The sequence below is a fragment of the Homo sapiens genome, chromosome 1, assembly GCF_000001405.40.
Source record: "Homo sapiens chromosome 1, GRCh38.p14 Primary Assembly".
NCBI classification, from domain to species: Eukaryota; Metazoa; Chordata; class Mammalia; order Primates; family Hominidae; genus Homo; species Homo sapiens.
The window spans coordinates 234931966-235355510 of record NC_000001.11 but is presented as its reverse complement, the minus strand read 5'-3'; the positions used below and the strand labels follow the sequence as shown (position 1 = coordinate 235355510).

At 43.1% G+C, this 423545-nt stretch overlaps 4 protein-coding genes, 5 long non-coding RNA genes, 2 other non-coding genes and 1 pseudogene across 33 annotated transcripts, besides 55 other annotated features; 9 read left to right on the top strand and 3 right to left on the bottom strand.

Moving 5' to 3' along the window:
• Positions 1 to 10978: 10978 nt before the first annotated feature.
• GGPS1 (geranylgeranyl diphosphate synthase 1) lies at positions 10979 to 28295 on the bottom strand. Of its 5 annotated transcripts, none has more exons than NM_001371477.1 (4): positions 28013 to 28295; positions 20177 to 20269; positions 13733 to 13803; positions 10979 to 13500 (listed from the first exon to the last, which is right to left on the bottom strand). In NM_001371477.1, exons 2-4 carry the CDS (start codon positions 20244 to 20246, stop codon positions 12739 to 12741), a joined length of 903 nt encoding a protein of 300 aa, NP_001358406.1. In that variant the 5' UTR covers positions 20247 to 20269; positions 28013 to 28295; the 3' UTR covers positions 10979 to 12738. The 5 variants fall into 5 exon arrangements, with proteins under 5 accessions (NP_001358406.1, NP_001032354.1, NP_004828.1 ...); NM_001037277.1 differs by lacking the exon at positions 28013 to 28295 and adding an exon at positions 27013 to 27073; NM_004837.4 differs by lacking the exon at positions 28013 to 28295 and adding an exon at positions 26733 to 26941.
• Positions 26142 to 26291: an enhancer, noted in NCBI's record as "active region_2800". NCBI's record gives its function as "activates an Ori minimal core promoter by ATAC-STARR-seq in GM12878 lymphoblastoid cells {active_cell/tissue: GM12878}" and the evidence as "EXISTENCE:reporter gene assay evidence [ECO:0000049][PMID:35858748]".
• Positions 26792 to 26881: an enhancer, noted in NCBI's record as "active region_2799". NCBI's record gives its function as "activates an Ori minimal core promoter by ATAC-STARR-seq in GM12878 lymphoblastoid cells {active_cell/tissue: GM12878}" and the evidence as "EXISTENCE:reporter gene assay evidence [ECO:0000049][PMID:35858748]".
• Positions 27122 to 27181: an enhancer, noted in NCBI's record as "active region_2798". NCBI's record gives its function as "activates an Ori minimal core promoter by ATAC-STARR-seq in GM12878 lymphoblastoid cells {active_cell/tissue: GM12878}" and the evidence as "EXISTENCE:reporter gene assay evidence [ECO:0000049][PMID:35858748]".
• ARID4B (AT-rich interaction domain 4B) lies at positions 27332 to 188609 on the top strand. 11 transcript variants are annotated; one of them, NR_135074.2, is made up of 25 exons: positions 27332 to 27742; positions 28543 to 28597; positions 94759 to 94869; positions 98286 to 98351; positions 99761 to 99851; positions 102702 to 102781; positions 109000 to 109091; positions 115060 to 115198; positions 121019 to 121098; positions 124322 to 124398; positions 126126 to 126280; positions 130736 to 130808; positions 132251 to 132345; positions 133849 to 133946; positions 134966 to 135209; positions 135543 to 135718; positions 141485 to 141742; positions 159396 to 159480; positions 161300 to 161498; positions 172718 to 173926; positions 177598 to 177711; positions 178608 to 178763; positions 180112 to 180327; positions 182747 to 182893; positions 186859 to 188609. NR_135074.2 is itself a non-coding variant. In XM_047422531.1 (24 exons), exons 2-24 carry the CDS (start codon positions 28592 to 28594, stop codon positions 186984 to 186986), a joined length of 3831 nt encoding a protein of 1276 aa, XP_047278487.1. In that variant the 5' UTR covers positions 27332 to 27575; positions 28543 to 28591; the 3' UTR covers positions 186987 to 188609. The 11 variants fall into 11 exon arrangements, 10 of the variants coding, with proteins under 10 accessions (XP_047278487.1, XP_011542514.1, XP_006711844.1 ...); XM_047422531.1 differs by lacking the exon at positions 178608 to 178763 and having other exon boundaries at positions 27332 to 27575; positions 141485 to 141634; XM_011544212.4 differs by lacking the exon at positions 178608 to 178763 and having other exon boundaries at positions 27332 to 27575.
• Positions 27662 to 27711: a silencer, noted in NCBI's record as "silent region_1987". NCBI's record gives its function as "represses an Ori minimal core promoter by ATAC-STARR-seq in GM12878 lymphoblastoid cells {active_cell/tissue: GM12878}" and the evidence as "EXISTENCE:reporter gene assay evidence [ECO:0000049][PMID:35858748]".
• Positions 27882 to 28111: a silencer, noted in NCBI's record as "silent region_1986". NCBI's record gives its function as "represses an Ori minimal core promoter by ATAC-STARR-seq in GM12878 lymphoblastoid cells {active_cell/tissue: GM12878}" and the evidence as "EXISTENCE:reporter gene assay evidence [ECO:0000049][PMID:35858748]".
• Positions 27882 to 28443: a biological region, named in NCBI's record as "NANOG-H3K27ac-H3K4me1 hESC enhancer GRCh37_chr1:235490383-235490908".
• Positions 27918 to 28443: an enhancer, noted in NCBI's record as "NANOG-H3K27ac-H3K4me1 hESC enhancer chr1:235490383-235490908 (GRCh37/hg19 assembly coordinates)". NCBI's record gives its function as "activates a minimal SCP1, AML or CMV promoter by ChIP-STARR-seq in naive H9 embryonic stem cells {active_cell/tissue: H9 hESC(naive)}" and the evidence as "EXISTENCE:reporter gene assay evidence [ECO:0000049][PMID:30033119]".
• Positions 28122 to 28211: a silencer, noted in NCBI's record as "silent region_1985". NCBI's record gives its function as "represses an Ori minimal core promoter by ATAC-STARR-seq in GM12878 lymphoblastoid cells {active_cell/tissue: GM12878}" and the evidence as "EXISTENCE:reporter gene assay evidence [ECO:0000049][PMID:35858748]".
• Positions 28462 to 28651: an enhancer, noted in NCBI's record as "active region_2797". NCBI's record gives its function as "activates an Ori minimal core promoter by ATAC-STARR-seq in GM12878 lymphoblastoid cells {active_cell/tissue: GM12878}" and the evidence as "EXISTENCE:reporter gene assay evidence [ECO:0000049][PMID:35858748]".
• On the bottom strand, positions 59128 to 59651 carry RPL23AP23 (ribosomal protein L23a pseudogene 23; annotated as a pseudogene).
• Positions 83466 to 84054: an enhancer, noted in NCBI's record as "H3K27ac-H3K4me1 hESC enhancer chr1:235434772-235435360 (GRCh37/hg19 assembly coordinates)". NCBI's record gives its function as "activates a minimal SCP1, AML or CMV promoter by ChIP-STARR-seq in primed H9 embryonic stem cells {active_cell/tissue: H9 hESC(primed)}" and the evidence as "EXISTENCE:reporter gene assay evidence [ECO:0000049][PMID:30033119]".
• Positions 101943 to 102237: an enhancer, noted in NCBI's record as "tiled region #13312; HepG2 Activating non-DNase unmatched - State 12:CtcfO". NCBI's record gives its function as "activates a minimal TATA promoter and a strong SV40 promoter by Sharpr-MPRA in HepG2 cells {active_cell/tissue: HepG2}" and the evidence as "EXISTENCE:reporter gene assay evidence [ECO:0000049][PMID:27701403]".
• MIR4753 (microRNA 4753) lies at positions 165395 to 165477 on the top strand. Its single transcript, NR_039908.1, has one exon. It is a non-coding gene; the product is annotated as a microRNA 4753 (primary transcript).
• Positions 183736 to 183942: a silencer, noted in NCBI's record as "fragment chr1:235334884-235335090 (GRCh37/hg19 assembly coordinates)". NCBI's record gives its function as "represses an EF-1alpha promoter that drives an FKBP-Casp9 reporter gene in an ReSE screen in K562 erythroleukemia cells {active_cell/tissue: K562}" and the evidence as "EXISTENCE:reporter gene assay evidence [ECO:0000049][PMID:32094911]".
• Positions 193808 to 195007: an enhancer, noted in NCBI's record as "BRD4-independent group 4 enhancer chr1:235323819-235325018 (GRCh37/hg19 assembly coordinates)". NCBI's record gives its function as "activates an origin of replication core promoter dependent on BRD2, P300/CBP, MED14 and CDK7 cofactors, and independent of BRD4, by STARR-seq in HCT116 cells {active_cell/tissue: HCT116}" and the evidence as "EXISTENCE:reporter gene assay evidence [ECO:0000049][PMID:35650434]".
• Positions 193927 to 194106: an enhancer, noted in NCBI's record as "active region_2796". NCBI's record gives its function as "activates an Ori minimal core promoter by ATAC-STARR-seq in GM12878 lymphoblastoid cells {active_cell/tissue: GM12878}" and the evidence as "EXISTENCE:reporter gene assay evidence [ECO:0000049][PMID:35858748]".
• Positions 194261 to 224328, top strand: RBM34 (RNA binding motif protein 34). Of its 9 annotated transcripts, none has more exons than NM_001346738.2 (11): positions 194261 to 194337; positions 194444 to 194618; positions 194864 to 195000; positions 200399 to 200630; positions 202746 to 202805; positions 207064 to 207107; positions 217337 to 217420; positions 217571 to 217634; positions 219438 to 219477; positions 219744 to 219859; positions 223514 to 224328. In NM_001346738.2, the coding sequence occupies exons 1-11, from the start codon at positions 194285 to 194287 to the stop codon at positions 223796 to 223798; spliced, it is 1290 nt and encodes a 429-aa protein (NP_001333667.1). In that variant the 5' UTR covers positions 194261 to 194284; the 3' UTR covers positions 223799 to 224328. The 9 variants fall into 9 exon arrangements, 5 of the variants coding, with proteins under 5 accessions (NP_001333667.1, NP_055829.2, XP_047305656.1 ...); NM_015014.4 differs by having other exon boundaries at positions 219741 to 219859; NR_144491.2 differs by lacking the exon at positions 194864 to 195000.
• Positions 195294 to 195898: an enhancer, noted in NCBI's record as "H3K4me1 hESC enhancer chr1:235322928-235323532 (GRCh37/hg19 assembly coordinates)". NCBI's record gives its function as "activates a minimal SCP1, AML or CMV promoter by ChIP-STARR-seq in primed H9 embryonic stem cells {active_cell/tissue: H9 hESC(primed)}" and the evidence as "EXISTENCE:reporter gene assay evidence [ECO:0000049][PMID:30033119]".
• Positions 207890 to 207949: an enhancer, noted in NCBI's record as "active region_2795". NCBI's record gives its function as "activates an Ori minimal core promoter by ATAC-STARR-seq in GM12878 lymphoblastoid cells {active_cell/tissue: GM12878}" and the evidence as "EXISTENCE:reporter gene assay evidence [ECO:0000049][PMID:35858748]".
• Positions 226397 to 226496: an enhancer, noted in NCBI's record as "active region_2794". NCBI's record gives its function as "activates an Ori minimal core promoter by ATAC-STARR-seq in GM12878 lymphoblastoid cells {active_cell/tissue: GM12878}" and the evidence as "EXISTENCE:reporter gene assay evidence [ECO:0000049][PMID:35858748]".
• On the top strand, positions 226674 to 246170 carry TOMM20 (translocase of outer mitochondrial membrane 20). Its single transcript, NM_014765.3, has 5 exons — positions 226674 to 226916; positions 233139 to 233185; positions 235612 to 235693; positions 241601 to 241743; positions 243403 to 246170. Exons 1-5 carry the CDS (start codon positions 226796 to 226798, stop codon positions 243445 to 243447), a joined length of 438 nt encoding a protein of 145 aa, NP_055580.1. The 5' UTR covers positions 226674 to 226795; the 3' UTR covers positions 243448 to 246170.
• Positions 226727 to 226946: an enhancer, noted in NCBI's record as "active region_2793". NCBI's record gives its function as "activates an Ori minimal core promoter by ATAC-STARR-seq in GM12878 lymphoblastoid cells {active_cell/tissue: GM12878}" and the evidence as "EXISTENCE:reporter gene assay evidence [ECO:0000049][PMID:35858748]".
• Positions 227310 to 228592, top strand: LOC105379283 (uncharacterized). Its single transcript, XR_949295.4, has 2 exons — positions 227310 to 227882; positions 228542 to 228592. It is a non-coding gene; the product is annotated as an uncharacterized LOC105379283 (long non-coding RNA).
• On the top strand, positions 227574 to 227708 carry SNORA14B (small nucleolar RNA, H/ACA box 14B). Its single transcript, NR_002956.1, has one exon. It is a non-coding gene; the product is annotated as a small nucleolar RNA, H/ACA box 14B (small nucleolar RNA).
• Positions 250302 to 250441: an enhancer, noted in NCBI's record as "active region_2792". NCBI's record gives its function as "activates an Ori minimal core promoter by ATAC-STARR-seq in GM12878 lymphoblastoid cells {active_cell/tissue: GM12878}" and the evidence as "EXISTENCE:reporter gene assay evidence [ECO:0000049][PMID:35858748]".
• Positions 251062 to 251231: a silencer, noted in NCBI's record as "silent region_1984". NCBI's record gives its function as "represses an Ori minimal core promoter by ATAC-STARR-seq in GM12878 lymphoblastoid cells {active_cell/tissue: GM12878}" and the evidence as "EXISTENCE:reporter gene assay evidence [ECO:0000049][PMID:35858748]".
• Positions 261471 to 261630: an enhancer, noted in NCBI's record as "active region_2791". NCBI's record gives its function as "activates an Ori minimal core promoter by ATAC-STARR-seq in GM12878 lymphoblastoid cells {active_cell/tissue: GM12878}" and the evidence as "EXISTENCE:reporter gene assay evidence [ECO:0000049][PMID:35858748]".
• Positions 261596 to 262179: an enhancer, noted in NCBI's record as "H3K4me1 hESC enhancer chr1:235256647-235257230 (GRCh37/hg19 assembly coordinates)". NCBI's record gives its function as "activates a minimal SCP1, AML or CMV promoter by ChIP-STARR-seq in naive H9 embryonic stem cells {active_cell/tissue: H9 hESC(naive)}" and the evidence as "EXISTENCE:reporter gene assay evidence [ECO:0000049][PMID:30033119]".
• Positions 272429 to 272951: an enhancer, noted in NCBI's record as "H3K27ac-H3K4me1 hESC enhancer chr1:235245875-235246397 (GRCh37/hg19 assembly coordinates)". NCBI's record gives its function as "activates a minimal SCP1, AML or CMV promoter by ChIP-STARR-seq in primed H9 embryonic stem cells {active_cell/tissue: H9 hESC(primed)}" and the evidence as "EXISTENCE:reporter gene assay evidence [ECO:0000049][PMID:30033119]".
• Positions 279991 to 280240: an enhancer, noted in NCBI's record as "active region_2790". NCBI's record gives its function as "activates an Ori minimal core promoter by ATAC-STARR-seq in GM12878 lymphoblastoid cells {active_cell/tissue: GM12878}" and the evidence as "EXISTENCE:reporter gene assay evidence [ECO:0000049][PMID:35858748]".
• On the top strand, positions 285693 to 290037 carry LINC01348 (long intergenic non-protein coding RNA 1348). Its single transcript, NR_027454.2, has 4 exons — positions 285693 to 286107; positions 287009 to 287215; positions 287568 to 287805; positions 289898 to 290037. It is a non-coding gene; the product is annotated as a long intergenic non-protein coding RNA 1348 (long non-coding RNA).
• Positions 299754 to 300253: an enhancer, noted in NCBI's record as "H3K4me1 hESC enhancer chr1:235191005-235191504 (GRCh37/hg19 assembly coordinates)". NCBI's record gives its function as "activates a minimal SCP1, AML or CMV promoter by ChIP-STARR-seq in primed H9 embryonic stem cells {active_cell/tissue: H9 hESC(primed)}" and the evidence as "EXISTENCE:reporter gene assay evidence [ECO:0000049][PMID:30033119]".
• Positions 304448 to 304517: an enhancer, noted in NCBI's record as "active region_2789". NCBI's record gives its function as "activates an Ori minimal core promoter by ATAC-STARR-seq in GM12878 lymphoblastoid cells {active_cell/tissue: GM12878}" and the evidence as "EXISTENCE:reporter gene assay evidence [ECO:0000049][PMID:35858748]".
• Positions 307075 to 307369: an enhancer, noted in NCBI's record as "tiled region #5019; HepG2 Activating non-DNase unmatched - State 7:EnhWF, and K562 Activating DNase matched - State 8:EnhW". NCBI's record gives its function as "activates a minimal TATA promoter and a strong SV40 promoter by Sharpr-MPRA in HepG2 and K562 cells {active_cell/tissue: HepG2 | K562}" and the evidence as "EXISTENCE:reporter gene assay evidence [ECO:0000049][PMID:27701403]".
• Positions 308083 to 308132: an enhancer, noted in NCBI's record as "active region_2788". NCBI's record gives its function as "activates an Ori minimal core promoter by ATAC-STARR-seq in GM12878 lymphoblastoid cells {active_cell/tissue: GM12878}" and the evidence as "EXISTENCE:reporter gene assay evidence [ECO:0000049][PMID:35858748]".
• Positions 331689 to 331748: an enhancer, noted in NCBI's record as "active region_2787". NCBI's record gives its function as "activates an Ori minimal core promoter by ATAC-STARR-seq in GM12878 lymphoblastoid cells {active_cell/tissue: GM12878}" and the evidence as "EXISTENCE:reporter gene assay evidence [ECO:0000049][PMID:35858748]".
• Positions 332877 to 332926: an enhancer, noted in NCBI's record as "active region_2786". NCBI's record gives its function as "activates an Ori minimal core promoter by ATAC-STARR-seq in GM12878 lymphoblastoid cells {active_cell/tissue: GM12878}" and the evidence as "EXISTENCE:reporter gene assay evidence [ECO:0000049][PMID:35858748]".
• Positions 333007 to 333066: an enhancer, noted in NCBI's record as "active region_2785". NCBI's record gives its function as "activates an Ori minimal core promoter by ATAC-STARR-seq in GM12878 lymphoblastoid cells {active_cell/tissue: GM12878}" and the evidence as "EXISTENCE:reporter gene assay evidence [ECO:0000049][PMID:35858748]".
• Positions 333107 to 333156: an enhancer, noted in NCBI's record as "active region_2784". NCBI's record gives its function as "activates an Ori minimal core promoter by ATAC-STARR-seq in GM12878 lymphoblastoid cells {active_cell/tissue: GM12878}" and the evidence as "EXISTENCE:reporter gene assay evidence [ECO:0000049][PMID:35858748]".
• Positions 342738 to 342917: an enhancer, noted in NCBI's record as "active region_2783". NCBI's record gives its function as "activates an Ori minimal core promoter by ATAC-STARR-seq in GM12878 lymphoblastoid cells {active_cell/tissue: GM12878}" and the evidence as "EXISTENCE:reporter gene assay evidence [ECO:0000049][PMID:35858748]".
• Positions 342738 to 343797: a biological region, named in NCBI's record as "Sharpr-MPRA regulatory region 4658".
• Positions 342864 to 343364: an enhancer, noted in NCBI's record as "H3K27ac hESC enhancer chr1:235147894-235148394 (GRCh37/hg19 assembly coordinates)". NCBI's record gives its function as "activates a minimal SCP1, AML or CMV promoter by ChIP-STARR-seq in naive H9 embryonic stem cells {active_cell/tissue: H9 hESC(naive)}" and the evidence as "EXISTENCE:reporter gene assay evidence [ECO:0000049][PMID:30033119]".
• Positions 343128 to 343197: an enhancer, noted in NCBI's record as "active region_2782". NCBI's record gives its function as "activates an Ori minimal core promoter by ATAC-STARR-seq in GM12878 lymphoblastoid cells {active_cell/tissue: GM12878}" and the evidence as "EXISTENCE:reporter gene assay evidence [ECO:0000049][PMID:35858748]".
• Positions 343208 to 343797: an enhancer, noted in NCBI's record as "active region_2781". NCBI's record gives its function as "activates an Ori minimal core promoter by ATAC-STARR-seq in GM12878 lymphoblastoid cells {active_cell/tissue: GM12878}" and the evidence as "EXISTENCE:reporter gene assay evidence [ECO:0000049][PMID:35858748]".
• Positions 343315 to 343609: an enhancer, noted in NCBI's record as "tiled region #4658; HepG2 Activating non-DNase unmatched - State 8:EnhW, and K562 Activating DNase matched - State 5:Enh". NCBI's record gives its function as "activates a minimal TATA promoter and a strong SV40 promoter by Sharpr-MPRA in HepG2 and K562 cells {active_cell/tissue: HepG2 | K562}" and the evidence as "EXISTENCE:reporter gene assay evidence [ECO:0000049][PMID:27701403]".
• Positions 349215 to 349274: an enhancer, noted in NCBI's record as "active region_2780". NCBI's record gives its function as "activates an Ori minimal core promoter by ATAC-STARR-seq in GM12878 lymphoblastoid cells {active_cell/tissue: GM12878}" and the evidence as "EXISTENCE:reporter gene assay evidence [ECO:0000049][PMID:35858748]".
• Positions 356375 to 357574: an enhancer, noted in NCBI's record as "CDK7 strongly-dependent group 2 enhancer chr1:235133684-235134883 (GRCh37/hg19 assembly coordinates)". NCBI's record gives its function as "activates an origin of replication core promoter dependent on BRD2, BRD4, P300/CBP, MED14 and CDK7 cofactors, with strong dependence on CDK7, by STARR-seq in HCT116 cells {active_cell/tissue: HCT116}" and the evidence as "EXISTENCE:reporter gene assay evidence [ECO:0000049][PMID:35650434]".
• Positions 367432 to 367971: an enhancer, noted in NCBI's record as "H3K27ac-H3K4me1 hESC enhancer chr1:235123287-235123826 (GRCh37/hg19 assembly coordinates)". NCBI's record gives its function as "activates a minimal SCP1, AML or CMV promoter by ChIP-STARR-seq in primed H9 embryonic stem cells {active_cell/tissue: H9 hESC(primed)}" and the evidence as "EXISTENCE:reporter gene assay evidence [ECO:0000049][PMID:30033119]".
• Positions 367972 to 368511: an enhancer, noted in NCBI's record as "NANOG-H3K27ac-H3K4me1 hESC enhancer chr1:235122747-235123286 (GRCh37/hg19 assembly coordinates)". NCBI's record gives its function as "activates a minimal SCP1, AML or CMV promoter by ChIP-STARR-seq in primed H9 embryonic stem cells {active_cell/tissue: H9 hESC(primed)}" and the evidence as "EXISTENCE:reporter gene assay evidence [ECO:0000049][PMID:30033119]".
• Positions 367972 to 369051: a biological region, named in NCBI's record as "NANOG-H3K27ac-H3K4me1 hESC enhancers GRCh37_chr1:235122747-235123286 and GRCh37_chr1:235122207-235122746".
• Positions 368255 to 368549: an enhancer, noted in NCBI's record as "tiled region #12837; HepG2 Activating DNase unmatched - State 1:Tss, and K562 Activating DNase matched - State 8:EnhW". NCBI's record gives its function as "activates a minimal TATA promoter and a strong SV40 promoter by Sharpr-MPRA in HepG2 cells, with weaker activation in K562 cells {active_cell/tissue: HepG2 | K562}" and the evidence as "EXISTENCE:reporter gene assay evidence [ECO:0000049][PMID:27701403]".
• Positions 368512 to 369051: an enhancer, noted in NCBI's record as "NANOG-H3K27ac-H3K4me1 hESC enhancer chr1:235122207-235122746 (GRCh37/hg19 assembly coordinates)". NCBI's record gives its function as "activates a minimal SCP1, AML or CMV promoter by ChIP-STARR-seq in primed H9 embryonic stem cells {active_cell/tissue: H9 hESC(primed)}" and the evidence as "EXISTENCE:reporter gene assay evidence [ECO:0000049][PMID:30033119]".
• Positions 374735 to 380770, top strand: LINC03108 (long intergenic non-protein coding RNA 3108). Its single transcript, NR_186308.1, has 2 exons — positions 374735 to 374855; positions 375168 to 380770. It is a non-coding gene; the product is annotated as a long intergenic non-protein coding RNA 3108 (long non-coding RNA).
• Positions 375473 to 375976: an enhancer, noted in NCBI's record as "H3K4me1 hESC enhancer chr1:235115282-235115785 (GRCh37/hg19 assembly coordinates)". NCBI's record gives its function as "activates a minimal SCP1, AML or CMV promoter by ChIP-STARR-seq in naive H9 embryonic stem cells {active_cell/tissue: H9 hESC(naive)}" and the evidence as "EXISTENCE:reporter gene assay evidence [ECO:0000049][PMID:30033119]".
• Positions 384331 to 384490: an enhancer, noted in NCBI's record as "active region_2779". NCBI's record gives its function as "activates an Ori minimal core promoter by ATAC-STARR-seq in GM12878 lymphoblastoid cells {active_cell/tissue: GM12878}" and the evidence as "EXISTENCE:reporter gene assay evidence [ECO:0000049][PMID:35858748]".
• Positions 385111 to 385160: a silencer, noted in NCBI's record as "silent region_1983". NCBI's record gives its function as "represses an Ori minimal core promoter by ATAC-STARR-seq in GM12878 lymphoblastoid cells {active_cell/tissue: GM12878}" and the evidence as "EXISTENCE:reporter gene assay evidence [ECO:0000049][PMID:35858748]".
• Positions 385251 to 385310: a silencer, noted in NCBI's record as "silent region_1982". NCBI's record gives its function as "represses an Ori minimal core promoter by ATAC-STARR-seq in GM12878 lymphoblastoid cells {active_cell/tissue: GM12878}" and the evidence as "EXISTENCE:reporter gene assay evidence [ECO:0000049][PMID:35858748]".
• Positions 386160 to 386219: an enhancer, noted in NCBI's record as "active region_2778". NCBI's record gives its function as "activates an Ori minimal core promoter by ATAC-STARR-seq in GM12878 lymphoblastoid cells {active_cell/tissue: GM12878}" and the evidence as "EXISTENCE:reporter gene assay evidence [ECO:0000049][PMID:35858748]".
• Positions 386240 to 386409: an enhancer, noted in NCBI's record as "active region_2777". NCBI's record gives its function as "activates an Ori minimal core promoter by ATAC-STARR-seq in GM12878 lymphoblastoid cells {active_cell/tissue: GM12878}" and the evidence as "EXISTENCE:reporter gene assay evidence [ECO:0000049][PMID:35858748]".
• On the top strand, positions 391512 to 398169 carry LNCATV (lncRNA negative regulator of antiviral signaling). The gene is made up of 4 exons (NR_125945.1): positions 391512 to 391744; positions 395595 to 395670; positions 397433 to 397832; positions 397990 to 398169. It is a non-coding gene; the product is annotated as a lncRNA negative regulator of antiviral signaling (long non-coding RNA).
• Positions 391547 to 392746: an enhancer, noted in NCBI's record as "MED14-independent group 3 enhancer chr1:235098512-235099711 (GRCh37/hg19 assembly coordinates)". NCBI's record gives its function as "activates an origin of replication core promoter dependent on BRD2, BRD4, P300/CBP and CDK7 cofactors, and independent of MED14, by STARR-seq in HCT116 cells {active_cell/tissue: HCT116}" and the evidence as "EXISTENCE:reporter gene assay evidence [ECO:0000049][PMID:35650434]".
• Positions 391864 to 391913: an enhancer, noted in NCBI's record as "active region_2776". NCBI's record gives its function as "activates an Ori minimal core promoter by ATAC-STARR-seq in GM12878 lymphoblastoid cells {active_cell/tissue: GM12878}" and the evidence as "EXISTENCE:reporter gene assay evidence [ECO:0000049][PMID:35858748]".
• Positions 391934 to 392233: an enhancer, noted in NCBI's record as "active region_2775". NCBI's record gives its function as "activates an Ori minimal core promoter by ATAC-STARR-seq in GM12878 lymphoblastoid cells {active_cell/tissue: GM12878}" and the evidence as "EXISTENCE:reporter gene assay evidence [ECO:0000049][PMID:35858748]".
• LINC02971 (long intergenic non-protein coding RNA 2971) lies at positions 395522 to 398312 on the bottom strand. Its single transcript, NR_186179.1, has 2 exons — positions 398151 to 398312; positions 395522 to 395814 (listed from the first exon to the last, which is right to left on the bottom strand). It is a non-coding gene; the product is annotated as a long intergenic non-protein coding RNA 2971 (long non-coding RNA).
• Positions 422811 to 423311: an enhancer, noted in NCBI's record as "H3K4me1 hESC enhancer chr1:235067947-235068447 (GRCh37/hg19 assembly coordinates)". NCBI's record gives its function as "activates a minimal SCP1, AML or CMV promoter by ChIP-STARR-seq in naive H9 embryonic stem cells {active_cell/tissue: H9 hESC(naive)}" and the evidence as "EXISTENCE:reporter gene assay evidence [ECO:0000049][PMID:30033119]".

Below are 423545 nucleotides of genomic sequence, written 5' to 3'. Positions count from 1 at the left end.
GTCTGAGGCAGGAGAATTGCTTGAACCCGGGAGGCGGTGGTTGTGGTGAGCTGAGATCGTGCCATTGCAATCCAGCCTGGGCAACAAGAGCGAAACTCCATCTCAAAAAAGAAAAGAAAAAAATACTCCTATACGTGGCATGCCAGGATCAGTGCTGAGGCCCCTTCTTTTCTTTCTTACACAATATCTCTAGGTAACCTATCCAATCCTGGGCTTAAGTGATCACCAATGATCCACAAATCTAACTTCAGCCTTGCTTGAATCTCCCCTGAATCTAGCCTGTGCATGCAGTGACATTTCCTCCTGGATGCTTGATAGGCAGCTCTAATTTCCCCCTAATACCTACCCTTTCCCTGTCTTCCTAAGTCTGATTTATGATTTATCACCATCTACTCAGTTTCTTATAAAAAATCTAAAGACCATCCTTGACTCCTCTTTCCATTAACTCTACATCCTATCCACCAGTAATTCATATAAACTCCACTTTCTAAATAATCCCCAATTCAACTACTTCATACCATGTTCTCTGCTACCACCATCTCTCACTGGACACTCAAACACCCTCCTAATTGGTTTCCTTACCTCCTCTTCTGACTCTCTGTAGTCCATCATCCACTCAGATGCCAGGATGATCTTTTATAAAGGTAATTCAGATCTAGTTACTCCCCTTCTTTTTTCTTTTCTTTTCTCTCTTCTTTTCTTTCTTTCTTTCTTTTTTTTTTTTTTTTTTTGACAGAGTCTTGCTCTGTCACCCAGGCTGGAGTACAATGGCGCAATCTTAGCTCACTGCAACTTCCGCCTCCTGGGTTCAAGCAATTCTCCTGCCTCAGCCTCCCGAGTAGCTGGGATTACAGGCGCACACCACCACACCTGGATAATTTTTTGTATTTTTAGTAGAGACAGGGTTTCACCATGTTAGCCAGGCTGGTCTCGAACTCCTGACCTCATGATCCGCCTGCCTCAGCCTCCCAAAGTGCTGGAATTACAGGTGTGAGCCACTGCGCCTGGCCTTTACTCCCCTTCTTCTTTTTTTTTTTCTTTTTTGAGATGGAGTTTCACTCTTATTGCCCAGGCTGGAGTGCAATGGCACAATCTTCCCTCACTGCAACCTCTGCCTCCTGGGTTCAAGTGATTCTCCTGCCTCAGCCTCCCAAGTTTCTGGGATTACAGGCATGTGCTACCACGGCCAGCTAATTTTGTATTTTTAGTAGGGATGAGGTTTCACTATGTTGGTCATGCTGGTCTCGAACTCATGACCTCAGGTGTCAAACTCATGACCTCAGGTGGTCCACCCACCTTGGCCTCCCAAAGTGCTGGGATTACAGGCGTGAGCCACGGCACCTGGCCTTACTCATTTTCTTAAAACCATCCATCGGCTTCAAGTTGCAGTTAGTTTTAAAACCTAAAGTCTGGCTGGGCGCAGTGGCTCATGCCTGTAATCCCAGCGCTTCGGGAGGCCGAGGGAGGTGGATCACCTGGGGTCAGGAGTTTGAGACCAGCCTAGCCAATATAGTGAAAACCCGTCTCTACTAAAAATATAAAAAGTAGCCGGGTGTGGTGGCAGGTGCCTGTAATCCCAGCTACTCGGGAGGCTGAGGCAGGAGAATCGCTTGAACCCGGGAGGCAGAGGTCGCAGTGAGCCGAGATCGCGCCACTGCACTCCAGCCTGGGGGACAAGAGCGAGACTTCATCTCAAAAAAAAAAAAAAAAAAAAAAAAAAAAAAAAAAAACCCAACCTAAAGTCCTTTCTATGATTTACAAATTCCTACACAATCTAATACCTATGTTGCTTTGTACATATTGGCACCATTCTTTCCCACCTTATGACCTTTGTTGGCTATTCCTTTGGTTTCAAATGTTCTTTACTAGGATTGTGGTATAGCTAATTTCTTATCATTCAGAGCTCAGCTTAAATGCTACTCCCTCAGAGGTCTTCCCCGGATACCCAATGTAAGTAGCCACTCTTGAAATTATCTGCTTAGCATTTATTGTTGGTTTTCTCATTTACTGGTGCCTTTATTTTTTAAATTTCAATATTTGAATAGATGACATGTTCACATGCTTCCAAAAAATGAAAAGTAATAAATAGGTATACAGTGAGAAGTCTCTCTTGCTCCTCCCACCTCCTAGTCCTCTGTCTCCCAGGTCCTACCCCTAGATATTTTGTGCAAATATTTTTCTTTTTTTTTTGAGACGGAATCTTACTCTGTCTCCCAGGCTGGAGTGCAGTGGCACATTCTCAGCTCACTGCAACCTCTGCCTCCTGGGTTCAAGCAATTCTCCTCCCTCAGCCTCCTGAGTAGCTGGGATTACAGGTGTTAGCCATCACGCCTGGCTAATTTTTGTATTTTTAGTAGAGACATGGTTTCACCATATTGGTCAGGCTGGTCTCGAACTCCTGACCTCGTGATCTGCCCGCCTTGGCCTCCCAAATTGCTGGGATTACAGGCGTAAGCCACCATGCCCGGCTTTTTCCTTCCTTCCTTCCTTCCTTCTTTCTTTCTTTCTTTTGTTTTTTTTGTTTGTTTGTTTTGTTTTTTTTGAGACAGTGTCTTGGTCTGTTTCTCAGGCTGGAGTGCAGTGGTGCAATCTTGGCTCACTGCAACCTCTGCCTCCCGGGTTCAAGCAATTCTGCTGCCTCAGCCTCCCAAGTAGCTGGGACTACAGGCGCGCGCCACCATGCCCGGCTATTTTTTTGTATTTTTAGTAGAGATGGGGTTTCACCACGTTGGCCAGGCTGGTCTCAAACTCCTGACCTGGTGATTTGCCCACCTTGGCCTCCCAAAGTGCTGGGATTACAGGCGTGAGCCACCGCTTCTGGCCTTATTTTTTTTTTTCACAAATAGTAACTTACTATATAATCTCTTATAGAATCTTTTGCTTTCTTTTTGTCTTCATGTAGCTGGGAGATCTGGCTAACTTATTATTTATTTATTTATTTATTTATTTGAGACAGAGTTTTGCTCTTGTCGCCCAGGCTGGAGTGCAGTGGCATGATCTCAGCTCACTGCAACCTCCCCCTCCCAGGTTCAAGTGATTCTCCTGCCCTAGCCTCCCGAGTAGCTGGGATTATAGGCATGCGCCACCATATCTGGCTAATTTTGTATTTTTAGTAGAGACAGGGTTTCTCCATGTTGGTCAGACTGGTCTTGAACTCCCGACCTCAGGTGATCTGCCTGCCTCAGCCTCCCAAAGTGCTGGGATTATAGGCTTGAGCCTCTGCGCCCAGCCTGACTAACTTATTAGTAGGATTTTAGATAGTTCAGAGTACAATAGGAGGGCAGGAGAACCGGGTTCAGGTTCAAGACAAAGAACTGAGACAAAGAACCACAGCAACAGGTACCATTTGGCCAACATATGCTGCCAGATAAGTGAAGCGTTTTCTCCACTCAAGAATCTCCTTGGAGACAGTCCAACTGGCCAAGATTAGGTCATGTATCCAACCTTTGACTGTACAGGTCACTGAGAGGAAAGATATAACAATGTCCTGATACCCCTTGGCTTCTGTATGGGTTACTTTGGCTGTGCCCAACTGGGGAGAGGTAATTCACCAAAAGGAAATTAAACTGTGATTAGGAAGAATTAGGATGGGAGAATAGCCAATAAACAAGGGTATTAATAGCACCTACAGAGTTCATGCCTTTTTATGCATTAAGTATACCTTTTATATATTAAGTATATATTTAGTAAAACAAAAAAAACTAGGTCAACAGTAGAGGTCCAAGAGTATTGTTTTTCTTTTAAAGGACATGGTACATTATTTGAATTGGAAAAATCCTGCCATGAATCCATGTTAAAGAGATGTTTTCCAGCTGCCTTACTATGAAGTCAGCGTCTCACCAGCAGAGTGCAATTGGTCTGTAAGGCATAACAAAAAGACCTTGTATTAAGTCAGTCATAGCCTTTGAAAGGCCATTAGTTAACCAAAGGCCATATTTAAGTTTTGCTTTGTAAGGTCTCTACGAAATACTTAGCTAAGGCCATTCTCTTACTCGTTTTCTATCTGGGTGAAGGGGATTGGTTTGTTTCTTTTAGTTACATTGTTATTTATTATAGACATTTTGATTTGGAGAGGTCTTCAGCAAGAAATTACAACTTTAAGTTAGAGATACAGCAAATTTAATGAGTGGCTAGGGAAACATGTCAGACATATTATGAATACAGGCATGAATGTGAGAACTTGTAGGATATCTTTTTTTTTTTTTTTTTTTTGAGACAGAGTCTCGCTCCGTTGCCCAGGCTGGAGTGCAGTGGCGCCATCTTGGCTCACTGCAACCTCCACCTCCTGGGTTCAAGGGATTCTCCTGCCTCAGTCTCCTGAGTAGCTGGGACTACAGGCATGTGCCACCACACTCGGCTAATTATTGCATATTTAGTAGAGATGGGGTTTTGCCATGTTGGCCATGGTGGTCTTGAACTCCTGACTTCAAGGGATTCACCTGACAGACACATGCAGGAGCAACTGGCTAATTTTTTTATGTCTATTTTTTGTGGAGATGAGGTTTCTTCATTTTGCCTAGGTTGGTCTTGAATTCCTGGCCTCCAGCGATCTTTCTGCCTCGGCCTCCCAAAATGCTGGGATTACAGGCTTGAGCCACTGCACCTGGCTGGATATCTTTAGTTAAGAATGAATAGATAGGGTTAGGTGAAGTAAACCCTATTAAGGAATGATGGGAGATAAGACGGGAAGCAGATTATAGAGAGCTTTGACAGTGAAGCTAAGGTGTTTGTCCTACAAAGGATTTTTGAACAGAGGTATTCAACATAAAAAGCAGTAATATTAATCTGGCAGTTGTGTGCAAGATGGGCTGAAAGAACAGATCCAGTAAGTCAGGAAACATTAATTGTCCATATATGCTATGACATTCCAAGCCAGCTGGGAATTACTGGTGTGATCTTTGGTTTGTTGCAGCAGTCACTAGCTAAATAATATATTCCTATTGGAGCCATGATGTGACACAGGAAACTGCATCAAATTCTTCCAACTTCCTCATTAAATTGATACTCATAGGTGACTTTCAGTCTCAATAAATTGAGAATTTCTCCCAATATTAATGACATTCTCACGGTGCTGGATCCTCTCTTGCCTTCCTCTGAACTATCAGAATTTATACTCAGATTTTTTCTTAATCGTTATAATACTGTCTTAAATTGTATATATTTTATCTTTAGTGCTAACTCATTTATACAATGCTACAATTTTATTTTAATTTATTTTAATTTATTTTAATTATTTTAATTTATTTAATTTATTTTAATTTACTTTTTTTTTTTTTTTTTTGAAGCGGAGTCTTGCTTTGTCGCCCACGCTGGAGTGCAGTGGCGCCATCTTGGCTCACTGCACGCTTTGCCTCCCGAGTTCACGCCATTCTCCTGCCTCAGCCTCCCAAGTAGCTGGGACTACAAGCGCCCACCACCACGCCCAGCTAATTTTTTGTATTTTTAGTAGAGACGGGGTTTCACCGTGTTAGACAGGATGGTCCCGATCTCCTGACCTCATGATCCGCCCGCCTCGGCCTCCCAAAGTGCTGGGGTTACAAGCGTGAGCCACCGCACCCGGCCTAATTTTTACTATTTTTTTTGAGACAGAGTTTCGCTCTTGTTGCCCAGGCTGGAGTGCAATGGCAAGATCTCAGCTTACCCCAACCTCTGCCTCCCGGGTTTGAGCGATTCTCCTGCCTCAGCCTCCGAGTAGCTGGGATTACAGGGCAGGCACCACCACGCCCGGCTAATTTTGTATTTTTAGTAGAGGTGGGGTTTCTCCATGTTAGTCAGGCTGGTCTCGAATTCCTGACCTCAGGTGATCCACCTGCCTCGGCCTCCCAAAGTGCTGGGATTACAGGTGTGAGACACTGCGTCTGGCCATTTGTTTGCTTTTTTTTTTTTTTTTTTGAGACGGAGTCTCGCTCTGTCACCCAGCCTGGAGTGCAGTGGCATGATCTTGGCTCACTGCAACCTCCGCCTCCCAGGTTCAAGCGATTCTTGTGTCTCAGCCTCCCAAGTAGCTGGGATTACAGGTGTGAACCACCATGCCTGGCTAATTTTTGTATTTTTAGTAGAGACGGGGTTTCACCATGTTGGCCAGGCTGGTCTTTTTTTTTTTTTTTTTTTTTTTTTGAGACGGAGTCTCGCTCTGTCGCCCAGGCTGGAGTGCAGTGGCGGGATCTCGGCTCACTGCAAGCTCCGCCTCCCGGGTTCACGCCATTCTCCTGCCTCAGCCTCCCGAGTAGCTGGGACTACAGGCGCCCGCCACTACGCCCGGCTAATTTTTTGTATTTTTAGTAGAGACGGGGTTTCACCGTTTTAGCCGGGATGGTCTCGATCTCCTGACCTCGTGATCCGCCCGCCTCGGCCTCCCAAAGTGCTGGGATTACAGGCGTGAGCCACCGCGCCCGGCAAGCCAGGCTGGTCTTGAACTCCCCACCTCAACTGATCCACCTGCCTCGGCCTCCCAAAGTCCTGGGATTACAGGCATGAGCCACTGTGCCCGGCTTATATGCTACATTTTATTTTGAGTCACTCTTTTTTTTTTGAGACGGAGTCTTGCTCTCTTGCCCAGCTAGAGTGCAGTGGTGCAATCTTGGCTCAGTGCCACCTCTGCCTCCTGGGTTCACGCGATTCTTCTGCCTCAGCCTCCTGAGTAGCTGGGACTACAGGCACGCACCACTATGCCCGGCTAATTTTTGTATTTTTAGTAGAGATGGGGTTTCACCATGTTGGTTAGGCTGGTCTCGAACTCCTGACCTCCAGATCCGCCCGCCTCGGCCTCCCAAAGTGCTGGGATTACAGGCATGAGCCACCATGCCCGGCTGGTTCAATTTCAATTCACGGAGTTTTTCAAACCTTAACTAAGTTTCAGGGTTCAATAAACAATAACTAAGTTTCAGGGTTAAACTTAAAAAATTATTATACTTTCACTTTTGTTATCAAACCATAAATGCATTTTCATAAAAACTTATTAGAAAATCTATTAAGAGGCTGGGCACAGTGGCTCACGCCTGTAATCCCAGCACTTTGGGAGGCCGAGGTGGGCAAATCACCTGTGGTCGGGAGTTGCAGACCAGCCTGGCCCACATGGTGAAATCCTGTCTCTACTAAAAATACAAAAAAATTAGTCGGGCATGTTGGCACATGCCTGTAGTCTCCAGCTACTTGGGAGGCTGAGGCATGAGAATCGCTTGAACCCAGGAGGTGGAGGTTGCAGTCAGCCGAGATCATGCGACTGCACTCCAGCCTGGGTGACAGAGACTGTCTCAAAAAAAAAAAAAAAAAATTATTAGTCTGTTTAAATTGCTACTTTGTTTTGTTTCAAATGACAATTTTTGTTCAATAATCTGCTTCATTTTCAATTTCTTTAACTTAGTATGGCTAACTGACTAAATCTGTCAGCTTTAATACATAAACCATTTCTTTCTCATAAAGTATTGATATCTGTTAGAATATCATTTAAAACTAAATCTCCTGGCCAGGCCCAGTGGCTCATGCCTTTAATCCCAGCACTTGGGGAGGCCGAGGTGGGTGGATCACTTGAGGTCAGGAGTTCAAGACCAACCCGGCCAACATGGTGAAACTGTCTCTACTAAAAATACAAAAAATTAGCTGGGCATGGCGGTGAGCACCTGTAATTCCAGTTACTCAGGAGGTTGAGGTAGGAGAATAGCTTGCACCCAGGAGGTGGAGGTTGCAGTGAGCCGAGATCACACCACTGCACTCCAGCCTGGGCGACAGAGCAAGACTCCATCTCAAAAATAAAACAAAAATACTAAATCTCTTGAAAATGTTCTTAGTCTACAAATGTTTAACTATTCTCATTTTAGTTTTTCTTAAGTGACTTACAAGTTTTGGTGAGATTTACAAACTACTTTTACAGCTTACCGTTAGTACTACCTCACCCACTGAGGTCCAAATATCTTCCATTACTTATTATAGCAACTCTGAGATCTCTGAGTGTATATTTCTTTCTTTATGTACAGTGATAAATATAATTCAATAATAAATGGTCATTCTCCTAAAGCATACTTTGTAAAGAATATGTATGACAAGGCAGATGTTACCCAGATCTCTCTCATTAATCAATGGTCATTAAGCATTCTAACAATTAACTTGAACTATATACACTGAAATTTATATTACTAATATTATTGCTTATTACACTTATTCTTTACCAACCAGTACAAAGTCTAGTAATACTGTAAGGTCCAAATATTCAGTAAGATAAATATTATAAGATTAATGAAATGACTACAGTGAGTCTTCAGTTAACCAAATGTGGGTATGGGGAGCCAAATGCCAACTGCATTATATTTAAATTCACATTATTGTAGGTTCCATTATCATGAGCCTTTTCCTGTAGTTTTTTGTTTTTTTTTGAGATGGAGTCTCACTGTGTTCCCAGGCTGGAGTGCAGTGGCGTGATCTCAGCTCACTGCAACCTCCACCTCCTGGGTTCAAGCGGTTCTCCTGCCTTAGCCTCGCGAGTAAGTGGGATTACAGGCGTGTGCCACCACGCCTGGCTAATTTGTCTATTTTTAGTAGAGACGCGGTTTCACCATGCTGGCCAGGCTGGTCCTTGAACCCCTGACCTCGGCCTCCCAAAGTGCTGGGACTGTATTTCAAATAGTGAATATCAGCCACTACGACATAATTGTGATACAGATGGAATAGTAGGGAGAGATTATAGAAAGGAAGCTATTATTAGAATAAATCAGTGCTTTTCTTTTTTTTTTTTTGGAGATGGGAGTCTCCCTCTGTCACCCAGACTGGAGTGCAGTAACGAGATGTCGACTCCCGGGTTCATGCCATTCTTCTGCCTTAGCCTCCCGAGTAGCTGGGACTACAGGCACCCGCCACCACACCCAGCTAATTTTTTGTAGTTTTAGTAGAGATGGGGTTTCACCGTGTTAGCCAGGATGTCTCGATCTGCTGACCTCGTGATCCACCTGCCTCGACCTCCCAAAGTGCTGGGATTACAGGTGTGAGCCACCGCGCCCGGCCTAACCAGTGCTTTTCAAATTTTTAAACACATTCAAGTGTGCATAGAGAATTAAAGGCAGCACGTACAGAAGGAGTCAGGTACTTTTTTCTTTTTTTTTGAGATGGAGTTTTGCTCTTGTTGTCCAGGCTGGAGTGCAGTGGTGCGATCTTGGCTCATTGCAACCTATGCCTCCCGGGTTCAAGCAAATCTCCTGCCTCAGCCCCCCAAGTAGCTAGGATTACAGGCGTGTGCCACCACGCCCGGCTAATGTTGTATTTTCTTAGCAGTGATGGGATTTCACCATGTTGGTCAGGCCAGTCTTGAACTCCTGACTTCAAGTGATCCACCCACCTTGGCCTCCCAAAGTGCTGGGATTACAGGCATGAGCCTCTGCGCCCAGCAGAGCCAGGTACTTTGATCTGTATTCAAGGCCCTGGCATTCCTCAGTAAATGCTTGAGGAAAACATGTAAAGTATCTAGTACCCGGTAAGATACTTCATAAGTATGTATTTCCTTGCCCTCTTTCTTCCTCTCAGTACACTGATTAAAAAAGAATCAATGGATAGATCTTGAGATTATCTAGATGAGAGATATCTAGAAGGGAAGATGGAATGGGACAAGGCCCTCAATAGACAGGGGGAAATTCAAGCACATGAGAACCTAGGGCAGGTCAAACTCTTCTTGAAAATAGCAGACTATGTAAAGACAGACCTAAAGTAGAGGGAAGGAAAGTTAGGAGAGTTTCTATTTAGTGGGAGAAGAGAGGAAGAAGAGAAGAAGGGGATCTTTAATAAGACATCTCTGACACCGGGCGTGGTGGCTCACGCCTGTAATCCCAGCATTTTGGGAGGCAGAGGCGGGAGGATTACCTGAGGTCAGGAGTTTGAGACTAGCCTGGCCAACATGGTGAAACCCCGTCTCTACTAAAAATACAAAAATTAGCTGAGCGTGGTGGCACATGCCTGTAATCTGAGCTACTCGGGAGGCTGACGCAGGAGAATTGCCTGAGCCCAGGAGGCGGAGGTTGCAGTGAGCTGAGATCGTGCCACTGCACCCCAGCCTGCCAGACAGAGCGAGACTCTGTCTCAAACCAAAACAAAACAAATAGAAATCTCTGCTAGGAAAGATTAGATGGAAAATAAAGGCGTTGCAGAGGCTGGAATGTGTAAACTCACAATGGTTCCAACAGCAGTTGTGAAAATGTTCCCCAGCAGCACTGAGCAACACGGATGCACAAAGAACGTGGATGTTTGGATTTATCCAGGACTGGGAGTTGGCAAGATAAGAATGGGCAAGGAAAGGAGAAAAGTGATCTGAGAGTGAATGCTCTTTAAGTGTCATTGAAGTGAGTGACTATAGAGTACAGGTGAGGTAGAGAAGGAAGTAAAGTAGAAAGAAGTTCACAGAGTGAACAGAGAACAGTTGATGGTTTTAAGATCTTGCCAAGTTCAGAAGGTGGTTTATGGCAACATAACTGGCATTCATTTTTCTGTGTTAATAGCTATGACTACAGATCAAGTGAAGAGTTTTGATTATTCTACAGGTAAAATGACTGTTAAAAGTCCCCAATTTGGCTGGGTGCGGTGGCTCATGCCTGTAATCCCAGTACTTTGGGAGGCCGAGGCAGCTGGATCACCTGAGGTCAGAAGTTCAACACCAGCCTGGCCAACATGGTGAAACCCCATCTCTACTTAAAAAAAAAAAAAAAAAAAAAATTAGCCAGGCAACATGGCAGGCATCTGTAATCCCAGCTACTTAGGAGGCTGAGGCAGGAGAATCGCTTGAACCCGGGAGGTGGAGGTTGCAGTGAGCTGAGATCACGCCATTGCACTCCAGCCTGGGCAACAAGAGTGAAACTCCGTCTCAAAAAAAAAAAAAAAAATTCCCAATTCAATGACAAACATTTCTGTTATTGACAAAGGCAAGATAAAATTAACAAATGAATAATGAAGAACACCAGGCCAAAATTAATTTGATAGGCAAGGAACAAATCTACTTAAGCAATTTTTATACTTAAAGGTAGACATTTTAATTTGTTTCTATAGTCAGTGTTAGATTTTTAAAAATGCTTTTTAAAAGTATGGGTTCATAAAGTTCAACTTTCCATACTATAACATCAATAGCCATGATTTTAACAGGTTTCCTTATCACTATTAAAATGGGAGATTTAAACTATTTTAAAAGTTACTAAAGACAGCACCCAACTTTTCAAAGATTTAGGTTGAATGCTTGGGTGAGGATTTCTCATACAAATATATGGTAAATAGATCCTAAGTAACATACTATAGAACCAAGCAAAACATGTTTCTAAGGGAAACATAAAACTTTCATTTTGGGATGTCAACAAATCAAATATTGAAATCAGCTTTTTTTTTTTTTTTTTTTGTCCTACCTCTTGGGCCACAGATGACTTCAGTGGCTTGGGTGTAGAAACTACAGAAAACTGGTAACCAGGTCAGGGTTAAGGCACTAAAAAGCTAATTAGTGTTTGATATTAAGCCTTTGGTTACTTTTCAGTCAGGCCCTCTCAGGCTAACACTTTCCTTTAATCAGGGCGATTAAAGATGCCTACTCACTTTCCATTCAAGCACCTACTGTCTTCAAGTCGGGGTGGTGATGTGGGCGGGAAGGAAAAGCGCATTTTTCCATGCTTTTGTACTTAAGGTAAGAAAACAACCCTTTTAAGATTGTCACTATCAATGATGGGGAAATATAATAAGGTTCAAAGGCTCCCTTCTAAAATATCCCATACTCTCTTTTTCCGCTTCCCAATTGGAAAGGGAATGCTGTACCCATATACTAACCAGTTTGGGGCACATAAATGTTACAAGGGAGAAAAAAAGATTTAGACTAGCATGTGAATTTCATCAAGCAGAGACACCTTGGTTAAAAAGCAAAACTTGTGGGGTGGAGAGGAAGGAAAAAAGGAAAACCTAAGAAAAAGGACCGGAGTGCTCACTGTTTATCATTATCAGCCCTTTTTTTTGAGACGGAGTCTCGCTCTGTCACCCAGGCTGGAGTGCAGAGGCACTATCTCGGCTCACTGCAAGCTCCGCCTCCTGGGTTCACACCATTCTCCTGCCTCAGCCTCCCGAGTAGCTGGGACTACAGGCGCCCACCACCACGCCCAGCTAATTTTTTGTATTTTTAGTAGAGACAGGGTTTCACCGTGTCAGGATGGTCTCGATCTCCTGACCTCGTGATCTGCCCGCCTCGGCCTCCCAAAGTGCTGGGATTACAGGCGTGAGCCACCGCGCCCAGCCCATTATCAGCCTTTTCATAGAAGACTTCAGTGAGGGTGTTTCCGGGGGGAAAAGTGAGATATTCCTTACAGCAGCGTTTAGGAAAAAAAGAGATTTGTGGTCTTTGGTCCAGCTAGCTAATAGAAACTGGCTTGGAACTGCCCAGATAGTACAGTTAGAAAGTGTATGGATAAAAATTCCTGGAAGCAAGTCTTTTTTATTGACGGAATAAACACAACATTGATGGTAGTAGGATAGAGTTGGTGGCAATGTCCTGTCACTGCAATTATGACATTCAAATCAGACCTACATAACTGTGGCTGCTTTTGATTCTTTCAACTTTGAATTTTGATTATCTGTACAGAGGGGCTTCTAAATGAAAACGAATTCACTTGCACCACCCCTACTCACCTATTTACTGTTTCTGGAGAATAACAAATTTTTTAAAAGGTGGTAAGGCTAAAAGACAAAAAAAAGATTAACTAAAATAAGCTATGAGGTCCAATCAAGAATGGCTTAACATTATTCATTTTCTTCTTTGAACATCTTACTTAAGTGTTTTACTAAGGCTACTAGCTCAGGGTTCCCACCACGTGCATCAATCTGTTTATAGGCTTTAGCTTCAAGCTCTTTAAGGGTATTACGAGTGTATTCAAAAGAACCTACATCCTCAAGATAATGTACACAGTATTTTTTTATATCTATGTTTTCTGTTCTCTGGCGCAAGATATTCTGCACCTGGGTGCTTTCAGGCCTTGACCAAATAGCATGAATAGTAGGAAATGAGAACTTTCCCTCTGTCAGATCTTCACAAAAACTTTTGTTTTCACTATATTCTTTGGAGTGTAGATTAGCATAATCATCCCTAATTTGGAAAAAGAGCCCAAGTGTATTAAGTAGCGGTTTTAAATCTTCTTTGTAATCAGAGAACAACTGCATGAGACCTACTGCTAATCCAAACAGTCCACCTGTTTTCTGCAGCACCATAGCTTTATATTCTTCTTCAGTGGGACAAGTGTAATTATCCCTCCAGTAAATATCTAGGCCTTGTCCCTGATGGAGTTCCAAAAGCTGGCGGGTAAAAAGCTTCACTGCATCTGGGTGATCAAGGGTTAAGACTTTCTCCAAGCCAAGGAAATACACGTAATTGGCAGAATTGATGACAGATGGGATTCCATAGATGCTGTGGGCCACTGGAAAGCCACGTCGGAGTTTTGAGTTGTCTTCAATATCATCGATGAGTAAACTGGCATTATGCAACATTTCTGTCACTTCAATAATAATCTAATAAAAAAATTGAAAATTTCACTTATTTGAACTATTCAAAACTTACTCAGTTTAATTAACAGATTATGAAAGTCTCAGGTGTGTTAATTTTCACAACTAATAAATATTTAGCAACCTCAATATAAAATAATATCTTGCATGAGGACTAAATTCAATCAAGAACTAGGAATATTTTTATGCGACAGCTATTAATTTCTTGGGGATTAATGAGGTTAGAGTTGCCTAATACCTGTAGCTTGTCCTCTGGAACTTTCAGCCAATGATTAAATGCCTGTGAAAGTTTGGTTCTCACTTGTTTACCTGCAATTTAAAAATAAAATGTGACAATGTGATAAGTGTTTTAATTATGAGTATTTTAACTACAAAAAACACATTCAGAAACTTCCTTTAGATTGATCAGACTTGCTAAATCCAGCCTCATCAATCCATTACCTACTGCAGAGCTTGCCTTGCACTGCTCAATAACTCATTCTCAACCACTCAGAAATCTGGATCATAAAGTGCACAACCTTCTAAAATTAGGGCAGGCACGGGAGACTCTAAAGCACTTCAGTTGCCTACTAGTCCACTCTTTTCATCTGAACTTGAATAAACAATTTTAAAGTAGGATGGGCTTTTAGGACTTAGGACCTAATTTATTTCTTTTTTTGAAAAGGAAGCTAGTTTATTTATTAATTATTTGAGACAGAGTTTTGCTCTGTTGCCCAGGCTGGAGTGCAGTGGCGTGATCTCGGCTCACTGCAAACTCCACCTCCTGGGTTCACATGATTCTCGTGCCTCAGCCTCCTGAGTATCTGGGACTACAGGCACACACCATGCCTGGCTAATTTTTGTATATTTTATAGAAAGGGGGTTTTAATATGTTGCCCAGGCTGGCCTTGAATTCCTGAGCCCAAGCGATACACCCGCATCGGCCTCCCAAAGTGTTTGGATTACAGGCGTGAGCCACTGCGCCAGGCCAAGAAGCTAGTTTAGTGTCAGTTAATTGGCACTACCTATTTTACATAACTATAGGTACTGTTAATAAAATATATTTTACTATTACCTCATAAAAATACCTCTTGAAATTATCTATTTCTCCTTTGAATTAAGGTTTTAGAGATGGGGAAGCTCTGCTTCTTTCCTTTCAAAAATGAGATCATCATGCACTGAAGTATTCCCTTTTAATATCCTGAGTTTAGTCAAAAGCTAATCTCATTATTTTGACTAGGGACATCTATTTTTCAGTATCTTCTTTTTTTCTTTCTTGTTTTTTTTTTTTTTTTTTTTTTTGAGACGGAGTCTCGCTCTGTCGCCCAGGCTGGAGTGCAGTGGCGCGATCTCGGCTCACTGCAAGCTCCGCCTCCCGGGTTCACGCCATTCTCCTGCCTCAGCCTCCCGAGTAGCTGGGACTACAGGCGCCCGCTACCACGCCCGGCTCATTTTTTGTATTTTTAGTAGAGACGGGGTTTCACCGTGTTAGCCAGGATGGTCTCGATCTCCTGACCTCGTGATCCGCCCGCCTCGGCCTCCCAAAGTGCTGGGATTACAGGCGTGAGCCACTGCGCTTCTTGCTTTTTTTTTTGAGACAGGGTCTCACTCTGTCACCCAGGCTGGAGTGCAGTGGTGTGTTCACAGCTCACTGCAGCCTCCACCTCAGCCTCCCGAGTAGCTGGCACTATAGGTGCAAGCGACCACGCCCGGTTAATTTTTGTTTTTGTAGAGACAGTGTGTTCCCATGTTGCCCAAGCTGGTCTCAAACTCCTGGGCTCAAGCAATCCGGCCGCTACAGCCTCCCAAATTGCTGAAATTACAGACGTTGAGTCACTTCACCCAACAGTATCATCTTTTTCTTACACGGAAAGCTCAAGATAGGTCTTTTTGTTTTTTGTTTTTGAGACGGAGTCTCATTCTGTTGCCCAGGCTGGATTGCAGCGGCGTGATCTCGGCTCACTTGCAACCTCCGCCTCCCAAGATCAAGCTATTCTCCTGCCTCAGCCTCCTGAGTAGCTGGGATTACACGCATGTGCCACCATGCGTGGCTAATTTAAGATAGGTCTTTGGATAGAAGTTACCACTAGAAGTCATTGTAGTCACATACAAAGGAATGATAGATAAAAACCATGGCCAGTTCACTTAGTAAAAATGTTCTATAAGTTTTCTGCTAAATGAATGCATGGTAATAACATCCTAATTTTAGATAAGGTTTCAGGAAAATGGTTACATAAAAAGTTAAAACTAAAATACTGTTTTCTTTTTTTTTTTTTGGAGATGGAATTTCGCTCTTGTCACCCAGGCTAGAGTGCAATGGTGTGATCTCGGCTCACTGCAACCTCCGCCCCCTGGGTTCAAGCGATTCTCCTGCCTCAGCCTCCCAAGTAGCTGGGATTACAGGCACCTGCCACCACACCTGGCTAATTTTTGTAATTTTAGTAGAGACAGGGTTTCACTATGTTGGCCAGGCTGGTGTCAAACTCCTGACCTCAGGTAATTCACCTGTGTTGGCCTCCCAAAATGCTGGGATTATGGGTTTTTTTGTTTGTTTGTTTGTTTGTGGAGATGAAGTTTTGCTCTGTCACCTAGGCTGGAAAGCAATGGCACGATCTTGGCTCGGCTCACCACAACCTTCGCCTCCTGGGTTCAAGGGATTCTCCTGTCTCAGCCTCCCGAGTAGCTGGGATTACAGGTGTGCGTCACTACGCCTAGCTAATTTTTTGTATTTTTTTTCTGAGATCGAGTTTTGCTCTTGTTGCCCAGGCTGGGGTACAGTGTCACGATCTTGGCTCACTGCAACCTCCACCTCCTAGGTTCAAGCGATTCTCCTGCCTCAGCCTCCTGAGTAGCTGGGATTACAGTCGTGCGCCACTAAATCCAGCTAATTTTTTGTATTTTTAGTAGAGACGGTTTCATCATGTTGGCCAGGCTGGTCTTGAATTCCTGACCTCAGGTGATCCACCCACCTCAGCCTCCCAAAGTGTAGGGATTACATGCGTGAGCTACCGCGCCCGGCCAATTTTTTGTACTTTTAATAGAGACAGGGTTTCCCCATGTTGGCCAGGCTGGTCTCGAACTCCTGACCTCAAGTCGTCCACATGCTTTGGCCTCTCGAAGTGCTGGGATTACAGGTGTGACCCACCACGCCCGGCCTATTATTATTATTTTTGAGACAGGGTCTCGCTCTGTCACCCAGGCTGGAGTGCAGTGGCACAATCACGGCCTACTGCAGCCTTGACCTCCTAGGCTCAAGTCCCCTGAGTAGCTGGGACTACAAGAACAAGCCACCATGCCTGGCTAATTTTATTTTTATTTATTTATTTTTTGTAGAGGCAGGGTTTCGCCCTGTTGCCCAGGCTGGTCTCAAACCCCTGGGCTCAAAAGCAATCTGTCCCACTTGGCCTCCCAAAGTGCTGGGATAATAAGTCAGCCACTGCACTTGGCCTGTATCACTTAAACACATTTTTTTGAAGATGAAAAACAGAGTCTCAATGTGAAATTTCATTTTTCATTTTACTTTTGAATGTTATATAGAAAACAGTACAATATATGGCTTATTTTTGAGGTACTACAGTTTTAATATTTTTTTCCCCTCTGATGACATGCTAGTGTTTAGCCTGATGCTTTTAAGTTTCCCCCCCTTTTTTTTTTCTGAGACGGGGTCTCCCTTAATCACCCAGGCTGGGGTGCAGTGGTGTGATCTTGGCTTACTGCAGCCTCAACCTCCCAGGCTCCGGTAATCATCCCACCTCAGTCCCCCAGGTAAGCTGGGACTACAAGGGCGTATCACATGCCTGGCTAATTTTTTGTATTTTTAGTAGAGACAGGGTTTTGCCATGTTGCCCAGGCTGGTCTTGAACTCCTGGGCTTAAGCCATCTGCCCACTTCGGTCTCCCAAAGTGCTGGGAGTACAGATGTGAGCCACCGCGCCTGGCTGAGTTCCAAAATAATTTCTAGTACTGAGGCTAATCACAGAGATCTCTCAAAATTAAAAGATTACTGCTTCCTCTTTAAGATCTAAACATTATTGTCTCTCTTTTTGGAGCCCTTCTTCCTCCACTGCCAGCTTCATCTCTCCCTAATCCCACCCTTCACCTCATCTAGGGCCCCACACTAAGGCAAATAAACAAACATAAACATAAGATGACAGCAAGTATGAGAAATTTAAAAATAAAAATAATTTTCTTTACTAATTTCAGAAAATCCTTTTTTTTTTTTGAGACAGTGTCTCACTCTGTTGCCCAGGCTGGAGTGCAGTGGCGTGATCTCGGCTCACTGCAACCTCTGCCTCCTAGGCTCCTGTGACTCCCGTGCCTCAGCTGGGACTACAGGCATGCGCTACCATACTTGGCTAATATTTGTATTTTTAGTAGATACAGGGTTTCACCATGTTGGCCAGGTTGACTTCAGAAAATACTGATAGCATTATTATTATTTATTAGCAAGAGTAATATTACAACAGTATAAATGACCTGGCACACCTCTAAGTTACTTTAGTAACTCTGAAGCTCTCTGTAAAAAAATAAGTGTGTTATGTGCATAGTGCAATGTCATATTTCTTTAGTAGTATCTTTTGAGGTTGTATTCCATCATGGATCAAGAACGTACTTGAATAAAAAGGTGAGGTACCTAGTGATAATTTTAAATATGTTATCTAATGTCTTAAAACATTATTTCCAAGTAATGAGAATTAAAAAAAAGGAAGTCACAGAAGGTGGTCACAGCATAAGTAAGCATTATGGTTAAAATGTAACTGTAGGCAGTCCTTGCTTTGTAAGTAGCAGAGTAAGAGACATTCAAGCGATGCTTGTTAGACTTTTGTCAGCACTGATAACTGGCTTGCTATTAATGCCAGCCCAGTTCCAGCTAGTGTTTGTGAGCGTGTTCTAAAGGATGTCTGGCAGTAAGAGCTGGGTAGAGTGAAAGTGAAACTGTGCCATGTTTCTCACTGGGAGATACTGAAATAAGTTACTAACTGCTGGATAAATGTCACTCAAAAGCAGTCTCTTGGCTTTTTCTTAAACAGTGGGCAACCTTCCCTTTGAATTCTCCATTTCTGTCATTCCCTCATTCTTCTCATGCATTGACATTAGCAGGCGAGTCTCTATTAGGGTCGGCCAAAATAAAAATGACACTAATTATGGTTTCCAAGGTGTAGCACAGGAGCAAGCATTCTTTTGGCTTTTATCCTTCCCAGGCTCATGAAGAACAGAAATGCACATATTACCACAGAGAAGTGCTCATAAAGAAAGGTGTGTACTTTAGCACGGAAATTTAAAAGTGTCTATTGAGACTGAATTGAGAGCATCATTAGAGTTTAGTCACAGTATGGCTAAATAGGTTTTTATGCTTGTCAAATAATTTACCAACTTTTATATTATTTCTTCTTTTTTAAAAAATGTTTAAAACAGAGAGGGGGACTTGTTATGTTGCCCAAGGTGGTCTCAAACTTTTGGTCTCAAGCAATCCTGCCTTGGCTTCCCAAAGTGCTGGGAATACAGGTGTGGGCCACCACACCTGGCCTATATTATGTCTATGAGAAAGAATATTCTAATACAAATGATTTTTTATTACAATAACCCCTGTTTATTATATTCATGAGTTTTTGCTTATTATCATTTCCAGACAAGTTCTTCTTTTTTTTTGAGTCGGAGTCTCATTCTGTTGCCAGGCTGGAGTGCAGTGATGCAATCTCAGCTCACTGCAACCTCTGCCTTCCAGGTTCAGGTGATTCTCCTGCCTCAGCCTCCCGAGTAGCTGGGACTACAGGCATGCGCCACCATGCCCAGCTAACTTTTGTGTTTTTAGTAGAGACGGGGTTTTACCATGTTGGCCAGGCTGGTCTCAACCTCTTGACCTCATGATCCGCCCGCCTTGGCCTCAAAAAGTGCTGGGATTACAGGCGTGAGCCACCACGCCCAGCCTCCAGACAAGTTTTTAAAGAAGCAAAATAAAACAAAAACACACACGTACACGTGAGGTAGGAAGCCATGTCCAAGGTGGCATACCCTTATACAGGAATAAAGTGGGCTATATTTCCAAATACTGTGATTTTAGATACATTATTATTTGGCTCTCAAAGGAACCAGTAGTATATGAAATGCAGTGTATGTGTGAGATACTGGAAAATACAGACATAGAAGGTAAACTTGAACATGTATGGTAAATAAAGTGTTCTACTGTTAAACAAATCTGCGTAACTTCCCCTAATATCTAAACAGTGGGGAATCTGAATGCGTAATATCCGTAAAGAGTACAACCTCCAATGAGATACCAAAATGTTTTAAGTATTTTTATTTTTCAAGATATGTTAAATAATTGGATATGTTTTAAAGGGTGCCTTCAAAAATTACGTTTCTTTTTAAGAGACGGGGTCTCACTATGTTGCCCAAGCTGGAGTGTAGTGGCTATTCACAGGTGTGATCATTGTGCACTATAGCCTTAAACTCCTGGGCTCAAGCCATCCTCCTGCCTCAGCCTCCCAAGTAGGTGGGACAACAGGTATGTATCACTGCACCTGGCAAAAATTACCTTTTAATAAAGAAAAAATTATAATGTTCTATTTATCATTTTTCTCATACGCATCACCTTAAATAGAAAATCTCAACGGCTAGCAAGTCTAACCTTTTCTATTTGCTAACATTTGAACGACCACTACTGCATGAAAATGACCCTATATGGACTGTAAGTGAAGTATTACCTGGTAACTGAAGTAAGTATTTATAGGGTTCTAGAAGAATTCTTTGGACTGTTTCTTGAGTCTTCTCCATTGGATTTAAACTTCAAAGCTAATCTGTCAAAAAGGAGAAACATAAAGATCACATGAAACTAATCATCTTTCAGTGTCAAACTGCAAAGGAATTTGTATTGCAGGGTGTTTGTGAAAAGACACCTAGTCTGGTTTAAAAAGAAGATTCTGTTGCTGGGCACGGTAGTTCACGCCTGTAATCCCAGCACTTTGGGAGGCTGAGGCGGGCGGATAGCTTAAGCCCAGGAGTTCGAGACCAGCCTGGGCAACATGGCAAAACCTTGTCTCTACTAAAAATATGAAAAATTAGCTGAGGTGGGTAGATCATGAGGTCAGGAGTTCGAGACCAGCCTTCACACCATCTCTACTAAAACTACAAAGATTAGCCGAGCATGGTGGTGTGTGCCTGTAGTTCTGGCTACTTGGGAGGCTGAGGCAGGAGAACTGCTTGAACCCGGGAGGCAGAGGTTGCAGTGAGCTGAGATCACACCACTGCACTCCAGCCTGGGCGAAAGAGTGACTCCAGTCTCAAAAAAACAAAGCAAGATTCTACAGCTATGAAGCCTTGAAAACATGTTAAGTGAAAGAAGCCAATCTCAAGAGACTACATATTGTATGATTCCATTTATACGAAATGTTCAGAATAAGCCAATCTACAGAGAAAGAAAGTAGATTAGTGGTTAGGAACAGGGACTAATTGCTAATGAGTACAGGGTTTCTTTTCGCAGGGATCAAAATGTTATAAAATTAAATTGTGATGGTTGCACAGCCCTGTGAATACACTAAAAACTGCTGAAATGTACACTTTAAATGGGTGGTATGTAAATTATATCTCAATTAGAAAATTCTTCATTCAAGTGATTATATTGGTCAAAGTGTTGTCTTGGTTTTTAAGTTGTTTTCTTAGTCACATAACTTATATTAAGCTTTTCCTATTTTAATCAACCACAAAAGGCTTAATTTGTTGACGGCAAATGTCAAAACACATCCAAAGAATTGGAAAGATACCTCTGTATTTAACTGATTACACTAATTAGTAAACATATCCTTTTTTAAATGAGCACTAAGATGAGTATGTTTTATGTATTTAAAATTTAAAGGGATTCTCCTCGTCCCCCTAGTAGTTTCTCTACAATCAATCCATTTCAGAGATTTCTGATTTAAAATACGCATTAACTCAAATGCATATATTTATTAAACATATTCCCCTTTATACTGAAATCTGTCTTATTTCAGTATTTCCTAGAATAACACTCATGGTCTTCCTAGGGTCTCCCTGTACTGTTGAATCTCTACTTTATTTCTTTGTATCTGTTTCTATTATTACTTGTCCTCATATTAGGAATCTAACTGCTCTAGCATCTTTGGCACATTTTGGGAAGTTTATTACTTTTATCCTCTTTCTTTTGCTTCTTGGGACTATGATTTAGTCTTTAGAATCCTGAGCCCACTTCTAACCAACTTTTCTACAACAAAAAGGCTAAATGTAATATGGCATCTAATGGCAGTTTGTGGTTAGGGCTGTTCAATGAGTTGCACATCATTGGATTTTGGAATTGGAAACCACTTTAGAAAGTTATCTCAGTATGCCAGAAGATAAAGCACAAGAATATATTTGCTTGAGTGAGGGCCACTTTCTTTTGAATGAAGAAAATGAAGTTCAGTTCATGTACTTTGTGTTATTCTGATTGCTCAAAGGTCCTTTTGTTTTTTTTTTTTGAGACGGAGTTTTGCTCGTTGCCCAGGCTGGAGTGCAGTGGCGCAATCTTGGCTCACTGCAACCTCCACCTCCCGGGTTCAAGTGATTCCCCTGCCTCAGCCTCCCGAATAGCAGGGATTACAGGTTCTTGCCACCACGCCCAGCTAATTTTTTGAATTTTTAGTAGAGATGGGGTTTCACTATGTTGGCCAGGCTGGTCTCAAAACTCCTGACCTCAGGCGATCCACCCGCCTCAGCCTCCCAAAGTGTTGGAATTGCAGGTGTTAGCTACTGTGCCCGGCCTGATCCTTTTTTTCTAAGTCTGGGCCAGAGACTTAGAAATCTTCAATTTAAATATGCATCTTGTATGATTCTGATACAGCTGCTTGAGAATGTTAGGGGAACTGGAAATAGGTTGCTTACATGGTATCACACCACATCACAACTAAGGGGGTGTGGGCTACTGTTATTTATTGTAACAGTGAGGATGTGTTCCTTTTTTTTTTTTTTTTTTTTTTTTGAGACGGAGTCTCACTCTGTCGCCCAGGCTGGAGTGCAGTGGCACGATCTCGGCTCACTGCAACCTCTGCCTCCTGGGCTCAAGCAATTCTCCTGACTCAGCCTTCTGAGTAGCTGGGACTACAGGTGCCCACCACCACGCCCAGCTAATTTTTGTATTTTAGTAGAGACGGGGTTTCACCAGTGTTCCTCGATTTCTAAATCAGCCCTAGTAACTTCATAATGTTAAGTAATAAAAGTCATCTTCTATAGCCCAGTCACCTGATACTATGATCTGATCATTGATACTCTCAGGGGTAAGGCAATTCTAGTACTGTAACTTCTTGCTGGCATTAAATTTAAAAATGTAAAATATACTTAGGAGCAGAATCTGACTTTTGTGGATTTATATTATAAATTAATCCACCAAAGACAAGACTTTTGCACATATTTCAGTAAATAAACACACTGATTCATATACATGCAGCCAAGCAAATCCAAAGATCCTGAGTAAATACCAACAACGTGCCACAAAAGTAAAATTTCCAAAATCTTGCACTATGTGTTTATTACAGCACTATTCACAATAGTAAAGATATGGAATCAACCTAAGTGTCCATCAGCAGATGACTGAATAAAGAAAATGTGGTATATATACAACGAATGATTACTCAGCCATTAAAACAAAATGAAATCATGTCATTTGCAGCAAAATGGATGGATAGCCCTTACCTTAAGTGTAACAAGTCAGACATAAAAGACAAATAGTACATCTTCTCAATTATAAATGGGAGCTAGATAATGTGTATACATGGACATGGAGTGTGGAATGATAGACAATGGAGATTCCAAAGGGTGAGAAGGTGGGAAGGAGGTGGATGATGAAAGATTACTTAATGGGTACAACGTGATTACATGGGTGATGGACCCCCTAAAAGTCCTGACTTCACTACAATGCAATCTATGCATGTGATAAAACTACACTTGCACCCCATAAATTTATACAAGTAAGAATAAACAAATAAAAAACCCTCCAAACCAAAATCTAATTATTAGTGCTAGCATTCCACTTTTCCAGCACAATTACGAGTGTAGAAGTGCTGAGACTACCCAATTTGGTGACAATCAGGTATTTAATGTTCCTGTTTTGTAGCAGTCAATGAATACAAGGGTAAAATGGTTTGAACCACATTGTCTCTGTCATGCAGTTGTTTTTCTGCTGTGAAATGAGACGTATAATATGGCAACAGGAGAAAAGAATAAAACTTCTACATATGTATGCACTGTTAGGCAGTTGGTAAGCACATGATAATGGGTGGCTGAAATAATAACACACACATATAACCATCAACTGTGCAAGTGCTTTGATGCTTCCCCATACTGTAAACCATCTCATGGGTCACAGAAACCTTTTGAGAATATGATGAAAGCTATGAATCTTCTAAAAAAAAAAAAAAAAGCCCGGTGTATGTGTTAATAAGTTGCAACACAAATGTATACACTGCCACAAAGACTTACAACATACAAATTCTCAGAGATCATATAGTCCCTGAATGTTTACACGTACCTCAGATTAAGATTCCCAGCTATGGAATATCTTTACCCTTTAATGCCAAGCAGACAAATATTCGTGTTTGTGTTATAACAAGCTAAGACATAAATTCCACTAGCTTAACTCTTTATTGAAGGCAGATTACAAATGAAAATTAAAGCACAAAACTAGTGTATAGTTCAGGTTACTCTTCAGGATTGAAAGGCATATTTTTTTGTAGTCTGTTCTTATCTATATGAAACAATCATAAAAAAGATCAGCACTCCACCAAAAGAAATCATTTTAACAACATGAATTCAAAGAGAAACATCCCATATGGAAAATTTCTACATCCATCTTGACTAACAATTAATACCAAAGACGTCGCAAGGAAAAAAAGGCTCATAAAGAATCAAGTAAGCGAAATAATCAACATACCTATTAGGCAAAAACCTATTTAGTTAGGTAACCTATTATGCAAATACCTATTTAGGTAACCTATTACCTATACTATTTGATCTCTGACACGTGACCTTATTATCAGGGATTGAAGTAAGAAAAGAAGATGCAAAACAGGAAGAATAATGGCTTAGCTAAAAGATTATTATCGAACATCATTAAAAGTAGAATTAAAAAAGGATCTCATATACTTCTCTATTTAAATGTTAGTATCTATCTTTTCTCAACTACAAGTTGGGAGCAAGAATCACGTTTGTATATTTTCTCACAGCCTCCAAAACACATTTGACCGAACTTAAAAATCAATGAGATGCACTTTCAGAATTCCCTTTTGTGTCAGGACCTGTAACAGGTGTACCCTGTTGCACAGAAATCAGAGCTAATCTTTGTTTCAATTCGTAGAGCTTTGTGGTTGATGTTATTTTTCAACTTAAAACACTAATTATGCTTTAAAAAATATTTCCTTTCCTCACTTAGAGATGTTTAAGAATACTCACTTAAGTCAATTTCCTGTCCCAGAGGATATTTACATACAAGCATTTTCAGTGGTATGAAAACATAAGAACTTCAATTTTTCCAGGTATCGACAACCAACTTGCCTTGTGTCTTTCTTCTGAAACAGCGTCTCACTCTGTCGCCCAGGCTGGAGTGCAGTGGCGTGATCTCGTCTCACTGCAAACTCCGCCTCCCGGGTTCACGCCATTCTCCTGCCTCAGCCTCCCGAGTAGCTGGGACTACAGGCGCCCGCCACCTTGCCCGGCTAATTTTTTTGTATTTTTAGTAGAGACGGGCTTTCACCGTGTTAGCCAGGATGGTCTCGATCTCCTGACCTCGTGATCCGCCCGCCTCGGCCTCCCAAAGTGCTGGGATTACAAGCGTGAGCCACCACGCCCAGCCGCCTTGTGTCTTCTTAAGAGTCTAAAGGATTCTACACACCGTGGCATATACTCTCACCCTCACCCGCCTTTGTTTTTCTTTTAAATCAAAGGATTTCCCAATTTATCACAGCTGGAAATTTCAGCTATCACATACTAAAGTTAAATGTAAAGAGGCATTAGTGTGTGTTACATGAACTCTACTAGTTTCCTTTTAGAGTGAAAAAACTACAGAATACCTCAGTGAGAGTCTGAAACTTCTCACTTTCAAAACTAAAAAGCTGCCAGAAATTTGTTCAAAGAGTGAATCCATAATCATTAATACAAACGCTCCATTCTTTTCACCATGTGAACTACTACGGCAATAGCCTCCTCGTCGGGTTCCCTGCATTTGCCTCTTTAACTCTTCTTTTTTTCGCTTCCTCTACTCTTCAGCCAGGGATGACATTCCAATCGGAGCCATCTCTCCCTTTTGATTGAGATTCCTTGGAAGATATCCCATTGCTATTAGGAGAAAACCAAAACTCCTTTACAAAGCCTAAAAGGTTCGACACTCCCCCTCATCCCATCTCTCCAGGCTCAGTTCTTCATATTGGAAAAGCTCCCTTCCGCCACAGGGCTTTCTGACAAGTTAGTCTTTTTGTCTGGAATGTCTTTTCCTTTTCTCTTTCCTTAGTTAACTCCTGCTAGCCCTTCAGCTCTCAGCTCGATCCTCACTTGCTCAGAAACCCTTCCTTTCCCTCCCTAAAGAAGCCAAATTCCCTCATTCTCCTATCACCGTGGAACTCTCCTCTGGGGCACTGCCACTGCGGTAATTTCACATCGTTTTGTTCAGCATCTGTCCGTCTCACCAGGCGCAGGTCTACGAAGGCAGAGGCCACCCCAGTGGTCGGCGCTCAACACCCATGAAGAAATGAAAGCGCCTTCTAACGCGTTAGACGATGAAACCAGGGCACACAACCTTGCGTCTAAGAAGTGAACATCCCATGCAAAAGACTTTTCAAAGGGAAGGGCCTGGTTTGAGAATGGCCAGAGACATACAAATGTGAAGCGCATACTGAATCCTTCCATTCATACTCCGGGAGAAAGACGATGGATCTGAAAGAAGCCGCCTGATATAAACAGGGAATTTCAATCACTTCGAGGCCGATTTTCCACAGCGGCTGGGCAGAGAACTGCAAACGTATACAGTGCTAGCACAGAGTCCGGAGGGGAAGAAACGGTGAGGTTTCTGCTTCCTCCTCGCTCAGATGCTCCCTTCCGCCCCACTTGGCCAACCCTTCCTCTCCCTCCTCGCTTAAAGCTAGGGGATGGAAAATTCATACACAATCCGGTTCAGCATCCGGGTCCTCACTCTCCTTTCTTTCTTTCCTCTGCCCCGCCTCCCAGCCTCCCCCGCCCTTCTTCCCATCCGGGTTCCCCCCAGCCGCCGCCACTGCCGCTCACAGTTCAACGATGATATCACGACTTTCACGCCGCCGGTCCGGGAGTAACTGTACCCCGCATCAACTTCCTATTTTATAATGTGGACTTAGGCTCTTCCCGATGCCTACATGAATCCTTCCCACTATTTCACCACAGAACTCTCCGCCCTCCTCAGCCGCCAGCGACACCGCATTAGTTGGTGCAAGAAAATGCGCCATCCCGGTCACACTGCGCAGGCGTCGTTGCCGCCTCCCTACTGCTTTGTTGCCCCGCCCCTTTCACCTCCCCCCCGCCCCCGCACCGGTCCACGCAGGCGCAGGGCATTGCGGGCCTTGCAGTTCTCGCGGACGAGGATTTGCGCGTTGGCCCCAGAGTATGGACTTTATTTCCCAGAAAGCCTTGAGGCGTAACTTTCTGTTTCCATAGAACTGGTGGGAAAATGGCGTCGTTGTTTGTATCCAGGGACCAATAGGAACAGTGTATAGGCGGGTTCTAAAGAACTTTAACCAATCCAAGGTCGTCTAAGAGGCCATCCGGGAAAGAGGTAGGGGAGGGGGGGAAAAAAAATCTAGGGGAGGGGAGAAAGGGGGGGAACCTAGAGTCGGTGGGGGGGAAGCGATGTTTGCCCGTCAGTCGAGTCCGGAGTGAGGAGCTCGGTCGCCGAAGCGGAGGGAGACTCTTGAGCTTCATCTTGCCGCCGCCACGGCCACCGCCTGGACCTTTGCCCGGAGGGAGCTGCAGAGGGTCCATCGCCGCCGTCCTCTGGAGGGCAGCGCGATTGGGGGCCCGGACCTCCAGTCCGGGGGGGATTTTTCGTCGTCCCCCTCCCCCCAACCAGGGAGCCCGAGCGGCCGCCAAACAAAGGTACCAGTCGCCGCCGCGGGAGGAGGAGGAGCCGGAGCCTCTGCCTCAGCAGCCGCTGGACCCGCCGCCCTTCTTCCCCATCTCTCCCCCGGGCCTGCTGGTTTTGGGGGGGAGAAGGAGAGAGGGGACTCTGGACGTGCCAGGGTCAGATCTCGCCTCCGAGGAAGGTAGGGATATTTTCTGGGGCTTTCGTGGTCTCCTAAGGGGGTTCTTTTGGGAGTCGCTGGGCCCGGCCAAGGAGCAGAGGAAGATCGCGGTGGTGGTCCCTGCGGCGCCCGAATTCGGGGCCTCGGCCTCCCGGGAACCCCCACCCCCCGCAGCCGCTGTGTCCGAGCCGCCCCCTGGCTGGGCGGCCGCACACTCAGCGGTTTAGCGGCCGCGGTCGGGGGCCCGGGCAGGGTGGGGGCCGTTCCGCCTCCGGGGCCCTCGGCCCTCACGTTGTCCCCGCGGCGGGGCCAGATGTTGATCTCGCTCCCACTTGTCGGGTCTGAGCCCGGAACGGGACGTGGGCAGGGGCTCTGTGGCGGGCCGGTCCTGCCCGCGGCCCACAGGCCCTCCTGGCCCCTCGGTGGCCCCCGGCCGGCCTCTCGCTCGGACGCGGCGCGTGGGGGCGCGGATTCGCTCGGCCGGGCGCCGAGGCCCTAGGGGAGAGCGGCCGGCCCTGCGCCGGACGCCGGGCTTGTTGTGAGTTTCTTCTCTGACAGAAATGGCGTCATTGTCGTAGACGGGAAACTCCGTCGGGTCTCGACAATGGGGACGGGAAGCTGCCGAGCTGTGTAGGTGGTTGGGTTTGCGGGGATGGCGGGGCCGGAGGGAGCCCCGAGTCGGCGTGTGATGGTTCGGGGGCTGGCGCCTGGTTGCGGCTCTTTCTTCGGGGTTCGGACGTCGCTCGCTTCTTTCCCTCCGCCTCCGCCAGTGCAGAGGGGCTCCTGTGGTGTTGACTGGGTGTCTTTTGTTTCCCCTCCAGGTGCAGCTGAACCTGGTGTTTTAGAGGATACCTTGGTCCCAGAGTCATCATGAAGGTAAGATTGCCTGCGGAAAACGAATCTCTGGGGTTATCGAATTCAGGAAGTAGGAGGTTTCGACGAGGTCGTCGTGTGGGGCTTCCGAGTTTTGCAGAGGAAGGTGTGTTTGGTGACTTGGTGACCGAGCCCTTCCCCAGAGAGACCGGGGTCAGCTGGCGGGCTTTGCTGTGGAGTTGGAGGCAGTTATAGGATGTCTCAACTGAAGATGATTCTCCCATATTGAACATCTCTTTTTGTAGGGAATGAGAGGAATAACGGCATGAATTAAAGTGTTTTAAAAGGTAAAATAAAAAGCAAGTCAGGTAATCTGACCCTAGAAACTGAACTGTATTGTGGTTCTATCAGTTACACTGATGAAAGAGAATCTTATTTATTGTGTGAACAGTACTGTAAAATTTTAGCAGAAAACTCTTTGACTCGTCACAAAAATAATTTAATTGAAAGATTTAAAAAGAGAATTTTTGTGATTTTTTACACAATTCAGAGATACCAGTTGTTTCTTGTATTTCCAGTGACTTGGGGTTATATGGTTTATTTTTCTTTATTGATCTGGTTGGTCTGTAAATAAGTCAGAGGCTCTGTTGCATTATGATGTGTGGAAAACTGATGGCCAGGTTCCTCTTAGATGTCAATATGTTAACTGAGTGGAGAATAGGGTCAAAAAATTTGCTTAATTGTTGGAAGAAATGATAACGATAAAAATACAGGTATTTTTGTTACTTGAGAGAATATGTATATGAATGCTGTCTTTTTTTTTTTTAAACACATGCTAGAATAAAACCTTAGATTTTTGAAAAGTCTGGATTCAACTGGTGGAACTTAGACACTAGCTTGTATTTTTTCATCCATTACAAATTCAGAAGTGCTTGAAAAGGGTAGAGTGTTCACAAGTGTAGAAATGCAACAGATAGCATGTTAGAATATCAACGTTGTCTACTTTTGACAGTTCCTTTGAACTATTTAAAAAAATATTTCACTTGTCCTCAGAATCAAGACTGCTTTGACAATTTTGCATCCAAATTAAAATTTGTAATACTTGTGGTTGTAGAAGGTAAAAGCTGTGGCTACTTAAATCTTGGTCTACTATACAGAGTAATTAAGTTTAGTCTAATTTTTTTAAGGTTTTCTCTTTGAGTTTGGGATGCTGTAAACTACCTGAAACAGTTTATTCCTATCTCATTTCATGAAGCATAGACATGTTTCAGGAATGAATCCCTTTTGTTAGTCACAAATCCTAGCTATAACTCTCATCACCTGTGTAAAACAGTGGTGAAAGTGCATTTATTAGGTAACTCGTATATGTACCTTGATGTTGGGTGAGAATTTCTTAAGAAAAGTTTTGGTTTGAGTAAGAAATAATAAGTTCAGAAGCCGAATAAATAAAAGGTTTAGTTTGGAGTAAATGTAATGTGTCACATTTCCCAGTGTTGTAGTGCTTGTCACTTCTTAGGTGCTCTATAAATGTTTGGTTAAAAGAAATGTAGTTAAGTTGAAAGTCTGAGATTAAAATGTTTTTTTTCTTCCTTTCGTTTCCTTTTTTTTTTTAAGTAGTCTGTTTAAAAAAATGAAAGTATGTTGGAAACTTTAGCCTTAAAAGTTTCTTGGTAATACTAGCCAAATGCAAATTTTTTGGTATCTTTTTAGAAATACTAATTTTAAGTGCTCAGCATTACATTCTACTGCATTTTTTAAAAAGGTGCTTTTAACGTTAAAAGGAAAAAGTTACTAAAATAAATTTCTAACTTCATACAAGTACTTCCTGTTATTATAAGTATAGCAAATCTCAGAGAATTTGCTAGTAATTATTAGTACTAAAAACTTAGCTTATTTCTTACAACTTTATTTCTTATGTGATAAAAGATGAGAAGCTTCTTGTAATTTGTATTTTGCTTTAGCAAAAATTGCAATTCAGAATCTATTTAATGTTGAGTGTATTAGGCCTAAATTTTGTTTCTTTTTCTGTGTGTTCCCAATTTCTTTCGTTCTTTTTTATTTTTCTTTTTGATATAGAGTCTCACTATTTCACCCTGGCTGGCACGATCTGTAACTGCTGCCTCCTGGGCTCAAATAATCCTCCCACCTCAGCCTCCTGAGTAGCTGGGACTACAGGCACACCTGGCTAATTTTTGTAGTTTTTGTAGAGATGAGGTTTTGCCGTGTTGCCCAGGCTGGTGTCGAACTTCTGGGCTCAGGTGACTCTCCCGCCTTAGCCTCCCAAAGTGCTGGGATTACAGGCGAGAGTCACCGTGCCTGGTGTAATTTCTGTATTACGATGATCATTGAGCTACAGAAGGTTTTATGCCATTTATTGGATCTTACCAAACATATTTGTACTTGGGAGCAAGCTTTTAAGTTTGAATTGTCTGTTGTATTAACGACAACAAATCTTTAAATTTTATTAAGTGACAGTTTATTGAGGTGATTGAAAGTTAGATTATGTAGTAATACTTTTTAGGTGTTGTTTTAAAGTTGAAGTGTTGTATGTTTTAGCAGTTTTCCCATGTACTACCTTTAAGAATTTATGTAAACAAATACATTCCCATTACTGTCTAATATATGCTATGTTACTTTTTTCACAGTATGTTTTTGAGGAATATGATTCGTAATACATAAGGAATTTGTGCTGTAACATAGATCGTGATGTTGGTGTTATGTTGAATTTATTTTTCATGCTCTTGATAGACTTTTAAAAATCAGTGGTGCCGGCTGGGCATGGTGGCTCACGCCTGTAATCACAGCACTTTGGGAGGCCGAGGTAGGAGGATCACCTGAGGTCAAGGGAGTTTGAGACCAGCCTGGCCAGCGTAGTAAAACCCTGTCTCTTCTAAAAATACAAAATTAGCTGGGCATGGTGGCACACACCTGTAATCCCAGCTATTCGGAAGGCTGAGGCAGGAGAACTGCTTGAACCCAGGAGGCGGAGGTTGCAGTGAGCTGAGGTTGCGCCACTGAACTCCAGCCTCGGCGAAAAAAGTGAAACTCTCTCTCTCAAAAAAAAAAAAACTAAATAAAATAAAATAAAAATCAGCAGTACCACATTATAAGGAGGTGGTAGATTATTAAAGTTTGTAAATAATTCCAAGACTTATTTTTATTATGTCAGGTTGATTTTTACTTTTTTTTTTTAAGACGGACTTTTGCTCTTGTTGCCCAGGCCGGAGTGCAGTGGTGCGATCTCGGCTCACTGCAACCTCTGCCTCCCAGGTTCAAGCAGTTCTCCTGCCTCAGCCTCCTGAGTAACTGGAATTATAGGCATGCACCATCATGCCGGGCTAATTTTGTGCTTTTAGTAGAGACAAGGTTTCTCCATATTGGTCAGGCTGGTCTCGAACTCCTGACCTCAGGTGATCTGCCCGCCTCGGCCTCCCAAAGTGCTGGGATTACAGGCGTGAGCCACTGCGCCCGGCCGATTTTTACTTTTTTTAAACTCAAACTTTTTTTTCCTGTATCTATATTGTACATGTTATTAACGTCTTTTATTACGTAGCAGTAAATTTTCAATTAAAATGGGCTGGTTGGGCTGGATATACCAGAATCTTTAGAGGAGGAATGATTTAGATGATTATACTTTGGCGGGCATGGTGGCTCATGCTTGTAATCCCAGTACTTTGGGAGGCTGAGGTGGGTGGATTACTTGAGGTTGGGAGTTCAAGACCAGCCTGGCCAAAGTGATGAAAACCCCGTCTCTACTAAAAGTATAAAAAAATTAGCTGGGCATGGTGGCGCATGCCTGTATTCCCAGCTACTCAGGAGACTGAGGTAGGATCGCTTGAACCTAGGAGGTGGAGGTTGCAGTGAGTCGAGATGGCACCACTGCACTCCAGCTTGGGTGACAGGGAGACCCCATTTCAGGAAAAAAAAAAAAAAAAAGGTGGTTATATTTAGAATCCACGTAGATTGAATTTTCCAGATGTACTTTTCTTTCTTCAACAATGATTGGCTTAGGCCACATGAAAAAATAATGGATTGATTACAAATTCCCTTTTTTAATGCCCTGTGTGTGTGTACATGTTCTCTCTCTCTCTCCCCCTACCTCTACCTTTGTTTGTCTCCCTATCCACTCTGTCAGTTCGTTCCCCCCTCTCTGTTCTTTTCCTTCCCCCTCTTCCTTCTGTCTCACCCCTTTCATAAGTCATTCATTTAACAACAACCCGTTTCATATATCAGGTAATATAGAATGAAGGTGGGTGAGGCATCTGACCTGCTTTCAGGGAGCCCACAGTGTAGCAGAAGATGCAGATAAATAAAGCAAAACTCCTAGCATATCTATTTATGAGTATTCCAACATAAAATAATTGTAGGAAATGCTATGAGAGGACAGAAGAGGACAGCTAAATCAGAGAGCTATGGAAAGTTTTCTGGTGGAGTTGACATCTAAGCTGAGTGCGAAGGCTTTTGCTAGGCAAAGAAGGGAAGAAAAGTTTTTCAGATAGAGGATAACGTACTGGAAAATGAACGAAACAAGGTGAAGTATCTGGAAACTGTAAGTAATTTGGTGTGACTGAATTAACTTAAAGCATGATATGTTTGGGTAGGAATAAAAGGGCAGTGGTGGGAGATGAAGCTGAGTGAGGGAGTCGAAAATTTTCTTGGCCAGGCATGGTGTCTCACACCTGTAATCCCAGCACTTTGGGAGGTTGAGGCAGGTGGATCACCTGAGTTCTATACCAGCCTGGCCAACATGGTGAAACCCTGTTTCTACTAAAAATACAAAATTAGCAGGGCATGGTGGTGTGAGCCTGTAATGCCAGCTATTAGGGAGGCTGAGGCAGAAGAATAGCTTGAACACGGGAGGTGGAGGTTACAGTGAGCCGAGATCATGCCATTGCACTCCAGCCTGGGTGACAAGAGCAATACTCTGTCTCAAAAAAAAAAAAATTTTTTCTTGAAAACTACATGGAACCATTGAAAGTTGTTGAGAATTGCTTGAACCCAGGAGCTGGAGGTTGCGGTGAGCTGAGATCAGGCCACTGCAAAAACAAGGGGAGAGCTGAATGTAAGGATGGAAATTCCAGGTAAGAAGTCCAAGTGGAAAATGAATAAGGGCCTGAACTAATGCATTGGAAGTGGAGCAGAGAGGATAGATCTGAGCCTTTTTGAAGTAGAATTCAGGGCCGGGCACAGTGGCTCACACCTGTAATCCCAGCACTTTGGGAGGCTGAGGTGGGTGGATCATGAGGTCAGGAGATTGAGACCATCCTGGCTAACACAGTGAAACCCCGTCTCTACTAAAAAAATACAAAAAATAGAAATTAGCCAGGCTTGGTAGCGGGCGCCTGTAGGACGCTGAGGCAGGAGAATGGTGCGAACCTGGGAGGCGGAGCTTGCAGTGAGCCGAGATCACGCCACTGCACTCCAGCCTGGGCGACAGAGCAAGAGTCTGTCTTAAAAGAAGTAGAATTCAGGACCTAGTAACTCATCCTGGGGTAGGAAGAAGATGGAGGTTTTTTTCTTAGGAAATTAGATAGATGTTACTGTCATTTGAAGCATGCTGTCATTGGACCTGCTAGTTAAGATGTAAGAGTAAGTAGGTAGGATGAAGTCAGAGGCTTGGTTAATCTGGTGTGAATGTTAACCTCATATCTATGATATTTGAAGGGATTTAAGATCCATAACATGGCAAATTTTGTGCTATAAATTTGTGGTCCTTTAGATGAATAGGTAATCTTGTAAAATACTAACATGTTTTCTGTCCAAATTGCTAAATCTTTGTTTATTGTAATTAAAAAAAATACTAGGTGAGTACCTATGTCACTGAAGAATGTTTTTGCCAAGTCAGCCAGTGAATTCAGTCATTGAACACATTGTGTACTTTCCTTGTACCGGACATTGTTCTGGGTTTTGAGGATGCAGCAGTGAATAGAACAAGAGTTCTTACCCTCGTGGAGTTTACTTTCTACTATGGTGGACACACGTTAAGAAAAAAAATAATGCTAAGTGCTTTGAAGAGAAATGATACGGAATCAGAATAAGAGGTTAGAGTGACAGAGGGTGGGTTACTTTAGATTAGGTGATAATGGAGGGCCTTTTCGAGATGACATTTAAGTGTGCTGTGAAACAAGTGATAGAGTGAGCCATTCAGGTTTCTGGGGGAGGAGCATTCCCTGCAGAAAACAAGTGCAAATACCCTGAGATGGAGTGTGCTTGGCATGTTTGAGTGTGATACATTTAAGGAACATTAAGGCCATCAGGGCTGGAGTGGTAGGAGAGGAGGTCAGAGAGGGTCACAAAGGGCCAGTACAATTGTAGGGCCTTATAGGACATGGTAAGGACTTGAGTAAAATCTGAATGTGTTAGGAACCCTTTGAAGGGTGTTGAGTGAAGTGATGTGATAAACATTTTCAAAAATGTTTGACTGCTGGGTAGTGAACACATCATGGGTTCGAACAGATCATGGGAACACAAGAGTGGAAGTAGGGAGATCAGTCAGAAGGCTGTCAAGCTAGTCCTGGGGAGAGATGGTGGTGAGGAGAAATAGTAGTATTGGGAATATATTTGAAGATGGGGATGATTGGATTTCAATGGATTGGGTGTGAAGGGAAAATTCTACTTACTGCAACTTGCACATGTATGTCCTCCCACAAGTGCCCTCCCTCCTTTTCTTTTGAGACGGAGCCTCTCTCTGTTGCCTAGGCTGGAGTGCAGTGATGTGATCTCGGCTCACTGCAGCCTCTGTCTCCCGAGTTTAAGTAATTCTCTTGCCCCAGACTCCCCTGTAGCTGGGATTACAGGCACCTGCCACCACGCCTGGCTAATTTTTTTTGTATTTTTTGTTTTTTTTTTTTTAGACGGAGTTTCGCTCGTTACCCAGGTTGGAGTGCAATGGCACGATCTCGGCTCACTGCAACCTCTGCCTCCCAGGTTCAAGCGATTCTCCTGCCTCAGCCTCCCAAGTAGCTGGGACTACAGGCATGTGCCACCATGTCTGGCTAATTTTTGTATTTTTAGTAGAGACGGGGTTTCACCATGTTGGCCAGGCTGGTCTCAAACTCCTGACCTTGTTATCCACCTGCCTCGGCCTCCCAGAGTGCTGGGATTACAGGTGTGAGTCACCTCGCCCGGCCTTTTTTTTTGTGTTTTTAGTAGCAATGGGGTTTCACCATGTTGGCCAGGATGGTTCTGAACTCCTGACCTTAAGTGATCCGCCCGCCTTGGCCTCCCAAAGTGTGAGCCACTGCACCTGGCCGTCCTCCCTTTTTTTAAAAAAGTCTTTTTGCTGTGATTAGTTGGTAGATGGGATTCTTGGAACTGAGTATGACCATGAAGGCATTGTCAAATCTTAGCCTTCTCAGTGAGCAGTGAACATTGAGTTGAGCAATCCTTTCACTTGTTTTTTTAATTAAAAAAAATGAGATATAATTCACATACCATAAAATTCACCCTTTTATTTTATTTTTTTTGAGACATGGCCACAGTCTGTTGCCCAGGCAGGAGTGTAGTGGCGCAATCACAGCTCACTGCAGCCTTGATCTTCAGTGGGCTCATGTGATCCTGCTTCAACCTCCCAGGTAGCTGGGACCAGAGGTGCACGGCACCATGCCCAGCTAACTTTTAAATTTTCTGTGGAGGTCTCACTGTGTTGCCCAGGCTGGTCTTGAACTCCTGGGCTCAAATGATCCTCCCATCTTGGCCTACCAAAGTGTTGGGATTACAGGCATGAGCCACCGCGCCTCACCAAATTCACCTTTTTAAAGTGTTCATAAATTTCTAGTATTTTCACAAGTTTGTGCATCCATCACTACTATCTTTTGAAAACTTTTTTGTTAATTTCTTTTGTTTGTTTTTTTAGAGATGAGGTCTTGCTGTGTTACCTAGGCTGGCCTTGAACTCTTGTGGTCAAGTGATCTTTCCCCCTCAACTTCCTGAGTAGCTGAGACTTCAGGCACGTTACTTATCCCTAGCTATCTGTCACTGCTATTTAACTCCAGAACATTTCCAAATTCCCAACAAGAAACTTCTTATCCATTAGCAGTCATTCACTGTTCTCCCTTTCTTTTATCCCTCCAGTAACTAATCTAAATTTTTTTTTTGAGAAGAGTTTTGATTCTGTCACCCAGGCTGGAGTGCAGTGGCTCGACCATGGCTCACTGCAGCATCGACCTCCTGGGTTCAAGCGATCTTCCTGCCTCCAGCTCCCAAGTAGATGGGATTACAGGTGTGCGCCACCATGCCCAGCAAATTTTGGAATTTTTTGTAGTAGTGAAGTCTCACTATGTTCCCTAGCCTGGTCTGGAACTCCTGAGCTCAAGTGATCCTCTTGCATTGGCCCCCAAAGTGCTGGGATTACAAGATTCAGACACTGAGCTTAGCATTTACTTTCTGTCTATAAGGATTTGCGTATTCTGGGCATTTTCTGTTAACGGAATCCTGTAATACATATGTGGCCTTTTTGTGTCTGATTTCTTTTACTTCCCATAAGTGAAAGAAGTAGCAAGTGTTGACCAGGCGCGATGGCTCACGCCTGTAATCCCAGCACTTTGGGAAGCCGATGTGGGTGGATCACGATGTCAGGAGTTCAAGACCAGCCTGGCCAAGATGGTGAAACCCCATCTGTACTAAATAAAAAAATTAGCCGGGTGTGGTGGTGGGCGCCTGTAATCCCAGCTACTCAGGAGGCTGAGGCAGAGAATTGCTTGAACCTGGGAGGCAAAGGTTGCAGTGAGCTGCGATGGCGCCACTGCACTCCAGCCTAGGTGTCAGATCAAGACTCCGTCTCAAAAAAAAAAAAAAAAAAAAAAAAAAGGAGTAGCAAGTGTTAATACTATGCTCTTTTTTATTGCTGAATAATAGTCCATCTTATGAAGATACGACATTTTGTCAGTCTACTTATTTGGAGGACATGTGGGTTATTTCTGCTTTTTTGCTTATTGTGAGTAATGCTGCTATGAGCATTTGTATGTAAGTTTCTGTGCGAACATGTATTTTTAATTCTCTTGGGTCCTGGGAGTGGACCTTTCAGTTCTTAGGGTACTAATATTACCTGTGTGATAACCTGGGGAGTGCTGAGTATTTAACTTCATGTATTTTGTGTTGTGGCAAGTGGCCACCAAGGAGTTGGACATTTAAAAAATTAATTCAATATTTATTGAATACTTATTATGTATTGGTCTCTGTTCTAGTCAGTTGGAATATGTCAGGGAACAAAACAGGTAGAAATTCCTGGCTCTTTGGATCTCTTAGGAGTACAGGAAACTCTGGTATTCAAGGTTTCCGTAGAAAATAATGTGCTTTTAGAAATCATAATTTTCGTTCTAAAATTGGAGACAGCATTCAGATTTGGGGAAGAAAAAAATGAGTTTATGGAAGTATATAAACAGTTTACTAGAAAATAAAAAGCAGGTCTACTAAGGTCAGCATAGACAAACTATCTTCATGTTCACCTTACCATAGTGGCTGTTATTTTAAGCTGGTTAATAGAAGCAAGGGACATAATGAAAGAGTCAAAAAGGGAAAAGTTTTAAAACAATACTTGGCTTACTCTGAGCATAGTTTCCCCTTTCCTTAATTAACGCTTGCTCATATATTACTCAGAAAGTCCAAGTGTAGGCTTCAGAGGAGAGGAGCCATAGATAGCTTTCATCAGATTCTTGATGAAACCCACAGTACAAATGTTAAGAAACACAGCTCTGTGGTATCATCTGTTGACTGATCTGCTGCTAATCTATTTAATAGGAAGAGTTGTTTCTATATCCTTCTACTTTTACCATTAAAGAAAAAGTAATCAACTAGTCACTGTTCATTTTATTTTCAAATTTATTTTTGCTTAAATCATTGCAGAATCAGAAAAAAATTTTTATTATATTGTTTCTGAAATGTTAACATTTAGGTGAAATGCTTAATCAGGTTGAGTATCACTTACCTGAAATGCTTGGGACCAGAAATATTTGGGATTTTTTCAGATTTTGGAATATTTGCATTTATATGCTTAGTATTTGAACATCCCAAATCTGAAAATCCAAAATGTTCCAGTGAGCATTTCCCTTTGGTGTAACATGAACACTGAAAAAGTTTCAGTTTTTGTAGCATTTCTGATTTTTTGTGTTTTACGTATGTATATGTATATCTGTATCTTGTTTTTTTGTTTGGTTGTTTGAGACAGAATCTTGCTCTGTCACCCAGGCTGGAGTGCAGTGGTGCGATCTCAGCTCACTGCAACACTCGGCTCCCGGATTCAAACGATTCTTCTCCCTCAGCCTCCCAAGTAGCTGGGATTACAGGCGCCTGCCACCACACCTGGCTAATTTTTGTATTTTTAGTACAGACGAGGTTTCGCCATGTTGGCCAGGCTGGTCTCTCGAACTCCAGACCTCAGGTGATCCTCCTGCCTCAGCCTCCCAAAGTGCTGGAATTATAGGCATCAGCCACCGTGCCCAGCCTTATATAAATATATTATTATTTTTTTGAGACGAAGTCTTGCTGTGTCGCCCAGGCTGGAGTGCAGTAGTGCGATCTTGGCTTACTGCAGCCTCTGGCTCCTGGGTTCAAGTGATTCTCCTGCCTCAGCTTCCAGAGTAGTTGGGATTACAGGCGTGTGCCACAACACCTGGCTAATTTTTTGTATTTTTAGTGGAGACGAGGCTTCACCATGTTGGCCAGGCTGGTCTCGAACTCCTGACCTCAAGTGATCCGCCCGCCTCAGCCTTCCAAAGTGCTGGAATTACAGGTGTGAGCCACTGCACCCCACTTATTTTTGAGTTAGGGATACTCAATGTGAATTGCTTGAAATGTTTACCTCGTTGAATTCCTAAGAAGAATTTGAATTTTTTAAATTTATAACTAGCCTTTGATCCATGGAAACATTTTATAAAATAATTTCCAAAATAATTTCCTGGAAATCTGGAATTGTAGTCTGTAGCAAATTGGGATTATTTATTAATTTAATTTAATTTAATTTATGAGATCAGAGTCTTGGTATGTTGCGTTGGCTGGTCTCGAACTCCTAGGCTTGAGTGATCCTTCTGCCTCAGCCTCTCTAGTGGCTGGAACTGTAAGTGCACACCACCATGGCACATTGGATATTATTTATGAAACTATTTATTACAAATGTTAGTATATGCTTACTCTTACCTTTTGCATATTCAATTATTTACTCTAATCGGGTTATCTAAGGCAAGAATAGTATCTAACTGTGAATAACCAGATATGCTTAGCTTTAGGATACAGTTAGACGTAAGTATAGAATTCAACATCCCTGTAACTAATGTCTTTCCAGATTAATGTTAGTGTTGATAGTAAGGTGGTAGAACGGGCTAATTCTCTGGGCCATTATTACTGATTTATAAGGTAGAAAATAGGGTGTATCACTTTAAAGTTACAAATTTACATTTATAAGGAAGAAAATAGGGTATATCACTTTTAAGTTACAAATTTACCTGTCATCAATTAAGAGAATAATAATTAGGCAGTAGGTTTATACCATTAAAATGTGTGAGATTACTTACACTATATCTTGGACAGTGGGACAGATAATTTATTTTTTTGGAGACATAGCCTTGTTCTGCGGCCCAGGTTGGAGTGCGGTGGCGCAATCATAGCTCACTGCAGCCTCCAGCTCCTGGGCTCAAGTGATCTTCCTACCTCAGTCACCCAAGTAGCTGAGACTACAAATAATGCACACCACCATGCCTCGCTAAATTTTTTTGTATTTTTGGTAGAGACGGGGTCTCCTTATCTTGCCCAGGCTAGTCTTGAACTCTTGAGCTCAGGTGATCCTCCCACCTTGGCCTCCCAAAATGTTGGGATTACAGATGTGAGCCACCAAGCCTGGCCTGGACAATGGGACAGATACTTTATATGTAGACTTTTCTCATTTAAGCCATTTTTCTCTAGTTTATAGATAAATTTTTGGCAATGTGACAACTAGAATATCTGAAATCCTATATAAAAGTTCTATTAATGCTATCTGCTAATTGATAACCTTTTGATTTCAGGGTATAATTGCTTATGAGAACATAGTCATTGATAACTTTAGTAAGTTTCATTGAACATCATATTTTAACAATGCACTTCAATAGCAAATGAAGATTATAAACTAAAACCTTTGAGCAAGTGGTATTTAAAGAAAGGATTTACTTTATATTGATAGCCAAAATAATGTATATACCGAAATATATATAAATACGTATTTATAAACATATTTTACTGATAGTAAAATGTTATATATATTGTTATATATCATTTAAGATAATTTATATGTAAATTAAATATAAACCAGATTTCTTTATTCCAGGAACCTTGCTGTTGTTTCTAACCTTTCTTTTCCTGCTACTTAGTGATGCAGAAGCTTTTCTTGGTAAATCTACTTGTCCCCTCTCTTAATTTACTGCTTGAATATGACTGTGAAAACTGTCTTTGTTTAAAGTGCCCAGTAAACATTGTAGCTTCATGATTAAGAGCATATGGCTTGGAAAGTCAGTGGTCTTATTTCCAGTCCTTTTTATGTCCTTTACTTGGCTGCTGAGGTTTGGGTAAAGTTACTGTTTTTGAAATGAAAGTAAACATCAGTTTCAATTTTTGTAAAATGAGAATAATAACAGCTACCTTGTAAAGTTGTGTAAATATGAAATGAAATACCATATTTAAAATGCTTTACACTGTGCTTGGCATAGTTCTGAGCAGTTAGTACGTGGCAGTTGTATTATTAGAGGAAGCCTGTCTTGTTTTTTTTTAAATAAGCTGATAGAGTGAGGATTCTTTTAATCAAGACTGTTTGGGATTGAATTGCCACTCCTGCTTACCAGAGTGTAGGCAGTTTTTCTTAAACTTTCCAAGAAGACTGGTGTCCTCATCTAAAATACGAAATGCTTACAGTAATTGCCTCATGGGGTTGTTTGGGGTGACTAAATGTAGTAGGATTTACTACATAGTAAGTTCTCAATACATTGTAGCTATTATTATTAGTTCGGTAGAAAGAATGTGCAGATTCTTATGAGTTTAAGTAGGCTTTCGGGGAGATAGATTGACTCTGGTCTTTTAAAAGTTAATTTTGAAGTTGCAGTTTTGTGATTAAGCCTTAAATCTGTTATTCTTTCCTTCTGAAATCCTTAAAAACAGAATGTTTAGTAGAAGGTGATAACCAGATTTCTTTATTCCAAGAACTCTTTGCTCTCATGTCTAACCTTTATTTTCCTGGTACTTACTGATGCAGAAGCTTCTCTTAGTAAATATAATACATCTCCTCTCTCCTAATTTGCTCCCGTCTTTCCTTGTAAGGGAAAAGTAAATTTTACTTCCAAGCCTAGAGGGTTATTTATGGATTAGGTGAACTACTGAAGATACTTATTTTCTGGATAAGCATCCATCTGTATAGCCTTTTATGTATGGCAAAAATTGTTTTCATTTCTTGATCAGAATACTGTTCTGATGTGGTGTAGTCAGCCACCTGAAGCTGATCTAGCATGGGCAGCCTAGGCAGGTAGGGCGAATGACTGTAGGAGCCCTGCTAAACCCGAGTCTCTACTCCAGAGAGGAGTTAAAAAAAGCTGAACAAGCCTGAACACGGAGGAGCCACTATTGCTGTCAAAGTTAAGTGAAGCAGCTTGGCTTATGTCTATTTCAGAATAAAAAAAAAAAATTCAACTTAGGCATGCACGGTGGGTCATGCCCGTAATCCTAGCACTTTGGGCGTTTGAGGCTGGCAGATTACTTGAGGTCAGGAGTTTGAGACCAGCCTGGCCAACATGGTGAAACCTTGTCTCTACTGAAAATATAAAAATTAGCCAGGCATGGTGGTATGCCTGTTTGGGAGGCTGATGCAGGAGAATCTCTTGAACCCGGGAAGTGGAAATTGCAGTAAGCTGAGATCGCACCACTGCACTCCAGCCTAGGTGATAGAATGAGACTGCATCTCAAAAATTCAACTTTTCACATTTTCAGTTTTATCTTGATAAGGATACCTCATCAAAGAACCCTTTTCTTTTCTTTTCTTTTCTTTTTCTTGAAGCAGAATCTTGCTGTGCATCCCAGGCTGGAGTGCAGTGGTGCAATCTTGGCTCAGTGCAACCTCCGCCTCCTAGGTTCAAACGATTCTTGTGCCTCAGCCTCCTGAGTAGCTAGGACTACAGGCATGCGCCACCATGCTCGGCTAATTTTTTGTATTTTAGTAGAGATGGGGTTTTGTAATGTTACCTAGGGTGGTCTCAAACTCCCGAGCTCAGGTGATCGCCTGCCTTGGCTTCTCAAAGTGCTAGGATTACAGGTGGGAGCCACCACGCCCAGCCCCATTTCTGTTTTTTTTAATCTGAATATTCTTTGCTAAAGTGTTGTTGTTTTTTTTAAAGGCAAGCCAGAGAGCTTTTGGCATTTAGTAAGTCACCTATTCGTGCTTTGCTCTAACTTGGAGAAATATTTTTCTAAACTAGTTCTTCTAGCAAAATTAAAGAAATTTTTATTATGAAAGCAATAAAGATTTTCTGTAAACATTAAAAATTACATAGTAGTATTCAGTGGACAGTAGAAGTCTTACTTCCTGGTAACTTGATTCAACAGTTTTTGGGTGTATTCTTCCACACCTTTTTCTTTGCACATATGAATCAAACATGAGTATTTATTTTGTTATGTTTGACTGTATTGAAATGGGCTTATGCTATGCATATTGTTCGTAATTTTCTTTTCTTTTCTTTTCTTTGAGACGGACTGTCGCTCTGTCACCAGACTAGAGTGTGGTGGCACGATCTTGGCTAACTGCAACCTCTGCCTCCCGGGTTCAAGCAGTTCTCCTGCCTCAGCCTCCTGAGTAGCTGGAACTACAGGTGCGCGCCACCACGCCCAGCTAATTTTTGTATTTTTAGTAGACAGGGTTTCACCATGTTGGCCAGGCTGGTCTTGATCTCTTGAGCTCGTGATTTGCCTGCCTCGGCCTCCCAAAGTGCTGGGATTACAGACGTGAGCCACCATGCCTGGCCCATAATTTTCTTTTACATTCTTCTATATCAGTACATATTACACAAGTCTGTGTCATTCTTCTTGATGGCTTTAGTAAGATTTTATTTGCATTCAACATGTTATTTTTTCTACAACCAAATAATTTATATAGGGCACCGGTATGTTTCTTTAAGTTTTGCAGGTATGTAGCAGTGCTTAGTATTCAGTAGGTACTGTTTTTGTTTGTTTGTTTGTTTGTTTTGTTTTTTGTTTTTGAGACAGGGTCTTGCTCTGTTGCCCAGGCTGGAGTGCAGTGGCACAGTCTTGGCTCACTGCAACCTCTGCCTCCCGGGTTCAAGAGATTCTCATGTTTCTGCCTCCCAAGTAGCTGGGACTACAGTCCCGTGCCATCACACCCAGCTAATTTTTGTATTTTTATTAGAGACAGGGTTTTGCCACGTTGGCCAGGCTGGTCTCAAACTCCTGACCTCAAGTGATCTGCCTGCCTCGACCTCCCAAAGTACAGGTGTGAGCCACTGTGCCTGGCCTTCAGTAAGTATTGTTAACTTATTTGGATGCCTAGTACTAGTAGGTGGCAAATAGTCCCAGTACCTATTATATATACAAAGCTTCTTATAGTCCTATGAATTATTATTATTATTATTATTATTATTATTATTATTATTATTATTGTTTTGAGACAGGGTCTTGCTCTGTCACCCAGGCTGGAGTGCACAGTACAATCACGGCTCACTGTAGCCTTGACCTTCTGGGCTCAAGCGATCCTCCCACCTCAGCCTCTCGAGTAGTTGGGACTACAGGTGTGGGTCACCATAGGTTGATTTTTTATATTTTCTAGAGATGGGGTCTCACTATGTTGCCTAGGCTGGTCTTGAACTCTTGCCCTGTGAATTATTGCAGCCACCAACTGTTAAATATCATTGCATGACATTGTTACTAAAAGGTAATCTATGAGGATTAGTGAGGGAGCATCCCTGTGCTATATGGCTGGTTCTAAAAAAGCTTATGCTGTTCTTTGGGATCCCTGTTAGCATTGATTAGACAGGTTAATTTTGGGGGCCGGGTGCGGTGGCTTATACCTGTAATCCCAGCAGTTTGGTAGGCTGATATGGGTGGATTACTTGAACCCAGGAGTTTGAGACCAGCATGGACAATGTGGCAAAACCCTGCTTCTACAAAAAAGTTTTAAAATAGCCAGGAGTGGTGGCCTGTGACTGTATTTCCAGCTACTCAGGAAGTTGAGGCTGGGAGGATTGCTTGAACCCAGGATGTCAAGTCTGCAGTGGAGCTGTGATTGCAGCCACTGTACTCCAGCCTAGGTGACAGAGCAAGACCCCGTTTTAAAAACAAAATCAAAAACACGTTAATTTTGGAATGGATCTCTATAGGAAGTGTCCCCAGCATATGCTCAAAGTCAGAATATATAGTTTATAAGGAATTCTTTAACCGTACAGTTATATGGCACATTACGTTTTTAAAGTTCCATAATCATTAGTTATATCTAATAACATCCCTTTGAGGCAGGTCAGCAACATTTTTCCCTTTTTATGGTCGAAGAAGCAGGTGTAAAGATGTTGAGTGATTTGCCCACAGGCACACATTAAACTGATCACAGAGCCTGTTCTTTTGTTAGTAAACTGAACCATGCTGCCTCTCTACTAGTTATTATAAATAAATAATAAAGTTGTTGCCATTTAGTGACTTTTTGATGGCTTTATTGAATAGTAAGTGTAGTTTACAAACCTTTTGCCTACTTACTTTGTTGAAAAAGTTTTAAATTTAGAATTTACTTGTATCATGGTATGAAACATTTTTATGTAAATTTCCCTGTTTCTTTTTTTTTATTTTTTTTTATTGATCATTCTTGGGTGTTTCTCACAGAGGGGGATTTGGCAGGGTCATAGGACAATAGTGGAGGGAAGGTCAGCAGATAAACAAGTGAACAAAGGTCTCTGGTTTTCCTAGGCAGAGGACCCTGTGGCCTTCCGCAGTGTTTGTGTCCCTGGGTACTTGAGATTAGGGAGTGGTGATGACTCTTAAGGAGCATGCTGCCTTCAAGCATCTGTTTAACAAAGCACATCTTGCACCTCCCTTAATCCATTTAACCCTGAGTGGACACAGCACATGTTTCAGAGAGCACAGGGTTGGGGGTAAGTAAGGTCACAGATCAACAGGATCCCAAGGCCGAAGAATTTTTCTTAGTACAGAACAAAAGGAAAAGTCTCCCATGTCTACTTCTTTCTACACAGACACGGCAACCATCTGATTTCTCAATCTTTTCCCCACCTTTCCCCCCTTTCTATTCCACAAAACCGCCATTGTCATCATGGCCCGTTCTCAATGAGCTGTTGGGTACACCTCCCAGACGGGGTGGCGGCCGGGCAGAGGGGCTCCTCACTTCCCAGTAGGGGTGGCCGGGCAGAGGCGCCCCTCACCTCCCGGACGGGGCGGCTGACCGGGCGGGGGGCTGACCCCCCCACCTCCCTCCCGGACGGGGCGGCTGGCCGGGCAGAGGGGCTCCTCACTTTCCAGTAGGGGCGGCCGGGCAGAGGCGCCCCTTACCTCCCGGATGGGGCGGCTGGCCGGGCGGGGGGCTGACCCCCCCACCTCCCTCCCGGACGGGTGGCTGCCGGGCAGAGACGCTCCTCACTTCCCAGACGGGGTGGTTGCCGGGCGGAGGGGCTCCTCACTTCTCAGATGGGGCGGCTGCCGGGCGGAGGGGCTCCTCACTTCTCAGATGGGGCGGCTGCCGGGCGGAGGGGCTCCTCACTTCTCAGATGGGGCGGTTGCCAGGTGGAGGGTCTCCCCACTTCTCAGACGGGGCGGCCGGGCAGAGACGCTCCTCACCTCCCAGACGGGGTCACGGCCGGGCAGAGGCGCTCCTCACATCCCAGACGGGGCGGCGGGGCAGAGGTGCTCCCCACATCTCAGACAATGGGCGGCCGGGCAGAGACGCTCCTCACTTCCTAGATGGGATGGCGGCCGGGAAGAGGCGCTCCTCACTTCCTAGATGGGATGGCGGCCGGGCAGAGACGCTCGTCACTTTCCAGACTGGGCAGCCAGGCAGAGGGGCTCCTCACGTCCCAGACGATGGGCGGCCAGGCAGAGACGCTCCTCACTTCCCAGATGGGGTGGCAGCCGGGCAGAGGCTGCACTCTCGGCACTTTGGGAGGCCAAGGCAGGTGGCTGGGAGGTGGAGGTTGTAGCGAGCCGAGATCACGCCACTGCACTCCAGCCTGGGCACCATTGAGCACTGAGTGAACCAGACTCCGTCTGCAATCCCGGCACCTCGGGAGGCTGAGGCTGGCGGATCACTCGCGGTTAGGAGCTGGAGACCAGCCCGGCCAACACAGCGAAGCCCCGTCTCCACCAAAAAAATACAAAAACCAGTCAGGCGTGGCAGCGCGCACCTGCAATCGCGGGCACTCGGCAGGCTGAGGCAGGAGAATCAGGCAGGGAGGTTGCAGTGAGCTGAGATGGCAGCAGTACAGTCCAGCTTCGGCTCGGCATCAGAGGGAGACCGTGGAAAGAGAGGGAGAGGGAGACCGTGGGGAGAGGGATAGGGAGAGGGAGGGGGAGGGGGAGGGGGAGCCCCTGTTTCTTAAAAATTAGAAAAAATCAGGCTGGGAGCGGTGGCTCATGCCTGTAATCCCAGCACTTTGGGAGGCCAAGGTGGGCGAATCACTTGAAGTCAGGAGGAGTTCATGACCAGCCTGGCCAACACAGCGAAACCCTGTCTCTACTAAAAATACAATACAAAAATTAGCTGTGCATGGTAGCATGTGCTTCTGGTCCCAGCTACTCAGGCGCTGAGACAGGAGAAGTGCCTGAACCTGGGAGGCGGAGGTTGCAGTGAGCTGAGATCAGGTCACTGCACTCTAGCCTGGGCGACAGAGCAAGATGCAAGACTCTGTCCCCCTCCAAAAAAAAAAAAAAAAAAAAAATTAGAAGAAATCATATGAAAAAACATAAAAATGAACGACAGTGGACTTAGTTCTTCTGGGAGAACTTTGCTAGCTTGAAAATTAGTGTCAAGCTGGACAGGTGGCTTGTGCCTGTAATTCCAGCTACTTGGGAGGCTGAGACAGGAGGAGCTTGAGCCCAGGAGCTCAAGGCTGCAGTGAGCCTTGATTGCACCACTAGATTCCAGCCTGGGCGACAGAGCGAGACTCTATCTCTAAAAGAAAGGAAAATTAGTATTATAAATTAGAAAATTAGAGGCTTTGTACAAAGCTTTGAAGAGTTAATATTTTAAAGTAGGAGAAAAATGAATCCTCTGGTTATATTGCCACAAGTAATTTTGCGTTGAAACACTGTGGCCCATATAGCCTGAAGAGACTTTGAAAGGTCATTTGAGCCCTTGAGTTCAGAACCTATCTCTTCTGCCAAGTGATGACACAGAATATGATCTAGCTCAGAAAAGTTTTACAATCTGGGTGGTTTGTCTCTCTTTTTCTCTCTCTCTTTTTCTTTGGCTGAAGAATCTTTAGAACAGTCAACCTTCTCTTAAATTGCAAGTTTCCTTTGGCCATTTGAAACATTTTCTTTTTTTCTTTTCTTTTTCCTTTTTCTTTTTTTGTAAAGAGACAGGGCCTAGCTCTGTCACTTAGACTGGAATTTAGCGGTGTGATCATAATTCACTGTAGCCGTGAACTCCTGGATTCAAGGGATCTTCCCATCTCAGTCTCTTGAGTAGCTGGGAATACAGGCTTGCGCCACCACATTCAGCTAAGTTTTTTATTTTTTTGTAGTGCTGTGGCCTCACTGTGTTTCCCAGGTTGGTCTTGAACTCCTGGCCTCAAGTGACCTTCCCTTGTTGGCCTCCCAAAGCACTGGGATTACAGACATCAGCCACTGCACCCAGCCAGACATTTTCTATTTACTTGTATGGACTTAATTCTGTCTATCCCATTCCCCCTTCCCCCATTATAATTTTTTTTCTCTGTAATTTGTAGGTACAAGTTCTTTCTCTCACTGAAAAGCTTTCCAATTGTAGTTTTTCTGCATTGATGGAGGTAGTGAAGGGGAGGTTCAGGTAATTTACAACTATTGTAAACAGTTTTTATTTGGCATGGTACAGTGTCTAATGCCTGTAATCCCAGCACTTTGGGAGGCTGAGGCGGGGAAAATTGCAAGTTTACTTTGAGTTTGAGACTAGCCCGGCCAACATCGCGAAACCCTGTCTCTACCAAAAATACAAAAAAATTAGCCGGGTGTGGTGGTGCACACCTGAAATCCCAGCTGTTCTGGAAGCTGAGGCGTGAGAATCGCTTGAATCCGGGAGGTGAAAGTTGTAGTGAGCTGAGGTCACACCACTGCACTCCAGCCTGGGCGACAGAGGGAGAGACTCTGTCTTAAAAAAAGAGATTTTATTTAAGGGATCATACAGAGCCCTAAAATTATATATTCACATTTGGAATGTTAAGCAGATGCTTTGACATGATATATTATAAATCTGTAATAATAAATAGTAGTTAATCCTCATATACTTTAGTAATTAGCACAGTCCAATTTTTTTTTTTTTTGAGATGGAGTCTCACTCTGTTGCCCAGGCTGGAGTGCAGTGGTATGATCTCGGCTCACTGCAGCCTCTGCCTTCCATGTTCAAGTGATTCTCCTGGCTCAGCCTCCCGAGTAACTGGGACTACAGGTGTGTGCCACCACGCCTGGCTAATTTTTTGTATTTTTAGTAGAGACGGGGTTTCACTGTCTTAGCCAGGATGGTCTCGATCTTCTGACCTTGTGATCTGCCTGTCTCAGCCTCCCAAAGTGAGCCACCGTGCCCAGCCAGCACAATCTTATTTTTTAGTAGGCATGTAATTTCTAAATTTGTCTTTATTGCTAAAGTAACATCCCATTTATCTCAAACTAACTGTCATCAGTCTTGTCTTGTTCTGAAATAGCATTAAAATATTTATCACACCAGCCTCTTTCCTGGTCATCATGTTCTTTATGCTGTAATTATTATTGTTTTTGTTATTATCATATGATAATTTTGCCACTGCTTATTCAGTGCTTAATATATGTCAGTCTTTTCTTACATTATATGTAGTTTTTTCTTATTTGAAGACAGAGTTTCTTGCTCTGTTGCCTGGGCAGGAATATAGTAGCGTGATCATGGCTGACTGTAACCTTGACCTCTTGGGCCCAGGTGATCCTCCCACCTTAGCCTCCTGAGTAGCTGGGAGTACAGGTGTCCACCACCATGCCTGGCGAATTTTTAACTTTTTTCATAGAGACAGGGTCTCACTATGTTGCCTAGGCTGATCTTGAACTCCCCGGTTCAAGTGATCCCCCTGCCTCTGCCTCCTAAAGTGCTGGGATTATAGGCGTGAGTCCCCGTGCCTGGCCCATTTAAAATTTTAATTCTCAAAATACCCTGAGAGGTACATAGATATATTCTTATTTTACAGATGAAAAACTCAAGGCCGAGAGAGATTATATAATTTACCTAACTAAGGTCATGCCACTAGTAAGTGGCATAGTGAGGATTTAAACCTAAACTACTTCAAACCAGAGCTCCTACTAATATTAATGCTGTTTCTGCCTCTTTAATATATATCTTTACTTGGATATCTAGTTTTCTTAGTACACAGAACATTTAGAAGTGCCAAATACTGTGTGAGTTGTTAGTTGTAAGTGTATGTGTGTTTTTATGTGTGTATCGAGAGGGAGGAGTTTTGAACAAATCCGGAAGTCAGAGGTCTGACGTGGGTCTCACTGGGCATTTCTTCTTCAGGCTCTAGGGGAGAATTGGTTTCCTTGCCTCTTTTCCAGCTTCTAGAGGCTGTATTTCCTCCTTTGCCTCTGGTCTCTCCTATTTTCAAAGCCAGCAGCCTGGTGTCTTCAAATCTGTCTCTGACACTATCTCTCCTGCCTCCCTCTTTCACTTATAAGTATCCTTGTGTTTATATTAAATAGGGCTCACCCAGATAATACAAGCTAATCTCCCCCTTTCAAGGTCAACTAATTAGCAACTCTGATTCCATGTCAGCTTTAAATTTCCCCTTGATAGATAACATTTTCACATGTTTTGGAGATTCGGATGTGGTCATTTTGTGGGGAGGGGGAGTGCATTCTGCCTACCAGAGTTTCCTTAGTGTGGCAAAATGATTTAGCTTCTTAGGCCTCGCTATAAAATGAGATTAGTATTTACTATTTACCACAAAGGAATTTTATGAAGATGGAAATTACGTACTAATACAGACAGGCCATGCATAGAATACACTTAATTAGCAGATGCTTTCTGCTTGATCTTATCTGCTAGGTATATGCTTGTGGTGATGGGTAGTCTCCAAGGTAACCACTGGGTTTGATAAACTCCAATTTGAGTGCCTGACTCTTCTAAAGGCAGATGTTTGTTTTAGAATTCAGCCTTTCCAGACCTTTGCATGATGAGGATGGTGATGATTTATAGCACAATGGTGGAAAAACAGATGAGTGCCCCTTAACTCTTAATTTGTTTTATGATTTGAATCTGTCTTAATCTCTAAGATACAGTTCACTTTTTAAGTAGGCAGCTTTTCTGTTTAACATGATTTTCTAAAGGATTGCTATAGAAGATAATGAAAAGGGACCTTGAGTAATTGCACTTTTAAATCACACAAGATTGTTTTGTATGTGCTCAGATGGTATTTTTTGAAGTTAATGTTGTCATTTCTTTTCTTTTTTTTTATTTTCGGGACAGGGTCTTCCTCTGTTGCCCAGGCTGGAGTGCTGTGGTGTGATCTTGGCTCACTGCAGCCTCCACCTCCTGGGCTCAAGTGATCCACCCACCTCAGCCTCCCAAGTAGCTGAGACTACAGGTGTATGCCACCACGCCTGGCAAGTTTTTTGTAGAGGCAGGGTTTCACCATGTTGCCACGCTGGTCTCAAACTCCTGGACTCAAGATATCTGTCCACCGCAGCCTTCCAAAGTGCTGTGATAATAGGCGTGAGCCACCGTGCCTGGCCTAGGCAATTTACTTCTTTGAGTTTTATTTTCAGTATATGAGAAATGTGGCTAATAACATTTACTTCATTGCTTGCTTTGTTATTAAATATGATGATGCATGTAAAATACTCATGTTTGGTTTATATGTGCCAAAAAAAAATACCTGTAATATATTGTAGAGTTAGGGATGAACCACTTTACTAAATGTCTCCAAATAACCAATTTCTAATAATTTAGAATATGTAGTATAGCTAGTGTGCATTGCATTATGATAAAAGAGTGCTTATTACCTGTGCACCTAATTTTTGGAAGTCAGATTCATATAGCTTTGGTTAATCTTTGTTCTTTTTACATTTTATTGTATTTTAGACAGGGTCTCGCTGTGTTCTGCAGGCTGCAGTGCAATGGCATGATCATAGCTCACTGCAGCCTTGAACCCCTGGGCTCAAGTGATCCTCCCACTTTAGTGTCCCAAGTATTAAATAGCTGGCATTACAGACATGTGCCACCATGCCTGGCTGTTTCTCGTTTTTTTTAGAGATGGGATCTCACTATGTTGCCAAGGCTGGTCTCGAACTTCTGGCCTCAAATGATCTTCTTGCCTTGGCCCCTCAAAGTGCTGGATTACAGGAGTGAGCTACTGTGTCCAGCCTAATCTTCGTTCTTGGAGTCAAGTTGTGTAGGCTTTGTTTTTTGCTTTGCTTTTTTTTTTTTCCCCCACCTCTAGTTTTTAATTTAAAAAAGGACTGGCTTTTAGAACCACTGGAAAATATTTGTTTTGGGGGCAGTGTCTTTAGATAACATAAAATTCAGGAATACAAATTTTGGGTGGAAGATAGTACAGCGTCATTGGTTAAGAATATAAACTCTCTGGCCGGGTGTGGTGGCTCAGGCCTGTAATCCTAGCACTCTGGGAGGCCGAGGCAGGCGGATCACAAGGTCAGGAGATTGAGACCATCGTGGCTAACACGGTGAAACCCTGTCTCTACTAAAAATACAAAAAATTAGCCGGGTGTGGTGGCGGGCGCCTGTAGTCCCAGCTAGTCGAGAGGCTGAGGCAGGAGAATGGCGTGAACCCGGGAGGCGGAGCTTGCATTGAGCCGATCGCGCCACTGCACTCCAGCCTAGGCGACAGAGCGAGACTCCGTCTCAAAAAAAAGAAAAAAAGAAGAATATAAACTCTCAAACTGAATTCTAATCCTGGCACTATTACTTACTGCCTTGTGATGTTAGGCAAGTAATGTAACCTTCTGTGATGCTTAAATTTTAATCTTGTCTGAAATGAGGACAATGATAAAATGTACCTCCTACTTTGGAAGGATTGAATGAGGTAATCCATGTAAAGCATTTAGCATGGCCTCTACTAAGTGACCCACAGCAGTTATTAGTAATGACAAATAAGAGAAAGGAGAAGCAGTGGGCAGGTGTTCAAGTGCTAACGTGTATTGTTTAGAGCAGTGTTATCAATAGGAGTATAATGCAAGCCATGTGTAATTTTAACTTTTATAATAGCTGTATTAAGTAAATAAAAAGAAACAGGTGTTGAAATTCATTATGATAATGTTTAATTTAACCCAGCATATCCAAAACATTGTTATTTCAACATGTAATGATATCAAAATTATTGAGATATTTTACATTTTTTAATACTATATCTTTGAAATCTGGTGTATATTTATACCTATGGCATGTCTCAATTTGGATACTAAATTCTTTCTGTCTTTCTGTCCCCACTCCTTTCCCTCCCCTCCCCTCCCCTCCTTTCCCCTCCTTCTCTTCCACTTCCCTTTCCCTTTTTCCTTCCTTCCTTCCTTCCTCCCCTCCCTCCCTTTACACTTCCCCCTCCCCATCTCTTTCCCCTTCCCCTTTCCCTTCCCCTTCCCTTCCTTTTCCTTGTTTCTTTGTTTTTTTTTGCTGTTTTTTTTTTTTTTTTTTTTTTTTCCGTTTTTTGAGACAGAGTCAGCCAGGCACAGTGGCTTATGCTTGTAATACCAGCACTTTGGGAAGCCGAGGTGGGTGGATCACTTGAGCCTAGGAGTTTGAGACCAGGTTGGGCAACATGGCGAAACCCCGTTTCCACTAAAAATATAAAAGAGTTAGTTGGCTGGGCGCGGTGGCCCATGCCTGTAATCCTAGCACTTTGGGAGGCCGAGGTGGGCGGATCACCTGAGGTCAGGAGTTTTGAAACCCCCTCTCTACTAAAAACACAAAAATTAGCTGGGTGTGGTAGCAGGCACCTGTAATCCCAGTTACTTGGGAGGCTGAGGCAGGAGAATCACTTGAACTTGGGAGGCAGAGGTTGCAGTGAGCTGAGATCAGGCCACTGCACTCCAGCCTGGGTGATAAGAGCGAGACTGCATCTCACAAAAAAAAAAGAATTAGTTAGGCAAGGTGGTGGGCACCTGTGGTCCCAGCTACTCCGGTAGCTGAGGTGGGAGGATTGCTTGAGCCTGGGAGGTGGAGGGAGGTTGCAGTGAGCTGAGATTGCACCACTGCACCCTAGCCTGGGCCAGGGCAAGGCCACCCTGTCTCAAAAGGAGAAAAAAAAAAAAAAAAAAAAGAAATAGGGTCTCACTCTCACCGGCTGGAGTACAGTGGTGTGATCACAGCTCACTGCAACCTTGACTTTCTAGGCTCTAGCGATCCTCCCACCTCAGTCTCCCAAGTAATTAGGACTACAAGTGTGTGCCAGCACGCTTGGCTAATTTTTTGTATTTTTTGTAAAGACAAGGTTTCACCATGTTGCCCAGGCTGGTCTCAAACTCCTGGGCTCAAGCGATTCTCCCGCCTTGGCCTCCCAAAGTGTTCAGATAACAGGCGTGAGCCACCACACTGGGCACTAAATTTTCAGCAGAGATGCTTGTTCTGTATTTAGATTTAATAAAATTTACAGTAGAAAAAGTAGATTCGCCTGGGTGTGGTGGCTCACGCCTATAATCCCAACACTTTGGGAGGCTGAGGCAGGAAGATTGTTTGAGCCCAGGAATTCAAAACCAGCCTGGGAAACATAGTGAGACCCTGTCTGTATACTAAAAAAAAAAAAAAAAAAAAAAAAAGAATACTTAAAAAAATGTATTGTTGGCTGGGCGTAGTGGCTCACGCCTATAATCCCAGCACTCTGGGAGGCCGAGGCAGGCAGATCATGAGGTCAAGAGATTGAGACCATCCTGGCCAATATAGTGAAACCCCGCCTCTACTAAAAATATACACACACAAAATTAGCTGGACGTGGTGGCATGCACCTGTAGTCCCAGCTACTCGGGAGGCTGAGGCAGGAGAATCGCTTGAACCTGGGAGGTGGAGGTTGCAGTGAGCTGAGATCGTGCCACTGCACTTCAGCCTGGCTACAGAGCGAGACTCTGTCTCACAAAAAATAAAAAAAAAAGTATTCTTGTAGTTCCTTTTTTCTCCTTGCAAGGCATCTTTAATGTAGAATAAGCTAAATATAGTAATAATAATAATAATTAAAAATGATGAAGTTTATTGAGTACTGCTTTGTATGTGTTATGTTGTCTTCTAAGCACAGATATCTCATTTAATCTTCATGATAGCACTATGAGAATACTTTAATTTTCCCTGTTTACAGATAGGGAAAATGGGGACCAGAGAAAGTTATAGAGCATAGAGTTGAACTCAATTTTGACCTCCAGAGTCTGTTTTTCTTTTTTTTTTTTTTATGAGACGGAGTCTCATTCTGTCGCCCAGGCTGGAGTGCAGTGGCATGATCTCGGCTCACTACAACCTCCACCTCCTGGGTTCAAGTGATTCTTGTGCCTCAGCCTCCCAAGTAGCTGGGATTGCAGGCACCCGCCACCCCACCTGGCTAAATTTTGTATTTTTTGGTAGAGATGGGGTTTTGCCATGTTGGCCAGGGTGTTCTCGGACTCCTGACCTCAAGCGGTTTGCCCGCCTCAGCCTCCCAAAGTGCTGGGATTACAGGTATGAGCCACTGTGCCTGGCCCAGAGCCTGTTTTTCTGACAGTCACACCGCTTATTGGTTGCTGGATAGAATGAAAAAGCAAATGGAAGTACCTCTCCCCACCAGTAGTTTTTCTGGGTTTCTTTTATGGGGGAGCGAGGGTAGAGTAACATGTGGGTAGAGGGACAGTGTTTCAGGAACCCATTTGGATATTTAAGAACAGGACTAAATACTTAAATTACTTCTGTGACAATAAAAAGATACCCAGGAAGCTACACTCTTTTTTAGTTCTATATTTTTTGCATCATACGTTTAAAAATTGGTTGCTCCTAAATGAAGCTTTAGAATCCTTTGCAAGATAGTACTACTGCTTCAAGCAGCTAACCACCAATGAACAAGAATTATGAGTTCAAACTCTGGCATAGACCAACCCCCTAACTTGGATCTCCTAACTCATAATCCAGAGTTCTTTTCCAGAGAACTGCTCCGCTTTTAAAAACCAGTGCCAGGATTCAGATCTCAAATGATACCATTAAACACTGATAGGCAAGAAGCATTTGTTTCTATGAGTAAATAACTCTCTGATGTATTAGAGGCTGGTGTTAATTTTTGACTAGGCTGAACTCTGAGCGTTTATTATTTCTTCAGGTATTAAACCTTCAGATAATTTCAAAAACACAGTTTAGGCCAGGCACAGTGGCTCACGCCTTTAATCTGAGTACTATGGGAGGCAGAGGTGGGTGGATAACAAGGTCAGGAGTTCAAGAAACCCCGTCTCTACTAAAAATACAAAAAATAGCTGGGCGTGGTGGTGGGCTCCTGTAATCCCAGCTACTCGGGCGGCTGAGGCAGGAGAATCGTTTGAACCCTGGAGGCGGAGGTTGCAGTGAGCCAAGATCACGCCATTGCACTCCAGCCTGGGTGACAGGGCAAGACTCTGTCTCAATAAAAAACAAAACCAAACCACAGTTTATCCCTTAGGAAAACACCAAAAAGCTTCTTATGTACATGAACTTGTATTAGGGTCACACTTTAAGGTGGCTCTAGAAAGTATAATGAGAGACTTACAGTAAGACTGCTTTTTTTTTGACGTGGCATCTCACTTTGTTGTCTAGGCTGGCTTGGAACTCCTGGGTTCAAGCCATCCTCTTGCCTCTGCCTCCCGAGTAGCTTTACAGGAGGATTACAGGTGTATGCCACTGTGCTGGGCTGAGACTGCAGTTTTTAATGAATGAAATGCCACTGTGCTGGGCTGAGACTGCAGTTTTTAATGAATGAAATGCCTCTGTGCATGGATTGAAGCCAGCTTTTATGGCAAACATTAACAGTATGGTTTGGTTCCCCATCTCTGTGCCCCTTGAGTTATAACTTAAATTGTTCTGATTGTAGTATTAACTGTGATTAGGTGTTGATGAAAGAGATATGGAGTTCTAATTAAGTAAAATGAAGATCTCAAATAAAATTGAAGTAGAATGAAACGCTATATGTAAATACAATTCTGCTAAACAAATATTTAACTGTGGATAGGCACAGTGACTTTATAATGCAGATAGTCATTTTCATATATATGGATATATATAAATATACATTATATTCATATATATGGATATATATAAATATACATTGTATTCATATATATGGATATATATAAATATACGTTATATTCATATATATGGATATATATAAATATACGTTATATTCATATATATGGATATATATAATGTAATACGGTAATTGATTTTTAGACTAAATATATAAGTTGAAACATAACATTTTCTAATTTTTGGAAAATTAGTGGTGTTAATTCTGGAGACTAGTAAAAATAAATGATTAGAGACGAATACACTTCATGGTAACAAACATGCTGGTGATACAGCTTTAAAACTTTATGGAAATTTACAACATACAAAAATAAAGTTCACTGATGTTTTACATATTCATGGCCTAGCATCACCAGTTGCCAATATTTTGCCATCTTGGTATTATCTGTTTCACTCTGCTGCCCCTCTTCTCTCCTTTCTCCCTCACCATGTAGCATTTTAAAGCAAATTCCAGATATCATTTCACCCATATGTATTTCGGTATGTATCTCTGACACACTTGAACTTTCCTTTCATAGTACAACTGTCATACCATTGTCACAATGAATAACATTAACATTAATTCCTTAATGGCATCTGGTAGCAAGAACATGTTCAGATTAGCCTGTCTCTAAAATGTCTTTGCAATTTGTTCGTTTACATTAGGACCCAAATAAAGTCTTCATATTGCAGTTGGAAGATACGGTTCTAAATGGTCTCTTAAATCTCCACCCTTTTCATGCCCTTTATTTGATGAAGAAACTGTTATTTAACCTGTAGAATTTCCCACATTCTGTTTGGCTGATTACATCTTTGTGGTTTGGTTTAACCCCTGTAATTTCCTGTAAACTGAACATTCGTTCTAGAGGGTATTTTTTTTTGGTGAGCATTGTTTATAAGAGGTGCTGTATTCTTTCTATTAGTTACCATCATGAGGTTGGTTCACTTTCAGTATTGCTGGGATTGGTCAGTGGTTTTAGATTATGTTGGCTTGATCTATCCTTTATAAAGTTCTTATCAACTTTCACACAAAGGTTTTCGCAGCATCTGAGGATTGTTGACTAGATCCATTATATAAGGATTGCAAAACGGTGATTTTGGAATTATATCACTCCTACATTTATTAGTTGAAATTCTTTTGTAAAGAAAACTTTTATTTCATGTATTTACTGTCTTTAAAATCTAGAAGTGGAGGCTATAAAAATTTAATTCCTCTCCCACCTCGTTTTGCCAGTTTTTATAATAATGAGTTGGTGTCCTAGGAACCCACTAAAACGACCAGTAAATTTTTCTTCTTTCTTTTATTATTTTTAGTGTTAGGGATTTTTATGTATGTGATGTGTTTTAATCCATTGTAGTTGCTGTTTTTCATGTTTCAATTGTCTCATCTTTGGCCAGTTGGAACCCCTTCAGATGGGTTCCTGTGTTCTTTTGAATATTGTCCCATCGGTTTTCAATAACTTACTCTCTTTCTGGCACAAGGGATATCAGGTTCACTTTGTACATTTCCTGCTCCGCATCTGGAATCAGCTATTTCTTTAAGGAACCCTGGTTGCTGAGACATTAATGACATCAAATATATATATAAAAAGAAAAGAACAAGTAGCCCTGGTTTTCTCAAGTGGGAAATGGTTTTTAGAGATCACAATCAGGGTGTTAAGGGTGCTCATTGCTGCTGGGTTGGTCATGACTTCTATGGTTTTTTAGTATTTAGATACAGGAAGTACTCTCTCCCTTCCTTCCCTCCCTCCTTCCTCCCTTCCTTCCTTCCTTCCTTCCTTCCTTCCTTCCTTCCTTCCTTCCTCCTTTTTTTTTTTTTTAATTAGAGTAAATTATGGCTGGGTGAGGTGGCTCACTCCTGTAACCTAAGCACTCTGGGAGGCTGAGGTGGGCGGATCACTTGAGCCCAGGAGTTCGAGACTAGCCTGGGCAACATGGCAAAACCCTGTCTCTACAAAAAGCTCAAAAAAATTAGCCAGGCATGGTGGTGTGTGCCTATAGTCCCAACTACTTGGGAAGATCACCCGAGCCTGGAGGTCAAGGCTGCAGTGAGTTGAGATTGTGCCACTGCACCCTAGCCTGGGTGATAGAGTGAGACCCTGTCTCAAAAAAAAAGAGAAGAATAAATTTTCAATTCATACTGATATTTCCAGTTTTCATGAAAAATTACAGAGGTTTTGTTTAACTTATTTTATGATTTATTTATTTATTTTATGGTGAAAAATATGTCTATTTAGTGTTAGCCAGCTGGGCTCACTTTAGATGATCCCAATTTTGTTGGCAACGTCATCATAGTCAGGAACCGGTAGAACATGGGCCTTCTTTCCATCAGGCCTGATCAGGGTGTTGATATTGGCCATGTCAGTGCCACAGAGCTTTTTCTTAGCCTGTTTGATCTGGTATTTGTTGGCCTTGACATCCACAGTGAACACAAGAATGTTGTTGACTTTCTGTTCTTTTCATGGCTGACTCAGTGGTCAGGGGAAACTTGATAGCATAGTGGTCAAGCTGGTTTCTCCTGGACTGGACCAGTCTTCCAAGGATATTTGGGCTGCCTCCAGAACAGCAGCAGTGTTTTGGGCTGTCCTTAGGTGGGTGACGTGAAGATCTTCTCTTTTTTGTGTGGCTGTGGATACGGATACCTTTCAGCACTGCTGTTTTGGCCTTTAGAGCCTTTGGTTTGGCTTTGACGTTGGGAGAGCAGGGGCTTCCCTCTTTGCCTGTGATGCCTTCTTGATGAGTACAGCCATGTAACTTCTTTTATAGTTGTGTCTTTTTTTTTTTTTGGGACGTAGTCTCGCTCTGTTGTCCAGGCTGGAGTGCAGTGGCGTGATCTTGGCTCACCGCAACCTCCACCTCCCAGGTTCAAGCGATTCCCCTGCCTCAGCCTCCCGAGTAGCTGGGATTATAGGCACCCTCCACCATGCCTGGCTAATTTTTGTATTTTTAGTAGAGTCAGGGTTTCACTATATTGGCCAGGCTGATCTCGAACTCCTGACCTCCGGATCCGCCTGCCTTGGCCTCCCAAAGTGCTGGGATTACAGGCGTGAGCCTCCGTGCCTGGCCTTTTTTTTTTTTAAATTGAGATGGAGTCTTGCTTTGTCCCCCCGCAGGCTAGAGTGCAGTGGCATGATCTCGGCTCACTACAACCTCTGCCTCCCAGGTTCAAGCAATTCTCCTGCCTTAGCATCCCAAGTAGCTGGGATTACAGGCACGTGCCACCATGCCTGGCTAATTTTTGTATTATTATTAGAGACCAGGTTTTGCCATGTTGGCCAGGCCGGTCTCGAACTCTGGACCTCAAGTGATCTACCTGCCTTAGCCTCCCAAAGTGGTGGGATTACAGGCGTGAGCCACTATGCCCGGCCTATATCATTTTTTATCTTATGCTAAAAATGTTGGTTCCTAACAACATTAACATTATATTATACATATAACACATATTAGCTTTGAGATAACAATACCATAATGTAGTTTGAGATTCCTTTGTCTGTCTATTTACATCCTTAGGCTGTATTCCAGTAGGGATGTAAGCTCAGAATACTTTTTAAATGAAAATAAAATTTTATAAATTTTAATAAAAAATAATATTTTAAATAAATATTAATATTTAAGATACTTGAAATAATAATTCTCTGTGTATTTATGTCAGCAGTTGAAAATAGAACATTTACTTCAGTTTGGTTTTGGTTTCTAAGGAGTGCTGTTTTTTCCTTTTCAATTTTTTTGATGTAAAATATTTACATGGTTTCAAAATGTTGAGCATATTTTTAAAAAGATATGGCTGGGCACGGTGGCTTGCGCCTGTAACCCCAGCAATTTGGGAGGCTGAGGCGGGCGGATAACTTGAGGTCAGGAGTTCAAGACCAGCCTGGCCAACATGGTGAAACCCCGTCTCTACTAAAAATACAAAAAATCAGCCGGGTGTGGTAGCAAGCGCCTGTAATCCCAGCTGCTCAGGAGGCTTGAACCCCTGGGTTCAAGCGGGAGAATTGCTTGAACCCCTGGGTTCAAGCGGGAGAATTGCTTGAACCCCTGGGTTCAAGCGGGAGAATTGCTTGAACCCCTGGGTTCAAGCGGGAGAATTGCTTGAACCCCTGGGTTCAAGCGGGAGAATTGCTTGAACCCCTGGGTTCAAGCGGGAGAATTGCTTGAACCCCTGGGTTCAAGCGGGAGAATTGCTTGAACCCGGGAGGCGGAGGTTGCAGTGAGCCGAGATCACACCTCTGCACTCCAGCCTGGGTGACAGAGTAAGACTCTGTCTCAAAAAAAAAAAAAAAAAAATGCTGCTGGTTTGCATATCATTATTCTGCCCATATCCTATCAGTAACGAAAGAGGTATTATTTTACTGTATGTTTTTACTTAAAATTTAATTTATGCTTACATTAATTTTTAAAGGTTCAGATTTGAAAGTCCAGTGTCAATTTTCCAGGTGGCCAGGTGGTACTAGATGTCAGTAAATAGTTCTTGTTTATATATTGCGTTTTATAATTTTAAATATTTTACTGGGTTTTGGACATATTGTATGTCAATAGAAGGCAACTGGAACTCTAATTTTAGAAACTAAGATTATGATATTTGTAGATGATCAGTTTTACTCCTTGTAGTCCACCCCCTCCAATTACTTAATAACTATTTTAAGATGTTTTACAGTCTAATATACTGAAATTTCTGACATAAAGTCAGACTTCCAGATTACATTGCTTAAATTTGCCAAACTAGGCATTTTTCTGGTGGAGGAGAAAGGAATCTTTTCCTAAAAGTCTGGTATATATATATTTTTTGCTTAATGCCTAGTTACCATGGAAATAGATGTTAGAATCAGCTCTTAAGTAGGTAGGTAGTGACAAACTGGCTGTATTGCTGAATTGAGTTGCTAGACTGTATTTGGCCCTTTCCTGCTTTCATCTTTCCACCTTCTCTTTCATCATTTTTTTTTTTTGGTTTATGTGCTTTTTAGAATATTCTATATAGTTAAATCCAAACTTGACTTAACCTAGGTTTGAGCAACAATTTGCTTTTGCTTACAATTTATACTATCTATAGGTAGACATTTTACCTCATATTTACATATGTATAGTATAAGTAGATAATTGTACTGACTTGGCACATCAGCTGTTAATGCTTTTAAGAAAAGGTCTGGAAAGACCTGTAACAAGTTAATAGTGATGGTCTCTAGCTGGTGACAGTATAGAAAATGTTTAATGTCTACTTTGTGAAGTTACAATGTTTGGTTTTTAAAATGAGCATGTACTACTTCATTATATAAAATTTTTTTACTTGTAGAAGTTTGTGTTAATGATCAGTATTTAAAATATAGTAAAAAATAAGAGAGGAAAAGTGGAAATCCTCTAGTAGCATATATTTTTTTGGCCTTAACTTTGACGTTTGTGTGATGTTGATCTTTAGTTACTGCGCTTCGGTACTGAGGATAGCAGCACCTATGTCATAGTGTTGCTGAGATGAAATGAGATTACTAAAGCATAATGCTTGGCACAAGGGGAGCAGTTAATAAAATAGGAGCTCTGGTTTTTGTGGATCTTAGATTTGCTGCCCTGTAGGTTTTGGGAAGGAGTAGTCTGGCTCTACAGGAATGAGGAATGTATTGTGGAGTCTTAGAAGAGCTATCTACGTATTCATTTGAATCCACAACCTTCCCTCGGAGCTTTCTTCTTGACTATGTAGTTCTACTTTAGCTTTTCTCTTCTGTCAGTATATTTCTAGTCATTTCCAGTTTTCTGCTCAGCAGAGACTTTGGGGTCCATGTTGTACCTGTTCTGTTACTGTTACATAAAAGTAGATCTATAAATTTATCTTGTTAGTAATCAAAAAAGTTAAAGTTCAAGTTTTATGCATATTCTGGATGAGTTTTACCTTACCCAACCTTTAATTTGGTCATGTGATTGAAAAAAAGATTTTTTAGGGGTTCCTTTTCCTATCACTGTAGATGGAAAATTTGGAATTTTTTTTTTTTTTTTTGAGACACAGTCTCACCCTGTCCCTCAGGCTGGAGTGCAGTGGCATGATCTCAACTCACTGCAGCCTCTGCCTCCCGGGTTCAAGCGTTCCTCCTGCCTCAGCCTCCCAAGTAGCTGGGATTACAGGCATGAGCCACCACAACTGGCTACTTTTGTTGTATTTTTAGTAGAGATGGGGTTTCACCATGTTGGACAGGCTGTTCTTGAACACCTGACCTCAAATGATCCACCTGCCTTGGCCTCCCAAAGTGCTGGGATTACAGGCGTGAGCCACTGCACCCAGCCAAAACTTGGAATTTCTAAGAGCCTTTATTAATTTGTAAATCAGTAACATTGGAATTGAATATTTGAAACTGGAACTGTCCCCAGAATATTGAGGATGCAAAGTTTCTGTAGGCACAATTCTTCACAAAGGCAGACTCTTGGGGACAATCAGGATGATTGCAAAATCATATGAAATATAATATGTAACGAAATGAAGAAGCAAACAACTTACATTATAAGTTGTATCTGTATTATTAAAGTCCAAATATCCTAGTTTAATTTTTTGAATATTCAAACATATGGCTGAAAAGTTTTAAAAAATACTTATAAAAGAATATAGTAAAAACCCTTTCATCCTACCTTTTACCTCCAATTGTTAAATTTCCCTTCTTTCTGTACAGTCATTGTTTTTGTGTATTGTTTCCACACGTAGAAAGGCAAACACAAGTTTGCCGTCTTACTTCCCTATCTCTCCTACCCTTTACTTTCAGCTTGTAAATTACACACACTGTTCTGCACTTTTAAATTTTGTCACTTAACACATCTGGGAGATGTTTGTGTTATTATTACATAGAGATCCCCTCATTTGTGGGTGTTTTTTTGTTTGTTTTGTTTTTGTTTTTTTAAGACAGTCTTGCTATGTCACCCGGGCTATTTTTTAGTATTTTTTGTATTTTTTAGTAGAGACGGGGTTTGGCCACGTTGGCCAGGCCAGTCTCAAATTCCTGGCCTCAAGTGATCTGCCCACCTCGGCCTCCCAAAGTGCTGGAATTAACAGGTATGAGCCACCACGCCTAGCCTTGTGTGTTCTTATTAACAACTTTTATTGAGGTATAACTTGCACACCAAAAAAATTAAACCATTCTAAGTGTAAAAATCAAGGAATTTTAGATTCATTTTTAATTAAAAATTTATTTTATTTATTTATTTATTTATTATTTTTTTGAGACAGAGTCTTGCTCTGTTGCCCAGGCTGGAGTGCAGTGGTGCGATCTCAGCTCACCGCAACCTCTGCCTCCCAAGTTCACGCCATTCTCCTGCCTCATCCTTCCGAGGTAGCTGGGACTACAGGCACCCGCCACCATGCCCAGCTAATTTATTTTTAATTTTTTTTATTTTTAGTAGAGACGGGGTTTCAACGTGTTAGCCAGGGTGGTCTTGATCTCCTGACCTGGTGATCTGCCCACCTCCGCATCCCAAAGTGCTGGAATTATAGGCGTGAGCCACCACGCCTGGCCTATTTTCTTCTTTTAGAAACAAATTGTTACTCTGTCACACAGGCAGGAGTGCAGTAGCACTATCATAGTTCAGTGTTAACCTCAAACTCCTGGGCTCAAGCAATCTTCCAACCTCAGCCTCCTGAACAGGTGGGACTGCAGGTGTGTGCTACCATGCCCAGCTAATTAAAACAAATTTGTTTGTACAGACACGGTAGCACTATGTTGCCTAGGCTGTTCTTGAACACCTCCTCTCAAGAGATACTGCCACTTGGCCTCCTGAAGCTCTGGGATTACAGGCGTAAGCCTCCACACCTGGCTGTTATGGAATTTTTGTAAATGTCTAGGGTTGTTCACCCATCACCACAGTCCAGTTTAAGAATATTTTTGTAATCCTTAAAAAGTTGTCTCCCCGTCTCTGGTCTTTCATGCCCATGTCCAGCTGCAAACAACCAGTTTCCTCAATTGTTTTTGCAGTTCTGTATAGGACAGATGTATAAGATTTACGATGTAACATAATTTATTTAGCCACACCCCTATTTTTGGACATTTAGGTTGTTTTTGACCTTTTGCTTTTACAAACAGGTCTGAGATGAGGTAACTTTGTACATATATTATTTCATACATCTGTAAGAGTATCTGTAGGATTAATTCCTAAGAGTAGGGTTACTGATTAAAGCACATGTGCTTTTTTTTTTTTTTGGTGATGGAATCTCATTCTGTCGTCCAGGTTGGCGTCATCTTGGCTCACTGCAACCTCTGCCTCCCTGGTTCAAGCAGTTCTCCTGCCTCAGCCTCTGGAGTAGCTGGGATTACAGGCATGCACCACCATGCCCCGCTAAGTTTTGTATTTTTAGTGGAGACAGGTGTCACCATGTTGGCCAAGTTGGTCTTGAACTCCTGACCTCAAGTGATCTGCCCGGCCTGCATTTTTTATTTCTATAATCGTTTCCCGTTCAGGTTATACAGATTTACATTCTCAGCAGCAATATGAAGGCTAACATTTTCCCATAACTTACCTGCCGTGTACATTACTAGACTTCTGAATTTCTGAATTTTTGCCAATCTGATAGTGAAAAATGGTGTGGGTTTTTTTTTTTTAGAGATAGAGTCTCACTATATCGTCCAGGCTGGAGGGAGTGTAGTGGCATGATAGGGGCACACTGCAACCTCTGTCTCCCAGGTTCAAGCAGTTCTTCTGCCTCAGCCTCCCAAGTAGTTGAAACTATGGATGCGTGCGAAAAATTGTGTTTTGAATTGTTTTTATTTAGTAGGTTTTACATCGAATTTATGAATGAGTATGAGCATCTTTTCAAGTGTTGAGTCCATTGTAATTCTTTTTATATGAAATATCCTTTTATGTCATATGCCCATTTTTCTGTTGAATGGTTGGCTTTTTTTTTTTTTTTTGAGGCAGAATCTCCTTCCTGTCCCCCAGGCTGGAGTGCAGTGGTCCAATAACGGCTTACTGCAGCCTTGAACCTCCCAGGCTCAAGTGATCCTCCCACCTCAACCTCCTGAGTACCTGGGGCTACAGGCACATGCTACCATGCTGGCTAATTTTTAAATTTTTTAATAGAGATAAGGCCTCACTATGTTGTCCAGGCTGGTCTCGAACTCCTGGGCTCAAGCACCTCACCTACCTCGGCCTCCCAGTGTTGGGACTATAGGAGTGAACCACTTTGCCTGGCCTGAATGGTTGGTCTCTAAAAAAAATTACTGATTTTAGATGTTCTTTATGTATGAGAGTCAAGCTCTTTAGTGATGTGAATTATAAATAACTTTTTGTAGAGTTTGTCATTTATATTTTGATATATTTGCTTTGTGTATTTTTTTGCCATTGAGCAATTTTTTAATGGTTAAATTTATCAATATTTTATAGCTCCCAAACTTTGAGTTAATTTACTGTTTGAAGTAAGTCATACATTGAATTCCCTTCCAGGATCATAATTTATTATGTCACTTTGAATTTAGCTGGACTTTTGGCCAGACCTACTGACTTGCATCTGTGATGAATAACTTTGAATATATGTTATCTCACACATGTGCAAGTATAGCTATTGGATGAATTTGGCCATTTATTCCTGGGGCCAGGGTTGTGTGTTTTTAATTTTGGTAATTATTGTTGAATAAATGGATCTTTCAAGACTGTTAAGATATTGCATTGCTAATAACTGGTGCAGAAATTAATGGTGATTTCTGTTCAAGATGCCAGATTGTTAAACTCCTCTAGGATTAGAAAAGTTTTGGTTGAAAATAGAACACTTAACTGTAACTAAGAGTCTTCTTTTTTCATTATGTGTTGGCCTTTAAGGCACCAGAATTATACTTCAGAAATTCCTTGGGAGAATTTGGGTTATGTCTTAAAATAAAAAATGTTCATGTTCTTTGTGCTCCCTTTTGATACCTACCCAGAAGCAGCCCATGTACAGGTGCACAAGGAAGCTGGCATGAATATGTTTGTGGCTGCCCTCTTTAATAGGGAAAAACAGAAAACCACTTAATATCACCAGTAGAGGACAAGCTAAATAACCATGGCAAATTCCTACAATGGTTATAGCACAAAATTAATTCGACAGTTTGTGTTTACTGATGTAGAAAGATCTCTAAAACATTTTTTGAATGAAAGAAAAGTTGAAAGACAGTATATTAAATGTAGTACCAGTTATGTAAAAATAGATTCACAGAAATGTTATTAAATATGGATACATGTACGTGTATGTAAGTGAAGGTCTGGAAAAAACCTGGAAGAACATATGCCAAAATGAGAATAGTGATTATTAATGGGAATTGAGTGTAGTAATTTAGGACTTACTTTTTTTTTTTTGAAATGGAGTCTCACTCTGTTTTTCAGGCTGGAGTGCAGTGGTGCAATCTCAGCTTACTGCAATCTCCGTCTCCTGAGTTCAAGCAGTTCTGCCTCAGCCTCCTGAGTAGCTGTGACTACAGGTGCCCACCACCACGCCTGGCTAATTTTTATATTTCTTTAATAGAGAAGGGGTTTCGCCATGTTGGCCAGCCTGGTCTTGAGAAATTCCTGACTTCAGGTGATCCACCCGCCTTGGCCTCCCAAAGTGCTGGGATTACAGGCATGAGCCACTGCGCCCAGCCACATTAATGTTTTATTATTTTTACAAGGATAATATGCTCATAGACTGTACAACTAAAGGCCAATTTAAAATTTATTTGGAAAAAATACATTGTTTTGTACATAGGTCCCTGTAAAGGCAGAGTAAGACTGGAAAAATACCCTAAATAAGGAGACAGTAGTTATGTCCCCGAGGGATGTGGGAACAGAGAAGATAAAAGGAGACATTTGCTTTTTGTATACTTCTGTATTTTTATAGTTTTATAAAGCAAATGAATTCATGCATTAATTTGTATGCTGAAGAAAGGACTAAATTCTTTAGGACCAGGAATTCATGTAAGAGTATCTCATTTTGTCAAGCTTATTTAACAGTACTTAGTGAAAATAGTAGCTGCCGGTTGAATTACTGGGTAGAGAATAAAGGTGTCAACAGAAATAGTTTACTAATTTGCTGATAATTAGGCATTAATTTGCTTGATGTGATGCATGTTTATTACTTTAGGGCAAGTAGAAAAATAAAAATAAGTAGATTCTTTCTCATATACCATCATGAACACTGGTAGTTTCTGGTACATTCAAGACAGAACACACAATGAGACTGTTCTTGCCCTGTAGCCTCACCTGGAATTTCCTTTTGTCTTCTGCTTTGTTACTACAACCTCCCCTGCAGTTTGGGTGTCTCTCTAGTTCTCTTTTCTTTGTTTAGTAGTCTGGGATCAGATCTGCTCTTCTGAAATAGAAGTCAGCAGTGAGGAGAAAAAAGGTAAAAAAAAAAAATTTATTTTTTCTGAGACAGAGTCTTACTCTGTCGTCCAGGCTGGAGTGCAGTGGCACGATCTTGGCTCACTCCAGCCTCCGCCTCTTGGGTTCAAGCAATTCTCCTCCCTCAGCCTCCTGAGTGTCTGGGACTACAGGCACCTGCCACCACGCCCGGCTAATTTTGCATTTTTAGTAGAGACAGGGTTTCACCGTGTTAGCCAGGCTGGTCTCTAACTCCTGACCTCAAATGATTCACCCACCTCACCCTCCCAAAGTGCTGGGATTACAGGCGTGAGCCACAGTGCCTGGCCAAAAGGTAAAATTTTTAATCCCTTTATTCAGTTAGTCACTAAATGTGAGAATGTCTTTACCCAGTTCTTCTCTCTCCATCCCAGCATTAGTGCAAGCCATTGTATCTCATTCTAGATTATGGTAGCAGATTCCTAACTGATCTGTCTGATTCAGCCTTGTATTTGTACATTGGTATCTGTTTTTCACATTGCAGCCACAGTGATCTAAGACATCAGATAATGTAACTCTTGCTCATAAAACTTTGTAGTAGTTCTTCTCCTGTTGCTATCAGGCCTTGCTTCTCCAGAACTCTGGCTATGGTCATTAATAATTGCAGCTTTCTATATTGTCTACTTTCCTCATGCACTATAGCTCTTCTCCAGAATCTATATTGTTTCTCATTTCAACCCATCAGAATTCTTTTACTAGATTACCAGTCATCCTTCAGGTATCCTTCTCTGAGATCCTAAGATAGATTTACGTCCTTCTTCGTGCTCCTCTTGTGCAGAATCTGACCATAGTAGTTAACTTCATATGGTAACTTAACTGTTTAACAGATTCCTCCACTACACTCCATGAAAACAAAGACTGAGTTTTAAATCAAGTCTCTGGTTCCTAACCAGCACCTGATACATTATAGGCTTTAGTTTAAATGTATGAATAAGCCTGGGTGCGATGGCTCATGCCTGTAATCCCAGCACTTTGGGAGGCCAAGGTGGGAGGATCACTTGAGTCCAGGAGTTTGAGACCAGCCTGGGTAACATAGTGAGACCCTGTCTCTACAAATTATCAAAAATTAGCTGGGCATTGTGGTACATGCCTGTAGTTCTAGCTACTTGGGAGGCTGAAACAGGCTAATTGCTTGAGCCCAGGAAGTCAAGGCTGCAGTGAGCCACAGAGCTCAGCTTGAATAACAGAGGGAGACCCTATCTCAAAACAAAACAAAACAAAACCCAAAAGCCAGAAACAAATGTGTGAATGAGCGTTAACTCAGTCATTTTTTCTCTCATATCATTTTTTTCTCTTGTTCTTTCCCTACCTAGTAATTAATAGGTTGTGGCTCAGTTTGAAAAACACTTGTGTAAGGAATCCTGATTTACTAGTTAGAACTCTCAGAATGAGAACTCTCTGCCAGATCTCTAAATATTTAGTAATTTTTTATTCTGTTGTTAATGGTATTTTAAAAATTCAATTTCTGATTGTTGCTAATGTATAGGAATCCTATTGACTTCTCTATATTGTGTATCCTGTGATCTTGCTAAAACCACCTATTGGTTACAGCAGGATTTTTGTAGATTCCTTTGGATTTCCTTGGTAGCGGATCATGTTGTCAGTAAAGGCAGCTACTATTCTTCATGTCCAATTCAAATATCTTTTCTTTCTTGATTGCATTGGCTCTCCAAAACAATGCAGAATAGAAGTGGTGAGGTGGATATCCCTGTCTTGTTCTTAATTGTAGGGAAAAGCATTCAGTCTTTCACCGTTAAGTATAATGTTAGTTGCAGATTTTTCATGGATGCCTTTTGTCCGATTGAGGAAGTTTCATTCTGTTCCTAGTTTGCTGAGAGATTACATCAGGAGTGGCTTATGGATTTTGTATTAATAAAATGCATTTTCTGGATATATTGAGGTAATCTGTTTTTAAAGTTTGTTGATACGTTAATTACACTCATTGACTTCTGAATTTTAGAACAATCCTCCATTTCTACAATAAATGCACTTGGTCATGATATATTACCTTTTAGAACATATTGTTGGATTCTACATGCTAGAATTTTATTTAGAATTTTTGGGCTGGGCGTGATGGCTCACACCTCTAATCCCAGCACTTTGGGTTGGCTTAAGTCCAGGAGTCTAAGACTAGCCTAGGCAACATGACAAAACCCTGTCTCTGCAGAAAATAAATTTTAAAAAAAGTCAGCTGGGTTTGGTGGTCTGCACCTGTAGGTCCCAGCTACTTGGGAGGCTTGGGAGGCTGAGGTGGGAGGATCACTTGACTTCAGGAGTTGGAGGTTGCAGTGAGCCAAGATGGCACCACTGAACTGCAGCCTGGGTGATAGAACAAGACCCTGTCTCCAAAAAAAAAATATATATATATTGTTTGCATTTTTGCTCATGAGGGATATTGGTCTGTAGAGATGTGGTTTTGCTATGTTGCCCAGGCTGGTCTTGAGCTCCTGGCCTCAAGCAGTCCTCTCCTCTCAGCCTCCCAAAGTGTTGGGATTATAGGCATGAGCCACCATGTCCAGCCTCTAGTTTTATTTTCTCATAATGTCATTATATATCAGAATAATGCTGGCTTTGTAGAATGAGTTGGGAATAATTCCAAATTTTAATTTTAGAGATGGTATCTTGTTATGTTGCATAGGCTGTTCTGGAACTCATGGGCCCAAGGGATCCTCTCACGTTAGCTTTCCAAGTAGCTGGGATTATAGCCATGAGCCACTGTGCCCAGCAATTTTTATTTGAAATACTAGGTCATAATCACATTATGGTTTTAAAGATCACTTGTAATAGAAAAAGCTAGTGAAGTATATGTAATTAAATTTCTCTGATCAATTCATCACATTGCATCATCAATTTTATAGGATACTTGGAGAGCAGATAATTTAGGCCTTGAAGAATTTTTTTTCCCCCAGAGACGGAGTCTCGCTCTGTCGCTGAGGCTGGAGTGCAGTGGCATAATCTTGGCTCACTGCAGCATCTGCCTCCCAGGTTCAAGCGATTCTTCTGCCTCAGCCTCCCGAATAGCTGAGATTACAGGTGCCTGCCACCACGTCCAGCTAATTTTTGTATGTTTAGTAGAGATGGGGTTTCACATGTTGGCCAGGCTGGTGTCGAACTCCGACCTTCAGTGATCTGCCTGTCTAGGCCTTCCAAAGTGGTGGGATTACAGGCGTGAGCCACTGTGCCGGCCTGGCCTTGAAGAATTAATGTTGATTTGTTTTAAATGTAGAATGAGGCTGGGCGTGGTGGTTCAGACCTGTAATCCTAACACTTTGGGAGGCCGAGGCAGGCGGATCACTTGAGGCCGGGAGTTTGAGACCAGTCTGGCCAACATATCGAAACCCCGTCTCTACTAAAATAAAAAAAAAATTAGCAGGGTGTGGTGGCGCATGTCTGTAATCCCAGCTACTCGGGAGGCTGAGGCATGAGAATCGCTTGAACTGGGAGGCGGAGGTTGCAGTGAGCCGCGATTGCACCATTGCACTCCAGCTGGAGCAAGACTGTCTTGGAGAGCGAGACTGTCTCAATAAATAAGTAAATAAAGGATTGGTTTCATTTTCTTTAGGGTCTAAGTTAACTTTTTCTTAAAAGTATCAGCAAGAAATCTTAAAATTGACTGTCTTAAGTAAATGTTAAATAATAGTACTTAATATTAATAATTTTATAATTTAATAATGAACATAAAGCATTTTATTTGATTTTAACATTTTCTGGTTATTAAAAAACTCATGGTAGAAAGTATGGAAAATCCAGAAAATCAGGTAGGAAAAAGATCACTCGTAATTCAGACGTTACAGAGGTAACTACTATTAACATTTTAGTATATACTTTCAAATCTTTACCTGTGTATTTCTTAAAACATAGTTTGTAATCATCTTTTTTCAACATTTTAAACATTAGCTTCTGAATTAGTAGGTAAGTTTATGTTGGTTACAGATAGGTTTTTTTAAGAGGGTGTTAAGTTGTTACTACCTGATAAGGCAGTTATGGTATGACATCTGGATTTAAGCTCTTTTTCCTGCCTCTAGTGAATTATGTCCTTAAAATCACTTAAAGCTCCACCTCTCTTTGCTCTTTTATACCAGTGGGTAATAATACTTTTTTATTTATCTACATAATTGTTTTTGTGATGAAAATGAATGTGTTTTAAAAGATACATAAAACTTCTTATTTTGTTATAAAATGAAGTAGTATCGGCCAGGTGCGGTGGCTCACGCCTGTAATCCCAGCACTTTGGGAGGCCAAGGCAGGTGGATCACAATAGGAGTCGAGACCATCCTGGCTAACACGGTGAAACCCCGTCTCTACTAAAAATACAAAAAATTAGCCAGGTGTGGTGGCAGGCGCCTGTAGTCCCAACTACTCGGGAGGCTGAGGCAGGAGAATGGCGTGAACCCGGTAGGCGGAGGTTGCAGTGAGCCGAGATCGTGCCACTGCACTCCAGCCTGGGTGACAGAGACTCCGTCTCAAAAAAATAAATAAATAAATAAATAAAATTAAATAGTATGTAATGTAAATATTTCCATGTCTGGTTAAATTTGGTTGTCTTTAAGTATTCCTGTTTTCTCTTTCTCTAATTTTTCTGAAAATTCAGGGTACAATAGGAGTTCTTAAACTTTTTTGGGTCTGTCGAAAGTACAGGCTTTATTGTGTAGATATATCATCTCTGAAAATTCTTGTAGGGTCTTCAGAAATCCACAGAAACAGTGTTATGGTTTCCAGGTTAAAATTTTCCATATTTATAATAGTTTTCACCCATTGTCCATGGCACCTTGGTTTACCTACTTGTGCTTCCAAAAGTTTGACACACTCATACAACTAATTTTCGCATTCACTAAATTTGCATTGACTGTTATCCCAAAGCCTACCAAAAAGAAGGTTGCTTTGCGTTGATTATATCCTGTGAAGTAGCCTTGAGCAGCAAATATTACTTTTTGTAAGTTAGAGACAGCGCTGAGGAATAAAATCAATGCATTTCTCAAGTAGATCTTGGGTTTCTGAGACCATGTAAAAACTTTGAATCCTGAGGATATAATTAAACAAAACTGTAAACAGTTTTCATAAGTATCACAGGGCTAAGGGATGAGCAAGTGATACTAGGTTAACCAGGACTCCCTGAAGACATTGTTAGATTATATGCTTTAGGAGTGATTGTGTTTTTGATGATTTTCAATTCCTTCAAATATGCCACTATATTCTAGTATTTCACTGTTTTTATTTCATAGCAGAGTCCCCTTCTGAATCATGGTGTATATTCATGATGTATGTTCCTAGGCTAGTATTTTACCCAAAATAGGAAAGTTTTAGAGATCATTTTGTATCTGAAAAGTATTCCCTTATTTATAATGTTGATATCTAATATAAGTAATGTGATAATTTCTTTTAATTTTTGTATTTCTGATTTTTTCAGCATTTCTTATTGGTCTTCTGAATTGTATAAAGAACAGGTTTTTAAAAATACATTCACCAGCCTCCCTAAGAATTGCATGAGAGTACCTCTTACCACTGTTAAATAAATAACTCCTGCTCCCTTTGTTTTTTGTTTTTGTTTTTGTTTTTCTGAGGCAGGCTGTTGGTCTGTCACTCAGGCTGGAGTGCAGAGGCATGATAACAACTCACTGCAGGCTTGATCTCCTGGGCTCAAATGATCCTTCTACCTCAGCCTCCACCACGAGTAGCTGGGGCCACAGGCATGGGCTACCACGCTCAGCTGTTTTTTTGAGACGGAATGTCGCTCTGTTGCCCAGGCTGGAGTGCAGTGGCATGATCTTGGCTCACTGCAACCTCTGCCTCTTGGGTTCAATCGATTCTTGTGCCTCAGCCTCCCGTGTAGCTGGGACTACAAGCATGCACCACCACGCCCAGCTGATTTTTGCATTTTTAGTAGAGACAGGGTTTCACCACGTTGGCCAGGCTAGTCTTGAACTCCTTACCTCAGGTGAGCCACCCGCCTCAGCCTCCCAAAGTGCTGAGATTACAGGTATGAGCCACTGTGCCCGGCCTTTATTTTTGTTTTTAACAGAGGCAGTTTCCCTATGTTGCCCAGGCTGGTTTTGAACTGGGCTCAAGTGATCCACCCGCCTTGGCCTCCCAAAGTGCTGAGATTATAGGCTGAGCCATCGCACCCAACCCTCCTGCTCACTTTAAAGCATGCTGTATAGAGTTGTCCTGGTGAGAAGCCACCTTGATGGCAAGCTTGTAAGCTGTAGAGTTGGTGAGTGTTTACTTAGGACTCACATTTGAAACCGCTTTTTTTTTTCTGTTATCTTTTAATATGTAAAATAATAATCAGAAGTTACTCAGGACTCTTTTTTTTTCGTTTTTATACATATGATTTAATTTTTGAACTGAGAATTAGCGCTCACCCAATATTAAGAATTTCTTTCAAAAAACGTGCTCGGGTCAACACAAGGCCTCTCTGTACATTATCCTTCCGAAACCATGGTTTCTTTGCTTGCACCTTTATCCCCACTGCCTTGCCAGTCCTTCCCGCCAGCAGGACTGGAAGCCTGGCGACTCCCTAGGTCACAGGGTTTTCCTTGCCATAACCAAGTGGGCTCTGCGCGTGGCTGATGGCAGCCCCACCCTGCGCCCCTGCTGTTAGGCACCGAGCAAGGAGGGGCCCCTGGCTGTTCTTCGCCTGGGCACTGGTGTGCTTTCGGCGATCCTGGCCACCTGCCCACCTGAAGCTGCCATCTTGGGTTCTGGCAGGAGCCGTTTGCGTGGCGAGGAGCGGAGAGGCAGGAACCCAGTGAGCTGCTCAGGACCTGAGTTGTGGGAGATCATGACTATTTCTTTGCGATGCTTCCCCAATATTCTTTAAGTCAATTTTGTTTGTCAAATAGCCTGATTTTAGTGATCGTCTCTTGTTAGAGCCTGCCCAGTATGTATTCCACCTTGTTTGTTAACAACATACCAATTTCCCTTGGATTGTCAGTGAAGGTGTCCTGTTCTTTACTGTACAAGAACTAAGCATGTGATTCAAATAAGGTTACTGGATATGTTAAAAAGAATAAGACAATGGAAATAAAATAATATTAAAATGTTTTATTTTATTAATGGGTGGAGTAAGAGTAATACAAATGTTTTAGACTTGAAGTTACTGTCAGTGTTTTTATCATTATATGACTGTCAAAGAGCTCATAATAGAATTAAGAGAATGTGTTGGATATTTCCAGCACCAGTGTTAGATTTGGTAATTCACAAGGTGCGCTCACAGGACTCAGTGTATTGTATTAGTCATGTTTACGGCTGCGATTTATTACAAGAGGATAGGAAGCATTATCAGCAAAAGGAAAAGATACATTGGGTAAAGTCTGGAGGAAACCAGGTGCAAATTTCTCCCGGTAGAGTTACACAAGACACACATAATTCCCCTAACCAAGAATTGTGACAACATGAAATGTTACAACCCGGGAAGCTCCTTAAAACTCAGCATCCAGGGTTTTTAGTGGGAGCTGTTCACATAGGTACTGCATGTCTGGCATATATCAAATTCTAGACTCTGATAATGAAAGCTTAAGCCATATTGTTTTAGACACAACCACCCACTCTTACCAGTTGGTGGTAGGAACCCTCCCTAAATCCAGGTTCCTGTGAGTTCTTAGCCAAGGGCCAGCTTTGCAAGCAGCCCTTTCTAAGGAAAGCCATCTCAGGTCTGCTGTTAACTTTTTTCTGCATAGAAGATTAGCTTTTTATTTACTAATTCTTTAGTTGTTTGCGTTGATTATTTTATCTCAATTGCTGATTTCTTTGCTAGAGTCCTCTCAATTTTTAAATAATGTATTATTTTAAATTGGTCTGCCTTTATGGCCGTATTTTATTTTGTGTGTATGTTACATTGTTTTCATTATCACTATCCTGATATCTTTCAGGTCTTTAATGACTTCTGAAATTTCCAAAATGGCTTTCAGATTTTGATTCCTACCAGAATACCTCATACTACGTGGTTCAGGAAACTAAATGGAGATTCTGTTAGTTTCTGAGCATATCTATTACAAATATCTACTTAAGACCTAGAGGAATAACCTCTGGGTCAGTGTTTCTCAGTCTTGCCGGGGGTGGGGGGTGCATCAGAGTGTCCTGGAGGGCTTGTTAAGACACAAAATGCTGTTTCCCTCCCGGAGAGTTTCTAATTCGGAATGTCTGGAGCGGTGCCTGGGAATTTGCATTTCTAACAAATTTCCAGGTGTTGGCTTGGCGCTGTATGCACTTTGCTGTAATCCCAGCACTTTGGGAGGCTGAGGTGGGTGGACCACTTCAGCCTGGGAGGTGGAGGCTGCAGTGAGTTAGGATTTCCAGCCTGGGTGACAGAGTGAGTGAGACCCTGTCTCAAAAAAACAAATTTTCAGATGTTGCTGATGGTGTTGGTCCTGGGAGCATACTTTGGGAACCACTTTTCTAGTTTATAATACAATCCACAAACTTATGTAAACAAGAAAAATGTAATCTGTAAAATTCCCATGTACAGGAATACCAAATACAGTGTGCCAAAAGTGGTAGGACAATTGAAGACTTCATTGTCAACCCTGCTGTGTTGTGCAGCTGCCACTTTTCCCTCAGAATGTGTGTGTTCACAAGGTGTGTTGCTTTTGTAGATCAACATAAGAAATACTTACTAGTAAAGTTTATTTCTTATCTGTTTTTAAGATAAGTAAATTAACAGTTCACTATTTTTTGTGTGTGCTCAGTTAATCTTCCTCATATCACCTGGAATTTATCATCTCCCTTGGGTAATCACAGTCTAGTAGATTCTCTCTTCACCATTTTCTTAGGGAAAATGGATTGGCAAGGGAAATGCTAGACTATTTTAAGGGATTTATTGGCTTTTCTGTCCCACTGGGAATGCTTATAGGAGGGGATGCCATGAAATGTTTTTCATGATCTCAGTGGGGATCAGAAAATTCCAGCAGAACGGAGGCTAGGTGGGCATGGTTAACACATTTAGGTAGGAGGGCATGTTTGATAATGAAATTCTGAAAATGTTTGCATGTGCATTGAGATCCCTAGGTAGATAAGTAACCTAGTAACTTATTTGATTGGTATAGTTTTTTAAAACTCCAGGTCTGATGATAATCTAATATAAACTATTCTATTGAATGCTTTGAAATTGAGTCTGTTTAGTTCTGAGAGGCCATTGAAAGAAGGCAAGACCGAGTATCCTGGAAGGCCTGTTACATACCCCTGTATGTAGCATGGCCCTTTCTACTTGCCTTTGCTAATGATACTTTGTGTGTGTACATTTACTTAAATAGCTGTGCAGTGGGATAGGGGAATAATACTCAGGTTTTAAAATCTGATTTTGGCTCTGACTTAACCATTAATTACTGGTGACTCAAAAGAATACCACTGTGACCTACCAGTAAGAGTAGGTGCATATGGAGAGTCAGGAAATAGCATTTTGATAGAGTTTTGACTTAAATATGTTTCCTTACACTCATCTTGAAATTGTTTCTTATGGTCCTAAGTGAATAGTTGGAATAGATATCCTCAGCAACTAATAGAATCTCCATTTAGTGTGAGGTAGTATGGAAGGAATGGCCAAGAAAAGCCATTTAGTGCCACCATTAAAATCCTGAAAGATGCTGGGCAAGGTCATCAGGAGAAAAATGTAAAACAAAACCAATGAAACACACACACACACACACACACACACACACACACACACACACACACAATATAAGGCATTAAAAATGGTCTCATTTACATTATTATTATTATTTTTTTTTTTTTTTGAGACGGAGTCTCGCTGTCGCCCAGGCTGGAGTGCAGTGGCGGGATCTCGGCTCACTGCAAGCTCCGCCTCCCGGGTTCACGCCATTCTCCTGCCTCAGCCTCCCGAGTAGCTGGGATTACAGGCGTGCGCCACCATGCCAGGCTAATTTTGTATTTTTAGTAGAGACCGGGTTTCACTATGTTGGTCAGGCTGGTCTTGAACTTCTGACCTCAGGTGATCTACCCTTCTCAGCCTCCCATAGTGCTGGGATTACACTGCACCCAGCCTCTAAAATCTTTTTTAAATTTTAGAGAGAGAGTCTCTCTCTGCCACCCAAACTGAAGTGCAGTGGCACGATCATGTCTTGTTGCACCTTTGGCCTCCTGAGCTCAAGTGATCTTCTCACCTCAGCCCCCTGAATGGTTGGGACCATAGGCGTGTGCCACTGAGCCCAGATAATTTTTTTATTTTTTATAGAGCCATGTCTTCCTTTGTTGCTCAGGGTTTTTCTTGGCAAAAGCATATTGCCAGAACATATCTTTTTTTTTTTTTTTTCGGAGATGGTGTTTTGCTCCATCACCTAGGCTTGATTGCAGTGCACAATCTCGACTCACTGCAATCTCCACCTCCCGGGTTCAAGCGATTCTCCTGCCTCAGCCTCCCGAGTAGCTGGGATTACAGGCACCCGCTACCACTCCCAGCTAATTTTTTGTATTTTTAGTAGAGATGAGGTTTCACCATGTTGGCCAGGCTGGTCTCAAACTCCTGACTTCAGGTGATCCCCCCTGCTTCGGCCTCCCAAAGTGCTGGGATTATAGGCATGAGCCACCGCGCCTGGCCAACATCTCTTTTTTAAGAGAAATAACTTGTAATTTCTTTCTTTCCTTTTTTAAAGAGACAGGGTCTTGCTGTGTCTCCCAGACTGGAGTGCAGTGGTGTGATCATAGCTCAATACAGCCTTGAACTTCTGGGCTCAAGCAATCCTACTGCCTCAGCCTCACAAGTAGCTAGGACTACAGATGTGCACCACCATGACAATTAGTATTCTTGCTTTATTTTTTCTTTTTATTTGATAAGAAGTTTATAACTTTGAAAAATATGAGTAGAAATGTAAGAGTCTGTTGAAGATGTAAACTATTGTTTTTTAAAAAGTGTAAATATATTTTTAATAAGATTGTAGGGCCAGACGCATCTGGTAAGGGCTTAAAAGCTGATTTTTAAAAATTGATAGCCAGAGGTTATATCTTACTAATGTTTGCTAATGCTACTAATTAGCGTTAGTTTGCTAATGCTACTAATGTTATAATAATGATCTGATGACCTCAAATAGCTTTTCAAAAAAAAAATCTTTTTTTTTTTTTTTTTGCTTCGTATGTTCACATTTCATTATTTCTTACTGGTCAAGATTTTTTTTCTTTTTTTGAAAGTCTCTGTCTGTCACCTAGGCTGGAGTGCAATGGTGTGATCACAGCTTGCTGCAGCCTCTACTCCCCAGGCTCAAGTGATCCTTCTGCCTCAGCCCCCTCACTAGCTAGGAGCCACAGGTGTGTGCTACCACGCCTGGCTAAGTTTTTGATATTTTGTAGAGATGAGGTTTTGCCGTGTTGTCCCGGCTGGTCTTGAACTCCTGGGCTCAAGCAGTCCTCCCACCTTGGCCTTCCAGCGTGTTGGGATTACAGGCGTGAGCCACTGTGCCCAGCCCAGGATTTTTGTATATTTTGACAGTTTAGCTTAAAAATGTAAACTGGAATTGGTTTAATATTTGTCTAGATGTGATCTAAGTTCTGAATATCCCAGGGCATTGTGGGTGCTCAATTAATGTTTGTGGAATTGTAACTGTATTTGATATTATTTCTATTTTGATAATAGGCATCTGATGGGTTTAATTAAAGCTATTTTGGTTATGGGTAATAGAACCCATTTCAGGTGATGAAAAGCAGAAAAGAGAATCTATTATAAGGGTACAGAGCATCTCATGGTACCCAAAGAGGGGAACTCCAGTTTGGCTTGAGGAGGCAGTTGGAAAGCTAGCAGGAACTAAGGCTAGCTATTCTCTCAGTCACTCAGAGAACCCACAGTTTCTTATGTGCACTTTTTCCCCCTCTGCATCTGTTTTATTTCTTACTTCCTCTCAGCAGACTGGTTTTCTCTACTTCTCCCTGTGCATGCCAGAAAATGGCTACCATAGGCTGCATCACATCCTTTCTCTACCGGCTAATTGGTTAACCTAGCTTTAACTTCATAGCAGAGTAAAACCGATCGGCCCAGTTTGGATCAGGTGGCTAGCAGTCTAATGAATTACTTGTTGGCAAAGCATATTGCCAGAACATATCTCTTTGTTAAGAGAAATAACTTGTAATTGATACTTGTCATGTTAGTGACTTAGTCTTTGTAAAGCTGTGTGGGCTTCTTTGTCGTAAAAATTTGGTCATCTGTAAGATAGTTTGTCCTTATTTTACTTATTAAAATATGATTTGTTGGGTCCCTCATATGTGCATAGTCATTGAATAGGCAGAGCGGTCTGCGCGCGTGCACACACACACACACACACACACACACACAAAATTAGGCCTAGTGTTGGATTTTCCTACTCTTACCATTGTGCCTGTTTTTAGTATGCATTTGATTTAGCACATGATAATCATAATTCAAAGATAAGTCTGCAGCAGACTTAACATTTATATATAGAGTGTTTTTAAGGCAGAAGGTATTATTTACCCTCTTTTTAGAAGTGGAGAAACTGAGAATCAGGGAGTAAAAATCAGTCAACTAATAGGTTGCAGATCGTAGCCATAGCTGAGTTGAGATATTCTTTACACAAATTATGGCCTTATTCTTCTATATCCTTTTACCTCTATGTGAGTGTATATCAAACTGGACTTCTCCGAAATTCTCTTTGGCCTAGTTTGCAAGTTCTCTGTGTAGAATAAAAAATTACATTTTTAATTGATTATTTTTATCAAGTAATACATGCAAATGACACTAAATTCAAAAGGTATATACTTTATTATTGTTTTATCTTGAGTTTCTTCCATTTCATTTCATACAGAGAGCTAAAAAGATTTAATATAAACATTTTCTGGGTCATTTGTACATCTGGATAGCAGAGAACTATTAGGTTGGTGCAAAAGTAATTGTGGTTTTGCAATTACTTTTATTTTTATTTATTTATTTATTATTTTTGAGTCGGAGTCTCACTGTCACCCAGGCTGGAGTGCAGTGGTGTAATCTCAGCTCACTGCAACCTCCACCTCCCGGGCTCAAGTGATTCTCTCTGCCTCAACCTCCCAAGTAGCCTCCCAAGCCACCACCACGCCCAGCTAATTTTTTTTTTTTGTATTTTAGTAGCTTTTTTGTATTTCACCATGTTGCCCAGAGTGGTCTTGAACTCTTGAGCTCAGGTGATCCACCTGCCTTGGCCTCCCAAAGTGCTGGGATTACAGGTGTGAGCCACTGTGCCTGGCATGCAATTACTTTTAATGGCAAAGACCACAATTAGTTTTGCACCAAACTAGTATAATTTCAGTTTCTGCAATTACTTTTTATGTTTTACAACCAGCGTTCATAGTGAGTAGTATTACTTCGCTTGTTGCAGGTTTGATTATAAAACAACGGAGATGGAGTTCACAGTAAGTGATATGTTCCTACATCATGAGGCAACATTGATCTCTCCAGCAAAGGTTTTGTACTAGTTTACATAGGGAAAAGTGGTGGGAGAATTGATTCGTTACACTGTGCTCAATATTAAAAGCATGCTAGTCCAAAGTAGTCTGTGCCATATTTGTGTTTTGAGTGTGTAGTTGTAGCAGAATATCATCCATCATATTGAATTAATGTTCTTACTTGAATTTCATTGATTTTGTTGGTTTGTGGAATTTAGTTTGCAGATTTGGTTTTATACTTGTACAGTTCCGTAAGAATAAATAATTCTTAGCTACTATATGACTACATTTTATCAGGTACAAGTATACATTTTCTACATTTTAACATCTCTGAAATCAGGATGCATTTAGCAGTCAATTGATGGTATATCGTAGTTTAATTGGCAGCTTTTTTCTTTTTTAGTGGTAGGTGTGGTTTACAATTAGTGACTTAAATTAGATGAAATATGGTAACTTTATGTTTGTATGAATTTCAGTAACATAAAAATAAACCATCATCTCTGTAAAGGAGAGATAATTTACTTTTTTTAAGTTTAAGAACAGCTGTGTAGGCTGAGTGCGGTGGCTCATGCTTGTAGTCCTAGCACTTTGGGAGGCCAAGGCTGGCGGATCATCTGAGGTCAGGAGTTCGAGACCAGCCTGGCCAACATGGTGAAAACTCGTCTCTATAAAAATACACACACATGAAATTAGCTGGGTGGGGTGGTGCACGCCTGTAGTCCCAGCTACTTGGAAGGCTGAGGCAGGAGAATCACTTGAACCTGGGAGGCAGAGGTTGCAGTGAGCCAAGATTGCGCCACTGCACTCTAGCCTGTAAATATAACTGCCAGGAACTTGAGATTTCAGAAAACATTTCTCCAGAGTATCTGGAAAATCACCTGGCTTACCCAAACAAAATTGCCACTTGTGGATATTTGCTACCAATGCCCCTATCATTCTTCTCTGTAGTCCTGTACTCATAAGCTTAGCTGCTTAGCTGCTCATACCTATTCTTGAACTGCTTCTGTCACTAATTTCTACGTGATCTGATTGTTAAGTACAAAATCTTCTTTAAAAAGAATGGTAATAATAAATTAATATAGACATTTATTTATATTGAGTGCTTATTACATGTGATTTTATGTGTAATAGGCCACATTGGTATTGTATGTATTTAATATGTAATTTATATTTAATTATAATATGTAATAAATGTATAATATAAAAGTGAACATATGTTTTATTAGTATGATAAACTACACTTTACAAATGTGAAGCTATGCTCAGATAAGTTAAATAATTTTTCCCAAGGATGATGGATCTAGTAAGTTATGAACCTAAAGTTTGATCTCAGATATTGATTCCATAGCTCATGCTTTTTCACCTGTTTATATAAGACGCTTCTGATTATAAGGTATTTTTGAAATATAAATAATATTCAACTTAAGAGGAATCTCATTTAGCAGGGCTTAACTAATGTCTAATCTTTTTTGTGTTAACAATTATCTCATGAATTTCTTCTATATGTAGGTGCTATTCTAGGACCAGGGCATTCATAGGTGAATAAGACACTATTTCTATCTTAAGTAGCTCAGTCTAGAGGACAGATAGGAATCATTAAAATATGGTATAAAATGGTCACTTTTGCAAAATGTTGGTATATTTGGGAAAAGGAAAGTCAGTATATAGTGTTACATCAATGAGTATTTAGCATAAGTTACCAAAGGGCTTACTACAGTAATATTCTGAATCTAGAATGAATTTTGTGACTTAGTGTTTAATACATGTTGTGTGGGTCCGTTTCTTTTGGTCACTAGACAAGTAATTGATAGGTTTTCAAGTGATTAAAGATTGATGTTTCTTGTTGATGACGTCTTTCAAAATCATATTCTTGAGGATATGAAACACGATTAAAAACTTGGTTGGTGGGGATTATTATTATTATTTATTATTATTATTACTTTTTGAGATGGAGTCTCGCTCTGTTGCCCAGGTTGGAGTGCAGTGGCGTGATCTCGGCTCACTGCAACCTCCACCTCCTGGGTTTAAGTGATTCTCGTGACTCAACCCGTGAGTAGCTGGCATTACAGGTGCCTGCCACCATGGCCAGCTAATTTTTTTTATTTTTATTAGAGACAGGGTTTCACTATGTTGGTCAGGCTGGTCTCAAACTCCTTACCTCAGGTGATCTGCCCACCTTGGCCTCCCAAAGTGTTGGGATTACAGGTGTGAGCCACCGTGCCTGGCTGGATTATTATTATTATTTATTTTATTTTATTTTTTTGAAACAGAGTTTCACTTTTGTTGCCCAGGCTGGAGTGCAGTGGTGCAAACTCGGCTCACTGCAATCTCCGCCTCCCGAGTCCAAGTGATACTCCTGCCTCAGCCTCCCAAGTAGCTGGGATTACAGGTGCCTACCACCATGCCTGGCTAATTTTTGTATTTTTAGTAGAGACTGGGTTTCACCATGTTGGCCAGGCTGGACTCGAACTCCTGACTGCAGATGATCCGCCTGTCTCAGCCTCCCAAAGTGTTGTGATTACAGGTGTGAGCCATGGCATCCGACCTATCATTTTTTTAGCTTGGTCATCCAGGCTGGAGTGCAGTGATATAGTCACTGCGGCCACAACCTCCTGGGCTCAAGCAGTTCTCCCACCTCAGCCTCCTTAGTAGCTGGGACCATAAGTGTTCACCACCTCTTCTGGCTTATTTTTCAAAATTATTTGTAGAGATGAAGTCTCGCTATGTTGCCCAGGCTCGTCTCAAACTCCTGGGCTCAAGTGATCCTCCTGCCTTGGTCTCCCGAAGTGCTGGGATTACAGGACTGGCCCAGTAGGGATTTTAAGGATTTTTTTTTTTAAATCAAACTCTTTTAAATGTTCTCCAGATGCTGTCTTTAGTGACTTGTTATACTAAAAAATGTTCTACTTATTGCCTTCTAATCCATGCCAGTAGTTATTACTAACATGCCCAGATACATTAAACCATAACAATGCCAGTTTCTGTTTCTGTTTGTATTCTGAATTTTGAACTGCCTGAATCCTCCACTAGGCTCCTCTAATTTCCAGATCATGAAAGTTTATGTTCTGAGAGTGCTGTTACTCCAAAGAAGATTCATTTGCATTTGAATATGATTGTGACCTCACTAGCAAGATGACAAATAACCTCTTCTCAAGGCAGAGTAGATTGGCTGTGTTACATGAGAAAGCTCCTTTGCTTTTTTGATACTTAGAACAGTGCCTTAAGTATAGTTGGCTTTTAATAATGTCTCTCCCAATTTCTCTCTTGCCTGTTTGCCGAGGCAGAAAATTCTAGTTAGAATATTTCTTTGGAGTTACTTAAATTTCCAGGAATATGCAGATACTCTTCTGTTAATATTTGTGACTATGCAGATATCCCTCTGGTTTATGAGATGTGGATCTAAAATTTACTTATAACCTAAAGTAGCTTAGGTTTTGTCTCCTAAAGTAGCTTAAATTTTAAGAAGATACACAGTGGGGCCATGTAAAAAACCAAAAATAAACTTTAAAAAATTGTAAGAAGAATATTAAGAAATATAGATAACATCCAAAGATTTTCGTGTTTTGGGAAGGGGTTGAGTTTTTTTGTTTTGTTTTGTTTTTTGTTTTTTTGAGACGGAGTCTCTCTCTGTCGCCCGGGCTGGAGTCCAGTGGCATGATCTCGGCTCACTGCAAGCACCACCTCCTGGGTTCACACCATTCTCCTGCCTCAGCCTCCTGAGTGGCTGGGACTACAGGCGCCTGTCATGACGCCCGGCTAATTTTTTGTATGTTTAGTAGAGACGGGGTTTCACCGTGTTAGCCAAGATGGTCTCGATCTCCTGACCTTGTGATCTGTCCGCCTCGGCCTCCCAAAATGCTTGGATTACAGGCGTGAGGCACCGCGCCCGGCTGGCGTTGAGTTTTAAAATATGCAGTAACTCTTACAATCCAGCAAAAAAAACAGACAAACAAAAAACAAAAACAAAAATGAGCAATTCAGAAAGATGGGTAAATAATATAAATAGATAATTAATAGAAAAATATGCAAATGCCCAATAAATATATATTACTTTACAAAATAATTTATTTTCAAATAATTCCAAATTTGCTGTATAAATAGTTCATGTAATCTCCTTCACCAGACTGGCCAGTTGTTAACATTCGATGTCATTTGCTCTATATCTAATTTATCTTTTTCTCTGTGTGTGTGTATACACAGAGAGAGATATATACACAGATTTGTATGTGTGTGTATATATATGTGTGTATATATACACATATATATTGTATACATATATGTGTACATATGTATGTACTCATTATCATTACGTTCAAACTTTTTAAGAGCAAGCTTAAAACACAATGTTCTGTCACCCATTGTACTCCAGTGTGTAATTCCTGATAAATAGAACAGAATAACTTCAACTTCGGTCTGTCTACTTTTTCTCATTTCCAGTTACTCTTGGCAGATATACCACAGAAAGTTGCTCTTTTGATATTACAGTGCAAAACGTTGCACAATTACACCACTAAAAATAATTCAGTAGTATTCAAAGATGATGTGAATATTCTGTTCATCAAACCACCTGTCAGCTTAGCATCTTTTGATAGCTCTCTGAATCAGCCACCTTTATGATGGTTGCCAAACGCTGATTCTCTGTCAGTTCTGTTACAGTTATTAACATTTTAGTATAAGGAAAAGCTTTATCTTTTCTACATTTTAAAACATTCATTCATTCATTCTTGTCAATATGGACTCACGGATTTCATTTTTACTGAATGCATTGTAATTTGTTACCAACTTTTTAAAGTGAGATATAATTAATTTACTGTGGAATACACAGATCTTAAGTTGATCAGTTTGACATACATATATATCCCTAAGGAGATAATAGCACAAATAATATTTATTTTAATGCTCAAACTTTCCCCCATTTGACCAGTAAGAGGAAAACCCCTTCAAGATGCTTCCTGTGTCTGTTTGAAATGTCCCTATCATTAATCGCACCATTTCTTTACTTTCTGACACAAGATGTTTCAGATTCTTCTTGTGCTTTTCTCTGTCCAACCTTGAAATCAACCATTTTTCTAAGGATCCTAATTCCTTATAATGGAGAGAGTTATTTAGAAATCAAGACGTGGGCCGAGGCGGGTGGATCACGAAGTCGGGAGTTTGAGACCAGCCTGACCAACATGGTGAAATCCCGTCTCTACTAATTAGCTGGACATGGTGGCGAGCGCCTGTAATCCCAGCTACTTGGGAGGCTGGGGCAGGAGAATTGCTTGAACCTGGGAGGCAGAGGTTACAGTGAGCCGATATCACACCATTGCACTCCAGCCTGGGCAACAGAGCAAGACTCCATCTCAATTAAAAATAAATAAATAAATCAAGATGTAGGCTATTGCTGTTTGTTGTTGTTGTTACTGGGCTGTCTTTTGGTTGCTCTTAGTACTTTCTTTTTGGACAGAGCTAGGAAAATATAGGGACACACACGCACACCTAGAAGTACTTGTTTATTTTTCTGTGTGTGTGTGTGTGTGTATGTATATATACACATATATATATATTATACAATCATGAATTCAAACCAAATTTCCAATTCCAGTCCAATATTTAGACTTCTCTGTAGTCTGCTCCCTTCCTTCCATTTTAACTTCTTTGGAGTGAAAAACATGGCCCCCACTATATTCAGTGTATTTACTTATTTGATTAGTCCATTTACTTATTTGGTCCGGGTAATGGATCTTCCAGCCTTGCAGCTTATCTCCTCTGTCCCTATTCAGCTCTCATCCATGTCCTCCGCCACAGGACTGCACCTCCATGTGGTTCCCCCAGGCCTCCTCTTCACTGCCTTGTATATTCAGCTTCTGTCCTTGTGCCTATTCAACCCTTACCCCTTCACAAATCCATGTCCTTAGTGCCACATGAAAAAGGAGAGAAGAAATGGCCCCAGAGAATATTTTGAAGTTATATTGCATGGTTTTCTTTTCTTTTCTTTTCTTTTTTTTTTTGAGACGTAGTCTCACGTCACTCAGGTTGGAGTGCAGTGACTCGATCTCGGCTCACTGCAAGCTCCGCCTCCCAGGTTCATGCCATTCTCCTGCCTCAGCCTCCCGAGTAGCTGGGCCTACAGGTGCCCACCACCATGCCCGGCTACTTTTTTGTATTTTTAGTAGAGACGGGGTTTCACCTTGTTAGCCTACAGGCACCCGCCACCACACCCGGCTAATTTTTTATATTTTTAGTAGAGACGGGGTTTCACCGGGTTAGCCAGGATGGTCTCCATCTCCTGACCTCGTGATCCACCCGCCTCGGCCTCCCAGAGTGCTGGGATTACAGGCGTGAGCCACCACACCTGGCCATGGTTTTCTTCATTTCCTCGATGTATTCATTTTTTTTATATTCCCTCCCACCAAATTGTGCATTTTAAGCTTGGTTTTTAAATGGTACACTGTTTGGTATATAAATGCAAGTATATTTTGTTCATTCATCTTTTGGAATTATCTCCATTATTTTAATAGTTCATTGGGATTGCTATATATAAAATAGGCTGTTTTCATAGATTTATTGTCACGTGGTTTGTGTTTAAGTACATTTATTAATGATGGTTTTTTGTTTTGTTTTGTTTTGTTTTTTGACAGAGCCTTGCTCTGTCAACCCGGCTGGAGTGCCGTGTTGCAGTCATGGCTCACTGCAGCCTCCATTTCCTGAGCTCTAGCGATCCTCCCGCCTCAGCCTCCTTAGTAGTTGGGACCATACGTGCATGCCACTATGCCTGGCTAATTTTTGTATTTCTGGTAGAGACGGGGTTTCACCCTGTTACCCAAGCTGGTCTTGAACTCCTGAGCTCAAACAATCTACACACCTCGGGCTCCCAAAGTGCTGGGATTGTAGGTGTGAGCCATTGCACCCAGCCTACTGATGGTTTTTATGATCAAATTTAATACTCTTGTTTTCTGATTCTTCTGGCTACATTGGCACTGTAACCAATTTGAATCCCTCACTTTTTAAAATAAACTACCTCAATAAAATGTCATCTAGCATGTTTTGCTTTTTAAAAACCATCTCGAATAATTGAGTATTTCCTAGTCAGTGTCTGTGTTAGCCAGCCATTTGAAGATTTGATTTAACTATTGTCTTTCTAAAACTTAATTTATGTATTTGATGTGCTGCAGCCCAGAGACACATTAGAGATTACTGTTGATTCATTTGTGCACTTCTGTGCTTCCTTGGCATTTTGGCATCTTGAAGGATTATTATCCACTAATAGCTAATTTTAAAATTGCTTATGCTTTTTAGTGTTCCCATGGAATTCAGTGTTTTTTAGGTGCCACTTAGGACATTTCGTAGACTGGCTAGGAAAATAATTATTTAAGCAATGCTGGAAAACTGTGAGGTAGCTGTTGCCTTGACAACCAGAAAACTGTTCTGTTTGCTCAACAAAGGGATGGTAATTTAGTAGTTTAATTTCCTTTTTGGCATGGAGGTGCTACATAAAAACATCTTATTTTAGCCTCTGAGATGATCCATACTACTGATCAGAATTAGAGAAGCAGAGCAAAAAGAAAAGGCAAGAGTTTTTTTTTCTGGCTACGTATAGATAGACATGCATATTTATCAGGGTTGGTGTTGGTCAAAAGAATCTTAGTTAACCTGCTGACATAATCTTTTTTATGTCTCTAAATTGGACCAAAGTAAATTAACCTCAAAATACTGGTGCAATCTTGGTACACTAAGGGGTCGTGATACACTTTTATTATGGAGCATCCCCACAAAGATTTAAGATTCTCTTGCCGCTGGAATTCAACATGATTACTTCATGTCTGGATTGAATAAGGGAGAAAATATTTTAAAGGAACCCCTCTTCCCCACGTATATACACAATTACATTGGCATCTGCTCTATTTATGTGGGAATTTTTTTTATGACTTAACCCATTTGTATATAGACTTAAACATTTTTTTTTAAAAAACAATTGCCTCCCAGGTTGTAAAGTAAAAATAATAGCCTTTATTTGGCAATGTGTGCTGGGCCCTCTTCTAAGCATTTTGTGTGCACCGTCTTACTCCTCATCCTTGTGACAGAACTGTTATTGTATGCTGAGGCACTTAGCTAAGTGGCTTAGCCCAAGGTCACCTCACTACTAAGGGATAGATTTGAAGCTAGGCATCTAGTTTAGGAACATATACCCTTTTTTTTCTTTTCTTTTTTTTTTGAGACAAGGTCTCAGTGTCGCCCAGGTTAGAGTGCGGTGGCGCGATCTCTGCTCACTGCAACCTCAGTCTCTCAGGCTGAAGTGGTCCTCCCACCTTAGCCTCCCTCATAGCCAGGACTACAAGCAGGTGCCACCATGCTTGGCTAATTTTTGTATTTTTAGTAGAAACAGGGTTTTGCCATGTTGCCCAGTCTGGTTTTGAACTCCTGGGCTCAAGCAGTCCGCCCACTTAGGCTTCCTAAAGTGCTGGGATTACAGGTGTGAGCCACTGTGCTTGGCTTGGGAACCTATACTCTTAATTACTGTATTATACTGACTTTTTTTTTTTTTTGAAATGGAGTCTCACAGTGTCGCCTGGGCTGGAGTGCAATGGCACAATCTTGACTCACTGCAACCTCTACCTCCCAGGTTCAAGTGATTCTCCTGCTTTAGCCTCCCGAGTAGCTGGGATTACAGGCGCCCGCCACCACACCTGGCTAATGTTTTGTATTTTTAGTAGAGAGGGGGTTTTCACCATGTTGGCCAGGCTGGTCTCGAATGCCTGACCTCGTGATCCACCTGCCTCAGCCTCCCAAAGTGCTGGGATTATTATAGGCATGAGCCACCGTGCCCAGCCGAAAACTTTTTTTTTTTTTTGAGACGAAGTTTCACTCTTGTTGCCCAGGCTGGAGTGCAACGGCATGATCTCGGCTCACTGCAACCTCCGCCTCCTGAGATCAAGCGATTCTTCTGCCTCAGCCTCCCGTGTAGCTGGGATTACAGGCGCCCGCCACCATGCCTGGCTAATTTTTTATATTTTAAGTAGAGATGGGGTTTCACCATGTTGACCAGGCTTGTCTCGAACTCCTGACCTTCAGGTAATCCACCCGCCTTGGCCTCCCAAAGTGCTGGGATTACAGGCATGAGCCACCTTGCCCAGCCAAAATGTGGTTTTGCCCCTCGAATATTAAGAAGAAATAAGGAAGGGAACCAAATCTGAATTACTATTGATAAAATGACTTGTTTGTCCACATCAAGTGTTTCATAATATTAATTATAACTTCCTAGCTGACTACCTCAGACATCACAATGGAGTGCTTTCTAATATTGACTCTGTTTTTTTGATGTGGCAGCTGAAGCTTAGAGAGGTGAGAGGTTCAGTAGCCTACAAAAACTCATCTAGTTGGTGTAAGGAGTAGAGCTTGGATTAGGACCTTGCCTCTCTGCTTTCAAAGCCTGTGCTATTAATCAGTCTGCTCTATTACCTCATGTTAAAGTAATGATAGAGTGATACCTTATGCCCAGCTAAAATTACATACTCAAATCTGACCACCTCAGTTATGGATTTGATTTGGGTTTCTGTGTAAAGTCTCATTCATATTTTGGTTGGCATTGAAAAATAGTTTGACAGTTTCATTCTAGATGATTATATATGTCTCAAAACTTGCCGTTCTGACCACCTTTGTAATGCCAGTGCTTTGATATAGGCTTGCTAAACAATTATGTGTAAGATTCAAATTATTGTGCTGAATGAGAATTTAGGAACAGAAAAGTAACTTACCTGAGATAATGTATAATAAATAGAGGTGGCAGCAGTAAGATCAGAACACAGATCACTGCTTTTTCTGTGCTCTTTCTAACGAATTAACACTGCTCTGATGATGTGTTTCAGTTTTAGCAGCTTTTATTAGACTTTGGTTTCCTTCTGCAAGTCTTTTTTTTTTGAGATGGAGTCTCGCTCTGTCACCCAGGCTGGAGTGCAGTGGCACGATCTTGGCTCACTGCAAGCCCCGCCTCCCAGGTTCACGCCATTCTCCTGCCTCAGCCTCCTGAGTAGCTAGGACTACAGGTGTGCGCCACCACGCCCAGCTATTTTTTTGTATTTTTTTTTTTTAGTAGAGACGGGGTTTCACCGTGTTAGCCAGGATGGTTTTGATCTCCTGACCTCGTGATCCGCCCGCCTCAGCCTCCCAAAGTGGTGGGATTACAGGTGTGAGTCCCGCGCCCAGCCCTCCTTCTGCAAGTCTTTCTAAAGGCATTTTCTTTATATGCCTTGTAATTCCTTTTCCTGTGTTCTAGCATGAAGGAAAGAAAATATTGCCCTTCAAAAGAATAGTTTGCCCCACAATAATTTGAAGTAATAAATACCCTTCTCCCGTCAACACGGATTTTTATATTGTTGAAGATGTGGGATGGGCTTAATTTGGGGGCGGAGGGAGTCCCCTTTCTCAAATTCAGCTTTAATAAATATGCCCAATAAGCAAATCTGCAGTTTGCTGTAGTTGAAATGTTGCTAGTGTCTGTGAATGTTAATGAAAAGAATACGCAAATGGGTTTCTGAATACTAATAGTCTAAAGATGTTAGTATTCTATACCCTATTTTTGTTAAGAATTATCTATTAAAAATTTAAAAGTGTATCAATTCCTAAATTTTTATATGTTCCTCAGTAGGTACAAATATGCAACTTTTAGTTGATTTATTGTTCTCTTCTATGTTTCATAATTTTAGTTGCCTCATCAGTTTTAATTTATTTTTAACTATACTGTTTGTCTCTGAAAATAAAATTTTACTGGCTAGTATGGCAGAATGTGTTAATAGAGGAGGTTGCAAATTGTGGAAAGTTATGAGCCTGTGGTCATGAAGACTGCCCTGCCATTTGGGTTTTTATAGCAGTAATACCCAGTACCAATTGAACCACAAAGTGAACTGAAATTTCCTTAAATTGTTTCTCTCTCTATAAAACATTTAAAAAAAATTTAATTGATGAGTAAAGCTTGAATATATTCAGTATGTGCAACATGATGAATTGATGTACATTTTATGATTACCACAGTTAAATTAACAAACACATTCATTATCACTTGTGCTGTACATTATATTCCCATCCTTATGATAAAAATTTTTTTTTAATTAATTGAGATAGGATCTTGCTGTGTTGCTTGGGCTGATCTTGAACTCCTGAGCTCAAGCAGTCCTGCTTCGGCCTCCCAAATTGCTGGGATTACAGGTGTGAGCCACAATGCGTGGCCATTTTTATGATTTTGGAGCGAAGTGGTGTGAGTCCCTTTTCATATTATTGCTTAAATAAAGCCACTAGTATGCCTGGAATGTAACCATAATTTTGGCCAGGGAAAATGATATTTTAAGAGACCTAAGGCAGGTAGGTAAAGTAGAAATGCATTTATTCACTAGGTACAACAGCAATGTAAAGTTATCAAGTTGTAGTTAATAATATAAAAAAATTAGAAAGTATTAGTGCAGAAATGATTATCTTTCTGTAAGGGTATATTCCCATTATGGTATAAATGAACTGATGAATAGGCATTTTCCTAAGTTGATTTTAAAAATTGTATAACTGATATGTTTTGAGTTTACTTTTTATGAAATACATGGAATGTGAAGCAGGTGGCCATTATGGAGGTCTGATATAATTGTGGGCACTCCTGTTATAGCACTAGAATATTGTTTTTTTCCCTTTTTCTTTGGGAAATAGATTACTCTGTATGATAGCTACAACTTTTAGGGGAGAATTTATTTTAAAATCTAAATGAAATTATTCTTTCATTATTTATTACTCGTAACAGCATTTCTCACTTTATATTCTATGGGATTTCTGTAGGATGTTAATAGATGTCAATAGAAAAGAAAGGGTTCTTTGGACAAATAGATTGGGAAATGTTGAGTTAAAATGTAATCATTTTCTCTATTATAGGGTTTCTCAGATCTTTTAGCTTACATTTATGAATCTCCAAAGTTGAGGCAGAGAAGTAATTCATTCAATATAGTGAATTTCCCCCAACTCCTGCCTCCTTTCCTTTTGGTGGAACGTCCTGGGATGTTAGTACTTTTTATAAAGCACTTTGGAAAAAGCTTACTTCCATGATTTTCCTTTGGCTATGGAATTACTATAAGCAGAAGAACTCCTTAGAAATAAAAATGTAGAAATGTACCTGAATGTAAAACGTAAGAGCAGCTATTAAAAACTAAATCACAACTGAGGAAACATAAATATTAGTTAAGGTAGAAGAGTAAATATCCAGCGAATCCCTCCTATTAAAGCATTTAAGATATTTTGGCTTCAAAGTTTTGAGACTTTCCAGATGACTTTCTTCATATAGTTTTCACTAGTAGTTTAAATATACTAACTTTTCTCCCTTGTATGCTATACTACATTCTTTTTTGTTTGCTTTTTTGAGACAGGGTCTTACTCTGTGGCCCAGGCTAGAGTTCAGTGGCACGATCACTTTTCACTCGAGTCTCGACCTCTTGGGCTCAAGCACTCCTCCCACTTCAGTCTCCCAAGTAGCTAGGAGTACAGGCGCATGGCACCATAGCCAGCCAGTTTTTATTTTTTTATTTTGTAGAGTTGAGTTTTCCCTATGTTGCTTGGGGTGGTCTCAAACTCCTGGGCTCAAGTGATCCTCCAGCCTTGGCCTTCCAAAGTTCTGGGATTATAGGCAGGAACCACCACACCAGGCACTACACTAAACTACCTTAGACTTTTCTAGATAGAGATATAACAGAGCTATTCTGAATCTGGGTGACTGCCAAGATACAGCCTAAATATTAGAAGATTTCCCCCCCACCCCAGAATTTGAGCTTTAAAGATCTGCCTTCTGGCCAACGGACCCTTTTCTTGTAAGTGGTCATAGAATAAATAAATATTTGAATGAATGAGTGACTAGAGGGGTATACTTGTGAGTGAGCTAATTCATATCATGGACCATATGTATTTAATGGAAATAAGATACCTTTATATTTTATGTGATGTACATTTAAATAGTCTTTATGATAAACATTTTACTTGTTTTTTAATTTATAGTATTTTATAGATTGGTCTTGTTAACATACATTTCATATTTATAACTGTTGTAGCTTAACAAGATTAGGCTCACTATTCTGAGGTCTGATTATGGGAAAGAATTAGAGAGTTTAAATCTAATTATATTTCTTTGCATTTTTAGGCCCTTGATGAGCCTCCCTATTTGACAGTGGGCACTGATGTGAGTGCTAAATACAGAGGAGCCTTTTGTGAAGCCAAGATCAAGACAGCAAAAAGACTTGTCAAAGTCAAGGTACAGTATTTATAGATTTCATAAATTGTATGTTCAGCATTTGATATGTAAACTTTTATTTGGTGAGTGTATTTAAGATTTTTCTGCAAAATAAGTTTCTAGGAGTGAAGGTTGTAAAAATACCTCAAAACAAAGCATTTTTTGTTATTTTAAAAGTATTATAATTGGAAAGAAATTAGATTATCACAGTTGGTATTTTGAATGCCATTTCACTATAGACGTCTTATTGTTTGTATAGTGTTTTAGAGCTGGAAAGGAAGTTAGAAGTCATCTAGTTTAATTGCTTCATTTTATTACAAGAAAAATGAGGCTCGGAGAGGGTTAGTGATTTCTCCAAGGCCATTATGCCAAATTCATGGCAGAATTGGAACTACCATAGTTCATCAATTTTAAGGCATCACCCCCTCTATTTCAGCCATAAAATTAGAATGTGACTTGTAATTGATGGTGCCTTAGATAACAGTGAAATAAGGTACATCTAGTTGTTGACTCCTTATGCTCTGCCTTTCTTGAAACATCTTTCTAAAGTACTTGAGTTTTGTCTTAATATAGAAAAAGGAGTGTAATTGCTTCCATTTTAATAAATTATCAGCACTGAAAAATACCAGACAAGTGAACTTGAATATAGACATTTATTCATTTGTCAATAATTTATTGAGTGACAAACCTTTTGCAGGGAACTTTTAGGTGGGAAGGAGGATGGGGATATTAGGATGAGATTGACCTGATCTGTCCTCAAGGAATTTATAATCTAGATTAGCAGATACCTTTTAAGCCATTGGTTTTTATTTCACCAATTACATAGACTGTAGAGGTGTTGTGCTTCTGTGGAGGGTATCAGTCTCTTCTGGAGCTTTTACTGTTCCTATATTCCTTATGCATGGATGTGTTGAAAAAGCTACCTGGGTGATTCTAATTTACACTCCTGGTTAGGAACCATTGTGATAAGTCCTTTAAATTAACTACAAACTGGTAGGGGGCTAGTCTTGGCCCCACCCTACCTTCAGTTTCCACATGCTTGGTGGTTGGTGCTTTTATAGTGTGCATTTCCTGTTCTGGCTTCACACACTGGTATTCCCCAAGCACTGTTTTTTGCCAGTACTATCCTGTAGAGGAAGAGAAAGCCTTTTATCAATGTTTGTACTTTTTCAGGACTACTGGTAGCACATGTATCACCTTTGTGTGAAGTAGACAAAAGCCCTCTCTCCTGGTGGAAAGCCTTCTTAGCAGCGCTTGGCATGCAGATAGCAAGTTTGTGCCAGTTGGAAAAGACATTCTCTTTGGACTGGAGCTGTGTCACTCCAGGACCCATGCTTTGGCCCACAAAGCAAAGGCTGGATTTAAGCCCCATCTTGCATCCTTAGCTGCACATTTCCTGTGTAATGAATGAACTAGGAAAATGACATGTAGCAGTCCTGCCATTTCTTGCTGTAAATGAAAGGAACAAAACTCTTACTGGACTCTACTGCCTCTATTGATAGCACAGAGTACCTTGTGCTTTATAAGTAATGAATATCTAAAGCTTATTTTTAATTTTTTCGGCTGCCCTAAAAATTTGTTTCTGTGGAGGTGATGTCCATTAAAACACATACACAAGGAAAAAGAAAGTGTATTTCATTCAGTGATTTTGTCAGTAGATATAGGGATATATTTTTTAACATGTGTAATTTCTTTATGATTCAAAGTTAATATATTTTTAACAAATTTGTTGATATGTTTTCACTACCTGTTTTCATTTGTTGAACATTTACTATGTGCTAAGCTCTATCTAAAGGTGAAACTCTAGTGTTAAGACCTAGTCTCCATCTGTAAGTAGCTTATAGTTTAAGTGAAGGGCACAGATATCTAAACATGTGATTTAAATAAAAAGTGTGATAATGCTTTTGTATGACACAGAAATGCCTGGGATGCTGTGGGTATAAGGCATCTCCTTTCATAGCTGGTTTTTGAGTGGGCCTGCCTGTTACCTAAAATAATTATCACATATACCTGATAAAGACCATGTTAATGATTCAATCCCTATAAGAACTCTTTTCCCTTGTTAGAGAAAACAATTGTTTTCTATACTGAGTAGTGGAAGCTATCTTGTTTTTCACCAGCTAATTAAGTATTTAAATTTGAACTCATTATTTTAACTTACTCTTTTCACCTCTGGTTTCCCATTCTCTGATTTCTGTAATGATATAGAGCACAGTAAAGTTCTGGAACTAGACTGCCTACATTTAAATATCAGCTCCACCATGTCTAGCTCTGTAAACTTGGACCAGGTACTTACACTTTCTGTTTTTTGTTTTGTTTTGTTTTGCTTTTGAGACGGAGTCTTGCCCTGTCCCCCAGGCTGGAGTGCAGTGACGCAATCTCGGCTCACTGCAACCTCCACCTCCCTGGTTCAAGTGATTCTCCTGCCTAAGCCTCCGGAGTAGCTGGGATTAACAGGCATGCGCCACCATGCCTGGGTAATTTTTGTATTTTTAATAGAGATGGGGCTTCACCATGTTAACCAGGCTGGTCCCATCTCCTGATCTCAGGTGATCCACCTGCTTCGGCCTTCCAAAGTGCTGGGATTACAGGGATGAGCCACCGCACCTGGCCTGTTTCTCAGTTTTCTTATCAACAAAATGGGAACAGTCATACCTACCTAATAGGGTTGTTGTGAAGATTAAATGTTTGGTACTAGAGACTGATGCTCAGATCTCAGTTAAGTGTTTGCTGCTACTGTTTATTATTAAGGTAGGCCTTCACAAAATGATATAATACCTAATAGCCTAAAATCCCCATATCTTTCTTTCTCATTTTTTAGGAAAAGCAATTTTACAACTAAATTCATAACTGATAGTATTGAAATAAAGGATGATATGTGGGACCAGGCGTGGTGACTCACACCTGTAATCCCAGCACTCTGGTAGGTCAAGGCGGGCGGATCACTTGAGGTTGGGAGTTTGAGACCAGCCTGGCCAATGTGTTGAAACCCCATCTCTATTAGAAATACAAAAATTAGTTGGCCTGGTGGTAGGTGCCTGTAATCCTAACTACTTGAAAGACTGAGGCAGGAGAATCACTTGAACCCTGAGGTGGAGGTTGCAGTGAGCCAAGATTGCGCTACTGCACTCCAACCTGGGCGACAGAGTGAGACTGTGTATCAAAAAAGAAAAAAGTTAAAAAAAAAAAAAATGACATGTGGAACATCTAGTAATTTAGATGTGCTATCATTGATTACTTTTATTTTTGAAAACAGATACGGTCTGAGCAGTTGTCTGTAAATAATTTTTTAGTTAATCTACTTAGGGATTGGGATGTTGTATAAACTAGGCAGCTATTATTTTATATTTCTTTTACTACAAATGAATAATTGGTGCATTGATGAGCTTGTGTTGCTTGGTTTATTTTTGGTGGCTAATTAAACTTATAATCTCTAGGTGACATTTAGACATGATTCTTCAACAGTGGAAGTTCAGGATGACCACATAAAGGGCCCACTAAAGGTAATTCATGTATTCATTGTTAATTCTAATGGTTGTTTGGGAAAAAATAATCATACTTGGTATTAATTCATTGGCTCTTTTGTTATTGAGTTGATAAATTCAATATGTAATTTTCTCTAAAAAGACTAATAGAAAAAATAGACTTAATCTCAGTGACTAAGGAGGCTGAGGCAGGAGGATAGCTTGAGGCCAGGAGTTCAAGGTTGCAATAAGTTATGATTGTGTACACTGCACTTGGGGACAGCATGAGATGCTGTCTTTTAAAAAAAAGATTTAATATTAAATAATACTTGATATGGTAGTAAAACCAGTTTATTCAGAAATAAAATGAGTATCAAAGAAGCATTGACTACATTTATTTACTTAATCCACCATATTTCCATTACTAAAATGATGGATTTTCCAAAATTAATAGATGATGAACTAGGGATTAGTGATGTCAGTTCCACGATGATCTGAAAAGTGAGAAAGTTAGAAAACCAAAAAAATCGGAGCTCTTACTTCTTTGGAGCCACTACTGGCAAATGAAATCTTTTAAGGGTCATCAGCCTTTACACTAACAGTTGGAGAGTTTTATTTCTTTGCATTCATTTTTCCTCATTGGCAAGTGAAATAAATGCTGCTTTGCTTTTTGCCAGTGAGCAAGCTAAAAGAGAATGTGTGGGTAAACCACTATGTGCTCTTTGGCTGGTTTAGGGCCAAAAGGAAACCCCAGAGCAATTTTTAAATTGTCCCTATCCTTCCTGAGGTTCCTTGAAAGAAGAGTGGAAATACGGGGCAAGGACAGTCAGTTTCACAGATGGTGGTACTCACGGTGTAGTCTACTGACCCTGGGGGTTCCCAGGATTCTTTTGGCGGGGGTTGTAAGGGTAAAACTTTATAATAGTACTTAGGTATTATTTGCCTTTTTTACTACATTAACATTTTCACTGATGGTACAAAAATATTGATCGGTAAAACTGCTGGCACTTTTTTTTTTTTTTTTTGAGGCAGAGTCTTGCTCTGTCACCCAGGCTGGAGTGCAGTGGCGCGATCTCGGCTCACTGCAACCTCCACCTCCCAGGCTCAAGCAATTCTCCTGGCTCAGCCTCCCGAGTAGCTGGGATTACAGGCGCCTGCCACCACGCCTGCCCAATTTTTGTACTTTTGGTAGAGACGGGGTTTCACCATGTTGGCCAGGCTGGTCTCGAACTCCTGACCTCAAGTGATCCACCTGCCTCAGCCCCTCAAAGTGCTGGGATTGCAGGCGTGAGCCACTGTGCTCACGCCAACTGCTGGTACTTTTAAATGAAGTCAATAGTCATTTTATTCTTCACCATCATGCACTCAGTTAAAAGAAAACAAACCCAGGTTTTGGTTTGTTAATTTACCTTTTAAAAGTTTTTCTAACATGTTTAAAAATACTTTAGGTAGGAGCTATTGTGGAAGTGAAGAATCTTGATGGTGCATATCAGGAAGCTGTTATCAATAAACTAACAGATGCGAGTTGGTACACTGTAGGTAAGAAAATAAATTTTCTTTTAAAAATGTGTTTTTAGTTACACAAAGAAAACTTAATACAAATAAAATGAAATTTCCTGGATTCACTTCTTAATACCCTAGATATTATTACTGTTACTGGATTTTATCTTTCCACATCTTTTAAAAATTTATTTCCAAAGTATATGTATGTATATGTAACAAAAATTGAAATTATTTAATGTGTATATTATGCAATTGGAATTCTAGCTTTTTTTACTTCAAAGTATATCTTAGGTAAATTTCTTTTTTTCCCCAATCTTACCTATTTTTAAGTTTATAGTTCAGTAATGTTAAGGATATTCATGTTGTTTTATAATAGAAATGTCTTTTAACTGTGTATATATATATATAGAGAGAGAGAGAGAGAGATATATATCTATCTATCTATCTATCTATCTATCTATCTATCTATCTATCTAGCTCCCAGCAGGAAACAAAGTAGTAGTGTATTTTATAATAGTTGATGTGCTAGTTTATTTTTTCTTACTGATGAGGTTTCCAGTTTTCTTACTATTACAATAAATGCTGGATTGAATGTCTTTTTTACCTAATTAGGTACTTAATTAGGATACCTACTGTATCCTAGTATTTCTTTAGTGTACATACTGAGAAATAGAGGTTGAAGAAAAATATACTCCAAAAACTTTAGTAGTTAATGAAAACTGCCTTCCTAAAAGACACTGTCTGTTTTCTCAATCCTTGTCAGATTTTATGTCATTTAAAAAAATTTTTTGCTAATTTGGACATAAAGTAGTATCTCAGTTTTGTTTCAGTATGCCCTTCCCATGATTACTAGTGAGATTGAACATCTTTTCATATGTTTATTGAAAGGAACATAATTTCATTTGTGTTTTCTCCGTTTTGAGTTGCTGGCTCTTTTATTCTTTCCCTTTTTCTCTTGAGATGATTTATCTTTTTCTTATTAGTTTTGGTATATGTGTTCTTTATATATTTTGGATATTAACTGTTTACTACTTCAGTTATAAATATATTTCTCCTGTTGCTTTATTCTTGTCTCTGCTTTTAATTTTCATGTAGTCAGTTTTTGTATGGTCACCTTTTATTTTGTAATTTTAGTTTTGAATCTTAAAGCCTTCCATCAGTGTTATAAATCTATTTTCTAATGTATTCTTCAAATTTTTTATACTTTTTAAATTTATTTTTATTTTTGTTTTACAAACAGATTTTTATTTCACCTACAGTAGTATGTATTTTTTCCAACATTCTAAAATAATGATTAAAAAGTATTTGTCCTAGATTGGTAGCCATTTATTCCAGTATTATTTATTAAAGGTAACAATTCTTACCATTTAATGACCTCAGAGATGAAAGTAAACACCTAGTAAAATGTCTTTCGTGATTTCAGAGTTTGATAGAACTTTCAGATAGAATAGGTGAGTTTTGTTTATACTTCTTTGGTGTGAGAATAAAACCTGGTGAAAATAGAGGGAAAATTATTTGATTTTGAGACATAAGGAAATATTTGACTTTATGTAAGTGAGAAGACTGTGAGCAATTCTATGTAGGAAGTCTAGATGGTGATTGGTTGTAATAGTCTACTAAATGTGACACTTATGTTGTATATTTTAGTTACATCATTTAAAGATGTACTGAAAATTATTTATCCAGTTTCACATAATGTAACTTGTTATGTAACGTATAAGAATCTAATTTTAGTTCAGCCAGTAAGGAAAGGGTATTGGCTTTCTTTTAACCATTAATCATTTCTCAATAAACGTGAGATCCTGTTGAGCATCAGAAAAAGAAAAGGAAAGAAGAGTATCTAATTTTAGTAGGTAGGCAGAAAATGTAATTTCTAAAATAGAGATCTGGTAACATTATTTAAAACAGAGTTACTGTCTTCCCATGATTTCTAAGGAATGTAGCATATCCCTAAATTATTTATGTATATCACAGATTTATGCATATAATACAAATAGTCATACATTCCATATCTGTTAACTTATGGTGGTTTTGCTGGGGTGCTTTAAGTACTTTATTTTTATTAAAATTTTTCCCCTACTTTATTGAGATATAATTGACAAAATCATATAAATGTATATGTAACATGATGATTTGATAGGCAAATATATTGTGAAGTAATTACTGCAGCCAAGTTGCTTAACACTTCCATCACCTTTTAATAGACATTTTAGTATTTTAAGTCGCTAGTTTTCAACTGGGATGAATTTACCCCCAGGGAACATTTGGCAATGCCTGGAGCTGGAGACATTTTAGGTTGTCACAGCTGGGAAGGGGGTGCTACTGACATCTAGTGGGTAGAGGCCAGGAGTGCTGCTAAATATCCTGCAGTGCACAGGACAAGCCTGCCACAACAGAGAATTTTCTGGTGCAGTATGTCACTAGTGACAGTGCTAAGGGTGAGAAACCCTACTTTAAATAATGAAAATACAGTTATTTTTTTAAAGGGGCAGTCTGATTGCATATACTTGTAATCTTTCTTAGGTAAATCTGTCAATATCTGTCAGTAGGAAAACTTGTCATTTCTTTACCATTTTGAGAAGAGTTAATTAGCATTTAAATGTTTTCCTCTTGAAATACCAACTTCTTATTTTTATTTGGTATATCCTGTTTTATACAAGATGTTTTCATTTCATATATGTTGTTTCTTTTTCACTAGAAATTGGAAAAGTTACTTTAATAACTCTATATTTGAAGTTACTCACTAGAAAACATAAAATGTGAATTGAATTCCAAATGTAGTCTTAAATAGTAGATCTGTTTGCACTCAGAAAATTGTAATACATGTCATCTCTTTGATCTTTGAAAAAATCCTTCAGTAGCTTCCATTTTTACCCCCTCTCATAGTTTTTGATGACGGAGATGAGAAGACACTGAGACGATCTTCACTGTGCCTGAAAGGAGAGAGGCATTTTGCTGAAAGTGAAGTAAGTCATCATTTAACAAATGAACATGTCTTAATATTTTTTATTGGGAGGAATAAATTTTTGCTTTCTCAACTCAGTAAACCTACTTCCTAATCAGGAAAGTTCATTAATACACAATACCCTTATGATGTAATCTGTGAAGCCTGTTTAAGGCCCTGTGTTTGAGCACCAGGTTCTGTCTTCTTTTTTGTCTATGTAAAGTGTTTCAGTATTTGTCCACAGAGAAAATACAATGGGCTTTAATTATTATCTTTAGGCAGTTTTTAAACAGACTTAAAATTTGTAAATAACTAGAAAACAGATTTCTGATTTGTAATCTACTTGATCCTTGTCGTAGTTAAAGGATGTGTAGATACAACAGTCTTTAACTACTGCTACTGCTATTAGCTGATATTATTATGCCCTTTCCTCTTGCCTGACTGCCCTTCCTAAAATTGTCCCTTCCATTCCTTATCATCCTTTCAGATTGATTTAGGTCTTATTCCCTAACATCAAAATATGAGTACATAATTATTTATTGTCTGCCTTCCTCACTAGAATGTGTCACACGGTCAGAGACTTTGTATATCTTCTTCATGGCTTTGTTCCTAGTTGCTGTAACAGTGCCTGATGCAGAGTATGAACTTCATAAGTGTTAGTTGGATGAATAGATGAGGTGCTTATAATTGCCAGGGATTTTGCTAAGTGCTTTACATACATTATTGTATTTGCAACATTATGAGGTAGTTACTATTATTATCCCCAACTTTCAGATTAGGAAATGGATAGCTAGAGCTGGTTTTCTAACCAGCACTTTCTAGCACCAAAGCCATATCCTTAAATTGAAAGATGTTACTAAGAGCAGAGGGTTCACAAAGTTTTGTAACTAACTCGCTTGCAATTCAGAATTTAAAAGGTAGATGTTGCTCTAAATGGTGTTACGTTCTCTAATCCAGTCTACAGATATTCATTGATACACAGTGTGGCCGAGCTATTTCTTTTCTCTACTCACTATTTGGAATAGTGTTTCTTTGGGGATATTTTAATATTACTAATTAATATTACTTATTTGTTATTATTTATTACTTTAATATTACTTTAATATTACTTATTTAGTAGTGTTATTACTTAAACACTATTTGGAATAGTGTTTCTTTGGGGATATTTTAATATTACTTATTAACCTATTAGACTTTATGTTTTTGTTTTGAAAAATTTTTGCTTCTCTTAATGATTGAATTCCCACTTAAATTTAGAATTTGGACAGGTTCTCTGTATTATAATTCCAGCCTATCCCTTTAGTCTCATATTCAACCACTTCCCTGTACTTCTGCCTTATTAGACTGCTTGGTATTTTCAGACTATGGTCCATACTTTCCTTTATTGACTCCTTTCCTCTTGTTGGAATCTCACTTATGTTGAAGGCCATTATAAATGCTTCCTCCTCTATGTCTTTCGTGAGCTCTCTACCCAAATTGGTCGTTTTGCACTTCTCTTGCTTATTCTTGTTTTAGGACCTTTTTTTTTTTTTAACTTTTCTCATTTTTGCTGTAAGATTTTAAGCTGTTTTAGGGGAATATCCTTTCTTTCCTCACTTGATAGGCCCCCCTTTTCCTAGCAATTTCTACACAAAAGCCTTCAATAAATATGTGTGGAATAAACTGAAGGTTTACATACAATAAATACAGACAGCTTTGGGGCAAGTATAGTGATAAAGTACAGAATTCTCCCTGAGTTCGTGGAATTATTTTAATTTCATTTCCGTACAGTCAGTGAGTATGAGGACTTGAAGACATGGTTTTTCTCCTGTTAAGTGAAGGTCTGCATTTTATTTTTTTAGTCTAGAGAAATAGCCAAAATATTATTTTTTTTAACCAGGAGAATTTTCAGTTGGAATGGTTCATAAGACAGTTGTAAGTTAAATGCTGAAGGTAATATGAACAAGTGGCTATGTATCCTTCATATCTTCAAGGAGGTTCAGTTTTAGTGTGTCTGTGCAGGTGTGTACTTCTAATTTATGTTTTGCTAGAAGGAAATTAGAATACTGGTGTGTGATTCTTCAATTCCCTTCCCATGTGCCCGGAGCTGTGTAGTGCTAGGTACCGGGACAAAGGTTAAGCCAACCCATGTAAACATGGAACTTATCTTTGGGTACTTACTCCCTGTTGGAGGAGAAAAAGCATTAATCAAACCAAGCCATGTAAACATGGAACTTATCCTTGGATACTTACTCTCCGTTGGAGGAGAAAAAGCATTAATCAAACAATCAAACATATTTTAAAATTTGAGTATATTAAGCCCTGTGAAGATGTGGTCCAGAGTGCACCCAATAGGGGAATTTAATCTACCATCTGTATGTTCTTTTCTCTTTATTTGGTATTTTTCATATTGTTTTAAAAGTTTTAACGTTTTTGAAAGACCATTCAGAGTATTAGTAGTAGTAGTAGTCCATAACATTGTCCTTTAAGAGGAAAGCTGCTTCATACTGCCAGTATTTTGGGTCACTAATCCCATTTAATAAACTACTGAAATTAATCCCATCTCATAAACACTGAAATTCAGGATTTTCATGGAAAGAGATCACATTTGCACTTCAGTCAGTTTATCTTTTTATTTTATTTTATTATTATTATTATTATTTTTTGAGACGGAGTCTCGCTCTGTTGCCCAGGCTGGAGTGCAGTGGTGCGATCTCGGCTCACTGCAAGCTCCGCCTCCCAGGTTCACGCCATTCTGCTGCCTCAGCCTCCCGAGTAGCTGGAACTACAGGCACCTGCCCCCACGCCTGGCTAATTTTTTTTTTTTTTTTTTTGAGATGGAGTCTCTCTCTGTCGCCAGGCTGGACTGCAGTGGCACGATCTCGGCTCACTGCAACCTCTGCCTCCCGTGTTCAAGTGATTCTCCTGCCTCAGCCTCCTGAGTAGCTGGGACTACAGTCGTGTGCCACCACGCCCAGCTAATTTTTGTATTTTTAGTAGAGACGGGGTTTCACCATGTTGGCCAGGCTGACCTCGATCTCTTGACCTCGTGATACGCCCGCCTCAGCCTCCCAAAGTGCTGGGATTACAGGTGTGAGCCACCGTGCCCGGCCACGCCCAGCTAATTTTTAAATATTTGTTAGTAGAGACAGGGTTTTACTCTGTTAGCCAGGGTGGTCTCGATCTCCTGACCTCATGATCTGCCTGCCTTGGCCTCCCAAAGTGCTGAGATTACAGGCTTGAGCCACCACGCCCAGCCTCAGTCAGTTTAAATTCCAACACTGAAGCCACTGGTTTTAGCCATAACCAGCTTAATGAGTATGTTACCTGCTGCCTAACATCTGTAGGACAGTTTAGGTATTTCTAAAGACCATTCATACTTTGAGTATTATACAAAAGTAGATTCATCATCTGATATTTATTTATTTATTTATTTTTTTGAGACAGAGTCTTGCTCTGTCGCCCAGACTGGAGTACAGCGGCATGATCTTGGCTTACTGTAACCTCTGCCTCCCGGGTTCAAGCGATTCTCGTGCCTCAGCCTCTTGAGTATCTGGGACTACAGGCGTGCAGCACCACGCCTGACTAATTTTTGTATTTTTAGTAGAGATGGGGTTTCGCCATGTTGGCCAGGCTGGTCTTGAACTCCTAGCCTCAAGTGATCCGCCCACCTTGGCCTCCCAAAGTGCTGGGATTACAGGCGTGAGCCACCGCGCCCAGCCAATTATCTGGTATTCTTTCTTTGTATTTACTATGTGCAATTGAAAACTCTAGAGAAGTTTAGGTAAAATCCCAGTTCCATATTTTCTGCAGCCCATTTTAGGTAACAGGGCCATAGACATTTTCCCTCTAGGCCTACGGAGTTTTCTATGTGCCTTTAATACAGCTTTCAGGAGCCTCTGGTTTTTGCTCTTTAGGTCTAAGATGGGACAAATTCTACCCTACCCCCAGGTCTTTTTAGTCCCTTGAAACAAACATGCCCCTACTTTCCTGGACATTGAGATAGGGACAGAGATATTGCTTATGTTTCTTCTTGTTATGTACTAGGGAGAGACTGTGGTCTCTTATTTGAAAATTACTATGTGTGATTCTTAAACAACTCTTTAGAAATTTTCTTTCCTGTAGCAAGTGAAATGACTAACAGATACTTAAAATAGAAATCACACTGTGTGATATAAATCTCTCTCTCTCTTTTATTTTTCTGCTTTAAAGAGAGCAACCTTAATTTTCGGTGGGGAGAGCATACATTTAATCCATCTGTTTGCTTGACAGAAAGTGAATCCGGATTAATTTATTTTCCCTGTTTACCAAATAAAGTCATTTAGTAATACTCTATAGTGATACAGTATTACCAAAATAATATTTCAGATTACATAGAAATTTTCACCATAGGAGTTAATGACAGGCAACGTCTAGATTTTCCGGGTGGGTGTGGTGGCTCATGCCTGTAATCCCAGCAGTTTGGGAGGCCGAGTTGGGCAGATGGCTTGAGCCCAGGAGTTCGAGACCAGCCTGGACAACATGGCAAAACCCCATCTCTACAAAAAACAAAAATTAGCTGGGTGTGATAGTGCACACCTGTGGTCCTAGCTACTTGGGAGGCTGAGGTTGGAGGATCACTTGAGCCCAGGAGGTTGAGGCTGCAGTGAGCAATGATCATGCCGCCACTGCACTCCAGCCTGAATGATAGGGTGACATTCTGTCTCAATAAAAATAGTTTCTGTTTGGTATATACTGAGTTTAGGACAGTTTTTGCCTCCAAATAATTTTTATTTTTATTTTTTGAGATGGAATTTCGCTCTTGTTGCACAGGCTGGAGTGCAATGGTGTAATCTTGGCTCACCGCAACCTCTGCCTGCCGGGTTCAAGCGATTCTCCTGCCTCAGCCTCCCGAGTAGCTGGGATTACAGGCACCCACCACCATGCCAGGCTAATTTTGTATTTTTAGTAGAGACGGGGTTTCTCCATGTTGGTCAGGCTGGTCTCCAACTCCCGATCTCAGGTATTCCACCTGCCTCGGCCTCCCAAAGTGCTGGGATTATAGGCGTGAGTCACTGCACCCGGCCCAAATAATATTTTTTAAATGCCTGATTTAAGGTTCATTAGGACAGGGTTAGGTTCTGTACAAACTAAATTTGAAAGATTAGATTTTTTGCCCTATGAGAGTTGTGAAAGCTATGATTTTTGTCAGTCTTTTGAAGGAATCAATCTTTAGTTAATCCTTTATGGCTAGTACCTTTTTTCTTGATCATACTGTTCGTTGTTAGATACATACATCTATGTACCTTAAACACATTTACATATATTCTAATGAATTATGTAAAAAAGTGTTAATATGGTTCATCTTTTCACAGTTTTGTTCATTGTAGTTATAACAAAATTGTCTCAATTTTAAAAAAGTTATATAACATTTCTTTTTACATATTACATTAGTTTAGATGCCTGCTCTTTAATTCTAAGTTCATGGATACTCTTTCTTATACCACCCTGGTTTGTATCTTTAAGAAGTCTCTGTCTTAAATAGTTCCTCACTTTTATTTTCATCTGGGCAGTTTTCTTGGAAATCTCTAGTTGCTCTGATGTTTGTGAAATTATTTATAACAGGAAAGATTCTTCTTAGGATGAGGAAAGGAACAGAAACTGTGGAAAATCTTAAGAAAACGTAGGAAAGGAAAAAAATCAAATGTAGAAATTAAATGTAATTTAAAAAATTAAATTAATGTTACATTTTATTAAAAAAGGTTTATTGCAGAAAATGTTTGCAGAGTAGTAATATAACTTACTCCGAGGCTTTTTGTTCGTGCGATTGATGCTTTATCTTCATAATTAATTTTGTTTCTTATTAATAATTTTATTTTATGGATTATGATTCCCCATGTACAAATTAATATTGGAGCTGCAGTTGGCCCTAACCTTACAAATAGATTTCTTAATTCTCACATTTGTCTTTCCACTGAGCTGTGTTTGTTTTGTATTTTAATCATTCTTAGATGCCTATCAACCTTCACATAGGTAATGAATCATCTAGAGAGAGCAGCCAAATTTCTTTTCACTTTTTTTTTCCAGTAATGAGCTCATTCATCTTTATTCTAATATCTTTGAAACTAGAATTTTCTATCTTTAGGAAAGCTGTGTTTTAGCTTCCCTGGGGGGAGAGTTTAATCTCAAAATCTGAGCATATTCTTAAATTGATTTGGTTTAAAACAAAGAAGGCACTTGCAAAGTGTTAATTTTTTGATGGGTTTATGTTCTTACCCACAGACATTAGACCAGCTCCCACTCACCAACCCTGAGCATTTTGGCACTCCAGTCATAGGAAAGAAAACAAATAGAGGAAGAAGATCTAATCATATGTAAGTCCATTTTCATGACTGTTAGTTGAACCTGAATTCATTTCTCCTTCTAGTATTGTTTATAGTTATTTTAAAATTGTAATTTGCAAAATGCTAACCAGATCTAATAGTAATTTCGGATCTAATAGTAATTTCAGACTCCTCAGCATGGGTGATTGAGGTTCTCCATGCTCAGCCAACCTTACTTAACAGCTGTATCTGCCTTCAATTTCTCCCTGCATGTTATCTTGATGCTGTAGTCAAAATGAAACCAGTCAATAATTCCTGAATACATCGCTTGTTTTCTAATATCATGCTTTTATTCATGCTATTATTTTTGGTCTCCATGCCTCCCTTCCTGGTAACTGTCTTGTCCATGCCTTAATTCTCAACAAAAATGCTTAAACCTTTATGTGAACCATTTTGTGTCTCCCCACACTTTCCTTGAAACCAGAGATGTTTCTCTCCCCTGTAAACCCAATTCTCTGGCATAGTATGAACTGTGGAGCCAGTTGGTCTGGGTTTGAATCCTGGCTCTGCCACTTCCTTGCTGTGTGATCTTGGGATGGTTACTTAATCTTTTCATACCTCACTTCCTATCTATAAAATTTGGATAATAATATTACCTATCTCTTAGTGTTGTTGTGAAAATTAAGTGAATTCATATCCTTTAAGTGTTTATAGAGTAAATGTTACATAAGTACTAGATAATCAACATCATATACTGACATGAAAAATTTCATGATGAAATACCAGTATGTAACAGTTTCATTTATATATGAAAATGTGTTTACATGTATATATAAAAATTCTGCTTCCTGGTGTTTATGTCTGACAATTAGGACTGGTTCTTGCTGAATTATTCGAACTTTAAAAAATTTCTACGTTTTTATATATATTATAGGAAAAATAGTCTCTTATTTGTCAATAAGTTTTTTTAATTTTTAGAAGATTGCATCTAGTATTTAGACATATTTTTACGATTTTATACACATCATCCTAAAGTGTAAAAATAAATTTAAAAATGAATTTATTGTGCAATATCACGTAATATTGACCTGCAAATGTGACTAAAAATTATGATCTGTTAAAAAGTCAGTTATTTTTTATTTCCTCTTCTGTCGTTCCCCAACTGTTAGATGTTTCTTAGTTGAGGCGTCCGTTTTGTGAATATGAGAATAAAGCACGCATTTGTTGCTGAATAAGTTGATCTTTGCTTTCTAAAGACTCCAGCAAACATTCTAAGTTAGTGGTTTTCCTGTTGAGAATCTCTATGTGTAATGAGAGATTTGCTGTTGAGATTGTGTTATACATGTGTAAAGTATGAATGCAGACAAAAGGTTGAAGATTACTAGTGTAGGAATGAAGACCTGCTCCATCTGTAATCTTGTTTTGCTTGCTCTTCCTTGCCCTTCTCTACCACGGTTGGTCATTCTCACTGCCAAGGAACCTGACAATGTTACTCTTGCTTGGCGTTTTAAGCCTTGGTGTGTAAGCATTACAGGCAAGTACTACAGTTTGAAATGCCCATCTCCTTGATTACATTTCCTCAAAGTTCTTTCTCCCCTTTCTTCAAAGTGATTTTCTGCAACAAAGTCTTAAACCTAGATCTTAAGGGCATTCATCTGACCTTCATTTCCTCTTCCATTACTCCATTGAAAAAAGTCTTTGCTGTGATCTCAGATTGCCATTTAAAATGTATTTTTGTACAAAGATATGTAAAGTTATCTCTTCTTAGGATTCCCAGGACTTCGTTGTTGGAGTGATGTATCACCAAATTTGTTTTCTTTTAGCAGCTGTTATTCCACGTATCAGTTAATCTACCCCTAGTTATTCCAAAATTGATTACTTTTAACATCTTCCATTAAATTGAGTTTCAGTATATTCTACCTTTAATCCTAGTAAGTTCAAGTATTTTCTTTTTTTAATGATTATCATCCTCTAGCTAAATTTTTTTTAAAGCAAGTTATTGATTCTTTTAATCAATGTATTACTGGATTGAATTTTCTCCTTATAACTTACCCATTGTTTGCAGCGATTGTGTTTAAGTCATCCAGAAGAATAGAATACCTGAAATTATGGAAATACTTGTTTGTCCCTCTCCTCTTGAAGTTGTTTTCCCATAATCTGGCAAAAGTTTATGTGCAACTGCTACAATAGGAAAGCAGTCTATTTGCTGTTATATTTTTCCCCTTCAGAAAAAAGATAAAGCATAAGGTTTACAATGAATCTTGTTAACAAGGGATTATTTATGAGTATGGATTTTACCCAGTAACAGTGCTAAGATTTACCCAATACCTGGTTTATACTTGCTATTTAAATACAGGCCTGCAGATCTGAACACATTTTTAAATTAGTGTATAATTCATGTATCATAAAATTTACTCATATATTTTAATCTGTAGATTTGTATCCAATACTTCACCCTTTTAAAGTGTACAGTTTAGTGGTTTTTAGTATATTCATAAAATTGTGTAACTATCATCACTAATTCCAGAAGATCTTTTTATTTTGCCGCTTTATTTTAATATGAGAATTTGATTCATTTCCTCCTTGATAAAAATTGAGAAAAAAATTAAAACCCTTTTATAGTTAAGCGTACATAGGTTCTGTGTGTTTCTAAGAAGGTATGTATACGTTGTCAGTCTTCCAGATACTAATAGAACATTTCAATTTACAAAGTTTGAAACTGAGTAAACTGATTTGCCTAAAATAAAAAATAATCAGAATTGCATGTCAAAGGTTGAGCCTCTTGTTTCTAGCTCAATTTGTATCATTATTTGGTATTCCTTGGCCCATATCTTGTCTAAAGTTCGTCTTTCTTGATTTACAACTAATTAGAGTTAATAGTGAAGTGTGATCAGCTTTAAGTGATTGGCTGTTAGAGTATTATGGTAAAAATTTCCATGTAATTAGCTTTCTTTCTAGTGACATCATCAGATTTTATTTCATAGAGACAGCGCATTATTTTGTTGTGGCTCTACAAATACCTTGCCACCAAAGAAATAACAATGTCAGAAATGAATAAAAATCAAGCAGGCTCTCTGCTTGCTCTGTCTTTGCTCCTGTAAAATATTTTGGATGCTCATTAATTTTAGTTCATTAGTTTATTGAGTACCTGTGTAAACAGTTTTCTGGCTAAGCTCCTCTAAAAGGAAAAGTTAAGGAGCTTCATGTGTAATAGTATGGTTTACACTGATGTATACATTTTGTGATTTTAGAATAAAAATCAGAAATACCATAATAAAAAAATAAATGCATCTTTTTTATTTTATGAACAAGTATTTATTTAGCATCTATACTGTGCCAAGCATTGTTCAGGTACTTGAGATATATCAATAAACAAAAAAAAATTACTTAAAAAATCTTCAACTTGAGAGCTTACATTCTCTCAGGGGAGGAGATAGCGAATTAAACATTGGATTCACATACTTGGTGTGAAAAAAAAGAATAAACATAAGAAATAAGTAAATTATATAGTATGATAAAAGTGAATGCTGTGGAAATGAAGAGCAAAATGAAAAGAGGTAGATGGGCAGGGACTGTAAATTTGAATAAGGTGGAACAAAGTCTTGAGTAGGTGAGGGGGAAGGGGCATCTAGTCTAAAAATGGAGATGATTTTAGACAGGAACCTTGCAATTTTATATGTAAGGTGGATAGATGTTTCAGCTAGCTGAACAAAGGTGTTTTGTTTTTCTTTTTGATATACTGTGAAATCTGAAGTCTTAACACTTGTTAAGTCTTAAGAAAAGTTACAATTTTTACAATGATGCAGATAATTTTGTTAGTCAAATAAAGCCCAATTTTCTCTATGTTGTACAGATTTTGATATGTGTTATCTCTGACATTGTAGCTTTCTAGCTGCTACTGATAATAGAGTGTTCATAAACCCCTAGCTGAATGAGTCTTCTGTGGCTACTTTGAGAAAGCAGTAATTATGATTTTAAGCTTGGTTGTATCCTGTAGTCATTAGACAGTAAAAAAAGTCACTACTCTTAAGCTCTTGTAAATCAAGTAGAAATCAGACTTGTGAGGACTGTCGTTACTGTCCCAAGCTGTGTGTCTATGTGTAGGGTCTTATTCTCCACTAATGTAAAGGTGGTTGAGTTTTCTTATTGTTACCTACTTTCTAAGTAGAGATTGAACTTCTTTAAGTGCCATTGAAGTACAATACATCTTTTTTTTTTTTTTTGAGACGGAGTCTCACTCTGTCGCCCAGGCTGGAGTGCAGTGGTGCGATATCGGCTCACTGCAACCTCCGCCTCCCGGGTTCAGGCAATTCTCCTGCCTCAGCCTCCAGAGTAGCTGGGATTACAGGCACCCGCCACCATGCCTGGCTAATTTTTGTATTTTTAGTAGAGACGAGGTTTCACCATTTTGGCCAGGCTGGTCTCGAACTCCTGACCTCAGGTGATCCACCTGCCTTCGCCTCCCAAAGTGCTGGGAGTACAATACTTCCAGCCAAAGTACAGTACTTCTATTCAATAGCAAGCTTTGAAGATTTGCTTTGTTTCTGCCAGGGAACAATTTTTAAGTTATTTGACTGATCATTGAAATCAAGGGGGTGGTATTCCCCATGTCACTTTAAAAAGCTTAATATTATTATAATAGTTTTTACTTTTTTGGCCAGGTGGGGTGGCTCACGCCTATAATCCCAGCACTTTGGGAGGCGAGGTGGGCGGATCACGAGGTCAGGAGATCGAGACTATCCTGGCTAACATGGTGAAACCCCTTCTCTACCAAAAATACAAAAATTAGCTGGGCGTGGTGGCAGGCACCTGTAATCCCAGCTACTCAGGAGGCTGAGGCAGGAGAATTGCTTGAACCCAGGAGGCGGAGCTTGCAGTGAGCCAAGGTGGTGCCACTGCACTCCAGCCCGGCAACAGAGCTAGACTCCGCCTCAAAAAAGAAAAAAATAGTTTTCACTTTGTTTACATTTATATTGGAATATATAAATATAAAGGCATGACGGTTACTTTGTCATACTTTTGGAAAGGCATCAAAGACAACTTCAGAGTATACTAGATAGTATACTAAATAGGTAAATCATGTTTAAAGTTTTTTAGTAGTTTAATCTGTCAGTTTTCCTTTTTTGGGCAGTGAAACTGATCATTGCAAACTATCTGAAAAACACTTTTATCTTTGTAGGTATTCAATAATAGCCATTCTAAAAAGGACATATGTTGTTGTCCATCAAACATTTCCTAGTCTTTACTCATTCTGGGCATTTTCTTTGGTGCTGATTCTTTATTAGAATCAGATTCAAATTGGAATAGCTTTTTGTTTTGTTTTCCTTTTTACTACACTTTCCTCAAACATCAAGTTGATGGTTTCAGATACTTCCTTTTTCTTCTGACAGTTATCTTTCTAATTTACTAGTCCAATATTTAATGTTACTGAAAGGATTTTCTGTTTTTCTTTTAATTTTGAAAGTTTTTAGCATCATACAAAAGAGGCTTATTGGACATTTTATGAATACCTAATTGGTGTGTATTTGTTGTTATGGATAGCAGTGGTGATCTCTTTTCAGATTGCCTCCTCTTCCCAACCTAACCTCAGTTAATAAAGGTCTGCTCTCCTACCTTTTAAAATTAACTTTGTACTGGAGATATAGAATTACTGTCTCCAGAATTCCTTTAATTTGAGATTGGGATTGTGTATATTTTAGTGTAATACTGGGATGTTTAATATGGGGCCTTCACCTTTTTGAGGATTTGGGAACCAGTTATTTGTCCTGATCTTCCTCCTCAATTTTTTACAGTAGCACTAAATAAACCAGAAATATTTTTGGGAAAATGATGTGCTTTCCTCTCATGATAAACTCTTGCTGTTATTTTTTAGAAATTTAGAAAATGATTTAAGATTTAAATTAGCCATTTTACAGGTCTTAGGAAATGTAATAAGAGTTTGGGAATACCTATATTCATCATTGGCATGCTTATTCTTTGTGAGGATAAATGGAAATATTTTATTTTTTTCTCTCCCTAGACCAGAGGAAGAGTCTTCATCATCCTCCAGTGATGAAGATGAGGATGATAGGAAACAGATTGATGAGCTACTAGGCAAAGTTGTATGTGTAGATTACATTAGTTTGGATAAAAAGAAAGCACTGTGGTTTCCTGCATTGGTGAGTAGCTTCAGTATACAAGAGTTTAATTTCAAACTTTATAAGTTTATGAAGAAAACAATTTTCTTACTAATGTTTTTCATAGGTACAAAATGAGGAAATGTTTTTAGCATTATTTAGTTCACACTAAGCTTACTTTCAACGTTGTCTTTGAATACAAAGAACTCTTGATGTCATTCAGGAAAGGCAAAATCTTGATAATCTTAGAGGTTTAGCTATGTGGAAGTTGAATTCTCTCTCTCTCGGTAGAAAATTCATGATGCAAACTTTTAAAGCTCCTAAGTCCATGTAGGTCTAGATTGCAAAAGAACAACAGAATCTTTCTTGGTTGACAGGGATAACTAGACCTTTTCCTCATACTTAGTGAATCAGGGTGTTTCCATCCTTGATCTTAATCTTGCCTTTTAGGTACTCCCTATATAATCATGACTGCAATTATACATTACCCCACTCTTCAATTTTCTCTACAGTAGATTGTTAATTCTACCTACTTTTTAATGTTTTTCTCTCCAAAAGATTGCAATTCCTTAGATTCCAGGTTGAATATTTTGCATTTTTTCCTTGTTTTCTCACGTTGCCTTTTTGTGATTCTGAGGAGGTACTCAAGATTTATTATCAGGAGTATCCTCATGATTGTCCCAAGTTCTTGTATTTCAAACTGTTAAGACATGACAGAAAGCCTTTTGAGCTTTTTATCTCTCTGTTTTTCGTAACCACTAGCTTCTTTAGCAAGTTGAAAGGGCCATGTATAGACCATTTTCTTTGACTTTTAGAAAGGGAACATATACTAATATCTTTCACGGACATAACTAGGCTGCTTTTCAAATAATCTTTTGGTAGACAAAATAATTTGTAGCTCTTAAAGCAAATAGAGGTTCAACTAATAATTAGCTATATATGATACTTTAATGAAGATTTAACTCTGTGGCAATAAGAATGCATTTTTTTCTGGACAGCATATAATTGGATAAATCACTTAAGGTTTTAAATTTCAAGTAGGAGACTGAAGTTAATAATCAGTATCTCTTAAGAATTATCTTGGCTGGGGTGTGGTGGCTCACACCTGTAATCCTAGCACTTTGGGAGGCCGAGGTGGGCAAATCCCCTGAGGTCAGGAGTTCGAGACCAGCCTGGCCAACAGGGCAAAACCCCGTCTCTACTAAAAATACAAAAAAATTAGCTGGCTGTGGTGGCACATGCCTGTAATCCCAGCTAGGCAGGAGAATAGCTTGAACCCAGGAGGCGGAGGTTGCAGTGAGCCAAGATCGCGCCACTGCACTCCAGTGTGGGCGACAGAGCAAGATTCCCTCTCAAAAAAAAAAAAAAGAAGAAAAAAAAAGAATTATCTTGAACTCTTTAAAATTTTGATATGTCTGAATTGTCCTATGATGATTTTATCTGAAGACCATTGAGTCATTTGCATCAAACAGTGAGATCCACTTTTTTTTTTTTTCCCCGGAGACAGAGGCTTACTCCGTTACCCAGGTTAGAGTGCAGTGGTGTGATCCTGACTCGCTGCAGCCTTGACCTCCTGGGCTCAACAATTCTCCCACCTCAGCCTCCTGAGTAGCTCACACTACAGGTGGAGACCACCACATCTGGCTAATTTTTAAATACTTTGTAAATACGAGGTCTCCCTATGCTGCCCAGGCTAGTCTTAAACTCCTGGATTCAAGTGACCTTCCCACCTTGGCTTCCCAGAGTGCTGGGATTACAGGTGGGGGCTACTGAGCCCAGCCCACATCTTTTACAAATATGTCCTCCCCTCACTTCATATTTAATAAGCTATAAACTGAAGATCCGCTGATAAACAAAAGACACTTTGAAAGTACTATTCTCACGTTTGACAACTAATTTGTTCTCAAATATCGAGAGACAGAATGGGTCAAAATTATTCTCTGTCTCTGTTTTGTATGTTCTCACTCCCTTACTAAAAATAATTAGCCAAATTCTCCTCTAATGCTTTTTTCCCTTATGTTAATGACATTCAATAAAATTTTTGTGTTCTCAAGATTAACACATATTTGTTAGGTATGCATTTATCATATACCAAGTTCTGTTCAAAATATTTAACAAAGATAGACTCATTTAGTGGTGTAGAGGTTTTTTGTTCTCATGATTAATAAACTTTCCTTTTTTCTTTTCTTTTCTTTTCTTTTTTTTTTTTTTGAGATGGAGTTTCGCCCTTGTTGCCCAGGCTGGAGTGCAATGGTGCGATCTCGGCTCACTGCAACTCCGCCTCCCAGGTTCAAGTGATCCTCCTGCCTCAGCCTCCCGAGTAGCTGGTATGACAAGCCACCATGCCCGGCTAATTTTGTATTTTTAGTAGAGACAGCGTTTCTCCATGTCGGTCAGGCTGGTCTCCAACTCCTGACCTCAGGTGATCTGCCCGCCTCAGCCTCCCAAAATGTTGGGATTACAGGCATGAGCCAGCACACCCGGTGATGATTAATAAACTTTTCTCTACAATTTGTGCTTGAGAATCTGCTAACTCTTTATTCTCATTCTCTCATTTTCCTGCTCATTGACTAACAATTGCAGAGACTTAGAAATGGGATTAAAACACTGTCCTTTGTTTATATGTATTTGTATGAAAACTTATGTCCATAATATATATAAACTCTTTTGTATATTTGTGGTTTTTGTGCTAAACTAGGTAACCATGGTCTCAAATGAAAAAGAAACAATAGAACTACCTTTGTTTTTACTGTTTTCTACTTGTGATGTCCATTTACCCTTTTTAGTCAACATGTCTTATTTCTTTATCTCCACTGCTTAGTTCAGTGTTCGGCACAAATTAAATATGCAGTAAATGTCAGCTCTTGTAATGATAGTGAAAAATGAGGACAATTATTTGTTTTAATAAATATAAATATTTTATAATACCTTTGTACCTTCCTGTGTATCCAACATTTAGTGGATACCTATATGTACAAGGAGTGTGCTAACACCTATTATGAGATAGGTATTATTATTTATCCCGATGTAGAGATAAGGAAACTGAGTATTAGCAGGGTTAAGTTAGTTGCCACACTTTGGGTTAATTATTAAGCTGAAAAAAAGCATCAGTGTTTGCGATTCTTTCTTTCTTTCTAAAGCACTAGGAGTCTTTGTGAGTTTCTTTTGAAAGTATGTTTTAAGGCCAGCTGCAGTGGCTCACACCTGCAGTCCCAGCACTTTGGGAGGCCGAGGCAGGCGGATCACCTGAGGTCAGGAGTTCAAGACCAGCCTGGCCAACATAGTGAAACCCCTTCTGTACTAAAAATGGAAAAATTTGCAGGACATGGTGGTGCGTGCTTATAGTCCCAGCTACTCGGGAGGCTGAGGCAGGAGAATCGCTTGAACCTGGGAGGCGGAGGCTGCAGTGATCTGAGATCACACCACTGCATTCCAGCCTGGGTGACAGAGCAAGACTTTTATCTCAAAAAAAAAAAAAAAAAAAAAAAAAAATATATATATATATATATATATATATATATTTTTTATAAAACCGTTTTGTGGGCCAGGCGCGGCGGCTCACACCTGTAATCCCAGCACTTTGGGAGGCCGAGGTGGGCAGATCACTTGAGGTCAGGAGTTCAAGACCAGCCTGGCCAACATGGTGAAACCCTATCTTTACTAAAATACAAAAATTAGCCGAGCATGGTGGCGGGAGCCTATAATCCCAGCTACTTGGGAGGCTGAGGCAGGAGAATTGCTTGAACACGGGAGGTGGAGGTTGCAGTGAGCTGAGACCGTGCCACAGCACTCCAGCCTGAGTGACAGAGCAAGACCCCATCTCAAACACACACACACACACACACACACACACACACACACAACTGTTTTGTAAGTCTTTTTCTCAATAGGAACATTAAATTTTTTAATATTAGTGTTTTGAGTTATTAATTTAAGCTTCTCACACCATAATCACTAAAAAGTTTCTTTGACGAAAATGAAAAATCTAAGGATTTTTAATATTGAAAGGTTAGTAATCTGTTTAGTCAGCCATTTCACTGTTGTTTTTAAATTCTTAGAATTATTGATGTATGTTATCTCCTCCCAAAATTGAGATCCATTGGACGGTGATGGATAGTTTTTGGTAACTAGAGTGAAAAATTATGTTCTAAATCGACCAATCTTGATATAATCGCACAAATAGTATTTGTGTTTCTAATTTATGTTATTTTTATAAATCGAGTAAATTCAAAGTGTTTTAGTAACATCATAAGAAAACAGTTAACTGGGTCTGGGTGGCCTGTGCCTGTAGTCCCAGCTACTTGGGAGACTGAGGTGGGAGGATCGATTGAACCCTGGGAGGTTGAGGCTGCATTGAGTCGTGATCACGCCACTGCACAGAGTGAGACCTTGTCTCAAAAAAAAAAAAAGAAAAAGAAAAAGGAAACAACTACATAGTCCCAGGAACTATAAATAACTACCATGCACTGAGTATTTACCCTGACTAGGACTGTGCTGAGCTTATTAATATAAGTAGTATTGTTTAATCCTAATTGAGACTTACTCTCAGTCTCAATTTTTTATTTTCCAATTTCATTTTAAGAGGGGGAAATCTTAGATTCCATGGCTCATGCAGTTCTCCTTTTCAGTTTTTTTCACCAGGTTCTCCTCTTCTAATCACCCTTTCAAGCTGTAATTCAGGATTCAGAATGTATCGCTGTATTTTCTTTACGGTGATCTCATCTCCTTTTAAAGCTTCACCTTGCAGAGATAGCAAAGAGATAAAGTGACCAAGAAAATAACATACATGGGTGAATGGGATAAAATGCATATTGTCGTTCTGTGGCAGAACTGGACAGTGAGCCCACTTACTCATACACCAGTGTCATCACTGGCCAAAGCTATCACATGTGCAGTTTTCGAAATCCTTCGCTCATCAGGGAAAAGTAATGAGTGGATTTGGCTCACAAGCCCCAAGTTTTAGACCCCTAATATTTAGGCTGTGGGCTCTCAAATTTATATCCTTGAGTCCAGACCTCTACGCTTTGCTCCAGACCTGATTTTTCTGTTCACTGTCTTCATTTGGATGTCTTTTAGCCACCTAAAACTTAGTAGTCCCAAAACTCCTCTTATTATCCCTTCCCTCATGCACAAACTTGGCCCTTTTTTGTTGTTTTTCTTTCACAGTGAATAACTCTGTCATCTGCCTATTTGTACAAGGCAGAAAACTAAGCATCCTCTTATTGTTCATCTTTCTACTTCCCTAATTATCTTGGATATTTCTCATTCCTTTAATTTGCCATTGCCACCACTTTACATCCAAGCCACCACCTCTCACTCAGGTGATCACAGTAGCTTAGTTTCTTTGAACAGTTGCCTCTGCGTGGTCCATTTTCTTCATAGCAGCCAAAGTAGATTTTTAAAAGGAAAATCTATTATGACATTCTTTGGTTTCAGATTCTTTCAACAAAGATGTTAGATTTTATCCTAAGAATTAATATGGCCTACAAGGCTCTGGAAATTCTGGACCCTTGTTTTTTTCTTAGCCATGATGTATCCCTTCAGTTAAGGATCTAACTCTACCTTTTTTCTGTTTCTGACTAGAACTTCGTCCACAGCTTCATCCTAGTCATAGCTGTGCTTCTGCTTTCAATGCCTTGCCTATGCCAAAAATTCTAGATTATCCAGCAGCTGGAAGGATGTAGGATGCCAATTTAAAATTGCTTGTGTGTGCTCCCACGTGTGTGTGTGTGCCTGTTTACCCTCAAACTAAAATTAGTTTTTAAACTTCAAGCTTACACTTTTTAAAAGGATTTAAATGGTGGGTACTTACCTATCTATGAGTTCTTTTAGTTATAATAGCTTCACCCTTTTTCTTAAAAGGTGGTTTGTCCTGATTGTAGTGATGAGATTGCTGTAAAAAAGGACAATATTCTTGTTCGATCTTTCAAAGATGGAAAATTGTAAGTATAATTTACTTGGTTTGAAAAACCAGTTTATAAATATATGCTGTTATTTTGAATTAGGATGTTAAATGATTAATTAGTTATTTCCAATTACCTTAGGCTTTTATTTTTCATCATACAGAATGTTTCAAAGAGTCACTGTTTTTCATATTATCTTAATGTGTTGTAGTCTTATAGTATGTTTTTCCTTACTAATTTTGGTAATCTTTTCCAAACTAGACACTCAGTACTGTCTAATTTGTCAACACTTGTCCACATAATAGCTGGTTATTTGAGGCAAATTTGCCATATCTAATGTATTTAATACTTTATTGATTTTTTTGTTTTTTTTGAGACGGAGTCTCACTCTGTCACCCAGGCTGGAGTGCAGTGGTGCAGTTTCGGCTCACTGCAACCTCTGCCTCCTGGGTTCAAGCTATTCTCCTGCCTCAGCCTCCTGAGTAGCTGGGACTATAGGTGCATGCCACCGCACCCAGCTAATTTTTATATTTTTAATAGAGACGGGGATTCACTGTGTTGTCCAGGCTGGTCTCGAACTCCTGATCTCGTGATCTGCCCGCCTCGAACCCCAAAGTGCTGGGATTATAGGCGTGAGCCATCGCGCCCGGCCTATTGATGTATTTATTGACATTATTTCCTTAGGGTTTGTTCTTGATGGTCTAATTAGGAATTTCCAATACTTCTACTAGTTATGTCTAATGGTTATAGTGATACCTGTTGGATAATACTCAACTTTTGCAGTAGTCTGAGGATTAAAATGGGTTACTTGTATATGGATGGTAAGTGTTAAGAAAATGATTTGTTAATTTTTCTTTAAGAATTATATGACTAGAGAAGCCAGATATTTTATACAGAATTGTATTGGGTATAAATACCTTAAAAAGGTCATCATGTTTTAAGATTTGATGTTTGAATTTTCAAGTTCGGGAAAGGTATTTTTATTTTTAATTATTTTATTTTACTTTATTTCATTTTTTTGGTGAGGGTCTCACTCTTTCACCCAGGCTGGAGTGCAGTGACATGATCATGGCTCACTGCAGCCATGACCCTTTGGGCTCAGGTTATCCTTTCACCTCAATTTCTCTTGAGTAGCTGGGACTACACCTGGCTATTTTTGTATTTTTTGTAGTGATAAGGTTTCACCATGTTGGCCAGGCTGGTCTCGAACTCCTCAGCTCAAGCGATCCAAATGCCCTGGCCTCCCAAAATGCTGAGATTACAGGCGTGAGCCTCTGCACCCAGTCTGAAAAGTTAGCTTCAAAAACAGTATGTAGGCTGGGCGCGGTGGCTCACGCCTGTAATCCCAGCACTTTGGGAGGCCTAGGCAGGTGGGATCATGAGGTCAGGAGTGCAAGACCAGCCTGGCTAACATGGCAAAACTCCGTCTCTACTAAAAATACAAAAATTAGCCAGGCATGGTGGTGGGCGCCTGTAATTCCAGCTACTAGGGAGGCTGAGGCAGGAGAATCGCTTGAACCTGGGAGATGGAGGGTGCCGTGAGCAGAAATAATGCCATTGCACTCCAGCCTGGGTGACAACAACAAGATTCCATCTCAAAACAAAACAAAACAAAACAAAAAAAAATGTAGAACCAACTTTAACAAAATTGGGATAATCAGAGGAATTTGAGCACAGAAATTGAATATTGACTTAATATTAAATTGTTGGGGGGTAAGGAAAATGGGAAAACGTTAGTAAAACGGCACAAACTTTTATTGGTAAGATGAATAAAATGTACAGGATCTGATGTACAGTGTGGTAACTAGTATTCTGGCAGCCTCCCAAGTAGCTAGCACTACAGGTGTGTGCCACCACGCTCGGCAAATTTTTGTAGGGTTTTTTTTTTTTGCCATGTTGCCCAGGCTGGTCTTGAACTCCTGAGTTCAAGTGATCTGCCCACTTTGGCCCCCAAAGTGTTGGGATTACAGTTGTCAGCCACTGTGTCCAACCTTTATTTATTTATTTATTTTATTTTATTTACTTTTTTTTGAGATGGAGTTTCACTCTTGTTGCCCAGGCTGGAGTGCAATGGCGCAATCTCAGCTCACTGCAACCTCCGCCTCCCAGGTTCAAGCGATTCTCCTGCCTCAGCCTCTCGAGTAGCTGGGACTACAGGCATGCACCACCACACCCAGCTAATTTTTATATTTTTAATAGAGATGGGGTTTCACCATGTTGGTCAGGCTGGTCTTGAACTCCTGACCCCAGGTGATCCACTCGCCTCAGCTTCCCAAAGTGCTGGGATTACAGTTGTGAACCACTGCACTCAGCTCAACCTTTATTTTTTAAGAGATGGGATCTTGCTCTGTTGCCTACGCTAGAGTGCAGTGGCACGATCATAGCTCACTGTAACCCTGCCCTGGGTTTTTTCCAGTCAGCTCCCTGCCTCAGACTCCCAAGTAGCTGGGACTACAGGCACATGCCACCACTCCTGGCTAATTCTTTGCTTACTTTTTTAGTTTGTCTGTGGAGACTGGGTCTCGCTATATTACCTATCCTGGTCTTGAACTTTGGCATGAAGCAGTCCTCCCACCTTGACCTCCCAAAGTGTTGGGATTACAGGCATGAATCACCATGGCTGGCCCCAAACATTTTATCATTATATTGCCATAAATCGTTTTTGGCCGGGTGTGGTGGCTCATGCCTATAATCCCAGTACTTTGGGAGACTGAGGTGGGTGGATCAGTTGAGGTTAGGAGTTCAAGACCAACCTGTCCAACATGGTGAAACCCTGTCTCTACTAAAAATACAAAAATTAGCCGGGTGGTAGTGGCATGTGCCTGTAATCCCAGCTACTCGGGAGGTTGAGGCAGAAGAATCGCTTGAGCCTGGGAGGTAGAGGTTGTGGTGAGCCAAGATTGTGCCACTGCACTCCAGTCTGGATGACAGAGTGAGACCCTGTCTCAAAAACAAAACAAAACAAAACAAAAAAAGTTTTCAGTGTTGCATTTGGGCAGGGGACTCTGGTATTTGGGAACACGTTGGTGTTTATAAAATAGCTCTTATGGTAGGATCCTTCTGTAGATGATTACGTATTTTAACATCCTGTCTTGTATGTTATTTCTGACTTGCTACTCTGTGTGCAATCACTTTTATTGTAAACGTCAACATTCCCATATTTTCAGTATCTTTCTGTGATATGTAATCATCTGGATTCTTAATTAATCTCAGTCATATTTTGGGTTTTTTTTCTTCTCTTATAATTAAAAAAAATATATAGTACTTCAGTTCCAAGAAAAGATGTCCATGAAATTACTAGTGACACTGCACCAAAGCCTGATGCTGTTTTAAAGCAAGGTAAGGATAATCTTGGAATAAATTACAAGTACTGTAAAAACTGCTAAAGTGTTTTTGAAGATTAAATTTTTCTTTGCTCTTTAAAATTTTTCTTTAAATTATGTTTTTATGGTTATATTTGGTTCCTTGTGACCTTTATTTTTATAAACCCATGTGTCTTCTGTGTTATAAGTTTCCTTTTCTTTTTTTTTTTTGGAGACAGAGTCTTGCTCTGTCGCCCAGGGTGGAGTGGCGCAATCTCGGCTCACTGCAACCTCTGCCTCCTGGGTTCAAGCAATTCTCTTGCCTCAGCCTCCCGAGTAACTGGGACTACAGGCACACGCCGCCATGCCCGGCTAATTTTTTGTTATTTTAATAGAGCTGGGGTTTCACCGTGTTGCCCAGGCCGGTCTCGAACTCCTGAGCTCAGGCAGTCCACCTGCCTCAGCCTCCCGAAGTGCTAGGATTACAGGTGTGAGCCACTGCGCCCAACCATAGGTTTCCTTTTTTTTTCTGGTTTTTTTTTTTTTTTTTTTTTTAGCTTATAGTCAGGCATAATAATCTAGAATAATGGGAGAGAACTGTGTAGTCAGCTGTTACTATAATCTAGCTTTTGCCTGGTAAATAAAATATTAGTTTCTGGGAATGGTAGAAGAAAGGAATCAAAGTAACTTTGTGTTGTTGTTTTTTTTGTTTTGTTTTGTTTTGTTTTGTTTTGTTTTTTTGAGATGGAGTCTTGCTCTGTCGCCCAGGTTGCAGTGCAGTGGTACAATCTCGGTGCACCCTCCACCTCCCGGGTTCAAGCGATTGTCCTGCCTCAGTCTCCCAAGTAGCTGGGACTATAGGGGCCCACCACTATGCCCGGCTAATTTTTGTGTTTTTAGTAGAGACAGAGTTTCACCATTGACCAGGCTGGTATCAAACTCCTGAGCTCAGGCAGTCCACCCGCCTTGGCCTCCTAAGTGCTGGGATTACAGGCATAAGCCATCACGCCTGACTGAGGAATCAAAGTAATTTTGGTTTGGTATTTCTCACTAATGAATGTACATCCTTAACCACAAGGCTCCAGTAGTTTTATTTGAGGAATATGTGGTAATTGCATCTGTCACTTGATTTTTGGCACTGTAAATAGTTGTCTTCTCTTTGCCCTTATTCCTTGAATTCAGTAATATGCTATGTAGATTGGTTAAAATCATCAAGATTTTTTGGTATATAATTTATTCCCATATATTATAAAATGAGAATAATTGTGTCTAGCTAATTTTAGTTGAAGGTAATTGTTACCATAGTTTTAATTGAAGTTCAACTGAAAATGTAAAAATCATGTGTGGTCAGTTTTCAGGTATTGTATATTTATTTTAATGGCTCTGTGCCTGGTATTAATACTGTTTGATAATTGTTTGTTGCATAAGATATTACATGATTTCCTGTATTAAAGGTTTTTACTAGTGAAGCTTAATCTTTGTTTAAAAGAATAAAACTGCTGTTCTTTTATTTATTTAAACTTAAGTAATCTTCCAATGGTGGCAGTTTTGCCATCTATAAAATGACTACCTAATGCATAGGATGGATAGGATTAAATATATTGCTACATTTAAAAGCACTTAACACAGTTTCTGGTACATAGCAAACAATAAATGTCAGTGGTATTAGCACAGTAGTTTTTATTTCTTTATCGTGTTTAATACTTTTTGAGAAAACAATTGTCTTAATTTCTTCAGTTCATGTACCTTGTGGTCTGTTTCCAGCCTTTGAACAGGCACTTGAATTTCACAAAAGTAGAACTATTCCTGCTAACTGGAAGACTGAATTGAAAGAAGATAGCTCTAGCAGTGAAGCAGAGGAAGAAGAGGAGGAGGAAGATGATGAAAAAGAAAAGGAGGATAATAGCAGTGAAGAAGAAGTAAGTGAAAACAGTTGATACCTTTTAAAATTATAAATAACAGTTGGGTTTCCCTTGTGGGTTAGGATTTGGCATTAAGTCATTACTCATATAAGTATTTTTAGTATGAGAAATATTTCATAATCTTGTATTTGAGATCCTCATAATCAGATAGTTTACTTGGTTACTTTAGATATATGATCTTGTGAAATAGAAAATATTAAGCCTGATTTTCCTAATAACCTCAAAAACATGTCTTAGTCTTCCTATGCTTTTTTTAATGAGATGATTAAGAAAGTATCCACCAGGCTGGGCGCAGTGGCTCAGGCCTGTAATCCCAGCACTTTGGGAGGCCAAGGCAGGCGGATCACGAGGTCAGGAGATCGAGACCATCCTGGCTAACACAGCGAAACCCCGTCTTTACTAAAAATACAAAAAATTAGCCGGGGGTGGTGGTGGGCACCTGTAGTCCCAGCTACTCGGTAGGCTGAGGCAGGAGAATGGCATGAAACCGAGAGACGGAGCTTGCAGTGAGCCAAGATCGCGCCACTGCACTCCAGCCTGGGCGACAGAGCGAGACTCTGTCTCAAAAAAAAAAAAAAAACGAGAACAAAAACAAAAAAACTTACCATCTAGGCCAGGCACGGTGACTCACGACCATAATCGTAGCACTTTGGGAGGGCAAGGCAGGTGGCTAACTTGAACTCAGGAGTTTGAGACCAGACTGGGCAACATGGTGAAACCCCATCTCAACAAAAATAAAAATAAAAATAATTAGCAGGGCATGTCAGTGCACTCCAGCCCCAGTGCACTCAGTAGCCCCAGCTACTGAGGAGGCTGTGTTGGGAGGACGGCCTGAGCCCTGGAGGTGGAGGTTGCAATGAGCCGTGAATTTACCACTGCCCTACATCCTGGGTGACAGAGTGAGACCCTGTCTTATTAAAAAAAAAAAAAAAAAAAAAAAAAGAACCTACCTACCTAATTCTTTAAAATGCTTTTCATTACCATGTTGACAGCTGTCACCTCATGAAATGCTTACATCTCCATATTTTATTGATTAACCCAGAAAAGTATAAAATACATCTTTCATTTAATATTTAAAAGAAAAATCAGGCCGGGTACTGTGGCTCATGCTGGGATGACTAATCCTAGCACTCTGTGAGGCCGAGGCGGGCAGATCATGAGATCAGGAGTTCGAGGCCAGCTTGGCTAACATGGTGAAACCCCGTCTCTTACTAAAAATACAAAATAATTAGCCAGGTGTGGTGGTGGACACCTGTAATCCCAGCTACTCGGGAGGCTGAGGCAGTAGAATTGCTTGAACCCGGGAGGCGGAGCTTGCAGTGAGCTGAGATTGCGCCATTGTTCTCCAGCCCGGGTGACAGTAGGAGACCCCGTCTCAAAAAAAAAAAAAAAAAAAATAGCAGAAAAGTAAAGATCAATATCTCTTTGATTCAGAGAATCTTGAATCATTTTATCTAAGACAAATGGGTAGATAGTTCTGATTAGATCATAAATAAGCCATAAAATATGGCTCAAAGAGCTCAAATTTTGGATTTTATTTTACCTGGAGCTTTAGATCTGGCAGTGACAAGGTACTCTTTAATGGTTTGCTGAACAGCCTCGTAAAAGTTAATGAGTGGTGCAGATAGTGAAGGCTGCTATATTTGACCATGAAATGAAATGTATTTAATGTGTTTAGTAAATTAATTGGTCAGTATGTAATACTTTAGGTAAGTTATGAAATTCTGCCTTTTAACTGTAGTAAAGTATTAATGAAATGAGATTGTTTTGGAGGTTATATTTTAGGGTGTAGTGATCTGTAATGACAATGTATAATGTAGAAATTTCCCTGCTTCAGTCTTCTCCCTGACTGCTTTCTATTTAAATTGCTAAAATCAGCAATCATTCCCTTGCTGCTAAAAACCTCCTGAGTAGCTTTTTGTCACTGTAAAAGTTAAGCTTTCATATAGAATCTCCTTTATAGTCCAATTCCTGCCTCAATTTTTTCTCATCATTTCCCTTTCTGTGTCCTCCCCCTTGAACTTTATGCTATAGCAATGTCAAATTACATATGTTGCTGCTACTCACCTTTGCATATGCTAGTACCTCTGTAGGCACCACCTTTTCCTCCCCTCCTTCCTTAGTCAGCATGGTACATTCCTGTTCAATTTTCAGAACCCTACTTAGGTGCCATCTCTCTAAAGAGAAACCTGTGAACCATCACCTCCCTCACCTCAGGAAAGCACCAGTTCATTTGCTAGTCTAAACTACTACTGCTCCTGGCAGGCACGGTGGGTCATGCCTGTAATCCCAGCACTTTGGGAAGCTGACGCTAGCGGATCACCTGAGGTCAGGAGTTTGAGACCAGTCTGGCCAACATGGTGAAACCCCGTCTGTACTAAAAATACAAAAATTAGCTGGGTGTGGCTGGGCGCGGTGGCTCACGCCTGTAATCCCAGCACTTTGGGAGGCCAAGGCAGGCAGATCACCTGAGGTCAGGAGATCGAGACCATCCTGGCTAACATGGTGAAACCCTGTCTCTACTAAAAACACCAAAAAATTAGCCGGGCATGGTGGTGGACGCCTGTAGTCCCAGCTACTCAGGAGGCTGAGGCAGGAGAATGGTGTCAACCCGGGAGGCGGAGCTTGCAGTGAGCCGAGATCACGCCACTGCACTCCAGCCTGGGTGACAGAGCCAGACTCCATCTAAAAAAAAAAAAATTAGCTGGGCGTGGTGGCAGGTGCCTGTTATCCCAGCTACTAGGGAGGCTGAGGCAGCAGGATTGCTTGAACCCAGGAAGCGGAGGTTGCAGTGAGCCGAGATGACACCACTGCACTCCAGCCTGGGCGACAGAGCAAGACTCTGTCTCAAAAACAAGACAAAACAAAAAAAGAATTACTACTGCTCCTTATACATATTTTTGTCATTTATATTTATTGTCTATTTTTTCTTCCCCACGAATTTGTAAGTTCCTTAAAGTTAGGAATGCTGTCTTACTCGTATTCATACTTAAAGTGTCTGTCATAGTGTGTAAAATATAACAGATGATAAATAGCTACCAAACCTTTTGGTGCTTAGTGTTTTCACAAGTGTTTTTGTAAAAGCAAATCTGTAGTGTAGTGTAAACATTTTCTTGAGTTAAAAGCTTACCTTAAATGTTTTTGGAATAGGAAAAATTGTGCTGTTTATTAAAGTTAAATATTGTACCATGGGAACATTTAAGATAACATCTAGAAAATAGATGTCCTTAGATTTGTATTTGATCACCTTACCAAAACCTGAATGTATGGAGTGTGTTTAAATTGAGAAATACAGATTCATCATTAGCAAATTAATGGTTGTCATTTATTTTTCTCTGCCCAATTAGAAAACCTAATAGTTGATCAACATAGGCTTTAAAAAAAAAATTACCTTTCTTTGTTGTACTAGCTTTTAAATTAAAAAGACAATCTCGCTAAAGCAGTGGCATTAGGCACATGATTTTCCAAATTGAAAAATGCTATGTTTTTATTTATTTAGATTACCAGTTGAATATCCTAACTTTTACTGTTACAAATCTGTATATTTAAGCCAGAGTAACTGTAAAGCCTAGCTGTATATTTGGAATCATTTTCTCTGCAGTTACTCCTAATCATGTTCTGTAACAGTAGGCTCCATAGCCTATTTTTTCTTTTATTTGATTCAGCACCTGGCATAGTACCTACACTTACAGGTGCTCAAGTGTTTGTTGAATGGATGAAAGTCATTGAATTGGTGAGTTCCTCAATCTTAACCTACTACCCTGCTCCTTGCAGGTTGCTTCAGGACCAGCTCCCTGCTGCCACAGCCCTTGGCCACAGCAGCAAGAAGCTAGTCCTTCCCTTGTAATTGATAAATTGGGGAACTATTTTATTACTTGAAGATTTCCCTAAGTCTGAATCTTCAGGTATTGTAGATCAAATTTGTTCCCCACTTTACTGATTATGTAAGCTTGAAGTATATACAGTGGGGCTGCATAAAATGAAGGATACTTGCAGTCAGCTAATGGGACCCATACTTTTATAGTACCTTGAGGAGCAATAATAGAATTAGTTTTGATGTTTAACTCTGATCCAGTTTCGCATAAGTTGAGAGTAGGTATTCTTGAACCTGTGATCCTGATTTGAAAAATAGCTCTCTCATATGGTAAAAAAAACAAAACAAAACAAAACAAAACCACGAACAGTCTTGCTAGTCCCTTTTCTCATATGGGAATTTTTACTGTGGGGATTCTAACTATTGGGATACTTTTTAAGGCATATTCCTCTATAAAACATAAAATGTCTAGACTTACCTGGTTTTGAACAGCTTAGTGTTAAAAGAGTAACTTTGATTACGTAAAAAGCCTTTGAAGTATTTTAATGAACACTAGTCTTTGCTATTGGTAAGAAATCTGCTTGTTTTATTAAAATGCTTAATTGAAGAAAATAATATTCTTCTGTGATTAAAATTAGGAAGAAATAGAACCATTTCCAGAAGAAAGGGAGAACTTTCTTCAGCAATTGTACAAATTTATGGAAGATAGAGGTGAGTATTTTTTATTTATCATTAACGTGGTAAGTTTTGGACAGATAATTAGTATCTTAAAAATAAGAATAGAATTTTGTTTACTGAACTTTATGTCATCAGTAATTATGGCTGTCTTTTTGACTCTGATATCACCAGCACCTAGCATAGCGCCTGTCACGTAACAAGTAGAATGAGGAATTTGATAGCATTTTGACAGATATTGTGGCTATGGACACATAAATGCACTTATTACCCTGTCCTGCCAATCCCTTTACCTATCCATGGGTCCCTAAAGAACAGTAGCAAAATGGGAATTAAGCCAGAAATAGATAAAGAAGTGTGACAAAGTCTCAAAAGTGAGCCTTGGCTCAGCTTATTTAATCTGCCAGAAGCTGCTAAGGCCACGGAAGGATTGAAGGAAGAAGAATAACTTAGGGTAATGAACTAATCCTTCCGTAACCTCAACACTGTTATTCTCTAGCTTATCTTCTTGGTCAGAGTCTACTTTCTTCTTTTCTGGGAAGATGCTTGTAAGGGAGTAAGGAGAGGCTTTCTAGCTGGAAGGGAAGGGCAAAATGAATGATTAGTGTTTGGAAACACCACAATACTCTGGGAATTGAACGTTTTCTAAATCCCTGATTGTAATGCTGATGAGTAGAAACTGACTCTGTTTGTCATGTTTAGTTTTCATAAATGATAACAACGCCTAACACAATATAAGTATATTTTCTTTTTCAATATAAAATGTCTTTGATTCTTGTATTATTTCTTTACATGAATGGAGGGTTGGCCTAAGAAGTATGCTGTTTCATAGGCTCTTGTATAAGATAAATGAAAAAGCAAAGAAAATGAATAAAATCTAATACTAGAAAAGAATGAAAAAATATGATTAAGCCAGTCATATATTTTGTAGAAATGGCCATATGAGGCATTGTACCCCTACCCTGTTACCTCCTCTACCACTTTCTCATGGTTTGTTTGATTTAGCATCCTTGCCTTGCGTTTTCTTGTGTTAGAATGAAAAAAAAAAAAAAATGTAGCTTTACTATAGAATCATTATTTAGAGTAGTAGTAAATTGGTAAAATACAAAGAAAATGCCATAAAAGTAACTCTTATTGGGAAGCAGTTATCTAGTATTTCTTCCCTCAGCAGAGGGAAGAAAGTAGAATGAAAATAAAAGGTTTCAAGAATCTGGTTATGGTTTTTAAAATTTAAAAAATTTTAAAGTGGCCATGGGCTTATTTATGTGTAGATACCATGTCTTTGATTAACAAGATAATTTCTCATATATATATATACATATATATGTATATATACACACACATATATATACGTGTATATATATATATACGTGTATATATATATAAAATACTATAAATACTTGTATTATTTGAATCTTTTGAAATTTTAAATTAAAAATGTAGTGTGGATCTAATATAGTTTGTGTTTTCTGTAACAGGTACACCTATTAACAAACGACCTGTACTTGGATATCGAAATTTGAATCTCTTTAAGTTATTCAGACTTGTACACAAACTTGGAGGATTTGATAATGTGAGTGTTGTAGTCAAACTGAAACATCTTTTTCATGTAACATGTTTTCTCAGGTATCTGCCATCTCTGAAATTGTTTTTCTAAACAACAAAACAAAGTTTTTCAGTAAAAACCTAAGAAGAAGATAAAGTGGAAAGTACAGCTAGCCTCCTCAGACAAAATTTAAATTTTAAAGATTTTTTAGGCCAGGCATGGTGGCTCATGCCTGCAACCCCAACACTTTGGGAGGCTGAGGCGGGTAGATCACTTTAGGCCAGGAGTTCAAGAACAGCCTGGCCAACATAGCAAAACCCCATCTCTACAAAGAATACAAAAATCAGCCAGACGTGGTGACGCACGCTTGTAATCCCAGCTACATGGCAGGCTGAGGCACGAGAATCGCTTGAACCCAGGAGACAGAGATTACAGTGAACCAAGATTGCACCGCTGGACTGCATTCCAGCCTGCGTGACAGAATGAGACTCTGTCTCAAAAAAAAAAAAAAAAAGATTTTTTTTCATATCAGCTTTCTGATTACTGTTAAATTGGTCAATCTTTCATAAACCTTCTTTTTTTATCTGAGTCACAGCACAGCCATATTGGTGGAAATCCTTCCTGTGTCTCTTTTTCATTAGACAGTATGCTCCTTAAGAGCAGGGATCTGTCTTAATATTCTGTATATTCTTAATCCCTTTCAGAATATAAAGGGATTAAAGCAGGAAATGTTTGTTGAACTGATCTGAAGAAATTATTTTAAGGTTGACGTGATGTACGATACTTATCCAATTGAGAATATTCTATGGAATAAAATACTTTACAAATTTCTGCAGAACTGCATTTATTAGCCTGTATATTTTATGCGAAATAATAAATCCTTTAAAAATGTTTGTCTCCATTTCTTTGTTAAAAATTTTGATTTAAGAGCCTGAATATTTTTCCATTTTCCATAACTGGGTTTATTTAAAAGTCAAATGGGGCCAGTTATGGTGACTCATGCCTGTAATCTCAGCACTTTGGGAGGCTAAGGCCAGGGGATTGCTGGAGCCCAGGACTTTGAGACCCGCCTGGGCAACATGGTGAGACTCCATCTCCACAAAAAAAATTTTTTAATTAGCCAGGTGTGGTGGTGTGCATCTATAGTCCCAGCTACTTGGGTTGTTGAGTCAGGAAGATCCCTTGAGCCCGGAAGTTCAGGGCTGCAGTGAGCTGTGTTTGTGCCACTGTTGCTGCACTTTAGCCTAGGCAATAGAATAAGATCCTGTCTCCAAAAAAAAAAAAAAAAAAAAAAAAAAAAAAAAAATAGTCAAATGACTTAATATTTCAACATTTATAATTTTCTGATATTTGTTAGAGTACTAAAACCTTTATTTTTAAACCAAATTTAGAATTTATCAAGTTTTTAAAAATTCTTTTGAGTCTAGGACCAATAAATATAAAAATATACTCATATATACTGTGTCTATCAAAATGTTATTATATTAACACCTTTTAATTTGAGAGTTTTTGTTTCACTTTGTCCATTAGATTGAAAGTGGAGCTGTTTGGAAACAAGTCTACCAAGATCTTGGAATCCCTGTCTTAAATTCAGCTGCAGGATACAATGTTAAATGTGCTTATAAAAAGTAAGTTAGTATAATTGATATGATTATCTTCAGTATTTTTACCTAGAAAGCAGGATGAAATTTACCTTATAACTGAGGTTAATTATTTCTTTAAAGAAATCAGAACATTTTACTAGAGTAGTCATTCTATGATAGTATTTTCTAAAGTGTATTCTATGATACTAGATCTATGAGAAATTCTGTGAAGAAAGTTTTTGTGGCTAAGTACATTTGTCAAGTACTTCATAGAGGTTAAAAAGCTAATATTCTGAAGTCAAGTAAATCCACATTTGAATCCTAGTTCTGCCAATTATTAACTGTTTATGCCCTAGGGCCAGTTATTTATTCTCCTAAGCCTCAGTTTCTTCATTTGTAAAATGGAATGCTTGGCCAGGCACGGTGGCTCATGCCTGTAACTTCAGCACTTTGGGAGGCCGAGGCGGGCAGATCACTTGAGGTCAGGAGTTCAAGACCAGCCTGGCCAGCATGGCGAAACCTTGTCTCCACTAAAAATACAAAAATTACCTGAGCATAGTGGCTAACGCCTGTAGTCCCAGCTACTCAGGAGGCTGAGGCAGGAGAATTGCTTGAACCCAGGAGGCGGAGGTTATAGTGAGCTGAGATTGCGCCACTGCACTTCAGCCTGGGCAACAGAGTAAGGCTGTCTCAAAAAAACAAAAAAAAACAAAAAAAAACAAAAAAAGGATGCTGCTGTGTGCCCCAGGGTTACTGTAGTGACTAAATGAGATTTACTAAGGAGTCCAGCCTCACACATAAGAAATGTGCAAAAAATAGATGCTATTACTAATACTTTTAATAGCTGTTATTGTTATGACTCTGAGCACAGTGTTTTAAATGAATTTTTTGACAAAATTTTTTTTTTGCATTGAAAAGATTAGAAAGAACTAGAATAAATTAGAATGTTAATATGGCTCAATATCTGAGAGTTTAGACAAAAGAAATGAATACACATTAAAAATAACTCTATAGTTATATTTTGAAATGTTTTCACCAAATGTAATTTCTCTTCATGTTTCCAGATACTTATATGGTTTTGAGGAGTACTGTAGATCAGCCAACATTGAATTTCAGATGGCATTGCCAGAGAAAGTTGTTAACAAGCAATGTAAGGAGTGTGAAAATGTAAAAGAAATAAAAGTTAAGGAGGAAAATGAAACAGAGATCAAAGAAATAAAGATGGAGGAGGAGAGGAATATAATACCAAGAGAAGAAAAGCCTATTGAGGATGAAATTGAAAGAAAAGAAAATATTAAGCCCTCTCTGGTAAATCAGATATTGTTAATTGTCTTTTGCTTTCTTTGGTATATTTTCCATATCCTCTATAAAGTTCCAAAATCAATATATTGTATAATATTATTCTTTATTATTTGTTTATTTTCTTCATTAAGTGCTACTTTTGTATAATTTTTATCATAACTTCAAAATAGCTGTTAGCTATTTTTGTCTAGAGCTTTAAAGTAGCAGGAGTTTCTTAAAAGTAATTTATAACTTTTAATATTAGAATTGGTTGATACCTCCTGTTGCTAAGAGATAAACCATGGATATAGGTTGAAAATTTTTACTTTTGTTGGTTTCTTTCCTCTGATCTTTTTCTAGGGAAGTAAAAAGAATTTATTAGAATCTATACCTACACATTCTGATCAGGAAAAAGAAGTTAACATTAAAAAACCAGAAGACAATGAAAATCTGGATGACAAAGATGATGACACAACTAGGGTAGATGAATCCCTCAACATAAAGGTAGAAGCTGAGGAAGAAAAAGCAAAATCTGGGTAAGAAAATTGTTTTTGGTTACGATGCATTTCAGCTTGATGGATTCTTATCATTTGCTCTTTGTATGTGTTTATGTATGAATCTAAATTAATTGACAAAATATTAAATAATAGAGTGATTGGCATTTATTAATTAAATAGCATTCACTTCTTTCAGAGACCCTACTGATAGAAATTTGTAGAGAAAGATCATACTTTGATCCACCCTTCTTGCTCTCATCATGGAAATTGATAAAATTTTTAGCTAGAGCAAAGTACTTTTTAGGTCTGCTGAATTACTTGATAATATAAACTTGGGGCTATGTCCATGTTTTATATATTGTATGTTGGCTATAGATTCTGAGAGTTGTATTTATTTCTTAAGCAAAAGCAAGAGTGGAAAAATACTAAAGTTTTAAAAGGCCAAAAATTGTATGTTCTATTTTATGTGATAGTAGCATTTGTTTGTTTTAGTCACTTGGAATGATGAATTATTTGACAATGTAATTTATGCACTGCTAGTGGACCCCTGGATTTTATAGATAATCTTTGGCATTGAATCTTTTTTCTGAGGCTTAAAAAACATAAACATATCTGTTAGTGTCTCATTTAAATAAGTACAATGAATTAAAAAAAAAATCATTTAGCAGGCCAGGTGCGGTGGTTCACGCCTGTAATCCCAGCACTTTTGGGAGACCGGGGCGGGCAGATCACTTGATGTCGGGATTTCAAGACCAGCCTGGCCAACATACCGAAACCCTGTCTCTTCTAAAAATACAAAGAAGTCAGGCGTGGTGACATGTGCCCATAATCCCAGCTACTCAGGAGGGTGAGGCAGGAGAATCTCTTGAACCCTGGAGGCAGAGGTTGCAGTGAGCTGAGATCGTACCACTGTAGGCCAGCTTGGGGGATCGAGTGAGACTCTGTCTCAAAAAAAAAAAAAAAAAAATCATTTAGCGTACTGACATTTGGCCACAGTATGCAGACGAACAGGGAAGGGGAAAATAAAAAATGGGGCTTATATGAATATAGTAAAAAATGTTTATTATACTTTGTTGTATTTTTGTGTATAAAAATATATATTTGAAGTATGCCTTACTGCTGTTGGAGACTATTTCAAGTATTAAGAAACAGTAAAGATTTCAGCTTTTTGCCTAAAATCTTTTGATTGATCAGAGTTCTGAAATTTTGGTGGCACCATACAAACATGGAAGAAAAACATCCTGGGTTTAGAAGAATGTAGTAAAAGTGTTTGTTGATTATACTTTGTTATATTTCTATGTGTAGAAGTGTATGTTTAAAGTACTGCTAAAGGAGATCATTTTGATAAGAATCTTAATAAAGATTCAGCTTTTTACCAAAAAATCTGATTTTTAAATCTGCAGATGTTTCTGGAACATCTGCTGTTTGCAAGGCACTGTGATAAATCTGTATTTTTTTCTTTGCTAATTTTTTAAGTTGGTGCTTCTGCTTATTTTATAGAATAAACTGTATTTTGTAGGTTTTTAACAACCCCTTTAACTGTATAATTATATGGATTTTTATGTACTACAGATATTTATTAGTATATGCGTACCTCAAACTAAAATTTTCCTGATGTGACTGCCCTAGTTTGGTAGATATTTTTTAGAAGCATTGCAGTTGGGACTGTTTATATAGTACTCCCTGCTTTTCCACAGTTTCAGTTACCTGTGGTCAACTGTGGTCTGAAAACAGGTGAGTACAGTGCAATAAAATATTTTGAGAGAGTGAGACAAGACCATATTCACATAACTGTTATTATAGCATATTATAATTGCTTTGTTATTAGTCATTGCTTATCTCATGCTGTGCCTTATTAATAAATTAAACTTTATCAGAGGTATGTATGTATAGGAAAAAACACAGTATATATAAGGTTTGGTACTATCCACGGTTTCAGGCATCCACTGGGGATCTTGGACTGTATCCCTTGCAGATAAGAGGGGCTTACTGTAATTGATTTTTGAGTTTTATTAGATAATTGCAGTGGAAAATTTTACAGTGATAATTAATATATAGGTATTTTTCTGGCATATAAACTTTCTCTAAGTAATAGGCTACTACCAAGAATGTTCAGTGTCCTTCTTCCATTGTCCAGATGTGGGAGATTGAAGAAGTTGATATATGTAAAATGTCTAGTTCAGTGCCTTGGCCATAGCACGTACTTAATACACTATCTTTTTTAAAATTTTTGTTTCATTGTAAAGAGTGTAATATCAAGTAGGGAAGATTTGATATTTCTTTGTGAATTCAGATGAAAATCCTTGCTGATACATTTCGTTTCCCAAGATATTCTTCTCTAAAATATGACTAGCTTAAATGCATATGTGTGTGTATGTATGTATGTATGTATGTGAGTGTATGTATGTATATGAGTGCATGTATGTAGTGTATGCATCAACTTAATTTTTTTTAACCTGTATGTATGTTGGTTGCATTTTATACTTTCAGAGGCTCTCTTTCTTGGCATTCTGTGTTCCATCTGGTTTAGCACATTAGTCTTGAATTTGCCACTGAAGTCTTAGAGAGTAGAATAGTTTTCTTTGGTTGATTGCCAGTAATTATGTTGTTTTTTTCTTTATACTTCAGTGTATTATTAAAGTGAATTTCATTTGGTTTGTGTCTGAGGGTGATATTAAATGTATATTTTTAATTTTTGATTGCTTGATTTCATTAATAAAAGAGTGTTGGGTTTTTGTTGTAGATTGAATGAAAATTTGCCTGGGCTACTACTTAAAGTATGATTGTGCTTGCTGTTGGCATTTAGAATTGTTTGTATTCATCAACTCAGTGTATTCTATGATGTAAGATACAGCTTGGAGTTTGTCGTCATTTCAAAAAATTTAGAATTTTGATTCTATATCTCATTTTTATATGATGATTCTGAGGTGCATGATAAATCTCTTTTATTGTGGCCACAATAAAATATGCTTCTTTTCCCCACTATGCAAAGATAGAGTCTTATGACTTAGGCAAGTATTCTTTCAAAAAAAAATTGTTTTAATTTACTATATAAAATAAAATTCCTCATAATAATTTATCATTGATAATCCCATTTCTGTTAATTTTTTTGATATTTTAGCCTTAATAAAATTACTTTTTTATAATAGAAATATTATTTTCAATAACATTGTTAATATTTTAATCTCAGGCTGGGTGCGGTGGCTCATGCCTGTAATCCCTGCACTTCGGGAGGCCCAGGCAGGCGGATCACCTGAGGTCAGGAGTTCGAGACCAGCCTGGCCAACATGGTGAAACCCCATCTCTACTAAAAATACAAAAAATCAGCAGAGCGTAGTGGCATGTAGTCCCAGCTTATTGGGAAGCTGAAGCAGGAGAATTGGTTGAACCTGGGAGACGGAGGTTGCAGTGAGCTGAGATCACGCCACTGTACTCCAGCCTGGGCAACAGAGCGAGACTCTGTCTCAAAAAAAAAGTATATATATATACACGTATATATGTGTGTGTGTGTGTGTGTGTGTATACATATATATGTATATCTCAGATTATAGCTGGTTTCATGAAGGTTTTAGATTTTTTAAATACTTATATATTTGACTGTAACTGAGTCTTTAAAATAGGAATAAATCTTGAGAATTTTTGAGGAATTTGTGTTATAGTTCAGACAAAATTGATATATTTGATACTTTCGTGAACACGGACTTACTTCCACCGGTCCATTAAACATCCTGCCAACACTCCTGCCCCACTATACAAAAGGACAAGGAGAATAAAAAAGCATTATAGTGCTGCTTATATCACTATTTATATATTATTTTTGTTGCCTGTATAATTAATTAGGAATGATAAAGTATATTATCCCTAAAAAGGTTGCATATAGAGATATAAAGCTGAAATTTTCAGTGGAGGAAGTTTTTTTTTTAATATAAATATTATATTCATCAGGTGGGCACAGTGGCTCACACCTATAATCCCAGCACTTTGGAAGGCCAAAGTATGAAGATTGCTTGAGCCCGGGAGTTCAAGACCAGCCTAAACAACATAGTGAGACCCCTGTCTCTACAAAAATAAAAAATAAAAAACTATCTGGGTGTGGTGGTGTGTGCCTGTAGTCCCAGCTACTTGGGATGCTGAGGTGGGAGGATCATTTGAGCACAGGAAGTCAAGACCACAGTGAGCAGTGATCAGGCCACTTCACTCCAACCTGGATGACACAGTGAGACCATGTCTCCAAGGGGGGGAAAAATATATACACACACACACACACACACACACACACACACATATATATGTGTGCATGGTGTAATATATGTATATATATAATCATTACTCTTAATATATAATATAGCATATATTTTAATATATCATGTATTTTACATATTATTAATTTTTAAAGCTTAAATACTAAACTATCTGGTTGTTCTGCCTTATGATGTTTAGTCATTTGTGAGCCCTAAAGTGATGGAGTCTTTAAGTACAGACATACAGGACAGCAAATAAAACCAGACTAAATGTAGCCTTGGATTTCATATTGAAATTTTTTAAAAAATAAATCTAGTGTTTGGAAAGATTTATGATTGAAGATTTTCTCCAACTTGTTGAATACAGATTGGTGGTCAATATAAAAAGGATATGAATGCTCAGTTTTAGAAAGTACATGGTACTAAGAAGATAAAAATGGGTGTAAGGCCAGGTGTGGTGGCTCACGGCTGTAATCCCAGCACTTTGGGAGGCCACGGTGGGTGGATCACCTGAGGTCAGGAGTTTGAGACCAGCCTGACCAACATGGTGAAACCCTGTCACTACTAAAAATACAAAAAAAATTAGCTGGGTGTGGTGGTGGGTGCCTGTAATCCCAGCTACTTGGGAGGCTGAGGCAGGAGAATCGCTTGAACCTGGGAGGCGGAGGTTGCAGTGAGCCGAGATTGCGCCATTGCACCACTCCAGCCTGGGCGACAGGAGTGAAAATCTATCAAAAAAAAAAAAAAAAAAAAGGATGTAATACTCTTTCTAGAATAGTTTGACTTTTAGTTTCATATACTTGTAATTGGCCTCTCATCTGTCTATTTCTTTGGAACATCAAAGTTGAGAAGATTTGTAGAAGATGTTAATAAATCTGTGGTAATGAGAGTAGAAATTGTGTTGAAGTTTAAAGGAAAGAACAAACATGATAAGATATTGGTAGTACATTATTAGAATATTTCTGTTTAAATTAAAATAGTATTTCAGTTATTATAACATTTGAAAATTCGGTTGGAGAATGTTTTAAAGTTATTAAGACTGCCATCTGCTAGTAAAAATTATTGTTTCAAACTTCCTGAGGCCTCCAGCTTGGGTGACAGAGCAAGACTCTGTCTCTAAAAAAATGAAACAAACATCTTGAGGCTGGAAATATTTGAATGAAAAATAATTTTTAGTTGTAAAATGGCAATGAAGTATAATGAATTTTTTTGTCAATTGAGATGTTAAAACACTTTTATTAATAAAACATGAAAAAATTGTTAGAGTTGACCATACTTGCTTCTTGCTGTTCGGCACAAATTCTGTTCTTCTGACTTTTGGAAATTTTCTTTTACTGCACTTATTTTTGAATCTTCATTTTCTCTAAATGTGTCTTTCTGTAACCTTGGTTGTCTTACAGTTTTAGTTTTTAATAGTAAAATGAAACTCTGAGAATTTCATACACGTGGAACCTGCTTTTCCTGGAACAATCACAGCCACAACTTTTATCAATATATGTGGTTTGGAACTGAAAAACTTATGAAGTGTCTTTTATTAACTCTGCAATTTTTTAAACCTTTCAAGAGATGAAACGAATAAAGAAGAAGATGAAGATGATGAAGAAGCAGAAGAGGAGGAGGAGGAGGAAGAAGAAGAAGAGGATGAAGATGATGATGACAACAATGAGGAAGAGGAGTTTGAGTGCTATCCACCAGGCATGAAAGTCCAAGTGCGGTATGGACGAGGGAAAAATCAAAAAATGTATGAAGCTAGTATTAAAGATTCTGATGTCGAAGGTGGAGAGGTCCTTTACTTGGTGCATTACTGCGGATGGAATGTGAGGTAACTTGAGTTTTAGCTAGTGATTATTACCTAAAAACAATTATAAAATACTTTTCTATTTAAAAACTTAAGTAATGGATTACAGATTTATTAGTATTCTAATTGAGGTCATAGTACCTTATAAAAAATAGTTTTTAGCATGTAAATACCTCACTTAGTGACTTACAATTAATGTTTTCACTACTTAGAAGATATCCCTAATGTCTAGAAAACCGAGGTCTACACACTTGATTTTTATGTACTACATGTAGATCAGCAGACAAAACATTGTTGAAATGATCAGAACTTCTGGACATCTACAAACCAATTATCAGGCTGCTTGCTGTCTTGCATTTTAAACTACATTGCCACAGTAACCTCTTTTTTGTATTCTGAAGTCATTTCTTTCCTTCTGTAGTCAGGGATTTAAAATCCTAGGAAACATTAGCTATTTTAAGAAAGCCTTATCTCCTTATTAACAGCTATTGCATTACAGCCTTATTCAGAAGTCTCAGAAATTTATTAGTATCTTTGAAAAAATCTGGTTGAACATGTAAGCAGACCTGCTTCACTAAAATAGAATGCACTTTTTGACTGCTCCTAACCTAGGGAACTGAAAGGCAAGAGTGAAATTTGGTTTTAAGTCATGTTCAATGACTTAAGCATTTTTCTTAGATAAATTTTCTTTGGCTTTCCAAAGAAATTTTGTATTTTGATTTTATCCAAAATTGGCAAGCCAGTTTTGGGATCTATTCATTCAGTTATCTTTTAAGAATCATTTATTTTAGAATATTTGATAGTATATTTGAAATGTAGCCTATAAGACAGATACCTGGAAAGATTAACCATAGAAGTTTAAGTTGTGGTTTCATGGTGTACCTAGTGTCTTCAAGGAGGAATACAGTTCTCATGCTTTATACTTAAATTATATTCTGTGGTTTGGGAAGTTAATAGGAAGGCATCATCTCAAATTCTGTGTTTGAGTGTTGCAAATGAAATTTTGATTCTCTTTAATCACTTCCCACAATGCCCTTTCTCTAAAGAAAATCACTTCTGAGAGTTTTGAGGCTGTCCTTACTAACTTTTCATTCTACTTTCACATACATATAAATGTACTCATAGAAAATATATAGTATTCTTACATGCATGTGTTTTAAATAAATTATACTATACAAAATTCTGTTTCTTAAATTTTTTGTTGTCCTGTTGTGTAATAGGAAGCTCATGATCTAATCTGATTACCTTTCTTATTTTGAGAAAAGTACCAGTCCGATCCATTCTGATGCTTGGAAGAAAATAGCAAATAGCAAATAGCAACTTAAGTCATGAGGAGATGTTCAGAAGTTTTGTTTTGGTCTCATTCTTTATTATGTCTAATCAGGATACAGTTTTAGATTTTAAGAATACCTATCGTCAGAGCTTAGATGTGATAGTCATCCAGAAACATAAGTTTTTCCAGATACCACTTTAACACACTGCACAATTTATCCTTTCACCTGTTGGTTCTTTTTTTCTGTTTTTTGTTTTTGTTTTTGTCTTTTTTTGGAGATAGAGTCTAGCTCTGTTGCCCAGGCTGGAGTGTAGTGGCACGATCTCTACTCACTGCAACTTCCACCTCCCAGGCTCAAGCGATTCTTGTGCTGCAGCCTCCTGAGTAGCTAGGATTATAGGCGCCCACCATTGTGCCTGGCTAATTTTCGTATTTTTAGTAGAGATGGGGTTTTGCCATGTTTGTCTTGAACTCCTGACCTCAGGTGATCTGCCTTGGCCTCCCAAAGTGCTGGGATTACGGGTGTCAGCTGTTGGTTCTTATGCTGCCTTTCTGGTATGTGATTTTCCTCACCTGAAGGTCTGGCTATTAATGAATATATTCCAAAGAAGGTACTTGAGATCTCAGATATAGCTACCAAAAGAATATTTTGCCCAATTTTTTACTTCTAGTCATTTTGATCTTACTAAATTATCTTACCGAATATAAATGTAGAGGGAGTTCTACTTCTGCCTAGGATATAAATGTAAATGTAGAATATGTTAGTTTAAAATTAGGAAGAAAAAAGCTGGGTGTGGTGTTGCATGCCTGTAGTCCCAGCTACTGAGGTGGGAGGATCACTTGAACCCAGGAATTCGAGGCTGCAGTGAACTATGATCATGCCACTGTACTCCAGCCTGAGTGCCAGAATGAGACCTCATCTCTTAAATTAAGAAATACTTGGATTAGCAAAAACGAATAATTACTGCATAATGCCCATGAGATAGAGTCACAACACCTTTTGCCTCTCTTTTTAGTTTTTCTGATTATTTTGCTAGTTTACATGTAGAGGCAGTTTTTCCTCTTGGCCTTTATGAAGTATTTGAAATTCTATGAAAAAGGGATAGAATTTAGGTGTTCTCCAACTTTCACTGTATATAATCAGGGCTCATTTCCTTCCCTTCTTCCTTCCCTCCTTCCCTCCTTCCTTCCACGGAGTTTCACTCTTAATGCCCAGCCTGGAGTGCAGTGGCTGGATCTTGGCTCACCGCAGCCTCCGCCTCCCGGGTTCAAGCGCTTCTCCTGCCTCAGTCTCCTGAGTAGCTGAGATAGGCACGCACCACCACGCCCAGCTAATTTTTGTATTTTTAGTAGAGATGGGGTTTCTCCATGTTTGTTAGGCTGGTCTCAAACTCCTGACCTCAGGTGATCCACCTGCCTCAGCCTCCCAAAGTGCTGGGACTACAGGCATGAGCCACCGTGCCCGGCCAAGGCTTATTTTCTATTAATTGGCTCTTTAAACAAAAAAGGCTTAGTAGATATAAGAACTGAGTCATTCATGAAACTGTTTTACAATTAAGATATAGCTTTGTTTTGTTAAGAAAAGATTGACTAAAAGAAAGAGAATTCCAGGAGTATTTTGATTTTAGATGGTAGAAAGAATCTCTAGTAATTTAGTTTTTAAATAGCAGGAAGGGAAAGGAAAGAATTTAAATTGAGGCATTCAAGTTTTTAATAATATAGGGAGGAAAATGCGACCTAGTTCAACAAGACATGCTTGTGTTACTGTGAACGTTGCCATCTATTTCTGAGAACTCAAGTGCTTGTATGCTATGAACTTTCAAAAGAAGAAAACTTAACATCTTGATGAAGACCTGTAGGATGGATCTCTATACACTCCAACATCATGGAGAAAACAAATGTACTTCAGTAGATTAAGCAGTTAATCTTCTTAGAGTTAACATAACTATTTTATTTCTTTCTGCAATAATCAGTCTGTCTTATTGATAAATAAGCAATAATTTTTATTTTTGCGGCTCCTCCAGTTCTGAAGCTAATTTAATAAGGACTGCAACAAATCCTCATCAGCTGTATGACAATTTTTCTTTTATTTTTAGGGTCTTCAGCTTGATCTCTAAATTTATACTTAACAGATGTGAAATTGGAAATGAAGATTTATGCGTGGAGGTTCATGAAAATAGTTTTATCTTCAGTGGTAGTCATTCATGACAAGCAGTTTGGGAGATTTGTGTGGACCTATTTCCATGGTTTTTTTAATCTGAAACAAGTATTTCAGATTAAAAAAAAAGAGAGAGACAGACAGGACCTTGTTCTGTCACCCAGGCTGGAGTGCAGTGGTGCAATCATGGCTCTCCAGCCTCGACTTCTTGGGCTCGAGTGATCCTCCCACCTCAGCCTCTGGAATAGGTGGGACTCTAGGTGTGCATCACCACACCTGGCTAATTTTTTATCTTTTGTAGAGATGGGGTCTCACTATGTTGCCCAAGCTGGTTTCAAACTCCTGGGCTCAAGCAGTCCTCCTGCCTTGGCTTCCAAAAGTGCTGGGATTATAGACATGAACCAATGCTCCTGGCCATGAAACATGTTTTTCCGGTAAAGAGATTTTCTCAAATAATGTAAGAGTGTCTGTCTTTTTGTTTAAAAATACTGTTTTTAGGCCAGGCACGGGTAGCTCATGCCCATAATCCCAGCACTTTGGGAGGCCGAGGCGGGCAGATCACCTGAGGTCAGGAGTTCGAAACCAGCCTGGCCAACATGGCGAAACCTCATCTCTACTAAAAATACAAAAATTAGCCAGACATGGTGGCAGGTGCCTGTAATCCGATCTACTTGGGAGGCTGAGGCATGAGAATGACTTGATCCAGGGGCACAGAGGTTGCAGTGAACCAAGATCACACCATTGCACTCCAGCCTGGGTGACAGAGCAAGACTCCATCTCAAAAAAAAAAAAACAAAACAAAAAACAAAAAAATCAATTTTCTTGTTAATTTTTACATTTTTCTTTTTTTTCTAACTAAAATGCTGTTTGTTTGTTTGTTGTTTGTTTTTGAGATGAGGTTTTGCTCTTGTTGTCTAGGCTGGAGTGCAGCGCCGTGATATCATCTCACTGTCACCTCCGCCTCCCAGGTTCAAAAGATTCCCCTGTCTCAGCCTCCCAAGTAGCTGGGATTGTAGGCACATGCCACCATGCCCAGCAAATTTTTGTATTTTTAGTAGAGATGGGGTTTCACCATGTTGACCAGACTGGTCTCAAACGCCTGACCTCAGGTGATCCACCTCTGCCCCCGTAAGTGGTGGGATTATAGGCGTGAGCCACTGCGCCCGACCTGTATAAATCTTTAATATAATTTTCATGTATGTCCCTATTTCACAGCTGAAAATGTTGATTTTTGTTATACAAAGGTTAACATTTGGGCAAGTTTGTTTTCTACTGTTGTGATGAAAAAAAGTCATATTTTAACATGTTCACACCACATTTACTGGAAAGGGCTTGAACTCTTTAACCACAAATATTATAATACTCTTACAGAATTTTTCTGATGCAGTGACAGTATCTAAAACTATTGTCTAGCACTATATTACTTACTATGTCACCAAGCACTAGGCATGTTTGGAGTATGCTCATAAATTATTTTTTAAACTCTTCTAAAAATAACAATTTAGAAAAATACATAAAAGTAGAAAGATAAAATTATTGCTGGCCGGCCGGGCACGGTGGCTCACGCCTGTAATCCCAGCACTTTGGGAGGCCGAGGTGGGCGGATCACCTGAGGTTGGGAGTTCGAGACCAGTTCGAGACCAGCCTGACCAACATGAAGAAACCCCATCTCTACTAAAAAAAAACACAAAATTAGCCAGGCATGGAGGCACATGCCTATAATCCCAGCTACTAGGTAGGGTGAGGCAGGAGAATCGCTCGAACCTGGGAGACGGAGGTTGCGGTGAGCCGAGATTGCGCCATTGCACTCCAGCCTGGGCAACAAGAGCGAAACTCCATCTCAAAAAAATAGAAAAAAAATAATAATAAAATTACTAATATTATAGTGTGTTCTCTTTTAGTCTTTTAAAATGTCTCCCTACATTTAAAAAAAATTTAGTTCTGCTTAAGTAGTTTTTAATAGTAGGCTCTCTATTTAACTTTTCTTAGTGATGTTAATATTTTATAGAGAATCTTAGCATAATTATCTAATTGATCCCTTTCACTCTCAAGTTTCTAAGTCGTGTCGTAAATATGGGATTGATTTTTGAAAGTAAGGGTACACATTGAAATTAACATGCCGTAAACTAGTTGAGTGTGTTGGATTTCTTTGTTTAGTAACAACTGAGTGAAACTATCTAGACTAATTGGCATGGAATTTAAAATACATCAATATTTTGTAATAGTGTATCAATACTGATTGAATTTTCTCGCTCATTTCCAACTTGGCTTTCTGTAATCAAAGAGTTGCAAATTTAGTTAGAGAATAATTTTTTGTATGTTGAAGATCACCAGCTGCATTAATGGGAACCCAAAAGTAAAAGAGACACTGTAAAACTTCAGTTGTAAAACTCTTAAATAAGCCACAACAGTTCTAGTGCATGTTAACAGTTACAGAGAACTGAAAATAAGCTAAATTATGCTAAATATATTATTTGAAATTAAAAATGTGTTACATTTAAAAAATATTTTCGCCAAACAAATTAAATCCTCTTAGGAGGGAATGAGTTAGGGGATGAAAAAACCTGGTAAAAGGCTTTCACAAATGAGTAGGCTCAATCCTATTTTTTGCCATCATTCAGTTGCTTTTTATCACACTTTATTCCTTTATTTTCCAAACATAAGTTGAATACCCACTATGTGCCAAATACTGTGCTTGTCACCAAAGATACCAAGAAGTGGTCCTTATTAAGGAATTCATAATAATAATAAATTCTTTATTAAGGTATTGATCCTACCACCCCTTACCTCTTCACCCCAGTTAATGCACTCAGTCTTCCCTTGATATTGCTTACATTCCCTGGCATTATTATTATAATCACTTCTTTTGACTCAAGCTGTTCTTTTTCTCTCCTTTTGCTTTATAGTACTCATCTGACAAAACCACAAGAACCTTGATTAAATCTAACCCTCCAGCTCCTTGCCTGCACCTGTGCAGCCGATCGTGGTTGGAGTAAAGCAAGCAACCACAATGACTGTTCTTATTTTAAATTCATTACTGTGAACCTCAAGTGGGTCCTTAATTCTCTATGTCCTTCTTCCATTCACTTTCCTACTTTCTTAGAAGACTATTTCATACTGCTGCTTATGTCTTCACATCCCCAACATCTCTTCCCTATCCTCATTTTCAGCTGGTGACCTTGCTTTGTACCTACTGAGAGATAGAAACAAGAAAAACATTTCTACACACTTCATAAGATCTGCCTACCTAACTGCGTTTGCTGCCACATTCTCTGTGTTTTCATCTTTAGCCATAGATATACAGTCATGCTACTGTCTGAAGCCAGTCTTCATAAGCATCCCTTCTTGACTGATCAAAGACATGGCCCATTTTCTTGCTCTGTTCTGAGTCATTCCCACTACTTACAGATCTGTGGTTATTTGTCACATCTCAAGGAAAATCTTTTCTGGAGCCTGACTTCTACTGTGACATTTCTTCGCTCCATTTTCATTCAGCAGAACTGTTTGAAAGTTACCTACACTTGTTACTCAGTTTCTCTCCTTTTTCTGTGTAAATCCACTCTCATCAGCCTTTTGTTCACTGTGTCTCCACAACTGTGCTTACCAGGAACACTAGTGACCCTTTGTAGATAAATTCCTCCTGCTTTTCTTGCCCTCTTACGTACCTTATCAGTGGCTTTACAGTCAGTTGATCACTCCTTCCGTGATATGCTTTGCTTGGGCTCCAGCTGCTCCAGCTACAACCATTTTTCTTGTTTATTTTCCTTTTCTTCCTTTCTCAAAATTAAGAAACCACTCCTCAATTATCTTTTCTGTCTTCCTCATCTTTATGTGTTTTCTCCCTTCTAATTTTTCCCCTATTTCTTTCTGATATCCATTTAACATTTTTTTGGTTTCTGTTCCTATTTTTCCAATCCTAACTTGAGTCACAATTCTGATATTGAATTTTTCTAAATTATTTTTCCGAGCCAAAGGAATTTGATCTGGAATATAACTTTCACCTAGGACTCTGGGTAAATTCTTTCCCTTCAACTCTCCTCCCCCTCCTTTTCTTTTTTTCTTCATCGTTCAAGCTTTCTACATTAGGACTACGTTATGTATTATTACAAAAGTGAACTTAATTTTAAAATATGAAAAAAATTTCTGTTTCATATCTATTCTCCTAATATCCCTTACCACATCTAGAAAAGTATTCATTTGGCATATGATAAGTACTAAATGAATGTTGAACTAAATTGGACCTCCTGACAACAAAATGGAAGTAGAGCAGAAGGTAAAATCCAAATAAAAGCCACTGGTTTTTTAAAGTGATACCTATAATAGGGGATTGGGACAGATATGGCTTGACCCTCTCACTGGAGCTGCTTCTCACCTCATTTATATATAACTCTGTGTTTCACATTCTAAGGAACTGTCAAACTTTTCCACAGAGACGACACCGTTTTACATTCTCACCAGCAATGTGTTAGGGTTCCAGGTTCTCTGCAGCCTTGTCAACACTTGTTATTCTCTGTTTATCTCATTGTGCTTTTTTGATTTGCATTTTCCTAATGCAACATTTTTTCATGTACTTGAAATGTAGAGTTGAACATTTTTTCATGTACTTATTAGCCATTTGTATATCTTCTTTAGAGGAACGTCCCTTCAAGTTTTTGCCATTTTTGAATTGGTCAGTTGTTTTGTTGTTGTTGAATTATAGTTCTTCATATATTCTAGATGTTATTCCCTTATCAGATACATGATTGCAAATGTTTCTTTTGTTGCCTCTGCTTTTGATGTTATTTCCAAAGAAACATTGCCAAATCCAGTGTTCTGAAAATTTTCCTTTATGTTTTCTTCTAAGAACTTTATAGTTTTAGCTGTAATGTTTACATTGTTGTTCTAATCTGAGTTCATATTTGTATATGATATATGTGACCTCTTTGGGTTACATAAAGAGCTCATCTCTTAGCAAACAAAATGGAGTCGAGACTGAGAGACTGGAATGAATTTGATTGGAAATATTAATTTTCTGTTACTTTTTAGCTATTCTTAGTCTCCTTTTGTCCTTAAAAAATTTTTAAGTCACTTTTCAGCTTAATTTCTTTGTTCTTTCCTGCTCTAAAATGTTTTGTGTCCTTCATTTTTTTTCTTTCTTATTTCCATGTAATCTGATCCCTGCTGTACTTGAGTTGTGTATGCCATTGGATTTAGGAATATTGAAATAGAGTACAAAGTTGTTCTACTCATTTTCTTTGAAATAATTGTCCTGGTAATGATAGAAAGCAAGGTACCCTGGGAAGTTGTCTGCGTTGTTTCTATAGTACAGAAGTCAGAGGCCTATAAAATGACCATTTGACAGTGGTTTCCATTATCTGTAAGTTTGTATTAAAAGAGAGTGGCTTTTGAGTTAACCATAGATTTTGAGTACAAATGAACATAAACATTTCCTTCATGAAAAAAAGATGATAATTCAGTTATGTGTTGTACTCAAATGGGCTTTAATTTTTCTTTGTGTATTCATCTTAGAATGTTTACTAAACTTGGACCTGTTTCATTCAGTAGTTTCGTAGATTGGCAGGTACATTGATATTTTTGTCTAAGTACGCACAAATAACTAATTCCATACATTTATCAAATATTAACAAAGTACACTTTTGGGGAATTTAAAAAACTTAGCATCTGCATTACAATATGCAATTAATGGCACAGTTAACCATTTGCAGTTGTCTTTGTACGCTTTGGTAAAATGCTGTATTAGTGTTCTTATTATTACATATTACCTCTGCCTAAAGACCTATACTTCCGTTTCATTTTATAGCGTTACATTGCTTAGGAAAACCTATTGATATAATTACTATACCATTCCGTTGAGCTGTTTATGTCAACTCTTAAATATGACTATGCTATAATATTTATGGTTCTGTCATTCTGCTGTTATATTCTTAAGTGTGAGGAATACCATCGCTGTCTCTCTGATGTAGATTTAAGTGTTATATGAAGTAGAAATATGAAATGTTTATATCATACTTAGGAATTTCATTTTATTTTATTTTATTTTGAAGCGGAGTTTCGCTCCGTCACCCAGGCTAGAGTGCAGTGGCATGATCTTGGCTCACTGCAACCTCCGCCTTCTGGGTTCAAGCAATTCTCCTGCCTCAGCCTCCCGAGTAGCTGGGACTACAGGCGTGTGCCACCATGCCCGGCTAATTTTTGTATTTTTAGGAGAGATGAGGTTTCACCATGCTGGCCAGGCTGGTCTTGAAATCCTGACGTCATGATCCGCCTGCCTTGGCCTCCCAAAATGTTAGTCTTACAGATGTGAGCCACTGCACCCGGCAGGAATTTTATTTTTGAATAATATACTACTTTTTTGTTTCATTTTATTGTAGATACATGATTAAAAGTATTAATTGTGATCAGTTGTTATTTTCATATATCTTGTTTTAGATAGTCAGATTAAAATACATATAAATTGAGATTATATAAAATTCATAAAGTAGGTAAATATTGATAAAATTGCTTATGAAGTTTATAATTAATAATGATTAACACTGCTTTTTATCTTGACTTGGTGTTTTTTTCTATTATTTTGTCATACTTTTATTTATTTAATTCAGGTGGGGAAATCCCTTTCCATACTAAGACAGTACAAATTTCCACTTTAGATGTGAGGTTCTTAAAAACTAAGTAAGTTAATTATATGACATACATTAACTTTTTTGATTATAGAGAGGCAAGATATAAAATACATATTGTGCAACAATTATTAAATGAATCTATTCATTATAGAAAGCAAAATATAGATGATTTTAACATTTACTTAATGGTTGGTTATTAGATTTTTATCTTATCTATACATATTTCAAAGAGTGAGGTTTCAAGTTTATATTAATTTGATTTTACTTACGAAGTTATTTTTAAAATACCTTTATTCTGCATGCTGTTTATTTTTAAATCTCTTAAGACTGTGCTTTTTAGGTATATATTAACTATATGCTGATAATATTTCTTTTAAAATTGGGTTTAAGAAGAACCAAAAGCTGAATTGATGTGGGCATATTAACCATTTTGGTAGTATATCTGGTCGACTAATGTTCTTTTCCATTTTTATTATTACAAAATGATTTCTTACATAATTTGCCAATGCATCTGTACAAAAGCCATAAAGTTTTCTTTTTAGAAATCCAATTTTTCTGTGGTGAGAGCAAGTATGCTGTGGTCTCTGAATGGTATCTTTTAGCCTTGTATGAATATTTTTAAACATTTGAAAAATCAAATATTTGTGTGGTGGCTTCTTTCAGAAAGTTTCACGTTTGTATTCACAATTTGTCATTACTGTTTAGTATTGTCTTCTTTTGTTGAATTGTAAGCTCCTCGCAGGCAAGGGCTGTGTTTGTTGATTCATTGCTGAGTACCCAGTGCCTAGCAGACTCTGTTATTACATAATAGATACCTTAGAGGTGTTTGTCAAATGAATACGTCCACATGTGTACTTATGGTCTTGGAGTCTCATATAATTTTTCATTCTACGGCCAGGTGTGGTGGCTCACGCCTGTAATCCCAGCACTTCAGGAGGCTGAGGCAGGCAAATCACCTAAGGTCAGGAGTTCAAGACAAGTCTGGCCAACATGGCAAAACCCAGTCTCTACTAAAAATACAAAAATTAGCTGGACGTGGTGGCACACACCTGTAATCCCAGCTACTCAGGGGGCTGAGGCAGGAGAATCACTTGAACCTGAGAGGCGGAGGTTGCAGTGAGCTGAGATCGCACCATTGCACTCCAGCCAGGGCAACAGAGCAAGACTCCGTCTCAAAAAAAAAAAAATTTTTTTTTCATTGTACTTCATTTTATGTAGGTCAGGGAACATACTAGATCTTCAGAAGTTAAATGAGTTTATCATGCATATGTTATTTTATGTTTTGTTAGTTGAATGTTAAGTGATCTCAATAGAAATATTATCAGACAAGTCATATATATACCTTGGAAATATTTTCCTTAGTACTTTAGATAAATATTCAATAAGATACTTGTTTAGATTCCATCTGTAGAATTAATTACATTGACTGTATTGATAACTGAATTGAAAAAGTATAGGCTAATCACTGTCTTAATTTTCTAACTCAATATTTGTTTTTAATATTTGTTTCAATACTTTTTGTTTATTTCAGTATTTCTTTTTAAATGGAAGCATTTAGTAATGCTGTTTCCCTTGTGCCCTGCAAAATTAATTTATTTCCTGTTATTATGAAAAGGCCAATTATGATTTGTAATCATAATTCCTAAAGGTTAAGACCAGTTAAAGCCAGGATAGATAAACTATCCTGGATTGTATATATATGTATATATTGTGTATATATATGTATATATTATATACACATATATATAAAATAACAACCCAGTCTACCTGAATTTTCACATTTTCAGAAAACTGTATTGCTTGAATCTAAAATTGCAAGACAATTTATTTTATTTTATTTTATTTTACATATTTTTTTGAGACAGAGTCTTGCTCTGTTTCCCAGGTTGGAGTGCAGTAGTGCAGTCTTGGCTCACTGCAACCTCTGCCTTCTGGGATCAAGTGATTCTCCTGCCTCAGCCTCCTGAGTAGCTGGGATTATAGACATGCGCCACCGTGCCCAGCTGATTTTTGTATTTTTAGTAGAGATGGGGTTTCGCCATGTTAGCCAGGCTGGTCTGGAAGCATTTTAAAACCAAAAGGTTTGTATTTAACTTACTTACTAAGATTATTGTATTCCGCCAGATGCGGTGGCTCACACCTATAATCCCAGCACTTCGGGAGGCCAAGGTGGGCGAATCACTAGAGCCCAGGAGTTTGAGACCAGCCTGAGAAACATAGTGACACCCTCTCTCTACAAAATATAAAAAAATTATCCAGGTGTGGTGGTGAATGCCTGGAGTCCCAACTGTTCAGGAGTCTGAGGTGGGACAATTGATACTGGGAGGTCAAGGCTGCAGTGAGCCAGGATGGCGCTACCGCACTCCAGTCTGAGCAACAGAGACTCTGTATGAAGAAGAAAAAAAAAAAAAGAAGATTCTCGTATTCCTTAAGAATGTACTTTCGGGGATGAATAGATATCTTACTTGACGTGGTACCCCAAGGAGAAATTGAGAAATATTTTATGGCCTTCTATTTCTTAGCTGCAGTTTCACTCTTTGCCACTTCCTTTCCAGTTATTTTGTTTTACTTTATTTTTATTTATTTTATTTTTTTTGGAGACAGAGTCTCGCTGTGTCACCCAGGCTGGAGCACAGTGGTGCGATCTTGGCTCACTGCCACCTCTGCCTCCTGGGTTCAAGTGATTCTCCTACCCCAGCCTCCCAAGTATCTGGGACTACAGGTGCCCGCCGCCACAGCCAGCTAATTTTTTTTGTATTTTTATTAGAGACGGGGTTTCACTATGTTGGCCAGGCTGGTGTTGAACACCTGATCTTGTGATCCGCCCTCCTCGGCCTCCCAAAGTGCTAGGATTACAGGCATAAGCCACCGGGCCTGGCCTATTTTAATTTTTTATGAAATTCAAGATATGTGAACTTGAGCTAAAATTTCCCATTTTCTATCTGCATTGACTATTTTCTTATCTATTATGTCTAAGGTAAATTTGGTGTTGTCTCTTTTTAATATATACTAAATGTACTGTATTTTTAAAAGTCTAAATTTATAAAGAAGAAGTAGGATTAACTGTAGCTTTTTGTTGTAGTTCTGAAGTAAATTCTTCTTTGAAGCCTGTGCTTCTTTGGTAAGGAATGAGAAATCTTGACCCACTAATATTGCTTTCTTAAATTAATTGGCACCAGTAATTATGCCAGTCTAAGACGTTCTTTCTTATATAATTTTAATGTCTGTAGGAAATATGGGGTTTTCATGTAGAGTTTTTCCCCGCATGAATTTTATTTTTTTGAGATGAGTCTTGCTCTGTCACCCAGGCTAGGGTACCGTGGCATGCGATCTCGGCTCACTGCAACCTCCGCCTCTCGGGTTCAAGCTCTTCTCCTGCCTCAGCATCCCAAGTAGCTAGGACTACAGGCGCCCGCTACCACGCCTGGCTGATTTTTGTATTTTCAGTAGAGACACGGTTTCACCATGTTGGCCAGGCTGGTCTCGAACTCCTGACCTCATGATCTGCCCACCTCTGCCTCGGCCTCCCAAAGTGCTGGGATTACAGGCATGAGCCACTGCGCCCGGCCTAATTTTTATCTTTTTGTTAGAGACGGAGTTTCACCACGTTGGCCAGGCTGGTCTCGAACTCCTGGCCTCGGGTGATCTGCCTGTCTGGGCCTCCCATAGTTCTGGGATTACAGGTGTGAGCCACCGTGCCCGGCCTCCCCACATGAATTTGCTTTTTTTTTTTTTTTTCCCTATTCTTTGAAAATATCCTGTAGAGAAAATAGAAGGAACACTTGGGTAGTATTGTAATGGGTAATTACATATACGGAAGGAACATTTCTTATTTTTAAAAGCAATGATCAGTTATAGTTATTTAATCTTCTGACCATCTTTATTTTTCTTGTAAGATCTATCAGACAACTAAAGTGCTATTTAACGTCTCATTAGGTTTTGAAATACTTGTCTGCCAATATGTTTGTGTCAGTGATCTCAGCTTGTATTTGGTAAGGACATTTGTAATTCGAAAAAGCTTCCCCAACCAAAATTCTCACATGTTATTTTCTCCTTTTCTTCCTCTTCACGCCACTGGTCTCTCACTCTTCACTAAACTTACTCTGAATAGGGCCTGGAATGCCCCCTACCGTTATTTTCGTGTTAGAATCTTTTCCCGGGCAGTCCATTTCCTTCTCTTCTCTAATTCTCCACAGGAGTGCTTTTTGGCAAGCACTGTCTTTCACTTTCATTGTTGGAATTTCTTAACTTGTGAAATAAAGGCCCTGATAAATTTTTAAGATATGCTCTAGTTCTAAAAGTTATTAGTTTTGATAACAGTAACAATATTGTGTAACTGTGTTTTATACAAAGAGCATAATTGGCAAGGTAAAAAAAAATGCAAAAACTTAGTGTCAAAACAAGGGCCTGAATTAAACAAATAAAAGCACTGAGAAAGTAGAATAGAAAGAAGCCAAATAACAGAAGAGTCATAATATTAGCTAATATTTATAGATCTGTTAAGTTAGATCTATAAATATAATGTAATATTATTATACATTATGTTTGCTGTTAGATTACATTATTACTCTATAGTAAGTTTTCAGGGAATTTCTTAAAACCATACAGAGTATTCCATGAGAATTTTTTTTGTTTTGTTTTTTGAGACGGAGTCTTGTTCTGTCACCCAGGCTGGAGTGCAATGGCGCGATCTCGGCTCACTGCAACCTCCGCCTCCCGGGTTGAAGCGATTCTCCAGCCTCAGCCTCCCGAGTAGCTAGGATTACAGGCATGCGCCATCATGCCTGGCTAATTTTTGTGTTTTTGTAGAGACAGGGTTTCACCATATTGGCCAGGCTGGTCTCGAACTCCTGACCTCAGGTGATCTGTCCACCTCAGCCTTCCAAAGTGCTGGGATTACAGGCGTTAGCCACTGCGCCCGGCCCCATGAGAATTTTAAAACAAAAATTTTCCAGAATAGTAAGGCCATACTGTTAATTACAACTATGTATGTAGTTTGTTTCATCTAATTTAAGAATTTATTTTTGTGTGTGTGTCCTGCCTGCTCCAACACACTTTTGACATCTAAACTCAACTACTTAACATTTTTCTGACATCCAGTCCTCTTGTACCATCCTTCTTTTATAATTGAGTAGAAGAGAACATGATTACCATATAGGATTTACAGAGCTTAGGCAGTGGGCCCCAGCCTGTACCATACCAAGCATCCATCATTTTATTATTTATGTGTATGTTCTTGCCACCTTGTTCTTAAGAGAATTTAAACAACATACATTATATCTGAGTAATAAAGGAATCTTCCTTTATCACAGTGGCCTTACCCATGAGGCAGTAACTGTTTTTCCTTGTTTGATGTGTTTGGTGTTGCATGTAAAATATACAAATGTGCAATATCATGCATGTATTCTTAAATTGAAAACTACTATTTTACCCTACTTCAAAATATAATTGATAATAAAACCCAGGTTGAATTGAGTCAGTTTTTTATTGATAGTAAAACATGTCTGGTATAAAACTAGCTACAGAACAGATAGCCTTTGGTTAAGAAAGGTAGAACATGATTATAACTTTGTTTAGCTCACATTAATGTTATGTGCAGCCATCATGAACTGACTTCAGTTTCTCTCATAAAAAATTAGAAAGCTTGTTTTGTTTTCTTTTAAAAACAAAGTTGATATCTTGACTTCTTCTTTCCATAACTCTTCTAATAGAGCAACTTCTAGGAGTTCATACTGAAATCTACAGAGGATGGAGGTGTTTTCTTTTCGTTTCCCACCATGCCCCCGATTTTGGAAGGAAGTAAATTGCTTTCCTAAGCATTATACAATTTTCGATATTAATAGGAAAGGTAAAAGTACTGCTGCAAATATATGGATAGATGCTACAGTGCCAGGTAGAAGTACCAAAAGGAGTGTATTTAGTAGAAGAATACTTACTTTAAAGCTTTTCAAAGTACTTACCATATATTTGTACTTACACCAGTACTTACCATATATTTCTACAAAAAAACCCATATATGGTATGTACCATTATTTTTTATTTTGTTTTTAAATTGTAGTCTTATTTTATACAGAAATAAACTAAGCCTTAGATTGAGAATGAGTTGATCAGGACCACATAACTAGGAAGCAGGGATTATGTTAAGTCTGTCCTAAAGCTCATTCCATTCCCTCTTATTCTTATTACGGCCCTCAGCATCTTCCAGCATATAAACAGAACCCCTTGCATGGGGATGAATCCTCAGCTTTTCTGGCTTTTACTGGCTACAAGCCAGTAGTTTGTACCAGCAGAGTAACTGCCCAGGAGTTTGCTACAGATACTTTCCAGGCCTATGCTAGAGTAAGAATATAATTTATTAGTCAAGTAATGACTCAAGTCATTTACTTCTTGATTTGGGGACTTTGTTACTTCCTTTTAATACCTCTAACAATGAGGACATTTTAATTTAAAAGCTCGTTTTCAGGTGTCCATGTTCTAGAGTTTTGTGTTTTCTATGAGTAATGTATATAACTTTGAACACAAAAAGAGAATGTCAATTAGTTTTTAATGTTTACTTCTTCTAGCTGTTATAATTCTTGAATGAATGAAGAACGAATAAACTGTCATTCTTTTTTTTTTGCTTTAAACAAATAGTTTTATTGCAGTTAATAGTAATTTGCACCCTATGAAATTGTGAAGACCATCAGCATTGAATCAAGAGGCCATCACAGCTGTTGACTCAGCTGTCTGTACATGTAGGGAGCATTTCAGAATACTGAAAAACTTTGCAGAGTAATGTTTTTCTGGTATTTTATGAGCAAGCATTTTTTTTTTCTAGTTGATTTTGCATTATCCATACGTTACAATATGGTGCTTTTCTTTTCTTATTTCTTTTTTTTTTTTTTTTTTGTGAAACAGAGTCTCGCTCTGTCGCCCAGGCTGGAGTGCAGTGGCGCGATCTCAGCTCACTGCAAGCTCCGCTCCTGGGTTCACACGATTCTTCTGCCTCAGCCTCCTGAGTAGCTGGGGCTACAGGCCCCCACCACCACGTCTGGCTAATTTTTTGTATTTTTAGTAGAGATGGGGTTTCACCGTGTTAGCGTTGATGGTCTTGATCTCCTGACTTCGTGATCTGCCCGCCTTGGTCTCCCAAAAGTGCTAGGATTACTGGTGTGAGCCACTGTGCCTGGCTGTAATACGGTGCTTTTCTATTACACAATGCCATTTAAAACTGAAGCTATTACCTTAGCTCTCTGATGTGTCTAGAGAAAAATTGCCTACCTGCTGCTTAAGAATGAAACAAAGTAAAACAAAATGTAGAAAATACTGTGATTTATCTTAATACTTACTGTACAGATTCAGTTTCTCTTTGTTGTAGCCGAGTAAGCAGTGCTAGTTGAGGAATCATGAGATCATGCTCTCTAGTCTTGGCTCGGCCAGTAGCTAACTTTAAGTCCATGGGCAAGTTATTACCTCCCTCTCTTTGTGCCTTGGTAGCTTGCTCTTCAAACCAGGAAGCTGAGATGATTTCCAAGGTCCTTTCCCTTCTAAAATGTCAAGATTCTATATGAGTTTCTCTTTAATATGGCATAGGTTATTTCCGTGGTATATATTGTACATATTTATATTAATTTCCTTTAATTTTAGATACGATGAATGGATTAAAGCAGATAAAATAGTAAGACCTGCTGATAAAAATGTGCCAAAGATAAAACATCGGAAGAAAATAAAGGTAAGTGCTTGTTTTTACTACACACTATTAGCTCTTAAAAAGAAGTTTTCCTCCAAATGATGCAATTAAATATGTGTTAGTGTTACACTTTATTGAAATAGCACATTTTTCAAATGCTAGATTTGTATATAATTAATTTTGTCAGGTTAGGGAAAGCATTTTAGAAACAGTACTGGATGATCTTTGAGACTTTTTCAGTCCCAACATTATATAAAGCCATTCAACCAGATTTTATTTATCTATTTCTGCCATTTCCTTCCCCTCTAGTTCCCAACCAGGAGCCATAAGGCAGTGTGACTTGGAGAGACATAGGTTATTATTGTAGCTGTAAACCATTCCAAGGAAGAAAAGGCTATCTGGCAACTCCTTTTTCTCTTCTTCTTTATCTGATTATAGTCAGTGGCTTAGAATATATTCACAAGATTTTTTTTTTTTTTTGGAGACAGAGTCTCGCTCTGTTGCCCAGGCTGGAGTACAGTGGTGCAACCTCGGCTCACTGCAACCTCCACCTCCCAGTTCAAGCGATTCTCATGCCTCAGCCTCCCGAGTAGCTGGGATTACAGGCACACACCACCACACCTGGCTAATTTTTGTATTTTTAGTAGAGATGGGGTTTCACCATGTTGGCCAGGCTGGTCTCGAACTTCTGACCTCAGGTGATCCGCCCGCCTTGGCCTCCCAAAATGCCGGGATTATAGGTGTGAGCCACCACGCCCAGCCCCACAGGATCCTATTAACCACGAAAATGCCATGAGGATTTACTTAGGAGCTCATATGGAAAATTAATGTTACTTTTATGTATGATAGAATTATTCATTCTAAGACTAAATTTTCCTAAATGTTTGATTAGCATCTTCTATGCATCTGGAATGATACTAGATATGTACCATCCTTAGGAGAATTACTCTCACTCAAAATTTATAGTGCTTACTGCTAACTCATGCTTCAGAGAGCTTATTTTTCCTATAAATCAACAAAATTTTTAAGAGTAGTTTCCAGGAAATATATCGGCCTTTGCTTATCTATTTGTAAACAAATAATTTGAGAAAATTTCTCATCTTTTCTCAAAACATTAATATATCACTGAGGTAGGAAGGTTGCCCCTGACTTGACTTTACAAAAGTACCTGGAATTTTGTCATTCCCAACCCACATATAGTGAGATTTTAAAATGACCACGTTGCAATCGTTTCTTTTTTTTCTTGTTTTTTTGAGACGGAGTTTCACTCTTGTTGCCCAGGCTGGAGTGCAATGGCGCGATCTTGGCTCACCGCAACCTCCATCTCCCAGGTTCAAGCGATTCTCCTGCCTCAGCCTCCCGAGTAGCTGGGATTACAGGCATGCGCCACCACCCCGGCTACTTTTGTATTTTTAGTAGAGACGGGGTTTCTCCATGTTGGTCAGGCTGGTCTTGACCTCCTGACCTCAGGTGATCCACCTGCCGCGGCCTCCCAAAGTGCTGGGATTACAGGTGTGAGCCACCTCACCTGGCCTCTTTTTTTAGTTAGTATTTAATTTAAACGTATTGTGATTTTAATTCTGAAGAGCAAGTTGTAGGTTTGCTAGTCCTAATCACCTATCTGATTGCTAATTTGATTCCCGTTATTAAAGTATAAATACAAAACCTTTTGATCATCCTGTGTAGTATTTTGTTAAGTAGCTTTAAAAATCTGGCTGTTTTGAGGGGCTTCTTATGTTCTTTCTTTTTATGTTAAATATTTAACAACATATTCTGTAATAGTGAGTTAAAAGTGGACATTAACATTGTTTCTGATAAATGCCTTATGATAAATTACGACATACTTTTTTTCTTAACCTAGAATAAATTAGACAAAGAAAAAGACAAAGATGAAAAATACTCTCCAAAAAACTGTAAACTTCGGCGCTTGTCCAAACCACCATTTCAGACAAATCCATCTCCTGAAATGGTATCCAAACTGGATCTCACTGATGCCAAAAACTCTGATACTGCTCATATTAAGTCCATAGAAATTACTTCGATCCTTAATGGACTTCAAGGTAAACATAACAATCGTTCTGTTGTGCAAGTATTTGATTTTAATTTATGAGTCAAGTTCTATAAAGGTAATTCAGTGACATTACCAACTACTGTTTTTTCTACCAGAGTTTTGTTTGCTCTCTTATTACAGGTTGAATATCTCTTAACTGAAATTCTTGGAACCAGAAATGTTTTGGATTTCAGATTTTTTTTTGATTTTGGAATATTTGCATTCCACAAGCCAAATCCGAAAATTCTAAATCTGAAATGCTCCAGTGAGCGTTACCTTTCAGAATCACGTCAGCACTCAAAAAGTGTATGATTTTGGAGTCTTCAGATTTTGGATTTGGGATGTTCAACCTGTACTTGAAATAAAATCAGCCATTGATTGAGGCCTCAAATTTTTTATTACTAGTAGATCCAAGGGCACCATAAAATTTTGGTTAACATTTAATATTCAACTTTTAGCATTGTTACTTTAGTTTTTTAATCTTTTCTGTGCCATCCTTTCTGTTGCAATGTAATGCATAGTTTGTGTTATACAACATCAGACCATAAAAGTATACTGACAAGTTGTTGTAAAGAACACCAAACTTTGTTTGTCCTGATTATGACTATTATGATCTCTGTTTCTTTGAGACAGGGTCTCACTCTGTAGCCTAGGTTGGAGTACAGTGGTGCAATCTCAGCTCACTTCAGCCTCAACCTCCCAGACTCTAAAGATCCTCACACCTCAGCCTCCCAAGGAGCTGGAGCTGCAGGCGCATGCCACCATGCCCGGCTAATATTTATATTGTTTCTAGAGACGGGGTTTTGCCCTGTTGACCAGGCTCGTCTCGAGCTCCTAGGCTCAAGCAATTGGCCTGTCTTAGCCTCCCGAGTGCTAGGATTACAGGCAGGAGCCACTGCACCTGGACTGACTGCTTTTTTTTTTTTTTTGAGACGGAGTCTCGCTCTGTCACCCAGGCTGGAGTGCAGTGGCGCAATCTCAGCTCACTTGCAAGCTCCACCTCCCGGGTTCACACTGTTCTCCTGTCTCAGCTTCCTGAGTAGCTGGGACTACAGGCGCCCGCCACTGCGCCTGGCTAATTTTCTGTATTTTTAGTACAGATGGGGTTTCACCATGGTCTGGATCTCCTGACCTTATGATCCGCCCACCTTGGCCTCCCAAAGTGCTGGGATTACAGGCGTGAGCCACCGCGCCTGGCCTGACATGACCTCTTTTATGATGGGATTATTGCTTAGTATTTAAGGCAAAATGAAGTATAGGTAATAAAAGCAATGAGGATTGGAGCAGAGATTTATTAAATCTGACTGGCAGGGAAGGGGACATATCTATGAGATAAAAGAATGGATCTCCATAAAAATATCTTATCATTTCTCATAACTTAAAAGAGGTTTCATTTTTACTTATTTTGAATGTTAATAGAAGCTAGTTTTTGTTTCTTATTGTAGATGTGTGTTTATATTAACTCATTATTTTATAAACCAAATGCTGTACTATATTTTTATTTACTCACCACTGTACTAATTAGGGCAATATTTTTAAATTGATTTTTAAAAAATTTTCCCATGTATCCTACATGCAAATAGTGCATGGAAAATACATGTATAGTTTAAAGAACAGTAATAATATGGATACTAGTATGTCTCCACAGTAGCAATCAAATACTATTTACTTAAAACATGTAGTATGTCTCCTCCCAGAAGTAATTATAGTCTGGACTTTTGTGTAATCCTTGCTTTACTTTTCTTCAGAATTGAATTATCTATATTTATATTCCTAAGTAATTTTTATTTTACTTCGTAGTATGTCTCCTCCCAGAAGTAATTATAGTCTGGACTTTTGTGTAATCCTTGCTTTACTTTTCTTCAGAATTGAATTATCTATATTTATATTCCTAAGTAATTTTTATTTTACTTCATTTTTTTAGGGTGTTTTTTTGTTTTGTTTTTGTTTTTGAGGCAGAGTCTCGCTCTGTCACCCAGGCTGGAGTGCAGTGGTGCTATCACGACTCAAGTGACCTCCTGGGCTCAAGCGACCTTTCCATCTCAGCCTCCTAAGTAGCTGGAACTACAGGTGTGTGCCACCATGCCAGGCTATTTTTTGTAGTTTTTGTAGAGATGGGGTTTCACCCTGTTGCCCAGGCTTGTCTCAAACTCCTGGACTCAAGCAATCCAATCCATCTGCCTCAGCCTTCCAAAGTGTTAGGATTATAGGCATGAGCCACTGCACCCAGCCTGTTTTTTAGTTTTTTAAAAATTGAGTAACAAGCATAAGCCTAGTTTTATAAGAAGGCTCAGATGAAGGCTTTCTGAGAATGTTACCTGAATAGAGATTCTAAGTCATACTCTGATTTCAGATTTAGCTTCTCTGAGAGTTTACAAAAGCCCCTCTAGAGAATTCAGTTGGACAGGTCATAAGCCAGTTCTGATAAACCTAGGGGTCCACTACAGTTAGAATATCTGACACATTTGGCTGGGCATAGTAGCTCACTCCTGTAATCCCAGCACTTTTGGAGGCCAAGGCGGGCAGATTACCTGAGGTCAGGAGTTTGAGACCAGCCTGGCCAACATGGTGAAACCCTGTCTCTACTAAAAAAAAAAATACAAAAACTTTGCCGGGTGTGGTGGTGGGTGCCTGTAATCCCAGCTACTTGGGAGGCTGAGGCAGGAGAATCGCTTGAACCCAGGAGGCAGAGGTTGCAGTGAGTCAAGATCACACCATTGCACTCTAGCCTGGGTAGCAACAGCGAAACTCCATCTTAAAAAAAATAAAATAAAAAGAATATGTGACACATTCGCAGTGGATGTTATGTGGGAGTGTGCTCAGTCGTAGTAGCAGACTACTCTATATATATTCTCATTCTAGGCTTATGGTGATTTACCCCTATTTTTCACAAGTAGGTCAGAATGTTTCTGCTGGATAAAATGATGTCATTAGCTGATCTAGGTAGTGGCACATAAGACATGGAAGGGAGAGCTGGAATTTCATTGACACATAGTTGAAACAAGATAAATACAGATTTTAAAATCCAGTCTGGGTCACTCAGGCATTCAAAGACTACAGAGAGGCGGTAGCAGGTAGCTTAATGATAATAGCCTGCAGTATGACTTTCTTTGGAAATAACACTGCTGTAGTCTGGACTGGTTTCCCTCTATATCTGTTGCACAGCTATTTTCCTAGGGAGATCCCATTCTAGGGATCTCCTTTAATGTAGTTCTTGGATTTCTTTGTTTTTGGCATCTCAGGTTCCTCCCCACCCCCATACTTTCATTTTGGTGGAGCACATTCTCTAGTAGCTTCTAAAGAACAAGTGCATGAGATGGAATTTTTAGAGATTGGCTGCATTTAAATATCTGTATTTATTTTTGCAAATATCTTTATTCTATTCATAGTTTGGCTGGATTGGAAGTTTTTCCTTCAGTATTTTATTGGCAGTGTTGAATTGTTTTTTTGCTTCCAGTATTGCTTTTGTGAAGTCCAGAGCTCTTCCAATTCCTGATTCTTTGTATGTGACTTGTTTTATTCTTTATTTTTTGCTTTTCTGTCTCTGGAATCTTTTTTTTTTCTTTTCTTTTTTTGAGATGGAATCTCACTCTGTTGGCCAAGCTGGAGTGCAGTGGCACAATTTTGGCTTACTGCAGCCTCTGCCTCCTGGGTTCAAGTGTTTCTCCTGCCTCAGCCTCCCGAGTAGGTGGGATTGCAGGGGCCTGCCACCACGCCTGGCTAGTTTTTCTATTTTTAGTAGAGATGGGGTTTTGCCATTTTGGCCAGGCTGGTCTCGAACTGCTGACCTCAAGTGATCCACTCACCTCAGCCTCCCAAAGTGCTGGGATTACTGGCATGAGCCACCATGCCCTGCTAGGAATCTTGAATCTTTGTTTTTCGTATCCAGAAATTTAACTCTGAAATATATCTACACAAGGCCAAAGGAAGAGAACAGATATATCCACAGTACACTTGGCTGTTCTCTTTCTTTAGCCTTGTGTAGATATATTTTCATCCCCTGTGATGCCTACTTGCTAGACTCTTTCATTCTAGCAACTTCTGTCTTTCTGTTCTAGGCAGTTTTTTTGAATGATTTTCTTGATGATTTCCTCTCCTGCATTTTACTGTTCTCTCCTTTTTAATTTTTGTTCATTGTTACTATTTTTGAGATGAGGTGTTACTATATTGCCCAGGCTGGTCTCAAACTTCTGAGCTCAAGCGATTTTCCTGTCTCAGCCTCCCAAAGTGCTAGGATTACAGGCATGAGCTACTGTCCCAGCCCTGCCAAATTTTTTTTTTTCTTTAATTGAGACTGTGTTTCACTATGTTCAGCCCAGGCTGTTCTCACACTTCTGGGCTCAAGCAGTCCTCCTGCCTCAGCCTCCCAAGTAGTTGGGTAGCTGGGGTATAGGTGCATGACACTGCACTTGGCTGTTATCTTTCTTTGGCCAGCCATTATTTGATATTATACCTTCTGTAATATACTCTAATATGCTCACCTTTTAATTTCTTGCTTTTTATTAATTTTTTTGTCTTTTTATTTCTTTGAAATTTTATCTGCTTTGTCTTTTAATCCTTTTGTTGACTTTTTGCTGTAATGTTTAAGTTTTCAATGATTTTTTTTTTTTTTTTTTTTTTTTTGAGACTGAGTCTCACTCTGTTGCCTAGGCTGGAGTGCAGTGGCATGATCTCGGCTCACTGCAATCTCTGCCCTCCAAGTTCAAGCGATTCTCCTGCCTCAGCCTCCCGAGTAGCTGGTATTACAGGCGCCTGCCACCGCACCCAGCTAATTTTTTGTATTTTTAGTAGAGATGGGGTTTCACCATCTTGGCCAGGCTGGTCTTGAACTCCTGACCTTGTGATCCACCTGCCTCAGCCTCCCACAGTGCTGGGATTATAGGCGTGAGCCACTGCGCCCAGCCTTTCAATGAATATTTTTAAATTAAACTAGTTTAATTTTTCAAGAGCTCTGTTTTCTGTGTGTTTTGTACCACTCTGTTCTTATAGATGGATGCAATACCTTACCTTTCGGATTTTGATCTTTCAAAGGATTTTATAATTTTTGGTTTTTTCAGTTACCTCTAATTTGCTTTTTTCTGTGTTGTTGTTTTGAGCTCTTCCCTATTAAGAATTTTTTTTCCTGGCTGTCTTATGATTATGAAGGAAAGACTAAACTGATTTGGAAATTGCAAGCATATGGTTGGCACTTGTTGACCTTGAGTTTCACTATCGGGTGATCTGGTTGGCCATGTCCTAGGGAATTCATAATATGAAGTCTTTAGGTCTTTTTCTCTTAGACTAGTTGGCTTCCAGAGAAAAGAGTTCCAATCTCTTGACTGGAGGGTGGTAAGAGAATGGTTTCCAGTGTTCTAGGATCTAGTTGAAGAACAGAGAGTGGGGTGGAGGATTCTTAGTGGTTAGATATGTTCATGAATCCCCCTAATTTCAGCATCGCATCTGTACCTGTGCCTTCAACAGTTGTTAGCATCTCCCAGGCTAGGAGCCCTCTCCTACTGTCTTCAGAGAATAAAGCTCTAGAAGGGCAGTCACCTTCCAACCTGAAGTGAGGTGGGGATCTAGGCATCTAAGTAATTTTTAGTCTTCACCCAGTGCTCCTTGTATGAGGCTCCCCACTGCCCTTTTTAATTTTCATAGGCACTAGGGCAGTCAGTAATTATTGAGGTTTCTATGGTAAACTGGGTTGGTTTTTGGCTTTCCTCACTGCTGGTATGAGGTTTAGCCTTCTTTGGTGCCCGTCATTCATTTATCTGCTTTCTGACTTGCAAATTGTGTTGCTTTTCTTTCGTATTTTCCCCCATTTTTATAGGTTTATATTATTTCAGAAATTGCATTTATATACCATATATATGACATATGAGTATATATACACACACACATACATATAACACATATACAATGACCCCAAACCCCCCCACACACATATTTATCCTATATGTGTAATAGACACTCACATGTGTGCAGTCTTTTTACAGATGGGATCATTAACATATTACAAACTCTTTTTTTCCCCTACTTAGTGGTATAACTTATAAATCTTTCCAAATCGGCACATCCACATCTACTGAATAGATATATCATAATTTATTTAATTAGTTGCTAAAAAAAGACATTTTGATCCTTTCCCATATTTTTCCTGTTAGTTCAACAATGAGTATCATATTTGCATACTTTTAACATTTTAAGTATTCTCTTCATATTTTCTTTTTTCAGTGAATTTTATTTTTTATCTTTGGCCACAGATCAAATTGAAGACATTTCAAATATTTCCAGTTAATTAATGATCATCATATGAATGCATATGTGTATGTATATGTATACATAAAAATTTGATGCCCCTTGTGAGTAGAGAACACAGACAGCTAAGATTCTATCCTCTTGTCCTGAGATGGGTTGGGAATAAAACTAGAGGTACAGTGGTAGTTGGAGTTCTGTGGAGAAATTGAATGTCTCTGGAGAATAATCTTCTACATTCTGGCAGTGGAAATCCCCTAGAGTAAACTAGATCCGGGATGAATCACGTAAAGCCTATCAGTTAATAAATCCTACTAACAGTAGTGTCAATCAAGTTTTAATAGGGCATTCTTAATCATCTCTTGTTAATCTCAGAGAACCTACAGTATCTATAAAACAAGAATAAGCTGGGCACGGTGGCTCACACCTGTAATTCCAGCATTTTGGGAGGCCAAGGTAGGCGGATCACCTGAGGTCGGGAGTTCAAGACCAGCCTGACCAACAGGGAGAAACCTCGTCTCTACTGAAAATAGAAAACAGTTAGCCGGGTGTGGTGGCACATGCCTGTAGTTCCAGCTGCTTGGGAGGCTGAGGCAGGAGAATCACTTGAACCCACGAGGCGGAGGTTGCGGTGAGCTGAGATCACGCCATTGCGCTCCAGCCTGGGTAACAGGAGTGAAACTCCGTCTACAAAAAAAAAAAAAAAAAAAAGAATAAGATGCAGTGAAAAAGAAAAGAATAAGATGCAGTGAAAAAGAAAAGAACAAGAAAGACTTGGAGATAAAAATCTAAAGGCCAGGCACAGTGGCTCATGCCTGTAATCCCAGCACTTTGGGAGGCCAAGGTGGGCAGATCACTTGAGGTCAGGAGTTCGAGACCAGCCTAACCAACATGGTAAAACCGTGTCTCTAATAAAAATATTAAAATTAGCCGAATGTGGTGGTTGGTGCCTATAATCCCAGCTGCTCAGGAGGCAGAAGCATGAGAATTGCTTGAACCTGCACCACTGCACTCCAGTCTGGGCAACAGAGAGAGACCCTGTCTCAAAAAAAACAAAAACAAAAAATCTAAATTAAAATTCAGTAGAGCTGGGCACAGTGGCTCACACCTGTAATCCCAGCACTTTGGGAGGCCGAGGCAGGTGGATCATCTGAGGTCAGGAGTTTGAGACCAGCCTGACCAATAGGGTGAAACCCCATCTCTGCTAAAAATACAAAAATTAGCTTGGCGTGTGCCTGTAGTCCCAGCTATTGGGGAGGCCGAGACAGGAGAATTGCCTGAACCCGGGAGGTGGAGGTTGTAGTGAACTGAGATCTTGCCAGCGCACTCCAGCCTGGGCAACAGAGCGAGACTCTGTCTCTTAAAAAAAAAAAAAAATAAGCAAATTCAGTAGAGCATTAAGAATTTTAAATGGAGGAAATCTTCAGAAAGTTTAAAAGAGCAGTGATGGAAATTTTAGAGAAAAGATAGGTTACATAATGTATTAATCTAGGAAGGGGGAACTATGAAAACAGAGGAGAGAGGCCAGGCGCGGTGGCTCACGCCTATAATCCCTGCACTTTGGGAGGCTGAGGTGGGCGGATCACGAGGTCAGGAAATCAAGACCATCCTGGCTAACACGGTGAAACCCTGTCTCTACTAAAGTACAAAAATTAGCTGGGTGTGGTGGCATGCACCTGTAGTCCCAGCTACTCAGGAGGCTGAGGCAGGGGAATCACTTGAACCTGGGAGGTGGAGGTTGCAGTGAACTGAGATTGCACCACTGCACTCCAACCTGATGACAGAGCAAGACTCAGTCTCAAAAAAAAAAAAAGCAAATAACTAAAGAAAAATTCCAGAACTGACAGACACAAATCTTTACATTGAAATTGCTCACTAGGTACCGAATAAATTAATAGAGTCATACCGTAGTACATCATTATGAAATTATAAAATATCAAGAATGAAAAAATCACCACAAAGGAATGAGAAACCAAAGGAAGGTTATGGCTTATAACCCCTTAAGCAAAGAAGCAATACATTCGGAAGGATTCAGAACTCTGAAGGAAACAATTTTTAACCTAGAATTCTGTACCTCGTGAAACTCTCAATCAATGAAGTTTGAGGGTAAGGATGTATTCAGATAAGTAAGGACGATGAATATTTATATCCCATGTACCTTTTTAAGGAAACTACTCGATGAGCTCTAGTACAGATGAGATAACCAAGGAAGAAGAAGATGTGAGATTCAGTTAACAGTGGACCTAGCTCAAAAGAAAGCAGTGAGGAGGATTCCCCGGATGACAGCTGTTAGAGCAGACCCAGAGAGATACCACCCAGATGCTACTGCAGAAAATAGCTCTCTAGGGTGCAGAGATAGGATGAATAAGGGGAAATTGGATACAACGCTTAATTTAATGAAATAAAATAATGTAAAAGAGATACAAAGGAAGATGTAACATGCAGAAAAGTAGTTGGAAACTCTTGGAAAAATAAAATGCTGTATAAGAAAGGAAGTTTATCAAATGTACTACTTATTTCTGCAGGGAACCACATTTACATATGTTATAAATACTATATTGTAAAAATGAAAGATAACTATATATAGAAAGGATGGTAGAGGGGAGATATGGGTGTTGATAAGTAAGAATCCCCATTGCTCATAGAGGATAAACTTTATAAATAAGTCAGCAGGCCAGGGACGTTGGCTCATGCCTATAATCCCAGTGCTTTGGGAGGCTGAGATGAGCAGATCACTTGGGGTCAAGAGTTCGAGATCAGCCTGTCTAAAATGATGAAACTTCATCTCTACTAAAAATACAAAAATTAGCTGGGCATGGTGGCATGTGCCTGTAGTCCCAGCTGCTTGGGAGGCCGAGGCAGGAGAATTGCTTGAATCCAGGAAGAGGAGGTTGCAGTGAACTGAGATCACACCACTGTACTCCAGCCTGGGTGACAGAGTGAGATTCCGTCACACACACAAAAAAATAAATAAAACAAATAGTATATTATGAATAGTAAGAGATGACTATAACTATCAGATGTTAACACTTTGGAGGTGGAAAAACAGATTTTTATCCTCTTTTTGGTTTTTCATTATGAGTCTAGATTTGTTTTTAATGATGTATATGTATTGTTTTGATAATTTAAAAAATGTGGCCATGCAGACACACATTGTAAAGGTGAAATGGTTTCACAATCTTAGTTATGTCAGTTATGTTTTACATTTAATGAATTTAGCTAAAGAACATGCATGGATTTCTCAGTAGAGAGCTATAGTTAAGGTTGTAAGTTCTGGAGTTAAATGACTTAGATTTAACTACCTTGGGGGGTAGATTAACCTCTAAACCCCAGTCCCTTTTTTTTTGCTTTGTTTTGTTGTGTTGCTTTTTGTTTGTTTGTTTTTCTTATTTATTTAAGACCCTAGTCTCTTGAACTATAAAGTGGGGCTGATAACATGTATCTCGTAGCATTGTTCTGAGGATTGAATGAGATGGTCTGTTCAAAGTGTATCAAAAGTAACCAGCATGTAGTAAGTTCTCAGGAAATGTTATCTTAAAATAACAATAAAATGATTTACCAGAATGAACACACTGAAGCAGTAAGTTCCATAATTAATTTTACATAAGTTATCAGTAACTAAAATTAATTATATCTATTCTTTAAAACATCATGGAAATCATTGATTACAAAATTATTGGATATTCATTATTACATTGAAAAATGAAGCTGGCCAGGTGTGGTGGCTCATGCCTTTAATCTCAGCACTTTGGAAGGCTGAGGTAGGCAGGTTGCTAGAGCTCAGGAGTTCAAGACCAGCCTTGGCAACATGACGAGACCCTGTCTCTACAAAAAATACAAAAATTCACTGGATGTGGCACACCTGTAGTCCCAGCTACTTGGGTGGCTGAGGTGGGAGGATCATTTGAGCCCAGGAGGTTGAGGCTGCAGTGAGCCATGATAGTGCCTGGGGAACAGAGTAAGACCCTGTCTCAGAAAAAAATAGAGAGAGAGAGAGAAATAAAGAAAGAGAAAGGAAAGAGAAAGGAAGGGAGGCAGGGAGGGAAAGAAAATAAAACAAAACAAAACAAAGGAAAGAAAAATGAGAGGCCAGGTGCAGTAGCTTGCTCCTGTGATCCCAGCTACTCAGGAATCTGAGGTGGGAGGATCTCTTGAGCCTAGGAGTTTGAGGCTGAAGTGCACTGTGATTGTGCCACTGCACTCCAGCTTGGATGAGAGAGTGAGACCGTCTCTGATGAAAAGAAAAATGAAGGCTATAGTTTCATAAGAGTATAAACTTGGGGCCAGGCGTGGTGGCTCACGCCTGTAATCCCAGCACTTTGGGAGGCCGAGGAGGGCGGGTCACGAGGTCAGGAGATCAAGACCATCCTGGCTAACACAGTGAAACCCCGTGTCTACTAAAAATACAAAAAATTAGCCGGGCGTGGTGGTGGGCGCCTGTAGTCCCAGCTGCTCAGGAGGCTGAGGCAGGAGAATGGCGTGAACCCAGGAGGCAGAGCTTGCTGTGAGCCGACATCACGCCACTTACACTTTTAGCTTGGATGACAAAGTGAGACTCAAAAAAAAAAAAAGAAGAATATTAACTTGGAGGTAGCACAATCTGGGATTATATCCTGACTCCACTATTTTCTCAGATATATTATGATAAAAATATTATACTTATATAAACTTGGAGAAGCTTTTTTCTTTTTTATTTCAGCTTTATTAAGGTACAGTTTACATAAAAGTGATGACTTTTATGTTTAAAATGTGATGGGTTTTGACAAAAGTATACAGTGTTACAACCATCACCGTGATCGTAATAGAACATTTCCATCATTGGAAGAGCCTCTTAGCCTCTTTGAAACCCAGTTTCTTTGCATGTTACATAGAGATAAAAGCCAGCAACCTCGGGTGGCTGTATACACAGGACCTAATATATACAGTCCCTGGCACATAGAAGACATTGCTAGTGTTCTTATCATACTCATCATTTTTTTTTCTGTTATTTTCTAGCTTCTGAAAGTTCTGCTGAAGACAGTGAGCAGGAAGATGAGAGAGGTGCTCAAGACATGGATAATAATGGCAAAGAGGAATCTAAGATTGATCATTTGACCAACAACAGAAATGATCTTATTTCAAAGGAGGAACAGAACAGTTCATCTTTGCTAGAAGAAAACAAAGTTCATGCAGATTTGGTAATATCCAAACCAGTGTCAAAATCTCCAGAAAGATTAAGGAAAGATATAGAAGTATTATCCGAAGATACTGATTATGAAGAAGATGAAGTCACAAAAAAGAGAAAGGATGTCAAGAAGGACACAACAGATAAATCTTCAAAACCACAAATAAAACGTGGTAAAAGAAGGTATTGCAATACAGAAGAGTGTCTAAAAACTGGATCACCTGGCAAAAAGGAAGAGAAGGCCAAGAACAAAGAATCACTTTGCATGGAAAACAGTAGCAACAGCTCTTCAGATGAAGATGAAGAAGAAACAAAAGCAAAGATGACACCAACTAAGAAATACAATGGTTTGGAGGAAAAAAGAAAATCTCTACGGACAACTGGTTTCTATTCAGGATTTTCAGAAGTGGCAGAAAAAAGGATTAAACTTTTAAATAACTCTGATGAAAGACTTCAAAACAGCAGGGCCAAAGATCGAAAAGATGTCTGGTCAAGTATTCAGGGACAGTGGCCTAAAAAAACGCTGAAAGAGCTTTTTTCAGACTCTGATACTGAGGCTGCAGCTTCCCCACCGCATCCTGCCCCAGAGGAGGGGGTGGCAGAGGAGTCACTGCAGACTGTGGCTGAAGAGGAGAGTTGTTCACCCAGTGTAGAACTAGAAAAACCACCTCCAGTCAATGTCGATAGTAAACCCATTGAAGAAAAAACAGTAGAGGTCAATGACAGAAAAGCAGAATTTCCAAGTAGTGGCAGTAATTCAGTGCTAAATACCCCTCCTACTACACCTGAATCGCCTTCATCAGTCACTGTAACAGAAGGCAGCCGGCAGCAGTCTTCTGTAACAGTATCAGAACCACTGGCTCCAAACCAAGAAGAGGTTCGAAGTATCAAGAGTGAAACTGATAGCACAATTGAGGTGGATAGTGTTGCTGGGGAGCTCCAAGACCTCCAGTCTGAAGGGAATAGCTCGCCAGCAGGTTTTGATGCCAGTGTGAGCTCAAGCAGTAGTAATCAGCCAGAACCAGAACATCCTGAAAAAGGTGAGAAGGAAAATGTGTATGTTGACTTATTTTAGGGTTTCCCCTCTTAAAGTTTCAATGATTTCACAGTATCTCTTGTTATAACCTGAGGCGATTAAGTGTCATATTTGTGTGAACATGGTAAAAATGGAAATTTTAAAGGTAATTTGAAAATGAATAGTGGAATGCATTTAAAAGCTTGAGAAGGCTTTAATGTGCTTTGCTTGAGCCATCCATGGCATTTTATTGTGGACCAGAACACATGCTAGAAATTGCACCCAGGCCCAAATCCAAACCTGTTTGAGAATTCATTATATGCAGTGGTTGACTATATGGCATGAGCAGCTTAAATCTATTTCTGTAACATTGTTTTTGCAATTGTAATGTGCAGTTTCTCACGAACATTTTGATTTATTGACAGACCCCTCCACCCTTAACCAAATACTGTATGTAGGGGTTTGGAGCAACCAACTGTCCAGGCACTGCTTTCCTCAGACAACCGTGTCAAACTGATTTTCAAGCCTGACTAACTTGTGTGAGTTTGTAAAGGAATTTGATGCTTTCTTAGATGCATAGCTTCCAAATTGAAGGACCAATGTGTACGTTAATAACCTACAGTAATACTTTTTTGATTTTCCGTGAAATTGTTAAAAGTGGAAATTCAAATCGGTACCTTCCCAAAGTATTAGTGCCTTTCGATGGTGCCATAGCCATACTTCTGTCATCATTTTTCTTATAAACCACTTCATTCAGGTATCTTTAAATCAGTATACTCTAGGCTGACACCTGGCTTTGGAACACACTTTTCCATCGTAAAGACAGAGCACTGGAGTATGTTTTTTATATACCGTAAAAGATTTTAGAATGCTAGCTTTAGGTTTTCAGCAAAGCTTAAAGAGATATGGTCTAGATCAAATTAGTTAATTCTATGTTTTCTCAGGAATCTTGACTTAAAACATTTCTGTTTTAAAATAAATTAAAAAAATACTTGCAATTAAATTGAAATGTTCTTTGCTTTTTTTCACATTTACAAGTATAACTACTATGATTTTATCTGTGCCATACTATCTCATGCAACTGAACTATCCAGGCATGACTAATCTTCAAAATGAAAGAATCCTTTATTTCAGAATATTAGGCTTTCAACAGTAAGATTTTACTGGCCAGGTGTGGTCACTCACACCTGTAATCCCAGCAATTTGGGAGGTCTGGGAGGTCAAGGCGGTGGATCGCTTGAGTCCAGGAGTTCAAGACCAGCCTGGACAACATGGCAAAACCCCATCTCTACCAAAAATACAAACGTCAGCCAGCTGTGGTGGCGCATGCCTGTAGTCCCAGCTACCTTGGGGGCTGATGAGGGAGAATCACTTGATCCCGGAAAGGCTGCAGTGAGCCAAGATCACGCCACTGCACTCCAGCCTGGGTGATAAAACAAGACCCTGTCTCAAAAAAAAAAAAAAAAAAAAAAGAAAAAACAAGAAAAGAAAGAAAAAAACAGGTTTTATTGTTATAGGTTTTCTTGGGGGTTTTTTTTTTGAGATGGAGTCTCGCTCTGTTGCCCAGGCTGGAGTGCAGTGGTGTGATCTGGGCTCACTGCAACCTCCGTCTCCTGGGTTCAAGTGATTCCCCTGCCTCAGCCTGCTGAGTAGCTGGGACTACAGGCGTGTGCCACCATGCCCAGCTAATTTTTTGTATTTTTAGTAGAGATGGCATTTCGCCATGTTAGCCAGGATGGTCTCTATCTCTTGACCTCATGATCTGCCTGCCTTGGCCTCCCAAAGTGCTAGGATTACAGGCATGAGCCACCGTGCCTAGCCTATTGTTGTAGTTTTTAAGAGGTTGTATCCTTATTATGTTCGTAATATCTTACAAAAGATTAAAATTAACAACAAAAAAAAAGAGGATATCTTCTCTGCTAATAGACTAAGTCAACACTGCCCTTTTGAATCTTAATCTTGACTAGGTTAATAATTGTGGAATTTGAAAGCTACTCCTAAATTTAGGGTAATTTATATCTCTTTAGAAATAATTGGTGTTTTTCTTTTTGTTGGGTTTTTTTTTTTTTTTTTTTTTTTTTTTTGAGACATAGAGTTTTGCTCTTGTTGCCCAGGCTGGAGTGCAGTGGTGCAATCTTGGTTCACTGCAACCTCCACCTCTCAGGTTCAAGAGATTCTCCTGCCTCAGCCTGCTGAGTATCTGGGATTAACGCCCGGCTAATTTTTGTATTTTGTTTAGTAGAGATGGGGTTTCGCCATGTTGGCCAGGCTGGTCTACGAACTCCTGACCTCAGGTAATCCACCTACCTTGGCCTCCCAAAGTGCTGGAATTACAGGCATGAGCCACCGCGCCCAGCCAGAAATAGGTTCTTAAGCACCTGTTTCACATGGCCACATTTTAATAAATTTACTTACTATGAATATTGGAGACTCCCCACTATATCACAAGTTAAAATTTAAGTTTTACTATTTAGATGTAGTTTTTTCCTCTTAATTTACTCTACATTGAAGGTTTTTATTTCTTAGTATCTGAACACTTTAGAATTAAACTCTCTTGGAGAGAAACCTGACAATTATGGTTCTGTGCTTCAGTATGGTCAATATCTACGTCTCCTTTATGTTTCACTTAAATTGTGATATTAAAATGACATTAGGTGGGTCACATACTTGGTGTAAAAAATAAAAAAGAAATATTAAAAATTTAAAAAGGTATTAGGAAAAGTTGTAAGTAAGATTATATGACCCATTAAAAAAAAGCTAGGAAGTTGCAGACAGTTAATTACTTGTCCTGTTTTTGATCAAGGAAGTTAGGTTTTATACACAGAAGGTTGATTTGGTGTCTGACATTGGAACTGAATGGAGATAGTACTTTATTAGTCTCTGGAGAAAAAATCTTACTTTATATAGTCTGAGAGATAACATATATGAATTAGACAGAAATATAGCAGATGTTAAGGACCAAATGAGTAGTATAGAAAAATGCTACAGTTCAGAGTAGTGATTGATCAGTGAAGCCTGGAACATCTTAGTGAAGATGTAGGACTTGGGCTAGTCCTTGAAGAAAAGGGAGACATTTATTTGTAATGTTTTGCAATAATTTCCCACCAAGAAGATGAGACGTTTTTTAGAACTACTATGTTGGATTTGTAAATGGTATGCATGTTAACCAAACAGTGCCCTGGGAGCTTAGTTATTCTTGACATAAATTGGTAAAAAAGAACCAAGTATGAATTACTGCTAAAATTTACCTCATTTATATCATTTAAAAATTATATTAATATGATTATAAGACATAATGTCATTAACATTTTAACCTGTGATTAAGTCTTAATATTTTGGTTTTATTGAATCTTAACAAATTTCAGTTTTTATTTTCAGCATATACTTTTAATTACTAGGCTTATAAACTCCCAGTACTATATTAAGGACTATTTTCAGTTTATATCTGATTTTTTTAAAGAAGGATGTGCATACTTTGTTTGCCTTTTTAAAAACCCTGACTTTTATTATGTATAAGAATTGAGCTTCCATTAATGACAGTTTATTTAAAAATTGTAGTAAGTTCTGTGACAACTTATAAATGTCATAAAGAACATGTAGTTTTGGATTGTTCTATGTTTCTAAAATGTGGAATTAATTTATACTTAGGGAATGTTGGATTTTATTTTGTGTTACTTAATTCCTTTCCCTTCATAGCCTGTACAGGTCAGAAAAGAGTGAAAGATGCTCAGGGAGGAGGAAGTTCATCAAAAAAGCAGAAAAGAAGCCATAAAGCAACAGTGGTAAACAACAAAAAGAAGGGAAAAGGCAGTAAGTGTGAAATCTCTAATTTTTAAAATATAAAAATAATAGCTGATAATTTTACCCCCAGTAAGAAAATGGTATTCAGGGTATGGGATAGTACACTATTTTGATTTTGTCTGTACACTCAAAAAAAGTCACACAAATTCTGTAAGGCTACTTGCTTTAAAAAACAAAATAGACAAAAAAAAAACATGCACTAGGACAAATACCTAATGTAAATGATGAGTTGATGGGTGCAGCAAACCAACATGGCACATGTATACCTATGTAACAAACCTGCACATTGTGCACACGTACCCTAGAACTTAAAGTATAATAATAAAAAGAAAAAAGAATTTCTGCAAAAACAAACAAAACAAAACAAAAAAAACACAGGTTTTCTAATCTTAGGTAAATTCTAGTTTTAAGCAAGTTGGTGTTATTCAGCGGTGGTATTGATTGCTGATGAAAAATCAAGTAATCTGTTTTTGAAATAATAGCCAATATATTATAAACATCAACATATTTGTTACCTTTGTATTCCACAGTTCTTTTCACTTGCTATAAAATGTATCACACATTGTGAAATATTTCAACTACATGTTATTTTTATTACAGTGAAATTGATTGCTTAGTAATTCTTCAAGGCAAAATCAGCATAGAAGTATAACAATCAAGATAACTTTAGAACTATAATTCCAACAACTCCAGTCTACAACATTTGTCTTTGGTACTCTATATTATGTGACCTGAGAGTAACTACAAACAATACTTTTTGCTAAGTATGCTCCAACTTTAGCAACGACTCCGTGCATCAATCCACAGAAAATATATATACTGTATTTCTTCTGAGGGCTGCACATTTTATCTCTCTTTTGTAGACAAAGTAAGAAGCAGAAAATATGTAAAGAATTTTTTTTCAGGTGCCCCACACTGACCTCCTGCTGCTCTTCCAGGAGACTCCTGCCACCTCCACTGCCTGACCTTTGCTAGCAGCCGGCTTGGCTGCACTTCAGTGCAGAAAAGGGTTATTCGGCCAGCTCCCCGAGGTTCTGCTGAGCCCATATGACTTCCAGGCGGTGAATATGGCGTCCCTGGGGCCCCGGGCGGCTGTGCTCAGCAAGGCCATGAAAGCCAGGCTGAGACAGTCCACTGCATAGAGTGGGGCCAAGCCTTGGGTGGCTTAGCTAGGAGTTGCCAGGGGTTCCAGAGCAGCAGTGGGGGAGCTGGGAGGGAATTTGTGTATATGTGTCAACCAGTGGTGGAGTTTCTTTATTCCCAAAATTTCACAGTGGGAGGAGTTGCTGCTATCTACCTTTACTATTTGGAATAATTTCTGGCTTTGAGAGTTTAACTCCTTTTTTTTTTTTTTTTTTTTTTTTTTTTTTTGGTGATGTTGTTAAGTGAAAAATCAGTAAATATATGCCAAATCAGTCAGTCATCAATTGTTTGGTGTAACTGGTAGGATATTTAAAGTGTTTTTTCTTTCACTGTGATGTTTTTGTCTTCAAGAGTTTACTATTTAAATGACATTTCCTAAGAGAGCGCATCTTCAATGAGTTATTTAGTATATTCATATAATACAGAGATATAGTGTTCTCCCATTTTACTTATTGGGATTCTGCCATGGTAAATCAGAATGAGTTAACCATTCAAGAGAATAATTTAGTAACATGAATTAATTCTGATGGAATCTAAACTAATACTTTGTATCCAGAAAGAGGTTATCTATGGAAATACTAATCCCATCACCTACCTGTTCACATGGTAAGCTGTCAAGGTCAAGTATTTCCATTTTAGTGCTGAAGTTTAATTAGCAATAGCAGTTGTAACATAATTGTTACACAGACTTCTGAATTGTTCATAAAATACTGAATATTTTATTAGGGTGAAACTGATTATTTTAGTCAACCCACAGCATAGGAGTTATTTAAGAGTAATTTCATTATACATATCAAACTTCAGAGTTTATTCCCGAGGAGTTCTTTATTGAATATGATGATTGTGCATCATTATTTGTTTGTGGCCAAAGGAGCAGGAAAATGTTGCATATACCCAATGTTACATATTCATTGTAGAGGTTTCTACAATTAATCATTTTAAAAGATGATATATTTTATGTATTAACATAATAGAGTAAAAAGCCATTCAGATGATTACTGTATATTTGACAGTCTACCAAGCATAATGATAGATTAGTGTGAGTGATTTTAAAAGTATACATATTATTGGCAGTTCAGGTAAGAAGAATTTTTTGTTTTTGCTTTTCCTAAGATGCTGCTGCATTTGTATATGATTTTCCAGGTTTCTAGGCAGGTTGTTTTCTGTAGGACTAAATTCAAATGGCTAATTTTAAATTACCTACTAAAATCTGTGACAAATTTATTGTTACATTTTTGTTTATTAAATCTTTTCTTTCTCTTTCAGCAAATAGTAGTGATAGTGAAGAACTTTCAGCTGGTGAAAGTATAACTAAGAGTCAGCCAGTCAAATCAGTTTCCACTGGAATGAAGTCTCATAGTACCAAATCTCCCGCAAGGACGCAGTCTCCAGGAAAATGTGGAAAGAATGGTGATAAGGATCCTGATCTCAAGGAACCCAGTAATCGATTACCCAAAGTTTACAAATGGAGTTTTCAGATGTGTAAGTGACATGTTAAATTGACAAGCATACAAACTTCATCCTAGTAACTCTTTTTGTTTTATTTTGTTTTTGTTTTTAGAGACAGAGTCTCGCTCTGTCACCAGGCTGGAGTGCGGTGGTGCGATCTTGGCTCACTGTAATCTTCAGCCTCCTGGGTTCAAGCCATCCTCCTGCCTCAGCCTCCCAAGTAGCTGGGATTACAGGCACGCGCCACCACACCCAGCTAATTTTTTTGTGTGTTTAGTAGAGACAGGGTTTCACCATGTTGGCCAGGATGGTCTCCATCTCCTGACCTCATGATCCGCCCGCCTCGGCCTCCCAAAGTGCTGGGATTACAGGCATGAGCCACTGCGCCTGGCCTTTTTTTTTGAGACAGAGTCTCTCTGTCGCCCAGGCTAGAGTGCAGTGCAGTGGCATAGTCTCTGCTCACTGCAACCTCCATCTCCCTGGTTCAAATGATTCTCCTGCCTCAACCTCCCGAGTAGTTGGGATTACAGACGCCCACCACCACACCTGGCTAATTTTTTTGTTGTTGTTGTATTTTTAGTAGACATGGGGTTTCACCATGTTGGCCAGGCTGGCCTTGAACTCCTGACCTCAGGTGATCCATCCGCCTCTGCCTCGCAAAGTGCTGGGATTTTGGGCATGAGCCACCATGCCCAGCCCCAATCCTAGTAACTCTTCATGCCAATACTCTGAAAAAGAGGCTTTACCAAACTTAATAGATGTACTAATGTACAATGTATAGACCTTATTTGGATCCCGGTTTGAATAAATAAATTGGTTAAAGAAAAATTTTAAGGCAGTTGAGGCAAATGCCAACACTGACTAGATATTTCTGATATGGCTGGGCGCAGTGGCTCATGCCTGTAATCCCAGCACTTTGGGAGGCTGAGGTGGGTGGATCACGAGGTCAGGAGTTCGAGACCAGCCTGACCAGCATGGTGAAACCCTGTCTCTACTAATAAAACAAAAAATTAGCTGCGCGTGGTGGCACGCGCTTGTAGTCCCAGCTACTCAGGAGGCTGAGGCAGGAGAATTGCTTGCACCTGGCAGGTGGAGGTTGCAGTGAGCCGAGGTTGCGCCACTGCACTCCAGCCTGGGCGACAGAGTGAGACCCCATCCCAGAAAAAAAAAAAAAGATACTTCTGATATGATGTCGGTAATTTGATTTAAAAGTATCTGGTGTTAGGGGTGAGGAATGGATAGGGGTGCAGATGATACAGGTTTTGCCATAAATTGATGATTACTGAAGCTGGATAATGAGTACATGGGGTTCACTATCCTTCTCTCTATACTTTTGTATATGTGAGAAATCTTCATAAATCTTCATTTAAAAAAAGGTATATATATATATGTTTTAGGTATACATATATATATATATATATATATATATATATATATATATATATTTTTTTTTTTTTTTTTTTTTTTTTTTTTTAAATAGAGACGAGGTCTCATTATGTTGCCCAGGCTAATCTTGAACTCCTGAGCTCAAGACTGAGCTGATCCTTCCACCTCTACTTCCCAAAGTGCTAGGATTACAGGTGTGAGCCACCACACCCAGCCAATATGTATATTTTTTTAATACTACTCTAGAGTTTTTCACACAAGGAAATACCTTAAGTATTCTTAGGAGATTGAAGATTGCTTTAGAGCTTTTTAAAATTGCCTTCTAATTTAAATTTTTACACACTCTTTAAAAAAACCTAAAAAATAACAGAGAACAGAAGAGAAAAATTTATCCACAGTCTTGTTACTCACAAAATGTGTACAATTTAGCATTTTGGTGTCTTTCCAGGTTTTTTGTTTTGTTTTGTTTTTGTGTTTTTGTTATTTTTAGACAGAGTCTCACTCTGTTGCCCAGGCTAGCGTGCAGTGGCACAATCTCGGCTCACTCCAACCTCCACCTTCCAGATTCAAGCGATTATCCTGCCCCAGCCTCCCGAGTAGCTGGGATTGCAGGCACCCGCCACCATGCCCAGCTAATTTTTGTAGTTTTAGTAGAGACAGGGTTTCACCATCTTGGCCAGGCTGGTATCGAACTCCTGACCTCGTGATCCGCCCACCTCGGCCTCCCAAAGTGCTAGGATTACAGGTGTGAGCCACCGTGCCCAGCCCCAGTTTTATTTTTAAGTGTGATTTTTTACTGTGGTAATACTGTATATGGATGTGGATATATGTAGATCTTAAGGTGTTTAATGCTGTACATATTCATTCAACAAATACTGTGCATTTATTATGTGCCAGGCATTGTTCTAGGCTAGATAAAAAATTTGGAAAACAAATATTTCAGAAGCCTTAGTTTTTTAGTTCATCTGCCTCAACCTTATTCAGCAGCCATGCTCGATGTTCTCTCCTTTTTGTATGTTAAAATTTTCTTTAAAAATGTCTGTTAATGAAAGCTTTAAATTTATAGCGGACCTGGAAAATATGACAAGTGCCGAACGCATCACAATTCTTCAAGAAAAACTTCAAGAAATCAGAAAACATTATCTGTCATTAAAATCTGAAGTAGCTTCCATTGATCGGAGGAGAAAGCGTTTAAAGAAGAAAGAGAGAGAAAGTAAGTATTTTTACTTTATTTTTATTTATTTATTTATTTTGAGACAGAGTTTCACTCTTGTCGCCAGGCTGGAGTGCAATGGCGCAATCTCGGCTCACTGCAACCTCCACCTCCTGGGTTCAAACAGTTCTCCTACCTCAGCTTCCTAAGTAGCTGGAATTACAGGCATGCACCACCAAGCCCGGCTAATTTTGTATTTTTTAGGTAGAGACAGGGTTTCGCCATGTCAATCAGGCTGGTCTCTAACTCCTGACCTCAGGTGATCTACCTGTCTTGGCCTCCCAAAGTGCTAAGATTACAGGCGTGAGCCAAGAGTGCCCTGCCAGTATTTTTACTTTATTTAAACATAAACCAGAATTTCTCACTCTGCAGTTAGACTGCCATGACTTTGTCTATTTTCAGGCAAATTCTTTAATTTCTTTATCTTATTTTCCTCATCTCTAAAGTGAAATTATCTCAAATAAAAAAATTATTTCAGATCATAATATTCACTTTCATAGAGTTTATACTCTACCAAAAACATCCTAATAAGATAATTTCAGATATTGAAAGCACTATGAAGAAAATGATGTTAAGGTAGTGATTGGATGGGTTACTTTAGATTACAAATGGTCAGTATATTTTTGTTGATACCTGAATGACATGAGGAAGTGAGATAAATTAAAATCTGGGAGGAGGCCGGGCACAGTGGCTCATGCCTGTAATCCCAGCACTTTGGGAGGCTGCGGTGGGTGGATTGCCTGAGGTCAGGAGGTCGAGACCAGCTTGGCCAACATAGTGAAACCCCGTCTCTACTAAAAAATACAAAAAATTAGCTGTGCGCGGTGGCGGGTGCCTGTAATCCCAGCTACTTGGGAGGCCGACGCAGGAGAATTGCTTAAACCCAGGAGGCAGATGTTGCAGTGAACGGAGATCATGCCATTGCACTCCAGCCTGGGCAACAAGAGCTAAACTCTGTCTCAAAAAAAAAAAGACATCTATCCAGAAACTCCTTCTAAACAATGTTTTGTAAATATAGTCACCACAAATTCTTTATAATGAATGATTTTGCTAAATAGAGCCTCTCTACTGGGTTAGCATTAAAAGTCGGTTCCTAAATACTATTTTAAGAAAAATCCATAGGAAAATGCTTATCCTGGTTACCAAAGAAATGCAAATCAAATAAGGTATCATTCTTTTTTTTTGGAGATGGAGTTTTGCTCTGTCGCCCAGGCTGGAGTGCAGTGGCGCGATCTCAGCTCACTACAACCTCCGCCTCCTGAGTTCAAGCGATTATCCTGCCTCAGTCTCCCGAGTGGCTGGGATTACAAGCGTGCTGCCACGCCCAGCTAATTTTTTATTTTTAGTAGAGATGGGGTTTCACCATGTTGGCCAGGATGCAGGATGGCTCGATCTCTTGACTTCGTGATCCGCCTGCTTCAGTCTCCCAAAGTGCTGGGATTACAGGCATGAGCCACTGCGACTGGCCCAAATAAGGTATCATTCTTACCAAAAAAATTAAAACTAAAACCAATGCAGGAACAGTGTAGTGAAATATATAAGTTATGAGTTGTAATATAGTAGAATATTACTCAACTTTGAAAAGAAAAGGATCTGTATGTACTGATATGGAACAATCTCTTAAAATATATTGTTTAAAAAAAAGTCAGACACTGAACTATGCTTCCACTTGTGTGTGTGTGGTTTTTTTTTTTTTTTTTTTTTTTTGAGACGGAGTCTCGGTCAGTCACCAGGCTGGAGTGCAGTGGCGCGATCTTGGCTCACTGCAACCTCTGCCTTCCGGTTCAAGCGATTCTCCTGCCTCAGCCTCCCGGGTAGCTAGGACTACAGGTGCGTGCCGCCATGCCCAGCTAATTTTTGTAATATTATTATTAATTTTTGAGACAGAGTATCTCTCTGTCATCCAGGCTGGAGTGTAGTGGTGCAATCTTGGCTCACTGCAAGCTCCGCCTCCCGGGTTCACGCCATTCTCCTGCCTCAGCCTCTCTAGTAGCTGGGACTACAGGCGCCCACCACCACATCTGGCTAATTTTTTGTATTTTTAGTAGAGACTGAGTTTCATTGTGTTAGCCAGGATGGTCTCGATCTCCTGACCTTGTGATCCGCCCACCTAGTCCTCCCAAAGTGCTGGGATTACAGGTGTGAGCCACCGTGCCCGGCCTCCACTTATGTTTTTAAAGGTGTTGCTATATCTATATATTTTAAATTTGCATATCATATCTCTAGATTCTAGAGATAAAATTCCTGTAGAACAGGGGTTGCAAACATTTTCTGTAAAGAGACAATAAATATGTTAGGCTTTGTGGGCCATGTGGTCTCTGTAGAAACTACTTATCTCTGCCATGGTAAGTGTGAAAACTCCCATAGGCAATATGTAAACAAATAGGCATGGCTGTGTTCCAGTACAATTTTTCTTTCCAAAGACAAGTAAGCCAGATTTGCCCCTGGGGTAGTTTTTTTGCCAGCCTTTTTTCTAGAGTTGTAATGAATATGAATCAACTGGTAGCAATGGGGAAGGGAATTTGGGTGATTAGGAGGTTCCTGGATGAGAGTGAGATTTGCTTTTCTATCCTATTACCCCTGTACTGAATGAATTTTTTAAATCTGTGCATGTATTTAAAAATATTAATTTATGAACACTAATTTATAACAGAGAGGCCGGGCGCAATTGCTCACGCCTGTAATTCCAGCACTTAGGGAAGCCAAGGCAGGCAGATCACCTGAGGTCAGGAGTTCGAGACCAGACTGGCCAACATGACGAAACCCCATCTCTACTAAAAATAGAAACATTAGCCGGACATGGTGGCGCATGCCTGTAATCCCAGATACTCAGGAGGCTGAGACAGGAAAATTGCTTGAACCCAGGAGGCAAAGGTTGCAGTGAGCTGAGATTGCACTGCTGCAGTCCAGCCTGGGCAACAGAGCAAGACCCCCATCTCAAAGGAAAAAAAAAAAAAAGGAGGCTGAGGCAGGAGAATGGCGTGAACCTGGAAGGCGGAGCTTGCAGTGAGCCGAGATCGCACCACTGCACTCCAGCCTGGGCGACAGAGTGAGACTCCGTCTCAAAAAAACAAACAGGCTGGGCGCGGTGGCTCACACCTGTAATCCCGGCATTTTGGGAGGCTGAGATGGGCGGATCATGAGGTCAGGAGATCGAGACCATCCTGGCTAACATGGTGAAACCCCATCTCTACTAAAAATACAAAAAAATTAGCCGGGCGTGGTGGCGGGCGCTTATAGTCCCAGCTACTGGGGGGGCTGAGGCAGGAGAATGGCGTGAACTCAGGAGGCAGAACTTTTAGTGAGCCAAGATCGAGCCACTGCACTCCAGCCTGGGCGACAGACAGAGCGAGACTTTGTCTCAAAAAACAAACAAACAAAAAAAAACGAAAAAAGGAAACAGTGAGAGACTTCCTCTGATGAAAATAACTAATGTGTTATTTGCTTTGTAAACCTAGTGGCGGAGAATGCAACAGTTGAGCTATGCACTGTTTTGATCCAACTTGAAGAAGCAATTAAGCCTCCCACTCTTGTCACCATTTACATGTACAAGAAAACTCCTAAGTACAGAAAGATGGAGGGATTAGGAGGGGACAAATGATTTTTGGATGGATTGCAGATTTTTCCTGTTTTGATACTTGTTTCACTGTTACAAAAAGTGTATTCTGTATTTTATTTCTGTGTCTTGTAGACTAGGCACAGTTCTTTCCCTCTTTGACCCACGCAGGAGCCTTCCCTGGTCTGTCCTTTTCATTACTTCTGTAGTTGGGCACTGTCTAGCTTCTTGAGCTACACTAGCTTTTCCTTTCTTCACATCGTAGAACTGTGAGAATTGACCACTGTTGTTGTAAGCTAAATGATTTTGGACAATATAGCGGAATTTTAGTTCAGAGGACTAGTATTTTCTGTCTATTGTTAGACATAAATTTTTATTAAGCTCTTGGTTTGGTCTCCCTTTTCCTTAGGTGCTGCTACATCCTCATCCTCCTCTTCACCTTCATCCAGTTCCATAACAGCTGCTGTTATGTTAACTTTAGCTGAACCGTCAATGTCCAGCGCATCACAAAATGGAATGTCAGTTGAGTGCAGGTGACAGCAGGACTTGCTAAAGCACTTTGCACTTAATGGCTGTTGAGGGCCACTTTTTTTTTATACTGCACAGTGGCACAAAAAAATATCAGACAAGCACTATTTTATATTTAAAAATTGTTTCTTGACAAGCTGACTTGGCACTTAAGTGCACTTTTTTATGAAGAAAAAGTACAATGAACTGCTTTTCCTCAAGCAATAATTGTTTCCAACTTGTCTGGGAATTGTGTGTCTGGTAACTGGAAGGCCTTCCACTGTGGCAAATGGAGGCTTTTCACTGCCTGTAGAGACAATACAGTAAGCATAGTTAAGGGGTGGGTCAGAACATGTTAAGATAACTTACTGTATATGTATTCCCTTGTATTTTGTTAAAGCTGGAACATTTGATATTTTTCCATTTATTTATGAAAAAATATGAACCTATTTTCATTTGTACAAGGTAATTGTTTTTTAAAGCAAGTCACCTTAGGGTGGCTTTAATTGTATAAGTCAAGCACATGTAATAAATTCAAAACCTGCAGTTAACAGGATATTAGACATCAATCCTGGTAACCAAATATTAAAGATTCTCTTTAAAAAAGACTGAACATGTTTACAGGTTTGAATTAGGCTAAAAGGTCTTGCAGTGGCTTTTCATGGCCCTTCAAATTGGAATGGAACTACTGTACTTTGCCATTTTTCTATAAATCAGTATTTTTTTTTAATTTTGATATACATTGTGTGAAAAAAGAAAATGGCTAATAAACTGTATTAAATCTTAAACAATGTATAAAGATTGTACTTAGCCAGTTCAAAGTGTATATTTATTCATAATGAATTATAACAGTTATATTTTTGTGTTTTCTTGTAAATGTTTCTTTTCCCTTAAATACAGATAATTCATTTGTATTGCTTATTTTATTATGAGCTACAACAAAAGGACTTCAGGAACAAGTAATGTATTAGTATGGTTCAAGATTGTTGATAGGAACTGTCTCAAAAGGATGGTGGTTATTTTAAATATAAATAGCTAATGGGGGTGGTAGGCCTATAAAATTAAATGCCTTGTATAAAATCCAAAATGAATGCAAAATTGTTTTCACTTGTATTGACTTTATGTTGTATGATTCCAATCTCTGTTCTGTTTGGCACTTGTATTTAATTCTTCACCTTTGTAAGACATTTGTATATTGTGGATGTGTTCATTCAAGCTATTTAATATCTGGCACTGTTAATACACAGTACTTTATTGTACAGACTGTTTTACTGTTTTAATTGTAGTTCTGTGTACTTTTTTTGGATGGGGCTGGCATGTTTTCTTTGTTTCCTGGCAATACGACGTGGGAATTTCAATGCGTTTTGTTGTAGATGCTAACGTGTCAGAATCCTTTACATTCAACTTTTCTAAGAAAAGCATTTTCAGTCTTGTAGTGTGTGCTTACAGTAACTAATTTTGTTGAAAATGGTTTCAAGTTATTCAAATTTGTACAGGACTGTAAAGATTTGTTGACAGCAAAATGTTGAAGAAAAAAGCTTATAGAATAAAAGCTATAAAGTATATATTAGGATCTGCAAACAATGAAGAATTATGTAATATATTGTACAAATGTAAGCAAAGGCTCTGAAATAAAATGCCATAGTTTGTGAATCCTTGATTTTTGTTTCTAAAAGATTTAGTAATTTTAGTTCATTTCTGTATGTGATGACTGACTGGAACATACATATCCAGCACGTATTATCACAGGGGATTAATTGATACACAAAAAAAGGAAGATTCTACCTATGAAAATTAAAAGTCCATTAATCAGATAAGGAATGTATTAGGCATTCTTTTTTTTTTTTTTTTTTTTGGACACGGAGTCTTGCTCTGTCACCCAGGCTAGAGTGCAGTGGCGCAATCTCCAGCTCACTGCAACCTCTATCTCCCGGGTTCAAGCAATTCTCCAGCTTCAGCCTTCCGAGTAGCTGGGATTATAGACATCTGCCAGCACTCCTGGCTAATTTTTGTATTTTTAGCAGAGACGGGGTTTCACCGTACTGGTCAGGCTGGTCTCAAACTCCTGACCTCATGTGATCCACCCACCTTGGCCTCCCAATGTGCTGGGATTACAGGCGGGAGCCAACACACCCAGCCTAGGCATTCTTTTATCTTTGCACACACTATTTTGCTTGAGTCTGAATTTAAATATTTTTCTTATCACTTGAAGAATTGTCCAAATTTGAAAATTAAGTGTTTTTTTTAAAATTTATTTAACACTTGAAACCATTACCAGCGGCTTTTTAAAATTTTTAATTTAGTTAGACCTTTCCGGGTCTTTTATACTTCAGTGTGTTCTATTGCACATTGCAATCATCTGGACATTGTTAAAAGTATATTCAGTACTCACACCCCACTCCCAAGGAGTTATATTTAATTGGTTGGGGGTAGTACCTGGATGTTGATCTTTAATTTTTAAAGGTCTCTAGTGATATTAATATGCATCTGGGTTGAGAAACACTGCTTTGCCGCAAACTTCTAAAAATCTATAATCTAGTTTTTTGGCCCCACTTATTGGACTTTCTACCAACAGAAAACCTTTCTTGGCTGGGCGCAGTGGCTCAACGCCTGTAATCCTAGCACTTTGGGAGGCCGAGGCAGGCGGATCACGAGGTCAAGAGATCGAGACCATCCTGGCCAACATGGGGAAACCGTATCTCTACTAAATATACAAAAAAAAAATTAGCCAAGCGTGGTAGTGGGCGCCTGTAGTCCCAGCTACTCGAGAGGTTGAGGCAGGAGAATGGCATGAACCTGGGGGGCGGAGCTTGCAGTAAGCCGAGATCGTGCCACTGCACTCCAGCCTGGGCAACAGAGCGAGACTCCGCCTCAAAAAAAAGAAAACCTTTCTTTAATACAGAGAGAGGCCGGGCGTGGTGGCTTAATGCCTGTAATCCCAGCACTTTGGGAGGTTGAGGTGGGTGGATCACCTGAGGTCAGGAGTTCGAAACCAGCCTGACCAACATGGTGAAACCCTGTCTCTACTAAAAATGCAAAATTAGCCGGTCATGGTGGCGCATGCCTGTAATCCCAGCTACTAGGGAGGCTGAGGCAGGAGAATCGCTTGAACCTGGGAGGCGGAGGTTGCAGTGAGCCAAGATTGCACTCCAGCCTGGGAAACAAGATTGAAACTCCGTCTCAAAAAAAAACAAAAACAAAAACAAAAACGAGAAAGGAAATCAACTTTTTTAAGGCCTAGAAAGCTTAAATACATATTTTTTAAAGCATCTTTGTGGTGGCCCTTTATTTTCACAAAAATTAGTTTAAGGGATGATATTTTAAATCTGTGGAACGGTGCTTCCCAAAATGAATTCCTAGAATACTGGTCCCTGGAAATGCTCTGGGAATTTATAACCAAATATATTTTGGAAAATCTATGTATAGCACATTCTTAGAGAATCACAGTGTTTGCATATTAAAAACTTTGAGAAGGCCTGTGAAGAGATACCTGCCTAATAACTTCCTTTACCCTACTGTTTTCAATCCCACCTAATCATGAAACCCTGTTTTTTGAGGAGCTCTTAATATCACATACTGAGTATGTTATAGAAACAGTGCTGAATAGGGGAATTATTCCAAATTTTGGTGGAGTCGAGATTTATGACTTTGTGCCTCTCTGTCTCGCCTGCCTTCTTGTTCTACGTCCTACCTTCTTAAGAGGGTTTGAGGATTTTATTGAATTAGTAGAATTGACCTATGTCTACTTCTGGTCACCTAAACTAGACTTTACTAAGTTAGTTTACAATTGACATATTAAGATGGTATGTTTTTCTTTTCTTTTTTTTCTTTTTTTGAGACGGAGTCTCACTCTGTTGCCCCAGGCTGGAGTGCAGTGGTGCAATCTTGGCTCACTGCAACTTCTGCCTCCCAGGTTCAAGTGATCCTCCTACTTCAGCCTCCCGAGTAGCTGGGACTACAGGCACGTGCCACTGCACCCAGCTAATTTTTTGTATTTTTAGTAGAGAGGGGTGTTTCACCGTGTTAGTCAGGATGGTCTCGATCTCCTGACCTCGTAATCTGCCCGCCTTGACCTCACAAAGTGTTGGGATTACAGGCATGAGCCACCGCGCCCACCCAAGATGATACGTTTCTTAACGGTGTTCTCCAAAACGTTTTTTTTCCTACTGAAAAAACTTTAGAGTGGGGTCTTGTTAATTTCTTTTTTTTGTTTGTTTTGTTTTGTTTTAGACAGAATCTCGCTCTGTCGCCCAGGCTGGAGTATAATGGCGCCATCTTGGCTCACTGCAACCTCTGCCTCCCGGGTTCAAGTGGTTCTCCTGCATCAGCCTCCCGACTAGCTGGGATTACAGGCGCCCGCCACCATGCCTAGCTAATTTTTGTATTTTTAGTAGAGATGGGGTTTCACCATGTTGGCCAGGCTGATCTCAAACTTCTGACCTCAGATGATCCACCCACCTCGGCCTCCCAAAGCGCTGGGATTACAGGCGTAAGCCACCGCACCCGGCCTCCTTTTGTTTTTTTGAGACGGAGTTTCGCTCTTGTTGCCCAGGCTGGAGTGCAAATGGCGCAGTCGCTGATCTGAAACTCCTGGGCTTGCATTCCTTCCGTCTTGGTCTCCCAAAGTGCTGGGATTATAGGCGTGAGCCACCTTGTCCCACCATGTCCTCATATTTTAAAAAACTCTCAAAGCAGTAAGTGATCTCTAAATGGTTAAAAACAGCACTGAACAGCAATGAAGATAATTTTAAAACTATCTGCAACCACAGCTGCTTTCGCAGTCTGTTTTCTTCTATAAGTATCTGCTACCTAGCTGGGCACAGTGGGTCATACCTGTAATCCCAGCACGTTGGGAGGTCAAGGCGAGCGGATCACCTGAGGTCAGGAGTTCGAGACCAGCCCGACCAACATGGAGAAACCCTGTCTCTATTAAAAATATAAAATTAGCCAGGCATGGTGGTGCATGCCTGTAATCCCAACTACTCGGGAGGCTGAGGCAGGAGAATCGCTTGAACCTGGGAGGCGGAGGTTGCAATGAGCCAAGATCGTGCCACTGCACTCCAGCCTGGGCAACAAGAGTGAAACTCCGTCTCAAAAAATACACAGAATAGAATTCTATAATTCTAGAAATATAGAATATAATTTCTTCACTGGACTGGATAGAACAGATTTTTGAGTTGTATCGCATGCATGTATGGATAAGCTTTCTTCATCTTTGTGAAATACCAGAAGATCAAGATTATGGGAAACCAAAATAAGGGGCCCAGTAATCAAAACCCAGGGCCGAGCAGTTGAATATTGTGGATTTTTTTCATAAATTTCTCTGAAGGGGGAAGTAAAAGTCACATATATTCCCAGTCAACTTGGTTGAGTAGCTTTCAAAAAGCTTAGGCTGTCCCCAAAAGACTCAAAGTCAAATCCTGGCTGGATGCAGTGGCTCACGCCTGTAATTCCAACCCTTTGGGAGGCCAAGGCAGGAGGACTGCTCAAGCTCAGGAGTTCAAGACCGGCCTGGGAAACACAGTGAAACCCCAATCTCTATTTAAAAAAAAAAAAAAAAAAAAAGGCCAGGCGCGGTGGCTCACACCTGTACTCCCAGCACTTTGGGAGGCTGAGGTGGGCGGATCACAAGGTCAGGGGTTCGAGACCAGCCTGGCTAACATGGTGAAACCCGGTCTCTACTAAAAAAATACAAAAATTAGCTGGGCATGGTGGCATGCACCTGTAATCCCAGCTACTTGGGAGGCTGAGGCAGGAGACTCACTTGAACCCGGGAGGCGGAGGTTGCAGTGAGCTGAGATCGCGCCACTGCAGTCCAGCCTGGGCGACAGAGCGAGACTCTGTCTCCAAAAAAAAAAAAAAAATTAGCTGGGCATGGTGCTGCTGCTTGCAGTTCCAGCTACTCCGTGGTGGGAGGATGGCTTGAGCCCAGGAAGTCAAGGCTGCAGTGCGCCGTGATCTCACCACTACACTCCAGTCTGGGTGACAGAGCAACACCTTGTCTGAAAGAAAATAAGAACAAAGTCAAATCCTATTTTGCCACTCAAACTATTGGATGATTTAACTAGTAATCTTTTATTACCCTGAGAGTCAATTTAACAAATATTCACTATGTACAGCTAATAGAGACACAGCATACATGATGAATAAAACATAATCCTTACTGTCTTGCCTTTACATCTAAAGAGACTGTAACTAACACTAAAGCAGACCAAAAATGATTATAGTAAGTACCATGGGGGCTTGGGAAAATATCCCTATTGTAAATAGCAAAGAATTTTTTTTTTTTTTTTTTTGAGCCAGGGTCTGCCGCTTAGGCTGGAGTGTAGTGATGCGATCACAGCTTACTGCAGCCTCGACCTTCCAGGGCTCAAGGGATCCTCTTGCCCGAGCCTCTCAAAGTGCTGGGACTACAGGCGCCGAGCGCGAAGGTGCCCGTCTAATTTCTTTTCTGTAGAGAATAAGTCTCGCTAGATCGACCAGGCTGGTTCAAACTCCTAGTCCTCACGCAATCCTCCCACTTCGGCCTCCAAATGTGTTAGGATTACAGGCGAGCCACCGCACCTGGCTGCAAAGAAATACTAAGTTAGACAGTATCTGAGGTAGGCCTTGAAGGATGGACATTATTTTGCAGAAGGGGAAAGAGGAGGGCAATTACAACAGAGGGGACAGGAATAACAACTGTAGAGGCAGTGGAGAAAGCAGGCTAGAATGTCAGGGGCTGGAGGGAGATGAGTCTGGGAAGACGGGCTGAGAACACCTTGAAGCGTTTTGAATGCCAAGTATCTACTTTTCCAGGTAGAATAGCAGGTCCGCATTACAATCTTTCGAATTGTATGTTGACGTGACTCGTTAGAGTTGTGGTTTTTATTTTGGAATAATGTCATGTTTCAGACAAGTTGCAAGAAGAGTACAAAGAATTCCTTTGTACTCTTCACAGCGATTAGCAAATTGTAAACACCCCACTGCGTTCACCCCTAACCGCATTTCTTGCCAAACCTCCCTCCCTCCTTTTCAACAAGTCAGTATTCTACGTGTTTCTCTCTCGGCTTGGGTGGACACCCCGCTCCTAGCCTGGCTGATTCTTCACACTGCAGGCTTCAACCACTCCCAGAAGACGTCCTTCACTCCCAAAATGAGGCTTTTCTGAAACGGCGAGGACCACCAACCGACGGCGACAAACCTGCTCCCTCACCCAGCGCCTCCCTTCGCCGCCGCCCGGCGGCCGACTGCCGGAGGGGAGGGGGCGTGGCCAGAGAGCGGAAGTGCCCGGAACCCGGAAGTGCGAGCTGGCGCGCAGCTGCAGTCTGGGAGTCTTTGGAGTAAGAATGGCCTTGGAAGGGATGAGCAAACGGAAGAGAAAGAGAAGTGTCCAGGAGGGGTGAGTGGCGCGCGGCACGAGTACCTGGGGAGGGATGTTGTACGTTCCCTCGTGCTGGCGAAGCGGTGGTGCGTGGCGTGGCTGAGTTTCTGTCGTCCATTTCTAGAGAGAATCCTGACGACGGCGTTCGCGGGAGTCCGCCGGAAGACTACAGGCTTGGACAGGTCGCCAGTAGCTTATTTCGCGGCGAACACCATTCCAGAGGTGGCACCGGTCGGCTGGCGTCCCTCTTCAGTTCTCTGGAGCCCCAGATTCAACCCGTGTACGTGCCTGTGCCTAAAGTAAGTCACTGGGCTTTCTTCCCGAATAGCTCGTTAGAACCACTTACATACAAAGCAATCTTCTTACCTACCGCGTGAAGCGTGATTTCTAAAGGGGGCAGACAGGATTCATTTTAAGTAACCTTTCATGACTCTTACATACCAGTGAGAGAGAAGAGATTCTCATTTAGAAAGACTGAATTATGGCTTAGGGTCAGAATTCTAGAAGTATGGGGTCTCAAATATAACTTCAAACTTTTAAAAAGCAAACCATCAAAAAAACGAAACGGAATGAGGAGGAAGAAAGTACATCCCAGATTGAAAGACCACTTTCGCAAGAACCTGCCAAAAAAGTGAAAGCGAAGAAGAAACACACTAACGCAGAAAAAAAGTTGGCAGACAGGTTGGTAAAATTCTCTTATTTGATGTTAAAGAAATTAGATGGTAAATTAACATTCCTATACTTGGAATATTCGTCAGTTTTATTTCATATTTCTACTTTCTTTCAAAACTTTTATTATGGAAAATCCAGTACATATAGAAAAGTTGAAAAGGCTAAGAAACCCCGTGTACTCAGCATCAGCAATTACTAATATTTGGCTAACCTTTTTGTATTTTTACCCCACTCATATACCCCCTCATTATTTGTTTTTGTTTGTTTTGAGATGGAGTCTTGATGCCACGCCCAGGCTGCAGTAGAGTGCAGTGATCTCAGCTCACTGCAACCTCCGCTTCCCAGGTTCAAGCGATTCTCCTGCCTCGGCCCTGAGTAGGTGGGACTACAGGCCTGCGTCACCATGCCCAGCTAATTTTTGTATTTTTAGTGGAGACAGGGTTTCACCATGTTGGCCAGGCAGGTCTGGAACTCCTGACCTCAAGCGATCTGCCCACCTCGGCCTCCGAAAGTGTTGAGATTACAGGTGTGAGCCACCTCGCCCAGCTACCACCTCATTATTTGGAAGCAAAATGAAAATTTATGTTTCATCTATAAATATTTCAGCATGTATATAAAAGAATTTGGTTTGCGTTTCTTTTTTTTTTTTTGAGACGGAGTTTTGCTCTTTTTGTCCAGACTGGAGTGCAGTGGCCTGATCTCAGCTCACTGCAACCTCCACCTCCCGGGTTTAAGTGATTTTTCCTGCCTCAGGCCTCCCGTGGAGCTGAGATTACAGGTGCCACCATGCCCGGTTAATTTTTTGTGTTTTTAGTAGAGACAGAGTTTCATCATGTTGGCCAGGTTGGTCTTGAACTCCTGACCTCAGGTGATCCACCCACCTCAGCCTCCTAAAGTGCAGGGATTATAGGCATGAGCCACTGCACCTGGCCTGGTTTGCTTTTTAAAAAAAAAATTTTTTTTTTTTTTTTTGAGCTGGAGTCTCACTCTGTCGCCAAGGCTGGAGTGCAGTGGCGCAATCTTGACTCACTGCAACCTCCGCCTCCTGGGTTCAAGTGATTCTTCTGCCTCAGCCTACTGAGCAGCTGGGACTATGGGCGCGCCATCACACCCAGCTGATTTTTGTATTCTTAGTAGAGACGGGGTGTCACCATATTGACCAGTCTGGTCTCGAACTCTTGACCTCATGATCCACTTGCCTCCGCCTCCCAAGGTGCTGGGATTACATACGTGAGCCATCACACCTGGCCGAGTTTGGTGTTCTTAAATTTATTCATTTCCCTCATTAACTTTTTTTTTTTTTTTTTGAGACAAGGTCTGGCTCTGTCACCCAGGTTGGAGTGCAGTGGTGCGATTGCGGCTCACTGCAATCTTTGCTTCCCAGACTCAATCCAGCCGCCCACCTCAGCCTCCTGTGTTGCTTAGACTATAGGCATGCCCCACCATGCCCAGCTAATTTTTGTATGTTTTGTAGAGACGGGATTTTGCCATGTTGCCCAGGCTGGTCGCAAACTGCTGGACTCAAGTGATCCAGTCAGCATTTTTTTTTTTTTTTTAGTAAAAAAATAGAAACAGGGTCTTGCTATGTTGCCCAGGCTAGTCCTGAACTCCTGGGCTCAAACCATCCTCCTACCTCCGTCTCCCCAAGTGCTAGGATTACAGGCATGACCCACCATGCCCGGCCAGCATAACGTTGTTTAACAGTGTATTTGAATCAAGATGCAAATAGTGATCCCATCACGTGTACCTAGCTAACAGTCTTCATTCCTCTCTTCTTTGCCACTCTCCTCAAGCCCCTTATTTCCTTTTCCCTTTTCTCATTTCAACTGAAGACCTTTGTACCAGTTCTGGAGCTGTTAATCACTGACAGTTGGGAACTGCTACTTTTTGTCCTATTTAAACTTAATGCATCTGTACACAGCCATATTTCTTCCCCTCTTTCTTAGAGCAGAGTGTCTTCCCTCTTGTCCAAGATTAACTCAACCACCTGGGTGCTGTGTGTACCACATATGTTCTGCCTTTTTAGGGACTGTGCCGTCAGATCCATCCACGTTCGCCTCTTTCCCTTATCCCTCGTTTTTTTTTGTTTTTTTTTTTTGTTTTGAGATGGCGTTTCACTGTTGTCGCCCAGGCTGGAGAGCAACAGTGCAATTTTTGCTCACTGCAACCTCCGCCTCTGGGTTCAAGCGATTCTCCTGCCTCAGCCTCCTGAGTAGCTGGGATTACAGGCGCCCACCACCACACCCAGCTAATTTTTGTATTTTTTTGGTAGAGATGGGGTTTCACCATGTTGGCCAGGCTGGCCTTGAACTCCTGACCTCAGGTGATCCACCCGCCTTGGCCTCCCAAAGTGCTGGGATTACAGGCGTGAGCCACCGCGCCTGGCCCTTATCCCTCTTTCTGCTAATATAGACGTGCTCACGATTCTAATCTTTAAAAAGGACATTCCCCCTAACCGCCAAAAAAAAAAACCCATGTAATTGCATGTCTCTGTTTGCTACCATTCCCACAGTCCTTCCCTTCAGTCTAGCTTTTAAGAAAAGTAGTCTGTTCTTGTACTCTCTCCCTTCTCTTGATCTGTTCACCCTTCCACGCACTTGGATTCTGGTGGTGGTGGGTTTTATTCTCCGTCCTGACTGTGCCACTGAAGCAGTGCCCACTGAGGCCACCCTGACCTCTCATATGTAATGGGCAGTGCAGCTTTTGTCTTATGAGTCCTCTGTTACCTTTCACGTGGCTGCTTTTCTTGTTGAAGCTACCGGATTCTCTGAGAGAAATCTCTTCTGATTGTCCTCTTGCCAATTCTTTCTTAGTGTTACTGTGGTATCTTTTCCTCTGACTACTCTTTAAATGTGCATTTCCCTCAGGGGTCTCATTCTTGGTCATGTTCTTGTGACCCTTTGTCACCCTTTGTTGGGGGCAGTATCTCTTGTGCCCACCGTGATCTCTCTCCTGATCTCCAGACATGTATGTTTGTTTGCCTCCTGGCATTTGCACCTCTTTATTCCATATGTACCACCAGGTAAGAATGCTCCACTGGGAGCTCATCATTCTCATCAGTCCTGTTCCTTGGCATGAGCGCTACCACTAGCCTTCTAGTTGCCTAAGTTAGTGGCCCGAGAGTCATCCTGTCTTCTTTCCTCTCCTTGCTTAGCTAATCAGTTGCCGAGTCCTGATGATGCTGTTTTTTAATTATCTCTTTAATCTGCCTTTTCGTCTTCACCTCCTTCCCTGCTCTGGTCAGTCTGGTCAGTCTTCTCAGATACACACTGTTGTAACCATCTCCTTACTGGTCTCCCTTCTCCAACCTTATCCTCTTTCTAATTATCTTCCACTCTTCTGCCCAGATGATCTTTTTTAGATGCTCTCAAAGTCTTCAGTGTCTCCTCATCTTCAGTAGGATAAAATCTAAGCACTTTCGTGTAACACTGAAGGTCTCTCCTGACCTGGTTCCCACCTTACTGTACTGTCTCGTTTCCTTTCACACCTGCTAGGTACTTTATATACTGTAGTGAGCAAAACACTAGACATGGACCCTGTCCTCAGGGGAGGAGTAATAGCAGTCAGCTTTTATTGGACTATGTGCCAGACACTGATTTCCTCCTCTGAGAAGCCTTTCTCGTTTATGTTTGCATACCATGTATTATAGCTGTTACCATTTTATTGTGAACTTGGTCTGTCTCTTCACTGCACTGTTGGAGGCCTTTGATTGTTTCTTTATCTTTGTATCCTCAGAGCCTAGAACTGAGTAGGAACCCGGTAAGTATTTGCTGATGAGTGAGTCATTTTTATGATTCTTATTAGCTCTTCTCTTCCCTCACTCCTTAATATCCTTTAGTTCTCCTTTCAGATTGATGCTCAGACCTTGCTTATCCATATCCAGCAATACTTTATATTGTATTTACCGTTTCACAATTTACTTTTGGTAAGAGTCCTTTAAATATTACAGAAGTATTAGAAGTAGGGAATCTGGTTTTTCCTATCAGCCATATTGCTTGTACAGAGTAAGTACTCTGCTGCCATATTAACCTTTTTAGACTCTCAGGGAGTGTGATAGTGCCCCTAAAGGTCTAGAGTAGAAAATGAAATCAGGCATTGATAGAGTGTAAACTAAATCTCCAAGAGCTTTAAGTGAATCAGCTTTTGTATAGATGAACTTGCTGCTGCTGTTGCATGGCAGATTTAACGTGTTCAAAAATTGAGCTTCACTTATTCTTGCCAGGTGCAGTGGTTCACGCCTGTAACCCTAGCACTTTGGGAGGCTGAGGTGGGCGAATGGCTTGAGCTTAGGAGTTCAAGACCAGCCTGGGCAACATAGCAAAACCCTGTCTCTACAAAAAAATATAAAAGGAGACTGGGCGCGGTGGCTCATGCCTGTAATCACAACACTTTGGGAGGCTGAGGCGGGCGGAGCAAGAGGTCAGGAGTTCGAGACCAGCCTGGCCAACACAGTGAAACCTCGTCTCTGCTAAAAAAAAAAAATTAGCTGGGCTTGGTGGCAGGTGCCTGTAATCCCAGCTACTTGGGAGGCTGAGGCAAAAGAATCGTTGTGAACCAGAGAGGCGGAGGTTGCAGTGAGCCGAGATTGCGCCACTATACTCCAGTCTGGGAGACAGAGCTAGACTCTGTCTCAAAAAAAAAAAGTATATATGTATATATATATATATATATATATATATATATATATATATATATATGTATATGTATGTATAAAAGACTGGACATGGTGGCTCACACCTTTAGTCCCAGCACTTTGGGAGGCCAAGGTGGGCAGATAACTTGAGGTCAGGAGTTCAAGACTAGCCTGGCCAACATGGTGAAACCCCGTCTTTACTAAAAATACAAAAATTAGCCTGGCATGATGGCAGCCACCTGTAATCCCAGCTACTTGGGAGGCTGTGGCAGGAAAATCGCTTGAACCCGAGAGGCAGAAGTTGCAGTGAGCCGAAATTGCACTATTGCACTCCAGCCTGGGTGACAGAGCAAAACTCCGTCTCAAAAAAAAAAAAAAAAAGCCACGTGTGGGGGCATGCGCCTGTGGTCCCAGTTACTTGGGAGGCTGAGGTGGGAGGATTGCCTGAGCCTGGGAGGTTGAGGCTGCAGTGAGCTGTGATTACGCTGCTACACTCCAGCCTGGGTGACAGAGCAAGACCCTGTCTCAAAGAAAAAAAAAAAGAGCTTAACTTTTTCTAAATCTTGAGTTAAATCATTTTTTTTCTAAAGATACTAGTCAGTTTCTAGATAGCGCTGCTCTAAAAATTTTGATATATTTGTGAGTAGTAAATCTAGGAAAATTCAGAAGACATTGGGAAATATTTCTAGTCGGGAGGGTAGGGCTGTGCTTTGTCAAATACTAGACCTAACTGGCATGACTCTTACTGCTTATTTTATTTTTTGCCTTAAAAAGGGAAAGCGCTCTAGCGAGTGCTGATTTAGAAGAAGAAATTCACCAGAAACAAGGGCAGAAAAGGAAAAATTCTCAACCTGGTGTTAAAGTAGCAGATAGAAAAATACTTGATGACACAGAAGACACAGTTGTCAGTCAAAGAAAGAAAATTCAAATCAACCAAGAAGAAGAGAGATTAAAGAATGAGAGAACTGTGTTTGTTGGGAATTTGCCTGTTACATGTAATAAGAAGGTGAGTTTGTATATGGTAAAAGTTCAGAGAAGTTAATAACTTTGTTCTTCCTGTGTTGAATAAGCATTCAATAGTAAGTCATGGATATAACTTCATTGTAAATTATTACATAAATCATCCTAATATGAATGGATTCCAGTATCCACCCCCTCCTTTTCATTCCTGTAGTCCCTGCCAATTCAGGCTTTTGCAGATTATATTTGAATATTGCAGTGACCTCCTGCCTGGTTTCTTTCTTTCAGCCTTGTCTCCTGTTATATGCCACTAGAAAGTAAGCTCCATATGTTTAAAGATGTCTTTCCTTTTTCTTTTCTTTTTCAGGACAGGTTCTCACTGTCACCTAGGCTGGAGTGTAGTGGCATGATCATTGCTCACTGCAGCCTCAAACTCCTGGACTCAAGTGATCTTACTGCCTCAGCCTCCTGAGTAGCTGGGACTACAGGCGCACGCCACCGTGCCTGGCTAATTTTTGTGTTTTTTTTTTTGTGACTATGTTGCCCAGGCTGGTCTCAAACTCCTGGGCTTAAGTGATCTGCCCTCCTTAGCCTCCCAAGGTGCTGGGACTTCAAGCATGAGCCACTGGGCCTGATCCTCTTTTTTCATCATTCTGTCTCTCTCTCTCTTTTTTTTTTTTTGAGACAGAGTCTCGCTCTGTTGCCCAGGCTGGAGTGCAGTGGCGCGATCTCTGTTCACTGCAAGCTCCGCCTCCTGGGTTCACACCCTTCTCCTGCCTCAGCCTCCTGAGTAGCTGGGACTACAAGCGCCCGCCACCACGCCCAGCTAATTTTTTGTATTTTTAGTAGAGACGGGGTTTCACTGTGCTAGCCAGGATGGTCTCGATTTCCTGACCTTGTGATCCGTCCGCCTCGGCCTCCCAAAGTGCTGGGATTACAGGCATGAGCAACCGCACCCAGCCTCGTTCTGTCTCTTGACACCTGAAATGGTGCCTTGTGCATAGTAAATATGTGTTGTTTAAAGAATGAAGATGTCCTGAGTTTCTTCCGTTGTGTGACGATCACTGAAGCAAAACCTGCCCTTTGCTTCTGCATGTTCATGTGATAGTAACTGTTGCAATCCTTAGCTCGGTATCCTGCTCATATTTTGAAGGACAGTTTAAACTCTACTTGATTAAAAACAGTAGAAAAACCTTTTTGAGGCCAGGCGTGGTGGCCCACACCTGTAATCCCAGCACTCTGGAAGGCCAAGGCGGGCGGATCCCCTGAGGTCGGGAGTTCGAGACCAGCTTGGCCAACATGGTGAAACCGCTTCTCTACTAAAAGTCCCAAAAATTAGCTGGGTGTGGTGACACATGCCTGTAATCCCAGCTACTTTGAAGGCTAAGGCAGGAGAATTGCTTGAACCCAGGAGGGGGAGGTTGCAGAAGCCAAGATCGTGCCACCGCACTCCAGCCTGGGTGACAGTGAGTGAGACTCTGTCTCAAAAAAAAAAAAAAAAGTTTATTCCTGGTTTAAACCAATGTGAAAACATGAGAGAATCTATGGAAGTTATAAGTCTATCCTTAATTTACATGTGATAAAGGTTATAAAAGATTGAAAGAAAAGCATACATCCGATGGATACTAATAGGAGCTTGAATTGTGTTTTCTTTTTTTTTTTTTGAGACAGAGTCTCACAAGTTTCAGTAAAATTTTTTTGTTCATCCAACTGAATAGTCACCTACTTTCCTGAAATGTTCTTAAAAACTGGCAGTAGGCCGGGTGCGGTGGCTCATGCCTGTAATCCCAGCACTTGAAGAGGCTGATGTGGTTGCATCACCTGAGGTCAGGAGTTTGAGACCAGACTGGCCAACATGGCGAAACCCCGTCTCTACTAAAAATACGAAAATTAGCTGAGCATGGTGGCGGGCGCCTGTAATCCCAGCTACTTGGGAGGCTGAGGTATGAGAATCACTTGAAGCCGTGGGGGCGGAGGTTGCAGTGAGCTGAGATCACACCACTGCACTCCAGCCTGGGCGAAAGTGCAAGACTCTGTCTCAAAAAAAAAAAAAAAAGCCTGGCAGTAGAGGATTATCAGACAATTTTTCTTAATTCCTTTTTGTAGCACTTATTTGATGTTCTGAAGGTCAGCTAATGTGTATTTTTTTTTTTAATTTTAGAAGCTGAAGTCGTTTTTTAAAGAGTATGGACAAATAGAATCTGTACGATTTCGTTCTCTGGTATGTTTCATTCCCCCGTAAAATTACATAATATTAAAATTTATTGCATTTAAATCAGATGAACTTATTGCTGTTAGTGAGATGGTGAAGCACTTTAACCTTTTGAATCAATAGGTTCAAATTTAACCCAAGAAAAGAGTTGCTCTTACTATCTACTGCTGACTCTTGAACTTTTTAAATAATGTATTGAGTTTACTTAATAAAATGATACTCTTGCTATGAAAGCCTGCAATGTACTTTGGAGGGTGGATGGGTGACTTATTTACTGTGTCAGCAGAATAGACTGAAAAGTTAATACTGATTATCATTGCTGGAATCCTAGGCATTCTCTTCCTATGTCCCATCATACACATTAGTATGGGAGGTGGGTATGATTGCTGCAAACAGTCTTTGTTCTCTGAGCACAGACAGATAAAGAATTTATGTCAATTTAATATTAAAACTTTATAGAAGTGAGTTGGATTTTACCAGCTCAGCACTCTGAACCAGTTATAGCCACATTCTTTGGAGCAGGAAATAAGTATCATTTATATTTGGTTTTCCCATACATGATTTTTTTTTTTAACTGCATAGGCATAGTTAGTTGACGTACCATAGTGTACATTTTTGGGCACTATTACATAATTAATGTATATTAGAATATAGGAAATGTTTATTCTATTTTTTTTTTTGAGACAGAGTCTCGCTGTGTCTCACCCAGGCTGGAGTGCAGTGGTGCGATCTCAGCTCACTGCACCCTTCGCCTCCTGGGTTCAAGCAATTCTCATGCCTCAGCCTCCCAAGTAGCTGGGATTACAGGTGTGCGCTACCATGCCCGGCTAATTTTTGTATTTTTAGTCCGGACAGGGTTTCACCATGTTATCCAGACTGGTCTCAAACTCGTGACCTCAGGTGATTCGCCTGCCTCAGCCTCCCAAAGTGCTGGGATTACAGGTGTGAGTCACTGCACTTAGCCTTTTTCATGTTTCTAATTGCTCTTTCTCATGTGATTCTCTGGAATAGAGTTTCTCAACCTCCATACAGTTGACATTTTGGGCTGGATAATTCTTTGTTGTTGGAGGCTGCCCTTTGTATTATAGGATGTTTAGTAACATCCATGGTCTTTACCCACTAGATGCTGGTAGCACCTCCTGCACCTCAGTTTTCACAATGGAAAATATCTTCAGGAATTGCCAAATGTTAGAGGAGGCACAACTGCCCACTTCTATAGAAGTAGACGTTACCCAAAGCTTTGACAGTGCCCATAATTTCTGTCAGGGTATTTATTTCCCACTCTTATCACATATCTTTTGTCTGCCCTTCTGAGTTCCATTTCCCTGTATTAGACCTTTGGCTGATGCATTAGTGTGGGTGTCTTGCCAGACCCTGATTTCAATATATCTGCTTACTTCCATCCATTCTCACCCCAACCCTATGCTGCCTACTGATTTTTCTGTGGTATTTAGTGGCACCCAGGCTGCAGGTTTTGTGGTTGCCTTTGACTCTTCATTGGCTCACCCATGCTAGTGTTTGCCACTCCTGTCCGTTTTTCAACTGTGATTTCTTCCTAATATGAGTCATTCCTTTCTTTTTTCCTTGTCCTACCTAAGTTCTCATTACCTCCTGTCAGAATAGTCGCAGAGGCCTATTGTAGTTCCTTACCTTCAGTCTTCCTCTAATTTGTCCAACAAAACACTGTGAACTCAGTCTTCCTGAAGCTCTTCTTCCCGGAACCCTTACCTCTTTCCCTGCCTTGCATTAATGAAACGCCCTTCCCCCCATCCCCCCAGCCGCCACACACACACCCCTCACGGGGCCTGCTATTGCCTTCTCCCCTTTGGGGAGCCTACCTTGATTCTCCCCAGTCTCTAGGCTACCAGTGTGTCCCTGCTATGCATTTGACAGCACCCATCCCTCATTACAGTACTTAGTACACTCTACTGAAATTGTCGTTTGCCTCCTCCACCAGACTGTAAGCTGTGGTTACAAATACTCTGTCTTACTTCTTCTTGGGTTACCAGCACCTGTACATTGTGTTAATTATTCTGTCAGTGAAATACATCCTTAATTCTTAGCTTGGCAGTTCTCCAGTGTGGCCCTGCCTCTCCTGTGTTCCTCTACACGTGGGTTTTCTCACCTTTGTCCCTTTGCCAGTCCATTTGTTTTGCCTGGAATCCTTCCTTAAAGTACCATTTTTGCCTATGAAAGTATTTTTCAGTATGTGGCTAAAAATGTCCCTTCTTCAAAGCTTTTCCGATACTTTATATCATTAAGTGATATTTTTTCCTCTGCATTATTCCTGTACTTTATTGCCTTATGTTGTACTTATGTATTAATATCTTTAATGACAGGATGTAGGCCGGGTGCAGTGGTTGATGCCTGTAACCCAGCACTTTGGGAGGCCAAGGCAGATCACTTGAGTTCAGAAGTTCGAGACCAGCCTGGCCAACATGGCAAAACTACGTTTCTACTAAAAATACGAAAACTAGCTGGGCATGGTGGCGGGGGCCTGTAATCCCAGCTACTCGGGAGGCTGAGATGGGAGAATCGCTTGAACCTGAGAGGCGGAAGTTGCAGTGAGCCGAGATTGTGCCACTGCACTCCAGCCTGGGCGACAAAGCGAGATTCTGTCTCAAAAACAAACAAAATAAAACAAAACCAAACAAATAACGGGACGTAGACGCTGTACAGAAGGCACCCAATAAATGTGTTTTGATGATGTCATTCACATGTTGATTATTCATTTAGCCATTTCTGTGTCTTGTACTGTTTTTTTGAGGTTTGAGAGTTTGACTATGTTAGCAATTTTAGCAAGATAAACTGCAAACAGAAGAAATAGTTAAAATTTCATAGTTTTACTATGTAAACTATCAGGTTACTGAGAAAGAAAATAGGTTTTCCAGAAAAGATTTATAATAACTACCCTACATGGCATTTATGTTCTAGATTGTGAACTTGCAGGGTTGGTATCTTTTCACCTTGATCTTCTCAGTACCTGGTTGCATTTGGCATGTTGTCGACAGCTGTAGTTGTTGACGTGTATTTCTGCCTCTTCCATAAAGTTTTCCCTACCTGCCCCATCCACTCTTAAAGGAGGCTATATATGACTGGAAATAAAGTGAACCTGAATATAAAGGGGATTCCCTTACCTGCATGATGGACACCATGCATTTTTTTGGCTAATATATAAACTCTTAGAGATACAGGTGATATGTCTTTTTATATTATTCATCAGTTCAGTTAGACATATTTAAAAATTTATTAGAATACACGATAAAATGTTAATTTATAAACATTTCTTTTTCCTTAACATTTTTCCTTTTTTTTTTTTTTTTTTTGAGACGGAGTCTCGTTCTGTCGCCCAGGCTGGAGTGCAGTGGTGCCATCTGGGCTCACTGCAAGCTCCGCCTCCCGGGTTCACGCCATTCTCCTGCCTCAGCCTCCTGAGTAGCTGGGACTACAGGCGCCCGCCACCACGTCTGGCTAATTTTTTTGTATTTCTAGTAGAGATGGGGTTTCACCGTGTTAGCCAGGATGGTCTCAACCTCCTGACCTCGTGATCCGCCCGCCTTGGCCTCCCAAAGTGCTGGGATTACAGGTGTGAGCCACCGCGCCCGGCCTTTTCCTTACATTTTTCATGTGTCTTTCATCGTCGGTGTCTCTTCCTGGAGTCCTCCCTGTAGGAGTCATCTGATGCAATTTGAGAGCCCGGTATCTTAACTTCTGTCTGGGTTTTTGAGTCCCTGCCTGTTAAATCTGAGCATGATGGTTTCATTGGAAAAACTTATCCTAAGCCACGAGCTTCGTTTCATATAGCATTAAGATGATTGGCCAGCCGTGGTGGCTCATGTTTGTAATCCCAGCACTTTGGGAGGCCAAGGTGGGCGGATCACGAGGTCAGGAGATCGAGACCATCCTGGCTAACCTGATGAAACCGCATCTCTACTAAAAATACAAAAAATTAGCCGGGCGTGGTGGCGGGCGCCTGTAGTCCCAGCTACTCAGGAGGCTGAGGCAGGAGAATGTTGTGAACCCAGCAGGTGGAGCTTGCAATGAGCCGACATCATGCCACTGCACTCCAGCCTGGGTGACAGTGTGAGACTCCATCTCAACAGGAAAAAAAAAAAAAAATTAGGACAGTTGTTTCTGATTTGTTTATTTCCCTAGAATGTTTTTGATCACAGTGTACTGGAGTTAGATACTTAGACTTCACTTAAAATATTAATTTGAGGTAATACTTCAAATACTGTCTTTAATACTTTTTTTTTTCTCTTGAAAGATTCCAGCAGAGGGAACGCTATCCAAAAAGTTGGCAGCAATAAAGTAAGTTTATAATTAGAGAAAGGGAGTCACCTTAAACTTTCTTCCTTTTTGGCTAAAAAGTGAGACCATTTCTTAACAATTGCATAGATTTTATTAATATATTTGGATAATAGAGCATGATTGACTGTTTGCTTCTGTATTTGAGAGCCTTTAGATTTGTCACGTTTTTCTTTAAGCCATAATATAATTTACAGAGTCGTAGAAAATATTACTGGAAAATGAGCCATGAGAAATTTTAAGAATGTTTTTAGTGTTTGGAAGAGAGTGTAAAGCTTCATGCCTAAATTTTCTCATACAGATTACAAATGCCATATTTCCTGTGTTTTTCCAGAGAGAATTCATGTTTGCTTGTGCTGGTCACCTGGGTATACTGCCAGCCTGTGACCACTTGGCGTTCTCTGTTTGAGGGTTTTGGACCACACTGGTGGTGGCTTGTTACCAGTGCTCAGGGGATTTTTTTTGTTTCCCACTCAGTGTCAAGAATGAAACCTACAAGTCTCCTTGTTCGCCCTTCCATATGGAAGGCTTATTTTTCATTTACCTTCAGCTTTATGCCGGTTTCCTATTAGTCTCATATCTTGGGTGTTTTTCTCTCTTAATGGTATATGAAATGATGAAGTTTATAAGCAGATATTTCTTTATATTAGATAAAATATAATAATGTACTTTAGAAACATTTCTGGGAATCCTGTTCTATCAAGCTTTTGTATGGCAACAGTCCCTTTGGACATCTTGGTGACTTCATTTCAATATTGAGTCTTCATTTGGAGTTATTTGGCCGACCAGGTCTTCGCCGGTTTTTCCTCATAACCATCACAGTGCCAGGTGTATAGTTAAGAGTTGATAAATATATAGATTCCCACAGTGTTTGCTGAGGTAACCAAAGATGCAGATCCTCCTAGATACCAGGCATTGTTCAGTGCTGTGGTGACTAGAAACCTTAGTAAGATACAACCCTTCTTTTTGAGTCATACTTTTATTTCTGTATGAAGTTGAAACCCAGGAGCCTAAATTTGAACAGAAACAGAGGTTCTGACAGGTGTATGTACAAGTACTACTGAGGAGTTTAGTGGGATATGTTAGAAAATTGGAATTTTCACACCATACCGTCAGCTTCTCCTCCAGCCCCATCTCATTGTTTTTTTGTTTCTTTGTTTTGTTTTGTGTTTTTAACATACAAGCTCTTGCTCTGTCACCCAGGCTGGAGTGCAGTGGCAAGATCTTGGCTCACTGTAGCCTTAAACTTTTGGGCTCAAGTGATGCTTCCATCTCAGTGTCCCCAGTAGCTGGGACTACAGGTGTGCACACCACCCTGGCTAATTTATTTTATTTTATTGTAGACACAGAGTCTCATTATGTTTTTCAGGCTGGTCTTGAACCCCGGGCTTCAAGCAATCCTTCTGCCTCAGCCTTCTAAAGCAGTGGGATTATGAGCATGAGCCACTGCCTTTTTGTTGTTGTTTTTAATTTAAAATTTAATGATGGCTGGCTGTGGTGGCTCACACCTGTAATCCCAGCACTTTGGGAGGCCGAGGTAGGTGGATCACTTCAGGCCAGGAGTTTGAGACCAGCCTGGCCAACATGGCAAAACACTGTCCCTACTAAAAATAGAAAAATTAGCAGGGTGTGGTGGCACATGCCTGTAGTCCCAGCTACTTGGGAGGCTGAGGCAAGAGAATCGCTTGATCCCAGGAGATGAAGGTTGCAGTGAGCCCAGATCACGCCATTGCACTCCAGCCTTGGTGACAGAGCTAGACTCTGTCTCAAAATAAATAAATAAATAAAATTTAATTATACACCTTTTCTCTAGTCAGCCAATTCCCTACCCTAGGCAAGTGTTTTTAGTTTCTTATGTAAGCTTCTAGAGACATCTTAGCATTTAAAAACTGATACGCATAGATGTTCTTCTTCCCACATAAAACAGTTTAACTCACTGGTATTTAATATATGCACTACTCCACACCTTCCCTTTTTCTGCTTAGTACAACTTGGAGATCTGTTTATATTGGTGTGAAAGTGATTATTTTTATAGCATTTTTTAAAAATGCCCTTTTTCTTAGAGTATTCTCTAGGTGTGCCTTAATTTATTTTATCAAATCTCCCACTGATGGACATAAAGTTTTTTCCCAGTCTCATGACCATTACAAATAATGCTGAAGGCCGGGTGCAGTGGCTCACGCCTGTAATCTCAGCACCATTAGAGGCCAAGGTGGGCAGATCGCTTGAGCCCAGGACCTCCCTGGGCAAAATGGCAAAACCCCATCTCTACAAAAAATTAGCTGGGCATGATGCTGTGCACTGTAGTCCCAGCTGCTTGGGAATCAGACGAAGGAGCACCTGAGCTCAGGAAGTGGAGCTATGATTGCACCCCTGGCACTCCAGCCCGGGTGATAGAGTGAGACCCTGTCTTCCAAAAAAAAAAAAAAAAAAAAAAAAACCTGCTGTAATATTTTAGCTGGTCATGGAGGCACGTGTCTGTAGTCCCAGCTACTTGGGAAGCTGACGTGAGATGATCACTTGAGCCCAGGAGCTTGAGGCTTCAGTGAACTGTGATCACACCACTGCACTGTAGCCTGAGCGACAAGCAAGACCCGCTCTCTCAAAACAAAACAAATAATGTTGGAGTAAATGAGTGACCTTGTACTTAGGTAATTTTGTACATAAGCTAAACTTATCTGTAGGATAAACTTCTAGCAGTGGCATTGCTCAGTCAGAAGGGTATTTGCATTCACAATTTTGACTGCTGTCTCGTAGAGATTGCAACCTATTTATGTTCCCACATCTTTACCAACAGTAAAGTCTTTTACTTTACAAAAACAGTATGTTGGCCAGGGAAGATGGCTCATGCCTGCAATCCCAGCACTTTGGGATGCTGAGGTGGGTGGATTGCATGAGCCTAGGAGTTCGAGACCAGCCTGGGCAGCGTGGCGAGACCTCATCTCTACAAAGAAACAAAAAAATTAGCTGGGCAAGGTGGTGCACGCCTGTAGTCCAGCTACTCTGGGGGCTGAGGTGGGAGGATCACTTGAGCCCGGAGAATGGAGGCTGCAGTGAACCATGATTGCACCACTACGCTCCAGCCTGGATGACAGTGAGACCCTATCTCAAAAAAAAAAAAAAAAGTATGTTTTTGAGCTTTGTGGTTGTTGGAAACCTGAGTGTGGTATTTCTAATTTGAATTTCTCTTATGAGTGAGCATCTTGTCATGTAATTTAAGAGTCATTTGTGCTTTCTTTTATTTGAATTATTAGTCTTATTGATCTGTGGGATGTTCATGAAATCAGTCTTTTGTGACATGAATTATGAATATTTTTCTCTATTTGTCATTTGCTATTTGTTTATTTATTTAATTTATTTTTTGAGACGGAGTTTTGCTCTTGTTGCCCAGGCTGGAGTGCAATGGCGTGATCTCAGCTCACCGTAATCTCCGCCTCCCTGGTTCAAGTGATTCTCCTGCCTCAGCCTACTGAGTAGCTGGGATTACAGGCATGTGCGCTACACCTGGCTAATTTTGTATTTTTAGTAGAGACGGGGTTTCCCCATGTTGGTCAGGCTGGTCTCAAACTCATGACCTCAGGTGATCTGCCCCACCCTCGGCCTCCCAAAGTGCTGGGATTACAGGCATGAGCCACCGCGCTGGGCCTTATTTTATTTTTAAGAGATAGAGTGTTGCTTTGTTCTCCAGCAGAAGTGCAGTGACTCAGTCATAGTCCACTATAGCCTGGAATTCCTAGGCTCAAGTAATCATTCTGCCTCAGCCTCCCAAGTAGCTGGAACTACAGGTGCACACCACCACACCCTAGCTTGTTGGCTTTTTGACTTGGCTTATGGGAAATTTTGCCATGTAAAACTTTTTTCCTTTTTCTTATAGCCAAAATGTTTAAAACCTTTTTTTTTTTTTTTTAGTTTATTAAGGCTACTTCCAGTAAACTGCACATATTTGACATGTACAATTTTATAATTTTAACATATGTAGGCAATCTTGAAACCACTGCCATAGTCCAGATACCAAACACTTTATCATCTCGAGTTTCTTCTAACCCTCTGCAATATGTCCCTCCACCTCTGTCCTCAGGCAGCCATTCATTTGCTTTCTGTCTCTATGTGTTAGTTTGCTTTTTCCAGAATTTTATATAAGTAGAGTCATCATACAGGATATACTCTTGTCTAATTTGCTCAGCATAATGATTTTGAGGTTTGTTTTTTTGTGGGGGAGGGTTGGTGGAGGGGAACAGTGTCTTCTGCTGTTGCCCAGGCTGGAGTTCAGTGGCACGATAATGGCTCACGGCAGCCTTATCACCTGGGCTCAAGCAGTCCTTCTGCCTCAGCCTCCTAAATACCTGGGACTACAGGTGCTCGCCACCACACCCGGCTGATTTTTAAGTTTTTAGTAGAGCCAAGGTGTCACTAATGCCCAGACTGGTCCTGAACTCCTGAGCTCAAGTAGCCCTCCTGCCTTTGCCTCCCAAAGTGTTGCAATTACAGGCTTGAGCCACCGTGCCTGTCTGAGATTTGTTCTTATTATTGCAATGCATTGGTAATTAATTCGTTTTTATTGCTCAGTAGTATTCCCTTGTATGACAGTATTTGTTTATCCATTCACCTGTTTATTGTGTTGTGTTGTATTTATTGTGATGTATTGTACTGTATTGTACTGTATTGTATTGTGATGGAGTCTTGCTCTGTCGCTCAGGCTGGAGTGCAGTGGTACCATCTCGGCTAATTGCAACCTCTACCTCCCGGGTTCAAGTGATTTTCATGCCTCAGCCTCCCAAGCAGCTGGGATTACAGACACATACCACCATGCCCAGCTAATTTTTTCATACTTTTAGTAGAGATGGGGCTTTGCCATGTTGGCCAGGCTGGTCTAAAACTCCTGACCTCAGGTGATCCGCCCGCCTCAGACTGCCAAAGTGCTGGGATTATAGGCGTGAGCCATCGCACCCGGCCCCATTCACCAGTTTATGAACATTCAGGTTATTTCAGCCTTTGGCTATTATACATAAAACTGCTAAAAAAAATTTGGGTACGGATCATTTCTTTTGAGAAACTGCCTGGTCGGATTGCCAGATCTTACGGTATATTGTAACTTTCTAAGAAGCTGCAAAATTGTTTTCCAAAGTGTTTGTACCATTTTACATTCCTACCAGCTATCGATGAGAATGTCAGTTGCTTCACATCCTCACCAGCACTTGGCATTGTCATTTAATTTTAGACATTCTGAAGGTTTGTCAACCACAGTGACTAAAAATGTTAGGCATCTTATGTGCTTACTATTTGTATCTATTCTTTGGTGAAATGTTGGTACAAAAATTTTGCCCATTTTTTAGTGACTTTTAAATTATTTTTATATGGTTGTAAGGAGTTATTTATATATTCTAGATATAACACCTTTTCCTGCTATGTGTGTTTCAGATATTTTGCTCCAGTTTGTGGCTGGCTTTTTTAGAGGTGTCTTTTTTTTTTTTTTTTTTTTTGAGATGGATCCTTGCTCTGTCACCAGGCTGGAGTGCAGTGGTGCGATCCCAGCTCACTGCAACCTCCGCCTCCCGGGTTCAACTGATTCTCCTGCCTCAGCCTCTCAGGTAGCTGGGATTACAAGCGTGCGCCACCACACTCGGGTCATTTTTGTATTTTTAGTAGAGACGGGGTTTCACCATGTTGGCCAGGCTGGTTTCGAACTCCTGACCTCAGATGATCCACCCACCTCTGCCTCCCAAAGTGCTAGGGTTACAAGCATGAGCCACCACACACGCCCAGAGGTGTCTCTTAAAGATTGAAAGTTTTAAGTTTTATTGAAGATCTCATTTAGAGAGTGCTGTTGTTGGCCAGGCACAGTGGCTCACGCCTATAATCCATTACTTTGGGAGGTCAAGGTGGGCGGATCACCTGAGGTCAGGATTTTAAGACCAGCCTGGCCAACGTGGTGAAACCCCGTCTCTACTAAAAATACAAAAATTAGCCAGGAGTGGTGGCGTGCGCCTGTAATCCCAGCTATTCTGGAGGCTGAAGCAGGAGAATCACTTGAACATGGGAGTTAGAGGTTGCAGTGAGCCGAGATCATGCCATTGCACTCCAGCCTGGACTGCAAGAGAGAAACTCCGTCTCAAAATAAAAAAAGTGCTATTGCTTGTCAGTTGGCTTGGTAGTCTGGTGGGAGTGGGCGCAGCAGGGTCTCTGCTGTCTTGTCTTAGTGTTTCCGTGTCTCAGGAGTGCACCTGATCAGGGCTTTTTTCCCGGGGCAGCCAAGCTGTGCCAAATGCCTTGTACCTTTAGTGGGGATTATGCAGAGGATGTTTCCCACCTCTCCCCCGGTAGCTGGACTCCTCCCTTCCTCCGGCTGTAGGGGTCTTCTCTGTGCCCTGGAGTGACAGGGTTTGCTATCCCTCCCCTAGCAGCTTAGCCTTCTCCTCCATCAAGAGAATGTGTCCGGAATTGGTGGGTTCTTGGTCTCACTGACTTCAAGAATGAAGCCGCGGACCCTCGCGGTGAGTGTTACAGCTCTTAAGGTGGTGCGTCGGGAGTCTGTTCCTTCTGATGTTCGGATTTGTTCGGAGTTTCTTCCTTCTGGTGGGTTCGTGGTCTCACTGGCTCAGGAGTAAAGCTGCAGACCTTCGCAGTGAGTGTTACAGCTCTTAAGGCAGCGCGTCTGGAGTTGTTCGTTCCTCCCGGTGGCCTCGTGGTCTCGCTGGCTTCAGGAGTGAAGCTGCAGATCTTTGCGGTGAGTGTTACAGCTCATAAAAGCAGCGTGGACCCAAAGAGTGAGCAGTAGCAAGATTTATTGCAAAGAGTGAAAGGACAAAGCTTCCACAGTGTGGAAGGGGACCCGAGTGGCTTGCCACTGCTGGCTAGGGCAGCCTGCTTTTATTCTCTTATCTGGCCCCACCCACATCCTGCTGATTGGTAGAGCCGAGTGGTCTGTTTTGACAGGGTGCTGATTGGTGCATTTACAATCCCTGAGCTAGATACAAAGGTTCTCCATGTCCCCATCAGATTAGTTAGATACAGAGTATCGACACAAAGGTTCTCCAAGGCCCCACCAGAGCAGCTAGATACAGAGTATCGATTGGTGCACTCACAAACCCTGAGCTAAACACAGGGTGCTGATTGGTGTGTTTATAAACCTTGAGCTAGATACAGAGTGCCGATTGGTGTATTTACAACCCCTGAGCTAGACATAAAGGTTGTCCAAGGCCCCACCAGAGCAGCTAGATACAGAGTGTCGATTGGTGCACTCACAAACCTTGAGCTAAACACAGGGTGCCGATTGGTGTGTTTACAAACCTTGAGCTAGATACAGAGTGCCGATTGGTGTATTTACAATCCCTGAGCTAGACATAAAGGTTGTCCAAGGCCCCACCAGAGCAGCTAGATACTGAGTGTCGATTGGTGCACTCACAAACCTTGAGCTAAACACAGGGTGCCGATTGGTGTGTTTACAAACCTTGAGCTAGATACAGAGTGCTGATTGGTGTATTTACAATCCCTGAGCTAGACATAAAAGTTCTCCAAGGTCCCACCAGAGTAGCTAGATATAGAGTGTCGATTGGTGCATTCACAGACCCTGAGCTAGACACAGGGTGCTGATTGGTGTATTTACAATCCCTGAGCTAGACATAAAGGTTGTCCACATCCCCACCAGACTCGGGAGCCCAGCTGGCTTCACCCAGTGGATCCTGCACCGGGGCTGCAGGTGGAGCTGCCTGCCAATCCCATGCCGTGCGCCTGCACTCCCCAGCCCTTTGGTGGTCGATGGGACTGGGCGTCGTGGAGCAGGGGGTGGCGCTCCTCGGGGAGGCTCGGGCCGCACAGGAGCCCATGGAGGGGGTGGGAGGCTCAGGCATAGCGGGCTGCAGGTCCCGAACCCTGCCCTGCGGGAAGGCAGCTAAGGCCCGGTGAGAAATCGAGCGTAGCGCCAGTGGGTTGGCACTGCTGGGGGACCCAGTACATCCTCCGCAGCCACTGGCCCGGGTGCTAAGCCCCTCACTGCCCGGGGCCGGCAGGGCCTGCAGGGCCGGCCGGCTGCTCCGAGTGCGGGGCCCGCCAAGCCCACGCCCACCTGGAACTCCAGCTGGCCCGCAAGCGCCGCGCAGCCCTGGTTCCCACTCGCGCCTCTCCCTCCACACCTCCCTGCAAGCTGAGGGAGCCGGCTCCGGCCTTGGCCAGCCCAGAAACGGGCTCCCACAGCGCAGCGGTGGGCTGAAGGGCTCCTCAAGTGCCGTCAAAGTGGGAGCCCAGGCAGAGGAGGTGCGGAGAGCAAGCGAGGGCTCTGAGGACTGCCAGCACGCTGTCACCTCTCAAGAAGAATCCAGGTGGGGCTTTGTGCCTTTCCCACACTTTGGCCATTCCGTCCTCCAGGCCTGCAGCACCCATAGCTGCGATCTCAGCCTTTCCCAGGGAGTGGAGGTCAGTGGGGCAGATCCTGAGGATGGGCGCACACTCCTGCCTCGGCAGCTTCCAGGACTTCTGTTTCAGGCCCAGCCCACGCTGAGCTCTAGTGTTTTAGTGAGATCATGGCTGGAATCTTTCCTGCTTGTCTGGTGCCCAGCATTTTGCCCCTGTGCTCGGCCATCGTAGAGCCAGAAGAGCCAGTGCTTCCTCTGTCTCTCATTGGAGGAAGCAGGCCTGTCCTTAGCTTCTAGCTGCTGGCTTTCCCCAAGACTTCAGCTCTGTGATGGCTGCAACAAAAGTTATGATGCTGTGGGTTATCTGGTTTCTTCTTAACTGGTAAGAGCAGGAGTGATGCACTTTCTGGCTTTTTACATTCTAGGTGGAAGCGGAACTCCAGCATTTGTTCCTGGGGGTGCACTAGGATGTGTTGGATTTGGATGTTGTCGGCAGCTGTGTGTTGTGTGAAGAGCAGGGCTCTAGAGTCAGCTAGACTTGGTTTCAGTCCTAGGCCAGCCACTTGTTGCCATTTCATCGCAGTCACGTACCTCTTCCAGTCTCAGCTTCCTTATTCATAAAATCAGAAAAAAAACACCGTGTTGGAGATGTGAGATTAAATGAAATACATAAAATGTCTAGCTGAGTGTCTGGTATATATTAGGCATTCAGTAAATCACAGCTGGTTTAATCAATACAAAAGCATTAGTATAGTGTATTATTACAGAATGCCATCAGTCATGTCAGGCACTATTTTCCAGTTCCCTTCTTGATGATACTCATTTGTGTAGTAGCATTTTTCTTACTTCAAAACAGTAGGTTGATGTCTTCAGGGAAAGATCTGTGTTCATTACTAGGTCCTTTTTGCTAACTCCTCACATCCAAATTATATCACCATTTTGCAAACCTAGTGACTTAATGAGTTTAGGCATTTAGTAGCAGCAGCTGCAGTCATTGACAAAAGGGTAAAAACCAGTCATAACATGACTCCCTGGAAAGAACACAACACCCACCAGCAGTCGCGACAAAGGGGTCATGTCTGAGTCTGATCCATCCTTTTGATGCAGCTGCCAGTTTACAAGAAATATAGAGGACAAAGGTTTGTGTTAAACTACTTGATGAGCTTGCAGTCACAAAATCCAGGCTGTGGGGAATTCTGCAGGCCAAATAGTGAGAGATAAAGAGATACAGAGAAAACTCTGTAAATTAAACAAGATTCAAAAGACATATCAGGTCAAAAGTATAGACAAGACCAAAGTATGATGTCTAAGAATAGACACTTGGTTGATAAAACCACAAAGATGTGCAGGGAAGTAGTTCCTATAAAAATGGGAATGGTGGTTGCCTTTGGAGGGAAGGAGGGGCTGCAACGGGAAAGGGCCACAGAGAGGCTTCTGAGTGGGCTACAAGGCACGTTGAGCTGTTGTTAATTCACTCAGCTATACGTAGTTTGTGCACTCTTCTATATGGGTGTTTCACAGTAAAGAGGAAAACTCACGTCTTTCACAACTGTTTATATGTGTGTTAGATACGGACTGCAGCTAAGATGTCAGTTTTTAGTTCTTGTATGGTTCTCAGGGATTCATATACATGGTTCATCTGTTTTCTCATGGTTATGATTCCTAAGAAAGTATGGGTTGTGTCTCCACTAATATCTTTATAAGTTGTGTGTTATTTTTTGAGTTATTACTAAATATTTATTCAAAGAGATGAAATGTCCACCCAGGAATTCTTGTCATGTGTGTTAAGAGTTGAAAACAGCTAGATTTTTTTCTAGTGACTTTGAGGCTAAGAAATTTACCTTGTCTCTCTTTTCTTTCTTTCTTTTTTTTTTTTTGGTGTAGACGTAAAATTCATCCTGATCAGAAAAATATTAATGCCTATGTTGTGTTTAAGGAGGAGAGTGCTGCCACGCAAGCATTGAAAAGGTAATTTTATCCCTTAGGTTTGAACAGAATAATTGTCCTATAAGTATGTATGAGTACTTTTTTTATTCTTTGGTTTCACTTTAGCATAGATGTTTTAGTAATCGAGTGCTCATTTTTAACAACCATTTTCCCTTTGTATTTATAATACAGAAATGGGGCCCAGATTGCAGATGGATTTCGTATTAGAGTTGATCTCGCATCTGAGACCTCATCTGTAAGTAGTACTTGATTTGTTTAAAGAACGAGAGCTTTGTAGAGAGAAATGTTTCCTTCCAGGCTTTTCCTGGAAGGGGACTGGAATCAGCAATGTGAGGGAAGCGCAGAAGGAAACAGCCTATGTCCTCTGTGGTTACAGAGTTGATGGCAAGAGAGGCACAAGGACCGAGGTCAACATTCCCTTCAAAAACGTAGTCCTGGCTGGGCACAATGGCTCATGCCTGTAATCCTAACATTTTGGGAGGCCAAGGCGGGAGGATCACTTGAGCCCAGGAGTTAAGAGCAGCCTGAGCAATGTAGCAAGACCCTGCCTTTACAAAAAAAAAAAAAAAAATTAGTCAAGTGTGTGATGCATGCCGACAGTCCCAGCTACTCAGAAGGCTGAGGTGGGAGCACCACCTGAGCCCAGGAGTTTGAGGCTGCAGTGAGCTGTAGTCGTGCCACTGCATTCTAGCCTGGGCAACAGAGGGCGACCCTGTTTCTTAAAAAGAAACAAAAACATAGTCCTCTTCAAATAAGCATAATTAGGTCAGAAGGTACATTAGACATCATCTGGTCTAACACATTATAGACCGAGGTCTAGAAAGTTCAATTATTCATTAGACAGTTTTTAGTACACACTCTGTCAGAGATGCAGTTCTAAGACATAGTCTCAACTTCCTAGGAGCTGACAGTATATGTTAGGGTTGGAGTGACAGGTCATGTCACTGTTGTATAAGTACTATCATCAATGCACAGGATGATTTGTCAGCTCAGCATTGGGACACTTGACTTGGGGATATGCCAGGAAGAAGGGACAAGGCAAGTTTCCAGGGGAATAAATTTCATAATAGTCTTGAAAGATGAGGAGATAGACCTTACCCTGTGGAGAAGCGGGGGGAAAAAAGAAAGAAGAGAAGGCTTATGTAGACCAAAAGTGTTGTAAAGGCTGAGGGCCATGTCTGGGAGGAAAAACAGTATAAATGGTGAGGACAGAAACTAATTCACTCAGGAGATGGCAAGAGCTTGGTACAATTATTAGGTGGGTGAGGTATGTAAGAGTTGCTGTTGGACAAATAGGCAGAGGCCAAATCATGAAGACCTTGTCTACCGTGCTTCACACAGAGGAGTCTGGATTTTGTTCAGGAGCTATTCTAAAAATTTAAACTAAGAGTGACATGACCAGATTTGGACTTGACAAAGGTGCCTAGAAATGAATGAAGGACAGTTATAACAGTTCACCCACAGAAACATAGAGTGCATTTCTGTCGATATCAAAGGAACTTAGTGGAGAAATGACAACGACCTGGATGAAAGCCCTGGCTTGACTTGGGGACCCAGTACAGGGTCAACAAACTATGGCAGAGAGCCAAATCTACGTGCTGCTTTTTTTTTGTTAATGAAGTTTTCTTTTGACACACAGCGACATCCATTCATTTGTGTATTATCCAAGGGCTGTTCTCAAGGTATAATGGCAGAGTTGAGTAGTTGCAGCAGATTCCACATGGCCTGCCAAGCCTATAATATTTGCTATCTGGCCCTTTACAGAAAAAGTTGGCATGCTCCCAATATAGCAGTCCGTTCCTGATCCCTACCGTGTGTCAGTGCCAGCTGTGAACAAAAGGTCACTCCCCTCCTCTGGTACCCACACACAGTCCAGCAGGGAAGACAGAAGAAACAGAATCAAAGAACATGATGTGTGGTTAAATTAGAAGATGGGTGACCTGTCAGATATGGGGGGAAGGAGGGATAGGGAGGATTTTCGATGACTTCCATTTTCTGGTCTAGTGAGTGATTTTTATTAACTGTCTTTTTGTTTCAGAGAGACAAGAGATCGGTTTTTGTGGGGAATCTCCCTTATAGTAAGTTTGTTTAAACAAAGTACAGTTAATATTACTAAATAAATAACAAGGAAATAAGAACTGAGTAGTAACTTAATGTTTTGATTTAAGACTAATTTTAAAGCATGCAATGTGTTTGCCGTGGCAGCACATGTACTAAAAAGTGTGCAATATAATGGCTTATTTTCATGGGACCATGCTTAACTAGCTGTATTATTAAACAACTCCATGTTTCTGAGGGGCTCCCAACTCTTTACTTCCATTTTGATTGAATTTGTTTTCAGAAGTTGAAGAATCTGCCATTGAGAAGCACTTTCTGGACTGTGGAAGTATCATGGCCGTGAGGATTGTGAGAGACAAAATGACAGGCATCGGCAAAGGGTTTGGCTATGTGCTCTTTGAGGTATGGGAGACTAATGCATTGTCACTGTCCTTCGAAGTGCCCTGGGAGGCATTGACACTGTTGCATGTCATCATTGAGACATAACTTTCACTTCCATTCTCAAATTCCATCTTAAGAAAACTGGGCTAGGTGCAGTGACTCATGCCTGTAATCCCAGCACTTTGGGAGGCCGAGACGGGTGAATCTCTTGAGCTCAGGAGTTTGAGACCAGCCTGGCCCACATGGTAAAACCTCGTCTCTACTAAAAGTCCAAAAATTATCCAGGTGTGGTGGCAGGTGCCTATAATCCCAGCTACTCAGGAGGCTGAGGCAGGAGAATCGCTTGAACCCGGGAGGTGGAGGTTGCAGTGAGCCGAGATCGTGCCACTGCACTCCAGCCTGGGCCACAGAGCAAGACTCCATCTCAAGGGGGAAAAAAAAAAATACAAAAAATTTAAAAATTAGCCAGATGTGGTGGCTCATACCTGTAATCCCAGCTACTTGGGAGGCCGAGGAAGGAGAATCACTTGAACCTGGGAGGCAGAGGTTTCATTGAGCCGAGATCACACCACTGCACTCCAGCCTGGGTGACAGAGCAAGACTCCGTTTCAAAAAAAAAAAAACAAACCGGCCAGATGTGGTGGCTTATGCCTGTAATCCCAGCACTTTGGGAGGCCGAGGCGGGTGGATCACCTGAAGTCGGGAATTCGAGACCAGCCTGACCAACATGGAGAAACCCCATCTCTACTAAAAATACAAAATTAGCTGGGCATGGTGGCACATGCCTGTAATCCCAGCTACTTGGGAGGCTGAGGCAGGACAATCGCTTGAACCCGGGAGGCAGAGGTTGCGGTGAGCCGAGATTGCTCCATTGCACTCCAGCCTGGGCAACAAGAGCAAAACTCTGTCTCAAAAAAAAAAAAAAAACCCGAAAACGAGAACTGAATTTATAACCTGCCATAATATATTGCTACAACTGCACCTATCCAAAAGATGTCCCAGTTCTTTCTTCATACTAATTAAATGTTTTTGATCCTGGATATTAGAAGTACTAAATCACTGAATCTTCTCTACCTTCTGTATGATAGAGTAAATAATTGACATTAAGGTATAAGAAAGTTTTATTCTTTGTACAAAATTAGTTATATTTAGTTCGCTAATTTTTAACCAGTGTTTCATGCCTGACAATATTAAGGAGTAAAAGAATATACAGGCCGGGCATGTTGACGCGTGACTGTAATCCCAGCACTTTGGAGGGCTGAGGCGAGAGGATTGATTAACGTGAGGACTTCAAGTCCAGCTTGGGCAACATAGGTAGACACCGACTCTACAAAAAAATATACAAGTAAGGCTGGGTGCGGTGGCTCACGCCTGTAATCCCACCACTTTAGGAGGCCAAGGCAGGTGGATCACTTGAGCCCAGGAGTTCAAGACTAGCCTGGGCAACATGGCGAAATCCCGCCTCTACAAAAAAATACAAAAATCAGCTGGGCGTGGTGGTGCATGCCTGTAGTACCATTTACTTGAGGAGCTGAGGTAGGAGGATCACCTGAACCTTGGGAGGTCGAGGCTGCAGTGAGCCACCCAACCTGGATGGCAGAGTGAGACCCTGTTTTAAAATAAGAAAGAAAAATTAAAAAATAAAAATCTAGCTGGTCATGGTGGCCAGCGCCTGTGGTCCTATCAGGAGGCTGAGGCTGGAGGATTGCTTAAGTACGGGAGGTCAAGGCTGTAGTGAGCCATGATTGCACCACTGCACTCCAGCCGAACTGACAGAGTGAGACCCTATCTCAAAACAAAAAAATAATCTATTGTCATCCCTTGATATCCACGGTGTATTGGTTCCAGGATCCCTCTCACATAGCAAACAGTATATATATATCTGCAGATGCTGAAGTCCCTTATATAAAATGGCACATTTGCATGAATGTATATTGTTATATATAATAAATTTTTTTATTGTCATATTATTTGTTGTTTTCAAGTATTTTCTATCTGCAGTTGATTGAATCCTCTGATACTGAACTCACGGATTTGGGGAGCTGACTGTACATACTATGTGATGTCATAAATTTTTCTTCTCTCAGTAACAACCCATTACTACATTTCCTTTCAGTTTTTCCTTGTGCTGCCATTTTTATAGTTGAACTTGTCTCTGTGAACTTAAATTATATTTACATCTTATTTTATGTTGTTTTCTGTTATGTAAGCATGTTCCATTGAGTGATATAACAGAGTTTATACTGTCATTTCTCTCATGTTGGACCTTGGTAGAATTCTCTGTTTTTCCCTGTAATAATGAAATTGCAGTGGTTATGTGTTTTTTGTTTTTGAGACAGAGTCTCACTCTGTTGCTCAGGCTGGAGTGCTTTGGCACGATCTCAGCTCACTGCAGCCTCTGCCTCCCAGGCTCTAGCGATCCTCCCATCTCAGCTTCCTGAGTAGCTAGGACTACAGGTGTGTGCCACATGTCTGGCTAATTCTTGTATTTTTTTGTAGAGACAGGATTCACCATGTTTCTCAGGCTGGTCTCCAACTTCTGAGCTCAAGTGATCTATCCGCCTTGGCCTCCCAGAGTGCTAGGATTATAGGTGTGAGCTACCCCGCCTGGCCTGGTTATGTTTTTTTCCCCAAAAGTTTGGATTGTAGATTACTTAAGATAGATCCCCATTAGGATATACTAGGTTAAGATGTGTTACCATTTTGAAGACTCTTGATGAGAATTGCCTGGTAGCTTTTTTAGAAAGATTGTCACAGCGTTTGTTGCCATTGTTACTGTATTGTAGTTACCTTTCTGCTTGTCTGCTCCCTTTCTTCTATTACTTGATAAGCTTCTAAAGTCCTTTAACAAACATCTCATGGATATTCAGGGTTGTTAGCATTAATGGCTCTATATTGGAACAGAAGTATAACAGAATTTTGGATCTAAATGGAACCCTAGAGGGTGTCTAGTCCAACATCTCGTAATGGAGCGTTCCCTGCCCTCTGGTCAGCTAATACAATGGGGCTTTGACAGAAAGATGGCTATACGAAGGAGGTTTATTCGTTTAAAATATTGCATATGGGGGCCAGGCGCGGTGGCTCATGCCTGTAATCCCAGCACTTTGGGAGGGCAAGGTGGGCAGATTACAAGGTCAAGAGATCGAGACCATTCTGGCTAACGTGGTGAAACCCTGTCTCTACTAAAAATACAAAAATTAGCTGGGTATGTTGGCCCGCGCCTGTAATCCCAGCTACTTGAGAGGTTGAGGCAAGAGAATCGCTTGAACTCAGGAGGTAGAGGTCACAGTGAGCCGAGATCGTGCCACTGCACTCCAGCCTGGCAACAGAGCGAGATTCCGTCTCAAAAAAAGAAAAAAGAAAAAAAGCCAATATTGCATATGACTAATCTAGTCTAGAACCTCATTTTACAATGAAAAAAAAAAACCACGAAGCCTGTAGCATTGTGACTTAGCTGAACATTTCACAAGGCAGCTTGAGTGCTTTCTGAGGAAACACTGGTGACGAGCATGGTGATGAGGAGACTTCGAGTGCAGCAGCTGATACACCTGGGATTGGATGGGGCTTATCTGTGCAAGCTTGAAAGTCGTTCTCATCTGTTAAAGTGACACTTTCACTAGTTTCTTTGCAGATGGGTTTCTGGTAGCAATTAATGTATTGTGTTTTCTTTTGCAGAATACAGATTCTGTTCATCTTGCTCTGAAATTAAATAATTCTGAACTCATGGGGAGAAAACTCAGAGTCATGCGTTCTGTTAATAAAGAAAAATTTAAACAACAAAATTCAAATCCACGATTGAAGAATGTCAGTAAACCTAAGCAGGGACTTAATTTTACTTCCAAAACTGCAGAAGGACATCCTAAAAGCTTATTTATTGGAGAAAAAGCTGTTCTCCTTAAAACGAAGAAGAAAGGACAGAAGAAAAGTGGACGCCCTAAGAAACAGAGAAAACAGAAATAACAACCAGGAACTGCTTTTTCTTTTCCTGCTGAGTACTGCTAATAAAAGTGCTATTATCTGCTGATAGCATCGTCTGCTATTCATGTGTTGAGTTTTATACTTCTTTATGGATGGTGTATGTGAAATGTGGAGACTTCCACATTCTCAGTTTATTCACATTGTGATACTACCTTTGAAGGTTTTTTTGTTTTTGTTTTGTTTTTTGAGATGGAGTTTGGCTGTTGTCTCCCAGGCTGGAGTGCAGTGGCGTGATCTTGGCTCACTGCAACCTCTGCCTTCTGGGTTCAAGCGCTTCTCCTGCCTCAGCCTCCCAAGTAGCTGGGATTACAGGCGCCTGCCACCACGCCTGGCTAATTTTTTGTATTTTTAGTAGAGACGGGGTTTCACCATGTTGGCCAGGCTGGTCTCGAACTCCTGACCTCAGGTGATCCACCTGCCTTGGCCTCTCAAAGTGCTGGGATTACAGGCGTGAGTCACTGCACCCAAGCCTCCTTTCTCTTTTGCCTATTAAACCTCTGCTCTTAACCTTACTCCGTGTGTGCTCAAGTTCTTGATTTCCTTGGCATGAAGCAATGAACCTTGGGTATTACCCCAAACGATGTCGCTTCAGTATCTCACTTTGTTGCCCAGGCTGCTCTCAAACTGCTGGACTCAAGTGATCCTCCCACCTTGGCCTCCCAAAGTGCTAGGATTACAGGAGTGAATCACTCATCAATTCCAAGGGGCTAGAACTCCCAGGAACTGGGGACAAAGGCCAGCCAAATTCTTTATTATGCAACCTCGTGTTACTGGAAAAGGATCCAGATCCAGACCCCAACAAAGGGTTCTTGGATCTTGCCTAAGAAAGAATTTGGGGCCAGTCCACAGAGTAAAGTGAAAACAAGTTTATTAAGAAAATAAAGAAGATCACTCACGGTGGCTCATGCCTGTAATCCCAGCACTTCGGGAGGCCGAGGTGGGTGGATCACCAGATGTCAGGAGTTTGAGACTAGCCTGGCCAACATGGTGAAACCCCATCTCTACTAAAAATACAAAAATTTGCTGGGTGTGGTGGCACATGCCTGTAATCCGAGCTACTGGGGAGGCTGAGGCAGGAGAATCGCTTGAACCCAGGAGGTGGAGGTTATAGTGAGCCAAGATCATGCCACTGCACTCCAGCCTGGGTGACAGCAAGACTGTCTCAAAAAAAAAAAAAAAAAAAAAAAAAAGTGAAAGGTTACTTTGTAGAATGGTGCATACCCTAAAGCAAGAGAAGGAACATGTCCACCTTAGGTACAAGGCTTGTTTGTATTGAACAGCAAAAAAATGAGGAAGATGAGCTCTACTCCAAGAGCTTGTGACAAAGGATTTTTTGTGTGTTTGTTTTGAGACGAGGTCTTACCCTGTCACCCAGTTTGGACTGCAGTGGTACAATCATAACTCAACTGCAGCCTCAACCTCCTGGGATTAAGGGATACTTCCGCATCATTCCCCATGTAGTTGGGACCACAGGTGTGTGCCACCACGCCTGGCTAAGTTTTTAATTTTTTTGTGGAGACAGGGTCTCACCATGTTGCCCAGGCTGGTGTTGAACTCTTGGGCTCAAGCTATCCGCCCATCTGGGCCTCCCAAAGTGCTGGGATTACAGGTGTGAGACACTGCCTGGTCTTTGTCAAAGGACTGTTAATCCTGTGTAACTACTGTCTTCTGCAAGGATCAATATTATCTTTAAAGGGAAAATTAAACTAAGAATGCTTTTGTTCTTAAGATATCAGGACATCAGGACATTTCCTGGGTCTGTTAGGTAAACATTATTAACTTGTTCCCTTCCCTGTAAATATCCTGTGACCAAGAATGCCAAACTTCCTGGGAATGTGCCCCAATAGGTCTCAGCCTCATTTTACCCAGCCCCTATTCAAGGTAAGGTAGCTCTGGTTCCAATGTCTCTTGACACTGATGCTTGACTTCGATACCCCTCAACTTACAGTGTCTGTTTAATGCCTGCTTTCTGCCCACGATTTTCCTTGTCAATATCTTAAGTTAGATCATATATATATATATTTTGTTTTTTTGAGACGGACTCCTGATCTGTCACTCAGGCTGGAGTGCAGTGGCTCGATCTTGGCTCACTGCAACCTCTGCCTCCTGGTTCAAGCGATTCTCCCGCCTCAGCCTCCAGAGTAGCTGGGATTACAGGCCCCGGCCACCATGGCCAGCTAATTTTTGTATTTTTAGTAGAGACAGGGTTTCACTATGTTGGCCAGGCTGGTCTCAAACTCCTGGCCTTAAGTGATCCGCCTGCCTCGGCCTCCCAAAGTGTTGAGATTACAGGCGTGAGCCACCGCGCCTGGCCTGATCATGTGTATGTTTTCGTGTGGCTATAAAACAATTCACGTTTTCTATTTTTTCTTCAATTGTGTATATTTTTCAAGAAATTACTCCATTTAATTTTATTCCAGTTATCATAAAATGAGGCTATCCTGTAACATTCTTTTGAAATGGAACCACTACGCACAATGGATTGTGGCAACCTGAAAAGAAAGTACAGTTTAATTCAAACAAGTCACAGGCTGCCTGTGTTAGACAAGATGAAGCATTCGCAGTCTGGGACCCTGCATCTCTGTCTGCCACAAACAAGGCTGTCAGCTAGTCTTCTGAGTACGTGCACGCCAGTAACGCGTACGCCTCGTTACAGCATGGTCGGCGGATATGAAAAAAAGTCCGTGGTCACGTGCAAATTCCCGACTCCAGTGCGTACACCCAGCGGCGCAGGGGAAACGCCGGCTTCGCCCACTGCGCAGGCGCAGGAGCCGCGCTCTGGGCCTCTGCTCAGGCTCTGCCGCGGACGACCTCGAGGCCCTTAGTTGACTGGGACCGGAAGTGGCGTGTGCTCGGCCTTTCTGTGTTCCTGGCCCGCGGCCGTCGGGTGTGAGCTGCGCCGACCGCTCTGAGGGTTCGTGGCCCACCGCTCCTTCGCGGTCCCTGCCGCCACCGTCCACGCTCAGCGTTGTAGAGAAGATGGTGGGTCGGAACAGCGCCATCGCCGCCGGTGTATGCGGGGCCCTTTTCATTGGGTACTGCATCTACTTCGACCGCAAAAGACGAAGTGACCCCAACTTCAAGAACAGGCTTCGAGAACGTGAGTGGGTCCTCTCTCCCCTGGCCAGGCTTGCTGCCTTCGGCCGCCGCCCTTCACAGGAGGGGTCATTGCCTCCCACCAGCCTGTGGGCCGCGCAGGGCGACCGCGTGGTGCGGCCCTCAATAGGCGATGGCGCTGGCTGCGCCGCTCCGGGGGCTCTAGTGCCCCGTAGGAATTCCATTTTGGAGGAAGGATTTTTCCCGTTTTGTTTTCCCCAGACACTTTAGCCGTGCAAATGCACTCTTGATTTCTGTTGCAATCTCGGGTGTGTGTGGCCTGGGGAGGAGGTTGTCTCTTTTTTTGTCGTTCATCTTTTTAAACCTCTACTCTTAACTAAAAAGTCGTGCATTTTTGTCGCAAATTTTAGTCTGAGGCTAAATCCGCATGCTCAGTGCAGTATCATTGTTGCATTCTTTTTTTTGAGACGGAATCTCGCTCTGTCGCCCAGGCTGTAGTGCAGTGGCGCGATCTCGGCTCACTGCAACCTCCGCCTCCCGAGTTCAAGCGCTTCTCCTGCCTCAGTCTCCCCAGTAGCTGGGATTACAGTCGGGCGTCACCACGCCCGGTGATTTTTTGTGTTTAGTAGAGACGGGGTTTCACCGTGTTGGTCAGGCTAGTCTCGAACTCCTGACCTCAGATGATCCGCCTGGCTCATTGCTGCATTCTTAAACCCTCTTGGTAGCTTCGTTCTAAGTGCTTCCAAGATATGAGTGAATGCTATAGAAATTGCAGGGGAGTCCAAAGGGCTGCGCTTCTCCCGTGGCTCAGTCTTATTTCATACCTGCGACATCTTTTAAGAGAGGTCTACCAGAGGGGAATCGTGTCATGAAAACCGTTGTGATCCACCTTGAATTTTCGGAGAATCTTCATTCGCATCATTGAAGAGCAAATTTGTTGCAATAAGAAATATTTTTTGGCTTATCTTGGTTGTTCAGCCAAATTAGTTTTTGGAATTAAAATTGATACGTAAGTTACTAAAGCCCAAGGGGTACAAAGAAGGGATTATTGTTTACTTAAGTAACAGTGGTTACGGTTTAATTCAGCTATACTAAGTCATTTCAAGTGTTCAGTAGCCCTGTGTGAGCAGTGACTGCAGCGCTGATCTTACTAGCACTAAGAATCAGACATCTAGTTCCAGCTTTCTTATGTTTTAGGAGGGAAGGGATATAGACATAATTTGATTTATGACTAGGCAGACTAATAGAATACTGTTTTACATTCAGACCTTGAATTTCTAGGGCCAGGTTAGCGGCATAATTTGGGGTTTCTGAATCCTAATTTCTGTAGTTGTAAAATCAGGTAATGCCACCTACCTCTTGTTGATCTTGTGAAGGTTGAGATGTTTGAATTGCCTTCCACGTTTTCTGACATAGGAAATGCTCCTCCATAAATGCTGGTGGTCATTCTGCCTTCGGGTTATTGTCCTGTAGTTGCCAAAATGGGTGACAGCTGGGGGCTTTGGTACAAATGCAGAGTTATAAAGAATGGATTAACCCTATCTTCCGTTGGAAACCCTGAAGTCCTGTTGCAGAAACAAGAGCTATCATTTTAGACAAATGGAGGAATGTTATTTCAAAATAACTTCTCCATCATTTTCAATCTAAAATTGTTTTTTCTGGATTTAGCGGCAACCTAATGATTACAGTGAATTACTTAGCTGCAGCAGTAACTTTAGGCAAGTAACTTCAAGCTTTAGTTTTCCCTTTTTGTAAAATGGTATAGTGTAGAGTTTTAGTCCTGTTCCTCACACATGGTAATTGATGAATGCTAGAGATTTTTTGTTGTTGTTGTTTGTTTGTTTGAGTCTCGCTCTGTCGCCCAGGCTCGAGTGCAGTGGGGTGATCTCGGATCATTGCAACCTCCGCCTCCCGGGTTCAAGCAATTCTGCCTCAGCCTCCTGAGTAGCTGGGATTACAGGCGCACACCACCATGCCAGGCTAATTTTTGTATTTTTAGTAGAGACAGGGTTTCACCATATTGGCCAGGTTGGTCTCGAACTCCTGACTTCATGATCTGCCCGTCTCAGCCTCCCAAAGTGCTGGGATTACAGGCGTGAGCCACCGCGTCCGGATGAGATATTTTTATGAGTAGAAATATTTTGTTGTTTGATGTTTTTGTAAAATTTATTTAGAATAATCTTGCAGTCTGTTCACAGGTAATTGAGGCTGGGTGTGGTGGCTCAACGCTAGTAATCTCAGCACTTTGGGAGGCCGAGGTGGGCGGATCACCTCATGTCAGGAGTTCAAGCAGCCTGGCCAGCATGGTGAAACCCCCACTCTGCTAAAAATACAAAAATTAGCCGGGTGTGGTGGTGCACGCCGGTAGTCCCAGCTGCTTGGGAGGCTGAGGCAGAATTGCTGGAATGTGGAAGGTGGAGGTTGCAGTGAGCAGAGACTGCACCACTGCACTCCATCCTGGGGGGACAGAGCAAGACTCTGTCTCCAAAATATACGTGTGTGTGTGTGTGTGTCTTTATATATATTTATATCTATATCTATCTATCTTTATCTATCTATCTATCTATCTAATCTAATCTATCGACCAGGCGCAGTGACTCACGCCTGTAATCCCAGCACTTTGGGAGGCCAAGGTGGGAAGATCATGAGGTCAGGAGATCGAGACCAGCCTGGTCAACATGGTGAAACCCCGTCTCTACTAAAAATACAAAAAAAAAAAAATTAGCTGGGCGTGGTGGCACGCACCTGTAGTCCCAGCTACTTGGGAGACTGAGGTAGGAAGATCGCTTGAACCTGGGATGCTGAGGTTGCAGTGAGCCGAGATGGCGCCACTGCACTCCAGCCTGGGGACAGAGCGGGGACAGAGCGAGACTCGGTCTCAAAAAAAAAAAAAAAGTGCAGTTGCGTGACTGGCTGATTTTAAAAAGTTTAGGGGTATTTTGCCTTTGTGGAATGAAATTCTGTTCAGTTAATTTTGAGTTTTTAAAATTAATTTTTTTTAAATTTTGAGTTCTTCTAGTCTTATTTCCAATAGAATATTTACATCTGCAATAAAAGAGCAGTTTTTCACATAAGGCATGTAGCTCATTGGCTTTCTTTTTTGTTAAGAAGAGAGACTTAGGCGGCCGGGCGTGGTGGCTCAGGCCTGTAAACCCAGCACTTTGGGAGGCCGAGGCGGGCGGATCACAAGGTCAGGAGATCGAGACCATCCTGGCTAACATGGTGAAACCCCGTCTTTACTAAAAAATAGAAAAACTTAGCCGGGCATGGTGGCGGGTGCCTGTAGTCCCACCTACTGGGGAGGCTGAGGCAGGAGAATGGCGTGAACTCGGGAGGCGGAGCTTACAGTGAGCCGAGATGACGCTGCTGCACTCCCGCCTGGGCGACAAAGCGAGACTCCGTCTCAAAAAGAAAAAAAATAAAAAATAAAAGAAGAGAGCCTTATATTGTTTAAAATGAGGCTTGAGGTTAAATTTGGGATCCTAATTTATTTAGACTTTTTGTCACCTGTTAGCAAAAGCAGAGTATCAGGATCCTTGAGGTGTAGTTTTTATCATTCTAAATTATGAGTAAATGAAATGTAATTTGCCAAATTACAATGCCAGCTGCAGGTGCATTTCACTTATATGGGACGGATAAAATGACACATTAAAAATATATTAAGCATCTTATTTAAATGAATAAATCTTGGAAACATTGAGTCAAGGCTTGATTTTGCTCATTGTTAAATTTCTTCATGGTTTTTCAGTTGATTACCATCTGTCCCTTTATCACAGAAATACTGCATTATACTATATCTGAAAATATGTTAATGTAATAAGTTAATTGTATTATGAAACTAAAGCCAGAATTTTAATCTTATTGCTAAAAATGTAAAGCAACTAAGTGATCTTAAAATTTGGTAGCTGTATCAGTTAAATGTATTCAGTGGCAATCACACACTCCTCCCCACCTTATTAAAAAAACTTATGACTCAGTTTCACTTTCCTGGGTTTCATTATCAGTTTTGTCATTTTCCCTAAATTCTGGTTTAGCAAATTGTATGTCTCACATACAGTTGATCCCACAAACTTGGCATGTTCATTTCTGAGGTGCCTTTTGTTTTGATGGTAATAACATCTTTACTTCTCCACACTATTAACTATAGAGGCAGAAGAGAGTCATGTTTCAAGTCCAAAAGCCTGGGTTTGAGTTGCCATTCCACCAGTAAGTAATTGTGACCTTGGTACATTTTCTCATCTGGAAAATGGGGATGATAATAGTACCTGGATTTTGTTTTTTGTTTTTGTTTGAGACGGAGTCTCACTCTGTGGCCCAGGCTGGAGCGCAGTGGCGCTATCTCAGCTTACTGCAACCTCAAACTCCCAGGTTCAAGTGATCCTCTTGCTACAGCCTCTCGAGTAGCTAGGACTACAGGCGCCTGCCACCATACCTGGCTAATTTTTTGTATTTTAGTAAAGACGGGGTTTCACCGTATCAACCAGGCTGGTCTTGAACTCCTGACCTCCAGTGATCCGCCCGCCTTGGCCTCCCAAAGTGCTGGGATTACAGGCGTGAGCCACTGTGCCCAGCTGTAATTCTTTTAATGTTGTTGTGAGGATTAAATAAGCTAATAAACATTTAGAACAGTGTCTCGCATGTAGCATCTAAAACTTAGTGCTCACATCCAAGCGTTCCTTGTCTTCATGTCCAGATCCTTTGAAGTCTTCCATTTCTTTTCTAGTTTTGCTACGCTCCCTCCAGTACAGGTTCCAGTGTAGACCACGATATTTAGCAATTAGATATTGTTGTCTGTTATCACTCATTATTTTCTGCCTTAAGAGAACAAAAACCCATAAGCAAATGGAGGGTTGAATTATGTTCTTTATCCTTTTTCCCCACAGTTAGTTGTGCGGTGATGAACACTTAAGTAAGGTACTTAGAAAAATTAGCAGCCTTCAGATTAATACATAAGATCAACTTTAATGCATACTTTTTCTGTTGAAATGGCTAGAATTGTATTTAAGCCTTACAGTGGTAGCACTCTATTATGGGAGACGAGTGGGTATCTGATGCTGGTGTGATGAAATCCAGTTTATGAGGGTTGACTAAGAAAAGGTACCTTGACCATAGTAAATGAACCTTCTGTCTACAGGTAGGGAGACCTCTTTTTTGAGACAGAGTGTCGCTCTGTTGCCCAGGCTGAAGTGCAGTGGCACAGTCTCTGCTCACTGCAACCTCCGCCTCCCGGGTTCAAGCAATTCTCCTGCCTCAGCCTCCTGAGTAGCTGGGACTACAGGCGCCCGCCACCATGCCCGGCTAATTTTTGTATTTTTAGTAGAGATGGGGTTTCACTATGTTGGCCAGGCTGGTCTCGAACTCCTGACCTTGTGATCTGCCTGGCTCAGCCTCCTAAAGTGCTGGGATTAAAGCATGAGCCACTGGGCCCGGCCCTCAGACCTCTTTAGTCATGCATTGAAGCTTGGATTTGTAGAGTGCTTTAAGGTTTTCAGAGGACATTTGCTTGTTTCATGGCTTTTGTTTCTCACTGTAGTCCTGTAAGGTTAGACCTTATCTTGGGAGAGTGAGAGATTTGCCTAAGATCACCCAGCTAATAAGTATTAGCTAATAATAAGTATTGGAGCCTTACATTTTCTTAACTATGTCAGCAGTTACTCTCTATGTCATTGGTAGTTTTTAGTGATTATCACTTTAGGTGTAGTCCTGCATCAGTATCCTTGAGTGACTGGTTCCAGGCCTCCCCTGGATACCAAATTCTGATGATGCTCAAGTACCTTTAAGTGGTATAGTATTTTCATGTAACCATCATATGCCTCCTGTACACTTTAGATTTTTTCTTTCATTTAAGAATGCCAGTTTGCAACATTCAGTAAAGATATAATCTGGCATATTTCAGTAATAAAACTCCCTAATACTAGTGGCCTAATTCTTGCCCCTGTTACATATCCTTTGTTGGTTGGAAGGGGGGACTTGATCTGCTTATTGTAATTACTTTAGAAGTCCAGCTATTGGAGCTATCTCCATCTTGCAAATTGCTAGATCTTCTGCCCCAAAGGGAAGGAGAACGCTCCAGTGCAGTGTCACATTTCCTACAGCTCATTGACCAGAACATGTCATATGCTCTTGACAGATCACAGGGAGGGATAGATTCCTAGAGTTAGAAATGTTTTGCAAATGGAATTAATGACTGCCACAGCAGTTAGAATTCTTTTGATTCCCATTTTTATAATGACAAAATGTAAATATAACTTTGCATTTCTTGCAGGAAGAAAGAAACAGAAGCTTGCCAAGGAGAGAGCTGGGCTTTCCAAGGTAATAGTCTGGTTTCTGTTTAAATTATATATTTTGTAGAAATATTATTTTAAAATCTGTAATTGGAAATGTAATTAAAATGTAATTGGAAAAAGCTAGTTGATACTGGACATTGCTTTTTTATTTTAAAATACAGCTTATTTTTAGGAGTAGGTGAATAATGTAGTTCCAATGACAGTTATCGAGTCCTTCATTATTTCTTTTGCTGGCCATAACAACAAACAGCTTACTGTATGAACAATAATTAAGGAGCAAGATGAGGGCCTCAAGACATTTGCACCAAAAGATGAAAAGTTCCTAATCAGCTGCTTCAAAATGATACAATATTACACTTAAGATTTAATTTCTTTACTCCAACTTCCTGTAAAAGAACCATGGGTTATTATTTCAAAAATTATTCAAGATTATTCAAGCCCACTGATCCAGAATCCCACTGCCCTGACAAATTTTTGCCTTGTTGCAGTACATAGTTCTGGATATAAAACTTGTAATTTATTTTTTCTTCTCATAGATCCTGAGTTCTTGATTATTTTTAATGACTATGTAGGTTTATCTACTTGGTAAAAAAATGTTCTGTGGCGTGTGTAAGTAAATTAAGTAAATGTTAATCATTGTGCTTGCAGCTTTTCCTTTTTATTGAGATGAGTTCTATTGTTTGGGTTCTTAGGACTTGGATTACTGGATCATTAGTGGTTCTTTTTAAAGCAAGTTGAGACAAGGAAAAATTAAGTTAACCAGTATATTTTGTTATTTTGAAACAGTTGTGTAAACACAGCTAGTTGACTGGACATGGTAATAGTGAAGTGAAAATGGGAGGAAACTACTTCGTTCTAGTAGGATCAGACTACCTTTCTGAAGTATGTAATATGTTTATTATGCTTTTGGTAACTTATATTTCTAAGGGCATAGGAAAACAGATTGAGACATGCACCAGTATGTATTTTTAGATTCAAGAATAGAATTAAATTATTGCTACATGCTGGGGTAGTGTGTGAAAGATGTCTCCACTTTCAGAAATTTAAATTGTTTCACTTGTGTTGGCTAGGTTAATAAGAGTATGTACAGTGTAATTCAAGGACCAAAAACTTGCACTAATGGAAGTTTAGGTTTTCTCTTTTTTTTTTTTTTGAGATGGAGTCTCACTCTGTCACCAGGCTGGAGTGCAGTGGTGTGATCTTGGCTCACTGCAACCTCTGCCTCCCAGGTTCAAGCGATTCTCCTGCCTCAGCCTCCCGAGCAGCTGGGACTACAGGTGCATGTCACCATGCCCAGCTAATTTTTGTATTTTAGTAGAGATGGCGTTTCACTGTGTTGGCCAGCATGGCCTCGATCTCTTGACCTTGTGATCTGCCCGCCTTGGACTCCCAATGTGCTGGGATTACAGGCATGAGCCACCGCACCCAGCTACTGAAGTTCAGGTTTTCAAATAAAAATGGCCTCTTTTTTTTTTTTTTTTGAGACAGGGTCTCACCCTGTCACCCAGGCTGGGGTGCAGTAGCGGTGCAGTCACAGCTCACTGCAGCCTCGACCTCGTGGGTTCAAGCAATCCTGCCTTAGCCTCCCTAGTAGCTGGACTATAGGCATGCACCACCATGCCTAGCTAATCTTTTATTTTTTTTATAGAGAGAGGCTGAGGTAGGAGGATCACTTGATCCTGAGAGGTGAAGGCACTGAGCTGTGATCACACTACTGCACTACAGCCTGGGCGACAGAGTGAGACCCTGTCTCAAAAAACAGTCTTTTAGATGCATGTAAAATGTAGGCTGGGTGCGGTGGCTCATACCTGTAATCCTAGCACTTTGGGAGGCCGAGGCGGGTGGATCATCTGAGGTCAGGAGTTTGAGACCAGCCTGGCCAACATTGCGAAACCCTATCTCTACTAAAAATACAAAAATTAGCTGGGCATGGTGGCGGGCACCCAGCTACTCGGGAGGCTGAGGCAGGAGAATCGCTTGAATCCGGGAGGTGGGAGTTGCAGTGAGCTGGGATTGTGCCACTGCACTCCAGCCTGGGTGACAGAATGAGACTCTGTCTCAAAAAACAAAAAAACAAAAACAACAAAATCTGTATAAAATAATGTTGAATCATAAGGACAAATTGCTTACAGTTGTATAAAAATCTACAATAATGGCATCCGAAAATATTGTAACGTGCGTAGACGGTATAGATTTTGCACTCTTTTCTCTTTACATTCGAGTTAGAGCTTTCTAAGAATTATTCAACTACAAACTCAAGTTTTTTCTTTTATTCATTTGAATGTAGATGAACTCTTAATTCCTACAAGTATTCAGGAGTAAAGTTCTTCTATCAGATTTTTTTAGAATGAGTGATTTGGTTTTTTGTTGTTTTATTTTTATTGATATCTGTGTATTGGTTATATCCCCTGGCATAATTGTGGTGTCATTTATTAAATATTTTATTTCCAGTTACCTGACCTTAAAGATGCTGAAGCTGTTCAGAAGTTCTTCCTTGAAGAAATACAGCTTGGTGAAGAGTTACTAGCTCAAGGTAATAGTCATTGAAAAGCTAAGGAAATGGGTAGAATTTTTCTCACTGATAGAAATTTATAATGATAAGGGGCTTTGTTTGTGTAATTTGGCTGTTAGAAAAGGTACTCCAAGTATCTCAAGACAAGTTTTTAGGCACTTAATAATTGGAAGATTATTTTGTGTAAGACTGGCTCTAGAAAGAAATATTCCTTGTGGGATATTGTTGTCCATAATATATTTTAAGTGAGTTTTAGGTTTTCTTGCTATATCATATGATGTAGAAGATAGTAAGTTTTTACAAATGAGGTTCTCTTACTCTGAAGTAGTTTCTAATGTATAGCCATAGTGCGATATGTAAATAGTAACTGAAGGAATGTGAGCTAGGAATATACTCCTCAACTCCTTCATCTAATCTTCAGATCTTTTCCAGTATTTATAGGAAGGAATGGCTAATGTAAGGTCCCAGAGAAGGTTAATTTACCTAATCAAGGTCACACGGTGAGTTCATGACCCCTTATTTCAGAACCAACTTGTTATCTGATCCAGAATTTAGCCTTTTCATTACATTGTACTTCATTTATTTCATCAACAGTGCTAAGAAGTTTCTAAAAAATATTCTATCTTTAAAGTTCAGCTATGAAATTGAAATTATCAAATTGACAAACGTGAGAACCGTAATTTACTCAATAATCTCAAAAGTAGATTTGAAGTAGTTGCTATCGTTATTAAAACTGCTATCAAATATTTTAAAATTCTGATTGCTGTATCAATAGATTTAGATAGAATTGAACTACATGATGTGGGGCATTTGTGTGTGAATGAGTTTGTTTTGTTGTTTCTTTTATGGGGAGAGTTTAATTCATTTAAAATGGTGGTAACTAACTTTATCACGTCTCCCCTTTGCCAAGAAATACTTTTTTGATATCAATAGAATTGCTCAATTAATTTGACCTAAAGAGTCACAGTACTCAAATTGCCAACAGACTGGGAAGGGGTAAAAATCAGTGAGTAGGGACAGGCATGGTGGCTCATGCCTGTATTCCCAGCACTTTGGGGAACTGAGGCAGGAGGATTGCTGGAAGCCAGGAGTTCGAGACCAGCATCGATAACAAAGTGAGACCCTCATCTCTACAGTAAATGAGAAAATAAACCAGGTGCAGTAGTATGCACCTGTAGCCAGCTACTCAGAGACTGAAGTAGGAGGATACCTTGAACCCAGGAGTTTGAGGCTCTAGTGAGCTGTGATGGTGCCACTGCATTTCAGTCTGGGCAACAGAATGATATGCTGTCTCTTAAAAACTATATACATAAAATCTGTAACTGCAGAGGAGTACAAGATAGGCACCAGTCAGGAAACATTTCCAAGTCTCCTACAGGCATCACACTGCAATTTCTCCATCAATCTGAGAGAGAGGACCCAGGCATTGGGGAAAGGGAAAGCATTCCCCCTCAGTGCTAAAGCAGTGCTGCATACTGAGTTGCTCTGCTCCTTGCATCGCATAACACTGGGTTTGATCTTCCTATGCTGATAGATAGATTTTATGATATTCTCCATGCTGTTGTATTAACAAAAGATACCACTTACGACGATCTGGCTATCCAGTCAGCAAAAGTTGTAGCAACATCCACTTTGCACAAGAAGGGAGCTCAAAATGACAAGATCACTGCAACTGAGGTTGTGTCAGTGTATCTTCAGCATTGTTGCTAAATCTGCAGATACAGTAATCAACAGTGCTAGTTCAGAAGAGATTTAATTATAGTATGTATTCAGAAGCAGGAACTGACTTAGCCAGTCTTTTGATTACTGTAATTCTAAAGTGACCATCAGTGGATCAGTGTGCAGCCCTGGGTCGGATCCCTTGTGATGGGTATCACTACATCATCATTTCAATACCTGGGAAAGGAATTGGCCAAGATGGTGCCTGGGAACCCAGATGACAATGACCTACACAATTGGAGTATCCTGAAACATTGTGTAGATGGGACAATCATAGTCCTCACATTGGCAGTGGAGATTCACCTGTTTCTGCTGATGGTCAAGAGGTTAAGAAAGCTCTTGGAAACCTTTACTTATACTCAGGTGCCATCAGATACCCCGCAGTAGTCAAAATTTTACCCAAAATGTTTCTCAGTCTTTCCACAGCAGCCAATTGGTAGCACAGAAAACATATACCAGATTTAAGAGCCTGGAAAGAACACCAGTGACTATCCTGATACCCAGGCTTGCCGTCAGCTGACAGGGTCAAGTGCATCGGGTATGATGGTAGAGATATTCCCTAAGACATACTTAATATCCTCAGCTTGCTGGGTAAAAATTAGTAAGATTGATCTGAAACTGTTTTCTCCTTTTTTTTTTTTTTTGTTTTTTTTGAAGTGGAGTTTTACTCTGTCACCCAGAGTGCAGTGGGTGGAGTGCAGTGGTGTGATCTCGGCTCACTGCAACCTCTGCCTCCCGGGTTCAAGCGATTCTCCTGCCTCAGCCTCATGAGTAGCTGGGATTATAGGCATGCACCACCAAGCCCGGCTAATTTTTTCCTATTTTTGGTAGGGGGTGGGTTTCACCATGTTGGTCAGGCTAGTCAAACTCCGACTTCAAGTGATCCACCTGCCTTGGCTTCCCAAAGTGCTGGGATTACAGGTGTGAGCCACTGCACCTGGTCTATTCTTACTCTTTTTTTTTTTTTTTTTTTTTTTTTTTTTTTGAGATGGAGTCTCGCTCTGTCGCCCAGGCTGGAGTGCAGTGGCGCGATCTCCGCTCACTGCAAGCTCTGCCTCCCTGGTTCATGTCATCCTCCTGCCTCAGCCTCCCGAGTAGCTGGGACTACAGGCGCCCACCACCACGCCCGGCTAGTTTTTTGTATTTTTAGTAGAGACGGGGTTTCACCATGTTAGCCAGGATGGTCTCGATCTCCTGACCTTGTGATCCGCCCGCCTTGGCCTCCCAAAGTGCTGGGATTACAGGCTTGAGCCAGCGTGCCCAGCCCCATTCTTACTCTTTAAGATCAATTTCCTGTGAATTTATATCGTGGGAAATTGTTTGGTAAATAAAAAGAATCTAGTAAAAAATGATCTTAATGGTATTAAGAACTGGAAAAGGTCTGAGGTGTTTTGTTTTGTTTTGTTTTTGAGATGGCATCTCATTCTGTTGCCCAGGCTGGAGTGCAATGGTGCAGTCTCAGCTCACTGCAACTTCCACCTCCCGGGTTCAAGCGAGGGTTCAAGCAATTCTTGTGCCTCAGCCTCCCAAGTAGCTGGGATTACAGGCGTGTGCCACCAGGCTCAGCTAATTTTTTTTTTTTTGAGATGGAGTCTCACTCTTTCGCCAGGCTGGAGTGCAGTGGCATGATCTTGCTCACTGCAACTTCCGTCTTCCAGGTTCAAGCGATTCTCTTGCCTCAGCCTCCTGAGTAGCTGGGACTACAGGCACGTGCTACCATGCTCAGCTAATTTTTGTATTTTTAGTAGAGACCGGGTTTCACCATGTTGGCCAGGATGGTCTCGATATTTTGACCTCGTGATCCACCCACCTCAGCCTCCCAAAGTGCTGGGATTACAGGCGTGAACCACCACACCCCGGCCTAATTTTTGTATTTTTAGTAGAGATGGAGTTTCACCATGTTGGCCAGGCTGGTCTTGAACTGACCTTAGGTGATCCACCCACCTCGGCCTCCCTAAGTGCTGGGATTACAGGTGTGAGCCGCCGTTCCCGTTCATTTCTGAGATTTACTTTACTTGCATGCTAACATGTTAGTTTGCCCCAATTTCATGGATGCTGGCAAAAGACATGAGACCACTGGGCTAGAGACAAAGGACAGCTCGTTATTCACTGCAATAATAGTAACAAGGGTATTGGCATTTGCACTGGTTTCCCGAGCCACAGTTCCTATGGCAATGCAGAAAGGGGACACATGTACATGTAGTGGGTTGCGTATAGGAGAGGAGCCCTGAATTTAAGGATCCTGAATTTTTTATAATGGGCAGTAAACATGTGTGTGCTTTTCCCTACACATAGGTAATGTTGCAAACCTGCCTTTGCTCCTGAGGGAGGCAGTTTATATTCTGAGGTTGTTTACTGTACAAACATCCTTGAAAAGACAGTTTGGAGCAAAGGCAGTAAATATCTGCTCAGAAGTACAGAAATGTGACAGACTTGAGAATTGTTCCTCTACTTGTATTGTTATTATTTTTTTATTTTTATTTATTTCTTTTTGAGACAGAGTCTCGCTCTGTCGCCCAGGCTGGAGTGCAGTGGTGCGATCTTGGCTCACTGCAAGCTTCGCCTCCCGGGTTCAAGCAATTCTCCTGCCTTGGCCTCCCAAGTAGCTGGGATTACAGGTGTGCACCACCACACCCTGCTAATTTTTGTATTTTTAGTAGCAGTAGGGTTTCACCATGTCAGTCAGGCTGGTCTGAACTCCTGACCTTGTGATCCACCCACCTTGGCCTCCCAAAGTGCTAGGATTACAGGCATGAGCCACTGCTCCCGGCCGTATTATTTTTTAAAAGTATATCTAATGGAGTTATTTTTATGTAAGGCACATTAAAATATTTTAATGGGAACCTCCTATACAGAACAGTGCTTAATTTAAAATATTTAATAGCATAGTTTTGCTCAAATATTTTGGGACAGTTTTTGGAGTTTGATTTAAAGTGGGATTAGGGCCGAGTGCAGTGGCTCATGCCTGTAATCTCAGCACATTGGGAGGTGGAGGCAGGAGGATTACTTGAGTCCAGGAGTTTGAGACCAGGCTGAGCAACATAGTGAGACCCCGTTTCTACAAAAAAAAAAAATTAGCAAAATTAGCCCGGTGTGGTGGTGCACACCTATGGTCCTAGCTACTTGGGAGGTTGAGGTGGGAGGATTGCTTGAGCCCAGGAGGTTGAGGCTGCAGTCAGCCAAGATTGTACCATTGTACTCCAGCCTGGGTGGCAGAGGGAGATTGTGTCTCAAAAAATAAATAAAATGGAGTTAACTAAGGACAAGGAGCACATAGCAGATACTTATTATTTATTGAATTAAGTGAACTTTGAAAAACTGTAAGCCTTAAGTATTTTTTTCAAACATAATATGTCTATTGAAGGATATTTATAGATAAAATAGGCTGGGCGTGGTGGCTCACACCTGTAATCCCAGCACTTTGGGAGGCCGAGGTGGGCGGATCATGTGGTCAGGAGATGGAGACCATCTTGGCTAACACGGTGAAACCTCGTCTCTACTAAAAATACAAAAAATTAGCCGGGCGTGGTGGTGGGCGCCTGTAGTCCCAGCTGCGCGGGAGGCTGAGGCAGGAGAATGGCGTGAACCCTGGGGAGCAGAGCCTGCAGTGAGCCGAGATCGTGCCACTGCACTCCAGCCTGGGTGACAGCGAGACTCTGTCTCAAAAAAAAAAAAAAAAAGAAAAAATAAGCCCTCCCACTCAGAGTTAATCATGGCTTTATTTCTCCTGTCATATTTCATTAGTATGACCATTTTTCCTGCTAGTATCACTTAAAATTTTTTTTTCTTCCCATGCGATACCATTCAAATAGTACAAAGATTTGGCTTAATGTGAAATTGGGTCTTCTTTCTACCCCAGTCCCCAGTCTTTTAGTTCTGTGTTACAGAAAAGTACTATGCGATTGTTAGCAATTGTCTCATGTAGTCTTTCAGAAATATTCCAAGTATATAAATAGTAATATACTTTGACATTTTTATACATTGATTTCCCCCTTACATATGTTTGAAACACTTCCATATCAGTACATGTAATCTGACTCATTCTTGTTAGTAGCTTCATAATAGTTATATGAATGCATTATAGGTCATTTCCAGTATTTTACTTGCTTAGTGTTTTTGGTCAGCATCATTTGGAGATAGTGTGTAAAGTTAATTTTGACAAAGGCCAAGGCTTTTCAGGTTACATGTAATTTTATGTAAATCTTACAGGTGAATATGAGAAGGGCGTAGACCATCTGACAAATGCAATTGCTGTGTGTGGACAGCCACAGCAGTTACTGCAGGTCTTACAGCAAACTCTTCCACCACCAGTGTTCCAGATGCTTCTGACTAAGCTCCCAACAATTAGTCAGGTAAGGAATTGGAATGTTATGACATAAAAGTGAGTGGGATTTAGAATCGAATGATTAGGGACATTTTAAAATGAGCCTAGTGAACATGATGAAATAAACTTATCTGTATAATGAAAACAATATGGGAGATATCAGCGCTTGACATTTTCCTCTCTGGTGGGAAACATCCAGATGACTGCCCAGATCTAGTGATTGTGCCCTGGAGGTGGATCAGGAAGTGTGTGTCTTAGTGATAAGTCTCAGGTCTTAGTAGTCAACTGTCCAAATTCAGGTCACTCTTGGCTACTTTCTACAAGTAGCTTTCTGCCTACTCTTCCAGGAGACCATGCCTTCAGTTAGGTGATCTGACAGAGGAGCCTAGATAGCTATAGCCTACACATTCGGGCCTAAACGTCGGTTCTAGACATTCAAGAGCATGGATTCCCTCTGACTCACTTGTGTAAAGGCTCATGCCTCTGCTGCTGCTGAGGTGCACTTTGAGTTTGGAGCTATTTGACGACATCCCCAAATCCCTACTCAAAAATGCAAAATAGCATTAATATACTGTAAAAGATTAACTTATGTGTAAATTAGGAGTTAATGAAAATGCTTTCTCTTCATTTTGAGTTCTTTTCAAGGAGCCCAAATGAATCTTGCTTTTTGGAATAGCGTGTCTGTTACAAGTGTTGATTTCCCAAGTTGGTGTGATTAAAACAGTGAATGATGATAGGAAGTATTTACAGAACTTTATAGTTAGTAACTGACTGGTTAATTTTTCAAACTGATTTTTACTCAACTGAATTAGAAAAGGACTGGAAAGAAAGTAAAGATCCCAACGACTTGAGGGAACAAGTTGGACAACCAAGGACTTTGTCTAAATTGTTTTTATTTAGACTAATGTGGTTCTAGTTCTAGAGGATTCATACTGGAATCATCGGTTTAATATTACGCTATTTGAAAGGCAGCATAGTATAGTACTTTTGGAAAATTGGCCTGAGGGTGATGTCTTTTGGAATATTTGTGAATTCACTATGAAGCCTAATTCCTTAAAAATGACCTCCTTCACTCAATTATCAGTGTTCTTGGTTTGCCTGGGAGTGAAAAGAGATCTTAAAATCTTTTTGGTTTTAGTTACATAATTGACTGATGTAATATTATGTAATGATGGCTGTACACAGTGTCTCATGCCCTATAATCCTAGCACTCATTTGAGCTCAGGAGTTCAAGGCCAGCCTGGGCAACATGGTAAAACCCTGTCTGCACCAAAAATAAAAAAAAAATTAGCCGGGCATGGTGGCATGAGTCTGTGGTTCCAGCTACTCAGGAGGCTGAGGTGGGGGAGGATCGCTTGAGCCCAGGAGTCAGAGGTTGCAGTGAGCTGAGATTGTGCTACTGCACTCCAGCCTGGGTTACAGAGACCCCATCTGAATTAAAAACATATATAATGTAATGATCTGCCTCCTTTGTTAACTTGACTTTTGAAATGGGATTGTCAGTAGTATGATCATTGTTTTCTTGGATGCCGACTGTGTGTAAAGTGTTACATTTTGAATTAAATGTCAGAATGGGTGAACTTTACTAAGATTCAATTCTTTGAATACAAAGAGCATTTTATTTTGAAGTTAGAATCCTAATTAAATGCTTATGACACTTTAAAAAATTATTTTTTTTTTCTTTCAGAGAATTGTAAGTGCTCAGAGCTTGGCTGAAGATGATGTGGAATGAGAAACAAATGTCAACATAATAAAATCTCAGTTAAAAATATTTTAAAAATTCTTGGTAGTTGAGCAGCTCTGGGGGAATAAGGGCAAATATGCTTGTTATGAACTACACTGAAATCTACCAAAGTTAATGTTTACTTTGTGTAGATCCATTTGTCTATTTTATTTATTTTTCCCAGTGAAAAGTGTATTTTGATAGAGAACTTTTCATTCTATAAATACACTATGAGTTACTAAAATATCATGGATTTTGTTTATTCCTGAAACATAGTTACATAGTTAAACTGTACATATGACATGGCTTATGTTAAAAATACCCAGTGCTCAGTTTTGAAAGATAGGCAAAAAAAAAAAAGTATAGGAGAAACTGAAGAATGTACACTTTTTTAGAGGGCACATTTTGCTGTAAATCTGGAAATTTGATAGACTTGACTGTGTTTGTGAAAACTGAGCATTAAAGGTTTTGATTGATCCTTTCTTTCCATTTAATCTCTGAGACGTAAATATGTGAGGTGTGCTGCTGTGCTGGGTTAACAGCTTCCTTCCCTTTCTGTGTAGCAGTCTTGAAATGTTCTGTTTAAATCAGTAGGCTTAATGTGTTCTGGGTATTTATCTCCTTGTATTTTAAATATATGTAGTTGCAAATAGCACCAGGAATTAGATTTCTGTACACCCCTAATCTAGCCTTGTGAGCTTCGCTAGTTAATGTGTGCTCACTTTCCCTCCATTTGTTACGTGAGAGAATGCGTCTGCTGATCACTGAAGTGTCCCTTTTAGCTTCTGATTCATTGGGTTCTGTTGGGCATCTTTAAATCCACCTTAACCTGAGGAATGTATGTGGGCAACCAGGCCCTGCATTTTTTTATATTCTGAATTTTGCATGCTTGCCTGACTTAGTATTTCTGAATTGATGTTTTTTTTAATGGTATAACTATCTTGATTTTCACTGAAATTATATGGTTCTGTCACTACTCTGTAAATTAATCCGAAACTTTTAAGGTAACTGGGATGATCTGCTTGTAAAAATGCTTGTTGCCTTTTGCTTTATCTTCAGTGTACCTCCTTAATCCTGCTTCAACTTGATTATCTTGTGAAACGATGAGAGTAAGTTGCAACCTTGTGACTGAAAACTTGAAAAGAGTGGAGCAGGTGGGACCTCTTATTCTCAAATAGTGACATATTCTCCGTAGTCACAGTTTCAGAACTGAGTAAGGATCCTTGGTACTTGGTGGCATCTGTTGAACTGAGGAGCATTTCTCATTGTAAAGATTGCCTTTGTTCTGTCTAAAAGTCTGGAGAAATCCCAAAGACTTTTCCTATGTACTAGGCATTTTATTTTGATTGACTTACAAACTCTTCTTAATCATTATCAATCTCGGTTTTTTTGTGGTGCAGTGGAAGGAGAAATAGGTCTAGTTTCTGCCTCTGATTAGCCGCACAGCCTTGAACAAATCACATTTCATCTTTGAACTTACCTCTACTGTTAGACTAGGCGACTCACATTTGAGGACTTTTCTCGGGTATCTTGAGGGTTTGTGATCCTGAACCCTTAAACAGTGCTTTTTTGTTACACAGGAGGGCTTTTTTGGGGGGATGACCAGTACAGACATGCCAGTTAGTTTTACTAGTGGGATCCCAAATCCAAAGCAGTGTAGTGGTGATTGGTCAGTGACTAACCAGGCAGCTAAGAAGTCTTAGGCAGCAGCCCAGACATGTATAGAGGGGCAGTTAGAGGGAGAACAGGGGTGGGAAAGGGAGCAAGGGGCAGATAGCTCAGCAAGGAAAGAATGGGCTCAGAAAAAGGAGGGCTGGCTGGAGGAGTGAGGGGCAGCTTAAGTTTGGGGAGGGTAGAAACGCCGTTTCCTTGGGAACTGGAGTGCAGTATGAGCTGGGTGTCACTTGGCTCTGAACATACTGGCTTTGCTGTAATGCTTGAAAAGGCGTTGGTATCTTCATTTTACAGTTCATTAACCCAAGTACGTTTTCTTATTTAAATGACAACTTTGGTGCTTTAAAATGAGGTACCACTTTTTAAAGCTAGCTGTGTCGAGTTAAAGAAAAAATCAGCAGTTTTTTCTCCCAGAAATGTAATTGCCAAACACTATTCATCCCCATCTTAAGTTTTACAAGGTGATGTAATCAGCTTGTTGTAGTGATGCTGGCCAAATGGTGCTCAGCAGGTGAGAACAAAAAAACCCCAGATCTCAGTGAACTAATACACAGCTTGAGCGTTTCCATGTGCTAATGTTGCACACTTACTAAAAAACTTTGGAAATGGAAAATAATGTATTAGTGCAACAGTTGATGTGCTTCTTTGGGCAAAGATATAGTTTTGTTCCACAATTTGTACTTAAAAGCGAAAGAACATTGAAAACATAGACTTACTGGCTGTAGCAATGCTGGCCTGTTAACTGATAACTAGAACTTAGGTTCACGTTTATGTAAAGTGTGTAAAACCTAGTAGAGCTTGCATAGTCGGCACTCAGTAAATGTTTGGTTCCTTTTGCCCCTTGGTAAGTTTATTTTACCATCCTCCCACCTGCCATTCTGACTTTATTAAATCAACATGTGGACCAGAGTGTTAATGAGATGTTATTGCAGAAGAGATTGAGAAAATTGGTATATCATGCAGATAACATACAAAATCTTTTTGTAACGTAAAAAATGCAGTTTTATTATTGCTTGTGCCTCAACTGTTTAAGTGAATATTAAAGGGCTTGGAGAAAACTTTGGCTTGGCGTATGTTTGGAGAAGTGAACTCTGCTGAATTTATTGAGTCTAAAGCTGTGGGTTTTTTGTTGTTAACGTCTTTGAGGATGTCTAGGGCCGCAGGCTTCCCTGCCAGAAGAATGCACATTTGCTTCAGATTCCAGGTGAAGAAAATCCCTGTGGTAGTGTCAGCGCCTGAGGGCTTCCAGGTGGTGGTGGGCCCAGCGTCAGGAGATAGCAGTCACCTGGGAGGCCCGTTACAACAGGTTCGTGAGAGGAGCCCAGTGGTGGTGGTGCTGACGTGCGAAACATGAAGGCTTGTTAGAGAAACCAGCTGTGTTAAGGTGACAGAATGTGTACGTTAGCACTGTAAAAAGCAGCTAATTGGTAGCAGAACGTGCTAGCTGAGAATACGTTGTATTCTACATCACTGATAATGATCTGAAGTGTACAAGTCATCAGTATCAGATCTATGAGAGTTTTTGTAGTTTTGCTCTAACATAAATTTCTCTTTGCCACCTCCAAAGTTATTATATTAATAGTAAAAGTAATGCTTTGGAGAGGGTGGAAGGGGGTATGCCCTAGCCTCCACAGCTCCTGCCACAAACTGCCCAGATAAGCAGGACCTGAGTGTGTTGAAAGGCTGAGTTGAAGAGCAGATTGACACAGGAGGGCTGGAATGAACGTTGGCTAGAGCAGGTGTGTCCAATCTTTTGGTTTCCCTGGGCCACACTGGAAGAAGAAAATTGTCTTCAGCCACACATAAAATACACTAACACTAACAATAGCTGATGAGCTAAAAAAAAAAAAAAAAAAAAATCATGGTGTTTTAAGAAAGCTTATAAGTTTGTGTTGGGCCACATTCAAAGCTGCCCTGGACCACAGGTTGGACAAGCTTGGGCTAGAGCCAGAGGCCATGGGAGACAGGATGCAGGGCAGGGAGTAGGGCCTCTGCCAGAACTCCTTAAGCCAGGTGCCATGCTCACCTGTAATCCCAGCACTTTGGGTAGGCCAAGGGGTGGGAGGATCACCTGAGGCTAGGAGTTCCAGAACTTGTCTGTTTTGTTAGTCTCTATTGCCCAGGCTGGAATGCCTCTCAGGTTCAAGCAATTCTCATGCCTCAGCCTCCCAAGCAGCTGTGGTTACAGGCATGCGCCACCACACCCAGCTAATTTTTGCATTTTTCATAGAGACGGGTTTCGCCATGTTGGCCAGGCTGGTCTCGAACTCCTGGCCTCAAGTAATCCACCCTCCTCGGCCTTTTAAAGTGTTGGGATTACAGGCGTGAGCCACCCTGCCTGGTCAGAAGACCCCGTCTCAACAAAAATGTGAAAAAATTGGCTGGATGTAGAGCACACCTGTAGTCATAGCTACTCACGAGGCTGAGGTGGGAGGATCGCTTGGGCCCAGGACTTCGAGGCTGCAGTGAGGCGTGATGGCACTGCTATACTCTAGCCTGGGCAACAGAGTGAGACCCTGTCTCATAAAGAGAAAAGACAAATTTGCTCCTCTTTTAGCTCAGCCAAGAGATGCTGTTTTATCTAGAAGCTTCCCCTGGTGTCTCCATTCTTCCTGGGTGATTTCTCCCTCTCTGCTTTCAGCAGCCACCTGTAGCTGATGACTTCCTCCTGTCCCACTTCTTTCCAGCCTCACTGCCACTATTTTAGGTAACCCAGAGTTATTGCAGGTCCCATCGCCAATCCACACAGCTGCCTGAGGAATTGATCTGAAACATCATGTCCCTCGTATGGCATCCGAGGCCCTCATAATCTGGCCTGATTAACTCCGATCTCACCTCATGTGCCATCCTTCCCCCAAATGTGCCTTCCTCTTCAGCTGTCCTCCTGCGGGGCTCCCTATGCCTTGGGCAACTGTGCTTACCACCCCAGATAGCTGGATGAACAAAATAGTCCCTGATTTTACCATCTCATTGAGAGAGTCTTAATGTAGCCGGCCCAGGTCCAGGGTTCTGTGCCCCATGTTGATGATGCTGGTATCTCCATTCCTGGGATATTCCTATGGCATTTACCAATGTCTACTGTCACTTCCTGGTGACTTGTCCATCTTTCCTACCAGACAGCTCCCAAGGCATGTCTTACTGACCATCGGATTCCCCAGCATAGAGCATAGTTAAATGCCTAGTAAATAATGAATGGAAATCCAAATGAACAGAAATGGGATTTTTCACCACAAAATTTAAAAGATTCTTTGGGATTACACATGCCAGGTAAGTGGAAGGAAAGAAACATTGTGAGGAGTAATCTATTTTAAAACCCACTTAACTCACTTGGTTATTAGAAATAGTGTAAGTTTGAGAACAGGAGAAGGGAAGGGATCTATTTAGCTTTCTGCATATTTCTTGATAGCCTCCTAACCTAACAACAAAATGCCAAAAAAAAGCAAACCTGGCAGCCATTGAAGAGCATTCATAAAGGTTTTTGTTTTGTTTTTTTGAGACAGTCTGCTCTGTCGCCCAGGCTGGAGTGCAGTGGCACAACCTTGGCTCACTGCAGCCTCCTCCTCCCGGGTTCAAGCGATTCTCCTGCTTCAGCCTCCCGAGTAGCTGGGATTACAGGTGTGCACCTCCATGCCTGGTTAATTTTTTGTGTGTTTTTAGTAGAGATGAGGTTTCACCATGTTGGACAGGCTGCTTTCAAACTAAAAAAAAAAAAAAAAAAAATTCTGAGATGGCCTTTTAGAAAAAACCCAAAAACATAATTAAGAGTCATTTTGAACCACCCTTTCATGGAAACTTGCCAAATACAGGGATGACTTAGGTGTCATTATAGTTCAACATTTAAGGGTGCTCTGTGGCCCCGTCTATACCCTGCTTTTCCCAAACCTTTTTAAAAGACAGGATTGTTTTGTTTCTTAGCTTTCCCTTGAGCTAGATGAACTACAGATCAGCAGTCCAGGTAGGCAGCTTATTCAGAACTTTGACGACTTGGAATTTAGTCTACTTTCACAGGTGACAGATTTTTAAAATTCACTTATATTCAGAAAAAGAGGCCAGGCACAGTGGCTCATGCCTTTAATCCCAGCACTTTGGGAGGCTAAAGTGGGCGGATCACCTGACGTCAGGAGTTTGAGACCAGCCTGTCCAACATGGTGAAACCCCGTCTCTACTAATAATACAAAAATTAGCTGGGCGTGGTGGTACATGCCTGTAATCCCAGTTACTTGGGAAGCTGAGGCAGGAGAACTGTTTGAACCTGGGAGTTGGAGGTTGCAGTGAGCCATTGCACTCCAGCCTGGGCGACAAGAGTGAAACTCTCTCCAACAAAACAATACAAAAAAAAAAAAAAAAAAAAAAAGGATGCTGGCTAAAATAACCATGTCTTTACCAAATGTTGGATGGCAGAAGACAAGACTTTCCAAATCTTTAGCTACTCAGATACTGTTAGACATTCTTAGCTCAATTTAAACACTGTCACTAAATAAAAAAATTTAGGAGTGACTAGTGTGAATAATAGCTATTGTGGCTTGAATTCTGACTCATTTGCTGACTGACTTTGGGTAATTAATTACTTGGTTATTTGATTACTTAGAGCTTTTTTATTTGGAGAGGGAGTTTTGCCCTGTCGCCCAGTCTGGAGTGCAGTGGTGCGATCTTGGCTCACTGCAACATCAGCCTCCCAGCTTCAAGCAATTCTCCTGTCTCAGCCTCCCGAGTGGCTGCGACTACAGGCATGTGCCACCATGTACAAATACATTTTTGTATTTTTAGTAGAGACAGGGTTTCACCATGTTGGTGAGGCTGGCTTTGAACTCACAACCTCAAGTGATCGGCCCTTCTTGGCCTCCCAAAGTGCTGGGATTACAGGCTTGAGCCACTGCGCCTGGCTTTTTTTTTTTTTTTTTTTTTTTTAACTGTTTTTCACTGCTGTATCCTCAGTACACAGAATGGTTTGTAACACGAGACAGACACCTCAGTAAAAGCCAGATGAGGGCTAGTATTAGTAAAACCTGTCAGACTGTTGCATTTGAAAAACGAAACAAAAACGTTGGTTCCAGGGCACTAACCACCATGAAATACAGTAAGTGTACATCTCGGTTATAGTTTACTCCCTACCCACAGCCTTCCTCTCCCACAGCGGAGAAACAATAGTGAATTAGTTTCTTTCTCAGAGAGACTTGAGGTATGTGATGAAAGACAAGTCCAAGAAACAGTGAAGCCAGCTTTGCAGACATCAGCCCTAGAACCAATGGTATTATTTCCCAGTGCAAATGATAATTACTCCGACCTACTCATCAAGACAAGAAAAAGCATCTCTGATCAATTTTCAAAAGAGGCTGGGTTGGTGTAATTATAGTTAATAATACCCATCTACGGAGCTGTTGCCCCTGACACACACACCCTTGAGTTGTCAGCCTCAGACTTCCATTTCTAGCACCTGTAAGCTGGTCAAGTTGTGTGCACTGTAATGTGTCACCATGAAACGAAAGAGAAGTACCAGGTGAGCTCTCTCTCTCTCTGTGTATATACGTGTGTGTGTGTGTGTGTGTGTGTGTGTGTGTGTGTGTGTGTGTGTGTACGCCTTGCCTGAAAATGATTTAAAGCTACTAACCGGGCCCCATGGAAATTCAGTCTCATTGCATAGGGCTCCAGGCAACTGAGTTACTGGACACTACACCAGGTCTTGGGTTTTTTGAGATAAAAAATCAGCAAAGTATGTGTAAAGTAACATTTCTTACAAAAATAGATTTCTCTCTTCTCTCAACATGGCATCAGTTTTTTCAATATATTGGCAAAGTGGATCCATCCACGGTTCTGGGTCCTGGCTGTGCGTCCGATCGCCTTTGTCAGCTGGGGGAAGACTCAGGGTGACTTGAGCCAGGAGGACCGCGGAGTGGACAGCCGGTACCGCGCGCTCCCCTTTCCCTTGTTCTAAACTGGGCTGGAGAAGTTCATAGGATTTGCTCCGTCTGTACCGCGTGCGCTGTGAGCGTTTTCATCAGGGCAGCAGCAGACGCGAAGGAGCGCGCTGGCGCCCTCTGGCGGCGATCCTAGGGTGCGTCCGCGCCGTGCCTACCCCCCGGCCTCCGGGAGCCTCGAGCCCCAGCGCGACTGTGATTCTGCCAATTACAGCGATCATCATAGCGAAATGAAAATGCTCCGATTATTTGTTTATAAATAAAACCGTTCCTCCTGGAAAATGTGCCAGGATGACATTTTGTGAAGTCCTGTTTCCAGTCTTCGTGAATTAAAATTCTAGATGGGAAACTACCAGACAGGAGAAGATAATTGAAAAGGATAGTTGAAAGGACTTCTGACTTGTCCAAGAAGAGACGCAATTCCAGGTTAATCTTCAGAGTGAGTCAAAGCAACGTAAGTATGATCTTTTTCTACGAAAGGCAAAGAATAAAATGTGGCAGAGGGTTTCTACAACTCCTTACCTTCCCAGTTCTGTAGAATCACCCTACAAAAATAGAGGGGCAGCTGTGGGGTGGCGGAACGAACACGGTTTTTAGAAGCAGGGGCTTGGGTTTGAGTTCTAAATGTGCAGCGTACTGGGGCACTTAACTTCTCTGAGGCTTAGGTGCCTCATTTCCAAAGGGCATGAGAATATCTTCTTTTTTTTTTTTTTTCCTTTTTTTGAGACGGAATCTCGCTCTGTCGCCCAGGCTGGAGTGCAGTGGCGCGATCTCGGCTCACTGCAGCCTCCGCCTCCTGGGTTCCAGGGATTCTTGTGTCTCAGCCTCCCAAGTAGTTGGGACTACAGGCACGAGCCACCACGCCCAGCTAATTTTTGTATTTCTAGTAGAGACTGGGTTTCACCTGGGGTGGGGGGAGGGGGGAGGGATAGCATAGGAGATATACCTAATGTAAATGACGAGTTAATGGGTGCAGCACACCAACACGGCACATGTATACATATGTAACAAACCTGCACGTTGTGCACATGTACCCTAGAACTTAAAGTATAATTAAAAAAAAAAAAAAGGCACACCTGAAATGCCAGCTGCTCCTCTGAGACAGGCGGCTCCCTCAGCCAGCTCAGCTGTTCTAGCAAAAAGGCGTTTGATTCTGGGCCAAGCCCAGAATAGGGATTGTCTCCTCATACTATGCCTCTGGCTTCCTGGAGTACAGATTTATGGCTTCTGAATGTGGGAGGAGAAAAAAAAATCCTTAAATCTAAGTCAAAAGCCTGCTAGAACTACTCTCTACAGCTAAACAGAAATGAGCTACAAACTCCTGTCGTGCGGCTTAAATGGAGAAACTTGTGAAGGGATCTGGTTTTGGGTTACTGACATGCTTGAAGGTGCTCATGAGTGGTGGTTTTCCTGTCTTCAAAGTAAATTTTAGGAACAATAAGTTCACTTTGATCATTATCTCTAGGTTATGGGGTTATGGATGGATTTTTTTTTTTTTTTTTTTTGAGATGGAGTCTCACCCTGTCGCCCAGGCTGGAGTGCAGTGGCGTGATCTCAGCTCACTGCAACCTCTGCCTCCCAGGTTCAAGTGATTCTCCTGCCTCAGCCTCCCCAGTAGCTGGGACTACAGGTGCCTGCCACCACGCCTGGCTAATTTTTGTATTTAGTAGAGACGAGGTTTCACCATATTGGCCAGGCTGGTCTCAAACTCCTGACCTCAGGTGATCCGCCCATCTCAGCCTACCAAAGTGCTGGGATTACAGGCATGAGCCACAGCGCCCAGCCAATTTTTGTATTTTTAGGAGAGACGGGGTTTCACCATATTGCCCAGGCTGGTCTCGAATTCCTGACCTTGTGATCTGCCTGCCTTGGCCTCCCAAAGTGCTGGGATTACAGGCATGAACCACTGAGCCCGGCCGGATTTTTCTTACTTATACTTTCCTGTATTTTTTACATATTTGGCCATAACCACGTACCCTTCATAGAGTAAGAGAAAGCAAAGTAAGGTGTTTTGTCCATGCTTATAGACCCAGGCAAACTGAAGCAGAAGGGGACTTTGTTGTTTGACAGCAGGGTGGGCTTCAGGTACAGCTGGATCTGGTTTCTTTCTCTCTCTTCATCCTTCAGGTCTCACCTCTTGATTGGGCTGTAGTTTTGGGCAGATGCTTCCCTCCTGGTCCCAATACAGCTGTGGTAGCTTCAGACTCATGTCCTTCCAATTTCAAGTCTAGTGGCAACAATTTCTATCCTGTGATTCCTGACAAACTGTTCTTTGCGTCTCTTTGGCTCCAGTTGGCTCATAGATCTGCCTAAAATTGAAGCACTGTGGCAAGGCAGCTGGCAGAACTGCTTGACTCACACCCATCTCACATGCGTCACTCCTGAGATGGAGTTGGAACCCTCTGTCCCAAGCACACGGGCTAAGAGTAGGAGAAGGATAGTTTCCTGGAGGGAATTTGGTGTCCAGCTGTCAAAACAGGGGGAATAGATAGGTAGCAAGAAAATCACAAATGCTGTCTTCCTACCTACTTCCAGAAAGGATTTGCAGTAATGCAGGGAGAAGAAAACTGAGGCTAAGGAAAACTGCTGTAATTAACCCAGAGTTTAGCGCTGAGCTTCCTGGTAGCCAAGGCAAAAGGGAAAGACTTGTTCACAAAATGCTAACCCACCAGGATTAAACAGGAAGAATCAACACCTCTGATAAAAAATTTCCTATGACTCCAAGGCTCAGGGCTGTTTTCTACTTCTGCTTTATTCTTTCCTTCTCAATCTTTCCTTTCTTTATTTTCTTTCCTTTCCTCCCTTTCCTCCCTTCCCTCCCTCCCTCCCTCCCTCTCCCCTTCCCTACCTCCGCCTCCCCCTCCCCTCCCCTCCCCTCCTCTCCCCTCCCTTCCCCTCCCCTCCTCTCCCCTCCCCTTCCCTTCCTTTTTTTGAGTTGCAGTTTCCCTCTTGTTATGATTTCAGCTCACTGCAACCTCCGCCACCTGGGTTCAAGTGATTCTCCTGCCTCAGCCTCCCAACTAGCTGGGATTTCAGGCATGCGCCACCATGCCCAGCTAATTTTGTGGGTTTTTTTTTTTTAGTAGAGACGGGGTTTCACCCTGTTGGTCAGGCTAGTCTGGAACTCCTGACCTCAAGTGATCCACCCACCTCAGCCTCCTAAAATGCCGGGATTACAGGCATGAGCCACTGCACCAGGCCCTCCTTCTCAATATTTCTTAGTTTTCATTTTTTTCCTTTCATAGACAATCTTCATTCCCTTTTTTTCTCATGTCACTGAGATGAGTCCTTATCCCATGTCTCTGTCTAGAGCCAATATGTGGCCTGTTGACCTCTCTTCACAGTTGGATGGGGAGCCATCAGAACTTCCAGGGTTTGGACTAGCTCTGTGAGAACACGCTATTAGATACTCCTGGAGGGAGGTGGTTAAACTTAAAGGAGGTTCAAAATTCATTGCCAGGACCGGGCGTGGTGGCTCACGCTTGTAATCTCAGCACTTTGGGAAGCTGAGGCAGGCGGATCACCTGAGGTCAGGAATTCGAGACCAGCCTGACCAATGTGGCGAAACCCCGTTTCTAATAAAAATACAAAAATTAGCCGGGTGTGGTGGCACATGCCTGTAATCCCAGCTACTCGGGAGGCTGAGGCAGGAGAATCGCTTGAATCGGGGAGGCGGAGGTTGCAGTAGCCAAGATCGCACCATTGCACTCCAGCCTGGGCAACAAGAGCAAAACTCCCTCTCAAAAAAAAAGAAAAAAAGAAAAAAAGAAAAAAAAAATTCATTGCTAGTGGAGGATCTGCCAGAAACAAGGCTCAAGAGACCTAGGGTTCAGTCCTGTTTCCCTTTCAAAGTCAGCCGCCCTCCCTGGACTCTTTAACTGAGAAAGGAATGAACTGGATCAGCTGTTGACCCCAACATTGCCACATGACTCTGCAAAACACCCATCACACTGTGGGAACGTGAAATTCTCACTAACGCCCATTTCACAGTGTCTTTTGCATCAAAAAGGTTTGCAGAGATTTTTCTTTCCAGATCACATAGTTTCTCACAGATCCTGAGTGTTTCACACTCAATTCTTTTTCCTGCGTTGACAACCAGAGGAAGCACATCTGCGCAAGGCCGCTGCAGGCCTGGGCTTGGGTCTCGGTTGCCAGAGCAACCAGCAGCTGCAGGTGTGCAGGGCCGGCCCGCAAGCCGCTTATTTGCCTGGCGGGGAGACCTGCTGACAGATGCTATGGCCGCTTGGGGAAAAGAACATGTTGAGCCGGTGATCCCTTCTCACCCACTCCGAGACTTTTAAGTTTACAAAGTAGCTACAGGGGATTGTCAATCCCCAAAAGTGGGAGGGAGAGGGGACCTTTTGGCCTTACTCCTGTTTGGGACATTTTCTTTCCTAGATTTTGTCCTATTTACACCTTTTTAATTGCCAGCATTTTTCTGGAAAAGCCAGAGAGGAGAATAATTTGACTGTGGGAAGGAAATTATTTGTAAACCTTCCTGTAGAATCTGTCCAGTCTCTCTTTGGTGTTACTCTTGTAGTCCGGATTTTCGTATTTTAATGTGGAGTTTTATAGTCTATTGAGTATCTCTCCTTTTTGCTACAGGAACGTGTACCAGTGGGCAGCAACCTGGGGGAGGCTGGTTAAAATGCAGATTCTGGGCTGGGCGCTGTGGCTCACGCCTGTAACCCCAGCATTTTGGGAGGCTGAGGTGGGCAGATCACCTGAAGTCAGGAGTTTGAGACCAGCCTGGCCAAGATGGTGAAACTCTGTCTCTACTAAAAATACAAAAATTAGCTGGGCATGATAGTATATGCCTGTGTAATCCCAGCTACTTGGGAGGCGGAGGCAGGAGAATTGCTTGAACCCAGAAGTGGGAGGCTGCAGTGAGCCAAGATCACACCACTGCACTCCAGCCTGGGCGACAGAGCAAGACTCCAAAAAAATGCAGATTCTAGGGCTCGGTCTCAGCATTACTGAGACAGTCTTGTGGGAGTGAGTCCAGAAATCTACATTCTAAATAAACAGGAGGTCATCTGATTTTTTTTTTTTTTTTTTTTTTAAGATGGAGTCTCTCTCTGTTTCCCAGGCTGTAGTACAGTGTTGTGATCTTGGCTCACTGCAACCTCCACCTCCTGGGTTCAAGCCATCCTTCCACTTCAGCCTTCCGAGCAGCTGGGATTATAGGCATGCGCCACCACACCTGCCTAATTTTTGTACTTTTAGTAGAGACGGGGTTTCGACATGTTGGCCAGGCTGGTCTCGGGTTCCTGACTTCAGGTGATCCACCTGCCTCGGCCTCCCACAGTGTTGGGAGCACAGGTGGGAGCCACCGGGCCTGGCCACTCATCTGATTTAGTTGGACCCAAGACCAAAGTTTAAAATCATGTTAAGAACTGGGTATATATTGGCCAGTAACCTCGGCATTTTAGGAGGCCAAGGTGAGAGGATCGCTTGAGGCCAGGGGTTTGAGATCAGCCTGGGCAACATAGAGAGACCTCATCTCTCTAAACAATTAAAATAATTAGCCAGGTTTGGTGGCATGAACCTGTAGTCCCAGCTATTTGGGAGGCTGAGACCAGAGGATCAATCGGGCTCAGGAGTTCCAGGCTGCAGTGAGCTAGGACTGCGCCACTGCACTCCAGCCTGGGTGACAGAGCAAGACTCTGTCTTAAAAGAAAACAAAAACAAAACAAAAACACAAACTGATGGAAAATGAAAGGAGAATGACACTAATATTGTTCACGCCACCAAGCTTTCCTGCCCACTCCTGCAGGTGGGCGCTTCCCTGGGCACATGTTTCTTGCCTGTCCGAAGTCCTTCTCCCTGACTTTGGGAATAGCACCCCAATTTAATTTTGGAGAGTCATCCATTCAGCCCCCACTCCACGTGGAGCCAGTGGTGGGAGGAAAATCACTGTGCCTGCAACCCACCCAAGCCAACTCCTCTGTCTCAGAGGTCATTCCTTCTCTTTTCTCCCCGTTTCCTCCCCCTCTCCCTCTCTTTTTCCTTCCCTTCCTCTTTACCTCCCTCCCTTCCTTCCTTTCCTCCTCCTTCCTCCCTCCCTAGAGTTTGGGTCCATCTCTGTTGAGTGTCACCAGAGAGCTCTGATCCCATAGGTGCACAGTCTGCGGGGCGCTGTGTCTCGCTGAAGTGGGCTGTCCCTCTCCCAAGTGAGGACCATTGCGCAGCCTTAATTATTTCAGTCTTTCATTGGGGAATAGGGTCTGATCTCATAAGAATTTACCCAGGACATATTGAGACTCTGCCTCTAAAAAACAAACAAACAGCAAATAAAACTCCCAAAAACTATTGGCAGAGGTAGAAATAAAAAGTCTATTGAACAACAACAACAAAAATAGACCAGGTGTGATGACTCACGCTTGTGATCCCAGTACTTTGGGAAGTTAAGGTGGGAGGGTCCCTTGGGACCAGGAGTTCAAGACCAGCCTGGACAACACAGTGAGACCCCCAGCTCTACAAAAAAAAATTTTTTTTTTTTGAGACGAAGTCTTGCTCTTGTTGCTCGGGCTGGAGTGGAATGGCACGATCTCGGCTCATTGCAACCTCCGCTTCCTGGGTTCCAGCAGTTCTCCTGCCTCAGCCTCCTGCCCAAGTAGCTGGGATTACAGGTGCCTGCCACCACGCCTGGCTAACTTTTTGTATTTTTAGTAGAGACGCGGTTTCGCCATGTTGGCCAGGCTGGCCTTGAACTCCTGACCTCAGGTGATCCACCCGCCTCGGCCTCCCAAAGTGTTGGGATTCTACAGGCGTGAGCCACCGCGCCCGGCCAAAAAATTTTTTAAAAATGATTAGCCGGGCATGATGGCATGTGCCTGTAGTCCCAGCTACTGGAGAGACGAGCAGGAGGATGGCTTGAGCCCGCCAGTTTGAGGTTACAGTGAGCTATGATTGCATAACCTGGGCAACAAAATGGGATCCCGCCTCAAAAAACAACAACAAACCCCCAGAAAACAAAAAAAACCCTTTCCTTGGTTCTGTCTACGGAGGTGACATTTATCTCCTACTCTGAATGATGGCTCCCTCAGACCCCTCATGGAGCCCAAGAGCATCCAAAAGAGGATCAAAAACTTCATCTGGCACCAGTTAGACCAGTTCCTGGTCCACTACATCAAGAAACTGGAAGTGCTGCTGATGGGCAGTGAATCTGACTGTGCAGGGACCGCTCGCCGTGCCTCCTCCAAGAACCAAGAACCGCAACGCTGTTTCGGGAAGAGCAGCCCAGCTGCCGTCAGAGTCAGCAATCCCAATGCTGGGCTGCCCCGCCAAGAAAATGAATGGGCAGCCATGTGTACATATTATTTGTGTTTAAATAAAGCCATAAAATCTGAAAGAAAAAAAACAAACCAGGCGCGGTGGCTCATGCCTGTACTGTAATCCCAGCACTTCGAGAGGCTGAGGCGGGTGGATCACCTGAAGTCAGGAGTTCGAGACCAGCCTGGCCAACATGGTGAAACCCCCATCTCTACTAAAAATACATAAATTAGCTGGGCATGGTGGCGGGCGCCTGTAGTCCCAGCTGCTCAAGAGGCTGAGGCAGGAGAATAGCTTGAACTTGGGAAGTGGAGGTTGCAGTGAGCCCAGATCGCATCACTGCACTCCAGCCTGGGTGTCAAGAGCGAGACTGTGTCTCAAACAAAAACGAAAACAAAAACAAACAAAAAGAGTGAAGAGTATGCTCGGGCTGTCTAGCATTGTAGAAGGGCACCTCCACTTTGGAGAACTTTCTTTCGGCTGCCTTGTCTCTCTCTTCTCTCCTAAGTGGACCAAGGGACAGGCTTCCATGGCTTTCTTCCAAGCTAGAAACACCAGCAGGTCACTACTCATGTTGTGTATTTAGAAACCTTATTTAAAAAACTGGATTGCAAAGTAGAGAGTAGCTCAAAGGATGAAGCAGTTTTTTCCCCAATGGTTTTTGTGAGTCTATTACCAATGGCCTAATTTTGCTTTAATCAAAGGTTTTTATGATGCTAACTGATGATGTCTAAACACAAATAAAGGTTTTGTTTTGTTTCTGAGAATAGTGGCTTAAAAAATACTAACATGGAAAAATAATGGATGATTTTGCTGATAGTAGTACTGTTTGCAGATTTGTTTGCAGTACTGTTTGCAGATTTGTTTGCAGTACTGTTTGCAGTTTTATGGTGAAAGAAAATAATTTAGCAGCTAAGGCGAGTTTGTGCCTTGCCTTAGCACATGGTCACTTACGAACTGTGCGGTGTGGGTCTACACCTAGAACTTTCCCTCAGAACAGAGATTTAACAATTAGATGACACTCAGGAAGCTTCCTTTAAACAAGCAAATATTTCCAGTTGACAACAGGAATGTAAACACGACTCCAATCAGTGAATATGCTGAAAGCTCTTTCCTATCTGCGGTATTAGCTGTGCTCAGTGGAGAGGGTAACGTTTCTTCCTTTGTCTCCTCACATACTCATCTCCAATTAAATTACTTACCATCAATTCATAGACCTTTAGGGCTAAGCTAATTTTTAAACACTGACAAAAATTCTACAAAGAGCATCTATAAAACAGGTTGGGAGAGTGTCCTCAGAAGTTGAACCTAGAACCATGTCCTGGGTAGTATTCTCTGCATTGCCTTGTGGGGTCGTGTGTGGGAAAACATTCTTTTTTGTTTGTTTTTTGAGATGGAGTCTCACTCTGTCTCCCAGGCTGGAGGAGTGCAGAGGTGCGATCTCGGCTCACTGCAGCTTCCGCCTCCCTGGTTCAAGCGATTCTCCTGCCTCAGCCTCCCGAGTAGCTAGGATTACAGGTGCCCACTACCACACCCAGCTAATTTTTGTATTTTTAGTAGAGACGAGTTTCACCACGTTGGTCAGGGTGGTCTCGAACTCCTGACCTCAGGTCATCTGCCCGCCTCCGCCTCCCAAAGTGCTGAGATTACAGGCGTGAGCCACCGTGCCTGGCCACACGTGGAAAAAACATTCTGATCTGGCTGGGCGCGGTGGCTCACGCCTGTAATCCCAGCACTTTGGGAGGCCGAGGCGGGCGGATCACGAGGTCAGGAGATCAAGACCACCCTGGCTAACACGGTGAAACCCCATCTGTACTAAAAATACAAAAAAAAAAACAAACAAAAACAACAACAACAAAGAAAACATTAGCCGGGCGTGGTGGCGGGCCCCTGTAGTCCCAGCTACTGGGGAGGCTGAGGCAGGAGAATGGCTTGAACCTGGGAGGAGGAGCTTGCAGTGAGCCGAGATCGCGCCACTGCACTCCAGCCTGGGCGACAGAGTGAGACTCCGTCTCAAACAAAAACAAAAACAAAAAACCAAAACATTCTGATCCATGAACCTTTGGATTTCTCTGGGAGGAAACAGGTCTCTGCTCCAGCACTTCGCACTTATTATGGGGCTCTTGGGAGAAGGCAAGAGGGAGAGATGGAGGATGTTGGTCTCCATGCAGGATCACGGCTGCCGGGCACGGTGGCTCACGCCTGTAATCCCAGCACTTTGGGAGGCCGAGGCGGGCAGGTTGCCTGAGCTCAGGAGTTCGAGACCAGCCTAGACAACAGGGTGAAACCCCGTCTCTACTAAAATATAAAAAATTAGCTGGGCACGGTGGCGTGTGCCTGTAGTCCCAGCTACTCGGGAGGCTGAGGCAGGAGAATTGCTTGAATCCAGGAGGCAGAGGATGCAGTGAGCTGAGCGCCGCCTGGACGACAGAGTGAGACTCCATCTCCAAAAAACAAACAAACAATAAAAAAGATCACGGCTTCTCTGGAACAACAGCTCAAGCTGTGTGTGTGATAGTTAACTTTATGTGTCAACTGGGAGGGTGTTTTTGTATGAGATCAACATTACAGCCAGGCATGGTGGTGCACACCTGTAATCCTAGCTACTTGGGAGGCTGAAGTGGGAGGATTGCTTGGGGCCAAGAGTTTGAGGCTGCATTGAACTATGATTGTGCCACTGCACTCTAGCCTGAGCAACATAGCAGGATCTCATTTTATATTTAAAAAAATCCCAAAACATATTGGTAAACTCTGAGTAAAGCAGAGGCCCTCTCTAATGTCGGTGGGTCTCATCCAATCAGTTGAAGATCTAAGTAGAACAAAAAGACTGGCCTTCCCAAGCGAGGGAAGTTATCCGGCAGAACGCCCTGGGACTTCTCTGCACCTTCCGCTCTCCTGGGTCTGGACTGTGCTGGCCCACGCCTTGGGTTTAGGACCTGCCAGCCTCCACAATCACGAGCCCATTCCTCAACGTGAAACTCTTCCTCTCTCTACACACATCCTGTTGGTTTTGTTTCCCTGGAGAACTGTAATACAGCATGTCCCGCTGATCCTGGCTTATTTGTACCAGATCTTAGACTTTCAGTCAAGGGGCCCTCATAGATAAACTGCTTCAATCTTCCAGGAAACCCCTATACCAAAAACTCATGCTGCTCGGCCCGCCTCTCAGCGCCTTCTTGGTGTGCTTGGGCGCCATCTAGTGCCTACCGCAGGCACTGCGATGACCTACCCGCCTCTTTCATCTCTATCATCACCGGTTTAATTCCTTAAGCACATATTAGTAGACCTCCATATTCGTGTGCATCATTCGCTCTTCTGTTCGCTCAACAAACATTTAGCGAAGGTTTGTTTATGCACAAGGCATTGCCACAGATGCAAGACCGCCCAGCAGGTGGCTTCTCCCCTTTGTGGAACTCACAGATCAGCTGGAGACAGGGAATAAATGCAGATTACAGTCAGGTGAGAGCAGGGCCACGCGGAAAGCATGATAAAGAGCTCAGGAGCTAAGGGGGTGAGCAAGGGGGACTGCGGGGAGGGCCACTGTCGATGCAGTGTTTACTGCGTTCCAGGCGTGGAGTGGGCTCTGGACACACAGGGGTGACCGTCACTCCCCGTAGCAGCATCCAGCCTGCTGGGGCCTCCTCTCCCCTGCTTGCATTCGGATTGCGCTCTAGGACAGTTCGTGATGGTCCCCAGGCCACAGCACCGAGAATGACTTCCTTGCATTTGCCAGAGTGTGGCAGTGGTTCTTCAAAAATCAGGCTCTGCACTTGGAAGCTCCAGGCGAGACACTTGGGCTGCAGCTCCTGAGGGCTGCCTTGCTGGGAAGGGGTGGGGACGTCCCGCCGGGGATCAAGGTGAAGGTGGGTGTGTGGCCGGATCCCTGCTTGTTTCCTGCTCCCTAGGGCCTAACTCCTCACCCCTCACTCTGCTGAGAATTGATGAGGAGGAAACAAGGGGAAGGCTTTGGGTCCTCGTACCCCTGTTGTCCAGGCTCCCGCCCCGTTCGGACGACCAGCGCTTCCCGGCTCCCCGTCATGCTTCCCCATGGGACTCCAGTCAGCAAGGATCCCGCTGAGTTCACACGTGCTCAGGGAGTGGCCCTGAGACTTGGGTGCTCCTTCCCATGAGGCTGACTGTGCTGGCGAAGCCACTGTAAGCCAGTAGTAATGATCACTCCGGGCCTACTGTGTGCTAGATGCTGAGTGCTGTTACTTAAGTCACCTCTAACCCTCTAACCTTTTTTTTTTTTTTTTTTTTTTTTTTTTTGAGACAGAGTTTCACTCTTGTTGCCCAGGCTGGAGTGCTGTGGCACAATCTCGGCTCACTGCAACCTCCGCCTCGCGGGTTCAAGTGATTCTCCTGCCTCAGCCTCCTGAGTAGCTGGGATTACAGGCATGTGCCACCATGCCCGGCTAATTTTGTATTTTTAGTAGAGATGGGGTTTCTCCATGTTGGTCAGACTGGTCTTGAACTCCCGACCTCAGGTGATCTGCCCGCCGCGGCCTCCCAAAGTGCTAGGATTACAGGCGTGAGCCACCGCGCCCGGGCAGTCACCTCTAACCCTTCTAAACCTTTCTAGGTGGTGTTCTTGTTTCACACGGATGTGGCAATTGGCTCAGAGGGTTGAGGTCATTAACAGGAGAAGTGAGGCGGGGGCGGTGGCTCAGGCCTGTAATCCCAGCACTTTGGGAGGCCAAGGCAGGTGGATCACTTGAAGTCAGGAGTTTAAGACCAGCCTGGTCAACATAGTGAAACCCCATCTCTACTAAAAATACAAAAGTTAGCCGGGCGTGGTGGCGCGCGCCTGTAGTCCCAGCTGCTCGGGAGGCTGAGGCAGGAGAATCGCTTGAACCCGGGAGGCGGAGGTTGCAAGATCACACCACTGCACTCCAGCCTGGGGGACAGAGCAAGACTCCGTCTCAAAAAAACAAAACAAAACAAAAAAACCCCAGCAGAAGTGAGCATGGAGCTGACTGAGGTTGGCCTGGTTCCAAGTCCCTGTCCTCATATACCCATTCCTGCTGCCCAAGCAGGCAGTTGTGGTGGATGGGAGAAGGCAGGGGGGTTCCTTGCGAGCTTATGGCTTCTCTCTCTCTCTCTCTTTTGAGATAGGGTCTTGCTCTGTTACCCAGGCTGGAGTGCAGGGGCACCATCATAGATTGTTGCAGCCTCCAACACCTGGTCTCAAGTGATCCTCCCACCTCAGCCTCTCGAGTAGCTGGGACTACAGGCATGCACCACCATGCCCGGCTAATTTTTAGATTTTTTGTAGAGATGGGATCTTGCTATGTTGTCCGGGCTGGTCTTGAACTCCTGGCCTCAAACAATCCTCCCGCCTTGACCTCCGAGGTGCTGGGATTACAGGCGTGAGCTACCATGCCTGTATTGCATCTCTTTTTTTTTTTGAGACGGAGTCTTGCTCTCGTCAACCAGGCTGGAGTGCAATGGCGCAATCTCAGCTCACTGCAGCCTCCACCTCCCGGATTTAAGCGATTCTCCTGCCTCAGCCTCCTGAGTAGCTGGGTTTACAGGCACGTGTCACCGTGCCCGGCTAATTTTTGTATTTTTAGTAGAGACAGGCTTCACCATGTTGATCAGGCTCGTCTTGAACTCCTGACCTCAGGTGATCCACTGCCTCGGCCTCCCAAAGTGCTGAGATTACAGGTGTGAGCCACTGCGCCTGGCCACATCTCTCTCTAGAGACCTCTCCACCCTGGGGACAAGCCTGAGTCTCGGCCCTAAGGAGGGGCTTGCACCGCCTCACCCACCCATTCCTTCGACAGATCTGACTCCATGCCAGTCACTGAGGCCTAACATGGGTTGAGGGAGACCCAGGATTCTTCTTTCTGAGAATCTTGCCATCTATGGGGGATGTCACCATTATCCAGCCCTAGTCTATCATTCACAGGTGAGAAGACTGCAGTCAGGGAGGTCGGGGGTGCTGAGCCCTGGTTTCCTGCTGTGGGGTACATCACTGTCATTCCCCCCGGGATGAAGTGGCATCTGGAATGCCGCCTTTGAGCTGTACTTCTGCCTTCCCATGTTTATTCCTAAGCTCTGCCCAGTGCTTCTCACAGAGTGGGCATCTCTTAGACGTTCCAAAATTGTGGACGACTGTGCAACACAGTCTCCTCTGGAAGGGCCATGTGGACCGTGGGAATCGAGTGACGTCTGGTCTTCAGTGTGGGAGCTTCCTGGTTACAGGTGGCCTCCTCCTCTTAGCAAGACAGGAGCTGCGTGTGTCTTCCGATGCCCAGATCCTGCTCGGATAGCAGCGCTCCCTGTTCCACGAAATCCTCTGGCGAATCAGACAGTGGGTCCTTGATAAAATCAGTAACACGTGCCCCAGCTCTCCCCGCCGGGACCGCAGTAAATCTTCACATTTTTGCCACATCACTGCTTCTCTGACAGCTCAAGATGTTTTTCTGCTTCTGAGGATCCCTTTATTAAAAGCCTTGGAGCCCCACGGACGTGTTAAGCAGTGCTCCCTCTGGCGCCTCCCTGCCTTGCCATTTTCCCAGCTCAGCTTTTGCCTCTCTGTGTCTCCCACAAGCTTTCCACATCACTCATTCTGACATTTGAAAGTTTCCAAGCTTGTTCTGAAATGCTACAAACACTGCCATTGTTATGTGCCAGGCTTGGAATGCTGAGAATCCCAGGACGCTGGAGATGGGGCTTCGAGCCTTGCAGGGGAGCTGAGCAGCTGCACAGGGCCTGGGGATGTGGGTTGAGGACGAAGGCTGCTCCTGTTCCTCTGTGGACCGCACCAGGTCCAGTGGCTGCTGCCTTCCTGGCCTTCCTCCATTCCCACTGCACCAGGCCGTGGTTCTGTGCTTCCCACAGACTCACTCCAGCCACTCCATTTACTGAGGAAAATCACCCCTCTTTCCCACATTGCATGATTTCTTCTGCTTGGAGATAGGTCTGCTTGCTTGTGACAGGTTCTTTAGTTTTCAGGAGACGATATCAGAGAAAACAAACCTTGACGTGTTTGGGTTTTGGGTGTCCAGCCATGAGGTCTGTCTTCCTACAGCTTTTTTTTTTGAGACGGAGTCTCACTTTGTTGCCCAGGCTGGAGTGCAGTGGTGCAATCTTGGCTCACTGCAACCTCTGCCTCCCGAGTTCAAGCGATTCTCCTGACTCCAGCTCCTGAGTAGCTGGGACTACAGGCACATGCCTCCATGCCTGGCTAATTTTTGTATTTTTAGTAGAGACGGGGTTTCACCATGTTGGCCAGGCTAGTCTCGAACTCCTGACCTCAGGTGATCCACCCTCCTCAGCCTCCCAAAGTGCTGAGCCACTGTGCCTGGCCTGTCTTCCTATAGTTCTTATGCTAGCTGAAGTGCTGTTTTCATTAAGATTCATATCCAGTTAGCTTTGCCCACAGGTGCTATTTTTGCAGGTACGCAGCGCTCTTGCAGGCCACTGGGACCTGCTGGCGTCTGGAGTGCCGCCTTCCAGCTGTGCCGCTGTCTTTCTGTGCCTCTTTCTCACAGAGTGGGCCCCTTTTAGTTTCCAGCACTCTGAATGATGGCGCAAACACTGCTGTACCCCAAATCTTCGGTGGCACACCACACTCCAATTCTGCTTTAGCCGCACAGGTTTCAGCAAGACACCCTGCCGGTTTCATTTTTACTAGTTGTTCCCAGACTTTTGGATTCGTAGGCTAGAAAACTGAAAACAACAGGGTAGACATAGGTAATCAAGTGTTATTTTGCCTAGTGAAGACATAAACAAAACCAAACAAAATGATGTCTACAATCACAGGCACTCTCATGTCCTACAACAAAGCAGATTTAAACGCCAGAAAAGTAGGAGGAAGAGAATAAAACCAGAGTGAAAGACAGCGCTTGCCAGGAAAGGACAGATCTCACGCTGACAATTTCACTGCGGAGGGATGGAAACGTGGCCGAAGCCCAGCAGCTGTTAGTGAGCCAGCATTTCATTCATTCATTATTTATTTTTAGAGACAGGGTCTCACTGTGTTGCCCAGGATGGGGTTCAGTGGTGCCATCACAGCTCCACTGCAGCCTCAGACTCCCAGGCTCAAGTGATCCTCGTGCCTCAGCCTCCCGAGTAGCTAGGACTACAGGCATGCGCCACCACACCCAGCTGATTTTTTTTGTTTGTTTGTAGAGATGGGATCTCACTATGGTGACCAGGCTGGTCTTGAACTCCTGGCCTCAGGCAATCCTCCTGTCTTGGCCTCCCAAAGTGCTAGGATTACAGGCATGAGCCACCTCACTCAGCTGAGCTAGCATTTCTGAATCTTGGGTCTATGATGGAAGCGGAAGGCGGCACTCCAGACCCCAGCAGGTCCCAGTGGCCTGCAAGAGCGCTGCATACCTGCAAAAATAGCACCTGTGGCCAAAGCTAATTGGATATGAATCTTAATGAAAACAGCACTTCAGCCAGCATAAGAACTATGCCACTGCGCCTCAAACTTTAACGTGTGCGTAAATTTCCTGTGGAGTCTTGCTAAAATGAAGATTCTGAATCCTTAGGTCTAGACTGGACCCAGGATTCTGCCTTTTCACAGCCTCCCAGGCGAGGCTGGCGTTGCAGCTCCTTGCTCCATGCTCTGAGTTGCAAGGTCTACTCTACACGATGCCAAAAGCAATCTTGTGGTTCAGTCATGTGAGTGAAGAAAAAAGATTAGGTAAAATGATTATTTTGTATCATGCAGACAAAAAAATCATTTTTCAGCTAGATTCTCTGCTATTTCATACACATGGCCAGAGCTGACAGAGATTGCCAGTGGACTACTGGAGATTAAAGGTGGTAATGAGTGAGGACCCTCTTGACCGCTTGTGTCTGTAAGGATGGTGAGTGCTGAACAGCCTCCAGCCTCCAGCTCCAAGCCCAGCACTAGCTTGACCAAAAGTGACCAGGGGTTTAACAGCCGGCTTCCTGAACTCTACTGGTCTACCAGCCACCTGCACCCCTCTCCCACTCCCCCTAACAAACTCAAAACCCAATAAAACAAAAACCAAACGGATGTGTATTGGGAATCAAATGTGGCAGGAAGGGCCCTGGCAGAGGCAGTACTCCGAGGTGAGGAAGCCATGATTGGGTCAGCCTTAAACATTCCTACCATTCTGCCAGTGTCCAGGCTGCTGATGAAATCCTGGGCAGGTGCAATGATGCACAGGTGTCCTGGGGTGAGGTTGCATGTGTGTTAGGTTGGGTTGAAGACTGAGGAACAGAAGGGGCGGGTCAAATGGTTGTGTGAGAGCGTTGGCAGGCTGTGTTGACTGAGACCCGCAGTGAGAGGTAAGTTTTTGTGGTTTACAAATTTTAATTTCAATTTTTTTTGAGATAGGGTCTCTCTTAGTCACCTAGGCTGGAGTGCAATGGGGCAATCACCGCTCACTGCAGCCTTAATCTCCCAGGCTCAAGTGATCCTCCCACCTCAGCCTCCCAAGTAGCTGGGATTATAGGTGCGCAATATCATGCCTGGCTAATTAAAAAATTTCTTTTTGTAGAGACGAGGTCTCATTATGTTGCCCAGGCTGGTCTCAAATCCCTAGGCTCAAGCGATTCTCCTGCCTCAGCCTCCCAAAGTGTTGGGATTCTAGGTGTGAGCCACCACGCCTGGCCGAGGGGGTGTTTGACATCTTCACTCAGCACACACATTTACAGGGTTGATATCCATTTGTACAAAACAATACTTAGTTTTACTGCATGTGACATATTCTAATTAAAAAAAAAAAATTCTAGGCCAGGCCTGATGGCTCACACCTGTAATCCCAGCACTTTGGGAGGCCGAGGCGGGTGGATCACCTGAGGTCAGGAGTTCGAGACCAGCCTGGCCACATGGTGAAACCCTGTCTCTACAAAAATACAAAAATTAGCTGGGCGTGGTTGTAGGCACCTGTGATCCCAGCTACTCGGGAGACTGAGGCAGGAGAATCGCTTGAACCCAGGAGGCGGAGGTTGCATTGAACCAAGATCGCACCACTCCAGCCTGGGTGACAGAGCAAGACTCTGTCTCAAAAAAGAAAAAAAAAAATCTAAAATGCTGGTTCTGATCTATTAAATTGATTTCAGGTCCCACGACTGGGCTGTGACCCAAAGTGTGACAAATGCAAATTTTGGAGGCCTTTTCTCATATTGGTAATATATGAGTCTTTGATCTCTTACTGTGGGAACTCAGGTGACCTCAAATCTAAGAAACCTAATTTACGAAATATACACTTAAAATTATGATTTCTTCAAATTCTACCCTGGAAACGCTTAGTGAAGGGATTTTTGCCATCTATTTCTTTGGTAAATCTCAGAGCATCTAAAAAAAAGATTAAGTGGACAAATGAGTAAATTAGCCTATCTACAAATATGTAAGTCCTTGGATGGAAGTTTTTAGGACAAATAAATTTAAAGAAAAGCATTAGATGTTATTGGTAGGTATAGTCCAAGTAGATATGAATAAGAAAATAGTTTTGAAATTAAAATTTATAGTATTATTGGTAGGTGTAGTCCATGATATTTCTGAAATTTAATTTTATAGCAACAGGAAAACATGAATGATTTACAAACAACTTTTGAATATATCAACAATGGAAGTGATAAAAACATTAATATTTACTGAGTCATTATATGATATGCTGTATTGAACATTTTATTTATTTATTTATTTATTTATTTATTTATTTATTTGGGATAGAGTCTTGCTCTGTTGCCCAGGCTGGAGTGTAGTGGCGCGATCTCGGCTCACTGCAAGCTCCACCTCCCGGGTTCACGCCATTCTCCTGCCTCAGCCTCCCCAGTAGCTGGGACTACAGGCGCCTGCCACCATGCCCGGTTAATTTTTTGTATTTTTAGTAGAGACGGGGTTTCACCGTGTTAGCCAGGATGGTCTCAATCTCCTGACCTCATGATCCGCCTGCCTCGGCCTCCCAAGATGCTGGGATTACAGGTGTAAGCCACCACGCCTGACTGAACATTTTGCTTTTAATTTAAGTTTTTTTTTTTTTTTTTTTGAGACAGGGTCTTACTGTCACCCATTCTAAAGTGCAGTGACCTGATCAAGGCTAACTGCAACCTCAACCTCCCGGGCTCCAGCAATCCTCCCACCTCAGCCTCCCATGTAGCTGGGATTACAGGCGCAGGCCACCATGCCCGGCTAATTTTTGTATTTTTTGGTAGAGACAGGGTTTCACTATGTTGCTCAGGCTGGTCTCGAACTCCTGACCTCAGGTCAACTCTGTGGGCATGGGGGACAGTTCTGAGAGCCATGGGCAGGGCAGATCCCTCCAAAAGTGCCCACAAGACTGCAGAACACTTTGTTCAAATAAAATCTTAACCTAAACGCGAAACATGAAAGAAGAATGAATGAATTGTTCTGGTAAACTGAGATGGGGGCCAAAGTCCATCCAGTTAGCTCCTCCCCTCCCCTGGGGTCTGAGGAGCTGTGGTTTTGAAAACCATGGATCTGGTTGAGCGTGGTGGCTCGTGCCTGCAATCCCAGTGCTTTGGGAGGCTGAGGTGGGTAGATCACCTGAGGTCAGGAGCTCGAGATCAGCCTGGCCAACATGGTGAAACCCCGAATCTACTAAAAATACAAAAAATTAGCCAGGTGTGATGGCAGGTGCCTGTAATCCCAGCTACTCTGGAGGCTGAGGCAGGAGAACCGCTTGAACCTAGGAGGCAGAGGTTGCAGTGAGCCAAGACCACGTCACTGCCCTCCAGCCTTGGTGACAGAGTGAGACTCCATCTCAAAAAAATACAAAAAACAAAAAACAAAAAAAGAAAACCATGGATCTGGCCAGATGCAGTGGCTCACGCCTGTAACCTCAGCACTCTGGGAGGCCAAGGAGGGTGGATCTGAGGTCAGGATTTCAGGACCAGCCTGGCCAATATGGTGAAACCTGTCTCTACTAAAAATACAAAAATTAGCCGGGAATGGCGGCGTGTGCCTGTAGTCCCAGCTACTCGGGAGGCTGAGGCAGGAGAATCACTTGAACCCAGGAGGCAGAAGTTGCAGTGAGAGAGATTACGCCACTGCACTCCAGCCTGGAAGACAGTGAGACTCTGTCTCAAAAAAAAAGAAAACTATGGATCTCGTTCTAAGCCTCTGTTTTTACACCTGATAAACATGAGGCTGAGAGAGTGAGGCTACCTCCTCAGAGGTGCACAGTGACTTAATGTCAGCGCTTGGACCCACCCTAGGGTCCTGGGCTCCTTGTAGAATGTTCTCCCTCCTCCTTGTCCACCTCCTCCTCATTTGCGGTTATCCAGACACACAACTGCTGAGAAAGTCTTTTGTTTCCTTCTTTATTTATTTTGAGGCAGAGTCTCGCTCTGTCACCCAGGCTGGAGTGCAGTGGCGTGATCTCAGCTCACTGCAGCCTCCACCTCCCAAGTTCAAGCCATTCTCCTGCCTCAGTCTCCCCAGTCGCTGGGATTACAGGTGTGCACCACCACCCTGGCTAATTTTTATATTTATTTATTTATTTATTTGAGATGGAGTCTTGCTCTGTCGCCCAGGCTGGAGTGCAGTGGCGTGATCTCAGCTCACTGCAACCTCTGCCTCCTGGGTTCAAGTGATTCTCCTGCCTCAGCCTCCCGAATAGCTGGGACTACAGGTATGCGCCACCAAGCCCAGCTAATTTTTGTATTTTTAGTAGAGACAGGGTTTTACCATATTGGCCAGGCTGGTCTCGAATTCCTGACTGTATGATCCACCCACCTCGGCCTCTCAAAGTGCTGGGATTACAGGCGTGAGCCAGCGTGCCCAGCCTTGTATTTCTTAGGTGAATAGATTTTGATTTGCAGAATTCAAAAAGGAATGCGAGTGAAGTAGGTGAAACAATAAATTTAGCTTGGAGGATCCTATGAGCCTTCCCCCTGGTGTGCTGGTCACAGCTGGTTTTGCCCAGCGCCCTTTTGTCCTCTTTGTCCTCTGCTCTCCTTTGAACATCAATCAACAAGGGCCTGATGGCATTGACAGGCTTGCCCTGGTGACTGACCACGTCTCAGGTTGAAAATGTGCTTTGGCGCCTTTTACAGGACGATGGCATTTGTCCCAGTGTGTTCCAGTGAAGCGCCTCGCAGGACCTTGATAAACTTGACTGTCCGTATCCATCAAGGTGCTTGTGCATTATTCCTACAACTGGGGAGATACCTTACCCACCTCCTTGCAGATCGTTCTAGGGAAAGGTGTTTGGCCATCTGTCTGGGAGGCTGAAGACTGGCCCTTGCCACAGGCAGGGTGCTGAGAGCTGCCCCTCTGCCCAGCCTCGTGCTCCTCTGCTGAGGGGTCAGCTCAGGTTGTCTGGAGGCACTGCCCTGCGCCTGCTCCTCGAGCCGCTTGATGGCACTGTTAGAACTGGAGAAGGGAGGCAGCTTCTCCTGAAACAGTTTCCTCTGTTCTGATCGGCTCCAAACTGTCATTTCCACCCACCTCCTTCCTAACTGAACAGAACAAAATCACTTCACAGCCTGTTGCTGCTGCTCTGCTCCCCCAGCCCCGCCCCGCCATCTGGGCAAAGATTTAGTAGCCCCTGTGCCCTCTTTCCCGCACTCATGCACCCAGGCTTCCATCCTGTCTCTCTAGAGCTTTATCATCCTGTGTGTTTTGGGGGCCTCTGCGGTGCCAGGGGCTTTGCAGGCAGAGAGAAGGCCAGGAAAACCTTATAAGAACCCGGGAATCTAAAAGAGAAAGCAGAAGTGCCTGACATCCTTCTGGCCACATGACTTGTTTTCTAGAAGAAAGAAGAAAATAGCAGTGGGAGAAGGTGCTTGGGAGGAATGGAAGGAATGTGCAGAGAGGGCAGGAAATGGGGTCTCTCGGGCGGAATCTTGGCATTAGGTTGCAAGGCTTAATGTGTTCTGTTCTTGGCTTCCCAGCTGCCACTGTGTCTAAATCCCTCTCGCAGGGTCAAGGGTGGGTGGAGGCGTGGTCTGAAGGGACGCTTGCCTTCTTCTACTTGCTTTAGCCTCTTCTGGTTCTCAGTTCTGTCTCTCTCTCTCTCTGTAGCTCTGTCACCCAGGCTGGAGTGCAGCAGTGCCATCATAACTCATTGCAACCTTAAACTCCTGGGCTTAAGCAGTCCTCCTGCCAGGAGTTTACTACTGGTACATGCCATTACACCCGGCTAATATTTAGTTTTTTCGGAGGGATGGGGTCTCACTAGATTGCCCAGGCTGGTAACTTCTGGGTTGAAGCCAGATCCTCTCACCTCAATCTCCCAAAGTGCTGGGATTACAGGCATGAGCCACCACACCTGGCCTCTCTTTCTTTTTTTTTTGCAGTGGGGGGTGGGGGTGGCTGGTGGGGAGGAGGACAGAGTCTCACTCTGTAACCCAGGCTGGAGTGCAGTGGCACGATCTCGGCTCACTGCAACCTCCGCCTCCCGAGTTCAAGCCATTCTCCTGCCTCAGCCTCCTGAGTAGCTGGGATTACGGACACGTATCACCATGCCCAGCTAATTTTTTTATTTTTAGTAGAGAAGGGGTTTCACCATGTTGGCCAGGCTGGTCTCGAATTCCTGACCTCAGGTGATCCACCTGCCTTGGCCTCCCAAGGTGCTGGGATTACAGGCATGAGCCACTGCGCTTGGCCCTCTCTTTTTTATTTATTTATTTATTTTTGAAACGGAGTCTCACTCTGTTGCCCAGGCTGGAGTGCAGTGGCATGATCTCAGCTCACTGGAACCTCCGCCTTCCGGGTTCAAGTGATTCTCCTGCCTCAGCCTCCTTGTTGTATTTTTAGTAGAGAAGGAGTTCCACCATGTTGTCCAGGCTGGTCTCAAATTCCTGACCTCAGGTGATCCACCTGCCTCGGCCTCCCAAAGTGCTGGGATTTTGGGCGTGAGCCACTGCGCCTGGCCCTCTCTTTTTTTATTTTTATTTTTAAATGGAGTCTTGCTCTGTTGCCCAGGCTGGAGTGCAGTGGCGTGATCTTGGCTCACTGGAACCTCTGCCTCCTGGGTTCAAGTGATTCCCCTGCCTCAGCCTCCTGAGTAGCTGGGACTACAGGCATGCATCATCACGCCCAGCTAATTGTTGTATTTTTAGTAGAGAAGGGGTTTGGTCTTGAATTCCTGATCTCAGGTGATCCACCTGCCTCAGTCTCCCAAAGTGCTGGGATTACAGGCATGAGTTTTTTTTTTTTTTTTTTTTTTGACACAGAGTCTGTCTCTGTCACCCAGGCTGGAGTGCAGTGGTGCTATCTCGGCTCACTGCAACCTCCACCTCCTGGGTTCAAGCAATTCACCTGCCTCAGCCTCCCGAGTAGCTGGGATTACAGGCGTGCGCCACCATGCCCAGCTAATTTTTGTATTTTAGTAGAGATGGGGTTTTACCATGTTGGCCAGGCTGGTCTCCAACTCCTGACCTCAAGCAGTCCATCCACCTTGGCCTCCCAAAGTGCTGGGATTACAGGCATGAGCTACTGCGCCCAGCCCCTTTTTTTTTTTTTTCAAAATTTATTGTGTATACTTAAGGTATACAATGTGATGTTATGAGGTACATGTACATATAGTAAAACAGTTACCAGAGTGGAGCAAATGAACATAGCCGTCATCTCTCATAGGTACGTATTTTTCCCCTGTGGTAAGAGCAGCTACAATCAACTATAATCTACTCATTTAGCAAAGATGTTGGATACAGTACACTGTTAACTAAGTGTGTCTTCATATTGTACATCAGATCTTTCCACTTGTTCATCCTGCATAGTTGCTGCTTTGTGTCCTTCCGCATTCACCTCCCCATTTCCTCTGCCTCACCCCCAATACTGGTAACAACTGTCTTATTCTCCATCTCTGTGTATTTGGCTTTTTTTAAAAAAAAGATTCCACCTGTAAGCAAGGCTGTGCAGTATTTGTCTTTCTGTGTCTGGCTTATTTCACTCAGCATAATACCCTTCCTATCCTCCCTCCATGTTCATTCTTGTTGTGGATCTCCTTTTTTTTTTTTTTTGAGACAGAGACTTGCTCTGTCACCCAGGCTGGAGTGCAATGGCACAATCTTGGGTCACTGCAACCTCTGCCTCCTGGGTTCAAGAGATTCTTGTACCTCAGCCTCCCGAGTAGCTGGGATTATAGGCATGCGCCACCACGCCTGGCTATTTTTTGTATTTTTAGTAGAAATGGGGTTTCACCATGTTGCCCAGGATGGTCTTGAACTCCTGGCCTCAAGCGATCTGCCTGCCTAGACCTCCCAAACTGCTGGGATTGCAGGTGTGAGCCACCACACCCACTCTTCCTTGCTTTCCTTGCCTGCTTGCCTGCCTTCCTCTTCCTTCCTTCCTTCTTTCCTTCCCTTTCTTTCTTTCTTTCTTCTTTCCTTCCTTCCTTCCCTCCCTCCCTCCTTTTTCTTTCTTTTCTTTCTTTCTCTCTCTCTCTCTCTCTCTCCCTCTCCCTCTCCCTCTCTCTCTCTCTCTCTCTCTCTCTCTCTTTCTTTCTTTTTTTCGCTCTTGTTGCCCAGGCTAGAGTACAATGGTGCCATCTCGGCTCACTGCAACTTCCGCCTCCCGGGTTCAAGCGATTCTCCTGCCTCAGCCTTCCTGAGTAGCTGGAATTACAGGCATGCACCACCATGTCTGGCTAATTTTGTATTTTTAGTAGAGACAGGGTTTCTCCATATTGGTCAGGCTGGTCTCGAACTCCCAACCTCAGGTGATCCGCCCACCTCGGCCTCCCAAAGTGCTGGGATTACAGGCATAAGCCACCGCACCCAGCCTCTTTCTTTCTTTCTTTTCTTTCTTTCTTTTTCTTTCTTTCTTTCTTTCTTCTTTCTTTCTCTTTTTCTCTCTCTTTCTTTTCCTGCCTGCCTGCCTCCCTTCCCTTCTCTTTCCTTCCTTTCTCTCTTTCTTCATTCTTTCTTTCCCCATTCCTGTTGAGTGCACACATTTTCTTTACTCATTTGTCCATAATGGACATCTAGGTTGCTTCCCTATCTTGCCTGTTGTGAACACGGGAGTGCAGCTACCTCTCCTAGGTGGTGATTTTCTCTCTTTTGGGTATATAACCAAAAGGAAGATTGCTGGATCATGTGGTAGTTCTATTTTTAATTTATTTAGGTGGTTCCCAGTTCTTGCTGCCACTTCCTTTTCCTTGGAGAGATGAGTAGGAGACAGGCTGAGGATACCCATGAGCTGTTTAAGAAGAGAGCCCCGCTGCCCACAGCTTGCATCCTAAATCTCAGGCCCCACAGCTCTATGCCCTACTTACCTCCCCTGGCTCCCCTTCCTCCAGAGGAAGGAGAAAATGGGAGGGCTTTGCTATGAGAAAAGCATTTTCCCCAAACAATTACCAGGAAATACTGTCTCGATTGCTATTCCTGACATGTGCTGCCCTCTTGGCAGAGTTACTGGAAGGCTTATTACACCTTGCAAATGCTGATGGGGCACAGTTCCCAGAGTTGGAAAGGCTCACCCAGCGCAGGCCGCCAAGGCCTCTTGGTTTCCTCCCACAGGTGCCAGGTGTGTGCTCCACACCCCTCTGTTGGCCAACCTTGACCTTGAGCAGAGGCCCCGGCCAGCTCTCCCAGCCTGCTTGCAGGTGGGAGGCCATTCTCTGCTGACTCAGGCCCAGACTGGGGCAGGTGCATGCCTTCAACCCCGTGAGTAATACCGGCTTCTCATCTTCAAAGGGCCTTCCCAAGATTAACCAATTAGTCACCCCCAGGAGAGCTACAAAGCAGGTTATTATTGTCTTTATTAAGCCCATGGTGGAGGAGGGAAGTAAGTGGAGTCCCTATCCCAGGTCAGTGAGAAAACTGGCAGATGAGTGTGTGGATTTGGGCACAGGAGATGACAGCCACTCGGATTTCTCAGGGTGTTGGGGTGGGGGACGAACCAAAGGCAGGTAAAGTAGAGGCTGGAGCTTCTCACTGGTCGGGGTGGGAGAGACCACAGGGAGTATGTGGGGAAGGACTGAGAGGCTTAGGCTGATGGAAAAGGGCATCTTACTGAAACCAGAGCCAGTGGATGAAGAGACAGTTTGGCCTCAACTGACCCACAGAGGCCTCTGCCCTATGTTCTAAAGGATTCAGAAAACCGCTGATTGTGCTTGAGTCACTCTGCCTCTCTGAGACACCCAGATATTTGTGAAATGAGCCTTGGAACACTTTCCTTTTTGTATCTGTTTGAGGACTTTGATGGACTAAAAATGATCACAACACACGTCATTCAAGCACGTTTCAAATAAAAAGTGTACTATGAAAGCTTAGAAGGGAAGAGGTGGACATTGTTCTGGTTCACTCTGAGCCACAGGTGTGTCTCCTTCAGGTGCACGATGCAGAAAGTTAGAGGGTTTTAAAAGGTAAATCCAAGTCCTGGTGACAGAGTGAGAACCGATGCACCTTCTGGAAGCCAGACAGCAGAGTGAGCCTTCAGTCAGTCCTGTCTGCAGCTGCTTTTTATAAACTTGGCATAAATATGTGCTTGGGAACACCAGGACAGTGTGTCTGGAATATATTTCTACCATTAGAAAACACACACATACATCACACATAACACACATGCACATAACACACATACATACAACACACACATACACGCACACATAGCACACACAAACACAACAAACACAACATGCATGAACACACACAACACACATACACACAACACACACATACACATATGACACACATATGCACATACTCATACACACATAACACACAAGCACACACATAACATACACATACACACATAGCACACACATAACATACATACACACCACACGTAACAGACATGCACATAACGCACACCATACACACACACATAACACACAAACACAACACACACAACACATATGCACACACACAACACACACATACAACACACACAACACACATACTCATACACACATAACACATATGCACACACATAACATATAACATGCAACCATAGCACATACATAACCTACACACACATACACACAACACACACATACACATATAACACACATACACACATACTCATACACATAACACACAAGCACACACATAACATACACATACACGCATAGCACACAACACATTCCTACACACATACACACATACACATATGCACATACACATAACACACACATATACACATGCACACATGCTCAGAAACAACAGAAATCATGCATGGTACTGAGTGGCTTCACTTGTGTTTTTTCCTGTTTTGCTGCCAATTTTAGAAGGCCGTAAGTCATAGTTGTTGTTAAACTTTGTCAGTTAAAATGTAACACTAAGAACAAAGTCATCTGAGCTGCTGTAGTCAGATGGCTTTTAGAGAGAATTCATGGTGGAAGGCGCGCTTTCTCGTGCTCCGTGACAGCTGCTAAGTCGCGTGCCGTGGGTCTCGGGCATTTTCTGGTGTGTGTTACACACGGTGCCCACAGGGTAGTCCTGACTCTTCTGGGCCCTGGGCTCAGCATTTATGCCGCAGCTCCAGAGGGCCGCTTACCAGAGGAAAGGAGATGTGATGAGTCAAACTGTCCCCATGTACTCGGTGTGACCCAGGAACCAAGTGTGGTCTCCTTAGGGGTGATGTGTTACAAGTTCCCCACTTCTGTTTCTCCTAGAAATGACTGCATCCACTTTCTCATAAACCTTGACCCAGCAGAATTCAGAAATTAAGAGGCCCAAAGGGAGTGCCTGGCTTGGTTTGAGGCTGGAACAGCACAACTTCCTCACCCGGACTTGGGAGAATGGAAAAGCCAGGAATGGCAAGCAGCCTTTGTGCCTGGAGACCTCTAAGCTGTACTGTTTGGTTTGCTGTGAGACTGGAAGCCTTTCGAGGGCAGGGCTCTGTGTTTTTCCTGAGGAGTTCTAGTGCTAAGACAAGGCCAGGAACACAATGAGCCAACAGGCCTTTACAAATGCTTGTGCCTTAAAACACATGGAAGACAAGACCCCAGCAGGCCTGCTGGGAGCACAGCCTTCAGTTTGGTGAGGTGGTGGGAGGGTCCTTCCTCTTTCCAGCCCTCCTTTTCTGCCTGCTCTTCCATCTGCTCTTCTTCCTCATCTCATTACCCACTCTAGTGAAGCTTGGGGGCTTTGAGGGGAGCAGGGGGAGCCAGGGTGGGAAAAGGGAGGCTTTCTCAGTGACCAGGTCCCCACACTTTGAGGCTGGGTGTAATCTTTGTGGGGTAAAACTAGAATTTGGACCATTGCTCTGAAAACTAGAGCATTGCTTCCATCTGTGATCTGATCAGGGAATTATGGGCAGGGCTGACAGATCTGATGCCAAGCTCTGCCCTTGCTGTTCGAGCTACTTTCAGGATAAAGCACTGCTGTCTCTGTCTTTGATTCTCCATTTGTCGGAAGGGCACTCGTACCCCATCTGCTGCATGTGGGGGGACACTCCCTATGCATACCGTCCAGTGCCTCGATAGGAAGTGGAAAGGCCTATTCACTGCCCAGGTACCAGGCCCTCCAGGCCCCAGTGTTTTGTGAATTTGGAAGGGTTTGTGGCACTGGTTTTGAAGTGGGTCATGTTATGTTTCTGCTGGCATGCTCGGCGTTGCCATGTTTCTCTTTTTGGGCCTTCTTTCTTCCTTTAGAACAAGAGGGTTTTGTTGTCGTTGTTTTTGTTGTCGTTGTTGTTTTAGATGGAGTCTCGATCTGTTGCCCAGGCTGGAGAGCGGTTGCGTGGTCTCGGCTCACTGCAAACTCCGCCTCTCGGGTTCAAGTGATTCTTCTGCCTCAGCCTCCCAAGTAGCTGGGATTACAGGTGCTCGCCACTGTGCATATATATATATATATATGTATATATTTTTAGTAGAGATGGAGTTTTGCCATGTTGGCCAGGCTGGTCTCGAACTCCTGATCTCAAGTAATCCACCTGCCTCGGCCTCCCAAAGTGCTGGGATTACAGGTGTGAGCCACCATGCCTGGCTTTTTTTTTTTAATCTCTTCAATAAATACATATTTCAAAGCTACTGTGCTCACGGCACTGTGCCCAGTCTGCGTACTTTGGTGAGCAAGACAAGCCCCGTCTTCATGGAGTTTTCATTCTAGTGGGGAGTGACAGACATAGGCCAACTCACCCTGCAAATAACTTTCACTTCCAGTGATGACTCCAGCAATGAAGGAATGGTGCAGATTGCTAAGGTGTCCAGCAGGGAAGCCGACTTAGTCTGTGGGAGTGGGTAGAGGGCCCCTGGGATTGCCACCTCACCTCTCGGGGCCTTACCTGTGAAATAGGCTCACCACCATTTGCTTCATAGGGCGACCACGAGTAACGGGTAAAATAATGCACTTTGACTCATGCTGGCTACCCTCATGATTCCTTCCTAATAAAATCTCCAGTGACTAGTCTCTCATATCTACTGTTTCTCTTCTCTTTTGAATAATGTGATTTCACAATTCAACCTTGCCCGGACAAACAGGAAAACCCATTCCAAATTCCAACCTGGCTTTAGAAACATTTTCTTGGAGGGTGGTGGGAAGTGGGATGGGGGTTTGGGAAGGGATGCTCTCCCAGCTCCTTCCTTGCTGTCTCGTTGCCAACTCCAGTTCCCCGGCTTGTGAAGAGTGCGCGTGGGGGGACACGCTCTGATCCTCATACTCCGGGTGCCGCCCACCTGAGACCGCTCTGTCCTCTGGCCACAGCTTCCCAATACTCTGTCTACAGGGAAATATTTTAAAGACTCAGGAAGTGAACTCATTTAAAAAAATGTCCTCCCCCTACTTTTCCAAAACAGTGCAGCCTTCCTGGAAGAAAGCAAACAAAACAAGTGTGACTGTTTAGAAAACGATTGGAAAACCCATTCTGAACAGTATGAGTTTGCATGGCTCTCCTGGGCGGATGTGTCACCCTCGGCTGGGCTTACTCTGGCGTCTGTGTGGAGAGGAGGCAGGGCTGCCCACGCAGTCTTCTCAGAAGAGGCAGCTGATGGCTGAGTGGGGCCTGGGGACCAGTTCCCCTCAAACAACCGCGGGCACCTCACCCTTGCAGACCTCAAACACACAGACAGACACGGATGTGAGTCCACATATGTGTGTGAGGCTGCGTCCAGCTGAAATTAGTACAATGACCTAATCGCCGCCAAGGCGCGGACAACTGCTCTGCGTGTGGTGACTATTTTGGGTTTCTAGGTGTTCGCATGTGATTTGTGGCATTCGCAGTGTTGTTATTAATAACACCGTTGGCTGTGTGGAGGCTGAGGATGAAGCCTTTTCAATTCAGCCATCTGGTCAGAATGCTTCTCCTTTGATGAGGGAAAAAACCTTTGCTGTGTTTCAACTGGAACGCTGCCTCCCAATTAAGGTGACAGCAGATCGCCGAGTCGCCCTGTCTTTGCAGGAAGAGCCAGCCAGGCTCTAAATGCCACTCTGTCCGGGAGGGAGAACGCCTTTCCTATTGATTGTGGTTTGGTATGCAGTTCAGGCACTGGCTCGAAGGGACGCTGGGCCAGGAAAGCCAGCGTGCAGTGTTTACTGGGTTGGCTGCCTTGGCGCTCAGGTTTTCCATTGTCAGGCAGTGACAGTGCTGCTCAGACGCTCTCAGGAGACGTTCCCCTGCTTTCATAACAACGAAGGGCTTTTTTGTTTTCTGACTCATCTTCAGAAGATCTCCCCCACTTCGTTTGAAAGTAAATATAATTAGTAACAGGCAGACATACTGTATATAGCCAGCCCTGCCTATGCAAGAGAGTTATAATTAAACATGCATGCTGTCTGCTGTTCACTGTCTGCTAAAGGCCTTGCTGAAGTCACCTGCAGGGAGAGGGGTTTATCTTGAAGCAGCAGCCTGGGGTGAATGCTGCAGAGAGAGAGAGAGGCCTGTCCCACCTTTGAGTCGAATGTCCAGTCTGAAGCTTAGATTGAGCTGTTGACTAAAGGGGAGGTGTGTCCATCGGCCCTTGGCCTGCCTTCGCCTGGGTTCTTCTCCATTCTCCACCTTGGGCAGCCCTGGGTGACCCTGTGTGGTCAAGGTTGGGGCTGGCCCCTCTTGGAGACAGAGTGATGGTGGCCAAGTATGGTTGTCATAGTAACGAGGTGGCTGCTGCCACTGCTGTCGGCTCAGGAGGCACCTGCCTGCTTGCAGGTTACGATCTGCCCTCCCGAGGCTGGGGAGCCAAGACTACTTGCCTTTGTTCCCAGCTCCCTGCCTGCGATGCTGGCAGCAAAATCTCAGCCCCGCCCGGCAGGGCAGGAGCTCAGGTATGTTATCCCCAGGTGACCCTCGGCCCTTCTTCTTGGCTAAGGGTAGGCTGGGTGTTTGGAGGCCACTGTCCAGGCCCATAGAGAGCTCAGATTCTGCTGAAACCAGTGGCTCAGGCAGCCCCAGGAACACACACACAGCTTGTGGGAAGATTCTGGGACCACGGCACGGCCAATGGCAGGAACACACACACACCTTGTGGGTAGATTCTGGGACCACGGCACGGCCAACGGGCTTTGTGACACAGGCTTGGAGACACAGGAGAAGCTGCTGTGCCTCCTGCTCCTCCGGGGGGTGCGGCGGTGACCGGATGACTAGTTGGCACAGTCCTTCCTTGGCCTGGATCAAATGCAACAGGCGTCATCTGAGCCCCGGGCACCTTTCCCCAAGTTGCTCAAAGTGTTTTCCGAGCAAATAGTTGTTTCATAACACCCGTGAGAAGTAGGTGGGGTGACAAAGCATTCTTTGTCCCTGTCTTGCAGATGGGGGAATTGAAAAGCTTGCCGGTCCTGGTGGTGAGGCCAAGAAAGGGAGAAGGTGCTCTCCTGCCCAGGGCTCTGGGTGTGGAGCACCGGGGCCAACTCGTGCCCCGTCACCAACTCCTGTGGAAATTGGTGCAGCTCCAGCAGAGAAGGAGGCCAAAAGTGGAAGAGGCCCAGGGCTTCTCCCTTAGCACTGGAGGCCTCAGATGCAATGGCAGGAGCTCGGCCGTGGGCCCCACTGTCTGAGGTGTTGAAACTGGCCATTGGCAACTCGAGAGGTGTTGGTGCTCTCCTGCTCAGCTTGCTTGAAGTTACTGGACTCTTGGAGGGGGTCAACAGATGCTTTTTAAGCACCCTGTTCTGGCCCAGGAATTGTTCCATTCCAGTGGTAAATGAGGGGGATGTGGCCCCGCCTTTATGGTGTTCATAGGAGACATAGGAGACAGTCAATACATAAAATTAAGAAGAAATCATTTCAGAGAGTGACATGCTATAAGGACACTAAAAATGCATAATGGGACAGAGATTGGCTAGAGGGGAGGGTAGGAGAGGAGGAACAACTTTTTTATTTTATTTTATTTTATTTTATTTTATTTTATTTTATTTTATTTTATTTTATTTTATTTTATTTTTGAGATGGAGTCTCACTCTGTTGCCCAGGCTGGAGTGCAGTGGCATGATTTCGGCTCACTGCAACCTCTACCTCCCAGGTTCAGCAATTCTCCTGCCTCAGCCTCTTGAGTAGCTGGGATTATAGGCGCCCACCACCATGCCTGGCTAATGTATTTTTAGTAGAGACGGGGTTTCACCATGTTGCTCAGGCAGGTCTTGGACTCCTCACCTCAGGTGATCCACCCCCCTTGGTCTCCCAAAGTGTTAGGATTACAGGTGTGAACCACTGCTCCTGGCTATTTTATTTTTTGAGACAGGGTCTCACTCTGTCTCCTAGGCTGGAGTGCAGTGGTGTGATCATAGCTCACTGCAGCCTCAGACTCCTGGGCTCAAGTGATCCTCCTGGCTCAACTTCCTGAATAGCTGGGACTACAGGTGTGCACCACCATGCCTGGCTAATTTTTAAAAATATTTTTGTAGAGATGGGGTTTTGCTGTGTTGCCCAAGCTGGGAACTCCTGGGCTCAAAGGATCCTCCCACCTGAGCCTCCCAAAGTGCTGGGATTACAGATATGAACCACTGTGCCTGGCTGAGCAAAAATTTTAGATAGGGAATCAGAGAAGGTGTCTGCACGAGCAGCTCCGCAAAGGGCAGAAGGACCCAGACCAGAGGACCAGCATTCCAGCGGGAGGAAACAACTGCGGAAAAGCCCTGAGAGGGGAATGAGGGTGGCCTGTCCAAAGCTTGGGGGAGGACGCTGCTCTTGGATGGTAGCAAGAGAGGATGTGAGGGTGGTGAGCAGGGGTGTGGTCCTGTAGGGAGGACCTTGTGGGTTGTGGGGCCGTGTGTGATTCTGGATGCTAGGGGAGGTGATACATAATTCAGGATTTCTTGGGAAGATGGTGCCCACTGTTTTTGTTTTTGTTTTTTTAAGACAGAGTCTCACTCTGTCACCCAGGCTGGAGTGCAGTAGCACGATCTCAGCTCACGGCAACCTCCGCCTCTTGGGTTCAAGCGATTCTCCTGCCTCAGCCTCCCGAGTAGCTGGGATTACAGGCATCTGAGTCCACTGTTGAACCCACCTACTGTATCTCATTGCAGGCTCAAATAATAGCCATTAATGCAATGTAGGTTCCAATCCCAAGTCTCCAAGCAATGATTTTGGGGCAGAGGTTGTACTATACATACACCTATAGATATTTCTTGGCATCTTATTACAATGCTTTGCAATGTGGCATGGGGTTTGTTTCTCAGATTTTACACAGGAAGTTTAGTTACTGATATATAGGTTGAGCATTCCAAACCAAAAACCCGAAATCCTCCAGAAATTGAAACTTTTTGAGCATCAGCCTGATGTTCAGAGGAAATGTTCATTGGAGCATTACGGATTTTGGATTTTTGGATTTGGGATGCTCAACTGATAAGCATATTATGCAAATATTCCAAAATCCAAAAAAATGCAAACTCCAAAACACTGTGATTCCCAAGCTGTTTATTATTTTTTGAGATGGAGTCTTGCACCGTTACCCAGGCTGGAGTGCAGTGGTGTGATCTCGACTCACTGCAACCGCCATCTCCTGGGTTCAAGTGATTCTTGTGCCTCAACCACCTGAGTAGCTGGGATTACAGATATGCGCCACTACGCCCGGCTAATTTTTGTATTTTTAGTAGAGACAGGGTTTTGCCCTGTTGCCCAGGCTGGTCTTGAACTCCTGGCCCCAAGTGATCCTCCTGCCTGGGCCTCCCAAATTGCTGGGATTACAGGCATGAGCCACTGTGCCTAGCCCCCTAGGTATTTAAATGAGAAGCATATTCAACCTGTACTAGAAACATTGTGTTATGTCTTTCCATGTCCCAGAAATGGATTCAGGGACATCATTTCTATTCCTCATAGAAATGAGCCATCTTTAGGTGTCTGGGCTTGGTGACTTATGCCTGTGATCCCAGCACTTTGGAAGGTTGAGGCAGGAGGATCCCTTGAGCCCAGCCATTTGAGACCAGCCTGGGCAGCACAGTAAGACCCCATCTCTACAAAAGATAAAATTATATCACTTCTCAGCCTTTTAGCTAAGATCAAGTACAAAAAATAAAATTATTAGCCAGGTGTGGTGGTATGCACCTGCAGTCCCAGCTCCTCAGGAGGCTGAGGTGGGAGGATCACCTGAGCCCAGGAGGTTGAGGCTTCAGTGAACCGTGATTGTGCCACTGCACTCCAGCCTGGGTGACAGAGCAAGACCCTGTCTCAAGAAACAAACAAACAAACAAACAAACAAACAAAAAACTCCTTGGGTAATGACCCAGCGGTCACCCATTGTGACCAGTTTTTCCATGGGACTGAACCACTGTCATTTGTCTGGTGCTTTATAACAGCTTACAAAATACTTCTGCAGCCACTTTCTCATTTGCTTTTCCCCAGTGCTCGTAGCGTTATTGGCGATGTATAGATGCAGAAGCTAAGAGAGGTTAAGTCATTTGCCCAAAGTTACGGAGCAAGGGGAGACCTGGACCTAAGCTCCAGTCCTTGGCCTTTGCTCTCAGACTTTCCCAAGTCCCTGCTGTGGGGCCTTTGGTGGCAGCGGGCCAAGGCAGTTCCGGGCACCTGGGCTGACTGTGTGACTGTGAGTTTGGTAAGCCGAGCCTGGCAGGTGTTTGCAATTCCCTGAGCTGGCTCCTGGGAATGCATTCTGTGCCATGCAGGGCCGTGTTGCAACGTGACTAATGGATGAGAAGGTTGAGGAGGAAAGCCATTACTTCACCAATGTGAATCAAGGTCATTCGTCACCTCGGGAAGCACACGGAGCTGCGACGTTCAGGAGGGAGGCACGCTGCTCCCAAGCCAAACCACGATGCAGCCTGGCACCAGTCCCATGCAGCAGGGAGAAGGGGAGTTTCTGGAAGCGAGGATGAGCTGGGCAGCCAGGCCCAGGGCCCTGGCCGTGCATGCATCAGCCCCTCCTGAGAAAAAGAGCTCAAGGACTACATGGGGTCTTACCCACGAGTGGGGCAACGGTGCAGTTTCCAGGAGGCGTTGGCAGGAGCTGACCGGCCACTGACGCTGGCCGGGGTCCCTAGGGGACAGGGACTGGAGGGTCAGCGGCCTCTGACCATCCAGCGTCATCTGAGGAAATCAGGCCAATCGTGAGCCACCAGAGTGTCCTCACCGAGACGGCCTCTCTCCCTAGTATAACAAGCCACATTTGCTGCCTTTCTGGGAGAGTTAGAAGCAAGCCACGTGGGTGACTTCTTTTCAAAGTTCTCTGCCTCAGAGGAGGAAGCCCCATGGGTGGAGGCCAGGCCCGAGGCCATCCTGCTCTGGGCCAGAGCGTGCCTGTGTCTGATGAGCGAGGACATGCCTCGTCTGGCTGAGCCTTCCATTTCACACCGGCAGCTCGAACCCCCCATCACGGCTTCCTTTTGGGCTCCCCTCCTCAGGGGACCGAGCTTGAAATGTGCTTGCCCTTCATCCCTAAGGCCTGCGTCCCTTCCTCAGAGAGGACTAAGCCCCTCTCCCAGTCTTGATGTTCTCCGAGGCCCTTCTTATTCACAGAACCTATCTGGCTTATTTATTCGCTTGCTTGCTTCTGATGTCTTCTCTTACTGAAAGGTAAGTTATGTGGGAGATGGAATCATGCCAGCTTTGGTTCACCATTACATCCTCCACACTTTTCTATTCTGATTTATTTATTTATTTTAGAGTCAGAGTCTTGCTCTGTCGCTCAGGCTGGAGTGCAGTGGCACAATCATAGCTCACTGCAGCCTCAAACTTCTGGACTTAAGTGATCCTCCTGCTTCAGCCTCCTGAGTAACTAAGACTACAGGTGTGCATCACCATGCTTGGCTAATTTAAAAAAATTGTTTTAATACAACAATTAGCTGGACGTGGTAGTGTGAACCTGCAGTGCCAGCCACTGTGGAGGCTGAGGTGGGAGGATCACTTGAGCCCAGGAGATTGAGTCTGCAATGAGCTGAGATCGTACCACTGCATTCCAGCCTGGCAACAGAGTAAGACCCTGTCTCAATTTTTTTTTTTGTAGACGTGGGGTCTCACTATATTGCCCAGGTTGGTCTTGAACTCCTGGACTCAAGGGATTCCTCTGCCTCAGCCTCTAGTGTCACTGGGATTACAGGTGTGAGCCACTGGACCTCGCTCCCCTGAAAAGTTTTTGTGGAGCCTGGCACCAGGGGAACCCAATATCTATCCTTTGAATGAATGAATAAATGCAAGGAAATAAATGAAGAGGAGGCGGGGGTCAGGAGGGGCATGTTTTATATGAGTAGATACCATGCAAAGGTCCTCCTGGGTGCCATCGCCAGTGCGGGGCAGCCTGCGAGCCCCTTGAGGGAGGTCTCCCTGACACACTGCCCACTCCTCCTGGGGCCGAGCAGGAGTCACATCCAAGGGCTGGGTCATTATCTGATAAATGAGTGGGTTGTGCGGATGAGTAAACAGGGACTGACCCAGAGGTCAGGTGTAACTCAGCCTCAGAAACTGCGTGTGTCAATAGGAATCGAAGGGCCAAGGAATGTGTTTTTCGTTGATGTCAACTTGCTGCAAAGGACCACACCTGCTTCTCGACCCAGGAACGTGGGAAAGGGAAAGGCTTGGCTTGTTTTGGTGGAGATGGAGATGCTGGTAACAGTGGAGGAATGCCCTCCTTCTGATTCACAGTGGGGAGGTGCTCTGGGCCCCTGCCACTGCCCGAGGACTTCAGGTAAGTCAGCCCGTGGCCCCCAGCCCTTCCCTGCCAGACGCCCTGGCAGACGGCTTGTTCTGACAAGTATGCGCTTTCTGGATGGAACAGCCTCCCTTTTGTCCAAACCCTTCCTTTGAATTTAAAATGCACAAAGAACCTTTCGAAGAGGAAAAGAATGGGATCAGGAAGAGGAGGCTGTATCTCATTTGGACACTCAAGCCCTCAGCTCCTGCCCAAGAGTTTCTGGAATTTGCTCCCACATCACGTCATGACTTTTGGCTCCCAGCCAGGTGCGGTGGCATCTGTGGCTTCATCCTTCTGGGAAGTCAGGGTCATGTTCCCTTGAGTCTTCTCCCTTTCCTCTCCCCAGCTTTTGGTTGTCCTGCTGAGAGGATGCGGCATTTGAGCAGTAGCTTCTGGAGCCCAGAGTGAAGCCCCACCCAGGCACCCTGACAGGACCACAGGAATGCTCCTGGCACAGCAAGCAGGACTCTTGAGAAGCTCAGCCTCCACGCTCCTTGTAGATGTTCAGTTCAAACTCCACAGTTTGTGTGACTCACTGAAGGGCTTGGTTTGGCTCTCGCTGACGAGTCTGTCATCGGTGCCAGGTGACACGCTTTTCCCCTCCTCCCGTCTAGTCCTCTCTCTTGCCCCAGGGCTTCTGGTGGGGAAGTTTAACCTCCTCTTCATAAGCAGTGGGAGGGCTACTGTGCTGCCCTCTGGCCCAAGCTCTGGTATTCCCTTTGCAGTGGTGGGTGCTCTCATTCCTTTGCAATGTGCCCTGCAGTGTGAACCCAGGGGATCCATGAGACAGGGAACTCACGTCTGTTTTCTTCATTTGGTGTAGCATGCCATTGGGCGTTTGCCAGACAGGGCCTATCATGTGGGCCCTACACCTATTCACACACCTGCCATTTGCCTTCAGAATCCTGTTCCCAGTGGGTAATGGGTTTAAAAGCCCATAGCTGAGTTTATCCACATTGGATCCGACCCACATTCCAATGCTCTTGTAAGTCTCCAGTTGGTCAAATGAGCAGTTTGATCCCTTGATCCTTCAAAATACTGGATATATTTATTTCTTCTTGCCTTTTGATCTTTCAAGCTTGAAATTTCTCCGCACATAAAAGTCTTCAAAATGCCCTCAAACTTCTGTCTCCAAAGGCAATTTTTTTTCACTTTTTCATTTTTTTGTAGAGATAGTCTCACTATGTTGCCCAGGCTGGTCTTGAACTCCTGGCCTCAAGTGATCCTTCCCCCTTGGCTTCCCAAAGTGCTGGGATTACAGGTGTGAGCCTCTGTGCCCAGCCACCAAAGGCATTTTTACTTGGCTCTGTACAGTGGAGCTGCTTCTCTATTTGGAGGTTGAAGTTTGTGTCAAGTTCTTGAGTTTGTAAGAATAGGACATGAAAGCAGAGAGCCTTTTAATCAGATGAGCAGCTATCTATGTTATGTTTTCACAGATTTTGATTCTTCTTTTTTTGAGATGGAGTCTTGCTCATCCGCCCAGGCTGGAGTGCAGTGGCGCGATCTTGGCTCACTGCAACCTCCGCCCCCCAAGTTCAAGTGATTCTCCTGCCTCAGTCTCCCAAGTAGCTAGCTGGGACTACATGCGCGTGCCACCACACCTGGCTAATTTTTGTATTTTTGTATATATTAGTAGTAGAAACAGGGTAGGCTGGGCGCTGTGGCTCAAGCCTGTAATCCCAGCACTTTGGGAGGCCGAGGTGGGTGGATCACGAGGTCAGGAGATCGAGACCATCCTGGCCAACATGGTGAAACCCCGGCTCTACTAAAAATACAAAAATTAGCTGGACATGGTGGCATATGTCTATAATCCTAGCTACTCAGGAGGCTGAGGCAGGAGAATCACTTGAACCGGGGAGTCAGAGGTTGTAGTGAGCCGGGATTGCGTCACTGCACTCCAGCCTGGCAACAGAGAGAGACTCCATCTAAAAAAAATAAAAAATAAAAGAAAACAGGGTTTCAGGGTTTCACTATGTTGGCCAGGATATTCTCGATCTCGTGACCTCATGATCCGCCCGTCTCAGCCTCCTAAAGTGCTGGGATTATAGGCGTGAGCCACCGCACCTGGTTGATTTTGATTATTCTAAGTAGGGATAGTCGAAATCTTCATAGTGTTTGACATTTCATGTATTTATCAGCTGAAACTGATTGTTTTCATGGTTTTGAGGAATCTCAGTGAAATAATTCAGTGTTGCCAGATCCAGGGAATCTTTTCTCCCCAAGGCATTTGCTGTATAATCAATAAATGTATGTATCATATGGAAAGGTATGATTAGAGTACACTTAGAATTAGTTTATTTCTCTAAAGATGCTTTTACCTTAGCTGGGCATGGTGGTACGCACCTGTAGTCCCAGCTACTTGGGAAGCTGAGGTGGGAGGATTACTTGAGCCTGGGAATTTGAGGCTGCAGTGAGCTATGATCACACCATTGCATTCCAGCCTGGGCCACAGACCCTGTCTCAAAGAAAAAAAAAAGAGATTTTTATTTTTTTATTTTTTTTCTTTTGAGATGGAGTCTAGCTCTGTCACCCAGGCTGGAGTGCAGTGGTGTGATATGGGCTCGCTGCAACTTCTGCCTCCCAAGTTCAAGCGATTCTTCTGCCTCAGCCTCCTGAGTAGCTGGGATTATAGGCATGCACTACCACCCCCTGCTAATTTTTTTGTATTTTTAGTAGACAACCGGGTTTCACCGTGTTAGCCAGGCTGGCCTCAAACTCCTGACCTCAAGTGATCCACCCGCATCGACCTCACAAAGTGCTTGGATTACAGGTGTGAGCTACTGTGCCAGGCCAGAAAAAATAAAATAAAATAAAATAAAGACGAATTTACCTGGTCATTTAAAAAACAACCTAATGAGCTAGGCAATTTTCATTAAGCTTATTTTCATAGGGAGAACAAAACACAGTTCTCAACTTCTTGTCCCCCTTTGTCCCTACTTCCCTGATTCCCTCCTCTCCTACTTGTCTTTCTCTTCTTCTCTCCAGGAGCTGAGAACAGCCCCCTTCCTATTTGAGGCTGGCCTGTCCATGCGCACCCTTGGCCTCACATCAATGGAGGATCACCCATCCCTTCCTCGTGCTAGAAACCCAATGGCTGTATTCCATAAGCCTGCAGGACTCTTGCTCTTCTCCTTATTTAACTACACCAGCTTAGGAGTAGCCTACATGCTCCATCTTCATTTCCTTACCCCATCTACTCCACAGTCTACCATTCTCTTGCTGAGGTTACTTACCTGGCCTCTTTCCTCTACACTCTTTTCCACACTCACTTGTCCAGGTGCACATTAATACCTACACCTGACTATCCTACAGATAACTCGAATTCAAGATGGTGGGGGAATAAACTCACCATCTTACTCTATATGTCTGCCTGTCCTTCAGTATTTCTCATGTGGGATAAGGGTGCTATGATTCACCCACTTGTCCAAGACAGAACACCTCGATGTCATTCTTTTTTTAAATTTTTAATTTTTTTTTGAGACAGAGTTTCGCTGTTATCACCCAGGCTGGAGTGCAATGGCGCGATCTCAGCTCACTGCAACCTCTGCCTCCCCTTTTCAAGCGATTCTCCTGCCTCAGCCTCCTGAGTAGCTGGGATTACAGGCACCCACCACAATGCCTGGCTAATTTTTTTTGTTTGTTTGTTTGTCTGTTTTTGTTTTCGAGACAGAGTTTTGCTTTTGTTGCCCAGGCTGGAGTGCAATGGCATGATCTCGGCTCACCGCAACCTCTGCCTCCCGGGCTCAAGCGATTCTCCTGCCTCAACCTCCTGAGTAGCTGGGATTACAGGCATGCGCCACCATGCCTGGCTAATTTTGTATTTTTAGTAGAGATGGGATTTCTCCATGTTGATCAGGCTGGTCTCAAACTCCCAATCTCAGGTGATCCACCCGCCTTGGCCTCTGAAAGTGCTGGGATTACAGGTGTGAGCCACCGTGCCCAGCCAATTTTTTGTCTTTTTAATAGAGAGGGGGTTTCACCACATTGGCCAGGCTGGTCTCAAACTCCTGACCTCAGGTGATCCACCCTCCTCGGCCTCCCAAAATGCTGGGACTGCAGGTGTGAGCCACCGCACCTGGCCTGGATGTCATTCTTGACTCCACTTTGCTGCCTTATTCTATCACTGAGTTCCACCTGCATGGTTCCCTTGGCCAGGGATAACGCCGTTTTTCACCCTCCTGACAGCTCCCATTCTTCCTGCAAAATCCTCACCTGATGTCACTATGGCTGCAAAGCTTCCCCAGCTTCCTCCCTAAGAGAGACGCCGTGGCACTTTTTTTTTTTTTTGAGACAGAGTCTCGCTCTGTCACCCAGGCTGGAGTGCAGTGGTGTGATCTTGGCTCACTGCAACCTCCGCCTCCTGGGTTCAAGTGATTCTCCTGCCTCAGCCTCCTGAGTAGCTGGGACTACAGGTGCACGGCACCACGCCCGGCTAATTTTTGTATTTTTAGTAGAGACAGGGTTTCACTATGTTGATCAAAATGGTCTCCATCTCCTGACCTCTAGGAGGCAGGCCCGATCCGCCCGCCTCAACCTCCCAAAGTGCTGGGATTACAGGCATGAGCCACTGCGCCCGGCCCAGTTGTACTTTTTTGACATATGTATGTCTTCTCTTATTTTCCCCATTGCTCTATTGCCATTCTTTGTTTTTCTGCTGCTCACTTGCTGGATATAAACATCCTGAGAGCAAGAACTGCTTTGGCACATTTCAGTTTCTAGCACAGTGCATAGCACATAGTAGACCCTCAATACATGTGTGGAAGTGAGCCCTCCAATATTCCAGGTAAGTTACAAAGGGGCCTGGTTATTAGGGCCTCTTCATGGCTAGTGATGGTCAAAGAGAAAAATCGGGCAGGAATCCAAGAAGCACGGTAGCCCTCTTTTCCCCTTTTCTAGGCATCTGGCTGTGCCTGCATTTCCTTTTGTGGCCAAAACATCAGAGCTTGAGGTTCAGCTTTGTCATTTCCTGACACTCTGAAACTCTGACCCTCTGAGTTTCATTTTGCCAAAGGACAAGATCCTAGAGGATAATGCAGTCTCGAGCATTCTGTGACCGTCAGACTCCAGGGCCCTCCTCATGCCCACCCTCTCTCAGCAGCGTGCATGAGTGTGGCATGTGCAAGTGTGTGCAGTGTGCCCTGGGTGTGCACATGCTGTTTGCAAAGGCAGACCAAGGTGTCTAGAATGCCGTTTCAGTTGGCCATGACTAGATGCATCCACAGCGGTGTTTCTTTATTGGGGCGATGGCTGAGAAAGGAAATTGCATTGTTTTGGGGCTGTCTCAGGAAGGACATTTGATACATCCACAAAGTTTAGCCTTCCAAGTGGCCTCCACTTTCAGCCAGTGCATTGGTTGGCAACTCCTGGGTAGGAGTCCAGGTTACTGGGGAAGGGAAGTGGAGGGTCTGTAGGAGGATGGGGGTCCAAGAGAGCTGTAGAGCCAGCAGGCTGCCCTTCTGTGCTGTTCCAGGTGAGAACTGCCATCATCACACACTGGGAGGTTCAGTCATGGCTGTTAGCCGGGGCACAAGCCAACAGATGTATCAGCAACCTGAGATGGCATGGCACCTGGATGTGCAGCCCGGAAGGGGTGTGCATGTGGAGGAAGGGACTCGGGCCCAGCTCGGCTGCGGGCCTCCACAGTACCTGTTGGGGGTGGGGCTGGTCTTGAGTAACCCCTGAATGGACTTTACCCTGAAGCCGGTTTGTGTAACTCCCGTAATTAGCTAACTAGGTTAGTCATTGCTTACGCCCTCCTGAGTCCTCAACCTTTTTTTATTTTTTCAGGACGATCTCTATAAACAGGTCATACAATATGCCACACGTTTTCTGCCAAATTCCTCTGCAGATACTTGACTCCATTTTGCGTATTCAGGTGGCTCCAAGGCAGGCCACCTTCTCTTGCTGAGTGTCCTGACCTAGGGGTGATTTCACCGGTGGCTGCAGCCTTTCCCGCCCAACCTGGTTTTACTTAAGGGATAGACTGTGTTATTTTTTATTTTTTGAGACAGAGTTTCGCTCTGTCACCCAAGCTGGAGTGCAGGGGCATGATCTCGGATCACTGCAACCTCTGCCTCCTGGGTTCAAGTGATTCTCCTGCCTCAGCCTCCTGAGTAGCTGGGACTACAGGCACCCGCCACCATGCCCGGCTAATTTTTGTATTTTTAGTAGAGATGGGGTTTCACCTTATTGGCCAGGCTGGTCTTGAACTTCTGACCTTGTGATCTGCCCACCTCGGCCTCCCAAAGTGCTGGGATTATAGGCGTGAGCGACCGTGCCCAGCCTAGACTGTGTTATTTTGTTCACCCATGTATACCTTTATTCACTCCCTCCTGCCCCAAATGTTATTGAACATCGACTAAGCCAGGCACTCTGCAAACTGTATCAATCTAACTGAGGCTCCATCCCCAACCTGGAGAGCTTGTAAGCTAAGCACTATTAAAGGAGTTCCTGTATGAACCAAATCCTGGAGTCCTCCACACAGTTATTGATGCAGAGTTGCTCAGCATCTTTCATAGAGAAAATGCAGTCACATCCAATCTGTCATCAATAATATGAAATACTTATTTTGCTTATATTCAATATCATCAGAGGATCATTCAGAACAGGTGCTACCTAGATTTAAGACTCTTGGTGCTGTCATTATAATCAAAAGCACCTAACGACAGCCCACACATGCTAATGCAAACATAATAATATTAGTGCTTTTGGTTAAAACACGGCTCAGTGAAAGATTTCTGCAGGCCAGACGTAGTATGCAAGTGAAACTTTATTTTTAAACCCTTTGAGTAGCCCAGTGAAACAAGAATACTGTAATAAAGGTTATGTGCAGAGTGGAAACTTATCCCAGGGGTTTCTCCCACAATACACCTCACCTGGGTAAACATACATTTGCATATCAATGCATGGATTACAGACTTTTCCTTTTCTGAGAAAGAGAAGGTACCCTGTTACACACACAGGAGACCAACAGCCAGGAGCTTTCAAGTCCCATGCAATCTGAGAACAGAGGACTTAGGTCTTCAGAGCCCCAGAGGCCAGTCCTCTATAGCAATCTCTCTCTTCTTTCTCTTAGTGCATGGGGATTCTGTTTTGTAACTCGCCCCGCCTTCAGAGATGGCCTACTCCCATCTGGGAGGCTGTGCTGGCTTCTGCAGGAGCCAGCCAGATTTTGAAATTGCATTTGGAGCCAGTCACTGTAGAAAGGCTGGTTCTTGGAGGGGAAGAAAGGTGGCTTTGATAGTTATTGATGAGCTCACCAGGTAGGAATGGGACCTTTCAAATAGGGCAAATTAAATCCCAGGCCTTGAGCTTGGGGCCTGGGATTTGCTGCTGCTGCATTGCAAAGAGCAGGTGGGCAGGCTCTGGGAGTATCAGATGCACAAAGTACAGGTGAACAGGTAACCAGATTGGTATCTCTGCAGGTGCCCTGAGGCTGGGAAACAGCACTGGCGGGGTGGAGAGGCAGCCTGCAACTCGGTGTCCCTCTTGCCTGAAGCAGCCAACAGGTTAACCCAGGTCTGTTCCTGCAGGACTGACATGCGCTGGTTCCAGCCGATGAAAGCAGATGCAAATCAGTGCAATTTCCTCTGCAGCAATAATTAACCCACGGGAACCTTGCTGGAGCAGGTAGTTTCAGGAGAATGGCACTGAAGATGTTGGAGAGAGATTAGCATTTTTCAGCTCTCATCGCAGTGATTTGCGCTGCATTTTAGTGTGTATTCAGTTCCAACTCATTACCATAAAAAAAAAAACCCTCATACATTAAATTGCTAGGCAGGGGGAATCGACTTTGTTTAGGTAGATAGAGAGCCTGGGATGCTAGTGGACATTGCTGGAGAACTGGCCGTGAAAGTGTGTCCTCAGTTTCCTGATTTGTCATGGGAGGAACTTGGCCTCTCCAACCTCTAGAACCAGTCCAGCTGGCAACCTACTATTCTGTTTCCTTCCTTCCTTCCTTCCTTCCTTCCTTCCTTCCTTCCTTCCTTCCTTTTTATTTGAGATGGAGTCTTGCTCTGTCTCCCAGGCTGGAGTGCAGTGGCGTGATCTCAGCTCACAGCAACCTCCGCCTCCCGGGTTCAAGCAATTCTCCTGCCTCAACCTCCTGAGTAGCTGGGATTACAGGCGCATGCTACCATGCCCGGCTAATTTTTGTATTTTTTTTAGTACAGACGGGGTTTCACCATGTTGGCCAGGCTGGTCTCAAACTCCTGACCTTGTGATCCGCCTGCCTAGGCCTCCCAAAGTGCTGGGATTACAGGCGTGAGCCACTGCCCCAGGCCTGTTTGCTTTTATGAATTGGAGGACTGCCTGGGCCCAGGGAAGCCGCTATTCATCTGCCTAAGCTGTAGCTGTTGGATGACACAGGATCCTCATCTCAAGTTGCTTTGAGGACAAGACCACTTTCTTGGGCCCCTCTGCACGTGGGCAGTCCTTCCATGATGACAGCTGCCCTGTTATGGTGGGATTACTTTGGAGGGTGGATGTGGCCCAGGGAAGTGTGTATTCTCAGTGGGCAGGCCTTCTGTTTTGATCATTTTGTAGCCCAGCATCTAACACAAGGTGCTCGTGACTCAAGACCTTATGTAAAGAGGGAGGGATGAACACAAGGAAGAAAGTTCCCCAGAAATCCTTCCTTACACCTGAACCGATTCCTTCCTATATGTCCTCAGCTTGAGTCATTTTCTGTAGCTCCCTCTTATTTCCATCAGATACTTGGATACATTTTAAATTGTATCCCCCGAATATCAGTGAGAGAAATCACATCCATGATCTACACTGCATTGACCAGGCCATCCAGACAGAGAGCGGGGATGGCTTGTCTCCCAGGGCAGTGGTGCCACGTGCCAGCCTAGAGGTTTCGGTTTACCTGCATGCACCACGGTCCCTTGAGAATCTGTGCCCTTCCCCTCCTGGTAGGGGATGCTTGGAAAGGGTCAATCTGAGGCCCTTGCTTTCATGAAGGGCCTTGAGGCCCACAGCCAGGCTTCTAGAAATCTAGAATTGACCCTGGTTTCCAGAATGACCAGTTTGCATTTCCTTTATCTGCACAAAGAAGCGGATTTCTTGGGGGTCTTCTGGGTGTGAGCGTAGTGAGTGTGAATGCATCAAGGTGCCTAAAAATACAAGGACAGATGCCAAATATAAGCATTTTTACCTTGAAGCTGCCTTGAATTGAGTTTCGCAGGAAAAGTGTATTAAAATAATTCTTAAAAACTTGGAGCTCTTAAATGTTTCTATTTCTGGGGGGTGGGGGATGGGGATAACTGTCTCCACTGCCTGCCTGCCTTCTTTCCTTCTTTCCTTTTTTTCTCTTTCTCCTTTCTTCCTTCCTTCCTCCCTCCCTTCCTTCTCCTTCCTTCCTTTCTTTCCTCTTTCTTTCCTCTTTCTCTCTCTCTTTCTATCTTTCTTTCTTCTTTCTTTCTTTTCTTTCTTTCTCTTTCTTCTTTCTTTCTTTCTCTTTCTCTCTCTCCTTCCTTCCTTCTCTCTCTCTTTCTTTTTTTTATAAAGTATTTTAAAAATCAGCCTGGCCAACATGGTGAAACCCTGTCTCTATTAAAAATACAAAAATTAGCCGGGCATGGTGGCAGGTGCTTGTAATCCCAGCTACTCAGGAGGCTGAGGCAGGAGAATCGCTTGAACCTGGGAGGCGGAGGTTGCAGTGAGCTGAGATTGCGCCACTGCATTCCAGCCTGGGAGACAGAGCGAGACTCCATCCCCCCCCAAAAAAAAAATGTTAAATGCAGTTTCATTAGGAGACCCCTTAGAGCCGGATTGTGAGCACAAATGGAGGTGCTGGTTCCAACATGGAAGGGCAATTCCTGGTTATGAGGGTATCATCCAGACAACCCACAATAAACCGTAATTTTTTCGTACTACTAACAAAAGGCAAAGATAAAATGAAAAAAAAAATCCATGAGAAAGAATGTGGAGTGATCTGAGCATGTGCTTGAGAAGCAGCAGCACACGCTCTGAAAATCAGGACTGCATTTCTGGCTCTGTCTTGTAAGGGTATGTGGCTTTGGGCAAATTACTTGACTTTGTCAAGCCTCAGTTTCCTCATGAGGAGTAAAACCAGGATTATAATAGCATATCCCTCCTAGGCTTGCTGTGAGGAATAACTCAGAATTACATAAAGTGTGTCATAGAATGTCCTGTATGTAGGAAGCACCAAGGCATGGGCGGGAGATGAGATGCCCAGCCCTGAATGATCACAGGACCTCAAGCTGAAGAGGACCTCAGAGGCCATGTAAGCCAGCTTGATGGATAGACCTCAGGGGCCAGGAAGGCTCAGGGTCTGCCAGGGGGCCCAGAGAAAGCTGGCGGAGTTGCTGAAACCAAGCACCATGGCTCCACACTCTCCCCAGGTGGCACGAAGCAAGCCTCGTGTCTTCTCTTCATTACAGTCTGCCTCTTTGTGCAGGAAGATCACCTGTGTTTGAAATGCATTTTGCTAAATAGGCATCATAGAAATTCTGATGCTTTGGTGACTCCTCAAATTCAAGACCACCTCTGTAGCATATGACCCCCTCCAACAATGTAGGAAGACAAAACTGGCAGCTGTGAGACACGGTTTCCATGCCATGATGTGCGAATACAGGACCAATGTCATTTACACAACCCGCTTCTTTTTTTTTTTTTTTTTTAGACGGCGTCTCACTCTGTCACCAGGTTGAAGTGCAGTGGCGTGGTCTTGGCTCACTGCAACCTCTGCCTCCGGCTACACAACCCGCTTCTGACCTTCAGAGCTTGCTGGACTGCTTGCCTTCCTTCTCACTTCCACTGCCACCACCAGCAGCTAGCTTTCTTTTGGGGGCCATTTTTACACAGAAAAGCAAGTGTGTACCCCTTTATGCATATTACTGTGTTGCAAAAAGGACCAGAGTATAGCAAGGCTTTGGGGAGGGGAGGAGTCTGGGTGGTTAGTTAGGTTCACCCTCTAGTTGTGTGGCTTCCGTCTCCTGCCTGATTCCAGCGGGGCCACAGCTGAATGACAGACTCTCACACTTGTAGGTGACTGTCCGCAGAGCTTAGGTTATGCTGCAGTAATAAGCAAGCCCCAAATCTCAGTGGCTTAAAAAAGCAAAGGGTTTTTTTTACTGGTGATGTACATCTAGCGCAGGTCAGCAGGCGGCGCTGGTCATGGCAGGGACCCAGGTGGTTGGAGGTTCCATCTTGACTCATCCTTCCATGATTGCAGGGATGGCACTAAAGGGAAAGTGCTGAATCACACACTGGCTCTTAACACATCCACCTGTGAGTGACACCTATCACTTCTGCCAGCATCTCATGGCCAAGACTTGTCTCACGGCCACACCTTACTTTGAAGGGAACAGGGAAGTAAGTACATGCCTACCACATGCCCAACAAAAGAACAGAAGGGAAGAAGAAGTGGAATATTTGTTCGTTTATTTATTTATTTTTTGAGACAGGGTCTCACTTTGCTGTCCAGGGGCTGGAGTGCAGTGGCTTGATCATAACTAACTGCAGCCTCGAACTCCTGGGCTCAAGTGATCCTCCCATCTCAGCCTCTTGTGTAGCTAGGTCTACAGGTGCACACCGCCATGCCTGACTAATTTTTATACAATATTTTAATAGAGATGGGGTCTTGCTGTGTTGCCCAGCCTGGTCTTAAACTGTTTTTTTAATAGCTAGTCAGGTGTGGTTATTTTGGGAGACAATGTTAAATCAGCTTAACAATAACCTACAACACTTGGACCAACTATGTCTCAAATTTCTGACCTCAAGCAAGCCTCCTGTCTTGGACTCCCAAAGGGCTGGAATTATAGGCCTGAGTCACCACATCTGGCCATATTTATTCTTAAAAAACCCCTAACTCTTTATGAAATTTTAATTGATGCATAATAAAATATGCATATTTAAAGTCTACAGTTTGATAAGCTTGACACACACATATGCCCATGAAACCACCACCCCCACAATCACAATAATGAATATTCCATCACTGCTGGAAGTTTCTTTGGGATCCTTTGCCATCTCCACACCTGTGACATCCGTACTCCTCAATCCCCAGACAAACACTGATCTGCTTTCTGCTGCTGTATAGATTAGTTTGCATTTTCTAGAATTTGATATAAATGGAATCACACAGCATGTTCTCTTTTGGTCTGGCTTCTTTCACTCAGCATAATTATTTTGAGATTCATCCATGTAGAAGAGGAATATTTGTGATATCTACCACAGCAGACTTTTGGATTAATGGACTTTATTCTTTCCAATAAGTTAACTGATGTGGGTTGAATTCTGTCCCCCTCCACTCCCAATTCATATGTTGAAGTCTTAATCCCCTGTACCTAAAAACGTGACCCTGTTTGGAGATGGGATCTTTATTTTTATTTTATTTTATTTTATTTATATATGTATATTTTTGAGACGGAGTCTCACTCTGTCTCCCAGGCTGGAGTGCAGTGGTGTGATCTCAGCTCACGGCAACCTCTGTCTCCTGGGTTCAAGTGATTCTCCTGCCTCAGCCTCCTGAGTAGCTGGGGTTACAGGCGCATGCCACCATGCCTGGCTAATTTTTGTATTTTTAGTAGAGATGGGGTTTTGCCATGTTGGCCAGGCTGGTCTCAAACTCCTGACCTCAAGTGATGCACCCTCCTCGACCTCCCAAAGTGCTGAGATTACAGACGTGAGCCACCGCACCTGGCCTGGAGATGGGGTCTTTAAAGAGGTAACTAAGTTACAATGAGGTCGTGAGGGTAGGTCCTAATCCAACGTGATGGGTGTCCTTATAGGAAGGGGACATTTGGCCACAGGCGGCTGTGAAGGGAGAACTTCATGTGAACGTGTAGACCTGCACGCCGAGGAGGGGCCTGGAACAGATCCATCCTTCACAGCCTCGGAAGGAACCAACCTGCTGGCACCTCGATCTCAAATTCCTGCCTCCAGAACTGGGCGACAAGGCGTTTCTGTTGTTGAAGCCACCCAGGCTGTGGCACTTTGTTATGGCAGCCCTAGTGAAAGAATTCAGTCACTTTTATTTCCAAGGGAAGCCGAGTTAAATGAGCTCCCTCAAGAGATCTTCCTGCAATATTTGGGACGTGTCTGTGTGTGCGTGGACAGGGCCGTCTGCAGGCGGACCAGCATGCGGCGCTGGCAGGCACCTCCTGTGTCACCCTTCAGGCATCCAGGGAAGGAAGCAGATAAAATGAAGCTCTTCATGCCCCAAGTTCCATTTCTTCTTTGGAATGCTCGAAGGCTTCCCAGCTGTTCCGTGTTCAGGCCTGGCTTTCGAGAGGCTTCAGGCCGGAGGGGGGAAGGTGGCTGAAGCTGGTCCTCGGTCTCTTCGAGCCCCTCAAAGAACTCTCTGGGTGCATTAGAAACCATCCTTGTGCTGCTGGCAGCAGTTGCCATGCTGCTGAAGAATGGTGGCAAAGCCCAAATGGAAAAGGAGTCTTCTGTACTCGTGGCTTCCAACCCCAAAGAACAGAAAGCCAGGGCCCTCATTCTCCTCTGAACTGTTATCTGGATGGTTCACCAGGAGCACAGCTCCTGTGTTCCTCGCTCGCTCCCCCTGAAGGCCCTGAAGACCACATGATGTTGCCTGCCACTGTGGGAGTGACACGCTCCCCTGGTCTCAGCCTGGACGGGTCCTGACAGGTTCAGTGAGAGAACAAAGCGTCATTCTGAGGGTGAGGAATTTCACTCAGCAGCAAACATGTGTTGCGTGTCTGCTTTGTCTCAGACACCGTACGATATGCCGTTACATTTACTCCATTTCATCCTTGTGACAATCCTGTGAGATAGGAATTCCCATGTCCACCTAAGAGATGAGGAAACCGAGGCTCAGAGGGACAGGGAACATACAACTGGTGAGGGGCCAAGACGGTTCTAGAACATCCATCTTTTGGCATCAAGGAGAGTACATAGGAATCACCTAGCATGTTACTGGGAGGTCCAGACACTCAAATGTGAATTTGCTTCTCTCTCTAGAGAGCTACCAGATTTAGCAAATAAAAGGGCAAGACGTTTAGTTAAATTGGAATAGAATTTCATGTAAACAATGAATACTTTTTTTTTTTTTGAGACAGAGTCTCACTCTGTTGTCTAGGCTAGAGTTCAATGGCAGGATCAGAGTGCACTGCAGACTCCATCTCTTGGGCTCAAGTTATCCTCCCACCTCAGCCTCCCAAGTAGCTAGAACTACCAGGTGTGCACCACCATGCCCAGCTAATTATTTTATTTCTGTAGAGATGGGGTCTCACTATGTTGCCCAGGCTGGTCTCAAACCCCTGGCTTCAGCAATCCTCCCACGTTGGCCTCCCAAAGTGCTGGGATTATGGGTGTGAGCCACCATGCCTGGCCAACAAATATATATTTTTTGGGTATATGTTCCATGCAATATTTGGGATGTATTTATACAGAAAGGGTATTCATTGTTTATCTGAAGTTCACATTTAACTGGGTGTCTTGTGTTTATCTGGCAGTGCTGCTTCCAGGTGAAGCTTGTAGTTGGTTTAGTGCTGAAGGAGCCTTCATTTGCTGAGGCTGGGACTATATTCAGCTTTACTCATGAACTCTGCGGGCTCTCCAAAACTCTTTCTGAAATCAGCCTCACTATCCACAGTTGAGGTTACCAGGACTGTCAACCTGAGGAGAATCAGCTCTTCCACACTGAGCCCTGAAGATCACATGGCAGAGTGAGCTGGAGCGAGGTACCAGCAGACCTCTTAGGCGGGGCATGCACCCCCCGCAGTGTCCCATGTCCCCACTGTTCCCTGTGGCTATATCCATTCCACTTGACTTACTTTTACTCCTTGTCCAGGTCCTTGTGGCATTGTTCTTTCTTTTTTGAGACAGTCTCACTCTGTCACCCAGGTTGGACTGCAGTGGCACAATCTCGGCTCACTGCAACCTCCGCCTCCTGGGTTCAAGCGATTCTCCTGCCTCAGTCTCCTGAGCAGATGGGATTATAGGCGCCTGCCACCACGCCCGGATAATTTTTGTATTTTTAGTAGATACGGGGTTTCACCATGTTGGCCAGGCTGGTCTCAAACTCCTGACCTCAGGTGATCCACCCACCTCAGTCTCCCAGAGTGTTGGGATTACAGGCGTGAGCCACTGCGCCTGGCTGACATTGAGTTTTCAACTCTTCATCTACACCATATGTCAGAGCATTTCCTTCTTCTTGCAATGACAGCAAAAATACTGAGGCTTCAATTACTTACCCTCCTCTATTTCTGTTTTATTATCTCTCCCTGTCGCCATTTCCATGCACTGATGCCCACGCACAGGTTGTAGGAACCAACTAGTATGTTGCTGGGAGGTCCAGACACTCAAATGTGAACTTGCTTCTCTCCCTAGAGAGCTACCAGATTTAGCAAATAAACAGGCAAGATGCTCAGCTAAATTTGAATTGAATTTCATATAAACAATGAATACTTTTGTTTTCTTGAGATGGCGTTTTGCTCCGTTGTCCAGCTAGAGTGCAGTGGCGAGATGATGGCTCACTACAGCCTCCATCTCTGGGGCTCAAGTTAAGAGCCCTCCCCCATGGCTCAGCCTGCCCTGAGGCCAGTCCTCGTACATGGCACATGGCCGCCTTCAAGACATCTCCAAGAAGCCCTCGCTGAGAAGTCCCCTGGTGCACACACAAAATCACATTGCCATTTAGTTGAATTTCTTCATTGTATAGGTTAAGAAATGGAAAATGTGACTCTCAAGGATTATACACAACTAAAACTGTGTGAAACTGCAATGAGTACCCGGGCAATAGGGAAGTAGGAATTTCTCACCAACCCACGTGCCAGGATCCAGCCTCAACACTTGTGAGGATCCAGCCTCAACGCTCTGCACATCTCCAGTGTGGAACAGCACCATGCGCCTAATGAGTTCTTCTCTGACTGATTGATTGATTGATTACTAAAACACTCAGCGCTCCTGGCAAAGCAGTTCTCACTCTGTTGAACAAATTATCTTTATGCACTGCAGTCTCTTGAGCTTAGATGAAGGCAAGCTCACTGTAATCTTCAGATCATTTAGCAATGTCTTGGAATCACTGGATATGACAAAATATCCAGGCATGTGGAATAGGAAGGGGGAAGAAAAGCAGGACTTGGAGGGACTATGCTAGTGGATTTCAACTCTATATTTTCTAATCTGAACCAGGGGCAGGCAAACTACTGCCTTGTAGGCCAAATCTGGCCAGTGGCCTGTTTTATTACTGATTGATTGATTGACGGGGTCTTGTCTTGCTCTGTCACCCAGGCTGGAGTGCATTGGCTTGATCATTGCTCACTGCAGCCTCGAACTCTTGGACTCAAGCCATCCTCCCACCTCAGCTGCCCAAGTAGCTAGGACTACAGGCGTGCACTGCAACGCCTGGCTAAAAAATATATATATATATATATATATATATAATTATTATTTATTATTTTTTTTTTTTGTAGAAATGGCATCTTGCTGTGTTGCCCAGGCTGGTCTTTAACTCCTGGCCCCAAGCAATCCCTGACTTTATGGCACTTGCTCAGCCTGGTGTGACAGTGTCTGTCTCCTGGAGGCCAGGAGCCCCTGGCATGCAGCCAGCATGCCCCATTTATAATCGTAGCCCAGCACATGGAAGGGACCCAAGAGAATGACAGCAACGTTGGCTTTGCCATTTCAACCCTGAACCTCATTTTACTGTTCTATTCATATTATCTGGGGGACAAAATTTTCCCACATTCCTTTCTGTTGGTGCCACCATCTCTGTGCCTCCATGTGCTGCTGACCTGCCAAGCCCATGGCCAGCTCAGCACTCGGATTTTATTTGGTCTCTCGGTATGGGTTCCTTTATCAGCATTTCAAAAAGCTTTTGTGTTTTATCCATAATTGATTAAAGTTTGTAGCTGTGAATAAAAGATTGATTAAAAGCAACAACAGCAAAACAGCTCTTGTTTTTCTTCACCATCTGCCTTTCCCCAGAAGAGTCTCCCACCTCCAAGCAGACAGTCCTCGACGTGGATCCACACAACCTTACAAGTTTTCCTTAGACCCAAGAAAGGGAGGTGTGGGGAATGATCGTTACTTGCTGATACTTACTGATATTGCAATGCCAGCAATAAGAATACCATCTGGACTTTATCTGTGGTTGGTGTGTTTCATTTTGCATTTTATGTGATGGGTGCTGGGATTTGGACAGGCCAAAGCTCCCACCCTCGCGTTTCTCAGTGTACTGGGAAATGACATCACCTATGACAGGGCACTATGATTAGCAAGGGGAGGGGAGGGGCCAGACCTCAGCCCAGGAGTGGGGCTTGGGGCAGGCCCCTAGGGAGAAGCAGTGGCAGTAGCCAGAGCTGGGCTTGGTGTCCCGCTCAGACAAGTGGTGCAGCCAGCTGCAGGATTCACACTCACGTCCTCTGGTAGTAAGCTCTGCTCTCTGCCGGCCCTGACTTCAGAGCAGTGCTGAAGCCGGGCAGTCCTGAGGCACAGCCATATGTTTACAGCTTCTATTTTTTTATTTTTTTTAAGATGGAGTTTCACTCTTGTCGCCCAGACTGGAGTGCAATGGCATGATCTAGGCTCACTGCAGCCTCCGCCCCCCTGGGTTCAGGCCATTCTCCTGCCTCAGCCTCCTGAGTAGCTGGGATTACAGGTGCATGCCAACACGTCCAGCTAATATATTTTTTTTTTTTTAGAGACGGAGTCTTACTCTGTCGCCCAGGCTGGAGTGCAGTGGCGCGATCTCGGCTCACTGCAAGCTCTACCTCCCAGGTTCACGCCATTCTCCTGCCTCAGCCTCCAGAATAGCTGGGACTACAGGCGCCCGCCACTGTGCCTGGCTAATTTTTTTTTGTATTTTTAGTAGAGACGGGGTTTCACCGTGTTAGCCAGGATGGTCTCGATCTCCTGACCTCGTGATCCGCCCGCCTCGGACTCCCAAAGTGCTGGGATTACAGGCATGAGCCACCGCGCCCAGCCTAATTTTTGTATTTTTACTAGAGACGGAGTTTCGCCACGTTGGCCAGGCTGGTCTCGAATTCCTGACCTCAGGTGATCCACTCGCCTTGGCCTCCTAAAGTGCTAGGATTGCAGGCGTGAGCTACTGTACCTGGCTTTTTTTTTTTTTTTTTTTGAGACAAAGTCTCTCGCTCTGTTGCCCAGGCTGGAATGCAGTGGTGTGATCTCGGCTGACTGCAACACCGTCTCCTGGGTTTAAGCAAATCTCCTGCCTCGGCCTCCCGAGTAGCTGGGATCACAAGCACCCGCCACCACACCTAATTTTTGTACTTTTAGTAGAGACAGGGTTTCACCATGTTGGCCAGTCTGGTCTTGAACTGCTGACCTCAAGTGATCCGCCCGCCTCGGCCTCCCAAAGCGCTGGGATTACAGGCATGAGCCGCTGCACCCAGCCACATATTCACAGCTTCTATTTGAAGGATCTCAAAACCACAGGGAGTGCAGCAGTGCACACCAGCCCTCTCCCCCACCTCCCTTTCCCCACACTCACATTCCTTCCCTTATGCCCCAATCACTGGCTTAGTCAGAAAGACCATTTTAACCTGAGAGTAAACGAAGGAAAGGGATACACAGTCTACTGGCTTCTGTCGCCTCACATTTTAATAGAGGCTTCAAGCAACAATTACCTATGGGATATGTCTGAGAGGCACTACAGAAAGGGGCAGAATTATCTACCAGCTTGATAAATGATACATCTCTCAGGACTTTTGGAGGAGAACCAGCTCCATGCTGCAGGAGCCGTGTGGAGCTGGGCTTTACTGCCAGGGCCTTGTCCTGGATGCTGGAAGGAACCAGAAGATTCAAAGTAGAGTCAGGGTCCTGGCCACCAGTGCAAGGCAGGCCACATGACCATCGACACTGCCACCATTGCCACCAGCCCCAGTGCAGCCCTGGGAAGGAGCTTGTTTTCTCCTCCTGGGGGACTGCTGCTCTGGTAGGAGACCAGAGGCAAGAGGAGTCCATTCCGGGCTGTGGGGTACCTGCCCTGTCTCCCTCACAGAGTGCCGTAAAACAAAGCAGCATCATGCATAAGCCCATGTTTCCAGCAGTTTATCAGAGCCTCAGATGTGTGGTGTAGATCCCATCGCCTTGAGGCTCAGGAGAACCAGCAAGCGTGTAGTGCCCTGGGCGGGGTCCCAGCTGACCATGATCCCCATCTCTGGCATCTTTTTTATGGGTCTCCCCTTGTTTTTTTTTTTTTTTCAGACAGAGTCTCGCTCTTGTCGCCCAGGCTGGAGTGTAGTGGCGCGATCTTGGCTCACTGCAACCTCCGCCTCCTGGGTTCAAGCGATTCTCCTGCCTCAGCCTCCTGAGTAGCTGGAATTATAGGCACCCACCACCACCACGCCCAGCTAATTTTTGTACTTTTAGTAGAGATAGGTTTTGCCATGTTGGCCAAGCTGGTCTTGAACTCCTGATCTCAGGTGATCTGCCTGCCTCGGCCTCCCAAAATGCTGGGATTACAGGCATGAGCCACCGCACCAGGCCTGGTGTTTTTTTTTTTTTTTTTTTTTTTTTGGAGACAGAGTCTCACTCTGTCACCTAAGCCAGAGTGCAATGGCATGATGTCGGCTCACTGCAACCTCCGCTTCCTGGGTTCAAGCGATTCTTGTGTTTCAGCCTCCCAAGTAGCTGGGACTAAAGACATGAGCCACCACGCCCAGCTAATTTTTTTGTATTTTTAGTAGAGGCAGGGTTTTCGTCATGTTGACCAGGCCAGTCTTGAACTCCTGACTTCAGGCGATCCGCCCGCCTTGGCCTCCCAAAGTGCTGGGATTACAGGGGTGAGCCACTGCGCCCGGCTGCCCTTGGTTTTAATGTGGACGCCTTGTGCTTTTTGCTCAGTATTCCTGGCCCCGGTGATCACAGGGGTTGTGAATTATGGATACAGCAGCAACTGTTTTTAATCTCCCATGAAACAAAACCAGTGTGTCTTCTGCCCCGGAGGCCGCGGGTGAGGAAGGGATGGCAGCTGCTGCGATATGGCTGCCTCGGGCTGACGTCAATGCGAGTCATTCCAGGCCAAAGACTCCACTCAGGAAGCTTAAAAGTGATACTGAAAACAGATTTGCATGTTTTCCTTTCACGGGAACTTGGCTCCTCTCAGTTCCACTGAAGATGTTTTCACCAGCCTGTGTGCAACCGGTGTGTGGAACGAGCACAGCTTGCAATGCAATTGGAAGGCGACTTTAGCTTTTGTCCTGTGCTGCCCCTCTGAAGTTTATTCAGCCGGATTCATGTTCCCAGACCCTGGCAGGCTTGGACTTTTCTGCTCCTCTTAGGAAATAGTCTGTCTGATGGTTGCTTTAAATGGAAACAAAACAAAACAAAACAAAACAAACAAAAAAAACCAGTCTCCATTTGGAATTTCAATGTCCAGGCCAAGATATTAGTCAAAACTTCAAACCATTCTTCTTGCTCCAGCTGAGGCTGCTTAGGGCTGGAAGTCTGCATGGGAAAGGGATGAGGCTGGCTTCTGTCCTTTCCTGTGGCTCCTTGTGCCCCTTCTCCCAAGGTTGGAGCTGGGTGAGGGGTTTTAGGGCCCAGGACAGCTCTCACCCGAGTAGGTGCATGGGCAGCTTGCTGTGCATCCTTTGGGTCTGGCTGTGGTTGAAAGCTGCCCTCTCTCCTGCCGGGGCTCCCATGTGGGTCTGCACTTCCTGGAGTCTCTTATTGGTGATCATTTGAGACTCTTTGCTTTGGTCCCTTGGGTTTACCTCGAGCTTTTTGCTGCTAGGGTTTCTGCCCCTCCAGGTGGTCTTATAGGTCAGGCCCCTAGCAGACCTCATGCTGGTTACCTCTCTGTGTGGCTTCAGCTGGTTCTGACCCTCTTGTGTGGCTTGCCCCCGCAAGCTCTGGGAGGGAGGCCAACCCCAACCCACTGCATGCTCCTGGTTCTGGCATCAAAGCAGGCAGGGCCAGACATGGTGGCTCACTCCTGTAAACCCAGCACTTCGGGAAGCTGAGGAGGGAGGATCACTTGAGGCCGAGAGTTCAAGATCAGCAACATAGTGAGACCCCATGTCATTACAAAAATAAATATTATTATTTTTGAGACGGAGTCTCACTCTGTTGCCCAGGCTGGAGTACAGCGGTGCGATCTCAGCTCACTGCAACCTCCACCTCCTGGGTTCAAGCAATCCTCTTACCTCAGCCTCCTGAGTAGCTGGGATTACAGGCATACGCCACCATGCCCAGCTAATTTTTGTACTTTTAGTGGAGATGGGGTTTTGCCATGTTGGCCAGGCTGGTCTTGAACTCCTGACCTCAAGTGATCAGCCTGCCTCTGCCTCCCAAAGTGCTGAGATTACAGCCTTGAGCCACTGTGCCCAGTCCACACACACAAAAATTTATTTAAAAAAACCAGGCAGGACCAGGTGTGGTGGCTCATGCCCAAAATCCCAGCACTTTGGGAGGCTGAGGCTTGTGGATCACCTAAGGTCAGGATTTCGAGACCAGCGTGATCAACATGGTGAAACTCCATCTCTACTAAAATACAATATTAGCTGGGTGTGGTGGCACATGCCTGTAATCCCAACTACTTGGGAGGCTGAGGCAGGAGAATTGCTCGAACCCAGGAGGCTGAGGCAGGAGAATTGCCTGAACCCAGGAGGCAGAGGTTGCAGTGAGCCGAGATTGTGCCATTGCACTCCAGCATGGGCAACAAGAGTGAAACTCTGTCTCATAAATAAATAAATAAATAAATAAAATAATTTAAAAAGCAGGCAGTAGTCATCCTGTACATTAGTTCCCTGTGGTTCTCTAACAAATTACGACAAATTACGATGCTTAACACAGAAATTTATTCTTTCACAGTCCTGGAGGACGGAAGTCTAAAACCACGATCAGGGGGCTGAAATCAAGGTGTGGGCACAGCCCTGCTCCTTCCGCGGCTGTCGAGAGAATCCCCAGCTTGCTGATTCCGGCTCGTGGTGTCTGCCGACAACCTTTGGCCTGTGGCCGCATCACTCAGTCCCCACCTCTGCGTCACATCACCGTCTCCTCTGCATTGGGCAAACCTCCCTTTACCCCTCTCTTGTAGGGAAATGGCTAACTGCATTTAGGGTTCATGTAATCTCATTTAGGGCTAATCCCGGATAATCTCCCCATCCAGAGATCCTTCATTTAATCACATTGGCAAAGACCCTCTTTCCAAATAAGGCCACATTTATAGGCTCCAGGGGTTAGGCCTGACACGGTTGGGGCTTTCATCAGCCTCCTGCAGCCTGACACCCACCGTCTGGATTTCCTGGATGGTAAGGGCTCTGGCCTTCTCTGCCATCAGTGAGAGGGAATCCCAGGGTGAGCTCTCTGAGAAGCTTTGTGGAAACCCACGAATTTGAGGTGAGGGGAGGCCCCCACTTCCCTTCAGGAAGCACAGCTTTCTCCACAGAGACACCCCTCAGGCAATCTTCTCTTCAAAATCATGTCTCTCAACTGGCCCACTCTTTATATTTTTTGGTGGGGATGGTGAGAAGGCTCACAGGTTGTGGATCAGGTTCTAGACTATTTCCCGTCCCATTGAAAGTAGCTTGGAACCCAAAGCATCACTTTGAACACTCTGCTACCTTTGCTGTGGAGTTCATAGTGGTTGATGCTGTCCAGGGCTGTGTGGGCTCTAAGGCTGTGCAAACTGTGAGGGCTGAAATCTGCCTGATGAGCCTGGTGCCCCAGCCACGGGGTGCCTCATTTGTGGGGAGCATGGGCCCCTCTTGTGAGCAGAGGGGCTGCCTGTGGTTCCCTCTGGGCTCTACCCTGGACGCTGATCTCGTCCCCTTCTCACACAGCCCAAGGACCTGCCAGTGGGTGGCTGGTGATGGAGATGCTGCAACGTGACCACGGAATGCTAGTGATGAATGATGCAAACTCACTTCATCCTCTGGATTTTCAGCGTGCAACTGCTGTGCTGATATAGCAATCTCCTACTCTGTGGGTTAGTAGATCGTCATTCAATAAGGAGTCAATGCTTGTGTAAACCAAGCAGAGATGGACAAGCTGGTTTAGAAAGAAAATGTACTTCTCATCTTGCAAAATGTGGCCCAGCTTTTAGAGGGGGATAAAAAACAGATTTGTTTGGAAGGTTCCGGAATGTTCAGATAATAAATCCTTTTATCTACTTCTTCCACCTTAGCAGCGAAGACAAGTGGCCTGTCTGTTGACTGCCAAAATAGGGAATGAAAAATCAGAAGACCTGGCTACATTCTAAAGATGTGGGCGTGCTGGTTCACAGGAAACCCATTTGTTCACAGGGTTACCTGTGAAAACTGCAGTTCATAGAAGAAACTGACAAATATCAGTAAAGATATCATTCAAAATGACAAAGTCATCACAGGCCGAGATTGTTTAGGGATCTACCAGCATGGCTTGATTATTTTTTTCTTTACTAAAACAGTTCCATCCCCCGTTTTGCCACTCCCAAACCCGCACCAATGACTTGAAAGAAAATTTGTGTCTTCTCGTACTCACTCCCAACTCATCTTATTTTTGATTCTTGGGTCCATAATGTCACTGGCTCAGATGAGTGAGCCTAAGTCTCTCTTACATGGATAGTCCTGGGGGGAACTGGGGAAGATTTGGGACAGCCTTGGGGGCCAAGCTTTCTCTAGGATTATCAGCCTGAAGACTGTTCCCTGCAAGGGTTGCTGTAACAAAGTACCACAGACTAGGGGGCTTAAATAACAGAAACTGAGTCTCTCCTATTCCTGGGGACTGGAAGTCCAAGATCAAGGTGTCAGCAGGATCAGCTCCCCCTGCAGCCTCTCTCCTTGGCTTGCGGATGGTCCTGTTCTCCCTGTGTCCTCATGTGGTTGTCCCCTGTGTGTGTCTGTGTCTTTTTTTTTTTTTTTTTTTTTGAGACAGAGTCTCGCTCTGTCTCCCAGGCTGGAGTGCAGTGGTGTGATCTCTGCTCACTGCAACCTCCGTCTCCTGGGTTCAAGCGATTCTCCTGCCTCAGCCTCCTGAGTAGCTGGGATTACAGGTGCCCGCCACCACGCCCAGCTAATTTTTGTATTTTTAGTAGAGACGGGGTTTCGCCATGTTGGCCAGGGTGGTCTCGAACTACTGACCTCGTGATTTGCCTGCCTTGGCTTCCCAAAGTGCTGGGATTACAGGCGTGAGACACTGCGACTGGCTGTCTGTGTCATAATTTCCTTTTCTTATGTCAGTCAAATTGTATTAGGACCCACAGTAATGACCTCACTAAATCTTAACTACTCACTAAATCTTAAAACTACCCTTTTAAAGACCCTGTTTCCAAATATACTCACATTGTTAAGTACTGGGGGTAAGGACTTCAACGTATGAATTTTTTGGAGCGGGGAGCATAGTTTAACCCCTAACAACAGGTCCCAGGCACTTTTTTTTTTTGAAACCGAGTTTCACTCTTTTTGCCCAGGGTGGAGTGCAATGGCGCTATCTCAGCTCACTGCAGCCTCTGTCTCCCGGGTTCAAGTGATTCTCCTGCCTCAGAGTAGCTGGGATTACGGGTGTGCACCACCATGCCTGGCTAATTTTGTATTTTTAGCAGAGATGGGGTTTCACCATGTTGGCCAGGGTGGTCTCGAACTCCTGACCTCAGGTGATCTGCTTGCCTCGGCCTCCCAAAGTGTTGGGATTACAGGTGTGAGCCACTGTGCCTGGCCCCCAGGCACTTTACATGCATGATTTCAAGTAATCCTCCCAGTGATACCATAATGTAGATACTACTGTCCCCTTCTACATATATAATGAAAACAAGTCCCCCAAAGAATTGGCAACCTGGCCAACACCACACAGTTAGTAAATGGCAGAGACATGAGTCAAACCAGGTCTGTGTGCCCCAAGTCTGTGTGTGCTCTTCCGATTGCACTGTGCTGTCTGCTGTGGTGGTGGCTGCATGGTGTGAGATGTGGGAAGTAAGGAGGAGAAGGTGTTATATTATAAGTTGGCACTAAAAATAAAGCACTGGGGGTCACATGCCCATGCATAGCCAGCCCGGGACTTTCCTTCCCAGTCTCCTCTCCAATGCCCTATCGTATCCCCTTTCCCCTAGGTTGGCCCTTGTATTCACATCTAATCTCATTGTAGCTATTGGCAGCACCTGGAGAGGTTCCCTCTTCCTAGAAAGGAGGGGCCTCTGCAGGAATGGTGGGTGTAGAGAAGCAAAGAAGGATGCTCATGGCCATGGAGAGTCCGGTCCCTAACTCAGGCCTGGTGTGGGAAACAACCTGGCGGCTGGAGGACAGTCAAAAGAAAGAAGCCCATGGAAGACCAAGACCTCAGTGAGTGGGAAAAAATGACCACACCCACCTCCTCTCCTGGAATCCAGCCCCAGCCTGGACCAGGGCAGCTGAGTTCATACCACGGTCTCCCAGGTGTCAGGAGCTGTATTGTCCTCCTGCCCCCGGAATTCATAAGTTGAGGCCCTAACGCCTAGCACCTCAGAATGTGTATTTGGAGATAGGATCTTAAAGAGGGAATGAAATTAAAATGAGTCCATGAGGGTACACCCTAATTCAACATGACTGGTGTCTATCTCAGAAGACCAGATTAGAACAGCCACACGCAGAGGGAAGATCAAGTGAAGACTCAGAACGGAGGCGGCCATCTGCAAGCCAATGAGAAAGTCCTCGGAAGGAGGCATCCCTGCAGTCACCTTGGTCTCAGAATCCCAGCCTCCAGAAATGTGTAGATTAAGCCTCGCAGTCTGTGGCACCTGGTATACAAGCTGGTTTCTTCCTTTCTCAAAGTGCTGGGATTACAGGCGTGAGCCACCACACCCAGCCACAACTGACTTGTATCCTGATTTTGTGTTCAGAAATCTTGTTATACTCTTATTAACTCTAATAAGTTAATAATATATGTATATTATTTAGGGGAATTCCTTTGTAGACTTATGTCACCTGTAATATTAACGGGTTGTCTCTTCCTAAACCTCCTGTTATTTCTTCTTCTTGCCTTATTCCATTGTCTGACATCCTGTGAGACCTTTAGCATAATGTTGAAAGGAGTGGGGTTATCAGGCATCCTCATCTTGTTGAAGGCTCAGAGGGAAAGCCTTCAACATTTCAGTTTCTGATGTTTGCTATAGGCTTATTATTATTATTATTATTTTGTAGATCTCCTTTATCAGGTTAAGGAAAATATTTTTCTATTCCTAGTTTACTAATTTTTTTTTTTCTAATCATGAATGGATATTGAATCCTAGGAAACATCTTTCCTACATCTATAGGGATAACCAAGATTTCTTTCTTCTTTAATTTTTTAAAGGAGAAAAATTTGTTTTTTTAGTTAATTTGTTTTTTTAAAGTTAAAGCAGGCTGGCTGTGGTGGCTCACGCCTGAATTCCTAGCACTTTGGGAGGCTGAGGCTGGTGGATCATTTGAGGTCAGGAGTTCAAAACCAGCCTGGCCAACATGGTGAAACCCTGTCTCTACTAAAACTATTAAAAAAATTAGCCAGGCATGGTGGCAGGCACCTGTAATTCTAGCTACTTGGGAGGGTAACGCAGGAGAATTGCTTGAACCCGGGAGGTGGAGGTTTCAGTGAGCTGAGATTGTGCCACTCCACTCCAGCCTGGGCAACAAGAGTGAAACTCCATCTGAAAAAAAAAAAAAAAAAAAAAAAAAAAAAAACAGAACAAAAGTTAAAGCAAACTTGCATTTTAAAATGTAACCTGTCTTGGTTATTCCATATTAGCTTTTTTATACACTGCTAGATTTAACTTGATAATTTTTAAAAAAGAATTTTCAGTCTAAATTTATGAGCAAGTTTGGCCTGCAATTTGGAGATCTTCCCTTGCCCTTCCAGATGTGCTTGCTCCTCTTACTCCACCTTGCCCACTGCCCAGCAGGGCTGGCCCATGTGAATTTCTTCACTGAGGTCCTGTACCCTCTGGTTGACAGCTGGATCAGGCCAGTGGGGAACCCTGGCAGGAGACTGGAGGAAGGGAGGATACTGTGTTCATTTCAGGCTGGTTATATTTTTTGAGACATGAGTTGCTGGCTCTAACCACTCTCTCTTCTTCTGAGGTCTGGTAAGCTTCCTCTTCCCTGGTTCCTATCTCAAGAACAAGATCTCTTGTTGTTCCCCTTCAACCACACATTGTAAATAAATCTTCTCCAAATTATCCTATTTCATTACAATTTTTTATGTTGTTTTTTTAGAGACAGGGATCTCACTATGTTGACCAGGCTGGTCTCAAACTCCTGGCCCCAGTAATCCTCCTGCCTTGGCCTCCTGAGTAACTGAGATTACAGGTGCAAGCCACTGTGCCTGACTTAAATTATCCTACTTCCATGTATTATTTCTGTTGGTATGGTCACTGATGAAGCTTATAACTTCCCTTTCTTATAATATTATTGTTGGGTTTCACAATCAAGACTATGATAGTTTCATAAAAGGGGTTGGAGACTGCTTCTTCTCTATGTATACTCTGGAATAGTATGTGTTTCTTGGTAGAACGGGTTAAAACTTTGGTAGGATTTGTTGGCTCTTTAGTGTTGCATCTTGGCCTTTATTTATTTATTTATTTATTTATTTATTTATTTATTTATTGAGACAGAGTCTGGCTCTGTCACCCAGGCTGGAGTGCAGTGGTGCAATCTCGGCTCGCTGCAACCTCCCCCTCCTGGGTTCAAGTGATTCTCCTGCCTCAGCCTCCCAAATAGCTGGGACTACAGGCATGTGCCACCATGCCCAGCTAATTTTGTAATTTTAGTAGAGATGGGGTTTCTCCATGTTGACCATGCTGGTCTCGAACTCCCGACCTCAGGTGATCCGTCTGCCTCAGCCTCCTAAAGTGCTGGGATTACAGGCGTGAGCCACCAGGCCTGGCACATCTGGGGCTTTAGTGTTGCATCTAAAAAGTCATCACCAAATCCAAGGTCATCTACGTTTTCTCCTACGTTATCTTCTAGGAATTTTATAGTTGTGCATTTGTGCACTTTACATGTAGGCCTATGATTCATTTTGATTTTTTTTTTTTTTTTTTCGAGACAGAGTCTCACTCTGTCACCCAGGCTGGGCTGCAGTGGTGAGATCTCGGCTCACTGCAACCTCCACTTCCTGGGTTCAAGCAATTCTCCTGTCTCAGCCTCCTGAGTAGCTGGGACTGTAGGCACACGCTACCAAGCCCAGCTAATTTTTTTGTAGTTTTAGTGGAGACAGGATTTTGCCATGTTGGCCAGGCTGGTCTCGAACTCCTGACCTCAAGTGATCCACCTTCCTCGGCCTCCCATAGTGCTGGGATGAGCCATCTTGCCTGACTGTATTATTTCTTTTCTTCTGTTTACTTCAGAATTAATTTGCTATTTTTTCTAGTTTTCTAAAAAGGAAGCTTAGATTATTGATTTTAGATCTTTCTTCTTTTCTAATATATGTATTCAAGGCTATAAATCTTCCTCTATGCACTGCTTTTGCTGCATCCCACAAAATTTGATAACTCACACTTTCATCTTCATTTAGTTCAAAATATTTTTATTTCTCTTGAGATTATTTTATTGAATTTTAATTTTTTAAAGTGATAAAATTGTGTGTATTATTGTGTGTAACATGATGTTTTGAAATATATATTTTGAAATATATATATTATATATATATTTCAATATATTATATTTCTAGGTATATTCCACTATATACATACAGTAGAATGGCTAAATTGAGCTAATTAACATACATATGACCTCACAAAATTATCATTTTTTTGGTGAGAACACTTACAATCTACTTCACATTTTCAAGAATTTGATACATTGTTATTAACTACAGTCACTAGGTTGTACAACAGGTCTCTTGAATTTATTTCTCCTGCCTAACTGAAATTTTGTATCTTTTAACCAACTTCCTCCCCCTACCCCCATATCTCTTGAGATTTCTTCTTTGAGCCGTGTGTTATGTAAAAGTGCAGTATTTAATCTCCAAGTATTTCGAACACTTCCAGCTTTCTTTCCATGACTGGTTTTTAGTTAAATTCCATTTTAGTCTGAGAGCAGACGTTTTATAACTTTTGTTTTTAAAAAATTGTTAAGGTGTGTTTTATGGCCCAGGATGGGATCTATCTTGGTGAATGTTCCATGTGAGCCTGAGAAGAATGTGTATTGTGTTGTTGCTGGAATGAAGTAGTTGATCGATGTCAATTACAGCCAGATGACGGATGGTGTTATTGAATTCCACTATTCCCTTATGATTTTCTGCCTGCTGAGTTTGTCCATTTCCGATAGGAGGTGTTGAAACCTCCAACTATAATAGTAGATTTATCTATTTCTCTCTGCAGTTCTGTCAGTCTTTGTCTCGTATATTTTGATGCTGTTGTTAGGTGCATACACATTAAGAATTATTATGTTTTCTTGGAGAACTGACCCCTTTATCATCATGCAATGCTTCTCTTTATCCCTGATAACTTTCCTTGCTCTGAAATCTGCTCTGCCTGACATTAATGTAGCTACCCCTGCTTTCTTTCGATTAGTGTTAGGATGGTATATTTTTCTTCATCCCTTTGTTTAATTGATTTCCTGTAGTTTCAATACAATATACCTAGTATAGTTTGTTTTTTTTTTTTTGTATTTATCCAGGTTGGTGTTCTCTGAGTTTCCTAGATCTGTGGTTTTGTGTCTGACATTAATTTGGGAAATATTCTCAGTAATTACTGCTTCAAATGTTTCTTCTCCTCCTTCTTCTCCTTCCTTTTTTTTTGAGACAGGGTTTCCTCAGCTGCCGAGGCTGGAGTTTGGTGGGGTGGCTGAGCTTGCTGCAACCTCTGCCTTCTGGGATCAAGTGATCCTCCTACCTCAGCCTCCTGAGTAGCTGGGACTACAAGGGCGTGCCACCACACCTGGCTAATTTTTGTATTTTTTGTGGAGATGGGATTTCACCATGTTGGCCAGGCTGGCGTCGAACTCCTGAGCTCAAAAGATACGCCCGCCTCGGCCTCCTGAAGAACTGGGATTATAGGTGTGAGCCACCATGCCCAGCCTCAAGAATGTTTCTTCTGTTTTTTTTTTTTGCTCTCTTTCCTCTCCTTCTGGTATTCCCATTATGTGTCTGTTACATCTTTTGTAGTTGTACAACAGTTCTAGGATAATCTTCTGTTTTTCAGTCTTCTCTCTCTTTGATTTTTCATTTTGGAAGTTTTTGTTGTCAGATCCTCAAGCTCAGACAGTCTCTCCCCAGTTGAGTCCATTGAAGGAATTCTTCATTTCTCTTACAGTATTTTTAGTCTCTAGCATTTCTTTTTGATTTTTTTCCTTAGAATATCTATCTCTGTGCTTACACTGCCTATTTGTTCTTCCATGTTGTCTGTTTTATCCATTAGATTTCTCAACATGTTACTCATAATTATTTAACTGGCCGGGTGCCATGGCTCACACCTGTAATCCCAGCACTTTGGGAGGCTGAGGCAGGCAGATCACCTGAGCTCAGGAGTTCAAGACCAGCCTGGGCAACCAGGTGAAACTACAGGAAATAAAAAATAAATAAATCTTAAAAGAATCCAGAGGGAAAAAACACTTTATGAGGAGCAAAGATAAGAATCATATTTACTTTCTCCTCAGAAACCATGTAAGGAAGAGGAGAATGGAGTGAAATACTTAAAGTGTTGAGAAAAAAAAAAAACCCTAAACACCAGCCCAGAATGTTCTGCCCTGTGAAATTATTCTTCAAAAGCGAAGAAAAAAATAGACTTTTTTTGTTTTTTAGACGGAGTCTTGCTCTGGTGCTCAGCCTGGAGTGCAATGGCATCATATCGGCTCACTGCAACCTCTGCCTCCAGGATTCAAGTGATTCTCTTGTCTCAGCCTCCTGAGTAGCTGGGATTACAGGCATGTGCCACCACGCCTGGCTAATTTTTTGAATTTTTAGCAGAGATGGGGTTTCTCCATGTTGGCCAGGCTTGTCATGAACTCCTGGCCTCAACTGATCCACCGACCTTGGCCTCCCAAAGTGCTGGGATTACAGGCGTGAGCCACCATGCCCAGCCAACATAAAGACTTTCTCAGACAGGGAAAACTTAACCGAATTTGTTGCCAGTAGACCTGCCTTGCAAGAAATGATAAATACTTCAGAAAAAAAGACAATGATATGGATTAGAAAGTTGAATCTACAAAAAAGTAAGAGAATTGGAGAAGGAAAAAGTGAAAGTAAGATAAAAATTTTTATTTTTCTTATTCATAATTGATCTAACAGTTAAAAGTTTGTTTAAAATAATAATGGCTCTGTCTGCTGTCATAATAAAATACCATAGACAGAGGTTTAAACGATAGAATTTATTTTCTCTCAGTTCTGGAGCCTGGAAGTCTGAGATCAAGGTGCCAGTGTGCTCAGGTTCTGGAGAGGGCCCTCAACCTGGCTCTCCTCACTCTGTCCTCACATGGCAGACAAAACAAAAGAAAGCTCTCTGTTGTCTCTTCATATAAGGGTAGCAATACCATTAGACCAGAGCTCTGCCCTCTGGACCTCCTCTAGTCCTAATTACTTGCCAAAGGCCCAATCTCCAAATATTATCACATTGGAGATTAGGGCTTCAACATATGAATTTGGGGGGAACACAAACATTTGGTCCATAACACATATGAATAAATGAAATGAATGAAGACAGTAATACAAGAGATAGGAATGAGAGATTGGTATTATTTTGTTATTATATTTTATTTTTTTGAGACTGAGTCTTGTTCTGTTACTCAGGCTGGAGTGCAGTGGTGAGACCTCTGCTCACTGCAACCTCCACCTCCCAGGTTCAAGTGATTCTACTGCCTCAGCCTCCTGAGTAGCTGGGATTACAGGCACCTGCCACCATGCCCAGCTAATTTTTGTATTTTTAGTAGAGACAGGGTTTCACCATGTTGGTCAGGCTGGTCTTGAACTCCTGACCTCAGGAGATCTGCCAGCCTTGGCCTTCCAAAGTGATGGGATTACAGGCTTGGGCCACCGTGCCCGGCCTATTTTATTATTATAAAGCACTAGCATTACCCATGAAGTGGCATGGTGTTATTTGAAAGAAGACTTGGATTAGCTCTAAATGTACACTGCAAATTCTAGGGCAACCTCTAAAAAAAACTTTAAAAAATGATTATAACTGATATGTTAAGAAAGGAGGAAAAAATGCTCAATTAACCCTATCTCTGCAAAAAAAAAAAAAAAAATTAGCCAGGTGTGGTGGTGCATGCCTGGAGTCCCAGCCACTTGGGAGGCTGAGGTAGAAGGATTGCTTGAGCCAGTGAAGTCGAGGCTGCAGTGAGCCGTGATTGTGCCACTGCACTCCAGCCTGGGCAACACAGCAAGGCCCTATCTTGAAAAAAGAGAAAACTACAAAAGGCAGAAAATGAGTAGGAAACAAAAATAGGAATAAAGAACAAGGGCAATGGAAAGAAAATGGCAACAAATATCATAGATATTGACCCAACTATATCCATAATAACTTTAAGCATCAATGGTCTAAATACCTCAAGTAAAAGACAGAGATTGTCAGAGTGGATCAAAAAACAAGACCCAACTATATGTTGTCTACAAGAAATCCATTTTAAATATAATGATACATATAGGTTAAAAATAAAAGGGGCTGGTGGCAGTGGCTCACACCTGTAATCCCAAAACAATACAAAAATTAGCTGGGCGTGGTGGTATGTGCCTGTCATCCCAATTACTTGGGAGGCTGAGGTGGGAGGATCACTTGAGCTTGGGAAGTGGAGCCTACAGTGAGCCCAGATTGAGCCACTGCCCTCCAGCCTGGGTGACAGAGCCAGACTCGTCTCAAAAAAAAAAAAAATCTTAATTATTTAAAATTTCTGGTCTGATATTTCCACCGTCCCTGTCATCTGAATCTGGTTCTGATGCTTGCTTTGCCTTTCCAAATTGTGTGTGTGTGTGTGTGTGTGTGTGTGTGTGTGTGTGTGTGTGTGTTTTCTTTGCCTTTTACTATGACTTGTACTTTTTCTTGATAGCTGGACACGATGTACTGGCTGGAAGGAATTGTAATATAGTAATCTACCGAGTAGCTGGGATTACAGGCGCCTGCCACCACGCCCGGGAGCCCTTGAGGGCAGGCCTTGTTAAGAAGAACAGAATGCTCCAGCATATTTTAAAATGGTTCCTTTTCCTCCCCACTGCCATGAGTAGGTTTTTTTCTGTCTCAGTGTGAGAACCTGGTCAATCTCAAGGAGGTCAAAGTCATAAAAGTGTGGGTCCTCCTCTATGACTGGGTCCCCTTGGAGTTTTGAACTCTTAGGCTAGTCCACACAGAGCTCCCAGAAATCGGTCGATTGTAGCTTAGATTTCTCTGCTGTGGTACTGGTTTCTGTGGAAGTTTCTGCTCATGGGTTTCTGGTTTGGTAGGTTGTGATTCTCTGTATTTGCATATCTGTCTCTTCAACTCTGGGGACAGTGATTTGCCATGTGACCTCACTTCTCTGATGGACTTCAGAAGAGTTGTTGATTTTTCAGTCTGTTCAGCTTTTCACTTGTTGTTAGGATGGGGTGATGACTTCCAAGCTCCTTAAATGCCAGACGGGAAACCAAACAATTGAGAAGTTTTAAATAGATGTCTTTTTAATCAGATTAAGGAATTTTTCGGCTGGGCACAGTGGCTCATGCCTGTAATCCCAGCACTTCGGGAGGCCGAGACAGTCGGATCATTTGAGACCAGGAGTTTGAGACCAGCCTGGCCAACACAGCAAAACCCCATCTCTACTAAAAATACAAAAATTAGCCGGACATGGTGGTACAAGTCTGTAATCCCAGCTACTCGGGAGGCTGAGGTACAAGAATCCCTTGAACCAGGAAGGTGGAGGTTGCAGTGAGTTGAGATTGTGCCACTGTATTTCAGCCTGGGCGACAGAGCCAGACTCCATCTCAAAAAAAAAAAAAAAAAAAAAAAAAAAGAGAGAGAGATTAAGGAAATTTCCTTTTACTTCTGATTTGTTAATAGTTAGGAAACTTTTTAAAAATCATAAATGGGTGTGGAATTTTATAAAATGCTTTTTCTGCATCTATGGAGAGGATAATAAGATTTTTCTCCTTTAACATTTAATATCAGTGGATTTTAAAATATAAAATCAGTCTTGAATTCCTGAGATAAACTCAACTTTGTTGTGTTGTGTTTTGCTTTTATTTATTTTTTATTTTTTTTTGAGACAAAGTCTCACTCTGTCACCCAGGTTGGAGTGCAGTGGCGTGATCTCGGCTCATCGCAACCTCCTCCTCTCAGGTTCAAGTGATTCTCCTGCCTCAGCGTCTCGAGTAGCTAGGACTACAGTTGCCTGCCACCATGCCCAACTGATTTTTGTATTTTTAGTAGAGATGGGGGTTTCACCGTGTTGGCTAGGTTGGTCTCGAACTCTTGACCTCAGGTGATCCGCCCGCTTTGGCCTCCTAAAGTGCTGGGATTACAGGTGTGAGCCACCGTGCCCGGTTGTTTTATTTTTTAAAAAATATGCTATCGCAAGAAAAAAAAATATGTGGTTGGATTTGGTTTGCTAATATTTGCTTGGGAGTTTTTGCATATTTATTCATGAATTAAATGGGCTTAGAATTTTAAATTCTCAAATTTTTCTTGTTTAGGTTTTGTTGTCAAAATCACACTGGCCTCATAACCGTGGAGTTGTTGAGTTGTTCCTCATTTTCTATTTCTTGGTACATTTTTAAAAATATTTCTTTGTTCCTTAAGTTTATTAGGATTCTCCTGTAAACTGTTTTGGCCTAGTGTTCTCTTTACTAGAAAATTTAGACTACTGGCCTAATCCATATTTCTTTTTATTTTGTAATCAGTTTTAAAAACCAATTTTTCTAAGAATGTATACATTTTCAATGTTATTAGCACAAAGCTGTTGAAGTACTCTCTTATCCGTCTAATCTCTGCTGTATTTATAGGTATCAGTTCCTTTTTGTGTTATTATTTATTGTGAATTTTCATATTTTTTCTTCATTATTCTTTTTAGAGGTGTTTTTAAATTACCCTCTTCAGAGGTTAAAAATAATTTTAATAACTTTTTTCTCTTTATTTGCTTGCTTTTTGTTTCATTAATTAATTAATTAATTAATATTATTATTATTATTTTGAGATGGAATCTCACTCTGTTGTCCATGCTGGAGGGCAGTGGTGTGATCTCAGCTGACTGCAAACTCTGCTTCCTGGGTTCAAGCAATTCTTATGTTTCAGCTTCCTGAGATGACAGGAGATGACAGGAGCCCACCACCATGCCTGGCTAATTTTTGTATTTTTATTAGACATGGAGTTTTGCCATGTTGGTCAGACTGGTCTCGAACATCTGGCCTCAAGCAATCCACCTGCCATGGACTCCCCAAGTGCTGGGATAACAGGCGTGAGCCACTGCACCCTACCTGTTTCAGTAATTTATGCATCTATCTTTATTATCTCCTCCCCTCTACCATACAGGTCCCTTTATTCTCCCTCTTTCTGTTATACTTCTCTTATATGTTACATATATGTGTGTGTATATATATATGAAAGCTCATTAGAAAATATTACAATTTTTGCTTTCAGTCACCAACATGTTTTAAGAAGCTCAACAGGAGAATAATGTATTCATTTAGATATTTACCATGTCTGTTTCTTTCATTTCTGATGTTTCCAGTTTCCTTCCAAATACCGTTTTTCTTCTTTCTGAAGAACTTTATCTAGGAATGCTTTTTTTTTTTTGAGACTGAGTCTTGCTCTGTCACCCAGGCTGGAGTACAATGGCATGATCTCGGTTCACTGCAAACTCTGCCTTCCGGGTTCAAGTGATTCTCCTGCCTCAGCCTCCCCAGTAGCTGGGATTACAGGTGCATGCCACCATGTCTGGCTAATTTTTGTATTTTTAGTAGAGACAGGGTTTCACCATGTGGTCAGGCTGGTCTTGAACTCCTGACCTCAGGTGATCCACCCACCTTGGCCTCCCAAAGTATTGGGATTACAGGCGGGAGCCACTGCGCCCGGCCCTAGCAATTTTTTTAGAGAGATCTGCTGGCAGTGAATGTTAGTTTTCCTTCCATTGAGAATGTCTTTATTTCATCTTCCTTTCTGAACAATATTTTTGCTGGCTGCAAAATTGTGGGTTGACAGGTCTGTTTTTTCAGCATTAAAAAAAATGTGCCACTTCCTTTTGGCCTCCATAGTTTCTGATGAGAAATCCATAGTCATTTCAATTTTTCTTTCTCTATGGGCATTGTGGCATTTTTCTTTTTCTTTTTTTTTTTTTTTTTTTTTTTGAGACGGAGTCTTGCTCTGTCACCTAGACTGGAGTACAATGGCATGATCTCGGCTCACTGCAACCTCTGCCTCCCCGGTTCAAGTAATTCTCCTGCCTTAGCCTCCTGAGTAGCTGGGATTACAGGTCTGCACCACCACGCTTGGCTAATTTTTGTATTTTTGGGAGAGACGGGGTTTCACCATGTTGGCCAGGCTGGCTTTGAACTCTTGATCTCGTGATCCACCCGCCTATGCCTCCCAAAGTGCGGGGATTACAGGCGTGAGCCACCGCACCCTGCATTGTGGCACTTTTCTCTGATTGTTTTAGAGATGTTTTCTTTGTTTTCAGAGGTTTGCTTATGATGTATCTTGGCATTGATTTCTTTGAATTTATCCTAAATTCAAAGAAATTCAAAGATAAATTTCTTTGAATTTATCTCTAAATTTATACTGTTTGCTAAATTTGGGAGTTTATATATAACTTTATGGTGTCACTTTGCCAAGCCCCTTCTTCTTCATGATTTCTTTCACCATGTTGCCCAGGCTGGTCTCGAACTCCTGAGCCCAGGCAATCCACCTGCCTCGGCCTCTCAAAGTGCTAAGATTACAGGCATGAGCCACCATGCCCAGCCACTTGTTCAGGGCTTTCTTATATGCTGGGGCTCATCTTTCTAGTCCTCTTGCCAGAAATCTGGGCTTTCATTCCCCTTATCTGTGATGCATCTTCTACCAGTGTACCATGGCTGGGGCCAAGCAGCAGGAGGACTGAAGAGGGGAAAATGGTCAACTTCCTGCCAGCTCAGCAGTAATCTGAATTCTTGTCTTCTGATTTTTTCTGCCTGCTGCTATTTACTTTTTTTTTTTTTTTTTTTTTGAGACAAGGTCTTGTCGCTCTGTCACCCAGGCTGGAGTACAGTGGCATGATCATGGCTCACTGCAGCCTTGACCTCCCTGGGCTCAAGCAATTCTCCCATCTCAGCCTCCCAAGTAGCTTGGACCACAGGCATGCACCACCATGTCCGGCTATTTGTTTTTGTATTTTGTAGAGATGGGTTTTCATCCCCGTCTTGACCTCTTGAGCTTGAGCAATCTGCCCACCTGGGCTTCTCAAAGTACTGGGATTACAGGTGTGAGCCACAGCTCCTGGCAGGTTATTTACTTTTTATTTTTTTGAGACGGAGTCTCTGTTGCCCAGGCTGGAGTGCGATGGCACTATCTTGGCTCACCGCAACCTCTGCCTCCCAGGTTCAAGCGATTCTCCTGCCTCAGCCTCCCAAGTAGCTGGGATTATGGGCGTGTGCCACCATACCTGGCTAATTTTTGTATTTTTACAAAGAGACAGGGTATTTCCATGTTGGCTAGGCTGGTCTCAAACTCCTGACCTCAGGTGATCCGCCTGTCTGGCCTCCCAAAGTGCTGGGATTACAGGCGTGAGCCACCGCGCCCGGCTATTTACTTTTTAGAGTCCTCAGCTTCTCTGTGCATTGTGTTCTGGCATTTGGTGGGGGAGACAGGATGGAATGTGGTTACTCCATCTTCCCCAGAGCTGGAATTTTAGAGTAGGTCTTTGTAAACAAAACTCTCAGTTGCGGGTTTTGAGGACCACCAAATTTCCAGCTTGAGTTATTTAGGGCCACTAAAGCAGATAAGAACAGCAGACTCACATGTGGGCTGGCTTGAGGTTACAGATTCTCAGGGTAGGTTTTTCCCTTTTATGCTATGCCAAGCCTCAAGACAGCAATCTTCTCTGCAATCCCTGGTCTAGTTCACCTTTCCACTAAGAGTGAGCTAGCGTTGGCCAGGTGCGGTGGCTCAAGCCTGTAATTCCAGCACTTTGGGAGGCCGAGGCGGGTGGATTGCCTGAGGACAGGAGTTGGAGAACAGCCTGACCAACATGGTGAAACCTGGTCTCTACTAAAAATACAAAAATTAGCCAGGCGTGGTGGTGGGTGCCTGTAACCCCAGCCACTTGGGAGGCTGAAACAGGAGAATCGCTTGAACCTGGGAGGCGGAGGTTGCAGTGAGCCAAGATCGCGCCATTGTACTTCAGCCTGGGCAACAAGAGCGAAACTCTGTGTCAAAAAAAAAAAAAAAAAAAAAAAAAAAAAAGAGTACGCTAGCGTTACAGGAAGCTCTAGGTGTTTCTTATTAGACTCTCCATCTTATCTCCTGTTTCCTGCACTTCTCAGATTACTGAGCTTGACCAATGTCCTCAAGGTAAACGTTGATTTTGGTGCTCGCTAGGTAATTAATTTTACTTAAATCTCTTCACATTCTTGACTTTACTTAGTATTGCCCTCCAAGTATTCCTTAGTTTCTTGGTTGTCTTCAACAAATTATTATTATTTAAAAAGTAGTTTGTTCAATATTTTGGGTTGTTTTCAGCAATTGGATGTGTCAGCTTAGCAGTCTACCATATTGCTGGAAACGGAAGTCTCTAGAAACATGCTTTGAGTTCCTCATCATGCTCATTACTTTGCTAGTCTTGGAAAAGGTAACTTTATAAATATGTGATGCTTTCCTTAAGAGGCTTCTCATTTTAATATATTTATTTAATTTGTCTTATTTGAAACAACATTTGGAGATGATAATGAAATACAGTATTTTTTTAGACTTTGCCTATTCATCACTTGTATTTATCTATACAAATGTAGCCAACACTGAATGCCTGATATGCAAATGAAATAAGATATGCGAAAGTACTTTGAAAATGGTAAAGCACTATATAAATGTAAGATGTTATTATCTAAATAATTGAAAGTCTTTTTATATTGGATCAGATCATGGATTACTGGTGAGGACTCAATGAAAAAGAAAATTCATAACAAATGCCTAGTGGAAGCCACAGAGGCTGACGAGGAGACGAGTACCAGGTGTTCCTCACCTGATGCCCAGCACCTCCTTTCACAGGTTTCAAGGAGCTTCTGCACATGAACTTGAACTAGAGTTTCTTACAAAGCAAGTGGAGGGAGTCAGTTAAGCAAAGCATTCCTTGGGGCCAGGCGCGGTGGCTCATGCCTGTAATCCCAGTACTTTGGGAGGCTAAGGCAGGTAGATCACCTGAGGTCAGGAGTTCGAGACCAACCTGGCCAACATGGTGAAACCCCGTCTCTACTAAAAATACAAAATTAGCTGAGCGTGGTGGTGCACACTTGTAGTCCCAGCTACTCAGGAGGCTGAGGCAGGAGAATCGCTTGGACCTGGGAGGTGGAGGCTGCAGTGAGCCAAGTGCACTCCAGCCTGGGCGAGACAGAGTGAGACTCCGTCTCAAAAAACAAAAAAACATTCCTCGGAAAATTGAATTGCTGGATTTGATTTCTGTACAGTCATGACTCTGGGCTGTTTAAAGGGTGTTTTATAGTTTGTTGACAGTGATGGGAGGACATGCTGATGTGTTATTTGTGGTATTTACAGGGTCTGACATCAGGAACAAAACATGTGTTTCCATATTTTGGACTCTTTCTCGTTGGCTCCTCCATGGTGGCACATCTACATTTTATATCTCAGAGGACTGTGAAGTTTGGCATTCTCTGTGCACCTTACTGAAACCCATGGAGGGCACAGGGTTTAGAATGGTTAGGAATGCAGGCTTTGGAGGCAGCCACCCCTGGGCTCATGCTCGGCTCTGCTGCCTTGAGCTACGTGACCTTGGCGAGTTCCTTCCCCTCTCTGAGCCTGGTTTTCCTCACCTGCAAATGGAGATCATCATCCTCAGCTCCTGTAGCTTTGGTGAGACTTCAGTGAAGCCAGCCACAGAGTGTGTAACTCAGTGATTGGCACATAGGGGCCTTTCAGTAAGAAACGACCCGCCTATCATCCTCATGCTATGTTCAGGGCAGTGATTCTCAACCTTGGCTGACCATTAGCCTCGCCTGGGGAGCTTTGAAAAACTCTGTGGTTCAGGCTACACCCAGAACCATCACGGCAGAATCTCTGGGTGTGCCATTAGGATGAGACCCACTGTGGGGGCCATCGAGGAGAAGAGCAGGGCTGTCAAGGCTTGTGTGGAGATGCTAACACTCCTGCAGGAACCCCCTCCGCTACCCAACCAGCTCACCCTCCACATGCTAGTCTCGTGGGGGCTCCAAGGGGCAGAGCTGCTGGTGGGGGGATAGCCCAGTGTGTGCCACGGCCTTGAGGTTGCAGGGGGCAAGGATGACTTGAGGAAGCAGAGGAGGGCCACGGAGGCTGCAGGGCAGAAGGTGGGTGATATGGTTTGGATATGTGGCCCCACCGAGATCGCATGTGTAACCCCAATGTTAGAGGTGGGGCTTGGTGGCGGGTGATTGGATCATGGGGGTGAGTGGATCCCTCATGAATGGCCTGGGCTGTCCCCTTGGTAATAAGTGAGCTCCGCTCTCAGTTCACATGAGATTTGGTCGCTTAAAAGGGTGTGGCCCCTCCCCACACACTCTCTCTCTCGCTTGCTCCTGCTTTCGCCATGTGACGTGCCTGCTCCTGCTTTGCCTTCCGCCATGATTGGAAGCTTCCTGAGGCCTCCCTAGAAGCCAAGCAGATGCCAGCACCATGCTTCCTGTACAGCCTGCAGAACCATGAGCCAATTAAACCTCTTTTCTTCATAAATTATCCAGTCTCAAGTATTTCTTTATGACAATGTAAGAATGGCCTAATACAGTGGGTGAGAGAGGCCCATGGTGAGACAGGAGAGGTCTGTGGGTGCCCTGTGGGATTTATGTTCATAGGATCACTCTGGCTTCAATGTGGGAGGAGAGTCCTTGGGGGAAGGAGGCTATTGCTGTGTTTTCATTGAGACTGGCCGTGCTAGCTTAGTCTAGGAGTCCATGTGGAGGGGAGTGGACAGATGCAAGAGACATCCTGTGGGTAGAGTGGACAAGACTCGTGCGGAGTTGAAGGGGCAGACGAGGACCTAGGTAGACAGATGCCGTGCTTGGATGTTTGTTTTCTCCAAATCTCATGTTGAAATTTGATCCCCAGCACCACCAGTGGGGTGGCGCTGGGAGGTGGGTCCTTGTGGGAGGGTTTGAGTCACAGGGGCATATCCCTCATGAACAGCGTGGTGCCATTTTTGTGGAAGTGGATTTGTTCTCAAGGGAATGGATTAGTTTCCATGCGAGTGTGTTGTTATAAAGCCAGGATGCCTCTCAGGTTCTCCCTCTTCACACGTATCTGCTTCCTCTATGACCTTCTCCACTGTGTTTTAACCCAGCACCAGAAGCAGCACAAATACTGGCATCATGCATCTGGTACAGCCTGCAGAACTGTGAGCTAAGTGAACTTCTTTCTTTCTTTTTTTTTTTCAGATGGGGTTTCGCTCTTGTTGCCCAGGCTGGAGTGCTATGGCGTGATCTTGGCTCATTGTAACCTCCGCCTCCCAGGTTTAAGAGATTCTCCTGCTTCAGCCTCCTGAGTGGCTGGGAGTACATGCATCCGCCACCACACCCGGCTATTTTTTTTTTTTTTTTTTGTATTTTTAGTAGAGACGGGGTTTCACCATGTTGGCCAGGCTGGTCTTGAACTCCTGACCTCAGGTGATTCACCCGCCTTGGCCTCCCAAAGTGCTGGGATTACAGGCATGAGTCACCGTGCCCAGGCAACCTCTTTTCTTTACAAATTGCCCAGCCTCAGGTATTCCTCTATAACAACAGAAAATGGGCCAAGACAACAGAGCAAAGTTTGAGGCTGGTGTGAGCTTTTGTTCCAAAGAAGTGCCCAGTAAGTGTCTGTCGTCTCTGCAGAGGCTGATTCCGGGTGTGATCTTGGCCATCTTGCTTCACCTTGGAAGCCTCAGTTTCCTCATGTATAAAATGATAGGATTGGAGTAGTGCTTCCAAGAGTTTTGTGCCCACTACATTCCACGCTACAAGGAGCCTCACAGAGTGCAGGTCTCGTAGACTGGCCATGAATTTGGCTTTCATGTTTCTAAGGCACGCCCGACTGCTTATTTCTGAGAAGGGCCACCAAGCCCTACAAGACCAGAATTCCCATCTGCCTTTAGCAATTTTTTAAAAATGAGAGAATCACATATAAATATATATATTATAAATTTAAATATATAAATTATATATAACTATATACAATACATATATTACATATTATATTTTAAATATATTTGTATTATATATATTATATTTTAAATATATATATTATATATTTATTATATATATTATATATATAATATATAATATATATAATATATATTATATATATAATATATTATATATTTATATTTATAAATATAATATATATTATATATATATAACATATATATATAATATATATTATATATTTATAATATATACATATTTTTTGAGACAGGGTCCTGCTCTGTCATCTAGTCTAAGCTGAAGTGCAGTGACGCCATCATAGCTCACTGCAGCCTTGACACCCCCAGGCTTAAGCGATCCTCCCACCTCAGCCTCCCAAGTAGCTGAGACCACAGGTGTGCACCACCATGTCCAGTTACGTTTTTGCTTTCTTTTTTGTTTTTGTAGAGATGAGGTTTCGCCATGTTGCCCAGGCTGGTCTTGAACTCCTGGGCTCAAGGGATCTCCTGCCTCAGTCTCCGAAGTGCTGGGATTACTGGAGTGAGCCACTGCACCTGGCCTGCTTTTAGCAATTTTTTAGTGAACACTGTGGGCCATATGTTGTGTCATAGATGGCCATCCTTGTTCTTATGAGAGAGGCCCTGTGGTCTCCTCAGCTTCTGGAGCTGTTTTCTTCTTCCTGGCTAGGGTAGAGGCTCCATCCTCACTGTTCCTCCAGAGTGAGGACAGAAGCTCCGCAAGAAGCGGAGGACCTCAGACAGGCTCTGCTGCCCATGCTCAGGATCTGGCCAGAGCAGGCAGCTCTTGTGATTGGGGTGAGAGGCAGATTTGTCTCTCCTTCACGGTTCACTGTCACTGGGTCCCCATCCTCAGAGCAGGTTGCAGATGGCCGTGGAGCAGGCTGAGCATCACTCTGTTGTGAGTCCTGTCATCTGTCCCCTGAGGCTCTCCCCAGTGACGCCCCTTCCCACAGGCCTCCTGCCCTTCTCCTTTCTTCTCACTCCTCCTCACCACTAGGTCTTTCAGTGGATTTTTCCTCCTTAATACTCAAAGGGTGGCCTTCGTGTCCAGACCTGGTCGCTCAGCATATTTCAACCTCCTAAATGCAGTGACCAGCTAAACAATGAGGCTAAAGACACAAACTGGCTCAATGAAACCCAATCCCAGCTGATGACACAAACTGGCTCAGTGAGACCCAATCCCAGTGCTTTTCCTAGAGCTGCTGTTCTCTGGGCTGCTCAGTGAGGATGTGAGTCTGGGGTCACTGCCAGCTGTTTTCCTTCCCTGGGAGGGGAAAACTTGCTTAAGAATAACACCAAATAACAAAAGCAGAGACAGGCACTTCAGAACATTGTCTGAGCTGTGGGCCCAGCCATGCTTAAAATCTATTCCCAGACCTTCTCAGCACTGGGGCAGTTTGTTATTTTTATTTCAGAGACAAGGTCTTTTTCTGTTTCACAGGCTGGAGTGCATTGGCACAATCATAGCTCCCCATAACCTCAAACTCCAGAGCTCAAGTGGTCCTCCTGCCTCAGCCTCCCTAGTTACTAGGACTACAGGCGTGCCACCACTCCTGGCGAATTTTTTTTTAATTTTTTTATTTTTTGTGGAGACAGGGTCTCTCTATGCTGTCCAGGCTGGTCTCAAACTCCTGGCCTCAAGCGATCCTCCTGCCTAGTCCTCCCAAAATGTTGGAATTACAGGCATGAGCTATTGTTCCCAATCTTCCAATTTGTTATTTTTTTTCCTAAGCTACTAGTCACCAAGCGCTCTGATGAACACAGCTATCTTCACATGACCACGGGGTCTCAGAGAGTTCAGTCTAACCACTGGAAACAAATATTTTGTTGGACTCACTGCAGAACAGTGGACATAACTGAAAAATCAAGGGCTTTGGCATAAGACAGGATTGATTGGGTTTGAAACTTGACCCTGCTGCGTGACACAGTCTGTGAGGTTGGGCAAATTTCTCTAATACTCTGTGCCCTTGAGCTTGATCATTTGTGCAATACCGTGCTCCGATTAGAATACTCATGTCTACTGGAGAAACCTTGAATATAGGAAATTTGAATTATATGAGCACATTCTCTTCATGCAGAATTAGTTGAGTCTTCTGCCTCTGCATTAGAATTGTGGTCACTGTGATATGGTATGAAGGAATGACCTCCAGAGAGGTTAATTGGCTTCTCCAAGGCAGAGCACATTTCTGTAGGGTCAGGCTGAGGGGTTTGAGTGAGGAGTCCTATAGCTTTGGCCACCATGAACCTCACCAAGCATCCTACCCGCAGCAGCAGGCAGGGCGTGTGGAAGCCTCTCTCCACGGGGCCAACCCTCTAGGATTTCTGACTGGAGCCCTCCCACCCCTCCCCCGAAGGCTTTTCTGGATTGAAGAAATCTGTCCACCGTGAAAGTTTCATGTAGGCTGACAGAGAAATCCCCTTCCTCGTGGTGCCTGCTGACTTTCAGAAGCAAGCAAGACGGCGGGGAGGAAGTGTGGGAAAGGACTCAGATGAGTGTGGGGTCTGGGCAGTGCAGACACTTTGGGGCTGATGGTGACAAAAGCCAACAGGTGGAAGCAGTGCATGGGGAGGATGTGTAAGAGGAGACCACAGGGTGTCTGGGGTCAGAGGCTGCTGCAAAAATAACCTGCATCCGGACCAGGGATGGCCAGGAGTCAGTTTTCCAGATTTAACAGCAGCCTTCTGCCCTGGTGGCAGCCCCCAGGGCCACCTCTCCTGTTTATTTTGTACTGTAATGACATGCAATCAAAGAGCTCTATGGGCCCGGTACCTTAGCAGAAAAGTAAAGCTGGGAGATGGAGTGTGCAGGAACTATAGGAACAAAGGCTGCTTTCCGGCCAGTATTAGCATCTACGCTTTGTAGCCTACGAGAATGAAAAACAAACACCCTCAGTTGTTTAAGAGCTACGTTGCATGACTAAGGCAGTGATTTACAAATGGGGATGAAACTTTGCTGATGGGTTCCAGTGACTTCAATGGACCAAGAAAAGAAGACTTATTCCCAAGGTCTGCATGGCTGCCGGGGAGGGCTATTTATTATCATCTAAATCACAGTGACCACGTGAAGCTGTCCCAGGCAAGGCTGTGTAGCCTTGGTCGCTTGTCGGCTGCTGTAGGATCTGGTTGGCTTGCCACCTTGTCCAAAGATTCTAATTCATGACAGGGCTGTCGACGTCTAGAGGCTGTTCTGTAGGATCCCCATGGGCTCTCCACAGCTCTCTGGTATTTTTCCACACTTTCCTGAAACTGGATTCTCCCAAGGCCTTTTCTGGGCCTTCCATGATAACAGCTAAAGCAACATGCTTTCCATCCTTGTCGTGAGAGGGGAGTGTCTTGGTGAGGAACTTGTTTCTGATTTTCAGCTGACATCTTCCTTTCCTCTCCATTTCATTCCCGTTACTTCTATAGTATGGATACTGCCTGGGCCCTAACCAAACAGTTCCTCTCTCTCTCTGTGGCCAGCTCCTGCTCACACGCACGGATCTGGTGTGTGATATCCATCCAGCTCTGCCAATGTATTCCCCCGCAAGGCTGTCACTTGCTTTTCTAGCTCATTAATCATCTTTGTTGCTTTTCTCTGAATTTTCTCTGAGTTGATCTCTCGTTTCCTGGACAGAGGAACACAGAACAGCTGCTGCTTCACAGGCAAAGTACTGAAGAGAGCTCTTCTGTCTGGTCACAAAATCGTCCTTCTCCTCCCAAGCACGTCGTAGTGACTGCACCTGGGGCTGCGTGGAAATGCTATCAGCTTCCAAGGAGCTTGGTGTAAGCTGGGTCTGTCCGGGACTCCTTCCAAGCAAAGGTTTTTACTTTTTTTCAGAATTAAAAAGGGCTTCATTATGAAAAGAAAGTCTCTCACCTTATAAAGCAGGCTCCTAACAGGGACGAAGAAAGTGCTGTTCTGAGGAGGAGAAGGTATTCAGAGGGCCCGTGCTCATTCTGCAGGAGACATGGAGTATGCCTGCCGCCCGCCTCCAAGTCAGGACCCCAGGGCTGGAGAATCATGGGTCCAGGATAGCGGGGGACGGAGAGAGTGTAGGACCTCCCTCTACTCCTTACATTTTTAAAGTGAACAAACAGAGGCCCAAGTCATTGGCATAGTTTACCTTTGGGGCAGGAGCCTGGTATAATAAAGCAATCAGGGCCCGAGAATCAAAGGGCTGGTGTCATCCACTGGCTATAAGATCCTGGCTTTAACTTCTTTCCACCTTAACAACTTTTCAGTGAAGATGGAGTAATAACAATAATAACAGTAATAATGCCAATGAAAAAGAAGCGTCCACTCCCATCTGTCTTTGGTTTGGGGTGACCTAAAGGGTGCCCATCTGGCCCCAAAGAACAGGAATGGGAGCTCTTGCTCCCATCCTTGCTGGGTGTCCAGGGTTCTAATGAGACTTCCAAGTGTCTCGGATGCTGTGGGGTGGCTGAGCGATTTGCATTGATGTTATTGGGGGTACTCAAAGCACTGGCAGGATATTGATCGTACTTGTGGGGAGACACTGATGGTCCTGCTCCACGGGGAACAGAAAAGCCAGCCAGTGAGACCTCACATCACAGCCCTGGAGGAGTTCCAACTGGGGGCAACCCTTGCCCCTGCAAGCAGGCTTCCCTTTCCGTGCAAGATGTGGCACTCTCGTCCCATCCACCCTTCGGGCACTCAACTCCTGGGCATTGCTCCTTGTCACCTGGCACTGCCTCCAGAACTTAGGGGCCCCCAACCACCTATAGGTTCCCAGACCTGGTGACTGAGTCCCTTTAACACATCTGAGTTCACTCCTTCTTCAGACTGGACCCCCTTTCCACAAAAGCCCTGCTCCCACTAAACTGGCCCCTATGCCCTTAGATCCACAAAGACTTGTTTGTCTTCCTGGAGGACAAAGAGGGCCTAGTCCACAGCAAGGTCAGGGAGGGACAGTGTTTTCATTCCTTCCAAGTGCCTCCCCTTCCCCAAGGAGAGACAGAGAGCTCTAGCTAAGTGTGTGCACCTGTGTGAGTCACACTAGGCTGGGCTATCCTGACCTCACATGGTTTTTGGGAGAATTGACTGAGATCATGTAGGTAAAAATGCCTCCCAAGCATGAAAATGGGATACAAATATGAGCTGCTGTTGTTTCTTCAGTACGAAAACACTTTTAAAAAAATTTAAATTATATTTATTTATTTTTTGAGACAACGTTTCGCTCGTCACCCAGGCTGGAGTGCAATGGCGCAATCTCGGCTCACTGCAACCTCCATCTCCCAGGTTCAAGCAATTCTCCTGCCTCAGCCTCCCGAGTAGCTGGGATTACAGGTGCCCGCCTTTTGTATTTTCAGTAGAGACGGGGTTTTGCCATATTGGTCAGGCTGGTCTCAAACTCCTGAACTCAGGTGATCCTCCTGCCTCGGCCTCCCAAAGTGCTGGGATTACAGGCATGAGTCACCACACCTGGCCCCTATTTTTATTTATTTATTTATTTAGAGACAAGGTCTCACTCTGTCACCTAGGCTGGAGTGCAGTGGTGGGATCAGAGCTCACTGCTCACTCAAACTCTTGAGCTCAGGTGATTCTCCCCCATCTGTCACCCCCCAGCCTCCCAAGTAGCTGGGACCACAGGCATGTGTGCACCACCATGCCCTGTTATTGTTTTAATTAGTTTTTATAGAGATGGAGGGGGTGGTCTTGCTATGTAGTCCAGGCTGGTCTTGAACTCCTGGCCTTAAGTGCTCCTCTCCCTTGACCTCCCAAAGTGTTAAGATTATAGGCGTGAGCCATTGGGATGGGCCTGAAAACACTTAAAGGGAGAGTGGGCCAGAGCTTCATCCCTGCAAATAATTGCTGCAGCCCAAAGTATCCTTGCAATTGCTAGGCATTTGTAGGGCTGGTCGCAAGAGAATTGGGACCTACCTTTAAGAAGCAGGGTGTGTGACAAAACAGGAAAAGTGTCATCCTTTCAAAGTGAATACTGCAGGACATTGCTGATCAATCTTCTTTTCTCCCTTGCCCAGGCGTGGGGATGCATGCCATCAGTCTCACGATAATGGATGATCGTCCTGAATAATACAAGATTCTCTGAACATTGCTTTCATGCTGTGATGTAATTGCATTGCTGATGTAAGGGGGCCTTCTTTTTTGTACTTGGAAATCTTTGCTGTTTAGAGGAGTAGATATTTTCTTATGGCATTGTTTATAGTGGAATTTGATTTACAGGACAGAAAAGAAGATTTGTGTGTAGACTACCATTTGTCTTCTTCAATTACGTCTATTTTCTCCTCTCTGTGATTTTAAAAGATTTGTCTTGCAATACCTGACTCGGGTCTCACAACCAGTCATTTCAGAGCTATGCTCAACTGGCCCTGTTCTCCCAAACATGCCCTTTCTTCTAGATAGTTTGCTTCTCCCTGGTGATGGGATTAGTGTCTAGACTGGGGATTCATGGTGGCTTTTCCTTGCCACATACTCCATCCTCTTTCCACCCACAGCTGCTCATGCCCAATTCTCACAGCCATTCCTTGAATAAATACGTTCTGTCTCTACAGCAAATTCTTTATCCCCTTGATGCCCAAGGAAACTGATTCACCACACTGAGGTTTCTGTCTGGGTACTGCTTCCAGACAACCCAAGCCATGTTCTAGCTTGCCGGTGGGATCTGGGTTTGGGTCTGGTCCTTCCCTGTCTTTGTTTTGCTTCATTTGATCTCCCTTTGGATGCAGTCTCTCCCTCTTTCTGTCCCATGATTGCACACAAGCCTATGCCCAGCCTTAGCTATAATCCAAGAGAAACTCTTGGTCAGTGCAATGCAAAGCTTCTAAAACTTGATGGGAGGTGCTCAGGCACATGTAACTCTTCTCTTGAATCAAGCATGCCCAGGCCAAAGGGCGAGTGTGTGGGCGTAAAGTCATGTGGTTTCCCATCTCAAGTTAATGTTATTCAACACTCTTGGTGGCATTTTTAGGGGCTTTGATGGTGGAAAGAGAAGCATTTTCTCCAATTTAGGAAAATAACTACTCAGTTCTGCCTGGAATTAATTTTCCTTGTTCAATTATTTTTAATCAAATGGCATTGTGAACCAGCTTCTGTGAACTTGTTTAATTCTTCTGTTGTGTTTTTGTGGGTTTTTCCAATATTCAGAAAAGTATTTCACCCTTTTAAGAAGTCCCGACAAGAAGTTACAGGGAATTAAGGGACCAGATTGTAAAATGGACATGGACCATTCATTATGGAGGAGGGGGCTGTTGACAGATTTAGGAGCCCTGCTGTAAAGAGAGAACCACTGTGTTCTCCATTTTGTGGAGTCAAGATCTTATATCAAGACTTGATATATACTAGAGCAGCTGGGAGCTCAGAGTCCTGTCTCCAGGGTAAGGGGAGAGAGTGAGAGCAAGACAATCATAGGTCAACAGACAAATATTAAGAAGACAATTCATTCTTTCCACAGGCATCTAGTAGCATGCTTGGGAAGAAGAGCTCAACCTTTTCTCAGGCAGTATGGTGGGACAGAGCCTCGACATTCTTTGATTCTTTTTCTGTTGAGACATGGCACCTGTGTTCATCCTTTTGCCAGGCTTGAGACTACTTTGACCTGTAAATTGCTGGGGAAGTGACGCTGTATGGCTCCTGAAGCTGGGTCTTGAAAGGCAATGCAGATTCCTCCATGTTTGCTGGGGCACTTGCTCTTGGGTCTCTGTAACCAAGTAAGAAGTTTGATTGCCCTGAGGCAGCCATGCTGTCAGGAAGCCAAGCCACACTGGGAGGCCACATGGAGATCTCTGGCCAGCATTCCCAGTCTTTGAGTCAGCTGAGCTCTGATGCCAGACACAGGAGTGAACAAGCACTCGGATGATTCCAAACCCTAGCTGCCGAGTCACCCCAGCCTTTGAGCCTTCCCTGTTGAGGCCCCAGACATTGTAGAGCAGAGACAAGGCATTCTTTCTGCACCTTGTCCAAATTCCTGACCCACAGAATCCATGTGCCTGGTAAAATGGCTGTGATAAGCCATTAAGTTTTGGGGTAATTTGTTTTGCAGCAATAGAAACTGAAAAAGGAACCTGTGAATAATGGAAAAATAAAGCAGATTAAGGGGTTAGAGAGTGACAGCGGTGGGTTTGGGATTGGGGGCAGATATTTTGGATAGGGTACCAGAAGACTTCTCTGAGGAGCTGACATTTATGCAGAGAGTTGAACGATGTCAGCATGCAGGCATGCAAACATCTGAGGGAACATGTCCTGGTCATAGGGAAGAGCAAATGTAAACACTCTGAGATGGAAGTGAAGTTACTCAGAGATAGCAAGGTGGCCTATGTGCCTAGAGCTCCTGGAGTGAGGTGGAGAGTGACAGGAGATGAGGTGTGAGAGGGAGCCACATGTAAGGCTTTATTGGTCAAGATAAAAGATTTGTATTTTGTTAAAAGCCAATGTGAAGTTTTGAATAGGGGTGTATTCTCCTCACTCACTCCCTCATTGATTTTACCCAGGTTCCATATGCTGATCTTTTCCAAATATATATTTCTAACCCAGACCTCAGCTTCAAATGCCAGATGCTTTGTATAGCTGCTTACTCAGCTCTCCATATGGATTATTAGTAGACATTTAAAACATAGTATGCACAAACTACTAGCTTATTCTTGGCTCCCAAACCACTGCCTCCCACAGTCTACCCAATAGCATCAATGGAAACTTCATCCTAGCTGCTCAGGTATTCTGACATCCCGTGTTTGATCGACCAGAAAGTCCAGTTGGCTCTGCCTCCTGTCAGTTCTCCCTGCTTCCATCCTCACCCTCTTTCCATCTGTTCTCCTGGCACAAAGTGTGGCTGTTGAGAAGTTCGAGGATGACCTGACTTTCTCTCCCTTCTAAGCAGTGTGCTCTTCGTTCCTGGATGTCCAAGGGATTTTATATTTTTCTTTAAAGTCTAAAAATGTTATTAGAATGTATTTTGGTGTTGCTTGTATTGGGGTGATTCTGACTTTATGTAGTCTCAAATCTTTAGAAACTAATTTCAGAAAAATTCTCCCACTCCATTGTAGTTTTTAGTTTGTGTTCTTTTCCTCACTTTGGTTTTCTCTTTTGGGGATTCCTTTTACACAAATGTTGAATCTTCTTTGTCTGTCTTCTGTATTTGTTAATTTCTCTCAAGTCCCTCTTGATTCTTTCTTCATTTATTTTAATATAACTTTTTTTTTTTACTTTATACTTTCTATTTCTCTTAAGGAATTATCCACTGGATTTATGCCCTCTTGCCTTCTTTTTAATTTAAAAATAATTTCTAATGTGATTTAAAAAATTCCTAATACTTCCCTGAATTTTATCATTTTACTTCTGAGTTTTTCTTGCTCTAATTTATGTTGATCTTTTAGCTTGTTTTGAAATAAGCTGTGGATTTCATTCATTTTGTAGGCATGTCTTTATGATCTGTTTTATGGCTGTGGGGATGTGATTCTGTAACTTTTATCTTTTTTTCCTAAATAACTATATATTATTTGACTTTAATAGTTTTCTTTCTTTTGAGACAAAGTCTTGCTCTGTTGCCCAGGCTGGAGTGCAGTGGCATGATCTCAGCTCATTTTAATCTCCAGCTCCCAGTTTCAAGCAATTCTCCTGCCTCAGCCTCCTGAGTAGCTGGAATTACAGGCACACACCATCACACCCAGCTAATTTTTTTATTTTTAGTAGAGATGAAGTTTCACCATGTTGGCCAGGCTGATGTTGAACTCCTGACCTCAAATGATTCACCTGCCTTGGCCTCCCAAAGTGCTGGGATTACAGGTGTGAGCCACCGTGCCTGGCCTTTAATAGTTTTCTATTGAAAATTTTAATATAAACTAGTTTCTGTGAATCTCTAGAAGATACAGAGCTACTTGGCTTTTTTTTTTTTTTTTTTTTTTTTTTTTTTTTTTAAGCCTCACTGCTCTAAAGTTCTCTCTTCTGTTGTTTTCACAGTGTTTAGGAATGTGGTGGCTCACTTTTTGAGGTCTCTAGGCTCTGTGTTCCTCTTACCCCCTTTTTACCCTTTCCTTTGTCTCTTTCTTTTGTCTCTCTTGCCCCATGTGTTGCTCAAATTGGGTCCTATTCCTAGAAGTTTCTTCTCAGTGTGAGGCTTTGTCACAGAAGGAGTTTTGGTTGGTTAGTTTTTAGAATTTATGGGACTTTCTCAGACAGTTCTAGCCTTTTCAGACCTTTACTGCTGACTCCTTGAACTCACCCAGTATATGAGTGGGCAAAACCCTTCCCGTTTCAGCTCTTGTTCTCAAATTGACTCTCAGCTTTCCACTGAGTCCTCTTGGGTATTTGGGGATTCTCAGGTCTGTCACATGCACCGACTCCGCCTTTGCTTCCTTTTGTACAGATGGTAATTCTACTCAGAGCTGGGATCTGTTGGTGGTTTCACCCCACCCACTTGTATTTTGGAAACCATGGGGATACTTTGTTAGGTAGTTTTGTGACAAATATGGCAAATGGATTTTTGGTTTTGCTCTTCTCTAATACTTGTATTAACCTTTTTTTTTTTCTTTTGAGACAGAGTCTCATTTTGTTGCCCAGGCTGGAGTGCAGTAGCACAATCTCAGCTCACTGCAACCTTGACCTTGCAGGTTCAAGCAATTCTCCTGCCTCAGCCTACTGAGTGGCTGGGATTACAGGCATGCACCACCATGCCCGGCTAATTTTTGTGTTTTTAGTAGAAACAGAGTCTCACCTTCTTGGCCAGGCTGGTCTCAAACTCCTGATCTCAAGTGATTCCATCTGCCTTGGCCCCCCAAAGTGCTGGGATTACAGGCCTGAGCCACCACGCCCGGCTGTACTACCTATTTTTATGTTAGTATTTGGGGACATTAAAAAGTTATGTGATAGGCATCATCTCAGAATATTCCTCAGTCTGTATTCAATACATTATCTAGAGTGGTACTATTAAAATATACATCATCAAATCATGTAACTCCTCTGGGGAAAATGCTTTAATGGCTCTGCATACCACTAGAGCAAAAGCTTAAGTCTTTACATTGGTTTACAAGGTGGTGTGTAATCTGACTTTCTCCACCTCCCTTCCCTATTACTTCTCTGAACTCATTTCATCCTAAGTCTCCCCTTTGCTTATTTACTTATTTATTGAGACAGGGTCTAAATCTGTCACCCAGGCTGGAGTGCAGTGGCGCGCCTCCCTTGGTTATTCTGCATAGCCACACTAGCCTCCTTGCTATTTCTGCAGTATGCCAGGAATGGTTCTGTCTCAGGGTGCTTACACTTGCCATTCCATTGGTCTTTAAGTGTCACCTTCTCATTGAAACCTTCCCTGGTTGCCTTATTCACAACTGCTATCCCTCCCAACACCATCTATCCATGCCTCCTCATTTCCTGCCTTATTTTTTGCTGAGTGTATCACATCATATATTTTATTGATTAACTTACTTATTAATTTCTCAAACGTCAACTAGAATGTAAATTCCACAGAGGAAGGTATTTTGGGCCAAAAATTAAATTTTTGTTGAAGAAGTGAATGCATGAGTGAATATATTTCAAAAATCTTTTTGGTTTCATTGTGGAGAAGAGCAACGTGTAGAGAGACATAAATAGAAGGGGGAGACCAATTAGGAGGGTAACACAATAATCCAGGTAAGAGACTGTAGTGGAATTGGAGATAAGTCATTGAATTTGTCATCTATTTTAAAGGTAGAATAGGCAGATTTGCTAATTATGAACCTGGGTTGGCAGATGCTGCTTCATTGTTTGATTGATTAATTATCGTAACATGTGGGCATAAAAATGACTTGATGACTGTGAAAACCATAGTTCCTGGTCCCCATAAACTCTTAGTTTTTCATCGAATAATCTACCAGACGTGGTGTGGCTAAGGGAAACCCAAGAATGCCCAAGGGAGAAGATGTTTTAGAGGTGGAAATAAGAAAGTTATTTCAGTAAGAATTTGCTGCATACTAAATCATCGCAAGTCTTAGTGACTTAAAACAACAATGCAATCCCAGCACTTTGGGAGGCCGAGGTGGGTGGATCACGAGGTCAAGCGATTGAGACCATACTTGCCAACATGATGAAACCCCATCTCTACTAAAAATATAAAAAATTAGCCGAGCGTGGTGGCGGGCACCTGTAGTCCCAGCTACTCAGGAGGCTGAGGCAGGAGAATCGCTTGAGCCCAGGAGGCAGAGGTTGCAGTGAGCCAAGACAGCACCACTGTACTCCAGCCTTACAACAGAGACTCCATCTCAAAACACAAACAAAAAAAACAAGAATTGATTGTTTTCCTGATTTTATGAGTTGTCTGGACAGTTCTGCCGGTTTTGCTTGGGCTCACTAATGTGACTGCATTTAGTTGAATGCTCAGCTGGGCCGGAAGATCTGAGATGGCCTCTCTCATGTGACTGGCAGCTGGTTGGGGGACATCACTTCTCCATCTGCCCACCCCTCTTCCAGTGGCCTAGATCAGCTTCCTTAGATGGTTGTCTCTGGGCCACATTCCAAGAGGGCAAAAGTGGAAGCGGCAAGGGCTAGCCTTGGAAGTCACACACTGTAACTTTTGTTAAATTCTACTGGTTGAGGCAAGTCCCAGGCTAGCCCAGATTCAAGGGGTAGGGACATAGACCACAACTCTTGATGGGAGTAGCAGCTAAGTCATTGCCAAGGGATGTGCTTAACAAAGTAGGAGGAATTTGTGCCCATATTTTACAATTTCTTGTAGCAAGAAACCAACATTTATTGGATATTTACTGTGTTGCAGGTACTGTATAGGTACAACACATATATGAGTCCATTTAATCCTTATGGCAATCCTGGCAGGAAGGCCACTGAAGCAAGAGAGGTCCGGGGACAATATGGCCTTCCAAAGGACCCAGAACCAGTGAGGGGAAGGCTGACATTCAACTCCAGATTGGTTTTTGTTTTCATTTTTCTCTTCCTCTTGAATGCTGAGACTGGTCCTGCATCTGTGATGTATGGAAGAGGGATTCAGTTGGCTTTGCTAAGCAGTGTTTTCCTCTCCCCCGCCCTTCTTCCCTTCTTTTCAGATTTAATGAATTTCTGGCCTTCTTTGAAGGTTTTCTGGGTCACATGCTTTCTAGTTGCTATTGTGGAATAGTAAATGAGGCCTAGTTTTGCTTGTGGCAGATCCTGCTCTCTGGACACAGAGTTCCTGGTGGAGCAGTCTAATCTGGGTTGCTGGGTTGGTCGATGGTCCCCCAGACTGACCCTTCTGTCCCTGGGGTTGTCAGGGATTTTCTTGGCTGCAGATTCCTGCCCCAGTGGAGGCAGCTCTGAGCAGGCAAGCAGGAGCTAGCAGGCCTGTGCATTCTCTGAATGGCCAGAAGGGTCCTTTTGAAGGTTTTTCTTTATTTTCCTGAGTGTGGCCACCAGTGGAGTGTCCTGGAGAGCCCCAGGGGTGCAGTTCAGCAGCAGGACAGTCAGTCCCCCATCGGCATGGAGATGGAGTGTTCTGTGTGTGGATTGACCCTCTGGCGTCGTTGTTCCTGTTCAAACATTGCCTGTTTCTCTAAGGGGAAACATGAGCATTGGCGTTTCCTTTCTGGGTTGGAGGTGGAGAATTTCATCCCCACCCTACTCTGCGGATTCATTCCGTTTTAGTTGTCTGGCTTTGCCCGGGGCAGAGGCTGCTGACTGGTGAAAGCACCCTCTGAAAGCAAGTTTTTTGTTTTCTACTGTCCTCTGACCTTGGGACGGGCTATGATAGTCCTCAAAACCCTCACAAGCATGGTTTCCATGAGAGCCTTGCAACATTCCCTTGAGCCGGGCAGGGCAGGCAGCCATGTGGACATTTTAGAGATGAGGAAAGTGGGGCTGTGGCCAGACTCTTTGCGGCCAGACTCTTTCTGGCCAGGTTGTTCCACCTGGCTCTCCGGCTCGAGTCTGTCCAGCTTTCAGTCCTGCTGGTCTGTCTGCATAGGGGCTGCTTCTAGAAGACCAGGCGAGAGGATGTGGGTATGAGGGAGGAGCTGAGGCGCACAGGAAGAGCAGATGGCCTGTCTCTCTCCAGTATCTGCTAGTCACTACCTGGAAACCAGCAATGATGATGTAACCACAAGCATTATTCAGTGATGGCCGCCTTCCTTGTGTGGGTGGGACCGCAACACCGCCTGGGCTGGGGAATCCCATTGGTGACAACACAGCATCCTTTTGAGCTGACGCGGCAACAGATGCCCCAGACCAGCTCTGCGTCTGACAGCATCTCTGTGAAGCGTGTGCAGGGGACAGCAGACATCAGAGCTCTCCTGTAAATCACCTCCGCAAAGGCTCTTTGTGGTCGATTCACTGATGACTCATTTATAATCTGGTTTCAACATTGTGAGTCAAAATGCACCACTTTCATTAAAAATAACATTCACTGGGGTCTAACGGCTTTCTTTTTTCTGTTTTTTACTGTACTGTGTGGTTTCTGGATGGGAAGCTGTCAGATGGCAGGCGAGGTGTTCCGAGGGACTTGAGCATAATCGTGCAACGACTCAGGTGTGGATTGAACAAATAGTCCCGAATACCTGCTGTGGGTCCTGCAGACTTCTGGGCCATGGAAGTGTGTGGGTAGTCGGCGTGGGTGTGTGTGGGGGTGTGTGCAAGTATCAGGATCACCTGGGATGCTTGTTAAAAATACAGATTCCTGGGCTTCACCCCATATCTCTGAGGGTGGGGCCTTGTCAAATTCCTCAGGAGCTTTTTAGGTACAATAGAGTCAAGAGCCTTGACTCTGGGTGAGAGAGAATGGGAACTCCCTTCAAGCAGACCCTCCCTACAAACGGAGCAACCAGAGGAGAGGCAGGTCGACTGCAAGGCTGAGAGGGGTGGATGGGGGAGGTGAGAGAGGAAAAGGCAGGGGCGGGGGAACACCCGAGGTGGAGCGGGCCAACAGAGTCCCCATGGGAGAGTTGACTAAAAGCCCCGGCTTGATGCAAGGAACCCACAGTCTTTCTGGTTTGGGGACCAAATCTTGGGCATCCCCTACTTCCTTGGTTAAAAAAATTAAACATACAGAAACGGTTTAGTGGGCATTCTGCAGGGTAAAAAGCCCCTGCTGCATGGCCATGTTTTTATATTTTATGTTCTTTAGCAATGTTAGAAACTTCACTGGGAAAAGCACTTTAAAAAGATATAGTTGAGGGGAATGGGACGTGGGGAGTTATTGTTGAATGGGTGCAGAGTTTCAATTTTACAAGATGAAAGTGCCTGGAGATGGTTAGCGGCGATGGCTGTATAGCAGTGGGAATGCATGTCACACCACTGAACAACGTGCTTAAAAATGGTTACGATGGAGGCCAGGCACGGTGGCTGACACGTGTAATCCCAGCACTTTGGGTGGCGGAGGCGGGCTGATCACTTGAGGTCAGGAGTTTTGAGACCAGTCTGGCTAACATGGTGAAACCCTGTCTCTACTAAAAATACAAAAATTAGCCAGGCATGGTGGCGGGCACCTGTAATCCCAGCTACTCGGGAGGCTGAGGCAGGAGAATCACTTGAAACCCAGAGACGGAGTTTGCAGTGAGCTGAGATCGCACCACTGAACTCCAGCCTGGGTGACAGAGTGAGACGCTGTCTCAAAAAAAAAAGGTTAAGATGGTAAATTTTCTGTTATGTGTATTTTACTTACTACAATTTTTAAAAAATTGGAAAAAGAAAGATATGGTTGAGTCTGACTTGGATGAAAGTCTACAGGCCTCCTGCTGATGGTCTCAGCGGCTCCTGGGAAACTACCGTTTGTTTCAGCCATCTGTAACTTGATTTGTTGTTCAGAAGTTTGCCAAGACTTCTCCATGCAAAGCCAGGTGTAAGTTTAACCTGAGCCACGTGGGTCCCCCCACCTTTCCGCCTCCGATGGATCTTCTCTCCAAGGGCTCCGGTGCTCAGGCCCTCATAGCATGGGAAATCAGAAGGGATGTTTGGGTGGGAGGCTTGGCATGGAGGGTGGACATTTTGCTACAGATGGCCTTGCCCTCACGGAAGGCCATTGTTATTCCGCGTCTGCCCCCTGGCCGGGTCCAGCCACCTGAGCCTTCCTGAGCTCCCAGCTCTCAGTTGCAGCCAGCGCCCAACGCCTTCCTGCGGCACCTCCACAGACCTCGCCTCTTTGCCCTGACTCCTCTCATTCTCTGTTTTCCAGACTATCCCCAAGCCCTGCCTGTGGCTGCCTCCTCCCTCCATAGCATCCCTGCTCTGCCATGGCTCCCCTATTTGGGACAAGACCTTTGTGTGGGCCTCAAGATGTAGGCAGGTCTCTGCTCAGTGGCCCAGCTTTTGGTCGACACCTGCAAATGTGTCTAAAACTCATCTCAACCTCTTCCCCAACACCAGTCTTCCCTTTGATCCCACCCTCCATCTGCTCTTCTCTCAGCATTCCTGAGAGTTTCTGCAAGTTGCCCCAGCCAGAAACCAGGGTGCCAGGCATCACTCTTCCTGCCCGGTTCCCAGCTCCCACCAGCAGTGCCTCCTTGGCAGCTCTAGAATCCCCACTGCCTCTGGTCTAGTTCATGCCTCCATCACTTCTTCTCTGGACCACTGCAGTAGTCTCCTAAGTGACTGTAGCCATCTGAATAGTGGCCCCAAAGATATCAAGTGCCAATCGCCGGAAAACAGTGAATGTTACGCTACGTGGGAAAGTTTTTGCCAATATGATTAAGTTAAGGAATTCAAAAAAAATTATAAAATTGTGATAAATATATAACATAGACTTGACCAGTTTATTCATCTAAGTGCAGAGTTCAGTGGCATTAAGTATATTCCTATGTTGTGTGACCATCACCACCGTCCATCTCTAGAGCTCTTTTTGTCTTGCAGAACTGAAACTTTGTACCCATTAATAACTTCTATTTCTCTCTCTCCTCAGCCCCTGGCAACGACTCTTCCACTTTCTCTCTCTATGCATTTGAGTACTCTAGATACCTCATATTAGGTGGAATGAGGCCCGGCACAGTGGCTCACTCCTGTAATCTCAGTACTTTGGGAGGCTGCGGCGGGAGGATCATTTGAGCCCACGAGTTCGAGACCAGCCTGGGCAGCTAGTCAGACTTTGTCTCTACCAAAGATTTAAAAATTAGCCAGGTGATATGGTTTGGCTGTGTCCCCACCCAAATTTCACCTCGAATTGTAACTCCCACAATTCCTAAGTGTCATGTGAGGAACCCGGTGGGAAGTAATTGAATCATGGAGGCAGGTCTTTTCCATGCTGTTCTTGGGATAGTGAGTAAGTCTCACGACATCTGATGGTTTTAAACATGGGAGTTTCCCTGAACAGATTCTCTCTTTGCCTGCCACCATCCACGTAAGATGTGACTTGCTCCTCTTTGCCTTCTGCTATGATTGTGAAGCCTCTCCAGCCTTGTGGAACTGTGAGTCCATTAAACCTCTTTCTTTTGTAAATTGCCCAGTCTCAGGTATGTCTTTATTGGCAGTGTGAAAACGGACTAATATACCAGGTGTGGTGGTGCACACCTGTGGTCCCAGCTACTGGGGAGGCTGACGTGGGAGAATCACTTGAGCCCAGGAGTCAGAGGCTGCAATGAGCTAGGATCACACCATTGTGCTCCAGCCTGGGTGACAGAACAAGACCCTGTCTCAAAAATAAAATGAAATACAAAGGTAGACTCATATAGTCTTTGCCCTTTTGTGACTGGCTTATTTCTGTAGTGTATGAGAGAATTTCCTTCCTTTTGAAGGCTGAATCATATGCCATTGTGTGTATATAGCACATTTGTTTATTCATCCTTTGATGGACATTGCATTACTTTCACTTTGTAGCTATTGTGAATAGTGCTGCTGTGAACATGGGTGTACACATATCTCCTTAGATTCTGCTTTCAGTTCTTTGGGGCCTATACCCAGGAGAGGAATTGCTGGACCATATGGTAATTCTATGTTTAATTTTTTTGGGAAACTGTCATACTGTTTTACATAGTGACTGTACCTTCTTACATTCCCACCAACAGTGTACAAGGGTTTAAATGAAGATTTTGAGATGAGAAAATTATCCTGGATTATTCAGGTGGGTCCTAAATACCATCACAAGTGTCCTTACAAGGAAGAGGCAGCAGGAGATGGGACACACAGTAAAGGTGATAATGAAGATGGAGGTGGAGATTGGAGGGATGCGGCCACAAGCCAATGAATGCCTGCAGCTACCAGAAGCCACAGAGAGCTCCGCTAGAGCCTCTGGAGGGAGCTTGGCCCTGTCAACACCTTGATTTGAACCCAGTGAAACAAATTTCCAACTTCTGTCCTCCTGGACTGTGAAGTAATAAATTTCTGTTTTTTTAAGCTACCAAGTTTGTAGTAATTTGTGACAGCAGCCACATGGAACTAATACACAGATGTCCCAACATCCACACCGGCCTCACACTCCTCCAACTCAAGGTGCAGTTCCGTTGTTCATTTAGAATTGCAAATGGCCTTAGGGTGCTCCTTTGTTTGAGTACTTTCAAATGTTTCCCACTGTCCCTGGCATGGTGACCGGCTGCTCCTAAACAGATGCTAAGACCCTCAGTGCCTGGGGACTGCCTGCCTCAGCACAGTCCCCCTGGTGCTCCGTGCTTTAGTGCTACTATTTTCTCTTTGTTCCTTAAAGACACCATGTCCTCTCTTGGATCTCTTCTAGACCCCACAGTGCTGTTCTCTGAGTAGCTGCACCTCTGTATTCTTATTCCCTAATCTCCCCTCTAAGGTTTGGCTTTTTTATTTTATTTTATTTTATTTCATTTTTTCAGGAATAACTCTGAATTTTCCATAGGAGCTCAGATCTCAGCTGGACTGTGAGTGTCCCACTTCTGGGGACACTCTCCATGCCCTTCAGATGACTCTGGACATGGGTTGTTGCAATGCCCCATGTCCCCTTAGCTCCTGGTGCCATCCATCATCATGTGCCTCCTGCTTTGTGGCAGGTGCTTGTCTGCTTGTCTGTCTTTCCTGCTGGACTGGGAGCCTCCTGCAGGCAGCAACTGCTGTGTTCACCTCTCAATCCCCTGTGTCTAGCACAGAGCCTGGCCCATGGTGTGCACGGACGAATAGTTACTGGCTGAATGACTGAGCAGATGTGGGAAGGGAAGGAAGGGAAATCTCACTCCAAGACAAACAAGGAAGATGTCAGAAGCCACACTATATATCCTCCAAGGGAGGCGATTTTTTCTATCAACTAAGAAGCACACAACACCATGCTGGGTGCCAGGAGTTGGCAGCACTGCTGGAGGAGGTTCAAGATACTTTTGGAGCCAAATAAACTACCTGAGCAATGCTCGTCATTTGCCAAAGGATTGCCTTAGAGATGTCACACGGATGTTACAGGTCATCTTGCCCTTGCTTTGCATCTAGGCTTAATACATTATCACCCACCAATGCCCCCACCCCCAAGCAACCCAACATCTGTCTCTCTCTCTCACACACACACACAGACAAACACACACACCACACAGCATATAAAGTATTTTTTAAATTAAAAAATTAAACTGTAGTAAACACACATAACATAAAATTTACCACTGCAACCATTTCTAAGTGTGCAAGCTCAGTAGGGTTAAGTGCATTCACATTGTTCTGCAACCATCACCACCATCCATCCCCACAACTTTTCATCTTGCAAAACTGAAACTATACCCAGGAAACATTAACTCCCCATTCTTTCCCCACCCTCACACCAGCCACCCCCTACCACTCTTCTACTTTCTGCTTCTATGCATTTGACTATTCTCAATGCCGCATGTAAGTGGGATCATACAGCATTTGTTCTTTTGTGACTGGCTTATTTCACTCAGCATAATGTCCTCAAGGTTCATTCACATTATAGCATGTGTGAGAATTTCCTTCCTTTTCAAGGCTGAATAATATTCCATTGCATGGATAGACCACATCTTGTTTATTCATTCCTCTGACAATAGACACTTGAGTTGCTTCTACCTTTTGGCTATTGTGAATAATGCTGCTATGGTAAACATGGGTGCACAAATACCTCTTTGAGACCCTGCTTTCAGTTCTTTTGGGTATAGCCCCAGAAGTGAAATTTTAAGATCATATAGGAATTCTATCTTTAATTTTTTTAAGGAAGCTTCATGCTGTTTTTCATAGCGGCTGCGCCATCTTCCATTTCCACCCACGGTGCATGAAAGTTCCAATTTCTCCACATCCTTTACTCCCAAAGCGTTGATGGGTTTTGTAGCTTTTCCTGAATATTTCTTGGTGGAGGTGGGAGGAAGGTGGTCACATTCCATATCATACCACAAATGTTTTTAAATATGTTCTTTAAGCAACTCTCTTTTTCTCTCTGGGATTCTATTTCAGGTCACAGATAGTTCCTCTTTCCCCATTCTCCTTACCAATAAGATCTCCTTGCTAGACTTATCACAACAATGAACATTATTAATTTCATTATTATTGTTTCAAAAGTATTTTTGAGGCCGGGTGTGGTGGCTCATGCCTGTAATCCCAGCACTTTAGGAAGCTGAGGCAGGTGGATCGCCTGAGATCAGGAGTTTGAGACCAGCCTGGCCAATGTGGTAAAACCCCATCTCTGCTAAAAATACAAAAATTAGCCAAGCTTAGTGGCGGGTGCCTGTAATCCCAGCTACTTGGGAGGCTGAGGCGGGAGAATCGCTTGAACCCGGGAGGCGAAGGATGCAGTGAGCTGAGATCGTACCACTGCACTCCAGCCTGGGCAACAGAGGGAGACTCTGTCTCAAAAAAAAAAAAAAAGTATTTTTGATTAAGTATTTGCTCATGTAGTTCAACATTTAAAATGTCCTCAAATCTCCCTTCTAGACAGTCCTATATCCACCGAGTTCCATTCCCCGGAGGCCACTCATGTATTGCTTCCTTATTACATATCTGGAGATATTTTATAGACATAAGATAGGAGAGCAAATTGATGAGTGGTAACATGAAGCATGAAATATAAAAGTAATAATAGGTAAGCACCAAAAACAGAACTGAAAGTATGCAGACAAAGAAAATCAGATAGGTCTGTTTAATATCAGCTGAGAGCATGAGATAAAATGGAAAGTAGCCACCTGGTTCTTTGCATGATTTGCATCACAGATACATAATATAGGTTGCACACACCTGGAAGAAAAGCAGATTGCATTATAGCAATTACCAAAGCAGGACCATGGGACAATCTGGGGTGGGTAAGGGGGCAGTGGCCTAGAACCACATGAGCAGAATTTTTGAGCATCCTGAGTGGAATTTTGGGCAGACTCAACGGAGGGTTTGGTGTTTGGGGGTTTGGTGTTTGGATAAATAGCTAAACCTAAGCCTGCACACTTGAGACATCTGGGATACCACAGACCTGTTTTCTCACTGATTTGATAGGTTACCAATGTAGACATATTTGTTTTAAAAGGGTCACCATGCTTCCCTGCCGTTGATTCCATTGGGAGGATGAGTCCTGGACAGGGCCGGAGTGATCCATTCCTTGGGTTGTGCTTCTCAATACTTGCTTTCATCTTCTTTTCTGGTACATGGCTAGTCCCTCTATCTAGTGGAACCATGGGCTGGTTTTCACCAAGGTAACATGAGAGGAAGTGATTATCTCAGTTGATTTTTTGCTGTTAGAATATCACAGACTGGTAATTTATAAAAAACAGAAGTTAATTTGCTCACAGTTCTGAAGGCTGGGAAGTCCAATGTCAAGGAGTGGCAGATTTCGGGATGGTGCCTTAAACACTGCATCCTCCAGAGGGGAGCAATGCCTTGTCCTCACATGGCCCAAGGCAGAAGGGCAAAGAGAGAAAAGGAGGATAGGCTCATCCTTTATAATGGCATTAATCCTACATGTGGGAATAGAGCCTTCACGGCCTAATCCCTTCTTAAAGATCCTACCTCTTAATACTGTTACAATGGTAGTTAAATTTCCACATGAATTTTGGAGGGGACAAATATTCAAGCCATAGCAGTGATATTGCCATGTGTAGACTACAGCAGTCCCTTGGGAGACTTTATTCCAGTGACACCAACCACTGCTCCAAAAGAATCCAAGTTCTTCACCTCTATACTCTACTGTCTTCTCTTGGTTGCCTCCACAAATCATATCCACCATGAAAGAATAAGTAGTTATTATTTATTTAATCATCAAGAATAGTCAATAAACTGTCCCCATGGGCAATCTCAAAACTGCCAGGACGATAGCACCATTAGTGGAATAAGACTATAGCTTTCAAAGCTCTTCATCCCTGTGTCTTGAGCCCTCTTAGATCTATTTAGAGATACCTCCCTGCTATGATTTGAATGCTTTTCCCCTTTCATGTTGAAATTTAATCCTTGAAGTGGCAGTATGGAGAGGGGGCCTTTAAGAGGTGATTGGGCCATGATATCTCTGTCCTCATGAATGGATTCATCCATTTGTGGATTAACAGATTAATGGGTGATCATGGGAGTGGAACTGGTGGCTTTATAAGAAGAGGAAGAGAGACCTGAGTACACTAACACACTCAGCCCCCTGTCCATGTGATGCCCTGCACTGCCCTGGGACTCTGCAGAGTCCCCAACAGCAAGAAGGCTCTCACTAGATGTAGACCCTTGACCTTGGACTTCTCAGTCTCCATAACTGTAAGAAATACATTTCTTTTCTTTTTTTCTTTTTTTTTTTTTTGAGACAGGTTTTGCTCTGTCACCCAGGCTGGGCTGCAGTGGTGTGGTCATGTCTCACTGCAGCCTCAATGTCTTGGGCTAAAGGTGTTCTCCCCACCTTAGCTTCCTGAGTAGCTGGGACGACAGGTGTGCACCACCACGCCCAGCTAATTTTTTTAATTTTTTACTTTTTTCATAGAGATGGGGTCTCCCTATGTTGCCAAGGCTGGTCTTGGATTCCTGGCCTCAAGTGTTCCTCAGGCCTTGGCCTCCTAAAGTGTTGGGATTATAGGCATGAACCACTGTGATTGGCTCAAATTCCTTTTCTTTATAAATTACCCAGTTTTAGATATTCTGTCATAAGCAACAGAAAATGGACTCAGATGCTCCTTCTAAGGACCCCTCAGCGATTTGTATTTTATGCTAGTAGATGGAACAAATGCAAATTCCTGGTAGGTCTTGAGAAGTACAGGTGGTGTATTCTAATTCAGGATTGATGACTCAGGACTCTGGATTTACATTTTCTCACATACCATTAGCCAAGCATGGTGGCGGGCGGGGCGCCTGTAATCCCAGCTACTGGGGAGGCTGAGGCAGGAGAATCGCTTGAACCCAGGAGGTGGAGGTTGCAGTGAGCCAAGATCGTGCCACTGTACTCCAGTCCACTGAATCCCGACTCCAGCTCTAGGGTGGTGGAGTCTGTGTGCTGCCATGTGCTGTGGTTGCTGTGGGGATCTCACTCTCCCCATCCCACTCCCACTGTCTGCCCCGGCTTTCTCTGTGCCTCATTGTCCCATCAGTCAGGGAGACTCACCACAGCCGCTATCATTGTAACATCAGTGTTGAACAATAATCGAAACCCAAATAGAGATCTCCCCTCTCCTTAAAAAACATTCTAATAATATTCCAAGGTCAGGGCCAACAGTACAAAAACATTGTTCTCATTAATGTGCACACATATATTGAATGTACATGCTTTATTTTGACTCAAATTTTCCAACATGGGTCTAACTGTGAATAGCTGAAGATACTTTTTTTTCAGTTTTGCTTTTTTTTTTTTTGAGATGGAGTTTTGCTCTTGTTGCCCAGGCTGGAGTGCAATGGCATGATCTCAGCTCACGGCAACCTCTACCTCCTGGGTTCAAGTGATTCTCCTGCCTCAGCCTCCCGAGTAGCTGGGATTACAAGCATGCGCCGCCACGTCCGGCTAACTTCATATTTTTAGTAGAGATGGGGTTTCACCATGTTGGTCAGGCTGGTCTCGAACTCCTGACCTCAGGTGATCCGCCCATCTAGGCCTCCCAAAGTGCTGGGATTACAAGCATGAGCCACCATGCCCGGCCTAGTTTTGCATTTTTTATGGATACAGAATACTTATACATATTTATGGGGTAAATGTGATATTTGGATACAAGCATACAATGTGTAGTGATCAAATTGTCGTATGTAGGGTACCCATCACCTTGAACATTTATCATTTATTTGTGTTGGGAACATTTCAAATCTTCTAGCTATTTTGAAATATACAATATATTATTGTTAACTATAGTCACCCCACTGTGCTATCAAACACTGAAACTTATTCCTTCTATCTAACTGTATGTTTGTATCCACTAACCAGGCTCTCTTCATCCCTTCTCCTACCTTTCCTAGCCTCCGGTCTCTATCATTCTACTCTCTCCCTCCACGAGACCAACTTTTTTTTAGCTCCCACATAGAAGTGAGGTCACACAATATTTGTCTTTCTGTGCTTGGCTTATTTCATAAAATGGACTGCAGTTCCACCCATGTTGCTGCAAATGAAGGATTTCATTCTTTTTTATGACTGAATAGTATCCCATTGTGTATGAATATATATATATACACCATATTAAAAAATTCAGTCTAGATGAATATGCTTTGTATGAATTCAGGCTTCTGGCAAAAGCGTTTCATGGGTAGAAACATTGAAGATTGTCCCTTTGGCATGTGAAGGAGAGAATAACTAATTTTACTCGGGGCAGGGCACTGGTGTGTGTTTGTGTATGTGTGTGTGTGTGTGTGTGTGTGTGAGACACTGGAGTATGAGAGAACATTTCTGAAGCCCAGCTCATGCAAGAGAACACCTTCCTCAGTATCTTTGGAGGTCTTTGAGTGGGTTTGGCCTCACCATATCCTTTCACGAATCTTGGGACCCTTGCCAAATTTTGCAAATCTGTTTCAAGCCTTGGTGATCTCTTTTTGCACTTTCTGCAGAAATTGGGGACCAAGGCTGACCTTGCTCTCTATTTCCTTTTTTTTTTTTTTAATTTGAGGAGTGCAATGGTGTGATCTCAGCTCACTGCAACCTCCGCCTCCTGAGTTCAAGCGATTCTTCTGCCTCAGCCTCCTGAATAGCTGAGATTACAGGTGCCGGTCACCACGCCCGGCTCATTTTCATATTTTTAGTAGAGACAGGGTTTCACCATGTTGGCCAGGCTGGTCTCGAATTCCAGACCTCAAGTGATCCACCTGCCTCAGCCCCCCAAAGTGCTGGGATTACAGGCATGAGCCACCGCGTCCGGCCTCTATTTTCTTTTAATTAAATTCCAGTTGAAAGTTGTCAATGAAGTTATAAAACTGATACATACAGGATCCCAGAAAGAAAAGAAAATACAAGCAAGCAAAGTAAGGATTCTTCTTCTTTTTTGTTTTTTTCTTTAAATGACATTTGGCAAGACTGGCTACTTTGTCATGAAATCATCGGAATTCTCTTTTAATCTTCCCATGAAAACCTGTGTACTTCGGGATTCAGAGTCACATGAATCTTTGCCTGGCAGGAATGTAAATGTTTTGAGAAGGCTGTTGTCTTTTCGAGTTTGAGCCACAGCAGAAGCCGAAGGGCCTGTAGATGAAGGCTAGGTGGGGCCTGCTAATGTTCTGGGCAATTTCTAACTCTGACAAGACACAGATACCTCCCTTCCTTCCCCCGCCCCAAACATCTCCTGTCACCTTCAGTAGACCGCAGGCTCGTGGGGGCGGTGGAGAGAATGCTCCCTTCTCCCTGTTCTGGCCACTCTGACGTGGCTGAGGGGCTGGAGGAGGTCCCCAGTCGAAGCCCAACCTATGGTTTACACCATGACGATTCCTTTGCCCCTTTTTGCGTGGGGGTGAGATTATGGGAAAGGGACTCCAGGGTCCTCTCTGAATTTTATTTATTTATTTATTTTTTTATGTTTTGAGACAGAGTTTTGCTCTTGTCACCCAGGCTGGAGTGCCGCGGCATGGTCTCGGCTCACTGCAACCTCCGTCCACCTCCCGGATTCAAGCAATTCCCCTGCCCCAGCCTCCCAAGTAGCTGGGATTACAGGTACATGCCACCACGCCTGGCTAGTTTTTGTATTTTTAGCAGATACAGGGTTTCACCATGTTGGCCAGGCTGGTCTCGAACTCCTGACCTCAGGTGATCTGCCTGCCTTGGCCTCCCAAAGTGCTGAGATTACAGGCATGAGCCACCACACTCGGCCTCCTCTGTGAATTTTAAACTGTGCACGTCTGACCTGAATGCACAGCTCTCAGTGTCCCCAGAACAGGGCCCCGCACCCATCTGATCCCTGAGACTGAGGAGGAGGAAAGGGATGGAGAGAACAGAGCTTCATCTGAGGGTGGTCAGACAGCCGGGTGCTAAGGAGCCTGTGTCAGCCAAAATGGAGGAAGAAACAGGCCTTCCTGCCTTTCCCGCTCTCTCTGTCCAGCCTAGCAGGTCCACTTGAATGCCCACTGACGGCTGCAGGTTGAGGTTCTGCCTTTGGCCAGTGTCGTTTCCAGCCAGGTAGACACCCATGGGGAGAGGTGGGGCTGCTAAGTGGGGCACCAGGCTCGGAGTCAGGAGGCCAGGCTCGGGCCCCAGGGCTGCTACATTATTAGTGCTGCTATTTGGCATGTGGCAAAGTGTTTCTCATCTCCAGAGACAGGGTTTCACCATGTTGGCCATGCTGGTCTCGAATCCCTGACGTCAAGTGATCCGCCCATCTCAGCCTGTCCACGTAACTGGCACTGTCCACATCATCGAGGTCTGGTGGGGCTCCAGTGAGAATGGTGCTTGTGAACTGAAGCTCATGGTGCTGGTGTCAGGGTTGGCTCTGCAGCGGGTTTCATCTGGTGGCTGTAGATTAAGGTTGAGTAGTACCAGGCTTGTCTGGAAATGGGAAAATCCAGATTTTCATAGATTTTTAGTACATTAGAGCTGGATGGAAACTTAGCAAATATTTACTCCAATTCCACCATTGGACAGATAAGGAAACTGAGTCTTAGAGAAGGGGAAGTCACTTGAAGGGTTGTGCTGGGTCATTTGAACAGCCCTGGGAGAGGCCCTGGAGAAACTCTACTCCGTAAGCGAGGCCACATACCAAGGTGACCTTTCCCTGCCAATGGAGAGTGTTGTTCACTCAAAAATAGAACTAAGCTGGGCGTGGTGGCTCACGCCTGTAACCCCAGCACTTTGGGAGGCTGAGGCGGGTGGATCACTTGAGGTCAGGAGTTCAAGACCAGCCTGGACAACATGGTGAAACCCGATCTCTACCAAAAATACAAAAATTAGCCTGGCGGTGCCTGTAGTCCCAACTACTTGGGAGGCTAAGGCAGGAGAATTGCTTGAACCCGGGAGGCAGAGGTTGCAGTGAGCCGAGATCACGCCACTGCACTCCAGCCTGGGCAAAAGAGCAAGACTTCATCTCAAAAACAAAAACAAAAACAAAAACAAAAACAAAACAAAAATAGAACTGATGATATGAAAGGCAGATGGCAGAGCTGAAAGATCCAACCCCTAGAGGAAGAACAGAGGCCCAAAGGAGAAGACCGGGGGTGGGATCCAGGCGGTGCTACTGTTACTATTTCTCATGGCAAGTCTCTTGACCTTATGACTACAGGTGAGCCTCCGCGACTCTTCCAACTCCCAGAGCAGCCTGAGGATCAAAGGTGCCTGTTAGTAGCCACTCCTTTAGGGCGGGCGGGGGCCAGGAAGAAGCCGTGACTCACAGGTACTGCCTGCTGGAGGGCTCTTTCTCTGCAGCAAATTGCTCTGGTGGAGAATTATAGGTGTGGAAGAGACTAACCTTAAAGGCTACAACTTTATAGGGTGTGAATAAAGGCTGACGCATGGTGCTTCCTAACAAAATAAGGGGAAGCTCCAGCTCCTGACCTCATCCAGAGAGGTCTTGACTTGTTCAGCGGGGCTTGGGTTGCTGGCGTTGCCTGGGATGCAGGCGGCACAATACCAGAGACCTAGGAGCAAATGAGAAACCCAGGCGCCAGGCCAGGAGAACAGGGCCTCGTCTTTCGGAAGATCTGGATACGTGCAGGCTCTGCACTTTCTTTGCTTTGAGACAACTGACTCCTGCAATTCCAATCACACAGGGACAACTGGGGAGGGACAGCTGTGTCCTTGCTATTTCAGGCATGTTGAGAACGTCCAGAAGGAAAATAATCTCTCATTCTCTCATGTTCCCCCACCCCAAAACATACACAAACCTATCGGGGCTGTGAGCCTCTCTGGCAAGATCTCTGGAGGTATCTGTACTCTGCCTTGTTTTATTGGCATTGATGACACGTCTTCCTGGCAAACCTGTATCATTCATTACAGCAGAACATAGGTTCTAGTGTCGTTACTGGAAGAAAATGATTCCTCCCTTCATTGCTCTAGTCTGCTGGACACAGTGTGGGGACTGATTGAAGAGACAGAAACCCCCGAGAAACAGGCCCCAGTTTCAGGCCAGAGCTGCAGGGTTGGGTCTCTCGGCTCATTGTGCAGGAGGAAGAGGAAGAGGGGGGAGAAGGCAGCCATCTGGTTTCCTTGGAAATCACACGGGAAGGTTAGAAGATGGGAGTCCAGGAGATGGAGTGTGGAAGTTTCTGCACCCAGTTCCGAAGCCCAGACTGTGAAGGGAATAGTTATGTTTCTTCTGGAAGCAGCCAGCACACAGTCCCAGAAGGAATCAGAACTGCTGTACAGATTTTTCCTGAAGGGGAGGACTGCCTGCCGCTAACGTCAGCAAGGAGAGACTACCTTGTTCCTCTGAAACCGAGTCAGCTTGCGGAGCTGAGTCAGAGGGAATGTTGTTGCTCACCCTGGAGCAGGGCCAGGATGTGAGGGCTGGACTTTGCTAAAAATAAGCCATTCATGTTTGGACATCATGCTCTGTCTCCTCGGATCCCTGGCATCTGGCGCTGTGCCATGTCCCGTGGCGCCCTGTGGTGTCCTGTGGGTTGAAGCCAGGGGCTGACTCAGGACCAGGATGTTCTCTGGACTCTTTTTCTGCTGGGTTGGGTGCAGCGGAGGCAATGCTTGGTGATGAGTTTTCGCCATCGCAGCTCTGGACCATGCCAAGGGCAGAGGCTGTAGTGGGAGACAGAGCTGGAAGAAGTTGCTGCTCAGGCGGGGGCCCACCCAAGGATGTCACTGGGGTCTGTTCCTCTGAGGGGCTGTCTTTCCTGGCCCTTTGTTGCCCCAACACCCCAGAAGCCAAGATATTTCCCTGACACAGCCCTTCCTAAAGCTGACACCTTTCACCAGCTATTAGGGAGTGGAGGAAGTGAGCAACTGTTTCTCCCAATAAAAAGAACTTTAAGGTGTACTCATTATTTAAAAATCAAACACAAAAAGAAAATATAAGGAAGAAAAAACACCGTCTATTATCTTCCTTCTCCCATAACTTTCTAGAGGAAAGATACATAGTTTTCAATGCACATTTTTGTATGCACGTTCAGGTGAATACATTTTGCTTTGATAAAAATGGGATTGTGTTAACATTTTCCAACTAATTTTCTTACTTTTTAAGAGATCATGGGCTTTTCGTAGCCATAATTACAGACTTACAGGATCGTTTAATAGCTTCATTTAGAGGAAGCATAATTTAACCTAGGCGTCGACAAACTTTTCCTGTAAATGGCCAGATAGTAAATATTTTTGGTTTTGTGGGTCAGATGGTCATTGCTGCAAACACTCAACTCTGTTATTGTAGCTCCAAATTGGTCAAAGACGTAAATGACCAGGTGTGGCTATGTTCCAATAAAACTTTATTCACAAAATAGGTCCTAGACTGGGTTTTGGCCCACTGGCCCACTTGCAGACCTGTGATTTAAACTGTCACCTACTGATGGGCATTTAAGAAGTTTCCAATGTTTTGCTATTAAAAACTGAGCCGAGATGGCGCCATTGCACTCCAGCCTGGGCGATAAAGCAAGACTCCGTCTCAAAACAACACAAAACAAAAAAACAGCACATAAATATGCCTTTGCGTGTATATGTATATGAGCAGGTGTATATTTGTATATATGCATATGTATACATACACACATAGTATATACATATATATGATTTATATATAAACAGGATTAATACACAGATATATGGTGTATATCTATGTGTGTGCGTATATATATACATATATACATATATATATACCTATATATACCCATATACCTATATACACATATATATACCTATATATACCCATATACCTATATATACACATATATACCTATATATACACATATACCTATATATACACATATACCTATATATACACATATACCTATATATACACATATACCTATATATACACGTATACCTATATATACATATACCTATATATACATATATCTCTATATATACATATATACCTATATATACATATATCTCTATATATACATATATACCTATATATACATATATCTCTATATATACATATATACCTATATATACATATATCTCTATATATACATATATACCTATATATACATATATCTCTATATATACATATATACCTATATATACATATATACCTATATATACATATATATACATATATATCTATATATACATATATACCTATATATACATATATACATATATATCTATATATACATATATACATATATATCTATATATACATATATACATATATATCTATATATACATATATACATATATATCTATATATACATATATACACATATATATCTATATATACATATATACCTATATATTCACATATATACCTATATATACACACATATATATGCACATATATACACATATATATGCATATATATATACACACACACACACATACACACACACACACACACACACACACACACCTATACATATATACCTTTCTCTGATGGCATCCCTAAGATAAACTGTAAGATATATTTTTCCTGGGATATCAGAGAGACGATTGTAAACCAACTGCAGATTCTGTTTACCTTGATGAGTTCATGAGCTTCCTTCCACCTCTGATTTTTCTAATGAATGCATTTTGCCCAGGCCTTGATAGAAAAACTACTTTGAAAACAGTCTGCTTCAGGTCTCCCCCATAGGGATGATGCTACATTAGAGGATCCTTCCTCCAAGCACAGCCTGCCCAGGGAGCTTGTTTTTGATGGATGTCAGTGGGCTGGATGGCTTCCTGGGAAGTTCGGAGGAAGTGGACTCCCTCCAGGACAGAGAGCTCTTGAGGTTCTGGGCATGGGGTGGAGCCCATCCAGGTGCCCTGGTAGCCCTGAAGCCCGCCTGGCCTCTGAGAGACATGTGTGGTGCACGCATTTCTAACAGAACACCGGTTAGAGGGTGGGGACCAGGTGGAAAATATATTGAGGACAGCCTCTGCCCTCCAAGAATTCTCTCTTTGCTATGAGAAGCAGAGCCACCCCCACCAAGCATTCCCCTGCTGCCGTGAGAGGCAGCATCAAGTGGGTCTGTGGGAAGGGGTCCTGGTGGGATCTGGCTGACAGGAGGTTTCTGCTTCCTTCACTTTCTTCTTGGGAGGAAGTCAACATTCTCCGGCATCCACTCGTTCTGAGGAGTTAGCAGGGGCTGGTTACAGACGGTTGTGCCGGTGGGAGAAGGTTCAGGGTTGAGTTCTGGAGGGAAGGCAGGGCATGAATTGGCAAGAAATAAAATAAAGAGAGGAAGTTAAAAGGAGCACTGAGGTGAGAGAGAGGGAGAGGGGTTCAGCATGACACACTCACCGTCACTGCCAAGGGTTGTTGGTGAAACGCTGAGCTTCTTGGGGCCTGGGTGTCCTCATCTGTAATGAGAGGGCCTAGGAGAAAGCTCACCTTCTAGCTGGTTCTCTAAGTAGCATGAGTTAAACTGGAAGAAAATGTGTGCGTGTGTGCATGTATGTGTTCATGTGTGCCTACAGGTGTGTGATGCATGTGAGTGAATGTAGCAAAAACATAGTCTTTTAGATTTAGGATCAACTAGTATGAGGCATCCTTGCCAGTCCTTGTGCGTCTCTGCTGAACACGTATTTACATCGGGACAGTGCTGGGTGGCTCAGGGCTGGAGCCAGATAAGCCAGGTGTGGGGCCAAGGGGGTTTGCGGAGAAAGTTTAGTTCACCGTGAGAACCTGGGGCCCAGCTTTGAAGGCCTCCAGGGCCCACTCTGAATAGAACTCGTGATCCCAGGAAGAGAAGTGCTTGGTTTGAGTCTGAGAAGCCAGTGGAGGTTCAGATCAGCTTGCGTGACCGTCACTCTGCAGGAACAGGGAAAGTAAAGTGTCAGACCCAGGACCTGGTGATTTGCAATGAAACCACCACAGTATGGCTGGGGACAGACCCTGGCAGGAGGCAGGATTCCATCCTCCTCCACAGGCTACCTCCACGCTGCATCCTCTTCCCCAAGGTTTGCTGGGAGTGAATGGACCATGGTCCCCATCACTGGGGGGCCTTGTCAATCATTCTGGCTTTTAGTTCTAGAAAGGAAAAACCAACACCAGGCACAGCTGACTTCTCCCTTCATCTTCATGAAGGTCCCTTTTCCTTGAGTTCCATGACACCTTGTTGCTTTTTATTCTGTTCCCCTCAGGCCACAACTTATGAGAATCCTTTGTTGGAGAACTTGTTCCTTTAATTGTGGGTGTTCTTTTTTTTTTTTTTTTTTTTTTGAGATGGAGTCTCGTTCTGTTGCCCAGGCTGGACTACAGTGGTGTGATCTCGGCTCACTGCAAGCTCTGCCTCCCGGGTTCAAGCGATTCTCCTGCCTCAGCCTCCCAAGTAGCTGGGATTACAGGCACTCGCCACCACACCCAGCTAATTTTTGTATTTTTAGTAGAGACGGGGTTTCACCATGTTGGCTAGGCTGGTCTCGATCTCCCGACCTTATGATCTGCCCGCCTCTGCCTCCCAAAGTGCTGGGATTACAGGTGTGAGCCGCCGCGCCCAGCCATTGTGGGTGTTCTTAGCACTCTATCCCTGGCACATTTCTCATTTAATCTTGCATTCACCCCTCAAATCATCCCTGTGGCTTCCAATACCATTTCTATGCCCATATGACTTTCAAATCACCATCTTCTGCCCACCCAGCCTTCTCAGCTCTGGACCTGAGGTCTCACAGGTGCACCCACCTCCACATGCCCCAAACGGAACCCAAGGCCATCTCCCTTCCTGAACCTGCTCCTGCCCTGCAGCACCCCAGCTTCATAAACAGCAGCACCCTTCACCCTGGTTCTCAGGCTGGTACCTTGGGCTTCTTCCTCCATATCCTACTTCCTCCCATGCCTCACCTCCAGTAAATTCCATGTCTGTTCAATTCCAATAAAGATAATAGCTGGCTGGGCATGGTGGCTCATGCCTGTAATCCCAGCACTTTGGGAGGCCAAAGCAGGCGGCTCACAAGGTCAGGAGATCGAGACCATCCTGGCTAATACGGTGAAACCCTGTCTCTACTAAAAATACAAAAAACTAGCCGGGCGTGGTAGCACATGCCTGTAGTCCCAACTACTTGGGAGGTTGGGGCAGGAGAATTATTTGAACCCGGGAGGCAGAAGTTGCAGTGAGCTGAGATCGTGCCACTGCACTCCAGCCTGGGCAACAGAGTGAGACTCTGTCTTAAAAAAAAAAAGAAAAAAAAATTAGCTGGGTGTGGTGGTGTGTGCCTGTAATCCCAGCTACTTGGGAGGTTGAGGCACAAGAATTGTTTGAACCCAGGAGGCGGAGGTTGCAGTAAGCCGAGATCACGCCACTGCACTCCAGGCTGGTGACAGAGTAAGACCCATCTCAGAAAAAAAAAAAAAAAAAGACAATAGCTGATGTTGGCTGAACACTGGCCATGTGCTCAGAGCTTTATAAGCAGAGTCTCCTCTAATCCCTGCCCCCCAACTCTCTATACAGTTGACCCATGAACAATATGGGCTTGAACTATGTGAATCTACTTATACGCAGATTTTTTCCAACTAAATGCGGATGGAAAATATAGTCTTCACAGAATGTGAAACCTGCATATAGAGCAGGGGGACATTTCATACCTGCAGATTCTGCAGGGCTGACTGCAAATTTGAGTATGTGCAGATATGAGTATACATGGGGTTGCTGAAACCAATCCCCCTCGTATACTAAGAGCCAACTGTAGCAGGAATTCATATCACATTATTTAGCATATGAAGAATCTGAGGTGTGCAGGGGCTTACTGACTTGCCTGAAGTCCCAGAGAGATTTAACTCAAGACCATGGGATCCTCAGACTCTCCAGGTTACCAGATACCCCTGAACCTCCATAGGGGCTGGTGCACTGCTTCTCGCCTGGGTATTGGCCCTGCCTCGTCTCTTCTGCATGCAGTAACCAGAGGGAACTCTCAAAATGAAACACTGATGTTGTCACTCCTCTCCCTGAACCCTTACAGTCTCCCCATTGCTCCTGAAACAAAGTCCTTATTTTTCTTTGAGATGGAGTTTCACTCTTGTTGCCCAGGCTGGATGGCAATGGCATGATCTTGGCTCACTGCAACCTCTGCCTCCCAGGTTCAAGTGACTCTCCTGCCTCAGCCATAGCTGGGATTACAGGCATGTGCTACCACACCCGGCTAATTTTTGTATTTTTAGTAGGGTTTTGCCATATTGGTCAGGCTGGTCTCAAACTCCTGACCTCAGGTTATCCGCCCACCTTGGTGTCCCAAAGTCCTGGGATTACAGGCACGAGCCACCATGCCAGGCCCAAAGTCCTTATTTTTCAACAAACATTAGTTACAGGCATTGAAGACCCTGCGTGAATGAGACATGTTCCTGCCCTCATGGAACTTACATTCTAGACTGATGACAGGTAATAACTGAATAAATAGACAACTTAATTGCATAGAGTGGTAGGTGATACTGAAGAAAATAAGGCAAGGTAAGGGATGGAGAGTGATCTGGGAGGGGTGAGTATTAGGAGAGATGGTCTAAGAGGGCCTCCCGGGGGAGATGAGAGTGAAGCTGAGATGGAGTGAAGTTAGCCCCTGCAGTAAAGGGAAGGAGCATTATAGCTGAAAGCGAAAAGCCTGTGCAAAGGCCCTATGGTAGGAATGAGCTTGGAGTAATTGAGAAATAATAAGAAGGCCTGGGTGGTGAGAGCTGTGTGAGAAACATGGAGAGTGACAGGCAGAGGGGCTGACTGGTAGCCAGGTAGCCCTGGCTGGCCACACTAAGGAATTTGACTCTTATTTGGGATGTGATGGGAGGGTTTAAGTGCACACCAGGAGGTATAATAACCTTCTGGCTGCTGTGTTGGGACTGAGTACGTGGGTGGTAGTAGAGAGAGCAGTGAGAAGTTTCCTTTCATGCTCCAGGGGAGAGACGATGGTGAGGAGGTGGCAAGAAGGCACAGTCCTGGTTGCAGGTGTTGAAGCTTAAGCCATCCTCTCTGAGTGAGGGGTGGCGGATGGAGAAGGGAAGAGTGGAGTCAGGATGTCTGGTGGCCTTTGCTCTGAGTTTACTAAATTAAGGGATGAGGGTATATGAGTCTGAAGCTCTGGGGTGAGGTTGAGGCTGGAGATACAAATTTGAGGGGTGCCTGAAGACCACAGAGTGAGCTCAGTGGGTCCCGTGGTTGATCCCCTGAGTCTAGAAGACTCTTTGGAGGGCTTTTTGTTACAAAGGAGAACAGAGCAATGGAGAGTGTTATGGGAAAAATTGTGTCCATCTCAAAGGATGCTGAAGACCTGACCCCCAGTACCTGTGAATGTGAGCCTATTTGGAAATAGGGTCTCTGATGATGATGAAGCTGAGGTCATTAGGGAGGGCCCTCATCCAATATGACTGGAGGAAATTTGGACACAGACACAGACACACACAGAGGGAAGGTGATGTGAAGACACACAGGTTAATGACAGCCATCTCCAAGCCAAGGAACGCCCGAGGCTACCAGAAGCCAGGAGAGGGGCCAGGGCTTAGAGCCTCCTTCACACTCTCAGAAGAAATCGACACTGCCAAGGCCTTCATCTTGGACTCCCAGGCTCCAGAACTGGGAGACAGTCAGTCTCTGTTGTTTAAGCCATCCAGTCCGTGGTACTTTGTAACAGCAGCCCCAGGAAGCTAATAAAAGGAGATAGCTGGCACAGATGCGGAATTCTTAGTTTTTTTTTTTTTTGTTTTTTTTTTTTAAATAGGGAAGACAGAATAGCATGTTTATAGGAAAACGGGAATGATCAGTGTTGAGGAAAAACAGGGCATGTGGGAGAGCAGAGGGAGGGTTCTCTGCAAGTCACCAGGCTCTCCGTGTCCCGGGTGTTTTGCACACGCGCCACGTACTACCTGCCCTAGTGCCCACCTGTCCGGGTCTCAGCTGATGGCTCCACCTCTCCAGGTAGGTCTGGAACTCTCCTTTGTGCTCACCACTTTCTCCATTTCTGCACTGCCACCCTGTCTTGCAACTGGTTGTTGAAGGCCTGCATCCTGCCTCCTCCCCTGCCCCAAGCTCGGTGGGGACCCAGGCATGGATGCTGTGTCTTGCAGAGAGCCCAGCCCACGGTAGGAACTCCATGAACACTATTTACATTTTGTTTGGTTTTTGAGACAGGATCTCACTCTGTTGCTCAGGCTGGAGTGCAGTGACGTGATCATGGCTCACCGTAGCCTCAACCCCCTGGGCTCAAGCGATCCTCTCACCTCAGCCTCCCCAGTAGCTGGGACTACATGCATGAGTCACCATACCCAGCTAATGCTTTTTCATTTTTTGTACAGACAGGATCTCCCTATGTTGCCCAGGCTGACCTCCTGAGCTCAAGTGATCCTTCCACCTGGGCCTCCCAAAACGCTGGTGTTACAGGCCTGAGCCACTGTGCCCTGCCATGAACACTGTTTGAATGAACAAATGTGATGTCCTTCTGGATTGCTTTTGTCCACATGGCACTGATTTTAGAGCTCATTTTGGAAAATCGGTCCTGGAATGCCACTCCAATCTCTCCACCCACACACGTTGGTTTTGACCCAGGTTTATTCAATGCTTTGGGGGGCTATAAATCTGGAGACAGCTCCACCAGGAACTTTTAACTGAGGGCAGCCCCTGTGAACTGCCTAACCTTGAGCAAGTTACTTAACCTCCATGACCTCTGGTTTTTCCATTAGTCAAACAGGGCAAAGAACTGCCCTTTCTCTCCCTTACAATGGAGGATGTGGTAGCTTAGGCTAAGTTCTGAAGCAGAAAAGTGGGCGGGTGCATTTGTGACTCTGCATTGACTCTAAATTAAAGGCACAATCAATGGTTCTCAGAAAAGAGCTGTATATACACGGCTCTGCATGTACAGAGAAGGAGAAGGCTTAGTCACTCAAGATTCTTTATTCGCGACTCGGAAACTTTAAAACATTTAATTAAATGTTTAAAAAGCTGTGGTAAAATATAGACAACATAAAATATACCATCTTAACCATTTCTAAGTATACAGTTCGGTAGTGTTATGCACATTCATGTTGTTGTACAACCATTACTACCCCCGTCTCTAGAACTTTTTCATTTTGCAAAACAGAAATAACTCTAGGAACCTCAAATACTTGTGATCATGCAGTATTTGTCCTTTTGTGACCAGCTTATTTCACTTAGTATCATGCCTTCAGGGTTCATCCATGTTATAGCAAGTGCCAGAATGTCCTTCCTTTTTAATGCTGTATAATATTCCACGGTGTGGATTTACCACGTTTGGTTTATCCATGCATCTGCTGATCTTTTGGCTATTACTGAGTCACACTGCTATGAAACTCTGAATTTGATATTATGGCTCCATTTAAAGGCCTTTCTGGGCCAGTGGTTTGATTCATTGCAGGGCACAAGAAACCTGGAAGAATCTTGGCTGTAGCTCCTAACACTCTATGCTTTTAACTATTCTTTAACACAGGCAAACACTGAGGTCTTTGTTGCTAGAATTAAACATGAGATAATTTAAGGTGTTATAATTTGGGAGTTAAGACTATTTTTTTTTTTCCTGGAAGATCATCTGTTTCATCTCCACTTGACTTTTTTAAAATGCTGGAACTGTCTTTTGATTGAATACAAAGCCTTTTTTTCCCCCTTGACGTTTATACGACTAAAGGTGGAAAAATAAGACCTTTGCTTATTAACAAAATGAATCAATCTCTTTCCCCCATGGGAACTTGAAAACAATTTAGAGACTAGAGTAAACTTCAGGTTTTCCTCTGCTATGAATTGTGTTGACCTTTCCTCCAGGTAAGATGTAAGACAGGCCTAGCTGGGCCTGACAGAAAATGAGGTCACCCCAGGTACCACCCGATTGAGCCCTGGCTGGAAGCGCCTTGCTCTGTAAGCCTCTTTAGGCGCCTCCAGAGAGAGGAAAGTTGAGGCTGGAGGGGTAAAGTGTGCTAGCGAAGGTCAGCCGGGGAGACAGAGACCAAGGGAAAATAGTGCTTAACTTTGGGCCCTTAATGAGGTTGCAGTGGACCATGCTCCAGGCAGTAAATCCTCAAAGGCAGTGGGGCTTACTGTGTGGGGTTCTTTTTTCCCTTTCACTTCGTAGGTGCCAGATGTATTTGGGGAAATTCCCCATAAGATGGGTACAAGGTTAACCCCTCCTTTGTCTGACCGGTTTGCATGTTCCACCTGCAGAGGCGGTGAGGACCCTGGAGTTTCCAGCCCTCTCGCCTGTGCAGTCTGATCTCTGGGCCTGCCTGTGGGACTGGCTCCTGACTGGGAGTGTGAAACGCAGAATAAACAAAAGCAAAGAGACTGTGTGTTGGAAACGGGACTGCAGGGCTGAGAAGATACTCGGAAAAGTGGCCTCAGGCCAGCTCCTACTCTTTCCAAATATGCCAGGAATGCCGGGCCCAGAGGCAGGGGACAAAACAGGAGAAAAGAAGGAAAAAGAACAGGCGTCACCAGGCCATAGTCTAGCCAGTCTAGTTGTCAAAACAAAGCAGAAGAGAACCTCTAGCTCCAAATAAAAGTGGATCAAGAAGTTTCAGAACTCAGCAATGATTGTTACTAAAGTTTGCATGTAGAGATCCTGCACCCCGGCATCCACCCCTGCCTAGGGCTTTGCTGGGGGCATCACGACACAGGGTAGGGAGCCCAGCAGAGCCCAAAACAAATGCCTAAGTCTTCTCAGCATCCCATTTGTAGGTAAGGAAGCAACTCAGAGGACCCCTCGGAGAAAGGATTTGTTTAGTACACGCGGCACAGAGCTAGCTGCTTGGGGCTGGGGATTTGATCTATGCGTGGTTTCCCAGTTTGAGATGGAGGATCATGACAAGGGACAAAAGGTCAAAGGGTACACCAATGGGGTAGAAAAGCAAAACAAAAACAGGAAGTGGCCGGCTCAGGGATTTTCCATGAGAAAGCTGGGAAACAGGTCCCGGTAGAAAAGAGTGTCAAAAACCAGAATGACAAAAAATTTAGCTTAAAGACCTTGATTGTCTTGATTTGTGATTCTGGCATCGAACAACACTTCATTCCACACAATGGAATAAGTGTTCCCTGAGCTGAGCTGAAGAGGTTGGCTTTGTAGACAGAGAAGGACTGAAGAAAACAGAAACAGGGAACAAAGATTGTATTAGTTACTTTTCAATGTTACTTGTTCTTGTAAGGAGGGCACAGGGAGATAGAACAATAGAAAAATAACTCGTTAGTTAACCTTGGGTGACTTCATGCTACCTTTTTTTGTGGTAGGATTAAAGCAGAAAGAACTTCATTATCATTCTGATTGAAGATTTAAACGGGCCTTTTGGGAGATTGGCTGTTCTCTCTCTCCATTCTCAGAAGGTCAGATAACAACCTTGTTTTGGTTTGGTGGTATGGAACTTTAGCGTGGGTGACTCCAGTTTGATTTTTTTTTTTTTTTTTGAGACGGAGTCTCGCTCTGTCACCCAGGCTGTTGTGTAATGGCACGATCTTGGCTCACTGCAAGCTCCGCCTCCCGGGTTCACGCCATTCTCCTGCCTCAGCCTCCCGAGTAGCTGGGACTACAGGCGCCCGCCACCACGCCCGGCTAATTTTTTTGTATTTTTAGTAGAGACGGGATTTCACCGTGTTAGCCAGGATGGTCTCGATCTCCTGACCTCGTGATCCACCCGCCTCGGCCTCCCAAAGTGCTGGGATTACAGGCTTGAGCCTGTAAAAACCGCGCCCGGCCGATTTTTTTTTTTTTTTTTTTTTTTGAGACAGGGTTTCACTCTGGTGCCCAGGCTGGGTTGCAGTGGTATGATCTCTGCTCACTGCAACCTTGACCTCCCAGGCTCAGGTGATCCTCCTGCCTTGGCCTCCCGAGTAGCTGAGACTACAGGTGCACACCACCACACCTTGCTAATTTTTGTTATTTTTTCTAGACATGGGGTTTTACCATGTTGGCCAGGCTGGTCTCAAACTCCTGGGCTCAAGGATTCGCCTGCCTCAGACTCCCAAAGTGCTGAGATTACAGGTGTGAGCCACTGTGCCTGGCCCATGTTGATTTTTAGTCTGGTCTGTTGGGGCCTAGTGTGGGAGCTTGGTTCAAAACAATGGCCTCCTATAATTTTTATATAACAAGAGAAAAAGGAAAAAAATAGCTCATTGAATCCTCTGGAAGCCGCTTGAGATGTGAAATGGGGGCCTCCCGCAGGAGCCAGCTTGTCCAGGGACTGGGACACCCAGGTGGGAGACAGAGTGGAGGACTCAATACCGGCTCCTTGCTGGCCTGACGCCAGCCTGGTCTCTCCCTCCTCCACTGTCCTCTTGGAAGGAGGGCTTTGTTACCTCTTGTGTCCCTTAGAGAAGTGTGTTTGTGTATGTCCTAATGCCAAAGCATGGAATGGGGTCTAAAACAGCCCAGAGAAGGCATTTGCACCCCAAAGCTATTATCCACAGATGGGATTTCTGCTGCATAGGGTCAGAGAGTATTCACAACTATCATTGCACAAATGGAAAAACTTTTTTTTCACCTGCCTCTCACTTTTAGAACCAACTGACCCAGTCCTTTTGGTACCAGAATTTGGAAGGGGCAAGGCCCAAGGGTTGTAGGTGGGTGAGGGTCTGTGGAGCAGGAGAGTGACATGTCTCCCAGGGGACACCAGGACAAATGGGATCTGACAAATGCAGAGGACCAATGTCCTGGATCCCAGGCCCGGTGCTTTGTACACATTGCAAGGCCTGACCCGGTAACAGAGGAGGTGCTGAGTACTTCTCAACTTGCATTAAAGTGCTCCCTGGGCTGGGCGTGGTGGCTCACACCTGTAATCCCAGGCAGGCGGATCACCTTAGGTCAGCAGTTCAGGACCAGCCTGGCCAACATGGTGAAACCCTGTCTCTACTAAAAATGAAAAATTAGATGGGTGTGGTGGCACGTGCCTGTAGTCCTGGCTACTCGGGAGGTTGAGGCAGAAGAATCGCTTGAACCCAGGAGGTGGAGGTTGCAGTGAGCCAAGATCGTGCCACTGTACTCCCCGTCTCTACTAAAAATAAAATATTAGCCGGGTGTGGTGGCACGCGCCTGCAGTCCCCACTACTCGGGAGGTTGAGGTGGGAGAATCGCTTGAACCCGAGAGACGGAGGCTGCAGTGAGCCGAGATCGCGCCACTGCACTCCAGCCTGGGCGACAGAGTGAGACTCAGTCTCAAAAAAAAAAAAAAAAAAGTGCTCCTTGGCCACAACAGGAGAAAAAAATCTCCAGTTCCCTCCTAGCCTCGCTCCACCTTGAGATCTTATTTTAGTCTCCAGTTAATCAAGGACGTCTGGGCTTCATGCGAAAAGGGAAGAATGTGCCAGTGTGTTTCGAACACCATATATGCAAATGAGTCAGCAAAGTATGTTGCTGGCAGCCACCAGAGGTCAAATGTCAGCCTCCACACTCAACAATTATTTTGCTGAAAATACACTGCAAGCAGGGCAGCAGGAAATGAGTTGCAGCAACCTCGATTCTTGTGTGAAAGTTTCCAATTAGGAATTCAAAGAAGTTGTTGTTTAATGAAAAAGTGAAACGAATGCCTTTTATGTGCCTCTCCACTTCCTTGGTGGTCCCTGGCTAAGTGCTGGATCCATTGCCAGGAATATGGATGTCATTCAGTTCACCCGAGAGCAGGGGCAAGCAGCATCTAATGTAATAGAAAGGAAGTTGATCGGATCCTTAGGTTTTGGGGTTGGCAAACCTGGGCGAAATCTGGCCCACAGCTTGTTTTTGTAAATAAAGCTTTATTGGAACACAACCATGCCCGTTTGTTCACATTTGATCAATGGCTGCTTTCACAGTACAAGGGCAGAGTTGAGTAGCTGGGAGAGAGACCATGCGGCCTGCAAAGCCCAAAATATTTACTCGATGGAGCTTGATAGAAAACATCTGCTAACCCATGCTTTAGTTCATCCATTTTTAGTTTTCCTTGTGTGATGGGACCCCTTTGAAATATAGTGAAAGCTCTCTCTCTATCCCCTTTCAGAAAAATACATGACTTTCTGGTTAAGAATGCTCACATGTAACTCTAACTAGACTCTTCTACAGGGCCAGAGGCCATCATAGTATATTCTGGACCCCTCACAGGAACCGTTTATGATGGTATGAAGGACATCTTCCACACTAACACCCACCCCTGCCCACTGTACTGGTGCTAGATGCATTATAGCAAAAGCAACCTTGGATTACAGATGAAGAGACACAAGCTCTCTTGTGTCTGCCACCCTTATGCTGTGTGACCTTGAGTAAGTCACTTCACTTCTCTGAGCCTTGGTTCCCTCAAACGTCAAACGAGGAGTCCAAAATACATGACTGCCTACGGATCTTTCTGGCTTTAGGTTTTTGTGATCTCCAAGGGTCTGGAATTTATTTCTGGAGCTGAGGAGAGAGAGAGGTTGTGAGTTATATATTTTCAAAACGTCTGAATTTGCTTGGCCACCCAGAGAGGTCTGTGGTAGTTAATTTAGTTAATTCCAAGCTGGGATTTGATTACCACACTGGATACTTGGCACCTGTTGGAGAAAACTCTGCCATGTCCCTGTCTCTACCCCTCCACCCCTGGTCAGCCATCCTGATCCATCAGGTTGCCACACAGGGGCTGCGTAAGAGAGTGTGAACATAATTCAGTTCAGCCTATCAGAGCTCTGGAAAAACAGCTTAGGACCCACGACCTTCTGGTGGAATGTCCGCAGAAACATCTTCCATCAGAAAGAGAACATGTAAAACTTATCTTGCACAGATATGATCTGTTAGGCAAACAGCTTTTAGATTTGTGTTGCATTTGGTTTTAAAATGAAAAGAAATGTGTGTATATTTTCTCTCTTTTTAAATTTTTTTTTTTTTTTTGAGACAGAGTCTTGCTCTGTTGCCCAGGCTGGAGTGCAGTGGCATGATCTCGGCCCACTGCAACCTCCGCCTCCCTAGTTCAAGCGATTTTCCTGCCTCAGCCTCCCGAGTAGCTGGGATTACAGGTGCATGCCACTGCGCTGGGCTAATTTTTGTATTTTTAGTAAAGACGGGTTTTTACCATATTGGTCAGGCTGGTTTCGAACTCCTGACCTCAGGTGATCCACCCACCTCGGCCTCCCAAAGTGCTGAGATTACAGGCGTGAGCCACCACGCCAGGCCAATGTGTGTATATTTTCTGACTGTAAGTATGCTTCATATGTATTGTAGGCAATTTTAAGACATACAGAAAATGTGAGGAAAGTAAAAATCATCCCCAAATCCCACTCTGCAGAGGTGACCACTGTCAACGATTTGATAAGCCTCCAGGTGTCTCTTTTATGAATACGCCCTCACAACAACATTTTTACATAAATGGGCTGCAAATGTTGTATCAGCTCCTACTTTTTATCTATCAGAATGATCCATGTGAATATCTTCCTATGGCTTTGGATGTAGATTTCCAACATTATGTTTAATGGTTGCATAGCATATGATTAAACATACTATAAGTCACTGACTCAATCACTTCTAGGTTGTTTCAGCTTTATTTATTTTTTAGATTTATTTGCCACACTGTGATGACTATCTGTGCAATTTTTTTCTGGTGGCTCAACTGAGAATAAATTCCTAGTTTTAAAATTAAGAAGACAAAGAGTACTCATGAATAATTTTAATGTACAGGGTCAAATTTCTCCCAGAAAATGTATAACACTAAACATCTACCAATAATAAGGAGAGTTCCCATTTCCACACTCTCTGGCCAACACTAGCCATTGACAATATTTAAAGTTTTGGCCAATCTGATAGGTTAAAACTGATGTTTTATTGTTGTATTGATTTGCCTTTCCTAGATCATTTTACTTTTGAATGGTACTGTTTATGGTTAAATAGAGGCAAAAATAATGACTTCATATGAGGATATCATTACTACATGAGGAACTAAGGCTGGCATGAAGGCAGACATATGTTATTCAGAGAGCCATGGTGCCAGGTGCCTAGCACAGAACAGTTTGATAACCATTTGAGGGTAATAATATTTTGTTGATTGATTGATTTATGGACTCACCGGTGACTACTTTCAGGAACTGGTTGAATGGCATCTAGAAGCCTGCATGGCTCTGGTCATAAAGGATGACAGGATGACATTTGCCTATAACTGCAAGGCCACTTGCAGGCAGAATGCACGTCCCATGTCTTGTTGATGTCTGTGCAAGATCCACCTGATCTAATCTACCTGACCTCCCTGGCTCAAGGGATCTTCTTGCTTCGGCCCCACAAGTAAATGGGACTAAAGGCATGTACCACCAAGCCTGGGTAATTTTTGTATTTTTAGTAGAGACGGGGTTTCACCATGTTGCCCAGGCTGGTCTCGAACTCCTGGACTCAAGCGATCTGCCTGCCTCGGCCTCCGTAAGTGCTGGGATTACAGGCGTGAGCCATGGCGCCTGGCCTCCCTTGGTCTCGAATGGGTCTCCCCATTTCTTTCCTTTCTGGGATAGGAAGATGACAGCTTCACTTCAGCCAATGTCACCAAGAATTTCTCTCCCTTCCGAGATTGGAAGGTGACAGCTTCATTTCAGCCAATGCAACCAAGAGAGGCTTCGGGAAAGTCAGAAGATGGCTAACGCTGCCTGTGACCTAGTGCAAGGGGGAACTGGAAGCCCCCAGGGACGATGGTGGAGAAACTGAGAACATGGGGTGGCAACTCTGCCCTGCCAGCCTCCGTGGTGGACTCTTGCCACGACGAACAGCCAGGGTGGGAGAGGCCCACTGCAGGGAGCTACTCCTTCCAGGCCTGGTGCGCAGTGGTTTCCTGCCTTGCTAAATGGCCGTTGCTCGGTGGTGATGATTCATGGCATTTGGAAAGTGTGGCTGTGTTCTGAACAGGGAAGTGAAAAATAACACAGCCAAGGTCAGTGCAGGACAGGATAGGGGCTGTTACAAAATGTGCAGTTTTACTCTGAAAAATGCAGGGGGTGGGGAGCCACAGTAAACTCGGTCCTGGTGGTTCACACCGCGTGCGTGGCGCCCTGCTTGCTCTCCTTTACAGCATCAACTTTTCCGAGTGTCAGTCACTAATTTGTCCCTTGGAAGCGGCTGCTGGTCTTGGCTGAGCGGCTGTGGGTAGGAGGAAGTGGATGCGTGATTCAGTGAGTGTCTGCTTCCTCTCTGACTCAGGATTGGATCTGTTTCTGAGGGTGGTGCCAGGGGGCACAGTGTGGCTTTAGCTAGATTCTTTGAACTTGGAGTCAAACCTGAGGCTCTGACCCCTTGTAGCCGCTGGCCCTCCCTTGACCCCTTTGGATGAGTGAGGGGGCTCAGCTGGACCCTATGACCTTGCTTCACATTGGGTAAGCCTTCTGACCTGAGGCCTTCCTGTGGTTTCAGCTGAGAGAGGCTAGTGACATAGAGAGCCGAGGCAAATCCTGGATCTGTGCCTGCCTCAAGAGCTCCCTCCTTTGTGGGAGTTGCATTTGGGGGAGCAGCATAGTTCTCAGGGGCTCCACCTAGGCAGGCGCTAGACTGATGGAGGAGGCAGTTGAAGGAGGAGGTAGTTTTCTTGTGGTCCCTTTGTCTATTTAGCCAATGATACGATAGGAGAGGGTCAGGTGGGGAGCTGAGACATTCCGAAGTGAAAAGTCAGGATTGGCTTTTTCTTCTAGAGCATGGAGTTTTCCAAGGATCTGTCACTAGTGTGCCGTCTGAACAGACATCGCTGCTGACACCTAAAACCTCTTCTAAGAAACACTCCAATTATTCAGATAATTGCTTGTGCCTAAGACTGTATAACCTAAGAGTCGGGTGCAGGCTTGATAAAGAATTGGAAGCCCTCTGCAAAACTGCTACAGGTGTTCTGTGTTCCGACGCCCTCCATCACCTTGGACAGGGGTTCTTCTTCCGGCCCAGTCTCTCCCATTTCCTCTTTTCTCCCTCCATCTCCTCCCATTTGCTTGGCCAGAGCAGAGGCTCGGCTGGTCTAGTTCAGGTAGGATGGCCAGCATCCAGTCACTGCCATATTCAACAAGGACTTGAGAGCTTCTAGAGAGAGAAATGCAAGTCAAACCAGCCTGGGCTTTTAAAAGGGGGCTTTGTGTGACCCTGGACACCTGCAACTGGGAGCCAACACTGCCACGTGCTCTCTCTTTTCTCACGCCTCAACTTCCTCTGAATACTGATCTAAATCTCTTTGCTAAGCTTCCTCTCTATGGCAGGTAATGTGCACGATGGCAGCTTTTGCTTATTGTACCTCATGACTTCACTGCCAGAAAGGGACAGAGAGGGGCCTTCACGGCCTTCACTGGGGCCAGGTGACCATCATTGGCTCAAACACTGCGGCTTGGGAAGAGCTGAACTGATGCCTGCTCACATCTGGACTCTGATTTGTGCTAGGGAGGGGGTACTTTCCAGAAGAAGGGGCCCCTGTCCTGGAAGACATACAATGGAGCCCACCACCGTGGTGCTGAGAGCTATTCCCAAGTCCTAGGGCGCAGTGGGCCCTCCTCCTTCGCCTCTGCTTCCCCTGCCTGGCAGTGAGGGGCATGGCCTGGGGGAGGGGTGACATCTGTCCACAGAGCCCATTGTTTTTTGGCTTGAAAATCCATAGGAAAATGGGGGTTTTTCTCAGCTCCCTTTTTTTGGAGTGGGGGCAGCAGCCGTGTGATTTTCTGAGTGGAATGCCTTGGAGGATCTAAGCGGTGAGTGAAGGAAGAACAAAAGAACCATTCTCAGAAGCATGGCAAAAATGAAACCAAATAAAAACCCCATAAAAATCCCTACCGGGGCAGAGGAAATACCAAGCCAGTGCTTTTGGAGTGCAGATTCTGTAATAAAGGAAAGATTCATGGATACGCTGTGCAACTTGCTTATGTTTGGACTGGAGGGAGAATGTGCAGGAACATGATATAAAAGAGTCATCCAAGAAAGGGAGGCATCGCTGTGTGCATTTGTGTTGTGTGTTGTTGCAATTCAGGAGTGGACTAAGGACTGGGGTTCATGGGGAGCCTGAAAGAGACACTGGACTGGTTCAAAGTTTGTGCACAGCTGCGGAGATCAGATGACTGTCAGCTGGGCCTGCCCCCTGCTGCCTCTGCTTGATTGCAGGAGGAACTCTGACCTTGATTTAGTCACCAAAACACCCATCTGGAAAGCTCTTTGAAGATTGATTAAGTAAACACTCACAGCACAGACAATCATAATTGAGTGACGTAGCTGAATTATCTGCAGTGCGTGGAAGAATGCACTGATGAGAAAGCTCAGGGGCATGTTCCCTCTCTGTTCCTCTAATTTGGCTTCCTTACTTAGGGGTACAGTTTCGGGCACCGGGAGTGTTTTGAGGGGATGGCGTGGAGGATGTGGAGACTTTCACTCTCATTTGGCAGGGTGACACTATCCCAGGCATAGAACACCACCCGTCACCGCACTGCAGCTGGTGTGGCCTGTGGCAGGTAGCGCTGTCCGCACAGCTGACCTGAGATGCTGCCTGTAGGGGGTTTCAGTTCTGCTTTGTGACTGTGGGCTGCTGTGAGCCCACTTTGGGAAAGGGCTCACAGATGGGGAAGGCCTGGATTTCATCTGGGAGTGCCTCACCTCTCTGCACGGTGGTTCTGCTCTAGGAAAGAGCTGGTGGGCCTCTGTGGGCATGAAGCAGTGGCCACGTTAGTTCCCTAATGATCTCTGCAGCTCCGTGGGAGATAGAGATGGGAATAGGCTGTCAGCTCTGGACTCGGCTTCTGGACTTGGTATGCCTGGAGTTTGTTGAGTCCTCTGGATTCGGGGAGCAGTTTTGATGTTCATTCAATTCATTCATGATTGATCCATCCACCTATTCACTCACTCACCAGGGCTATCATTTCATCATTCAATCACGTTGAGATAATGTCTCTCCCACTTTTTCTCTCTCCTGCCTGGCACAGTGCCAAGCTTCTGCCAGGGCTCTGCACATTTGTTTACATCTCTTCCTGCTCTGCTTTTGTTGTGGTTGAATATCTAACCCCCAGGACCTCAGAATGTGACCTTATTTGGTGATAAGGTCTTTATTTATTTATTTACTTAATTTTTGATACAGAGCCTCGCTCTGTTATCCAGGCTGGAGTGCAGTGGCGTGATCTCAGCTTACTGCAACCTCTGCCTCCCGGGTTCAAGCGTTCAAGTGATTCTCCTACCTCAGCCTCCCAAGTAGCTGGGATTACAGGTACATACCACCACGCCGGGCTAATTTTTGTATTTTTAGTAGAGACTGAGTTTCATCATGTTGGTCAGTCTGGTCTCGAACTCCTGACCTCAGGTGATCACTTCAGTGATCCCAAACTGCTGGAATTATAGGTGTGGGCCACTGTGCCTGGCCAAGTGTGAGGGTCTTTAAAGAGGTGATTAAGTACAAATGAGGTCACGAAGATGGGCCCTAATCCAATATGACTGGTGTTCTTCTAAGAAGAGGAGATGAGGACATAGACACACACAGAGGGAAGCCCATCTGAGGACATGGGGTGAAGATGGCCATTTCCAAGCCAAAGAGAGGCCTCAGAAGAAACCAACCCCGCCGGCACCTACACCTCACACTTCCAGCCTCCAGACCGTGAAGAAGTAAAGTTCTGTTGTTTAAGCCAGTCTGTGGTACTTTGTTATGACAGCCCGGGAAAATGAATACAGCCTCTCAACACGTTCACTGAGCATATAGCCATCTGCAAGTTATTCTAGATGATCTACAGATGAAAGTAGAGAAGTACAGGAAAAGAGGAACGGGAACGAGCTCATCTTTTCTTCTTCATTTTCTCCTCCCAAACCCTCCCTACTCAGCCTCTCCTTACCTCTACCCTCAGCAGAAAGCAGAAACTTAGGGGGAAATGAAACAGAGTGCTCTCCAGCAGATGCCGCCCTACGGAAGCTCTGGAATAGAATGGAGACCCTTCAGTATAGAATCAGAAGCATCATTTTCTTTTGGCTGTCCCCCACTCTCCAAGTTTGTTTTTAGCTCACGTGTATACACACTCACGGCCAGAACACACACATGGCCTGACGAAGCAGCCGCATGTGTGCATCTCAGAAAGACTGGGAACAGGGACCCCAGCTGTTGTGGACACGCTGTGACTGTGTGGCTGGCAGTGTGTTTGCCAGTGTTTGCCAGTCCCAGCTTTATGGGGCATGGTGGCTGGAAAAGGCTGCAATAAAATGATTCTCTGGGGCACGAATTATGTCACTTTTTGTCCTTTGTGTGCAAAAATGATGGCAATGTTGTGTTTCCACACAATTGCTACAGGACTGTCCTTTGATTTATGGCCCTGGAGGATGGCTGTGTGCTCTGATCTCTTTATCTGCAGGAATCACCAGCTCATTTCATTCTGAAATCATCTTGGGATCTCTGGAAACACCCCCCAGTCTTCAAACCTGCTGCGCCTATTAACAAGCCAAGCCCATTTAAAACAGGCTCAGTATGGAAGACTCAATATTCCTCGTTCTTCTACAGTATCTACCATTTTGGATCAAAGACATTTTTCACCACTCAACACAATAATAATCCTGTCCCATTGGTCGTTTTGCAATCCTGGCTTAGTTCGCTGATTTTAAAGGGAACTGGGATTCCAAGAGCTCAGTGTTGACCAACGGGTCCCGTGTTGCATAGTACTGGGTCCCCAGAGGACTTTGGCCAAGATGTGACTGCCAATGTGGCTGCAATCAGCTTCTTTGTGCATGCTGGGGAGTGAAATTTGCACATCACATTCACTTTTCCCTCATATCCATAGTGGTGTTTCTGAAGTCTCGTGGCATTTCTTCATTTAACGTTGATGTTAAAACAAGCTTCCCTTTCTTTTCTATGTCTATTCCAGTGATGTTCTGAGGGCCAGCCCAGCAAGAGTGTCCCAAAGCCTGGGTATGCTCAGCTTCTCCTGCCCCACTTCCTCCTGCAGTGCCTTCCTTTCCTGGCCTCCATTTCTGCCCCTCGGCCCTGCCTTCTTCCTCTTGCTCCCTGCTTACTCCCAAGCAGAATCCTCTTATTTGATGGGACCTAGGGTGTGCCCTACTCCTGAGGTTAGCTGCGTTTTAGATGAGTGCCTCCTGAATATCCTAAGCTTTCAAAATCCAAAGAAATTATCTCCCAATGCTTGAACGGAGCCAAGGTTTTCTACCTGGACTGGTTGGGCAGACAGGTCTACTCTGCTTACTTACATAACCAGGCAAGGTGATCTGCTGGGTTCTAAGCTGCACCCCTTCCTCGGTGTGTGTCTGTCTGCATGTTTGGCTGATGCGCAGACGCCTTCTCAGGTAGGTCTGGGGTGATGCAGGCTCCTATCACTCAAGGGTATGAATCTTGCTGCAAATGGAGACTGATGTGGGCTCATGGTGCCATCTCACTGCCACCTTCCCCTAGCCCCAGAGCTATATTTACTAGTTAGCCAATAAAAACAAACAAATACTACAGGTCTACACGCGTTCAAACCCTTGCTCTCTTCTACGCTTTCATTTCATAAATGTTGGTACATCCAGAGAACGGAACTGAGCCCACAGCCATGTACAAGCTTTTCAGTGACCTGATCACTTCCAATCTGCTCTAGCCAATGAGGATTCAGAGCAGTGACCCTTAGATAAAAGGCTTCATTTGGCATGAGTCATCCGTGGAGACATCCAGCCCACTTGGTCTGTGTTAAGTGCCTGGTTCCTGTAAATATTGACAGTTAGAAACCATCCCAAGAGCTACCATGCAGTGAACTGGAAGGTAATCTACACGAACATGACCACTGATTAGGCAATGCTCATTGTTTGCTAAGATTCAGCCACTGATAAATATCACCCCATTATCTCTCTTCCCAATAGCGGCTCATTTACTTGTGTGTGACTCATAGTTGGTATTTTATGGGGTCTGATTCAGCAAGGAAAGTTTGCTGCAACAAAGAATGACCTCCAAGGCCACTTCAACTTCTAGAATACTGGCTTCTCAACAAGAGTGGCCTGGAAAAGCTAAAGGGGGAGTCTTTATCATCAAGGAACTAAAGGGGGTATGGAGGGATATAGAGCAAAAGAGTGTTTGTCACCAGTCAAAGCCGATGTGTTAAAACCCACTTATCCCCATAGCCACACTTCCATTACAGTTTATCTATGGATGCCAGTGACCTGCAAGAGGCTCCTTCTCCTTGTTCAAGTCACTTTGGGCTTGTTAGCTCTATCTCGAAGAAGGGGCAAGGATAAACCTCTACCCATGCAGAAGCTGATTTTACCTTTTGCTCTTCCTTTCTGACTGCTTAAAATAAATGTATCATTACCTGAATGTCTACTGATGCTTTCCAGTGGTTTTGACTGCTTGGTTTATTGAGCTTTACTATGTGCAGGAACTTTGCATTGAACCCTAGTCTTTATGAATGCCCTTTGTTTGTTTCCTACATTTGCTGTGGGCTGAGGGTCAGAATCAAGCTTTTCAATAGGTGGGTTTTGAACATGGGCCTTTGGCAGACTGTGTGCAGCTGAAAAGCGCTGTCCTGAGCTGAGGGTGAGCGCGCGCGCGCACACACACACACACACACACACACACACACACACGACCATCGCCCTTTTGCATAATCACTTGGATTTACTCTGTGTTGCCCTGAAGTAGGGGCTCTGCTTGTGTGGACCTGTCTCTCCATGCAGGCCAGCACAGCGCCGTGAAGGAGGCATGGATTACCTTAATGGGAGCCATCTCTTTGCCACTATCTATGTGACTTTGGGCAAATTACTTAACTGCTTTAAGCTCAGGTTTCTTATTTGTAAAACAGGAATAATGATACCTACCTTGACGGCTAATGTGAGTAGAGGTAATGTATTTAACACACATGGCTCATAAAAATGGCTCAATAAATTGCAGTGATCTTCAGCACCAAGCCACTGTAAACATTGTTTCTGCCAACAATAAAAAGCGGCCTACCAGAAGCCAGAAGTGCTATAAACACTGTATTAGCCCATCAAGGAGGTATTATTATCCAAGGCTTGGACTCCAGCTGGCCAGGACTAGAGAGCATGCACTGGCTGTTACCCGTGCCACCTTCCAGGGACACTGGAGGTCATGACTGCGTGTGTGTGTTTAGGGAGGCTAGCAACTTGCTGTGTCAGGTGGCCACGAGGGCATCTGCTTCATCTTTGCCCCCATCACGGGAGCACAGACTGGTCTGTGTGCTGTTAGCCAAACAGCTTCTCAACGCCCTTGCTAAACCACCTGGCAGTGGCTAAGGGCTCTGTCTTTTGTTCAGGTTGATCACACACCTGCTGAGTTGCAGAGTCCAGTGCGTTCTGGAGCTTATTCATATTCCATATTTTTAATGGCATGCCCATGGGTGGGTAATAGGAATCCAGTCTGTTGGGATGTATGGGCATGGGGGTCCAGGGTCCGTGAGGAGTAGGCAAGAAGCTCAAGTTGACAGCCAACTCCACTCTGTCCTGGTAATCAGAGGGCAACGAGCTGTGTTCAAGCAGAAGCTCCTCCTCCAAGGTCCCTCCCACCTCACCCCACTCCACCTCTCAGGGAAACATCTTACATGAGAGGGGGATATTTCAAATGATGCCCCTGGAGGATTATTTTTATTAAATGTACACCTGTGGTGTCAGGGCTGTAATAGCATGTTTGGAAGAAAGAATAATTCAGTAGAGCAATGGTGTAGACCATGAAGGAGGGAGAATTCCCCTGAAGTGACCAAAAAATGACTAAGGTGCATTTCCAGGAGAGGAAACGTGAGGTGGAGGAAAATGATCCCTGTGACGATGTTGAAAACAGAGCCTGCTCAGCCTTAATAAACCAGAGCTGCTGCGAGGCACCAGCGCTTCAGTTGGGTCAAACCAAAGTTTCCTGCTCTTCTCATAAAGGTGAGAGAAGGTCCGTGGAGGCCACCAAGGACAGGCCCGTTGGCATCACTCTGGCTACCTCAGTCCCTTAATGTCCTGGAAAACTGGAGTCTGCTTCCTCAAGAGCCCAGCGGTTGCCCAGTAAGGCTGGGGCCGGAAGCACAAAAGAACCGCCCTCGAAGCCTAGGGATGCCAATTCTTCCCTTCCCTCCCGCAGTTTCTGCGGGAAGGAAGGAGCAATGGGAAGGAGGTGGCTAGGCCAGCTTTTGCTGCCTGGGATCAGAGCCATTCCACCCTCGGCCCCCTCAGGGTCTCTGCACGGTAAGTCAGCAGGAGAGCAATTGTCTCCTCTCAACAGTGACCGAGGCGGGCAGAAACTACAGTGGAGGTCAGACTTAGGCAGGCAGGGCCACTAAAGAACCCACTTTGCCAGCTTGGAGTTACACATGGGTTGCTCTTGGTTGGATACATCTGCTTCAAATCTTCCTAAACCCTTCAGGTCCAGGATTTTCTTCTCTGGTGCCCCAAAGAGTCGACATACCCTTAACCTAGTTCCTACTTCCTGGGGTTGCTATGAGAACCAGCCGAGATGATGTGTGTCAGACACTCACCGTGTCCAGCACGTGGCAAGTGTTCAAGCTCGTTACCGAGTGTCATTATCATCAGTCATCATGTCAGACTCCTGGTTTGGGTTTACACTTTAGAAGTCTGTTCTCTTCCAAACTGATCCAGCACCAACCCCATCCACCCCCGAGAAAGTTTCAGCTCCTTTTTGCTTTGTTTTCTAAACCAATTCATTCCTGTAATTCATTCACTTGCTCATTTGTTCATCCGCCCAATCCTTATTACATTGGTGTGAAAGTAATCACGGTTTTCACCATTACCTTTAGTGGCAAAAACCCCAATTACTTTTGCACAACCTAATAAATATCTACTGTGTGCTACGCTCTTATGTGCTTATGATGCTGCTATGCACCCATCCCTCCCCCAATACACACACACACACACACACACACACACTTTCTTTTTCAGGTTCCAGGTCTCATTTCTGAGTAGATTCATGTGACCTTGCTCCATTTTCTCGTGCGTGTATTTTTTTCCATGGCAGATACGCTTTTCACATGAACCTGGTGTCTGCAGCATTTACAGCATTTAGAAGCTTTGGTTTACAAAGTGCTCTAAAGTTTACACTTTAGAAGTCTGTTCTCTTCCAAACTGATCCAGCAGCTCTACCCCCATCCACCCCTGAGAAAGTTTCAGCTCCTTTTTGCTTTGTTTTCTAAACCAATTCATTCCTGTAATTCATTCACTTGCTCATTTGTTCATCCGCCCAATCCTTATTACACTGGTGTGAAAGTAATCGCGGTTCTCACCATTACCTTTAGTGGCAAAAACCGCAATTACTTTTGCACAACCTAATAAATATCTACTGTGTGCTGTGCTCTTATGTTATCTGCTTATGATGCTGCTATGCACCTATCCCTCCCCCAATACACACACACACACAAGCACACACAGACACAGAGGTTCTTTTTCAGGTTCCAGGTCTCATTTCTGAGTAGATTCATGTGACCTTGCTCCATTTTCTCGTGCATGTATTTTTTCCATGGCAGATATGCTTTTCATATGAACCTGGTGTCTGCAGCATTTAGAGGCTTTGGTTTACAAAGTACTCCCTGTTCTAAGGTTCTCTGATGCCCTTGCTGTCTAGATCAGGGAAGGGATGAGGGGGAAGCCAGTACACCCCACATGGAGAAAACCAGGCCTATGTGTACTCTGGGCCCCGCTCCTTTCTCTGCCTGCCTGAAACCACACTTGCAGTCAGCACGTCAGAACCCGCGAGGTCAGGATAGATTCCTGCTTTTAAAGAGCTGCCTGGGCAAAGAATGTGAGAGTCACATTACTCTAGAGACCAAATGGCAATTCACAGCCACAAAGGGAGTGGCCCACTCCACCAATCCTCACCCTGTGACTGTCGGGCCAGACCCCTAGGGTGTCCACGGCTGCCCCTGTTGAAACAGTGGGGCTGACAAAAGCAATTTGAAGGGGAAACAAAAGTACTGCAGGGTCAGGTTACAAATGTTTGCCTAGACTTGGAATCCTTATTCTAGAAAGTTCTATGCTAACCCATGGGGGCAGCTGTTGCTGCCTTTGATGAGTAGAGAAAAACAACTCTAGCTGAAGGGGGGTGAGGGGGAGCAGAGCCAACAGAAATCCTGGCTCAGCAGTCCGGGATGGGTCCCACAAATACAGTAGCCAGGGAGCAGGGCGCATGCTCTCCAGGATCCGATTTCAGGCCAGCTGGAGCAAGAATGTGTTCTTCGCCACAGGAAGAATGTTCCCTCAGACAGAGCTGCTAACCGGGCAGGATGGAGGGAAGACCATACCGCCAGTGGTGGTGACTGCACTTCCCAGCAGCCTTTCCCCCTTCCTTTCCTGGGTAGCATGTATTTTTGTGTTGCCAATTTACCCACCTCCCACAATACTCTTCATTTTTTAAAATGTGGGAATTTTTCTGAGCCTGTGAGCTATGTTGCAAAACTATGAGCACATTTCCACAGTTACCCTATGTCATCTGTCTCTTTGACATAAAGAGGGAAGGAGGAGGGTGGAGAGGGAAAAGGAGGGAGAGAGGGAAAGAAGCAGAAACGCGAGAGAAACATTTTGCTGACGTCAAAGAAGACCACACTCTACAGGATAGCATTACTTGTACCTCAACCACCCACTCTCTCTAATTTACTAGAAACCAAACGGACTGTTTAGAAGCCCTCAGCCTGGCAGTCTGGGTTGGGTTTTTCTGGGGGGTGGGTTGGGGCGGGGGTTGTTTTATTTTTTTGCTATTCTCCTTTGACCAAAAGGGCCATTAATTGTTGGGAGTTTGAAAGCTACCTGATTCCATGAAACAGAGGGGATTTCCATGAGTAATAATTCAGACCGTGCTTGTGTAGGGCGCTGTGGCTCGAGTAAATTGATCCAGCTGCTTGCAAAGCTCATGGAAAACGGCCCCGGGGAGAGGACGGCGGCGTCTGCAGCTGGGGCAGCTGCGGCCGCTGCTGGCGCTGTCACGTGGTCCCGCCGGCGTCCGCCCCCTGCGTCCCATTCCCAGCTCCAGGCGCCCCCCATCCCCCGCTGCCCGAACCCCCGGTTCCTCGAGAGGTCGTCGCCTTGCAGCCCTGGCTGATTTCGAAGGCTAAAGGCGATTCTTCAACACAAGTAGCAACCTCTTTTTGGGAAATACAGGATTCTGAGTCTGGTTGAGGGTGGCCCTAAGCTCCCTCTCGAATGTTACCCTTTGGTGCGCTGGCGTGTTTGTGCTTCCAGAAGCATCCCGCGGTTCTGTTGTCCGGACACACCAGGACCTATTTGCCAATAAAATCAAATCTGGCAACAGTCACCTGTAACCCGAGGCTACAGAAATACCGATTCCACTACCCAGATGGTAGAGTTCAGTGTGTTTGCTGGCTAAGGCCGCACAAGTTAATTTTTATCCTAGTAAAAAATAATAAACACTGCATTAGCAACTAAATGTTTATCAATTTGCAGTTCATTTCCAGCCAGATCATTTCGCTCCTGCATGTTTTTACTGCTAGCTGATGCACTGGAGTGCTTTTCCCCAAACCATATGTGGCTATTTAAGTCTTAGCCTCTGTAGCATTTATATGGTGCTTTTCACTTTAATTGGATAATATTATTTGGCTACTTCAGCCATGGTCTTCAAACATCGCGTTTTAGTGATAAAGAAACTGCAGTAAAGAAAGATTAAATGAGTTGCTGGGGAATCATCCTGCAGTTCAGGGGTGAGGCTAAACAAGGAGCCACAAGTTTATATGTAGCACAGACCTGTGTGGGCTGGACCACGTGGCTGAGCAGGGCTGAATTTGTTGTGTTTCTTTTCCTCATCTTATGGGAAGATAATATTAGAGGAAGTGGCAGAGAACAACTATCTAATGGAGTTAGCAACCCTGAATGGGAAAAAGACGCATGGGTGAACATAAGCAATGGTAGCATGTTGAGAGCCTGATGGAAACTCAAGTGCCTTCAGCTGCCCTACAGCTAAGCCCTCTGCAAATGCTTTGGCTATTTTTGTTATCTTAGCGGCATTAGAGCCACCATTGGGTAGTGTCATCCATTGTTTATTACTAGACTGTCATAGCCAGAAACAGTGATTTGGCTAAGACAAAATGAAGCGATGGCTGTCCTGGGATGGTGCAGATGGTAAGCCCTCCCCGTCTCCCAGTATGAGTAGAAACCTTTATATTGCCCCTTGGTTTAGGGCAGATCTAAAGCTGCTACTTTGGGGAAGACGAGAGTAAAAAAGAGTCTTCAGGGCAGAAGGCAGAATAAGTCAGATCTACGTTCCACCTTTATTATCTCTGTGGGAAATAACTCACTTTCTTGAAGTCTTAAGTTTTTCTCCCCTGAAAAAGTGAGGGGATAGTAGGATGTCCCTCACAGGGCAGGTGTGCACTTCAGGGACGTATATACTCAGGGCCTGGCATGGTGCCTGGCATCTGGTAGACACTGAAGAAGTACTGTTTCCAGGAAGAGTAGGCTTGGCGGAGGCAGGTAGGTGATGGGTTGAAGATACCATGTATGTAAGCCCAAATATGAGGCAATGCCCTATTTCCCAATTGGTAGGTTACACACATTTTGTGTCCTTTGTTGTTTTTTTTTTTGCCATCTTGAATGTATACTTTTTTTTTGTTTTTCAGATGGCGTCTTGCTCTGTCACCCAGGCTGGAGTGCAGTGGTGCGATCTCGGCTCACTGCAACCTCTGCCCTTCTGGTTCAAGCAATTCTCCCTGCCTCAGCCTGGTGAGTAGCTGGGATTACACCATGCCTGGCTAATTTTTTTTTTTTTGAAACGGAGTCTCGCTCTGTCGCCCAGACTGGAGTGCAATGGCGCGATCTCGGTTCACTGCAAGCTCCGCCTCCTGGGTTCACGCCATTCTCCTGCCTCAGCCTCCCAAGTAGCTGGGACTACAGGCAGCTGCCACCACTCCCGCCTAGTTTTTTGTATTTTTAGTAGAGACGGGGTCTCACTGTGTTAGCCAGGATGGTCTCGATCTCCTGACCTCGTGATCCGCCCACCTCGGCCTCCCAAAGTGCTGGGATTACAGGCGTGAGCCACCGTGCCCTGCCATGCCTGGCTAATTTTTGTAGTTTTTAGTTGAGACAGGGTTTCACTATGTTGGCCAGGGTGGTCTTGAACTCTTGACCTCAGGTGATCTGCCTGCCTCGGCCTCCCAAAGTGCTGGGATTACAGGTGTGAGCCACCGCGCCCGGCTTGATTTTTTTTTTTTTTTTTGAGATGGAGTCTTGCTCTGTCACCCAGGCTGGAGTGTGGTGGCATGATCTCGGCTCAGTGCAATCTCTGCCTCCCAGGTTCAAGAGATTCTCCTGCCTCAGCCTCCCGAGTAGCTGGAATTACAGGCATGTGGCACCATGCCTGGCTAATTTCTGTATTTTTAGTAGAGACGAGGTTTCACATGTTGGCCAGGCTGGTCTTGAACTCCTGACCTCGTGATCCACCTGCCTCAGCCTCCCAAAGTGCTGGGATTACAGACATGAACCACCATGCCTGGTGGCTTGAATATATACTTTTAATGATGTAAGTGAAATAGTCATATTTCTAGTTAAGAATTTAATTTATTGACTTGGTTACTTGTTTGTTTGTTTATTTATTTATTCGTTTGAGACAGAATCTTGCTCTGTCACCGAAGCTGGAGTGCAGTGGTGCGATCTTGGCTCGTTGCAACCTCCATTTCCAGGTTCAAACGATTCTCCTGCCTCAGCCTCCGGAGTAGCTGGGACTACAGGCACGTGCCACCCCGCCTGACTAATTTTTGTATTGTTAGTAGAGACAGGTCACCATGTTGGCCAGGCTGGTCTGGAACTCTTGACCTCAAGTGATTCGCCTGCCTGGACCTCCCAAAGCGCTAGGATTACAGGCGTGAGACACCGCGGCTGGCCAGTTATATTTAGAATCACATGCATAAATATACTTATTTAGGAATCTTGCTTTTTTGTTACTCATTATTCAGACTATTTATCAACAGTCTTTGTCATCACTTGTGCCCCCCATCTTTTTTTTTTTGAGATGGACTCTCGCTCTGTCACCCAGGCTGGAGTGCAGTGGCACAACCTCGGTTCACTACAACCTCTGCCTCCCAGGTTCGAGTGATTCTCCTGCCTCAGCCTCCCAAGTAGCTGGGATTATGGGCGTGTGCCGCCACACCCGGCTTATTTTTGTATTTTTAGTGGAGACGGGGTTTCACCATGTTGGCCAGGCTGGGTCTTGAGCTCCTGATCTCAGGCAATCTGCCTGCCACGGTCTCCCAAAGTGTTGGGATTACAGGCATGAGCCACCATGCTCAGCCTTGTGTCCCTTTTTGAATGATCTGACTCAATCTTCCAGAATACTTCATCTTGCTTCTGTCCAACTGCCTTTGAGATTTCGGACTTTTTGAGTCTGTATGCTATGCTCACTGGAAATGTTATCTCAAGCCTTCATAGCCATGTGCTATTTGCCATCTCCACAAAGCTGACTTCTTGTATTGCTTTTAAAAGGGATCTTCATGGGGCTATGTAAGGAAATATTCATGCATTTTAGAGGTGCATACTAAAGTAGGAAGGAGTGAAATGGCATGAGGCCTGCGATGCTCTTTAAAAGATTTCAGCAAAGAGAAAAAAAGTAAAACACAATAAATGAAGCAAACATCAAAAAATCGAGTAATTGTTAATCGAGTGACAGTTATATGGAGAGTCACTGTGCTATATGCTCCTTTTGTCATAATAAAATTTTAAAATATAAAATAAACATTGTCATAATAAAAGTTTAAAATGGGCTGGGCCTCGTGGCTCACGCCTGTAATCCCAGCACTTTAGGAGGCTGAGGCAGGTGGATCACTTGAGGTCAGCAGTTCTAGACCATCCTGGCCAACATGGTGAAACCCTGTCTCTACTGAAAATACAAACATTAGACAGGCATGGTGGTGGGCACCTGTAATCCCAGCTACTCGGGAGGCTGAGGCACGAGAATTGCTTGAACTTTGGAGATGATGGAGGTTGCAGTGTGCTGAGATTGTGCCACTGTAGTCCAGCCTAGATGACAGAGCAAGACCCTGTCCCAAAAAAGAAAAAAAAAGTTTAAAATGAGCTTTAAAAGACTGGCTTACAGGCTGGGTGTAGTGGCTCACACCTATAATCCCAGCACTTTGCGAGGCTGAGGTGGGCAGATTGCTTGAGTACAGGAGTTTGAGACCAGCCTGGGCAACATGGTGAGACCTTGTCTCTTAAAAAAAAAAAAAAAAGAAAAGAAAAGGACTTGCTTACAATATCTCTCATGCTTGTAATTGGAGGTCATACCTTCAAGAATAACTACAAAAGCTTTTATTTTTCTTTGTATTAAAAAACCAAATCAACAAAAACTATTCTTCCAGACAACCTCTATAAACGTTCCAAACTAAAATTCATGAGATTCCCTTCAGAGTATTTTGTTGTTCCAAATAAAGAAATTCTGTAATATAAAGAGCTTTTTAAGACACAGATATAAGGTGATGCCTTATACTTGCCTATCCATCCTATTTTTCTCTATGCTTTGCTGGTCTGAGTAGACAGGGTTGGTAATGACCCCAAATGGAACACTTCTCTAAGTGATGGGAAGATCTCATGCAGTGTCCTTCATCAGAAGTACCCATTACCTAGTGCCCTTGTTGGCACTGGAGCTGGAAGGCTCAGGATAGCAGGGAACAGGCAGCCCACAGTCCTGGAAGCAGGCCTGGTGGCACAGGCCTGGGTATGGAGTGTCAGTGGTGGCAGAAGAGGGGAGTCACTGTTTTCTTCATTAGTTAATGCCTCTCCCCTGGAGGGAGGGCAAGAGCTATGGTCTACACAGCCAAAGTGAGAGGGTGGTTGAGCAATTCTCCAGCAAACTCAGGCAAAATCAGGCAAGCATATTTAGGCCTAGAAGTCCTGGTTACCACAGCCTAAAGTGATAGGGACAGAAAGTGAAAGGAACAGAAAACCAGTCTGTATTTGTTTTATGTGAATTTTGGAGCAATGGCTTTTCCAAAGGAGGAAAGAAGAAGTTATTCTTTTTAAAACACAGTTGAAGAAGAGGATGCTTTTCCTATGGACATAGTAGGCCATTTACCAACGAGTTATTAAGATAAAAAATACCTACTGGGCCTGTGTAGGAAGCCTGGAATTCTCTTACTTTATTGTATTTTCCTCTAAGGATATATTGCGTTATTCCACAACAGGCTGGTCATAATCTTTGAGAGATTTACTTCTGAGACTTTTTGGTGTGGCTTCATTCACACTTCACATTTCCTAAGAGAGACAATTTTGGCTACTTTGAAAGAACCCTCCCTCAAACATAAACATCACAGCATCCTGACTTTAGAGTGTCTGTCTCAACATTTCAATGTTAGAAGGTTTATTGGAATGCAGACAAATAAAATAAGATAAATAAAATCTCAGTGTGCTTAAACTGAGAGCAGGTTCTTTTTTGGAAGATGTGCGTGTGTGTGTGTGTGTGTGTGTTGATGAGCTAAGTGTTGATTATAACCCAAAAAGACGGAAAGTGTGAGATTAGATAAGTGTCTGCTAGATCCATTATTGCTGTGTGCATTCTGTGAAATGGGCTTAGAGTTCACTGGTTGTAGCTGCAGGATAAAGTTCACTTGTTGTTTATTCTCAGTCTGATTAGGCCACCATTGAAAACAGAATGTGAACTACTGTCCAGAAGCCCTCTGTGAACTTCAGGTCTGCCTTAGGAGGGACGCTTCCAGCGAGGGAGCGCGTGATGAAGTCTGCAGGCATTGCTGGGGCAACGCTAAGTGGCCGCTGGCCAGGGTAGAAGTTAAACCAGGAGATGGCTGTCAAATGCAGTTGTTAGGTGTGGCACATCTTTCTCAAGCTGCTGAGCTGAGCAGGAAAGAGAGACGTTTGTTTATGGATTTATCTCATCTATAAGACACTCTTATTAGATGAACTCTATATCAGTTCTATGTAGAACTCTGTACCAGTTCTATAAGGCACTCTTTAATCTGAATCTTTTTATTTGCTCAAGAGAAAAATAAGTCTGACTTGCATCCCATTGAAGATTTAGATTGCACTGTTTACATCTTTCACCTGCGCCGCGGTAGCGTCCTCTACCGATGCTATCCTACGTTGATTTTTCCAGCAACCTGGGAAGCAACCTCATAGGTGGTTTGGGATGTCTTTTGGCTGTGCTTAAAAATTTCCAACAGATTTGCTACACATCTTAGGATAAATATGTTTCCTGTGAATTGTGATGATTTCTTACAGTACATTTGCAAGCATGTGTATGCATCTGCAGGAAACATAGCCTGGCTCTGTGAAGGAATACTGCTGTGACCGCAAAACTGTTTCTGTAGAATTTTCTCCGGTGTGGTCATCCTGCCTTCAGGTCAGTGAATAGATGGTGTTTGGACAGCGTCTGGCACAGATACTTTAACCTTAAAGCTTAATGTATAACTGGTATTTTTTCCCCCTTCTGTGTCAGCAATTGGCAACGGGACACTGTAAATAAGGATTCTGGTTTGTAAATGGACGTCTGTTCCTCCAGGGGAGGGGAAGGCTGGAGTAAGCAGTTTTGAAATTCATGCTGCAAGTGATAAGATAATTTGAGTAACCTGTAAGACCTGTGGATTCACAGGTTTCAAAAACAGGAAAGTCTCTTGTTTGAAAACCCTCTAAAGCAACATGTGGGCTTAGAAAAGAAGCCGGCTTGTGGTTTGGTGATTGTACTTCCTTATTGATATAATGGCCGCTGACGCAAGGCCTCCTGGGATTGCAGCGCGGTGACCGCAGGCCTGACGGTTACCCTGACCGGGTTCTGAAACAGCCCGGGGCTTTCAGCACAGATGAGAAGTCTAAAAATTTCCCTTTTCATTTCCTCTCTTGTGTGACTTTGTCATTTTTAAAAAAACTGGTCACAGAAAAGGGAATTTTGCCCATGCTTTTAAGGAGTTTATCTCGACTGAGTAGCTTCCCCGCCACTCCTCTAAAATCCCTCCTCAAAAACCCCAAGTTAAAAAAAAAAAAGATCTATTCTTGTAGATTTTTTTTGTGTGGGTCTATGTTTCATTCATCTGCTTTCAGGCTGGATTTATAACAAGCAGAACTTTTAAAACGGTATGATTTTAAAATAAAATTAAAAAAAAAACACGCTGAGATCTTTCCATAGCTTTGGCTTCTGGGAGTTGAAAGCGCAGGTACGTGCTACATCTTCTGGAAACCTAACCCTCGCACGCCAAGCGGGAGGCTCTTTTGGTCAAATACTCCCAGGACTTATGCTTGAGTTCTGAAATAAGTGAAAGCAGATGCCATTCCTGTGCGACATAGCTAACTGACCGCAGCCCAGAAAGTTCTGTTGGCTAGCTGTGTGGGGGCTGTCTTAAGCCCTGAAAACATTCTGCATCAGAACTCAGCTTCAGAAAGGGGTTCCTGCTCTCCTGTCTGCCCTGGAGATAGTCACGCATGACAGCTTGTGGGCTGACTGAGCATTTAGGCAGCTGCTTTTCCTCTCTCCCTCCAGGAGGAAAATAGAGCAAAAAGGTAGAACTTACTTCCACACCCAAGTTTCTCCTGAAAGCACTGTGCCTGTTTTGTTTGCTACACATCTTGGGTATGTATGTTTGCATCTATGCATGCAGGCATGCATGAGTTATTTATGTGTGTTATTTGGTCCAGCCTTGAAGCTCCTTTTATTTTTCAGTGAATTGAAAGAAGGTAACCTTTGGATGTATATATTTTAGTGCTCCAGCAGATTACCAGTGAAACATGCCGACTCTCACCAAACCACCCCATGTTGCCAAATCTTCTCTCTTGGCCCTGATGATGTGCAACTTAAAACCAAGGTCCAGGTTGACTGCACAGCAGAGTTTACTGTTCGCTCTCTCGCTCTCTCTCCTCTCTCTTTTTTTCTGTAAGCCCAATAAATCTGCCCTATCACGTCATTGAGGCCACAAGGAAATGTAATCCTGCCAAGTGTGGGAGTTAACAAAAACTGCCAAAGTCTTAAGGTTGCAGAGAGAGCAAGAACCACTTTCTGGGTTACGCATGTCTACTGTGTATGTGCAGGGGTGCCATGTGTATGTACCGCGTGTGTGTGTGGGTACTGTGTGTGTGCATGGATGCTATGTGGATTCACCATGCACTACCATGTGTGCATGAGCACCATGTGTGTACACTGAGAGTGTATGTGGCTAGCAGGTGTGTGTACTCTGTGTACCTGAGCACTGTGCGTACCTGTGCACTGAGCCTATATATGGGCATGTGTTTATAGCATGTATGCATGTGTGCTATGTGTATATACCATGCACTTGCACACATATACTGTGTGTGCAGCACACCAGATGCCACAGATATGGTGGCGGGAGGGTCAATGACAGGGAACTGGGGGGAGGCAGGTGTGAGGCAGGCCTGCTTGGGAACAGGTAAATCACTTAAGGATGCAGTGCTTTTCATCTGCTTTGCTGCTCTTTTCCTCTTAAGCAGCATGCGCTGAGATTGCAGAAACCTGAAAGATAGGGAAAGTGTGTATCCCATCTCCCCTTCCTGCCTGACTCTCAAGTAAGTTTTCTTTAAGTATCTTTTTTCTTCAGCTTCAGGAAAAAGAGGACCTTAGAACTGAAGGAGCAAGATTCCAACATCACACTGTTTTTGTTAGCTGTGTGTGTGTGTTTCCTGTGTATCCAAAAGACAGAGGAGATGAAAAAGCAAAAGAAAAGAAACGAGGAATCAGATTGGAAAGAGTATGAGTTTGTACTTATGAAATAAAACTTTTATCTCTCTACACAGGACCGGGAGTCTGTCCCAATTTCCTGTCTCTAACCTCACTGGAAGTGCTGACCCACTTCTGGCTATTTTTATGTGTTTCTTTGAAAATGCTTACTGTGATTGGAGTTGACTTGCCGACTCTGTTCTGCAGCCTCCCCACCACCTGAGTCCCAAAGGGCGGCCCTTCCCACCTCACGCCCAGTAATTATGGGTGAGCGCAGAGCCAAAGGATGGCAGGGCTTTGTTGGTGGTGCGACCAGCGGGTGACCCCTTTCCTCGCAATCAGAGACTCAGGGACAAGCAGCTTGCACCTGCACGTGGAGCTTTGCACACGGCCTTTTGCCTGATTTTCCTCTTCGAGGCATGCCCCCTCCATGAAAGATGGGCATCTTCCCATGTTCCGGAATTCTTGGGGGTGCGCTGATTCCAGGCTCTCGCCCCAGCTTTGGGCCCAGGGCAGTGAGCATGTGTAGTTACTTATCTAGGATTGCAACCTGAGTCAACAGTGAAACCAGGAAGTGAACTCGGGGTCCGGCATTGTATGGAAAGTTGGGTGTATTTACTTTTCTCTTAAAGCAAACTTTGATTGACTCTTTAATAAGTTACCATGGAGGATATAGTTCTGGTGAGATTTGACTTGGCATCCAAATCTAAGGCACATATTGATAATGGAGGAGAGGAACAGGGAGTCTTTTATGTTTTTCCAGTTTTATCATTAACCCCAAGTTCAGAAATCTGTTTGCTTTTAAAAGTGTCAGTTTCCTCGTTTAGGAAGGTGACAGTTCTCTACTGATGATGAGGTTTTTTTTGTTTTTTTTTTGAGATGGAGTCTCGTTCTGTCACCCAGGCTGGAGTGTAATGGCACGATCTTGGCTCACTGCAACCTCTGCCTCCCGGGTTCAAGCGATTCTCCTGCCTCAGCCTCCCGAGTAGCTGGGATTACAGGCATCCACCACCATGCCTGGCTAATTTTTTGTATTTTTAGTAGAGATGGGGTTTTGCCATGTTGGCCAGGCTGGCCTTGAACTCCTGACCTCAGGTGATCCGCCTGCTTCGGCCTCCCAAAGTGTCGGGATTACAGATGTGAGCCACCGCGTCCAGCCTGTTGAGGTATTTTGATGTCCTTTGTGGAAAGGCCTTATCACCTGGCTGGCACACAGCACTGTGGGAACCTCTGGTGGGGCTGTGTGAGGAATTAGGGTGACCTTGACTTCAGCCAGGCCATGTGGGTCTTGACTCTGTCACTTACGGTGTCACCTGGGGAATCCCTTCCCTTCTTTGGCCTCAGTGTCCTCCTCTGGGAAGTGAGGGTAAAAAGTCTCTCCCTTGTAAGGTTGTTAGAGGGCTCGGCAAGGAGATGGATGTGGAGGGGCCTGGGGTGTGGAACATAGCATACACTTGGTGGGGCAAGCTATCAGGGTTATTTATTACTTAAATCATTTTAATTGTGGGTCATAAAATTTCTGTTTTTCCAGAGGTTTCTCCAGGACGTCACCTGTATGAGGTACACAGTGTGATGACACACTCTGTGCTTTTCCTACTTGTGTCCACGTGAGTGTCTGGAGCTGCCCTTCAAGGAGAGCAATAGATGAATGATTCTGCCTTCCCGCTGAGAGGGATGTGGGTCCTGCGGATGGTCGGGGTGAAGCTTCCTCTCCTTTCTGCTGACAGCACTTCCTCATTAAATGCAGAGATCTGCAAAAAGGGAAAATAAAAACACAAGAAGAAAAATGAGGCATCAAAGACCCTCCTCTTATGCCCATGGGGATTTGGAGGACGGGTTATTTCTTTGCTTTCCCAAAGGGCCCAAGAAGAGCTTCCGGGGAGAGGGAGAGCACCCTTTTTGAGGATTCCCGACAAGCCTGTCTCCCGAGGGCTCCTGTAGGAGAGGCGGTAACTAGGGCGCAGATCATTTTCTGTGTTAAGGGCATCCAAGGAGAGAAGAGAGTGACCGCCTATGACTTGGGAGGCCCGTAAAGATGGGGTCCTGGATGAGCAGTAGCAAGGAGGGTACGGGGATGGGTGTGCCTTGGGGGCTGGCAGTGAGGACGGCATCGTCCCTAGAGAGTTTAAAGACAAGAATCAATCCAGCTCCAAGTGAGACTGCTTTTAAACCATTTTAATTGCCACACACCAGTAAGTTCAAGCAATATCAGTGATAAAATCTCCTTCCGTTGGGCAGCCAGTCCTTCTGCACCCTCCTGGTGTGTCCTGAGTAAGTGGGGTAGGGAGGAGCTAGTGTGGCCCGAAGACAAAGGAACCCGAGATATTTCTTTCCTCTTCCAAGCAAGAGAGGCTGGAGACAGCACATGAGTGTTCAGGGATCCTTGGGGGTCAAAAGAGTCACCTGAGAGAAAGGAAGAGAGGGGAACTGCCGCAGCTCAGTGAGGGGAACACCGCAGGCTCTGCCTCTCTTCCCCGGCTGTCTGGGAGGAGGGTCTGGAGTGGAGTCCATGAGGGGCTGGGCGGGGCTGGGGCCCTACTTTGGAGGGAATATGGTAAGCAGACTGTACAGCCAAGCAGACAGTCCTGGAGGTTGAGGGCGTGACAAAGAACTGTAGCATATTCTGTGTGTAAAGACACCTTTGCCTTCTGTCCTGACCCGCAGACAGGTGCTTCTCCTGCCCTGCCGTGCTTCTGCCATTTCTGGTGGAAATAGCTCAAAAGACCCCTGCTTATCCACAGAGCAGGGGCATTTACCCATTACAACCCCCTGGTGAAGTGACACGGTTATGCCCATTTCACAGACGAGGAAATTGAGGCCCAGAAAGGGGCAGGAAACTTCCACAGCTGGGAAGCGGTGGATCTGGGACTTGTTTGCCCCAGAGGCTGCCACCCTGGCACCTCACTGCCCTCAAAGGCTGACGGTGCCCCCAGCAGCTGTAACCATTTCTTTCGAGTGCTTTTCATTGTGTGGAAGATCATTTTGGGGGGTGCACAGAGCTCCCAGCTTATTGTGATTCAGCAAGACCCTGGCGTGTCACTTACGGGAGGTGGCCTTGCTGGGCATAGTGCCGGCCAGCCAGAGACCCTCAGTGAACAGGGGGCGTTTCCAGAGGGCCTGGTGTTTTCTGCATGGCAAGACTCCTACAGAGAGGCTGACCTGGTTTTCAGAGAGCAGTTTGCGTTTCGGGTGGCCCTGGGGGCACATGTTCCCATTGGATTCCTGCACTGGAAGTAAGCTTGTGGGGCCGGGCTGCCAGCAGTGCCTGCCTTGTACCAGGGCTTTTTTGGTATGGAAAACTTTAGAGAGGCGTCACCACCACCTCTTTTTTGCTCAGCATTTGCTCATCTCTCCCCACCTGCTTTTCAGGGCTCAAGCCTGGAAGAAGCCTTAGGACGTGGGGGAAATGTCTAACGTGGAGTCCACCTGCTGAGCAGGACCGGGTGTGAAGGAAGAAGCTTTGTTCTGATTCCTCATGGCCCAGCCACCCCTCGCCTGAGCTGAGCCTGGCCACAGGGCCCGCCTGCAGGAAGGGCTGGCCCATGGCTTCACACTGGGCTCAGGCTGCGCTAAGAGCCCCGGGTGAGGACCTCCAAGCCCAGGAAGCCTCAGTTGGCCAAAGTGCTAGATGCGTGTGGTCTGCTTTCATCCCCGCTTCCCTCAGAGCTTGCATTTTCCAAATTCAAGAGAGGCTCCACCTTCAAGAAGACCGGCCTGTCCCTGTTATTTATGTGTCCCCCTACCATATCTCCCTTTGTTCTGCAGAGCGGTACGCATAAAAAGCTTTTGGGGAAGGGGAGAAGTGTGGCTCAGTGACTTGCACAGGAAATTGGAAATTGGATCCCCAGGTCTACCCCCACTCCTCTGACTCATGCTTAAACAAACCCAACACATGCCCTGACCTTTGCTCTCTCCCTCTATTGCAGGCCATACCTGCCAGCAGCCTGCTCTCCCGGCCATGCTGCGGTTCACAAAAGTCCAGCATTTGGCTAGCTTCCTGGGGGAATGAATCTTTCAGAGCCAAACTAATGCTATGCATGCAGCTTATGATTTTTTTTTTTTTGTCTTCAACAAAGTGAATACTTACTTTTTTTTTGCTCTTTAAATTGTCATCCATTATATTCATCAACACAGAGAGATGGAACATTTGGCAAAATTATTTTAAGTAGCACTCCAACCTGTGATCGTAATTTCAAATCAAGGAATTTGCTGAGCAGCTGTGGGGAAGAACAAAAGGCCTGAGAGTGATTTAGGGCCTGGGGGAGGGGAGGCGGTGGAGTTGAAGGCCCCAGCCGGTAGCAGAAACAGCTGGGGAGGTAGGTTGTGCACACCCCGTGGGGGAGCCGGCCTTCTCAGCCCTGCCATCCCATCCACACGTGCCTCATCAGAGAGTTTTCGTCTCCTGAACATACCACATGCAGCACTTTAAAATAGATAAACTAAGAGGATTCAGATTCAGTTTGATACCCTCGCTGAGAGCTTCGGCTCGGGAGTTGGACAGGCCTGGCCTTGAATCCTGGCTCTGCCTCTCACCAGCCTCAGTTGCATCATCTGTAAAATGGGGCTAATGTAGCAATCACTTCGCAGATATTACTATGAGGTTGAGTGTTTATTTGACCCAGTCACTGGCATAGAACAAGTGTTCAAAATACTATTATTATCACCAATATGCAGAAATGTTCAATGTATACACTCGGTTTTTGCAACCAATTTATTCAATGAACATCTATTGAGCACCTGTTATGTGTTAGGTGCAGGGCTGGGTGTTGTGTGGGTACAAACACATAAAGCATAGGAATTAATATGCTATTAGATAAACTAAAAAGACTTCTATTGACTTAAAAAGTAATAATGACTTCTAAGCATATTTAAGTAATTTACGAAAGAGCCTTTCTTTTTTTTATTTTTGAGATGGAGTCTTGCTCTGTCTCTCAGGCTGGAGTGTAATGGTGCTATCTCAGCTCACTGCAACCTCTGCCTCCCGGGTTCAAGCAATTCTTGTGCCTCAGCCTCCAGAGTAGCTGGGTTTATAGGCGCGTGCCACGACGCCCAGCTAATTTCTGTGTTTTTAGTAGAAACGGGGTTTCACCATGTTGCTCAGGCTATCTTGAACTCATGACCTCAGGTGATCCACCTGCCTCGGCCTCCCAAAGTGCTGGGATTACAGGTGTGAGCCATTGCACCCGGTCAAAAGAGGCTTTCTTAACAGATGGTCTATTAGAAGCAATTTGAAAAGAAAATATAGAGTTGAAAAAAATAAAAGGGAAGCTGCATTCTTTTTAATTGTTTTTGAACTTGTTGCTTTTCAACACAGCTATTATCTAAATTAACTTAATTTCTTAAAATAAGCCCTGCTTGATACCCGGGAACCTTCAATCAACTAATTTGCAGATAATCAGACCTATTTACAAATAGTCTGGTTTGTCTGAGTGACTTTCAGTGACACATGCATACTCAGAAAGGGTATCATTTGCCAGGGATTAGTCAGTTCTGCTGAATTACAGTCTTCAGAATGAGAAGTCATCTAGTTCAACCTTTCATCCTTTTAATAGAATTTCTGGTGGATAACAGCTGAGCTTCTCCTCCGACTCTGCTAGGAATGGAGAACTTACTACTTCAAAACGTAGATGCTGCCTGGGTTGAGCAGCTCTAAATGTTCAAGATGGAATCATTAATAGGAAACTAATTGAAAAGAATTTGCATAGCACGTCTCAAGGACAAAAATCCCTTCTGTTGTTTTTTCCTTTTGTCTTGGTCTGCATCTCTGTCATTTGGTGGTGTTTGGACTGCCTGTCTGTCTTCCCTTTTTACTCCGAGCGGCGGCCTGCCCTCTGCCCCCTGCCCCCAGGGGAACAACAATGGCCCTGATCACAATTGGGTGGCCAAGCATATCATGCCGTGGAAGTTTGGAGCCAACACTCAGTTCCAGTTGCTCCTCTCCTTATTCTCTAGGGTGGCTCCACTAGGTTCTGCTTTCTCAGAAAACAGCAGTGAACTTTGTTCAGCCGAAACCCTATTTCCCAAGCTGATACTTGCTCACTGGCCTCCCCTCCTCCAGCTGCTCCCAACTGCTGACCACTTCTTGAGCGCACTGCTAGCTGCTTCTGCTGTTCCAGCACTTCCTGGAAGGCAGCTGCAAGCAGCCGAGGCAGATGGAGCCCAAGCCCTGTTGCTTGTGGTCTTGGCTTACTGAGCCTGAATCCACGACCGGATCATTAGAAAAGGGACGGTGTGTGTGCCTACCTTTGAAGCCAGTAGGCCAAAAGAAGGGTGAGCAGGACAGCGCCATAACACCTAGAGTTACTGTGTTTGGTTCACACTTCTGGTTTCCTGCAGAATTGCTAGAATTTTTAAAAAAAGGAAGCAGCAAGTTGAGAGCAACTAAAGTAAAAAGAGAAAAGTGATACAAAGGGAAAGGTTTATTTTTGGAGCTCTTAGATTCTGAAACTCCTTCTGACTCTTTTATCCTTTTACCTCTCCCTTTCTCCTCACTGGGCTCTTTGTCCTCATGGGGACTGTGCATCTCTGGTCTCACTCTAGCTCTGGGTCCCTTAGGCTCTTCTGGTTTTCTGGCTCCTGGAGTGAGCCCTTTCAATGAGGCCCTCCCTCAATTTCCCATCCCTCTTGTTCTTCTGCCATCCAGACTCATCACAGCCCAAATCTGAGACCAGCTGGCTGCACCGCTGGCTACTCAGAGCGGCTGGAGACAGCCATGCCCTGGGGCGACTTGTTCCATGGTGATCTGACTGGTTCATGCAGGGGTCTCGGACCTCACGGACCTCATCAGGAGCATCAAATGGGGTTTTTTTTGGCCGGAATGATATTTAAAACAATTTGATTTAGTTATGAGCATTTAAGAAATAGGAGGTCACCAGAAAATCCAGAGTTTTAGCTCGGCAAGCAGAGATGGAGAGCTGGCGGTACCCGGTCTTTACCCATTCTGGAAGGACCACTGGCTGGAGCTGAGAGGCAGTGGCTTCTCTGACATGGGGCATACACTCCATTTTGCTACCTTCTCTGCAACAACAGAGAGTGTCTTCCTGGACCCCAAACTGAGAATCAGATGCCTTTAATCAACGGGCTTGCTTCCTCCCACTCCCCAGACAACCTGATTCATGAGATGCCTGCCTGTTCCCCGTGGGCATCTGAGTTTGCAGCCCATGCTCAGTAGAGTTTATTCGGCAATCCTTTTCCTGACCTATAGCAGACTCCTAGCCCACCACATTTCTAATGCAGCTGTTGCAAGTCTTGTCCAGACCTTTCAGACCCTTGATCTCTCCGGGAGATTGTGCCTCATACATTATTGAAAAGATTGAGGCCACACAACATGTGCTCTAATGCCTCAGCTTTCTGCCTTTCTGCTTCTAAGGTCTCTGTTCTCTCTCCATTCCGTCCTCCTTCCCTCCTTTCTGACTCTCTTTTTCTTTTTTTCATCACTTTTAAAAATTGTAAAATAGAATGTACGTACAGAAAAAGGAGGCCGAGGCAGGAGAATCACTTGAACCTGGGAGACAGAGGTTGCAGTGAGGCGAGATCACGCATTGCACTCCAGCCTGGGCAATAAGAGTGAAACTCTGTCTCAACAAAAAAGAAAAACAAAAAAGAACCAAAAAAAACCCCCCAAAACCAAAGATATACAGTTCAGTGATTTATCACAAAGTCAACACCAGTGTCATTATCAGCCTGATCGAGAACTAGAACTCTGCCCTCCCTCACCCTGGACGTACTCTTCATTCCCCCGTCCACCTCTACCCTCCCTCCCTATCAGAGGCGACCATTATCCTGACTTTTTATGTAAAGCATCTTTGTTTATCTTTACCACCTAAATATATATATAAACAGATGTTTATAGCAGTTTTATTCATAACTGTAAAAACTTGAAAGCAACCAAGATGTCCTTTAGTAGGTGAATAGATAATAAACTGGGATACATTCAGGCAATGCACCATTATTCAGTCCTCAAAAGAAATGAGCTATCAAGCCATGACATGATATGGAAGAACTTTAAATGCATATTACTAAGTGAAAGAAGACAGTCTGAAAAGACTATATGCTGTGTGATTCCAACTATATGTCATTGTGGAAAAGGCAAAACTGCAGAGGCAGTAAAAGGATCAGTAATTGGCCGGGCGCAGTGGCTTACATCTGTAATCCAAGCACTTGGGGAGGCTGAGGCGGGCGGACCATGAGGTCAGGAGATCCAGGCCATCCTGGCTAACACGGTGAAACTCCGTCTCTACTAAAAATTCAAAAAATTAGCTAGGCGTGGTGGCATGCGCCTGTAGTCCCAGTTACTCGGGAGGCTGAGGCAGGAGAATCGCTTGAACTCGAGAGGCGGAGGTTTCAGTGAGCCAAGATGGCGCCACTGCACTCCAGCCTGGGCAACAGAGCAAGACTCCGTCTCACACACACAAAAAAAGAATCAGTAATTGCCAGGGATTAGGGGGAGGGAGGGATCAAACAGTGCAGCACAGAGGGTTTTTAGCACAGTGAACTACTCTGTATGATACTATCATGATGGGCACCTGTCATTAAACATTTGTCAAAACTTGTAGAATGTACAAGACCAAGAGAGAACCCTAATGTGAACTATGGATCCTGGGCGATACCGATGTGCCAGTGTAGGCTCATGGATTGTAACAAACACACAGCCCAGGTGGGGGATGTTGACAGTGGGGAAGGCTGTGCTATGTGGGGGGCAGAGGGTATATGAGATATCTCTGTACCTTCTGTTCAATTTTGCTGTGAACCTAAAACTGCTCTAAAAAAATAAAATCTTAAAAAAAAGGAAAAAAGTCTCTTTAAATGCTAAGATTTAGTTTTTGGCTAAACTAAACTTTAGCATTTCAATGCTAAAGGCTGTTTTTTTTTTTTTAACTTTATATAAATGTAACTAAACAGTGTGTATTCTTTCATGCGCCGCACTTTTTACTCAACATTATACTTGTGAAAATCATCCAGGTTGTCATGTGTAGGTGTAGTTTGCAGTTTTTATCAGTGGATAGTATTACATTAAAGAAATGGCATAATTTGTCTGTCTATTCTACTCTTGACGGACATTTAGGTTGTTTCCAGTCTAGGGCTATTATAAATGACGCTTCTGTGATCATCCTTGCTCTTGTGTGCTGGTGGAGGCATATGTGTGTTTCTGAGGGTATTACTCTGAGCCTGGAGTCTTCTTTGTGGAAAGGTTTAAATTATCAATTCAGTTTATTGAATGGTTATTGGGTTAGTTAAGATTTACATACTTTCTTGTGTCCATTTTTGATAAATTTTCTTTTTAAGGGATTCACCAATTTATCTAAATTTGCAAAATGTTTTGGCATAAAACTATTCATAATACTTTCTTATGATCTTTAATAAAGATGGTTCTGTTGTGATGTCTCTTTATCATGCCTGACATTGATTATTTTAATCTTCTTTTTCTTTCTTTTGCCCCCTTGATAAATCTTGCTAGTTTTTGTTTGTTTTTTGTTTGTAGACACAGGGTCTCACTATGTTGCCTAGGCTGATCTTGAGCTCGTGGCCTCAAGCAGTCCTCCCGCCTTGGCCTCCCAAAGTGCTGGGATTACAGGCATGAGCCACCAAGCCATTTTGCTAGGGTTTTAAATCAATTTTATTACTCTTTCCAAAAAGTCCAGATTTTGGTTTTGTTGTTACAGATCCTCCTTCATTTACAATGAAATTGTGTCCCACTTAAAGTGTGTTTTTAACTTAAGATATTTTCAACTTAGAATGGGTTTATCTGGACATAATTCCAATGTAAGTTGAGGAGCATACTGCATGCATATTGCTTTCATATTATTGGAGTGATAAAATCGTAAGTTGAACCACTGTAAGTTGGGAACCATCTATATTTCATATTTTATATTTGTTTTTTAGTGCATTAAATTCTTCTTTTCTCTTTCTTTGGGTTTAATTTTCTGTACTTTTTCTAATTTCTTGAGATGACTGCTTAGTTCATTAATTTTAAACCTTTCCTATAATCAATATATGCAATTATAGTTATAAATATTCATCTAATCATAGCTTTAACCTTATCCCATGACTTTCAGCATTCAATATTTTTATTATCATTCTATTAAAATATGTTAAAATGTTATTTCAATTGTTTTCTTGGGTAATTTAGATGTACATCTGCATTTTCAAATATATGGGGCCGGGCGCAGTGGCTCACGCCTATAATCCCAGCACTTTGGGAGGCCAAGGCCGGTGGATCACCTGAGGTCAGGAGTTTAAGACTGGCCTGACCAACATGGTGAAACCGCATCTCTACTAAAAATACAAAAGTTAGCTGGGCGTGGTGGCACGTGTCTGTAATTCCAGCTACTTGGGAGGTTGAGGCAGGAGAATCGCTTGAACCAGGGAGACGGAGGTTGCAGTGAGCCGAGATTGCACCACTGCACTCCAGCCCGGGCAACAGAGTGAGACTCCATCTCAAAAAAAAAAAAAAAAAAAAAAGGGGAGTTTTCTAATCATCATTTTTGTTATTGGTTTTTTAGCTTACTTGCAATGTATTTAAAAAGTGTATTTTGTATAATTTCAGTCATTTGAGATTTGCCAAGACATGCTTTATGACTCAGCATATGGTTGATTTTTGAAATTGTTTCTTGTGTGTTTGAAAATAATGTACACTTGTAGTTGTGAGCTCAGTATTCTATATATGTCCATTAGGTTATAGTTGCTGACTGTGCTGTTTGAATCTTTTATATCCTTACTGACTTGTCTGCTTGTTCTGTTAAATATTGACAGAAGTGTGTTAAATTCTACCATAATGATTGTGGATTTGTCTAGATGTAGATATGTTGCTTTTTGCTTCATGTATTTTGAGGTATTAGGTGTATATAATTTTATAATATTGGCTGGGCATGGTGGCTCATGCCTGTAATCCCAGCACTTTGGGAGGCTGAGGCAGGTGGATCCTCTGAGGTCAGGAGTTCAAGACCAGCCTGGCCAACATGGTAAAACTCTTGTCTACCAAAAATACAAAAATTATCCAGGTTTGATGGTCCACGCCTGTAATCCCAGCTACTTGGGAGGCTGGGGCAGGAGAATCGCTTGAACCTGGGAGGTAGAGGAGCCGAGATCGTGCCACCGCACTCCAGCCTGGGCAACAGAGTGAGACTCCATCTCAAATAATAATAATAATAATAATAATAATAATAATAATAATAATAATTTCATAACATTATAACTTCCTGGGAAATTGAAAATCTTGTTATTAAGACAGCCCCTTCTTTATCTCTAGTAATGCTTTCTGCTTTAAATTCTATTTTGTTTGATAATTAATAATATAGATAGTCCAATCTTTTTTGGATTAGTATGGTATATATTTTCCATACCTTTACTTTTATCCATTTTGTATCCCCCCCAGCTTTTTTTTTTTGGTTCACCTCAATTTCAGCTCACTGCAACCTCCACCTCCAGGGTTCAAGCAATTCTCCTGCCTCAGCCTCCTGAGTAGCTGAGATTACAGGTGCCTGCCACCACGCCTGACTAATTTTTGTATTTTTGGTAGAGACGGGGTTTCACCATGTTGGCCAGGCTAGTCTTGAACTCCTGGCCTCAAGTGATCCACCCGCCTCAGCCTCACAAAGTGCTAGGATTACAGGCATGAGCCACCATGCCCAGCCCATTTTATATCCTTAATGTAATCTTCTGTAAACACTATACAATTGAAAACATTAATCATCTGGCAATCTTTGTCTTTTAATTGGACCATTTAGTCCATTTATATTTAATGTAATTCCCGATTTCCTTTTTTGGTGGGGAGACAGGATTTAGCTTTGTCATCCAGGCTCAAGTGTAGTGGTGTGAACATGGCTCACTATAGCCTCGACCTCCTAGGCCCAAGAGATCTTCCCGCTTCAGCCTCTCAAGCAGCTGGGACTACAGGCGTGTGCCACCATGCCTGGCTAATTTTGTATTTATTGTAGAGATGGGGTTTCACCCTCTTGCCCAGGCTGGTTTTGAATTCCTGAGCTCAGGCAGTCTGCTGGCCTTTGCCTTCCAAGTGCTGAGATTACAGGCGTGAGCCACTGTGCCTGGCCTAATCCCTAATATATTTGGATTTAGATCTCCCATGTTGTTGTGTGCTTTCTATTTGTCCTAGTTATACTCTATGTTCATCTTTCTCTCGTTTTATTGCTTATTTTGGATGACTATTTTTTTAATATTCCATTTCCTTCCTCTATTATCTTGGAAATTATATATCCTTTTTACTCTTCTTTTGGTGATAAGCCCCAAGATCACAGTATTCCTTCTTGTCTTATATTAATTGAAAAGAGCTTCATGCTCTTTTCAGGCATTTCAAGAACTCTGAAACACCCTAACTCTACTCCTGTCCCCAATTTTGTATTATTATTGTCATGTATTTTAAGCTATATATATATATATATATTTAATTAATTAATTTATTTATTTTTTGAGGCGGAGTCTCGCTCTGTCGCCCAGGCTGGAGTGCAGTGGCGTGATCTCGGCTCACTGCAAGCTCCGCCTCCTGGGTTCACACCATTCTCCTGCCTCAGCCTCCCGAGTAGCTGGGATGACAGGCGCCTGCCACCATGCCCTGCTAGTTTTTTTTTGTATTTTTAGTAGAGACAGGGTTTCACCATGTTAGCCAGGATGGTCTCGATCTCCTGACCTCGTTATCAGCCCGTCTCAGCCTCCAAAAGTGCTGGGATTACAGGTGTGAGCCACCGCGCCTGGCCAATTTTTTTTTTTTTTTTTTTTTTTTTTTTTTTTGAGATGGAGTTCGCTCTTGTTGCCCAGGCTGGAGTGCGATGGTGCAGTCTCGGCTCACTGCAACCTCTGACTCCTGGGTTCAAGCGATTCTCTTGCCTCAGCCTCCCGAGTAGCTGGAATTACAGGCATGTGCTACCATGCCTGGTTAATTTTGTATTTTTAGTAGAGACAGGGTTTCTCCATGTTGGTTAGGCTGGTCTCGAACTCCTGACCTCAGGTGATCTGCCTGCCTCGGCCTCCCAAAGTGCCGGGATTACAGGCATGAGCCACTGTGCCCGGCCGAGAAATACATATTTCAAATACAACAACATTTTAAATTTTTTGTATAGTCACTCTCAATTTATATTTACCTATATTTTAATACTTGCTGTTTTTAATGTAATACTTTCCTTCTTGCATCTCTGACTTTCCATCTGGGACTATTTTCCTTGGGCCTGAAGAATATTCTTTAATATTTCCTTTATTGTGAGTGACAAATAATTATGTTTTGGTTTGTTATCTTTAATTCATCTTTATACTTGAAGGATATTTTTGGAGGGCATAAAATTCTAGGTTGGCAGTTATTTACTTTTAGTATGTTAAGGGTATTCCATTATTTTTCTGGATTTCCTTGTTTCTCTTGAGAAATCAGCTGTCTGTCTAATTGTTGCTCCTTTGACAGTGATCTGTCTTTTATTTTATGGCTTCTTTTAAGATATTTCTTTTTCCTCTGGTTTTCAGCAATTTTACTATAATGTACCTAGGTGTATTTCCCTATAATTCTTGGAGATTTTATGGACTTCTTGAATCTGTAGCTTTATGTGTTTAATTTGCTTTGGAAAAAATCTCAGTTATTATCTTTTCAAATATTTCTTCTTTCCCATTTTCTCTTCTATCTTTCCAGAATTCCAATAACATGTGTACTAGGTATTCTTACTCTATTATTTATCACTCTTAACTTTTTTGTCTTTTTCATTCTTTTATTCCTTCATGCTTCATTCCAAATATTTTCTTCTGATCCAACATCCAATTTACTTCAGCTTTGTCTAATCTGTTATAAAACACACCTGTGACTTATTAAATTTAATATAATATAATAATGAATACAATGTATAATATATAATATAATATAACATATAATAATATAACATAATATAATATAATAAATATAATAATATTTTTTCCTTTCTAGAATTTCTGTTTCTAGAATATCTGGAGACTCTCTGAGTGTCCATTGTTCTATTTTCCATTGTTATGCTGGTTTTTATGTTTATTATCTTTTCCTCTTATTTAGTTATTTTTGCTGTTATAGTGAGCATAGCTATAAAATTAATTGTGGAAATTATTTGAGACCTAGGATGATCTTATCTTCCTCCAGAGAGGACTTACTTTGCTTTTGTCAGGAGTCTGGGGCCAAGAGTACCCTGAGATTAATTTAATCCAATTTCATGGATTGAAATGATTTGAAGGTGAGCTGCAATGTCTGCAAAGGCCGGGCTATTTCTGGATAATATTTACTCCTACAGTACAGTCCTTTAGGGTCACATCCCAAAGATAAGGATTTTCCTGGGACACTCACCTTGGTGGGCCCTGGACCCCAGTATCAGATCCTCTAACCATATGATGCTGTGTAAAGTGTTGCTCAGACTCTCGTCCTCTCTGCTGTGTGACCTGACCTTGGCTAACAATGAGGAGAAGAGTGGCTTCAGACTGTGGGTTTACCTCCTGGGCCTCCATTTTTCCTGGTCTCTGGCTTGCTAACTCTTCACTCTTGTGTTAGCTATCTGATGCTTCCAGAAAGATAATCCCTATATTTAATGCAGCTTGTATGTTTGTCCTTATTGGGAAGATTGGTATGAATTACCTAGCTGCTATGGTTGTCTGCCTCTAATTTCACATCATTGTCAGCCTTCTTTCTTTTGTATTTCATGGACATTTCAGGGAAAGAAATGCCCCTTCTTCTCTCTAAAGCCAGCCCTTATAGGTGTGGTTTGGTCTCCTTTCTCTCCATACTTGTCTAGAATCATAACGCATCTTCAATCTCTCGTTTAACACTAGAGCCTTCTACAAACACGTTCAACTACCCCCTATACAAACAAATACAACCAACAAACACGTTTTCCTAAACCTTGCTATTCTTTCCAATCACAAGCCTATGTAGTACTATTTTTGGTGACGACTCTTGCCAGAACAGTTTATCGACTCCTTTTTTTCCCAGAGTAATATTGACAAGTCTGCTCAAATCAGTGTTCCCAACTTGATTGATTCACTTGGCCAGAACGAGTTTACATAGAGAAGAGTGAAGGGGGAAGATAAAAAAAGAAGAGATGCAAGAGGAAATTTATAATGTTTTATTTTTCATTTTTGTGGCGGTGTCTTGCTCTGTCACCCATGCTGGAGTGCAGTGGCACGGTCTCGGCTCACTGCAACCTCCACCTCCCAGGTTCAAGCAATTCTCCTGCCTCAGCCTCCCCAAGCTGGGAATACAGGTGCCCCCCACTATACCCTGCTAATTTTTTGCATTTTTAGTAAAGACGGGGTTCCCCCATGTTGGCCAGGCTGATCTCGAACTCCTGCCCTCAAGTGATTCACCCACCTCAACTTCCCAAAGTGCAGGAATTACAGGCATGAGCCACCATGTCTGGCTATATATATATATATATATATATATATATATATATATATATTTTTTTTTTTTTTTTTTTTTTTTTTCGAGATGGAGTCTTGCTGTTTCACCCAGGCTGGGGTGCAGTGGCACCATCTCGGCCCACTGCAGCCTCTGCCTCCCGGGTTCAAGCAATTCTCCTGCCTCAGCCTCCTGAGTAGCTGGGACTACAGGCACACACTGCCATGCCCAGCTAATTTTTGTATTTTTTAGAAGAAATGGCCAACATTTCACCATGTTGGCCAGGATGATCTTGATCTTCTGACCTTGTGATCCACCTGCCTTGGCCTCCCCAAGTGTTGGGATTACAGGTGTGAGCCACCACGCCTAGCCCATAATGTTTTAAATTATGCAGACAAGCCTGGGATTATTCCATAAAAATTATCTGTCCCTTGTTCTTATTTCTTCTTTTTCCTCCCTTTTGTTATCAGAGTTTTTGAAGGGGCAATTTATCCTTGTTGTTTCCATTACTCAAACACATGCTCTTATTTAAACGTCACCAAAAGCCTCCTACTTGCCCATCCAGTGCCTTTTACCAATCAAAACTCATTCTCCTTGTTCTCCTTGTAGAATTCATCGGGCTTTCATCCCTCAAGTTTCTCCTCCCCTGTGTTCTGGAATGCTTGACTTTCTCAGCTCTCCTGCCTACTCATTCTTTTCCACCTTCCATTCCTTTCTTCTACTTCCTAACGGTAGAACTTCCAAAGGTTCTTGGCCCTTTCTCTTCTTTCGTCTTCTCATCATAGACTTTGTGCCTTAGTGGATTCATGGCTTCCACCATTCTTTTTTGGGTGAGGACACCCAGATCTAAATATCCGGTCTAGGCTTCTCTGTGGGGTTCCAGTTTTGCATTTCTGAATGACTGCTGTTTTTTCTAGCTGCGTGTCCTAGAAGTCCTTCAAAGATATTTTTAAAAGTTGAGCTCATAATTTCCATCCACAAACTTCCTATTTCTTATTTCCCATGTCGATTAATATCACAACGGCATCTCTGTACTTCTTCTTTTTTCTCTACATTAAGTGCCCTTTCTTTCATCTCCACTTGTTCAAATCCCATATAGCTTTGAAAATTCAAAGGTTTCTTCTTCAGAAAACCTTAGAGTCATGTGAAAAAAGTATGGGCTTTAGCAGTGAGACATGTGGCTCAAATCCAGGCTCTGCCACTAACTGTATGACTCTGTACAAGGTGTTTACTGCAAACTTGAGTTTTTCTCATCCATAAAGTGGGAGTCAGGGTGACTAGCTCACAGGTTTATTGATAAGATTAAATGCATTATTTATGAGCATGCTCTATGTCTTTTATTAGACTGTAAGCTGCTTGAGAGCAAGATTCATGTCTGATTAATCAATATATCCCCAGGTACTTATTAGTTATCAAATGAATGAATTAATATTGCACATTTTGCCAAACAACATGGTGCTGATGTCAGCATTTTATTCACCCATTAAAGAGATCAAACCTACTTTATTTTGGTCAGTATTGCCTAATTATATGCAGGCACTACTTTGATATTCTTATTTTATTTCTACTCAGGTTGAATGGCTTGACTTAATGTCAAAGGGGTGCTAAGATGGGAGAAGGAATCGGGGGCTTTTAGACCTACCCTGGGGTCAGTTTTTTGTTGCCCTCTCACGTGCAGAAAAGTCTGAACAATTGTCTAGTGAGCTTAACAGTGTAGACAACCGGCCCTGGCTGGAAAGGTCCCCAAGTCCCATTGCCTCTTTTTATTTTTGCTTAATTTATCCAGATAATTCCTTCATCTCTTCACTTCTTTTGATCTTTGGTGAATAGCCTCTCGGGTCCAGGAAGCCATCTGTTCCTACTTCCCTATTCTCATTCTCTCTCTTGCCTCCTTCCTCCTCCTTGTCCTTAAAAATGGGCGAGGCTGGCTGGAGTTTTCCTGGAAAGCCAGCCCTCACCTGGGAAGGGATCTTTTTCCAAGGGCATACCAGGCCCAATGCACCTGTCTGCTAAGGTGAACATGCCAAGCACTTGTCCCTCTCTTGGCCTATCAGATGCAGCTGAATACACTTGGCTGATGCTCCAGCAATTTGGTTATTCGTTTTCGTCTCTCGGCTGAGTGTCTACACCTGTTCAGAGCTTGGCTCACGCACTTCCTAGTTCCCTTGGCTGAGTGTCTGCAGCCATTGCATGTTTGCTCTTTCCCTTTCTCCTCACTTTCCCTCATTAGGTAAGTCCTTCAAGGGAGAAATAAATGGAGGTGGGGTAGGAGACGGGCACGCACGCCAGTGGCATTCCCTTTGAATAGCTGGAAAAGATCTTAGAACATAGTTTTCTGGTCAAGGCCAGTGTAGTAAGCTGAATTATTGCCTCCCCCAAAATATCAGGTCCTAATTCCTGGAACCTATAAATATTACAGCTGAATATTGGTGTCCTATCCCAAATTCATCTGCTGAAATCCTAATGCCCAAGGTGACGGTAATAGGAGGTGGGGCCTTTGGGAGGTGCCCTTGTAAAAGAGAGTGCAGAGCTAGTCCCTCCCACCATGTGAGGACACAGCAAGAAAGTCCATCACTATGTATGAACCAGGAAGCGAGCCCTCCCCATGTTAATGGATGGAAGGTCTTGACTGTGAGTTGTCTAGGTTCTTGGGGTGTTGAACAAAGAGTTGAACAAAATGCACAAACAAAGCAGCAAAAGAATGAAGCAATGAAAGACAAATGAAGCAACAAAAGAATGAAGTAACACAAGTACAGATTATTGAAGCGAAAGTACACTTCACAGAGTGGGAACAGGCTCGAGCCGGCAACTCAAGAACCTCCCAATTCGGGTTTTTATTAAGCTGAAATAATTTGGTAACACCCCTAGGTGCCCTTTAGAGGTCTCCAGTTGGTTCCATCTTATGAAGGATTGCCCTGTGACCAATCAGAGGCTGAAGTGGAAGCTTGGCCTGCTATCAATCAGAGGCTGAGATGGAAACTTCTGTCTTGTTATCACTGGAGTAAAAATGTGGCCTGTATGCTGCCTAATCTTGCCTAGAACTGGCTGCACCTGCTGTTCTTTTGCTTATGCCTTAACCCTTGGTTACCCTAATTCCCTATTCTCCTGTCTCACCCAGATATCACCTCTGCCAGTGTCCTGACCTTGGACTTCCCAGCCTCCAGAACTGTGATAAACAAATTTCTGTTGTTTGTAAGCCACTCAGTTTATAGTAGTTTGTTTCAGCAGCCTGGAAAAACTAAAACATTTACCTTATTTGGATAAAAGGAATTTTGCGGGGCTGGGTGAGGTGACTTATGCCTGTAATCCCAGCACTTTGGGAGGCTGAGGAGGGTGGATCACTTGAGGCCAGGAGTTCGAGACCCACCTGGCCAACATAGCAAAACCCCGTCTCTACTAAAAATGCAAAAAGTTAGGTGGGCATGGTGATGAATGCCTGTAATCCTAACTACTTGAGAGGCTGATGCAGGAGGATCACTTGAGCCCAGGAGGTAGAGATTGCAGTGAGCTGACATGGTGCCATTGCACTCCAGCAGCCTGGGCAACAGAGTGAGGCTCTGTCTCGAAAAAAAAAAAAAAAAAAGGATTTTGCAGATGTGATAAGAATTTTAAGATGGGGAGATTCTTCTGGATTATCTCGGTGGTCCCTAAATGACATCACAGGTATCTAGTTCTAGGCTGAATGTTCATGGGTGAGCCCACTAAGAGCTGCTGCTCCTGCTACCACCAGGAAGCTGGCCACCCACTGCAAAGCTGCCATACAGCTGCTACAATCTGTGCCCCCCAAACAGATGCCTCACATCCAAGGCTTCTGTCTCCTCTGAACCCAGTTCGAAATTCAAGTCTTGCATGACTACCTGTTATTTGAGGAATTTAAATTACAACTGGGACTTTGGTTGCAGGGGTGCCTGGGAAATGTGGTTTTTAGCATTCCAGCTTCTGCATTTCAGGAAGGCAACTTTCCGTTGTGACGGTAGTTGCACTCCAGATGCCATGGATTTTGAATGGGCCAGTCCAAAATTTCTTCCACAAGCACCTACTGTGTGAATAGTAGGGCTCTAAGCCAGTTAGAAAGCCCTGCACGCAAGGCACTTACTTTCTTATGGGTGTAGCTAGTAAGTTCATCAACAAATAAACCCAGTGATTTAAGATACTGTTATTTGCCACAAAGGAGATAAAGTAGTGTAATGAGGTAGTGACTAACAGTGGGGGTTGCTTTAGCTATGTAGATTTATATGTAGATTTAGCTAACAGAACAGTCAGAAAAATTCTCTTGACCTGGCATTTTTTGTTTTGATCTGAATGATGAAGAGGCAGCCATGTGCAAGTCTGGGGAAATGGTGTTCCAAGAGGAAGGAATAGCAAGTGCAAAGGGTTGGAGGTGGGAATACCTTGGCATGCTCAAGGGAGAGAAAGAAGCCAGTGTAGCTGGAGTGTGGTGAACGAAAGCAGGGTGGAAGGAAATGAGGTCGAAGGACTAGGCAGATGCTAGATCCCCAGGACCTGATGGGGATTTGGATTTTATTCTTGTGACAACAGGAAATCACTGGGAAGTTTTAAGTGGGGGAGTTAGAGTGGGTTGAATAGTGACCTCCAAAATTCACGCCCACTGGGAAACTCTGAATGTGACCTTATTTGCAAATAGGTTATTTGCAGAAGTAATGAAGGCAAGGATGAAGATCCATCCTGGATCAAGGTGGGCTCTGAATCCAATAAGAATGTCTTTGTAAGAAACAGAAAATGAGTCACACAGAGAAGAGGGTAATGTGGAGATGGAGGTAGGGGTTGGGGCGATACAAGCCAAAGAGTGGCAAAGATTCCCAGCAACCACCAAAAGCTAGGAGAGAGGCAGGAAATGGGTTCTCCCTTGGAGCCTCCAGAAGAAACGGATCCTGCTGCCATCTTGATCTTGAACTTCTGGCCTCCCGAATGCTGAGAATACATTTCTCTTGTTTCACCTCCCGGTTTGTGGTACTTTGTTATGACAGCCACAAGAAACAAATACAAGAGTGATGTGATCTAATCAGTGCTATAGAAAACTCACTCTGGCTGTGGTCTGGAGGTGAACCCTAGGAGCCAAGACCGATGGTGGCAGGGAGGCCTGTTAGGACTGGATGCGGCAGGGGTCCGAGTCGGAGATGCTGCTGCTCAGACTGGAGGAGTGTCTGGGGAGATGATGAAAAGCTTTCAGTTTCAGGATGTGCTAGGAAGGTAGACCCTGTGGATTTTACTCTTGGACTGGATGTTGGGGGATGACTGGGAGATGAGAAAGAGGAGTTAAATCTGACTCTTAGGTTTCTGGCCTATGCTGCTGGCATGATTTATTGAGATGAGGAGGCTTAGGGAGCTAAGTTGGGATTGAGACGCTTTTTGGTCATGCGAAGTTGGAGCTGCGTATTTGAAATCTAAATGGAGATGCTGAGCTGGGCAGTTGGGCTAGACCAGTCTAGGGCTTCAGGGATAAACAGACACAGGGATAACATTTGAAAGTCATCTACATATAGGTGACATTTAAAGTCTCGGGACTAGATGAGAGAGTAGATGTGGAAGAGAGAAGAGCTAATATCAGAGCTCTGGGGCATTTGAGTGATAGGTAGAGGTCCGGAAGAGACAAAGGATCCTGAGAAAGCATGGGGAGGAGGGAGGAGAAAAACCAGATAGAGGTGGGTGGCAAGTCACCCGAAGGAAGTATCTCTAAGACGAGATGATCAACTCTGATGCTGTTGAGGGCTCGAGCGAGACAAAGACAGTGGTGTGAGCATCAGCGTTGGCTCAACGTAGGTCTTTGGGAAACTATTTTAGGAAGAGGTGAAGGAAGAGCTAGACTGGGGCTATTGGAAGAGAGAATGGGTGGCAAGGAGGTTGTGATGGTGTCTGCACAACTCTTTGGAGAGTTTCCCTCTGGAAAGAAGCATGAAAATGGCCCGGGTGCTGGAGAGGGATGTGGGAGAGAGGACAGCGGCAGGAGAGGTGTCCATGAGGAGCGTGGTGATGTGATTCTGGGAACGAGTGGAGTTGTCAGCCCTCGACAGGCCAGGGGCAGTTCTTCTCTTGTGACCTAGGAGGAGGCAGAGCAGGAGCACCGGCTGCCGCCAGGGCTGGTGGATGGAGCTGGTGGCTGGAAGAGGTGAGGGAGGTCAAGCCCAGGGCTGGATCCCTGTTTCAGAACCTTGTGGGAAGGCATTCTTAGTCTCATATGTGGTCTGTTCATTCATCTCAGCAACATCCAGGTGGCAGGAGCCCAGGACTAAGCTCTAGCACTCTAGATCAGTGTAGAATGACTATAGTTAACAATAAAATACTACCTGCTTTCCGGCAGCTAGAAGGAGGATATTGAATGTTCCCAACACAAGGAAATGATGAATGTTTGAGATGATGGATATGCTAATTACACTGACTTGATCACTATACGTTGTATGTATGGAAACATCACTATGTACCCCATCGCTACAAATATGTGCAGTTATTATTTGTCAATTAAAAAAATTAAAAAATAATTTTTAAAATCATTTCTGTGTCCAGGATCTAGAACCACTGCTTTCCTTTCTTCCCACCACCCACTGTCCCCCACCTTTCACCCTTGGGGATTTGGTAGGGCTCAGCGAGTTTTTCTATTAAACCCTATTTATTTATTTAGAGACAGGATACTGCTCTGTCATGCAGGCTTGAGTGCAGTGGCACGATCTGGGCTCACTGCAACCTCTGACCCCTAGGGTCCAGCGATCCTCTCACCTCGGCCTCTGGGGTAGCTGGGACTGTAGGCGTGTGTGCCACCATGCCTGGTTAATTTTTATATTTTTTTGTAGAGACAGGATTTCAGCATGTTGCCCAGGCTGGTTTCAAACTCCTTGACTCAAGTGATCTGCCCACTGCGGCGTCCCAAAGTGTTGGGATTATAGGCGTGAGTAGCAACCTGCCCTACTAAACCCTTTACATGCTGAGGGTCTGATTACATCCCCTGTCCCTAGGAGAATGGGCTACTTCTTGTTCCTTCTCTTAGAAAGAAAGCGGCTGGGCGTGGTGGCTCACAGCTATAATCCCCAAAAGGGAGGCCAAGGCGGGTGGATCACAGGGTCAGGAGTTCAAGACCAGATTGGCCAACATAGTGAAACCCTGTCTTTACTAAAAATACGACAATTAGCAGGGCATGGTGGCATGCATCTGTAGTCCCAGCTACTCGGGAGGCTGAGGCAGGATAATCACTTGAACCTGGGAGGCAGAGGTTGCGGTGAGCTGAGATCGCGCCATTATACTCCAGCCTGGACGATAGAGCAAGACTGTGTCTCAAAAAAAAAAAAAAAAGAAAAAAGAAAAAAAAAAAAAGAAAGAAAGCTAATAAAGTAATTCCTCTTTGAGTCCTCTTGGAGAATAAAGGACTCACTCTGCAACTATCTTTTAAAGTAGAGCCGCCTCAGACACCCTTAGGGATCATAGCCCGTTCTCTTCCCTCTCACCCTGGTCCTCTGGTAGGGCTTCTCTCAGGGAGCAGGTTTTCTAATGCTTTAATTTTTTCCCAAAAAAGGGGAAAAGCCTCCATAAATTTAATCTTAGCTAACTAGTAATATGGTTTGGCTTTCTGTCTCTTTACCTTCCAGACGTGTTTAAAGTGTTCTATAGGAGTCTCCAGTCCTGTGTAATATCCTGCCCCCAAAGATTCCATGTTCAAACCAATTTTGGACATCTTGTATGTTAAAGGTTTAGAGAAGTCCTGCAGTTAAAAAAAATTTTGTTCTGTTTTAGTCAACATTGCTCAAACATATTTGACCACAATATTCTGCAGAATACATTTTGGGAAATTTCTGCTTATATAACCCTCAGTTTATCAGAAAGAAAACAGTCATTTCCCTTTACCATCTAGATGCAATGGACCCTATAAAATATTTTTCAGTCATTTTACATATAGTTTGTAGAAATAAAAATGAAAGGAGAGTGAAAAAAAAAAAACTCTGCTAGAAATTCAGACACCAGAATTTAAACACACCAAGTCCAGTTTTTAAAATTCTATGTTTTCTTGATTTTGAAGGTGTATATAACTCAAAGTGAACAATACTCTCCAAAGGCAACTAACTTCTCATCAGCTGTCATGCATGAATCTGGAACATCCATCTTAGATATACTGATTCAGATTTCAAACACATCTCTAATTAAATTTCACACTTACCATTGCTTCTGCCTCTTCTTGCACTTGCATTGTCAAAATACATAAAACAAATTTGAAGCCTTCAAAAACAGTTTTGTTAAAGAGAGGATGACCATCTTCTTTGCTTCATAATTGCAGAGCATTTTCGTTTTTAGATTTGTAAACACCGTTTAAGACGATCAAGCCACTAAGTTTTTTATTTCCTTCCAGTGACCTTTGTATACACACTTGCCTTCAACATCTGTTCATTTAACAAAACATATCAAGGAAATTTCAGGCTGGGTGCACTGGCTCATGCCTGTAGTCATAGCACATTGGGAGGCTGAGGTGGGAGGATCACTTGAGGCCAGGAGTTCGAGACCAGCCCAGGCACTATAGAGAGACCCTGTCTCTACCCAAAAAAAAAAGAAAGAAATTAGCTGAGTGTGATGGCTCATGCCTGTAAGTTCCAGCTACAAAGGAGGATGAGGCAGGAAGATCTCTTGGGCCCAGGAGTTTGAGGTCTCAGTGAGCCATGATTGCACCACTGTACTCCAGCCTGGGTGACAGAGTGAGACTCTGTCTCTAACACAAAAGCATACAAGCAAGCAAGCAAGCAAACAAACAAACAAACAAACAAACACAAAACCCAAGTAAATCTCAGTGTACAAACATCATAAAAGTTGAAAAAACACTGCCAGGCATCTTTTTAGCAAATGACATAGTCCAGGTCCTGTTGACAGAATATTGCATAATAAAGTCCTTCTGGTGGAATGGCTAACTGGATGAGAACACCATATTCCCTTTAGGTCTATGGAAATATATCATTTATCCATCAAATTTTGAGTCTCAGAAATGTGTCGAGGATATTGCCATCTGTAGATGTACAGTCTGAGATTTCACTTACACGGTCAATTTCATCATCGTCATTGGTATCTAGAGACCGGCTATCTTTTGGCTTTCTCCTTCGAATTCATCTAACAGTTGTGAAACATCTTCCTATACTTTTTTTCCTCTTTGCCATTATAGGCTGAAAGTAAAAAATTCTGAATTTTCAACTGCATTCAGTGCAAGCAAAAAGCAGGCTACAGAGAAGGTGTCTCTAGTCCTCTTCATACCTTCTCAAAGATGATGCCATACTTCTGCCAAGGCAATAGGAAAACTGAGAATGATGAAAGTGTAATGATTAATCTCACGATCGCATCATTCTTCTAATCTAGGTCATTCTGCCATTTCTTTTTCTAAAAGTGTAGTTTGGAATAATTCATGAGTAATGATGAAATAGCAAAACTGTTTCAAGATATGGAAAAAATAAGAACCCTAAGCTCCTCAGATGTAACTTAGATGTATAAAAGGGTCCAGTGGGTGCATATGGTAATTGCAATATAGAGTGAGTCTTATTTTTTTAGGAAAAATAAGTAATTACTTTTTTCCTTTGGAAACCCTTTAAGAAATAAAAAAATCAAGTAATACGAATCCTTACCAATAGAACTTCTCAAAAAAAAACCCTCAAAAATTGAAATTAGATCCAACAGATCCCGATGGAGTTCGTTTTCTCCATATTTTGACTTGTATAACTTTTTAAACCTTTCTGTAAATAGAAACATGCTTTTCCCTTTTGAGTGATATATGATAAATAAGTGATTTTAAGTAGAACATTTTATAGAGTTTTTTTTTTTTTTTTTTTTTTTGAGGCAGCCTGAGCAATATAGCAAGACCCCGTCTGATCTACCAAAAAAAAAAAAAAATGTTTCTTTTGAGACACGGCCTTACTCTGTTGCCCAGGCTGGAGTGCAGTGGTGCAATCACAGCTTACTGCAGCCTCAAACTCCTAGGCTCAGGCGATCCTCCCACTTCAGCCTCCTGAGTAGCTGGGACTGTACACATGTGCCACCATGTCCGGCTAATTTTTAAAATTTTTTGTAGAGACAGGGTCTCACTACGTTGTTCAGACTGGTCTTGAATTCCTGGGCTCAAGCAATTCTCCCACCTCGGCATCTCAAAGTGTTGGGATTACAGGCATGAGCCACCATGCCTGGCCAAGAATAGTGTATTCTTAATTCATGTATTGAAAGTGTATTTTTGGACAGTCTTTAAAATATTCACGATATTTGTCTTTTTTCCCTCTAAAGTGACACATATCACTAAGTGGATTTGAGATATGTAAGAAAAATGTGATTTATAAAGTAAAAAAGGCAAAAAGTAAAAATAAAGTAAAAAAAGCAAAAAAGTTTGATTTTTTTACTAAATGTATATATTTTATAATGTTATAGCATATAAAAACATGTAACATATATATGTTATAACACATGAAAATCCGCAACTGTTTTAATTTTCCTGACATTTGGAATGCTTATATTTGAGACTTAAATATGTCTATTTTTATAATTTCTGACATTTTATTTTTCTTGAGACCAAGTCTCACTCTGTCACCCAGGCTGGAGTGCAGTGGTGCGAGCTTGGCTCACTGTAAGAAATCACTTGAACTCCCCCTCCTGGGTTCAAGCGATTCTCCTGCCTCAGCCTCCCGAGTAGCTGGGATTACAGGCATGATCCACCACGCCAGGCTAATTTTTGTAATTTTGGTTGAGATGGGGTTTCAACCAACTCCTGACCTCGTGATCCGCCCACCTTGGCCTCCCAAAGTGTTGGGATTACAGGCGTGAACCACCTGACATTTTATTTCTAACGGACATAATCAGACAGGAGATTTCAGCTGTTCTTTTCAAATAATACATTATAGTATATGGATTTTTTTTGTCACCAATAAATAAAAAGCCAAATTAGATAGAATCACCAATATATACATTTTTTTCTTTCAACTTACATTTTTGAAGTACAAAAACTCTGGGTCTGGTGAAAATAATCTTCAGATAAATTTGCTGAATTATTACCATTTTATTTATTTATTTATTTTTATTTTTTTAGAAACAGGATCTCACTCTGCTGCCCAGTCTGGCTAGTTTATTTTTAATTTTTTTGTAGAGATGGGGTCTCAGTATGTTGCCCAGGCTGGTCTCAAACTTCTGGCCTCAAGCAATCCCCCAACTTCAGCCTTTCAAAGTGCTGAGATTACAGGCATAAGGCATGGTGCGCGGCTCATTTTATGCTTGTTGTGAAGTTCCTGTATTTCATCATCAGGGTTCTTATGCTTCTTGTCTTCAGCCAGTGCTCCACCGTGGAAGTAAAATAAGCAATATATGACAAAGACTAACTTAATGAAAGACTGTATATGGTCAAATCCACTGACGGTCACAGGGAGTGAGTGGTTGAGTCACAAGTACGCTCACTCGTTTCTGCAAACAGTCACACAACCAGGACATTCTTAAACAGTTCTGTTTCAGAGGCGGATGATTTAAATAATCAATTTATTTGAGTTAAAAAACAGAAATAGGGCTGGGCACGGCGGCTCATGCCTGAGATCCCAGCACTTTGGGAGACTGGGGTAGGAGGATTGCTTGAGCCCAGGAGTTCAAGACCAGCCTGGACAACATAGTGAGAGTCCAGCTTTACAAAAAATAAAAATAAAAAAATTGGCCAGGTGAGGTGGCTCATGCCTGTAATCTCAGCACTTTGGGAGGCCGAGGTGGGTGGATCACGAGGTCAGGAGATCGAGACCATCCTGGCTAACACGGTGAAACCCCATCTCTACTAAAAATACAAAAAATTAGCCAGGCGTGGTGGCAGGCACCTGTAGTCCCAGCTACTCAGGAGGCTGAGGCAGGAGAATCGCTTGAACCCGGGAGGCTGAGGTCGCAGTGAGCCGAGATCATGCCACTGCACTCCAGCCTGGGCAACAGAGAGAGATTCCATCTCAAAAATAAAAATAAAAAAATAAAAAAAATTAACTAGGTGTGCTGGCCCATGCCTGTAGTCCTAGCTACTAAGGAAACTGAGGTAGAAGGATTGCTTGAGAGCCTGGGAGGTTGAGACTGCAGTGAGCTGTGATCACATCACTGCACTCCAGCCTTCTTTAAAAAAAAAAAAGAAAAAAGAAAAGGAAATGGACACAAAATACCCTTAGTTTTTTTTAGTGATTCAAACCCCTGGGTCACTTTGTTGTTGTTGTTGTTGTTAGAGATGGGGTCTCAGTATGTTGCTCAGGCTGGAGTGAAGTGGTCATTCACAGGTGTGATCATGGTACACTGTGGCCTCCAATTCCCATCCCAGCCTCCTGAGTAGCTGAGCCTACAGTGTGTACCACCACACTTGGTTTCTGGATCGCTTTTGAGAGATTTTGGAGTGTCACTGGCTGAAGGACCTTTGTCTGGCTTGGCAGAGCCTGGCCCTTGGGTGCTGGCCATGGTCTCTGGTTATGTGGGGCAAGCCTGACTCATTCTTCCTCTTTGAGGCTCCTTTGCATAGATTCCTTGCACACATCACTTTTTCATTTTCTATAGCTCAAAACAGATTTCAGTTTCCAAGACTGTAACTCAGCGTATGTGCATTTACATTTAGTTTGGGATATGCTAATGTGGTCAGCAGCACATTTCTAGAAAATTGCTCCCAGTGGCTGCTACTGCAAAGTTAAAGTTCTGATTTAATGTTGACCCTCATTGACCGTGGGCGGGGAGGCTGACATTTTCATCCTCATCCCCAGGATCTTGGAGGAGTGTCCCCTGTGGGTATGGTAGCCTCTGGGGCCCTGAGCTGTGGACAGCGGATGAGAGGTGGAGTGAGCCTGAAGGGCAGTTGTTGTCACACAGAGCCTGGAGAAAGCATTTGGGAGGAGCTTCAGCCCTGGCATCTCCTCTTATCAGAGTTCCTCTGGGCCAGTCAGTGCGCATGTCACTTTCTTGCCAGGTCAGTCAGGCCTGTGTAGACACATCCCCGGCCCCTTTCCTTTGGAGCTGTGGTGTAAGCCCAGAATCAGTTCCCATCCATGGCCAACAGGGTCTTCCTCAGGCACTGGCCCCAGCAGAAGGACATCCCTCTGATCCCCTGCTCTTGGAAAACATCGCAGAGGTGGATGTGCTTTGCCGGGTCAGCAGTGCCAATAATAGTGCTGAGCCATGAACCCAAGGGCGAGCAGGAAAGAAAAGAGGATGGAAGAAAGACAAAGAGGAAATAGTATGGAAAGAGAAAAGAAAACTGAGAGAGGGGAAATGTGTAGAAAGACGAAAGGAAAATCAACATGCCTCATGGGGATGAGTCCTGTGCTGGTGGCAGTGCCTCTCCCATTAGGCACTGTCACTCCCAGGCTGGACTCAATCTCTCTCTGTTTTGCACAATGAAGATTAGGCAGAATGTGAATGGCATAGCAAGTGAGAGCCTGCTGACGTGGCGTGCTCTGGGGGATCAATGCCCATGAAAGAGAAATGTGACTACATTAGAAGCTCTGCAGAGGCAGATATTCAGAGCTTGTTCATCCCCGTACCCCAATGCCCAGGAACAGTGCCTGACACGTCCTAAGCACATGATAAATATCTGTTGAATTAAATCGAATGTTAGGTGAATGCTGAAGAACGAAGTTGGATCTGCTATTGTCCTCGCATTCTCATGGATCTAAAGGTGAGTTCCTCTACTCCTCTAGGCTCCCATATTTAGAGACTACAGCTCCATGTCTACCCTTGACTTGGAGCGATTCTCCCCCAACGAGGAGGACACACCTGGGGCAGCACAGGAGGAGGTGGCTGCAGCCAGGTCGGTGGACTGGGCCCGACACAGGACAGACAGTTTCGTTCGTCTATGGTGCCGCTGGGGCTGTACCTTTTGGGTTGCTAGGAGTCAGGAATAGCATGCGAGCCCTGGAGGGAGGGGGATGGAGATCTAGAATAAAGGCCCTGTGCCTTGGACCCATGCAGCATTTAAATCGTCATTCTGTTGTAAAGTAGGTGGCGTTAATATTTCTCAGGCGAATTGTCTCCCCCATGGGGAAGCAGAGCTTGGGCATCAAGCTGTGCTGAGTTGGGTGCTGGCTCCTACGCTGGGAGCCCCGGTGTAGACTGGGGAGGGGGCGGGGCAGCTGGAGGGCTCCAGCCATGTTTCTGCTATTTTCCACCGTAACGCTGATG

What these genes read in the sequence shown, in the direction of transcription:
- TOMM20 (NM_014765.3), top strand. Translation starts at nt 226,796, where the DNA reads ATGGTGGGTCGGAACAGCGCCATCGCCGCCGGTGTATGCGGGGCCCTT. An exon ending in TGAAGAGTTACTAGCTCAAG is followed by an intron (nt 235,694 to 241,600) that starts GTAATAGTCATT and finishes TAAATCTTACAG; the next exon opens with GTGAATATGAGAAGGGCGTA. An exon ending in AGCTCCCAACAATTAGTCAG is followed by an intron (nt 241,744 to 243,402) that starts GTAAGGAATTGG and finishes TTTTTCTTTCAG; the next exon opens with AGAATTGTAAGTGCTCAGAG.
- ARID4B (XM_011544212.4), top strand. An exon ending in ATAATAGCAGTGAAGAAGAA is followed by an intron (nt 126,281 to 130,735) that starts GTAAGTGAAAAC and finishes GATTAAAATTAG; the next exon opens with GAAGAAATAGAACCATTTCC. An exon ending in CAAATGGAGTTTTCAGATGT is followed by an intron (nt 180,328 to 182,746) that starts GTAAGTGACATG and finishes TTAAATTTATAG; the next exon opens with CGGACCTGGAAAATATGACA.
- RBM34 (NM_015014.4), top strand. Translation starts at nt 194,285, where the DNA reads ATGGCCTTGGAAGGGATGAGCAAACGGAAGAGAAAGAGAAGTGTCCAG. An exon ending in AAGAGAAGTGTCCAGGAGGG is followed by an intron (nt 194,338 to 194,443) that starts GTGAGTGGCGCG and finishes GTCCATTTCTAG; the next exon opens with AGAGAATCCTGACGACGGCG. An exon ending in CTGTTACATGTAATAAGAAG is followed by an intron (nt 200,631 to 202,745) that starts GTGAGTTTGTAT and finishes TTTTAATTTTAG; the next exon opens with AAGCTGAAGTCGTTTTTTAA.
- GGPS1 (NM_001371477.1), bottom strand. Translation starts at nt 20,246, where the DNA reads ATGGAGAAGACTCAAGAAACAGTCCAAAGAATTCTTCTAGAACCCTAT. An exon ending in ATACTTACTTCAGTTACCAG is followed by an intron (nt 13,804 to 20,176) that starts GTAATACTTCAC and finishes TTTAAATTGCAG; the next exon opens with GTAAACAAGTGAGAACCAAA. An exon ending in TTCCAGAGGACAAGCTACAG is followed by an intron (nt 13,501 to 13,732) that starts GTATTAGGCAAC and finishes TTTTTTTATTAG; the next exon opens with ATTATTATTGAAGTGACAGA.